Here is a 439,864-nt window from a genome sequence, read left to right on the forward strand (position 1 = left end):
ATCTAATCTGTTGTCTGATATTTCATGTACAGGACTCTAAATAACATCAGCGGGAGCCTGTTAGTCACCTCCTCTCACTGTAGCCGCTGTGGAGAACTTTTAAAATGACGCACATGCCGGTGAGACACCTGCCGTGGTCGACACCTCACCTCCAAGTCAGCAAGCACAAGCTTCAAACGCACACACACACACACACACACACGTACTTTAGAACCACTGAACTGCATTGATTGGGTGTGTGAGGAGTTACCATCATATCCAGATCAGCACCAGGCTCATATATCACCTCATATTTGCCTTCAAATGAAAACTGAATTGTTGATGTCACTTGTCTTGAATATGATGAAAGTTTTGACGTGATTTCACTCAACCAGCTTTAAGGCATCACTCTGCAAAACCTGCTATCAAGCTCATTTAAATTAACTTCACCAGCGTGGGTTTAAACAGCATAACCAACGTGTTAGACTGACCGAGACACTGAGGAGGGACACACTGAATATCTGAATTTCTTGCCATCAGTATAATCAAGTTTAAAAGTATTCCATATGCACTCAGTTGCCAGTTTAGGCTGGAACTAGTTCAGTCTAATACAGCAGACCTGCACTGAATCCAACCTTCCTGTAAATTATAATATTCAGTTTGTGTTGAAACGTTTTTTTAAAAAAAAAGGTGTGGAGGCAACTTTGGAGGCTGTTTGTATTAGGTTATACTGACAGGTGTCTCTATTATTTTGTCCACCCCATCTATATCACAACACCTCTCTGTATGCTGCAATACATTTCAACAGCATCATGAACTGCACCCTTCAAGAGGATCCTCTACACCTCTCTCAAACGGATCAAACAAGCACTGGACATTATAACCTCCACGAGGAGAGGATTTAACTCTGGACTGCTGCGTCACACTGAATTAGTCTTTTAGCAAGGCGTTCCTAATAAACCGGCAGCAGAGTGTGTGTGCAAGCAACAGATTTAATCTGTAAATTCCAGCATTGAGACTGAGTGTCAAAAACCCCCCATCAGACAAACTCTTCTCGAGACATTTATCCAGTTTTAGGAGGAAATAATTAATGCTCCTGGGTGAGGATTTGCCCAGCTGATGTTTACACTGTTAAGACGGGCTGTAGTGATGTTTTTCTGGGAAGGTTCAGGCTCCTTCATTAACAACAGTGTCCTCCTGTTGGATTTTATGTGTCTACCCCCTTTAACAGGGATGCAAGAACCCTATATGGAGAGTTTCTGCTGAGGAAAGTAGAAAATGTAATATTCACAATATAATATGTATAATATATAGATTTAACAGCCAGGTAACAAAACTCTTCCCTATTTCAGGAGGGATCTGCTACAGTCCCCTTAATGTCCCCTTAATGACAGACGTACTACTATTCTGTTAATTCAAAACTAAGCCACTCCTCCCGTTTGTTACTATTATATCAAGATCTAACAAAATCTCTAAATCCAGCAAAGATTTCAATGACAAATTCAAACACTGCTCCAGAACCTGCTGAAGATGTCACCTGGTGTCTCGTCAGACGTGCCGTTTGCAACTAACGTTAATCAACTGTTTAAGCCCTGAGCTATTTATGATTGTGGTGATTCAGATGCCTCACTTATTCAGCTGCTTTCAAGTCAGATGGTCAAAAAGTCAAATATCAGCACTGGTACAAGCAGGTGTGCTTTTACATTCAGCTGGAGCAAAAGTTTCACAGTTTCTGCATTCAAGGACACGAGCTGGTTGTTTGTTCGGATTTTCTAACATCTGAAATGATTAATTTTCCACTGTGCTTGCTGTACTTGCTGGAACTTAACCAGCCTTGCTCCACCTTTCTGCTTGTCCTTCCAATCTGTTTTCCTTTTTCTCTACCTGCAGAGTTTATGTAGACAAACTAAGGATCAATGTGAAACAGCATATTAGCTCTTATTTAACATTTTTGCACTGATTAAGTAACCAAACTTTTGCCCTGGGTATTATATAAGTACTTTAGGAGCTTCTCATTCTCACATACACTAAGTTCTTGAATTAAGAGCTTTGTTTATTGATTTCAAAAGAAAACTTTTAGATTAATTTTCTGTATGTGTGTCCAGTTGTTTTCATCTGGCATGATAATGTTTATTTATACGCATTCTTTAGACCCATTCATACTCAAGCAATCAACAGTCCCACCCGTTTACCTGACTCTCTCTGGCACCGAGGACAGGGAGGTGGGTGTGTCTCACTTAAACTGGCTTGACTGTCAGGGTTTTCGGGTGGTGCTGTTGGGGGAAAAAAGAAAGGTGTCGGCTGATCCGAGCTCTCTTGCCGCCCGTCCTGCTGCCTCCTCCCTCCCTGCCGGGGCCAACAGCCTTTCATTCTTCCTCCCCGCTTCTTCTGCTTCATCAGCCGTGTTCGTTCCAATCTCCTTTCTTCTCACAATCATCATTCTGGTCCTATGAATACATAAAAAACGACAGATCATGAACAACATGGAGAACACACCTTTTGTTTTTCTTTTCTTTTTTTTTTTTTTTAAAAGGCATAAATGCACATTCACACACAAGTGGGCTGGTTAACATCAAGGTGCCATGGAAAAGCATATGAAGAGGTGGGAAAATGTACATTAATGCTCTGCACAGCTGTTAAACACGGAGTAATGTTATTTTTAATAACCTGAAGAAAGTATTTAACACATGCATGGAGTTTGGACTGTAATTAATGAATAACCAGTCTGTGTGAGTGCAGGTCAGGGGGGTAGGACTCCTTTTCTGGGGTGGGAGCATTGTTTCAACCCCTCCGGCCCATAAGACAGACTGCTCACAGTTTCCCCTGTTTGGCAAGACTGATTCTGCATCTGCTGCCAAGCTATGGTGAGACACACACACACACACACACACACACACGTAAATAATGTAATAATAACATGTCACGAGGACACTATAGAGTATATGTCACTGACGCACTGTTTAACATGTGCAAACGCAGCACAGAAGTGAGGTAATGACACACACACACACACACACACACACCTACTGACGCACAGGTGTCACACACCTAAAAATACATTAAGGCTTAAACCCAACAACGGTGCAGTAAATTAACTGGTACTTAATTAATAAACTAGTCGGTGATCAGTAACACACATGAATATTTCCACTTTTGCACTTGTCTGAACTTTTCCTGATACTTCTGCACATTATTCACAAAAACCTCACTTCTCCTGTAAATAGCTGTATATGTTGTGTTTGTGTATTTGCATATCATTATATAATATTTATCAGTATTTACAGTTGTTTTACTGAGTTTTTTTTCTCTCTACCAGGAATTTTGATCATAGAGATTTACATCAGCCTGTGTGTGTGTGTGTGTGTGTGTGTGTGTGTGAATTTGTGTTTATGGTTTGTGTCTATCAGGGTGGACGTAGGGTTTGTCTCTGTTTTTTAAAGGGTCGGGATTGATGTTTTTCTTTTCTAACATATTTCTGTCCTTTCTCATCTTGTCACATTTTCCTGTGTTTCATTAATCACAGTCTTTCTGTACATGTTACTTTTTGCTCTGCAGTTTATAATCATAAAAGCACTCTGAGTTTACTGGTAATGAAATAAGCTACATAAATACAATTGCATTGAATTGACAAAAAAAAAACAAACTATGACCCAGATTTGATTTAAAAAAAAACAAACAAACAAAGCAGGATAACCTGTAATAAGATGGGGTTTCCTTCTTTCCCTTCTTTTACTACATGAATCATCTAAAATACCATCAATTTTAACTTCTAAGAGTTTGACACCACCCCCCTCTTGTACAATATTTCTGAACAAACAGCCTGTAAGATGCAGGAGTGCTGCTCTGCCTCTCTGGAGCTCTGTGCCTTCAGCTGTACAGTCAGCCATTTTCTGTCAGACATGAGGAGGCTTCACTGAGGCTGCACTGCTTCTAGAAGGAAAGCTTTTGTAAAAAAAAAAACACACTCCTACAAACAGACACACACGTAGATGTGGTAAACACCGGCGCTAATGACACTTGGAGGGTCTTCTGATTCAGTTATTCCTCGGCAGGAGCCCTCAGATGCCTGACAGCCAACCCAATGAGTGCTCACAACAAAATGGCAGACCTGCTCCTTCAATGAATAACCATGTGTGTGTACGTTTAAGCAAACATCTGGAGGGTAAAATCAAAATGCAGAGAATCTAATTACTGTGTTTGAGAAGACAGATTTGACTCAACCTGCAGTTTTAATAGAGATCCTAAAGCACAAACGTTGTTATTGGTGAATCAGGACATTTTTAAAATGGCCTCCTCTTATGATTATGTTCAGTAGGAGTCTTTTCCTTTCTTTGTTTTCATGTTTCCTGCAGAGAGATGTGACTTTCTGAAACGTAAAGTAGTAGCATTTCATTAAATCTACCCTTTTTCTCTCTACAAGTGTTAGAATCCCCACAATCTGCACCGTTTGTATTGTTGAATGAGCAACTTCAGCCGGTAAGGATTCAGCTCGTCAGTCATCTGTGTGACATGGTGAAGTTTAAACATGATCTTACTCAACAAACCCTGAAGTCCATCTAAACAGTGCAGATTTTAAATTAAGATTTTTGTGACTTATGATGATGGTGTAGCTGAAAACTATGGCATCGAAACAATCACATTTAAAAGTGCTGAATCCAAGAAATCAGCAGCTTCAATCCACAATCACTGACATTAGTTCCTTTACAAACACTCGTGAAAGAGGAGTTTAAAATCGAGTTTAACTTCATGTCTTTGTTTCCATCCCTGGACAAACATGTGTCATGAGTTAAGATTTGTCTTCAGCTGAGGGATTCAATTTGAAGGTGTTAAAAAAATCCCTGTTTGTGCTCTAAAACAATTTCTATAATTCCCACAATCAGGTAAGTTTAAAGCATTTAATCAGTCAGTGACACAGAACTCACTCTGAACACTCTTTTCACTGAAATCACACATAGATTACAGGAATGAATTAATAATGCACAGTATTTTCATTTAATGTTAACTCTTTTTTTTTTTATTAATACTTTGTAGGAGGATGTAGTCAAGTTATTTTTATTTACAAAGCTTAATATCACATGTTGCAGATTTGCCTCAAAGGGCTTCATAATCTGTACGACGTCCTCGATCCTCAGACCGTCCATATGGGAGTGTCTCCTAGTGCTCCTTGATCATTAGAATCACCTGTGAGATTAACTTTTGTTTGGATGATGGCTACATACATACTAACATACATAATATAATAATAATGGACCAGAAAAAGGTTGAAACTATCTGATATGAACAGTTCAGCAAAGTGTTTATATCACTGTTTAGAGATGTAACTGCTCGTGGACTAAAAGTGTAACACCTTAAAAATTTGTCTTAAAAAAAACTCAACAAACTTTCATTGTCTTTAGTGTCACAATTAAATGAAACACATGAATATCCAGTAAGAATTTAACCTCCACTGTCCTTTTTTCTGTCAGTGTGTTAACATGCCTCTGACTTTAGTATCCAGATTGCAAAAATAAAGCAAAAATCTTCTTACATTTCTTCTGTCCATCGTCAGTGTTACACATGTTTGGACTGTCGGAGTTAAAGCTGCTCTGTCCTGATCATGATCCTGCTACTGTGACCAGACGCTCTGGGAAAAGTAGACAGAGTTCATGCATGAGCTTATTTTACTATCACTCACTCCAATGACTACATATCAGAAATAAACTTCACATTCGATGAAACATTGTGAATTATACTGCTGGTAATTTGCTTTTCCAGTGATGCTGAGAGTTTGCAGTGACCCTACACACACACACACACACACACACACACACACACACACACACACACACACACACACACACACACACTGAAATGTAATTGTCAAGGATCTAAAACTTTACAGCTTGAATATGCAATTTGTGGAATCAAACAAAAATCTGCTATGATTTAAAGTTGTAAATGTGTTGTTATATGTTGAAATGGAAGAAACTCTGCAGACAGTAATATTTGTGCATTAGTCAATTAGCTGTAAGTTACAAACCAACAAAGCTCCAGTGTTCTACTTACAGCTAAAATATTACTTAATCAACTCATTCTGGTTGAAATTATATCAAACATTTCTGTAATTCACTCTCTAGCATGTGTCTTATTTGTGCATCTGCATCAAATGCACAAATAAGACACATAAGATTTAAATTCAGCTCAGTTATATTCATGTGAAAACTCCAGGACTTCTACTACTGGTCTGTTTTTCACATTCTAACATCAGTTTCTAGATTTATGAACTCCTTTTTATGTTGAGAGACTTTTTGCTTATGAGAGAAGTTCAAAACTGACTGCATGAACGTTACTGAGCTGGAAAAAAAAAAAAAAAAAAGGTCCTCTGTATGTGGCAGAAAGAGAAGACGCTGCTCTCACAGTGAAACATCTGAATGTTGCTCATGTGTTTAACTCCAACTCTGATCTACAATTTGTCTGCAGAGATTCAAAGGTGAACATCTGGAAAGATGAAAGAAAAAGGAGTGATTAAAGGACAACAGGATCAAAATCAGTGTGTGTGTTCTGTGTCCCAGTCTAAGCTGTGGTCATGGTGAACACACCAGGATTCTCAAAAATGGTGAATTTTAATTTTATTATACCTTTAACATTACTTTTTCTAATTTATCTATCTGCTATTTGTTTCTCGACTCTTTTTTCTTTCATTGAGATTAAGTTAACTTTAGGAAGGCATATAGGTGGATGCATGAATCAGATTTATACGATTTGTCGACTGTCTTTATAATAACATTTTTAAACATACATATATTCTTAACTTTCTAGAGCCGAACACCTTCAGTGTGTGACTGTGCTACTGTGACGTCCTTGCTGTTAAACTAAATATTAAAGTACATGATCTCTGAGTTTCCCACAAGCTCTCTTATTACACAGATGGAGCAAAAAAAACACTGATTTCTTTTGTTTCTTATATTTATAACTGAAACTAGTTACTGAATTTTCTATATAATTGAACTCAGCTTCCTCTTTGTTCTTTAAAATATTGAACACACACACGTCATTCTCAAAATCCTTACAACAACTTGACACTTCTGTGATTGTTGGAGTTAAATTGCTCTGATAAAAATAGTATTTTCACTTTTAGTTGCTTCTTAAGTTGGTAAAAATGTACAAGGTCTCAAAGAATCAGTCTAAAAACTTTTCTTTTCACACACACACACACACACACACACCTGTCACAGTTGGACACTGGATAAACTATATTTTGTAAATGGTGTAATGTGTAAAAGAAAGCTGCGTCTACATTTTGACATCATCTCATCTGAGCGAGTGTAAATTCCTTCAAGTTAATGTTAAATCTTCATTTAAGTCGCAGCTCTTGTCTTAACAATTTACTCAGAAAAAAACACAGAGACACAGACGTCTTTACTAAACTCAGCTGTGACACAGAGACATAAAAAACACAGATTCAAAGCCCTAACTCTGTGTTCCTGTGTTAACTCTGCCTTTATCTCATGTTTCCTGCTAAATGTGTGTTTCAAAGGACATTTATTCACCATTTTACATCAAAATCCCTCTCGTTTTTTCTGCAGGTTTTATATGATGGGGCGTTTACATAAAGTATCCAGTGACTAACTGATCTGCGCATCATATAAAACTAAATTTGACCGTCAGCTGGTGTGTGTGTGTGTGTGTGTGTGTGTGTGGCTGAAAGAATAACATTCTTAGTAAGAGGTGTGTGTTTGGATTTCAGCCGGTAAAACCTTTGTTTACTTCTCCACAGAATGTGGTCAAGGTCTGATTTATGAACGTAACCCTCCTCCTCCTCCTCTTCCTCCTCCTCCTGATGTAACTACAGGTGAGGAAGGTGTGTGTGGAGGTGAGCAGTCCTTATAGCTCCCATAAGCTGCTCACACTCCCTCTGCAATCCAATCCAAATTTAAAGCACATGATTTAAAGCCCTCTCATAACTGAATCACACACTCCGTTCCACTTGGAGATACGTCAAAATAATGAAACTACAGATGCGCTAACTGCAAAGAAACCAGATGGGTCCAAATTATCTTTCACTGCCTTATTTCTTAGACTCCTCTGTTTATTTGGGGACAGAAAAGTGTAGCTAAAGCAAGATTACCTCTTTCTTCTCTACAATAAGTGATGGAGCAGTGGCTGAAAAGTTGGAGGGACACGATGAAATATCAATAAAAGAATAGCAGCTTACAGCTTTCTGACAGGACAGACAATATTGTGTTTGCATCTTTGCTACAAAAAGCAGTGTGATTCGCTTTTTAAGAGAATATTGACTGTAAATAGTAATATGGACTGAAAAAAAAGTGGCAGTGCAACAAAAATGCAGCCCTAAAATGGCTGCCTTCATGTTGCACGAGCGGTTAAAAACTCACAGCAAAAGAAAAAGCATGTACGTAAAACACTGTCCACACCTCTACAGGCGCTGCTGGGCGTTAAGTTCCTTGTTGTGAGTGCCAGGTAACAAGTGAAGGCTACTCAGGTGAGCGTATTTTCATCAGCTCAGATCTTCTCTCATCTGAACTCAATCTGAAACAGACACAGTGGGGGGATTACGTCCTCTGGTTGAAATCATGACCAGGTGAAAAGTAAAAGAGGATTTTAGCTTCCTGATGTGGAAATATTCAATACATCAGTAAGTATAATCAACCTGTGTCAGTTTAACACCTGGTGACAAAATGGAGGCACGCTCTGAAACATTCAAATTAAGAAGTTATTTAAACTTTAGATCATAATTGGTGACTTAGTTTAGTCTCCTTTTGACAACATTCAATGTTTTTTGCTCATATTGTTTAGTTTTCTCTCTAATGAGGTCATTTGCTCTTTTATTTACGACGCTGCCTCCTGTAACTTTCTCTAAAGTGATCAGTTATTTTACACGTCTTGGTTCATTCTGCAGGAACAGAGCAGAAATAGATGTGAACAGTCTTATTGTTATTATTCTCACTGTCTCGTAGGCTCAAACTTGACCCTTTGCTTTGAATTTGCTGAGCACCAGTTGCGGTCTTGACTTTGAACTCAGATTGTGAGATATTTTAAAGCAACTACCTCAGAGGTCATAACAACGGAAATGTTTTCATGTGGTGTCAGATTCTCAAGAAAAAACTTTTTTTTTTAAAAACTAAATTGTGTTCCCTAAAAGTAGATGGTACCAGTGACTTTTAAACTTCCTTTGCTTTAAAGTCAAAGAAAATCAAGGTTGCTTTCCTGTAGCTCGTTACTGTATTCACTCCTATTAACTGTGTTACCATTATGCTCACATTGAACAGCGTTTCTTTGAGTTGTTTTGAGCACCCTGTGACAAAAACCCACTTATCTCCATTATATTGGGCTCATGTCAATAGTTTCAAAGGCAAATATCTTCTAACCTCGACACATAAAACCAAACTGATGTACATGGTCAGATCCCTCCAGGGGTAAAGTGAGTAACAGTTATATGTTAAACATATCATGAGTCTCTCTGCACTTTCTGTAGGTCTATTCCTAAAAACATTCAGTCCCACAATGCAACAGTAACACAGGAGCGACTTGTGAGGCTTTAAATGAAGCAGTAAGTCCTTAAAAATATTAGATGCTGTTTAAGTTTTTAGTTTTGGGAAGTTAGCAGTGATCTTTCCATCCTCTCTTTACCTACATTATTAGAGACTAAATGGTGCCAACATGAGTGATAAAAAGAGGGTTTTCTTCTGTAGGGACACTGTCAACATTACATAGTGTGGTTTTGTGTCCGGTAGACGAATAAACATCATACTTGTCTTTATTTCTGGGTATTTTGACGTCATTACCAATCAGAGGAGGACTCAATCAATCAACCAGGATCCTGTATACTCTTAAAAGAGATGGTTTAGTAAATGTATGTTGTGGCATCTACTGAGTTTTACTTTTACAGGTAAATGATTTACTGGCCTTTGGTTAAAAGGCCTAATGTAAGTTTATAATTTCTCCAGAAATGTTGCAGCATGAGTTAATTATTAGGATTAAATAATTAAACAACAGTCTTCTTCAGACTTTTCAAACATTGATGCACTTTCATCATAGTTGGTCTGAGCTGTTATTTGTGCTTTATTATATATTGTGTGTGATTTGGTTACAGTTTGATTAAAAGCCAATAAAAGCTTTAACAATAACAAATCGGGATGTCTTTACATTTGCTTTATTTGATTTTTAAATTATCGTTTCAAAGGGTTAACACAGATGAAAACAAAAAAAAAGCTTTTCAGTTTCTTTAGATTCATTCATTAGAAACACACATTCACAAGTGTTCCAGGGTGATTATGTTTCTGTGGTAACTCTTTTACGTTTGTTTCACTTAAAGCATGTGATGCTGCTTTTAATTTTCTAATCAAATGTGAATCATTTCTTCTGGAAATAATGTTATTTTGTACCAAATACAATATTTTAAAGGAGCCTCACATGGATTTACAGAAGTAAAGAGGAGGAGGAAAGTGCTCCATGAGAAAAAAAAAATTAACTCTGTATTTTTAAAGCTGATTTTTACAAAATGGAAAACAAAATTGTTGAAAAACTGTGAGGACAGTGTTGCTTTCTGGAGTTGATGATTCATAAAACACTGTAGTGTAACTTCAGTTTGTTATTTTGACCCCCGATAAAAAGGTAAATGATGGAAAGGATTGAAAGAGATTTTGATTTTCCAAATGTTTATTTCTGTGTGTCTGTGTTCATGTAGATAAATATTATTTATTTGTAATGTGAGTGGCTTGGAGAAATCGAGGATGAAAACATTTTTCGAAGTTTGAACAAGTTTATAGTTAAGCATCAACAACTGAACTGCGTGTGTGTGTGTGTGTGTGTGTGTGTGTGTGTGTGTGTGTGTGTTTGTGTCGGGAAGAAAAGAAAAATTAGGCGAAGCAAAAGTGTGAGAGTGAGTCAGTAAGTGTCAGCACGAGTGCGTCAGCATACGAGTGAGATCTTACTTGTGAAATTGTGTATTCCTGACATATGCAAGTGTGTGATTGTGAGTACGTGTGTGTGTGTATGTTTCTATATGTGTGTGTGTGTGTGTGTGTGAGTCACAAAAGTATAGTTTGTTTCACTTTGGATTCAATAAGTGCAAGAATTTAAAATTAAAAAACTAAAATAGAAGTTTGAATAATTGTATATAAATAGTTTTGATGGTTTGAATGAACTAAAATAAAATAAAAAAACAAGTGAAACAGCTTAATTGTCAGTTGTTTTGTCCCATCGACAGTTCAGAAGTCCTTGAACTTGAAGTAACAGCTCTAAATGAAGAAACTATTATTAGTCACTTGTCTACGTGTGCAGGTGATCCGTGTGTTCATGTTTTTGACCAACAGCACCGCATAAATATCCCAGGAAATACATTTAATCATCTGACGTGTGTGCATGGTTACAGAAAGAAAGGAAAGGAAATCTTGTCTATTTGTGTGTGTGTGTGTGTGTGTGTGTGTGTGTGTGTGTGAAGTAAATGGACTGTATGCTGTGATGCCTCATTCACCTACGTCTATGGAGCCACAGAGGCAGCTCTCACAGCACTGATGACGTCTGGACGTGCACTGCTGTGTGTGTTTTTGTCTGTGTGTTTTTCTTCGGAAGTGTGTGTGTAATTATGTGCATGTGTGTGCGTGTGTGTGTGTGTGTGTGTGCGTGTGTGTGTGTGTGCGGTTCCTACATCAGGGTCCACAAAGTTACCCCTTATCAAACCTTCGCCCCCCTCCTTCCCACTTTCTTGAATCATTTTCCATCACAAGCCGTCTGTTTTCTTTTGACTCATATACAATTGTGTGTGTGTGTGTGTGTGTGTGTGTGCGTGTGTGTGTGTGTGTTTGTGCATGTATGTTAGTTAGAAGGTGAAATGACAGGCACAAGGGTCAAGATTCAAGTCATATAGACTTTACATCTGGGGTAGAAGTATGGAGAGATGCTGCCATAACCAAGAGGGTGGAGTCTGCTACAGGACATCCTGGCAGAGAACAGGAACCTCTGATCCAAACTGACATGGCATTTTGCCCTCCGGTGGCACACACACACACACACACACACACACACACACACACACACACACACACAATGTACCGCACTTCCGTCCGGAAATGTGCCCCCACCACACCATCCCGCTTCATATTTTGGTGCAGAGCTCTGCAAAATAACAGGTAAATATATTTCAACGCTCCGTCTAAAAAGCAGAAAACATGAAAAATAACAATCACTGCCTGAATCTGAATCAATATTTAAGGCTGCTACATGTTGCAAGACACATAAATGTAAAATTAATGGGTATATTCTAATAATAATCACCACAAAAATAAAAGACAATTTGGATAACTGCATCCAGTATTGTTGATTCTATTCATATAATAAAAAAAGGTAGCAAATAATAAAGAGTCAATAAGGAATATTCTGAGCCTTAAGATGTAAAGAACAGTAATAAATGTAAAATCTGTAGTTTTTTTAAATTTCTCTGCTCATTGTAATCTAACATGAGTTGAGTTTACAAGCATTATTGATATAAACTGTTTTCACTGCATCACGAAATGCTAATAACTCAACTCTAATGTCATGTAACTCTCTGAAACTGTGCACAGAAATACTTTACTAAATACCAAAACATGGATCTGCACTGTTTCCTATACTGACTAATCCACAGTAGCTTTGTTGGTGAGATTAAACTACTCGTGGACTTCTATTGTTGCTTCCAACTCGTATATGAAATCCTAAAATAGAAAGAAATCAAACCCTTCATAATAACAGGAAGAGTCTCAGTAGCCACAGATGGTGTGCAAAATAAAAGCTTTTATGGTTATTTAAATATAAACTTTTCATCATTGTGTGGTATTATGATTAACAAAAGCCAAAAGTGAAATAAACAGGTGAAGAAGAGTTTATGATCTAAGTAGAGTAGGAAAAATTCTCCTATATAACAATGACTCCTTGAAATCAGTTGAGAAACATAAACGTTGAAATGCTTTAATCCAGAAAAACCACAGCTCCCCCATCTACATACATGCTCTTACAGTCCGATACACCGACGTATCACACTCACACTCAACACAGAATCCACGTATATACACTTCTATAGAAATGAGACTGATATTATCTTCACCACCAGAGATTTCCTAACATTTGTATTCATTCCTGTAAGGTCTTGGTAGGTTTAGGTACAAACCCTACTTGATTAAAAGATCATAGGTGGGTTTAAAGAAGAATTACACTGACTCTTAGTGGGAAATGAACAACCGCCTCCTGTGGCTCACACTGTCCACCCCAGCCTCCTCTCTTTTCTGCTGCTTTGAAAAGTGACTTTGTCTTTTTATTCTGACAGATTGGTGCAATAATCCACAAGGCAGCTACAGGTACTTGTCAGGCATGAACAACAAGGAGACATCTCTAACAGATATTCTGTTATTTCCTGACATTCAAACTTAGACTAATGCTGGTAGGTCAGTCTTATCAAGCTGTTAAACCTGCTTCTGCTGACAAAGTTGGTTGTTTCTTATTTAAACTTTGGTGTAAATGTAAAAATCTGCTCCGTTTATTGCAGTTATTCATAATTTGAGTGTCTATGTGCCTGAACGGTCAGTCCAAACAAAGAGCAACTCTGTTGAAAAAAGCTGATTAACTGATTCAAATAAAAAATCAAAGTTACAATACGAGAATTATTAGCTGAGATCTACAACGGAGCTCCGCAGCAGGAAAACAAATCAGCAAGCTTAAAATGTTTTTATCTTCTGCACCAGGGTGGTTGAGTTCTGCACATTCAGCAGTTTGAATCATTCATTTTTGGATTCTTGATCAGTTTGGGATCAATCCTGGACCCTTTTTCATTCATGACGTCTTCTGGCATCGTCAACCACAGCAATTATTTTTTCTAATTTGTGGAAACGTGAACTGTTCTATGTGATCATCTATAACAAGCGTTGCTGTCATTGTATCATCTGTGAGTGTGTATCGAGTGTTTATTCTTGAAGGAAAACTTTTAAAGGAGAAAACACAGCGGGAACATGTTCCCAGACACCATCCTTCTTCCTGTCATACCTGCAGTCATGGTAAGAGCTTCACTCTGGTCCACAGTGCTGTCGTCGCTTCAGTGCTGCGGGACCGCGTACGTCCTATGTAAAATAAATAAATAAAATAAAAATAAATAAAAAAGAGTTCAATTGTAAAAATCTATTTGAAAGTTTTGTGAGAGTGGAATATTATAGAACTCTTTTACTGTATATGTACTATGAAGCACAGCCTCAAACTGAACTGGTCCACTGGAACAAATCAAGAACTTCATTAAGAAATTCAAAGAACTAACACAAAACAGTGTTAGTGTACGTTGGAGATGGTAAAACGTTTTACACATCGACTCAAACACATCATCATCCCTGTCACACAGAAACCTAAGCATGCTGTATACACTCTATATAGACATCTATATATATATATATATATATATATATATATATATATATATATATATATATATATATATACACACACACTGTTGCCCATAAAGTTGGAATAAAATGTTTTTACCTCTTCTCATGAAATGATTGTGACAATGTGATTTATTCTTGATCAATAAAGTTTATATCTTCTCAACTTTATTGATCAAACTCTTCCAAACATGTCACAGTGAAACTTAAACCACAATGAACCTTTACAAACTGTGTATTCAGGCTTTAACTAAATTGGTATTGTATTGAACAATTATTCCAACTTTATGGGCAACAGTGTAAATATATAGATGGAAATAACTACTAATCTAGTGTAGATAAAGTAATCTATTACATTAATCAGTCAGTACTTATTCTGTTGTTGCTTTTTAATATATACATAGATTTTTTTTCTCCACTTACTTACATATATGTAATAGTTAACTGTCTTTGTTAAGTTCTGTTGTCCTTGTTTTTGTGTTTTAGTTGTGTGTGTAAGTATATTGACAGTGAATTAAAACCAGTTCAGTTTCCTGTATGTGTTCACATAGCTGGCCTGTAAAGCTGATTCCTATTCTGAACCAGTAGGATTTATTTGGGCAGAAACAGGACACAGAGTAAATTAAGCTTAAGTCAGCTGCTAAGTGGGTGTTGAACTCTGTGTTCTGACTGGTTAAATCTCCACCGGATGCATTGTGTGCAGTGCGCTGGCCACCAAACCAAGATGCAGTGAGATTGGGTTTATCAACCAAGCTCAACCTGCTTTAGCAGCACCCAGAATTAGAGTTAAAGCACAACACCAGTAAAATATGCTGCAAATGTGTGTCTGCTGAATGAAACAGACTGAAGATGAATCATCTCACCAATGTTAGAAACACAATTCTGTATTCATTTGTTATAATTTCTTCCTAAAATAGATTCAAAGAATTATATTTTTTACTTGTTCCAGGAAATGTAGAATGCAAAACTGAAGCCATGCGGCACATGAATCTGAAGAGGAGGCTGTGTTTCCCCTCAGATAAAAGGTTTGACCAGGTTCCTCTTCAGCCCTAAACACCAAATCTCCTTAACAAGCACTGGATTTATGTCATTAGTGCCTCACAAATCAAATGAAAATCAGATATATACCATTACAGACATGACACTAATTCTTACCAGTGAGTTAAAACTACAGCAGGTTAATATTGTTTTATTATGAGTTTGGTTAAAATAACTTATTTTGACCATTAACCTCTTTATATTTAGTTTTAAGAAAATCGAGGTTAGCTAGCACATAACTAGCCAATTACAGCAAACAATTATAATTAAATAATATTGCCTACAGCAGCATAAGGTCCCATTCTATTTGAGCTTATCTTTAAATACTGGTAACACTTTGACTGCAAAGTACTGCTGTTTGTGCAGATACTGTAGTATTTGTATGCCTTTCCCACATGGAAATTACTACATATACTCCATAAGTACTGTATACGTACTATATAACTGGATATCTGTATCATGCAATTAAAATATTAAGACTTTTGATGCTGTAAATATATTTTTTTTTACATAAACCTGCTCCACTCGACAACACTGCCTGTCTTAATGTCTACGGGGCTTATTTATCAATCCAAACAGGGTCTCTCTTGTTGCCAGAAAACAAACCTGGACATGAAACACCCACAAGCAACACAACAACCACTGAAACACTGGCCACAACATGAAAAACTGGGGCTGCTGGAATTTCATCAGTTGCATTGAACAGATACAACTTCATTTTTAAGACATCAGATAATTTAGTCGCCTGCTTGGTAACGCTAAAAACTGTAAACATGTAACTTGTGACATCTCATTATGTTCCTGGATGTACCCATGTATTATCTTTACCCATTCCCTCTGTCAACAAAGTCCGATCTCTGGAAAAGTGCACGTTTTTAAACACTTTAAAGACTTCTTTTTAACGTTGTGTCTGGTTTTGTATCTTCTGATCGTCACAAATTGCTCTAAACAGCTTTGTGACACGTCTCAGGTCACATTGTTCAATGAAACAAAACGTAGAAACAATTATTTGATCTCGATGAACAAATGGGATCATAGAGTGGAGGAGTCAGAGCTGTACGATGCTTTATGGTCATTGTGTGTCCAACCTGTTGTCGTGCAAGTATGTAAGAGAAAGCTTCTGTAAGGGGTGTGTGGATGTACCTGAATCCTACAGTATGAAGGAGGGATGAGGAGGAGATGCTCAAGTTGGAAAGCAGGAGGAGAACAAAAGGGGAGAACAAAAGGGAAAGAAAGAGAGGCCAGAAAGAAGACAACGAGAAGCTGAGGAGGAAGAGGAGGAGGAGAAAGAGGAGAACTCATCAGCTGGGTTTCAGTCAGTCAGGATTTCCCTTCTGTCAATCCTCACCTCGGGCCCCTGAGAGAGACGGAGTGAATGAGAGAGGAGGATAACGACGGAGGGAGGGGAGGGGAGACAGATGAGAGTGAGGGAAAGAGAGGGAGAGAGGGAGACGGAGAGGGAAATCACAGGTGAGACAGACACTCAGAGCGGCAGAAAGAGCCAGGAGACAAGGGATAAGGAGCAACATGCACAAAAAATGTGGATTTAAAAAGCAAAGAAAGGAAGGAATGACTTTAAAAATCCAAGCTGATGAGATGAGATGAGATCAGTATTGATGCACGCTCCCAGATTCTTCTAACTTAAGGTTATAATCCTTAACATGGTCATGATATTATTTATGGTCATTCAGTTCTGTAAATACTTCTCTATAAAGTACTTTTAATTGGTAGTGGTGGAGTTTTCACACATCTTTAGCATCCGTATGGGACACAATGACGTCTAATGCTGCTGCAGGAATACTAGACATTTGTTGGCATGCATACAAACTGTATTTTGGTGCTAAACCTACATGGCTTGGTTTCAGAAAAGATGGTGGCTTGGGATTAAATAAGTATGTTAGTTACGTACGTTATGTTTCATTTTCCACCTCTGAGCCTGGTTCTGTTTGAGGTTTCTTCCCGTTAAAGGGGAGTTTTTCCTTCCACTGTTGCCTGATATAACACCTCATGATGCTCATGTGGGGATTCTTGAATCGTTGGGTCTCTCTCATAACTAAAGAGTTTGGTCTAGGCCTGCTCTTTATGGAAATGTTGATATAACACTGGTATAAATTGGTGCTATATAAATAAAGAGCAGTTTACTGGGTGAAAATCCTGTGTTTGGCCCATCCACCCACCCTGGTCTCCTCCTTTCGCAGACCTTATCACTCTTTAAGCGACATTGTCTTTAAGTATCTCATACTGACGCTTAAAGGTGCCTTGTGTTTCAGTATCAGACACCGAAGGGTCGTTATTTGACGAGCAGGGAATGAATGAGCACGATTCATTCTGATTATCTATAAATGAGAGATTCCCCTCTTTTGCTTTTTATCTATTCATTTATTTATATGATTTTTGTTTTACTTTGTTAGTGCAAATGCAAACAGGAACATTTCTACCACTGCTGCTTCACAATAAAAGCATTCAACTGACAAAACACAAGGTGGCTTTTATTGTGAAGCAGCCACAGGAAGCACAGTGTATTTGTCACTGTCATTGATTTCATCAAAAATGTATATATTTTCCTCTTAATTTCTGTAACGCATTGATAAATATATCAAGAGGGAGCTGCTGTGATGCGGTATTTAACAGGACTCGATGTTACCACAGTAACCACAGGTGTCGCCAATTCTAAATCTTTACGAACATTTCTATAAAAAGCTGTTTGACATCATGAAAATAACATATACTGTAGATATGGATTTATGCATCTAGACCTGGACAGAGCTGGTTATGACTTTATCATTTTTAATTTCTTCACGTGTACAGCTGAGGTTGGATAAAACTTTAAAGGGTCAGTTCACCCATATACTTTGTACTCTGTGATATTTATGGTTTCTTATAGAAATGTATGCATTCTGGATCTACTCATCCTCTTTAGTAGTGGAGATGGAGTAGCCAAATGTTGTACATGTTATGGAAAAGGTAATTTAATACTTGAAGTGCATTTTCTATTTAGAAATGTGAACCTGTTGGATGCTCCACCAATCAGCACCTGATTAATTAAAGGCTCATCTTGTGGCAATCAAGCAAAGAGCAAATCTGATGAAGAAACGTACGAAATGTGAAGTCCACTTCTTTGTGTTTTTCTCTCATCTGTAATAAAGATGCACAAAATGTATTTAGGTGGAGGCGCAGTCAGGCCAAAATATGGACAAAGGACTGGACAAATAAAACCCAAACTGTCTCCGTGTTTAGATACTAACAGAGCTAAAAATGTGTGTTCGTAAATTTGGTGAACTGACTCTTTAAACTGTATAGACTGTAAAGAGAAAGAGAGGAAGGAGAAAAGGGGCAATTGAGGAGAGTCTACACTTAAACTAAATCCAGAAGTAATCAAACCGATAAAACCAAGAATAATAAAACATTTTCAACCAAAGTCAGGTCTCAGATCCAGCCTGAACTAAAACTCAGTACCTTACACCAGTTTACAGATGCCCACAGTTCAACAAGCACCCTGAAAATGATTTTCTTTAAAGAGTCGTACTGTTCCTCTATCAGCCCGCAAGGATGTTTGATTTTTAACGACTGAAAAACAGATCCAAATCTGAACAAAACCCTGACGTTTGAGCTAGTTAATGGAAAAGAGGTACGAGCAGCCCATAAGCACTAGTTTGGTGATTTGCAGGTCAAAAGCCTTAAATATGTCTAAAACATTTTTTAGAAGTCTGGGTCCCATATAACTGCTGGTTCTACAGCAATTACAAGCCTGCATTTCAATATGAAGCGGATCACAACTGCACTGCTTTTCAAACAAACTCCCCCTGGTTTGAATTTGCACATCAAGACGCCTTTTAACCTGCAAATCACCAAATCGATGCCACTTGTGAGAGAAGAACAAAAAAAAGTTAGGCCTCAAATCTTTCTTGTCTTCTGGTTTGTTCTTTACTTTAAGTCATGTATTAATTCATGTACATTTTTTTTTTCAAGCAAAAAGCACTTTGTGTCTAAAGATAAGACTGTTTGTATGCTGGGTTACAAACAACTTAATATTTCACAGTTTTTAAAGCAACACTGCAGAAACACAAAGCATTCAGGAGCAGATATTATCCAGTGGAACCAAACTCCAGTGCAGGAGTCGTCTGATACAACAGGAAAACAGAGCGTACGACACGTCTACTGTATCTGCTCTGACATCACCAGCCTCGGTTATCTGCATACGATGCAAAGACAGTGTAACAGCAAACACACACACACACACACACACACACACACACACACACACACACACACACACACACACACACACACACACACACACACACACACACACGCTGTGACATCTTAGAAACGTGAACTTTGGTGTGTATGACAGAAAAGGTCTGATTGACCTCTACGACTGATGGATAAGATGAATAAGGGTGTGTGGATAAACGGAAGTATGTTCTGCATCATGCGTGCGTGCGTGCGTGTGTGTGTGTGTGTGTGTGTGTGTGTGTGTGTGTGTGTGTGTGTGTGTGTGTGTGATCTTGTGTGCAGGCCTACAGTTCGAGCGTATAAAACGTTGCTCAGCTAAAAATAAATAAAGGGCTCGGGAGAGGAGCGAAAAGCATTGTGCGCTGTGAGTCACGACCAGGAGTGGTGGTGACGATACACTACCCCCACCACACACACACACACACACACACACACACACATACACACACACACGAACAATCACACCTTCTCTCCATTCAAATGCTGGCAGGGAGAGTACCGGTTCTCAACACCAAGAGATCAAGACCTTCAGAAACTCCAAAAGACTTTCCTCAACACACACAGCATACTGACAACATAAAGCCAAGCAGGAGGCAGACTGTAACATTCAGTCAGTGATCATCACATGACAAACAATATCAGAATCAGGATTAGGATCAGGATCAGGATCAGGATCAGGATTAGGATCGGAATCGGGATCAGCTCTTATTGGCCAAGTATGTGAACACACGCAAGGAATCTGCTCTTATGAACTTACATGAACTACGAACAAAAGCTGAACAAAGCAAACACACATTCAACTTCAGTAAAAAAAATAAATATTTAAGGTCTAAGTACAATGTAAATACATAAATATATATATAAGTATGAGTATGTTGTACTATGGCAAAGAGTGTGAAGAATACAGCAGTGCAAAGATGCTGGATTAAATATGGAATTACTATTCTATAGGTTCTATTATATACATGGAGTTGGTAGGATATGGGTGAATACTGTATAGTAATGGTGTGCTAATCAAAAAAGGTTTTCTGGACTGGGAAGAATATACTTCAGAAAGAGTAGGCACAGTGTTTCTTTTATGTTTGTGCCAAAATACATGAAACATCTTCAGATTTTAAGAATCTGAATTTGCAGGAAAGCACTTCTTCCTTAAACTTACACCACTTTTACACTCTGCACATCATTTTTACATTATCCAGACATACACCGGCAAAAAAAACTGGATTCAACAACTAAACTCCAAATAGACTAATTCCCAAAATGAACAGAAAACCAATGAATCACATTCAGTACATCTGTTCTCTGAAAGATAATATACACTTTACAACTAAATGTGTAATTATTCCACTATAAAGACATTTAATGTGTCAGTGAAGAGATACTCCACCATATTTTCTTTAGTAAGTAATGTACTACTGTTTCCACTGTAGCAACAGTGTTGGTTGTTTATATCCAGGTAATGAATGCGTCTACATTAACAGACAGGTGCGTCTTTCCTGGGACAAGCCTCACAAAATGACATTAAACGGGACAAAATACAGAAATCATTATTTGGGCCAAATGTGAAGACGTTTATTGAACTCAGCGCTTCTTTACATGGCTGTCATGTGACAATCTTTATAGTAAAATGATTAAAAGTTTGGTTAATAAATGTTTTGGTCACGATGTCGTGAGGAAAATATTGACTGAGCATGTTGCTGTTTTTTGTTGGATGTAAATGTAAAGCGTATAAGGCACTACCTGGAGAGAAAATAAGAAAAGAGGAACTCGTCAGTTACCTCGTGTGACTGACTAAAATCTCAATTTGTCCCAGGTTTGGTTAATGTCAGACTAATGAAAAAATGTCAAGCTCTGTGACTAAAACCCTCCACTCCAGAGCTTGTCCTCCTCCAGTTTTCAAAGTACTCATTTTCTGATTTAATAGGGAAATACAACTTGCATGAAGAACTCATTTATTACTCAGTTATTCCTGTGCTCTTGGACAGATCAATCTATATTTGTCAGCATGCACATCTCAAACCAGATACTAGAATGAAAAAAAAAAAAAAACTGCGTGATCTGGTGTTTTCTACTCATCCTCCTTTTCAAACATTTAATAGTTTCCGTCCTTTGAATGTCAGTTATGCTGACATTTGCATGTGTGTAAACATTTTTATGGTCACTTTTGCGAAACACAGATGAGAAAATTCGCAAATTTCGGTGTTTTTCTCTCCAAAATAAAGTCCAGCCACCAACGTAAGAGAGATGCCTTCATCAACTTCGGTCTGACAAATTACACAGAGCTGGATCTCACATAATCACAGGTTAAAATTTCAATCAAACTCCAAACACAAACTTCATCTTTGGGATCAACAGCACTGGCTACATGGCAAATTAAGTGTTTTGCTCTCTTCTTGAAGGTGCCGTTTTATTCAGTTTTCACTTGATTTTTGATCACATGGAGATTTAGGATATAAAATAATGTTCCCCTTCTTCTTGCAAATAAATGCTGTTTAGTTACAAAGTGAATTTAATCAGTTAAACAGAGTGAATTTAAAGAGTAAGTGCTGACTGGCCGACATCAGCACCTCATCTAATTCAAAGGACATAAACCTGCTGAGTGGCGGATTCTCAGTCCAACAGCTTAGAGAGGGAGCCAATCATGTATTTACCTCATGTATTTGTGTTAAAATTTGATCTTGAACTCACTGCAAAGACAACAACCGCCTGACCATCGGCATGCAGGTATGTCCTGCACCTGTCCTCAGTATTCTCAGCCCTTAAAGCAAAAACAAAAGTGTAAGGACAAACTAAAGACTAACCAGGAAACCATTTTGGACCTGTTTTAAACAGTGCTGTTGTCTTGTTGCACGCTTGAGAACATGTTTAACAAAAAGCTTCCACTCTAAAGTTTTGCATTGTGTTGCAGTGAGGTGGTCATGCTCTTATCCTTTTCTTGTGGAAAATGAGAACATGGCTAAAGGAGAAAATGCTAAACTGAACAACCACTCAGATGGTGGAAAGGCTGCAAACACTGCCAGTGATGCCGGACTAAAGACCCTCAACAATAACCAGTGTGTTTATTAAACCGTTTGGATATTTTTTGTTTTAACAGTAACAAAAGCAACCTACAGTATGGAAGCTTTGAGTGCTTTAAGAGTCTTTGGCGTAGTTTAAGTACATCAAATGTCATTTACTCCAACAGGCTACGTAACATAACACATCCGAAGACAACAGGGACAACCTTCCCTGACTCTAAAAAAGGACCAAAGAGTTGAATCAACACCTCTCTGACAACAAGTGTCAACAAGAGTAAAATATTTCGAGCTTCACAAAAGGTGACGTTCGTTCATTTGCAGCGGTTTTGTATTAGAAGCCATCATATTGCAAAGATGCTGCTGTGATTGTGTCCAACGTGACAAAGCACATTATAATCATATCAGAAAGACAGATCGTAATAACATATAGCAAGAAGGTTACCAGTACGGTTTAAATATCAGATTCCATAAAACATTTTCAACCCTATCACATAGAAATTATCTATCTTTAGTCCTAGAACTCCTTTCTTAATTACATTGTCATGGAGAACTTAATTGCTGCCTGGTTCATGTTCACGGGCAGCATTTCTGTCTTTGGATAAATATAAAGAAACACACAATGTCTCGTTACAGTATTAAACCCAAACTATGATCTCTACCCAGCTTTAACTAACTCCTGTGAGTGCCTAGTTAAAGTTCAGCAATGCTGTGATTGTTAAAAGCTGATATTGGATCTTTTGGCAGAAAACAAATGAAATATGTTGCAAGTGAACACTTTTTACTGCTACGTTCAGCATCAGCAATTAAGGGACTAACAACAATAATTCCTCATTGTGTTTATAGAAAACATAATCCAGACAGCACTTTGTTTCCTACTAAATGTTTTGGCTTTTGCAAATTAGTTATATACTGTGTGAACGTACTCTCTCTGAGACACACTGAACATTTTGCTGGAAAGCACCAAGTTTGCACATTTATAAAACAGTTCACTGTCCCTTGAAATCTACTTCAGGAAAAACTGCTCCGACAGACATTATATCTGACATAAGTGAAATATATCGACACACATACAAGTGCAGTGTATTTATTCTAACTAATAAATTACACAGCGATAACAATATATAACGGAAATCTGCACACACTCTGCACAATAACATGTTTCTATTTTTAATGCATTATCTTTGCTGTACTTGAATTTGAAGTTTTAAACTGATTTGCTCGTAATAATTGTTTGCTATGATCACATTAAGACACATTATGTGTTTCCCACTGATACTGTAGCAGTGACGGGTGATTTCTATTTCATCTCCATGTTTAAGTACAGAGTTTCTATTGATGGATGCACCTCTATACTTGGATAAGTGGATAGCTATAGATATTGTTGAGAATATTATCAATCCATATCGTTTTACGTCAATGCAGAATAATCGAACTATCTGCTTTTCTATATTTTTTTAAAGCAATATGCTCATGCATCTCATAAGTTTTGAAAGAAGTGTTGAATTAAATTTAAAAGAATAATCTGGGTGACAATTGATTATTAAATAAATGCACTTTTAATGTATCTGTGTACAAATAACCTATTTTTTTCACCAAAGGAAGCCAACAGGTGAACACCTGCCATCCTGTGTTAATCTCTGTATTAAGTAAAGCAAAGTAAAGTGAGCCTTGAAGTTTTGACTTGTCTCTTGTCTCTTTCCCAGTCAGCATTCGGGGTGCACATGAGAGCATGTTGTGTGTTTGTTCCAGGACCTCACTGACCTTTCACACCGACATCCTCTTTTAGCAAACATTAGCTAGCGCATTACCTACTACAGCAACACGTGAGCCTGCTGGCAAAGCTCCTTCTGAAGCCGCTGCTGAAGATATTGAGTTTGACCGAGCGAGAGCATGCGTGGGGAAGCAGGGACTGACGCCGCAGTTCAGACTTCAGATTGGTTGGTTTCATTCAGGCACGGTGGATATGTGCGAATGCCACTAGGAGCAACAGGAGGAGCCAAAAAAACCTGATTTTTTTCCACAGTCTTATGAACTACTATCAGGAAATGGTGTCAGTTTCAGTAAATAGAACAAGAAACTATTTTTATAAACAACTTTAAGCCCCAACAAGTCCTCCAAATTAAACAACACACTCACTGTTCATGTCCTCTAGAATGACTATCAGCATTGGCATAATTTGTCTCTGCCTACCAAAACCGTCACAAGTTAAAAAGTTTTTTTTAAATGTGACGACCCTCTAGTCAAGGTTTGGTAAGGCACAAACATGGCCTATTAGGTTTAGGGAAACATTTAGCTCAAATAACTACTTTATTAAGACTGGGGGACCTTAATCATCATGGCTACAATAATACAAACATGGTCAAATCTCAGACAGGCAAAAAAAGCTACAACCAATAGTGTTTGTCATCCCAGTGTCGTTATACTGTATAGAGGCAATTCTCTGAGAGCAATCATCTTATTGTCTTTGCAAACGTGTGGACCTGAACCAGGCTGAACTAATATTCAACATGGCCACTCATCACCCGCTTTCATGGTAAATCTATATACACAACATATGGATACGTTACAGTCATGATACAACCTAACAAACGATTGCAACACATTTAGATATTATAGGAAAACTAGGTTGGAAGCTTCATGATTAAGTTCTCTCCATCTCTGAAATGCTTTGCTCATATCAACTCATCCTTCATTGTTTTTATTCTCAGCCTCTCTTTTAGATTCTTTTTGCCTGTCTGCTTGTGTTTGGGTGGCTTTGTTGCCAATGCTGGACTAGTTACTTTTTCTGTGGGACTTTCCGCCATTGAATCGAGCTTTCAGCAGCATTTAAAGGGACGTGCATGCACATCTGCGTTTGTTCAACAGACAGAAGAGACGCTCTCTCTCGGAGAGGACCTGTGATTGGTCAACGTCTCCCGTCACAGGCTACATTTTCTAAAGTCTGAAAACAGCCAAGAGGAAGTGCAGAAGTCTAGTTTCCTCTCAGACCACTTGAATTACAATATGCTCAAAAGGTTATTTTTGACTTTTTCCCCCAATTAAACCAAAAATAAACTACCTATCCCAGCGTTAAGGGTAGGGAACGGTTGTAGTCATGTTTTAAAAAGAAGAACAATGCTGACTGTGGCTGGAAATGGGAAACAAAAACTGGTCTCTTGTGTTAAAGTGTTTTGTTAACCCATCCAGCCCCCCCCGACCTCCTCCCTATGCTGACTTTGTCGCTTTATAGCAGCGTCACCTGATCTCCTCCTTTACTCCCACCATGATTACCACAGCTACTGAAGGGCTTTGTCATTTAAACGTATGAAGTGACGTTCTGGGGCGCTTGTTGAAATGACTGACGCCGTCGTTCTTTTTGGGAGGACAGTCTTCGAGGGGTATAAAGCATGATTCTCTGCATAGTTACACCCTGCTGGTAAACCTTCGTAGCTGGCAACTCCATGTTTAGGAGCAGACACACTGCAGTGTGCACCATGCTCAGGCCAACAGTGAGAGTTACCAACAACAAGCACTGCAGCGTGAGGGGAACTGGCATTTCCAGTTGGCTTGAAAATGGGAAACTATTGTTTTTATCCTACAGTCTTTTACAATTAATTGGATGACAATTTCTTTTCGTTGTCGCTGGTCGTTTTGTCCATCCAATCCACCAATATCAGTTTCTGAATATATTTTGGTGGAAAGGCTGAAAAGAGGCGGTGTGAAGATCGCGCTTTGCGATGCATTCACACGTAGTTGGAATAGTTCTGAGCAGCCACGTTTAAGTACACAAGTTTAAGAGGCACGCAACAAGTAACATCATCATCTTACAGTCACCATATGTCTCAGTCCGTTCTCTGTGGATGTTTACCGGACTAAAATATTGTAGCTTCATAAGGCTAAAGCGAAGTAAAGCAGTTCAATTTACATAAATGAGAAAGTCAGGCGTCTATAGGGGCTACACCTGTAAGAACAGACAATCTGATCTCATGGGGAATTCAAACTTACAGTATTTTTACACAAAAAAAAAACATTGTAGGCTAAAAGTAAGTAAGTAAGTACGATCAGAGCTTTAAACTAACCTTCACCAAAGTGATTTAACTGAACCTTTACACCAATCACAAAAAAAAAAAGAAGACAGAAATTCATAAGAGTGATGATGAAAGTTAATGACTGCAGGAAAGCACGTGAGTGAGTCAGGAGAAATTATAAATATGATCCTGGACTTTTTGACTGTAAAAAATATGAATGAGTTTAGCAAAACTGCAGTTTATTGACAGGATGATAAATGTCTCACTGCAAGATCATTTAAAAAAAAAAAAAAAAAAAAAAGAATTCTCCTTCCCTGTTTTTCTTTATGCCAATTAAATCCCATGACGTGACCAAATCCAACTTTCCGAGTGCCCTAACCTGTTCGTCATATTCAAGCTGTTGGCTCTAACTGAAGAGGTAACTTCAAATCCTCAAAAGAACAGGCTGCAACTGCATAGTTTCATCTTTAAGAAAGGCTCAGTAAATTCTTAAAACAGCTGGGCACTGTAGTTTGTTTATCAAATGTTACTAAAATGGGGAAAATTTTGCATTTGTTGGGGACTATTTTCAGTCGTGGATTGATACACATCTGGGTCACCAGAGTATTTCCAGCAGCCGGACAGCGTATATGGGCTTTTGTTAAAATAAACTACAGCAACCATGATCGTCGTAATGAACTCATTGATGTGTTTTTAATTGTTTTTGGACAACAATGGAGCTCTGTGACACAGAAGAATAAGATATATCAGACGTTAGACCCATAGGTGACGCTTGTTAGCAGGATCAAAATCATTGTTGACTTTGGCCTCTTCATTGTGTGCGTTAATAGTCAGAAAAGTATCGGATTTGACCAGCCTTATCCTTTAAAATCACATTTCTAGTAGGAGTCAACTAGTATCTAACACACTGAAAACCAACCCACCTACACACACAAAATTTAATAGCTCCTAAATCTCTGATGAGTCTTCAAAAGATACATATAGGGAAGAAGTCAATGACGTGAATTTTGGCAGCACACGCATGTGATTTGACATTTGTCGGCTGAAAACAAATGGATGCTTCTCCCCATGGGATAATCCCCAAAGATAAATGCATAAATAAATATTGTCTATTCTTTAAGATGAAATGCAGCAGATCCTCTGTCTTGTGTTGCACTGAGAGCTTGTAACCCTTAACTCCAGCCTTTTTTTTTTTTTTTTTTTGTAGCTTCAATGCCCCTTGGTCTCAGTTTTAAAAATGACATCATCTCTCTAAATATAGCAACTTGAATTAAACAGGATAAAAAAGATCGTCAGCGGATATTTAGGAACATTACGTGATTCATAATAAACAGGTGGGCTGACGTCAGGACAGAAATGCTCTCTTTACACTTCCAGGTGCAAAATACTGCAGGACACTTATGATGTAGGCTATTAAAAAGTCCCATAAAAGCTGTAATTTACAGTACTGATTCTTAAAGTATATTTAGAGCTGTAGAGCACGTAAATAATCAGACGTCATGAGTCATAAATCATTACGGATACTTATGATTAGATTATGTGTCTATCCTCTGAGCAGTTGTTACAGTGTGACTGTATTTTGACCCAGAAAAAGTCAACTAGCAGTGTTTAAAATGTACAAGTTAAAACAGACAAATTAAGAATATTTTTCACGGCACACTGTGTAATGATTCGATGACTGTTAAATGTTACCACAGTGTTACAAAAACACCCATAGCTTGAACGTTAGGATCCAAAATACACACCAAACTACTCCCACTATTTGACGGTTGACCGTTTTGCATCCCCACCAGTTAGATTTGCTGCTAGAAGTGTTATTATTCTGATCTCAGTGCAAAAGAAGGAAGCAACAATGTGAACGTCAGATTTAAAAAGGCATCCAATGAAGTGATATGAGTCAGGGGGGAGTAAACGACCACCACAGCAGCATATGACACCAAACTAGCGGAGAAAAACTTCAATAAAACACCAAATAGTTCTTGGATAAAATATTATGTGCTGTGATTTGACTGGACACACACACACACACACACACACACACACACACACACTGGTTATCCCGAGGAAAGTACACTTACGTTTTTACAAAAACAAATTTCCCTTATTCATATTATTGGTGCAAAAAATTAGAACTGCAAGGACTCAACCTGGCCAGTTTTTTTAAATGTACACTGCAGCTAAAGGGTCAGTTCGCTCAAATGTAAAAGAAAACCCAACATGTTCTCCTCTCGTGGTAGCCATGCAGATTATTTTTGGTTTTATTTATCCAGGTTTTGCAATTCCACACCACCGCCTTCTTATTGTGTTGGAAAATTACATTTAGAAATTTACCAGCAGCGTATCTTTCTAGAGTCTGTCTGTCTTTTCTCTGGATAATAAACAGACCTCGCTGTCAACAGTTTTCAACTGGAACTACTTTCTACTGAAGGAATAGTCCCACAGACAACTGTTGACAGTTGTTTTGGTGATTATCCTGATAAATGAGGACACTGTAAATATATTGCTATCAATGCTGTGAGCACCACAAACAAAATTCCATTCACCTCCATTATACTGGAGTAAAGACAAAATACTGGATTGATATCTGGAAACTCTGCACAAACAAACCCTAAATATCTACATGGCTACGGTTTATACCACCAGAGGTACGTGAGAAATTATGTTTTTGATAATTTGGGTGAACTGATCCTTAAAACAGATCTATTACAACCTAACCTGGCAAAAATAATTTACTTTAACTTAAGCCGGGATCATTTCCCAAACACAGATAAATACCCCAAACCTCCTGTCATGCCATCTTACATTTACAACACAACCAATGAATTGTAGATGTAAATGTGCAGTATGTTACTAAAAGAAATGCTATAGGCTACCACGTTTCACTGACAATTAAATTAAAATTCATGTTTTTTGTAGGGTATTAAGTGGGATTTTTCACACAGCACACACACACACACACACACACACACACACACACATCCTAAAACATCTGTAGCATCCATTTTGTTGCTGTTCTCAGCCAAGAGCATGTGATTGTCAAACCTACTGTGACAACCACGAGGAGAACCTGAATGCACCACCACAGGCTTTCTAACAGGGATGCAAAATAGCTCCCATGAAACGTCTAGCAGGTCAGGACGAGCTCCATGACCCCCAGCTAACTCACACACATCCACATGCTCATGGTTGATATAAATCTATATTCCTATCCTTTGGTTTACAGTGGGAATGGATCAACACTGCAGTAATAATAAAAAAAAAACCTTTTGCACATAAATAGAGAGAGACTTTTTGTTTTAGAGGAATGCAGACATGTTTTGGCCTGAATGGCTGCACCAGGTCACGGCCGCCCTCTGCTCATACTGGCAACTACAGCGTTATTACAAGGGCAAGTAAATCTAACGTGACGTCGAGGTGTTGCCTGAACTGTCTATGATATGATGACTCACACTGAGAGGTGACATAGCAGGTATTTGGGAGGGGACTTTACAGCTCCTGGTGCCAAAAACAAAGAGCATAAAGCAGATACAGTTACAGTCGGTCAGAGCCTCCATGCAGTTAGAGCACGCCTGCCCAGATATCACCAATAAACATTCAGAACCACTGGATCACTTTGCATCCACCTCTGGCACTAAACACAAAACATGCAGCTGAAAAGCCCAACGTGAATCCTCACCCAACCAAAGTGCATCTCCCAAGTTAAACTGCAACCAGGTGACTAATTTCAGACAACTACAGCCTCAGAGTGAATGACAAGCAGGAGGAATGTGTGCTACATTATCTGGAAATACAATAACACACACAGTGAATTCATAAGAGCCATAAAAAAAAAAAAAAAAGTTATGCTGAAGACACAAGGCAGCACGATGCAAAATTCCGGATGACAAAACGCACAAAATGTCGCCGGGGTCATCTCCAACATCACAGCACAACTAATATCCTGATTGGGAATGTTTATATGTATAACGGGACAAATTAGGAATATTATACTGACATAAAAGGGACATGTGGCACAGCAGGCAGACCGTTAAGTCGCTCATACACATGCTCCTATAGATATATCTCTCATGGCTTTTATTATTCAGCTGCACAATTTATACTGAGCGCCTCAAACCAGCATAGGAGCAGAAATCCGCAACGTTTGAGACAAGTAATTTAACATACAGGCGAGGCAACAAATCTCCATATATGTATAATTTCAAGGCCCACAATAAGTTGAAATAAGAGAAGAAAAAGGGGGAGAGAAGGAAAATCCAGCACTGCGAGCAGACACAACTCCTCAACTCCTGCTCACCAGCACCGAGCAGTCATAACGAGGCTCACGCAAAACGCAATTTAAAGGGTGATGTGGGTTTGACGTCATCCTCATCCTCTAACACGTCTCAGGCCGCGCAATTACCTTTCTCGGGATGAGGCGGAGGGGGGAGGACAAGGAGAGGGGGAGGAAGGTCGGTCGGACGCTCGGTGTCTCTGTCTGTCTGTCTGCCTGTCTGTCTCTGTGCGCTCCTCGGTGAAAACATCCAAAACGTGGGGTCCCCGATTCTTGTTTTGTTTTTTCTTCTTCTTCTTCTCCCGGTGCCTCCACAGCTGGAGGCTCCCACAGCAGCGGCGCAGTCCACCAAGTCACTTCATTTCCATCTTTGCTCTTTGCTCTGGTTGTCATTGTTCTCTCCTGGCAGACAGAAAGACAGGACAGGACAGGCGTGGTGAGATTTGAACCGTCTGTAAAGTTAGTCTGCGGGCGTGAGTGCAGACCCACACGGACAGGAGGGGTATGTGATGTAAAAAAATAAATAAATAAATAAAATGGTGGTGGGGGGGGGGTTGGAGAGAGGTGGGGGAACTTTATGACCTGCAGCTGGTAGATATCAGACTGTGCCACACATCTGCAAACTAAACCGGAGAAGTCTCAGCTTTTACGCACCAAATTCAAACAAAACCATACAGTAAAATGCAACAATTACGTCACCCTTAAGAGACGCATGGGTGAGTTCACCCTCAGTCACACCCCCCCATCGCAGCCAGCCTCCTGTGTCCCGCACAAACCCGTCACTTTCGTCATTATGTGCACTAATAACGGAGAGAAACGCAAACCGTCTCCGCAGGTCAGAGGTCACGCTGTTTCCCTTTAAAGAACATCACGTCACTCCTGTCTATTTTTGCACGTGTGTGTTTTGTTTTTTTTTGGGGGGGGGGGGGGGTTGTCTTGTCAAAGTTCATTAAAGACACGTGTGCAGCTCTAACGGGCGTCTCAAGCTGTGGAGGCGACCCGCAGGGAGGCGTTTTTTCGGTTGGCCGGAGAGAAACGGGGCCGTTCACGCAACTGTGCGTCTGCGTCCTCCGCGCAGCCCGCACGGGCCTCACCGCCTCACCGCTTTGCTCATGGGTTTGGGTCGCACGTCACTGTCAGAGATCACAGAGCCGCCTGCTGTGATTCTTGGCAAGGTGTGTGTGTGTGTGTGTGTGTCTCATCAGGCTCGCTGCACACGCCATTAACTTTTCTGACTTTTCTTTGTATCCTTTCATGAACAACTATCCGTCGTTGCCAACAGACGCAGAAAGCAGCCACCAGGACGCTTCACGTGCACCTGATGTGCACCTTTCCCGCACTGACAACACGGTTTCTTGCACAACTTGCACACGGAAAAGGCCTCATATCTCACAGTGCACGTCATTTATGCACAGTTCTACACTTCCTCCACCTTAAGGCTGCCATTTGGACCTTTATTACGAACATATTTGTGCATTAATTCTGATTATTCACACTGGTGGCCCCCTTCACCTGTGATGGGACAGCCGAGAGCAAACTGAGCATAAAGTTGCAGGTGCTTCTCTTCTCGAGGCTAAATTGAATTGCGTCTTCTTTTGCTCTTTTTACTCTGTCTTTTAAGAAAGGGAGCGCTCATCTCTGGCTTTTATTTTCATCGGTGGGATCCCTCTCTGTTTGCGCGCATCACTCATAACTCAAACAGCTCTGGAGGCCAGAGTTTTGCTGCGCTGCACAACTTGTGAATGTTCGGACCGAGTCGTCAAGCTGCAGAAATTTAGGAGGTAAGTTTTTTTGGGGTGGGGTGGGTGGGGGGGTAGTTTTGAATCTGGTGGGTCAGCCTGAAAGGTCCGGTTCTCTGTGTGCTCTTTGTGGGGGGCGTTGACAGGGAACAGTGGTGGGCGATGCTTGAGGTGGATTAACAACTATTCACAAAACTGGGGAGGGAGACACGTGTGCGTTTCCACAGTATGTATGTGTGTGTTGAAGGGGAGGCTGGGTGGATGTTCACACACACACACACACACACACACACGGAGTCACTACACGGTCAGTGTATGAGACAGCGATTGCAGATGTTCCTTATTCCTCTCCATCTGCCAATCTGGGCTTCTCCCTATGTTAGGATGGCCTTGTTGGGGAATCCCTTGCATATGCAATTTGCTTACAGGGGTGTGTATGTATGTGTGTGTGTGTGTGTGTGTGTGTGTATAGGTGTGTATGTGTGTGTGTGTGGTGTGTGCATGTTTCCCACATTCTTTTTTAAAGGGGAATTAGGGGTTCAGTGACGTCCAAGCATGGTGGCACCCCACCCTCAAAAAGGCACACACACACACACACACCACTGTTTTGCCCACGTGCAACTTGTTCATTTCAAGGGTCTCCCTGTGTTTACACTCTGCTCTGCTGGGGGCCGCTGTCACTTGTTCAGTGTGGGACGGGGGGGTGTGGGGATGGGGAGGGGGGTGTTTGGCTGAAATAATGACTTAATCTTGCGTGGCTCAAAGTTTTGGGTCCGATGACATGTTTGTTGACAGAAACACCAAAAGAATCTTTTTTTTTTTTTTTTTTCTTCTCTGGACACTGAGGCTCAGCAAGAGTTTGAGCAAAACTTGGGTGCGACGTGGTTGCAGAGATTCGCCACAATTTCTAACAAAGAAGAAAACTGTTGACTAGAAAGAAAAAAAAAAAAAAAATGACACACGTAGTGGCTGAAAAGCAACCATGACAAAAACGCCACTGCTGTGGCAATGAGGGAAATAACAAGAGCAAATGAGGACAACAATAAGGCAAAAAGAAAATTCGAGGAGAAAAAGGAAACAAGCCCTTAAAAAATTAAAGATTGTAAAATTCCACGAGTGGAGCTGTCTCTTCCGATGTCGATGTCTCGGCGCGGCGATTGCGCCCTCCGCAAATGCTTTTTGGGGTAAGGGCTTCCCAGATTAATAGTTATGAACAGCAAGCCCAGACCGCAAAAAGATTCGTGAAGGACATTATCTGCTGCTGCTGCCGTCCGACGGAGACTCCGTGACACCCCGGGAGTCTGCTCTCTTTTCGCTTCCGTGAATTTATCTCCCATCCCGGCTCGGTTGATTGTATCTCCAGCCATCGGCAACCCGAGGCGAGTGTGTCCCTCCAACACACACACACACACACACACACACACACACACACACACACACACACACACATACATACATGCATGCATACAAACACTAGGAAGGGGAGAGGATGGATGGAGGATGGAGAGAAAGAAAAAGAGAGGAAAAAGGGGGGGTCTCCGGATGCCAAGGCTGCTGCTGCAACTGAGAGCTGTCCAAGGTCCTTTCGCTTTGATTCCCCACTCCTTCTCCAGTTTGAATTCTCCTCTATCTCCCCTCTCGTCTCTCCTCCCTCATCCATTCCTTTCTCCTCTCCCCCTTCCTCTCTCTCTGTCTCTCCCTCATATTTTCCCTCTCCTTTCTTTTCAATTTTTTTTTTTTTTATCCAAACGCTCGGATGTGCACAGCCCGTGTGATCACTGGGAGCTGTGCATCGATGCGTTTTGTTGTCAGTGTGCTCTCTCCCTCTCTCCCTCTCTCCCTCTCCCTCTCTCTCTGTATTATATTCCCTGGTCCGTGGTGTGTCTCCGTATAGTGAAGCGCTGGCTCTCTGCAGCCGCTCCAGAGCTCTGGGTGAGGAGAGAGCAAGGCTGTAAACTGCTGGCAATAAATAGAGAGCAGGGAGGGATCTGATTGGAGCAAGCGAACCTCGTCATCAACCAATCGGCGTCTCGCTCATATAGGGACCCCCCTTTTTGAAAAAAATAGACAGGGCTAACCAAATTGTGATCTATACCAGAGAAAGTGTACACTTATATGCGTTGAAGTGGGGATATGAGCATTTGATGCGGCTATTTGTTAAATATGCATTTGCACTTTGCTGTTTGTCCTCGTCCGTGCAGCTCTAAAATGGATTAAATCGCACTAAATGCCACTAAATTATAAAGACGAGAATAATAAACAAGATATGTGACAGCGAGGATGAGCCATTTTCACCTGATAGCAAATAACACCCCCCCTTTTTCCCCCTTACGAGCCGGCTACGAGCTTACATCAAATAATGGAGGGAGGGGGGGGGGGGGAGCGAACCAAGCAGAAACATGGTGATGAACAGAACAGATGCATGTCGACAAAGTGTGGGAAGCTTCGCACAGCCCTCCAACATCGCATCACAACATAGCAAGAAGCATCCGAGGCGACTCATGGTCACCTATAGAGTTCACCGGAGGGTACCACTGCGAGAACGACAGGGGGGGGGGGCTCCGGACTGCACATCCAGCCCGGAGCCGCGATGGTTCAGTCATTTACAGCGGTTTAAAGGTTGGAACCAAAGAGGGGGAGGACAAAAAAATATATAAAAAATTACATCCCAAACTACGACGTCCTGCAACAGTTTTTACAGCTTGTACAGAAAAACAACAACAACACTGCTGAGCATCACATGAAGAGTTAAAGAGTTCATCACGACCGTAAACCACTCCTTCTCACACACTCGGAGTTCAAACTGTCTTTAATATGTTGCTTTTTTTTGGTCAAATTTAGCAAAAGGGATAATCAAATAGAGAGGAACTTACCTGTTTTTTCCCCCCTGCAACAGTTCCAGTAGTTTTTTTCTGGAGCCACTGCTTTATCTCACCCCCTCCTCCCCTAAACTTGCCTCATCCTCCCCCTCCAAGGAGCTGCAAGTTACTGTACCGAGGTGGAGGCCGGGTCACGATCTGGATCCGGACCCCCCTGTCTCTCTGCTCCCCCCTTGTTTGTACCAGGTTTAGTCCCGAACCAACACATGCCCTCTTCCTCTTCCTCCTCCTCCTCCTCCTCTTCTTCTCCTCCCTCCCTCTCTCTCCCTCCATCCACACCGCCCCACTAACACTGATGAAACTCGTCTGCATTCAGGTTGGCTGCCAGCATGCCAGCCAGCAGCGGGGCTCACACTAACAACCGGCTTTGGGGAGAAAGGAGGTATTTTGGATTGAAGGGACAGTGGGGTGGTGTTGATGGGGAGGGTTAGGGGGAGATGGTTAGTGCATTACCCAGAGCCTAAAGCCTATACCCCAGACCCCAGGCCCCCACCCTTTGCCTCCCGCCATGCCCCCTCCACCCCCCACCCCCCCTCCTGGTGTGGATATTTTTTTATTGGGTGGTCTTTTCATTTGCAACCCAGTCAGTCACGATTCTCCCCCACCGTCTGCACTGCACAGTGACTGCCTCTCCTGACGCAGCCAACGCGCACATTACTCACTTTAGCAGTCACGACTCGGGAATCCGTGTTGTTTCCACCGAAATTACACGGTCGGTACTGAATTATTGAGCGAGATTTGGCCCCTCGAGTCGATATTTGCGCGTTTTGACCGACGAGTTGTTGTTTTTTTTGTTTGTTTGTTTGTTTGTTTGGGGAGGTGGTGGAATGTATCGCAGGTGAAGTGCAATCGGGATTTTGCATGACAAAGACAGGTGGTCGATGTGGGGTTTTTTTTCTCCCCTCCATCCGTGGCACGGTAGCCTCGTAGCCTGCTTTCAAAAAAATACTGGGACCACTGGCCAAAGTCGTGCCCAGACTGGGATCCTCGTGTCCCAGTCGGGCTGCAGAGCTGTGCAGACGCCTGCAGCCTGTGCTCGTCCTCGTGCCGGCCCGGGTCGCCAATTCAACACTGATACCTTCATTGAAAGAGTGATTCCTTCAAACTCTTTCTCGGAGTGGAGGCGGTGGTAGCGACGCTCCCCTCGCCGCTAGGACGCAAAGTTATTGTGATGAGAGCTCTTAAACCGAGACCGCATCACAGCATTGAAGTTAGGCGCGTCTTGCTGAACTCAAACACAGAAAAATCTCAGCTCTCCTCTACTTTCTCCTGTGCGCGCTGTGAACTTGACGCTGGCTGCACGTCTCCTGTTCGCTTTTTAACGCGACGGCAAAGTTGCTTCACTTCAAACAGGCTGGACTGGGGGAGAAATCAGACCGGTGCGCTCACCAGTCGGTCAGGCACGGGAGGAAATGACGGGACTGACGTGAGCAGAAGAAGAAGAAGAAGAAGAAGAACTGATCCAAGTCGGTCCGGCTGCTGCCTTCCTCCCTCCCTCCCTCCCTCCCTCTGCCTGCCTATGGCATCCGATGAGGCCGTTCAAACTACACAGGCGGGAAAAACTCTGTTATAACATCTTTTCGAGCCAAATGTCTCCCTTCAGTTAGCGCAGGTAATCTAAAGAAGGCGGAGGGAGGGAGGGAGGGAGGCAGGGAGGCAGGGGGGGGAGAGCTTCAGTATTTCTCCTCCAACGTCGCTTCAGGAAAAGAGGATTCACTCAGAATAGATGCTGCTGGTTTCCAAGCAGGAGTAAATAAAGCTTTTGGCTGCCAGGAAGAACACCAGCCCCCCCCCCCCCCCCGCACACACACACACACACACACACACACACACACACACACACACACACACACACACACACACACACACAGGCAAACACACACCACCACCAGCAACAGCCCACTACCGCCACTTGGTGTGGTTTCAGCACCATTGCTGCTGGACAGCTCCCGGGTTTCCCCATGCGGTGCGCCTGGTCTCTGCTGCAGCAACAGCTCCTTCACTTCACTTCACTCCCTCCTCTCCTCCTCCTTCCTCCTCATCTTCCTCCTCCACCGACGCTTCTCTCAGTCAGTACGACTCCTCTTAAAAACAAGAATACGGAGGGGAAAGGCGTCCTTAAAGCGCTCATCAGAGAAGGGTTCCCCTCGCTTTCGCGGTTAAGCAGGGAGATGGGAGGGAGAAAAAAATAAATATGTGATAGAGACTCAACAGCGCCAACAGACAAAGGGAGTTTTTGCACTTGCTTATTTACCAAAAGGGGTGATTCCTACTCTGCAGGAAGGGTTGCTCTATGCTTCGGCTCCACAGACAAACATGGCTCTAAAGCATGCCAATAAAAATCCATGCCTACGACCGGGAATCAAGTGGGTTTTTTTGCGTGCATGAGACAGAGGAGGAGGAGGAGGAGGAGGCGAGGTTGGGAGAGGAGAGACAGCACAGGCACTCGGGAGCATGCACTACCCAAATACACAAAAGTACGCGGAATTAAAACATTGCATGTGCAAATGTGTCACTCACCGTGGCGCAGGCACGTCCTCGCTCTAAACTGGAGAAAGAGAAAAACAGAGAGAGGTTGAGATTTTTTTTTTTTTTTTTTTTTTTTTTTTTGCGAAAAGCCGAAACAAGAGTCTGGAGGAAATGCAACAGATTAATTCCTCCATTTGTTATTATGTAGGCTTACAGTGGCACGTCCAAGTTTGCTCAGGATCGCCTCCCTTTTTATACAAGTGATACCCGTCTGTCTATTTCTGGCGCACGATCAAAACTATGATGCTATTTTTAGGTCACAGTACGAGGAAGGGAAAAAAAAACACTCACAAAAGGCATCGCTTAGGAACGTTACGTGAAGTGCATGTAATGTAAATTAATTTTGCCTCTCCAACTCTGCACAAGAGCCCCGATTCCCCTCCGTTGCATCATTGCAGTGATTTTTTTTTTTTTTTTTTTTTTGGAACCCAATGTGCCTCCAACAGCACCACCACCACCTCCACCTCCTTCTTCTCCTTCTCCTCCTTAAAACACACTACTTTCACCCTCAACAACTAAAATCTGGAACTCGTCGTCGCTGCCAATATCATCGACAATATCTGATGTCTTGTCGCCCTCTTCAGAAGCTTCTCGTCCCTGTGTCACTTCGGCAGCTCAAACTCATGAACGCAAAATAGGTCCAAATACTGATGAACGCGGATTACCCGACGCTCCCTGCGGGATTTTCTGTTTTCTTTTAGTCGGCGGAGCGCTGTAAAATTTAGTAATTAAGCTTTGCTGACGAGAAGAAGGAAAATAATAAATAAAAAGCCATTTTTTTTTTTTTTTTTTTTTGTTGAAGGGCTGCGTCAGTTACTAGGCATTGACGTCACGTTTAGATTCTCTCACTTTACAGCCCGTAGAGTCTGATTAGAGACTCTGCCGCTCTCTGATCTGCTCTCCGCTAAATGTGCCATGGAAAAAATGAGTGACAGAATAGGAAAATATTACAGGAGGATAATGTGGTGTGGACTCGTGGAAACGGCAGCTTTGGAGAAGGTTATCTCCTGGTAAAAACCCTCCTCTAATGCTGGAGCATCTGGGTTTCCACCCCCCCCCACCCCCTCTCCTCTCCTCCCTCCCTCCCTCCTCCCCTTGTCTTTATATATCCCTCCACCAAGCGTTGGTGCTGTTTTGGTCTTGGAGAATTTTTATCCCAGCATCCAGTGCATTTGGCGGGCAAAACGCTGCATCTCTGAGTCGAAAGAGAGGAAAACACAAGCGAGCTGAGTCCCCCCCACACCCCCCCCTCCCCATGCCTCCTCCATCTCCTATACTCCCTGGCCGTGCCCACGCACCAGACCCCACTCACCCACGGAATAGACCCACGGGGAGAGCGCACTTGTCTGTGCAAAGGCGCACAAACAAACCTCCCTCCACAGTACGCTCCGTCTCTCACCCTGCCTCCCCCCTTCAGTATCAATAACACCTCTACTGTAAGACCCTCTCCGCACACCCCACGCCGTCCATCTGCACTCGTGCCGCGTGGAGATTCACGGGACTTTACGGGATGGGATGGGGTTGGGCTAAGGGGGATGGTGTTGGGGGGTTTAGAGATGGAGGTAGTGAGTGTCCACTGAGTGGCAGCTACCTAGAGAAGTCTGCTGTGGGAAGGAAAAAGGGCTGCGCCCGTCGCATCGGTTTGTGCTATTTTTATCCCTGCCTGTAGGCCAACTGTATGTCCGTGACTGCTGGCGAGTGCATGTATGGGGACAGACAGAGCGGATCTAACATGTCCTCCACACTGAGAAAAGGAGCCACAGAATAATAAAGAAAAAAGAACACGGACAGGTTTTTTTTTATGCTCTGGGTATTTCTGGGCACGTGAGTCTGGCTCTCCTGTTTTGACACAAAATCAAGCCAAAGCACGAAAAGAGAGAGACACGAGTCAAACCTCCCATCTAACCGAGCACACACAGACACATATGTACACAGGCACAGCTCCCCGTAGTCCACAATCATTCAATCAAACAGGGAGCAGCATCAATGGGAGCTGCAGCCGAGGGTCCTCGGTGCAGTGCGCCTCCATCACCGCGTGATGTCGACAAACTCAGCCAGAGATCCTCCTCACGCTACAACCCCCTCCCCTCTCCTCCCTTTCCCTCCCCTCTCCTCTCCTCTCCCCTCCTCCCCCGCCCTTAAAAAAGTATGCACTCCTGACTCCTGCAAGTTGCAGACCGCAGCAGACTCCCCCCCCCTTTTTTTTTTTCTTTTTCTCCCCCCAACAGTGAAGCCTTTGTCCGGCTCCCTCTGACAGTGACAGCCACAGAGCAGCATTAGTTACATGAGCTGAGCTTTCCTCACTTTAAAACATCAGCAAACTGCCTGCCGCAACAAGCTGAAGTCACACATGGACACCTACAACTACCAGCACTGAGAATATCCCATGAAAATGACTTTTGAAGCTGATGCACACATAAAAAGACGCAGTTTCACGATATATCACGGTGTCAAAGTGGTGCAACTCCAGAGGAAAACACCTGTTTTGCCACTTTTAAAAAAAAAAAACTTCACTTTCTTGCTGTTCACGTGCATCACATGCACAGGAGCGGGTCATGTGGTGCCACGAGGACACCGGCTGGCTGCTGTCCGTGGTGCTGAACAGCTCCAGCTCCCACTGCTCCATCTGAACAGACTGATGCCGTCGTGCGCTGCTTCGGCGGATATGCAGGTACAAAAGTTGGAGAACAAGCACGACTTGCAAAAACCCGGTTCCACGGAAGAGGAACACGACAGCGTGTCAGCCTGAAGTGGCTGCAAACACGTGTTGACTGACGCAAGTCCGCTGCGGAAAGTTGTTTACAAGTGGAGAACTAAAGGCGCATTACCTCCAAGTTGAGCTTTGTCTATAACAACTATACACGAATGAGGGACTGTCACGCTCCCCTCCTCCTCCTCCACCCCCCCACCCCCATCCCCTCTCTCTAGACACTCACATTTGCTTTATTGGCACGACAGAGAGGAAACGTGTTGCCAAAGCAGAGAAACATATGAGAGATGCTACACACACACACACACGGATCACGGATGTCTCCGTCTCTTCTGGTTGTTACTAGGCATCTCAGCAGAGCAGGCAGCCTAAAGCAGAGGATCCCCAACACGTGAACACTCCTACGCATTACCGCAGCTCGCTCTCTTTGAGTGTCTGCAAAATCCCCTCCGTTGTTGTCAGTATGCACACACACACACACACACACACACACACACACACACACACACGGACCCCCAAATCCTTCCTGAATACCGCTCCGTTGCTGTGTTTACAGCCTCCAGCCCGATCGCCCCTGCAGACAGCGACCCTTGCAAACCCCGGCATGCCCCGCGATGAACCCAAATAAAGTCGCCTTGGATGTCTCATGTGCAGCGAACAGGAGAGATGGTTAATCAGGAGCTCGAGTTTAAATATCTCTGAGTAGCGAAGAACCCACAGCTCTAAGGGAAATGTTCACACCAAACGCAGCGGTTCCCCCTTAAAAAAAAAAAAAGACCGACATCCTCACATAATTTAGATCATTGTGTCAAAGAGATGTGTGCAGACTATAGCAGCACTGACTTCTCCCCGCCACTACATTCCTGCCCGGGAGAGAGCTACTCATCCTCAGATCACAAAATATCTCCGCATGGTCCACCTGCAAACTTCCCAGACTGCCACAGCGCGCTCTGAGTCCACAAAACACAAAAAAATCACTTACCTTTTTGATTTAGATTTGTTTTTTTCTCTCTTTTTAAAACTCTTTTTCAAAGAATGGCAGGCTGAGACAGAGAGAGGAGACAGAGAGGGAGAGAGAGAGAGAGTGGAAGCAGAGCAGCCTACAATCTGTGCTCCTGCGTCAAGATGGAAAAAGCAGGTCAGTCCGACGCGCGTCGCCTCTCTGGTCTGTCAGAGACTAAAATATTTTGATGTTGCCATTCAGGATTCTGTGAGCCGGCTCAAAGGAAAGGTTGGTTGGTTGGTTGGTTGGTTGGTTGGTTGGTGCTGGGAGGGGTGAAAGGTTTGGGAGTGGATAGGAGGTGGTGGTGGTGGCTGGAGAGGAGGGGGGGTGGGGGGGGGGGGGTGGTGGTGGAGGAGAGTACACAGTTACAAATGTGAGCCAGCTGATAGAAAGAGCCCGCCAAATCAGGGGGACTTTACGCAATTGGGGAGGCGCGCTGCACGATCCAGCTCACTGCATATACTGCCTCTCTCTTTCTCTCTCTCTCTCTCTCCGTCTGTGCACGTGTGTGTGTGTGTGTGTGAGTGTGTGTGTGTGTGTGTGTGTGTGTCAATGACTTCCAGACAGAGACGGAAAGCATGAATGGGGCAGGAGAGGCGCGACTGGGAGTCCGTGCTATTATCGGCGCAAAGCCACTGGGAAGAGAATAAATCAGGCACAATTAAAAAGGCACGAGGACCAAGGCGAAGCAAAAACAGCTCGAGGGATGGGATTGGGAATTCATTTAAAAAAAAAAAAAGAAGATGAAGAAGAAGAAGAAGAAATAACCACAAGGAGAGAGACATTCATGACAGAAGACAGGGAAGGGCTTTGGAAAAGTGTCTCGACGACCAGACCTGCAATCACCCCTCTCTCATCTCTCTCCCTCTCTCTCTGGGTGTTTGTCTCTCTATCTGTCTCTCCCCCTCTCTCTCCCCCTCTCTCTCCCTGGTCCTCTTCTCCAGCAGTGTGCTATTGACCTGCATTGACGTCATTGCGTCATTAGGTTTCCCTTAGAAACACTGACTTTCAAAAATAGTATCAAATTAATTCAGCTGGCAAGGAGAGAGAGGTGGGGCTTAGGAGTGTTTGGGGTTTGGGGCGTTTGGGGTGAAGGGGGAGTGAAGGGGGTAGGTGTGGGTGAGGAGCCTGTTGTATTCTGAGATTTATTTATTTTATTTTTTTTTTTACCCCTCAAACAATCACTCACATCTCCTGGCACGACCACCATTTCCAAGCCTACTGGGGTAGAGAGCTGGAGCAGACACATCGATACCTGAAGCCGACAGACAAAGTGCTCAGTGTGGAGAGAGAACAATACCAGAATAACTCAAACTCAGAGTGAATCTCACATGTGCATATCAGTGACTGTGGCCAAAGTAGGTGTATAAAGACGCAGACGATGACAACACAGTGACTGATGTATAAAAAATAAAAAGTAATAGCTTTGATAATCAGGTTAAACAGATCAGATGGGTTCGTCTCTCTCTCTCTCTCTCTCTCTCTCTCTCTCTCTCTGGCTCTTCCGGTCTAAAAATATCCTCTAGCTGACTATGTTGAAAAGCTTTTTTCCCCATTTAACCTGCAGCTCTTAAAGCCAAGGAGCTAGAACACCACACGGACACAGACAGACAGACAGGCAGGCAGACAGGCAGCAGAGAGACAGGAGCTATAACTCCACAGGTTGTCGGTATGCTGGGTTCTTCTGGGATTTTCAGTTTGGATTAGCAGACCTATAATGACCACTTTGATTCTTACAAACAGACTAATCAATATACAGAATCAGGCACGGCTCTTGATTTGGAGCGTGTTTGTACATTTTGGTGGAAACTTACACTGTTCAGGTGCTGAACATACCGGAAGGACTGGCTTTAGTTTCATACGCAGTCTAGAAGGAAGAGCTTTTAGATTCAGAGTTCACTGTTCTGTACTTGGGCTCCTTTTCAGGAGCTGTCCGCGGTGCTGAAACGTCAATACAAGCTGAAAACCTTCACGATTTTACTGCTTTTCCTTTTTTTACTAATTTATCCAGCCTGTCTCAACTCCACCCAACTCTCTCTTGCATATTTCCATGTTTTTTCCTGCCACAGAGCGACTAACTCTTCTTCCTACAACCCCCAGAAACCCCATTCCTGACCCCTCATACTGGCCCGTTCACATTCACTCCTCTGTTCTGCCTGCCTGATATCAGACCTTTGCCCCTTCAGGCCTTGAGTTTACACCTGAACATTTTACCTGTCAGTCTCTGAGTCGTACATCTGGGTTCAAGCCTGTTTCTCAGCGGAGCCATGATATATTTATATACGGCACCCTCCTGAAAACTACTGGAAAGAGCGGCCTCCATAAAAATAGCATTACAGCTTTAGTTTTGACAGACCTCTGTCTCATTTGCATCCCAGGGATATATCGTTAGTGATCATTGTTAATGGCCTAAGAAGTAAAATGGCAACACATCCACTTATATCACCTATGAACTGCAATTTACATTACATTAAGAGCTATGGGAGAAAATATAGAACTGCACAATGAAAATCATGCATGTCCAAATTTGGGGAAAAAAACCTAAAGGAACCCCGTAAAGGATTCCTTTACAGGTTCCCCTTGTTCTTAGGCTACACAGTTACAAAACCCACTTGATTATCAGACAATGGTATTGTTGCAAATGTCAGAGAAAATAGCTAAACACGTAAAGATAGAAAGAAGAAAACAGAAGCCACGTAGTTCTCTACTCTAACTTCTACTCACTAAATGGACTTTGCCGATTGCTGCATTAGAGAAGAAGAAGAACTGTCTAAGTGGTTGAAAGAATCACTGCCCACAGCGTTTCAGTGTCCATTGAAGTAAACAAAATGTATGTGTGTTACATAAAGACAGAGCGTACATGAGTGTCTTTTCAAAGAGAATCACTGATTATTGTTTAACTTCTGTCAGGAGGTTAAAGTTCATGTGATCAGGTCGCTACTCGATACCGACGGTCAGCACTCACCCATCTGGTCTCTGTGTTTCCACTGAAGAATCTGGTTTAAAGTGCACGTGGTTCTGGTCCGACTCCGACCTTTGACCTTCCTGTAAGGTGAAGAAAGCAAAAAGCATCAGCAGACAATTCTCCCTGTCTGCTGCCAGTTATTTTCAATTATGGCGAAGAAACTTTTTGCAGAATCGTGGGCTGTTACCTTTATATATCCACAATGTGTGAACAACATCAGTAATGTTTGCCTTTAATTTAATACGAGTCAGAGACATGTTGTTTTGGAAAATAGCTGCTGCACCTTCCTCCAAGAGACACATTGCCATTGATGCATGCATGGCTACGACACACACAAACACACCCGCCGTACATGCAGATGTTGGCTACTGATTTGGAACTTGTCCACCTGCTTATGAATTTTCACACTAGGATCCTTTGAAAAGTTGCCCAACCTACTTTAGTCACAGGACGGCCATTTGTTTTTGTTTTTTTTTTGCGATTGTGCAGAAATAAATTGAGCCTGTGTTTTTGTATGTGTGATATATGAGGAGAGAATGAGAGGAACATAGTGAAAAAGAGAGAAGAGACTGTGGCAAATATACTTCAGCACTGGGACAGAATTAGGCCTCGTGATTCATCCTCTTGAATTGAGAGACACACATTTCAAATGTCGTAGGATGTTCCATCTCACGTTCGAAAGCCATTTAGCACTACACCTTTCAGGCTTTTGCTGAGAATTGTCTGCCAAAAACACTAAAAAAAAAGGGTGCGAGTGCTGTTTGGGAGGTGGAAGTGAGCTGTGTGATCAACAACAGAGAGGAAATATGCTCTGTACAGACCCAATTACATGAACGCGCCACTAACCTGCTCTGGTTTTTGCAATTAAACCGATGGGTGCCTATCCGGGGGGTTCAAGCAAACATCTGGCCTGCTGAAGCGCCCTTGAGGAAGTCCTGCTACTTCAGGGAGGTTCTGTGGCTGCGGCTGACCTCCGACCTCTGCGAACGAAAGGAAAAGACGAGTTATCATCTGACAGAAATCAAAAAAGGGGGGAAACACAATAAGTGAGGAAAGAACGAGACAAACGGTGGCGAGAAAACAAGTGTTGTTGCAGGTACTGGCTGTGGGACTCAGAGATGTGTGATAGCAGGACAAGGCGGGGGACCCACATGGGGAGAAATGTATCATAGAAGACGTCATTAGCACCAACAGAAGTCACGCAGCATTCAGGGGTCAGTGCCAAGGCTGACGACAGAGTTAGAGAGACAGAGAGAGATCCTGGGTGTGACTAAGACACTCCGACCATGGAAAAACAGTGTGCTGTCCTCTTTCCCTCCTCCATAATAACATAAACACACGAGTCAGAAAGCCTGTTTGAGCGGAAATGTTAGTCTTGATAACGAAATGAAAACATCTCTCCCTCTGTACGGCCTATTGAGCTTCAACCCTCCGCCTCGTCCTTTTTTTTTAAGCATGTCAATACAATAATAATACCTTCCAAAACATTTGCCTTGGGTGTATGATGGCCCCCGTCTTTTCCACTTGGATCTCTGCTTCTGTGTGTGTGTGTGTGTGTGTGTGTGTCTGTTGTATACACACAGGTCTTTTTAATTTGTTTGATGTCCCCTCCCATCTGCCTCGTGGCTTTCCATTCCGACTTGTAGGCTGCGTCTTTCTAGGAAACAGTGGGTGTTTTGGTCTGATGTTTACTATCGGGCCCCAGTAGACGAGGGCAAGCGTGCAGACCGAAGAGAAGGGATTCAAGGGATCCTTCGCTTTACGAATCCAACCACCAGGGCCAAAAAAAATAAACTCCAGAGAAGGGAGCGATATTATTGTGGTAAAGTCTTGTCTTTGTGGATTTTACTTGGTTTAATGTGCGATTTTTTTTTTTTAATTGGCTTAATAAACAGGTGCCTCTACTGATCTGTTTAAAGAACTCCCAAAAGTAAAATATACACTAAAATAAGAAAATCTGAAAAGATCAATCAAAACAGACAGACAGCAGCAATCCATGCTTCCTTAAGGTGTCATTTATTTACACATTTTTATCCACTTTGTTCTCTGGTTCAGTTTAACTGAATGTGATAATTAACAAAATACCTCCAACCAAAGCAGAATCAAAGAGAAGCTTGCAAAGGTTTCAGGTCCATGGGAGCCACGGCCAGGTTCACAATGTGAAACCATTTTTGTTGAGAGTGTGTACAGAGGGATGGCTGGCCAGGTTTTGTTTGAATTTCAAGCCCAGATTAAGGAACCCTGCGCCGTCTCCTCCCTCCCCTCCCCCTATTTATTTTTCCATCTCTACTGCCTAAATGATGTCAATGGAAGCAGAGCTATAGTGCTATTTATAGAGCGCCCCCCCTACACCACACACACACACACACACACACACACACACACACCACCACTTACATACCCCCCCCCTCTCACATACACACACACCACCCATCCTCAGCATCACATGCTTGGTTGGGAGCTCTGCTGCACATAATAAACCACCTCAAGAGAAGAATCCGCTTGAATCGAGCCGCTGAATATTTATGAACGGCTTTGTCACATGTGCGCCAGCGCGCACACGTTTGCGCGCACGCCCTGTGCCCCATAACCTCTGCTCGGCCCCTCTTTCTTGTGTGTGTGTGTGTGTGTGTGTGTGTGTGTGTGTGTGTGTGTGTGTGTACTGTATGTGTTTGCTCTCCCTGCTTGGTTATTGCCCGTGCAGCCGTACTTCCCTCTGCAGGAGAAAAAAAAAAGAGAGAAAGAAAAAAAAAAAGCCCATTGAGAGGGACAGGAGCGATGCGCGCCCCCTGCGTTCTTATTCTTCTTTCTTCTGCTGCTGCTGCTCTTCATTCACTCATTTCGTGCAGTCATTCATTCATTCATTCATTCATTCATCACCTCCCCACTCACTCATTCACACAATTCCTCCCGCAGAGTCTGTGAATGGACGAACACATGGGATGAACGCGGGGAGCCACCTGTTCCACCAGAGCTGCTGCTTTGTTTGGAGTTTTATTTTTATTTTTTTATTATTATTATTCATATATTTATATTTATATTTATATTTATATTTATATACAGTTGGAATCACCACCAACTTGTGCTCGTGCGTGGAGGGAGGAGGGGAGGAAATCTAACATACCAAGTCTCAGGGGACACCAGAGTACACTGTGTTCCCTGGGTATGAGTTTTGGGAGCTCTATGCATAGACCAAATAACCCCCCCCCCCCCCCCCCCCCCTCTCTCTCTCTCTCTCCACGACTCGCTCTGTCTCTTGACATTCACATGCTAGATTACGTAACATAGTGGGGGGGGGTCGGAGTTGAAAGCTGCAGGAGTGGTGGTGCTGGGGGGATGTGTGTGTGTGTGTGTGTGTGTGTGTGTGGTGGTGGTGGTGATGGATGGGGGTGGGGGGGGGGGGGTGTTTAAAGTCTCCTTCCAACACAAATAAATTCACGGTTTGCTGCACAAGCGTCTTCGATTGAGAAGAACTCGTGAGGTCTGTTTTTTTTTTAGACTGCCTTCTATTTCTGAAAGGCGGCCGTGATAAAAATAAACCACCCCCCCACCACCACCTCCACCTCCACCACCACACCCCACCCCTCTCCCAAAATCCATCACCCACCCTCATCCACTCTTAGATTCAGAAAAGCTGAATTTCAAACCCGTCCTTCATCAGCGGAGCCGCGTAAATATCCATCCGCAGGACGGCTGATCATCCTGGGGGGGTGGAGGGGGTGTGGGGGGGTCTAACGGTGCAAAAATACCCGACTAGAAATAGATTCAACCCTCGTGTCTGATTTCCAGAATCCCCCCCCCTCAGAGCTGATGTACACACACGTCTTCTGAGAGGCGGAGGAGACTATTTGTCATGTTTCTTCACTAAAGTGCCCTTTAACTGCATCTATTCCTTGTATGTTAAACCGTGTGTGTGTGTGTGTGTGTGTGTGTGTGTTTATCGTCCGATGGGCAGAATGAAACCCGTCCGGCTCGGTGTTTACAGGGTGGGGGGGGATGGGGGGGGGCTGTGGACATAAACGGCGGTCACACGTGCAGAAGCCGCTTCCCTGCGCTCCTGCTGAAGTTGACATGTTAACACTCACTGGCTGCTATATTTAGCAGAGCCTCACAGTGCTGTTACTATTCCCAGCATTGTACATGAGGGGGCGGACGGTGCTGGGGTTTTTTTTTTTCTTTCTTTTTTTTTTTTTAGCCTATATAAAAAGGAAGAAAAAGATCCCTTTTTCACTACTGATTTACTTTTCCACGCACACCCCGGCCTGGTGTCTGCCTCTGATACTACACTGATACCAGGTGAAGTCCATTAAGGTTTTAAGAGTGAAGGGAAGAGCACTGATGGTGTGTAGCTGACCTTGACCTCTGACTTCTGTGTGGAGCAAACTGCATTTCATATTTCTAACTGGACATACTGGTGACATGATACTGTTAAATACACCCCATAATGGTCCTTTTCCAAAAACTTCAAATGCTGCTCTCACTCTTTGGAAATTGATCTGTCAGAAACATGCCAAGCTAATTTCTCCTGCGCTCCTTAAACTGCCCGACTCGTGTCTGGTGTGTTTTCAGCACCGGGGACAGTTCCCACCACAGCTCATCCACACACGCAGCTCCACAGTCATCCGTCACATACATTTACTTACATGTCTGCGGTCCAGGAGCCCTTTCAGCCTTTTCACAGCACGTCCTGGACGCTGAAGGAAAAACTTGAGTACATGGATGGATGTAAAGCAGAACTCATGGGAAGTTGGGAAAAGACAAGTTGGTGGAGCTGAGAAAAAAACACAGATGTACTTAGACATTAAGGGCCAATAATGAGATAATAATAACCAGCACCGACAGGAGTGAAGGGTGGCTGCTATCTCATCTACATCTCTGGCTAAGCGCCACACTGAAGCCCACAAATGTGACCATGTGCTCTGACTTCTCTATACACACATAATACACACATTTTAATTCCTGTGTGTACACTGGCAATAAAGTAATCTTCTCAAAAACTTGAAACATCATCACTATAACACGTCACAGTCCTGGTATGTGTTCACATACTTGGTGAGTAAAGACGATTCTGAAGCAATAAACACCGTGAGAGTAGCATCTCATCTCTTTTCCTATATAATGTTTCTAGACTAAAGACAGTGAGAATACAAGCGAGCAAAGAAGCAGCTCTTTATAGTGAATCTGAGTGGTCATTGTCATGGATAGTACTTAATAAGCAAAAATACTTTTTAATAGCAGCCCTTGTCTCTTAGCCGAGCTGCTTTAGGACAATCTGAGCCCCTTCTTCACTCACTCAGCTTGTTATTCTAATAACTAAATGGTAAAGAGAACTCACTCCTGTGTGTCACATATATTCCAGTTAGGAGCCTCCAGTACATCAATTGTTCCTCTCTTTCTATAGGCCCCATTAATATGGATCATTTGTTATCTGAAAATGACCCTTTATATTGATTCCATGCAGCTTAACCATCACAAGTGCAGCTACTACTCATGTTGGCATTTGGCTGTGAAGCCTCAAACTGTATGTTCAGGTGCTGAACTTCTGCAAGAAGACACAAACACCAGGAGAACATTTCAGTCTGCTGCAGAGGTTGTGGGTCTGTTTTGTATCAGAAAACCAGGAATTTGAGCTTAAATCTGTCGTCACAGCGATGAATGCACTTAATGTTCCTGCAGGTCCAAAGGTGGAGCAGATGAAAACAGAAGGGCAGTTTACCAGAAACCCACCACACATATTTATTTGAATTGCAGCGACTAAATCAGCAGGTTAAGCTCATTGTTTAACATTATTTGGACTGTTTAACTGTAGTTAATTTGCAGGAAACAGTCACCCATTCATGCAAAGTGCAGATCTGGCCTCATGTCTGCTGGGGTACAGTATGAGGACCTTATTTCATCACCACCACCAACACCACCCTTCCCCAAAGGTTGGTAATAAAGTGAGGAAACCCATTGAGTTCCACCAAGTGCTTCAGGACTATTGATTTACCTTCACTTCTACTCTCACATGGACTCGTACAGTCGCTCCTTCCTTCTCTCTTTCTCTCTCTGAGGGTCGTCTTCGCTTCCTCTCCCGCTGCTGCCGCCCACTCCTCCTCCACCACTTGATTATTTTCAGCTCCGCCGTGTGTGTGTGTGTGTGTGTGTGTGTGTGTGTGTGTGTGTGTACGCATGTGCCAGGCATTGGCTGGCTGACTGGCTGGTTTGGGAAATACCTGGTCACGATCAATGAGGAGAGGGTTTATCTTGGTTGCATACCGCCCTCTACTGTCCTGCAAAGAGAACTAAAACTTAGACCTTAAACGCACCATGAAGCCTGTGCCAAAGGATGTACAGTATCTCTGCAAAAAAAAAAACACACACACACACACACACCAGCCTGCAGACCTGTTAGGATGAAAGAACAAATTAGTAAAAGATCAGAAGAACTCAAACAGGAGAGAGAAGTCACCCATTAAAAAGCCTCAGCTCACTGTGCTGCACCAGATTTACACATCTTACATCTCAAACAACCATCTCATGGTTTAGTTGTGATGCCTTCAGGGTTATTACAGCCTCCAGCACCCACTCAACACAACATTTGACCAGTAACTGACAGATACTCCAGGCTCTTAACCACTAAATGTTTGGAAAATGAAAGGAAAATGTGTGGTGTGATGTAGGATGGGTTTTATTCCCCCTCTCTCTCTCTCTCTCTGTCCGGATCCCACTGTTTTACTCTGCGCGCCTTAACCCGAGCAGAAACACAAAGAGAGACAAAAAGACATCATGAAAGCTTTAAGTGACTCGTTCGGTGGGGATAAAAATAGATCTGGTTGCTTTGCAGGGAAAACCCTGGTCTGGATCGCCCTCTAGAGGAGAGACAGGAGAGTCTAAGGAAGGATGAGCTGCTGGTTTTATTCTCTGCAATAAGAAAAAAAAAGAAGCTACAAACAGTTTCCTAAAGAAACAACCAGGCACGAAAAAGATGCACATTTCTATTAAATTTATATGTAATTCAGTGTTATTTCCTCAAATAGCACATTTTATATGCGGAGACATGTTTATCCCATTTAAAATGGAGATTGTATATTCTTATATATTTTCATCTGCATTTTTTTTTTTATTATTAGTTTACATCTACTTATTTAAATCAAACGACCTGTGCCTGATTAGCAGGCCTTATATTCAGGGGCTGAAGCATCACCCAAACAAAGACAAAGCCCTCATGCTGCGTTTGTGCCATTTCATTAATATATTACTTTTTTTTTTTTTTTTTTTTAAATCAATTGTTTAGAGGATTTATTTCTCAAAGTTGCTTCTCTGCAAAATGCTGCCACAGTCGATTCAGAAAAAAATTGAGAGTTTAAGCGCCCCTTCTCCTTTCAAAGCATCCGCCCACACACACCAGCACACACACGTGTCCTCACATGCAGACATGTAGCACCCACTGAGAGCTCCATCGACTCTTGGTTTGTGTCTTCTGTCGTCGTGAGGACCATGTTCGGGCCTTTAGGAGCACATGTGGACATTATTTCTGATTAGTTTATGGGTAAGTATTAGAATTAGACTGGGTTTAGGGGAGACTCAAGGCTCAAAGTGTGGACTAGTTTGAGTTAAATTGGGATTATAAACACAAGTTTAGGTAGATATTCAGCCTAATCTGCCTTTTAGGGGGAAACCTTAAAGTTAAGATTGGGTAAATAAGGAATACATGCTTTCACATCCAATTATTGTTGAGTTAAATATTTCTATTTTTAATTTACAGATTTAGACCAATGAATAAAATAAACAAATGAATATCAAACCTTTGCATCTCCAAGGGTCCGAGTTAAGCACAGAAAACTGAATGCAAAGTCTGAAAGAGTTTATGGTTAAAGGATTTTGATGCAGCTAAATGTTAATAAAACCCCATTAGAGGAACGTGAAGTTGTTGCAGAGTAACAACTGAGATTATGCTGTTAAGATCCAGGTTTACTTTATCTGACGTGGGATGAACGTCGTGGGTGGAAGGTCCTCACAAGTATCACAGCATAACGGGGGGGGGGGGGGGGGGGTCATGTGTAGGAAAATGTGCCCATGACTGAACATGCATAACGGAGGCAGAGCCTTCAACACTAGGATGTGTAAAATAAAGTGTGTTCTAAACATGGCAGCAACTATTTATAGAGCCTTCAATTATTGAGAGCCAGATTCTACTCTTTTCTACTTCAAAGCAGACACACCCACCCCCAGCTCCTCTCAACACACACACACACACACACACACACACTCACTGGACTGAGGGGGAGGGAGGAGTGTGTTGATGTAGACAGCCAAGAAGGCACATTTGTGTATGTGTGTATTCTAAATGTAGATGCCAGATCGTGGGCTAAAATTATCCTCCCTTCACTCTGCTGTGGTTCAGATATAGATGAGTATAAACAGACACGGGAGGGAAAAAAGGAAGGAGAGGAGGGTGGAGAGGATAAATGGGATGAATGAGTGGGCGAGTGAATGGAAGAGAGGAGGAGAAAGGTACGTTTGGGAAAGGGTTTGAACAAGATTAGCTCTGAGAAAAGAGCAATTTGAGCAGTGGGTTGTGTTTCTTCTTTGTCTTCATCCCAAACCTGCTTGCAGCTTAATTACTGCGAAAGTCTAGATAAACAAGGAAAGCACAAAAGTTCATACTTCCATACAAGTTTATGATAAAAATCCAATGAAACATCATTGATTTATACAAAGTAGCATAGTCAGCCAATTCAACTTAAGCACTAATAAAAAAAAAAGATTAAATAAAAAGGTACAAAGAAATGCATTCATCAACATGTTGCAAAACAGGGGGGGTCTTAATCTTTTCCTACAACAATCTGACAAAAAATACTCACAACTCGGGGAGTCTGTTGTTCCACAAAAATACACTGAATATTTTAAAAAATTAAAGGGGGAAGAAAACATTTAGATTTACTTGTACTATCGCCTTGGCCAAGAGGAACATGGGAAGTAAATGTTTAAAAAGTCGGAGCCCGTTGTCTGACACTCTGAAGACAAGACACCAAACCCACACCGCCCCCCAAAAACAACTAAACCTGGATTAGAGAGCTGGAAAGTGAAAAAAGATGCGGAGACAAAAACAAAAAAAGGGAGGAGAAAAAAAAAAAAAAAAAGGAGTAGGTGACAAATAGTCCATCTGGATGTGATGCAGTTCAATGAGCAGTGTGTTCTGTGTGTGTGTGTGTGTGTCTCTCAGTAGATTCGGCCTCGGCTCCTGTTGCCTCTGGTTCCAAAACCTCGTCCTCGGCCGCCCCTGAAGCCACCACGTTGCTCTGCAGTCAACAAAACAAACACTTAGGACAGACAAACATATTCTAACCTGAACAGTACTGAGTATGAGACAGATGCCAGTTTTGGATAACAAACACACATAACTGACAGGAACTTGTGACAACGACATATTAAAGACACAACTAGAGGTGTCTACTCGTTGTGTCTTTGAATTTGTTCATTTAAAAATCATGTGTAATGAACAGGACGGATCACAGTTCAGGAATAAACTCAGTTTTGGACAAACTGTAACAGGAGCATCGTTTCTGAATGACCACAAAAATATCTTTAGCATTTCTGCACTGATTTATTTTAACTTACTGGCCGTAAAAAAAATAAAAAACAACGACTAATATTTGTATTTCCCGTCATCGGTTTTTATAACATAACTTCACACGAAGATTATAACTACAAACGTTTGGTTGTCCAACCATAACTTCAACAGAATATATATATTATTATATTATAATATGTTTGCCTGGTGTTTCATATGATGAATGGCCAGTCTGAAGGCCAGGTGACTGTTACTGATAGTTAAACTATGACTGACAGACAGGACCAGGAGGCTCGTGGCTCTGAAGCTCAGCTGATGGCAGCATATTTAGCTATTTATTGTATATAACAACCGTATGGATCATTCAGATTAACAATGGAGAATTGTCCATTCAATTACTGCAAACCCAGGCGGACTGGAGCTGCCGTCTAATTGTGTTTGCTAAATAAACTTAAATTAAATATAAAATGAATGAAATAACCCAGTGTTTAGTAAAATCCATAAAAGGTGAACATGCTGCACAACAGTGTGAAAAAAAAAAGTGTTCCTCACCGTAATTAAAATTGCCAATGGATGCGCTGTACTTGCCGCTGGGGGGGTTGTATATTTGCCGTGCGTCCCTTCGGGGCTGAGGAGAGACCTGTTTTTTTGTGGTGGCACCGGAGCCCATCTCCTCACCTGACGGGCGCTTGGGTCTACAAACACAAACCAGAAGTAGATGATGAGGACCTGGACCCTGCTGCCGTGTGTTTGGATCCCCACTAAGGTCGAATCGAAAGGTGCTTCTATCATTTTTAACGTTAAACATCGAACATTGAAGAGGGAGCAGACTTACGCTACTGCTTCTGTCTTCTGGACAGGTTTCCAGGACAGAGTGACTGTGCTCTTAAATGATGGAGGGTTGTGGAAGAGATCCTGGATGAAAATAAAGATTGAGAGACAAAAAGAAAACTATTGGTCATCGTGTACATCTTCTATTTCCCCTCCTAATTAACCAAGTGATCAGAAAAATAGAAACAATATAATGCCATCTAATACAATCATCATGTCTGAATCCTCACTAGTTGTTGATAGTGTCAGAAAGGTGCCTTGGTTGGTTGGATATTATTATTATCATCATTATTAAGAGATGTTTCTGTTTTTCTATATACATAAATGATGCTTTAACATATTGCAGCTCAGCTCAGCACCATGAAGCATCGTCTGAAAACCTACCACAGAAACAACTCCATACACAAACAACCTGAGCAGCAGTAGTAGATGAAAACTGGACATTTGAAGTTTATCGTGTTGCATCATGCAGGCGTCATTACTGTAGTCACTGTGTATGTGACCAACATCTTACCTTGATGAGGACATTGATGTTGTTTGTGATCTTGAGGGCCACCACTTTGATCTTGTTCTGATTACACACAAGAGACAAGTTAGTCTTTGACATATTTTCACCGCAGAATTATCTCACTTTGCGTGTTTGTTGACTTTATGCATCAAGTTTCTATTCAAGCAAAGCAATCCAACTTCAGATGACAGTCGCTGTTACCTCTTCTGTCTTCAGAGCGTCGCCTGTCTTGCCTTGCAGTGCTACTCGCAGCTGTCTGATGTAAACCTGCAGGCCTCTGGCAAAATACTGTAACCTGTTTAAACAGAAATCACATCCAATTCAATGTAAAAAGTTTGGGGATGAAATGCCCAAGATGAGCCTGACAAGCTCAAAATCACACTTTGGTTTAAGCTCACTCATGTTATTACTTCCTTTGTGTGTAACTCCCTCACCTGATCTTGAAGTCTTTGAGACGCTCAGCATCCACTTTGTCGATGAGGAAGTCTGGCAGCTTCTTGCCCAGCTGGTGGAAGCCGAACAGGAGACACTCCACATAACTGAACTGCAGTTTGGGCTCCTCGTTTGCTGAGTTCTCACCGTTCTCCACCTCCTCTGGTGGCAGAGGCATGAACTCCTAATGAAACAGAAAAATCAGGGGAAAAAAAAATCAGGACCAAAACCTATTTTAGTGTCAAATAGCTTGGAGCATTAGAGGGAATATATATTAAAACTAATATATGGGATTTTTTTTAAATACTAGTATTTTTTACCAGTACTTATTGTGGAGCATGCACTGGGATACCGCTAAAATAAGCCAATTAATTCTAGAAATTGTTACTAATAGGGCCACTTACAAAGTGTATTTAAAAATAGACAATGTGACTCCGCTTCCTCTCACTGTATAAAAATAAAGCCTAAATATTCTGGACACAGGAGCTGCCATCTTGTACTGGTGGAGACGCAATCAGTGCTGCGCAGACTCTGGCTCCAAATAGACCCCCCCAACCCAGAGACCCACGACATATCACTATATTTCAGTGGCATCAAATAATAAACTGACCAGAATAAGAAGTACCCAAAATGACAGACTATCTTTAACATTTATATTTTTTAAAAATAGATTTTACTTTGTTCTGTGTCCCATCCACTAACACTGACACAGTGGGCTTTATGAACCCGTCATGCCATCTGTTTTTATACACAGTCTACGGGGACACTGTTTTAAATTCCCCACGTTGATTACTACAACCTTTTTGCATCTTACAGATAATCCTGTAAGCACGTACTTCAATAACTTCTTCCCTACTTTGAGTTGCAAAAAAAGAAAATTGTTGGTTCAAATACACAAACCAGATGGAACAATAATATAAGCCATGCTCATGACTGTCCCAAGCAACAGTTATTTAAGGAAACTAAGCTAGAAAATTAAACTTCAGTTGACCAGGAGAGCCCACAGTAGAAAGCTGACCATGTGTGCAACAGTATGAATGTAAATAAAAGAAAATACTAAAAAAAAAAAAGAGCAGTAAAATCTCAGAATGAATCAGGGAGAAAACTGCCTGTGTGTATTTTGATGTTTGAGTACATTTCCATTTGTATTCCTCTGTGTCCAACAACAACAACAACAACAGGACCGTCCGTTCTCACCAGCAGCTTGGTAAACAGCATGTTGAGGTTGGCCTCCAGCTTCTCCATGTCTCCACAGAACGGACTCATCTCAGCCAGCAGCTTCAGCACCTACACACACACACAAACACACAGCGTAATGTGCATTGCTAATGAGAAACAGTGTTGCGTGGTGCAGACTAATGACCCATTAACAACATGCAGTTGGCTGACACCTCTGACAGGTGGCTGCCACGCTGACTTTGTTTACTACTACAACCGCTCACCAAATGTCAGACATTAGGAGTATCGACCTCACACCTGTGGCCATATTCGTCGGGCCTCTCAGGAGTAGAAGTGCTGATTCGGGTTGAATAAATGCAGGTCGGGTAACAAGTCTTTGTGTCTAATGGCCACACTGGCTTGTAAACAGCAACGGTGAATAGGCGCTGGTCTTTTTGAACGAGGCTGTACTGTTGTGAGGTCGGGTGGTGGGGGGCAGCATCAGCTGACAGCGTCATGGAGAAGAGGCAAGTCAGAGAGGTCACAAATTCAAAACAGTTCGTCTGCTAAGAGTCGAGGACAAAACACGGCGTCACAGTTGCTGAATTTACCCACAACTGAACCAGAGTTTCAAAGTAAATGGGTTTAAGCTGCAGATTGTGTTTTCACGGAATTTCAAGCTCGTTGATTAGATGTTTCTTGACATAGTTCTCCTCGAGAGTCTACCTTGAAACAGCTTGTATCTTTATAAAAGGAGGAGACATATTCTGACTATTTTCTGTACTGGTGATTTTACTATGAGACTTTCATACAAATCCAGTTTTACTTCTGGTGCCAAAAAAAACCCTCATATTTCAAGTTTCATAGTAGAATTACGCAGAACACACAACAGTTTTAACCCATCTTTTTACAGCTGAATCCAACACAAAATATACAAAAGTAAGTGCCTTAAGGTTTTTGCTAAAACTGATGATCATTGGTCCAAATATCACTGACACGGGCATCAAGGGGATGTAGAAGTCTACTTTTAGATATCATTTCAATCATACCACAGCAATAACCACAACCATGTCCGATAGTCCATTAGTCCAAGACTGCAACACCAGGGTGGTGGTGGTGTGACAAATTAATGTAAGAAGAAAACGCTAATTTCATCATTAGACATTAAAAAGACAAACTCACCTCCAACTGAATGTCCAGCTCAGCCACAGGACTTGTCAGAGCGCTGAGGTTGGTCAGGACGTGTTCACAGAAGTAGGTTACAAAACGTGTGGAATGGACGTTTTTCTATAAAGACAGGAGATAAACATGATTACTCATCGTAACTGTGTTCCTGTAAGAGGACTGGATATGTGTAAGAACATAATACTGAGCAACTAATTTGATAATCCATTAATAATCATTTATGTCCTTCATACAAACATGAATATGCTGATTCCAACATCTCAAATCTGAGGATTTGCAGCTTTTCTGTGTCTTATGTAATGGTAAAATGTTTTTTTACAATAAGCAAAGCAAGGACACAACTTTGAATGTTTGTGATGAGTGAATTCTAGTGAAAGTTTCCTCTATTTTTGAGTCAATTAACAGATTAATCAAAAAATAAGATCGCTTGTCAACTCTGACATTATGTCATGTGTTTTAATGTATGGTGCATGCAAGACGTTCTCATTTTGAGTTCAAGTTCAAGCATTGTTTTCTGTCATGCTGAAAGTTTTTAATGTCAGCTGCCATTGTTTCTGGACACATTCAGCAGTGATTTATAAGGCTCTTCTTAAGTACTTACAAACGCTGATATTATGCCAAAAAATGTTGAATTCTCATTAAAAAAAATCTTTTAAAGGCACTAAAACCTTTTAATTGAACTTGGCAAAACACTTTTCTAATCTATGTTAAGTCATTATTTGGTCAGTGAACTTGGTTGATGTGAAGTGCGCTGGTTGTTCTCACAGAGAAGAGGGGCAGGGCCTGGCGTGTGCACTGCAGCAGGCGGTCAACAGTATCGGGATCAGCTGGGTTGAGGGCCTGCTCCAGGAAAGCCTGTTCCACCACCAGCTCCACCAGCTGCTGTCGTCCGTTCACCGTCTGCAGCACCCGAAGGCCCGATACTACACGCATCAACAGCACAAACTCCTCTCCCGTCACATCCTCCAGGACCTGAGGAGAACAAAAGAAAAACCCTCAAACGTGTGTTCCTTTCTTTTTTCAGCAGTCCAACATCTATCAAACGCTCCATTGTCATTTGAACTCCCAGTCAGACGATTTTCAGCAAAGGTAACATGTAAAGCAAAATCTCATCTCCACTTTCTAAATGGTAATTAAACCCGTGGCCATATTATACTGGGGGAGAGTTGTTGATGGACTCGTAGATTCACAAATCAGTTCACCAATTTACAAAACAAATGCAAGAACACAATATGGAGTGATGTAATTTGATGTAAATTACCTTTGTTACATTCAGGCGTAAAGAAAAAGTTCACTCATCTTTGATCAAAGACCACTGATCAGTTCTACACTATATGCTAACCTTCTTTGTCTCTGCAAAGACGTAGTCCTCCACCTCCTTTGTCATGACGTCCTCTGGCAGGGTCTTCAGTTTGGCTGACAGAAACTTGATGGCTCTTTCCCGCACGATGTCTTCTCCCTGCAGGATCTGAGAGAAGAGGCCTCCGAGAGTACCTGAGCAACAAAACACAGCAGGAAAAAGGATTGTGTTGATGAAAGTCATTAAAAACTCAGTGGGATTACAATCTGAACTAACTAACTCAACTATCATGAAATACAAGCTAAATTGTAATCTCATGATTACAAAAAAGGAAAATCCAATCACCCTATTGAGCAGGTAGAGAAATCTGCATGACAGAAGAGATTACAAATTATGAGGGATTATTTCCAAAAAAGAAATAAACTTATTCAGATCAACTGGCAGCGATGGATGAATGATGCTAACAGGAGCAATTCACACAGGTATCTGTATAAAACATTCACATGGCCAATGACACAGCCCTGAGTGAAATGATATAGTTCACAACAAGCCCGCTCTACAAGTAGAGAGAAATCTCACTCTGGGATAAGTATCCCAAGGAGGAAGAAAAGAATCCTTAAAAAGAATTAAGAAGCAAACAGGAGCAACACTCACCCTTTGCATCGATCTTGAAGATAGAAATAAGTGCTGCATTCACTTGGTTGAACTCTGCTGTATCATCTGAAAGCACAAACAATTACAGATTCTTCAGTGGTCATTCTATGAGATTTTTACTGAACAGTAGCAGATCACAGCAATCAAGACATCAACGTGCTTGGTCAGACTGACAAGCATATCCAGGGATTAACACTGTCTGACAAACAGAGTAGAATATTCACAATAGATCACAGCTGGGACTGAAGTAAACAACACAGCCACACTTAAAGCCTGTAAAACCACCTCTGTCAGTGAAGTTGCTTGTTAAAAAAAACTAATTTAAAACCCTAACAGGACATAGAGGTCCCGCAAGTATTCAGCTTGAGGAATCTAATACCTGTCTGAAGGAGCTGGGTGAGAATATCTGCAACTCTGAGGATGTTCTCGCCAGTTGCAAAACGCGGGAGCTCCTTGATGGCCTGCCTTCGAATCTGGGCAAAGACAAGTACACATACACAGAGAGGTGGTTAGAAAAGACTACTGTGAATCCAGACAGTCAAGGGAGGAAACTCCACATCAAACTAGGAACATATGAAGCAGCAAATTTTAACGCTAATAACCTTAAAGGTCAAGGCCGACTCTGCGGGTGCCACAGAGTCTACTGGGGTGTCCATGCACACCCGTGTCCTTAAGTACTCACCGACACATCCTCATCTTCACAGAGGTCAAGCTGAGCGTTAATGGCTGCGTCGGCCAGTTCTGGAAAACTGCTGAAGAACTTGGGGATAAACTGCGCTGCCAGGCGCTTCTCCTTCGGGCCGCCCTTCACGCCATCCAAGATTACTTGGTAGGCATCTTTGTGCTGCAGAATAAAAGAGAGGGCATCAATAACCATGTGCAGCATATACAACAGCAGCATCACATTATAATTCATGCTGAATCTCACGCTATGATACGGCACAGGTTCCACATTGAAAGTGACTTCAAAGGCTCACTGTTTTGTAGCACTGACTAGAACAGCGGTGGGACACTGAGTGAACCTGGGTGTTGTAGCTGATATTGTTATGTAGAAACTCCTGTACTGTGTATGTTTGTTTACGACAGGGAGAGGGGATGCTGTGAAACTATTCTGTTTGAGGGCAGAATGGCCATTGATGCCTCTATGCATGCAAAGGGCACGTCACTTTAAAAAAATAAAATTATTTTAGTTATAGGAGTACTGATCAGCTCATGAAAATAACTAAAACTGATGAGAATAAAATCTGCATTACACACTGGGGGGTTAAAGGGTATTTACCAGGGGCTACGGACTATAAGGATGTGGTGAAGTTTCACTGCAGGCAAGTTTCTCTCTAATCTCTGCACTTATTTTGCCCACTCTTTGTTATTTGGTCAGCTGTGACTCCCCTAAAGTTATGAAAATGTAATACTACGTGGCTGATTGCTTCTCTATCAGGCAGCCTCGGAACAAATGTGTGTATTTTGATCATTTACTAGGAGATATTTCTCCTGTTCACTACCTTGTAAACGTTATCAATGTGCTGTTGAAACTGAATCTCAAACTTGAGGTGAAGTTAACTAGTTTTCCTTTTGTGCTGCGATCTTACAAAGTTCACATCAACTTCTAGATAACACGAGCTCGGATGAGAGGTGCTGCGGTGAATGTGAATCAGCCACCCGGGATAAATAGAGCTGCCCTGGGTTGAACTTGAATGAAAATGGGTCCCCAAGTAACTAAATTAGCGCCTGGTCGACTTGTTGAATTGTGAATGTCGTGTTAGTGCCGCCTATCGTGAGGTCCACGGCGAGGCCATCACCATTGGCCCGGTCAGTGCGTTAGCTAGCTAACGATACAGTTAGCCTAGCACGCACTCAGCTGAAGTTAACAGCAGTGGAAGCAAGATGAGATGCAGAGGCGAGTCAAAAGAAATATTGGTTCAATAATGTTAAAAAATGAACTATATTTACCTGGCTAAGGTTGTCCTTGGCATCAGCAAGGACCCCGTAGCTCCGATAGAGATCCTCAATAGTGACCGCCATCAGCGTGCGTCCGGGTGGCTGTCGCTCACAGAAAAGACCGCCAATAAAACCACAAAGAAAGCCCTCACTCTCTGGTCGATTTAACTCCGTTTCAGACGACTGCAGTAAAAACAACACCGTTGTACCGGAAAGGGGACAGGGGAGATGAAATTATCGAGACGCCGCTGAATGAACACCCCCCACTATCTGTCTTCCCGCACTGTTCTCTAGCGTGCTAGCTTAAAGGCTACGGAACAATCAGGAGAGCGCATGCGCGGGGTTAGCCAACCGTGTGGAGAGTCACTGCACACGTGATCCCTCGTGTGCGCAGAGCCGGTGCGCAGTAAAACTGCATGTAAACAGATCTCGGATTTATTTTAAGAGCATTATTAAGATAATACGGATTATAGTGGACATAACTTCCTTTATTGACATTGTTGTTTTTATTTTATCCTATGTGTTCATGGTTTTTTTTTTAAATAAATTAACCTTTTTCCTATTGTAAAATGACACATTTTCTATATACTGTAACTAGTATGATGCCAAGTGACTGTTTGAAACTTGTGGGGTATCTACTTTACTTTTGTAGGATGTGTGTCTTTATACCTGCATGACAACAAATACTTTGTATTTAAGAAAAAAAAGCTGATGATACATGTAGATTATAAAACATAAGTCAAGAATGTGGATCCAGGAGAAGACGACTTCCATCAACAAAGTTGCTGTCTGAAAACATCAGTGAGAACATTTTCTAATCAATATAATTCACTGATGTGAATGTGAATGTATAACATGTCAGGCAGGCTGTGTTTCATTGGAGACAGTCTGCTGACAAATGTCTTGTAATGTGACCTGAGTAAAATCTGATTAGGTGTCCTGTATTTGATCTCTGACAGTAAATGAAAAGACAAATCAAAATGTAAAGTCAGCGCAAACACTTTAATTGAACTAATTAGTCGCAACAACCATTCTGTACAAGTATTTTCCTCTTCCAGCAACATGTTTCTGGCATAAAATTAATGTCGACAAGGAACACAAGGATTCTCCAGATCCAAGGGGTTTCACAGGAACCGGATTCCTGCTCCAAACTGAACCCCATCACATATCCTGCAAGGACGGAGAGAATCAATAGCAAAGCAAAGCAAGATATTGCACATAAAATTTAGCCTAGTATGCCTTAAATTACCTTAAAATAAGTCTAATGGGGGAACTTCAAAGTCATCTTGCCTAAAACAACCCCCAACCAGCCCTACCTGTCTCCACTCTGGACTCCCATGGGAATGCAGTAATTCAGCTCCAGCCGGGCAATGTTCCCCAAACGCAGCACAATGCCAAGTCCATATGACCAACGGATGCATTCTGCCAGTTTTTTTAGATGTGCCTGTGGCCCCTCACCTGAGAAATAGCAATCATATTACCTCAGCCAAACAGATAACAAGTTAAGGTATTAAATCTAATTTTACTCATTACACGGCTGCTCATTGGGTTTCCCACTACTCACCATAGTTAAGGTTACAAAGGTTTCCGGCATTGAGGAAGAAGTGTGTTCTGAAGAGGTCACCAAAGCCCCCCCTTCCTGGCCTGAAGGGTAGAGGGGTGTAGAGGTGGAGGCCTCCAGCCCAGTAGCCCTCTCCACCCAGGTAGTCGCCTGCCAAGCCAGTAATACCAGCACACAACCTTTCAATTAACCATCGAACTTCAATCTATTTCCACGCAACTCAGCCAAGTTAATGTCTCACCTTCACTCTGTGGGCCCATGCTGTACATACTGAATCCCCTGATGCTCGTGGGGCCTCCGAGATAGAACCTACGAGGTTGGCAGGAGGACAGAAATCCACTTAGAAATCATGAAAAAAGACACTTCTTATTACCCCAGCGCTTGACTGAGAATTCTCACGTTTTTACATTTTCTTCAGTATCAAAGTAATCCAGTAATAGTTGTCCTAGACATCTACAGGTACATTGCAAACAAGAACTGCCGATAGCTAATTCGGCATACTTTTCATGATGTCTCTTTGCAAAAATGTAAATACACACAATGCACTGAATTTCTGTACCTGTCTGCTATGCTTGTTGGCTTGTCACCAATGGGAAGGAGTAAACCACCCCACAGTGAAGCAGAAAGGACCTGGAGGAGAAAGTCAGAGGGTTTAGTCTAACAAACTAACCAAAGATCATCATCAAGTTGGTGTTTTGGTAACATAAAAATTAATGGCTAAAGAAGGAAAACACCAAGGTTTTTCAGTAATTAGTCTGTTGGTCCTTAAGTTAACTTTCTGCTAACAGACCATTCTTATAAAAACCTGGGCATATTACTTGAATTCTTCACCTCGCACTTAAATTGTTGGACAAAAACAATGTAAAACCACAAATAAACCAATACTTCAATATCCTTGTACTTGTAAAGTACATGTAGACGTTAAACTGCATGAAGTGCCTTTAGATGGGATGATCTGGTAAATGGCTGAAATGTCAAATGTAGAATCTCACAGAGTCCCAGAAGAGCGTTTTGTTGAGCTGGATCTCAAAGTCCTCCTTCAGGAAACTGGCGTCTCCCCCAGTGTAGCCAGCAAGTTCCTACACAACCACAACACAAAACATCAACCTGGTGTACAGGTTGAGCCATATTCTTTTCATAAAGCATTTGGAAAAAGCTCTGGTTTAGTGCTCAACAACAAACCTGATGGATCTTCAACAGGCCGCCTTTCCTGGGAAGGATGGAGGAGTTTCTGGTGTCGATGACCATAGCATGCTGTAAAACAAAGTGGCATCTTTCACATGATACTGCTAAACACAGGTGTAGTTTATTATTATTATTATTCACTTTTCACCAACTATTCAACATAATTCACACCAGCATTTACCGTCCCCAACTGTATGATGAGTTACTGAAATGTGTTCTGATTGTTTGAAGCCTTTACTTAAGTGCTGAATAACAGCTAGGTAGTTTATTCTCCAACAGAGGACTTCACGAACCTTCACAGCTATTTCGAAGTAGCATCTTCAACATTAAACAGGGAATAAATACCGAAAGTGAAGACTTGAGGGAATGGCCGCTCTCCTCCCGAACAGCAAACGAGGCGGTGCGAGCCAGACAGCCGAGCTCTCTCCAAACTCCCTCCCACTTCAGGGTTTGGTTGGTCTTCCACACTGGGAACTGTGGGGGGTAAAAAGGTGATTAAAGCACCAGTTTATTACTTTTATTTACGCAGATCTCGTGCAGTAAACGAGCCTGCTTCATATTTTGTTGGTAACACAGCAACTGTTGTCTCCTTACAACATGAGGAAGTGATTTGTTTCTGCAAAAGGCTTCTGTTGGTAGAGCAGATTCCTTATTATTATATAAGAAAATGTTAGTGAAAGACAACTGGCCCGAACTCTTTGTGTTTAAGGAATAAAACTCCAGCCCAGAACTGACATTATGATCCAGAACAGAATATTTCGAGCGTCCGTTCTGATTATTTTCAGTTCATTTTGTCAACAATCTTAATCGCACAAAATGAGAAAATATATACATATTGATATACGAGTGGGATAATGTAGAGCGAGCTGGTCATTATTGCAAACAGCAACAGTCTGCTATTCAGGAATAACAGACCGTAGAAAGCCGTAATTGACCAACTGATCAGAATCGAGTATTCAACAAAGCCGTGTAATAAATATATATAGTATATAAAAGTATTTACACTTATTTCAGCAGAGACGCCTCGATCCGTCTCCCTCAGTGAACTCCATGGAAACTGACCGGTTACTTTGTACAAGTTGAGTGAGACACTGAAAGTGAAAACAGAAAAGAAGAAGTGTCAACACCCTGCTTGGACTTAGAATATATCCACATGTAGCTACAGCAGAGAAGGAGCCAAATCTAGAGCTCAAGGGGAGTCACCCTATCTGCATAATGTGCAACCTCAACCACCATGTAACAGGACTGCAGGACTTATAGCAAAAGAAAAAGTCTTTCTGTAAATACTGTAGACATCATGTATTAAATCATTCGACCTTTGTGAATCTTACTTGCGTTCAAAGTTTCCTGGTTGAGGTTTGAAGAAGGACAGGCCGTAGGATGTCTCTTTGGTGCCGTAGGAGAACTGGAAGGTCATTTTTTCTGCCCGACCCAATAGATTAGGTAACTTCAAGCCCAGCACCTGATATTAAAGCGGCAAGGCAGGGCACATTTATTCATACAGAACGTTTCATAGCCAAAAGACAACTTTAAAAGCTTCACAGAGAACAAAAGCAACAGAGAACAAATGATAAAAACAATAATGGCAACAAGCAAGAGCACACATAGTTAAAAAATAGGGGAAAAAATTAAAAATCAAGAACCCACTGAGGAAAAAAGATACAACATACTAACAAATAAACTGGATTTCAGAGAAAATGAATGAATCTGTCTAAAAAACAGATATAAAACTATTTCACATTGAAATGAAACTATACTAGTGCAGCAAACTCAAGGTGAAGTCAAGCTAAATGGAAGAAATTGGCAAACTAATTGTATTGAAGCCAGTGCAGTGCGACGCTACGACTGGACCCACGTCCGTCTGTGGGTGTAGAAGGTGACACGAGCCACCGCAGCGCTCACCATGCTTCCTTCATTGTTTCCAACCATGGTGTTGTAGCTGCCCGTCATCCGTCTCAGCTCAGTGACTTCAAACGTCACGTCGAGGCCGTTGGGTAGAGCGTCCTCACCTGGAGAGGAGAGAAAACAGAGCCTCAAAATGATTTGTTGTTTTTTTTTTGTACATTTATTAGGAAAGTGCCTGCATGTAATTAGAAGAAGACAGAGAGATTAACTTTACCTCGTGAGGTGTCAATAACAACTTCAACTTTTCTGAAGATACCGAGACGCAGCAGCTTCTGTCGGGCTTCGTGAGACTTTCGCATCACCTGTGCACCAAAATGAGCCACATGTTGACGTCAGTTACGACTACTGAGCTTAAATAGAAGGAGCGTTAAGTAGTGCAGCTGTATTAACGTGTACTACGCACATCAATCAAGTTCTTTGCCCGGAAAACATCGGAGATTTCGTACGTCAACAGGTCCTCCTTGGTTCTCCCGAGCCCATCTATGTGCACTCGTTGAACTACGACCTGAAACATGGGAGGGACAGACAGACTTATTAACAGCATCCCAAACAAATACAGTACACTCATTTAAAAAAAAAAAAATGGAAAGAAAGATCTACAACTTTCAGTCTATCGATTAGAGATCATTCAGTTGTGCTCTTCGTGTGTTTACAAATCATTCATCACACTTGTCACAGCATGAACTTACATCTTCATATGTCACACTGTATGGAAAAATAGGTTTGGGTTACTTGTGGGAAGGGATTTTGTTCAAATATCTCATATTGTATTTCTAATTATATTTTATATAACCTCAAAAAATACTCTGAATAAAAAGGAATCTTTAAATTGATTTAAATCCACAACAGCTGCACTTTCATTTCATTTACAGCCACTGTATTTTTTTCAGAAGTGTCTATTTCATATCAAATCGTATTGCTGATACAAGGCGAGGAATCCCTTTCTGTCCTTTCCTGGCAAAGCACCAACACTCAGTGGAGACCGGTCTGTCTGGCAGTGCGAGAGTCTGGTGTAACTGCTGTCTGGAGAAAAACAAGTCTTACATCCTTGTTCTCGAGAACTTCTTGCTTTGGCTCATGATCAATCTCTGGAGGCTCCATGTCGTCAGGTTGAACTCCGAGCTCTGGCCCCCGCATGGGCAGAGGGTCCAGGCTCTGCAACGCAAAATACACAAGGAAACAGAAATCATAATCACAGCCAGAGTTCGTATCAGGTTTTAACCAGTCAAGTAAAAAACACGGAAACAATGATTTACAATAAGTTCAGTAAGACGCTACAAGATCAGGGTCATTTTAATTATATAATAACACAATTATAATTATAATAATAATGAATATAAATGTCAGGTGTCTTTATGCTGAAACTACTGATTCTACACCATGAATTTAGTTTTTTCTTTTATCATTCACAACAATAAAATGCAGCTAACTTGCTGTCTGACCAAAACCCAAAGATATTCAGTTTACAGCAATATAAAACAGAGAAAAGCAGATTAATGGATAATCTAAATAGATGCTTACTACTTGTTGCAGACCTGCATGTAACAAATTGTTTTGTATATATATATATATATATATATATATATATATACATATATATAGCATGGGGGAAAAAAACAGGGAGCAAAGAAGAAACAGGAGTAACATGAACTAGGTTTTAATTACTTTTACTGAGTGTCTATTTGCACCAGACGGCCGCTATTCGGCTATTTACACCCGGTCTAGTCGTGCAGTTTAAAGAAAGATAAAATAGTATTCAGATCAGTGTGGTTTAGTTACAGGACTTTCACACAAGAGAATGAGATTCAAGACCAACAGTAAATTACATTAATTTATCTGCTAACTTATATATTTTTGTTTTCCTCTATTATCAACAGTTCAACAATCGCTTGGTTTGGTAGTTTGGTTAGGTTTAGTCAACACAACTGCTCGCTTAGGTTTAGGAAAAGATTATAGTTTGGGTTTAAAAGTTAAATACACATATAAAAAGCAGAGTATATTAAACAGAATACATCTTCTACTGTGGCTGCTGACACCAGGGTGCAAATAGCACCTTAAATGTACATTTTCTCACCACATACTTCAGGTTAAAGGAGACTTTTAAAGCTTTATTATTATTTCCTTTAAAACTCACATTTCACATTAATTGTAGCCTAGCCTGAGCCTGACTGCAGCCCTGTACAAGAAGAATAAGGATAAGAATGACGAGTAAGTTAAGTAGTAATCCTAATAGTAGTATTAACAGTGAGTGCAGCTGTATTTAAGCGTGCAGTGAATGGAGGAGCCACTAGCATCTCTATTTACTGTCACTTCGTGCTCAAAATAAACACCAAACAGCGCGTTTGAGTGTAATTGTGCGGTTTGCAGCAGTTTTGCAGGGCATGAGCTGATCCTGCAGCCACAGTCTCTGAATGTACAGCAGCAGCACTACGGTCCACTGCGGGCCTTTTGTTCCAGCATCAGATAAACTGAATGAACACACGGAGAGGTCACACCGAGGGTCCCAGCTGGCACCTTCGGCCCACCCGCTCTTACCCTGGCGTGGACGGTGCCCATGCTGAGCTCCGCGAGGGCGCTGTCCCGGTGGATGTGGGCGAAAGTTTGCGTGGAGGATGACCAACTTATTTAACCTACAAGTCACCGAAGAGAGGAGAGGAGGCTCCGTATAAGGAGGCCGCCATGTCACTTCCTGACCACGCCCCTCTGCCGGTGAGCGTTCAGCACAGCAACGCTGCAAAATGAGGAAAAATGTGTAAAAATAAACAATAAAGTGACATTATTTCTGCTATTATATCATAATATCATCGTTATCATTATTACATTAATTACCAAAAATATTTTAAAAAATACTACTGCTAAATTATTATTACTACATCTACTACTACTAATAATAATAATAATAGTAAATATTTAATTTGATAAGAGCTTCTTAATAAATATCATATATCTTAATTGTATTTTATTTCCTTCTGGGAGTTGCTCAAATTTCAAATTGAAGACTGTGTGTTCATAATAGGTACTATTAATTATGAATAAAAGCAAAAACAAAAGAATAGCCTGTGTGCTTTTTCTTTGGTTTTCATATAATGGAAGATACAGACATGAATCACTACAACTTTCTCTTGACGTCTATGCAGGTTGGATGGCAAGATGGATCAATTCCTTCATTTAACATATCTTATTTTTACATTACCAGTAGGGTAATAATCGTGTTTAAGTTTTAGGCCATGGTCATCACAAGGAGTAAATAACTAACTAAATATAACATGTATCTTGTATGTATGAGACCAAAAACTGACCAATAGTGTGAGATTTCTTTGTTTTAATTTAAGAGTAGAAAGAGATAATCATCCTTCAGAAGGGGGGTACAGAGCTACCATGTAGATTCAGGATGCATAATGTCTGTCACCCTACTTTTCTGAGAGTCCTCATCACATCTTGCACCCTGACTTGGAGGTATTTCTAGTGGCACAGCAACTTTTAGCAGCAGTTTTTAGAAGAAACTCCATGACAACATACAAAAGTTGACCTTAGTGTAAAAAGGAAAGACTTGACACAAGCCTACCTGAATCAGAATACACAATGATATTAACAGTTTAATAATAAGTCCCAGTCACGATAGCAACATTCAAATGCATGCAAATCAACATTAAATCATGGAATAAATAACATGTACGCTGATGGGAAGAAAAAGTTCACAGTTGTTCGTATGTTGCTGAGCATCTCTGCAGGCCTTGTATCCTGTAACAACAAAATGAGACAAAAAAATTACCGACATAATGAATTCCAAAAAGCTGGTGAACATCGTCTTTGTCGTGCTGTTGAGATTTTACAAGCTGCTCTTACGCTTCTGTTTTGAAGGTCTCACAGGAAATTCTGTCTTCATTTACACCTTCAGGACATTCATTAATGTCTCCAATGCCCAGTGTGGTCAGAGCTGTAGGGAAAAAAGGGGAAAAGAGTATTTTTTCCAGTATTGTTCGATCAAAAACACTGTGATAGTGTCTTTTTACTTTATGAAGTCACAACTGGGTGAATTAAAAGTACAAATGACTAAATAGGCCACTACATATGAAAAAATGTGTGTAATTACTGGTTATCTTATCTTATTTCTCGGTTTTCTGCCCAAGAAAGCCTGGCAATCCCGATGTCGTGTGCTCACCCTGTTTGTATTGGGCAAAAGTGATGTATTTTTGGTTAGTAGGGTCCAGTATCCCAAAGACTGCATCCAGGTTGGCACTGTTGAACAGATTCGGCCCTTTCACTCCACTCTGCCGAGAAATCTTCAGCTGCTCCAGCTGCTCAATAAGAAACTCTCTGGGTTTCTCTGAAAAACAAAATTATCAACAAAATAAAACCTTATATGAGCAATAATAACTATCAAAGAGGAAGCAACACACGATCAACACTTAGATATATACGCTGCCAGCATCAGTGCCATGTTAGTGATTGAAAGTTATGGACGCATATTTCTGCCACTATGATGAGAAAAAAGACCCTTTAAGTCATTATAATGAGACATGGTAGCTCAAAATCATGACTTAGCACCTTGAAATAATGACTTAATGTCTCAAAATAACCTAATATCTCAATATAGTGACTTAGTATATCAATAACATGATAAAATAATGCCTTAATATCTCATTGATTGATTAATTACATAGTGACTTTATATTATATTTACTTACAGGGTCTTTTCTTGGTGGAAATGAGCCTTTAGCCCTCAGAATGATGCTTAACGCCTGATAATTAGCTTCGGGCTAGCTAAAACTCTCGTTATAGCTTCACTTAAAGTCGTGGATATTTGCTGCCGTGCATCAGCGCTCCGTGTGTCCGGTGATTTTAGCAGTAAAAAGGCTCTAACCGGGTCTGTAGTAGAAGAGGAGGCCGCTCAGGTTCTCCATCAGCTCGATAATTTTGTGTTTTTTCAGATAATCAGCGGCGTCTCCTTCTCTCTGCGCCGCCATCTTTTCCACTTCACAGTCTGTTTGGGCCTGTTGCTAGGATACGCCAACATCCAGCATCCTCCATTGAGGCTAAAACAAACCATTATTTACACTTCTGACGAATGTTTTAACTATTTTTTAGGACAAACTGACTCCAAAAATACTGAAAAGTGTCCGTCAGAGGCTCCTAGAGCCAAAGTTAGTGACTTAATGTTGTTTATTTTGCCTCACTAACAGTCAAAAACACCATAATACTTAATTTACAATGATACAATACAGAAAAACCCCATGAAATCTAGAAATTGTTTTAATCAACTAGCAAAATTGCTGATGATTAATTGTACAAGCTTGTAAGTGTTTCCCTATAGAGCCCCTACACATACCGCAAAGTAATGACAAAGGCTTTGAAATACATATTTGCTGAAGAGAGAAACAATGAAAACTTTTGAATAGAATAAAGTTATTTAATGACTTCAGGAGATAGACAGTGTGTTCATGAAGCGCTCTTTTACTCTCTTTACACATTTCATTACTCGGTCTAAAAGTGCAAACGCGTTCCAAACAGACAAAGAGACGTATTACCAGACAGATACAAACGGCTGGATTCACCAAATGATCTTCTTCCAGATAACATCATCAACAAAAACATTAAAATATTCATTTGTCCCAGAGAAGACGTCACTCCAAAGCACCAGGGCTCCGCTGACTGTTGGCAAACACTGGACAAAGTCCGCTTGGTTGAGTGTCCATCACACAGAGGATGTATGACTCCCCATCAGTCCACCTTTTCTTCTGCTTGAAGCTGCTGCAAAATAGCCGCAGTAGCTTCTTCTCTGACTTTGAAGCCCCGCAGTTCGGTCAGCAGCTCCCCAGGCTTTGGCGGGACTTCTGGTATAGTCTGAAAGACAAAACAGCAAACACAGTTTTAATTCCCATGCATAATTAGTCAACATTAGACGACACAACGCCAATTAGAAACTATTTTCAGGAGCAATGCTGAAAAGTGATGGCAAAAAATCTTTCAGTGATCTACAACATCAATGAGAATCTGGCTTTAGTGTCACCTGAGGGTCATTTTTTATTTTATTTTATTATTAAAGCTCATTATGACACAGTAGAGCCACAAGAATGAAAGCAAATTATTAAAAAAAAAAGACCTGACTGCTTGATCCCTACTGTATTTACAGTATATATGATCATAAACCCATCTTTGTGTAAAAGCAACACTTTTACTGCTGCCATACGGTGGCTATTAAATTTAATTAAATCTAAGGCGGGAAAACTTAATAGTAAAGTGTGTGTAGCTGAAAATCAAACCAGGGACACAGAATCAGTGAATCTCCTCTTAAAACATGATTTTATTTGGGAGCTTTTCCTTATTTTATTTAATTCTCATCCAGATTATATTTGATCAGGGGTTATTTAATTTTTTTATTTGATCTCCCTCGTCTCATTTAATTTGCATTTGAGTTCATTGACTGTCCCTTTGCTGCTACAAGACGTTTGGTTTGTTTTTTTTATTATATATATCTGCTTGTGCTGCCTTGTGTGAAGCAATTAGTAATGTGGGTTAAGAATAGTGCTCTCTAAATAAAGATTACTATCTTTATTATAATTATTACTATTATTATTAAGACAGATGCTATGTGTAATAATAACAGAAGCACTTCACAGGTAGAGCCAATCATATGTACATTACTGGTGTTAAACCTGATCATAGTCATCATAATCATTTTAGTGCACCCCTGCACTTTGCAGATATGTTTATTGATTACATCTACGGGACAGAAGTGGGAAAAAAAGGCTAATTTTGCCCCTCACCAGATCAGGTAGGTAGTACTGGTGGACGGCCTGTGCTCCTGCAAACATGGCCAGCATACTGGCACCAAACATCCTGAGGTAGCGAGCCCAAGACACACCGGCTGGCATCTTCACACACTTCCCTGGTGTGGAGGAAGAGAGGAAGACATGAGTGGACAGGTTCAAATCTAACTTCTGATCCTTTTGGCCTCTCCTTTTCATTTTGGTGTAAAATCAAACATTAAGTCAAATCATTTTCTTGCTAAATAAAGTCTTATTGTCTATTGAAACTGAAATAATGCCACATAACAGGACCATATATCATATAACTGATCAGTATGAGTGAACAGCTACTATGGGAATCTAGTATTAGTATATATAAATACATGTATATATGATATTGAATGGGTATTTAATATCACATATAAGCAAATATTATGCATGTATTGTATATTATTGCTAATCACCAGCACATTAAACCCAGGTGGTGTGAGGCTAACTTAGTGTTATTGCTTGCTAGCCCTGATGTAACAGTTACCAGGCTAAAAGTGTGAAAAACAGGGAACAGCGACAGACTAACAGACATTACCTGACCTGAGGTGACGCCAGTGAGACCTTACCTTCTCTAATTCACCGTCTCTTCGAGAAATGACCGCTGAGTGAAGCAGGTTTTCACCATTTTAGACCAAACTGTTTGTCATTGAGGCACCAGACGAGAGCAGGTCATGCTGTTTAGCTAACGCGAAGATAAGCTCAAAACGGAAGAGGTCTCACTCTGCCTCCGTTTACCATAACAAACCACAAAAGTTATTGATTGCGTTTACCCGTCGCCTGCGTGTGCACGTGAGGGCTAAGCTTTTGTTGATTTATTGATTAAAGTGGACTGTAGTTACTTATTAAGCTCGAGCACAGCTATTATACAATTTTGAGGCTGCTAACATTAGCATTTTTAACAGCTAAACTCACTAGCAGTATACTGAAAGTTATGAGGTGTATTTTCACCTCATCTACTTTTGTAAAAAAAATAAAAATAAATAAATAAATAAATAAATAAATATGTAAAGGGTTCAGATACGTACTTTTAACTATTTACGCGTATTTTGGAGGAGCGCTGTTTTCACTGAGGAGTGAGGTGTTACTTTAAACTTACAATCTTTGCTGTCTGCTTCGTTCTTCTTCTACGGTCTTGGTTTACGGTCATTACGCGGATTTCTCGTCCTCTAGCGGTGTCTTGAACTCACACGGGCTGTTTACCACGCATTATAATCCTGTGTGAATTTTTTTCTAATTAATCTGCACGGTTTTAGTAGCAAATTAACGATAGCTGGTTGTGACCGTGTTTTTTTTGTTTTTTTAAATCGTTAATTTTAATTTTAATCTCACCCGTGCAGTACACCTCCTGACCGCAGGGCGGCGGTAAGGCCTCACTCACACGAGGAAAAGGAAACGTTTAGCGTTTAAATGGTCTTTGTTTTGGGTGGACTCTCAGCCCACCGTCTTCTTATTTGAGAACCAAAGAACAAAATGTATGACAGGTATGTTAGTTTGCTCATATATCTCTATGTGTCGTTAATGTAGAGGTGACCTGCGGGGTTAAAGTCTACCTTTGGGCCGCGTTTTGTAGTTAGCCGACTGTTAGCTAAAGCCTCCTTCCTCCCCACAGCAGCGTCCATCCGTCTCCTTTGTGCCAGATATGTTCCTTATGTGCTATAATCTCCACACAGCTCACATCCCCAGTGTGCACTGATGCATCTGACAACAGAATGAATGTTAATTTATTCAAATAAGTCAACAGTTAAGATGGAGGAAAACCAGTATACATCATTGACGGTTCCTACGGATTATTTTCAGCAGTGGTGAGTTGCTGCTGGAGGTGGCGGGTCTTGGGAAACTTCCCATGTTATCCCCTTGACATCTTCATTTTCATGCATGAGATGGACAAAAAAAAAACAATCAGCGTTTGACACACGACATTATGCATACCTGTATACTTGTAGCATGTGATAGTGTAATTATTAAGCATAAGAATATGTCAAAATGTTTAAAAAATTCAGATATAGTCCAAGAAATTAAGTAAAATCATGTTATTAATTAGAAATTAGCCTGTTAGATAATCTCACAGGGTAATGATATTGCATTATGTGTGCTGGTGTGACAAATCCCAAAGAGATATTTAAGATTTTGACATGTTACTACATTACCCAGCAGTTATTACAGCATCACCTGCTACAGGCTTCATAAATACACCTTCGCTGGCTCTCGCTCAGCCTATTTGCCAACTGTGGAATGGATTAGGCTGTACAAAGGAAAAAAAAAACAAAAAAAAGAGAGCTTGTAGATGACTTCACATCAATCACAGTCACAGTCTTCTTGCAAGTCCTATCAGTTGTTTGTATATCTTCATTCCATTCTGGTCGGCATCATCACCGCAGCACACAACAGAGTTGGTGTTGAAAGATTTGTGGGTGCTATGAGTGAGTGGTCTTGGTTATGTGTCCAAAATGAATCAAGCAGCCCTAATAAAGGGAGGAAAACTTAGATACTCGTGCAATGAATGAAATGCAGAGAATACAAACAGGTGTATGTCAGCGCATGTATGTTTTTGTAAGTATCGTGTCTTGTAAGTTTGCTTCACCCGCTTTTTCCACGCACCTCATTGAATGACATTATTTGTGTTCTCTTGCTCTGTCCAAGACCTGTTTCATTCTGCTCACCTTCCTTTTCCTCCTCTCTTTAACCTTATTCTTCCTCCTCCCGTCTCCTTCCGTGCACCCTCTTTTCCAGGTACCAGTCCAGCCAGCAACACCCGGAGGCCCAGTATGTGATGCCCTATCACAACACAGGCCATTACTCAGAAGGGCCCAGAGATGAGCTGGTCATGGCCGAGCTGTCCGTTCACCGCGAGCCGCCTCTTTACCAGGAGTCTTTTCATCACAACAACCCCCCAGTCCTGAATCTCTACCAGGAACAGGCCCACCAGCAGAACTTCAGGGAGCAGCAGCAGCATCCTGCTCACCTGCACCACCCTCAGCATCAACATTCAGTACAGCAGCAGCAGGAGCCGAATGTTCAGCACCAATATCAGACTGTTGGTCCACCTCAAGGTATGCACGGAGACTTTTTTCAGCCCCATCTACTGTCAGGCTACAACTTGAAAATACTTTCATTATCGTGTCATTATTTTCATTTTCCTGATTAATCGATCAGTTGTCTGGTCCACAGAATGTCAGAAAATGGTGAAAAATGTTGGTTACCATTTCCCAAAGCTCGAGGTGACGCCCTCAAATGTCCTTTTTTTGCCACAACCCCAAAGATTTACAGTTTTCTGTCATAGAGGAGTCAAAAAACGAGAAAATATTCACATTTGAGAAGCTGAAATAAGAGAATTTTTATTAAAAAGATGACTCAAAACTACTCAAAAAAAGTGATATATTAATCAGCTAATTGTTGCAGCTCTTATCTACCGTATTTAAAAGTCTGGTAGTTTTTGTAGCAGGGAATCTGTCAGACTGCTACATTTTTCATATACTGCATGATGATTTTCTGGAGTAATTTAGGGACTTAATCTTGTCGTTTAAAGGACTAAACAACCAAGAAGCAGAAAAAGTCCTAATAAAATGGGACCCTAGTCTGCGTCATTGTCCGCTGTATTTGAACTAATGATCACATCTTTGATTCACCGCTCGCCAACTCACTAGAGACACCTGGTCTTTGTTCTAGCTGCGACACCAGTGAAGAAGAAGAGAGGCCGGCCTCCTAAGCAGCAGGCGGAGGAGGGCAAGGCACAGGAGGAGGAGGATGAGGTGGAGGCCGCCAAAAAAGCCAAGAGGGCTCTTAACCGCTTCAACGGCATGACAGTGGCTGAGGTTATGGCCAGAACTCTGCCAGACGTTATTACCTACAATCTTGACATCCTGATAGTGAGTCATTTACTGAGGACCTGTCAAGATTTTATATATTCATGTTTAATGGAATAAGCAGTGGACTGTTTTGTCTTTTTTTTTTTCTTTTTCTATTTTTTGCCGTTTTACAAAAAAGGTGTCAGTCACAAGAAACTGTCATTTTTAGGTCTGTTGCCGTGGTAACACCTTCATGTTTCTCCTCAGATTGGAATTAACCCAGGACTATTGTCAGCCTTCAAAGGACACCATTACCCAAACCCAGGAAACCATTTCTGTATGTTGAAATTCAATTTCATTACTGACTACAGGGAGTACACGCCAGCCTTCACTGTTAACTTCCTCTGACCCTCCGTCGGTCCACCATCACGAACACTTGTTATGCAGCTCAGATTTGTTCAAACTCGTTATTTCAATTGAATTACAAAGAGAAGCCATAAAATGATGCAAATACTCTTTTACGACTTTTGTTTTGATGTATTGGTGCAGCCGTAAAAATGGTGTCTTGGGTTTGAATATTTAATTCTGTCTATAAATTATGTATCTTCAGTGGTGCACTGCAGCAGGCAGACAATGTGATGCACGATATGTGCGACACTCTTACTCTCACTCGTTGATTTATCATCAACGGAGGTGTTTTTCAGACAGGTATTTAAAAGGAGAGGTTGTTTAATCAGGGTGCAAAATAATTTCATGGACGTTCACATTGAGCTCCTGAAGGATATTTGCCATCACACTCTTCCTAAAACACAGCAGGCACACACGTGTTCTTTTCTCCCAAGAATCTTTGACATTCAGATTAGTCTTTGATTTTCATTTATGTTTTGTGTCTATTGTTATGCTGATATGCAGCCAAATATTTTAGATTCTTGTGCCGTCATTCGCTTAACTTTAGCCTCAGCAGGTCCACTATCAGCACATCACAATGAGAACATTTACTGCTACCAGTGACTTCATCGTGTTCATCATCGGCTCACTAATTATGTGTGCTGATCCTGTAGATCCAGTGCAGCTACAATAACTGCAAAATCACTCAACTAGCTGATAAACTGAGTCTAGTGTTTGGAAAAGTATTTTGTTTGTTCTGATTGGCACTTGGCTAATTAAAATGTTCAACTCTTCTTTTCCACCCAGGGAAATGTCTGTTTCTCTCTGGTCTGACTGAAATCCAGCTCAACTACATGCATGACGAGAGCCTGCCAGAGAAATACAGCATTGGCTTCACCAACATGGTCGAGAGGACCACGCCTGGCAGCAAGGACCTCTCCAGGTGAACAGGAACAACAGTTTCACTTTAAAAATGTTGTTTACAATTACAAGTCAGTCATTTTAGTTGATACTTTTATACAGAATGATTCAGAGTTGATGCAACAATACACTGAGAATGAATTATAAGATCACCAACAGTGAAGAACCTCTGGGTAAATATCACCCAATACAATCCAGTGTCTGTTTTTAAACATTAAAATTTTCTGGGTTTCTGTTTCTGTTCCAGTAAAGAGATTCGTGAAGGAGGCCGGCAGTTACTTGACAAGCTGCAGAAATACAAGCCCTTAATAGCAGCTTTTAATGGAAAAGGTAAACTATGATGTATATTAATGCCATTGAGGTTTTTAAAAAAAAAGGGAGCTGGGGAAGGAGAGTAATATTATAAAAAAAAAGAATCTGAATTTCCAGGATTAAAGTAGTAAATTTACAAGACAAAAAACTCAGATATTCTCTGAAATTAAAGTTGTAAATTTGCAAGAGAAAAATCTCAGGAATTCTCCAAGACTGAAGTCCTGTGTCGAGGAACAACTTCGCTTCAGTTTGCAAAGTTGGATCAACCTCATCACGCCACAGTCATCTCCGCTTTCCGCGTATTCTGTCTGCAGTGGAAGACCTCATCAAATTATAACATGCAATCGAATTTAACAATAAGGAAATACTAGTGATTTTATTCAAGAAACACTATTTTTCTTAGTTTATTTCTCATAAAATTACAACTTTAATCTCAGAATATTACTCCACCCTGCCCCGTCTCTGTAATGTTCTGTGTTTTTGCCTATAATGGCCCTAATCCATGTTATTGTGTACTGACATTTGTTTATTTTGGCAGGTATTTATGAAATCTTCTGCAAGGAAATCTTTGGTGTGAAGGCAAAGAATCTCGAGTTTGGTCTGCAGCCCTACAAAATCCCAGAAACTGAAACAGTATGTTGAAACAGCACCTGGATTACTCTTAAAATATACTCAACAGCACAAACAACAATCTTCACAGCATGTTTCCTTACACCTAGGTGTGCTACCTGATGCCATCATCGAGCCCTCGCTGTGCCCAGTTTCCTCGTGCGCAGGATAAGGTACACTTCTACATCAAGCTAAAGGAGCTGCGAGACCAGATGAAAGGTGTGGCACCGAGCCTGGAGGTGAAGGAGACAGACTACTCATTTGATCTGCAGCTCGCAAAAGGTAAATAGTGTAAACAGATACATGTAGTGGTTTTATTCGATTTTCTGAAACGTGAGCAGGGTCCAGATTTTAGTTTTACGTGGATACTTATGTCTTAGATGAAGATCTGACTCCTCGATGTTGTGTTTGTTTTTTTCTGCAGAGGATGCCAAGAGGATGGCAATCAAAGAAGAGCAGGTGGATCCAGAGTATGAAAGCTGTAGTGGGCTGCATGGTGACGTGAGGCAAAGCAGCAACTCCTCCAACTAAAGGAGACGGAGGAGAGGTGAAAAAACAGGCCTGTCTGCTGTAGCACACAGGTAGTGTAGCTACTATGTAGTTCTATGTAAATTTAGCTGGATTTAGATTAAATGGGACTTAAATAATAAATAAATAATTTCAGGTGCATATAATCCAAACCACTGTGACTGCTTCTCTACTATAACTATAAGAAAAGCATTGGTTGACTTCTAACTGGCTTCTGCAAGCAGCACTAATCATTGTTATTTATCTTGCAGAAATGGGCATTGTAGGCCAGTCAGCGGACAACATGACAAGGAACCGCCGCAGCTGGAAATGTCCGCACAACAGATACCAGATATCAGCTGTAGCATGATGCATCAGTGAGGGGGAGAGACCCTCTGATGACACCACAAGAGAAGAGGAGTCCCACTGTTTCCTGAAGCATCACAATGTGACGCACAAGGGGTGAAGTCCCCACAACGGTTACATTTTCTAACTCTCAAACAGACTGTGCATGTTTTGGTGTCATTTTTTATCTCTATTTATTGCATTTTGTATGGTATGTGTGTCCAGTGAATTATTTTTGTATTTTGAAAGAATGACATTTTATGATTTTGAGCTGTATAAATAGGTAATTGTCCTCTGGCATTTCTAATCCGTAATTGCAGAGTTATTAAATCTCTTCTAAAGCCGCCACGTTTACTGTCTCATTGTTTCAGTCGTTCATGTAAAACTGTACCAGGAAGCATGTTTTACTTCTCAGCAGCCGTGTGTTCAAGTTTATATTAAGCGCAGACCTGCAGAGAAAACGCCAACATTTATAAAGCTAGAAATAAAATCACAATGACACATAACGACGTTTAATGATTTTAGAAAACAGTCAACGTTCACACATTTCTGGCTACAAAATGTTTTGTTGAATACAACTAAAAAGGACAGATTCAACCCAGTGTTTGAACCCAGGCCACGTTTAAGTTTCTGTTATCATTTAGATGTAAATGTGCATAAGATGCTTAAAACATTGCACTGTGTGCCAATTATAGATCTGATTTTCAAAAATCTGAGTTCATTATATAGCAAAATACACCCTCTTATTTTCTGCTGTGATAAATGTCTTATCAAGTTGTATTGACTTATTTTGCACAACCCCCTGTTTGTAACATAGGTGTAGTTAACAAAGAAGAAAGACTGGTCAATAGAAATGCCCCACTGGGACCTTTAGGCCTGTGTGTGATACCACAATAGATAGTTTAAAGTTTGAAACAGTGCAGCTACGTTAAATTTGTAATTCTAATTCATTCTGTTTAAAAATTCTAGATTAAATGTGTATTAAAAATATTAAAGGAGTTGTAGTATTAGTTGTACTACTGGGAGTACGGGAGAAATAGACTATATGAGGCCAAAATAAATAAACACTGCACCAAGCTGGCATCATAATGAGCATCCCAGACTATCAACCAATAGAAGAAAAATCTCACAGAGTTTAAAAGTCGAGCAGCTCATACCAATGCTAAAATGGGTGTGTACTATTTTGTCTGCTGTCGATTTAATCGCGTAGTTTACATTATAAACATTATATTCAAAGGTGATTATTTAAATAGCGAGCTATAATATATAATATTTTAAAATATGTTCCTGGAGTTGATGTTCTTGTTTATAGTAATAGATGTTTTTATTGTGCCACCCCTATTTGTTGGACTTGGGATCTTCCGGTGTCAAAGTTGACCGGCGGTGCTGTCATGTCTTTGTTGCCTCAGTAGCTCCTCATATTTTGTGAATAGAAGAGCGGGATAGATGGAAAAAAGAGAGCTACCTGGACAGAAGAAACAAATTTAAACCTCACCCTCAACAGGTTTGTTCACGTTTTTAAACGCTGGCGAGCTGTGTTCAGTTTCTTTGTGAGAAATCTCCATGGAGGCGAAACCATTCATCCATGCTAAAGTTAGCCGAGCAGCTAGCTGCTGGCTAACATTAGCTGCACTTGTGGCTCTGCTACTGAATTGCTGTTAACAAAACCATTCACATTATCACCCGGAATACAAAACATTGTTTACTAAAACTAGGTCGCCACAAACGTGTACCAACGCATGCTAGCAGTGTATTTTAAACCTGTTGTAAGATTGTGCATTAATATCTGGTTTTCATTCCGGGCTAGCTTGCTAGCTAGCATAGCTATGGGAGAACAATTTAAAGCAGGTGTAGATGTGTAGTCACAGACTTTGGTGTTCAGGAAGTCTATTATTGTCGTGTTTTTTATACAGTAGGGTCCGCAAAGGAATGATTTCATGTGTAATCGCCATCTAAGTTATCTTTTGTTTGAATGTTTTATGCTGTGGTTTATCTTTTGTTGCTAACTTCACAGTTTGTCCACAAAGTCCTGCCACATGCATTCAGTTTCACACACTGCCAGACTCTTAATATGTTAAACCACATAGATATCTTTCTATTGATTTTATTCAATTAAGTCAAACCACCCAAAAGATGGAGGAAAAGCTGAATGGATCATTCCCTGTTGTCTCCCCGGAGTATCTTCAACAGTGGTGAGTCTTCCTCCTCCCCACAATGAGGCCATGCAGGAGTCAGCTTATATCAGCAAACCTCTGAATGGCAACGTGATGAAAATGAAATGAAAGCATGTGTGCCCAGCCGCCCTTTCTGTCTTTTTGTTTTACCATTGTTTTCATAATATGCCATTTTTGTTTGTGCACTGTGAATGATGCTTTAGGGGGCCATGTGTGTTGTTTTATTACAGCTGGATGGCATTTTACTTTGATTTAATTCAGGTAAAAGAAAAGGATTTTCCTTTCTTCGATTTGTCCTCAACTATGAAATTAATTGTCAGATAATTTTTTACAATCGATTAATCTATTTGAGTAATTTTTTCAGAAAAAAAACCCTAAAAATTCTCTGATTCCAGCTTCTCAGATGTGAATATCTTCTGGTTTTTTTACTCCTCAATGGCAGTAAAGTGAATTTCTTTGCGTTGTGGACAAAACAAGATATTCTTATTCCATCTTAGGCTTTGGGAAACACTGATTGACCTTTTTCTGACATTTTTATTGTTGATTAACCAATAAAACATTCAACAGATTAACTAACAGTCTGAATAATAAGTAGTTGCTTATTACATATTATATATATAACTGATATGCACTCAGGCGTCAGTTTATTAGATCAACCTTTCTGAGGGTAACTCAGACTTCTGTAACAGAAATTATTTGAGGTTATAATGATCAGGTTTTGTTTATTTAAACTGTCATTGTTTCAACTTTATGGTCAGTCTGAAGTTTGTGAGACTGTTTAATTGTATTGTGTTTCACTAAGAGGTATGCAGCCACTCACTGACCTAAAGGTCCACAAACACCTCTCTTAATATATTAAACCCAATATTGGATTAATCTCAAACAACTCAGATAATTAGGTTAAAGTGAAGGAATTTGTTATTTAGGTTACATAACTCACTGGTCTAACTCAGCTGTGACCCTGCAGCACACCTCGCTGCCATTTCCTTTGTTGTATTTATTATTTCCCTCTTTTCTTTTTATTAATTATTCTTCCACCACAGGGTTCAGTCTGCACAGCAGTTTCAAGCTCTCCAGGCCCAATATTCAGGGTTCAACCCCAACTCTCAGTTTCACCACCCGGAGGGGCATATGGGAGAGACGGGCATGGCACACATGGGTAATCCAGAAGCCATGATGGAGCAGCAGGAACCTGCCAACCTGACAAAACGTACTACGATCCCTTTTGAATGAAATATCCTCACTGTATATAGAGCAGCTGGTAACAGATTTCTTGTTGACTCAGTGTGTCAACAGTAGGTCTACACATTTCTAAAAAAAAATATGTTACTGCCTGGCACTTTCTAGTAAGCTGTTGGTGACAGTTTTATCAAATAAATTTTTTTCTAGAATGATTTTGAGTACTATTTGCTTGGAAATGTGGCACAGAAATATATAGATGGAGTTGTTAAAGACCGTTCTCCCTTTGAATAAAATGTCTCTGAACTTTTCCATTAGCCCCTGCCAAAAAGAGAGGCAGACCAGCTCAACCTAAGGAACCTAAGCAACCTAAACAACCCAAGCAACCCAAACCACCCAAACCACCAAAAGTTCCCAGGGCACCAAAGCCACCTAAGGACCCAAATGCACCTAAAGCCAAACCTGGTCCTAAACCCAAGAAGGGTGCTGAGGCTCAGGCCGACGGAAAGCAAGAGAAGATTGACGAGAGCTTCAAGAAGGTCAAGAGGAAAGTTGACCGCTTCAAGGGAATGTCAGAGGAGGAAGTTATGAAAAGAACTCTACCAGACCTGCTGGAATACAACCTGGACTATGTCATTGTAAGATTCCCAGTTCAGCTCTTTAACAGTGGAGCCAAGCACTGCGCCATCAGGAATTAATTTGAGTTAATAAGCTTCAAAAACATGCACTGTGTTTTTTCCAGATTGGTATCAATCCCGGACTCATGGCAGCTTATATTGGACGGTGGTTTCCTGGTCCAGGAAATCATTTTTGTAAGTTCTGTGACAATGATTTTGACTTGTGTTGTAATGTAGTAAAAATAGTTCCTGTGCTCGTCTGAAAAAATGATCCTGTATCTTTGTAAGACCCAAAGTGAGATTATTCAGGTTGAAATCAGAAGCACACATGGCCTTTAATAGATTATTTTACGTCACTTTCCCCATTTTTATAAATGAAGATTAAGGAGGATGCTGTGACATCAGACAAATATAATAATTCTTGTTAAAGAGATGAACCTTTTCATTCCAGGGAAGTGCCTGTTTCTGTCTGGATTTACTGAGGAGCAGCTCAACCACATGCATGACAGCACGCTGCCTGTCAAGTACAAAATGGGTTTCACCAACATGGTGGCCAGGGCGACGCCAGGGAGCAAAGACCTCTCTAGGTAGGGGGGCATGTGAGATGCATCGTGTTTGATGTTACTGGAGCCAAAAAAATCAGAAATGTTGGGCCAAGAGGTGTCCTGAGTTGTGCTGAAGTTGGATGAGCAAACAGAACTCTGTGTTAGGCTGATATTCCTGTTAGCTTTGAGATTGAAATTCTGTTGCAACAGTGTATGTACAACCATTTTTTCTTATGTTTTCATCCCAACAGTAAAGAGTTGCGTGAAGGAGGCAAAATTCTCGTAGAAAAGTTGAAGAAATTCAAGCCTCTTATTGCTGTTTTCAATGGAAAATGTAAGAACTCTTCTACTACAGAGCAACAATTAGAGTAAGATGATTTGTTCTAGTGATTAAAGTGATTTTCTATTTCTCTCTCTGCAGGTATCTATGAAATGTTCTGCAGAGAGTTGTTTGGTAAAAAACCACAGAGTCTTCAATTTGGTTTGCAGCCACACAAGATTCCCGACTGTGACGTGGTGAGCTTCATTATGGATTCTTCAGATATTAATGAAAGTTACCCTCATTTTCTAAACTGGCCTCTCAAAATGGACGGACTAATGGTTTGAGTTTTACCTGCATAGTAAAGTTAATATATCAGTTCAGTACTTGGTAACAGATTCAGTTAATCACAGGACATTTAACATACTTGCTCTACTCAAGAGTTGAAAAACCATATCCTCATAACTTAATGTACGAACAGCCGCCAGTTTAGAAAATGAGACTGTAAACCACACCGCAGCAGTCCATGTTTCATTACCTCTGAAAACTCGACCTGACAGTCGTTTCCACTGCGCAGGCTCTGTACCTGATGCCTTCATCCAGCGCTCGTTGTGCCCAGTTCCCTCGTGCTCAGGACAAAGTCCACTTCTACATCAAACTGAGGGAGCTCCGAGATGAGCTCAAGGGCATCCAGAAACAGACTGAAATCGAGGAGGTTAAATACTCATTTGACCTGCAGCTAGCCAAGGGTAAGAGTGGAGGGGTTTAGTGTAGATTCTAAATTATCCAAACTTTAAAACAGAAAACAACAACACAATAATGCTATAAGCCTCGTTAAAGATAATTAGTTCTGGTGTAGTAAAGAATGAACGTTTTCTTTTAAACGCTAATTGGCGCTGAAAGTAGCAGCATCATCATCATGGACTTGATACTCTGGATCCAGGTCCGATCATGTTTGGCATTCGTTCTTCCCTTTTTCACAGAGGATGCCAAGAGGACGGCGATAAAGGAGGAGCAGTACGACCCTGGTTATGAAGACGCCTACGGTGGAGCATATACAGAGAGAGGACCTGAAGGGGACCAGGCCCAAAGCCAGACCAACGGTCACTGTACATTCTCCACTGGAGAAAACACAGGTACCTCACATACTGTTGACTCGGAGTGTCTTCCACTCTTCAGATGTACTTATGTACAGGGTGCAGCATGGTGTCGTATAACCAGACATGTATTTTAACCATCTTTTTTTTTTTAAATTATCGTTTGGACAATTTATGGCTTTTTATTCGACAGCGCTAACAGACGGAGAAAGGAAACAGAGTGAGGGAACGACACGCAGCAAACTGTCCGGCTAGCATGGAGTCAGCCAGGGACTCACTGCTCGGGACATTTGTGCCTGAACTTTAGCAATGTTTACAGGAAAGTTAGTGAGTTCTTGGTCAGCTGTGATTGGAACAGTCAGCATTGTTATGTGAACTGAAGTAACCGTGTTACAGCTGGCTTTCTGCACTCAGGTGATTTCTTGAACATCATGTGTATGAGAAACCTGATTCCTGTAGTCAGAGACGCCTGATTTTTATTTTTTATGTTTTCGCCCCCGCAAGATTACTTCAGGAGAAGTAACTTCTAAAGCCATGTATACGTGCAACCAGGTTTCTGATCAGCTTTTTGCAAGTCCGCAAGTGTACGACAAGTTGTCCTTATCACTGCACCGGCCTCCAGCACACACACACACACACACACACACACACACACTCGTATTAGCAGATTACATCACCACCATTACTTCATACGGTCGGGCATACATCGGCTGCTGCTTCATGTGGGTTTAAAGTTACAAGGCTGTCAAATATCCTGCATTGCCTGATTTTCTTGAGGTAAACGGGTGTCTTGTGTGCATGTAAGCGCACTCATTGAAAAAGAGTCATAGCCTACAGTTGGATTATTACACTGTTGGGCGCTACTGTGCATCTGACAGATCGTATCAGAATGAAGATAATAGATATCAGCGTCTCAGCCTGTGTGTTGTCTGTCTGCAGAAGGAGCACAGGCGGCGACCACATCACAAATAGCAGAGGGCCAGCTCCCGGACGGACAGTGGATGACCCAGTCCTTTGCAGACCAGATCCCAGACATCAGCGGAGGACCAAAGGATGGCAGCGTATGAGGAACAAGGGCTGCGTTGACATGCAGAGACCTCTTTTTGTCAGGTTTTAAGTTGTTTACCGTTTTTATTAGTGTCCGAGTGGAGTATACACACATAGATGGACTTTTTAGACATTTTGCAGAATATACTTTCTGCACCTTTTTATTTCGTTTGTGGTCTTGTATACATGTATGATCGTCTTCATGGCAGTCTTCTTAAATATGTGAAATCAGGGACTTGACAATGATGCTCGACTGTCCTTGGAGAAGGTCATGTATTTAAACGTTTGTTTTGCCTTTGTACTGTACTGTACCATACTGCACTGTGATGCAGTAAGTGTAAACATTCATATCTACTGTTTGGACAGTAGACAGAACCACAGATGGTTATTTTATGAGCTTGACAGATCAGCGTGAGCCAATACGATCCTCTGTGCTAACTGAGGATTTAACTAGCATTAATGTTTTACATTCATGGTGCTATGAACTGAGCACAATGCAACTCAGTGAAACCAGACTCTTATAATGTCTGTCAGAGATTCCACAGAGGGAATTTCTGGCAAACCTTTCAATATAAAGTTGCAAAAGTCAAGCAAGTTTTATTTCAATCTTTGTTATTATCACTTTTTTGCTTTAGGGATTTTAGAATTATGATTCATATGTTTATGAAAATGTCATTCACAAGGAATTTTATGAAACAATTGTCCATTAAAATGTCCTGATGGTGCTTTTTCTACATTATTGGATTATATTTCTGTTATTTTAAGCGTCATACGGTACAGCAGAGAGTATATTGAAGGTGTTTTATTTAGTAAAGGTTCTATTTTAAGAAACAGCAGTTGAAAGTGGAGCCCAGCGTAAGAGAGAGTGACTGACATGCAACAAAGGTTGTAGATTATATTTATCATTAATTGGTTTTGAGTGTGTGTTTAACTGCACTGAATTTCAACCCATCCCATCCTTTCAGGTAAAGTCTGGTATGATGTACTCGCTCTACTTCAGAGTCACGAGGCTCAAGTGCCAAAGCTTTGACTGTAAGAAATTCACAAAATCAACCTGCTTTTTAACACACTTCCTTAAAAAGACTCTCAGGTGTAGGGTGTGTTGCTGCCCGGCTGTACGACTTACAAAACAGCTCTTTACATTTGGAAGTATTTGAGAAGTCGCATACTTGTATGCAAGATAAAGAAAAAAACATTTAATTCTTCATATAAATGTTTAACATTTGCATTTCTAACCAGTCTCTTTCTGCCCCGTTCGTGGTTGATGTGTCCATGTACTTGTCATCTTGCCATACGAAGGTGTAACGGTGAAGGAGAAGAGGCCCAGGCTACCGCTGTCCTCTGTCCTCTTAAGTTTAGTTGCAATCTGAGGTAACTGTTGAGGTCAAAGGTTTAATGTTTTTGTCTCCTCCTGTCTGGATTCTGACGACCTGCTGCTGCAGCACTGCGCTGGAGATTCACTGAAGAATGCAAAAGATGAAAACGCTGTGGCAAAGACATCATGTGCTAAACTAAAAACTGAGATTTGACTTATAAATGTGATAAACCCAGAGTTGGAAGGAAATATTCCAATTATGAGTTTTGAAGTGCGCTCACACCTGTTGGAGTCTTTGCTTTCACTGCGCCATGTCTGCCAGCAGAGACCTGCAGCTGATGTCAGTAACAGTCTGCAGATCGCTGCACAGGCTGATCCCATCAGGCTGTCACAATATAAAGAGTTCAGATATATAAGATAAACTATTAATCCCACGCTGAGGAAGTTCACATGTTACAGCAGCTCAAAATAGAGTAAAATAGTGACTTGGTAATAAATAATATATGTATGCACGAGCAAACCTTCTGATGAGTGAGAAGGTCAGCTCAATGGGCAGCATGAGGACGGTCAGCAGGTACAAAACCACTTTAAGTGGGAGGAACTGAGTGATCCGACACCACAGAGGGTCACCGTCATGACCGTCCCTGCACGCCTCACACAGCACTAACACACACACACACACACACCAGATTAAGACCCTTAAAACATCTAATAATCTAAAATGATAAAAGGAATCTAAATATTCCTCTTCATGCTGTCACTTTAGGTCAGTTTGAGTTGATTTTGAACAAAGGTTGTTCTCTATATTCTTGAACTGTAACATGGTTTGCACCGTTGACCACTGAACCTTTAATGCTAACTAACCCCTCTCTTTGTCTTGTAAGCGTGTGACCAGTCACCCACCTGTCCGCCTCACCTTTCTTGAAGCTGAACGGGAGGTTTTCTATGACTTCCAGGTCCAGCCACCAGTGATCCTCCAGACAAGCGCTCTGTCCATTCAGCAGTGTCTTCTTTGGCTCCGCCAGCTCACAGCAAACAGGCCTGACTGCCTCCGTCTCCACCTCCAAACTGGGGGGAGGATTCTGTGCTCCGAGGAGATCTACCGCAGACAGTTGAGTGATGACATGCTTTGGTTGTTTCTGCATAGTGTGAATCAGAGACTCGGCGGTGAGGAGGGTGAAGGTGAAGGTGGAGGAGCTCACCTCTCTCCCTCAAGAAGCGAAGAGCGTCCATGTAGCCGTTGTGGCAGATCTCAGCCAGCTTCTGCCAAGAGCAACAGTGGAAACCGTGAAGGTTTGTTTGCTCTGCTGAGACCTACGAACATATCTTTAGATCAATTTGTCTTTTTAACTGGATTCATTCAGTTTCTTGGTTTGACAGAAAAAGACAAGTAGAAGCTTTTCTCTGCTTTGAAAGATCTCAGTAATATTTAAACTGTACTACTTTAAAGTGAGTGGTGGAAGAATTACATTACTTTAGAAAAGGCAGAATGTAGAAATACTCTGTTACAAGTAAAAGTCATGCATTTATAATTTTACTTGAGTAAAAAGTACAAAACTATTAGCATAAAAAAATACCACAGTCTGTTATTTGGGAAATGTACATTAGCATTAAATCTATTGTTGCATTAATAATGTTGCAGCTGGTAAAAGTTGGTCATTTCTCACTATATGTTCTCCAGATAGCCTTTGAATTTCAGAAAGGATCAATAAAGTGTCACCTGTGTCCGTGATAATACATCATAATTTATTCATTGTTTATGTTGAATTAATTATCTGAATCTACAAAAAGAAATTAGTAGTTTAAGGTATCAAGTAAATGTAGTGGAGTAAAAGTACAAACTGTACATAAGTCCAGTACTTGAGTAAATGTACTTAGTAACTTTCCACGACTAGTTCAAGTCAAAGGATCCTGGATGAGGACTCACCTCAAGTCTGGGCGGGAGGAAGGACGTACAGACTCGATGCACGTTGCCAGTGTTGACCTGGATGCTCACGTTGCCGTAATGCACCTCGAAGAAGTTGAACGTCCCCTCTCTGGGGCAGATGTCGCTCTCGCCTGAGAACGGGGCGACGGTGATGGTGTTTCTGTGCTCGGACAGGGGCATGTTGTTGCTCAGGGCTCCGTCCATGTAGTGCTGAGAGGAAGGAGATTAAATTACAGTAAGGAAAAGGGAGCATTGCGGTCAAAATGTGTGGGAGACTTAGAGAAACTGACTGAGATATAAAATAAAAAAAGGACCAATACCATAAAGTAAAAATAGAATGCAAAGAAGTACTACCAGCTAAATCTCTTTATGGTATCAAAAGAAGTAGTACTGGTAGAGTTCTTCGTGATATTATCATTTATAACATTATTAGATTTTACTGTTGTAGCTGCTCGAGGTGAAGCTACTTTTAACAACTTCATGTCCCCTCCAGAGAGTCACCAGATAAATCTGAGAGGATGAGATGGACATTAATCGGAGGGGAAAGCAGAAACAGATATCAATTTTGAGGATATTCTCCATTTTCTTTGTAGAATATGTAGATTTGACCTCTTTGGGCTTTTTAGTGGTTATTTAAATGAAACCATCTGAGAAGTTTAGAGGGAAAATGAGGCTTTGGAGGAACTACCAACAGAAAGGCATTACCACTATTTAGCACACTGACCATGTACTAGGTTACAACCTAGTCTTATTTACTTAAAGGCTTTAAAAATATCTGATTTAAGGGGCTTTAAAGTAAAGTACAGTACAGTAATATTGTATAACTATTTCCCTCTAATCCTGATAATTAATGTGAAATGTGTCCACTCACCACTCCACGGTATGACGGTGGGATGAAACCACAATATAAAGGGAAAAAGCAGCTGCATGTGAGAGCCTGAGAAGAAGACAATGCAGGTATTTTACTGAAATACCATCAATAAATGCTCTGAAATCAGAACCAGGCTGCACATCTTGTCAGTTCCCTCCTCCACATCTACCTGAATGAGCTCCTCTCTGCTGTCAAACTCGGACACCAGAACGTTCCTCCCATCAGCCACTCTGGTGAGGGACACGCAGAGCTTTCCAGAGGCCCGAAGGTGGGCGTCTGCCGGGAGCTTCTCCAGCAGGGAGTCCCGCACTGACCGCAGCAGACTGAAGGTCGGGTGGAAAACTCCCAGAGTGTGTTTTCTGGCCTCCTTCGCCGTCGTCAAAGCATCAACACAGAGCTGCTCTGAGGGGGAACATGAAGTGAATGTTTCATTTAAAACATGGTTAAACTTGAATGAAGTCCATTGGTTGCACTTTACAGTTTGACTACTTGAGGATCATTAATATGCTGCCAAGACAGTGACCTGATAAATATCTATACTGCTAAGTCTCAGATCTCATCGGATATTTAACTTACTTTGTCTTCATCAACAAGTTTTCTCCATTTAAACATCTTCATCGTGTCTTCACGGTCAAAAGGTTTCATGTGACACATCAGATGACCAGATTCACACACTAAGGCTCTGGTGATATTGTTTACTTTGACATTTTCAGCAAGTCATTGATGAACGGTGATGTGTTTTAGATTAACGGGTAATCAGCAGTAAACCACATGAATTGTTTCTTAATGATTTATAAAGCTGATTAATATTTTTATAAACCATTTGTAGGTCCTCGATAAGGGTAGTCTTATTGTGAAGTGGTTCCAGTCCATCTTCTAAAACCTTTTAAATCGATTGATTGATTGATCCAAAAGCAAAAGTTGCACTGCTGTACTGATGGAGGAAATGTGTTTCTTGTCTTCCTGCTGTATCCCATTGTTTTATTGTTTTTATTTCTGCCTCACTACTTAAGGTTGTAAAAAATTTAAATCTTCTTATCTTATCTGATCTTCATTATTACTATCTTATTATATCTACGGTTGTGTGTGTTTGTGAGAGACGCCGGCTGACGGCTGTTTTTCCTCTCTGGGCTTTAAACTCTCTGTGACCTGTGGAATTTGCTCTCACTGCTGCATGAACTCTGTTTGTGTCACTGAACCTGCCAAGTGTCACTCGCTCTGAGATATCCATGACCTTTCTGATTGGCCAGGTACTTCAATTACTACAGGAGGAAAAATAAAAACAGACATCAGAGTTTCACAATATGTTTTTGCTCCTAAATATCATCATTATCCATTAATCAGGTTTTGTTTATTTCAGGCATTTACTGTATAGCTTTATGTCTAAATATCTGTCATTGTGTTTTATGTCTATATGTGAAAGGTGTAATATAGATAATGTTACTCACGGATTTACGTAAAAGGGAAAATCTCAGAATTCATTACATAATAGAGTAGAGTAATAAAACTGTAACCCCATGCATCAGGTGATCATCACAATAAAACAAAACCAAAAAGTAAAATGTAATAAATCACATAATAAAACAGTACAGAGTCACACTCCAATGGAAATGGATCAATCGGTCATAGATGATGGAAAGATGTTAATGTCAGAGACAGGATTAAGTAATAAAGTTAGAAAACCTACAACTGTATTTTTGAACAGGTGGAAACATTGAATACTCACAGCTAATCAGAGGAAGCTTTAAACACGAAGGCGTTGTTAACTATACAAACCCAAATCACTGTGAACTCACCGATGGGGATGCCAACAGTCAGAGCTGCAGCCACGAGACAACCGGATGAAGCTCCACAGATTGTGGAGGCTCCGTGAACCAGCTGTGGGACCCGCTCCAGGATGCAGCTCAAAGCTCCCAGGTAGTAAATGCTCCTGAATCCACAGCCCGCAAAAGAGATGTTCCACTCCTCATCGCTGTTAAACATCTTCTCTGGAGTTCCCATCCACTCAGAACCACATCTCTACCATTGTAGACCTCTCAGACGTCTAGCAGGGGTCAGCGGCCGCACTTGGCTTCCTGTCTGTGTATTTCATTAACATGTGAGCCACTGTCTTATCTCCACTACGCTCAGAGGGGAACTGGGAGGTGCTCCAGTTGGATATGGTATGGCATTGCACAACTTCTTTGGCTCAACGTTTCAAAATAGAAAATAGCTGCACAACATGTGATACAGTTCTCATAACAGACTTAACCAACACTATACTGTGTGTGGGGGGGCTCAAACGAGGAATTTCTCCAGAATATACCCTCCAGCTATTGTTGTACAGGTTTCCTCTTCCTCCTCTATCCAGCCTGTAGTTTTCCCACTGACTTATTCAGCAGGTTATTCTTATTTCTAGATCCTGCTGGTTTTTTATTTGTTTGTGGGATCATGAAGGATGATGCTTAACAATGTTGGCTCCATCTTTGTTAAAATGGCTAAAGACACAATAATCGATCCTCATTTATCTTTAAATCTGGATTCATCAGAACAAGCTGACAACAACACGACATTGTCAGCAAACAGTTTAGACATCCGGCAGACACAGAGGAACATCAGGAACATTATGTCCACCTGATGAATCCAAGTCCAGCTTTCATCCAACCGCTGAGAATAATATCTGCTGTAGGACAGAAGACCCAAACAATGAGCTGGAAGATGCTAAAGAACCTCAGCGAGCTGCAGGAATAATCTCACAGTGATAGGATTCGTTGTTTTAATGTATATGAACCAGAGTTATTATATTTTTGCATTTCTCATTAGTTTTTATTCTTAATTTGTTTTGGTTTTAGTTTCTTTAATCAGTTTATACAGTAGTTTTTTAAATTATAATATGTGGAGTATTTGTCAGAGGCAGATTGGAGAAGTTGAGAACTTTGTTTTACAACACAAACACCACACTTTGTGAAGGCAGCTGACTAAAACTAAAACTAGATATTTAGTTTTGTAAGTACACAGTATTGTTCAGATAATGTTTTCTGCTAATGTCTAGTTCTAATTTTTATTTTCAGTTAACAGAGAGGTTTTTTCACACCTATTTTTAGTTTTAGTTAACTGTATTAACCTTGATAGGAACCCACTGCTATTGTCTTTGATAGTGACACAACAAACAACAATTCTTTATTCATTTATTCAACATTTTTCTTGCCTGTCAGTGCAAAATGACAAACATTTACTTGAGTGCAGAAAAGGACATTGAATCATCATCAGTTGTCTTTAGGTTTGAAGTTTGCTCAGATGCAAAATTTCGGATCCAGCCCACAGCTCGGCCCAAAGCCCAGCCGCCAGCTGCACTTCTGGGTGATTCTGTGGCGGCGTTATCGCACCCAGAGGTGGGGCTGAGGGTCGGTGTAGGAGGTGGAGTCAGAGGCGTGTGGTCCAACACACTGTGAGTGTTCCTGGTGAAGGTTAGACTGGAGATGTGAGTGGCTTCTTTTCTCAGACTCCACAGGTTCAGGTCTTCTGGCAGACTGGTACATCTGCGCAGAGGCGCCTCACTGGAAAAAGCACAGGAAGGAGGCAAGAATGCGTCTGCATTAGAAAGGATTAGTTCAGATTTGGCCATGCAGGTATCTTAAGGAGTTAGGACTCCTGCAGTTTGCTTCAGAGTTAAATATCTCGAGAGAGATCCGTGGACTTTTCATCTACGCTAAATTTCCACTTTACATGAACAGCCAAGTGAGATGGGTTTTAAAGCATTGCTATTTGGAGTGAAACAATAAAACAATAGCACATTTATAAAGATCTAGACAGGAGAACTGATTGCTACACTGCATACCTGCCACAGTCCTTCACTTTGCCCTTCCAAGCTTGTTTGTATATGTCTCCAGCCACACCATAGAGCCAGCTCAGGTCCCGTGGTACGTCTGGGATCCAGTCCACAAGTCTAAAAGACCAATTAGCATTAGCATAAACTGTCAGTGGTAGAAAAAGAACTCAAATTGTTCATGTAAATAAAATCAGTGCTACCATAAAAGGGGGGAATGATTCTGTTAAGTTCCTGCTTAAAATTCTGACTTGACAGACAGCTGCAAATATTAGTAAATGATTGTAGTCAAGAATAAAAGACAAGGTCAGTTTAACTGTTGGTCAACAATCTTGGGGGTGAAGTGAAGAGGCGAGGAGGGAATAAACACACAGAATCAGATGCTACGACGCTATTTGGAGAGTTTATATGGTGTCAAATTAAAAAACTTTATTTGCAAAGTAACTGCAGCTGTTGGAGTAGATGTATGAAGCCTCAGTCTGCTTAACTGTCATTGAAAAAAGCACAAAAACAATGTGGAATGTATAATTTTAAGACTGCTAACATCCCCTAAATGTGGACAACAGCACCAGACAGGTGGGGTGGTTGGATCAGATGACAAGAGGAGAATGCTACAGTGCTTTAAAGCTTAGTAGAAATAATTTGGATGTGATATTTGACCAGGCTGGATGGAAGCTGGTAGACTGTACCTGTGGGCTAGAGAGCGGGCCGACTCCACAGGCAGAGCACTGGAGATCTGCAGGTAAGAAGTCACTTTCTTTGGCAGGTAGTTGGTCACGTGGGACAACAGGCCACCAGTGGTATGTGTCTCTCTACAGGCCTCACACAACACTGACAGAAAGAGAAGAACAAACATTATATATTTAGTTTCACTGCCTTCAATTTAAGCTCTCCCTGCAGATCACAACCACGTCCCCTCTCTCCCGGGGACAGTCCTTACCCTTTTTAATGTTAACTGGGAGGTTTTCTATGAGTCGTGGGTCCAGCCACCCGTGAGGTGGTTTCCGTCCACCCTGCTGCGTGTTCTCTTCGGCTTCTACCGAGTCCTTCGCCAGCTCACAACAGGCGGGTTTGGGTGCGTCCATCTCCAAACTTCTCTGGGGACACTCGCTGCTGATCAGATCTGTGATGGGCATTTAAGTTTAGAGAGATTTCTGCAATAAGAAGCGCTCCATTACTCAGCATCACATGAATATTTAATAGTAATCATGAAAACGCATCCTTACTGTTCTCTTGCAGGAAGCGGAGAGCATCTTTGTAGCCATTCTGGCAGATTTCAGCCATTGCCTGCAAAATCCAAAAGGTGCTTAGTGAGGATGGAAGCTAAACCTACTTAATCTGCAGTATTGCAGGAATGCATCCTATATTTGTGGTATCAAAAGTTTTTTGGGTGCTGTATATTTGAACTTGCAATAACCCACTTCTGACCGTCAGAGGGCAGAAAAGAGACGTCAAAAGGAACTTGAAGCAGATTTCAGATCTGTGTTATCTCTCAGCCAAGTTTTGATTCATTGACAGCAAACTTTGGTTTTCAAGCTCCTTTTGAAAGGAGAAGCAGCAACATTAGGTGGCCTGAGTGTGTGTGTGTGTGTGTGTGTGTGTGTGTGTGGATACTGGTTAGCCTTATACTGGCCACCAGTATCATCATTATTGAGTAACTTGTACCACCTTATATTGGCAAATATCTGAGCCATGCATTCAAGTGTGTAGTGACAAAAAACAACAAAACCAACTGAAATGATTGGAAAACACTGTCTGCTTAAAGGGAGGATGGAGAGATTTAAAAACTAATATGTCAGTAATATGAAATATATCTGATTTGTGGTAAAGGGGCTAAAAAAAAGAAGAAAATTCTGATTGAAAAAGTCCATAAATGGTACAGAAATGTTACATCCAGCACACACACAGCTCATAAAGTGTGTTTTTGTATTCAAAGATTCCTACAGTTAATTAAATCTTTAAAATACCTGCCCTCTGTTTAAATAAATAAGTTTAAATAAAACGAAAAGACTTCCAGCTGCTGCACCAGAGGGTCAAGTAGGCTTCTGTGTCTCACCTCTGGCTTGGGGGGGAAGAAGGTGCGGGTCACTCTGTACATGTTCTCCGAGTTGACCTGGATGCTCACATTGTTGAAGCGCACCTCGTGGAAGTTGAGCGTGCTCGCCGGCGGGCAGACGTCGCTCTCGCCGGCGTACGCAGAGAACGTGATTGTGTTCCTCTGGTGACATCGAGGCAGGTTGTCACTGACGGCACCGTCCACGTAGTGCTGAGGGGGAACACAGGGAGCTGATCAGAGGGTGGAACCAGACATGTGAATCAATATTTACAATGTTTTCATGCAGGTGTAATAATCAGAGGATCAATTTGACAGGTTGATGTTGAGGAACAATGAAGTCTGAAGCCTGTGAATGAAACACAACCCTGTACATTAGAATATAAACAGTCCCATTCAAGGAAAAGGTTTGTTAAGGAAGGTTAATTCAGACTCTAGTCATTTTACAGGCAGGAGTCTGTGGCCTCATATTTTCCTAATTCCTATTTATGGCAGGTTTGTGTGTTACATTACATTAAGATGCTTTTTAAAATGCTTCTATTCTTCTGATCACTCTGTGTAATTCTACATGACAACATGTTGAAACTGTTGATATGTACCATACATGCTTACAATCTGTTTTACACCTGATGAAAAGCTGTTTTATAATTTTCTATTTATAGAATATCTTTGTTTTATGTGACAATGAACATCTTAAATCTTGAACTTGATTGAAATAGATAAATAAACAGGATATATCCATATGGTGACGGTCATACAGGCCTAAACCTCCCCGTATTTGCCTGAACTGGATTTCTGAGGGCAGTTTGAACATGTTGAGCTGTGAACTCTGGTGTCTCCTGGTGTGAGAAGAACGTGCCAGACTGGTTAATACCTTGCATTAATTTAGTTTTAATTTTTAAATCACAGAGGGGCTGCGTTTAGCGTCCGCCTAGATGCATCTTCAAGGCAGGTTTATTTTTATAGCACCTTTCAGACACAAGGCAATTCAAAGTGCTTCACAGGGAGATAAAACACAATAAAAACAAGACACATAAACATTAAATTGCATCTTCAAGGTAAACTGCTCACCATAACAAGCTCTAAATGATGTTGACCCAAATGAGTGAAGCTCACCGTCGATGTCCTGACTTAGGAGAAAACTTTGTACCGTCTAGTTTAAGTGTAACAGCTTGCTGCTTGACTCACCACTCCGCGGTAAGTGGGTGGAATAACGCCACAGTAGAGCGGGACGAAGCAGCTGCATATGAGGGCCTGGGAAACAAAGATATTACTGCTTATCAGTCACAGGAGCTCAAACTAAAAATAAAAAAACTTTTCTTTAACTTAATTTGTTTTAAGTTTGAAAGCTTATTTCCAGAGAGGAAGGACTGGTGACCAAAACACACAATACAAATACAGCCAGTTGTGTTGTATTCTCATACAATGACAATAAAGGCTTTTCTGATTAATACTATATGTATGTAACTAAAACAACGACAACTGCATCATCATAGATGTGATACACTCTTTTCTTTAAACTGTCTCCTGACAAACTGTAAAACATACCTGAATGAGCTCCTCTCTGCTGTCAAACTCTGACACCAGAACGTTTTTCCCATCACGCACTCTGGTCAGGGACACGCAGAGTCTCCCTGAGGCTCGAATGTGGGCGTCTTCCGGGAGGTTCCTCAGCAGAGAGTCCTGTACTATCTGCAGCAGGTTGTAGGCTGGGTGCAGGGAGCCCAGTTTGTGCTTCCTGGCCTCTTTGGCCATGAACATCAAATCAACACAGCATTTCTCTGCAGAGAGTAATTACAGAGCACGGATCTGAATACAAACTGCCTGACAGATTCCTCTGATTGCAGCCATTCTTTATTTACATTCTTTATTTACATATCTTATTTAATTGTTAAAGTCTATTCTGTACAGTTTCACTTACTTTGCACACTTCACCTCACACACTGTGACACTTCTCACAAATTTGTACTTTTCAATCTGTACTTTTTGTTTTAAAAAAGGGACAGACTATTTAATTGTATTTTATTGTGTCTAACGACCTCTGTATCGCACTCTGGCACAACAATGTCCTCCGGGATAAATAAAGGCGGTCTTATTCTTATTCTTATTCTTATTCTTTAGAAACGTACACGGCTGGAAGATGGATTTCACAAAAAACACAGCAAAACCACACTAAAAATAGACATTTTGGTGAATCGTGACTGTGTATGTCTTCAAAAAGTGATTCTGTCAACTAAGGACTTCAGTTAGATGAAGAGAAAATGTGTTATGTTTTCTTTAAACTATCAATTATTGGTCCCAAGCGTCAAATATTAGTTTAAAAATAAAAGATGGGAAATGTCAGGTGAGTCAAAAGCTCACCTGCCTTAACCCTGTGCCAATGTGATGGAAGTCCATCTAAAGTAAAGGAAAACTCTACACTGTGCACAAGTTTGTTACTTTTTTGTTTTGTTTCTGAAAAATGTCCAAATAAATTGCAACCACAGCAACAAATTCACAGATCAGAGAGTCGACTGAGGCTTCTCACGTCTACTAAAGAGGCCAATGTGAGTTCAAGCAGTGAAATCTGATGTGGTCACAATAAATCTACCGTAGAAGAGACAGAGGTAACACCTGAAGATGTGAATCCAAAGTCTGTCTTTTGCAATAATAAAGTAAAAACAAACAAAAAACAAAAACTAGAATGTTTGTAACAAACTCTCCTCATGGTGTTGATGGCTTCGTTGACATTAGAGATTTATCCAAGAACAAGTAGTGCCTTAAATCTATGCCGAATTATTTAATGAAATATAGTGATTTTGATGGCAGCTGAGTATTGTTTCAGTTAAGATACTATATTTGTGAATTACCAACGTAGCTTTAAAATGCCAGATTTTTGAATGAAGTTTGGTTAGAACTCACCAAGGGGGATTCCAACTGTGAGAATAGTAGCCAGCAAAGCACCTGCAGACGCCCCATAGATTTTAGAGGCGTCGTGTATGAAACGAGGGAACCGTTCAAGAATACAGCTGGAGGCACCGACATAATAAATCCCCATAAAGCCGCATCCTGCAAAGGAGATGCACCAGTCTTCCTGCAAGTCAAACATGTTGTGGTGGAACTGCACCAGCAGGAGGGCAGACACCACGGGACACCACGGAGACCAACTTGTTTGAATGCTAAAATCCAAATGATGGGGATTGTTGGTGGGCAGCTGCCACCTTCACATTACCTGCAAACAGCATCCAAAGGTGACAAGATAACCAATTGTAAAGTTGTGTCATTGAGATCTCTTTTCCTATTGGCTGGGAAATGTCACATGGTAGCAGAAAGAGAGCCGAGTTGCAGTCTGCTCTGGTGTCAAAGACAGTGTGGTGTCACTCCACCTCTCTTGCACTTTAGTTAACCGAAACACACTTTGGGGAGTTAAAATGAGCATCCCGGTGGTGGATTTTGGCGCACTGAGCCTGAGCAAGGAAGATGTCAGTGACGAGCAGATGCACCACTTGAGCCAACAGCTGAAAACAGCTTTCACAGAGGTTGGGTTTGTTTTTCTGCAGAACACAGGGATCACTCAGGAGGAGGTGAGGAGAGCACACAGAGCCAGACACACCAGCATCAAGTGTAATTAAAGTGTTTTAAGGTGGAAATGCGTCCCGTGTTTGCGCCCCTGGTGTGTTTGCATTAGATGGATCGTGTGCAGGACATGTCCAAGAAGTTCTTCCTGCTGCCAGACGCGCAGAAACAGTCCTTCAGCAGGGGAAGCTTTCCCAACAACCCCAACCACGGCTGGGTGTCTCTGGAGAGCGAGAGGTGGGAATCAGAAAACGGACACCAAACACTTCTCCTCTGCACGATTGACTTCTTCTCTTAAATGTGAATAACTTTATAGCTTTTTTTTGCAGGCTGAATCCACGCAGACCTGGAGACCTAAAGGAGGCGTTCAACACTGCTTCACTGCACCCTGACATTGTAATGATTCACAGGCTCTGTGTATTTAATGGAACAGGCTTATCTGAGGATTTGTTGTTGATCCAGATAGCAGGAAAGATCCCACTTTATTTAGGATGTTATCAGTTTGGTGGTCAAAGTACTAATTGCTCAATAACAGAGAAAGTTTTATTCCTCTCTGTTCTTTTTGTAGCCTGATTGATACATTTGATTTGCCAATATTATCAGCCGATATTGATTTATCACAGATATATTTTGAAATATATACACTCCTCACTAAAAGTTAGGGATGTTCAGCTTTCAGGTGAAATTTCAGGATGAACCTAAAATGCATTCTAACCTTTCCAGGTGAACTTAATGTGACCTTCTCTAAACCTTTGAATGCACATGTCCAACTGTTCAGTGTCTCAGTACTTTCTGCACCAGCTGCTGTTCTCTAACAAGAAGCTTAGCAGCAACATTCACAACAGGTTTGATCCATGAATCCACCAATACATTTCCTGCTTCAGTCAGAATTGGTATTTAAACAGTCCTCCTCATCCTGCTGTTCACATTCTGACATCATGAGACCAAGACGACACCTAACAGTTGATCAGCAGCACCTCAACACTGGAGGCTTCAAACAGGAAGTCCTCAGACGGAGGTGTTCACTGAGCTTAGAGGGTCACAGAGTGTCATCAGGAGGTTGGAACAGTGATACAGAGACTGGAAGAGTCACAGAAAGGAGAGGAGTGGACGTCCTTTGGCCACATCCCAATTTATTGAGACACTGAAAATGTTTTGTTGTGGTTTACCTACCACTGTTGTTAGATTTTCTTCAAATACATTGTTTAAGATGAATAAAATTACCAGTGCATGCTTCTACTTAAATGCCCTACTTTCATGATATAATATCACTGTAGCATTCACTTTTTACATTTTCCATATATTTCACCTGAAAGTCGAATATCCCGAATAACTTTTTGTGAGTAGTGTATTTTCACGAGTATTTCCATTTGCTTCTACTGGACTTTTTACTGAAGTGCATGTGTCTGACAGCTTCAGTTACTTGCTGCTTAAGATTAATGATTCAAAATATTAACGAATAAATGATGGTGTAATGTTATAGATTAAGGCAAAACGTTATTGATCCCCAGGGGGAATAATCAACTGCACCTTTAACAGCTGTGACATTAAACTGATGAGCACATTAATGGATCTATAATCGTACTTCTACACTTAAAATGTGATTGCAAGAGTATTTATACTGTGTGGTATTGAGTACTTCCTCCATCACTGTACATGCACAAAACAGGACACTGCAGAGCAGAATATCAGTCTGAACCACAGAAATCTAGTCTCCTAGTCTAATCTAGTCTGTCTCCTGTGCTGCAGAAATGGCCGTCAGACGCTCTAACAGGCTTCCAGGAGATCCAGACGTCTTTCTTCCAGCGCTGCAAAGAGCTGAGTCTGCGGGTGCTGAGGGTGATGGCCCACAGCCTGGGTCTGGATCCAGAGGTGTTCCTGAGTACACACCGTCTAGTAGGAAGTATGTGCACATGTTGTTTGTTGGGTTCAAGCTGCAGGTCACGTAACACTTAAGGCGGTGGGTGTAGACCAGCTGATGTGTGGCAACGCTGTGACTTGGTCCTTTGTTTATCTGCACGCTGTCACTCAGGCACATCTTGTCTCACATTGAGTGGTTCTGGGTTATTAAGTTCATCTACATAAGTACCGTACTGCCAGTGTTTCTCTTTAATGGCACTTTATACTTCTACTTCACTACATTTGTCTGATAGCTGTAGTTACACTTCAGATTACCTCTCTCTCCAGTGAAAACCAGCAAGTTTAGAAATTAGATTTTCTTCTGATAAACTGAAGTATTGCTTCATGGGTTGAGAAAATAACTAAAGCTAAATAACTAGAGCTGAATAACTAGAGCTAAATAACTAGAGCTAAATAACTAGAGCTGAATAACTAGAGCTAAATAACTAGAGCTAAATAACTAGAGCTAAATAACTAGAGCTGAATAACTAGAGCTAAATAACTAGAGCTGAATATAAAATTAGCTAATTACTTAAAATGCAGGACTGTTGCTTGTAGTTAAGTACTTCCACAGTGTGGCATGAGTACTTTTGCTTAAGTAAATGATCTGAATACTTCTTCCACCACCGCTCACATTCACTAAAAAGCTGTTGCAGATGAGGAGGTTTGATGATCTATGCAGTTTCCACACACAGTTTCCCGGCTGGTGTAGTGATTCACATTCAGCTGCACTGTTTGACTCCCACATAGTCGGTATTATCAGAGGTCAGCATCATATTTTTGGGCAATAAACCTGCTGCTTAAGGCCAAATATTTGGAGGAATCAACTAAATGTTTACACAAAGCATGAGCAGGATACTCAGACGATAGTGTAACCAGTGAGAGCCAAACCAAAGCAAGACAAAATGATTAAGGTAAAGTTAAAATGAGAGGATAAAAACACAGTAGAGAGAAGACAGAAGATGAGACAATAAAAAAAAGCCTTCTAAAATATGTAGAAATACAGATAAAAGAATAAAAGCATTAAAAAAGACGACATCACATAAAAGCAAGTTTCTAGAAATGGGATCTAAGAGGTGGTTTAAAAGAAGCCTTAGCTCCTCAGGCAGGTCGCTCCAGGTCCCCACAGGCTCAGGTTTATTGGACCAGCACCACTCGAAGGCTTCATGGCTGGGGATGTATTTTAAGGTATCTTCTTGTGTTTCTAATGTATCAGACAGGGTTTAACAGTGTTGCCGTGTCTCCTCCAGCTGATCAGAATGGCACAACCCTGCGGTCTCTGTACTACCCACCGGTGGACAGTGAGAAGGCGAAGGAGGGTCAGCTGCGATGTGGGGAACATTCGGACTATGGCAGCATCACCCTGTTGTTTCAGGGCTCTGAGGGTCTGCAGGTAACACCGCTGACACCTTCACCTCTCTGGATGTAACAAAAAAACTACACTGAGGATTTAAAACATCACTTGAGGCTTTAGTTCTGTTTGGTCACATAGCACTGGAGGTGTGAAATCCTCAGTCATGTAATCCACACGACACTCTTTAAACTTTCAGGTGCGTAATCGCGCAGGTGAATTCATCTGTGCTCCCTGCATCCCCGGAGCGGTCCTCATTAATATCGCTGACCTGATGCAGCGCTGGACCAGCGATCGGTTTGTCTCTGTGGTGAGTTGAGAGGAAGATTTAGCAGACATGTATCACATCTTCTGTGGATTTATTTTAAGGACTGTATGTGCATGGAGCCTAACAAGACATATTAACTGGTCACCAAGAAGTCCTCTTTTGGCTTGAGAAGATTAGAAAATTTAAAAAAATTGATAAAAAAATAATTTTACTAACTAATGAACTTACAGTAAACCCTTGATAGAGGATCTCTTGATATTCACTTGGATATTAAAAACAGATAATGAAAGATTTCAAGTGTTACAGCATTCAAAACAGGACACTTCTACCTTGTTTTTTTTTTAATAACCTTGGTCTCAGTCAAGTAAAGTCTGACCACAGTGGTTTATTATCACTGAAAGAGTTGGAGATGTACGCTGTGACTCAGAGGTCTGCCTCCCTCTTCTGATTGCAGTGTTCTACAGTAATAAAGAACATGTTTGTGCTCTTGATATTGACCAGATGTTATCTTAATCAGGACTGTTAAAGTTTCCTTTCCTTCAGCTCCACAGAGTTTTGCTTCCTCCTGCTGGAGACTCTCAGACACGTCAGTCTGTGGCTTTCTTCCTCCAGCCGGACGACGAGGCTCTGATCACCTGCTGCGACGGCTCCACCAAATACCCTCCCGTCACAGCAGGCGCCTACCTCATCAAGCGCCTCAACGACTCGTATGGACGAAGCTGAACTTCCACCCATTCCAACAAAGTCTTTTCACAGTGTTTTATATCACAGCGACTCTTGCCAGAATGATGAATATCCCACTTCGGATCCCACAAAGGTTTTTACGTGTTTTTAAATTGTGCTTTGAATATTAGTTCTGTGTTTTCAGGTAAATCAATCAGCCGGTGTGATAAAAGGACGAGATGCAAACCTCAAATCTGCAAGCTCATTCACTTTATTGTCCACATTCAAACCTTGTACAACAGTTTCATGAATTCAGGATGTTGGGTTGCGGACTGATAAAAAAATAAACAGCAAAATCAACCGGTTTATTGTACCTCAGTCTCTGAGTCTCCTATGAAAAAGATGAGAACAAATCCAACCTGCTGCAGTTTCTCTTGCGGTGGTGCAGAGGATAAATAAATTAAACATATTCTACCATGAAAAATGACACAGATTCACTGACACACAAACACACGGCACACAGACAACCATACAATCATCACACTGACACCTGCACAATTAAATTAAAAGATTTAAACATGTTTAACTAAAACACAACTGAGGGAAAATTCATTTTGAGTAGGTATAAAAGAGTTTAACTGGTAACGGTCCAAGTAAACAAGTAAGGAAATGATGGCTGAGAAGTGTAACTGTTAACAGAACTTATATAAAAGAGGTATCAGAGGACTAAATCAACTGTGATTTTGAAATATTGATTGAGAGCGTACTTCTTTATACCAACAGAGATCCAGCATCGTATTCTAAAATGACACCATAAAACAAATGTGAAAATGAACATAAATTACTTATTAAAGATGGAACAATAGTCTGTGGACCTCTTCTCTTAAATATGGTGAATATATTATTCATATTACTACATTTAAAAAAATACTTTCTAATGAAAATGGGACTTCATTCAATAACCTGTAGTACTACGTCAAGTTTCTGACATTCATTTTTCTGTAATAATTCTATCTTTAATGAAATAAATAAATATAAAGTATTTCCTCTGAGAGACAATATCAGTGACAACGAGCTACAGTGTGCACTAAACAAAACATTCACTGATCAGGCCAGAAGCCTTCCCCATTTCACCCCAAAGCACTTCCCGTGGAGAACAGAGACCTTGCTGTGATAAAAGATCCAAATGACAAAAAAAACAAACAAAAAAAAAAACAAAAGGGTCGATTGTCTGCGAAGAAAACTGGACCAGCTCCACATTTCAAGTCTGATTTGAGCAGCCAAACTGGGCGTAATGGGAACTGGCACTAAATCTGAAGCCTGATTCTTATGTGCTCCTAAGATTTTGGCATATTTCTGTAAATCCTAAACAAAAAATGGAAAATTGGAATTATTACAAGGCAAACACTCGCGCGCACACACACACACACACACACACACACGCTCACTAGCATTCATACAAGCACTTGGAGTAGTGAGGTCTGCTAAGAGTGTCCTGGCACTGGTACATGTTGCTGCTGGTGACCAGGGGGCAGTGGTTGACTGCTTCCTGGTACAACTGGTGGGGGTCCACCTTCAGCTACAGGAGCTCCGGGCTCTGCAACACACAGTCACAGCTGTATTCACATGGTCGTGAAGCTTCAGACAAAATGCTGTGGCCTTAAGGTTAGAGGGGAGGGTTTGTTTGGTTCAAGTTTTAGATTAAGACTGTTGGAAGTGTTTACTAGCTGCATGCAGGCTCAGACTTACTGAGTGTCCCGTCACTGTTTGCACAGCAGTTAAGCTGCTTCCTTTGTCCAGTGTTCCTGAGTGAGTCGTTTATTCCATTTTATTTGATATTCCAGGCCATGTTTACTTTGGGATCTGTTAACGTAGGGATGTATTTATATACTGATTGATGTGATTTAGAGTTGTAGAGTGTAGAGTCTATTGATATCTGTCTATCTATCTCACCCAACTCTGTTAAAGGAAAGAAGTTTTCTGTGTTCATATCAGTTAAGTCAAATCCAGTGTATTCCTGAAAAAAAAAGAGTTTTGAGTCTTGATCTTACCTCACACTCTGGACTAAAAGTCAGGATATCTCAGCCTCTGCTACTTTGATTTATTACCGTTCTTTTCTGATGTCTCTTGTGAGGCACCCTAATTTTAAGAACTGCAAGACTACATGGCGGAGGTATGCTTGTAACCTTTTCTGAGTCACTTCTCTTGGTTAAATTGAGTTTGGACAACAAGCCTTTGCAATGTGATACTCACGTTTGGCCTCAGCTTTTATCCTCTCCATTTCTTCCACTGCCTGAGGACAGAAAACAAGAATGAAAACGTTACAGCGTGGGAGCGCCGGTTCAGTTTATTAACATGAACATTTTGCAAGGAACCATAACTGCACATTGAGTTGCAGTCCGACATGCCCTGAGCCATGATAAAAATATCTGAATCTGGGTCCTGTTTGCGTTAGAGTGCTCTCTACATCTCAAACTTGGCAGCAGTAAGTGGTAATGTACTGTGTGTGTGCACAGAATCTACAGAATACAATAATGTTTGGGTGCGGCTCACCAGCTCTGCAGCAGCCAAGTAAATGTTTCCAACAAATCATACATGTCCTCAATCAGAAATCATTTTGAATAAACTGTGGGCTACTGTGTGTGTGTGTGTATTACTCCATCTGCTGCAGACTACCGAGGGAAGAAATCCTGATGTCTGATGGTGCATCACCTGCAAACTGTTTTTGTTTTAATTCACCTGCTGTAGGCCCATCTTCTGAGCATTCAGTTCATCCTGTTTCCTCTCCAGCTCCTCCCTCTGTCTCTGCAGCTCATCAGACTTCCTGTTGATGTCATTCGCCTCGTTGGCCAGATGCTGCTCGTACTGTCTCAGCTCCTCCTCAGTGTAAACAGGGTTTTGATCTAAAGTCTGCTGAGGCAGAAGATGTAATATATTTGATGAATAACAGGATGTTAAGAGTAATCTTTAACATATTTATACTGCTTTTATTTCATCAGCCAACTAGAGTTTTGAGAGAGATTAGTTCACCAAATAATGGTTAATTTAGTTAGACCTCACATTTCCGTCTGCATCTATCAGACTTTTTCCTATAAAATCTTGTTCTTACCTCCCACTCATCTTTTTCCAAGAACTCCTCCTTCTTAGTGGCTGCCATGAACTCACTCAGAGACACAAGTCTGTCTTTATTGGTGTCCACCTGAACATCGACACATGAAGCTGCTTTAATCAACGTCAGGGCCGGGAAATCGTCACAGCTGCTAAACAGAAATCCATCTTGCAGCGCAGATAATAGTACAAGCTTTTCTATTCGCTAAAGGAATCACACATGAATATAAATAGCGAGAATAACACAGAAAAACAATGTGTACCCAGGAGATGCCAAGATAAGCACATTGGTGAGCTATGTACTTTCAAGTAAAATGTTTCTTTCCCTTTTCTTTTTATATTATAAATAATGTTAATGCTCCATTTAACCTCCTATGATCCTACTTATAACTTCATACCTGCAATAATTTGAGTACAATTTGTCACTAAAGTGTGAGAAACAGTGTCCATTTATGACAATTTGAGTGATATTTGCTGCTTTTATGATTTTGACACTGCTTTGACAGAATTGGGATACTATAGCTGATTCTTCTAGGAAATGGGGGAAAGAAAATGGGTGTGCGAAACAAAGTGGCCGGACCGGATTCGAATCTACACACTCTACCAGGTGAGCTACCAGGATGCCTCGATGATGAGCTTAAATAAGCTTCTTACACATGAGCAAACCTCCACATCAGGTTCGTTACTGTGGTGACTCACCTCGTTCATAACATGCTCTCTCATTCGCAGTCTCTCTTCCTCCATCTCAACCATGTCGTCTTCTTCATTTTCGGGGTTGTACACCTTCTCCAGCTTGAAGACACACATGGATGCCCATATTACCTCGAAGGCTTCTTCGTTTCTGGATTACATTGTCCAAAAACATGCAGAACAGCGGAGCAGTTATACATGAAGACATAAGCACAAATACCTCTTTAGTGAAGAGTGCCTCGAGCTCGCTCTCGTCAAAGAAGCCATCTCCATTGCTGTCTGTAACACAAAATCAGTGTATCAGATTAATATTATGTGTTTAGCACTGGTCCATAAACAATACATTCAGCCACATGGATCCCTTTTGTCACTTTGGTGACTAGATTGTAGAATCACAGAATGAATGCTGACCTGGCTGTTTATTTAAGAGGGATAACAGAGGAAGCCTGTGATAGCGTCAGCTGTTCTTTAGACACATATATGGTCTCTGGTTACCGTGCATTTTGAAGAAGGTCTTGGGATCAAAGTCTTCTGGGTCCATACCATCTGCTTCCTGCCACACCTCCTTCAGCTGGTCTTCACTGCCCTGCACACACCAACACACACACACACCATGGTGGTTCATCACTCCACACTTTCCTTCAGGATTTCTCCTTCGTTTTTGCATTTTCTGCCATGTTTACATAAAACCTGCTCAGCTGGCTCCTGTTTTCATTGGCACTCAGTGAAAGTAATGAGTGAGAATTATTAACTCTTACAGGGTGGTTAACTTTTGGATGCTCGGAATGTTTCTTTTTCATCTCCTCGTAGTGCTGCTCGTCTCTCTTGCGTTCCTCCTCGTTCATGGTCTTTAGACGTTCCCTCCTCTCGTGCTCCTTCATCATCTCATACCTCTTGAAGTCATCATGGCGGCTCTTGTCAAAGTTCTCCAGGTCTTTGGTCGCCTACGAATGAAAGCAAAAAGTTAAGAAGGGGGAATTCACACGTGGATTGTAAAGCTTATACTGGTATTCTCACTGCTCTGGAATTGATACCAACACAAGTAGAACAGTCAGAGCTGTACAATACAAATTTGATTGTTCTAAAAAGTTCTAAAGTTTCAAAGTACAATCTGACTGTATACCTGGTGATCCATGTGAAACTAAAACTATTGTTTGGACTGGTTTTTGTTTGAAGACCATACAGGTCATTCTTTATTCTACAGCCCTCGAGGGACTCGTCTGGTACACAGTATAGAATATGTGTCAAATAAAGTCTCAAACAAAGCAAACGCTCAATTATCAGAAATTTACAAATTCAAATAATTCACCAAGCAGCCCCAAAGCATAAATAATAAATAAATTAATAAAGCCAGCATGTGGGCGGTCCTGAGAAACCTGTCATTCTCTGCAGGCTCATCCTATTTATAACAATAATATGAAGCAAGGTGCTCTTTACTGTGATTACAGGTATGACTGAGATGCTGTTACATACAAGTAGCAGCCCCACAGTATCCACAAAAAGTGGAAAGGAACATGGTCAGAATAAGATATAAGATGTGTGTTTGCTATGTGTATACATGAGAGGTTGTGTTACAACAAACCTTCAGCTATTTGTTCTACTCTAACAGTCAGTATGCCCAGAGGCTACAGCAGTCATTCCTTTGAGGTGAGTTATTTCTTTATTTTGGGCTGTGTTTGATGCTTACAATGCCAAAAATGCACCAGAAAAGCTACGATATGTCAAGTTATCGATAATATTACTCTGGGTTTTGCAAAGCAACAACCTCACCTGATGAATTTCTGCCTTCTTTGTCAACTTTTATACAAGTGAGAAGTCACAGCTAAGTCTATATAAAAAAAGTCAGATCTACAACAGTAAAGGTCTATTTAGTCAAGTGGTTTTTTTATTAACGTCTGTACCGATTTGATGAGTCGGTCCAGGTCCTCCACTTCAAAAGTCTCCGTGTTCATGTGGTTGAGGTGCTCAAACTGTTTCAGCAGGGCTTGGTGGTCCACTGTCCGGACTGCAACAAAGGGAATTATGAAAAGCTTTGTTTAACACCCCTGAAATGTTTCTAGGTACGTGCCGTATTACATCATGTTCCTGTGTCTGAGAGCCACATCCTATATTTGGCAATGACCCAGCTGCTGATGTTGCAAAGCTTCTTGTGCAACTTCAAGGGAAAAAAAAAAAAGTGTCTCAGAGAGCAAAGCATGCAGGATACTTACCATTCCCTTCCTGGATGTCATGTTTGGCTTTGAGGAGCATCCGCAGCCTGTTCATCTCCTCCCTCTTCAGCTCGTCCAGCTTAGTCCGAAGATTGTGGTGCACAAAGTCCAGCTCTTTGGAAAGTTTGCCATGCTGCAAGCAGAAAATAAACACGCCACAGTCCAGTACAAAGTGTTCATGGTCAGCAAAGAGCATACAAAACAATGGCATGTGTTGTGAGTGTGCAAACATACTTTGATGTCATCCATGTTAGCATTTTTTAGCTTTTCTTTGAAGTGGGGGTCTTTCTCAAGGTACTCAATGACTTCTCGGAGGTAGCGGTCGTAGTGCAGTCCGGTATCCTGCAGCATAAACAAGCACACATCAGTATTTGCTGTTTGAGGACTAAAATTTGCATTAAAGTCGTTCATATCTATCTTGACTGAGGACCATTATGGAAAACACTTGTGTCAATAACTCCTTAATCTGACATTGCTCCCGTTTATTTTAAGCAAATACTCCAAAATACATTGAATGTAATAATCCCATCAACCTTTTACTCACAAACAAGTGTGCTTTCTATGTGAAACAGCCCTGCCCGAGGCACTGTAAGCCAAATGGTTCCCTCCCTTGGATAACTGAGAGGTATTTGTTGTAATCAGCTATAAGACCCTGACTTAAATGTGATATCCGTGTGTATAACTCTGTCTATCTGACTCACAGCACTCTGTGGTGGCTCCAGTTCCTCCTCTGGAGGTTTTTCTTTGGTCTTGTCCAAACTGATAGGCACTGACTGGACACACAGCCACAAACTCAGCAGAACCAGTCCGCAGTGGGCCATGGCTTTAGCCCCCAACATCTGGCTGGGATCATAAAAGAAAGAATTAAAGGAGTTAATTGGGTAAATCAACATTTTGTGATGTTACATGAGTATGTTGTGCCTCTCATAGTGCTTTTTAATTGTTCTAAATTTGTTTTTGGGGTCGACCAGTATCCAGGTGCTTAATCTGAACATAAGACTTCACCCTTCATTTCTCAAATGTTGAAAAAGCCATTACTTCACCTGGTGACAATATGGGATGTAAATTAGTCTTAATCTCAAAAGCAACTCTCCACCACAAGCAAAGGACTGAGCAGCACACGTGTTCGGTGGATAAAGACACAGCAGAGCTTGCTTTAAAACACTATAACCTCATGACTTGAAAGAGTGAGAGCACAGAGGATAACGGTGTCATGTAAAGAACCGTCTGTTTAACCACTGAGGATGGTTTAGTTAAGATGGTAGCTAATTCACTGTCCAATAGGTGCAAAAAGCAACAAAACAAGCCATAGCATTTGTGGTAAAACGCGATAATATATCACAATTAGCGGAAAACAGCACTTACCTGTAAACTCTCGCCTCCTTCGAGCTCTTTTTTACACTCTTATGGGCGCTTGGACCGTTTAGTTTTCCTTAAAGAGCTTCACTGGCGCTTGTTTACAGCTGTCATCCACCACCAATACGAGCCTCCTCTGGCCACAACCTACACTTAAAGAGATTGTGTTCACCATGGCAACGCCCCGCCCACGGCCGCTCTCATTGGCCAGAAAAAGTACACATTCTTTGTAAAACAGTCGCGTTGAGCGCTGATTGGACGCCCGAGCTGTCAGTCAAAGTGTATCAAACTGTTAACCCGTGGCTTAAGGTGCGTTGAGCCAAACTGTACGTGGCGTTCAGGCAACCCCGAGGGGGGCGGAGTGTTTTTAATGTAATAAAGAAAAACTATTATATGTATATAATTATATATAATAATTACTATAATTATATGTATTTAACAATATTAAATGTGGAAGTCTTCAAAAAAAAAAAGTTCTCTAAAATGAATAAATGTGGCAGGCACTATGGGATAAAAAGTTATTTCTATTTACATATATTTATATATTATTACCTAATTTTATTAATTTCTTTCATTCAAGTCTGTGCAATACTGCTTTTTTTTGACTGGTGCAATAATTCATCACTTCATCCATTCTATTACAGTGCAACCTCTTTGTTATATTTGTATATACTGCATAGCTTTTTTATTCTATTTATATTATATTCTATTTATATAGGCACCTGTTGTTTAACTTGGAGGTCCTATTAGAACAGGTCTACATGGTTTAATATGCAAAAAAACACATTATTTTTCTCATACCTGACAGGACTGCTGCAGCTTTTTTCAGCCTCTTTCTGCACACTCTGTTTTAGACGAACTCAGCAAACTCCTGAGCTGGTGTTAGTGAGGGAAAAACAGTGGCAGACAGCAAGGTAGATTCAGGAGGTTGTCAGTGGCGGAGACCATGGATGTATAAAGATCCATGAAAGTTGCTCAGTGGCACATGAAGTCAAAAAAGTTTGACTTCCCGGGTGTAAAAGTACCCAAATCTGCCACATTGTTAGGCTCATGGAGCATGCACCTCCGCTATAATAAATGGAAATAAAATAATTGAATTGTTTGACTCTTCTAGACTTCCCAAATGTTATCCGACTGAATGAATCAATGATGATGAAATGAATCATTTCATGGGGGTTGTGACTCTCTGCTGATTAACAGACGTCTGGTTCACAATGTGAGTCTAGAAAAAACACTTTTTGGGCACAATGGCATCACCTGACGGACGCCATTGTTGTTACAGCACGGTTTGGCCGCCACCTAAAATTGGCTTCAAAGCCTACTGAAGGTCTGGAGGAGGTCACATGAGCAGCATGATCCCCTTGTGACATCACAAGCGGAGCCAAATCTAAACGAGGTGTTTCCACACACATTTACTGAAAGATGGAGCAGGAGAAAAAAGTTTCTAAGCACACGGGGACACATATTTTTATTGTCATGTATACAGTGTAGAAACAAGTTTCCCTGTACAATGAAAATCTTGCTTTGCCATCCGCACCGAATGCCAAAGAGTGAAAAGGAGAGGATAGAATAGAATATAAAACATATAAATATAAACTGTAAATATAAACTGCTATTGCTAAATATAAATATATTTACATGTGTGATAAATATATTTACATGTGTGACAAAAATACTTAAAATAAAGTACAGTCATTGGAGGTAGTAGTAGTGACTCCTATCGGCTGTTAAGGAGCCTGATGGCGGAGGGAAAGAAGGAGTTCCTGAGTCTGGATTTTTATATTGTATTGTATTTATATTATAATATGGGACCTTTACAGAAGGCGGAGGAAGAATACAAACAATATGTAATAAATAAAACAGCTATATTTGACATGATGTAGTCAGAATTGTCCTCACAGTCTCAGGTGGTCTTGCAGAAGGAGGAGGACTCCTACAGCTTGATGCACACCTCCTGACTTCAACACTTCCTCCATGCATCCACACGGTGAGGCTGTTTCCTTACTTACTCTGCAAGCACAGCGACCCATCCAAGCAGAAACTCTCTCCAACTGTGTCCAACCAAAGCCTCCATCCAGCCTCCTCAACAGGAACTGACGTGCCTTCGGTGCAAGTGGATGGAAAAAATGCAGCTGCAGGAAAAATGGCTCCAAACACCGCACCGCTGAAAGGTGAGAAAACCAACCTTTTCTGTGTTTTACACTGAGTGTCTGCTGGGTGAAGTTGGTGCTTTTCGCTGGCTGAAATCAGAGACTGCTGCTCCGTAGTGTTTGTCCCGTTTCCTGTACGACAAAACCTGCATTTTCCCCCCTTGTTGTTTCAGGACCAAAGCGGCTCTGCTACTTTTTAAAATTAACAAATCAGTGTGCCTAAAAAAAAAAAAGTGTCGTGTAACTTATCCGTGTGTGTCTAAAATCGATCCGGGTGAGTGTTTCTGTGAGAGATGTTTGCTTGTGTTGCTGCCGTTTTTGTTGGGTTTAGCTGCTAACTCAACTTAGCATCCAACAAAGTCAGAAGTTAAAGTTTCAACCGTTGACCAAAGTATCAAGAAGTGACATTTGACCGGACTATCCGGGTCGGTTAGCTTGATTAATGTGTTATTAACGTGTCAAAGTCGCTGTTATCTGAAATAAACAGCCAGCTAGGTTGCTTTTTTTTTTTTTTTTTAGGATGTGAACGATGTGAGGAAAAACAAATGTTGACGACTTATTGACATTTTACACACATCGCATCATTTGGTGTCAGGTGAGCATCAGCCGACAGGTTAGCTAGCTAGCTAGCTAGCTAGTTAGCTAGCTAAGTTATCTGTTTGAAGCCAACAAAGCTCTTCATGTGTTAGCTCTGTGCGTCTGTGAGTGTGTTTAAGGCAGATATATCATACTTCTGTCGGTAATATTTCTATTAAATGTGACTACGTGACAGTTCAGTATCCCTCTGCTAACCACTCACACTTCAGGATCAGATGAGACGCAGCGTTTTGCTTTGAATTGATCTGTGTAACTCATTAAAATGCAAAGATAAATACTAATATTGTGCATAACTACATGCATAACAAGCACTGATTGTGCGCAGTGATTGCATGTCGCTCTGCTTATCACCAAACGTGCAGTTCAGTGCTGCATTAAAGGGCTTTACACTTATTTAAGTGCATGCTTTGGGTTCAATAGTTGTGAGATTAAGTTTCACAGCTGTATGACTTTGGGCAACATTTGGGATTTTAGTCCTTTTTAAATGGTCCTGTCAGGTTTTGTTTCTTTTTATAGACTTAATGTTCTGCACAGGCCAGCCTCATAATGGCCCGGCACAGAAAAAAGAAAAGGTTTTACTGCATTGTTTCCTTCCCCAACAACCACAGAAGATTTCACATCTATAAACTTCACCTGGTTACTTATTTTCCTTTTTAAAGATGTTGTCCTGTACTTTGATCCGCTGTAGAGCGTATTGCTAACATCTGCACTTATGCACAGTTATTGGTTAAGTTACATTTAGAACCTAAAAGTTCACAATCTGTTAACTCCTGCAGCAAATGATCATTTTCAATTGTGATAAATTTGCTGATTATTTTTTCTATTAATCAAGCAGTCATTTGTTGGTGTTATAAAATGTCTATCTCAGTTTCTCAGAGCTCAAGGTGACGTCTCCAAATGTCTTGTTTTGTTTGATCAACAGTCTAAAACTCAAAGATATTCAATTTACAATGATATAAAACAGAAAAGCAGCAAATCCTCACATCTAAAGAACTGGAGCCAAACATGTTTTTTTGGCATTTCTACTCGAAAAGCAAACCAAATGATCATTACGTTTTCAAAATAGCTGCCAAATCAATTAATAATTGATTTTCTGACTATTGACCAATCATTAACTGGCTAATCATTTCAGCACTGCTGTCTTAAAACCATAATCCGGTGCCCATGTGAGTATTTAAACATTTTTTTGCTTGTAATAATAATTCCTCCTGGTCATACTGGCAGTGTGAACGTCATTTATTCACCTTCACTGAAACTCTGGAACAAGCCAACGATGAATGTATACGTGATGCTGTCACACACATGATTTCACAATATAAAAGCTACTTTAAGTGTGAATTAAAGTAAACTGTATATTAAGGAGTTGACAAAAAGACATTTTGGTGACTTTCAATCATGTCTCCCAGAGTCAGATTTGTTATTTGTATTGTATTGTTATTGCATTTTCACTTTATGGCTCGGGGAACTGTTACCTCCTGATTACTTCAGCAAGACTTATGATAAGCTTAAATGTTGAATTAAGCTCTTATAGAACCTGGGCTCTCCCATCCTTACGCAGCCACAGAGTTTGCAGTATTAGTCTTCACTGCAGTTGGGTTTTCTCTACAAGTGGGGGTTTCCTCCCCCCCATGTTGCCATGTAAGGACTTTAAGCATATGGGTATCTTGCGTCAGGATCTTTTGTGTTAAGTCATGAGTTTGGTTATCTTAGATTGAGTCCAGCATACAGCCCATTGTCTTTTTCACACACACGGTTGAACTGGAGCTAAATTGGATCAGTCAACCCTAATCTACAGTGCAAAATAGTTAAGAAAACCAACATAAATGTTCAAACTTCTGTCACATTACATGGTTTCTCAATTAGACCCAGTGTTTACATACAGAATCAGGAAGTAGCTGCTGTTAAATCTCAGTGTACTAACTCGGGCACTTGGCAGCTAAGGAGCTCTGACCTTTTGTCTTCAACACTGACTGTAACTATTAAGCTTTAGTCTGTCAAAACATGCATTCTTACTGTGCGCAAAATCAATAATGTACGGATGAACTACTTTGGTCAGAGCCTGCAACACTTCTGCACACAATTAAGCCATCAGTGACAGCAGGAGCCAAAAGACGATGCCTTTTTTTGTGCATTCAGTGTCTCCGAGCTGTGTTCTTGGCAAAGTTGGCACTAAGCTCTCCTAGTCAAACGCTGAATGAATGCACCCACATTGTCACTGCCTGCTGGTGTTAGCACAGCTGATAAGACAATCTTGGGCCATGGTGCTAACATAATGCTAACAGAGTGAGAGAAAGCCAGAGAGAGGGAGAGGGAGACCCGTTGGGCTGCTTAGCATGCCAAATTCCTCAGCTGCACAATAGTGCTAGGCTAGCCTGAGCCCCAGCACAGCCAGCCTTCTCCACCACAATGGGAGGGGAAGCTCAGGAGAGGCCGGTGACGCCTGGGGAGGGAAGGAACTCACTCAACCCTGGGTCTGTGATCGTTCGATGAATGGTCGCTTTGAGAAGCCGCTGTGTCATTTTAGGACCACAAAACACTCTTTGCAGCAATGTTTTTTTTCCCTCATGCTATAGATGCGGATCCTTGGCTCTCTCCTGTTGGAGGTTAGCCAGAAATAGTTACGTCTATCAAGAATGGACGCATCAACTTTGGGTCTTAGAGGATTCGTCGGAAAAAACAAGCAGCTTGATCACATCAGGATGAGAAAAAAGAATCCACTAATATAAATAGATTGTAGTTGCCTTCCTGCACAGTAGGACTTATGCCAATAAGTGGTGTGAGTCATATGTCACCTCATTCTTATAAATCACTTTGCACAATTGTTTGTTTTAGCCTTTTCTATGGTATGTGGTTAGCCCGGCTGCTTGGTCAAACAACTACAATGTGCACCTTGCAATGTCAAGTTAGACTAATACAGAGTTTGCTGTGAGTGAGCTGATCAATTTAAATGTCACGAACATCCTGGTAATGAAGTCTGTGCCACTAATTTGACCTAATTGATGCCCTTGACTCCAAAAGAAGTGCAACCGATTATTAGCTGTGTGCATATGGGACAAATGGCAGCCAATCAATAAGCAATCAAAGCCTGGTTACACAAACGAGGTCTAGGGAAAGAATGGCAAACAAAGTTGAAACCTTGGGAAGCTGAGGAGGAAGAGCAGGTCATCTTCTGTCAAAGGGTTGGTGGTTCAATCCCGGGCTCCTCCTGGCCACATGCTGCAGACTCCTGGAGCACAACGCTGAACCCCAGTCCCTCTCAATGCCCAGGCCAGCATCTTGCATCGGTGTGATGTGCTTCGATATAAAAGCGCCGTATAAATGCAGTCTATGTACACTTGTCATATCCTGGTACATGTAAACAAGCTTTTTATGAGAGGAGTTTCCTCTTTGAGCTTTCACAGTAATAACCGTTTGTTTTCAGTATAGCTGGGTGATAATAAGGCTCAGCAATACCACACATAGACAGACATCAGGCATGCATATCACACTGTAGACAATATTTGATAGAGATTCCATTGATAGAAATAGATCTCAAACATGTAAGTGCATGATGCTATTAGATATTTCTTGTGTAGGTTGCTTTTTTTTTACCATGTCTTGATGTATTTCATTCAAACGTTGTTTTTTTTTTTTTTTTAGGTGTTTAAAGATCTGATCGACAACCCACTGGGCCACACTGACTTAAAAGCTGTCACACTCATGGCACCCTTCAGTTGACAGAATGGCCCAGATATCAAGTGGTAATGGGTTCAAGATGGAAGTCCCCCAGCCGAAGGGGGTTGTGGGTAAAGAGGAAGCCCTCCGCATGGAGGAAGAGGCTTTAGCAAAATTGCAAAGGGAGAAGAGACACACTCATTCAGCTTCAACATCCTCATTTTCCTCTGCAGCATCCTCATGCTTCTCAAAACCAAAACCATCTAAATCTACCACTACTGCTCCTCAACCATCACCCTCTACTAATAGACCAGAAAAGGACCTCATTGTCTTCCCAGAGACCAAGAAGCAGGCAGAGCAGGACAAGTTCAGGGATATTGATGTGGACAAGCTGACCAACGAGGAACTTGAAAAGCTCCTCCTGGATGAAAACTTTGGGGCAAACAGCAAAGTGACCCGGCCCTCATCACTACTGGGGTTTAACCTCAGTGCCTCCTACCCTGGAGGCCATGCCTGTAGCTCCTCTCCCTTCCAGAGCAGCCAGTGGACGCCTGTTCTGTCCACCCCATCTAGCTCCCGTGTGTCCACGCCCACCCATCAGCCTGCCCCAATGTTCCCCTCTGCTCCGTTCCCCAAACCAGGCACATTTCAGAATGGCTTCACTCCAACCATGTCCCCCTTCATGTCCATGTCGGCGCCGCAGCCATCCTTCATGGCCTTCACTCCGATCCAGCCTGCTGCTGCCATGGTCTTCCCGCAGCCAGCTGTAGACCCCGAGATGGCCAAACTGTTTGACAAGATTGCCAGCACCTCAGAGTACTTGAAGAACGGCAAATCGGCCAGCACTGACCTAGATTCCTCTCAAGTGGGCACAGCTTCTCTGGCACCCAACCCACCACCCCAGCAGCCAGCGGTGTTGGAATCTTCTAGCATTAGCCGCTTTGACTGGCTGGATCTGGACCCACTTACAAAGCGTAAAGCTGAGAATGAGGAAGCATCCCTGGCAGGAGGAGGCGCTGCACAGACGGAGCCAGGAGTTTCTGCAGGGGATCCTTGGGATGCAGTGCTTGAGACTGAAGGGAACAGCAATAGCAGCAGCCCCCCGCTGGAGGCGAAAGCATCACAGTCAGTTCGCTCACAGCAGAGGAGAGCATCAACGGGAGCGGCTGTCACTAGGAGTCACTCCCTCAACATCCCAGGGACCTCCTCTCAGCACAAACCAAACAATCAGGTAGGATCATAGGTGAATGTGAATGTCACCTTTAGATTTTAGGAAAAGTCACAGTACACATTTTTACATGTCATAGCAGGAAAATTCTGAAGATAAAATGCCCTGAAAACCTATTTCCTCCATCAGCTTCTTTCTATACCCAACACTGTTCTACATGAGCACACACATTTCTCCCTAAAACAGTTTGGGTTATTTTACAGACAGGCATCTCTCCGAGCTGTTTTGTTGGTCTGAAGTGGGAAGGGCTCAGTTGAAAAGAGGTGATGTCATGTTCTTGGGAGCTCCACATCAAGATTTATCAATGTTTGTAATATACTACGTACAGTAAACTGTGAATCGAAGCCACACCCACACAGTTCTGAAGGAGCTGCTTTACTTAAAAGTTTAGGAGCTTTAACTTTTAATTGTTGCTTATATAGTCACGGATTTGTAATGTAATAGAGGAAAACTTCAGAATTGCACCCAAATTTTCAAGAATTTCAAGAAAGACTGCATTGCACTAAAGTGTACCAGTCCTAGGACCCTGTTACTATGGGTGCTGGCTCAATAGAGAGCCGTGGTTAATGTTTTTAGTTACACTTCTGTCCTGTTCTGTCACGCACGCTGTTTCACATTTACAAATTCACACCTTGTGAGTGCACTGTTCAGTTACAGTCCTTAAGCTGTCAGCCACTGCGCAGCCATTCATCACCCGCTACCATGTTTTCCTGTCTAGACCAGGTGTTTTAACATGCTACCTGCTGGTGCAGTGCCACTTTGAAATGTCAATTTGCATGCTACTGACAGCTTAGGCAAAATTATGCCTTGCAGAATAAATTGCCAATAAAACCACACGTCTTACGAGCGAGTGTGAAGTTTAGTCGGAGCAGATGATGGTGGATCATCTCATTCAGCCAAAACACCCATCAAAGTCTTGCTTACAACTGCATATGTGCTCCTCATTTATTCACTAGCACAAGCTAAACATCCTCTTTACTGGAGCTCCCTGTAATTAAGTTTTTCATTGTGGTGAGCTACCCACTGTTTCACCCCACAATTTCCTCACAACCACATTAATTTTGCCATGTAAGTCTTGAGTGATCTAATTTCTTGTGATGAATATTTAGACCATTCATTTGGGACAGTGCTGTGGGCAAGTGGCATCTCTCTCTTTTTTTTTTTCTTCCAAAAACTAAACAACCATCTGTCATTTGGCTAGCAGCTCTGGGCTGAGACAAGACGAGCGTTTGAGTCTTCAGCAGTACAGCCACACTGAGGCCTGCCAGCCAAACATGAACTTGTCACTACGTATCTTCCTCTTTATTCAGTATTTGTGAGTCAAATTATTCAGAAGTTGTACATCTTCTGTCTGGAAACGAGTGAGTAAAAGACATTACATGGTTCATCGGATGTGCCGTCGGATAATCTGACAGAAGTGAAACGTCTATGGTGATGAGTCTGGCTGTCTGAATGTGTTAGTATGTAGTCACCTCTGTGCTCAGAGCTTGCATGTCTTTCACAAGCTGGTAGACTTCAGTATCCAAACAATACTGGGACCCACCCATAAAGACATTGCGTTACGTTACTGGCAGTGGTCAAACCCTTCCCAGGTCTGTACAGGCTGTTCTGTTGGGCATTGCATCCGTTTTTTTGCTGCTTTCAAGACGCCCATTTCCTGCTGATTGTGTTTCTCTGTGTCATGGCCAAACAATTAGTCTCTGTGGTGTGTTTCTCACACCAGGGTGATAATTAACCTTACAGCACTACACAAGGTCCTTATTTCCAGAATTCCCCATGGCTACAGAAAACCAGGAAATTCAACACAATCTGAGCACTGAGTATTTGGAAAGATCATGTTACAGTACAGCCAAAAACATGTGAAGAAATAATGTTGAACAGGCCATTGCAAAGACTAGCCGAGGGCAGTTTGAGTGTTGGACTCTACAGACATATATTTTGCCCTTTTATCAAAGGCAGCTTGTCCAGTCTGTACACCCAGCTGTGTTTTCCAGGGTTGAGGAATGTCTGTGTCTTTGAAAGGATGAATTGGTGTTTGTTTACACTTGCCTATATGTTATGTCTAGGTTCAAACCTGCGTTTGCTTGTCAGACTATCATGTTGTGTAACCTGAGCCTTTTTAGTTCAGTATTCTATGCATACATCCCTCTGCACTCTCACTTATTTATCCGCATACACCGTGTCTACAGTCTTTGCGTATGTGAGGTTGAGATGGTATGTGTGTTTGCTTGCCCCCCTTGTTTCATCTGCTTGCCTGGCAGTCGGCGCCCATGCTGTTATAAACAGGAACAAGCCCATACAGCTCCCCTATGCCCCACAGCAGCATCACAATGACCTAAGAAAATATGTGACAACTCCCCTCTCGTTATTTATACTTAAGAGAGAGAGGCTGTTTCCCTATAAAGTTTGGATACTTGTGGCATGCCGTACCTGGAGCAACGGTAATTAAATCCTGTGACGTGGGCAAATAGGACATAAAGGAAATTCTTATAATTGCTTCACAATAAGAGATTTCCAATTGTTTTTAATATGAAGTAGCATAAAATGGATCTCCATTAGATGCCCCTATGTTAGCAGCTACTTAAAAAAAAAAAAAACAACAACCCAAAAACACATATTTATAAATACAAATAAGAAATATCTGGGAGGTAATGGCATCTGCTTAGATTTCAAAAATCTATTCAGTGTTTTTTATGTTGGAGATTGCATATAGTTGCTCCATACAGTTTCTCACATGTGTTCATGGACCGTATATGATTTTTTTTGCATTTGAATGCACCACAAATCCAGCTGCAGGCCGAGGGAGGGCGTGATGCCTCAGGGTCACTAGCGTAGTCCCCAAAGTAGCGTCTCTATGTCAGCGTTGTCATGGGAAGGGGTGGCAGGTGTGTCGGGAATCTGAAAGCTACTTACTGTAGCTTGCGAGCTGAGTGTGGAAAATTGTGTTAGCAGTCATGTTGAAGAGCAGTATTGACAATTGGAGGCACCACACCACTCAAGCTTTAGGACCTCTCCCCCCAACAAGTGTGGTTCCTGTATTTGAATGTGACCATTTCCACCACTTCCTAAAACGCTTGTCAAAATGCAGTCAATTAAAAAGAAAAAAACTGAATGTCACAGCACATCAAATGTTGTGGCTTAACGCAGCAACTACAGCTCCACCAGCACAGGAAACATCAGAAAGCAGAGAGGCTGATGTTGGATGGGCATAAGAACAGGAACTTCAGCTTGGCATACAACCACAGAGACTATAATACTTGAAGCTACTGAACCACATAGCAAGTCTTCTGAAAATGGTGCTTTCTCTCATTTGCATGCGTGAACCAACCGAATCAGATTACAATGATGACACAGCTCGGTTGAGGGAAGAGTGTTGTCGAGGTTTGGCCTTGCTTTCCAAGAAAGACTAAAATATTGTAGTCGCCTGAAAACAAGCTTTAGCTTCTCTGAAAAGACTGAACCAATGTTTTGCCTACACATGCATTTATATTGCTGCAAAAACATTTCTCAAAGCGTGGAGTTATGCAGTAGGTCCAACCACCTCAGACAGCCTCTGTTTTCAATTAATTTCACGATGGAATTAAGTAGAGTCCGTTAAAGAACGCGTTGCCTTCTCCAGCTGAGAAAATCAAACCCAGAGGACATACTAAAAGCAGTCATGGATGTTGGTACTATGGATCTGATAGCTTGACAAGAACTTGCTTTAAAAACTGCGCTGTTCCGAAGCCAAGTCTTGTTATACTGTTATTATACTCAATTGGTATAATAACTGATTGTGCAGAAATTACTTTAATGCTCAGACTTCCTCAATAAGGGTCAGTAATGACAGTAAACACCCACTTGTGTTTTTTATGAAAGTTCACTAGCCACAGACGGTAAACTCTGCTGTTGCAGACTGTGTAGGCTGATCAGTGTCTCTACACTGGTGTTGAGTTACAGAACAGATCCAGACATCAGACACCTCTCGACCCTTTCTCTGAAAGCTTAATGAAATCCTCCGCAGTCCCACAACACACTCTGCAATACTGGTTCGAGGCATATTGCGGATGCAAATGTAAATTGATATGTTTGTCAAAGCCGCATAAATAATCTCTCTACTCTTTGAAAAACATTTAATCTCCACCAGCATAATTGAAATGAAAATAAAACACTTGAGAGTAGATGAGGAAGCAAGCAAACAAAGCTAGGTTGCTGGTTGTAACCTTGATATAAATGTGGAGAAATTGATCCTGGATACAATCTTGTTACAAGTTGTATATATTGCCACATGTTAATGGGGTCAGACCTCCATTTATAGCCAAGCTTGGCTTAGCATGCGGTCTAATAGAGTCCTTTGAGGAATTTCCCTCATTAAAAGGAATCAATGTCCTTTTATCTACCAGTAAACACGAGCGTAACTCCTACTGCACAGAAAAGTAGATGTAAAAGTAGGTAAACCTTACCATCAGATGGCAAAATTAACCTGGCATTGCCTTAGGCATGATTGTAGTTCCAGTTGTTCCACTTGCAGTTATGGATCACAAGAAGTTATTTGAATACCAGTATTTCCAAGATCGGGGTTTGGAAGGCTGTAAGTGAGCCTGAAGTTGGCAAACTGTTTTGTGTTTGGCAAGAGTGCAGTGTAAGATGTGGTGGTGTGGGAAGAAGGGTGTAAAATGGAACAAATGATCTTGAACTTGGAGACTTAGTGAAGACCAGGCTATCTACCATGAGCTCACACCGTCATCTACTGTTCTTCTCATACGCTCTCTCTTCTATCACTCTTTGTTCTTCTGTCTCTTACTGCTTTCACTTTTTACTCATTTCCTGTATGTACTGTCTTTTCCGCTTCTTCTTCTTTACCGGTTTCTCTCTACCTTTCTTCTCCCCTCCATCAGTCTTCCATTCACCGACTGCCTATGGTGTGAGGCTACTAATCCCTTGCTTTGGCCTTTGGATAAAAAGCTGTAGGTTAGTGATAATCAGCAGTCAAACAAATAGCTCTATCTGCAGTTCAGCCGTCACGCCTCACAGCACCAATGCCTGCTCAGACCTGGCTCTAACTGTTTGCAAAGCAGCACTGAAAGTCAATGCGTCATTAAAAACACGTAGCCATGTCTAGTTTGAGATTTATATATCCTCACAACTGTTTCAAGAAGTGTACTTCCACTTGATTCAGTGTCACTTGTTTTTTGGGTCGTGCAGTAGATCGTCGAACCCAGGGAAGACATGGTAAGGATTTTAGTGTGATACATGCATACGTACAGTAATCTGGACTGAATCCAGCCACAAAGTCTGTAACTATGCAAGAGACAAATGGTGAAGGAAAATGCGAAGCAGGTTTGTTTTTCTATTTAGTCAGTATGAGTGTGAGAAATTAAGATTATAACTATGTATTGAGCTACATAAACCAGTCAACTAGATTAAATTTTCAGTTAGTATTGTTAAAACAGACTGAGGTATTCTGTTTGCCCATTCTTTGCAGATTGCGTGAGCATGTCTGTGCCTGTTTATTCCTGCAGTCTTCGTTCAAAATGACCTGCAGGCTGATTTTTATCTGAACATATGCTGCGATTCAAGCTCACGTATTTGTGTGAAACTGAAGCTGACAGTATGTTTCCAGCCTACCACGCAGTCGAATCGCTCCTTCCCCTCGCAGACTCTTTTACATCTCTCACGCCTCCACACCATCCCACTCCAGACTCTGCCCCATTTTCTTTTATTATTGTCTAATTACACCTTAAGCACAAGTGGCTGGCTTAACACCTTCTAAAGTTTGCTCCACCAGATAGATTTCAGGGTTAAAAGATGTTGTAGTACAGGGAAGTGGCATGGATTCCAGTTAAATGTGTGACTCACTGGGCAAACAGCTCTATGTCACCTAACCTTTGACCTTGTTTACTGGCAGAAAACAGGAGACACATTGTGGAAGATGGAGTGAGGAAGCAGGTAGAAACCGGGCACTAATGCATATAGTTAAAGTGTTTAGGGAACAGATTGAATTATGTTTTGTACAAAAACATTTTAGTGAGTCAAGATTGGTGCGTTTTCTTCACAAAGTAGTAAACGAAGCCTCTAAGCCAGGGATTTCAGTTCATCAAAGGAAGTGCGAGCTAGTTGGCCATCAGTCACTTCCCGATCGAAAGAAGAAGTCGCTTCGTGTTTTCCCAGCAGCTGGTTCCTCTGATTTAAACCACAGGAGCTTCTCATCTATGAAGCTGTATGCAAACAGAAATGTTTTAGAGAATGTGTGCGTCCCAAACCGTTTTAGCTGACAGTCAGAGGTTGCTGAGTATTCACAGTCCATTAAAATCAATCAATCTCTCCGCTAAGTGCTGGATCAGCATGACAGCATCACTCAGTGTTTCCCTCTCAAAGTTCTGTTGTGAAATGAAGCCTCAAGCAACGGCCGTGCATTATGCTTTACTGAGTTGAGACTTGCAGGTAGTTTGTAGGTTGAGTGTCTAATAAATAATTTCTGATACAATCTACTGTTTTAGGTTTCTTTGTTTTTGTTTTCTACCTTCTCAGAGATTGGAAGCTCGTTCTGAAGAACTTGCATGTTTACAGTTATTTATCATGTTGCTGCACAGCTGCTTGGTTTTAGAAGCTTGTAGGCTGTTCAAATATTGACAGCAGTGAGTGAATATTTGAATGCAGGTTTCCTGTGAATAGTCTGGGGTAATTTTCATTAGCCTGGCATAGAGAGGTAAGGAGGTGTCTATTGTCTGGATGTGTAATGTAACTCAATACCGATGTCAGGCTTGGAATTACCGTCAGCCACCCGTCATGGCTGTGGTTGGTGGAGTCTCTCACTTCTGTGCTCTGGCCTCCCTGCACGTCAGGTTTTCATAGGAAACACCACAAAGTCCCTCAAGCTAACCATGTTTTCGTCAGTTGCTCCTTTTTTTTTTTTTTTTATGTCTGATCTTGATTACCTGTGAGCATGAAAATCTTTTGAAAGATCTGGGCCTATTTGCATTACTGCCACCAGCGGGAGTGGAGGGTGGATTTGGAAGTGCAGATGCGTGAAACAGTTGTAGCCTGACTGTGTGCTGCATCTGTCTACGGAGGTGGAACGTGGATAGTTTGTCCGAGACTCTTCTTTGCATGCCTGGGCCTTAATAACCGTGCTTGTTGGATTGTCAGTATCAGGAAGCAACAGAAATTGTTAGATGCATCCCCTCTAATTCTGAAATGAGAAAAGTGTGTGTTAACAGCACAGACTACAGCTGAAGAGCAGATTTCAAAGAAGGAAAATATCATTATTCAGTATGTCGAAATGTTGTGTAACAGTTCTTTTCAGTCAACCCTGAGGTTAAGTTACCAGAGATGAATAGCATGAATAGTTTTACGTCTGTGTCATTTTGTGGAAGCAGGACTCACATGTTACATAATTGATTATGTCTCACTCAGGAGCAGAATGCGTCCAACTAAGTGATATAGAGCAGGCAGGACAAAAACACTCTTTTCCAGACTTGAATCTCGCTAATAGAGACGCTTGCCAGCTTGTTTGCCAAGTGTGGAAAAATAAGTTTTGACGAGTTCCATGTCTCGTCTGGAAAAATGCATCAAGGAAATCCATCTTGAGAAAGTTGGAAAAAATCATGTCAATGTTGTGTTTCAGATTTTTTTGTTAAAAAAAAAATCCAGTTACATAAGATACACCAAGGTTTCAAACCCTAAACAACTGTGAAAGATAAAACTGACGTGTGTGGATAATGGTTATCTCTGTTTAGATTTCTGTCATTAATCAGCTCGAACTACTGGTCACACACACACACACACACACACACACACACACACACACACACACACACACACACACACAGTGCACCCAGTGATCCTGCAGATCAGCCATCCTTAGGATCACAATCTTCCTTTATGTTGTACAGCGTGTTCCCAGTGTTGCAGTCGGTACTGTGACACATCACAGTAATGCAGAGAACGGATTAGTCAGCGTGTGAATCATATGAAGCCGTTCCCAAGACTTCAAACACCAGGAGCTCTCAGTCCTGGTCCAACAAAATCGATAGAGTGAAACAAAGACGGGCCTGTCCCACTGTACAGCCTGCTTTGTGTGTGTGTGTGTGTGTGTGTGTGTTTGTTAGTGTGACAGCCAGCTAGCGCGGCCTCGTTGGAGAATCTGCCCATGTTTGTTTTTGCTGAAGCAATCCTGACTCCAAACATAAACACTGCTAATGTGCTCTGTTAGTCTCTTTCCTCATCGGCTTTCTAAAGTTCCCCCTCAGTCTCTCTGTCATCCTTTACTTTCTCTCTTCTTCTTTAACCCTCCGTTTTTAAATTTTAAACTTTTGTTCTCTATCTTTCCTTCTCCCTACCCATCTATGTTTCTATGCATCTTAAAATGTAAAGCAATATGTCCAAATATTCCTATTGAACCACAAGCAGCGAGTTGAAGTATAGTCTGCAATAATGTTGAAACTGTGAGACCGAAACTGTGCAGGCAGGAACCCAGGCTCCTCTCTCCCTCGCTGGGAGATGCAGGTGGTTTGGTGTCAGGCTTGGCCTCCTTTCCACGCTCCATGCTGACTTAGAGATTTCTATCTCCTGGTGTTAAGTCAGGTCAGCTCACCACTTTGAACACGAGGTCTCTGCTCTTGGGGCTACACAGTTATGGTCTTAAATGATATCTCGGATTAACCTGCTGGATGTTGTGATCTGAGTAATTAGTGCTGGCATTTAATGGACAGGAAAACAAGAGGGAGAGAGGAAGGAGGGTTTTGACGTTCAAACCTGGGATATTGTGGTTATATGGTACACACTAACCACTTGTGAAAAGCTGACTACTCAATAATTACTCAATTAATTGTCTGAATAATTTAAGCTTAAGCTTAAGGAAAGATGTGCTACTTTTGTTTGATGTGATTAATAATAATGTCAATTACATATTTTAATTGTTAGTTTGGATTCTTGGTCAGAAAAAATCAGCATATTTGAAGAAGTTACCTTTTCATTCTGTTTTATATCTGTTACCAAACAAATTTTGTGTCTCTGTCATAAATATGGTCTCTTTCACTGTTTCACATTTACATCAGACACATTCTGTGAAACTGATTCTCTTTTTTTTGTTTTATAGGAACTGTAGAAGTTAAGCTGACCTGACATTTAACAAGTTTAACAATCAATAGGAAGCTTTTGTAGTTGTTCAGATTTATGTCATTGCACACACAAAGTCCCCGCAGAGCTCATTAAAAAAAAAAAAAACTCCAGGACCAAAATCTCCCACAATTCCCTGCAGCGAGGAATAATAGGAGGAGTAATATTATTACGACATTCCAAACATTTCCTTCACCCTCTCTCCTTTCTCTACCCGTCCTCTCCTGCCCTGTCTGCAGGCCTCTCTCTCCCTTGTTGAGAGTGATGTCAGCGGCACAGAGTTTTAAGCCATGACTGAGCACATTTGCAGACAGCCCAGCGTCTGGCGCAGGAAGGGGCGGGGCTCTTTCACTTCAAATTTCCTGTGCCACAGGAAGCGCATTCCTCAGCCGCTGGCAGTAAAAAGCACAGTGTAACTGCGATTTCCCGGCAAAAGGCCAGCCTCCAGGAAAGTGTGTGTGTGTATCTGAGACATATTTCCAACTCTTTCAACTCAGTTCCTAAAATGTTTATGAGTAAAACACAGATATAAATATATAAATACATCATACTTTCTCCACGTATTGTAAAATGTTTTCCAATGTAAGAGAAAGCCAGCTCAGCCTCATGAGACGGTAACTGTGGCAGAGAGATTTCTTTAAAAAAAGTAAACCGTAATTAAATGTTGAACTAACTTCACAATTCAAGAGACAAAGAAACACACACTCTTTGCTCTTTTATGCAGTTGTGTCAAGCCTTTGCCCCTGCTGACATGTTTATTCACTCTGCAGGATTCATCGCTCGGAGGTGTTTTTAATAAACCTGCCCCTCCAACAATCCTCAAACATAAATCTCCCTAAAGACCTGAAGCATCGTTCTCCTTCGACTGTTAAACTCGTATAAGGAGTTCATTTGCGCTGGACTCACTATAATGACAAACCCCACTAAGACCACACAGAGCCACTACATGTCTTTTTGTCCTGCCTGTTTCCATCTGACCTGCTTGTTTTTGAAGTATGTTGCTCAAACATATTTTTCTAATTTCCTGCCTCTGTATGTTTGTGTTTGTCCGACTCTTATAGGAGAAGGGAAAAGGAAAAGGTTTGGTGAAGAATGCCGCCCTGGAAGAACAGGACGCCCAAGACCTGGAGGTTGTCGCCTTCTGTGAAGACGTTGCAACGTAAGATCCTTCCTGTGGCCATGAAAAGAAAACCCTTTATATTATTGCTATTATTTTTTGTCTTTGACCTTCTTTGCTTGTTTGAGCACAATGTTTTGCAATTACTAATGAGACTGGTGATAAGGGCTGACCGTGGGCCTGTCACAACTTCTGTTTGACAATGTATTGTCCCAGAAATAATTGTGATGAACCATATTATTGTCATTTTAATGCTAATATAATGTTTAAATCTTAAGAATACTCAGAAATTGGAATTACACCTTAAAAAATGGGCCATGAGGCTGTAGATAAATCTCTGTCCAGGGCCAAGAAAAGAAATAGCTGCACTTGTGACACTTGGGCCACCGATTGGAGTCAAATCTTTGGCTCCATCCACATTGAGCAACTAATTTTGGTTGATGAACAAGAATAAACAGAAGCACATGTTTGATGCAAAAGAAGTTACACATTTGAATTTCTTAATTGAATACCTAATTATATAATTTGTTATATAAAGTGAAGCCACAGATGTAAGCAACTATTCATGCATAGACAAAACTATAATATTTATGTTAGACCAGTGTGGCTGTATATTTATATAAAACCAACCAGATGTTGGCATAAATAATCTGACCAACACCATTTTGCATGTAATTCCTTACAGTGAGGGAATCTTATTTGGACATAGTTGTCTATTTGAGCTGTAATCCTTGTTCTAGATGTACAGTTGTTTAATTTTTTGAATTTATTGTCTGTGTTACCTCAGTGGATGCCTTTCTAGTCATCATTACGCGTATAGATATGCATGGGGAGTGTTGTAACTTGTCCAATTGTGTCAACCCCAGATTCATCATCTGCGAACCCATCTGTTTCCTGTAGATGTTGAGAAATTTTACAGGACAAATGAAAGCTTGGACCTGCTTATGGCAATAGAGGACAAGTCAGGGGACCCCCAAAGTCACTGGCATTCATCCTCTGAGAACCACGAATGCCTGTACAAAATTTAATAGCAATCCATCCGGTAAATGTGATATTTAAGGCTGAAATAATATGGTGGGCCAACAGAGCACCCTTGCCACCCCTAGAGCCACGCTGCTAGCTTAGCTAAACATAGCATTTTCTTTTCATGTTCGTATGTGAATGCCAATCACATAGTTACACATTTTCATGCATATATACACATAATTGCATGTTTTGCCAGCCTGTTAGTTTCCTGAGCCTGTGCAGAATCTCTCACTCCAGTATTTAGTTTGGGTGGAGCGATGATGAAGCTGCACCCAGGGAATCCACTTTCATTACGATAACAGGGTCAACGCCCGCCGTCTGCCCAGCAACTTTACTGCCTGCTTGTTGGTCAACACTCATTCTAGATAGTTTACATAATTAAAAGGAACTTCACTTCTCATAAGAGTGTAAATGAGGGGAAAAATGTAAGAATTTCTTCGCATTTTCGTCATCTTTTACCTCCCAACCACCCACGCCAACAGATTCATAAAGTCAAAATTACAGGCTGGTGATGACTTGGTGGTGATGGTGCATGGAGACTTACGAGAACTGTGTAGAAATGGTAAATATCAAATGCTTTTGCGTTTTACCGTTTTTATTCAGATGTGCTCTTCCTCCAGTCTTTCTCCCCTCCATCCAGTTTTCCTGTTATATGCTTCCAATAGTCTCAATCTTAACCATATGCCAGGTTGGCTTCGGCTGCACCTGATCTGTTGTCATTGGCCAAGTAAGCCAAAATATGGAGAAGAAAAACTGTTGACTCTGCTCTGTTTTGATTTTTTATTTTTTTTCCTAACAGTCTGCGCTCCGAATTCCCTCATGACGACATGTCCACCAACCCCGGCTACGTCCTCAGCCCTGTGATTACCCAGAGGGACAGTGGAGGTGACAACAGCTGCTCTGTGAAGGTTTCTATTGAAATCTCAGAGTCTCAGCAGCCCGTAACGTTCACCTGTGATGGTAAGCATCCAATGACTACAAATGTCTATGTATTCACCACCTTTGAACCGGGATAAAGAAGAGAGCATATGGCAGATTTTGCACAAACTGCTGTGACCCTCGGACATGCTGAGCACATATCCTGACGTCAGGATATTTCACGAGTTAGAAAACTGCAAATGATGGAGTCCTCAAAGGGTTTGCTTTTGAATTAGGCTGTTCGTCGTGAAAATGATGCCTTTTAGCAGCCTTCATTCCCTGTTTTAGACATATTGCAGACAGTTTCTTTTTTATCAAGAATGGACATAAGATTACTTACGAAATGTAAAAAAAATCCTCCAGACAAAAGAGAAACCTTGCACCCCTTTGCCTTTAAGAGTAAGCGGCTCAGATTGCAGATATGAAAGCTCTGAAGGAGGAAACGACATTCGCAGCTGCCAAACTCTTTACCCCCTCCCCACCTCATTTTTTCTTTTTCTTTCCATTTTTTCTGTCGTGGGAAGTACACCTCGTTCCTTTTCCACACAAATAAAGGTTTGTCCCCTCGCCATGGAGTAGCCATGTTGGGCCAAAGGGACGCGAGTCTAGTTTTGTTTTTTTTTCTTTTTTTCCAAGGTCCCACTGATATTGTTTGGTTTCCTTGCCTGGATGTTTGGGAAGCTGTTATTGGCTAACCCCTCGTTATACACACACAAAACTACAACCACTGTGATTGACGGGTCTTTTGGGGTCTGAAGCCAAGCACACTGGAGGCTGTCAGCCAATCGTGTGGGCTTTTTTGTTAGACACATTATCCCAACTGTGTGACCAAGTTCAACACTGTCTATGTGGGTCACCGAGGATCAGCATTAGGTCATAGTGTGTGTGTGTGTGTGTGTGTGTGTTGATGGAAGTCTAGTGTATCATGTTTGCTGAACTGTCTGCTAAAGCGTAAAGTTTTATTGTCTGTATATATATACAGCTTTTTCTTGTATGACAGCCAATCCATGTATTTAACCATCAGCAAATCATCAGCACTCCCTAGTGTGTGTGTGTGTGTGTGTAACAGACTGTCCTACTGACCTTGACAACACTCTATATAACTCAATTCAACAGCAGCAACCCATAGGAAGTGTATTTACTACTTTCCTCGTTCTACACCCTAATTTTACTTTCCAAGCTTCCTGCGTTTACTCCTCGTTTACATCGTCTTCCTGCTTCTGCAGAGTTCACCTCCTTTAATCCCACTGCCTGGGTCACTTCCTAGAAGCGCTTCCTTTTATTCCTAGTATGATGTCTAGTTCCTTGTTGACTTCCTATGTTGTCAGCAGCTTGTTGACCCACATTGCTGGTGTTTGGATTCCTCTGGTTGGACACTGCTGGAATCTGCTCTGGGGAACAATAGGCCTCAGTTCTACTCAGAGCCGAGAGGATAGAGAGGGATGGAGGACGGGAAGATTGCTTTCACATTCTCCTCTTTCTGTTGCTTCTCCATTTCCATTTTACTTTTGCAGTCATCTCCTATGTCCCTCCCTCCTCTTACATGACAGTATTTTCCTCCACCCTCGTTTCTGTGCAGCATCTCCTCATCCCTCTTTCTCTCCTCTTCCTCTCAGTTTTGCTCTGATGTCCTTGATCCTCTTGATCCTGTCACCGCCTCAGAAAACAAACAGATTAAAATGTGTTGCCCTCTTTTCTTTATTTGGTGGCTTCTTTTTTATTTTCCTCTTCTAAACTCACCAGCTTACTATTCTTTTTATTTCTGATTTGTATCTGCTGTCAAAATATCAATATTTTGCAACTTCTACTGGTATGGCCTAATGAATAGTTTAATATATTGCCCAACAGGTCAAAAAGGAGATTAGGACGTTCTGAAATATTGCCGTTGTGCTCGTGCCATTCTGCTTTTTCTAGAGAGTAGGCAGAAAAAAGACTTGGCTGTGAAATACTTAGCTTCGGTGAATTCCTAACATACTGTGGCTGAAGAGGGGAGATGGAAGGAGTGAGAGAAGGGAAAAAGCAATGCATAGAAAGAAATACTAAATAGGGAGAGAGTGTAGAGAGTAGGAGCACCAAGGAATACAGAAGGAGAGAAAAGAATGGCGTGAGAAAGACATGAGAGGTTAAAGAATAGGATTTATGAAGTAAGAATGAAGAAGGTGGTACTGATGCAGAGAAAGAAATTAGGTAGAATAGACGGAGTTGGGCTCAGGTTACTGTCTGCAGCTCTGAGGGTGTTGAAGAGGAGGGTACACCAATGCAAACACACCGAGATGACACTTTAACATTGTACTTTTCCTTGTTTTCCATTTGTGTCTATGTGGTTTGACAGTTGTGGACTTGTTACAAAAGCAGAAATCTCTCTCTGCTCTGAGTCATGTAGTAGTTAGATCATTCTTCTTTTACATCTGAAATATTTTGCCCCCGTGGATTAATGAGTTCTGGCTTTATTTTGCCCGCTCGCCAGCCCTCGCATTGTGGATCCCACAGCTCACTGTTTGGACCTGAAGCCTGTATCATAACTTTGATATTATATATGCTAGTTATTATGGTATTATTATTATTATTTAAAGGATATCTCCGGTATTTGAAAGCCTGGCTTCATTTTTTATTTACATTTTGGGTTCGAAGTGATGGAGAAGGTACAAAAAGTTATGGAATTGGTCCAGTAGATCATCTCAGCCACGAACAGGCTACCATGACTGCTATGTAATGTCCTCTGGGGCAACCGCACCCGTCCAAGTATGTCCACTCAAAGTTCTTGTTTTTATCACTGACAGGCTCAGATGGGTAATCAAAGTGTCTAATAGAAAGGATCCCTGCAGAGATGGACCTGCAAGACCCTTTATGTTTATCCAGAAACAGTCATTCTGTTGCTTGGTTCAAAGCCACCAGAGCCCATTGACAAAAAAGGTAATTTTACCCTGATGAACATTGGAGTTATGGTGTTTGAACACATTCATTCACATCCAAACTAACTCTTTAAAACACCAAAGTCACACAATAACAGAAACTAACCGATCGAATCAGCTGTAGCCCAGCAACACCTGTTGTAAAATTACTGTTTTTGTCAATGAAGTCCAGCTAATTTGAAGAGAGCAAAATAACAGCTGTTTGCGGTTAGACAAAAAGGATGGGACAGGTCTATCTCTGCCGGGACCCTTTCTATAATGTTGCCAGATACTTAAAATAACAATCTCTCAGTGGCAAAACCACTTTTAGTGGACATTCTTTGATGGGCACAGTTGACCCAAAAGATTACATTACAGCTGCTGACTGAAGAAATCTACAGGATCACTTCCACCCCACCATTCTCCAACCATGTGAGAAATGGTTGAAAGCATGCCACGCAGGAATTTCCTCCTCTTTTTAACTGGTGCGCCCAAAAATGCCCCGCTAGGAATTCCCCTACCACCTCAGAGCTCACGTAATGAGGCGTGGCCTGTCTAATTGCTTTGTTACAAACACTCCAACACATGTAAAACCTCAGCGACCACCACCTCAGGACCGTGAAGCTAAAGCTACTGGTGTAAGCAGTAAGAAAAGACGCACCATTCCTCTGAAGGGTGGAGGTCTGTTATTGCCCGAGCCACGGGTGGTCTCCCTCCCTGTGTGTCTGTGTGAACGTCTGTTAACTAAGCTGAGTGCGTGTGCTTGATCCAAACCTGAGATGTTTGTGTGCGTCTTTGTATCTCTCTGCCTGTGTTTGTGTATAGGCAAGGTTAAGAGTCTGGTAAATCCTCCGGAGAAGTAGCTAAACAGCAGAGTAATCTGCCGTGTATCAGGTTACGCTCTCCACCCAGGCTTCCCTTGGCCGGACACATCAGATACCAGAGCGTACGCAAACACCTCGAGCTGACCCCGAATCCCCCCACTTAAAGCTGTTCCACAACAAAGAGGCCAGGAAGGCTGTCATTCCTTTGATTCGAGAACAGGTTCGAATTGAAACGAAACACGAGCTGCTCAAAACTGGCTGGAATTGGAGAGAAACTCGGATAACTGTAAGGTCTAGAGCTCAGTTCCCACAGCGGTAAACGTGTGTCTATTAACAGGCCAAACAGCTACAAGGTCATTTGAATTAGACTCCTAAACATGTGGCATATGGTGTTTGGGGTGCTCCAAATTTCTCTCTTCCTTTATTTTAGCCTCGTATATCATATTGCTTCCTAACTGAGGTATAATATAACTTGTTTTTTTTGCTCTCTTCCATCACTCCCTTTCCTTCTGTCTCTTCTATTCACTACCCTCTGATCCCTTCCCTCTTTCTGGCTTCTCCGTTTCAACGCCTTCTCCCTCTCTTCCTCCATCACTGTCTCCTCCATCATCGCCCCTCTCTCCATCCTTTCCTTCCTCAGTGAGTTCTCCAGTGGAGCTGCTGATCAGCCAGACTCTCTGCTGGGTCCATGACGACCTGGACCAGGTCGACTTCTCCAGCTACCTGCTGAAAGTGTGTGGCCAGGAGGAGGTGCTGCAGAAGTGAGTACACACGAACAGGAAAGATGTGTTTCTGCTCTCGGGGGGGAATAAACATGCCTAAAACATTTGTGAAATATGCATAGGGTTTTGAATAGGCTTCATTCTCTCTCTCTTAGTGTCCCCCCCCCTCCCATCTGTCTTTTTTTTATCGCTCTCATCTTGGCATCATCTCAAAGTCTTGTACAGAGGGGGTGGATGTTTCTATATCTCGCCCTACGCGCCCTCCTCCACCATGGAAATTCTCCTCTCCCTCTAATCTTGGATACATGGGAATGGATACTCCCATACCAGGACTTAAAGGCCCAGCACACCCAAATGTTCAAAGAAATCTGTCGTGATTGTAACTGCTGAACTTCTTGTCGTAACCATGGAGACAGTTGGAGATCTCTTTTGCTTGTTGCTTTTTTTTTTGTTCTTGAGCTACTGAAAACATTCATGTAAATCATGAGTTTAATGGATGCTTTGATGCGCTCAGCAATCATCACCATTGCCTCACCTGTAATCACAGTAAAGACGGCCCTTTGAGGATGGAGCCTGAAGCTATGCACCATCTGCTGAAGCCCAATCTTTAGTAAACTTGTTCTTCGCAGATGATTTGGCCCCAGACACACAGGGATCATTTTTTAGGTTTTTAGTACAGCGAAACAGTGGCAACTGAATTTCTTGTTATACAGGCGTTGGTCTTTTTTCATCCCAGTTCTGTCCCTACAGGAGCCTCTCCAACTGTGATCAAATGTTCCTGATTGACTCTGTACTTAACATTTAAACTTTAAAGTACTTTATACATAGTATCATATCCCCAAAGGATGTCATATTCTTACATCATTTATTTTTATTATCATGGCTAACCACTCGGCTCCAACAATTGTGTTCAACATCTTTCCAAACAACAGTAGTGTCCCGCCCCCCCCCAAAATATGGACTTTATAAGAGGTATAATCCACTCTGACTTCAATTATGGAAAATAGCGCGCCCATTCTAGTGAAGGAGTTTCTGTGTTGTTTCTTTTTTTTTTCTTCAATAACTGCTCATCATGTAATGTGATTTTCTTAACCTCGCCTCTCTGCTGCCACAGTAAACACAGCCTAGGCAGCCATGAGTACGTCCAGAACTGCAGGAAGTGGGAGAATGAGATCACATTACAGCTTCTCTCTCGCTCCACCATGAGAAGAGACTTGGCACGCAGTGTAAGTTGCTCAATCAAGCTAACATATGAGCTCATATAAACTTTATAGGATAATTTTACTGAACTCTGACATAATACATTTAATATTGTGCCCACAAGCACTCATTTTTTAAACTTTTGTCCCTCTGCTGTAAACCAACAACACGTCATCCTCAAATGATGATCTCACTGATTTATGATGATAATGGATCATTGAGACTTAGACACCTGCTTATCCTCCGTTTTATGTGCTCGGTTGGTAAATCTTTACTGCTTTTGTTTAGGTGGAAGATGACAACTCCTTAGTAAATTTAGAGAAGCACCTGGGCCAAGTGGAGAGGCCATTCAAAGAGAATGTCACCAGGTATGATGCTCACAAGGTTCACTATTTTTTGCTTTAATTCCTGGTTGCACAACGAAATGGAAGTTGTAGCCCTATTTTCTACACAAGGAGAAACAGAGGATGAGTTTAGTATGACAGCCTGAGGAAAGAAGCTGCTCTGTAGTCTGGTGGTGCGACAGCAGATACTTCAGTGTCGCTTGCCAGACAGCAGCAGGGTGAACAGGCTGTGACTGGGGCTGGGATGGGCTCTGCGCTTGCACCTCCCCGATATCACTGATGCTCGGTAGATGTGTGCCAATGATGTACTGAGCTCTTTTAATCGCCTGCTGTAAAGCCCCTCCCATCCTGAGCTGAACACGTCTCATGACAGTTTATGATGTCTCCAGTCAGTATGCTTTCTATTGGTCCTCTGGAAAGGTTGACAAGTTTCCTTAAGAAATGCAGCCGCTTCTGAGCTTTCTTCACCAGGCTGGAGATGTGAGATGACACATTGTCTGTGATACTGATTCCCTGGAGCCTAAAATTGTTCAACTGCTCCACCTCACCTCCATTAAGTGTGTCCTCACCTCCTTTTTTCTGATGCCAGTGATCAGCTCCTTGGTTTTGCGGACGTTGAGCAGTTCTCTGTGCTCCACTCTGAAGGTTGCTGAATACAGCATGAATCGTGGGGTCCAGTTTTGAGGAACTCTACTATCCAATAGCACATTGTGTACCATTCAAGCCCAGAGTTCCAGTCCCACACTGTTTGGGAAAATACCCACGCGCATGTAGTTGTAGATCTTAAGATTTTGTCGTCTATTTAAGAAAAGATGTTATGAAGAAACATGATAGACATCGTAGAGTTTTACCATTTCTAGTATTAATTTCACCAGAGTAAACTCTTTCTGTCCTGATGGGATTAGTGCTTATGATAAGTTTAACAGTCTAAGTCCTCCCGTCATTCCTCACTCCTCATGTATTTCTGTATTTCTTTGTGTGTCTTCTTGCAGACAAGGCCTGGCTGACTATTTAGAGGGCTATCACAATCAAGTCAACATCTGCCTACAAAATGAGGTACATCAACTCCCTGTTCAGGTCAAGTAAAATTAAAGGGTGGAAATGGTTTTGATGATTGTCAGGTCTTTAAAACAAACAAAACAATCCATTGTACCTGCCTGCCGTTGTACTGTGAACTCTCTGGATTTTTAAAATGAAATTTAGTGCAGCTGCCTTGTATGCTGAGTCTCATTAAGCCTCTAGTCCCACCTCCGATGCTACACCTAAATACACTAGACTTTCACTGAATAGTAAATGGTAGACTTCAAACATTGTTTTCAAATCTCCTGATGGTTTTTATGTTGACTCAAATGCTTCGCACATAAATGTTAATAGACTAGGACATTCCTGGAAGGCAGGCTTTCTAGAAATGGCACATCTGTTTTGCAGTCAGTGTGGATTATGTTGGTGTAATTGAGTGCAGACTGAGGTGAGAATGGGGAGCTAAACTATACCCCCCCCAAAACCCAACCCAATTTAAACCTGATAATGGCGTCAAGATTTATTTGAGTGAGCTTTAACAAAACCATGAATGGTAATTAATGTACTTTTAGCAGCAGAAGTATGCTGTTATGAGCCTTGTTTGTAGAAACGTACACACGCTGTTGGCTGCTTTGATTGTTAAGCACTGTTTACATTGGAATCTGATGAATGGTGATGTTGGTGGTGGTGGTCCTCTCACAGAGATCTCCTGATGTGTTGTTCTTGTGTTAAACAATGGGGTTTGCTAGTTTAAAGACAAAAGTGCCCATCAGGAGGATATCCCTCTCACAACAGGCTTCTATGAACATATGAAGATTGATGTAGTTATAGCACACATGCTGTACCAACCCTCTCTGCATCGCTGTCTTCAGAGTACCCAGTATAAGACAGTGGACCGGTTGGTGCAGACTATGAAGAACCTGTGCTGTGCTCTGGATGAGGTGGAGACCCAAGCCATCACAGAGACTGTCAAAAGGCTGCGACACTCTGTCAATTTACCCAGGACACGCTCACCCAAGGTGGGCTCACGACACGTGCTGCATGCACACATGGTGACTCATTCATACGTGGTATTGTTTAGATGTAAGGACGTCTTTCTAAGAACAACTTGTTTTGCTTTGTAGCTGGGGGCCGCATCGTCATCGAACGGTAAGTTCTGCACACACACACAGTCACACAGAGCCTCCAGTCTTTCAACTAAGCTGTGTCGGTGCCCCTAAAGAGTCAACATTTGGCTATATTTCTTGCTGTTCAAGCAGTATTCAAATGCACCAACTTCGGCCCATTGACCCACCGTGGACAGCTAATTAAACACCTGGGAGTAGCAGCCTGTATTTATGCTTTTCTTTATTAATGAAAGCTGATCGAAGCCTATGTGGTTCAATCCAGTGCCACTATACATGTTAGAACAAAAGTGTGTGCAGTCCCAGCTGTTACCATAATATCTCTTTGACCTAACACTGATCCCTACCTGACCCTGACAGGTCACAATAGTCCCGTGGAGGAGAGCATGGCCTTGCTGACACAGGCTGTCTACGACATAGGCAAGCTCTACTTGCGCTCCTTCTGCCCCCCATCCACCTCCTTCAGCTCACCTCCGCTGCCCCAGGCCGCAGATGGGGAAGGCCTAGAGGGGAGGAGCAGCAAGGAAGCTTCTGGCACCACAGACCACCTCCAGTTCACTCTGTTCGCCTTGCACGGCATCCCGGCCAACTGGGTCAGCAGGTAAATAGTAAGAGGATGAACATACTTCGGGCACAGCGCTTAAATGTGTTTTTTTAGGGGCTCAGCACGCCACCATTTTGTAGAGAGCAAACAAACTAAACATCAGCAAAGTTTCAGTGTCATGTCATGAAGTTGGTGACGCAATTGTGTTTCATTTTAACCCGTGAAAGCGTGATCAGCACCTGTGAAAAATTAGTTGTTACTTGACTGTTTTGTAAACCTAACTTTGTTAATACGAGTGTCAGAAGATGAACTCAGAGTCACTCACATTGGTGCGTACAAATTTTTCACATGTGCGCATTCTAATTTTCACTGCTCGCACTGTAGAGCCCAGATACTGTAGAAAAACTGTTTTGTAACTGTGAAGCTAATAAATATAAAGGCTAGGAAATCATTTATCGCAGTGACACGGCTTATTGTAGTTAATACCATATGAAGAAAGCTGAGTTGTAAATAGTTGTGTATTCTATTTGTTTTACTAAACAGTAAAGTGCCTCTGAAATACAGTTTGTAGCTGTTGATGCTGCCTCATTACACAGACCATAATAACAAATCATTGAATGATTTGAAGACCACATTAAACATATAGTTTGGTGTATTTGCAGCAGAAGTCTTTCTGTGAAGTTCAACATTTGTTGAAGTCCTCTATTCTTTGCTGTAGGATAATTAAGATCTTCTATTCATGCTTTTGTTCTTGTATGATCACCCACTTTTTCAATGTGCCACCCACATTATACTTAATTGTACTTCTGCAAGACGGGGTCAAAGACAAAAGGCAGCTCAGTAGTTTAATCTCGTTGCTTGCCAAGTGCATACAGTAAATGCAATAGTGGAATAATCTTACATTTTCAAGCAACCAGCAGCTTCTTGGTAAACAGCTAGGGCGAAGGAGAGTATTTTAAGATGGTACAACATTACAGCACAGTCTTGTGGGTTGTGCTGTACAGCAGATAGTCTTGTTTTCTTCTACTAAACAAACGGCTCCTGTGTTGCTCCCCATGTCTTATTTTTCCATGCCAGTGTCCAGTTTCACCCAGACTTTATCTCCTGCGTGTGTCTGGAACAGCGCTGAGCCAAATTTTCCGTTCCCAGCTCTGTCACGCATCAGTGAGCAGGACGCATGCATTTCTGACAAACCCGTCCACAGTTGCATATAGTTGGAAAGTCTAGAAATGGATGAATAATTATTTGATACTCTTGTTGTAGGAAAAAGGGAAGAAAGGATGTTTGATTGAATATTGTCACCAAATTCATTTAGCACCACTGTCACTATAGATTTCTGAGGCACAGTCTGTACATACTGCCAACCAAGACCAAATCTGCTCAAGAGATTAAGGTCAGATTAAAAATTTAGCAGTTTGAAATAAAAATACATAGGGACTGTGTCTGACTGTTTTGAGAGCAGTCCCTTCCTTGCTTGGTAATTTTCTGGTCGGCCAGTGAGGCCTTCATGAAGAGAGGGACTGCTTAATAACAGGGGTACTTACTCCAGCACAGCCTCTTCCAGCAGCTATTTTAAGCCAACACCAAACATTGCTGCACTGACGGTCATTCCAAAGACACCTCTAAAAATATTTAGCTCCTCACAACCACGAGGCCAGAGGGACACAGCGAGTACAGTATTTCCCAGCCCCGACGAGTAGCTGGACATATCCGTTGTGTTGTGGTATTACTATAATGCTCCCTTATTGAGGTCTGAGTGTTTGGCGTTGTTGTGGCTGGTGTGTCATCCATCTGGAGCCTCAGTAGAAGCCACGGCATTGCCAGCATATTGAGGCGCCATGACTAGTAGTTGAGCTGCCAACACAGATGGCACTGAGCAGTGGGTGAAGCACGTACTAGTGGAAATGTTGTAACTGATGTGCTCGTACTTTGACTTTCCACTGACACACAAAGAGAATTTATGGATGTGTGGTTAACTGATGTAACTTAACTATATGCTAGATATAGCATATAGCTGGAAGTGTAAATCCCTCTTATCTATACAACAGAACGTTCACTAGGAAAATGTTCTGTCTAGTCGTAATTTGTTTTAGTGCAGTGTAAACTGTAGCATAAAGAGGAATGGCAATAAATGGTTATGTTACTGCGTAGTCTTAAGGCTTCTACACAGCCACAGTCCACCCATCTCACTTATGTTGCCTAATTAGACTCCACAGGTCTGTGTGGGAGTCAACCGACCATGTTTGATTGACATCTCCCTCACTCTCCTGTGAGAAGCTCCTCTATGATACCTCTTTATACAGCGGGCATGTTGACATGTCAAATCACAGGTGCAGTTACTAGCATTAATAATGGCCTCATTCATTTTAAATGTTGCCGTTCCTTTGTGTTGTGTATATGGTGCTGCACTGATATGACTTACTGGGACTCTTCAATATTGCTGAGGCGTTGTTAGTGTAATTAGTTACACCTGTACTTTTCCTGATATAGCAACTCCTAATGTTGGCTGTCTAGTAAATGTAGTTTGGTGACCTCATGTGCTTCTCAGTGGTGGAGAAGTAAACTTGTGACAGGAGGTCGCTGGTTTGAACCCTGGACTGAAGTAAGTTGACAAAGCAGCTCTTGCCCCTCATCACCACCACTGAGGTGTAGCCTCAACAGCGTGAACAGCGTATCAGACTGGCTGCACTGCGAAGCAAATTTGTGCAACTGTAAAAGAGACTAATACTCTATAGGTGTGTGGTCCCTGCAAAGAAATGTTCCACCCACACAGGCGTTCTCACTTGTGTTGCCTCATTAGACCTCTTCTCTGTTCTGTGTGGGCAGGTACAGAGAGGATCTTTTTTTTAAAAAGTTGCAGAAAAATCAACCTGAGAATCACTGATGTTTAATCAGAAGAACTGAAAGCATGTGTGGGTGTTCAGGGCCTAATAATACCAGTACTACAGAGGTGTTATCAGCGGCCTGAGCTCGACCAGTAGGCTGCTGGCTGAAGTCTCAAACTGTTGGGAAAGTCTGGTTGGGGACTGAAAACAAACTAAATGAAAACTTTCACTTTCACATTCATTTAATAAGCACCAATATGTCTGAATGTAGCGCTCCTGCAAACATCACTGTCCTGTGCTGACCTTTAAATGTACGTATCCCAGCCAGAAGACACGTAAACACAGAAGAGTACTTATTGTGTTGTTTTGTTGCAGTTATGAGAAGTACTTCCTGATGTGTTCCCTCACCCACAATGGCAAGAACCTGTTTAAACCGGTCCAGTCCAAGAGAGTGGGCACGTACAAAAGCTTCTTTTACCACATCAAATGGGACGAACTGTGAGTGACTGCTTTGGCTCCTTTCCTTTCCTTTCCTCTCCTCTTCTTTCCCTTTCCTTTTCTCTCTCCTCCTCTCCTCCCTTATAATAACATGCTGTTCATACTTTCCCTCCTTTCTGCCACTTGTGTCTCCCAGGATCAACTTCCCCATCGCAGTAGCTGTTCTCCCTCTGGAGTCCATACTGAGCCTGACTCTGTTCGGGGTGCTGAACCAGAATGCCGGCGGCTCACCAGACTCCAACAAACAGAGGAAAGCTCCAGAGCTGCTGGGCAAAGTCTCTATGCCCCTCTTTGACTTCAGACGGTGAGGACGGAGGAGCAGCTGGTGCTGGCTCGGCTTGTGTTTTTTCTGGTCATTCAAGTGTCCGTCCCACTTTGACATATTCTCTATTAAACTCATTTTACACATTGTCCAGTCAGCAGGAATTAAGTGCTTTGAATATTTTTGCACCTCCAGCAATAAATAAACTCGAAATGCAAATGTCCGTCCTACCACAGTGGAAGGAGTGCTGTTTATAGGATCACTTTCCCTGATTGTTTTGGGGTGTTTTCTTGTTCTTAATGGCTGAATGTGTTTTGCAGGGTGCTCGCCAGGGGCAGCAGGTTGTTGTGTCTGTGGACATCCGCCCAGGGAGCTGCTGCTGCCGCCGGCACCGCAGGCAGCCGCAAGAGGGTTCCCACAGAGAGAATAGTGCTACAGGTTAGTGGTGGTACACATTTACAATTACATTTACATTTGTGGTGGTTTTAGTATTTTATTGTGCATTAATACAGTTTCTCATGCAGGTTACCATCAAGTTGACATTTGTATATTTATTACTTGAATGTAAAGTAATGAAACACTATTTATTACATGTTCAGGTCACTGTTCTGATCACTAGAAGTGGTTCCACTGTAGTCGCAATTGTTAATTTTTAGAGCAGGCATAGTGATCTTACAGAAGCAGTAGACAGTAACCAAGATAGTAAATGTGGTACGGTAATAGTAGTGGTCTTGTCTTTTGCCTTTCTGCCTTCATGACTACTACGCCTGCAACAGTACTACTGCTGCACTATTTAAAATCTGCGGTCACCACAACTAATGCATTTTGACTGCTACGGCTATTATTACATATATCAGAGTGCTAATTCAGCAGAATCATACACTGTAAAAGCTATTGTACTGGTAGTAGTAGAGGTAGCAGTACTGTGGTTTTAATAATCCGTGTTCTTGTCAAACTATAATATCAGTTACAGTATAGTTTTTGTTCTCATTAAGTACCTGACACGTTAGAAAGAACGTACCAACTTTGGTGTCCGTGTTGTCGTCAGGTGGACTTCCCCAACTCAGCGTTGGATGTTTTATACGTGGGACCCAAGGAAGCCCCGAGCCCAGAGCCCCACACACTGGAAGAACTGGATCCTGATCTGCGACGTAAACTGGAGAAAATCTGCAGCCGAGCTTCCAATTTCGGGTAGGAGAACCTCAGCCATGTTTTCACAACTATAAAGGGGAGATTGCAGTCCAAGAGGAGATATAAAAAACGTTTCTAGCAGTTACTCTGTCAGACGTTTCTGCTGATTGTGTTGCATCATTTCTAAGGATTTTTAAGGGGAGTTTGTTCAAATAAAAGTGCTGACATCAGTTAATGCCACTAGAGGGGTGGTCTTAATGTTGATCAGTGTGTGCAAAACAGACGTGCTTCTTGTACAGACAGAAGAGGCTTTAACCAATTTCTATATGCTGTAATAGATTTAAAATTGTGATAAAAATCTGCATGAGCCTAAAATGCAAAAAAACAGTTCATAGACCAATTTTAAAGGCTCATGCAAGTGCTGCGTATGGACGTTGGAAAAATCTGTATTATATTTATATTACGAATCATGACGATGACAAAAGTTAACTTTCATTACTATTAATAGTTCAGAGACAAATCTCTCTCCATGAACATAGTGTGTGTGCTTCCAAATTATAATTGTAGCCCATTGACTGCTGGTTGTGCTTTTTGTGGACTTGCAGTACTTACTGTAGTGTCAATAGAGTCAAACATGCACAGAAACAGTATTTCCTGCTACATTTTTCCCCCTCAGCAGACAGCCTTTTGGCAGTCTTTCAGACCACCCAAAATCCGTTGGACTTACTGGATTTAAGAAGAGATTTTAAAAGATGCCACTGACTTTGCCAGCTACGGTTCCCCATAAACGCCTGTATGTTGTCTGCTCCAGTGTGTCTGTTCTCCTCCAGCTGCTCCAGGCCCAGCTAAATGCTCTCTTATGCCTGCTGCCAGCCAAATCTCCTCCACGCTGCCAACATCCATGAGACTCAACCAGCACTTTAGCACAGAGCACTTTCTCACTGGGCTCTCACCGCCTGCTCTCTGTCCTGCCCATTCATTCCTCCAGCCTTTATGGGCACAGGACTCGTGGAGCTGCAGTTTCACTGATCTGTCATGTGGTGTTAAAGTTTATGTGATATTCCACCAATCCCTGAAGGAGAAATTTTAGTTTATTATTACTACAGGGAGGTCAGGGTCAGGTACAGACCAGGGACTCTGGCAACTTCACAGAGGCAAATGCAAGCTGACAGGGGAATTTAAACCCTTTTGGTTGAATAGCTGCTTTAAAAAGTGACTTAGTGGCGGTCAGGGCCAACCAGAGGACCCAGAGTTTCACAGTCACCAGTGTTATGTGACTTTTAAGTTTCATGATATGTTTGCATTTGTGTACCTTTATTGCCAAGGTAATCTTTACATGTCAGCTCAGTGTTTCACATTTAGAAACTCACACACACACTTTCATGCTGTCCTGAATACTTAGTCCAACACTGTTGACCACTGATGATGGTGGAAGTCCGTTGTAGTTCTTGAGCAAGTGAGAAAAGTTTATCGCTCATGTACCCTGTGCAGATTTTCTCAGATGTTCTGAGAAAAAAGGGAAATGGTGAACTTACACACTAGTTCTTTTTGCTTTTGTGTGATTTTATTCAGGTGCTCCGTCTGTTGTCTGTTTTAACCATTAAAGGTGATTCTGCCAAGTGAACTCCTCACTTGTGAGTCTGATACTTTCTAGAGGTGGTTTTTAAACAAAGACAAACTATGAAGAAGTTGAGTTGAGTAGATATGATGGATAAATCTGATTTAAAAAGATGCATAACTCAAAAATCCAGGTGAAAATTGGCATGCAGTTGATCAACGTCTTTATTCGTGTTTTGTTAAAAGAAATTTACCATCTCATCCATCTTCCCTCTCCGCCTGTTTCTCGCTCTGTCTCCAGGTTGAAGCGGGCAGATCACCAGCTCCTATGGGACCATCGGCTGCACTGTCGGAAGGACCACCCCAGCAGCCTCCCCAAGGTGCTGGCCAGTGTGCCCAGCTGGGACTGGGCCAGCATAGCTCACATCCACTCCCTGCTGCACCACTGGCCCACTCTGCCCCCCGTCACTGCACTGGAGATGCTCGATTCAAAGTATGCGACTGTACACACTTATACACACACATTAGATCTGATATATATTTTAAAATATACTGTATTTTACCATGCATTAAATAGCGATAATGCTCTTCCATTTCTGTATCTTACTGCGTAGGGTTAGTACATTTTTTTGGTCATTTTTGTGCCTTTATGAAAATATTCAAGGGTAATTTTTTCTTAACATTAAATTCCTTGCTCCCTCTTATCATTTAATTTTAGTGTGTTTAATTTAGTTTCTGATTGTTAAACTAATGCTGTCAATATACAAGAGTGTTGGTGGTGAAGCCAGATCTTTGTTTCTTGCATGTCTTATGTCAAATTGTGTGTCTGTGTGTAGGTTTGCAGACACAGAAGTGAGAAGTGTGGCTGTTAATTGGATTGAGAAGAGCAGTGACGATGAGCTGGCTGACTACCTGCCACAGCTAGTGCAGGTACAGCTAAGAAATACATGCAATAACACTTTTAAATTACTTATTAGTAGCCACTGAAATTCACTTTCACATTTTTATTCAACTAATCCCTCTCAAATTCACTTAATTACTTGCTTAACTTCTATCTCATGTGTCACTCAAAGTCACTTTTCTCTTTTGTCTCTTATCAGGCGTTAAAGTTTGAGTGTCACCTTAAGAATGCCCTCGTCATGTTCCTGCTGTCCAGAGCGCAGGGAAACATCAACATTGCCCACTACCTCTACTGGTGAGTTCGCAGCAGCACTGAAACACCAACCGACTCTCATAGCTGTGTCCAAACAAAGAGAAAGGAAATGTTGCTAAGAATAAGTCTGACAGGTGCTGAAGTGAAAAAAGGCTTCCAGAAAAACATCCATCAGAAACAAAAGGCATCTTAAGAAGTTATTAGCAGTTGGCCACATAAAAATAGGCTGTTCTCCAGGATGATGGTGTCCCTTTTAATTTTGGCTGTTGTGACGTGAATAATGGCTGCAGGCTGCTGAAGGATGCTGTGCAGGATCCGGCCTGGGGACGGCGCTATGAGCGGGTGCTGGGTGCCCTGCTGTGTCTGTGTGGAGCCAAGCTGAGAGCGGAGCTGGAGAAACAAACTCACCTGGTCACCCTGCTGGGAGCCGTGGCCGAGAGGGTCAGACAGGCCGGGGGGTCTGCACGGCAGGTTAGTGTGTGTGATTGCTGTCCCACTGTTGTAGTGTTATGTTATAGATGACTACATATTGTGTGTGTGTGTGTGTGTGTGTGTGTGGTGTAACATCTCTACTGCATGTGTTTGTATTTTTCTGTGTGTTTTCAGGTGGCGCTGCAGGAAGGCCTTGAAAACGTTCAGAACTTTTTCCAGAGGAACAGCTGCCGGCTACCCCTCAGCCCCAGTCTGGTGGCCAAAGAGCTGAACGTCAAGGTTACAAACACTCACACACACATGTCCACATTACACCTTCCTCCCAACACTGGATATATCTGATCAGTGGAGAAGTCATAACTGTAACATTCACAGAGCAGAAGAATAAAGCTCAATTGAGTTGCTGATCAGGAAACAGGAAAACACACACTCTTTGCAGAACCTCTGTGGTCCCAACCACCAAGGAAATGAGCTCATTAAGTTACAGTTTAACCAAAATATAAAACACATGCTTGCGTATATCCTCAACTATCTCATACAGATATACAAAACAGATAATGAGACACTTGATGTCACATTCCTAATAACTGTGTGTACTCTAAAGGAGCTTTTTCTGGTGAATCAGTCTCGCCACCTGGCTATCATTTGACATACCTCAGGTATTATAGAGGCAATTGTAGTTTGACTGGTAAGTAAATGTAGAGCCTAGTTATATTACTTAATAATATAATCCAGAAACAAATCCTAAATCCTAAATCTGAATGCCTACATTTACCAAAAATCTGTTTTTCAGCCGCTGGATTGTGACTCTGGGTAGTTTAGACAAAACAACAATTGCCTTGAAAACAATTAAAGTCACAAAGAAATAAAGACAGAAAGCACCTTATGTAAAAATAATGTAATGGCATAATGTAGTGTAGAAAATGAAATCATGCTGCTGTTGTGTGTGTGTGTGTGTGTGTGTGTAGGCCTGCTCCTTCTTCAACTCCAACGCAGTTCCCCTCAAGCTGGCACTGGTCAATGCCGACCCACTGGGAGAAGAGATCAATGTTATGTTCAAGGTACCTTACCCACACACAGCCCCAGTAATGCTGACAGAGGACACGTAGTGGGAAGCGCTGAACCTTATAAACAGCCATCAGTATGTCAAACAATACCTGGTTCTTGTGTATCTGCCACAACTGTCACCAGATACATCAAAACATGTTGTAACCAACTGTTGTTTACATGCCTCTCATCCGAGCACTGCGCCCCCTGGTGGCCGAAGTGAAATCCATCCAGTAATAACAAAAGTCCAGTGTTTGTTTTTTTTGTGTAACACGTTTCCCTTTTTGTCTGTTTGCTTGTGAGGTTGGAGAGGACCTGAGGCAGGACATGTTGGCTCTTCAGATGATCCGCATCATGGACCGGATCTGGCTGCAAGAGGGGCTGGACCTCCGCATTGTCAACTTCAAATGCATCTCCACCGGCAAGGACAAAGGTAACAGTCAAACGCACAGAAAGGCCCCATTTACCCGTGTCTTTTCAAGTGACTCGTGTTTGGGGCTTACCTAAACTTTGCCACACCGCAGAAAGAAACCTTCAGCAGCTCAGTGGTTCTTGTATTTGATTGTATGTGTAGAAATTGCAGGATCTTATTTAATGTGATTAAAACAAAACACTACACTATGGGAGCTGTAAAGATTACTTTTATGTGTACAGATGCATTTACAGCTTTTCAGTCCATCTTCAATGCGTCTTGGATGTATTTACACTTAGCGTTTTTGAGATGGACAAGCTATCCAATCTGCCCAATCGGCGACATGAAGTGACAAAGTATGAATGCGCACTCACACTGCACTGTTCATTGGTCACTGGAGGAACAGTTAAGCTCTTCACCTTTAATCAAAACCAACTCATTCTAGCTTCTAATAGCTGATTATGATTCACCAGCAGACATTTGTAAAAGGCTACGACCACAACTGTCACCCAGAGCTGACTCTCATGTGCTGTTTAGGCATGGTGGAGCTGGTGCCGTCCTCCGACACCCTGAGAAAGATCCAAGTGGAGTACGGCGTCACCGGATCCTTCAAAGACAAACCACTGGCAGAGTGGCTCCGCAAGTACAACCCAGCTGAGGATGAGTATGAGAAGGTAAAAAAAAAACATATAACGTATATATTTCCACACAGGTAGCTTAAATGCAAACAGCTTTAGGGGCGGCTGTGGCGGGTAGGAAGCAGAGCAGAGCTTCAGTGTGTATAAATAATGGTCTCCTCCAACTTAGATTCCTCCTGTATGAATGATGTGTGTAGTGTAAAAGCGCTTTAAGTAGCTGAAATGACTAAAGAGGCACTATACAAATACAGACCATTCACCATAGCTTTGAAACGAACCCTCCAAGCCCTCAGCGACTGTTGGTGTGTGTTACACAAAGTAAAAATATGTATACATTCTGAGTTGCTTTTAAATGACTGGTGATTATGTAAACTAGTGGAGAAAAATGGCTCAAATATTCAAACCATAATTTTCCTTTGACACAGTGAAACTTTTGAAGTTTATAGCAGTTGTATGACCTTTAGCACCAATAAATGTGGAACCTATCTCCCACCACCTCTGACCTTAAAGATCTTCTGAACCAAGTTTGACCCTGAACTTCAAACTTGTCATTAGATACATGCTTATATGGAGCTCTGCTGTTTTTGTGTCTGGCCACTACAACCAAATATAGTTTCGGGGGTTTGCCTGAAACATCTGGAAACATAGAGAATACCTCTCCTGACTTTCAGACCAAAGTAACACTACATCATGGCAGTACTTTAGAAATACCTAAAGCCTAAAGCGTCTCTCTGTGTCTCTTCTTTCCTCCTTTTTAGGCATCAGAGAACTTCATCTATTCATGTGCAGGGTGCTGTGTGGCAACCTACGTACTGGGCATCTGTGATCGCCATAATGACAACATTATGCTGCGCTCCACTGGTCACATGTTCCACATTGACTTTGGCAAATTCCTGGGCCACGCCCAGATGTTTGGCAGCTTCAAGAGGTGAAACCAGATACGCTCTTTAGCACCTGTTTGTGTTTATGCATGCGGATAAATGCCTGTCAGATAAAACATGCCTTTGTGCACCATCAGGGCTTAAAGGTTTTTCAGTATCAGGCTGTTTATTGTTGTCATTATGTTTTTAATACCAGGTAGTTATCAGATAATGGGTGAAAGGTCGTGCACCAGCTGATTTCAGCGGGCAGCCGTAAAGAAAAACATCAGCACAGTAAATGTGTGCGAGCTGTAGTGAATGCTGGAGGGTTACAGTAGTCCACTAGAGGAAACAATTCAATGAGGACAGATGTATTATTTTACTGTCATTAAGCTCAGGCTGTCCAAATTCAGAGAACCATAATTTTTTTGGGGTTCGCTAAGTGTCATGTGTAGAAGTCGGTGTATTTCAAGCACCACCTGGTTCGAGGCTCACACACCGCACTCATTCCCAGCTGAGTTCTGTCCAGGTGGGCTGCCCGACAACAACATGCTGCTATATTTGGCCTCTGAGCATCTCCACTAAAGTATTTAGAGGCTCTAGTAATTTGGTTGAGGATGCTCCTGTGGTAGTTTCAGTGTAGTTGGGAAAGGAGGTACATTTAAACCAAAGGCCTACGATCCACAAACCCTTTTTTTAATATATATTTTCTCTCCGTCTTTCCCACCAGAGACCGAGCTCCATTCGTTCTCACCTCTGACATGGCGTACGTCATCAACGGAGGCGAGCGTCCCACCAGTCGCTTCCAGCTGTTTGTAGACTTGTGCTGCCAGGCGTACAACCTCATCCGCAAGCACTCCGGGCTTTTCCTCAACCTGTTATCATTGGTGAGACAGAACGCACACACACACACACACACACACACACACACAAACCATTTACACACATTTTTAACCACATACAGAGCGATTCACTGATCGATCAGTCGAGTAAATGCCGATTTTATTTATTTTTTAATCTTAATTTATCAATTAATTGTTATTAATAGTATTGATAACACAGTGAAATGTCAGATAGTCGATCATTCATTCACCAACAATGTCAGCGGTAAAAAAAGAAAAACAAAACAATTCATTGGTCGAAAATCAGAGGGGAAGAAAACATTTAGAACAGCAGTTCGTTTTACAAGTGGGTGAAACATTACGACGCCATGAAGGCAGCGGAGAAAATCCACTTGAAGGAAGATGATGTAAAAATAATTCAGTCCTTTTTGTTTCACTCCTGTGATCTTATTTTTATGAAATTTGAACAACGCTCTTCAGGCTGTTTCTGTGTTTTACTGTGAGGCTGTGAAAGTCAGGATTGCAGCGTTGCAGCTCTATTTGTAGTTTACTTTCTTGTTCTTGGGTCTCCGACTTGGTTTCTGTCTGTGTTTTTTTCCAGCTTCTTTTTCTTTGTCAGCCTCTTAACTAGTTCTGTCCTCCTTTTTTAAGTGTCCTTGTTTAGCTGAACTGTTTTCTTTTGCACCTGTGAGAGTCAGTATAATGAGATAATGCAAACATAGCAGTTGTGTCTTCATAATAAATCAGGGCTGCACTGCTGTCCTGGAAATGTCTGGTTATAAAGCTCTCTGTACTACACGGCCTCTTGATATTTCTCAAAAAAATTCAGCTGTTAATTACATTTCAAAAAGGGGCAACTGTATTTGTGTCACTTTTCAAACACAGACAGTCCAGAGGGCTTTACATATTAGATAACAATGATTTAAACAGTTTTCAAATGTAAACATTGGCTTTATTCTGAAATGAAAGAGTCATCATGCAAAGTGATTGACGGCCTTAAAACAAAAAAAGAAATGAAATGATAGTACTTTTGTTGCAGAATAGTGCTTTTGATTGGTGCTATTCTTGATATTCTTTAACATGAATGTACTCTATTTAAAGTCCTAATTCTCCTGCAAGATTTATGTGTTTTTTGGTTTTTTTTTCAGATTAACAGTTTTTATTTAAACTCCCCTGCCCTAAACCCCACATCTTGTCATTACCACATAAGCAGTTTGCCTTGGTTGTCAACATAAATATGCTCCATCATAAATCAAAGTGGACACGAATGTTTGACATTTAACAGAACTCAAAAAACAAACCACTGCAAAATAAGGACAAACAAAACGGATGCATATCTTTGTCTACACATAAATTAAGACTAACAACAGACTATGTCCCATGTAAGCGGCCTCACCAAAAGGTTAAATATTTGTCTTCCAAACCGTTTATAGGACATCTTTTGCCATCTTAGGAGCCCATTCTTGGACTGAAGGCACGCCCTCAGTTTTCATCATTTTATTGTTATTTGTAGTGTATATATAGATGTATGTAATAATGTTACTGTACTACTTTGGAAATTAGTAACCCAAAAAATGTGTTTAATGTGTCAATGTGCCGTAGATGACGTCCTCAGGCCTCCCAGAGCTGACGGGCTCTCAGGATCTAAAGTATGTGTTTGACGCCCTACAGCCTCACAACACAGACGCAGAGGCAACGATCTTCTTCACCAGGTAAACACATTAACTGAAGCTAATCTGTCTCCACTCCTGTCTCAGTAAAACAAAAACATACAGTTTACTGACAGCAAAGAGTCTCACACGGCTTCAAAGTTGAAAGCATAAAAAAAAGGGGGGAATTCCAGCTCTCCTCTAAGGGTTTTTGTTTTCCTTTTCTTATTCCCATGTGCACAGCTGCTATTTTGGCCATGGCTGTTATTTTGAGGAGAGTGAGTTCAAGGATAATTGTTTGTTGTTTGCTGCTATAAACTTAAAATCCACCAGGTGGCAATACAGGCACAGGAAGGAAAGTAAATTTGAACTGAGTTTGCTTTGAAAGCCTTTGTGCACCATCTTTCTGTCAAAGAGAAACCAGCACATTGACAGTCGTTTTATCTCCACCTTTACCTCCCTCGTTCCCCCTCTCTTTCCTCTCCAGGCTGATAGAGTCCAGTCTGGGCAGTGTGGCCACCAAGTTCAACTTCTTTATCCACAACCTTGCCCAGCTACGATTCTCTGGTTTGCCAGCCAACGACGAGCCCATCCTGTCTTTCTCTCCGAAGACGTACACTCTGAAACAGGAGGGCCGCATCCTCCACGCCTCCATCTTCTCCTTCCAGAAGAGATACAACCCCGACAAGCACTATGTGAGTTTTACTGTGTCATGTTAGTCTTTCCCTCTACGTGTTATCGTATTATATTATGCATTATTACCTTTTATGCATCATTTCTTTGAATCGTGTCTGTTTGTATTGACTAGAGAGCACTTTGGCTTTTAAACGTGATTAATGAATAAAACTGACTTGTTCCACGTTCCATCACATCTCTGGACATAAACTGTAAAAGTGCTGACACCTGACTGGATGGCTGTCTCCTTCCCTGTCCTCTCTGTGTAGACGTACGTGGTGAGGATCCTGAGGGAAGGTCAGAATGAGCCCCAGTTTGTCTTTCGCACTTTTGATGAGTTTCAGGAACTCCACAACAAACTCACCATCCTCTTCCCCCTCTGGAAGCTGCCGGGGTAAGGCATCGCCTCCACTGGGACCCTCAGCCTATTAATATCTGATTTCCCTAACAACAAACTGTGATGCAGTATTCCTTGATTAATATGCCTATGCTACCACCCACACAACTTTCACTCTTAAACCTTGTTAGGTTGCTATTTGGATGTCTTTTTCTTTTCTTTTATTGTGGAATAGTAAACATATATACCTCACGTCTCTCTCCTTATCTCTAGTTTCCCAAACAAAATGGTGCTCGGTCGCACCCACATCAAAGAAGTGGCAGCCAAGAGGAAGCTGGAGCTCAACAACTATGTGCACAACCTGATGAGGAGCTCCACAGAAGTCACCCAGGTACACACACACACACACACACACACAGACAAATGCTTAGTGATCAGTGAACACAGTGGGACAATGTTTTATCCTGTGCCAGTCAGTGAACTAATCTTGTGTTCTCTGTCTCAAGTGTGACCTGATCTACACCTTCTTTCATCCAATTGCACGGGATGACAAGACAGAAGGTTTAGATGCGACGGCCAAAGCACCAGGTACACGCCTGCACCTTTAATTCCCATCCTTCAAGTATTTGCCACATTCACCGTATGACGAACACTGTGAGTGTGAAACCGCTTCATGAATGCGATGTTTGGTATCTGATTCTTGCAGAGCCTCCACTGAGTCCCACTTCTGGCCGAGTGGAAGGAGAAGTGAAGCTTTCAATCTCCTACAGGAACAGCACTCTCTTCATCATGGTCATGCACATCAGAGATCTGGTAAACACGGCGATGATTTGAATATCAAATGAAAGCTAAAACCAGTGTGAAGTGTCTTATTACGTAGTCAGACCACCACAAGCTTCAAGTCCTGTGGTCCACTGAGGGGATGAACACCATCCCTGCACAAGATATTCCCTCAATTATATAGAGAAATTATATGCAATCAGCTAATATCAGCAGATAAAACAGCCAGGCACACAACATCAGGCACAATCACAGACGTCTCTCAATGGACTGGATATTATTTGGTGTTATGGAGATGGTGTCCCATATGCATTCAACTAGGTTGAGCTCTGGTGACTGTAAAGGCAGAAGTAATATATCATTTTCATACTAGCCAAACCATTCAGTGAGCCCTGGTGCACAGAAGCACCGACATGCTTCTCCACTTTTTTTCCACCCTGGTTTTTCCTTTAATTTGTCTCGTCTGTATCCCGAGACGCTGCTTAGCAGTTTAGCTGTTTCATTTTTCTGTTTATCCATCTGCTGTCATAGCATTACTGCATCTGCTTCCCTTCAGGTGTCTGAAGATGGAACAGATCCCAACCCGTATGTGAAAACCTACCTGCTTCCAGACCAACACAAGACTTCCAAACGCAAGACAAAGATCTCAAGGAAAACCAGGAACCCTACTTTCAACGAGATGGTTAGGAAATAATAAGAAATGTTGCCTATATTATATATATTTGATACACAGTATAGATCCCTGAACTCATTAAAGATTCAACAAGGGACGTTTTTCTTTTGTGCGTGTGAACAGTTGAACCTGAATAAGAGCTTCATTTATTTTTCCCTCCTCTTCCTCAACAGTTGGTGTACAGTGGCTACAGCAAGGAAACCCTGGGCCTGCGTGAGCTTCAGCTGAGCGTGCTCAGTGCAGAGTCACTGCGTGAGAACTACTTCCTGGGCGGCATCACGCTCAGACTCAAAGACTTTGACCTCAGCAAGGAGACGGTCAAGTGGTACAAACTTACGGCCGTCCCCTACTTCTAACCCCCACCTGCCTCCCCCGAAGCTGAGAGCGACTCCGCCTCTCCAGACAAAGGCTGCGTTCACATCCTATGGGAAAAGGCGGCACACGTGACTTCACTTGAAAATACTGGCAACTTCAGTTTTGGGCTTGTAAATATATTAATTCAGAACTTGGAGGTCTGGAGATGGTTGAATTTATGGATGAAAACGGTTGACTTAAAGCAATGACACCTTTCAAATCCATTAAACCAAAAAGACCATTTCTTTTCACATGAATCATGTTGTAATTAGTATTCCTAACACGTCGTGGCAGAGCACAGCCATGCTGAAAAACATGTCTTACACATGTGATGATCACTAACGACCTTATTCTACATTACTTTATCATGGTGTCCTTACAGTTTCAAACAAGGTTGACCACCTCCAAGGACCTGCTTCTAATAATGATCACGTTGCTTTGGCCGTTTTTCCCCACATGCCGTGAATGCAGACTTAAAAACAGACGTGCCCTCAAAGAGCGACCGAACAGGCCGAGTCACAAACACTCAAAGAGGAGCCTGCTCTCCACTCTCCTCTATTCTTCCTCTCTCCCTCTCTAACTAATCAAGATTGTTTTTGTGACAAACAATCTCCACTTATTTTGTCTCTTTTTTTCCTAAACTATAACAAAGAGCTGTAATGTTTTGTACATTTTGATATTAGAGGACCAAAACGGCTTACTTCAGAAGAGTATATATAGATTGACACATTTATTTTTTAAGGAATAGAAAGGGGGCTCATTTTTACATTTTCCTTGTTTATTTTCTATACAGACAAATAGGAGGCATCAGACACTTCTGAGTAGAGTAGTCCAACACACCAGATTGCGGGAAATCAACAGAGACCTTGTGATTTCCCAAGAATGTGCCAAAAGTAATGAGAGGGACGGCAAATCAAACCACTCTCCCAAGTAGGGAGCTGAACAGGGTGCCTTTGTTTGTGCTCACAATCTCTTTATTGCTCAACTTGGCCTTATTGCTATATATATTTTATTAACAATCTGATATGTCCTTATTAAAGAAAATTCTATATTCTGTAAAGCTATATCAGTAGTTCTTCCACAGCAGGTGCTGGACCAGCACCATAAAGGTTTTTTGTAACGGTGGACTGCCACTAAATGCACACTACCAGGTCTTTTTCTCATGGTTTTACTTGACTATTTTCACACCGCACACCTTAAAGGGGAATTTGTCTCATAAGCTTTGGAACACGCTCTTATCTGTGCTCTGGATGAAGAGATTATGGTTGCCCAATAACACTGATCTTAAGTCAGTTCAGTGTTTCCTTCTGGTGGTTCAGAACCACAATTCAGACTTTTCAAAATGCAGGTTGTGTCTGGACGTGAGGCCGTTTCAGCTCCGGCAGCAGTACCACACTCACTCCCAGTGCCTAACAGTGGTGTAATGACGCCGTGATGAGTAACTGGGTAAAATGCTAACTCAGACTGCCAGTGAAGTCCAGATCCAGCCAGGCTTTTTCTTTTTTTTTTGATATTTAAGTGAGAAAACATTCTGAATGTTGAGGGACGGTCGGACAAACCGAACATTGATCAGTGCTGAAAAGGCAACTTTATCTTTAAGCATCTTCAGAAAAAGGGAACAAGAGAGCAAAAGATCAGCTGCTTTCCTCTCCACTCGCTAACTATAAATCTAAAGTTGTTAATGTTTAATAAAGAAATGAAGATGAATTTATCTGAAAAAGTTTTTTTAAGAGAAGATCTACAAGACAATTGTGATCTAAGAGCAACACTCACATTATGAATATTAGTGACTTGATCCACTCTTTTAGTGACTGTACAAAGAAAGCAAGCGGAGTTTGTATTAACATGGCCAGTTATTTATTCTTAATTGGTGACCTGTAACCCGAATGGATCAATGTGTACTGTAATCCCTCTTTCCTAAAGCAAATTAAATGTTTTTGGAACAAACCTGATGTGACACTTTGTTTGTCTGTTGTTGAAACTATGTTGCACAGAAACACACCACCAGCGTTTTACATGTTACTTCAATCTACTTTTAACCAAAAAGTAGTGTGTGTAACATATGAGGTTTATATTATATAGATACCCACCTGTCACTCTCATATATTCAGATACCATTTACACACATTAGGACCAGTTTAGGATTCAGTGTCTAGCCCAGGGACATGTTGGCGAGAGGACATGTGGAACTGGCACCTCCAACATCCATTCAATATGCATGAAATTAAATCAATGCTATTGTATGTTTGTATAGCATCTGAAACTGACTGAGTTAAGAAAACACCTCAGATATATTTTCCCCTGAGCCACAAACACCATCCAGCAGTCTTACACCAGAACACCATATTTCCACAGGTACTGTCCTGTTGTCTGTAGGGTAGGATAAATGCATAAATTGAGGATTTAAGAATACATTTTGACACATTAGCTCTTCCACAAGACAGATCCTCATCAAAACAAAGGGCTCCTCTTGAAAACCTTGCAATTTAAGTTCATATTATGCCTATAAATCAAGTCAACTTTATTTATACAATCCAAAATCACAAATCACATTAAATTAATTTTGCTTCAGGGGTTACTAAATATTGCGGTATAAGGAAATGGCTCCAAGAGTCCCAGGACCTTGCCTCTTGCTTTATTTCCTCAGTAATAAACCCTTGTTCGGCAATAACTTGTAAGCATGATTGTTTAATTTTTGTTACTGTAGAATCAGATAGTTAGTTTTACCAAGATTCAAATAAATCTGAAATATTTGCCTGACTTTCTAGTGCTTCACTACCACTCCAATAAATCCATACGTGATAAAATGCTGAGTTTTACATGTGATTCTTTGTGTTTGGAACAAGCGGCGAGAAAACCTGACTTTGGTCCATAACAACTTCCACTTCCTGAATACGTTACGTGGCGTCAGTGACGCTCATCTCTGCGTCGTTGCGTCATTTCCGACGCAGGCGCAAAATACCATTTTCTGTCGCGTGTGCGGCCTCTCTTCCTCTACCGCCATCATGGGTCGCATGCACGCTCCCGGGTGAGCTCTCTTTTTGTCATTAAAAGTTCAAATTTTATGTCGGCAGATCGATTTTGATGACACGATATTGTCTCTAAACATGTCATGGACCGCTGAGGAACAAATTTAGCTCTTTTTATCACCATAGAAGTGAGAAAATAACTTAAATACACGCACCTTCGAATCGACATCCATCTCCCGCTAGCTAGCAGTAGCTAATGGCAGTGTCGGCTCACCACGATTTTAATGCTTGGCTTAAGCTTTCACGTCAGACAGTTAAATATTACACATTCACATCCCAAGTGCAAGATATTCCTTTGCCTTGACAACGAAGCTCAACCATTTTAATCTAAGAACATGGCGTTCAGTTTTTCAGTAGGTCATGTTAGTGCAAAAATCAAGCTAGCGTTAGCCGGCCCGTCAACCCTCATTTAATGCCATGGATTTGCTTGCGCCATAAATCGGTTGGTTTCTAAACTTTGCCCGTTTCTCCGTCAAACTGCTTATGTGTCCTAACTACTCGCATGTCTGTCTTTTCTACAGAAAGGGCTTGTCCCAGTCTGCGCTGCCTTACAGGCGCAGTGTTCCCACTGTAAGTATATTGAAATGTGTTTGAGTCTCACACATGTGACACCAGGAAAAGATTCCTGGACCAATAAGTTCAGCTGGTAATCATTTAAACATTACTTGCAGTGGCTGAAACTCACATCCGATGATGTGAAAGAGCAGATCTTCAAGCTGGCCAAAAAGGGTCTGACCCCCTCCCAAATTGGTAAGTGTTTTTAAATGAGACTGAAACTCCACTGATGTGTCTTAATGCAGAATGGTAATTGTCAGTGAACTGTTTAACAGGAGGTACAGCAGTGCTAAACTAAATGTCAGTTTGTGCAGCAATGATAAGAGTGTTTGGGTAATTGAAGCAGCAGATTTGCTGTTTTTATTCACACCATGTGTCTTAAAACAGCTGGCAACAGATGCTGCTATAATAACCATCTTTTTAAAAATAATTGCCAAAATGGTGACTTGTTGCTTCACTGGCGTTTCACATAGATTTGAACAATGGCAAATTGTCCTGTCGGTGCGAAATAACTTTACATCTCACCATCGCTAATTTCCAGATCAGCTGTTTAATTCAGACATGTTTAGATGGTTTGTACAAAGCCATAAATAATAGCGTATATTTATATCTTTACCTTGCTCGCTGGTGTGTTTAACTAACACAGAGCACCTGTGTGTTGCATCAGCAGCGTTCAGCAGGGCTGTTCAGACACAACGCTGTCTGGTCAGCAGTCTGCCCACACCAAGTGACCGGGAAATAATGGGTTTCTTGCATGAAAACAAGGGACCGCTCACGTACAGTGTGTCATTTGAGCTAGGGTGCATCGTTCATCGCCTACTGAGCCTTCTACTATTGGGACATGGTGACTTAAAAGCCACCGAACGCCTAACCTGAAATAAAATGCATCAGAAAACAGTCTGGTCAGGGCTCTTTACTCTAATTGATAAGATGTATTAATCAGCAGGCCTTAGGCTTTTTGATGAATATACAGAAATTGGTTCATGTAATTTGGTTTAAAGAACTTTTCAAGTTAAATGTTTGATCTGATATTATGGTCATGGCTTCTTAGCTTAAGATTTTTTAATTTGGCACCAGCTCAATATCACCGACATAAGCTTTTATGTTTTAAAAATCTGTTTCATAAACAGCATTCACTACAAACCTGACAGTTATTTTGCCTCGGTTGGGTTTAGTTTTTCATTCTCTTGTTAAATGAAAGTTGATGTGACAAATGTGTAAAGCAACATGTGGGTGTGTGAACAGCATGCAGTGTCCAAGTTTCAAGCCTTCTTTTTTTTCCCTCCCTTGACTAGGTGTGATCCTGAGGGACTCCCATGGTGTGGCCCAGGTACGGTTTGTCACCGGCAACAAGATCCTGAGGATCCTGAAGTCCAAGGGTCTGGCCCCTGACCTGCCCGAGGATCTGTACCACCTCATCAAGAAGGCTGTGGCTGTCAGGAAGCATCTGGAGAGAAACAGAAAGGTATAACTGGGGTTCGATATTGATACCATAAAGATAAGACTTTATTGATCCCCCATCGGGGGAAATTTGCATGTTACAGCAGCAACAGAGGCAAGATAGGCATAAGTAGAAAAAACAAGCAACAGTAGGAAAGCAGGACAAAAAAGACAACAATTATTTACACATTACATTAAATGGTATATTTTTCTCAACAAGGAGCATGTAGTGTAGTTTACTTCTGTTATCAGAGGATTTGGAGAATCGGCTTTTTATTGATTCTCTGAGTTGTTTGGAGGTAAATTTACACCCATACAATGTGCTTTTTCACACTTAGTTGAGCATGCTGTTTTTGTATTTTAAAAAATGTATTAAAATCAAGGTGCTCAAAGAAAAAGAGGAAGCAATGGTGCATGTGCCCTTGGTGTACGCAGTTATTGGGATTTACGTGGTTTGATGCACCTTTTTCAGAAATGCAAACTTTGTTAGACTTCATACCCTTGACGTTGTGCTACTACACTTACAGGACAAGGATGCCAAGTTCCGCCTGATTCTCATCGAGAGCAGGATCCACAGGCTGGCCCGTTACTACAAGACCAAGAGAGTACTGGCCCCCAACTGGAAGTAGTAAGTATTGGTTCTGCTTTGGGAAGCCTTCCTTACGTTTAGCTATTAGTCGGTTTTGTATGCGGCTGAGTGGTTTACCACCTGCCAGGTTCTTTTTGGAGACAATAAGACCAGTTAGATGTTCCTTTTTCTATTCCAAAGAATTAATCTGATACTTTACTTATCCCAAGGGGACTTTAGGCAGCCAGTAGCTTATACAGCACATAAAAAACACCCCTATGCACAGAGTAAGATGATAACACAGTAGTGAAATGATGGTCAAAGATGATTGATAGATGACAGGATATATGCTAATGAGGTAGTGCAAACTTAAGTTGAATTTCTTGGTAGAATATATTTTATAAATGTCTATTCTGTCGTGAAAAATGTTAAACTCAGCGGCGTAGTAGAATTACAACCAACAGTTCCCTGTAGACTTTATGCAATGACTATAAAGAGGCACAATTCATTGTCCTGCTCTTCCTCTTATTGAGAGTAGCGATATTTCTGTTGTGCCAGAAAAATGCTGGAGGTCAATTAGCAGAGTGGCTAATTGGTGCCACCTCTGCCAGTCCCCTTCACACAATGCCTTTCTGTTACATGTGCTCTACTGTGATCGTTTTCATTGTAGACCTCCACTTTTTGTGTCGTCATACTTGGACCTATAAACATGAATTATTGATTTACAAACTGACACGTGATTGACACCAACATTGATTTGGTATCTGCACTGTTTTTCCTCAGTGATCAGTCATGTTTGTCCTTGACAGTAGTTTTATTCACTTGTGGTATTTTTGTGCAGTGCTCCCTCTAATGGTTTGTATTCTGTCTGTTTACAGTGAGTCCTCTACAGCTTCTGCTCTGGTGGCATAAACTCAACACTTTTTGGATTAATAAAACGATTTAAATTGGAGATACTTTGGTTTGTCTTTTTTAGTGTTTTGTGTCATAAATTTTGAAATCTAGTAAAGCATTTAATTTCCTGCATAGATATGAAAGTGATGCTTGACAAATAAAAGAGATTAGAAATAACTGGAGTATTGAAAGTGAAAATGAAACCACATCCTTTAAGTTGCTCTAAATAAGTATGGGTGGCTATAGAAACAGAAAACGTCCTCATTTTCATGATTAAAATGTTCAAATGAATTAACACAATCTGTTCTTACAAAGATTTATACCCTGATCACACTTGCTGTGTGCTGTTATAATGAAATTCAAATCTTGAAATTTATGATCTATTATTTTGTTATACACTCCTCACTAAAAGTCAGGGATATTCAGCTTTCAGGTGAAATTTCAGGATGAACCTAAAATGCATTCTAACCTTTCCAGGTGAACTTAATGTGACCTTCTCTAAACCTTTGAATGCACATGTCCAACTGTTCAGTGTTTCAGTACTTTCTGCACCAGCTGCTGTTCTCTAACAAGAAGCTTCACAGCAACATTCACAACAGGTTTGATCCATGAATCCACCAATACATTTCCTGCTTCAGTTAGAATTGGTATTTAAACAGTCCTCCTCATCCTGCTGTTCACATTCTGACATCATGAGACCAAGACGGCACCTAACAGTTGATCAGCAGCACCTCAACACTGGCGGCTTCAAACAGGAAGTCCTCAGACGGAGGTGTTCACTGAGCTTAGAGGGTCACAGAGTGTCATCAGGAGGTTGGAACAGTGATACAGAGACTGGAAGAGTCACAGAAAGGAGAGGAGTGGACGTCCTTTGGCCACATCCCAATTTATTGAGACACTGGAAATGTTTTGTTGTGGTTTACCTACCACGGGGGTTCGATATTGATACCATTAAGATAAGATAAGACTTTATTGATCCCCCATCGGGGGAAATTTGCATGTTACAGCAGCAACAGAGGCAAGTTAGGCATAAATAGAAAAAATAAGCAACAGTAGGAAAGCAGGACAAAAAAGACTGATAAAATACAATAACAATTATTATTTACACTTTACATTAAATGGTGTATTTTTCTCAACAAGGAGCATGTAGTGTAGTTTACTTCTGTTACCAGAGGATTTGGAGAATCTGCTTTTTAATGTGTGTTTAATGTGACACAGAGACAGTGATACAGAGTGACTGGAAGAGTCACAGAAAGGAGAGGAGTGGACGTCCTTTGGCCACATCCCAATTTATTGAGACACTGAAAATGTTTTGTTGTGGTATACCTACCACTGTTGTTAGATTTTCTTCAAATAAATTGTTTAAAATGAATAAAATCACCATTGCATGCTTCTACTTAAATGCCCTACTTTCATGATATAATATCACTGTAGCAGTAACTTTTTACATTTTCCATAAATTTCACCTGAAAGTCGAATATCCCTAACTTTTTGTGAGTAGTGTATATATTTAGATTTTTTAATCTCTTATTCTGACTGATTTTGTTCCTTTGTTGTTGTCTGTTTTTTGATGTTTTATAGAGTCTATTCTTTATAGATTATTGATTATAGATGAATGTCATGACTGCCTTACTGTTAATAAGTGAAAGGTTTTGTAATAATTAGATGAACTTCCAGGTATTTGCGGAAATTACCGACGCCTGTTCGGAATTTACGAGCAGTTTCCGTGCGTCAGACGTTACGTAATTCCAGGGAAGGGCTTATTGCGTAGGAGGCGGGACGTCTAATGAGTGACAGCCGCTGCGGCCAATCACAGCCCAGCGTGACGTCAGCGGTGTTTGTTTTAACGGATCGTGTTGCAACACGGAGACATTCAACCTTTAGTACATCAACGGAGAAACATGGAGAAAACACACGAGAGTATTTGACGAAGGAGATCAAAAAATGGCGAAAACTTGCCGGAAAATGAAGCGACAGCATATCGACGCTCATCTGTCACTGACAAATACGCGAAATTTGTTGGTTTTCGACGAGGAGTACCAGAATACGTGAGGATTTGTGTCTCCGCTTTAATAAAAGAAGAAGAAGAAGAAGAAGTGAAAAAAATGGCTGCGGTTGGTTCCGAGAGGAGTTCTGAAAGGACGGCGATGGAGAGGTTCGGTAGCGGAGGGATGGCGCTCCTTCCCTGGACTAAACAGATGCTCACAGTGCTGTGGGAACAGCTTCGGCTGCTGGTCCAGGTCATTTACTACACCTTCATGTCAGGTAAGGAGAAAAGTAAAATCAAAACTTGTTGCTTTGTTGGTTTTAGTGTTGTTTATTTGCTTTAAATCTGCAGTTTAACCTTCGTGAGTAGTTGCAAAATAATATCATTATATTTTAATATAATTTTGATTATTGTCTAAAGATATAATAACCCTCATTTATATCTTATTCTTACATAAGCCAGTTTTCTTTTCTTGCTGTCCACTACTTTATGGTACTTCCCATCTTTCACAATTTGCATCCTTTTAAAATCCCCCTTTGTAGAATCTCCACTGTGAAATTAATATGTTATTAATTTAAAGTCAAAGCCAGTTTCATGTCAGGTTTCACATAGATTCAGGTTTGAAATACTAATAAAAGCGAGCTGAGACAAAATGTACTTCTGACTGTAAATGGCAATGTGATAATTATCAATCAAACCAAGAGATGAATAGGTGCCAATTTAGAAAAAGCTGTAAGCAAAAGCATTTTTATGTTGTTAATAGTATTTACGATGATCAAAAAGAGATTAAAATTACACTGAATGTCACTTTAAATTGATTTAATGTGTGTTCATTAACCCTGAATTGGTGAAATTCGATGTATACACTGCTGTTATTGTTGGATATACACACACGCCTAAAATACGCACACATGAAAGATGTCAGATGTGATGGAGCTGCCACACAGTCGGCTCTCCAAGCTGTTTGGGGTTTGGTGCCTTGCTCGAGAGCAACGTGACAGCTGCAGGCTTCGCACTCCACTCACCAACACTCAACACTTCTCTCTCGATTTTCCAGTTTTCCAGATGTTCAGGTTCGAGGTTCACGTGAGAATCACCGACGAGACGGGCCAACACATCCAGCACATGAGCACGGCGACAAACCCGACTGAATCCTTCCTGTTTTCCTCCTTGTTTGACGGAGACAACGGAGTGATGGTTGGAGGCTCGAACCCCCTTTCCAATTTCTGTGCTGACGTTGGCGACCCATTCGCCGGCAAATCCACTGCCGAGGCCCTGCTGTCCAGTCTGCGTGCCGACGACCTGTGCTGCGGACTAGTGGACGACTTTGTGTCCAGAACAACTGGCAAAGACGACGGCATCTTTCTGGGACACCAGTCCAGCTGGAAGGTCGGCTTCCCCGGCGACTGGAACATCTTCGTATCGAGCAGCGACAGCTCCAGTTCAAACGACACCTGCCATAAAAGTAGCGAGAAAATCTTCAATCGGGATATTTCAAAGGAGAAAGTTTTCAAACAGGACACTTCAGACGAGGAGAGGAGCTCTCAGTGGAGTAGCGAGGAAGACCATAACGTAGTAGAATTTGACAGTGAGGAAAGTAAGGCGCTTTGGGAGTCCCTGTCCAAATCTAGTGATCCTTATAATCCCTTCTTTTTCTCTGCGTGCATCTCAACAAGCACAAACATGGGGAAAAGTAAAAATGGAGCAAGGGACGGCAGCGATACCGACCTCGTGTCGGTGAGCAAGGCCAGCGAGGAGATGCTGGGGCCTCGTGGCCTGAACATCTGGGTCAGTCGCTCCGACAGCGAAAGCAGTTGGAGCAGTTGGGCCAGTTCGGACGGCTCGAGCCCCGACATTGACGAGGAGAGCGAGAGGCTCTTGGAGTTCTTCACCAGTCCTGAAGACCCCTATAATCCTATGTGCTTCACCGCGTGCACGTTCAGCAGCACATCACCTCAAACAACCGCCGCTGCCTCTAAACATCAGGCCTCACTTCCTCCACCTCAATCCAAGTCGGACACAGACAACGAGGAGAAGGAGAGCAGCTTTCCTCCTTCATCTGAAGACGATGAAGAAGAGCAGCTGTGGAAGTCTCTCTGTCAGAAGGACGACCCCTACCACCCTCTCAACTTTCAGGCCTGCCTCCACAGCTCCCCGGCGACAACACTCCAACCTGGAGAAGATCCAGATACCCCTGATGTCAGCCACACAAAGAATCCACCAACAAAGGGCAAGAATTGTGAAAAGAAAGTAAAAACACCCCAAAAATCCAAAGCCACCAAGCCACATCTGCCAGAGAGGCAGTTAAAGCATCACACCCATCCAGACGTAACGCTGGTGCCCTGGAAGAGACCTGGACAAACACCTCAGTCACTGCCAGAGGAGAGGAAGGAAAGCAGAGCCAGCAACACTCCGAAAAAGGTCATTATCTTATAACAATTTATAATTAAACTGCCAGACAGGATTAGATGAGCTTTAAATGACATCCCTGTGGGGTCTGAAATAAAAATAGTCGACTCTGTAAATACTACAGAGCATTGAAACAGGCTTTGGACAGATCCTGAAGTGTATGTCATCCCTTATTTTAGATTAGTGACTGTCTGCTGACTGTCATTGGAGCAAGTCATCAGGGAATTGTTTGTGCATCTTATTTAAGAGAACAGAAACGTATTTAGTCACCAAACCAGTATCTGTTCTAATGTTAGTGATCTTCTTCTCTGGGTCTCGGTTTCACTTGTACGCTGATTGGTTATGATTATGTGAAACCTTGAGTCTAGAGGACCAGATCCCTAATCTAAGCATGTCATGGTTCATTTACAGGTAATAAAAATTGTACTTTTTAGTCGTAGGAAGGTCGGCGAATTAGAAATTTGATTCAGAGTGGGAACCCTTATAAGGAGACGCTCTGTACGACACGGCGTGTTAAGCTGAGTTGTTGTTTGCTGTCGGTTAGCAACGCCACAGGTTGTCATGACTAAGCCACGTGTGACTTAAGTGAGTCAGCAGAGACTCGACTTCCACATGGACTACATGCAGTGCTGCAAAGTCATTTTGAATAAGTTGTCATTTACCACCCTGTTACATCAGGCATACAAAGCCGGAGGCAGAAGAACAAGTCCAATTCTGATTACACGATTTATTCTGTGTGTTGGGAAAGTACTTGTTCTTTTGTGGTGTTTTTATTTCAGTTTGTAGGTGATTTTACATAGGTGTGTCTATTTAGTGACTTTTAGTTGAAGTTTACATCCTGTAGAAACCCCCAAAAAGCACAAATAGACTTTGGCCAACAGTACAACTATAACAAAGTGGATTGAATTTCTGCTTTCTTCTGGATTTCAGGTGCGATTTTCTCCTCTTGTCCAAGTCCATGTCATGCGGACTTGGCCGTTTGCTCGGCAGGCGTCTCGTAAAGGACACTGGGAAGAAATGGCGCGAGACCGGGACCGTTTCCGGAGGCGGATCCAGGAGACGGAGCAGGCCGTCGGCCACTGCTTCACGCGGCCCCACAGAGAGCGGGTGCGGGCGCATCTGGACAGTGCCTTGAAATAAACGAAGGTCCTGAACACTGAATGTTTCATTTCCTTTTCGGATGAGAACTTGTGATTGGTTGCAATGCAACAGTGATTTTGATTTAGGCCAATTAGAAATTTGATGTTAGGCCATTTTTAATGTTCGGTGTCAAGTTGAACAACCTTGTACCTCAAAAGGTTTTATACATTGTGTGATTGTTGCACTGACCGACACTTTCTCATATTAATCTCAGCATTAACGTGTGGAATGTTGTTTTTGTATGCCTTATATACTGACATAGTAATGTAACTTATTTATGCCCTATGGAGCTTGTCCTTTATTACGTGTTTTTATATATGTGTGAACAAACTCCAGTGGTGAATCTAGAAGTAAAACGTAGGTGATGGTATCATAAGAAAGCAGAGCTTTAAGTACAAAGTGTTTCTAAAGAGTTTTGTTGGATACATAGAAAGTTCTGCTGCTACTTTTGTCTTATTGCTCGAATGTTTTAGTTCTTGTTATTTAAGTTTCGTCCCGTGTTTTATTGATTTTATTGTTTGATGGCACATAATAGCAGCCGTGTAGCACCGAATGTGGAAATGGATGTTTATTATCATACTGACTGGCAAGTTTCAAACACTTTGTCCTGTGTGACTCGCTCAGCTTCTCATGGTAACATCATGTAGTCCAAAATATCCAAAAAAAAAACCCATTTGTAGTAAAGTTGTCATTAGGTGCTTTGTCAAATCAATAAAAATTTCTTACACTATACCTTTGTACACTGTTTTGCAGTTTCATGACTCGTGGATCAAGGCTTGACAAAGAGGTTTGAGGTTGTAGCTTAATTTATTCTACTTAATAGAGAGAAAGAAACATGCAGAATCACCTGTTTTTCTAGTCATGTTTATGTTTGTTAAGAACGTGGAAGTACTCGTCCATCTGCCATTTCCTGCCTCAAGAGTTGCAGGGAAGTGAAGACGGAACACAAAGTCCCAGAAATATGCAAACAGCTCTCATAGAAAGGTCAGATTTCTTTGTGTTTTTGTAAAGAATAAAGTGCATGTATCAGCTGTGTCGGCCTTTTGTAAGGACACGTTTGTGGGAAATATCCTGACAAAAGACTGATTAGGTGAGATAAATGTTAAATGTTCCAAATGTTGCACTCACTGATACTCACTGATGCTACATGAGTGGTTTCAGCTGCCGACAGCGGGAACGTGCAGCACAGCAGCACAGCAGCACAGCGCTCCCTCAGAGGACTTGAAGAACACACCCAAAGGCAGCACCTTCAGCTTCCTGGTTTAGCTGGTTTAATAAACCAGTTCAACCTCTCACCCAGTGTGGACACACCCGGTCTGGGTGTGGGTGTGTGTCCCACACAGCTGTTAAAGATAAACACCCGTGTGTGACCAGTGATTTGGTGATTTGCTAGTTCAAAGATGTCGGAGTACCGGACATTAAAACCGGTGAACTGTTTGTGTCTTTGCTACATAAAACCATTAAGTCATCATCCTTTCAGAGCCTGAGCCTGGAGCTAGGACACCTTTTAACTAAATGAAGTCCAGTTTTAACTTGAATGTCTGGATATCTTATCTTTCTTATCTGGTTTCTCTGTCTCTGCTCATTTTTGCTCTCTCATGTGCATCTAATAATTAAGATCCAGTGGAATGTCTGCAGAGTGTGAAGACTGCTCCACATATTCTCTATACGTCTTTTGTTTTGCCTTATTTGTTCATCCTCATGCTTCCCTGCTTCATTTTAGGGCTCTTACATCAGTTCCTTCTCGTGAACCTTCTCTCTCTCTCTCTGTCTAGTCACACACACACACACACACACACACACACTCAGGAGCTTATAATTTCCCACAGGGCTGTGAGTCTCCTTGCAGACTGACTGCTGTAAGGCTGTCGTAAGACAAGGGTTAAAAACACCAAGGATGATGAAATGACTTTCCAGGGGGAAGAAATCAATTAGCAGATCTCCGACGCTCCCCCCACCCCACCCACACACACACACACACACACACAGATGGTGCAAAGGTGAGCAATCGCTGACACTGTTGCTGTATCAGCCCAGCGGTGGGTCTGCTGATGGTGTTGTCCCACCACCTTCCCTCCCTCCCTCCCTCCCTCCCTCCCTCCCACATGTTGTGCATGCTAATTGACCTGCTGCTGATGTTGCACACAGAAAAAAAGATGGTTCTTTGTTGAGGTTAGAGGCTTAAAATGGAACCAAATACTCAAATATCCCTTTAATGGTTAAAGATCTGTGAAAAGAGCTCGGTTTGGTCTTGTTTTATTATTCATTACCTGATGCATTTTATGCATTTCACAGCATTTCGGAGCGTCTACATCGCATCAGAACAGCACCGGTGAGGTCTCTGCCCTGGTATGAGGCAAGGAGGCCAATTTACAAGAAACAGTTTTTAAAAAATGTATTAGAAAATAAAGTCTGATTCCTAATTTAATGAAACTGAGAACAGACTGACATCTAACCAGACGCGGACCCAACCAACCAGTCCAGGATATAAACACTAAGCCAGTATGTATTTATTATATAAGCTGATAAGCTAGTAAATGGACCTGGAGTTTATTCTGTGTGTCAAACACCTGAAGAAGTTCTGTCTTTCATTTCAGAGCTTTTCTCACTCAATTACTTACAGCCATCATGGGTTTTCCATGATGCCAGCATGAGGGAGCGTTTTCTATCTGCTGTGCTCTTGTTCCTGGTTTGACGCTGACCTGCTGACATCAGCTGTGAGCTGAGAAGTGGAAAAACAAACTCTGATATCTGTCTTTCTTTGATGTGTGAGGACAAGGTGGTGATCTCCCTCTGCCTGCCATCCCTGTTCATTCCTCTGTTGGTGAAAACACCACAAGGTGTTGTTGGCTCACAGTGAGCGAGCAGCCGAGTGTTCAGCATCAGTGGAGCTGCAACAAGATGCAAATGTCTGAACGCAGCATTTCCATTTACAGGACATACAGGACGCACGGCGTCTTCTCCTCCATCGTAGCTCCCGCTCCTCTCCTTGCATCTTCATCTCCATCTTTCTCCTCCTCATCCTCTCCCAGTATCATTAGCTCTGTGGCCTAGGCGACCCCGTCTCCAGGCAACCGGCATCAGCGGCGAGGCATTGAAAGGATTGCAGGTGATTGCAGCAGCGGCAGAATCAGCAGCAGCAGCAGCAGCAGCAGAGGCAGTGGGTTTTTTTAGTCGCACACACACACACACACACACACACACACACACACACACACACGTGTGGTTGCCCCTCTCACTCGCCTGCCAGAGAAGGGTATCTCCTGGGTCACAATTAGCTGATGATGCAACCTACCAGCAGCTATTGTGTCTGACAGCATCTCATTCAGACAAGCTGCCTGAAGTGAAATGCAAAAGGAAACAAAGCTAATGTTCCCGTGTTGTTCATCACATCTTGTGCAGGAAATATCAGGAATAAGCAGCCGATACTTCAGCAGAAGCCACACCTCGTATTTTAATTGTGTCATTCTGTTCATCTAAACCTTCTTTTCATGCTTTGTTTAAACTTTCTCTTTAGGAATCACATTTTAGATTATTACATTTGTATGCATTTAACATTTAGGGTCCACAAGGGATTAATGCTTTCCCTGAGATTCACCTGGTCAGTGATCAGCAAAGTGGACTTAAGTGTCCCTTGTGGGGCCTTTAAAGGGTTCCAGAGGCCCTCAGCAAAATAAGTAATGACTTGGTTTTACATTAAGAGAAGAGAATTAGTGAAAACACCAATTAAAACAAAACAACACTTATATTACGTCCCCATTATGAAATGGACAAGCACACATGTGGTAAACACTCATCTATTCCAGCAAACGCTCGTGAGGGTTCGCTGTCCGACCAACACCCACATCGAGCTCTCACTGCTCGGAGCAGAATTTGAATATAAGGTGTAGGATTTCTTCTGAGCCACTGGGGGAAACACTCCTCCTCTCCTACGTGACACAACTCACATAATGGTTGCACAGAGATGACATTGAGAAAAAGGCCACAGATAGTTCAATAATCACATCAGCGTGTGATGGGAGTGCTCTATTGGTCAGAATTACTGCAGTCTGATTAATATTCAGGTTAAAGGTGTCACTGTCTAAAACCCTTGACTATATGTGGTATCAAAACGAGACATTAGTACGATAATCTGTGGAAATGTTCATCACAAAACCAACAGTGATAAAACAGGAAAACACAAAGACAGTTTGTTCCTTCTTTTGTAAAGCCTGCAGTCAGTCTTGAGAGAGGAAACACGTGGGTTGTCATATGTTGTCCTGCAGATAAGTGCAGCTCCCAAACTTACGCCACTATGACATTAAAATACCAGACTGTGGTACATGTGGAACTTCCCGTCATACCCAGAGGGCCTCATGTGGACGTGCACTGTCATCTGTGTCTCAGACAAAAATACAAAAATGTCTCTTCTGCTGAATAACTGTGTGCCTCTGCTGCCCTCGTGTGGGAGAAGTGTCAACTTCAAGGCCAAAGAGAAGTTTCACAGTCATTTCCTGCTGATGTCTGAACCGTATTTCACTATAAAGAGTTAAAAAAGCTTCTCTGTGTCTTCCTGCATCTGTTAGAGCAGAAGCTATTTTGGAGTGAGGGGAAATAGAACAGTTATAGAAAATACTTTATTGTTCACCTTTCGCATACAAAAGGCAATAATCTGTCTTTGGCTCACATGTAAACAGAGAAAAACATCATATGACATCCAAAAAGGGAGGACACATTATAAAAGATTAGATAAGTAGATCTAATGTGCTGTGTGCTGGAGTGGCATCTGTCCTTCCTCTCTTTGCACAGTGCTGATTTACATGACACATGGCTGCATCTGAAATTTGCCACATAAGTGTTGGAAGAGTTGTTTTTGTGTTTGTGGACATCTTCGTCTTGCTTTTGAGACTCAGGTGCTAAAAAAAAACCAGGACACAATATTAAAAACGAGTGCAGTCTCAGACGGGGATCAGTGCACGCTGTTTAAAGTGCATTTGCAGATCTCAGTCATTAGTTTGCTAAGCAGGAGGAGCCTTGTTGTGCTTTTTAGTAAATGTTTTCCACATGAAGGATTAGTCTGACTGGTCCCCAGGTACTTAAAGGGACCAGCTCCACCTGCTGGCTCTTAACTGTAACTGGTATAAATAAAGGGTTTGAAATGTTCTTCTTACCATCTGGACACGTTTCTTTTGTTTTGGTTGCATTGAACAAAAGGTGACTGTCATCCAACCGTCTTATGAGCTCTGTTACATAGTTAATAAAATGTGCCATAAAAATACATTTTAACCCCAAACATTTAAATCTATGTGACGTGAAAGCAGTTGCAGAAATAATGTGTTAGATATAACATTACAGTAATATTCAGAAGGCTTTAAAAGGCCAAGGCAAAGCAGCTGACCTGCTCTTTGTATCTGTCCATGTCGAGATTACTGTCCCGAAAAAGGGAAGGAATGAGGAAAAATGATAATTAAACGAGGTCCTTTGAAAATCTTGTGAAGAGGGAAATCATCTTAGTAGAGTGGATTGAAACAGGACAACAGTTACACTGTAATCCAATTAAATAAGCAGCTTTTGGGGGATTCCCGGCTCTGATCCGGCTGATGGACCAGCAGCAGCGGTTGTCTTATTGGGGAACTGAGCTCATGACCGCAAAGCCTTACATTTAAGTTTAGGAACTTCCCGGGATGATCTGGGGACGAGTCATCAAAGCCGCTGCTGTGTTCAGACCAAATCCTTGTTTCCTTTCAAGAGCTAAGAGAAGCATTCAGGAGGTCACAGGGGTTGTTGAAGCCTTTCATCAGACAAATGATCGTGATGAAGTCTCTCAGCCCGGGGAGGAATGTGTAACCTCATCACAGCACATGTTCTCATCATCAGTCAGTGGGAATAAACAGAGTTCCTCTAGGATGGCGTACAGCCCTCAGACTGGAAGGCTCTCCATTGTTAGTGGGGCTAAAGTTAGCTGCACTTATTCACCAAACAGCGACACATCCATCATACTGGAAGGGACGAGGAATGCTGCCATGGAAAATGGAAAAGCAGACAACTGTTCAGTCCTCCGTCTGTGTTCACCATTTCAAGACTCAGTATAGATCAACCCACATCTTATTTCAGTCCATTTAACATGTAGACACACACCTTATCAAGAGCTCCTGTGTGCCCCAGATCTCATCTTTCTGAACTGTTACAGCCAGTTTAAAAGAAAAGTTCCCCTGAATGCATCCAGAGTGAAACCTGTGCCTCCAGTTCTGATGTGACCGGCCCAGGCTGGAGGATATCGGCCGTGGCTCCACTCAACACAAAGGAACTCAGTGGACATTTAATCGTAGAGCTCGATAACGCAGGCGCTCTTCGTGATTCACTGACCTGGATGTGAACAGTTTCTCTTTTCTATTGTTGTTGTGTTTAATGGCTAATTTAACCTCTGGCCAAGGGAAACTGGCCAGAAACTCTTCAGACTTTAACAGTTGATTAGACTTAGATTTAGACTTTAGTGTTCTAACAGCCATTTAACCTCTTCAGACCCGAGCTCTTGTTTGATATGCATTTTTTATTTCTCCTTGCTATTTGGGCTTATTGGACCCTGATAAGTATAAAACCTTTTTACATGGTGTAGTTTTAGAGAAACATTATGTCCACATATGTGGACAATCGGTCTTAATTTCCAGAAAACACAATAAAGTCACCTTTGTGCAAAACTCTTTATTTCCACCCTGAACATAGCAGTTTTTTTTTCCTGACTGCTTTTGCATGTATTTATAACACATACAAAACATGTTTTGAACATGTTTTGAAAATCACGGTGCAAAAAAACAATATGAAATATCAACAATTTTGCCCACATACATGTCCATACGGCCCCAGCTGAGCAGAATTAACTACTATGGTCATATAACAGTGGTCATACAACACAGAAACACACAGATAAACAGCAGCAGCATACACGCCATCATAAATACATTCATACATACAAGCAAACATGGTCAGTGAGGCAGTTTGTTAGATGCTGTAACAGCAGATGGGGGCAAAACTATGGCTGGAGCGAGCTCTCCTCCATTTTTAGTCTTGCATCTCCATCCAGGTGGCAGCAATGATCGAGGGGGGGTGGGGGGCGTCATCAGTGTCATTTGCCAGGCCTGTGATGGCTCTGCTGGCAAATGTACTTTGTTAGTAGGTGGTTCTTAGATAAACTGTTCACAGTGTAATCCATGAATTAGCATAATCAGACAAATAAGTAGGTTTAGGCGCAATGCACTAGATCATGTAGACGTTCTGTCTGTTCCAGTAAAGCCCAGACAGACAGACAGACAGACAGACAGACAGACAGACAGACAGACAGTATTAATATCTGTTGCCCTTTTTAATAGAGAAGATATTTAGATGAAATAAAATCAGACTACCATCAGCTGCTTTACTTCTAAAGTCCACCAGAGGGAGACAGAGTAATGTTGATATGTTTAATGTTGACAGAGCAGCACTGATATTTGAGATAGAAGGAAAGATGCTTCTGGAGCTTTTGACCAACCTTCTTTCTCCGGTGTCCTCATGTCGTCTAGAAACAGAAATCTGATTGTATGAAAACAAAATAGCACAAAAAACTGAACCTTGAGTTCACAGGTTTGTCATTTCACAGTCGAGAATGAAACTCAACTTTGACATCTGGGTCTGTATTCTCATTTCTTTTGATGTGGGTTTTTTTTTTTTTTTAATTTTTCATGTCATTGAGTTCTTTCAGACACTATTTCCACAAAACAGGGCAGAACAGTGAAAAAAAGTGTTTTTGTTTCTCTGCTCGGGCTCTGAATCCACCAGTCTGCCTCAGGTGATGAATTTAGGAGGCCTGAGCAGGAGGGGTGTGGTGGCTCCACCAGTCACAAGCTCTCGTATGGATCCGATGCCACACATTATTCACCCCACATTTACATGAGACACAATGGGGAGAACGCTGCCAGAAATGTGTACGGCTGAGCTGCGAGAGCATTTCTAGTGTACAGCGTGAGAGCGTTTCTCTGGATTCCTTTGCTACCTGAGGTTTCTGCTGCTCTGCCACAGGAAGTTAATGCAACACAGATGAGGGCAAACTCCTAACTGAATCCCTGAAAGCTTTAGTTAGCCATTACAACAAGAAAGAGAGGGAGAGAGGGGGAGAGGGGGAGAGGGGGAGACTGCCAGATAAAGAATGATATTGTTTCTGTGCACATTTGTCTCTTTCTGAAGGCTCTGTTTGCTGAGGGCTTGAAGCCAAACCAGGCTTTTGTGGTACTGTTGAATAAACACAGGTAGGATTAGTCATGAATTACTTCACAATGATGGTTAAATAGTTCTGCGTAATATAGCGCTCCAATAATTAACAATTAAAAGATCTGAATATTGCAATAATTGCTTCCTTTTGTGGTAAATTGCCAAGAATTTGGATAAAAGAGTTTTGCTTTTGCTTCTCTGTCTTGAATAAGTTGTTTACGTGTTTACGTGTTTTCGACAGCGACATTACTCAGTGCACAGCAGACCTGCAACACACGGTACATGCAAATAATCATTTCAAGTAATTCACGTTTCGTTCTGCTTGGTGTGACAGATGGGTGGAGTCCTGTGATAACTTAGATAACAGTCTGGTGATCAGATCAGAATATTTTTTTGCAGAAGTCATGCGATGAGTTGTTTTTTTTATGTCTGAGAAGTTAAATGACACACATATAATGTCTAGTTTATACATTTTTTTCTAGTGTTGTAGCTTTGATGCTACATAAACAACAATATTTAAAAGAAAATTAAAAAAAAATGTGCATCACAGTAAAAGAGATGAATTAGGAAATGAGGCCAGGACACTAACAGTGACTCCATATACTGCTGTTAAAACCAGACTGGGCAGACTTTTATGTAAAACACATCTAAATCATAAAGGCAAATTCTAGGAAAACATCCTCTCCCTGCTGACTGAGACCTTGCAGATTAACTCAGTTGACCCAAATGAAATTCTAGCATGGATGCCTCCCTGCCAACAAGACGTGACTTATTCAAAATGTAAAAACAAAGTCTGAACAGTGTGCAGGAAGTGAGAGGAACCTGGACTCAGCAACTTTCCCTCTCTCTTACCTTCTTTCTAAATGGATCTGGCCTCTAACTAACTCACAACTCCAACTTCAACTCCAAACTCACTCCTTCTTTATTAGCAGGCTGTGGAGTTTCAGCTCAGCTCATTACACCTGCCAGCCTGTGTGACTTATAAGAAAGGAGCAGAACAGCAGCAGCAGCAGCAGCTTTAGTCCTGCAGATGTCACCTCCTGCAGGAGAGGAAAGTCTTCTGCTGCTGCAGTTTTAACATTCGTGCAGCCTGCAGGCGACCGCTGTGTGATGTAGCTGTTTTCTCTTTGTGTGTGGTTGTGGGCATGTAGTGGGGACATAAATCTGTTTACACAGTCACATTGTGGACAGAATACAAACTCTCATAGCGCTATCAGGCTATGGTTAGGTTAAACAAAAGGCTGTCAGGTCAGGGATAGGCAGGTAGAGGCTATGGGCTAAGGACATGAATGTAAGTATTGGGACACACAGCTGTGTGTGAGTGTGTGTGAGAGAGAGAGAGTTGACTAAAATAAAATAATAAACTGATACATATGGAGCTTGGCACAGTTTTCAGAGTGAATTGTTAAAATTAGTAGTAGGCTTGTAGTTTTCTCAGCTGTGGACGACGCAGGCTGGACTGGGAATGAATCAGTGAGTGACGCTGGCTGAGCTGAGTTCACCTCCAGCTGCTCCTCTGTGTCCCTGTTGGTATAAAACAGAAAATACAAGCTGGGGAAACTTCAGCATTTCTCTGTAGAAAATTGAACATCTTTCTTTCATTCGTCCGCTCGGTCTGCTTCAAGGTGACACTTCCTTTTTTTTTAAAATCAAATTTAATCCATCCATCCATTGTCTTAAGGGTCATGTGGGGGCTGGAGCCAATCCCAGCTGACGTTGGGTGAGAGGCGGGGTATACAGCCTGGACCGGTCACCTGTCAATCACAGGGCTGACACATACAGACAGACAGACAACCACTCACACCTCACACTCACACCTCGGGGCAATTTAGAGTCACCAATTAACCTGCATGTCTTTGGACTGTGGGAGGAAGCCGGAGTGCCTGGAGAGAACCCACACCAGCACTGTGACTCCTCACAGAAAGGTTCAAGGTTCAAACCACAAACCTGCAGACCAGCACATTCAAACCTGGAGCCTTCTTGCTGTGAGGCAGCGGTGAGACACCATGCTGCCCGAGCTTGACAATGCTTTGATGAAATAGATGTAATAAAAACTAAAAATATATATATATATGCATTGCAAAATAATATATCATAACGTTTGCCACTGTTTCTTCACATAACTGCCCCCAGCCCAAAAAATCCTCCTCTTCCTAGTAGAAAATCCTGATCATAGAGATCATAGACACCAGTTCTGCTGCAGTTTTCCATTATTTTGTATTTCTCAGCATTCTTTTCTGAGCTGCTACCTAAAACAACAGATTTTTGTCATGACTACTACCTGTCCATAAAGCAGGAAACGGACCGTGACATGCACTTGTCTCTTAGTTATGTGCAGAAAGAGGCCCCAGTGGGTGTTTGCAGTGGGTGGGGGGGTTAAAATCCCCCTCATGAATCCTGTTCCTTGTCTTTGTTTAGGCGTGTTTGCTTTCTCTTGTGTCTTCCAGCGGATGTGCTAGTGGTCGTTACCGTCTGTTTCGTAAAATATATGGCCCTTCAGCTAAATAGTGCGGAATACTTATGCTTATTTCATGTGTTGTACGTTTTCATCCAAGTGAGAGCACAATGTTTGCCTCCACCAGAACCTGCAGGAATCAAACTGCCGTTCCTGATGTGCTTTGGGGAACAGCGACTGCAAATTATTTCTCGTTACTGACTGAATGCAAGAGGACAAGGACAAACACAGTAACTAAAATAAAAATATTAGCAGCACACAGAGGAAAACGGTACAATGAAATGCTTGAAATGATAAAGGAAGCGGCACAGCAGAGATGGCCCTAATCCAGGAAATGAGTGTGAGTGTGTGCACTTATGTCGAAGAAGGAAAGAGAGAGAGAGAGAGAGAGACTATAAATTGATGCTGCCAACAGATGTGTACATTATACATCCATCAAGAGTGTGCATAGCTGGTTCTCTGAATATAAAGCCACACATTATTTAAAGCTGCGCCGATCAATATCTTATATTAGCAATGGATCAAATGACTTGGCGTGTAGTGAGGAACCCACAGAGAGTCATCTGCAGTTCTTCCGTGTTTTATTGTCTTTCAGTTCATCGTTTTGGTTTTTCCTGAACCACAAGTTAACGACTAGTTGCCGCACGTCGTCAGATTTTTCCCTCAGGAGCAGGTGGAGACCAAAACAGAGCTCAAAAGTCTGTGACTGTCTTTTGTGTTTATTTTCATACTATCAATTGAAATGATGATGATAATAAAAATGATAATAATAATAATAATAATGCATTCTTTGGCTATATTTTGGAAGCAGAGGGGAGATCTTCTTGTTCTTTAAGACCAAATTCGATTCCTACTTCAAGGTTAAGAATCTCAGTTTATAGCAAAAATAACACAGGGGAGCTTTAAGTTGTTCTTGGGAAGCTGCAGCCTTTATTCTTACCAAATAGTAACTTTCTCATCACTCCACTTGGATTCACCATTGATGCCTCTCGCTCTCCGTCACCTTGCTCTTTAAAAGCTTCAATAATAGTAGTGAGAGGTGTGAAGTGTGCAGCCCAATATGAAGCAGTAAAAGTATTATAAATGCATGTTGAGTGTGTGTATAAGAGTAAGAATAAAAAAAATACTCTGCAAAACAACCACTCTCAAATACATGTAATGTGTAAGTGTGCAGCAGAGCACATCTGTGACCACGAGTGATGCCGGGTGTGGTCAGAGATGAAACAGGCTTGAAACTGTCACCCAGAGAGAAAAACACTGCTTTTCAGATCACAGAGTGCCTTTAAGTATGAAAAATACATGTGTGTGTGTCTCTCTCTGTGTGTGTGTGTGTGTGTGTGTGTTTTGGTTTTCAAATCTACAGCATGTGAGTTAAGTTCAGCATCAGGACAGCAGACACCTGAACACACACGCTCACACTATAAGCTTTGGTTTACTCGTGTGTTAGCCAGCGGTATCATGACTTGGCTGGAAAATCCTTCATTGTTCTTTCTTCTTGGTGAGCACTTTATCTTTTCACATAAATACGGTCCAAAATGGAGGAAAAAATCCCCGGAGCTTTCAGTGTGTGTGCCGACCTCTACCTGCCCTTCGGCTCCCTCTGCCTTGTCAGGACTTTCTTCTGTTGATGTTGAGGTGCTTCCAAACTATGAGCGGCCAACTGAAACCAAACAACAGGGAGAGGAAACATCAAACGCATGCACAGTAAAGTCACCAGGTGTGAAATACATGCTTCAAGTCAAAGTCAGACTGTTTTGGATAAATGGTCGAATTAAGCGTGATGACAAGGTTATCAGGAAATCTCACAGTCCTGCCTTATGGACAGGAATTACAAGTGATTACATACGAAATCACAGAAAATATGGGAACATGCTTCTATATCTTCTATCATCTATCATCTTCTATAAAAATCTCCGTCTCCAGGTAGCCGTAAACGAAGAGCAGCGTGATAAATATGAGCACAGGCCTCCTGTTTTTCACGCCGTGTCCCAGCCCCCTGAAAATTACTGTTTTTGGTGAGGAAATTCCTGCAGACTATCAGCTTAACAACTCATGTTGTCTTCCACGTGTGGATTTCAAAATAACAGGGCTGCGCGGAAAACGTGTCAGGATGTTGGCACAAGCACGCCGTCACACGTCTCGTGGATATGGAGTCACTTTGGAAAATGAAATTCCAGTGAGCTCAGAGTTCCTGACGAGTGACTCAGAACAAACCGTGTCTGACAGCTGACGGAGGCTCCTATTTACCTTAATGAGCCACCGAGGAAAACCAACAATAACATGTTTGCTAGGTGTCAACGCCAGAGCCTGTCTGACATACCAGCAGGCCGACATTATCATTTGATGTCGGCTTGTCAGACATATTAGTATCACTTCATGTTGACAGGTAGAAATTGCAGGAGCTGAATGTTTTTGTGATGCTTGATTTCACAGATCCACAAAATCCTAAATTCCTCAGAGGCTTCTGGGAAAGAACTGTGTGTTTTTGGTGCTAATTACTTGGGGAAGAAATGTAGAGACAGGGAGCAAATTAGTGCTCTCTTCTAATTCATTTCAATGAAATTCCCATAGTCAGTGTGTAGCAGGTCAACAGAGCGTGCCATGTCGTGATATTTGTCCACAAGCGAGTATGAATTCAATAAAACATGGAGATAATAAATGAATGAATTATAAATATTTACCTGGATTTACAATGAGCATTTCCTCTGGAAGTCATTGGCTGCTTTCAAAGTCACATAACTGAATTCTTAATAAAAGAACTTTAACTTTTCTCCATAATTAGAGTCATTTACGTAAATCTATTACGTTTCTTACATACTTTTTTATCCTTGATCATAGTTTTTATCTTTAGGTACGGTGGTGGTTGCTTTTTAAGTAAAATTGACCTCTTTTAAGTATCTTTTAAGGGGATTTCTACCTTTTGTTGATTTATTTTTGATGCTAAACAGTAGCAGTGATGTTGCTCACACTCAAATGTTGCAGTCTCATCGTCTCAGTGGTAAAATGTCCATACATATAGGTTTACTACTGATGCTGCACTTAAACAAAGTGTTCAAGAAAATGCAGGCTGATCTGGATGAGAATTGAATTGAATGTGTGTAGAGTAATTAGAATCAATGCTTCCCTCAATGAGATTCCTACTTTGGTTAAAGGAAGTCTTGAGTCTCATAATCAGCCTCTTCCCAGTTAAATCTCCTCAACACTACGGTGGCACATATTTTGAAAAGCCCACAAAATCAGCACATTTTTATTCCCCCCCCCCCCAATTACTGCCGGTGAAATATGGCAGAGCAGCTCCTCTCCTCCTCTGGTCTGTTACTGTACAAGCCTGCTGCTGTGGTGCCTTTAAGTGCTGACGAAAAGGTTGTAACTATGAATGACTCACATTAATAATCCCTGAGACATGAGAGGTGGGGGTTTCCACTTGTGTCTGAGTTGCAGAGATGTGATGATAAAGTAGTAAAAATGTACATCAAAATACTGATTCATGCAAACGAGGTGTGAAAACTGATAAATAATAAAGATTAACTTGATTTTTATATCTAAACTTTTATGTTTCAACTAAATTGACAACTTTCACAGTATTGGTGTTGTTTGACTTGATGTACTGAGTCAGTTTTTACAGTTACATCCTGCCTGTGCAAACACATTTCTGGAGTAGATGGACACTTGATGGAGAATCTGATGAATCTGAGTTTGTTTCCTGTGTCGTTTTTGTTTCATTTCCATCAAAAGTTTCATGCACCAAAACGAGCAACACTCCCTGCACACTTTCTTTAACTCATCTGAAACATTCAGTGCCTTTGGACGCTCCTGTTGTTGACTCCTGACATAAGTGGATAACAAAACACAGCCTAGTAAGCAGGACCCTTTACTAACGTGGCATGTGGAAAATAAAACAGTGAGAACCTGATGTACATCAGTGTGGATGACCTCTCTGAAAACACTTCGCCTTTTATCGATGCTGCCACTGTTTCTTTTCCAACGTGTCCTGTCAGTTTGCTGTTCTGATCTTTATTATTGTTTTTTATTTTTATTTTGTATGATTTGATTTGTCTCGTGTCCTGAAATATATATAATTCAGTCTTAACCTTGTAGCCACTTTGTGACTTATAGTTTTTGAAGTGTTGTATAAATAAAGTTTATTATTATTATTATTATTACCTCTTATTCAACTTTGCCTCACTTAACTATATCTATCTATCTATCTATATTTATATATAAATATATATATTATGTATTATATAGTTTAATTTAAATTTAATATATTATCTTTTTTACCTAAAAACTGCGCATGCAGTTTGTGTCATTAGAGGTTTTACTGTGGGCATGACTTCAGTGCCCTAAAGGTCGTGCTTAGAACATAAACTTTTGTTTGCAGTGAATGTGACAAACACAGCCTGAGAACATTTTAACTCTTGACTTCTTCCCCTTTCAGCTCAGACTCCTGCGCATCCGGCGTGAGGACTTCGCGGTGCTCGGATGTACGGGCTTCAGAGGAGTCCCTGAAGGCAGCGCCGGCCCTAGCGGTGATCATTGAGCTCCCGGGAGACTCCATGGAGAGGCAATGAGATGAAATAAGACTTCAGACCGGATCATGGCGGCGCCTCTCGGGCGGGACACCCTACCTGAGCACTGGTCTTACGGCGTGTGCGTGGACGGCAGGGTCTTCTTCATCAAGTGAGTGGGGCAACAGGCGCTTTACCGCACCGTCTCTCCCGGTTTGTCGGGAGTTGGCGGCGCTCTGCTGGTGTTTCCTTCCCTTTCCCCGATGGTGTAACAGGTGTTTTTCCTCCCCCTGCGTGTCTGTGCTGCAGCGATGAGACGCGGACCACCACCTGGCTCCATCCCCGCTCCGGTGAACCGGTAAACTCTGGACACATGATCCGCTCAGGTAGATGGCGAAGCTACATTGTGCAGGGCTGCTTCACCTGTGCTCATTCCTGCCTCGTGTTTACTTTACTGTGTGCCCCCCCACCACCCCCTCCAACCATCGCTGCCAACTTCAGTGCACATTTCGGGTCCCGGTCCGGGGGGAGGAAACTTTGAGGTGTCACCAACAAGTGTGTGGTTTTTATTTCAGACCTGCCTCGGGGATGGGAGGAAGGCTTCACGGACGAAGGGGCCAGTTTCTTCATAAAGTGAGTAACCTTCTGACTAATGCTGCTGCTGCAGTCTGCGCTACCTGCAGGCTGCTCAAAGTTACCGTGCAGCTTAACGCGGCTCCTGCCTCTAATTCCTCGCTACCAGCAGGACTAATTACCGCAGGGACAGTGTGTGGATTTAAATGGGGAGTGACTGGGACTAACATGCTGACCCTCTAATGACCCCACTGCTGCCCAGTATGAGATGCAGACATCAGCTGTGTGTGGCTGCATCTGCTCTGATGCAGGAGTTAATCTCTGATCCTGAGATGTCAATTATTTTCATGCCTTCTAATTGATCCAGCATCCTGGAGCTGCTATAGCCAAAGCCTATATGTGTTTATATAAGATAACCTTAAGTGGTTACTTGTTGATAGCAATATATTGGCTGATATATAAATATATATATCAACAAATTCTGGTGGATAAACTTTGTGATAGCAGATCTGCTTCTATAAGTCAAAGCTGTTCTTCCACAATCACATAATTTAGACCTGAACATCAAGTAAAAGCTTCTAATAATGTGGATGTTCTCCATGTTTCACATTCTTTCATGTTAAAGGTCCCATATTGTGCAAAATACACTTTTTAATGTCTTTTCAACACAAGTATATAAACATATATACATAAGTATGCTAAACTATGAGAGAGGATCGTCCCTCCTGCTCCTTCTTTAACTAATTGTGTGTGAAAACACACCGTTTAGATTTTGCTCCGCTTGTGATGTCATAAGGGGATCTGTTGATCATGTGACCTCCTCCAAGCCTTCAGCAGGTCGACCGTCCGCGCCCACTGAGTCCTCCTCGCCGTCCGCCATAGTTTTTCCTCACTAACACCAGCTCCCGCTAATTCAAAGCTGTTGAAGGAAAGAGCAAAGCACTCAGACTTTTTTTTTTTAAAAACAAAGCGTTCAGAAAGAGGCTTAAAACGACCGCAGCAGCAGCAGCCATGTCTGCTATGAGTGTTTTTTGAACATGAAACCACGCAAACCAAGGAAGTTCATGCAAGTATGAACTGAAAAAAGAGCAGAATATGGGACCTTTAAAGCAGATGTACTCACCACAGTTGCACGATGGACTAAAAGCTTTTTTCTGACGTTGTTCTCTGTTAATTGTTGCATTTATTTGTGCTTTTGTTCTTTGCCTAGAATAAAAAATAGCCAAACTTAACGTCAGGGAGTCTTCAAAATATCTGTATTCATGTATTGTATGTATAATTCAGATCCCAAAAATCCAAGAAAATATAGATTTGTCTACTTTCTATTCTACTGTCACGCCACAATTCATCATGGAAACAAAGTGTTTACAAAAGAAGCCTTTGCTGTTTGACCTTGAGGTTTTACATTAGTAAAGAAAATCCTGGCGTCTCTCCACTGTAGCTGCGCTGGGAACATGGTCTGTGTAGTGCCGTGGCTTTTCACAGGTTGGCCCATCGTCTGCAGTAATTAGCCAGCAAACAGCAGTGTGCACGAGTGTGGACTTGAGTCACATGACGAGCAGGTGGGGAAAGGTGCGTTAGGCAGTGCAGAGCAGCAGACAGACGCATAAAACTCCTGGAAAAACAGGATCTAAGACTTGGAGTTGACTTTTGATTCGTAGTCTTGACTCTGGACTTTGTAGCCAAAACGCCCCACCTCTGATAGTATGAAGAGAAGTCGCACTATCATCAGTATTTAGATATTTTGGGGTGTATTTGTCCTTTAAACGGCATGATGGGTAAAGTCCTCACATCCACAGTGATTATCATCTGCTGCTAGAATCTGAAAATATTCTTCATCAATAGGATGCTGGTAGATCAATGTGAATATATCTGAGTTATTATCCAGTGAACATGTCACTGAAATGTCCCACAGTTTACAGGAAACAGGCTGTTGAATATTTTTCTGTACAAATTTGGGCTCAGCCATTTACAACATTTTTCTCAGTTGGTATTTGTGTTTTTAATGCGTCAGTGAAATTGATAATTAATCTCAGTTTGTCGGTAATCAGCTGTTCTGAGGTCCGGTTACACCCTCAGTGGGATTTGGTGTTTTATGGCTCTTGTGACTCTTCTGCGCTGAGCTGGTGTCATCGCTGATAACAGAGGGCAAAGGTAAACCGTGTTGATGCTAACTGCTTCGGTTTAGGTGAAAGCGTCGGGCTTATTGCGAAATATCTTGTTGTGTTAGATGTTGTAAATTAAAATGAATTCGAGCCAGTCTTGATGTGCTGCTGCTTTTTGCTGTGAGGTGTGATTCAGACTCAGACTGTGTGTGTGTGTGTGTGTGTGTGTGTGTGTCTAAAAATAAGCCTGAATGAAGTCATTGCAAAAAGAAAAAATTAAAAACCGTCAATTTCTGTGATTTTGAATTCCTGGTAAAAGGTTTCCTTTTAAATCAAACCTTTTAGTGTCACTCTCTCTTCTGTTGAGCCTTAAGAAGTAACTCAAAGTTAATTCACTAGTTTAATTGGCTGTTAAGCTGTTAGCAGGCAGTTGTTTGTGTGTCGGACTGCGCCGCCCGTCCTGTTGATTCACTTTACACTTTGATATCAAGGAATTAAGTTCCCACCACTGGAGATTGAACTTGAAGATAGAAACAGTCCCTGCTCCTGTTACCTGCTGGGCTCCCTGACCAGAGTAAAGACATTTTCAGACTGTGACTGCTGCCTGCCTATATACTGTGATCGCTCTGTAGTGCTGTGTTTGGGGGGGAAAATCCTTACGTTCATGCTTCAGTGGGGAAAAGTTTTTCCAAAAGTTTTCCCAACTTGGAACACGAAAATAGAAATGAGGGATGATCTTGGTTCAGTTCTATAGAAGGGAGAGGTAGTAAAGTGTACAGTACAAAAATAATGAAGTTTTGATAACTGATTAGTAATTTAAGACATTATTAAGGAAAAATAACCATTCGAGCTTCTCAAATGTGCAGATTTCCTGCTTTTTTTTTTCATTTTACAACCCTACTTGTACTATTGTCTTTTGGTTTGAAGTACAGCTAACAACCATCTTTAATTCTAGATTAAGGTGACGGTTTTCTTCTTGATGAATCAGCTCATAGTTTGGTCTTCAGATGTCTTGTTTTATCTGACCAACAACACTTGATTACATTCAGGTAACGATCATGAATGCATCCAGTTTCCACATTTTAGAAACTGGATCCAACGAGTACTTAAGGTTTATGATTATGTGATTATCAACACATTTGCTGATTAAATTGCTGTCGATTGACTAATTGATTAATCAACAAATTACAGCTGAAACTGAGCGATTCCAAAGTGTCATCTTGGCCTCTGAGCACATCTAACGGGCATTTTTCAGTATTTTCACACTTTGTTTACTAGACAGGTTGATCAATAGTGAAATAATTGCTAGTTACAACCCTACATTAGTCTCACTGCTTCTCTGTGCTTTAAATAGTAAAGTAAAGATGAATTCTTCTTCAGCAGTATTGGTAAGTTGACTTTAAATGGGTTTATTCTAGTCTCTTCCTTTGCCTGAGCAGGACGTTTGTGTCGCTCTCCAAACTTTTAATTGGCCCGTGGATGGTATTTCATGAACAGAAACAACAAGGTGAAGTAATAACAACCTTGAAACTAATATCCTATTCACATTGGAGGGGGACTATTTGTCTAGAGGCCATGTTTATATAACAGCCCCCCCAGGGCTCCGCCGCTGTCTGCTCTGGAGCCTCTTCAATCCAAAAAATGTTTTTCATGTTTTTATTACTAGCCAAAAGAACAACACAGCTCCCTCTGTGTCTCTGCATGTTTTTCATTGTCTTCAGATGCTCATGGAGTTCTCGGTATCAGCTCGCTCTGAGAAAACAAGCCCAGTTTCATTCCTACCTCCAAAACCGGACAGTATCAGTTAATGATGATGTGTTTTACAGCAGAGTGGAGACGGTTTCTCACATGCTTTTATATTTTTATCAAACCAAACTCAGTAGAGCAAAGTCAGAGGCCCTTAGAAAAAACATATTAATCTTATATAAGATGAAGTTAAAACGACAACATGCTGACCACTTGATGAAGCACATCTCAACCGTCTTGTCAGAGCTACAACCAAAGATTTCATTATCAATTAATCCAATAACTGAGCACGAAAAGTTAATTTTCTTTTTAATTATCTGACTTGGAGACTGTAACATTCAGCAAATTAATACTTGAAACAACCACATGGGTTTTCCATGTTCAAGGGCTCCCTGACATTCTTTTTATTACATAATCTTGTTGCATATGTGGTCGTCGTCTGCGGTGCTTTAATGGCACCAGACTGGAGAAACACAGCTGTTTATCTCCTTCTGCTCAACTCCTAATATTTGCATGACAGTAGCTGATGGAAACGCACATTAATGAGCATTTCCCTTTGGAGATTTCATGGAAATTAGGTTAAAAAATTGCGCTGCATTCGGAAGAGTGTGATGATATAAAACGGGGGGGAAAGCAGCAAAAAGTTTGATGAGCTGGAACCAGTTGATGTTTGATATTTTTTTTCTTGTGACAGAAATGATTAAGTGCAAGGTTATAAAAATTGTAGTTGATTGATTTTACTGTTGATTGTCAAATTGTTTCCGCGTTACCTCTAAATGATCAGAGAGCTCCTGGGGTTGGCTGAATGATCAATACGTCCTCTGGACACTTTTAAAGTACGATTATGCAGCTATTTTACCCTGAAATAACAACTTTGATGGTACTGACTTGTAATAGGGATTACAGACACTCCTGCCCCCAACTTCCTGTTCTTGTACCATGTAGCTTTGGTTGAGCGACCATTGCAGAGACGAGGCCGAAGGTGAGGAAGCTAAGAGGAGAGTGCTTTAACCAATCTAGTATCTCCATATGCCATCTGATTATCGTTTCGGATCCAAAGCATCACATCCTTGTTGTTTAGTTTTGGCGCCGACGCTCCTCTATGGTCTTCAGTGCTCCTCTGTGACCCCCTGAACTGTTCATGAGCTCACTGCAGACGTAGCAGCAGCATCAACAGTCGGATTGTTTGTCTGCCTTCGGCTGTTTCCTTGTTTTCCTGTTCCTGTCCGTCTCCAACATTCACACTCCGTCGTTCTTTGCCTGGGCTTGCTTTAATAATCCCCCTCTTATGTCCCCCTATGGATGTAAGTATGAGTTTGCTTTGTTTGATGACTTCCGCCTCCGCAGGCTAAACCCACTCTCAAACACCTCCTCTCCAGAAGTATTTCTCAACGTGTGAAAGACGTTTGTTTGTCTAAGAGTGCTCCAACTTTCTCACTATTTGTGGCTTGTGTTTGCTCACACTCATACCCTCGCACGCCCAAACAGACATGACGCGTGATTCTGTGTTAGCTCTGAAAAGCCTCTGCTTGGATCGTCCCGCTCCTCCTCCTCTCCGTCCGGCAGCCACTCCCAGCAGGGGTATCCTGGTACAGGGAGGTGGGGAGCAGAGCCCACCTCCTGCAAGAAGGTCTGCATGACTGGCTTCACTGAAGGGGATTTAAGGCAGGCGGGAGGGAGGCAGAGAAAGAAACACACACACACACACAACCTGAGAGTGAGAGATGTCAGTGATGCCTGTTGGTAGTAGAAGACGGCTGGTTCAGTCCTGCTGCCCTCAGCTCGGTCTTCAGCCATGATCCTGTAGCTCCAGTAATCTACCCTGCTTTCTTTCCCCTCTACTGCTGATAGACGTTACCGTTTCATTTACATGAGCTCAGACTACACGCTGTGTGTCCTGTATGCTGTGTACATTCATGTCCTGTCAGATCCACCTGCCTCATGTACGTGTCGCGATCATCCCGTATTTATTTTAGCATCTTTTTCGAGCTAAAATACCAAACATTCTTGGGTTTACAGCTTCTCAGATGTGAGGATTTTCTGCTTATCTCTTCTTTATATCATTGTAAATTGAATAGTGTTGGCTTGTTGTCTGTTGGTCGGGCGAAAACAAACAATGCGGAGACGTTAACTTTTGGCTCTGGGAAATTGTGGCGTGCATTTTTTTTGCAATTATCTGACTTTTTATTGTTTCTTTGAGTCAAAGCACTGTTTCGAAGATCAAAAATGAGCTTTTACTGTAAAAGAATGTATCAGGAATAATATAAACATGTAAACAATAGTGAAGGATCACAAAGGATTGAAAATAAGAATATTAAACATTGGTAAAATGAAATTAATTCATAAAATATATTAAAAAAAACGCTAACAATATATACTGTGATCATATATAACATATGATGTATAACATAAATGCTTTGTAGTTTTGCAGAGGTGATACTTTTGTCAAAAACCTGAAATTGGTTGTACAGTGATTTGAGCATTGCATGATTGGCAGCGTAAGCACAGTGATAGTATCACAAAACCGCGACAAAGAGGCTTATCTTAAAGCAGCTTACAGTAATGTCAGGAGTATGGCCTCTTTAGGACTCTGTGCTATACTGACTGGAGATACCACGAGACCACCGGGGCGGTTCTGTCCTGTGATGGTTTTAGAAATCACTTTTTAAAAGGTTTGCTGAGCAGGTTTTCTTCTTGGCTGTTGGTAAAGTGTGGGGTCACAACATTGACCTTTATATAAAGATGGAGGATGTGTTTTCTCTTCATTGTACCACAATTAAGCCACAATGTCCCGGATATGGTCATCTTGTGCTGGTGACGTTATCTGGAACCAGAAGTGGTCGGGGTTTGAGATCCTGATAGGTCACCCGCCAACGGGTCAGGATTAGCTGTCAATCGTGATGTCACACCCCTTTTTTTATAACATCAAATTATCAGAATGATCAGAAAAATGAACAAATGTAAGAACTACCTAAAGAGACAGAAACCGTCTTTGGGAAACATTTATTTGACGTGTATCTTCTCAGTTTGGCACGCGTCCCAACTGCTAATGGGGGTGCAGGTCGATAACCTACACTGCAGCCAGCCACTGGGGGGTGATTGAGATATTTTGGCTTCACTTTTGAGAGCCACGCTGTCGTCCATCTTTATGTACAGTCAGAAATGTAGCCCTGGTTAAACAGACAAAAAAAAACCTCACAGTACATAAAGTATATCTCCTTTCTACGTCGAATCAAAGCCGGACTGAGCAGATGGTCAGAGGTCCATCAGAGGGTCCCTTGCTCTCCTTCTTAGATTTTAAAGTAAGTGTGATGTTTTGTTCAGAATTTGAGTATCATACTGGTGTAATGTCCAGAGGAATTTCCAAAACCTCGACAGTCGGCTTGTGTTCCTCCTTCCAGATCTGTTGTCTGCATTCCCAGACAATATGGATAACTGAGTCTGGTCTTATGTTATCTAGAAGAAGTGAATTCATCTCCCTTTAACAAACTGGGGTGAGAGTGATTTTTTTTTCTTCTTCTTTGAAGAAATACAGTAATTCTCACTCTTTCTCTGTGCACAGTAGGATAACCTCCAACTACCTCATCAAAAATCTGCAATAGGAAGAATTAGAAGTTCACAGATGAGTCATGCAGAAAATGTTCCTGTGCATTTAAGAGCTATTTTTCATTTCTCTAATCTAGATTTCAGATGAAAGATGTTTGGTCCCCAGGTGAATGCGACACCTAAATATAGATGTTGTATACAGCAAAGGCCTTTAGGGTGCATCCACCTTCGCCGGCTGCTTTCTAGCTGTTTGCTCACACAGAGAGGACAACGTGATGCAGTGGGTTCCCAACCAGTTGTTTTCTGTGGGTGGAAAACTTTGTGAACCTGCTAATAAAACTGATGGATCATATTAAAGTTGTAAGAACATAGGGTTGGTTTGTGCTCGCCGTCTAACGCTCTTTGTCCTCAACTGAGAAAGAGGCTTTGTTTTGCCGTGGAGCCGTGGCTAAACCAAAGAACCAACAGTTCCCTGGCAGACAAATAAAGGCTGGAAGAGAAAGCTTTGTCAACAATGGCTTTTCTGTTGTTTTCATTGGTCGAAGGAGCTAACCAGTTTCTGTGTTTGCTTTCAGAGCAGCAGGAACGTCAACCATTATTTCTGGCAAATGTCAGCCCAAGGGCAGCGTTTATGTCCTATGTCTATACTGGCTGTTTTCCATATTTAATGATCTTCCCTCCAGATATTTGCTTCCAACACCTGCTTCTCTACAAAACACTCACTTCAGCAACATATGTCTGGATTATATTCAGTTCTTTTAACGCGCTTTTGCCTCTTTTCCTGTCATTCAGTGGAGTCTCAGGGTAAAGTAGTAACTTCCGGAGGTTTCATTTCACACGTCTGGTAGTTTTATATTTGTCTGTGAGCTTTGGAAGTCCTCCTTTTTTAAACTGATCAAATGTGACCTGATAGAGTCTAAAGGGTTCAAGTGTCACCTGCTGCATAGCAGGAATGTCAGTTTTTGCTTAATGGAACACAGACGTTTTGGTGAACTCAGAAATCGAGGTGTATTGATGCTATTGAAGCTTGGTTGTGGTTTGGTTTGATGGAGTTTCACCACACTTTTGTCTGCATAAAACCAAAACATTAGATGCCCTCTGCAGGAATGCCAGCTCTTGAGTGGAATGAATATTTGATGTTTATTCGCCGCAGAGGGTGAAAGAAAGTAGACGTTTTTTGGAAGAGAAGGGCTTTGTTTTTGTCGTGAATGACTTTGGAAACAAGATGAGTACATTTTCATCAAAATCGGTGAGAAAGGATCTGCTGAGGCAGCTCCTCTCGCTTTCTCTCTCCGTGTTTTGATAGCTGACTTTGGTCAGTTGTGTTCACTGTTCAGCTGCTGCTTTATGTCTGTTGCTGTACCTTCACCTCCCAACCTCCTCTGTTTTCCTGTGTGAGACAGTTCCTCCAGTCAGCTCTGAAAGTCATGACTAAGGCCTGCAGATAAACAGCTCTGTATGATTACAGGTTTAACATTCAAGTATAGAATTATCGGTATTAGTGTGGATACTAGTTGACATTAGCTGATTAGTCAATCAAGAGAATATTAATTGCCAAACTTTGTCATTTAACAAGCCGTCAGTGATTCTGCATTGTGAGGATTTGCTGCTTTTCTGTGTTTTATATCATTCTAAATTTAATATATTTAGATTTTTGGTCGACCAAATTCCAATTTTGAAAACACACACACACCAAATTTTTCACCAAATGAAGACTAACCTGTCCTCATTAGGGCACCAAGCTGGCCGTAAATCGTAATGAAAACAGTTTTATACCATGTTTTAATTGGGAGACGTCACCCTGCGCCTGAACTTGTTATGGACATTTTTCCTGATCTTTTGACATCTCATGGTCTAAACAACGACTGACAAAATCATTTACAGATTTGATAATTAAGCCCTAATCGCCATTGCTGCTGCATTCATTTCATTTTCTAGTGCCCAGAGACTATAGAAAATTAAATTAGAAATAGATAATTAAATAGAAAGAGAAAATTTGGCCTTAAATGTTGATTATTTATATCAGAAAAAGTGCAGGATAATCAGTGATCTTTGGTATTGACATTTCAGGAAAAACCAGCCATGAGCAACACAGAATCAGCACTGATTTAACAATACGTTTCAAGGATGAAATACTCCCCAGAGATCAACAATGACAAATTCTAACCTTTTTAAAGTGTGAAAAAAAGACTAATGCAAAAAATAAACTAAGGAATTTGGGGAGAAGGGTCGGACCCACTGGGTTACTGGCAACTTCAAAAGTAGCTGAGTCATCCTCACTGAGCATGTCACCGTCTTGGTGTGACTGTTATCCAAAATTCAAAACACTGGTACCCTCTCCAGACACCACCTCACATTTAAAACAGTGGAAGTCTTAAAAAAGCAGCCAGGTGTTTGATGCTGAGACTGCTGAAATAAGGTGAACTCATGTTGTTTTTCAGGTCACACACACAGTCTGATTTCCTTGGTACACAACTTCCATTAATCTTTCAGAGGCATGAGTGAAATTTAGAAATTCTGAAAAATCTTCAGAAAGGATAATTTAAAGATGTGAGCTGCAGGTATCAAGGACGGATGTTCGGTGCAGGTGAGAAGTGAGTCAGTGTTGATGCCTGACTCACTGTATTCATACTGAAACCCCACAGGGACTCAGTCAGCATCAACACTGGCTAATGATTTATCAACACCTCAGTGTGTGTGTGTGTGTGTGTGTGTTTGCTTAAACACATTCTTCTGTTGTGATTTCATAGTAATGGACAAACTTGGACAAAAGAAAAAGCTCTTAAGGCTTCTTTTATTCTCTTTCTACTCACTGAAAGTAAACTTCAGAGGTGACGTAAAAAAAAAAATCACATATTCATGTAAAACATCTCAACCAATTTCATCCAAGGTGAGACTTTGGTATAACAATATCTCTCTAATTATTCCACAGACAGATTCGGCAAATATTCCCAGCCTGTGGTTTTGTAATTCAGACACACTTGAAATATGTGACTACAGTTTTTCTTACCGTTCATTTTGTTTTACTGGAAATGTACAGTTAGCTAAATTATAGCGTTAGTATTCAAGTAGTATTATTAAGATTATAAAGCACACATGAGAGTGGCACATTATTCATTATTGCACATGGTGTTATTGTACTGGTGCAGTAAATGTGCAGACATGTGTCAGGCATAAAAACCAGTATGATAAAAAGGTGCATATTGGACTTTAAGGTACAATAACAATATCCAGTCCAAACATGTATGAGACACACACGTTTGACTGAAGCGTTTGGATTACAGAAGATCTTGAGTCGATTGCTTCCGACCGCTCACGAGGCGAGGACAGAGGGCCGGGGTCAGACCTGGACTAACCCAGCATGTACCCAGGGCTGCTCCCGTCTGCGCCGGTGTCTGGTCACGGGAAGGTCGAGTGGCTGAAATGGGACTCTGGATGTCTCAACAAGGAAAAATCGGAGAAAGTTTGTGCCCACATCTTTATTATAGAGACCTTGGCTTTATGTCAGCGCCCCGGATCGGTCTACTGGTCCTGACGGGCTTACTACCAGGCACCAGCATAAATAAGGGAAAATATATCTTTAAAACAAGACAATCGCCACTTAACAATTCGATTTTTTACATCTTTATGACACAATCTTTATTATCACAATCCATCCTTTTCCCAGGAATGAGATTGGTGAGTGAAGAATGAATTTCTTTGCTTCCTTATATCTGACACTATTTGTACTCCAGGACGATTCGCTCACCGTTGAAACCTTATGATGGAAAAATAGTGTTGACATCATGCATGGATTTTCTGTACAACCAGTGGCCACATCGCTAGAAATTGATTATGTCCCCTTGCAGGTAATCAATCTGGAAATCAAGTAGATAATGTGATTGCTTGTCATCCCTAGTGGAAAAGTCTTATGGTCTGTGCTCATGTCTGGTCTGTCTGTGCCAGGCTGTGGGCTGATGGTGCCCTGACGGCTGGTTGGGTAACAGCTTTCATCTCCCGTCTGCTGTTTTTAGTCACTCACGGCTGATTGTTTCTCTTTTCCTACACCCTCCTCAAGCTGTTACGCCGAAATTGTCTTAATTTGCATGCTGAAATTCACCTCCGATGCAGCTGTACTGAGAAGGTGAAGGTTCATTGAGATCATAACCTTTTGTATTTATTTTTCCAATATTGTTACAAACACTCAGTAATAACTTCTCCGTGTTCATTACAGAGCCTGAGCCAGGAGGTGATTAGCTTCACATAAAGAGCAGAAGCAAGAAACAGTTTCTGCGTGTTCCTCTTGTAAACCCACTGTTCGAATGTGCTGATGGCTGATTTTTTTTAAACTTTTACCAGAGCTGTGCTAGCTGACTTTATGCTAAGCTAGGCTAATCGCCCCCTTCTGTAACTCTTGGCAGGAAACCTATTATTATTCTCAAATCAGTCCCTCCTATCCTTCTCCCCCTTTTTCTAATGCCAGAACAAGAGAAGTCTTTTAGATCCACTTGAACATGAAGGATTAATCCGCTCTCAGGACGTGGCCTAACTGTTGGTTAACTTTTGTCTCATCCTGGGGGGGTTGTGTCAGTGACTTTTACCTCTTTACCACAATCAGTTTCTCTGCTGCTATTTTTCAGCCCAGCACTCGAAGTGGTGCGGCCGGCTTAGTAAGTCTGTGTCTCAGCTTATCTGCAGATGATTTAGGTTGCAGATGGTTCTATTTAATGTTTGCAATTTAATTAGTGGAAGAGGAAACTGGTTGATAGAGAAGCATTTCAGGAGGCTCCTGTGCTCACTCTGTAGGAGCTGTAATAAATACTTAATAATAGTCTGTTTTATTTGATCTGAAGAAACATTATTTTCTTTTTCTCTCAACAAATGAATAATCACAGTGTCATTGTTATCTGTTGAAGTGCAAACATGCTGATATAAAAGCGTTCAAGGGGATTTTTGCTAACCAGACTCCTTTGCTGCTTCTGTTCACTTCTTTGGAGCCTCGAGCATTCGTTGGGCCTATTGAAATGATCCTGTGCACACACTGACGTTCACATCAAGGAATGTTTGCCCAAACCATCCACCTCTGAGTAGCTGCTGTTTCATCACTCTTATTGCTGCGCTCTTCAAACGGAGGCGTTATTTTAGGAGACGTCTCTTCCCTCTTGTTTTCCTCTTCCTCTCCGTCTTTCTCTCCTCACGTTGTTATACTGTAGATACAAAGATAACTCTTTGGGGTCATTTTAGTACGTTAATGTGTGTTTGCGTGCGTGCGTGTGTGTATGTGTGTGTTCAATACCGTCTTTGAAGTTAGTCTGAAAATGGATGTCTTGAATATTTAACCTTGCCCCGAGGCTGCAGTATTAATCCACAGGCTCTCACAGAGGATCTGAATATAACATCATGATGCTCTTTGGGAATACGAAGGATCAGAAACAGACAAAGCAGTGTGACTGACTGCATGTGAACGTGCTGTGCAGCTTTCTCTTTATTTTGTTTTCATGTATAGTCGAAGAGAAGAAGTGGTTTGGTACTAGATAAATAGCCACTCGCATCCAAAAAGTCAGAATCAGAAAATAATTAACGACCTTCTGGCCTCATCTGAGAGCTCAAGAATGCATTATTGAAATGAAACAACAAAATTATTTATGTGCATGTGAACAATTTTAAAATGACAACTCCTAATGAATCCTACCCCGTAAAATGATGAACACAAAAACCTTACAACAAACGCTTTTTACTCACTAAGTAGTGTTTTTTTTTGTTGCCCTTAACACACTTGCCCGTCTTGCTCGTCCCTCTTTTGTTTGTCATAAGTTCTAAAACTTTAAATATCTGGGGAAAGTTTCTGTGACACAATGTCTCTCTGATAAATGTCACTCCGGCACATCCATGTAAAAACAGGTTTCTTAGTCTCACACAGCATCTATTAAAATGCCAAGCACATCATAAAAAAATGCAGATTCGTGTAAATAATGTTCTTCTTGATAAAGTGGGGACAGCTTCAACTGATTTCCTGCATGAGGAAAAGCAGAGTCCTGCATGTTATTTCCTCTTACTGTACTTTATCTGTGCTCATCAGCGTGAAGCACAGATATCTGGACACCATCATCTATATACTTGACCTACTGCTTCGCTATGGTGACGCTTACCCGAACACCAAAGACGTACATTTTCCTGCTGCTGATTGTAATAATGACCGGTGGGACGTGAAGTTCAGAAGACCGTGGTGAGAAATGAGCGCATTAGCATCACTGTTCAGTCGTCAAAGTGAAGGTGCAGCGCTCACCTCAGGAGAGAACTATGATATAGAGTTCAGACACTTTTGGATTAAGTTAGACCTCGGATACGCACTCGGACTGGACTTCAGCAGCCAGACCTGAACTGGATGGGTCCAGACAACAGGCCTTATGTGGTGGGCCGCCATGACATATTAGATTCGTTGTTGGTCCGTGTCTGTTGTCAGATTAGTTATTTCTTATTTGTGAGGAAGCCTTTTCTAAGGCAAGAATATAACTGTGGCTTTAGCCTCGCTCTCTTTGAGTAGGTGATTGTCTTTGAGAGGACAAATCGGCCTCACGTGGCAAACGTGGACCCTATGAAATCAACCTTTTGATGAGCTACATGTATTTTATGATGCAAGTCTTTTTTTTTTTCTTTTTTCCTCCAGCCAAGTGTGCTTTGTCTATTCAGCCTCACATTCTTTGGCTTTACAACGTCTGAGCACCTCTCTCAGGGATTAAAGTCACCACAGAGTGCTCTCTTGTCTTCTGTGTTTCCTCCAGCTTTTGATTTTTTTTTTTTCTCCCCTGGTTCAATTTTCTTGTTTTATCTGGTTCTGAAAATAGCAGTTGCGCAACACTGGTGAATACAAGTCACACTTTGAGTGTTAAGCATGAAACTGGCTCGTAGATCACCAAGGAAGTGTGGCAGTAAACAAATCAACATGATTTGTGCAGCCAAAGACATGGCTGATTGAAAAACCCATATCAGCAAACAGCATAGGTCTTATAGCCAGAGAACGGGCGGTAGAGAGCAGTAGAGCCTTAACGACACCGCAAACAAATTAAAATGCACAGAATTCTGAAATTTTATATAGAGAACAGGATCACAACCTGGACTCAAACCCCAGGACCAAGAGAGATGCGTGCAGCGGTGCACCAGATCACAGTATTCTCATAGTAAAACAACAACAACTTCTGATATGGAAAAATGCCTGGAATGTCAAGCCTACAAATGGAAACATGCACCAAAAGCTTGCTGCACTTGTTGAATTTCTCCACATGACAAGCCCACACATCTGTACAGCGTAGGACCAGCCTGCCTCGCTCTTCTACATGACTGTTGTCTGTAGACCACAAAAAAATACTGGACTGGAAAGTGTGTGTGTGTGTGTGGAGGGGTTTGACTGTGTTCAACACTGAGAAAAGGAGAACAGACACAAAGGAAGGATTGAAGGACACCGATGCAAAGAGCGAGTGAGAGAAACAACAAGATGGTTAATACAACGTCGTGGCTCTTAAAGTCTGGCTGGTCGTGGGAGACAGTAGCACTTCTGTCAGTGTGACGAGGAGGGCGAGGCCGCCAGGGCCAAGCCACCAAAACATTAGCGATGCAGCTCGGAGAGAGAGAAATCATGTGAGGAGCGCCGGGGAGGTCGGAGACAGAGAGGACAGGGGGAAGAAGGGGTGACACTGGTTAGGACAGTGGCAAGCAATGGACTGAGAGAAGAGCGGGAAGAGAAAAGGCAATGTTTAAACATCTAAAAACAGTGACAGGGACTCTCAACAGGTCTTAATCGGTCTGATTTGCTCCTGCTCTTCTGTGTGACTCTTAATTGTGATTCTCCTAAACATGAAATTTGAGTGGTGAGTTGTAGAGTGATTCAGTGGAGATGAAAATCTGCTAAACAGGAAGCTAAATCAAGAGTGGCCGGCAACTACAAGTGACGTATCAGAAAGATAAAGTCTCTGATCATCCAGCAAAGAGGTTCCTTTTTTTGTGGAGCGATGGGTACCTGCTGCAGCCGCGACCCCACACGGGAGGCTGGTCACGAGCTGGTTCCCATCAAACGCCACGCCGCCTGGCCAGAGAGGACCAGAGTGGTCACCAACCTTGATCATGAGTTTTCCACATGGGATCTGACGTGTGACACAAGGTAAGCCAGCTATGAAAGACTACATCTTAACACAGCTGAGCACCGACCTCTGTGGAGGTGTAGTGTCGGTTTGATCCCACAGGGAGAGCCATAACGGTGGCGGGAGTTTCGTGCGCTTTGCCCCCAGGAGCGATATCCTCTTTGATAGCCTCTTTGATTTCAGGAGAGCCACAGTTCCCTTCAGTACAGTACATCACCCTACCGGCACATAATAAAACAAGTTGTGTGTGGCGTAGTTTGTCAGCTTTATGGGGTTGTTACGGGACACAAGAGACATAAAAGTAGACTCATGCACTGTACAAAGTGTGGGTGTGCCTGTAAATGTAACACAACTGAACACACACTCTCCTCTAAACGCACACAGAGAACACTGACAGTACCAGTGTCTGGCAAGGTTGCCTTCTACTGTAAACACACCCTCACTGATCCCTTACTGAATGTAAACCTCAGATTAATTCAGCTTGACAAGAACTGTGTGACAGCTTTACTGGCATGCTTAGCACTTTCCTCTGCCTCTACCCGCTGGTCTGACCGTAAAGAATGTGGATTGCGTCCTGCTGAGGAGACGGAGATGACAGAGGAGGGCGTATTGTCCTGGAAATTATTGACTATCACTACATTAATCCTCCATTGTCTTGAAGACACAGTTGTGACATAATTCGGAAATCCAGACAGAACCTGTCATCAGTTTGGCACAACCTCAAGCACAGTGAAGTGGATACTTCACTGTTTCTCAACGCCTGGATGCCCAAATAGTAGCTTTTGTCAGAAACAGGTGCTGTGTGTGCCACAGTATAAGAAGAAGAAGAAGAAAAGGCCAGATGGAATCTTAAAAGCTGAATATCCACATGTGCCTCCAGAAACAATTTGAATTTCAAAACAGCTGTGTGTGAAGATTGACAACAAACCCAAGTGCCACAGTTTATTTTTTTTTTTACATTTACAGAGCTTGACATGGTACAAATGTTGGTATGCTGCATCTTAAATGTGCAGTTTATTTATCATTAACTAAACACAGTGGCTGGAAGAATTAAAGTGTGGGAGAGAGTCGCTGCTGTGAAAGGTTTTCTTTAATCCAGATATGAAATGTAGATTAACCCTTTCATGCATGGATTATGATTAATATATAATTATTTACTAAGTGTTTTTATTCATCTTTAGGCATGAAAAACAAGATTTTAACTTTTTTTTTTTTTTTCAACCCAAATTTTAATAAATAAAATTAGCTGGTGATGCATGATGTACAGTGCCGTGGACATGTGATTAATCATAATTTCCTCTCAATATAAAATCAATACTTGGAAAATTTAGCAATTGCATGACTCCTTAGATGTTACTTGATGTCACCATATTTTTCTTACCTGCAAGGGTTTCTTTTTTATAGAAAGTTTTCACTTGCAATGGCTTCCCACTGGGTAGCAGTGTATGAGATGATGCAGTAGCTTCCACTGTAGTCGCTGATGTGCAACTATGCCAACAAAACTCATGCATATACAAGAAAACAGCTTTTGAATAGCTGTACACTGTAGTGACCTCTATAAATGAAAGGGATCCGTAGAGGCACTCCCCGCAACTAGTAGACTCTGTTTTTGATGCGTCAAAACATGAATTACATTTGAATATTATGAAATGTATCAGCTATCATTGTTCATCCAGCCTCTGTATACAAACCCAAAAATACAGAAAGACACTTCTGTGCAGAAGCGAGGCGCTGGGTGGGTGTTCTGATATTTGTGCCTTAATATTATACTAAACAAACATGCACAAGCCCAGTTTACACTGCAGACAGAATGTATCCACAGAAACCCGAGAGGATGAAGGTGTTCAGCACCTCGATGGCACGTGAGGCTGAATACATGAAAATATATGATTATGGCAGAAAGTCGTGCCTAACTCCTGCTGTCTGCCTGCCGCTGCTCTGAAGTGCTCTGATTTCATTGTGAAAATCTATGGAAGCAGAAATTCTGGGGTAACTCAGCAGCACCGAGCATATTTTAAACTTTAATCGACATCGCAGAACAAGATGGTTTCATGTTTGACACTGGAAACACTTTTGTTCTCTGCGTCTCTCCCTGCACCGGCGGTGGGAGGGGGCTCTCTGGAGGCATCTAGTTCTGTCAACGTGAATGCCTGTCAAGGGTGCAGGGTTGTATCTGGAAACGTCGTCGGTTACTCAGGAAGAGGATTTATCCACTTAATGCTTTTTTGATGTGACAACACCGATGATTACCGCAAAATCAAAATGGGATGGACTTGCCTTTCCATTCCTCACTCCTCCCCCTCCCACCCCCTCTGCGCCCTTTTGTGAAGCTTTCCGACTCACCCACAGCAATAATATTGATTTAATCATGACAGAAATTGGAAACTCTTGTCACCAAGTCTCCCTGAAGGGTTTGACCTGGTTAGACGTCAGATGTGCTCATGCAGTCACTCCAGTGAACAGAGTTCCTACTGTCTCTGTTGGTGGGCGATGGTAAATTCCTGCATTCACTGGCTCAGTCTCTAATTTCCCTAAAGGCTAATTTATTTATATATTGCATATAATGTTTACAAAGACAATTAAGTCATATTTATAATGCATAAGAGTTTAAATAAAAATATAACACACCAAGCATTAACTTTAAACAGATGAAAGAAATGAACAAATGGCTTTAGAGAGAAACAAAGATGATGATGTTGAACTTAGACCATTAAGTTTAAGCTACTTTTAAAAGTGATTTAGTCTTTTATCCTCTAGATATCTCTTGCAGCTCTATGTTTCAGTAGTAAATGCTGCTTCTTGATGTTGTGCATTGGTTCAGGGAACCATGTGGCCATAATGTGTGTGTATATAAGGACATAAAGACATAATCTTTTGTGGTTTTTGCACACCAACGTAATGATTCCTTCTCCAGTAGGCCCACTGATTTCTCTATTATGTTATTATTACACGTACACTATGTAGACTCCTATGGAATCATTTTTATGTAAGGCAAGGTAATAAACTAATAATGGCCTGATGATTGAAACTGATATTAATATTATATATTCTTATATATTCATCACAACAATCTGCAGAGGAGGTTTCACTATTATTGCAGTTTTGACAAAGAATTGTCAAACCTTTTTGGTTTCGTCTGCAACACACAGCCCATTCAATTCATGCACGTAGTTCAGAATAGTCGGTGTGTTTTTGCCTGACAGGCTGTCCACTCATTGACCAGCCTGTTTGGTATTCAGGTAGTGAATTTGCTGTTTGGTTGCCGCCAAGCACTGTGTGTTTGACTGAATCAGGTTAGCAGTAAAAAGCAGTCCATTAGTGAAAGGACTACTTTTGTTCCATCCCCTGCGGTATTGTAATGATAAACCACACACTGTGGCAGGAGCCAGTAGCATAGAAAAAAATATCCTGTTCTTTCCAAATCAGATTTGTGAATAGGCTTTACACCTGAGCTAAGACGCATAACAGGAGGTTTTAAAGAGGACTATTCATGCTGATTGCACAATATGTAGCATTCATGAAGATATCAAAGCAGTGAAATTTACCATATTGCATGTTATGTTGTACAGTATGTCGCATATATAGGACTGATACGTTGACAGTGTTCAATGTAGGGCTCCAATTAATGAATTGACACTATCGAGGAAATTATCAACCCTTCTGTCCATAAAACTGTCAAATTATTGCGGATTATTTCAACGTGACATGTTCACATTACTTGTTTTTGTCTGACAAACAGTCCAAAACTAAAGAAATCCTCAGTTTACAATGATGTAAAGCAGGGAAAGGCAGCCGTCCTCACACTGGAGGATTTCACACCATGCAAATGTCTGACTGATCATTTCAGCTGTAGCACAATGCCCGCTCCTCTATTCATCCAGCTTGTTATTCATAGATGGCACTGACACACAGTGATGCAAAAATCTAGTTCTCCATCCCAGCTGGAGGTTTTGGACAGCAGGACACCGAGGACACACTGAACCATTGGTCCACTGGGTGGGTTAGCTGGTGCACCTTGTATTACCATGTTGATATAACACACAACTCTTGTATGAAACTGTACCATTGTTTTATTTTTAATTTTGACCCTAAATTGACACAAACATCCAATTTCTCTGATTGTGGTACAGCAGATTTATTCTATTTTTTTAAAATTATACTATCCTGTCTGTGATGACCACTTCTTCGCCCACAGGAGGGGCTGAATTGGAAATTTAACAGAGACTGAAAAACTTCCAAAAAACAGTGAGCAAGTAATTAATGAAAAGAAACCTGGAGTTTTGGGCACGTTTTGCCACAATCTTTGGATATAAATCATCATCAAACTCTCTCCTTCTGCTTTTAGTAATTTTGTAATGATGTCATCATTTTAATAATATAAACTTCTGTATTGTTAAATCATGAATCCTAAATCTGTTTTAGTTTCCTTTATAGGCGCTGATTGATAACGATGTACTTACAGCTCCAGGGACTGTTACCAATACGATAGAGCAACCGTTATGTGGCCTGAGGCGAAAGTCAGGGCTGCACTAGCTGCTGGTTAAGCTCATTGATTTGAGCACAGGGTAATAACTGAAGGTGGAGCACATCAACATGTCCGTCAACTCAGATTTTCTCTAATCTGGGCATTCGGAGCACAGTGTTCAGAATTTTTATAGGAAAATGGATCTGAAACAATAAAACCACGGTTAAAATTCCACCCTTGGTTACATGACATGGTTAACTTGTGGGAAGTCAAGTCATCCTGTGAGCATGTTAATCAAAATAACCTTGCTTTTCTCTGTGTTTTGTGATTTATGGGTAAAGGTCTTAACATCATACAGGCTTTTAAAGTGAACATGCTGATGTGTTGCCTTCATTCCTTTTTTGAATTCCTGTATAACGCATGCATCAGTATGTGTGGTATTTGCCCAGCTTTGGCAGAAGGCAGAATATGTTTCTGGTATGTATTACAGCATTTGTCCCAGTCGGTGGGATTTTAATAGAAAGCACAGATCTTCAGGTCAGGTCTTTTTATGTGCTCTTGATATTTTGGCGACTGTTAGAGATATTAAAAGCAATGAACCAAGACTTCTCCATGCAGCAGTTCTGCTCTTTCAATTTGACTGTGATTAAAAGTCAACTATTGACCTTCACTGTATGACCATGTGACATTTCCAAACAATGGGAAGGCGACGACAGAAAGATGAGCATGTGGAGAATTTCCAATTTTTTTTTTCTTAAAGCAAAAGGCTTTGCTCAGCCCGAATGCCCTTAAAAACACTCCAAGCCTTTGTTTAAGCACAATTCTCCCTGCCCTCTCTTGCAGTAGTGCAATTTTGAATGCCTCATTACATCCAACCAGAAACAGGTTCGTTTTAGTGCACACTCACGGGTAGTAATGACATGAGACCACTTAACAAAAACCAAAGGCTAAGACGCATGCAAAGTATTTGCAGTATTCACTTCTTTCAGTGTAGAGGTATTTTGTAGTGCTTCTGTTCTGTTTGTCTCTGCGTGTTTTTATCTCAGTTGTCTCGTTTCATTACACTACTGATGCCTCTCTTGTAGATCTGGCTGTCACTGACCTCCTCAGTGAGCGGTTTTCACTCCTGAGCGGAAACCGTAACGTGTGACCTTGAGTTTCCTTTCGTGTCACCATCGCCAGTGATGGACTGACAGTGAGCTCTTCTTCTGTTCCCGGCAGTAACTGTCGGACTATTCACTGTCAAGGCCCTTTGAAGGCCAACTGAAAGGGGTCACTTTTGGGTGGGGAGGTTGAGCTGCTGCATTCCTCAGTCACAGAAAGGCAGCAAGGCACTGGTCATTACCATTTCAATCAGAATCCGAGTGAATCCAGTTCAGAAGCCAGAATAAAGAAGATCCAGGCGATATAATGCCTGATAGTGTTAGTTAATAGGCAAAGTTACTAAATAAATAGATTGCAATCTATCTTAATTTGAGATTCTGTTATCTAAAGCAGATCAAATAAGCTATCGGTGTGATTTCCAGGTACCACTGCAGAGTCGGTAAGCATTGTGAAAACTGATGAATCTTCCCTTTGTGTTTTCGTCTCTCTATTGGTGGACAGAGACAATATCCAGTCTGCAATTATTGGTAGTATTGAGAGAAGCAGCGGTAATGTTAATAAATTGAGCTGAAAGCTTGATTTGAACGCCTGCCTCCTATTATGGATGATTTTTCATATTCCAGTTATTAGCCGAGACTCCTGTGCAGTGCACTGATTAAGATTCACTTCAGTTTAATTCACGTAATATCACTGAAATTACAGGACAGCTGGCTGTACAAGCCAGGCGTGTTGGTAGAATACTTTTTTTAAAAAGTTGCTCCGATAAGTGGCTGAAGGGGTTTTTTTCTTCTTCTTCAAGATAAGATCAAATTAGACGTAATAGAGGAGCAAAATGAGGGAACCGAAGTGATTTAGGAGGCCCAGGGTGATGTGACGTGCATGAAGAGATGAGACTGAACAATGATGGAAGATAGAAAGTGGCTCTGCTGCTCAAGTTTATAGATCTGTGTGAGTCTGAGCCAGCAGATGTTACGTGAACGGGATGTGTGACCCTGCGAGGAGTTATCTGGGATGTTCTTGATACTGATCACTTCCCTGATCCTCTCATTTCTTAAACTGCACTGTCATACTTCAAGGAGCAAGGCCGCATTTTTACAAAATTAGAGGGGTTTGATCAAGGACGGCACATTAGAAGCAATTTCTTTAACTGGTCTTTGGCCATGTTAATGATCCATAATTGATTATTCATTAAAATGACTCTTTATTTACAGCTTTACTATGTGTAGGGTTTCTGACGTTGTACTGGTAGTACTAGAAAAGAGACTTGGGCAGACAGTGCTATATATTCTGCTATCTCCCACACACTTTATAAAAACTGCATTTTATTGAATTGAGTATTGTTTCCACTGCCGGGAACTGAATTTTTTTCAAATCCCCTTTTGAGTCCATTTGGATTTAGCTTTGGACATTTGTAGGCTAAAGAGGATATATTGTACAAAATGCACTTTCTTTATGTCTTTCCAATACAAAAATGTGTCCCTGGTGTCTCAACAGACCCTGAAACTATGAGAAAAGACCGAGGCAGCTGACCAATCAGAGCAGACCGGGCTTTTGCGGCCTTCAAGGAACAGCAGCTAAAACTGAGCATTTAGAGAGAGGCTGAAAAGAGCAGTCTGAGAAAAATAATGTGTTTTTTGAAAATTAAATCATATCAACACATTCTAGCAGTGACCCCAAATACAAGTATGACCCAGAAAATGAGCATAATGTGGTTCCTTTAAGGTTAGAAGTAACAAAAACTTTTCATAGAGAGCTGTGAGTGGAAAAAAGGATGAATCAATAATGGAGTAATAAATAGCATCCATGATTTGATTTAAAGCCAGTTTTCAGTGTTGTTTGAATTGATATTTATAAGATGTTTATACACAGATCAATGTGGCGTTAGGTTGCTATTTCATTCTTATTTTTTTCCATATTTTATAGTTTTTCTTGTATTCAAATATAATGAATGAAATGGTTTGGTATCACAACTGCAGAAACAGACAGGGTTTGGGCCTTCAGGGAGCTGATCAGCATCATTTGGCGCCCAATTATCATCCTGTCATTTCAAACTCAGACCAATAAGTTAAACTCTGAGTGGCAGCCAGTTTTCAGAGAAAAGAGAAAAAGTGCCTCGAGTGAGAGAAACTCAAGAGCGTTTTTGAGTTCAGTTTCAAGTTTCCTTGTGTAATTAAATTTGTTAAGTGGAAGTGAATTCAGCCATCCAGGCTGTCTGGCTGTTAAAACAGCTTGACTTTGAACCTGAATCTCTTCATTTAGGGAGAATGAGCTTATGTGCTTTTATTTCTAAAGAGGAGAGTCATGCCGCTCCTTTCCTTTGTGTATTAGTCCTCAATGCATCAAGTGTTGTGTGTCTGTATGACGCTCATTAGGTTGTTACGTGTGCCAGCAGTTCATCCTAATGTGGTTTTCAAACGTTCACGCATACACGCCGACATCTGCAGCATCAATGATACAATTATATTCTTTGTATAGGTTTACATATCTCACAGGTTTTTTTCGTCATTAAAGGTTTTTTTTTTTTTATTGATCATTTTCACTGTGGGAGACATTCAACAGACGTTTCTTTTTTTACACCAGCCTTCGGAAGTGGAAGGGAATACATGAGAGATAGAAAGTGGTTAGAGAAGAAGGGTGTGTGTTTCTACAGTACAGCCACGTAAAGCAAGAAAACACAGACAAAGGACGGGAAGAGGAAAGGAAAAGGCTTGTGACATTAACATTTCTTAATTGCGAGGACAAAAGTAATGAGCTACTATTTACTACGGGGTCAAACAAGTAACTTGCGTGTCCTTATCAGAGTCTTCTAACAGGTGGGCTACCAGCTTCATGTTCAGCAAGTCCAGGCTATGAATCCCTAGAGAAGCAGGCCAGTCAGCGGTAACTCCAACCCAGCAGGCATGATATGAGACATGGGAAAATAACATTAAATAATAATAATAACAGCTCGACGTTCCCAAAGCAGGTGAACTAATGCACGTCGACTGCCACAATTGTGACAGCATGAAGTTCTTGTATTATATAATCCCAAATCCCGCACATTTAGAGGAGCTCAAAGCCGACCTTCAAAGTGCTTTCCTCTGAGGAGCAGTCACGGATATGTTCAGGTCAGCTGGACAGAAGAATACTGCATGCATTGAGATGAAAAAAACATTAAGCTAGAAATATTTGCGATCACACCTTTTGACAAGATTGCTCTCTTCAAAAGCTAAACCTGCACAAGTCCCTCTTCACACGTCCTATTTATAGCTGACCACAATTGTGCATATCCTAAAAAGGAAGAATCCAACAGGCCGAACTGATGCATAAAATGTTTTATTTGTTAAAGTACGTCCTCCTGCTGAGAGGATTGGGTGACACCAGATGGGACAGGGTGGAAGGGAGAGCCCAATAATAAGCCCCCTTCACCACAGAGTTTGAAAGCCCAGTAATAGTGTTATCTGATTTAGGCTGTGGACTGAACCACATGATGTGTTGTTCTTCAGCCTGCTTTATATAATTACATTGTGGGTAGTGTATGCAAATGAACAATGTTTTAACTCCTCACTCTGCATTTACTCTCCACATTTTAATGATACAGATGGATGGAGATGGATGCAATGATGTAACATTTTCAATATTCCTGCTCTATCCACCTTTTGATTGATCACACCACCAGAGAAGATAACACATGCTACGATTGGAGGGCGGTGATGAAGAGTAGCGGCTGACCCAACAACCCTGCCTAATGCTACGCTGCAGAGGAAGGCGTTTAGAGACTTAATTAATTGGTTTGACCAGAGGAAAATGGGGCGCTAATACTCAGCTTTTACCAGCCAGTGAGCCAAATATTTTATACGTGTAAGATAAATGGGGCCGTTGTATCTGGTCAAAGGCTTTCACATCAAATAACTAATGAACAGCCACAGGAGACCTCCTGGAACTAGCTCCTAGCATGGTATGGAAAATGTTTCACATATTATTCAAGACATTCGATGACATTTGATGAAACCTAATTGGTCTACGTGCACTATAGATGGCACTACCCTCACTAAGCAGAATGTCAAACAAACAAGGACAAGCAGAAAATGAGTCTGCACATAGAGTTTGTTGTGGATTCAGATTCCAATATTTTGTTAAATAACAACATAAACCACCGGTCGATGTGCTGCTGTCTATATTCCATTTCTTTTGTTGTATCATTACTATTTACTGTTGCAACAGTCACATTTTCTCAGCAGGATCTTCAAGGTTTCACTCGGTCTTTGTGGATTATGCATGCCTCGCATGCCATTAGGGCTTTTCAGTGTGTGTGAGTGAAGAGTCTGTCGGAAATAATATAACAAAAACATTATTGGGACAATGAATAAACAGCAACATTTCCTTTAAATCTATAATTTAACAGGAAATCTTTTTAGAATAGAAAAGGTAGCTATCTAGTCTGACTCGATGACGGACGGCTGGCAGATGGCGAGCAGCAGTTATAGTTTCTCTGTTGCAGTTTTATGCATTTCACCTGACAGCTCTGAAGTAGGTCTTTAGAGTTTGTGGAGCTAACATTAGCTGATGCAGCTGAACTACAGTATAGAGCAGTCGATCACTTAACAGCACACTGCCATTATTACTTTATATGGACAACTACTGATATGGAGCAGCATTTTAACTGCGATCAGCTTTCACCGTAGGAGGCTTAAAGTTTGCCATGAAGCTCAAGTGTGTGTGTGTGTGTGTCTGATAGTGTGTCCTCATGCCAATAGTCTCAAAGGGGGCGACAATGGGAGTGGCCTATCGCAAAACGGTGCATAACTTGCAAATCGATTCATTTTGTGGTGCGGTTGGTCAGAGAGACGGTTCGAGACCAGTTGGCAGTGAGAGCTGTCTATAACAAAAAGGTACAAAAAACCCTCCATAAGCTTCAACTGGTCCAGAACTCAGCAGCTCGTATCATCTCTAGGACACCTTCCACTCATCACATCACACCCGTCCTGCAACGCCCCTCCTTACCTCTCTGACCTCATCCACGTTTCTGCACCTACCCGCACCCTCCGATCCTCCTCCTCTGTCCATCTCTCTGTTCCCTCTGCTCGGCTTGTCACCATGGGGGGCCGAGCATTCAGCCGCTTGGCTCCCCAGTTATGGAACTCACTCCCCCCTGACCTCCGCAACACCGACTCCTTATTACTCTTCAAATCCAGACTCAAAACCCATCTCTTCACACTTTCCTACTCTCTCTGATTCATTTTGCACTGCTACTGTACCTGTACACCTGTTTTATTTATTATATTGTATGTTTTGTATTCTGTACGGCGACCTTGTGAGCCTTGAAAGGCGCCCTAAAAATAAAATGTATTATTATTATTATCACTTCTGAACAGATGAAAGTAACGAGGCCAAACTTTGTAGGAAGACACACACAGACACTTTGACTGGTGACAGTTTGCCCTGCTCTTACACTTCAGCCACGCCAATTGTATTGGACTTTCATGGGAGGCTGTGTGTGTGTGTGTGTGTGTGTGTGTGTGAATTCATGTGTACATAGCTGCCTTAGTGCACTGCAAAAATAGCAATATGTACTTTGAAGTGCAGCTACATTATAGCATCAGATTTTTTTCATGTAGAAACTAGTTCCTGAGTACGATGGGTACCCCCTTGTCTCGTTCAATACTATTCAGACCAATAATACGAGTTTTAGAATATACAAAAATATTACCGTTTAAATTGAAAATGCAATATTGGGACGGACAAACGCAGATATTTCCCATTAAACCATTTATCTCTACTTTTCCCAGGTCCCATAAATAACGGGTGGCTACTATATCGTCAACATGTTTTCTTGCACTGTATGATTTGATAAAGACGGAGATGTGCTTCCGGGTGTGTAAATCTCCGTTTGACTCTTTTTCTTAAGCGCCAAAGCGCACTTTGCAAATCAGATACAGGGAGATGATCAAATTCAGCAAATCCAACACTTTTGAAGAAAGTGTCTTTGCTTCCCTCTGTTCCTCTCTGGATCTGATCCAGCATATAAAAGATTTCTTCTAATTGTGGTGTCACATTCTTGCTCGTGAGATGGAGAGATTTCAGGCCTCAAGGCATGATGAAAGGAAGGAGCTCAGAGGAGAGGTATTAATAGTAGGACTGCATCTTGTGTGTGTGTGTGTGTGTGTGTGTGTGTGACTGAAGATTGAAGAATCTGGATCAAAAGATCCCTGGGGATATAGACACACACACACACACACACACACATGGATACACACAGAAATTATTGCGTCATTCAAGCTAACAAATCTCAGAACAGATGAGCACATTGTTTTAATTATACGAAGCAGATAATGGTACATCCACCAGCTCTCAATTACAACACATGTACCACCCCCCCATCCTCATACACATACAGGGGCACAACAGAGCTCCTGTTTCCACTCTCTCCCTCTGTGGACTCATAAATATACTTTGTTCTGACTGATTTTTCTCCTCCGATCTGCCCATTTTTCATCTAGAGACATACAGCTTGCGCTATTGGCCGATTCTCCCCGAGTTTTGACCTGCTGCGTGATTGATCAGATCCTCCTGAGAAAACTATGGAGTGTGATATGGAGTGCCACCAGGCTGAATGAACGCAGGCGAGGTGGAGGAAATAAGGGAGCAAGAGATTGTGAAACACGGGAGAGGCCACAATTAAACTTGGACTTTGAAATCTTTTTAAGATTGTGGTTGGATCATTTGTATTGTAAACGTTAGCAGAACATAAACTAAATTTCAGAGGATGAGAACTGGCAGGGCTTGCTTGCCAGAGGTGTATCTTGCTGGGTGGAGTGCTCTCTGGTGTTCTTGTGGGCAGAAAATGTTTTCTGTGATTTCTGGTGGAAAACAGGAAGATATACAGCTCCGTCTTTGAAGTGCAAATGTCAGGTCCTGAAGGTTTTGCCTCCAAAACAGAAAAGTGGCTGCAGAGTTAGATGTTTAAAGCTAGAAATTTGGAGTTATGACTAAATCAATGGTATTGACCAACAACTAGCTTTAGGTTATGTTTGTTCTGCTGGGTTGTAGTTTGCACTCAGAAGGATTGAAAGGCTGAAGGTGAGTGTTGTTTTTAAGGATTTTTAGAAATATGGGCTCAGATGTGACCTTGACAACGAGCAAACAGAGGCCGAGGTGTGTGTGTGTGTGTGTGTGTGTGTCTCTGTGTGTGTTGCACCCATGAAGGGGTTATGCTGTCGAAGCCTGATAAGCCGAACCACAGACCCAATCACACTCCTGCCATCTCACCCACTGACATAATGATTCAACACAGCTGTCATCTGTCTGCAAGACGGCAGCCGCTGCACTGTATGTGTGCATGTGCTGCATCTGTATACACGTTTGTGTGTCTCTCGTCTGTTTGCACATGGATATATGCATGAATGTGCATATAAATGTCTTTTTATGTGTATCATACATCTGTGTGCCAATGAGGCTGTGCAGGAGACTGTCCACCTCGCGTGTGTGTGTGTGTGTGTGTGTGTGTGTGTGTGTGTGTGTGTGTGTGGGGGAGGCGAGCAAAGGTGGAGTCTGTCCACCTGCCTCTTCAAACAAGGAGAGTAAAGACAGAGACAGAGGAGGATGGAGAGAAGAAAGGAGCAGGGTCCCCTGTGTTTCTCAGCCCTGGTTAGAATATACTGGAATTAAATTTCACAACGAAAACCGAGGGAGACGGACAGGCCCACCTCTTTCCCTCCCACGTCTGCTGTTTTTTCTCCTGCTCCTTCTCCCTCTCCTCCTTCCTTCTCTCCAGCTCTACCCCTCCCTGTTTTTTGTTTTTCAGCTACAGTCCTCTCCTTTCCTACCATCTTTTCCCTCTTTCTGTGCTCTCACCGCAGCAAAGAGGCCTGATGTAACCATTCAATTACACCTCAGATGATGATGTTCCTTCAGGCTGTGTGAATAAATTCAAGCCTGTATGATATCAGAGATCACCAGGCAGGGGTATGTGAGTCCCCACACATTATTAGGCAAACTGTGTCTGGTTGATGGGAGTTACTAGGGTTACTACCAGCGGCCGCAAGCATAATACAAACATAATGTAAAAGTAAGACGTTGGCAGAATTGGTCATGACCCTTTATGAGAAGCGAGACGATGCAACACCATTATTTTCATCAAACTGCCGAGAAATATTTCAATTGATGAACCCATTGTTATTTTCAAGAGCATAAGATGACATTTTCAAATTGCTCGTTTCAAACAGCAGTCGGAGAGACTCTGCTGTTCTCTATCATATCTAACAAAGAAAAGCAGCTCAGAGACATTAGAACGTCAGAGATCGTCTTTGCTTGAAACACAAGTGAATCAATTATCAAAATAGTTGCTGAATAACTTAATGTGTCAATTAACTTATCAGCTAACCTTCTGGCTCTAGCAGCAGTGTCTCCTCGTGAGCCTCGAACAGCATCACACACGCGTCAGTGAGCGATGAACAGTTCCATCAAAGAGTGATCTTCAGATTATTCCATGTGAATACAGAAGGCCAGAAGAGATAAAACTATCCAGCTTATCCTATTAATCAGCTGGTGACCTCTGGGTTAGAAGCCACTGTGCGAGGAGCCCTTTTGTGTTCCTACGTGTGATGATAAAATGTTATCCTGCTGTTGTCACTTAAACTCCTGGTGAGTCTGAATTACTAAAATATCTCCAAATGCAACAGGACCTCACTTGGAAACTGATTTGATTGGATTAAATGATTCGACTTCTGCCTGGAGTGGACACTTATCATAACTCCATGATGCTCATAAAAGTTTGTTCAGTGGGCGGTGAATGCCATGACTAAACATTCCCTGGCTGTGTTGGTGTTTTTCCATGGCTGATTGGAAACTGTTTCTTACAAATGTGAATGCCACAGGCTTGTGAAGCGAGCCCCGCTCTCATTAGGCGGGGGATTCTCACTTCACATGGGACAGTGATGCAAGATGATAGTAAGAGTGTCATAACAGGGTGTAAGATGTCCTAAATGAGTGAGTATACCTGCTCAAGAGGGGAAAGCCAAACCAGTAAACATTAACACGTACTGTCTGATAAGAGTTCATGTCACTCGTCTGCACCAATTAACAACTTTCATTGTCATGTTATCAGGGTTGCAAAGTGAAAATCCCCTTAGTGAAAACAGAACGAGAGTAAATACTCATGAACCAATCTAGTGGCTGCATGGTTCTAGCCTCTCAAGCCACTGCCTCCCCCTACAAACTCTTTTTCTATCAGATTACACTTGTGGACTTTGACCCGCAGTGAGTGAAGCTGTCACTTTGCCAGCTTCGCGGCTGTATCACCAGCCTTTCCCCAGGTGCAGCGGAGTCGTCCTTGCAGCAGGGTCACAGCAGTGCTCTGCTTACTAGGGCACTGGAGTAGTCCGCCTCTCCGGGGAGACAGCACATCTCTGTTTAGCTGCACAGAGGTGACCTCTCACCTGCAGGCTTCATGTGCTGATTGGGAGGTTTGAGTCTGGCTGTGGGCTGCTGTGAATAACCTGCTGTTGACTAAAACAGACTGTCTGTGTCCGCTTTTAGCTCTTCTTTCTGTTTATCTATGTGTCTGTGCGGCCTCTCATCCCATTTGTGCTTTCTGTACATTCTCTCACTTTACCTTAGTCATTATATTTTTCAGACGGGCTTCTTCTACATGCACACAATAATGTGACCGTTGCAAACATTGAGATTAACATTGCAACTAAGCCATTCGCTTGTAGGGTTGGACAATAACATTATCATGACAGTATTTTAAGTATTTTCACCTCAGTGAAGGAAATTATACTTTTACGGTTTGTGAAGAAGAGTACTAAAAAACTACGTGTCCAGTTTTCATGAACGTTGGTGGAAGGGTTTAGCGTAGGCAGTAGTGGCCTTGATAAAGGTTTGTGCTGTTTGTGCAAGATATTTCATTGTATTATTTATATTTAACATAACATATGTGTGCAAAACAACTTATTAGAATGATATTCTGTATTATATTTTCAATAAAGCGGAAATTATTAGCTTATAAAAGCAAGAATCCCAAACATGATCTAGTTCCAACTGGCCAATTATGAGAGAATCTGCTGCACCGATAGTGAAATGAATATCTTTTTAATTTTGGACTCTTGGTTGGACAAATCAAACAAACTGAAGATGTCTGCTTGGGGTTTAAGAAACTCCAACAGCTTCCATAATAATCAGCCGATCAATAAATAATGGAAATAGTCATTAAATCCAATCCTAGTAATGATCAGACCAAACTCTCAAACAGTGAATAAACGTAGTTATCACTCAGCTCCAATGACTTGTTTTTTAAAGCTGCAGGTGCTACACGGAAGGTTGGGATTTTCTTGGTACTGACTGAAATACTGCTTGCAGTACAGAGTAATGAAAACCTTCAAGAAAGCTGGCATCCACCTGATAGCACATGCTTAATATCAGCACCTACACCTGCGCAGACTATTCATACAGCGCTCGAAGAAATGCAATCAAGGTGTATACATTTTTTTTTTTTGGCCTGTGTTTACATAACCAGAGGACTTTACATACTTTACTGTTATTATGCAACTACACTTGACTGCAGTCATAATTGCCCTGGCAGAGGTAAGGTGACAGGGTTTGCATGGGCTCTGCCAGGTTAGCATTCAGGTCTTCAATTACACTGTAATCACATTTTTGTATGCATGTAAACACGTCACAGTCTCCCCCTCCCTCCTCACTCACTTTGTGTGTGTGTGTCTCTCTCTCTCTCTCTCTCTCTCTCTCTCATACATACACAATGTCTCTCTCGCTCTCTTTTTCTCGTGCTCTCAGCAGTGTGTATCCTGCCAGATGGGAATGAGGCGGGAAAAGGAATGTAGCTCTGTTCTGTTTACCTCTTCCTCTCTCTCTCTCTCTCTGCCTCTCTCTTTCTCTCTCTCTCTCTTCCTCTCCCTCTCCCTCTCCCTCTCTGTGTGTCTCTCCCTCTCCCTGCCCCTCTCTGTGTGTGAGTATGCTCAGTCATTCAGCTGTGTGCACTGCTGTTGTTTCGTGAGGCTGGAGAGCCGGTGGGAAGCCTGTGATTGGGGAAAGAAGCGCTTCTGCTGGAACCGGCTACCTCAGAGACAAACATAGCTACGGCGGAGGGACGCAAGGGGCTGTGGATTTTAACCTGCTCATGTCAAGAGGAGATGGACTTGTGGTGCCTGTGAACTTTGGAGAGAATGTGCCGCACATGTAAAAGACATAAACAGCTCCTATTTGACAGCAGGGATTGCTGGAGAAACAGAGGTCTCTGAAATCTGCTGCTTATCTTGAACGCTGTCTGATGTAGATTTGTGCCTGTGAAGTCGGAAACCCTGGAAGTGCGAGCGAAATCATTGTCATATGAGGAGGAGACATGTATTACGCATGATTTAACAAGCAAAAGATACAGCTCAGCAAGGTTAACCTCAAAGACATCTGTTACACCTGATTACACCTGAGACACAAGGGAAAATGACTGGCTTGCAGCAGGATTAAAGGAGTAACCTGTGATGTCAGACTTCACCTGGGGCAGTCGTCTGAGACTCTGCTGAGTAGTTGTGGCGTTGTTGAGGGGGGTGGTGGGCGGGCGGCTGGAGCAGACTTCCTTTCCAGGTGTGCGAACCACACCAGACTTGACTCACCTGATATCATACCTTCTCTGTTTGGGCTCAGCCAGTCGTGTCATTTTCTCACCTCATTTTCTCAGTAATCCCTGCTCTCAAACCCACTGCCACCCCTCGTTTTCTCCCCATGGAGCCACTCAAGAGAGGAGACGCTGATTAATGTGATTCCCAGCAGCCCGTGTCTGATTCCACGGCTCTAGAAATAGAAAGCAGAGAGACACGGCAGCGGCGCTTGTGAACTGTCATCACGTAGAACAAGAGAAGCACCATGTGGAATCAGTCTGGATACTGCAATCACATACCTCACCCTGGGTATCCCTTCTACCATGCACCCTGCAGGTACGCTATCAGAACCACCAACATATACCAAACTATGCTTCTGCCTTCTGTGCAGTCACAGTAACTTTTTAAAGCCGCTGTCTTCTTGCTTTGAGGTCTTGTGTCTCACCAAGTTTTGATTGTTTTTGCTCTGGGACAAAATTCTTTGTATTCACCATGTTTGCTAATGAAAGTGATTCTGATGTCTTTAGACTTTGGTGTCCATCAGGGGGTCAAATCTTGGCCCACTGCTTTTTTTGCATTTTGGAAAATTATTGTTGTCATTAGAAACTGTCGGATCCAATTAATCTGATTTGAATTAGTCCCTGTTCATTGTAAACTAAGCCCGGGTGGTTTTACTGTTTACTCAAGTAGTTGTGACCAAACTGGTTTGTCAGGAATTTTTGTTTGGAACCAGGAAACAGGTTTTACCTGAGCAGAATAATGGAATCTAGCGAACAGGCAGGTTTCCTGGTCAGTGTGACAATAGTGGGAGACATTAGTGCTGTTTTCAAGCACTGAGCAGTTATCTTGTTACCTAAAAACTCCTGCAGTAAGGGTGTTGAGCTTATTAGCCATACTGTATTTGAACATTTGACTATAACCCATTTTCCCTTTCTTAAAAATCACTGGCTTAAAACAGATTACATAAGATTTGACTGGTCCTCTTCCATTATCTCCCTGGCCACCCCCCTACTGTGCAGCAGTAATGACATCATTACATTTATCACAAGGTTTCAGATGTGACCCACTCTCAAATGAACACCATCAATCCTCATTCCCTGAGGGGAGAACAGACCCCTGCCTACGCCTCTTTTTCTGTCGGATACTGTAATAGTCTCTAACCTCTAAAGGCTGCTGGAGCTCAACCACCAGAATACTGATTCACCATTGCTAGTTATTTATGAAATCCCTGTGTAGTTCTGCATAATGAGGACATAGTTTAAAAATTAAAAGCATGAATGATAAACATATACTATACTAAGTGTATTTCTGTTAAAAAAGCTTAGCAGTTGTATATTTTTTGTCTTCATCTATCTGTGTTGTGTGCATAGTTAATATGAATTTGCCTCTGCTGGTGCAGCAGGAGCGGTAGGGGTGGTCTGCACCGGGGGGGGGGGGAGAGAGATTTAGCTGATGAGTGAGTCATACCTCAGACCACTGGGCAGGTCAATGACCTGTCAGATCAGCCAGCTTGTGGCAGAGAGAGAGAGAGACGGAGAGAGAGTACACAGGAATCCAGGAAATAGCCTTAAGCTCCAAAACAAACTAACCATCGCTATTCACTCCCACTCTAGTCTCTTATGGTGAAGTACTCTGACTCACTCCGTGAATGTTCCACCTGTAGCCCAATTGTCTCATGCATTCAATTCAAATTTGACATTTTGCTGTAGAAATGTTTGACATGCTTAAGATGCGTTACAAGCACGCTATAATGGCTGCCGGAGATAAGCTATTCACAGTATTACTTCTTTCTCTCCTTTTTTAATGTTTGTTTTTGTCAACAAATTGGTATCCACCTTATTGCTTCAATGTTATTTGCGCTCAGTTCCCCATTTTCCCATCTTGATTTTTAATCCTCTTTTTGGATTTGCAATCCTCTGGGGGATTTTCTGTCCACCTGCACATGCCTCCGTATTGGAAGATTGACCGCTGAGTAGAATATTAAACGTTAACACCAACATCTCACTGACAACAGAGGGAAAATGCTTTTTAGTTTACTGTTAAGGTGTTATGGCACAATTTCACAGCAGACAGCTCCGAAATTAGGTCTTTGTTTTTCTTGGAGGAAGTAGCGATAAGGCCTCAATATTGCATTTGCCAGTCCAATAAAATTATAAAATGTTCTAGCCATTTTATTTATGAGCCTCTCTTTAAACTGTCAAATCCACTGCTGATATAATTTAAACTGTTTTTAAATAATAAAGGATTGAAATGAAAATAACGCATAACATTGGAGAGATAAAAGCTTTGGCAGCATAATGAGGCTCATTCTGTCATCTCAGTTAAAGTTCAGTGATCCTTTGCAGAGGCTGATCTAGTTAATGATTCCTTCACCTGTCAACAGGCTCATCTTTGCCGCTGCCAGACTCCACCTCCCCTCATTCCTCCGCTTAAACCAATGTGTTTACATTCAAATGACAAGGTGTTCATTCGCTGTTTGAGGAAGTCTTTAGCCAGACTCCGTTGTTTGGTCCGTTAATCCAGCATAAGCCAGCAGCGCTAGTCAACTGTGGAGGCTTGAGGTGAGCGTGAAAGCTTAATGAGGGCCTGCGTGTGTGTGTTTGTATTGATTGCATTTGAGTGTGTGTATGGGTGTTGCATGACGGGCTGGTAATTGAGTGTTCAAAGAAGTGTTGCTGTGTTTTCTGAGCGAGCGCTTCTACTGTGTTTAACCTACTGATGAAAGGTGTCAATGGGCTGAACATCTTTGACAAATTCAATCAATTCTACTGTGGGATTATTTCAGAGACGGATGAGATTTATATTTTACTTTGTGTTTGAAGTGTATTCTTATTCTTATTCTTATTCTTTTGGAGCTGTGTGTAACAAAAAGCAATTTCCCCCTGGGGATTATTAAAGTAATTCTGATTCTGATTCTGATTCTGAGTGTGTAGTTATGTAACATCGCTCAATGTTTCCAGACTGTATTCAGTGGATAGAACCAGGAAACGTACGGCGGAGTGGCAAAAGGTCATGACGCCACAGAGTGTGACTTGTGCGCGCTTAACTGGCACGTGCCTTTGTATATACTGTACTCTGTGTGTGCGTGCAGGGCTGTCAGCCTCACGTCGTCTCAGGCTTGTAAATGGCTTTAGGCTGGTGTCCCAGCAGGAGGTGAATCAAGCAGATTGTCTGAAAGCCTTTGCCTCATCCCTCACACACACACACACACATTGACAAAGTGCTCTACCGGGCTCGTTCCTGCTCCTATACATACATAGACACAATCATTTTATAATGCAACTACCAACATCTCATATTTGATTACAGTTTAACTTTAGAGCCAACTTGACTTCTCTCAAATATTTAGTGTCAAACTGGGTGTAATCGCCTGCTAATCTCAAAACGAGGACTGGATAATGTGTTTGACAAATGAAACTCAGCAAGAAGAGTGGTGCTATCCCCGTCATCTTCAGTTTAGGTCGTGAAAGAAATTAGCCTACAAATGATTCCTTGCTGGTGAAAGAATGAAGATGAGCTTTTAGTCTCACATTTCATCTGAAGGCAAATCAGAAATAACTCCTGAGGAGAGTGTAATAGGTGATAACTGTGAAGGAAGAGACTCTGTAGCCTTATAAGATGTTGTAAGTAGCAAAGACAGAACTGTACATGTCCAGAGGCGATAAAACTTAATTGAGACTTTAGAAGAAAATATCTCCGACAGTTCATAAGATACTTGTGAAATTGAAATCGATACTCCTATTAATGCTGAGAAGTGTTTTTCATTTAACATTTTCTGTCAGGGAACTGCCAAATATTATTCTATAAATGCAGCTGATCTGTATTACAGGCCACTGTACTCTACAGTAGGTAAATTGAGATATTCTTGCTAGTGTGTTCTGGGCATTAAAAATGGCATAGTATTTAATAAGAAAACAAGTGAACATACAGCCTGAAGCGGTATGAATGCTGGCAACATCCAGCCAAGCATTAGAGAGGCTGCCAATTTCACATTATCAACCAGCATAAACTGAAAATAAGACAATTGAGGTTTGGAGAATAGATTATTTTGGGATAGAAAGAGGGGAAATAGCCCTGCCTCCAGCTTCCAGTACTGGGAAAGAAGATAAAACTAATCTTAGATGCTAAAATGAACCCAGAATCTGATTAAATGTGTCAAATGTTGATTTACTGCCCTGGTACATGCACTAACTGAATGCTGCTTTTATTTTTTTCATATGAAAAAAGGGAATATGCATAGAAAAAGGGGCCCAGCACAGTTAAAGCATCTGACCAAGTCTCCAGGAGAATCCGTCATTCAGTCTGTGTAGCTGTCCTCTTCTCCTCCTGACTGTTGACACACCGCTGCTGATGTTTGATGCGACTGACACTTTGACAAAATGAATTCCCTACAAGTCACACTCAGGGAGGGCGCCCTTATGTCACAAAGTGCCGGGCTGTCACAGCCGCGGGCTCGGATGGGACGGAGCTAAAGAGAGAGAGCTGACACGGCTCTGGTTTCTTTGACATTGTGGTTTGTCTGTGTCACTGGTGTAAGGATGGTGGGTTAACTGTTGATGGCAGCCAGTTTTCACAATTCAGTCAGAAACCACAGGAAAACAATTATCCTGGACTCTTAAATGAGCAGGAAAGCAAAAGAGGATGTTACGTAGTGTGCAGACAAGACAGATCAGAGTGCTGAGTAATCTGTAGAAAAGGAAGAATTAGTTATTGTTCATAACAGGAAGATATATAATCATAATGTGTTAGTGATGAAGACAATTATTCAACCACAACTTTAAGAAAATAAGTGCATCAAACATGATGATTTGCTGTTTTCTTCTGTTTATAATTGTAAATTAGGGTTAGGGTTGTTTTGGACTGTGGGGGAGATAGATAGAGCAAATTGAAGATATTGTCTTTATATTGGCATTTTTGGCATTGTAAAGACTAAATTTATTGATTTCATCAAAAAAAAGAGAAGAAAAAGCGATCAAGAAATATTGAAAATGACGGTTGGTCGTAGCTCCAATCATGTTATCATGTCCACAGTAACAAACTAACAATGGTTTTATAAGTTTGAGGTGTTTTGTCTGAAGTAATGCAGTGGAGGTTTACATGTGTTTTTGACATACACTGATATCCACTGATATCAAAAACCAATATATATGTCCATATACTTTGCCAATAACGCTGATATTATAAGTGTTATCAATAATATTTTGATGCCATCAAAACCATATCATAATGCAGTCAAAACAAAGAATCAGGACATTTTGATCAGTACTTTATGGGATTATGAATTTTACACAATAGAGTTTATGTTATGTTGGTTTTTAAGTGAGGAAGATTCAGCAGAAACCAGTTTTATGGGTATTGTGGGAACAGTCTGACAGTTGTCATTTTCATTTCCCCACAAAGGCATTATAGTTTAGAGTATTCAGTGTTGTTATTGGATGAATGGTTTGCAGCTGCAGATTGCCAGCATTTCAGCAGCAGCCTTGAGCCTAAATACCAATCATTTTTATATCATTCAGAGGGCCAGACAGCTGCCTCAGCCTATAGGGGCACAATGCAAACTCAGAATTCAAATTAAAACGTAAAAGACATTGTTGGCATGTTTCTAATTAGATTAACTCAATTTATCTACAGTATATTCTGCTTGGCCAAGATGGTAAATTAGTATGATGTCTAACCTTTCAAGCTCATTTCACATTCCTAGATGGGACAGTGTGTCCAAATGTCACCCTTCTTATAATTCTAGATTTGTCCTCATCTTAGTCTGCCTAATTCACGGGAAGTGGGAGGAAATGAAAGCAAGCAAAGTAGTTTTCCCTATGAAGCAGGGACATGGAGAGTTCAATGAAGGTTTGGTTTTCTTAAGTCCAGCCCAGAAAGCCTCTGGTGGCAAATGTAATTTGTGTTTTTTTTTTTTTTTTACATTAGCTTCATCTGATGGAGTGTGTGAACTGCAGCAGGAGTGAGAGGATGGAAGGCAGCTGTAAACACGAGCAGTTTGAATTACAATAAGATGTCTCTGCCATGCCATGAAACTGCACCTAAAGTCTGGCTGCATGTGGGTTCATTAGAGTCAAGTGGTTCAACACAGACGGACAGACTGTAGCCTAGAGCACCTCCCGAAGGCTGCCGACTTCAAAGTCTTCACCTCTGTTGATTTTTTTTGGCTGAACTGGAGAGGAGTGGAGATACTGAGTGTGGCTTCTCCTCGGACGGTAGGAGAGAATCAGAGTCGCTTATATTGTCAGTAGCAATATTAAAACATCAGGGTTTGGTCCTTGTCTCAGTGAACATGTACAAGTCTCCGCTTGCTCTTTGCCTTTATGGCATAAAGGCGTTTAAGTTAAATAAACAATAGTAGCAAGAAATGGTGAGAAACTTAACTGCTGCAGATTATAAACCCTGTATGAGGAAAGCAAGTCTTACCCGTTGTGGAAACAAAAGATGCAGACACGGATGCATTTTTTTAAAATCGTTTGATCCATTCAACCCAACTGTGTATTCTACAAGCGATAACACATTACAGCTTTGCATTTCATCACTTTTAATCAAGGATGTGATTTCCGCTGGGAGTGGGGGAAGAAAGTGGGGGGCATGTCCCCCTCACTTTTCAAAATCCTATTTTTGTTCCCTCACTTGTAAAGTTTCCGTTAGATTTATTTATTCACTTAATTCTCTTCACAGAATATCCTCTTACTGTCCAGCTGTCAAAATCCAGATGAGGTTGTCTTAGATTATGATGTGCGCGTTCATCTCCAAGCTTATCGATCACAGACCCAATGTTCCCTGTGTTTGGGCTCTTACAGGAGCCATTTGGGGTTGTGTGTAACAGGCAGAGGCTGCACACAACTCTAAATGAATGATCATGCTGCCATAACTGCTGGATTTAATAAATAACTGTTTTTTTATTTATTTATAAAAAAATTTTCTAAAGTGCAAAGGCCATCACGTTGCAGCACAGGAGCTTTTTCTCTGTTTAGATGCTTCATTATGATATAAAGCTCTGATTCTTAGGATAGGATGATAATGTGGCGATGCACTCAAGGGAAATTAGCTGAAATTCTATGTTTTTTCCTCATTTTAATTATCTTATTAAGGTGACCAGACACCGTTAGTCTCCAGTCTCTGCAGATTTTAAGTAGCAGTTTTATCAGTGATGTGCGCTGGGGATGAAACAATGTCTTACTTCCACTCCAGAGCTGGATGTGTCGGATTTTGATATCAGCCTGCTCCCCGCTCTCCATCTGTTTGTCACCGAAACCCTTTGAGCTTGCCAGTCTCTCAGGTCTCACATTACGCCCCAGCTGGCCCGGTCCGTGTGGGCAGCACAGCTCTAATCCCCGCCTAATCTGAGACAGGTTTGTGTGTAATCAAAGAATCCACTGCACATACATGCGTGAAAAAACAATACATAGGTTACATACTTTGTGGTTCCCATCAAAATCTAAAGACTGATTGCTGTTTGACACGTGTTTAATCTTTTTATCCTTCTACAGACTGAGTAACAGCTTGAATGATTGGTTGCATTATTAAAGATTTAGTCGGCAGTCCAATAAGTAATTATGTAGTTTGTTTTCATGTGTATGACCTTAAAGAAACCCTGTTATAGGAATTGAAATGCGTGTGTGTCTAAACTGGTGTACGACATCGTTTATGCCCAACTGTTAGATCTTTTCATGCAGATTGACTCAGCAGGTGGTTATCACTGAGATAAACCCACCCACTGGCTGACTTGATTATTTTTCTTTACTTTAAAGATAATTTGAATGCTGGTGCTTCCCAATGCTGTCCACTCATCAGGAACGAAGTGCCGTTCACTAAATGTATTTTTAGCACGGCCATCACCATCACCACATCTGCTTCCAAGGGAATAGTTTAAATTTATGGGAAATTACGAGGTTGAGAGTGAGATGAAAAGCTCCCATGTCTGTGCGTTAAGTATGGAGCTGGAGTCAAACTGGGAGCAAAGGGGAACAGAACAGCTAGTCTGACTCTGTCCAAAGTGAAAAATATGTCTGTAACTCACTGCATTTTAACCTGTGCAAGATAAAAATTCATGGGGGATATTTGTTGGAGCTACTTCTTACAAAAAACTTGTTGACCAACACTCGCCTGCTTCCACATGATAAATTTACGCTCAACATTTACTTTACTAGTTTTGTGCTGGAAAAAACCATTTGGGTCTTCAGCTTAATGCTCCACTACATCTTGGTAACTTTGTCTGTCTGCTAGTGGGGTGTTGCAGCTTTATTGCTGGAAACTGCTGTTTACTGGGCTTCTTGACAGCAGCTCACAACATGTCCAACCAAAACAATGAGCTAAAAGTCACTAAAAACCTCTGTAGAGCTCCGTAGTTGTGTTACATTATTTTTAGCGCCATAAGGAACTCTTTCACCTATAGGGCAGTTTAATTCAGTGCGTTAATGCAGGTTTAAAGATGAAGCACTGTATTTTTGGAGGTGTTGGAGGCCTGCATATGCATGCGCCTTACAAAGCCATTACAGATAATAGCACTTAATGTGTGACTTTGTGAAGCCTAGCATTGGATGTCTGGCACTGCGGCAAGGCGTTAGGTGCAAAAACTATCTGCTGTGGAGGAAAACTGTTAAGTGGGACAAATGGGACAACCCAAACACATTTCCATTGCATGGATTTCACTTCCCACATTGGCAAGTCCAAACAAGAAGAAACTCTGTCTCGCATCAGTCTCCGCGGACTCAGCGAGAGAAGCGTGGGCCGGAGCAGAACTGGAGTGATTCTCCTCAGCGTCAGTGGGTGGAACAGATTCCTTTCTCCACCTCCTAATGAGGCATAAAGTGCCATTGTATACCTGAGTTTGGCCACAGAGGTTCATACTTTTATTATTTCAGCGGCAGTCACTCTTAAAAATAGACTCAGGCTATTGTATCCGGTAAATTAAATGAGCAACTTGAGATTCAAAGCAGGGATGGATATTAGTTTTTAGCGCCGGCATTTCTCTGATGTGTTCTGAAACTTTTTAGTTTATAGGCACATTTGCTTCTTGGGTAATAAATGCTGCTGCAGATCTGTGAATCCCTCGTGGTGGAGGAAGTGTTCACGTCTGAGAAGCCAAGTTTTAGTGAAGTGCTAAATAGTGGCCAGCCCTAGCAATGCAAATTTAACACTGATAAAATAATGAATTCCTGAGTTAGTTTTCCTCTAGAGATTTTGTTGAAACCCGACTTCTAACTTCATTTTGGTTTTCATGCTTCCTTGTCAGGAATAATCTGATGGTTCAAATGTGGTTTGTAGCCTATAATTCACCGCTGCAAAGTGAGGCTTGGCTCTGGTGTTGTGCATGTTGTTGGTAGGATTGACTACAAGCTTGAGGCTAGTTTTACTTCAAATTAGCCCAGCTGACTACAGGCTATTGACTGTAGCAGTCTAATACCCTACATGTTACCAAACTGACTGTTTTCATGGAGAACACGTGCGCATTGTGAATGATACACAGAACTCCCAAATATTGAAATCCGTCGCTGTGTTTCAGACCTTTTATGCAAATTTCCGACAGCTGTGCTCGCTACCCTCCAATACGTCGTCATCTAACAATTGTTTAGTCATTTTGTCAGATTCATCTCTAAATCTGTGGCTGCTTCCTTCTTCCCCTCCTTCCACTGTGATTGAGGAGATTGTTTGGAGAGCGATGGCCTTTCTCTTTGTTTACATGGGCTACACAGCACAAGCATGACAGCAGCACAGCAGCAGCAGCTGCAGGTCCTTCGTCGGTGCCTGCACTGGATCCGTTTGGCCACAGCACTGCTCTGTATTTAGAAACCTTTTGACAGAGCTCACAGACCAGTGGAGGTGTGAACAGATGCTTTAGTTTGTAGTGGCGTGACTTGATTAGTGGCAGCTGTAGACATGGACGCATATTTATCCAACAGTCAGACATTAAAATGGACATCAAAAGATATCCGAATGAAACCATAAATGTAATTTTGTGTTCCAGTGGGTGATCATAGTGTGCAGTATGCTGAGCCATGACTTGGTTGGAACACGTGCTGGGACATGCTGCGCATTGAGCCCTGACCAGTCACGGTTTGTAGATAGGTGATCCATCGGGTGCCAGGGACTGCCATGCTTTCACCTGGCAGCACCGGCAAGTATTAACATATGTAATCACAATTTTTAGGACGGGAGTGGACCTGGACCTTTTTATTTGGCAATGAAGGGCTTTACCTATTTCCTTAGAATTGTTTCCGTTCCCTGCACGTCTGTTACCAGACTAATATCAAGTAGTCTAGTCGGCTTTAATTGCAAGCTGAGAAGGCACAGTGTTTTTATACATACATATATTATATAATCAGCTTCTCTGCTTGGCCAGAACCTATTTATATATATTATATAATCAGCTTCTCTGCTTGGCCAGAACCTGAGAAGTTTATGGTTGCAGTGGACCAGAGTGAACCGGTCACGATGTGGGACCTCACACTGATCGCAACCATGGAACCTGTTTTTTTTTTTTTCCAATAAAGTTTATTGAAACAAGATGGCCATGTCCTCAACAATATTCACACAAAAAAAATCATCATTTGAGCTCATAACAGATCTTTTACCTTTTCTTTCTTGGAGCTGCTCAAACTGCAACAAACAGCCAATCAAAGCCAATCCATGTGATCGTATGACAGCCAGGTCATTGATCACTCAGGCAGAGCCCCCCTCAAACTGCACGTCAAATGACAACTAATCTGGAAGAAATTCAGCCCAGTTTTATAATTAGTCTGGGCCGGCCAGGTCAAGCTTAAAATCAGGCTTTGAGATCCTGCTACATCACGGTCATCACTTCTGATCACATATAACATTTAATCAGCCCAGATCCACCCAAACATCCTCCTCCAGGCTGTGACTCTAATTACTCTTGAAGGGGCAGGTTGTCATCGCTCAATGCAGGCGTAACTTCATGCTGTAGGGAGTGACTGAGTCAGAGCCCATGCACCAAGCATCACCTGTATACTCCATATTCAGACAGCGGTACAAGTGTTCCCAATGACATGGTACAAAATGTCTTATTGTGTTCAAGCACTGAGGTGTATATTTGATTTGCCGATGCTCTGAGTTGTGTTTTTATCACTTTTAATCACCTGGATTAGAGCAGTATATTACCTAAATTAAATGTGGGAGCCAGTGGTTTGATTTAGTCATATTAAATGTCAGGGGGTCCTGCAGTGTCAGATCAGAGTGTAATTTGGTATCGCTGCATGGCATTTAGAAGCATTTTTCTGAACTGAATCAATAAGATGCACGTCAGTCGGCCTCAAGTGGGAAACGTGTGTGTTTGTGTGGGCATGGTCGTGTCTGTCTCCTTGAGACTAAGCTGTTTTTATCTCTGTCTCAGTCGATGTCTCTCTCTACCACTTTGTTAGGGCATCTAAAGCTTTATAATCTACGTATTTCTCTTCACAGTTATTTGTGTAATGACAATGAATCTGGTGAAACACATGAATCAAGCACTGCCTCTGAAGATCTCTGTCTCTCTTGAATAAATGCAAATGAAGGAAATCTTGGCAGTTTGCTCCATCACCCCTCCATGTCCTCATCTGCCTGTCTGAGAGTACTGATGGTCTCATTCAGAGGCCACACACAGGCCTGCAACAGGCCTCTTAGATCCTGTTGCATCTCAAGTAACACCAACTACTTGTTTCTGGTATCACTGTTAGGCAATCATTTTACAATATCACCCGTAAAAACACATTCTGAATCACAGTTTCGGAGCATATTTCTAACTCAGGTCAGTGTCTGGTGATTCCACCAGACTCACAAGTATACAGTACATTTGCTTACACTTAGACTGTGAAAATGTGAAACTGTAGTTACAAAAACATTTGAATGCTGCATTTCACTGTAAACAGGCGATTTGGAACCTGCTCTTTTATAAACATTATTCTTATAAACTGGTCTGGTCAGTGTTGCTGGGCCATATGGTTGACAACAACACATCACAACAATGATAATGATAATAGTTTATGGTTGATAACAATATGTCATAATATGGCAAAATCATTTGAAGTGATCTCATTATCTGTCAGTGCAATAAATAGTGTATCAGTGTTTTATTTTTAAAGGTTTTTATTCTGGCATTTTGCTTTCATGTGACAGTAAAGAAAGATTGTAGAGATCTAGACAGGAAATGCAGAGAGAGGGGGGGGGGGCTGACATGCAACAAGGCTCCCCAGCTGGAGTTAAACTGGGGATTTGTGCTTCTATGCTATTTTGTAAAGTGTGTTTTTCTGTGTTAGACCTTCTCCCTCTTACCTCCTCTCATGTACAGATTTGCCAACATCTCTTGTTCTCTTTTAGATTCTTATGGCACCACATTTCCAGTATTCCATTTATTCTTTGCTTAGTTAATTATTTAGACCGCTTGCGATCTTCTTTTGTTCTTTCTGTCTTTCTTGCCAGCTTTTATTTGACTCCCATTGATACTTACAGACACACTCGCACGCATTCTTACACACACATACAAATCCCTTCCTCTCTCTGAGACGGGGCCTGTCAGGGCGCTGTGAAGTGTTTTGAATGTGAATGCAGTGTAGACTTGTCTTCCATTAGCATGCCAGGCTGTCAGTCTCCATGCCGAGTCCCAACTGTCCAGCTAAAATCTGCTCTCCTGTTGCACACACACACACACACACACACACACAGACACACACACACAATCGTAAGAGGTGTTACTTGCAGTAAACACTCTAATCTTCTTCTTTTGCAAAAGCCTACCACAAAATCCCACCACTACTTGGCAATATTTATTGCAGTGGACAGGAGTGTGGGCTTATTTAAAGCCAAAGATGGCCTCATCCCGATGTTGCCATAGCAACAAAATGTCCCGAAGCAGTCTCTTGAGGGCTGAGGGGTGGGAGGCTGGGCTGGGTAGTTTGCCTCTGCCTCTTGGTATCACCAGTAGCAACAAAGGTGGACGCCACTCTGTCTGCCGTTTCTGATTGGTTGTGATGGACACCTCTATTATACCCCCATCCACCCCCACTGTTCCTCTACCCCACCCTCCCAAAAATACATCCACAATCAAGATAGAACGGCTCATCAGGGCTGAAGAATCCCAATCCTGCTACTTGATGGAGCTGCAATTAACTGTCAGGGCCGCTTTATAACCTGTGTGTCTGTCTGGAGAGCAGGGCTGTCTGAGGTGGGAGGAGTGGGGCAGTAACTGTTGCAATGGGACATATATAGATATGTATGTATATATATATATATATATGAGTGTGAGTGTGTATGTGTTTACGTCTGTATGTATATATTTATGTGTGTGTGTGTGTGTGTGTGTGTGTGTGTGTCCACTGTATATATATATACATACACACATACTCATACACTCAGTTGCCGTTTTATTCGGTACACCTTGCTAAAACTAATGTATTCTACCTTAATGATGGATATAATGTTCAGTAGAGAAACTGTATTCAACTGTATGGTAATTTTCGAGGATTTAGTTTATGGTTCTGTTGAACTGAGTAGGTAAAAAAAAGTGTTGAATAGTTTTGCCATTTTGTGAGATTAATTTCTAATTCTAGTTGCTGCTTCCTTCTTCCCCTCCTTCCACTGTGATTGAGGAGATTGTTTGGAGAGCGATGGCCTTTCTCTTTGTTTACATGGGCTGCACAGCACAAGCATGACGGCGGCACAGCAGCACAGCAGCAACAGCCGCAGGTCCTTCGTCAGTGTCTACATCGGATCCGTTTGGTCACAGTACTGCTTTGCGTTTAGAAACCTTTTGACAAAGCTCACAGACCAGCGGAGAGCCTATGGTGTAAACAGATGCTTTAGTTTGTAGTGGCGTGTGTGGAAACCATAGCTGTTTGTATTTATGTATATACTATATATGAGTGTGAGTGTGTATGTGTCTGCGTCTGTATGTATATATACATACACACACATATATGTGTATTATATATTGTATGTATATTATATATATCCAAAATTGATCCAATATAGGTGTTTTCTTGCCTTAAAGAAATATAATTTAAGTGATACATAACCGTATCATCTGCATAGAAATGTGACGCAGCATTTGACTAATTATCTCAAAGATTATTTGCATACAGTATATGGATTGTTTATGGAAAACAACAGTGGTCCTAATATGGAACTCTAGGGCATGCTTTTTTTTATACAGGAATCAAGTAGAAGGAAGACCCAGCAAACTGGACACAACGTGTTCTTTGACAAGTAATTTGAAAACCGAGTTACAGCAAGCCCAGATAAGCCAATTTTATCTATTTGCCAAGGTGACATGGTCAAAAGCCTTGGACAAATCAATAAAAAGAGCTGCACAATATTTTTCTCCATCCAGTGCGTCATGACATGAGCAGGGACAGCATCAAAAATTATGATGATGAAATGCAATACGTCCAAAATATATTCTTAAATTCAGACAAACTGTGTTTTGCAAAGGCAGGCTGTTGAGGAGAGTGAAGGAAGGAAATAATGTAAAAAGACCAGAGCAATCAGAACCAGAAAAAAAGAGTTTAAAGTAGAGCGTGGGAAGAAATAGAGGAAAACATAAAAAAAAAAAGGAGTGGGAGAGAGCAGAAGTGGTAAAATTCTGTTCCTGATAGAGAGGTGATGGACGGTATGATAGGAGAAAGACGGGTCATAAGCTTGAGTCATGGCTGTGAGGTTGTGTATGACTTAGTCTGCCAAGTTGGACACTCTGTAAATTGTCCAATACATGTACTCTTGAGGGCCAAAAAGGTTGATTTTCCTGGAATCAATAGAAATATGATCACCTCAAAGAGGAGGGCAACGGCATTGACTCATATGGCACAGGAGAGGTAATTAATGTGATTCTAGAGGATACCTGTCCTGCTCACTTTCTAGGCCTATGGAGTGAGTTGCTATTTTTTTTTTTTTTTTTTTAATTTAGCATTTTATTTTCATGTATTTCACTGTGGAGAGAAGGATAAGAAATATAGAGGAGGAGGAGATTAGGAGATGACATGCAAAATAAGCCCCCAGGCAAAATCGAACAGAGACTGTTGCAGGCACATGGTATCCATCTGCACCACTGGGACACATGGACACTCCTGCAAAACTGGTTTTACCGCAGCAACTCCTGGGGGTGAGAAAGACAGACGAGCAAACATACTGTGTAGCTGTTGACGCGACAGAAGTGCATTTCGAATGGTTGATGTAGAATTGAATTGCTTCTCATCAGTATTGAAATGAGACAATGTCAAGTTTTCAGGTTGTCACCTAGATCACATGGTGTCTGGTCAGTAGCTGTTGTGTTGTGTTCTGCACACATAACGTTTTAGCTACGGCCGTTACACAAAAAATTGAAATGAAAAGCTAAAAATGTCTTTCTATTAATAAAACAAACTTGGCTCAAGGTCCTCTGACTCACTCGCTCTGGAGCTTTCCACTTTATCATTCAGTTATTACTGAGGAATAAGTTTGCTAAATTACCATGAACGTCGATGTTCAAACTTTCCGTGACTCTTGGGACCTCTAGGACTTCTTGTCCACATTGACTTAAAAGATGACCTCACAGTTTATTTCTTTTGTTTCTCAAATAAAAAATGAACAGTTTCTATTCACCTCTATGAAAGTAAAACAGCACTTAAGTGTTTTGGTTTTTAAATGAATAGTTCTAAAAACTATTCCTAACAATTTTCGATGTTTTTTGAATATTTCTTATACTGTGCATGTTTTTATTTTTCTACTTTGCTCCCTTTGTTTATCCTCTTATGAATATTTAAATCTCCACATTGGTTTATTGATTTATTTACTATTTAAACTTAGTTTGTCAGAGATAAAGATGTCGTCTGTTCTCAATATACACCTCTCGGTGGGATGATCATTTGAGGGATGACATCTAGTTATCAGATGTAGGCCATCTTGTTTTCCGCTTCAGTTCTCATATCTACAGTTGTATTTTTTGTTACTGTTGGCATATTAGCTTTCAGCTCTGCCGATCCTGTTCTGTTGACACCAACCCCTCATGTTTGTATGAACAGAGGAATTCTCCCATGTCCACACGCTGTTAGGACAGACGAGATAAGTGATGGTGGAAGTAGATACTGTACATCCAGAGCTATCTGTTGTCTGCTGTCTGCTGGAACACCGCTTATTCAACTTCTCTTCTCTTCTTTTTAAAGAATTAAATGCATTTAAGAGTAGTCCTTGCTCATGTTTGTCCCAGCCTTACAATACTTAGCTGAAAGAACATTACCACCCACCTCCCCACTGTTGCATCCTTGACATACATAACATTTATATTTACAGATCTGCTAAATCTGCTTAGATATCAACCTCAACCCTTTTCTATTGATATTGATATGATATTGATGATGTGATAGTGATAGTGACAGGATATTACAGAATATTGTTTGTTGATCTGACATTTCCTGTAGCGCCACCTTGACGTTGATGTTTGTTTTGAGTGAAATGTCTTGATAATGTTTGGACAGCTTGTCACGAAATTTGGTAAAGGCATTCGTGTTCCCCACAGGATGGACTGTGAAAGGTTTATTGTCATACAGTACTCCTGCAAATTACATTCTCATCAGCCATACCTATACTTAATTACTTAAATACTTAAAGGTTTTGTGCTAATTAACAAATGTTAGCGTGCTAACACTATAAATGGTGATCATGGTAAAAACTAGACAAAGAAAAATGGTTTTACTTACTAAACATCAGTGCATATTAGCATGCTGACGTTAGCATTAAGCCTCTTAGTCTTTTTTTTTTTATAGAGGGGACACAGGATTATGTTTTCTGTAGTGAGGGGGAAACTAGAATAGAAGGTGTTTGTCTTTGCATTGACTCATAAATTCAAGTTTAATTAAATTTTATTACAAGCATTATCCAGTTGAAGTGCCCTTCAACAAATCCCTGAATCCCAACCCACTGCAGTAGAGCTCTTCTGAGGGCGATCAACAGGGATCAATAAAGAATCACAGTATGTTATTAACCATGCCTACTATTGGCAGAAGTTCTGCTCAGAAGAGCTACTTGAGTTACACCAGTGACACATTTTTCCTCCACTTTACCTCTTGGTGTTGACCCGCGCCCACGTAGTGCAGCCACAGCTGGAGAGCAGCCGGTAGATGAGCTGCCTTGATACTATGCTGATTGTGTTAACTTTGCACTTAATGTCCACTGTTCTTGTCCTCCACCGCTTCAGGGTCCTCGGTTTTGTCCAGTAAGTGATGGCCGTATTGTCTACAAAACTCAGAAAACATTTGTAATCGTAAATCCATGAAAACTGCTTCTTTTGCAACATATTCTGTGTCTCTAAATAGCCTTCCAAAATCCTCCCTCTCTCAAGCAGCTTTTCAATGTGCTGCTCACAATGAATCTAATTTGCTGTTAGGGCACAAACTGCAGTATGAAAGCTAATTTTTAGTCGGTGCAGGCACTTTCGTAATGAGCCTAAGCGTTACTCACTCTTCTACATGCTCTACCCAATCACAGGGCTTCATTCCACTGCCATTCCTGTTTATGCTAATGCAAAATATTTTCATTATCTCTGCAATAAGACATTTAATAGGCACTCTGCTCCTCAGCCCGGTGAAGAGGGGCTATAATTAGAGTCAGTCAGGCGCTGAGGCAGGGGGCCAAAACGTCACAGCTGATTTGAATGTGGACAAGTGTTGAACAAGCAGTGATCTGATTTCCGTAGAGCTATCAGGAAATTCTCCTACAAGTGGTCTGGATAATTAGAGTGGTTTTATTCTCAAACTACAGTGCATGTTGAAGAATGGGGCCTCATGACTGTGGTGCAAGTGAACCAACAGCAGTGACATACATGCATACTGTATCACCGTAGTCATTGTAAATGTCACCTTGCTGGCATGTATCCAGCTTTGGTGCTGCAGCTACACTTTGAGTGTTAAATGGCTGTGTTTCAATGTAACACTGACTCTGAGAGACCCACATTAGTTCTAATCCTAGTCCAAGAATTCAAGATTCAGACGTAGTATTTAGTCGTACACACTGTAACAGTTGACTCATGACTGAGTACACAGCCATGTTAGCATCTCTGTGAGGCTGTTAGTCACACGTTCCAGTTGTATGTTGAGCTAAACGCTAACATGCTCACAGTGACAATATTAAAAAGATTATATTTAGCTGGTAATGTTTTAGTTTAGCATGCTGACATTTGTTAAGAAGCACTAAACACGAGTGGTGTTGGTGGTAAAACACTTACAAAACAAATTTTGACTTGATGATGGACCAAGTGAAGTCAGAGGAATAACAATTTAATTATAACTATTTATTCTGTCCAGTAGTGGCCGGGACATTACATTCAAAACCACAAATGTCAACCTGCTTGTGGTGCAAGAGGAAAAAGTCAGAATGTAGTAAATGTCATCGCAGTCCAACAGTTGCAGAGACTGTTCAGATTGGACCAAATGGAGCTCTCATTCAGAGCAGAGGACAATAGAAACCCCATCTGTTCATCTTAAAAACACAGTTGATTAAGTATGGAGTTTGGGAAATGAGATTCAGAGGGGAAAAAACTCCCACTCGCTAAAACTAAGCAAAAGTAAGCGAAACTAAATTTCACTGCGACATACTGATGCACTGATGTCTTGCAGATATGTGAAAATGAATTTGTTCAAGTTTGTAGCTTGAACAAAACACCTGAGAGGCAGTAACACTGTAAAGGTGAGAGCTGCAGTGAATAAACAAAATGAAAACCACGGCAGCCTTACTGTACTGATGTTTTGAATTTTAGAGATATTTTTCTGCACCGACTGTCTGCAACCGTGTGGTGGAAATTAAACTGGCTTGTTAACATTCCTCATTCAAAGTAATATACTGCTTGCTCCAAGCTTGTTGACCCATTGCAGGTTGAAAGGTTTCTAATAACACTGATAATTTTACAAATTCATTTGAGGGAGGGCAAATGAAAACATACCATGCCATTTAAGCACATAACTAATGTTTGGCATAGCAGCTCCATAAAAACATGCACTTTGTGACCATATGATGTGGTGGAGTGGTGTGGTGTTGTCGAAAGGCCTGCTGGGCTTCTTTTGCAGCCTCGCCATGAAGTCTTTACCTTTCAACTCCAGAAATGATGTACTGGTGAAGTGTTTATGTTTTGAGACAAGTGCTCCAGCTACAGCGCAGTGATGAGAGCTGTTCTGTGGAGGCTGAATGTTTTTGTGCCACTTTGACTTTGGCTGCTGCCTTGTTTAGAGACTGAAAGCAGTGATCATCTTTCCAGACTATTATTGCTATCGGGGGTTAAAATCTGAACTAGAGTTCTCTGAAGTTTTCTAAAGGCTCTCAGAAAACTAATATATAAACAAATATGTAAAGATACAGTGGAGTAATGATGAGATGAGCAGAGAATGAAGTAATTAATTTAATCTGAGCTTCTCCGTCCTTTGGTTTGGTCATCTGGACGGCTGTTGTGCATGTTAGTGCGCGTGAGTCTGTGAATTGTCCGATGAGCACAGTGTAACCGAGCTGAAAAATGAGTCAGAGCTGCTGCCCAGCGACAGACTCTGAGCTGAGCTAACACAGTAGCACAAACGCTAAGGGAGGTTGTTGTTCAGTGGTTGTGTGCAGAAGGAATGAGAATGAACGAGAGACCCGGCAGAAGGTGGGCGAAAGGGAGGTGCACATTTATTTAACTTTAAAAGACTCAAAGTCAGCAACCTCTTACTGTCTTTGTATTCCAGGACTGACTTTAAATAACACCTTGTAAGTGTGTAGTAATACACCTACAAGAAAACTAATAGCAGTGATATGATTGTATTTAATAAATGTACATAAAGCATTACATTTTTATTGCTGTATAAATTAATGCGTTCATTTTGTACTTAATTTGGAAAATTTGATGAGTTAAAAAAAATCTTATGCATAGGAATGCATAACTGTCCAATGCATATGACCATATTTCTGACATATATGACAGCGGCTGCCTCCGCTGCTGTGCTGCTGCTGTCAGGCCACCTCTCCATGGTGCATTCAGGTGTGGCAGCTGTAGCTCCTTCAAACTTCACTGCTTGTTTAATCTGTTTTTTTTTTTCACCGTTGTTTCTGAAATACGTGAAATCTGTTGTCAAGGTCACAGCCATGCCTCCAGCCTTTCCTCGTGTTTTCCCATCCCCATGTGTCCCCTGTGCCTCCCTGTTTGCCTGCGTGTGTGTGTGTGTCTTAGAAGTGGGCATGGCGCTCCGTTTATTCAGCCTACATGTGAAACCTGTGTACTCAGACTGTGGAATAAGAGATAGCAGATAGCCCTACAGATGTTGCACTGGTTTGCCTTAGTTTATTATTATATATGATGTGGAGTTGTTGTATTGATGAAATTATTCTCTTACAGGCCGATATCTGATTTTAATGGCCTTGATGATTTTGAAATTCAACTGGCTCGTTAACATATAGGCCTGGGTTTTGTTTTTATTTCTGCTAGTGCATATAAGATATAAGTGCATATTTCAATGGCCTTGATGGTTTTATTATAAATAAATAAATAAAAAGTTCACAGGAGAGAATCTGTGTTCACAGCTAATAAGATGATATCAAACAGAATCATTTGAATGTAAAAATACTTCTGCATTACTTCTGTGTTGATTCTACATTAATTTCTCTGATTTTATATTGATGTATCCATGATTACAAGCTTTACTCTTAAGAAAATAATTAGATTAATTGTGATTAATTACAGCAAAGTGTTTAATTCTTTTTTTTATTCGATTGACAGTCCTTTTTGTTAGTCGTTCAAACTAAACAAACTAAACTCAAAAACATAAAAGTTGTCACCTAATAAGTGTTTATGTTTATCTCATTTTGAGCTTATTAGAAATGAAACCCGAATATAAAGTTTATTGCTGCTCTAAGAGGAATGATATTGTTTCATAATTCAGTAACATTTGAAATATTGCCAAATATCGAATGACTGCCTCACAAATTTAAGTGATTTTCAGCTAAATTTCCAGATTTACGCTCTTAATCTGTTGTGTTATCACTTTTATTCTGCTCTCGAGCTGTATTTTGAGACCACTAGACTACGTGTCTTGTCTTGTATGTAATTTTACTTTTTTAAAATGCACACAAATGCACACACTTGCTCATAGCTGAAGATGCTGGGACCAAACAGCTCCAACACCAGTGTGGAGTATCAGTATCAGTATCAGTGTCTGCATATAACTAAACCTGTTGCAATGAACTTTGAATAGAGACAAATTCATATTTTTTTTAATGTGTCTTATGTCGTCTCTTCAGTGCCGCTAGTAATTAACAACTTAGAGCAAAATATTGCAAGGGTTCATTCATTTATCGTCTTTATGTCCCTGTTAGCCAGCAGTACATTGCAGTTTTGTAGATGGCACTGGTGGGCAGATGGAACTTCTGTCTGTCTGGGTCGCAGCAGCAGGGTCTCCATGCCAGTGATGTCAGTGATTCCCATGTCTGCCTCAGCTATTACTGGCACCGTGTTGTTCTCAGTCTGCCAGCAGTGCTGAGCGACTGGCCTGGCTCTGTCCGTCCCACCTCATCCCCCCTGTGCTGCTGGAGATGCTCTTTATTTTACTGGGTCACTCTGAAACCAGAGCAGGGGGAACTGCCTGGCAACATAAAAGCACTGTGATGCAATAAGCAAAACGATGCCTCATGAGTCAGCGCTTGAAGCCTTGAGGTCATACGCCGGGTCGTAGCAGTGCCACTTCACCTACACGTCCAGTCTGAACGATAAACAATGGCTTTGATAAAGGGAACTAAGTGAGTGGGAAATGAGGCGGGGGTTAAATCAGTGATGAACAAAAGAGCAAGCTGCATTATGCATGCTGTAGATGCACTTCCATGTAGTCGTCTTTGTGTTAAAATATTGAACCCTATTGTATATAGAGGAGGAAAAAAATCCAGTTTGATGCACTTTAGCTTTTTCCAGTAACCAGTAATCGACACACCCCTCCTGTCTAACTCTAAAAGCCTTGCACAGTTTGTGATGGAGTGGCTTAAGAGCTTAACTGTCACCACTGAAAAAGAAATGTGTCCAAAACATTTTAGACACAAAAGAAAAAAGTTTATTAAGCTGGAAGATGTGTATTAACTTTCATTACGGTAATTTTCATGCCACTGGGCACATTGGTAGCGTTCAGCTCCCTCTCTGTCACACTGGCAGATATGTGTGCTTTTACCACTTAACCTGACAAAACCTCTGTGGACTTTTATACACCTTCATTTGATCAAACAAGGGGGCAATTCTGAATGACTTCCAGCCTGAGAGGGAGTGAGGAGTGAGTGATGGGGAGAGCGTGAGAAGAGAGATGGACTGCAAGAAAATCAGATGAAAGAAGCTGTGTGTGTTGGTGATGCGTGCTCGACGTGTGGGTGGGTAGGTGGTAGTAGATGGCAGTGAAACCTGAACAAGAGATAGTGGCAGCAACATGGAGCTGAACCAAATGTGTCACTGCCTCACGCTCACTGGGCCAAGGAAGGAATCTACTGGCAGCAGCGGCGTGCTAGGAATCCAACAGGGTGGATGAGTGTGTGTGTGTGTGTGTGTGTGTGTGTGTGTAGTGGTCAGATTGTATTCCATCTCTTTACCCCCTGGCCAGTTATAGGACTGGGCTAGCATGCTGGCTCTCCCTCCTCCTTGTTACAGACAGGAAGAGCGTACATTACACTCGCCCACGTTCACATGCTTGGAGGGAGCAAAAGTAATGAAGCCACAGCAGTGACTGTCTGGACGCAGGTAAAAAAAAAAAAAAAATAGAGAGAGAACAGTCAGGGCTCTCCTGCTTTCTGCTTTTCATTATGTCGAGGGAGCCGCGTTCATCTTTTCATAGTTTTATTTTTGCAGTGCCAGTGGCAGCACAAGGTGGAAGTGGGCTCTAATGTTACAGCAGCAGTGCTGAGCTGCTGGCAGGGCTGCTCTGACTCTGCTGCCAGCCACCGACACAGCAACACAAAGTCTCTTGCAGATGTTTCCTTGGCTGATATTCTGAAGCAAGCTTGTTATCTCTGTAAGTTTATAGCACATTATGTCTCTCTTTATGGGTGCAGCCCAGCTTTGCCTTGGTCAGCATAGTTGGCGCTTTTCCACAGCGCTGTGGTCCTCCAGAGTCTACTAGAGGAAGCTGGGACGATCCACTCTTGTTCTCTTTAGAGCCATTTAGAATTCAGCAGAATGGACTGACTGTTCAGAGCGGGACAATAAATGGATTTAAAGTTTATTTTATTGCTCAGCCAATTAACCTTTGAAATGTTATGATTTCTTGATTTGTTAGCAACTTCAGCAAAATTTAAATATATGACTAAAACTAACCTAAAGTTATATACAAGAAACTAAACATACTGCAATATGCAGTCTGGCTTGCTATGAATTTGTAGATGGAGAGTTGTGTAGCTTAAATTTGATGTTTATGTCGTTTATCTCTATGGTTATTTGATAATATATTCACTGCTGTAGACAGTTAAAAATATTTACATGTCCCAGAGCTTGATTTATGTCCTAAAACGATGTTAACAGAAAATACATGAATATATTCAGTTTACAATAATGCATTAACCTTTTTTTTTTGCAAATAAAGTAATTGATGCATTGGTTAGATCAACACTAATACATTAAGACAGTGCTTTGAGATTCTGTTTAGTTGTAAAAGTAAACGCAGAAGTATTTCTAGCTGTAAGTTCATGTGGTTGGTGAGAGCTGCAGGCTGAAAGCATCATCAGTGAGCTCTTTGGACTTTCAGTGGCTGTTAAATAATCAGAGCAGCGGTGCCAGCGGCCCACTCTGCAGGCTGCCAAAAATCATCCGTGATAATGTTTTAACCTACTTTTGTGCTACGGCCAAACCAGGACCCCTTTTGCAGCTGTGGCATTGTGCAACTCAATTATGTGATTTTTATTTAAACATTAGGCTATGCACCACAGTCATTTAGCTCTTGGCAGAGGTGTGTGTGTGTGTGTGTGTGTGTGTGCATTGCTGTGTGAGAGGATGTGAGAGTCAGTTATCAAATTAGTGAAAGGAAGTGGCTGGTGTTGGTCTCGGCACGCGACAGTAGATTTTAAATTCTATTCTTTGCAGAGAGCAGCTTTTGTTGGCTGTCCATTTGAATTGAATCACAGACATGCCGGTGTTAAAATTAAGAACATGGAGTTTTTGTGCCGTGTCGGGTCATTTTGCCAAGCTGAGAGGAGTTATGTGGCTTTATATTGTAATTATTTTCCAGTTAAGGTTTGCGTACGGGCGTCTGCTTTTTAGACTGGAAAAGCTCCCATGTAGCCACAGCGTGCAAAATAGTGCATTTTAAAAAAGCAGTTTTTCTCCAAACACTTTAACACTGGTCATGTTGGCCACCAACAGTAAAATGAATACTACTGATACTATACTTGTAACACACACGCTTGCACTCTCACCCGTTCTCTACATACAAGCATCACTGCGCTCTCACCCTTTCCCCCTGTCTCTCCCTTCATGCACACTCCTGTACTTTGTCTAACATACAGTACATGCAGTGTGCTCTGAATGGGAATGACCTTGCTGTGTTTTCCCATACTGCACCGGCAGCAGTCCTCCCTGCCCTCCCTCGCTACACTTCAAACACATTTCATCTGGAAAAACCCTTTAAATAGATGTGACCTTTGACTGGGAGAACACCCACTCGCCAGAGCATTTAGAACCACACTGTCTGCTACACATCTGTTGAAGCACGGGCGTGCAGCACCGAGCGACGTGCAGAAACATTTCTGCTGTTCGTGTGAGATAAGAGTTGCGGTCAAAGCCAACAGCTCTGCTTTTCGAAACACCAGACACAGTGAGATGGAGGTGTGGCTCATCGGTGAATGTGACACACTGATCAGCCCGCCATCAATTAAAAGAAATGTCATTGTGTGCCGTGTGTGGCATTATAACTTCAGTAAGTCATTATCACATTAACTTGAGTCCTGGCTGAGTCATTGGATAATAACTGAACCCAAAACAAGAGCACAGGCCTCTTTTATCCTGCGTCTTATATAATGGAATCAGCTGCATAGATTTAGATGTAGCTGGTTCACAAGTACATGTTTGCAAGTAGCAACAGGGTTTCAGCTGCGACTGATTTTTGAAGCCATGTTGAACTTTTAAAATAGCAATATTCATGTTTAGCACATAATTATTTATTTTGTTAACATGCTTTTGTTATAACAGAGGAAACAAGGAACAAAGAAATTGGATATATGTCGTTGTTTTGGTAACATATTTGCCTCAACAGCCGCTATGATGGTGTAATAGTACCTACAGATGATACTCCAGCACAAACCTTTGGGGAGTAGATGAGAAGATGCTTGTTTGGTCACAGATCTGACAAAATGGTGGATGTAACAATGTCAGTAAAACTGTGCCAGACCAGTGACGGTTGCTACGAGCAACAACATGTTCAATGAAGCCAACTGCTGGTGACAGAATAAAAACAATGATTAAATAAGAGAAGCTGGCTGTGTGTAAAATCACCCCCTGTTGAACAGTGTGCAGAGAAGTTTCCACAGTGGAATGAAAGAGTAGTGCCCATGCATACTGTTTTCTGCTGAGAACCAATCCTCTGTACTTAACAGCTGCTAAAGTTGCCACCGTGTGTCTCTATGTCTGTGATCAGCAAGTGTCTCAAGTCTGACTTTGTCGCCCATTTATGAGTAAAATGTTGGGTGTAGATGATAAAGGGCACAGACACAGACACATCAGTACAATCAGTGTGACTTATAGACCATAATTATATCCTTTATGTCCATTAATTCTCCCAAATTGAACTACATTTTCGATAAAATTTATTCAGGCTGTAATTCAATAAGGAGCACCTTTTTGAAGACAAAAACGACATTACAATAGTGGACTAAATGTCTTTTCTAGTGGAGTCTCTTTGTTCTTCCCCCTCTGTCAGAAACCTGTCACATACCTGTCGTATTGCTTATTCAGATAATTAGGTTATCAATAGGCAATCTCTGTCAGAAATATAGTGACTCGGTGTGAATGAGTGGACTAGTAAAAGTCTGAAAAAATCTCCCGGTGAAAGTTTGATGTCTGACTATAAAGGTAGTGGCACATTTCACACAGGCTCTGAAGGGACGCTGACTATCAGGATGTGCCAGAAAAAGAGACCCGAACTAGACTTTAATTTGGTTTAAAGCTGTGAGTCATTTTATCATTTTATAGTTGATTATTTCCATAATTAAAATGTCAGAAGTAATGACTATCTATCATATTACCCCAGTGACCAAAATGTCTTCCAATAATAATAATAACACAATACTCATATTGGAGAAAAACTTGATAAATGACAATTAATAAATGATCTCATTTGTTGGTGATTCATTTTCAGTCAGTCAAGTAATCCATGAGTGATTTCAGCCACACTGCTTGGTTTTCCTGTAACTGGGCTACAAGGACACACCGGGGTAATGAAACTGGAGGGTGACACTCAAGTCATATGACACAGCAGGTGCTGTGTGTGCACTGTGCACCAGTGAAGGAGATCATGTGTGGTATGTGTGTTCATGTGTGTTTGCATGAGAGGTGGGATTTGTTGTGTGAGTGCTGTCACGGACAGCGCTTTGTGTACGTAACCCCGGAGGTTTACCACCCTGTCCTTCATAAATGTCATCTGGATATCAACGGGGGCAAAAAAGTCAAGCGCAGAGGCACGGAGCATTCCAGCTGACAGCAGCTCAGTGGTCAAGACTGTTCAGTTGAATTCCCTAATGTCGTGCCTGCGTTTGAGTGAGAAACAAAGTCTGCTTCAGCTGCAGGGGAGCTGTTGTGATGAATGGAGGTCAATAGAAGACCAAAAAACCCAAATTAAAGCTCTGTGTCTGCATGAAAGGCAGAGAGGTCTTTGGGTCTTTGGTTTTTCTCAGATGACAAAGTAATGAGCCATTTTGTCTGTTTGGTCAAGAATGACATCTTTTGAATCCTCAGTCTCATGTCACAAAACCCCAAATTAATATCTGAGAGGGGATGTTGATGTGAAAGAAAGAGATGTCATTGATGCTTTCCTCCGACTCCAAATTGATGAGCCATTTTTTCTGAGCATGTTTTTGTCTGGATTTTTTGTCAGGGTAGTTTTTATAACACAAGCTTTTGTGCCAATAACAAAGTAAAAGTTCTTTCTGACTCTCCAGTCTACGTCTCAGAAGGTGCACAGACGAGAAACTGTGGTGAATGTGATGGTTTTGATGGAGACACATGTTCCCTGCTGGGATCAGCGCTCACACAGGTGCTGGAATCACAAAAACATCGACGTACTACAGTATATACAGCTCAGCTGATGCAATCACTGCCTTCTTACGGCTGCGTCCTGGAAAACATGCTGAAGCAGACGGAGCTGAATGTGTCCTCACAAATTTGGCTTTATTTGAGAATGCAAACTGACAATAATGGTGAGAGGGAAGTTTGAATCATTTCTTGGATTATTATGTTGCAGACAGTCTGAGGAAATGATAGCATGTTTTTGTGAATCGATCTCGACATCTGTTTATGAATGATCCTCAAATTACCGCTGCTTCCCTGCATGGACTGTGTCTCAGAATCAGACTACACTCTTGTGTCTTTATCAGATTCAAAATAGACTAACAAGCCAAAGAAATATATAGTCAGCCTAGAGCTGGTGTAACAGATTGTCATTTCATAATTAGCTAACTGGGATTTTCAAATCTATTAGATAATAACTCCAACGGCCTCCAATCTATATCCTGGAGGTGTCACTGCCACGCTGCAGGTAAACACCACACCTTACATGGAAAGCTACATGCTTAGTGTCAACACCATGTAGGCTATTTTAATCAGTGGGCGTCCGGCTTTTCTGACAGGCAGCGCTTTTAATGATATGGTTGTTATGCAAGTCTCTCGCGGCTGGAGAGCATGCAGGGAAAGGTAGAGTAGTGCCCCAGTTGTCCTTGGACAGGAAAGTTTGCGGGACAACAGAAATGTTTGGATGAGTGGAACACATTTCTCCAGCTGCACTGTATGCTTTTAGCTGCTGCTGTGTTTCAGGTGCACTCACCTCTTAGCCACAGTGAGCTCCACTTAGAGAATGTGAGGTATGATACAAAAGGAAGACAACGAGTGGCTGTTCAGAGCTCTTTGAATTCGAAGCCTTCAAGCACTAAATATTTCACATCTGGCCCGCATGGACTACGTTTTGAATGTCTATGTATGTTTTTGTGTGTACAGTCATCTCTACCTCCGATCACAGCTCTCCCCCTGTGAAATGAGACGATGAACTGTTTTAGTTCTTCAGGTACTCAGACCCACGAAAACCACAAAGGAGGATCCGTCAGAACAGACGTGTTAATACAGAAACGTGTGACGATGTCCTCGCTCTTATACCACGAGTTTCTGTATTTGCGTTCCTGTTGTTGATGTGTCCTCTCAAGAGGTTTTGTGGATCTCATAACTTTATACGTCAGCGTTTTTGACGAGTTTTGCAGTTAATTAATTAAAAGGGGAAATCAATCCAATCACTTGGCAGATATTCAAGGACATTTGTCTTCATGTGTTTGAAGAAATCTGACTTTAAAATTAGCAAGGTCATGACACTGTTTAAATGCCTTGCACCTACTTATTGTGCGTATAATTTCTCTCCTTCAGCAGGATTATAAAACTGTTGGTCCAGCCTTGTGAAAATAACCCTTCCTACCATCAGCTTTTTGGTTAGGAGCTACCTTTTGCATTCTGTGGTAAAGCTGGCAGCAAGAATTCTCATGCACCCGAACTATTTAATCAAAATAATATTTCCTTTTGGCAGTTTGTTGATAAGTGGCCATGGTACATGTATAAGCTGGCTCATATATTTAATCTCTTACACATAACATTACTGCATTCTATGTTTTTTATTTACTAAAAAGCTGCTGCTATAGCTGCATTCATATTTTGGCCACTTGGAAGCAAAGGCCAAAGTTACATATATGACATATTTTGGCTTTCTAGGGTTGATATAGCTAACATGTTAGCAAACCACTGTCCAAAACAGTTCTATTTGTGGACCTTGAACCATAATAATGAGCTGAAAGATGCTATGATGCTTCAGTGGTAATTCCCTTTGGGCCTGAGCCGCCTCTTCACATTACACATTTGACCCATTGGTCATGGAAGAGTATTTGCTAGTGCACCTTTGCCTTTACCTGACTCATCTAAATCTACTTCAATTAGTTACCCACAAAAGGCCAATTAACTTTTTATATTTAATGTTTTTAATTCAATATAGGCCAAATAATACACGTGATGACAATGACAAGACAATATAACCTCATAAAAATGAGTAAAAACAAACATTTGGACACAAAAAGTAAAAAAAAAAACCTTAAAAAATGGTGTCACATTTAGGAAAAGCAGTAAAAGGCCACTTTATCTTTTTTCTCAATTGCTTTGTTCTCATTTTATCCAACTGTGGAGCCTTGGAAACATCTTGGTGTGAGAATAAGAGAGATGCACAAATACAGCAAATAGCAAATGGACCAGATATGTAAGTGAGTGTGAGTGAGTGGGTCTTTTATTACCAGTGTTAAAGGGCATTGTTAAAAGGGTGCTATATAATGCTTTTAGTGCTACTCTTAACATTTTTTTCCTTTATAGCTTGGGTCATCGTTGCCTGAGCTCTTCTGAGATGACACTATCATGTTTATCAGCTGCTGTGATTTCATTGTGCGGCGAGGTTCAAAATAGTACAAGATATAATTAACAACTTCTCAGGACACTGATGCACTCTTCCCATTCATTTACTGGGAGCAATCAGAGCTGGGTTTATCAGTGTCCCTGGAGAAGCGCTTCACATATCAGCTCAGACATAAAAAAGCTTTTGTTCAAATGCAAGCGATCGGTATCCAAACTTACTTACTTACTTTAGCCCACCGAGATGACTGAGGTGACTGTCCTCAGCAGTCATAAACACCCAGCATTCATACATAGTCAGGCGAAGAGCTAATAGGTTAAACATATTGCATTTAATTTCATAAAACCGCTGTGAATTCTGCATGGATGTGTTACTTCTTACACATGAGTGTGACTGAGAGACGGTCTTGCAGCTGTCATCATGGCATGATTAACATTATTCTTAAACTTGTGTTGTTTTATTGTCTTACGTCACAGCGTTTTGTTCCGTACTTATTAAGCCGGAGCAGTGTGAACGACGCGCCTCACTGCATAACACTGCTTTTAGTGGAACGGTTTCACATTAACATAATAGACCATTAATGCAATAATGATGTTAATGGTGTATTAATCCTGTTAGCCTGGTTTCTCACTATTGTAATTTAAGCCCCCATTAATGTAACATTTTCCAGCCAATGTGATTCAGATTTTATTTTATTTTTTTTAATGTAATCCATTTACACGATCCAGCAAACACCTCTGACATACATATTCATACCTTTTTAAAAATGTATCTCCATAGCCAAATGATGTAGATAGACAGAGTGGTTTTAAATTGTGTCTTTAAATTTTTATTTTGTGTTGTTTTGGCTTTTTATTACAGTAATAACTGAGTGCTTTTGCTTCAGCGGTTTACTGAAGAGCGTAACAACATCCTCCAGATCTGTGACCATAATGCAACATAAATGACATCACCTGCATTAACCCAGGTAGCCGTTTATCAGTAAAACACTGCGGCTGTTTGTCGCAGCTCTGCAAGCGAGAGCGGCTCAGTCATAACTCATGGCTCAAAGGCCTGTCAGGATGATCTGCCTTCTTTTTCGTGCTACAGCTGATCGATTGTAACTCCATCGTTTTCAGACAATTATTAATTCTTAGAGCGCCTCGGACCAGGCTGCAGGGCTCCTTGTTATGTAGAAACCGTGAGCGTATCCCCCTGAGGGATGCTACTATCCAGAGCACTGGGTGTTTTTGTGCTGTAAGACACGCTCCGGCACATGACTAACTCCATCAAACATAACTCCATCTCCAGTGCTGTGAAGCTCTCCTCCCTTGTGGACTCGGAGCCAAGGTTCTCGATGCCACTCAACAGCCTTTTGTGCATTTCACCCTGTAGAGATTCTTTTTTTATGCCCAGCTGTCAAACATCCATGTTTAAATGTGCGTACTTTCCTCTGTGGGCCACCATTGGTGATTCTTCAACTATAAATTCTTTTAGCAGCCTGCAGCAGTTGACATTATGCAGCCATTCGTCTGAGAAAAGGCCAAACTCCTTGGAACTTTGGCAGAAACAAAAATTAATACAACTGATAAAGTTCCTGTTAGTTTAAACTTATTTTCTAAGGCATTTCTGATTAGTCCTCTATGTTTTTCAATGAATACTCTAATGTTCATATTAATATTCTGCACTGGAATCCATCCATGATGGTTTGCTGTGAGAAGCGTTGAGCTGTGCGCCACAACCGGTCATTTTGTTTGTGAGGGTCTCAATTTGTTTAATTTTCTCATTTTTCTTTTTAAGATAAAGTTGGGCAAAAGTTAATGGGGCCTAAAGAAGCTGCTGCTTGGGTATTTATTGACTAATATGTCAGCCGATAGCACCCATGTCTGCGCCTTCTGGGCTTCACTGTTACTGAATGAAATCCAAAGTCCAAAGATATATCAAGATTGACAAAATATCCCCTCACTTAGTTATTAGTAAGCTAAATACTGGTGGTGTGTAGTTGAAGTGGCTCACCTGGCAGCAGGTGATGCTGTAGCACACATCAGTATATATATAGAGGGTGTGTAGTGGCAGTGTGTTGAGATGTGACCAGTTTCATGTGACAAGTGTTCAGGTCTCGTGCTGTGAGCTAATAATGGTATTGTAAGTCTCTGTTACAGAGCATGCTGCTGCCATGTCACTGGGTCTCCTGGGAAAACTTGTAGTCCTGTAGGATTTAATCTTCTGCTACATCAAGCGGCAGTCTGTGCAGCATGAGTAATGTGAACTGCTAGCGAATGGAAAACAGTGTTACTACGTATTGATTGTTGTTAGAGATGGGACAGGCTTCTGAACCTTTACACACATGGGGTTTGTCTGAGTGAGCATGGTATTCCTCATCAACGCTGTGGTTCAGTTTGTGACTGTGAATCAGCTCTGCAGGATTTTGTAGTTTTTTTTGTAGTTCTAGTGAACCTGTGCTAAACTGCATGCAGCATTGCATCTATTCTCATATGTTCATAGGGCCCTGCTGTCCCTGTGTGTGTGTGTGTGTGTGTGTGTGTGTGTGTGTATATATATATATATATATATATATATATATATATATATATAAAACTCCTGAGTTGTGTGGATATATTGGTCATTATACTAATATTGAAAGGATTTATTTATTGAATCACTAAGATTAAGGCTAGTAGTTTACCTGATATATTTTTGCAATCAAAAATGTATATTGTCTTTATATTAGGACCAAACTATGGACTTTTTTTTACTACTCGAATGCTAGAAAATAGCGGAAAAAGCTAATTTTGTGATGAGTTTGAAGGTTTCTAAGAGGTGACTCTCTTACTAATTGCTTATTTTCTTCCTACAACAGTCCAGGTCCAAAGATTTGTAGTTAAGATGTAAAACAGAGAAAAAACAGATGCTGAGTGCTAAATGTGATATTTTTCATAGGTGATGATTAAACAGTTTTCTGTTGATCATCTTATCAAAAGAATTAAAGAATAGTTTCAGCATTATATACAAGAAATTGCTATTTTTAAGGTTCCAAACACCTCTTCTTTCAGTATTTTATATATATATACGTGGATCCATCCTGAAAAAAGTCCCATCATGTTGTGAAACAGTGACAAGGAGGCACACCTATCATCCTCTAAAATGAGTATCTTTTGTTTTGATTATGCCATGTCACTCATTTTGTAGGAGTGGGTCTCCCTTTATTTTAAGATGTGTTTTATTTTAAGCCTCTTCGTTCATTGACTTGAAAGCTGTTGATACTGCGGTATAAATGTCTATAAACCACAGCAGCCTCTGTCAACTCTCTGCTGTGAAGCATTCAAGCTCCTGTTGAATTGGAGAACAGTTCTCTCAACCCCCTGACACACACACACACACACACACACACACACACACACACACACACACTGTGACCCTCCATGCCACCCCGTTTTGTTTACCCTGTCAAATGTTCTGGTTGAGCCTTAGAATGACTGACTGAGTCTATAACTGATGGAGGCCCAGGCCTTCACTGTCCAGCATTTTGTGCTGAGCCCAACATTTCGGTCCCCACAGGCTGTACAGGACGGGTTGGGTGGGGCGAGTCATGCAGCCACCCCTCACATTCTACACAGGGCTGGGAAAGTCAGGGACGAAGGCCCGTCAGGGTGGAGAGGTTGGACAGAGCCTCTAAGCCCGCTAGTCCTCTGGGGTATGATCGGCTCGTGTCCACTACACTTGTGAACACGGCGAGGGTGAAAATCCAGGGTGATGCCCTCACAGCAAATACACTGCGACCAAGGTTGCTAATTTTGTCTCCTCTCTCTCATCCCTGTGTCACTTCAGTCATAACCAGAGGACTACGGCGTTTCGCCATCCTGTGACCGGACAGATTTCTCCAGAGAACGTGGATTTTATCCTGCAAGAACAGTGAGTCATTGAGTTTGCTACTTTGCTACAGCTCACCCATACACGCTATAAGATAGAACATTAGGTTTCTCCAGCTGTTTTGACATGTAACACTAAAACTAGCTAAAATGTTTGCTGTTTATTTTAATCAAGTGATGAAATGATACTGAAAATTAGGCAAATTTAAGCATTTCACATATTTATTCTGTTTCTGCTCTTGTAGTTGTGACTTTTGGGGTTTATTGTTTTTGTCATTCATAGTTGTCTGACCTTTGACTTTGAAAACATCTTACCCATGCCTTAAAGTTATCATCAAGGTATTTTTCTTAAATCTAGCAGGTTATAATTCTTTATTGAGTGGGTAGACAGCAGGTTTCAAGAGAGGTACAGCATTGTTTTAAGTGTAGATGTGGGCCTTTCATTTCACCAGGGGTTCTTTTTGAATAAAGTAGTGAAAGGATAAAATATTTGTGGATTTGTCAAGGGCATGCAGTGCTGTTGGAGTGTTCTCAGTGACTACGTTTACATGCATACTAATATTCCACTATTATCCAGCATATTCTGTTTGGATATTCTGCTGATATTACCCAGATTTTAGGGGCCTTCTTTGGACATGTATTCAGAAAATGCCATTAGAGTTGAAAAGTGCATCTAACTGTACTTTTAGTAGCATCTGCTTTTCTTTGTTACTTTCTTGCTAACAGTTAGATGAGAAGATCGCTACTACTCACATATCTGTCCGCTAAATATGAAGCTACAGCCAGCAGCATGTTAGCTTAGCATAGCATGAAAACAGGAAGCAGTGGGAAACCAAGCTGTCCAATTCAGGATGTCACTCCTGTCCAAGAAATAGCCACACACATTATCCCCTTTGGTTTTATTTCAGATTAAACTAACAAGACATGTCTGTTAGTCAGGTTAATCTAGCTTTTGTTTCCAGTCCTCATACTAAACTAACCTCATTGGCTGAAAACAGAGAACATATATTTCCAGAAATGTCAAACTATTCCTTTAATCCCAGAGAAGAAGTGATGTGTGTTTGGGTCAACCTGTGTCAGTGAAGGAAGTGGAAAATACTGACGATTTGTGAGTGCAACTGCAAAAAGAGCAGAAATATTACATGATCAGCTTATGATCCAGTACTAACTTTAAAGATGGAATCATGTTTTAGCTCTGTAAGAGACCTGGTGCGTGCAGGTCTCTCTGGAATAAGCAAGAGTGCTTACTCACGGCTGTTTGGGAGACAGTTTGTATTGCACTCTAAGGGCTTTGTTTGGGTAAAGATTTCCTGCCATTGACTAAACCTGACACCAGACTTTCACCACAATAGGGAGACTCTAAGGTTTCACTTACAAGAGATGAGACACTCTTTTCTCTTGCTGCCCCAAATTGTGATGTTGGTTATTTTTTTTTTTTTGTCCTGCTGCTTGAATATAGAAACATCTAACTCAACTAGAAACCGAAAACAAACAAGAAAACATTTAGACAATATGTTGGTTCAGCTTCTGAGGAACTTTTGCGGACAGGGGGGTTGATTTGTTTGAGGGGGTGTGACTTGGTTATATCAGAAACATAACCCCACACCTTGCTCCTGTCAACCATTTTGGGTGAATATAACTTCCCATGTTTTCAGCCATTTCTTTCCTGGTTTCCTCTACTAGATTTCAGCTCTGTGTATTCGAGCTTTTCTTCTTTTTCTTTCAGCTTTTCAAATCTACCTGCATATAACCTTGAGGGCGAAGTTTACGCTTTACGCTTAGTGAAACCATGAAACTTTCTAAACACACATTTGAATTAATTCTTTTGCAGCAGTCATGGTGCTTTTGAAAGTTTGACTATCACCTTTTTCTATGATACAAAAATAACAGTAGCAACTAAATGGTTTGTTTTCTTGTGGCCGCGACTTTAAAGCCGCATATTGTTGTATGGAGCCCTGGAGTAGCCATAGAGAGAGAAAAAAATAAATTGAGGCCATGTTTTGCTCCATTGAGCACATGAAATAGTATTTCATGTGCACGAAATATGATTCATGGCCACATTTTGATTCATTCATGGCCACGATTTGATTAATTTGTGCACACAAGATAAGTGTATGTCGTCAGCGGCAGCTTTCACACAGACGCAGTGTGGGTTATTCCACATGTATGTCTGCGCTCAGTGCTGCTCGGGTTGGGTTGGACACAGAGAGGCCCAGCAGAAAGACAGACAGACAGACAGACAGACAGACAGCACAGGACGGCTGGCAAAAACTTAATGGACTTTTGATGGTCCACCACAGCCCACTGATGCAGCGGCTCACCGGGACTCGTCCCCGTCTGCCAGATGGCCATTTGACTCCACCTGTGGAGATGAGCCGAGCTGAAGCCGGCAGAGTTGCTCGTGTCGGAGTGCTGTCCGGGGCGGCCCATTGGGGGTTCGGCCCGAAAGAGCTTAGCAGAAGCCTCGGAAGAGCTCCATATGCACAACATGCTACGGGCCCAGTTCACACAGTGTGCGCCATGTTTGTGTGCTAGTTTATGGCTGAGGACAGACTGTATTTCAGGGAGAAGTAGCTGTTGTGCTGGTTCTCTGTATATACACCTACAAATAAATCAAAACATGGTCTTGACATTTTATTGCAGTGTCGTAAAACGTGACGTCTATACATACTTTCTCCTCTCTATGGGTATTCTGGGGCTCTGTATTGTTGTCCTAGCATGATAATCGCTCTTTTGTAGGTCATAGTAGGCTAAAAGGAGGAGCTGCTCTGTGGACATTATTATGTGTTTTGGACAGCTGCTGTCTGCACATCTGTGCAAGAATTTAGAGACCATCATTTACATCATTTTGCTATTAATACCTGCTTGATCTCATATCTTTTCTGTAGAACTCAAACTGTTCTTGCCTTTGGTTTCAAATCCAGCCCCACCCATGTTGACAAAGGGGTCCCACAAGGATCAATATTAGGAACCTTGTGCTTTGTTACATACAAGCAGTAGTTATTTTCATACAGACTCAATAGCAGAGTCCTACATATCTCACATTCAACAACCCACTCATAAGTAAACATTGATAAAAGATATATCCTGTATGCTCATGATGACAACTATAAACTGTCAGGTAAAGGAATAAGGGGTTTATTCCTTATTCCTTATTCCCACTCTGATAATACCTAATAATGGTAATAATAATAGTACTCAGTGATTTAATCAGTGACTCTGTGTGTGTGATGATTGTTTTGTGTGACTGCATTGTCTTGCTGTGATCTTGTTGTGATTTGCTGTCAGGCATAATAGATACTGATACAATGAGACTTCCTGAATATATAAAGGTTTACTTAGGTTAAAGGTTTAATTTGGCTGATAAAGCTGAACTTATAGCACAGCTTCACTCATATTAAACCCGGGAAAGATCTTAAAAGCCAGAATGCTTAAAAACCTCTGCATGGATGTGCAGGACCACTGTACACGTCCATCCTGCACACTGTACAAGACAGAATAGCTCTCAACTCACGGAGGCCAGAGGACGCTTTCACGTGACTCTATCCTTTAAACTTTGAGATTTGAGACCCCACAGCTCCACAAGGCTGTGACGCCGAGGCCTTCACCTTGAGCTAAGGGAACTAAAATCAGTGCTGTCTCTGCCTCTGGCTTCGAATTCAAGGCCTGATGTCCTTCAGTCAGCCCCAGAGCTTCAGCTGACAGACATTTAAAGAGCCCTGTCCTGAAGAAATATTACTAATTTGAGTAAATTAAACTCCTTGCCAAAGCCATTCAGTAAATGCTGAGTGCTCTCCGGATTTAATTAATAAGTCCTGATCATCTGCATTCATGAATCTATGGCTTAATGTTTTCCACCACTATGTGGATAGTGGCTGGACTGTTGATAGTGACAGAACTTTACTCCCAACCTCTTGATGGGACGCTTTGGGATGATTTGCCATATTTTTTTGTGATTAAACCCTGGCTTGGGCTACTTTACTTAGAGTATAATAAGGTTATAGGCATGTTGCTTTATTGCCTTTAATTAAAAGCCATCTGCTACTCAGGGGGTCAGTGTAAAAAAGGATATTTTTTTGCTCCACTACACAACTGATTTGGAGACGAAACACAAATAGTACAATTAAACCAGTACAGGTACAGTGATGAAGCCTGGATACGTTTTTATAGCACAGCATCTCTTGAAGAGACCATTGAAAGGCTCTAAAAACTGTGGTGGAAAACATTTAACTTCAATTTCTCTCAATCAGAGAATATTGTGGTATTTGATAAATAATTAATCATGTATTTTTTAGCTACTGTAGATTCCCTTTTGAAAGTTATATCTTAAATTTGAGTGCAGTGTCCAGTAGTTTTCATGCTGTTTTCCCAGATATGTGCCTGTAACATTAACCATGTCATATTGTCATGGTCCAACCATCCATCCACCCATTACCTGCCCCCACTCATCCCTCGAAAGGTCGCAGAGGATACTAATTCAGAACAATTGATCTAAGTTTTGTTGCCGATAATTTAATGAAGAAACACATAAAAATATTGGGAATTTCACTTCACAGGCTCCATTTCTAGAAACTGATTTTTTACCCTTTTCATTTTTCCGTTTCTGTCACAATCTCATTGATTTCCATTTCCTGTTCTTTCAATTTCCATCCGTCCCACCCAATCATTTTTTATGCCGTTTTGCTTTCTCTACCTTCCCCGTCCTTCATAGCTCTCAGGACCCTGCTTGCTTCATTCTCTGTCTCTTTCCCCATGTTCCTTTTTATTTTTCTCTTATCTCATCCGTCTTTTTCCTTTACCCCCTTTTCACTCCGTAATTGCTTTTCTTTCTTCTCACCTGCATCTTGCTGTATTTGAATACTTTAATTTCAATTAACTCAAATTAGTTCAATTGAATTCAGTGTTCTTTTACATTTAATAAATGTGACTTTATCAGCTAGTGGTGTGTGTAGGATACCATAAGTCTCTCTCACTTCCACGTGTTCTTGGGTCTTCATATCTTCAGTAGTTGGTCACTGAGCTTCCTCATCTCTCCCAGTCAAACTGTCCTCTACTTCTGCACTTCCTCACTGCATCACTCCAACTGCACTCTTGCTTTCCCTCTCACTCCTCCTCATTATATTTTTCTCTCTCTCTCTCTCTCTCTCCCTTATTTTAGTCCATCTCTCCCTTCTAGACAAGGAGGGACCAGGTTACGTTTTGCCCTGCTATTCTCTGATGGATCTGTCTTATTAGCAAGTGCGTAGGCGTGAAGCTGGCTGCCTGTCCAAGCCACTATGATAATGTGTCAGTGCTCATATACAGACAGCATCTCAGTCTTTGCATGTTTATGAAAATAGATGGTAAATTCACACAGGATAGACAGAGTCCTTGGTTTATAGGGAATGTGCATTATTTTATGCCTTATTGTAATATTGCATTGATCACACTTGAGGACCGTCTTTACTGTTTCTATGCAAGGAACAACTGCATTGAACTCCAGCCTACCTCACAGTCAAAGAACGTCCTGGAGGATAAGACATTATGGCTTTGGGAGACCAGTTAAACAATTGTTGACTGAGGAAGATGCGTGAAAAAGCGCCAGAAGAAAATAAAGATTGTTAACCTATCCCCTTGTCTCTTGCAAAGCAACTCATAAATCATAATTTATCAGACTTCGTGGCTGAAAATACAGTATTTGTTCTATATTTAATTGCGTCCTGTTATTTATTTATTTTTTGTATTAATGAGTATGCTGAACAAACTGTCTTGTGGTGAGAACTGCACTTATTAAGTTCCCTTGTTCTATTCTTAAACAGAATCCACATATTGTTTCCCATGGTATGAATCTTTGACTCGTATAAGAAACTTGGACCAAACAATGTAAGCTTGTTTTTAAGAGGCTGAATCTTATCTGTGGAGTATACTGTACACCTCAAATGACCTAAATGGAAAGCTAACTTTATGGAACAGTCACAATATGTCCAAGTTAGTGCAGAAATAGCAGCTCACTCTAGTAGCTCATCATTATTTGCATGTTTGACACAACAGTCCATCAACCATGCTGCCTAAAGGAATACTTGATGTCAATTGGTGAATCTTAACATCCCTACAAACAGAAAACAACACTTTGTGGTTTTAGAGGCACTTACGTACAACAACAAGCACCATTGTGAACCTACAGATTGATATTGATCGATATTTCCTCCTGACTCTCTGCAAGAAAATGAATAATTGTATTTCCCAAAACTATTTTTCTTAAGCTGAGATTTGAATGGAGTACTGTTTTGTAAATGAGTCTTGATTTGCCGGATGAGGCCAATCAAGGAATTGATTAAATTCCTTTTAACAGACAAATCTGTAGTGTTTGAGTCAACAGAGCCAGGATTTTAAGCATGCCAGGGCCCAGTATGTTCGGGGCCTTTAATCAGCTAAATGAGAGTGGGCTTGCTAAAGGCTAGTTCTTTTAATCACAGCACATCTGTGCCAGTAATGATTAAATCCAATGACCTTGTGTGTGTTATTGCTGTTGGGCTATTTCAGTTTAATGCTTTTTTGCCCCTCACCACCAAAAAAAAAATCTCTTTTTTCCCCCATTTCTCATGCAGGTTTATGGTTGTAAATACTTTTGAAATGTCTCATGTAATTACAGCATACAGTCCAGAACAAAGATCATGTAATTGCCATTAATGTATGTTGGAGGCTGGGATTATATACCCACCTTCTGTCAGCTGTGAACCCTAATTATCCAATTACCATTGCACCACTGCAAACAAGAAAAAAACATTTCAGCTGCCGCCCAAGGCACTATCCAAAACATCTACTATGCTGCTATTTAAGGATTTTATGAGTATGCATGAGGCGCTTGGTGTATTCACTGCAAAGCTCTTTTATCAATTTTTGTATTCATCCAAGGATGGAGTTTTTCCTCAACTGAGCTGGTCTTTTTCAGCATCACCATACTTCCCATTCACACACTGACACACACATTCAAACCTTTTACTGTTGGCCACGGAGCCTCTCAGCTGTAGCAGAGCTAACCTTTAGATTTCTGCCATCCTGTTGACGCCACATGCTGGCACACAAAATGTGGACTTCACTGGAGCTCATACTCTGGTATATATATCTGCCACCTCCAGCTTCGGCTGCATCAGCCAGCTTTTTTTTTTTTTTTAATGTCAACGTCAACTTTGATGGAGGCATCAGCTCACAGGCCATCAAAGCAGAGTTGAAACTCCATCTGAGAGCATTATTAGCAGCAGGGCGTGGTGTGTTGAGGCCGGCGTCGGTGGGCCTGCTCACCGTGGGTTATCACGGATTAAAGTGGCTAAAGTGTCAGGACTTTACAGCTCCTAGGAGTACCTTATCAGCTCTTATTTTGGCAGCGGGAGAGATGGAATAACTTCCTTGGCTGCTGCTGCCTGGGTCTCCGTATCAGTCTGCATCTGAAGTATGTCTCAGTCTATTTGCACCACGTCTTTCTGTCTCTCTTCTTGTCATCAGCTCTTTGGGTCAAACCTGCCATAGAAGGTTGTTTCCTAGATAGCAGGAAGAAGTCAAAATTTTCCTAATGTGTTCCCATTTTGTGTCATCCCAGGATTACTGCTAATCCTAATGAATTCATTTACCCAGTCTTTTTTAATTTCCTGCTTAACTTTGTTGTACAGCATGATATAAATCTCTCATCTCCTGTTTGCATAGCTCTACTCTACGTTTCAAGAACAATTTTAGAGCAAAGCTTATGTTTCTAATTAATTTTCATATTGTTTAATGTATCCATGGTCATACTGTCCTCAGTTTTACTGTCTGAACCTCTGAAATGATTTAACTTGCATGTATCTGGGGAATAAAACTCTTTTTGAAGTTTAGATTTGCTGAAACAGAGCCTAAAACCTTCCCCCTTGTAAATGGAGATAAACAGAATCCCTGGCTGTGACTTGGCATGTCTTTCCCTTTGCCGCATTCGTTTCTCCCAACACTACCTCAGTGTTATTCCCTTCTGTCCTCCTTCATATCATGACCCTTCCCCTGCTCAGTGATCTGCTGGTTTAAGGGAAGCCAATTCCAGCAAGGCAATGAGCACCCACATGGTTCTTCACCAGCGCCGCATCATGGCAACGCTTTGGTTGACTGTTGCCATAGCAGCAGTGTGTAATTTAAACAGGAGGACAGAGTTATTGATGGGATGTGTGGTTGGGCAAACGGTGTCTCTCATTCTCTCCCATCATGAAAGATGATCAGTAGATTTAAACTTGATTAATTTAACTACTTGCTTTTCTGGTAAAGAGAGAATCAGAAAGCTTCCTAATATCACAAAACCTTTGATAAACAATCGTTTTTGCTTTTACTCAGAGAGCGAGATAAGAAATATTATATATATATATATATATATCGTGTTTGTGTACAGGATGTGTTTAGCTTAGCTTAGCATTCACTGGAAGCAAGGGGAAACTGCTAGCCATACTTTGTCAAGTGAGAAAAACACTTTGAAAGCTGTCTTATTCCTTATTTACAGTACATGACAAACACTCAGTGGCTAATTAATTAGGTGTACTTGTGCAGCCTAATGCCTTCAATTAAATGTTCTAGGATTAAGGTAATCGTCAGTAATGATGTTGCACTGGACTACATTACATCCAGAGGGTCTTCTAATGTTCGGCCCCTCATGTATGTAAATGCAGACAGTCACTGCGCCTGGCCAGTGTTCACCAATAAATGGTTCAAGTACGGATTAAACAAACAAGATACAACATGCAGAGTAATGAGCTCTAGAGGTGCTGGTAGGTGTGCAGCTACATATTCCATACATAGACATGAGACATGTCATTATTGGGGAGAAAACAAACAGCGTTAACTTTTCCTTCAAGGCACAAAACTTTGACAACCGTGGCGCTCAAATCAGCTTAAAGTCTGCAGCCTGCATTGAGTTTCACACCAAGTTTTTTTTTTTTTAAATATATAAAACATGACAAAACAATTTACAAGCAAAACAAAGAAGCAGGAACGAAAGTCAGCCTTGAAAGATTTACACACATGCAGCATAAGACAATTTAGCCTCATCACCATCATGGAGATACTGTGAGACAGATAAGAGAGAACTCTTTATGGAGGAGTTTTACATTTAATGAATGAAGACAGAGGCGTCCGGGGAACAAAATTTAAAGTGGAAAATGGAGATGCAGTGGGTTTTTTTTTTTTGGAGAGCTGTGATATATCTTTGAAATGGGGACATGGGCTTTTCTTACCAACATATTTAGAGGGAAGGTTTGAGTTTTGTCGTGACAAAAAATTGATTCGATTTACAAATGTGTCAGTGCTGAGATAATGATCTCCACTCTCTCCTCCTGTGTTTTTTCTCTCAGATAATTTCTTGTCACATTTTCAAATAGCTGGGCTTGTAGAAATCAAGCTGAACGGTCAGTCTGGCTATATTTAAATGTCAGCTGTGCCTGTGTGGGCAGCCAGCGCTGCAGCTGTATGTGTGTTTAATGTGTAGATGTGGTTGTAGGAGCCAAGTCTTAAGTGAGTTTTACTTGTTTTCTTGTGAGAGGTGTCATTAAAATACCGGAAAAGACTTGTGGTAAAATGTCAAAATCCTTCCAGCAATTACTTTTGCTGTGTGATTAAATCTCCTCCGTGGCCTCTTTGTTCACAACATGGCTGCCTTTTCCTCCCACAGACATAAAAAAGAGGAGACAAACCTCTCTCCTACTGATGCGCAGCCATTAAACGCCCTCCAACCCATACCGTAGTTTCACGCTTGACTCATGGCCAATATTGCCGAGCGAGATTAATATCCAATATTTGTGTTCTCTGGGTTCCTACCTGGTCAGACTTTCACTGGGCTGCTAAGTGCCCGTCTTAAGTGTTGGTCCTTGAGTGTTATTTGCCTCTTTTTTTCTTCTTCTATATGTAGTGAATTGTTAGAGATGGAGAGGATTATCTTTACAACAAGGCCAGAAGGAAAAAAAACAAACGCACCATTCACTCACAGATTTCACAGAGTTCGCACTGTTTGTGTTTTTGAGCCATCATTAGCGATACTTGGTCCCATGGATTTTTTTAATGATGGGCTGTGAGTATGAGGCGTTCACAGTTTATTTTTTAGCTTCTAGCTTTTGAAGTCACTTCAAAAGATCGTCTTTGGGTTGTGGGTGAAACAACAGCCCAGCTCATTTTTGGTAGATGAGTTGATTCGGCTGAAGTGATCAGCCAGATTTGGTTCCATCCCTACATCACTTCCTTGCAGCTTACTTGTTAACAATTCATCCTTCAGTGGAATCTTATTAAAAGGGGACTCACAAGAGACAGATGAATAAAAAAAAGGTCAAAATTGAAACAGCAGAGACCAAGTTATCATGATTATAGGTCAAGCTTAAGAACCACACACCTGCAGTTTATAATTCAAACCCTGCAAACTGGAGGTGTGGTGTCACTAACAATGCTAACAAGTTGCATTATGGGAATTGTAGGATCCTGCAATTTTTGCAAGATGCCCTATACTAAAGACTAAGAGTCATAATATCTCGGCCTCTGCTGCCTTGATTTTTGGTGCAAATGGGAGGTGTGGAGTTAGAGAAACCTGATATGATATAATCAAAAAACATAATAAAAATAGATAATTGTCATAGTTAATACTTTATACCAACGTTTTCAGCAGCTGGATGGTTCTGAATTCTTTTTGACGAGCCCATTTTACATTTCAAAGCAGTGAGGCCCTGACAGTGGCTCTGTAGGTACAACAGGAATATAGAGTGGCCCTTTCTAAAGAAAGGAGTGGTGTCATTCCTCAGTTTGCAAACACCTCTCAGCTCTGAGCTCCCCTGCAGCCACCAGACATCTGTGGGAGATGGAGAACTCTCTTGAAAGCAATGGAACTCGCATCAGTGCTTGTATTGTCTCTTTGTTGTGAAATGGAAGCATCCAAGCTCAAAGATTGGCACGTTTCAGCTGTAATTACTGATGAGCTTCATTTTGTTTGCTTTGCTGATGCCCTTAATTCTGATTAGTCAGTGGCAGATTGTGAGGTAATCTGCTGTTGCATATCTGACTCTTCTAAATTTTGATTTCTAATCCGAATGACACCACACGTGACAAACTGTTACTGAGTGTGACCTGTAGACATTCATAGGAACAGTGCAAATCGGCTGAATTGGGCGTAACTTGTGGTTTTGCTAAAAGCCCAAAGGTCAGATCAGCTTGAACAACTTATTTAGAAACTCAGAGAGTGTCCTCGTATGATTTAAAGCTTTACTGTATGTTACTGAATGATGCAACCTGGGGAATGATTGTCCCTGGAAACTGCATGGCTCTTCTGTGTTTTTTTTATTTTTTATTTTACCTTTATTTAACCAGGAAGTCCCATTGAGATCAGAAATCTCTTTACCAAGGGAGACCTGGCCAAGATAGCAGCCATACAAAATCAAAAGCCAGATACATGATACACAAATACATGACACACAAATAGAAAATAAACAGTAAAACAGATTGACACCTATTTAAGGATAGTGGTCTCTCAAGAAAAACAGTGACATTCCTCCTTCACTGCATTCTTTATGTGAACAGTAACTTACTGTTCCTTGTGTTGGCCTAATAGTACATGTGGACTGAACAGATAAGAAATGAAGCTGATATTGTTATCATTAGGGTAGACTAAAAAAGTAAATATAATGGAGGTCAATATTGGGTTGGATGTAGCTATAAAACACACAATGCTGAAAAACTTGACAAAAAAAAAGTGAGAGTAACTCTGGGGTTGGCTTTCACCTGCTGGCGAGCACCCAAACCCCGACTGCAGTTCGTTGTGTCGGAGAGACGGGTCCAACTTTGAATGCTGTGTGCACAAACCACAACCGAGAGATACTCTTTCTGCCTTTTAAAGTGTGTCAAAATAAAGGAAAAGGACAAATACTATTTCAGTGGACAGGAAAAGACCCTTTGAGAAGTCTAAAGTGAGAGTGGTGTTGGTAGTGGGCCCATTTAATCCAAAGAAGGCTGCCAGCACTTAATGAAATGAATGTCCAGTGCATTTTTGAAGGGATCAACACACACACACACACACACACACACACACACACCATGAATCAGACAACCAAGTCATAACATGTTGTATTGTAATATTATATATATTATGTTTTGTATTTTTTACACAGCACAACAATATAAAGTCATCACTCAGATCAGTAGTGAGATTAATGCTTTTTGATCTGCTCCTCTTTCATAATAAAAGCGCTCTACAGCCAGACAGTATTGACACCATGCCGACGGAGCTGCAGCACAACATGTTTAGTGGAGTGTGACTCCTTTCATGTGGTCTCTTTAGAGTTGCTCAATCTCTTCATCTTTCTCCTGTTTTGTCCTTTTCTCTTCTCTTTGTTCTCCCAATTAAATTAGCTCAGTTCGATTCAAAGAGGTCTGAAACTTGGTGGGAACAGAAGATATCTAACCGGTTTTAAATCAGCAGGCAGACTGCAAAGACCATCAAATATAGATCACAAAAATAACCATAATGTCAGTAAATAAAGCTAAATAAAGTTTAAACTCAGGGTTGTATTATATATTTTAGCGTACTTTTTTCCCCTTTCTGTGTTCTCGACCTTTAGCTTCCTCTGTTTTTCTGTCTCTGTGCTTTCTTTCTGTCTCTCGGACCCTTTGTGTGTCCGTCTCTACTTTAGCTCTGTGTGTGCTGCAGAGAAGTAAACAGATTACCACAGATGAACTCGTCCTCTTCGGGCATTTGAAGTGGTTTGTATTCCCTTGGACGTCCAAGGAGCTTCGTTACATATGGATTAATTCACAATTAAGAGAGGCCATATGTTTTGTCCAGCCCTCCTGAGTGAGATCCAGCCCTCACTGAAAGGCCAAATCACGTCCTTTAGAGAATGAGTCGACGGAGCTGCTCCCTGATCTGTTTTGTTTTTTCTTAATTGAAATAAGTTTCCTGTAGAAAGTAAGGTAACAGACTCCCGTAGAATCTGTGTCCTTTATGGCAGACAGAAGAATCGAGTGTCGTATACTTCACAGCACAGAAAGTAATAATCAGGCTTTTCTTTTTTCTGAATATTTCTATGACGACATCAAAGGTTTGTTGTTCTCCTGCTCTTCAGACGCTTTTACTGTTGAACTATTTCTTTGATGAATTAGATGACAAACTTCTACTTATTCCCCAAAAGTCACAAGACAAGTAAGAAATTAATAACACATCCTCGGACGGAAACGACAGAAATATCGACAGTTCCAGTAACCCCCAAAACGACATACACGAGCATTTTCACAGCCCTCTATAGGACGGATGGGGAGCAGCTACAAGCAAGCAAACGTTGTGAAATGACCGCAGTTTTATTAAGGTTTAGACACAAAAAACACAGTTACATTATGCACATGATGTAAGTTGGAGAAAAGACATTTTCAGCATGAGGACGGGCTGCAAATTGTTCATGGAAAGCAAATAACATTGTTGTTATAATCAGCCAGTTGGAAAGGTTCTGATTTAAGAGTCTGTCCATGTTTTTGTTTTGGAAGCTCAAATTATAACCAACATTACAGCTTAATCAATGAATGATGACTTTCCCTGATACCAATAATTTTTTAAAAACCTGCTCTATCTAAAGTAATTCCAGTGAACACATTATTTTGGACTTGACTTTAATGAAAATGCATCTAATTTACATGTTTATAGTTCCTGACCTTTCAAAAGTTTGCATGAAATTCTCTTGACAGCAGAATGAAAACAGAGCAAATGTCTCTCTCTCTCTCTCTCTCTCTCTCTCTCTCTCTCTCTCTCTCTCTCTCTCTCTCTCTCTCTCTCTCTCCCTGTGTCAACCCACCCACACCACGTTTAAGAGATTTACATTATGCAGCTGTAGCTGGAAGTTGGTAATGTACCGAAACCGGTGTCTGTGTTGGTGTGCTACAGTGCAGCCTGTGATATGGAGGGCAGAGCGGAGAGTGATTTGTATGAGAAAACTGGGAGGGTGGCAGCAACAGAAACACAAAATCTTTACAAAGTAAAAAGCGAGAAAAAGATGTAGTGACAATATATGTAAATATAGGAAGGAAATTTATGCAAATTACAGGATGATTTGTTCACTAAAAGAGCAGTTCTGAGTTCTGAGCAAGACACAAATGTGTGTTCACAGAAATATGGATTAAATTGAAAAAGATAGAGGGTTGTGTGTCAGAGAGAAATATAGTACTTGGTAATTAAGTTGGATTCTTGGATGGAAGAATGCATCACACAGCCGGTGTTTTCCCTTCTGAAACTAATCAGACAGATTTACACGCATACTCTGTCTGGTGTCAGCCCGCTGACAATAAAACATCCAGCGTGGAACGTCTCATCTGTCTCACCACAGTAAGACAGCAGCAATAACGGGGCTGTCATCATGCAAAGACATACTGAAAGTGTAGCCGGCAAGCAGGCTCGCATGTTTGGCTGGGATTGGTGTGTGTGTGTGTGTGTGTTTGGAATATTATGGAGTGTTATGGAATATTTAGATTTACTGTTTACTGTAAACTGGTGCAGCGTCGTCGTCGTTGTTCTTTAGTGTTCATTTCAATCCTCATTAGCTCCCACAAAGTTGCTGCTTGCCCCACCAAAGATGTGCACATCATAAAAGGAAAATTACAACATGCAAATAGCAGAATATCATCAGTTATATTTGTGGACATGGCACAACCAGGTGACCTGTGCTCATACGCTGATATTTGATATTATAAGAAAAAAATAAATGCACGTTTACTGTATTAAGACTTTTCCAGTATTATAAGTATAAATTCAGGGCATTTATGCTGAAGTTACAATGCACCATTGTTAGAAAGACAACATTTTTAGAGAGCGCCGCTGTGAATTTGTTGGGGAAAATCTTCTGATACAGTTCATGCAGAATCTATGGACAGCTGTGCTAATGGTTATGAACCTAAGACCTCATGCTGCACCTCTATCTTTGGCAGCCGATGAAACGTAGCCCTCCAAAACCAGATACCTGTCTAAAAAATAAATCAGAACATGATTTCCAGTGAGCGCTGTTTTTCATCTTTTTTTAAAAATTATGGAAAAAGGCTACATGCAAGAAGATGTGATTATTATTTTATTGTGGCGGGTTAGCAAATCTGTGTGAGGTGAAGTCTGCTGCATATGGCGGTGAGCTATGCAAGTAAATCAATGTATGTATGAGAAGCAGTCTAAGATTAGCCTGGCGTCTTGAAATCAAAACCCAGAACAGAAATATTTATAGCCTTTACTCAGACTGTCACATGTACGCTTTAAAGTACGTCTTTAATTGTATGTTTTTATTGTTATTATTTTCTGTTATTCTATATTTATCATTAGATCAGATTACAGACAGCTGTTTGTGCAGACTGGTCTGGACTCGCACTGCTTTATTGTTGCCAAATGAAAGGTCAGTACTGAATTACTGACTTACACTAATGTGCTACTATGCACATAAATTGCATACTGCATACTGCATTCATGTGACAGCTATATAAATTCAGTGTCTGACATATTTTAACTTGTGGTAGTGAAAGCTACGAGGTTGAAAAAGTTATGTAAACCTTTGGAGTCTCTTCATTTACTGTTGGATAACCTTATTGTATGATCTTGATTGTTGGATTCACAGTAATCAAATCTCAAAATTCACCCAGGCTTTGGTGTTGTTTCACTACCAAATTGGAAACTAATGGAAGAAACAGACCTTGAAATGCTGCTGCTTGGTGGATCAACATGTTTGCTGCCCTAATTTGGGATTATTCAGGAATTCTGGGATGTCGCTTTGACCCGTCGTTCCCCTGCTATGAAAACTTCAGTTCAGTAACTTTGTTTGATAGTGACATGATCAGCCTCTGTATCATCTAGTTTACTTTGTGATTGTCTATGCAAAGTACAAAGTTACATAACATAGTCTGCTGCTGTGTGAACCTTTATTTTTCTGCTGTGAATCTAGTTTCTAAGTCTATTTATCAGCTTCCTGTTGGGAAACAGTCACGTAAGGTAATAGGTCTGCAGTAACCTCAGAGCACAAAGGAAAATAGATCTTGTAGACACACACACACACACACACACACACACACACACACACACACACACACACACACACACACACACACAGGAGGGATTTTATTCATTGCCCTTCAAGGTGTGTGGGATGAAGAGAGGGAGAAAATTTAGGACATCCTGTCTTCAGGTCATTCAGCGGCCTCAGTGTCACATGTTGGCTCTCTGGTTTAGACACACACACACACACAGTCTATGGACAGTGAAAAGGGTCACAGGAAAGAAAAAAAAAAAAGGATAAATCTACATAAATGATGAAAACATATAAAATAACGATAATGAATCATGCCGGGTTGTTAATGTGATCCACATTTAGATAAATAGCTCGTTTTCTCCGGCCTCTGTGATAATAGTGCTCACTTGTTTCTAGCAGCTGAAGCCTGACTGTTGAGAGTCACACATGTGCGTGTGCATGTGTGTGTATGCATGTCACCACACACACACACACACACACACACACACACACACACACACACACACACACACACACACACACACACACACACACACACACACACACACACAGACACACCTGTGTGTTAGGAGTCTAAAGAGGACACGCATGTCTACATGGCTGAGTTGTGTTTATAACATACGGACGCACATGTGGAACTTTTAGTAAATAATCACACGAGCATATGACACACACACACACACACACACACACACACACACACACACACACACACACACACACACTCTCTCTCACTGTCCTCTTGGACCTCCAGAAACATTCTCCACTCCTCCTCTAATTTATTTTTCATACATAGTTACTTGAGGAAAAAGTTTCATAGTTAAATAGTTATAGAAATCTACCAGATGATAATAATAAGACATAATCGTAATAACCAAGATGACAAGGAAACTTTTGTAAGCAGCTAAAAGGTCAGACTATATTTCTCCAATAGGGATGTAGATGAAACACAAATGGATTCAAATTTAGAACCACACATAAAAAAAAGTTTAATGACCTTCTCCTCTCATTTTCTCCGGTGTTTCTAGATAACAGGCTGTCCAGTAAAGCAGAATAAAGGCAGAAATCATAGCCGCGGCTGTAGTGCTTTAAAAAAGGCCAATCCACCCAGCCCTTAACAGAAAAAGTGTGAGACATTAGCCTGACCAGTGAAAACACCCAAGGGGGTTTATATGAACACTATATCAGATTGGGAAAATGTGTGTTTATGTTTTTTCTGTGTGTGTGTATGTTCTTTTGCAGGCCGCAGGGTGCTCGCATGATGTCCAAACATGCAGGTGAGCAGCTCTCCAGCACCACTGTCAGCGAGGCCTCCACTGCCGTCACCTCCTCCACTGTGGACAACACGTCTGCCTCCAAGGTTAGTCTGTGTGTGTGTGTGTGTGTGTGTGTGTGTTTGTGTATGTTTAAATGTGTGTATTTTGATTATTTACTGTCAAATCCCTGTCGATACAGTCATTTGTTTGTGCTGGACTTATCCATTTTGCAACAACCCTCAGAACAGAATCTTTCATTTAGTTTTATTTTGATTTCCAAACATAAAACTGTGAGTGTTGCTTGTTAGTTTGTCTTTAATACTTGCAGTTTATTCTGATGTGTTTATTTTATTCTGTGGCATAAGTCTAATTTTGAATGAAATTCAATAAAATGAAGTTATAAAGTGTTATTCTATTAGAAAACTCTACACCTGCACCTTTAAATTTTAGCTTTACTCAGGGATGAGAATGGACTTACTTCAGTCATGTTTTAAGCTCTTTAAAGGCAGACACCGTAGCTTCCAAGTATTATATACAAGTTCAGCTTGGTATTAAGTTTTGGCTGCCATTCAAGTCACGTAAAATGCTTGCAAGAGCAGAACACATTTAAGTTCCTCCACCTCTAAGCAGAGTGCAAAGAGTCGCATATGTGACTAAAGAGTTCAGTAAGATAGAAAATTACTGCAAATGCTATTCAGCTGAATTTAAGATTTCTGTAGCAGGTCAAACATGTTGCATCCTTGTTTAAAAGACAGAAGAGAGCAGAGGAAATAGAGCAAATGACAGAGAACCTGCGGTGTTTTTCATGTCTTGCCTTTAAATCAGTCCATTCCAGGGAGTTATGAAAGCATCCAAACCCTCTTGCTCTGTCTGTGACAGATCAGCTCCCTCCTGTAGATGTCAGCACGGACTGACCGCCTGCTCACCACTGTTTGCTCTTGTTTTAATTGTTCTTATGAGCCAGAGCATCGCCTAAAGCTGACAGGTGACCAGGCTGCCCAGACTAAGGCAAATCATTTCTGATGCCGAAATGTGTCACGTCCTGACTGCGGCCTGGTTTTGTGCCGTCGCCTGTGTGGCTTCATACCCCACCGGTAGTGTTTCAGAAGTGGAGTGTTTTGCCTGGTTGATTAGTTGATTTGCTCAGATTTTGCTGATTTGGTCGTTTTCCCTTGATTTTGGTGCTTCTAACGTCTGAATTGTGTTTATTGTAAATATATCTGTCTTCTATTGTACTAAAGCCTACAGACATTTAAAGATGAGCCTCTCGTTGTTCATGGTGTTAAAGCGCCTGCTGGCTGGTTGATGTTATGCTATCAGTTATAAAGTAATATTGATGTAGTGCTGGAATCCATGATTGGGAGCCTGTATGGGTTACTTCCTTTGAAAAAAAAACCTTTAAATTATCTCCCTGTGCAGCTTGATGCGGCCAGTTAGCAGCTTCTGTCAAAAATAGATTATGTAGTTTTAGCAGTTGCATTAACGAGAGAGGCCACAATCAGCCCACAACAGCCAGAACATGATGCAGCCGGTAGAATTTAGCTGTGAGCCATTTAGGCCGGCAACATTATTAGGGTCAAGATGCATTTTGAAAGTCTTTAGTTTGCTTTTGTCTAAGCATAATGATTATGTCCAGCTGTCCTTTCCTACTCTTCCTTGTTGTGTTCACCTGAGATTTGCAGTATATGAATAAAGTCGTAGTAGTAGTAGTTGTGGGAGTTGTAGTAGTAGGAGCTGTACTGGCAGCACTGAAACGTTTCCTCCAATGCTTAGCAGCAGTTTTTAGCTGACTCATGCCAGTTGTGGATGGTGGATGATAATGAATGGGGGTTTACAGGTCTTCAGCAGTTGACCAAGATCCAGGAGAGGTCCAGAGGAATGAAAACATGGTGCTTAAGTGGAGAAAGAGGTGGAGGTGGAGGGTGGGTGGTGGCGTGAGTGGGTTTAGTTGTAGCTGATTAAAGCAGGATTCAGAGCAGGCACTGTGGATGTGCTGTAATTACAGCTGACTTCTGCTTGTCTTTCTTTCATAAAGAGGTACAAAGGGACAGTTTTACCATTCACCATATTTTTTCTTTTTCTTTTTCAAACATTACTGACAACTTGTCTGAAGTAACTATAAATCTGTCTTCATTAGTACTCGTTTTGTTAATTAACAACATGCAGCTAATCACAAAGGGAATAACTTCTCATGATATCTTATGCCAAGCACAAGCACTAGACCTCACATTTTAAACCTCGGTTATAAGGATTGCGATCCATCTGTCCATCAGTCTGTCGTTCTGTCAGTCCATCACTTTGGTCCAGACTGAAATATCTCAACAACTATTTGATTTTCCCTAGAGGATGAATCCGTTGGTGACCCTCTGACTTACTGTAGCCCCACCAGCTGGTTGACATTTGCTTGCATGGCTGTAGATTTTTAGCTTTGTACTACATAAATGATAAATAGACTTGGGTTGAGGTTTCACTGGTTTCAGTCAGAGAGACATCATCCATCCATCTTCCTCTCTTCTGCTTTTCCTCTGGCCTCCTACTGTATCTGCACATAGCTGGGATTTTTCTGGTAACATTTACTTTGCAGGTCTTCATGTCAGATTCTCTTTATATCACTGCTCATATCTGCTCTACAATACGACCCACACTCATACCACTATCCCACTATCGAATGACAGTAATGTCAGAAAGATGTGTAAAGAGTAGCGACAAAACAAGACACAATTACATTTATTTTGGAGCCTGTTTTTTTTTGCCTGTGTCTGGTTGCCCTTCAAGCTGTCATTGGCTCAGGCAATGTGCTGCTGCGTCCAAAAATTATTGAATTCGTTGAAGCGATTCAGCATAAGCAATGCTGACAAATTCCAATTTGAGCTTCCGAATGCAGATCTGATGTAGGTCATACTCTCTGTTTTGTGCAACATGAAAATGTCTAGATAGACATTGGAAAGCCTCTCTTCTTGTCTTGTTTATTCATTTTTCTTCTCTTCTCCTTGGCTCACTTTCTTTTCCCTGTCACTTTGCTGTCTTTCAGTCTGTTTCATACACTCCCTTTCACACACACACACACACACACACACACATGCACATGCACAGCTCCATAGCTGCATGAAATCTCATCCTGCCCTATCAACAGGTGCCGTGGGACTAAGATTGAACATGTGTCATCGGGTGCGGTAAAGAAATGACAGGGCATCCATCACGATGGCCCGTCGCCATTTCCACACCCTGTGTTCCCTTGCCTGCAGCCTTCCCAGGTGCTCTGGCTCATCACCCCTGCCATCGAGCAGCAGGAAAATAGTGCAGAAGCCTCATTCTGACAAGAAAAACTCTTAACAAAGGAATCTTGTCTCAGAGGAAAGATGAGTCATTCGTGTCCCCCTTGCATAGCACACCGCCATCAAGAAATGATTGCACATTTTGAATAAGTCACATCCATTCTGCCTCCGACAAAACATCAGAGGGAGCGCAGAGACAGATTTCTCCCACGAGTTATATGTCACAAATCTCCTTTGAGCACTTGTGTTCTCTGTCACCGGATGCATATTTAGTGATGTTGTGTTCTTAACCAGTCTGTACGACGAGGGATTTATTGAAGTCAATGTCATTTAGGAATGCCTGTTGTTTCTTTTTCAGTTTGTAATTTTGAATTAACGCAGCTTTATGTGTCTCATCAGTTCTCTGCCTCGGTTTTTCAGAATAGCTCTCTCTTCTCTTTAGCTTTAAGTGCCATTGTGAGCATTACAACCAAGGTGTATCATAAGAAAAGACTAGCCTATATGTTGCTGGACAGTGATAGGATAATGGATTCGTTTATCACTTAAACTTTCTGAATTAGCTGGAAAAAATGAAATGAAATGAGAAAAACAGTTGCTGACACCCTTAACTACGGCTAATTAAGGTAACACTTCTACCTCCTGTTGCAGTATTGTACTTTAGTTTGACCAGCACACATCCTTTAGGTGATTTTGCTGTTTCTGCTATTATGATTCTAGCTTTTTCAGCTAGTTTTTCATGCAAACTTCTCCATTAATACAGAGCTTTGAGTTTGCGCCATTAAACACGATGACAAATGGAAAGCTGGTGGGGATCAACAGTTGGAGTTGGCTATTTATGCGGAGCAGCTCATATTTGAAAATCCATTACTTAATGAGTATTACTTTGTTTAGTTGGTCAGTCACTTTGGTCCAGACTGAAATATTTCAACAGCTCTTAGATGGACTGCCATGAAATCATGTCATGAGATATTCATGACATGACTTTTCCTCTAGCATTACCGTGATGTTGACATCTTCATAAAATCCATCACAGTCTCAAAGAGCCTACATTAAGTGCATTTCCATCCACCGGTATTTATGCACGTTTTCAATCTGTGTGTTCATCAGAATAAGTTAAAACAAGAAGTAAATGTGATCAAAGCAAAATGGACAAATGCAATGGAGACAGACATGCTCTTCTTTAGCAGAATCTTTCTGGGCAATTTATACTAAAGTTGGATGGAAGCTTGACCGCTGACGTCGTTTAATCTCTTGTTTTGTTTTAACTGGCAGTCAAAACCCCACAGATACTCGATTTACAGTAAATCCTCTCATTTGAAGAGCTGATAACAAATAATGTTCGGTGTGTCTGCTTGATTAATGATTCAAACAGTTAAGAAAGTCCATAATCAATGAATTGGCTGATCACCTCAGCAATAAAAGTGTTGAATATGTTGTCTTTGCCTGATTGTGTGTGTGTGTGTGTAATTAAACAGGAGGAGATGAACATAATAAACATGCATATAAAAGTAGCCCAGCCTGACTCTTGGGAGCTGCCATGTTCAACTACACTCAGCTGCTGTTCATTAGATCCACTTGAACAGATTGGGATTAGGTGTCTAGTGTAAGTACACCTCAACCGCATTCCTAAAGGGAAGAGAAAGCTCTGCTCTTGTTTAATTATCTCACCCCTCCTAAGTAATTCTTTCCTTGTCTGCCTGGGGATTCGAGCCGGCAACCTCGTGGGCTCTCCAGGCTTTTAGGTTGTCTGATGGTTTGCCATTAATGTAAAAAAAAATAGCCCCTCTGCACGCTGAGTCACTCACCTACAAGACAGAGTGCTACTTTGCAGCAGGGACCACAGCTGTTTCCACAGAATTACCCTCAGCCTAAAAATAGATCACCGTATCACACACACACACACACACACACACACATATTTGCAGATACACACAAACAGGCACAGGCAAACATATTAAACATGCACAGACATACACATACAGTATAATGTCAGATAAGGGACTCCATTGTGACAGTATTTGAGCTGCTCTGCGTCTTTGCATCATGCTTGGCCAACCAGCCTCCCTCTAATTAGCGACCGTGTTTGTTGTTTTCCAGCTGTGGATGCCTCCCAGTGCTGCTGCCAGTCCATATACACCCTCCTGCAGCCGTCACACCACATCTTTTATTATAATAACAGTGTGGCGAAGGTGGCAGGATAATTTTGTGTGTGTGTGTGTGCTTTTTCACGCCAGGGGAGTAGTACTTTCTTCTGAGGATTCGGAATAGAGGATGGTGTAATGAGATTTCATGAATATGGGCACAGTGTATAAATATGTTTGCTGGCTTTTACAGCAGCCACACACACACACACACACACACACAAATACAAACGCAATAATAATGCAAGAACATCATGGTTGGCTGAGAGACAGAGAGAGGGACACCCAGCACCCATGCATTTCTTCAGAGTGATTCATTAAAGATGAACTGACACGAGTGCCTCAGATGTTGTACAGTTGTACAGATTGCAGAATCACAGCTCAAAGGCCTGGAACAGTAGTAAATGCTGCTCACGGGTACTAAACACTGCTAATAGACCTCAGCAACCTCAATCAGGGTTTGTTTCTTCACTGGATAACCAGTTCAGAGATGTAGGCTAGTTTCACTCCATCTGCATGCACACGCCTGTCCAAACTCTTCAGTGACACCATGAATTAAGCATGTCATGTAACTTCAAATCCACCAGCCTTCTGGAGCCTTTTTGTGAAAATTTGCACAGTTTTGCTGTGTCTGCACAGGTTTCCTCTGCCTTGGGCTCAGCATTTTCACTGGCCACAGTTTTGTTGTTGGGAAATTACTTTTTACTTGATTAAAGTTTTGTAAGCCGCTCTACAATTTACTTGAAGAACTTGATTTACAACCGTCTTAAATATAAATGACCACGGTAAGCACCCAAATCAAGACTACATAAAATTTTGAACACTGCAGTCATCAAATATTCAGTGCTGAAAAAGTTTTGTGTAAAGCTGCTTTTGCATGAAAACATGTAACTGATTAAGACAGAGAAATAAAAAGAAATGCTCTGTATTGCATATGATAAAAGTGGTGCAGCCGTGGTGGCAAAGCTGAGTGAAGCTGCATTTGATTGCAGATCAAAAGGTTTCAGATTGAATACGACACAGTTTTTCTGTGCAAACACAGAAACAAAGTACTTCAATAAGACAGGATGAAATGAAACGCCGGACCATGTTGACTTTATGTACCATGCTGAACTGTATGAGCTGTGCAGTGTAGAAATCTCATTTGCTTTTCAGGGTTTGTCTGGGAGTATAAAGGCTTTGGTTTTGGAATGATGAACTAACTTCCCTGTAGCAGAAACTGACAGCACAAGGACAAACAAGTTGTTCATGGTTGCACTGCCCGAACGCTCATAACGCTGCACTTTTTTTACTGCATGAGAAAATGGGCGTGAGAACAGCCGATTAGTCTCACAGTCAATGGTGCCAACCGGCAAAACGGCTGGTATGAGTGACTGTTTTACGTCACTGCCAAACTCTACCTGCATTTGGCGGATGGTTGGGTGCTAATGTCAAACCCTGAGCCGCTCAGATATCAACAGAAATAAATGTGCTGCTGCTCAACAGAAGTTACAGACCCTTGCTTTAAGACAACAAGTGCATTAACACATAATCTCAAAGCCCCGTCACGTAGAGGGGCCCTTAGTTAAAGTCTCGGTCTTTGTGCCTAATACATACACAAATCATACATGATTTAGGGACAGTGGGAGAAACCGTGGTGGTCAACTGGGGCCCACATCATATTTTTGCTCCGGCGCCAACAAATAGATGAATCCAGCCTTCCCCCTGCCCAGTGTGTGCTGGACAGGATAAACAGGATTATAGGTGAATCTCAAGGGCAACTTAAAATGAGTTTCATTGTTTTAGAACACTTTAACGTACACTGGCTATAAAAGGGACGTACTGTTCATACAACCCTTGAGGATTTTATGCAGGAAAAGTTCATTCATCAGCATTGCTGAGTTCTCAGTGTACACATTGACGGCAGCACAGTGCAGCCACAGTCTGTTACCACTGATACAGAAAGAATTTGGAGTTATTGCCTCGCTCTCTGGTGGTAGCTGTTCAGGTTCACTGGCCAGACTTTCCAGCAGGTGTCTATCTGCCAATCAAACCACTGACCTGCAGGTCACATGCCCACTAACCTCCTACCTGGTAGTGTATGGAGGCTTTGTCAATGTCTGACTAATGCCATAGCAACCGTGGCTGAAGCTGCAACGGAGGTTCAGTGAAAAATTGGCTGTGCTCAAATGATTGGTGTAATTATGTAACAAGTGGGGCAGAAAGGAGAAGTGTCTGGATAAGTCAGTAATGTCGTAAGTAAGGCTGAATGGTCTGATGAAGCACAGACCGCCTGTTTCCAAATATAAGTTACTGTGACACACTGAGCTGTATGGCTTTTGGTCCCAGTCTTTTTTAACCACAGCTCTGCTACGGAGAATAAATGTTCTTGCTAAAGCCCTGGTGATTATTTTTGGAGCTCTCAGGTAGTCAATTAACCGAGCTAATATCGCACCGCAAATATATTCAATACTAATGATGATGTGATGTGAGATGTGACAATTGTCCCCACAACTTTGCTACAGAGCAAATTAGATGTGTAAAAACTAACTGAGCAAATTTTGGTTGGCTTATTTAACAGCTGATTGATAAGTAACAAAACTCCCCCGTACATATGTAATCCATATTAGATTTAGATGCACTGAAACTGTGGGAGTCATTTGTAACATTATCAGATATTCTCAGCCGTAGCTGAGGACTTTGATTGTGTCTTCTTACATCCCATCAAAGCCCTCTTTTCTTCTCTGTGTGTGGTTCAGGGCTCCAGGTCCAGTGGCAAGGTGCACAGCTTTGGGAAGAGAGAGCAGGCCATTAAGAGGAATCCCAATGTCCCTGTGGTGGTCCGAGGATGGCTGTACAAGCAGGTGAGATCACACACACACACACACACACACTCATTCTAACATGCATACAAATCAAGACCGCTGCATAATAATCCACTCAGTACCACTACAGCTTTCCAGGGTACATAATAATGTACAAAAACAAAATAATGTACATTACAATGTAAAGAAGAGCTGCAACCACCAATTATTTTCATTATCAGATTATATATAATATAATGTATATTGTCTCAATAAAGCAAATCATTGTCCAAACCCCAAAGCTACTCAGTTTATAGTGATGTGCACCAGAGAAATCATCACATGATGATTGATCTGGAGCCTGAAAACAGTGACTTTTATGGTTAACTGATTTTCTGTTGCACGACAAATCAACAGATAGTTTCAACTCTGCAACACGGTATGAAGATGTTAGTTTATTAACTAATTCAGTCAGGTAGCTGCTGTTATGTGGGAAACAAAGCTGAAACAACACGTTATTACTAACCAGTATAGTGGTAATGGATTGATCAAAATATAGAAAAATAAATGGAGAAAACATAGAAGTAGGACGCTGGAGGGAATGTTACTGGACCGTGTCGGCTGAAGCTGGAACTCATCCCTCCAGTGTGTAAAACTGATGTGACTGGCAGCCAGTTGGGTGTGTTCATGTCTCTTTAACACACTTCAGGGACGAGTTCCAGCAGCAGCCTGCACGGTCCTGTAACATTTCCTCTATTGGCCTAGTTTTATGTTTCCTTGATTTATTTTTTTGCTTTGGCAATACAGAGCACCTGCTGTTGATCACAGTCGGGCTATTACTGGAGATTCTATTTGTATTTGAAGTTATACTTAAATTATCTGCAGTTGGCATCATCCCTCTGAAAAATGTTTGTGGTTTGTCATTAAGTGATGTTATTGCAAAGCAATTATACTCTAATGTACACACACATAGATGTTCATACGCTCGTACAGTCTATCAGTGCGGTTCAGTTACACTTGAATTAGAAGAAAGTTTTAAATGGAGGCAGGAGCTCACACACTGACGCTATCACAGGGTTGCGTGATTGTAGCTTCATACATTTTTTGAAGCCAAAGAAGAGGCATGTGTCGGTGTGTGAGGTGATTTCATCCCCGTCTGTATCTCCTCTCCTCTTCAAACGGTGCCGTTTGCAGCGAGAGAACATAAAAGACGAATCGGGCCGTAAAGCTGCCGTGGCAGGCCCAGCGAGCCAGGGAACGAGGACAAATGATCACTCCCTTCCTCCCTCTCTTTCCTCTTCACTCTCTTTATCTCTGCTCATGTCCTCCTCCCTTTTGCTTTCATTACTTCTGCTTCCTTACTGTGTCTGCTGCCCCTCACTACTCTTTTTTAACTCCCTCCTCATCTTTCTTATTACCCCCCCCCCCCCCTCCTATGTACACTATGTCTACTCTTCCTTGTTATCTCCTCCAATCTGTGCTACTTTCTGTCTCATTATTCATTCATTCATTACTTGCTTACACTCTTTGCCTCTCTTTCTCTCTGCAGGACAGCTCTGGGATGCGTCTTTGGAAGAGGAAGTGGTTCGTATTGGCTGATTTCTGTCTGTTCTACTACAAAGGTGAGTTTTTGTTCAAGACAAAAAAGCGTAATGCCGACTGGACCTAGCACATAGACAAAGTAGATGAAAGTCCCACTTCTTACATGTTCCACCTCCTGCCTCTTTGTGTTCTTTCAAATCACGCATTCAGCCAAGGACAGAATAACAGAAACACCTTAAAATGTAATTAATGTTTAACACCAAAACCTCCGTAGCCTTTTACAGTCGTTGATTCAACGTCTCTCAGAAAGTCTCAGGTGAATGTTAGCGGCTTCTCACATGTAGGATCTATTCAGTGCCTATTGTAGTGGACTGCATTGTGTTCTACAGGTGTCTCACTGGTGTTATTACATGAAATGAAGCACCTGAGATCAAAAAACAACTCATTTTTGCACATATCTATCTTAACTCATCAATCTTGGAATGAAATAATAAGTGAATCCTCTGCATCTGTGGTGGTGTATCTTTCCTGCCTGTCATTTTCTTACTGACATATAAGGGATTGTGGGAAATGCACTTAATAAAGGCCAAGAAGACTAATCAGCGTGAAAAATAAATCTTGACATGAATCGCGGTTTGACGAAAGCATTTTAACTCGCGGTCCATTTGCTTTTCGTGGAGCTTTCAACCACATGTCACTGTCACTTCACTTCATGATGTAGACTGACAGTGAGGTGCACATGCTCTTCCATCACTTGAGTTACAGCCTGGTAGCTTCTGGTCCCACCACCAAATAGGAGACTGCTGCAGATACAGATACAGATACAGATACAGATACGATACAGATACAGATACAGATACAGATACAGATACAGATACGATACAGAGGCAGTCGCTCTGAGGAGATTTGCTGGCTGTGTGTCTCAGAAAAGGCTGCTGAGGTCTCTCTTCAACCTCCTCAAGGTGCTTTGAGACAGCTAGTGCTTGACGCCACGGTCTGCTGCTACCCACCTGCTGCTGTCCACGTGGTATACTCATCACACAATAGAGCAGCTCTATGAAGTGACTTCACCTTAAAATACAGAAAAATCTTACTAATTCGACACAAGTTTTGCCAGCTAATCATACAAGATTCAGACGAGATGACAACCAAGTGTGGCAGCTAATTACTTTGACTTGTGTGGCTTCATTTCATTTTCATTTAGATGTTTTCATATTTCAGAAAGTCGCACACAAACCTTTTTATTTATGATATTTTGTTTCTTGGCTTTAAACACACTACACACACTGTTTACTGGACACCTTTCAAAGGGTTCAGAAGTTTGAAACCTGGTGATGTTGGATTTGAAGTGAACTGCAGCTGACAAAAGAGCCTCTGATCTGATCTTTCTCAGTGGGTTACAGCTCAAACGCATGGAAATGTATGGACACACAAACACACACACACACACACACACACACAGCTGCACCACACGCTCCACCACCAATCCCTCCCTCACCATCAGTCTCCATCCCATGGCTGTCTTTATCTGCCCGTCCACGCCTTCCTTTTTCATCTCCATATTCTTTGCCGAGCCATTTGGGACACGCTTCTCTGCCTCTGCGCCTCGACAGGAGGATGAAATCAATTCTCTGTCGTTTCTTTATCACTCTTTTCTCTGTCTTTCTCTCTCAGTTCAAAGGTTTCTCCTCTCAACATGAAAACCCTTGATCTGTCTGCAGCACCACTTATATCATCTCTTGATTTTACACAAACAACCAAACCTCTCTTCACCGTCTTACCTTTATTTGTTTGATGGTGTCTGTTAGCTGTAGAGCTCATGTTTGTTTTTTTTCTTTTGTTTTTCTGGAAATTTGGGAATTGTCGCAGCCTGGAGTTTACATTTTTTTAGACTAGCCTGGATCGTTTTTTGTTTTTTTTTCTGATTGTCAGATAAAATAAGAATTTAAAGATGCCACAATGGGCGCTGGAAAGTTAGAATGGTAATTTTTCACTATAATTTAGAAAACTTTTCTAACATTTAGAAAAAAATCTGCAGGTTCATTGATAATGTAACGTCTATAAACAGAATCTGTAGGCAAGGGACAAGAGTTTGTTATCGAGAGCATTCTGGTTTCCATTTGTAGTCAGAGTGGTATTGACCAATCATCTTTGAGTGGGCCTTGGTTGCATGCAGGGAAAACAGTCTATGTGAGAAGCAAAAGAGGCAGAAAGCATTGAGTGAAATGCAATTTTCGAAACCCATCGGCTATCGTCTGACAACAATTTCGCTTTTTATTAGCTTTTCTAAAGAATCATCTGCATTCATATGGGTTGAAAATAGCTGGTGCATGGAAGAGGAAGGCTAGCCCTGGAGCTCCGTTGTCTGTCGGCCGGCTCCTCCGTAAGGCTCGAGACATTGGCCCTTGCCCCCAGGCTGAATTGCCATTCTAAGTCAATTTTCTTTATATAGCCCAATATTTGCTTCAAGGGGCTTCGCAGTGTGTTCAGCATATAACACCCTCTATCTTAGGACCCTCAGTGTGGATAAGAAAAGGAAAAACCTTTGACTGGCTACAAAAGGAATGACAAAATACTAGTATTCCTGTGCTGTTTGGGTGTTATCTAATGCCACTTCTGTTACGGTCTGCTCTCCTCAGTGTGTGTGTGTGTGTGTGTGTGTGTGTGTGTGTGTGTTTGTGTGAGTGAGACCGACGTGGCAAAGCAGATAAAAAGACGTCACCGCCTCGCCCACCATTTCAGGAATGTCTCCTCCAAAAGTCCTTGAATTATTTTTAACCAATTACCCCTTTAATCCACAGTGCCGCCTTATCACCTCTCAGCCAAATGCCCACTCACGGGTGCAGGTGCCATGCACACATATTTTCATACCATTTCAAAATTTTACAATGTGATAATGGGTGTGTACACATGTATACACACACACACACACACTCACACACACATTCTAGCATGCTGTCACAATGTTCAGTAGAAAACAAATACCCCGTAGATATTTATTTATAGATGTGTGAACTAATTAAGACTGGACATATTGTGGTTGCATGCATTTGTGTGTGTGTGTGTGTGTGTGTGTGTGTGTGTGTGTTTGTTTTTGTACTTCTGTCTTTGTGAGGAGCAGTTAGAGTTTTAAACCCTGACAGTGAGGGTATTTTTGGAAAGTGAGGACATTAAATGAGGGTTAAGACTGTAGGTTTAGGTTAAGGTAAAAGGTTGAGGACTGCTTTATGTCAATTAGGGTCCTTACAGACATAGAAGGACACTGTGTGTGTGTGTGTGTGTGTGTGTTCACTGTGATCCCAGCATGCAGACCGGATGGGGCAGACACAGAGGAATGGCGGCTGGCTGCCAGTTGGACCGGGCCAGCTTTAGCTCTGTGACACTGGGATACCAGAGTGGTCATTTACTGTTTGGCACAACACTGTGGCATGAATGACGGCATGCGAGTGTGTGTGTGTGTGTGTGAGTGTGTGTGTGTGAGTGTTATGATACTGGTGGCAGGCAGCGATGAAATTAGTGGGTGATGAGTGATATTTATTCTCTTGCTCTTTCCTCTCCACCTTATCTTTCTCGTTTCTTTTCTCACCTTCCTCACCCTCTCTCTCTCTCTCTCTCTCTCTCTCTCCCTCTCCCTCTCTCTCCCTCTCTCTCTCCCTCCCTCTCTCTCTCTCCCTCTCCAGACAGCAGAGAGGAATCGGTCCTAGGCAGTATTCCTTTGCCCAGCTATGTTATTTCACCCGTGGGACCTGAGGACCACATCAGCCGCAAGTATGCCTTTAAGGTATGCCTCTCTTTGTTCTACAGACTGCTCTGCTCAGATGTAGGAATATCTGAATCACTTTCTCTTCTTGTTTGTTTGGTTCGGAGAACAGCCGCCTGTATTTCTGCCTTTTAGATAAACAAAAAAAACAGGAAAAACAAGGAATATTTCTCTTTGCAATGACGACATCCAGCACGGACTGATTGATCATTTGCAGTCATATGGATGCCTGAAGGTTACGACACCTAATTAGAACAAACGCAACCATGTAAAACTAAAAACTATTCAATGTTTGTATCCAATATAATGACATGAGGCGCGAAAAGGTGTCTTTTATGAGTGAAATCATTGGAATGAATGCAATAATGTTCAAAGCTCTTCATTTATTTGATGTTGTTGACCCTCTTGAATGTGCTCATTGACTTAAGAATGAATCAAAGTCTACTTTAGGCAGATAAAATGAAGTTTTTTTTTGTATTCCCTCAATTAAAATATGCAACAGTTTTTAGATCTATGCTTTTTCAACAGTTGCTGAATTGATAAAACAATTATTTTTTGTAAAATGATGGTCATTTTTTTTTTTTAAATCTCTTTTGGAATGACATATAATAGACCAGAACAACATCCTCCCACTATCTAACCCTGCCTACCCATCCAGACACCTCGATGGCTGTGTGCAGCACTCACCACCTGTTGTAGGGATGTCTATTACCACTGAATGTCTGTCAGTGTCTTTATTGAGATAGACAAGCTCCTCTGGAATGGAATGAAACTTCTCCATTGCCTCGGGCACAAGTCTTTTTCAGTCAAGTGCGACACGGGTGAAGCTAAGAGGCAGGCGCTCTGCACAGCACTCACTTGTCGTAAGTGAGTCATAAAGTTTGATTTAACTTGTAACTTGGTGTATTACATGAAGTTACATGTGTGCCTACACATAGTTGTTATTTAATTGGGTTAAAAAAAAAAAAGCCATAGGTTCCCTTCTCACTGCTTGAAGGTCTGAATTTTGGCTTAGTATTTAGTCACTGCTGACTGGACGTCTTCCAATAGAACTAGTCTATAGAAATGACAGCTGTATGGATTCCTAATTATTGATCCCATAGAAAGGGGACAGCGATGGTCAGACATTCCCCCAAGCTCTCCCTCTGTGGGTCTGTACAGGAGACCAGGCCAGCTACAGATTCCATTATCATCAGCTTTGGGAGAATCGGAGGTGGCAAAGGGCAGAGCTCTGCTAACATCGACAGATTTAAGGGATCCGTGTTTGCGCCAAACAGGAGTTACAACAAGATCAGGCAACATGAATCTGTGCAATCTCTCTGTTGTTCACCGCTCTGGAAAGCATGGCTCGGTGCATTATAAACCACGGGAGAAAACTAATGCAGGGGACAGATGCACCATGATCCAGGAAGAAGTGAGGAACGTCGAGGAGGAATCAAGGAGATCAAAAGCAGTTGTGCTAGGCATGCACGTTTATTGGACTGAGTGGAAGCTACATACTGACAGGATGCAGAACAGCTCTAAGCTAAAGCCAGTATACATGGCTATGACTGGTCTTATATGGTACATTGGAGCAGGAGAGCGAGATAAAGAGGCCAGTGAACTCAGACCCACGCTGGGCACGTCTTACGGCCCCTAAACCCACCATACTGCAAATGGTATGGTGTTGGGAGATGAAGGCTGATAGTGGATGGAAGCTGGTCCACATCTCTCTACAGGAGAAGACATTCACGAGAGGAAAGCCTCAAAATATCAACCTCTAATGCAGGACTGTAGAGATAAAAGATGGCTGTTCCATGTCGCGGTCGATTACGAGGCTTCCCAGCAGCGGGAAGGAAGCGGAGAGCCTCTTGCTGGATACGGAGGAGGCGAGAAGAGAGAAGCTGGAAGCTGGAAGTCAGGAGCAGATGGGCAGTCATTTTGCCACCACTGCCAACTCACCAACTGGAAGGTGTCACAGTTGAGGGTCAAAACACTCTGAGAGTTGTGTACCGTCTGAGGACATCTGCTCCTGACTAAAGGCTACAGTTATCTCATTAGTGGGAAACAGGAGGGAGAACCAACTGGTCTTCAACCACAAGTTACTGAACACTGTTAAAACCAGGATAGTGGACTAAAGTATGAAGCTTCCCGGTTTTGATATAAGTCAAAATACTGTAGGTCATCATCAAGAATTTCTCCTCAGCAACAGCAGGAGGGAAATCGTTTGTTTCACAGTCCATTAAATAATAAAATCATGGTGAAGTCAAACTTCTTTTACCCTGCAACCTTTAATAAGGGGTGTTTTGTTATGGTAAAAAAAACGTTGTGACTAATTTTTGTTAAATAATGACGTCATGTGTGCAGAAAAAAAGGAAAGTAATGACCTTATTTTAATGTACAACATTACGACACTGGAGGATGAAGAGGAAAAATTCAGAATTTAACCATCAACTATTATAAACTAATAAATGAACAATATTGGACTTCCGTCAAGGTCTGGAAGCTTTACAGGAAGCTGTGAATGATGGCTAATCTTTCTTTTTTTATTTGGTTTTGACTTTTTAAAGAGCAGCAACTTCAGATCTTGTATTTTTTTTCTCCTATTGGATTGATTTGTCAACTTGCTGCAGTGATGTGAAAGTGTATTTCAGAGTGTGGTAACAGGGTTACACGTTATTCCACATCACCATCTCTGACAACACCCCGCTATAAGTGCTAAGTGATTGTGGTTGCTGTCAGACATGATGACATGTGACAGACACACTTCTTAATGTCTGAAATAAACTGAACCTGAGCTAGACTACCACAGGAAAGTAACCTGTTCATTGTATTTTGAGAGTGATCACTGCCCTGCTGCAGTCAACCACACAAAACTCCTATTTTCCCAGGTCAGCCACCTGAGCAGGCCTGCTGGGGTGAATATTATATGTTTTAGTGTGGGAATGCTACACCTGTTGACTGCAAACTCGACCTATACACATCACGACCCCACAAATTGAAACCTTCAAGCGTCAGACCCCCCCCCACCCCACCCCCCACCTCCTTTCCCCTTTTCACCGAATCCTCTTCCCTCTCTTGTTCCAATTGGTTGGCTGCCCGACCGGGACTTCCCTCCCTCCCTGTGAGTGTGTCGCGTCGTCCAGCGACAGCCCTCCCATAAATAGGTACTCTACCCTGTCATGTGCTGTCACTTTGCCAGATGTAAACATTGTATATCCTCGTTGTCTCCCGTGGGTGTGGCTTTTTGGGTCCAAACATGGCAGAATATACAGCAGCCTTGTATATTCCACTGTTGGTTTTTGATGCATGTTTTGAGAATAACGTGTCCTTGTGGCTGACGTGGTCGTGATGTGTTTTGTTTTTCTCTCCTTTCACTGTTCTCTATCTTATTTAATTCCCCCTCTGTCATTTCCTCCCTCTCTTTCACCCCATCCTCGTTACTGCAGTGTGAATCTTTGTATTTGGCTTATCTGGTGTGGGGCTTATCGTTCATCTATGTGCTGCTCTCGCTGTCTCCTCCATCTGTCACATCTACTGTACCAGCATGCAGTTTTCTGATGGCGTGGAGAAAAACTTCACTTTATTTGGAACTAATGTCACCTCACACCACTGTTCCAGAGATGAAGAGCGGAAAAAGAGTGTTTAGGAAATCTTTCGCCGTAGATGCAGGCTGTGTAAAACCCACAGTCACACAAATGTGGACTTTTCCAAAGCAGCTGCTGCTTAAGAGAACTTTGAGGTAGAGCAGTCAGTTAGATTCATACTGGATTCATTTTACAAACAGAGTAGAAATACTGAATGCTTCTCTAAGAGCAGGCATGATTTACACCCACAATCTATTGTTGTCTCCGTTTGGATATTTTTCAGTGTAAATTAAATTTCTACAGTTGGAAATTTAGGAGAACGTACCTTATCGAGAGCTTTGTGGTGCTCTTGCTGCTGAGGCTTATCTTTATGAGCACAATGACTCTTTAAATAGCGCTCAGACAAAGAGTGTGTGTATGTGTGTGTGTTTGTCGGGGGGGTCGGGGGGGGGGGGGGGGGGGGCTGTCCACAGTACAAAGAGCCGACACTATTGTAAGGCTTTCTTAGTGCAAGTAGCGGGTGATATTTTCCAATTTGTAGAAAAAGGGAGGCTGGAGGAGAGAGAACACAGAACGGGAAGGAAGTGATTAGGGCTGGAAAATAAAAGGCAAATAAAGAGAGGAAGGGATAGGTGGAGAGGAAGGAAGTCATGAGGGCTCACACACAAAGAAATGGTCAGAGGCACTTCTCATATTTTTCTATAAGGCATCAATAAACAATGTAGCGGAGAAAACAAATAATCGCAAAACACCCTTAAAACTGCCACCAGCTCCCACACACACACACACACACACACACACACACACACAGCAGAGGCTTAGCTGTGTGTGGATTCAGTGTGTAGGTGTGTCGGTCACGCACTCAGAGCTGAATGACCCACTCAGCATTCCTGCCAAAGAGAGGTAGAGTCTGCTAGTGTTATTTTAGGCTGCTGGTGATGTGTGTTGGATTTTGTCGCTATTGTGTGTGTGTGTGTATGTGTGTGTGTTTTGCTGTAACTAAATTAGGGAGAAATCAAGGCTGAGGATTTGAGATTAAAATCAGTAGGGTTTTTTAAATATGTGTATAGTCTGGCGAGGTCGCATGTGTGTGTACTTGTGACATTGTCTGTCTCATGAAGGTTTGTTTTTTTTTGGTCGGCGTACACCCCAAAGCAACATGGGAGTAGGATAGGATTTGGAATTAGGATTAAGTTTAGAGAAGTTTCTGTGATTCAGATTAGGGCTTAAATTTAGTTTATTCAACATATTGCGGCACAGATCTGTGGCTGTGTTTCTGTAGTGTGTGTGTGTGTGTATGTTCACTGCACATGCATGCCAATATCTCTGCACGTGCCAAAACGTGTGACTAGCGTCGCAGTCCTCTGTCTCTCATCAAGGAGCCTGTCCCATCGTAGCCGCCTGTCAGAGTGCTGATGGTGAGCGAACAGGCGTGTTTTGACAGCTGCTTCCTGAGGATGCTCTTATTCATTTCGTGAGAGATTTCACTGTTCGTTTTTAAGATGAGTGGTTGCTAATGGTTTCCCTGTCTGTTTCCTGCTCTCTAATTTATCTAAAACACATCTCCATGCGTAGCAGTGACAGGCTGGCCGAGCTCTGTGTGTGGCTCACATCTGTTGTTTTCCTCTGGGTAACATTGCGGTCAAAGAGTCTGCAGACCTTCGTTTTAGCCAAACATGACTGATTTATATGATCAGATTTAACTGATTCAGGCTTGGAAACACATCATCAGGCAACACCTTAATGATCTGGCATAGTTTGTTCTGTACTCCTCTGTGTCTGCAGTCATCTTGAAGTATGACACAACATAGCTAATGCATATAGAGGCTGAACTGCAGCACAGCTAAACAGGCTTTAATGTGAAAATGAGAAACAGCAACAGGTGATCTGTGAACAGATGGAGAGCACCTTTTCATTTGCAGATCTATTTTTAAGCATATTATTTTACAGATATAAGCACTTTGACAGACATTTACTGATGTTTTGCAGTGTGATTCAGCTTTCACAGTAGTTCCAGTGTATTGGTGTTAAATGAGTGGAATCTGCTGCTGTAGTGTTTGGTTTGAATGTGCACCTACAGCCCTGGATCATGATTGAAAACCACACACCAAGTTCATTAGGATCCAGGTTTCTGCTCTTTCAGTAAATCTATTATTTATTTAATATATTAACCCTTTGCATGTTAGGAAAATAGCAGTAAGAATAGAAAACCAAGCGCCACTGTTGCCCTGAACCAGGTGCTTTGTAAACTGATTTAAAGGCACCAAAAGCAACATTTTTACCATCACTCACAACATCAGAACAACCTTAAACATGAAATACCCTGGCTGAGCACATTAGGAGCCTCTGTTCACCTCCAGACAGAGTCAGTTAAGGTTATGCAGTGCGGTTATGCATACTCCTCCCTCCTACGCACCCACCTGAGCATCAGCAGTGCGCAAGGTTATCTCGACTTGGACAAATCAAGTGAGTGGTGCAATCAACTACTAGATCTTAAAATCTGTACCAGGATCGGGGTCAAGCACATGCTCAAGCACAGCGAGCAAGAAAATTAGATTTGAGGTTGTTTTATTAGTGCACAGCAGCAGCCACTGAAATGAGCTTGGTTCATCTGCTAGACGGCAGTGCTTTCAGGAAGTGACTTATCAAGCTCCTGGGGAACCTGGGGGGTGTAGGAATGGGAACATTTATGTTTGTTTGTGTATGTGTCTGCATCTGTGTGCCGGGGTTTATCCAGAGTTTATAGTAACAAGGATGGAACAGCAGGGGAGGCAGCCTTTGTAATATTCATGAACTCGCTTTGTGTGCGCGTTGAACTGCACAAGTGGGTGTGGTGTTTTGTGTGTTCCTGACCGTCATCACGTTGCGGATAAGAAGCCGAACTGCTGAGGCATCGCACTCGTTTTTTTTATCTCAGTATAAACCGAATACAGAAATCACAGAGAGGAGCCGCGGTGGAGCCCACCAGAACACTCACTCACTCACTCACACACACATTGTATCCTGCATTCATTATTCAGTGAATTAATTAGGGTAGGGAAGATTTAAGGTTTAATTGTTTTTCATTTGCATGCATTTGTTGTGTAGTTGGTTTCTCATTTGTCTTCCAGTTAGAAGAATGAATGAAGGCAGGAAAGAAGGAAGGAAACATTAGGACATGCATAGAGCTGTGCTGTGTTTAGTGGAGTAATACCACCGCTTGCACAGCAAGGACATCTTTATCAAGGATACACTTAGATGCTATTAATTAAAAAACAGCTGTTAGTGATGTACTGTTCCTTGGATTTCTTGGCCAGTTCTGTTGTTTGATGGTGTGTTGGCTTATCCCCTTGGACAGCGAGCCAATTACAATTAACCACATCATGTTGAGATATTTTCAGCGGAGCTAAAAAACGAGCTGAGCAGCAGAAACGTTTTCTGACCCCGTGAATTATCAGACAGTGAACATCTCGGTGTGTCAGCCTCTCAGGGCTTCTCTCTAGACGCACACAGTTCAACAAACTTTCAGGCAGAAATCCTGAGTAGGAGAAGCAGAGATACCAACTTTTCTTCTGATGGTCGTGTCTCAGTAGACCAAAAATTCAGTACAGCCAGAAACATGTTGGTTTTTGAGAAAGAATCTACTCTGATTTTCTGTCAGATGTAATAACACTTACACTTACTGCTGTCTCCTACCCGAAGAGAATATCAGTTAAAACTAGACTGAAATATTATGAATATGTTAGCAAACCGTTGTTTGTTTATAAATCTGCTAGACAATAAGCGCGATTAGCATTCGTTTGAAGATGTGGATGGAAATCCGTTCTGTTTAGCTGCTAAATTCTTCCCAGTGTTCACCAGCTACTTAGTTCTTGGCAGGTAATGTGCACTGGGTTCATCTTAACTGCTTAACCCAGCATCTTAAATGAGGTTACATTGATTGTTCAATAAAAAAACGAAACAATGATCTGAAAGACGTTAAAACAATCTCGAAACTTTTCAGTGTGTTGATAATTCTCAGTCAGTACGAGGGGACACGTTTCACTTTAGTTTTATCTGTTGTTAACATAAATATATAAAGTATGCCTTCAAACATCAGTCAGTAGGTGATGTGTGCTACCTTCGTACTCCGAAGGGGCCTGTAGATGGAGTGTGTGTCTCGCCCGCTCTGTCTTTTGGTGTTCTACACACTTTAAATCCTTCCTTGGTGTAGTTGTGCTCTTGACTGTCGCACACTGACAACGGTGCATTAGATCACCTGACTAATGGCCTTTTCACTGCGAATACAAAGAAACATCCGTCTTAAGTTTGAATATGCCTGTCATCAGCTCAGCACTTAAATCACAGAGTACAATTACCTTGTCATGAAGTGGAATCTAATCAGGTTTGCATTTCACTCGGCCCTATGCAGAGTTACTATTCCGTGCTACACCGCTGTACTTGATGTTGAAATAAAAAATATAGCGAGTATGAATGAAAAGCCATTAAAACGCTGCTGTTTTTGTTATTTGTGAACTTTCATTTGTTCTCAGTTGGTTTCTAAACTGTATTAGCAGCAAAAACAGGTTTGTGAGGACACTTGGGGGGTTGGGGGTTCTTTTGTGTGACACTCACATTTTCTATTCTCCATTGTGCCGAAGAATCTTTCCTGTCATTGGTCAAAAGTTGTGGCTTTGTTGGTTGTAACTGGCTGGCATTTTTGCCTGTGTATTTCTATTGTGTGGTTTCCCTCATTGGCTCTTTCTGTACTGGTTGATGCTTATGTGGCTCTTGATGTTGTTTCTCTTGTTGGACAGCATGATATCTCCCTGTCTTCCTTTACCAAGGCTGAAGCTCATGTAATGCACCGTCCCTCAGCTGATTTATCTGTTTCTCTAACCATGACACTGACCTAGCCTCCTCTCTCTTCCCGTAGGCTAGCCACACTGGTATGCGCTCGTACATTTACAAGCAGAGCTCTGTGATTGGCTCGCAGGCGGAGCACACTGGGATGCGGACGTATTACTTCAGCGCTGACACCCAAGAGGACATGAACACCTGGCTGAGGGCCATGAACCAGGCCACGCTGATGCAGAACCGCATTGACACACTCATCAGGTAGGGCTACACACACACACACACACACACACACACAAACAGCTTAATTTCCTGGCATCACACCCAAGAGGTACATTCAGCCACTAAACACTCACCTATTTAATTTTAAGGCTGAACAACTTTGGAACAATGAGTACCGGATTATTTTTTCTTTTTCCACTGATTGATTGTCCACCTCACACCATGAGCTCCCTCTTGTGTTTGTTGCATAAAACTTTTATATTTTATATTGAAATATAAAGTTGCCCCGTCCCTAATTGGGATTACACTGGGAGTCAATGACTGAAAACACACATTAACAGAAATGTACACACCACTGAGTCAAATATTGACTATAATACCACCTAACACACACTAAAACTTCCATGAGTCCATTTTTGGTGCCTGGCATATTGTACATTGTTGTGGAGATGTACTACACTTCCCAGGGATCACCTTTTAATCAAGCAGAAGGACCTTTACTGCTTACTTTGGCCATTGTGTTTAACTTAAAATGACATTTTCACATAATTAAACTTCAACTCAACTCTGTCTTGCTGACTGACTTTTTTGATTCAGCAGCAATCCAGGTCATGGACCTTCTAACAAACCGGTCATTATTTTTTTATATGTCTTGCGGTAGTTGGGACATTTTCTCTTCTTTGTTGGCTTTCTTGAGTCTTATTTATTTATTTTTCTGTAAGTAAACACATTTCTGTCACACTTAATCCTGCAGAAACCCCCCGACAATTCACCAATCAGTCTGGGTTTCTTACAGCAGGTGTTCTAAGTGATCCCCGGTGCTTTATGTGTTTATAAATACTTGCAAGGAAAATCCATAAAACATCATATTTGCTAAGCGACTGTGTAACATGAGTATTTGTTAATGTACTGTTTGTGTTAGCTGCAGTTATTATATCCTATAAACACATACGTCTGTCACTGTAGATGACACTGAATCCTGGAAAAACATCCCAACTTTCTGTTTGCAGCTTTGACAAATCTGTGTCAATCCTGAAGCTATAGTATATAAGCGTAGTGTTTTTTTTTTTTTTTTTTTACATGTTTGCTTGCTTTCAAAGAGTACATTTCAAGGTTGTGAAATGCTGTTTTTGAACAAGCAGTCGCTTTCTACATGTATTATTCATGTGTTGACAGGGGGAGGTGGCACAGATCAAATACGTCCCATCATTCGCTGGCAGCCGCAGACACCCACAGCTCGCACTCATTCGTTCTCATTTTTTGTTTTTGGAAGGGGAAATCTCACAAGACTACACTAGTTGTTAACTTTGGATATTTTGGATATAATCCTCTCTTCCAAACCTTGTTTGGCTTTTTTTGTTAGTAGAAACTATAACAGTAATCTTACTATTTGCAGGGATGCACTTCTTCTTCTTTTTTTTTTTTTTGAACTTTATTTTTATTAAACATAGAAAGACATAATACAGAACAGAACACTCCTTGACAACATCAGAGACTATATATGACAATGTATAAACAGAGCCCAAAATAAAACCCTTTGGGGCCCAGAAAGCTTAATATCAATAAGTGAAAAATAAATGAATGGACAGTTAAGACATTACAACATAGTGTGGGGTTCCCCTCAGTTATAGAGGGATCTTGCTACAGGTAGCCACCTCCTCACAAAGACATCAGCCTTCAATTGTAATTGAGCAGTTAAGGCCTCCATTTCATACACCTCCCTCAACTTCTGTTTCCACTGGGCCACTGTAGGTGGCTGTGGATTCATCCAATTTATTGTCACCATTGTCCTAGCAGTCATCAAGAGTATATGTAATAGGTACTTTTGTTCTCTGGTGTACATGTCTTCAGGAGTTAGATCGAAAAGAAATTGACTTGGGGTGAATAGTAAATCAGTTCCCATAACTTTATCTATCTCTCTCTTTACCCCCTTCCAAAAAGGAAGCATCATTGGGCAATCCCAAAATATGTGCGAGTGATCCACATTTTCTCCAACAATTTATTGCAGCTGGGTTGTCTATAAATTTGGAAACCACCGAAGGTGTCTTAAAGAACCTTGTCTTCATCTTCCAATCAAAGTCCTTCCACATGTTACTATTAATACCCTTATGACATCCAATGCACATTGTCTCCCATTCTCCATCCTCGATTATAATATTTAACTCCAGCTCCCATTTATTTTTGATATAAAAAGTATTGTCTGGTATATCCACTTCTATATGCACTTCTTTTAAAAGAGTTTAGTTACTTTTACAATATGCAAGTACATTCTTTACACACATTAATGGATTGAATTGCTAGCAACACGCTACTCTTAAACCAAAAGTCAGTGCCTTCTGTGCCCCGTTTGACACAATCTAATGGGGACAAAGCAGTAATCACAGTGCTAATTTATATTCAGTATATTCTGATACCAGCTGCTGGCGAGGTGCATGTCGGCAACTGAGACTATTAAATGAATTTTTAAGTAAATATTGGTGTGTTTGATTGAATTTCAGAGAATTGGCTATTTCTCTAGCTCCTTGTCACACGGGATTTCATGAATGAGTTTAAAATCTAGTCGCGGTTAGAAGCCTTTACCTGTCATCTGCTCTGCTCTACAATGGTCTGTGGTGTATTTAGTCATGTCCGTAAAGTTGGAGATGAGGCCACATTTTTTTCCTTTTATGTGACAGTCATCTAGTTCAAATTCAGTCCAGCAGAACAGAACAAAGGCAAAGACCCCTGAAATACTAGAGCACAATGTCCGTGGGGTATCGGGGAAGTGATCAACTGAAACAAAATGATTAATGAATAAAAGCCACTGAAATCCTTTGAGAAGTTTGAGGAAAAAAATTATGTCAGGACAAGAGCTGTGGAGTTAATTATCTTCTGGTTCTATGATGATGATGAGAGTTTCCCCTTCCTCCTCACCTTTCCCACCTTCCTTTCCTGTCATGCTTAAAATTGGCTCTCATGCTTGGTTTTGCTACACTCTCAGGACTGAAACGCACAATGTAGAAGTTACAAAAGGTATAAGAGGGTACGACATTCATCCAGGCTTTCTTCTCTTTGCAGACCATCTGACCAGTTGGAGAAGTTGCACATGTTGCAGCAGCATGCTGTCCCGCAGACGAACCACGTGAACCACCACAAGAACAAGACCCCAGACTCTGAGACCACAAGACCTTTCGTCCACGAGGTTCTCCTGGAGCCCATCCACCGTGACACAGACGAACGCTGCAGCTTCCACAAAGAGTCTCCCGTCTCCACCACGTTGGAGCACCCCATAGGAAATACAGGCCTGGAAATGGACACACACACTTCCCTCCCCTCCAACCCCGCGCCCTCCGCCCTCCTACACTCAGACCACGTGTCGGCCTCAGCGCCTGTGTCCAGGGTTCCATCTAGGGCGCCGTCACGAGCCGCCTCAACGCTCCCCTCCAGCGTTTGCACGAGGAACGGCCTCGTCTCCACGCCCAGCCCCATCCTGGAGCCCAACGGGATTGCAGCAGGGACGTACCAGAGGGCCCCTGCTGACACACACAAGCAGGTGCAGAGGAGAAGTGCTCTGGAGCAAGTGGAGCAGTGGGTCCAAGTGCAGAAGGCTGAGCACAAAGGGTAGGTCATAAGTCATATGTCTTATTTTTGAAGATACAATGTTATATTTTCTTTTTGGCTGTAAAAAAAATAACTGTTCCTACTTAACAGCCCTCCATCCAGGGAGAACACCCTCCCTCGTCGCACACCACCAACCCAGCACAAGTTCACCTCTATGGACGCATACCAGACCCTGCCAAAGACTCCTCGCCAGAGCCCCACGCCCGCCCGACTTGGCGAGTACAAGTACGCCCAGGACCGCCTCAGCCACTTCCGCCTCAACCCTGAGCAGGGTGGCCCAGGGACCAACACCGTCTGGCAGCTGTACGAATGGCAGCAGCGCCACCAGTTCCGTCACGGCAGCCCCACGGCGCCGCTCTACACTCCGGCCCCGGAGTACCCATTTGGCCCCCGCCCCCCATCCACTGTGCCTCCCTCTTCCTCAGCACCCAGGTCTGAAGGGCCGCCCCGCTGTGTGTCGGTGCCACCTTCGTCTGCAGACATCCCTCCACCAGGACCTCCGCCCGGCACCAGTAGAACCTTGTCACCTACACGGAGGCCGCATACGCCAGCCGAGCGGGTGACAGTCAGGCCTGTGGGTGATAGGTCAGTGGTGGACATCCCCTTCACTGTTTCCCCCCGCAGGACCAAATCTCAGATGCTCAAGGTAAAAACGACATGAGGTGATCAGTTTTATCATCCATGTAGTCTGTCTACTGTACTTACTGTGCACAGAGAGAGTTTTTTGGCATTATATTCATATTTTAGGTATTTTGCTCAAACTCCTCTATAAGGCAGCTTAAAATGACAGTGAATCCAAATTCCTAGCTATAAACTGACAGATGTTCACTGAAAAACAGCATTTAAGCAAGTAATTATACAAGAAAAGACAAAAAAAAAGTGGTAATAAAGAAGAAAGTCTGTGATGTATGAAGGATGGGCTCTGTAATGGGAGCATATATATATTGTTGGTTAGGCATATTAGATTAAATGACAACAGATTATTACCTGCTGTCACTGCAGTCTGTTGCATGGATGGTGTGAAAGTGATTCTGTCTTCACCGTTGTGCAAAACATCAAATAAACTAGTCTGTCATCCAGAACAATGTCAGTCATTCTGACAGTGTAGGGCGGATGTTGGAACTGTGCTCCACTGAGCAGGATAATTGTTTTAGTGCCTTGGGGCACCATGGCAGACATGTCCTTAAGGCATCCAGTCTGTTAAATTACCTAAATATTAGCAATCAGACAAAAAAGAAACTGTCAAGTGTAAACTATATTGAAATGTATGCATACATGAATATACAATACTGAGTGATAACTGAGTGATGTCACATTCTTGTAAACCAATGAGAATTAGTAGCTTAACACATCTTAACACAAAATGAGTGAAAAAACACACACGTATGTAAATTTACACCCACTCTCCCACAACCACAGGCAACTTAATTTTGCCCAGAGATTATAAATAATACAGTATTTTGTTTTTGAGGTCATGTCAAACATTGTATCGCCTTTGGTGATGTGGAGCCTGCCGTGTTGTGTTGTGATAGCAGATTCCTCACTTTATTGATTATGTTGTGCGATATGACTGCTTTTATTTTGTAATTGCAACAACGCATATTGTCCAAAATGTGTGATGTGTTAGTGTTATTTTCTAAACAAACAGTGTATATAAAATGTGTTGTCTATGTGTTTTCAGGCTGCTACTATTGAGAGGCGGTCAATGCCATCTGGATACATCACACACACAGTCAGCGCACCCAGCCTTCACGGCAAAACGGTACGTCTTACAAATACGAGCTTCAGCTGTACTTTAGTGTATCCCAAATACGATGTTTTAGCAGACATGACATTTGTCGTGGATTTAATTATACTGAGTGCTGTTTTTCCACTACTTTGATCTCGGAGCAGGCTTAAGAAGCCTTTATTGGACTCTCGCAGTCCAGAGTCCAGTATTATAATTCATATAATGTGTTCACACTGCCAGACACTCAAGAAATCAGTCACCAGAAGTGCACTCATTCTCCGCTACAATGAAATGTTAACAGATATTATCCAAATCTTGTTCAGCCTTTTCGTCAGCACGGGCCAGTTGGCTGTAGTTGACCATTTGGGAGACGTTGCTTATCATGTAGTGAGTCGCTCTGAGTCCTGACTTTTGTTGCAACAACATTAATCCTCCAAAATTAAGCTGCTGCTCTGCTTGTTCAATTTGGCCATCAGCCGGTGGCACAAGAAGTGGCTGCTAGCACTGTGAATGCAAGGTTACTTTTCTAAAAACAATAGAAGTTTCTCTGAAGTTTGGTGTGGTCAGTTTTGATGCCAGATTTTATGTCCTGTGGTGCCCGACAGCCCGAGGAGCTCACCCTGTTCCTCATTCAGCTGCGCCGGCACCAGGCCAACATGGCCTCCGCACGTCAGCACACGTTAGCCCAGCTCCAGCGGCTCAACGGTCCCAAAGAGCCCCACCACAACCACCTCCTCACTACTGCCAACTCTAGCACCAGCCCCCTCCTCAGCTCCGGCCCTTCTCCTGTGTCCCACTTCGGACATGTGGGCCTCTCGGCTCCCCTGGCCCCTTGCAACACCCAGGTGGGGCCCCCCCCCCCGCGCGCCACACCGGCCTGCCTGCCCCTCATTTTCCCATGGGCTGGTAGAGGTTGCCACTAACATACTGCAGGGCTGTATTACACTTAGATCAGATCTCCTATAGTTACTCCCTCTTAGTTTAGGTCATACATAGAACTCACATTATTATTTTTGTCCATCATTCATGGCTCTTTGGACGCCACTGTCTGTCCGTCAATCTGTCTGTCTGACACTTTGTTCTATAGTAAAATATCTCAGCAACTATTGAGATGGTTTTTCTAATCGTTGCGATGTCACAATTGTAACACTTTGGATTTACATCAAATTTGCGGAGGGTAATCTCAGTCCCCAGAGGATAAATCCTGATGAAATTTAACTTCCTCTGCCGTCAGCAGGTCAAGTTGTCCAGCACACAAGATATTTACAAAATATGCTGTATGGATTTTTACAATTGAATATTAAGGAACAATTCAAGTGTTTTCAGTGAAAGCGGTTAGATTCCTGCCCTGTGACATTTAAGTGAGTCTGCCCCTAACATCCAGCACCTAGTCTTTGGGATCTCAAATTAGGAGCAAATGAAAATTCACACATGTAGACACACTCTTACACCAGATAATCCCTAGCTGATCCTGTCCTTGGTAGTTCCCAACGGTAAATGCATCTAAATGTGAAATAATCCTGAAAAAGAACCCTTCCTGGATCATTTAAACACAGCAATAGCCGAGTCTCAGTATATCAGTGGCAACCTCTAGCCGAAAGCTCCCGTGCTTTAGTGGTGTGACATCGGGCATGGTTTATCTGTGAGAGCTGGCCTGGCCGCCGTCATAGAACCATCTGCCTCTTTTTTCATGTGCTGTTCTTGGCTGGTCAGTTTCCATATCGTGCTTCTAGTGACACTGTCCATAGCATGTTGTGCTGCTAACTTTTCGGCGTCCACAAAGCCATCCCATGCTTTGGCTAACTGGCTGTCTGTGGATGTGTTGGCCGGTTTGGCCTTCTGGTTGGTGAATCTTTCATTTTCGGCCGTCCCAAAGTCTGTTTTTCGTTGAGTGATGTGAGCTGAATTAACGCTGAATTCAGCAACCGTTTCAAGCTCTGCTGCCTCTAATGGATCTGGTTTGTGTTGGTGTTATATTTTTGTTGCAGTTGGAGCACCTAAGCATCTCTAAAAAGATAAATGAATGTATTTTTATCGTATGTGTGAGTGTGTGGGTGTCAGTTGTGATGCATGTCGGCACATAACAGCAGTTCACTCCTCATACCGGACACACAAATGTCACTGCATCCAGAAGACGATCAGTGAAGCCTCTTTAGATTCAGATTCAGATGCCTCAGATACTGAATTAAATCCCATCAGCACAAATCAATAATCCGCACTCACCTGTCTGTCACCCTGCAGGCCGATGACACCTATATGCAGCTGAAGAAGGACTTGGAGTATCTGGATCTAAAGGTGAGATTATGAAGAAGCACAGAGTTTGTCCCCAGAGCTCTCTGAGTATTTCACCTTATCTTCTGCTTTAGTTCAAGTGCTCTGTTTCTGCTGTGCTTTTTCTCATTTGAAATGTCTCCAGCTCAGACTAACACACCTGGTGTTTCTTACTGACGACCACTTCTCACTCTAGCCCATGTTGAACTGGGACAATTGTGTGTCCCAGTTACGAATGGAGACGTTCAGGCATCTGTGTGAGACAAAATACCCCCAGTAGACTTCTAACTCTTGTGTGGTTTTAGAAGCATCTCATGAAAGCAGCCGCCATTTTGTGACTGCGGCTCTGTGTCTTTGTGATTTTGACTCCCAGATCAGAGCTCTAGAACCCCTGATCCTCGCAGTTCACAGTTTACTACTGCACTGCACTGCTGGGCCTCTCAGGCCTCTAATGAACGTAAGCTGTATGTGTACGTGTGCGTGTGTGTCTGTGTTCAGTATGCGTACTATACGACCAGATATAATCTATGTAATGCGTCTTTGACTGTGTGTATGCGTGCGCATTTATGCTTGTGCATGTTTCCACGGAGTTCAGAGTAGGGACGCACGTGTGTGTAGTCTGTATGTGAGTGTGTGTGTTCGTGTGTTTAGAGAGTCTTTGTTCTAGAAAGACCATCCCATCGCTTACAGCTCTGCATTCACGGCTTGAATGGCATCAAATGTCTTATTATCCACGTGATCTCTGACCTGTCCCCTCCCCCCTCCCCCCTCCCCTCCCCCCATGTGGTGATGCTGACGATGCTGTTGCAAAGTGGGCATGGGATGGCTCGGCAGTGCATGTGTTGTGGCTGTGGCTGTGGCCCGGTGGTTGAAAAGCCAGCTGCTTCTACCATCGTCTCTGAACGCTGCACCTCCTTGACAATAACACAGAGCTCTACTTGTGTCACATCTCTACTTTTTTCAAAAAAAAGTAGCCCTTGTACTCCTAAACTAACAGCTCCCAAGCACAAGAGAGCACAATTATCTGTGAGATTTGTTGATTTTCTCATTGTTCAAGTTGCACATGCTCTATTTCGGGAGGTTATTGTAGCACTGTAGAGTCCAGTAAAGCTCAAAGTGGGCACTCAAACTCAGGCAGTCCAGGGTGTGTTCCTAAAACAAACATTGTCCTGTTCACATAAAACTAATGCAGCCTTTTCTCTATAGAGGGGACACCATGCACAGTGGTATTTATGGATAAGTCATTTGTGCAGGGCTTCAAAGTGTCCATAGCCATTGTGTTCTTCATGGGAAGACCTGATTTTGTGTCACTCTTATTGTCATGTACACGAGGCGAAGAGAATGTGTCACAGATAGTCTGTTTCAGCCCTGTGATACTGTAGTTTAGCTGATCTGTGTTTTTATTTTTTTTAGCACCATTGTTCCATGGTTCAGTCACTGTGGTTTACCGCACGACTAACATCTGGAAATATTTATTTTGTGATTTCTAGGTAGTTGGAAGTCAGACACTGAAGGAGTCCGGGAAACCGGTCAAGGTTGCAGAAAGTGACGTGGATGTGAGTACAAGCTCATAAAATGTTGCCTTAAAGTGAAAGTGAAGCCATTGGCCAAGAAGATGTTTCTTTTCTTTTTTTTTTTTTTTATGTCATTTAAAATTGTTTGTTTGTATTGAAAGGACATTTTAAAAATGTTGTTCACTTAGTTGTATGAAAAAATATGGCAGATTTTCTGTTACTGTATGTAGTTTGATGCAAATACATAGATAGATAGATAGATAGATAGATAGATAGATAGATAGATAGATAGATAGATAGATAGATAGATAGATAGAAAGAAATACTTTATTGATCCCCGGGGGGGAAATTCTGGTGTTACAGTAGTATAGAGAAAGTGACCACCACCATGAATACAAACAATAAACAAGCAAAATAAAAAATGTTGTGTGTTGCAGGTAAATAAACACAAAGTGTAATCTGCACTATAAACAGTACCAACTGTAATGTGCAGATTAAAACCAAAGTGAAAGTTAAATAAAAACTGTAGTGCAAGTTTAAAAGTACAGCAGCAACATATTCAGATGTAGTCTTCTGTACATTTGCTCTCGTTAAGATATCAAACATGGAGGATTGTTCCACCTCGATCTTTTAAACGCTCTTCCTTGTTCTGGTTTGTTCCTCTCAGGAAGGTAACTTGAAGCCTTAGTGAGTTTAGGGGAGCGGTGGTTCTGACTGCTGTGATTCCACCGGGAGAAAAGCGTGGATAATATAGGCGAAACAAAATGGCTGTTATGTAAAAAGGGTGGGAGGACAAGGCAAACTATCACTCTTAGCTTCAAGGGGCAATTAGGATGCAGAGATGAAACAGCCTAAATTGTTAATAGACAAATTGCATAACTCTTTCAGATTGATAATCCAAACAATTCCCTGCAGTTTTTCCAACACTTTCACATCTCCTATGAAAGTAATTCTCAGTACTAGCTTCATACGCCGCTGTTTAAACAATTTATGAGAGCGTTGTATGCGATGAATATTTGATTAGATCCAACCACAAACATCAGCGTGGAGACAACAACAGGATTAATAATTTATTCGATGGAATATAAAAACTAGTTTTGAGTGTAAAAATGTATGCGGATAAGCACTTTGTTCACATCAAGCTGTTAAGCCACGAGCTTATCACATGAGCGCCATGTTGTTGTTTTACGGCAGGATGATAAGTGATCCCACCTTTGCCTAGAAGTTTGCAGAGGTTAATCAGGGATTAATTAACAAGACTCCCTGACACCGTAATTAAAAGTGTCAGGTGGGTCGCACTTTGTTTAATGGGCTCAGTCACAGTAATTACACCCGAATGAGACCAAGGGAGCTACAGGACTGTGAATATTAAGTGTTACAAACCTCAAAACACATCACTATACATATTCTTAAACGTACGCCGAGATACACGTTTTTGTACGCGCACTAATTCATCTACAGGTGCAGAGACGTGGAGAAGTTGCAATTGAGCAGATGAGCCACTTAATTACCAGAGGTCAACACACAGACACACACTTTGGTGAACGCTAGAGAAGCGCTTTATCCAAGAGTTCCCACAATGCCCCCTGTGTGCCTCTGCCCACTCAGCTGTGTGTCTCCCCCTGCAGGTGAAGTTAAGTCGGTTGTGTGAGCAGGACAACATCCTCAAGGATCTGGAGGCGCGGATCAGCTCCCTGAAGGAGGACAAGGTACGCACTCTGCCAGTTACATTGGCTCTCACTTAATCAAACAATCTCGTTGTATCAGCCAACCTCAGTCAGCCTGATGAGTCAACGGGCAAAAATGTAGGAAAATTAAAATATTACATAATAATATGTGTTGGTGCCACATTCAAGGGCACAGCTTACTGGGCTGCTATGAATGCTGCTTCAGTAGAGTTAGATAACAGGTGGTGATTCAGCTCTCCAATTGCAGTATGCATGGATTTCACTGTCAGTCTCTCAGAAACAAAGTGGATTTTCGTCTAGATTCAAGTATTCGCAGTCATTCATGATCTACTAGAGGAGAGGTGGGGGTATTGATTTCTCACACACCTGACTGGAAAGGCTATTATGGGAAAACTATCGCTAGTCCAGAAACCGAGAACCTCAACTGAAGGCACTGAGTGTACATCAGTTCCTGAAGGGATGCTAAAAGTAAATTACGATACAATATAAACACTATGATGTGAGAAATGAAAGCTTGATTATATACAGCTCAGAGTGTAAAGTAAGAAGAAGATAAATGAGGCTCCTGTAGAAACATGCTGCCCTCTGGAGGTGTTTTTGAATGAATGCTTTGTGCTGACTAAAAGTGCAGAGAAACATCATACGGTATAAGGGAAGCAGGTCTTGGCTGCTTTGGTTGACCTTGTGCTGGGTGACTCCTCACCCCGTCAGGACAAGCTGGAGAGCGTACTGGATGTGTCCCACCATCAGATGGAGCAGTACCAGGAGCAGCCGGCCCATGTTCACAAGATCGCCTACCAGCAGAGGCTGCTGCAGGAGGATCTGGTCACCATCAGGGCCCAAATATCACGCCTCTCCACGGTACATATGCCTGTGTGTGTGTGTGTGTGTGTTAATGTGACCGTGTGGCTGCATGTTTTTATCTTCCATAATATATTGTATTTATAGTCATATATGTATTTATTCCGTATATAATGTGATTGAAATCTATCACAATATTTATAGGGATCTTTTTCTAAAATCAGCGTACATATCCAGTGTACATATAACATCAAATATATGCAGAATATCATATATATGATCAAACTGGCAAATATTGAATTGCTGCCCAGTTGTAATATAGCAGGCCATAAAGATGATGTGTGTGTGTGTGTGTGTGTGTGTGTGTGTGTGTGTGTGTGTGTGTGTGGGTCAGCACTGATGCCTGTAACTAAGTTTGTATATTCATATAATGATCTGTGTGAGGAAATATTAATTCGTATACATGTCTCTACAAACTTAGGTTACATATTCAGTAAAATCTTAAGACTGTGTCTGTGCTGCTGTGATGCAGGAGATGGCACATGCCTGGGAGGAGTACAACATGCTGGAGAGATCAGTGGAACAGCTGAGGACGGCGCTGCAGGCGCACATGAACCACAGCGCCACCCCTCAGGTGAGACCCGGCACTGCACCTCCAAACTGCCACCTCTGGTTTCTCAGTCGAGTTTCTCTTCAGGCTTTGTTTTCTGTACGGTGTCTGCGGCTTTTGAAATCTTTCATATATCTCTCTCATCCTCCTTTTCTATTAATGTTCAACAATTCTCTCCTCAGTTTTTCCATCACACGCTCACTGATGATTGTTTTCAAACTATTTAGTGGCCAAATCAAGTCGAACCAAGCACGAGTTAAAATGTTCGCATGTTTGCGTTCATGTGTCAAACTGTAGAAGGAGAAGAGTGAGATGAAGCGTGAGCTGTGGAGGATCGAGGATGTGATGGGGGGACTAAGTGCCAGCAAAGCCAACTACCAGATCACCATTGACTCTGTCCAGAACCCAGGTTGGTAACCACAGCAACCCAGTAATTATTAACTGGTTTTCACTTCGCAGTGACACAATCGCTGACTTTATGTGTCACTTTTTATGCTGTATGTATTGTACATTTGGTGTTATCCAAGTATTGTGGTATTATTGATGCGCCACATGAATCTGCTTCTTAAGATCAGATTTTATGAGTGAAAATGCCGATTGTGTTGCATTTATTCAAATCTTTGTCTACATGTCTGTTCTTCTACACTTTAGGCACTTCAGAAAGTTTCTGATTGTAAATCCATTTCAAACTTGCTCCCTTTCAAAAGCCAAACCTTAATGTCTCTGTGCTCACACGCCCCACCAGAGAGGAAAATAGTGCCTTCGGTGTCAGACCTGGCAGTGCCTTCTCATAGCACAGAAGTCCAGCCTCCTCCTCGCAGCTCCATCCCCAACTTCCTCTCCCACACTTTGCCTAACAGCACCGTGCCAAAGTGGGTGAGTGTCACCCTTCTGATGAGAAATACTGCAGAGCAGATTGGCTTCATGTGAAGTCTCAGGAATTGTAGCAGGATTTAGTCTGTGATGAAGAGTTATACATCAGAAACCCTTCGCCAACATTCAGCTCTGTAGCAGCACTTTTTCCTTTTCTGCTCACTGTCCAGGCGGAGGACAACGCCCCACCCAGGCCACCACTGCCTCGCCTCTACGACTACGAGGAGACCCCCCCTGTGGTGCCACCTCTCCCCAAAGAGGCCTCGGTCATCCGCCACACGTCAGTGCGGGGGCTTAAACGCCAGTCAGATGAGAGGAAGAGGGACAGAGAGAGCGGGCAGTATGTTGTCAATGGAGACTATAAGGTATGCAGTCATGTAGCACCCCGAGAAGTTGGATAGAAGCCTTGTAAATGCCGGTCAGGTGATTTTCATTTCTTTCTTCCTGGTTTCAGACTGACTTGCGGTCATACCTGAGTGAACCAGAGCTGCCGGGAATTAGCCACCACAGCACCGGGTCTGACACCGACTACCAGTATTTCCAGAGCAAAGGTACCTGAAGATGGAAAATACATGCATTTAACTGACAAAGCAGACTTTTATCACACTATTTTCTATCTTTAGGTATTTCTGTATATACTTAAAAGATGTGCAATAGATCAACATATTTTTACTTTCAGTATTTCTTACTGGAAATAAACTTGTTTTTGTTTTGTTTGTAAAAGCAAGTGTTAATTGAATTAATTCTAACTTTAATTTACCTGGCTAATAAATGGTCCTCCATTAATGAGAGTTATTGTAAAACTAATATTTCAAACATCTGGAATGTTAAAATTCGTCTAAATCCTGAGACATTGTTTCATGAAATAAAATATTGAAAAAAAATAAATAAATAAAAAATGTATTTTAATGTTTAGCAATTAAGTAGAGGCAATTATTTTTATTTCATCCAGTGTTAATACGTTGCATAATAATGCCATTCATATAGAATGGTGAGCAGGGTTTCTAACCTTTACCTCTATACTTCTGTAATGTAATTAAGTATTTTCTTAATTTATTCCCATTTTAATTTTTGTATTCTGTCACTGTGTTTTTATTGTATGACCTCATGAAACTGTGCTGGTTCTTGTCCTGTTGTTATCACCTAGGTGTCATTGGCTCCTCATCTCACCTGAACCAGTCCAACTCTATCTCATCCTACGTCACCCTAAGGAGAGGCCCTGGGTGCTCCGCAGGCAGGGTGAGTCAAGATAACAGGGTGGAGGTATCTGCACTAACATTACTGTGATCAGCTGGAGAAATTCATCTTAAGTTTAGGGTTTCAAATGGTAGGCTTGGCTGCACACAGTCCTGAAGCTTCCTCGTGTGTTTTAATTATGTTTTGCTGTATATTATGTGATCATTGAATATGAGCCTAAGCCATCAATTCATTGTAATACAGAAATATTTTTCTTCAAGGATCACCCTGGTATTTTTAAACCTGATCCCCATTTTTACATATTTTGGGGTCAAAATGAGGGTAGGTACTAAAAGCTGTCTGACAACATTATAGAAATTACCCCTATGGAGATAGTCCTGTGAGATCCTTTTTATTTAACCAGAAATAGTCAATGTGTATTGTACTTCTGAAACACACCAGACCCCATTGACAAAAACAGTAATTTTACCTTGCAGAACACGAGTGGCTGGTCTGCTGATGCCTCGATCATTTGTGTTATTCTGTGTTACAGAAGTATTGTGCTGGATCCAAACTAACCCTTTAAAACACCAAAGTCACACAATAACACAAACCAGCCAACTAATGGAGGCAGCGGTAGACCAGCAACTCCTGTGTAAAATTATTGTTTTTGTTAATGGAGTCTGGTGGCTTTGAAGTGAGCGATATCATTTCTGTGTAAACTGAAAGGATCTTATAGGTCTACGTCTGTAGGGACCCTTTTAGTGATGTTGTCAGACAGTCAGTGGGAAAAACACTTAAAGTAAACTAACTTTGATCTTGAGCATCTGCCTCTAAGTATTACATCACAGCCATTGTAGCTTGTCCGCCGCCCATTCTCAGCTGTTGGTGGAGGCGATTTGCCAGTCATGACCTGCCAGTCATTTTGAACCTAAAATATGTAAAACAGGTAACATTTGATATGCAGTTTGTAGACTGTCTGAGTGAGTCTTTGTATTTTTAGTTTAGTTTTCCGAGTTAGTGTATGATGTTTAAATATGTTTCTTTCATCCAGTTTCTCTTTTCTCTCACTTAATTTACCTTTGTCTTCTACATTACTTCACTGTCCATATTCCTTTCATCCTTTCTTCCTTCCTGTCGTCTTCTAATAAGCTATTATCTATTTCTTTCCATGGTTGCTCTGTTTCTTCTGAACTCACTGTCCTACCCCACTATCCCCTCTCTCATTTCCTCTCCCTGTGTCTTCCTTCCCTCCCTGTCTCACCAGGAGAGACCCAAGAGTGCCTTGGAGCGTCTGTTGTCGCCTACAGAAGCCCTGCAGCTCCCCAGCAGCCAGGCTCGAGGGCGAATGACCGCGGAGGAGCAGCTGGAGCGGATGAAGCGCCACCAGAAAGCACTGGTTCGCGAGCGCAAGAGGAACCTCAGCCAGGGCGAACGCTCCTGCACGGGCCTCTCCACCTCCACTGTGACCACCCAGCGCTCCTCCTCCTCCTCCAGGCTGCCCTCTAGCACCTCCGACCCACCGGGCTCCGTACGTTACCCCCCACCGCCGCGCAGCAGCAGCAGACACAGGGAGCAACACCTTCACCAACACTGCTGCTATGCCACCCTCCAGCCCCCAGCCACACAATAACCTAGCAGGACTGCTAACACACTAGCACTCTCTGCCTTGTGTAACCAGTTGTTGTTGACATTAGCACTAACAAGCTACAGGGCAGGACCGGCTATGGCTGGGTAGCTCGCTTGGTTAATGCTTTAAGAACAATGGGAGACAGCATGAGCGTAGGGGGTCGTGGGGATTGCTAGTTTTGGACTGGGACAGTGTCGCTCCCTGTTTATATTATTTTTTTAAAGGTTAAGGGGTCACTTTAACCCCTTGTTACCACTGCCGCCTGGTGGGACCTCACTGACACAATTCTGAATGTAAATCCACTGAAAAAAACGATGAAAAGGAAGGCGTCACTCTGCCTTCCTTTCTCTGTTTTTAATCACCAGAAAGTAGAGAGAAGAGCCCATATATGTACATCTACATACCGTGTACTTGTACATTTTTATTTATTTACTGAGGGATATTTTCAGTATACAGCTGTACAGTTATATTTTGTAGAGATTTGGTATATAGAGCATATAGAGGAGTGGATGAAATGGAAAAAGAAAAACTAAGTATTCAGGTTGTGGAAATGAAGAAAGAGGCAACGCTAGTGGCACAAATCATGATCACACCTCCCTTCTTTCTTTCCCTCAAATGAAATCCAAGTGCCTTGTTTTGCTGACGATCTTTTTGCCTATGTCCCAAATTTACCTCCTTAATCAACATTTTAATCAATCATGGTCGGTTTGAAGCATGCGTCTCCACCTCAGAATCATAGAAACGATGCAAGAGCTAGCTTTAAGGTTGCTTTTCTGTATAATATCAGAATTCAGTCAGGGAGATGTGGGGACTTTGCTGGTTTTAACCCCTAAAGGAATACTTTGACATTTCATATTAAAACTAAATCTAGCGGTTGGAGTAAGGAATGCTTAACAATGCTAACACACCTGGGTGAAAGTTATACAGTAAAATGTCAAAGTCTTCCATTATGATGCTATGACACATAGTAACTACCAGATTTGTGTTATGATTACAGACTAACACACACTCCTAACCCGACTGCTGTGAGATCTGCCTGTAATCAGACTACATTTCCCATAAATCTTTGAAATCGAATTTCTCTGTAAAAGTGAGCAATACATAGTCTGTAATCCTCTGCTACTTCTCTTCACCTCTTTTTAGTGCATATAGCCATGAATGCCAGAGCATATTTTATTTTCTCTACTCCACCAGCATTAAAAAAAAACATGTTTACACCATTTTATATTTGAATTAACACCCTCATCAATGCAGCCTTTTCTTGTACAGACTACAAGGTTACTTTTATTATTTGACAGTGGTTAATAATTACATTGCCACAATTGAAGTTGGGAAGAGGATCTGTACTCATATGAGTACTTTTAAGTTGCCTATGCTGTGCTGTTTTATGCATCATAAACATACAGGGCAAGTTCAAGCAACTGGGCTGACATGCAATAGAAAAATGAAAAATAAGTATGAACAAGGAGCGGACAGCTTTGTCATGGGAAATCTGTCTGGGAAGTAAGAATGGGGCCATATTTGGCAATGGCACTATCTGACAGAGTGTGTTAGACGGCTTTAGGGGGATTTTTTTTTTAAAGAATTTTTTGATTGACCCTTTTGTCAACAAAATCTATGAAAAGGGTAAAACATGACTGACATCCAAGTTAATTTAAAACACAGAAATACTCAACGAAATAGAGAAAATCAGCAAAACACAATTAGTAAATTAAAAGGTAGACAATAGGTTAAAAAACAGAATGTGCTTGTCATTGTTCAGTTTTGTCTCTCCGTGGTGCTGCTGTCCGCTCCCTGTTTCTCTGATGAGTGTTAGTCTTGAAAGCTTTTCTGCCATATATTGCTTTTATCCTTCCACAGCTACGTACAATATATCAGATCAAAGAGAAAATAATTAAAGGAGGTTGCTCAGTTGAAGAGTAGAAATATAGTAGAAAACTTAGAGAAGTGAACTGCTAATCACCACCTAATTCTGTGTAATTGAGAAGCAACGCACAACTCTTCTCCCTTTTCTTTTCTATCATGTAGAGATTTGCACTCGACAATAAAGAGTTTCTTGCTTCTGAAACCTTCCTCTTGGCTGTGTTGTTCCTAATCTGGCGGGGGTTTGATGAATCTGTGTCCGCATGGTTTTTCTTTCTCTCTATCCTTCTGTGTGCGACTGATTCTCCTGAGCACAACAAGGCATGGGATGTGAACACACCAACAGATCAGACCTTGCTGCAGGCTACTGGAGTGGGAAGGATGCATGCATGGCTTTGATGCTCCTTGGATGATTACTCACAAGTACCCTTCACCACACACACACATACGAGTACTTGTCAGAGAATAAGAGTCAGTATTTTTATAGATGCAAATGTGCTGGACTACATAGGAGAGAAGGATATGGTTTGCATGTAATTACAGCTTCTAGAAACAGACTAATGATGTGCCTGTGCTAATGATACTAAACATCAACACCTCAAATCCACCAAAGAACTTTTTTTTTTTAGCTGAAATGTTAAATTCAATTGGTTTCATTCCTTTCAGTTTAGTGTTTGTCTCCCTCTACCTGAGGCACAACTCACTGCAGACATTACATACTTGACCACCAACCTACTGCGTTTGTGCGTTACGCTTTTTTATTTACCAACATATATATATATTGTAGATTTTAAAAAAACTAGCATTGTCACTGCACTTATTTGCCTTTCCTGCCGCTGCTCCTCATGGATTTGTCTTGGAAGGTATGACCATGTTGTAAGTTTGTTATGTTAACCTTAACTGATCTGTAAAATACCACTCCTGCACCTAGCAGCTATTCATGGTTGACCGATTTGCAGATTAATTTCTCGGTTATCCTCTTGCTCTGAGATTTGTCTGCAAATAGTATAAATGTCCAAAACACTTGTTTAAATTGGTTGTTTTGTCTGATCAACAGTCCAAAAACCCAAAGACAGTCAAGTTACCATCACAGAAGACAACCAGCAAATATTCAATTTTGAGAAGCCAATTCAGGAAATTCTTCTCATTTTTGCTGAAATCACATTAATATCTGCTGATTAACTGTCAAAGAAGAAAATATGTAGTGCGAAACTCTAAAGGCTTTAGTTCCTTATAGGTCTAACGTTGACATTTAGTGCTTAGTAGCTTGTAATCTGAGCTGTGGCACTAAGTGTAACTATTAGATTAGCAATAATATCAGTGGCTCAAAATCAATATTCCATTAATATTAAACATCTCAAACCTCTCGTTCACATGTCCAGAGACACTTGCGGTTAATTTGCATTGACTTTAACTTTACTTAAAGACACATTTGAAAATGATATCAGCAAATCTATTTTTTTAAAATCTATTTTTCACAGTCACCAGGCCAGTTGTGTATGTAATCCTGACTCCTGCCCTTTCCAGGTGTTTGAATGGCAGGAGGAGCGACTCGGGGCAGAAGGTCAGAGCGACGAAGGGCGGAATCAGGTGAAAGAGAGAGGGAGGATCCAATCAGATGAGCGTGTGACGACGACGGTGGTCACACGCGTACGAGAGGTGGATGTGGAGCCTCTCGAGTACGACCTGGATATCAGCCGAGAGGTACACACACACACACACACACACACACACACACACACACACACACACACACACAAAGATACTGATCCTAAAATAGCTCCACTGTTCTGGTTAAACCTGCACTTTACAGATCTTGTCTCAGTTTATACTGAGCAGGATCTTCCATAACATGTCGGTGTTAAGTGAGCACTATTCTCTGTACTTATACACAGGAGGTAAAGAACACTTTCCACTCTTAATGAAACTGTTAGGCCGAGTTGATTCTGTTCAAGGTGATCATACTTTTATGTCTTACATTTATTTCTTTCATCATGAAAAAGAGATGTGCGGTACATGAAAGAATAGGCAGATTGAAGGGGAAATATTGCCCTTGTACCTTTCTCTTAAATTCAAGATGAAAGTTTAAGCTCTTCTGTTTTAACGTAGCAATAATCCCTGAGAGGGAATGCTTTATGGTGCCACATCAGACCAAGCAAATTCACATCCGTTATACACCTACACTGCAATAAACAACACGAAAACCTCTAGCTGTGGTCTAGCATCCAATACAACATGGCTGTCCTTAAATCATGGGACCATAAGACTGACTGTCCGTCTATCCAACATGCAGCTGTCCAAACCGAAAAAAGTTCCCATCCCGGAGCGCTACATAGAGTCGGACCCTGAGGATCCTCCGAGTCCAGAGGAGCTGGAGGAACGCTTCCGTCGGGCCGAGCGCATCAAGAACCTCCTGGCCAAATCCAGGTAGACAGCACCCACATGACAACACTGGAGTCAGGCTGATACCGTTTTGGATTTTGGTGTTTGACTTTACCACTGGAGTTGGAGTAATTTGTATAAATAGTTCAAAATGTCCGCCAAGGATGTAAGATCTGCTGCATCTACGGTGGAAATTAAGGCCTTAGAATGTACAGTAATGTCAAACATCATTTTGCAGTAATCAAATTACCACTGTAGTGATTTTAAAACACACTGAATATGAAGTACATGTACCACTGACCCCGGTGTGCTTTTCTGAATAAGCACTCCCTGGTGTGCATGTCATTTCTCCCACGGACGGTTCATTAGTTCAGTATTCATGGTCTGGTCAAACTGGTTTACAGTCCTGAGTGTGTGTGTCCTGTCAACAGTGTTCAGAACATACAGCCGTCTGCACCACTGGACTTCAGTGAGCTGGACTCGGTCCTACAGCAGCAGGAGAGGATCATGAACGTCTCCCAGGCGCTGGCCTCCGAGGCCTCACGCAAGAGCAAACTGGTCGCCGGTTAGTGTTCTCACACCTCCATTCACAGAACGCATTTTAACAATCCCAACCTTTAACCCTGTAAAACACGTGAGCCATCAAACAGCCTCAAGGAGAAATTAAGACCGACCACACACACACACACACACAGTGAATCTCAAACATAAAAAAGGTGCTGCTGGCATTGTATAATAAATCTGCATTGAAAATACTTGTTACAAATTATTCTCATGCAGTAAAGCAGTGGACATTAACAGGAACCACCTTAGATTGCTATCTCAGACAGGTGATGTGTTGTCGTCCCTGGTGTGTAGGGACTGAGTGGATGGAGAGTCGGTGAGCATGTCTGGTCCAGGTATACCTGCCATTTCCCTTCTGAGTGGTGTATTCCTTATATTCATCGTGTTCATGGCTTAGTATATGCAGTCTGATTTTGGAATGTGCACAGATTGGTCACAGAAGGGACTAAAGCCTTTTCAACCTTTTTCCTTTTAACATCTGTACACGAGATGTATTTTTTTGTCCAGAGGAAATCTACGAAAACTGCATTTAGCTACAAGGACATAATCTGTGTTGCAAACAAGAAAAATAAGCTTCTCACAGACTGACAAAAAAGATGATGACCTTCTCTACTTGAAAACATCTTTTACCTTTGACTAAACATTTTGTAGTTTGTTTTTGGAATCTCCTCCCTGAAGCGAATCTGTGCGCAGTCCTGGGTTCTTTGTCTTTGGCTAGAATACCACCCAAGATCTTCACGTTTCTTCTCTGCTGTTGTGTTGGTCACTGCCTCAGGTACCAGAAAGGCCTGCTTTGGTGAAATGTGGCCTTCTGTGTGCATGTGGTGATTTGGTGTGAGTCGAGTGTGTGGGTGTTTTCTATGTGAATTACAAAAAACCTTGATTAAACTCTTGCAAGACAATGACATTTGTGCTATTCATGCAGAATGGCTTTTTTTTTTTACCTTTTTTACCGTCTGTTTATACACATTTGCATATAATATTCAAGCCTCATAAGATTTGCCAAACAACACAAAATGATTAACTGTTACAAGGGACAATTTCTCCTGGGAGCAGTTTGTCCTTGAAATCTGCAGGACAAATATTCAAATCAAACAAACATTCTTATACAAATTAAATGCATTTAATTTGCATAAGCACCTCTCATGCAAATTCAAGATGTCTGCTCCTACGATATCCTCGTAGCAAGAAAAAAAATATATATTCATGTCTTCACTGTTTTTCTCCTCAGCCAAAGCTGCTGCAGAGCACTGACCCAGAGGAACAACAACAACACAACAAACAGGAGGAGATTCTGTGTGAAGAGGAAGGAAATAATCATTTTTCAACAGTTGCCAATTATAATTTACTTGTAACAAATATACACGTTTGTTTTTTTTAAGAGTTTTGATTTGTAGTTTTGAAAGTCAAGTTCTTGCTTCTGCACTTACATAGCACAATTAAGTAGCAGTAATTTATAACACGAGTGACTTGTGTCTTTTATTTGAATCATCTGCAGTTACCCATTTTGGTGTTTGATTAGTATTCTTAGTGAATCTAAGAGGAGTGAAGTGTAAGACAAAGCCAAAGCGCTCAGATTATAGTGGGAATGTTTCAATATGAATCCTTTATTTATTACATCGTTTGGTTTTACACGCTTGTCGAGCTCCTGCTGTCTTCAACGCCATCACCCGGTGATCACTACCCTGTCAATCAACTCAAACGCATCAATGTCATTACAGAAAATGAATATTAGACAAAACAAGAGTGTGGTGTCTGTTTCCTTCAATAATTCAACTGATTCTCATAGTTGTACCCTAAAAACAGCTTTCTGTCATAGTTTACATTCTAGTTTATTCCGTCTAACAGGACAATCCAATGCTACTTATTTTATGCATTCAATTGTTTATTTGAATATTGTTTCATGAAGTTGAGATGTCGTTTTATATTCTATATTACATGTCCTGCAGACAAATTTCAGACAATAAACCTGGGGAAACATGTTCCAACTGCTACAATACAAAGACTGTGCATAACTGTAGAAAAACAGTAACATAGCACATTAGAATCAAGGCCATCTGAAGTAATAATCAATACTCCATTTTGTCACCCTTGATTTAATCAAGGGTGACATGTGTTTCATGAACATATACGTTGGATAGTTATGGGTATTTGCGGATATTCTGGCTGGTGCAGAGTCAGTGAAGAATGTGGAAATCCCAGCCTGAAGCCTGGATACAGTGGCTCAGAGAATTCAGTGTGGAACGTGTGCAGGTGAGTCATGGCGATTGATGATACGGCATAGAAGGACAGCGTGCCAGCCGGCCAGTCTAAGAACACTCCAACTCTTTTGGAGTTGAAGTAGGGGACAGATATGGTTGCGTCGTTCTTATTGTACCAGACTGTGTATTTGCCGTTACAGTAGCGCAGGGTCCAGGACTGATCGTTGTAGCCAAGGACAGAATCATTACCTTTTGCTTTCCTGCTGATTCCTTTATAAGCCACTCCTATACCTGTCCATTCCCCGGTCCACTCTACCTCCCAGTAGCAACGAGAAGACAGACCCTCTTTACAGAGCACTTGCCCCCAGTCGGTAAATCTCTCCGGGCCGTCGGGATACGGCTGAGCGGTTTCCATTCTCATCATCGTTTTGTTGTCTTCAGAAAACGTCAGGAGTGAATGGGCAGAATTCAGCTCCATAGTGAGCTCACATGCATCTGATGAAAACAGATGAAAGAACATTCAAAATACAAAAATATTGTCGCACAGCACCTCCATTTTTGTCCATATACAATACTCGAGCCAGATTCTCATTAAGTATGCACAGCCTGAATAGTTGTGTTTCAATGTAATAATCGATATCAAAAAAAAAAAAAAGGAAAAAATACAAACTTACATTTCTTCAGAGGTGTTTTTAAGTAGCACTCTGCGTTGCCTTTCAAGCTGGGAAGAATCAAGAAGAAAACATTTGAAATGTAAAAAAGGCATTGTTGACAGAACATTAACAAAAACTTGTGACATTTAAAGGCAGGGTATGCAATGCATTTTCATTGAAGTTTTGTCATTTGATTCAATAAATCAAATGACAAGAAAAAAACCCCGGTGTTATCACAGGCCTGTAATAAACCCGTCCAATCACCATCACCTGTGTTTCAGTTGGACACTTTCAAGATAACCCTGATCCTGACCCTAGTTCACCTTTGCTAGTTTATCCAATTCTGCAGGCCCTGCCTTTAACTTAAGTTACCTGACAGTGAGGTGTTCAATGTCCCTCTGTACACTGGACAGCAGCTCCACCCCCTGTTGCCCTGGATGATTGTAACTCAGGTCCAGTTCTTTCAGGTGGGTGGGGTTGGACCGCACAGCTTCAGCCAAAAAGCTACAGCCAATCTTTGAGATTCCACAAAATGGCAGCCTGAAAGAGTAAAACAGCTAAACTGTAAAATCACATAATGAAATTCAGTTGGATTAGGTCTGAAATGTGTTTGTTTCAGCTATATTCTTTAATTGTCATAGATAGCCTGCTTCAGCACATCACAAACCTCAGTTTTTCAAGCTGACATGTTGGACTTGCCAGTCCAGCAGACAGCAGTTTGACTCCTGAGTCTTGCAGGTCATTATTGCTCAGGTCCAGCTCCTTCAGACTTGAATTTCTTAGAATTTCTCCAAGCTCTTTGCAGCATTTGTCTGTGAGGTTGCATTCCTTAAGCCTTCAAAATGAAAGAGTGTAATTGTATATTAGCATAGTTTTCTAAAATGTTTAATCTTGAGGCATAAAATCCATAAAGAAATCTACAAGATATGCAGTCTGAATGAGTGAATAATTGAATGTGCACATTACAGTCTTCTACAGGAAATTGAAAAAAAACCAAATGGAAAAATAGCAGGAAATGTGGTGTTTGAAAAAAAATCAAAAAAAAAATCCATTAGCTCTCACAATACAACCTTCAATCATCATCTCAACCATTCTCCCATTATATTTGTTTACCACAGCTTTTTATAATGGCATTGAATTATGTGTAATCATATGATGCTGTGGGTGCAGAGGATAATGTTTTTCTGTACTCACAAGGCTACTCTGGAGTCTTTGATCACTGGTAACAGCCACAGAAGACCCTCCTCGGATCTTGAATATTTCTGTAGGTCAAACTCATGTAACTCTTCCTTTGAGGTGAGTAACACAAAGACCAGAGCAGACCACTGTGAAGGGGACAGTTTGGTCTCTGACAGACTACCAGAGCTCAGGTAGTTTTGGATTTCCTCTAAAAGAGAAAGATCATTCAGCTCAATGAGACAGTGGAAGAGATTGATGCATCTTTCAGGGGAGAGGTTTTGCCTGATCTTTTCCTTGATGTACTCAACAATTTCCTCATTTGTTGGTGGGCAGCTCGCCAATGAGGGGAGACCCTTATTCAGCAGGGTCTGACTGGATGCCTGCGAGAGGCCAAGAAGGAAACGAAGAAAAAGATCTAGATGTCCGTTCTCACTCTGCAGGGCCTTGTCCACTGCACTCCTGAGAAGGTCGGTTACTGTGCTGGGAGCCGTCTGGACAGTGGTGGCTTCCTTTGGTTCCAGCAAGTTCTGACTGAAGCAGATGAATGTGTGGAAAATGTACATTGCAGCAAAAAACTCCTGTATGCTGAGATGCACAAAACAATACACCTTCTCCAGATGAACTCCAAAATCATTCTCCGAGATCTGTGTGAACACCCCTGAGTATATTGCAGCATCGTTAACGTCGATATTGTACTCGGTCAGTTCATTCTCATAGAAGATCATGTTGCCTGTCATCAGGTGCTCAAAGGCCAGTTTTCCAAGCTTTAAGATCACCTCTTCACTCAGTTTGACTTGGGACTGAGTCTCAGATTCCTCTTCTGCTGCTGAATACTTCCGAGTTCTGATCAATGAGTTGTACACCAAGAAGTGTGTGTACATCTCTGTCAGAGTCTCAGGCATTTCTCTTCGGCCCCCATCCTCCTCCACTCTCTTCCTCTCTCTTTCTTCTAAAATCCTCTGCAGAACGGTGGCAGATATCCAGCTGAAGACTGGTATGTGACACATGATATGGAGGCTCCTGGTTTTCTTAACATGCGAGATGACTCTGCCGGCCATGTCTTGATCAGAGATCTTCTTCCTGAAGTACTCTTCCTTCTGGGGGTTGTTGAACCCTCGTATCTCTGTCACACGGTCGACAAGATGAGCTGGAATGCGATTTGCAGCTGCAGGTCTGGAGGTAATCCAGATGTGGGCAGATGGCAGGAGGTTCCCCTTGATGAGATTTGTCAGTAGTTTATCCACAGAAGCTGGCTCTGAGACACTGAAGCAGGACTCATTGTGGTCAAAGTCCAGGGGAAGCCGGCACTCATCCAACCCATCAAATATCAGCACAAGCTTGTATTTGCCAAAATTTGAAATTCCTGATTCTTCTGCCTCGACAAGAAAGCACTGAAGAAGCTGCGTCAGTGTGCAGCATCTCTCCTTCATCAAATTCAGCTCCCGAAATGGAAGATTAATTAGGAGTTGGATGTCCTGGTTAACTTTTCCCTCTGCCCAATCCAGATTAAACTTCTGCACGGAGATCGTTTTTCCAATGCCAGAAATTCCTCTAGTCAGAACGGTTCTGATGAGATTGTCTTGTCCGAGTAGGGGCTTAAAGATGTCCTCACATTTGATTGGTTTATCTTCTGTTGCTCGTCTGTTTGCAGCCTCAATCTGCCTGACCTCATGTTCATTATTAACACTTCCACTGCCTCCCTCTGTGATGTAGAGCTCTGTGTACACCTTGTTGAGCAGTGTCTGGTTCCCATGTTGAGCTACTCCCTCATAAATGTATTCAAACTTTTTCAGTTTTTGTCTGAGTTTGCGCTGGCAGACGTCGAGCTCACCATAAATGTCTAGTTGTACAAGAAATAAAAACAAATATAATGTTGGTTAATTCATTTCTGTGCTGAAATCTAAAGATACGTCTCAGAAGTTGATGTGGCAATAAGAAACATTTTTCTTTTAATTCTCCCCTCAGAAAGCACTTTAAAAAAAGGATAAAATAAGATAACGTATGCAGAAGTGCCTTAAACCTGCATTTTTTTTCCAAAAAAGGTCAGCAGGGAGCAACTCCAGAAGTCCGATTGTCAATGAGAAAATGAGCCTACGACTCACTTGATTTATTACCTCTGTTAACATTTTCTTGATGAGTTGCTAGTTTCAAGTCTTACAGCATTTAGTAAGTTATGGTCCCATTTAGTGTAAAATAGACAAAGGTATGCTTGACCATAATTAACTAAATAGATGCGGGTCATGCCTAAAAGGTAACTAATCAGAGGCACTGGAAAAAAAAACTCAAGTGACACGTCTAGCTCCAAAAGAAAAAGACAACAAAAAAAATCAACATGGTGACGGCCTTAAACCTGTGATTTTGGAAATACTACTACTCAAGGCTTCAAAATGGTGGTCCACAAATCAATGGAAGACATAACAGCGGCCCTGTCCACTTCTTATAAAAACAGTCTATAATAATAGCACAATCAGATATTTGAAATTCAAAGAATATATCTGTATATGACTGTTCCTGCACTTGGTACTTACTTTTCTCCAGTAAATCAGCAAGCTCTTTTTGGCCCATTTCCTTTAGGACCTGCAGTGTAATCATCAGAGCCCCCTCACTGGCACAGCTGTCTTGCTTTTTATCTTCAGTAACCCGTCCGTCATCTTGTGTTTCACTCTCGGGTGATTGTGAGAGATGTGGAAATAGCATTTTTTCATATTTTTTCAGCTCGCTCAGCAAAATGCTCTTGGCGCGCTCTTCCACCGACTGCAATGGAGAACGCAGAATCTGTTAAGTCCTTATTAACCAAGTCCACATTGAAAATCAAATTCAACAACCCATTTAAAAAATTATATTCAGTATCATGGTGACTATTGTTCCTTTATGCACATGAAGATGACATGTAGTTTATTCTAGTCATTGTGGTTTCAGTAAAGACAGATTTGAGACATAGCCCACCTTAAACAAAGCTCGTCCATCCACCTCTGTGGGTTCTGAGCAGTCATGTTGGTCTCTTGGGATATTGAATATTGAGAATAACGTTACTTTCAAAATGAATAAAGTCTGTTTTCAGCCAGGTTTAATAGAATATCGTCAGTGATTCATTCGTTCAATGATGCAGCGTTCAGATGGAAGGAGTGCCTCAATAGTCTGCGAGATGATATTCAAATATATCTTGAAGTGGCTTACATTGAAATGGCCTTGGCTCATATGTGCCGTTGCAATGTTACGGTTTTATATAACAAAGCAAGAATTGTGCAGGATAAGTACACAGAAGACACTCGCCCTCCTACCGAGGTTAGGTTAGGAAGTTACAGGAAACTCAAAAACTGTAACTAAATTAGTGTTCAAATATTAACTAATATTCTACTCCACCAGTTTGAGACCTGTTAGTGAAAGAAATGGTCCCCAGCTGAAACTGACTCACTCACTCACTCTCAGAAAGAAAAACTAGTTTCCCCAGATGCTCCTCGGCTCACCCCTCCCTTCCCTTCCCAAGTGTGTAATGGCTGAAGGACTCACACCGAACACAACATGAACATCTTCCTCTTTGTTCTTCCAGTGCATTTGCACCACCAAATACAAGCTGCAACATTTAAAAAGATAAATATCTTCTCTGTGAAGATATAAGCGGGCTCATTGTGAGCGACTCTTAGCTTCAGGTGATTATACACTGGTGAAAACAGTTATGAACACTATATTCCTTTTTTGCTGATGGAGCCCCCTGAATCCTACACGCAGCCTTTAAAGCTCAGTCAGCTCATGAGGGCAGGATTTCAGTCTTTATGTTTTGAGAAAATTCAGACCCATTTCTGGTTCTAGATTAAGGTGATGGAATCACATGGGACCAAAGCTTTGGGGCCGGCAAGTTAGATTTTTCAAAGAAACTGCAAAGAAATAACAGCATTAATAGCAAACATCACTTAAGTCATTAGGACTGATTCTCTTGGATTCATAGACATCTATCAATTTTCATGTTTTTACTCAACAGTGGAGATGAGTGATGGTCGATTTATTTACATTTAAAAACATCAAATGCTAATCACAGCGCAGATGGTGAAATTTAAAACACATTTTAAAAAAAAAACTGATTAAATTGTGCAACCAGTAAAATAACAACAAATAAAAAATAAATAAATACAAACACAAATGGACTTTAGGTACCTCTCAGGATCTTTGGAGAAGTCAAAAAGAAACTTCTTGGAGGCGTCACTTTTCATGGACACACAGGATGAGGCCGGCAAGTTTGATTTCTCAGAATTACCTGAGCTGTTAAAGAAAGAAAGATGCGTTAAAGGGTTAGATCTTTCACCTACAACCAAACTGCTGGACAACATTTCTATCCCCACAGACGACCACAACTGGAGACCCAGGATAGACTGAACGTACCCATCAGCTGCTTCTTTGGAGAAGTCAAAAAGAAACTTCTTGGAGGCGTCACTTTTCAGGGACACGCCGGATGACGCCGGCAAGTTTGATTTCTCAGAATTAACTGAGCTGTTAAGACAGAAAGATAGTAGGTTTTATTCTCACTAGACAATAGATCCATCCAGCCATTATCTATACCGCTTATCCGTCAGGGTCGCGGGGGAGCTGGAGCCTATCCTGGCGAGAGGCAGGGCACACAGGGGCGGCTGTGGCTCAGTGGTAGAGTGGGTCGTCCCTCAATCAGAAGGTCCTATGGGAGCTCCTATGGGAGCGAAGTGTCCTTGGGCAAGACACTGAACCCCAACTTGCTCCTGAAGCATGTCTTCAGTGTGTGAATGAGTATGAAAGAATAGTCTCCTCCATAAATTACATCCCTCCTGTATGAATGATGTGTGAATGAGGATGTCATGTAAAGGGCTTTGAGTAGTTGAAATAACTAGAAAGGCGCTATACAAATACAGACCATTTACCATTTACACAGGGCCAACACACAGAGACAGACCACTCACGCTCACACCTACGGGCAATTTACAGTCACCAATTAACCTGCATGTCTTTGGATTGTGGGAGGAAGAACCCACGCAAACACAGGGAGAACATGCAAACTCCACACAGAAAGACCCTTGTTGCTGTGAGGCAACAGTGGTAACCAACAGAGGTCTGCGTCTAGTCGTATGTCAACTGTTGTGAAGATCAAACTGCTGGACAACTGGAGATCCAGGATAGACTGAACGTACCCATCAGCTGCTTCTTTGGAGAAGTCATGACGAGACTTCATGGAGGCGTAACTTTTCAGGGACACGCAGGATGAGGCCGGCAGCCGCAGCTGATCGGGATGCTCTTCAGTCTCCGCAGCAGAATCCATTCTGAGAGCAACATTACCTTTTGTTTCCTATGGAGACAAAGTCATATTTTGTATTTGCATTTAGGTTTTGGTCATTATGAAGGAAGATGTATTTACATTACAAACAGGAGGTGGAAGGAGTTTCATTTATTTTTCATATTTTACTCCTGAATTCAAGATTTCACTTGAGTGAAAAGGCAAAAGTACGACCAGCAAAATGTCCTTAAAGTATTAAAAGCACTTGCAGCGTTATATCATTATATAAATCATATTATGGGAACATTACTATTGATAATTTAGAACGTTTTAGTGTTACAGCTGGTGGAGGCAGAGCACATTTTGGTTGGATAGTTTAACCTCTGAACACAGTATCATCTCATATGAACTGATTATGTCTGGTTTGTAAAATTTTAGCAACTAAATCTCAGATAAATAAAGTACAACAATTCCCTCTGAAATGTAGGAATAGAAGTATGAAGTAGTACAGAATTGAAGCACCAGTACCTTAAATCGTACTTAAGAACAGTTACTTGAATACCACTGATTAAAAGACTGTACTCCTGAGAAGTCTGAAAAAAATATACTCACAAATTACTTGATTGGTCAGTAAATATGAAGTTTATCTCAATTCCTACATTTGGAAAATGGATGGATGCTACAGTAGGAGGACTGTGATGACTGATGTGCAGCATCTTTTAGAATTTAAATCACGATTAGGACAGAAACATTATAGTTAGTATAGTTGTTTATTATTATGAGACAAAATACAAAATAAAAGTCGGATTAAACTGACATCTCAGGATTCATTCCTCCATGTCAAGCCAGTTGAAGGAGAAACGGTGGATTGACCAGTTTGTCTGCACAGAATAATCATTTGAGAAGTAGCTGCAGAAGAAAGGATGTCACTAGCTGCAGAAGCTGCACTTCCTCACTCCTCTGCATCACCCAGACACCACACCAGATCCGGTCTGACTGAACAAAAGAAATAAGACTTTTCACCACTGCAGAGCCTGAATTCTCTGCTGTTTGGTAAATACACACCCTGAGAAACTAAACCCACCTAAGTTCATTCCAACATCCACTTTAATCAGAACTTCACCCTGCACAGTCATGGTTCCTCCAGTAAACTCCAGTCATATTCTTTTTAAATAATATATAAACCCTCAGCTGATAGTGCTGCCAAGCGGGTGGGTCCAGGGAGGAATGATGCTTTCAGTTTCACTTTCCTTTGGATTTCAAGTCTTATAAAAACGAGTCTGTACCCTGTTGTTAAATGCGCATGAAGTTAAAGAAACATGATTTGGTCGCTGGAGCTTGATTTTAGTTAAGAAGACGCACTCAAACACGTCCTATGAACTTTAGCACTTCAGTGGTGAAGTTGGAAGGAAAAGTTTCCCAAAAACACCTCACAAGCCTTCACGCTTTGCAGAAACAGGATCAGTGGCTGATCTGCACAGAAAACTAGTTCCACTGAGATTAATTAATCCATTCATCATCTGTCCGGTTGAATTTTTTATGCAAAAAAAAAAACAAAAGAGGCGCCTTACCTGAGTGAGTGTTTGCAGAGATGCGGCTTCGGAGAAATGAACAGACTGCGTCACCACGTAGTGCCGGAGCTGCTTCTCCTCAGCCTGGTGATGGTGTGAGCGACTCACGTGACTTCAGACATGCGCACAGTTTATACTCAGAGCTGGAGTGTGACAGCCTTTAAAACTACTGTGCTTGTTCTGAACCTGAGTTTTTTTTTTTCATGCAATTTCTGGAAAATGTTTGACTTTTCACTCCACATTTATCTGACAGCTGTAGTTACTTTCTAAACCCATACGGTGATAACATGTAATACTGTGTACTGGTTTAGATTCTCTCTCTCTCTCTCTCTCTCTCTATATATATATATATATATATATATATATATATATATATATGTGTGTATAAAATTTCTGATTAACCACCCAGAGAATCCTATGAAGGAAGTGGGGTAAACGGAGCTTTCCTGCACTAAACAAACAGAGTTCACAAGGATGCGTAATGCAGCGCGCAAACACAGTCTTGCATAGAAACCATCAGTCTTGCATAGAAACCATCACGTTACAAAGAGCAAACATTACAACCGGCACTTCCTTTTATTGGTTTTCAAACAAGAAATCCCAAAATGTACAACGTTCAATCATGCTGACTGACAAAGCATTTCTGTTTCCACCTGCACAAGTCGTTGCAAATGTGGCGATTGTTAAAATCATCAAACAAAATAAAAATGTTTGCAGTCTTAACATGACACAATACCAAAACAAAAGCTGACATTTGAGCCTGCAGATGTGACGCTTTGACAACATGCACACCGAGATGTCTCCTCATGAACCAACCCATTCCTACACAGTAAAAAGGACTAAAATGAAGGGTGATCGCATACAGTTAAACAAATAATGTCAAAATGTACAAATCTGTGATTACAAAAACTAATCCCCCGTACACCTACGCTGACTTTACAAAGGCCATTTTGTAGCCGTGTTTCCGGTCTTCATCCCCTCTGTCCGAGCTGGGCTTGGCCTCGTCTGACGTCTGTTCCTGTGGGTTGGGGTCGCAGCCTTCGTCCTGGGCGTCTGTCTCCTCTTCTTTACTGGTGGGCTTCTCTTCCTCCTTTGCTTCTGTCTTACTGTCCACTGGTGGGGAGGGAAACAACTCTGGCTGATCGTCAGGCTGTGGGTAAGAGACCAAAAAGATGATTTCTTTTAACGTCTCGGATGGACTAAGGGACAACCGGATACATTTAGGGTGTGATGGACCATTATCTTTCCTTGAGACTTAGACTTAGACTAGACTTTAAAACCAAAAACAGTAATGCGACATCAGCTTGGGCAGTTATTCAGTGTTGGCAGACGTTGGCCCTTTTGTTTGAGTATTAATTGCATAGTGAATATCGACAGTGTATCGTGTGTGTGCTATTTGCCAGCCGCGCCCACACTGCACACACACTTTGACACCATCAAAGACAACACAAAAGATGAAGCATGTGTTGTCTATCTAAAACTATGAATGAGACACAAAGACAACAGAGGGATGGATACCACACTTTGGCTATGTGTGTTCTCCTTATTCCTGTCTCGTACCTCACCAACACTCTCCACCTCTCAGGTCACCCAGGAGTGTTCTGCTATGGTGGAGTAGCAGCATGTAATGAAAATGTCCTAACTTTGACTTTTGCGTGTCCTCCACTGCCAAAACCCTAAACATTTCCCATCATGCACCTTGTGGTTGCATCCTGAGTTGAGATACTTGATATTAAACTGTCTTTGTATATTAAACATGCTGCACACAATAAATTCAGTTTTCTTGCATGGTATTTTTGTTGGAATTCTAATTCTAATATAGCAACAGCTACAAATATACAGCTTCTCATAAAAAGTAACAAAGCATGTTATCATGTGTAAAGTTAGTTACTTGCAATTTACTGAAAAACATAATTCAGTACAATATTTTGGATAAAGCAATAGAGAAGGAAACTGAGTGCAGTCTGGACTCTAGTTTAAATCTGCAGCTTTAAAACAGACTCATGGGTCATTAATCATGGATGATTGATTGTGATTAAAAGATGGACATGGAGATCTAAAGGTGCATGGATGGACATTGTTTCACTAGAACACTACAGCAAAAGCAAGCCAGTTTAACAATGAGCAGTCAGCTGAACGTGCAGCAGTCTGCTGGACTTAGCTGCCATTTATTGAATGTTTTTTATGACTTGAATTAAAGATCTGATTAAAGAAGTATCTCAAAAATCAATACGCCGTCTCCTCTGGCCCTGGATGAGCCCTCACCTCACTAAAACCCAGGCCACAGTGTCTCCGGTTCCGGCCAGACAGCTTTCCATCCATGCCTTGCTGGTACTGCATCTCTAGCTGCTCGTTGATCTTCCTATCTTCCTGCCCTGCAGAGGAGACACCGGTCACAGCGGGCACACACAGCCAATACAGGCCTATCCATGCATGGATAGATCTGTGTGGCGGATGTGTAATGGGGAAGCCGGGTTAATTGCATTGGGCATGAGGATGAGCCAAGAAGGGTAAGTGGCAAAGGGACAGTAGTTTGGACAAGTCTTAAAATATCAAAACAAATACAGCATTCGACAAAAAGCTTAATAAAGAAACTTACCACTGCGGACGTGGGATGTCGACTTGTGGTCACCAATAACAAGGCGTCCAGTGTGTTCTTTCTGGAAAACAGAAAAGTCACATTTTATTTCGATTGTCACAACTTCTCTGAATGTTAGTGTGCCAGTGACAAGTTAAACAAAGCTATAAGGTTTTCTTTGACTTGTTATGCTGCTGAAAACAGGCCCACAATAAAGTGAACTGAAAATATAGCGATCTACAATACACAAAACAAACCTTGCCGGCACCCATCAACCGCAAAAACTTCTGCTTTCTCTCGTCACTTCCTAGATCAGCTGATGCCCACTGGGTCGACCCATCCTGCCAAAGAGAAACACTGTTAGAATGTGGACGCACTTCCTCAAAACATATCGCGCTCAAGTCATCAGATTATTTGTGAAATGAGAGTTTTAACAAAGCAGTAGAGGTTGTTTCCAATCAATAGGGAGTGCTGTCCCTTCACCCGCTGATGACTCACACAATCTTGTCTACTGAGCATAGACTTTAAAACCAGAGGGATCAGTGGTTCCTTCCGTCTGTTGGAGGTACGTTTGCTTATGTTTATTTCCAGAATGACCAAGTGAGCTGTTTGTGAGTATTAAGTTATGCATATTCAGGGATATAGGGTTGGAAACTGACAAAGGAGAGAATCCCCTTAAAAGTTCATAAAATATCAGGTTTTAAATTGATGTGTCAGAATCAGAATCAGGTTATAAGCCAAGTCAGCTTTCCCTGTACGAGGAGTTTGCCTTGGAATATGGGTGCATATCATTAAACACAGAGAAGAACAAGCACTGCGAGTCAAGAAACATATTAGAAATATAAATATTTACAATAAAGAATGAGAAATATAATTCAAAATGAAAACGTTGTATAGTATGTGCAGGTATGTATGTGCAATGGTCAAATATTAGCAGGGTAAAGTGACCATGTACTGACTACTGCTTGATTATTACTAGGAGTTAGCATGATGTGATTCATTGGACTTGTGTCCACTGTGCCCAGGGAGGGAACAAATACACAGATTTTGTTTAAAAAAAAAAATTATTTTGTAAATTAATGTCATAAAAATGACTAGAAAATATAGCAACCAACAGAAATAAAAAAGGTGGAGATGGAAAAAGACAGCATCCCGACCTGTACATACAGCTGACAGTGATTTCAGGATGCAAATTAATAACTAAATGAGCTTTAGACACACATTTGCACCTAAATTCACTGTAAGTTTGAGGAAAAGGAGAGAAGCTTAAAAACATGAAGGACAGAAGGACATAAAAAAAGTTCACCACAACTCTGTTCACTGACAGAAATGTCCTGATTTAGGATTAAGAACTTCTGTGTTTTATGTAATAATACATTTTAGAAAGGAGCACAATGCAGGTCTGAAACACACACGCGTATTATTTCCGAAGACATTAGTGTTTTTAATGCTATTTATTTATTTACAACTGAGAATAGAAAGTTAGTATTTTAATTAAACACACTGAGTGACTTCTAGTCAGTATTCCTTGCAGAGTAAAACACACGGAGCTCGTTTATTTTTTGTACAATTTGCACAACGCATGACTTTTAAGCATCTTATTCTAAAGGGGAATAAACTTTGTCCAGACCGCAAACACAAAACGTGTTCAGATTTCACGATAAAGCTCCTGGAGCCTACCGTTAGCAAACAGGCTAACGCGACGCTAAACGTATCTAAGTCATTCAGAGCTTTCATCCACGGACCACGTTGAATTTTTATCATTTCACTCACTTGGCTTGGAGACGCGGGTCGTTTTGTCCCGTGTCGGTCCTCTGGAGAACTCATTGTGAACGCAGGCTTTAGTAAAATGTCAATGAAATATCATACCACCTAGCAAAGGCTAGCTGGGGTTGTCAACAATCCTCTGTGTCGCCACTTCCGGTTCCGTCTTCTTCTTCGTTTGTGCTGCAGCCGATTGTTTTAACTCTCTGCTGCCGCTTATCTCTGGATTGTGGTACTTCACCCTTAAAACAAATGACTGTTAACGCGTTTATGTGTCAGATTTCTGTTCTGTTATTGTAGCAGGTACAATTACAACATTTTTAAAAAAACCTACACTTATATATATTCATACATTTACATTGTACACAGTTGTTTTTGTTTAGTTAAGCTAAATGTGTGTTTGCATTGTCTCCCTTTTTTGTCTGGTGATGTTTAAGTACAACAGAGCAGTGGGAAAACTCAAAGTCAAATTCCTTGTATGTGTTCACATACTGAGATATTCTTGTCACATGCACAAGAAATGAAATGCTTTATGGTGCTAAAGTTAAGGGCATCTAAAATGGTGCTACAGGGAATCCAACCATCTGTGATTTAAAACACGATTCAATATTTGTTTCATGGAACTAAAATGTGATAAACGTAGCATGGGCCATGTAGTTTCATGTCGTTTAGAGTAAATTCCTGCAAGATGATCAGAAACAAGACCAACAAAAACAGATCTATAATACTTAGTGGGCTTTCAAGATTATATATAAGATTATTTTTCAGATGACAATATTTTAATAGCTTGGCACTATAATTTAAAAACAGATCATAGTTGAATAAGAGTTTGCATTTGGATATTTCACTTTTCTAAGGCGTATTCTCGTTATATTACTTTTATTTCTAAGAGGGCACGTCCAGCCCATCATGAAGCCTCTGTTGGATGACCTGCGTTAAAAGCGCCAAAAGGTGGCGTAAGAGTAGATGTAATGGAGGCAGAGCCCCGAGGCGCTCTCACCTCTGACGGGACTCTGAAGTCCATCTCTGCAGGCATCGAAATATTAAACGAGACGTGTTTGCGTTTGGGCTCCATTTTTAATAAGCTCAACACGTTTTGTCTAGTTAATTAAGTCCACACTTTACTGTAATATTTCCAATTAATATTTTTTTTCTGGCGCAAAGTGAATGATAATCAAACTTTGAAGAGTTGACAATATCAGACATGCTTCAGAGACGACGGGAGGAGCTTCATTTTGAATCACAGACTTTATTTTAAATTGTTATTCCCATCGTTTTAACAATAAACGACCGATGGTGAGACACCTTTTTTTTTTTTTTTTTTTTTTGCTTCAAGCATTTTATTTTTTTAAATCAGCACAAATTGACAAACGCCTGCGTCGTTTGTCGATTTGTAGACACAAGTTGGACACAAGTTTGTTAGAAAAATACGGCCCCAAAAACATAAAAGTACTGAAGCAATAATATATTAAATTTGCACTCAAAGTGGTCGCCAGCAGCAGGTTACCAGTCCGCGCGCACAGGCAACATTAGCGCAGAGGAGAGAGGACGGAGGGGAGCGTAAAAGTTGAGATGCGGAGCAGAGGAGGAAAGATGAGGTGAGGGTAAAAGTTATCATGAGGAATGAGAAGGAAACAAAAGCTAATCTGTTTTATATTTTAATGAAGAATTCACTTGGAGAAAGTCAGACACGCCGAGAGGGAGAGAGAGAGAGAGAGAGAGGGAGAGAGAGAGAGAGAGAGAGAGAGAGAGAGAGAGGAGGGGTTATCCTGCCTCTGCCTCTTTACCCGACACTGTCCCGCACTCTCACTTAACCTCCACATAGTGCCGGACGGGAAATAACTTCAAATACTTTTAAACAATCCCTCAATGACAGCTCCTCGGGCTCAGCACCACCTCTGACAACGACGCCGAAGTCTTTTCATTCTACTTTCTGATCCTCGGCGGAGCGCAAACAGAGGAGTTACCAAAGTCAGCGACCCGCTCCAGCGATGGTGACTTTACGCACGGGATTTGAGGGCTGTTTGAACTGACTCCTGTCGTTTTGGTACCGACGCTGAAACTCTTTATCATCGCCCGAAACAATCTTCAAGTTTGCCAGGGAAGACGCAGCGCATGACGAACAAGTGAAGCCAGGTAAGAGGAGTCCTGTTGCATGAGTGCGGACAGCACCGGGACCGGCGCGTCCTCCGGGCTGCTTGTTGTGAAAGTCGGTGCGCACTCCGGTTATCGCTGCTCCACAACAGACAGCGATGACAGCAGCAGATTCAGGGGGCATCAGTGCCTTTAAACCTGCAGCTGGGCCGTGATTAGACTCCGCCGACCCTACGTGACCTGACAAAACCTAACTCTCAGGAAAAGATTTAGATTTAGAGAAGTTCTGTGTCAAGTTGTTGCAGAAAAACCCAACTAAATTATTCTGTTGAGTCTTTTATAAATGTTGAAACTGACTTAAAATGGGACCAAACGCAGCAGGTTTGTGATGTAACAATAGGCCATAACCAATTATAATACAAATTCCATGATTTTATTGTCAATATATATATTTAAAAAATATTTGTTGTACTCTATGACACACACAGGCACATTATTGGAAATAGTGGTTATTTTCATTTCTGATAACCAACATTAGACTCATAATAAGCCCATTAAATTATATGTTTGTGAGAGAACTCTGAGCGACATATTAAAAAAAAAAACAACTTTCCAAATAGTTGTGATTTTGCATCACTTCTATCCACTGATTTGAAAAATAAAAGAAATTCATCTGTCAAACATGAGTTAATTAAAGCAGTTCCACCCCCACCCACCCAGTTTAAGCTATTGGGTGTACAATCAAAATTAAATATCCAGGGTTAATTTCTGCCATGAAGGATGTAACTGTGATGTGCGACAAAAGCAGAGTGTGTAACTTTCAGCTGAACTGTGTCCATCCTCCTCTCCTCTGCACCCCTGTCATGCTCTATTAACAGAAATGGTCCAGCCGCTCTGCAGCCCCACAAAATGGTTCTGTGCGCTCAGAACCCATTAAGAGACACTTAGGGAGAGTCTGACAGAACATATGCAGAAAAAAAAAAAAACTTTGCGTAAAATTGCTGGTAGCAAATTATGAAAGAGCCACTGAACTTTACTTTTAAAGCATCTTTTGAGAGTTTAGTTTAAAGAAGCTGGAGGGCTCCTGAAGCCATCCCATTCTGACCCACTGGTGTGTGTGTGTGTGTGTGTGTGGGATGATGCTCTCAGCAGTTTCCTCTCCGGCCACACACACACACACACACACACACACACACGGACAAGCTTTGCTTCTCGTGCGCGTCCCCGGCTCCGCAGACGCACATTTGACTTTGTGGTGCGCTGTGTTTCCCGCACATCCACTGTGGAGAACAATACTGAGAGTTAGACTGCAGAGGGGAGAAAGTGGAGCGTCTTTAGGCCCCAGGTTAACTTTTCCCCCCGGAGGTCACGGCGACTGACCCTTGAAGAATGCGTGAGTCATAAATTAAAATAGACTCGGAGCCCCAACCCGGATCCACTGGGAGACAATACCGAGGGGAAACAGGACGGTGTCCCCGAGAAATTAGTCAGTAAGTTTATTTTCTTCCCTACGTGATTTTCATTGTCTGTCTTCAGGTGAGAAGTGAAGTCCGTCTTCACTTTGTGGCTGATAAAAACGTGTCAGCGTGACAGAGTGACAGCGCTGCTTATGCGTGGAGTTAATTGTGGGTGTGTGAACTTGAGCCATGCATGCGGGAGGAGGAGGAGGAGGAGGAGGAGGAAGAGGAAGAGGAGGAGGAGGGGGGGGGGGGTTGCAGTTTCTTATCCGAAGCGAAGAGTCTGCAGCTCGGACAATCAGCTGGGTCCGTCTCCTGTGTGAAAGTTTGCCCTGAGTTCACGGTGAGGATGTGACCGGGGGTACAGGAGGACAAGGCGCACGACAACGGCCTGGAAAAGACCGATAGAGTGTTTTCAGGGAGTTCCCCACGTTCGCAGCCACACTACACCTCACAGATAAGCCGCTGCTCGCCTGCAGATAAGGAGCTTTTAGAGAAACAGAGCGAGAAAGAGAGAGAGAAGGTACTTGCTTGACAAAAACGAGACAAAAACGCAAAGTCCTTGACAACTGTCTGATGTCAGCTGCTGATGTGTGAGGCACTGTAAACTTTATGTCTCAACTTCTTCTCATATTTGGATTGAGCGAGAAAAAAGCGCAATTTCCCAGCATCAGCTTTAATTGTTTTACGCATCCGCATTTTTTTTTTTTTTGTGTTGTTTGCGCATGAAATCACTCCTCCACTCACTGCTATAATTGCCCTACTTGACAGATCCTCCAGTTGCCAGTTTGGACCTGCCCACGCCGCAGTAAATCACAATTTCCAACAAGTTGTTTAATTGTTTGGACTCTGGCAGAACAATTTATAGACCACCACCACGACCCCCCCCCCCCTTCACTTGTAAGTGAGAGTGTCTGTCTGAAAAACAATCCGAGCATGGTGGGGGGGGGGGGGTCGCTGAAGTTGATCTCCTATGGCATTTTGTTTTGAGCAGGTGCTGCGGCTTGAAGTTCCCTCATAAGGTAAAGTGGCATTAGAGTGTCCAAATGGCAGACTTATATATAGGCTGCCAATTCAGCACATTGTCCCGGGCTGCATGGTTGCGCTGTCTCCGCTGTCTGAGGGAGACCTGCAGCTTTTTTATCTCCCCCCCCCCAACCCCAACCCCAACCCCACCACTCCTCCTTCTTCTTCTTCTGTGGGGATCCGCGCTGACAACTGGCGGACAAGCCTGCGCACAGCGGCCGGTCACTGTGTGGTCCATTAGGAATCTGTCAGCAACGTGGAATCACTATTATGAGCCTCGCGTAAAATGTCCCGCATTTTCTGGCAAATTTCTCTCCCTGGTGTAAAATAATTTACAAGATGAATATTATTTCTCATGGTAGAACGTTTTAATTTCTCAGGCTACGTTTTGTTTAGTTCTTTTAATGGCACAGATTTGCTTATTTAAAAAAATAAAATGCATCTTAATTGTTGGGCCTGTGTAGCTGAACAGATAATTATTTTATTCAATTTTCAGATTTTCTGTATTGATTTAGGCAATTACGTTTTCTGATTACATCTCTCTCTTTTTTTTTTTCCTTCTTCTTCTTTTAATTGCCTCCAATGTTAAGCTCTCAAAATGTGCAAGCTGGTGTTAATGTAATGCAAGACCAACCTCAGGATCTAATTCTCATACTTAGAAATCTATCCATTGCTCACGCGTTATTCTAATATGCCGCATACATTTCTTGAGCTCTGAGAGGCCTTTTCATCTGGTGTGGCACAGAGGGACTCTTTAGTGGCTGAGAGAGGCTACAAGCAGTTGGAAGGACTAAAGATTAAGAGATTTGACGGCTGAGAGAAAGAGAGAGTGAGATGAAGGGAGAGACTGGACAGGGGAGGTGGAGGACTGCTTTGAGTTTGCGCCTGTGGCTGTGAGTTTGCCATTTGTCAGACATCCACAACATCCTGATATGCAAAAGAAATTCTGTATTTAATTTAACCCCTTTAGCAACACTGTTATTTTATTTACCCTGTCTATTGAGCTAAACGTCTATCTGCCATCTGACCACAGTGTTGAAGATTTAACTCGTTCCACATGTTGTTTTTTTGAAGATGTCATTCACCTTCATCGGAAAACCGTCGCTCCACCATTTTAAGCCTGTGGCCGAGCTGGAGAGTCCTAATTATTTGTTGTCGGGCTCTTTGAAAAAGACACCAGCCCCCAAATTGGACATGTGTTGTACAAACACAAATTAAACATTTAGTCCTAAGTATTTCTCCCTGGGTCCTAAGTGCATATTAGTCAGCCTATACTTATCTCTGGCCCAACGGCACACCCAAATTGCAGTGTTGTTGCTGAAAAAGAAAGGTTGAGGCCCCGGAGAATGAGCACTTGAAGCAGGCTGGCAGATGCCCATAAGTTTCTCAACCACAATGCAAGCTTAGGTGTGTGTGTGTATATATAGTGCGTGTCTGTGTTTATGGATTTTTATATCTTTTGTGTTTTTGTGATCATTGGCAGAGCTGTCAAATAGTCCTCCATGTGTGAGGAACTGTGCTCATGTGCATGTTGACATTTGTTTTGCATGTCTTTAGGTGTGTATAGTGTAAAAGCATGTCTCTGTGTGACTTGTGGTGTGTCCGTGTGTCCGTGTGTCATGTGTGTCATGTGTGTCATGTGTGTACTGGATGGCCCTTCGAAGTGCATGTATATATGTTCTTAACTCTGCCTGTGTGTGTGTGTGTGTGTGTGTGTGATCGCCCTGCTGGGCGGGCGTACCTCTCTGTGGATCCCTCCTCTGTTCTCCACCACCACATAACCTTGGAAACAGCTTCCTCATTTTCCCCCTGAACGGAGAATAACGAGGGGCCGCATTCATTCTCCTCTCTTTCAATGGCCGGAGTAACCTTTCCTTTCTGCTGCTGATTCTCCAGCACCTGCTCCCCACCATCCAATTACAAAGCTCAGAATAAGAGCTTACTTGACACAACATCTTGTAATGACAACAGCGTTTCCTCCACACAGACTCACTCCTCACTCACTCCTCCTTCCTCTTCATTTCTCATCTTTACATACAGTATTTAAGCAACATCTTTGTTCAGCGTCGTGGTTTGTCCTTGATGTGTAGCTCATATTTTCGGCATTCTGATGCACAGAGCAGTTCACGAAGTTCATCTTTTTCCCGGCTGCTTTGCTCTCTCTGACTCTCTCAGGCATCAGGGTGTGTGTCACTGTCATCTGATGACTGCAGCATTAACAATGGCTATTATGTAGCTGCAAAGGACTGAGTAAGATTTATAAATGTATGGTTTACACAAGAGCCTCTGACAAATGACTGCTGCAGTGTTAACACAGTGACAAACTGGCAACATGCCGAGAGAGAAAAACAACAAGGGGCGGCTTAAATCCACATTAAACTGAAACCACTAACATTTTTTTCATATATTATGATTATCGGAGATGAACGTTGTCTGCAATGTTGCTGTTTTTCTGTTTTCCTGTTTGTTTCGTGATTTGTGAATAAGTTGGTATAGCAAACCGCAGCATCGCTCTCTCTCTCTCTCTCTGCTCTCTCTCTCTCTCTCTCTCTCGCTCTCTCTCTCTCTCTCTCTCTCTCTCTCTCTCAGGTTTTCTCAAGTGGAAAAACTCACCATCACACTCTACAGCAACACATCACAAAGAGCTGCCATTTCTCTTCATTTCTCGTCATTTTTAGAAATGTAGGGACTCCGTAACTGAAGTAACATCAAATAATTCCTGGAATGCACTGAACAAATCCAACTCATGATATATGCGTATACAAGGTACTGCGGGATGGAATTTTCCTTTAATGCTCAAGAACTTTGGGGAAGCCAGGTCAGGGTTATTTCTTACATCCTAAGAGGCGGTAGTCATTTTGAATAAATTGTAAAGAAGAACTAAATGGTGAGCAGCAGGAAAATGACTTCTTTATCGTGGATGTGGTCACATTAGCTGATTCCTCAGAGTCTGTCAGTATTTGAATCACTCAGCAAACATGTTCATGTTGATCGGACTCTGCTGGTTGGTCCGCACCAAACTCAAAAAGTCCCAAAAAGCGACTTGACGCTGTTTTCTTTTATGGAGAGAACAAGTTTCCTGCAGTTAAGTTATAAAAATGATTTTGCTCTCTTGGCTTGTAGTGGGATTAAGAGTTAAGATGCTTTTGGGAAACTGAAAACCAGTTATGTAGTGATACATGCAAAGTGAAGAAAAGGGCAAACAGCTTTTAAAGTTAAACATCCACCTCATAGAAAATATGACGCTCGGCTTCATTGATATGTTGGAACAATCAAATGAGGGTTTTGAGTTTCAAAAAGAAAATTAACATAGAAAGTAGATTTAACTCTTGGTTGACATTCTGACTCTCCTTTCGTTCTGAACACCGAATGTTAAACTCTCGAAACGTATAACATCTGAAAAACAACAGCAGAAAAAAAAAGTGATGTTGCATGCAAAACAGATTAGCCTCACAAGTTATTATTCAGTGCTGCTCAGTCATGGAAATCCCATCATTGCAACTTTATTATTTTACTTTAAAGGGAAAAAAAGACATAATTCAGACTGCAGCATCTCTGTTGTGCTTGATGGGTGTTTAAGCGTCTCCAGGAGCAGCAGCCAAAAGTAGATGCAAAGAAAAAGGAGTCCTGGAAAAGTGCCCACCGCGGTTGATTTTTTGCTAATTCGTGGGCACAAATTACAAGATTAAAGTGTCGTTGTCGCTCTTTTCATTTCAGCCAGTCAGACTGCAGGCTTTTGGTATCTCTAGCTAGACTACAGGGTGACTGACACTGGAGCTCGAGTGGCCCTTTATCTGTCAGTCAGGAGTCGCTGCCTTGGATTGCAGCAGCAACAGATGCTTTAGCAATTACACTGCTCGTGATGATTTTACAGAAAAGGGAAATCACATGCGAGCATGTTTGCATGTCCAGGAGCTTTGAGAGTTTCATCCTTTCTTCCTCCTCCTCCCCCTCTTTTTATTTCTGTCTGTCTTCAAACGGTGATGTATTTTCTGCATTAGTAACAAACCTTCTCGGTAGAGTTAGGAAGAATATTCTGCAAAGTAAACCAGGAATTATTGAGACATGAAATGATTCTCTCCTCACAAGTTGAAATATTCTAAATAAATGCCCCGGGATGGCTTCTGACTACAACAACATCCTGCAGTGTGCTTAAGGTGATCATTATGTGAGAGTCGGTGTCATAAGTCTCCATAAGTCAACATCTCCTGCTTTGGTTTATACTGCTTGAGGACCACATGGGCGTGGTTTGATGTTTAAGACAATACAAGGGACTGAAAGTTTTTACAAACGATTGAGAGTGTTGAAGATACGTTGACTCATCCTTTGTCTGACTGACAGACTCTTTCTGAATTGTCACATAAACCCCACCCCTCTGGCACTCCCTGCACGATAAAACAAACAGAGGAAATTATTTGCACTACCTTTTGATACAAGCGGCTGTCTCAGCAGCTGCGCCTGTGAATTCGATCGCCACTTTTCACTTTATTCTCAAGATTTTTAAAGCCAGCTGTTTTCAGGGCCACTCCGGTGCAACACCACTGTGGCTCTGTGTGTCCAGAGATGAGAAAGACAAATGAAATGTGCTGACATGTTTGTGGCGGAGGAAAAGGCCTCCTGTGCTGTGCTGTTCCCGTGAGCCTCCCTGAGACCGTTGTGAGGGAGCCGCTGAAAGTGGCGCACGCTGCTCAGACCGACAAATCAGAACCACACGCTGCAGTGCGTTCGTGCTTTGGCTCAGACTGTGCACGCCCACATGCACACTACACACAAACACACACACATTCTAAGGCGTACAGCACATTACATGATGTACAGTCACACGTAGCTCACTTCCTCAGCTCCAAAGTAAGGGGAATTTACTTCTATCTGTTGTCCTTGACTTTTTCGGTTTAATAAACAAGCTGGTGCTGGTGTATTGTGTAAACGAGGTTGAATAGTAACTGAAAGTATTTTGAAGATACAAAGGCTTGGATAGAAAAACAAGATTTGCAATCATCTGGGAGACAAGCATCAAGTTTTGTGTGACTGTAAGAATGCAAATGTAATGGAAAAAAAAAAACATGCCAAGTCCTACTTAAAGGAGCACTCCAACAATTTAGTGTTGGACATTCATTAACTTGGGGAGCAAAAAAAACTAATTTTCCAAATTGAAGCAGCAGAACCTCAACTATCCCGAGATTGAGTTCCTTAGTTTGGGTCAAGCTCCAAAAGCTCAAGCCTACAATTCCCATAATGCATCTCACATCTCACAATCTGAGCTGCAGAGTACCTGCACAACAATGAAGCTTTTACAGTTAGGTGTGCTGCAATTCTCTTGGAGGAATATGACGACTCGCCTTTCAAGGAATCTTTGGTTATTTGGTGCAGAACTCGTTCGTGGCATCATTGTCACCTGCTCAAACTAACTGCAATAGATTAACAAGAGCTTTGGAGTTAAAATAACAGCAAACAAGTCTGGTGTGCTTGTAGTCCTTGCTCATGTTTACATTGCCTTTGTAGTTAGATTCTGCTCCTCCCATCTGTAGAAGCATCATCATCCTCTAAAAGCGGACTGGCTAACCTTCACTTTACCACTCATAGTGGTTTGGAGTAATGGGGCGTGGCAGCAGGATTCGGGGTGTGAGGCCTCTGAAATGACCCTGTGGTAAAGTAGCGAGGGCCAAGATAACGTGGTCCCACCCACCGAAGCTCAGATCCAATTGGTCGTCGGCCAGCTTGTCTACGCAGGGCGTTGCCATGGTTTCCAGGCCGTAAAGAAGTCTTTAATCGAGCCGTTGTCATCATGAGATGGTGGTGAATGTTTGGGCTCGGAGAGATGGAGGCAAAAAAAAAAGAGAGAAAGATGGAGAGCGCGGGAGGCTGGATATCTGCTCTGAATAGAAACGTACCACTTGATGGACAGCTCAGAGAGCAGCCCTTCTTCGTGAGATACACACATGAGGTTCATTCCTCGTGTCATGAGGTTCCCAGGGTTGTATAGCGCCTGGGAACGTATTCATAAATGACATGCTCCTGACACGCTCCTGGCTCATGTCTATTTGTATATGGTATACTATGTTCCGTACACGCTGTTGGGATTAGCCAAAGTGTGGAGTGTGGTGTTCGGTGATGACGGGGTGCGCAGAGGAGTGGCGCTGGCTCGGGTATCGAGCTGACTGGGCTCAGACCTCAGGTTTCCGCCACGTAATCCAACACACTTTAGATGGTAGGACAGACAGCAGCATCGTGGCATGCTGACATTTGTGCCAGAAGGTCTCACACACAAGAATACACAAGATACACTTAATGGTAATGATAGCAGCTCTGTGCATGTGTGTGTGCTTTTGTGTGAGCCAAGTGAAGAGAATTGCTGGCTCCTCATATGACCCACCTGTTGGGCTTTTTCATGCGTCTAATGTTAACATCATGTTTTGGGAGCAAACTTTGTTTTAGCGTCAGTCTGAGACGAGACTACATTGGAAACAACCAATCAGGCCAGTCGTACTACTGTATTGTTAGAGGTAGTTCATTTGTCTTGGCTCGCAGCCGGTGTGTAACCAAATAAAATGGCCCTTTGCCACAGTCCCTCACGTCGGTGGAGGGTCTGCCCCTGCAGGAGGGAAAATCGCTGCCTCAGCAAGCTGTTTAGTCTCATTCTCAAGGAGCTTACGCTGTGTCTCCCTGTTTAATATGGGAAACATACGTAGGCTGGCCTGTGATGTCAATTGTTTTTTCTGGAGGCCTGCTATAGGAAAAATCTCATTTGCCTTTGTAAAGCACTGTAGTGAAAAGGAGCTTATGTCATAAAGAAGCTATTGTGGCTGCTGCAAGGTCCGCCGTGTGTGTGTGTGTGTGTGTGTGTGTGTGTGTGTGTGTGTGTGTGTGTGGATATTCGTGTCTTTAAGTGTCACTACTTTGACCCATACATCGTGGATTTCACATGTGCTTTCCTCACATTTGTGCAGGTCTCAATGAACAATGGTTTCTGTGCCTGTTTGTTCATGGTGCACACAAAGGGAGTTAAGCGGCTGCCTTTTGTGCAGGAGATTTATGAATGAGAGCTGCCATTGTAGCGGCAGTGATTACTACATGACATTACATATTTCTTCCGCCTGCCTTTTATGTGCCGTTTGTCATTGTGCAGCTCCGTGACGTTTGCTGTGGTCGGAAAGGATACGGGATAATAATAATGATGACAGAGGGAGTCACGGTGTGTGATATAACCCAAACACAGAAGAATTGTGCCCTAAGAGACTTTGGGTGCCCATTTCCACCTGTAGAGTTGTTTCTGTGGGTCGTACTGCTTCATTTCAGTGTTGCTTAAAATACAATACATAGTCCGTCAACTTTCCCTGTAATATTTAAGCTTAAGAATAATGACCAACTCCAAATTGAGATGGGAGACACAATGTGAGTAAAATGCCAGCGACTGAAAAATGGAGCTTAGAGGATATCAGATCAATAACTGTTAGCCATCTAATCACTCTCTCAGACATCTTACTAACCTCGAGCAGGCAAGACGTCTGTTTCAGCCACGGAGAGAACGACTAAATGCTTAAAAAAAAAAAAAAAAAAAGTGGAAAAATGAAGTAAAGGAAAAAGTCCTGATCCTCAGTAAACATTCGCTTCATGCTAAAGGTTTCCATAAAAAGAATTATGGACATTCATTCTTTAGATAAACATGTGATTGTAGTGCAACAAGTAAGAGCAGTTTGCAGTGGGAGAGATGGCAGATGAGATAAACCGTATGTTTGATTTCTCTTATGAACACAAATTGTAGACGTGTGGGGGAGGAGAAGACTGAAATGAAACATTTGATATTTATTGCCACCACAGTTTTTTTTCTATGTCTATTTTTTACCATTCCTGATGACCAGCGCCTCCATCTCAACAAGCCTCCCCTCACACTCAGCTTCCCCGTGTTTTACGGAGCAGCAGATTTGTGCGCTGTCCTCTAAATCATTTCCCTCTCTCGCAGATTGCTCCCTGCTGGAATATTGGCCTGACAGCCGTTTTTTTTCCCCCTCTGCTTCCCCAGTGGACTCATTTACATTTATGCACGCAGCAATTAATTACAGGCTGGCGCTGGCCTTGTAAATTAGAGGGAGCCGAGGTCGCCCTTATTATTGCCCCTGACAGTTAAAGCCTTGTTTGGGTCGTGACAAGGTTGACTTCGGGCCGGGACGGTGGAAGCTCAGCAGTGGTTGGCTGCTCTTCATACATCTGATATCACTTAGCAGCAAATGAAGATGAATTTTGTTTTTTGTTTGTCTTTTAGATTACTTTAATGTTGTATTTTCCAGACAGTTTTTTCCTTGGTCGTGGGTCATCATTCTAGTTCTAGGACTTGTGTTTTGTCTTTAGCGGAATGCCGTCTGTGTGTTTTGGGGGTCTTTCATCCAAATACTTGTGGAGGGGTTTTTTCTATAGACCCAGGAGTCAGGCAGGGGACTTCTCACGGTATTGGCCTTTTCATGTGAAGACGCTTCAACTTTTTCCGGCTCCTTCGCTCACAAGGCCCTCCTTTCTTCTCTGTCACGCAGTGATGTGTTTGTGCATACCTTACCAGCTTGACAAAAGAAGGGAGAGATCCTATTCACTTCTGCCTTTGACATTCACCTCTTGCTTTTACAATCTTTCCAAGGCGCGCTGTTTGCACAGTGGAACAGGCTTTGTCTTGAAGAAGTGGGACAATGGCAAGCGCCATAATGTAATCTCTTAAGGGTAGCGAGCAGAGGGGCGAGGTTTAGATGTATGTGCTGGCGCTTGCCTCGACCAAGCCTCTCCCTCCCTCACTTTACTTTAGCAATATTTCATGTTAACAGCAACTTGGGAGAGAATACATGTTGTCACTTAAGCCTCTGTAATGTTCACCTAGGTCTTTTGTGTAGAGAACACAAAGGCTTTTCACTCATGCAAACATCCCCTTCCCTCGTTCCACTTAATAAAGGTGCTCAGGGGAGCAGTCTGCCCACCCACATGCATATCTACAACCCTGTCTGTTTTATCATCATAACATGATTGAAACATTATCTTTCCCCCACCTTAAGCAAGTGTTTTAGCATCCTAAACCCAACCATTTATGGTCAAAGTCCTGCTCTTCTTACACCCAACCAATCAACCACCCTCTGACCTCTGTCCAGTATAAAATGATCAGGATGTCTCAACCTGTGCCCGGGAAATTTTGAAACTTTCCCAACCTGACAATCCCACAAGCTCACCCAGACTGAGCAAGTTAGTGTGTGGAGGTAAGAAGACAGACAGGGTTTGAATGCCTCTCTCAGTTTCGCTTGTTTTATTCGACTGCCTTTGGAAAATAATTGTCTAAAAGGGAACACCTTCATACACATTTGAGCAATCAGTGGGTCCCTTCTCTGTGATGTCAAGCCTTTGGTCCCACCTTTGAGTGTGGCTGTTCAAAAAAACACTTTTGCCATCAAATGTGGTCAGTTGACACATGGTACAAACTAGTATTTTTCAAACATACCCGACCTTTGGGACGCCACATATTAAGGATTGAAAAAAAAAACACATGGCCAGTGAATGTAATCAACAACATTTTCACTAAAACATATTTGTCAAGGCAAATTAGTACTATAGGAACATATTTTATATATATATTGATATCTGGCAAGCTGATCGAAGGGCAAACTTTGGGCAAAAGCACTAGATGTAGTGTGAAACCTCACAAATCCCAAGACTGACAAACTATCAGCCACAATTTCAGGTGTGAAATGCAGTAAAATAATAGCTCAGTGATAAAGGGAAGATGAGCAGCGTGCTCGGAGCCCTCGAGAGAAAACAGCGAGAAATGACAACAGAAACATCACGAGACGCGTACAACACGGCCAGCGGTCCTCTGAGAGTCAACGTGCGCTATGAGCTCATCATGTATGGGTCAAGTGAACTTCATTCTGGTTTAATTGCCCATATGATTAGTTGGAACCGTTCTCCGTTTCCTATGGTGCAGACATGGAAGTGGCAGCACACAACCTCATGTGGTGCTAAGCTCATTGAGAGAGCTTCTGTCTCATAGAGTTCCATTGTTCTTACTCCAGTGTGTCCGTGTCTGCACAAGTGGCATTGACAGCTGCAACAAGACAGCATTTGGGACTGTGCATATTTAGTTGCGTGAATGCTTGCATTCATGGTGCAGGTGCAGGCATCGGCCTTAATATAATATAGTGTATCTCCTCGTATTGCTCCATATCTCTTACCTCTCTTGATACTATCTGTAATGCTATGATGTCACGGCTTTGCTTTTGCCAAAAGCAAGTCTCTGGCCTCTTAGTTTTGTTGCACTAACTTTCTTTTCCAGACAGGTGCTTTTTTTTTGCTACTGGCTCAACGGTAGGGTAACATGTGCCATTTTACAGCTGTTGGACAGTGGGCCAAAAAGGTAGCTGTTACTTCCTGCAGTTGTCAGGAGGAGCCTGGAATGGCTTTATAGCCTGGGTCTCCTATCCTCAGAGGTGGATGAGAAAAGCAATGGTTGCGAAGGGGCATGTGGGAGAGCTCGAACAGGAGAGTGCAGTAGGAAAAAATACAGAAAAATTAACTTAATGTGCTTTTAAGAGTGTGAATGCAAAGAAGAATGACCAAAAGCAACACTTAAACAAGTGGTAATTGTTAATGTGGGCTTTATGTCTGAGTGTGTGTGTGTCTAAGGTTGTCTATTTTCATCCATTTCCTGATGAACATTTAGCTTTTTTACTCTGTGAAATCCCTTTGTACCAGAGCCAGATAGTGTGACTGACATTAAACCATGATATTAGCACAAATATTGTGAGTTACATTTGTAGTAATCAATTTAACCCACAATATGGTAAATATTGGAGTGTACAGGCTCTTGTGTGTTGAACTCCACTCTCCTGTATCACTTGCAACAACATAGACTGATAGCAGTGATATTCAGCTCAAGAACAGTTCACAGTTGTGTTTTACATCAGATAAAACTACTTGCATGTGTGAAATGAAACCTTCTACAGCTTACTGTGTTATTACAGTTTGCTGAATCTGAACTGAATTTTGTAAAACAAAAGCACGACATCATGAAATCGTGACCGTACATCGTACATTTCTTTGTCTCTGCTTGGAAATTTTTTAGGCCTCAGTTTTGAAAATACCAAAAGTTGTCTTAACCTCATATGTTTTGGATGTTGCAGCTCACAGAGGACTAATATGCACATGTAGGAGCTTGAAAATGTACAGAGGCAGGTATTGAGATATGCATGTATGAACCCTCCTGCCACACCCTCAGTAACTGCAATATGGTACCACTCCTGCTCACGGTGGGTCAAAATAACTGATAAAAGGAATCATTATGTAAGAACAGGTTATTCTCACCATACGTTAACTCTGCATAACACCAGTAAATACAGCAGTGAATGTACAGTATATATGTGCATGTCATTGTATGCACAAACACACACACACAGGCTTTTTGTGTAGAATTCATGCATGTTAGTGTGAGTGCTAGTGTATGCCTGCACACAAGGCTGTTGCTCAATGTTTGTATGTGTGTGTGTGTGTGTGAGAGAGAGAGAGAGAGAGAGAGAGAGCATGTGTAGCTCTCCTCTACTGGGCGGCCAGCTGTCTCTCTGATTACCCAGCATCCTCCAGGTGTCAGATCTGCCATCTGCAGATGAGTGGCAGGGCGTGTGGAGCGGAGGAATGGAGGGAAGAGAGGGGGGTAAAAAAAAAAAAAAAAAAAAAAAGGAGAGGAAACAGAATAACTGGTTCTGCAGACATCTGGAACGTGTTCAGACGGGTCATCGAGAGCCGCAGAGTGTGAACGGTGCTCAGGGGATTCCAAGTCACAGTCGCTCGATTCAAGAAGTGTCTTTTAGAGTCATTGGCTTTCAAACTTTTGCTGGCCAACAGTGCTTTCTCTCCAAAAAAAAAAAAGAGGAAAAAGAAAAGAAGTTAAATCTCACAGAACTGTTTACAGGGATGTTTCACACAAGTGTGTGTTTTTGCCGACTATTTGTTATGATTATTATTATCACAAGAACTTCTTAGTACACAAGCCTTTGAGTTGTTCTGGTCAGAATTGCCCTTAATTGTGCCCTGAGAGAAAAATGCATCCAAGAGAGAATCATTTGGCTGATTAAAGACATGAATAAAAGATCATACATGCCCAGTGTTTGCCTTTTTTTCTTCATTGTTCTCAATTAGCCTCAAATTGTGGAATCAAAGGCGCGTTTGTATTGCGCTCTTTGTACAACTTAGATGTTATGTTAAGGCGCCGTCATGATGCGTAGCGTAGTGAGAACTGCTGCTGCGGTGGGTTTTGTCGGCAGCCTGTGTGAGCACAGCCTCCCTCTTTAAGTCTCTCCATATCCAGTTCAGTTCTTTCTTTAATTAGCGGCCTCCCAATTTCAATTAAGACTTGCACTCACCCTCTCTCAATTTGGGGCCCGCTCACGGCGCTCCCGTCCTTAACCCGGTACCTTCAAAGCGCTCCGTCGGCAGTTTGACCTCTTTGATGTTATTATTTGTTTTCTATGACCTCTGGTTTAGCAAATGGCTGTTTGTAGCGTGTGCTTGTGTGCGTGTGAGGCTATAATAAGGCTGACCCCAGGTTAGCTCTCAGAGTGGTCTGTGTAAGCCAGGCAGCCCAGGAATGATTAGCTGTCCATATGATGAGAGTGATTTTGTTTCCTGCTCTCATTTGAATCAATTTCTGAAAGAAAATATCAGGCACCGCTAACTGTGTTACGACAGATTGCGGCCAATTTTTCATCTTCAAAGCCACGTACAAGAATCACGCTGTTTGTCGTTTGTTCGACTTTGCGTGGCTGAGTGTGTGTTTGTGCAATGAAAGCGCTGTGTGAGAAACACACTGATCCTCTGTTGGCTCTGCTGTGGACTTCACACAGGACCTCTGTTCTGTGTTGAACATCCACTACTGAGGGACCTCAGGTGGGTCGAGAGTGCACTCACCGGGCTCCAAAAACACTTTCCAATTCCAATTTTCATACTTTGTCAAACCTCAATTTGCTGTTGGGATGTGAAGAATTTGGTCAGTGTTCATTAAAATGTATCCTGATTCTTATGGCAACACACTCTTCCTTTAAAGGGTTGGTTCACCCAAATTGCAAATAAAAAATTCTCTCTCACCTCTAGTGGCATGAGGCCATGCAGATAGTTTTGGTTTTATGTGCCCAGGCTTTAAGATTCTTTTTTTTTTTTTATTATTATTTAACACCTCTTTCCAGAAACAGTGCCCATGCTATTTCATTGGTTGAAGTTAACTTTATTGAAAACTGTGACTGTAAAATTAAATTCCTGGGTTAGAGGAAGAAATCTGAGAAAGAGACATCTTGCAACCTGCACATATTAATCAAAACTTTATATATGGCTGCATAGCAAGACGTAAGTGTAACATCCTTTCTTATAATTTGGGTGAAATGACCCTTTAATTGATGGTGATGCTCCACAAAAGTTGTGGTTAAGACATCATGATAACAATCATTTTCTTCTGTTTTTCTCTTCTTCAGGTGACGTTCATGAATTTTAAAGTCATCCACAAGTGAGAAGAGGGTGTTGGAGTTGAAGTCTCTTATTCCTGTGAGTTTCCCTAATTGATATAAACTGTATTTATTTCCTTGCATTATTAGTTGCCAGTTTGTTTATGCTTTTGTGCCCCTGTTGGGAATTTTGGATGATTGCTCCCACCAAACGGCAAATAATAAGCTTACATAGAGAACACATCATTGTTTCCTCAAAACGGAATGGAACAACTCTTTCTGGTGTTTGAACACACCACGTTTTGCATCAGTGGCTGTGTTAGCTGTGCAGCACTCAAAGTCTAGTGTGTGTTTCTGCTTGTGTGTGTGTGTGTGTGTGTGTTAGTCCATGTAAGCAAAACTGTAGCTGACTCTGTGCATGTCCACTGCCTCTCTCCCCTCCACCGGCACATACAGAACGCTTTTGATTTGTTTCACAGCAAATGCAGACCTCCACTCCAGTTAGTATTCTGCCTTGTGCACCCTCAATAGCTGCTTTCACTTGGGTGAAGAAAGGGGTCCTTTAAAGACTCTCACAGGCATCACTCCAGGAACCTTTCAGCGCCGGGACCTACAGTATGCCTTTTAATGGACTTTCTCTCTGTGAGCAATAAAGATTATATCTGGAGTCAAATAGTGCTGTAGGTAACACTAGCCCAAATTAAGCTGGCGAGGCTGCAGTGGACGATCTCAATGGTTTCAGCAGAAGGCATTCGAAATGTACAGATGGGCGAGGTTGGAGAAAAGAGTGATCTGACCATCTGGCTAATCCCCCTGTTTAAGAATACTTATTAAGGCCCTCTCTTGTGGCCCTTGAGCCGTGTCAGTGCCAGGTCAACAAGTGGCCTGTTGGATTCTCACAGGACAGACACGCATCAGTGTTTTGTTGTGGGCAATAATCTACGTCCTGCTGGTTGATCGAGCAGTTCAGTTTTTAAAGACTTGACTTATGGCTTGTGTTCATCATGGCTCCCACAGGATACAGGATAAATCTGGGGCGTCACTGAGATTTGTTGTAAAATCTTGGGGTGTTTTTTCTTGGAGACGATTGATTTTTTTTAACTTTTTCATCACTCTAAAAGTATTCAGATCTGAGAACAATCTGAGGAGGAGCAGTCACTGTGGTTGAACTGCTCATCGTGCTGACTGATTCATCTAGAGCCACTAATGTCTGACGATGCTTTGGAAGATGATATTTTATGAATGAACAGTAATAAAATAGTGCAAACATGGCAGCAATTAATACAGGGCTCATGCATTTTTGCCAAGCCTAATTGCTATGCTTTTGAAGAAAGGAATTGCGTCATGATTGGGGAAAACCGGACCACTTAGGCCCACTTTTAATTCCATCAAACTCCCTAAATTTAATCAGTTCATCTGGAAACTTGAAATCACATTATTGTGTCTTTTAACATGCAGTTGCTTTTCAAATCTAATTACGTGGCGGTAAGATGACAAGTGGACCCTCCTAACAAAATTACAGCCTTTATAAGGTACCGATCATGTCGTGACAGCAACAATTTATGGTATCTTTGTTTTATAGGACTTTGGTTGGAAGAGGATGCTCTTGTTGGAAGATTTGCAAAGTCAAGGCCTTGTTTTAAGACTGTATGTACTGTAATGTAATGTTTTAGATGATCTGACATCATGGTTCGTCCTGAAGCAGGCTCCTATTGGTTACAGTGTGTTTACCCACAGAGTGTGGACAATTAGATCCACATCTTTATTTGTGTATCCAACATCTGTTTAGTGCTAGATTAGAAGAATAAGATTACAGCTCAGTCAGCCCTAAATTTCCACAATGTGTCACTCTAGCATGGCATTTATATTTTTATATAAATCTACGTCTACAAATATGAATTTTCATCTCAGATATTCATGCTTAACTATAGTCTTCAATACAGCTGTAAGCATCAGTGAGAAAAGATTTCAGCCACTTCTTGCATCATGACAGGCCCATTCACAGAGCTCTGTTATCACACACGGTCGCTGTAATGGCAGTCATTTGCAAAGAGTTAGAAAAGTGACCAGACAGCAAGCAGCCATTGGGCTGATTTGTGGTAAGCTAATGAGCTAATGAGCTAATGAACTCACTGAGGTTACCTGTTTGGCTTCCCCAAAAACAATGTCCTTCTCTGCTTTTTACTTCAGCTTTGTATGTGAACCGCTCAGCGTTACAGTGTAAGACGATTCAGTGCTGCTAATGGGCAGCGTCTAACAAAATTTAGTGTAGTTTCTCAGTAGTTTAACTTATGTTAACAGTGAGCATTTATGTCCCCTTGAGCTTGGACATTCAGTTAATTGATCTGATTTGTCCACACATATGAAATGTCCACTTAGGTCTAGAGTGGACTCAATGCCTTGGAAGATTGCGGTAAGGAGCTCCATTTAGCGGCAGGAAAAAAGAACTGAACTTCAATGGTCCGCTACGGCCTTGTTTCAAGTCAGCACATTCTTTCATGCGTGCCAGCTCACCAGCACGTATGAGACAAGTACATATGTTTGTGTGTTATGTATTTAGTTGTTTTCCAGGCTCTGTCTGTGTCAATTTATTTGTGTTTGTGCTTGCATGCATGCTTGTGTTTTGCACACTCATGCCTCATCAACATCCCGTCTGAGGCCCATCTGGTTTGCTTTGAAGAGGCTCGTGGAGCTGCAGTGGCCGGGGCTCTAAGGCAGGGCCGGGCCAGCAGCGGTTCCTCCCCACTTACACATTAATCCACGGTGCTAGGCCCTCTGCCAGTAACAGTATAGACCGACCCTCGTGGCTACTTCCCAAACCACCCAAGCTCATACCCCACTTTCTCTCTTCTATTGCCCTTGAAATGGGGCCTGCTCTAAATATTATCTCCCCCTGTGCTTTATCCCTCCGTTTATCCCTAAGTCGGCAGAGAGAAGAAAGGAGCCGTGGGGCTGAGTCACTTTTTCCCCTCTCTTCTCCTCTCTTCAAAACCACAGGCAGCGGCAGCGGCTTCCTGGAGATGAGCGCTTTTGTCTGTTGTGTGACCGCTGCGGCTTTAGGCAGATCCTCTTCTGATGAGGTAATGCGCAGGCTAGATGAGGAGGCAGAGTGAGAAAGGAGGGAGGTGAAGAAGGGGAGCAGCCTGATGATGGTTATATATTTTAACCTTTGATTTATCCAGGGAAAGGGTACTCTACTGGGATGCACAGTCCCCTTCAGCAACAGCCTGCTACACACATTAAAATCTACTTGGAGGTGGCCGTTGCAACTTAGTTTGAACTGGTGCCTGCTGGACTACAGCATCTGTGGGCACCTTGATGAAGGGCTCCTCAACAGCTGGGGGAGGAGAACTCATTATTCCTTTATGTAAATTATAGTGAGAACAAGAATATACTTTTAGGGAATTATGATGTCAGTGATTGAGGGTGAGATGTTGGATCTGATGGTGTAGAGTCGAAACAGTGGACAGTGGTGGTAGGTGGGAAGACAGGATGGAGGGACATTGCTGTTTGTGACTCGTTACTCTTTATGGTGTAAATACTAAAGTTTAACTCATTCTACCATCATGAGGTGTCACCTATCATGTCACAGGACTTTAAACATGGAAAACGGACAGTTTTTGAGTGTCAAACCAGCGCATTTTAAGGTTGTGGAAGTGTGCCTTAGATGTGTGACAGGAGATGGAAAGTTACTCTGAAACATCTACTTGACTTGATGTGAGAACGACAGCGGTTTATATATGCGCAAATGTAATAGATACGATCACTAGAATTATGAGGTGACATCCTGAAGTCTTCATCAGTTTCCCTCCTCTGCCTGACAAAAGACCCCAGATGTTCTGTTAACAGGACATAAAACCATCTTCTCACATGACAGTTTTTAAGTATTAACCTTCTGATGAAAAAATGGCTAGCGACTTCAGTGCTGGTGGCTTCAGAAAAAGCAATCACACACACACACACACACACACACACACACACACACACTCCCCAGCCAAGTGAAGGAGTTGGCAGTGGAATGAAGTGTAGTACATGGGGAATTGGCAAGGCTGAAATTGGAGGAGAACAAGGAAAATGTTGCAGTGAAACAAGAGTAAACGTGTTTCTTGGATCCTTTCTTACAGTGATACTGGACTCTTGGTTATGTTTTATCTTTTAGCTTTCGAGTTAATAATTCTGTGTAACCTTCTATGATGAATGACTGTAAACAAGTGAGCTTTCTTTGTTTTGTTCTGTGCTTTCAAAAAATCATTTGAAAAGCTGCAGTTTTAATGCACTTTCCTTAGCAAGAAAATCATTTGATTGATTTCAAGACGTTACATTGACAGAAACAGCGAGAAATCTTTCAAGAATTTACCAGTAACACTTACAAAATCTGTTAATTTTGCAATTAGTCAAGGATTTTCAAGTCTTGTCCTGAACGGTTGCAGAATGAAGAGATTCATTATTCATTTGATGTATTTTAGTTGCTATTTAAAAAGTTTCATTATGGATAAAAACCAAGTACAAACGGTTTTATGTGTTTCTAAGAAAAGTTTCTACTTTCAAAACTGGCAGCAAAGAAACCAACCCAGCTATCATGTGTGCGCATGTGCACACACACACACACACACACACTGTAAGTGTACGCTCAACTGCACTGACATGTTTCCACTCAGGAATTTTTTCTCATTTCACTGGTGACAACTGTTATCTGCTTGGACTTCTGGACTCCTGTTTAGGAATTCCACCAGACTCGCTGACATTCAGGATAATTGCTTCCTGTTTTTAACTGTCATGGGTCATGGAGGTCAGAGGTCAGGGTCAATCTCAGCTGTTGTGCTCTGGTATACAGGGGACACCACCTGGTCCTTAGATCACGGCGATCCAACATATTATTCTCTCCAAACAATATCCCTCTTCACCTTTTTACATTCTTCGACATGCCGTAGCTGGACAAAGGTTAATTTCAGCTTTTCAGCAGGCTTCAACACCTCATTTAAAAAAAAAAAGTGGGTTTTAAATAGCTTGTGCTTGAATGCAGCTGTGTAGGTAGAAAGACGGAAGGTCAGGGCACAAAGCACCACCTCTGCAACAATGTTCCTGCTGCAGTGCTAACACCTGTTCCTGACAGACTTGTGGCAATTTCACATTTGGGAACGCTATTTTACGGACCCTGAATGCAGCTCACTACCAAACACCAGCAACATCACATCCTCCTCATAATTACTGTATTCTCATTACAGTAAAAATCCTGCAACTCATTTAAAAGCTGCCATCAGCCAAAATTAACTGGCCTTAATGGCTGCTGATTGCATTCCTACACTGGCCAACCCCCTCCTCCATTTTTAGTGATCTGATCGTTTAAGTACATGCTAGCATAATTGAGGTCTCTTCCTTGATTAGATTTGCACCAGCTTTTAACAAAGCCTGCTCGAACCTAATCCAATGAGCCCCATTGTAGGGAGAAGGAGGGATGACATCGCTCCTGGTTAGCTTCAAAATCAAGCCGAGCCGTCGAGCAATTAGAGGCTATGCTGATAAAGAGGTTGGACAACTAAAACTAATCACGCAATGTTTCTCAAAGCTCAGAAGATAACAAGTGGACAATTGAGCTGTAATTCATACTATGAATTGACAATACGTTTTTAGAATAGGCTTAGAAATGAGAATTATCCAGGATTAACAAGGTTCAAGTCTTTGTTTCAGTTTAACAATTTAAATGCTTCTAATCAACGACGAGGCCATAATATTTCAATCTTTAAAAAATGAAATGAAGGCAATGAAACCTGGTGCCTGGTTTTTTTGTTTTATCAAACCTGTGCTTGTTCTGAGTGGAGTCGTCGCATCCTGAGAGATCATGTCACTTACTGCAGTGCTTCATCTCTTCTGCTTTTGTCTGCTCAGCAAATGCACCTGAATTAGTCCTAATGACGCTGGTGGCAAGTCGATGTTTAGGAATGTTGATAAAGCACTCGGCAGGCCTGACCTACTGGGACGGGAAGGAGCAGCCCAGCAGGGTTTAGAGGTGTCGTCCCTGACTGCGTCCTCTGGTGACACCTGTCCGTCCATAATCACAGTTGAGACTAAACCTCCCTCCGACCTGTGCCTGTGTGTCACACACTCAATCCCCTAATCTCCTCCTTTGTTCTCTGTCACCGTCAATTAGTCATGTACCAGGAGTCAGCGAGAGGAAAGTGCGCAAGCATGTGTGTGTGTGTGTGTGTGTGTGGATACATGCCTGAGCTTGAAAGCTTTAATTACACTTACTGTTAACTGCTGTGCGCATTTATGTGTCTAAGAAATTGCTCCAATCTTGAGTGTGCAAATTAATTACAACTAAAATTATTAGTTAATCAATAAGAAAAAATTGTTTTGTTGCTTTTTATAATTTCTTTATTAATTAATGTGTTAAATTCTGTTCAAGGATGTCATAACTAATGCTTTTCTGTAAATTAAGTATGTTCCATAACCAAAAGGCTAATAATAAAATGTTAGTATAAACTGAAAAAGGCAGCATCTACTAGTTCTTTTCAAAAACACACACCTGAGAGAGATTTTGAATGGGATGTTCCTCTTTATGTCAACAAATGGGCAATTGATCTCTCCTCCAACCAGATCAGTGTCGAGATTAAGAACAGGAAGGGTTTTGACCGAGCCAAGACTCTCTCCACCTCTTCATCCCGTCTATTCGGTGTCTGTAAACCCTCCTCTATTCTTAACAATAAGATTTCACACTGACTATAAATAGGCCAGAACAAGTCAGAGCTCACCTTTTCAAGCTGCAACTAATCCAGAACTATTGCTATAGTTGAGGTTTAATGATCCGGCCCACTAGGTGCCAGGGGATGAGCAGGCACTCTGGTATGTTGGAGAAAAAGACAGTAAGAGAGAGAGATGAGTTGGGTGTGCATTTTGGAAATCAAAAGCTGATGATTACATTTTCAGGATGTTTGTCGCTGTTCGTTCCTGATGTTAGGTACGTTATTGTACTCAGTCATGCGGCTTTTGCAGAGCATATATAGCAGAAAACGGGGTATTTGTGCACATAGCATGCTAAGACAGCATTACTTTTTGACGTGAAAGAGTATATACACCACCTTATCTGGGTCCTGTGTTTACAGGCGATTGTTGACAGTAGCTGATATGCGGTGTGATAAATGCGCTTTGATTTACAGGGGAAACAAAGCTGTATTATGTGAGCCAGGGACACTTAAGACTGGAGTAACTGTGATATGAACACAGGCCAAATTTATGTGTGCGTGTTCAAGAGGGCAAGCAGCTTTAGAGTATGTTTGTTAAAGCCTTTGGATGAGGCTCCAGAATGCTTGGCTCCCTTTCAAATGCTGGATCACTTGCTGATAATAGAGACAGATTTTTGATGCAGTTGCCAATTTGTCGTTATCAAAAGATGCCCGTTTAGATATGCAGCCAAAAGTGCTGCGTACAGGCATCACCGAAGAAAAAATATACAAATGTAAATGATTTATCATTGAGATGCTATTAATTTAACCTATGGAGTCTTACTCAATAATTAATGTCTATTGGCATATGACCCTATAAGCCATACAGTAAACAGCATGTCTCATAACTATGTATGAGATCTTGTAGTCAGCTAATATATGGCTGAAAGGCCCAGAGACAAGCCCTGGGTCTTAATAAATCAGCCATATCTAATGAACCCCCTAATTGTGATTTACAGCCTGCAAGCCCGGTGCTGTGATGGAGAGAGAAATGGCTGAAATGAGAGCGAGAGAGAGAGAGAGAGAGAGAGAGAGAGAGAGAGGGAGGAAGAACAAGAGTATCTTCATCCAGCTTTATTAAAAATGCTATTCCTCTCCAGCAACTGTAAAATTCTTGTGTGAGTATCACGAGAGGTTTGTCGAGATGTGATACTTAATGCGATAAAAATCAGAACAGCTGGATGAGAAACAGTCCATCTAACAAAGAGAGGGGCTGTTCATACATTCACTTAAAGAAGCAATCCTTCTATTCCAGTTCTTCTTCTTTCTTTCTTTCTTTTTTTTTTTTCTGCTTCTATGGACTGTTGTGTTGCTGATTGTGTCGTTGCTTGTGGTGTTGTGTTTTTGTTGCTTTCACCATACAATTCTTCTCTTATTTATTCCGAGCTAACTGAAAACATGCGGCGTGCTGCTTCTGTGCCAGAATATTTTTCTCATTAAAGACCTATCAACATCGGCTGTTCGGAGCAACAACAAATGTAAAAGCTTCTATGAAACGTCTGTGCAATAGGATCGCTACTGTTTTAAATGCTACCGTGTTATTTAGATTGAGCAACACAATAGAAAGTTATTGATATGAAAGGTTTATTGCCTGATGCACAACTGCCAGACTTTCCACGCTTGACGTCAGTCATGTTGGACTGAACAATCCCACCTGAGTCTTAAATATTTGCCCTGATTCAAGGGCTTAAGTCTGTGTGAATAACGGGTGCTGTGATTGGTCAGATTAACACTCTACTTGGTTTGAAGTGAGGCCTTGTGCACTGTGAACAATGTATGTTCGCTGTGGGCCGGTAAAAGACAATGGCTACCTTGTGCAGTATAGAGAGGCTCTGCCCTTGCAGCACACACTCACACCTCCCTACACTGAAGAATGAGATAAACCTTTATTGATCCCCAGCGGTGCACAATGTGACTATGAGCATGTGTTCTCGTACATGTGTGTTTACATGCTCTCTCCCGTGTTCATATTTCAGAGAATGGTAGAGCATGACTTATTCGCTTTACTCGCCCTGCTTTCTCTCAGCTACCATGAACGAGCCACAGAACTGCAACATCTCCAACATTTCTACCCTACAGGTGTACAGGCCACTAAAATCAGATTTATCTTATTGAATCGCACATAACTGTTTCAAATCACCCAGCCTGTTTCCCATAATACACATATACAGCTAAACACACTCACATACACTCTATAACAAGTGGCTTCAGCCAGACCTGGGGACACGCCGTGGAAAGGATTAGTCTGGATTGTGACAGCTCGACATGCCGGGAGACACTGACGTGACACCAACTGCCAAACAAGACAACTGTTGCTGTAGAGGAGAAGAAGTTTTCATGGTGCTTCACTGCCCGCTCTACTCTCCTCTACCTCCTCTACCTCCTCTACACCTGTTATGTTGATTAAAATCTACTTTGCAACTTCAGTTAATTTTATCATCTTTAGGATCTGATAGACTTTCTCGTTCAGAGTTGACAAAAGGAAGTCAACAGTAAATGAAACTCTAATTTCATTACAGGATACATTAGCATTATCAGAATCAGGCCATGTAGGATGTAAGATGTTTCAGATACTGTAGGTCAGTGTTCTGTCTGTGTTCAGTCTAGTCATTAGTCTCAACACAAAATAACATTGACCCGGAGAACCTCTCATCCTCACACAGCAGGGTAATGACTCAAAGTAACTCAGACCGTAAAAAGGTTACCAGGAAAGCTGATGACTGGTCCTCATACTCTGATTGTGACTGCTGTGATATGAGATAAAAAAAATCATGCATTGTGTATCGTGGCTGCAAACCAAACTCAAGAGTCAAATGATGCCACGAAGTCCTGAAACAAGACTTTACTGATCTGTTGATCACAGTCAGCTGTGTGAATACTGAGGTGACCCTCTGCCACTTGTCAGAAGAACAGTTGAGAGATTCACATGACTTTCAAATGCATGCACCGTCCTCTCAGTTCATTTTATTGACAATTTCAACTTCCTCTGGGACCACATCCATTTCTCAAGGCAGATGGAGACTGCCTTAAAATGTTAAGAGCAACACTATTCATCTCTAACCTATTTGTTTCCTGCGTCACCTATATCTGTTCCCCCTGCCACGGAATCAAAACAAGAAGACAAGATGACACAGCATGGCAGAAACTGTGATGGGGAGCCACCTCAGCCCTCAATACAGCTCTAATAATGAGACACATGAGAGCACACCATCCCCTCCCTCACCAACAAACGCATCTGAGGATCCACCTTTCTCACCCACCCAAACCTCACCCGGGTCTCTCTCCTCTCCAGACACCCTTTCCCCATCTCCACCCTCTTGGAGTTCACTGATCATCGTTCCTAACTATCTACAGGCCACCTAAATGCTGTGCAACCTTTTAAATCTTTAATCAAACAATGACAGAAATAATTGTGGTCGGAGGAAGAAAGATTAAAAGTGAGCATTCAGCTTCAAACCCTAATGTTAAAACCATGATCCAAACCAAAAATGTGTGTGTGGTCATGGACTCAGACCTAAGCTTCAACAGCCACATTAAGACAGTTAAGTCAGCCTGCTGTCACTTAAAGAATATATCAAGGATTAAAGGACTTGTCTCAGCAGGAGTTGGAAAAACTAATGTAACTGTGTCTTTACAGGCCTCCCTAAAAAGTCAAGACCAAGAGAGACCATATGACTCCAGTTCTCAGATATTTACATTGGCACCATGTCTGTCAAAGCATTGATTTCAAATCGCTACCGTTGGTTTATAAAGCACTGAATGGTTTAGGGCCAAAATGCATGTCTGATCTGCTGCTTTGCTTTGAACCATCCAGACCTCTCAGACTGCTTTCTATCCCCAGAGTCAAAACTAAACAAGAAGAGGCAGCATTCACTTTTTATGCTCCATATATATATGTGCACCAAACTCTTAGAACACTGCAGGTCTGCTGCAACTCTCAGTTCTTTTAAATCAAGGCTGAACACCTTTTTGTTTAACAGCATGAATTTAATATCTTTGATTGTAAAAGTATGCCAACATCATTTTATGCTATTGTTGAATCTAAAAATGTAATCTTATTGGAGTGCTGCACTCACCCTAAGACCATCTGGATAAGAGTGTCATGTGAATACCAGATAAAAAATGTAATTTGCTTCCTACACATTTCCACTTTTTCTCTTGACTCTCGACACATGTTATACACTGCCAAGATGAGTAGAAATGAAATCCTGTGTTCTGAGCACAGATGACTTGTTAGAACCATCTGTACACATTACACATTTAGGCCGGTCAATAATTTAATGAAAATATGTTGTTTTTTCGACTCACCGAAAGTAGCATGTATCTGAATAATGCAGCCATTTCATGCTAACAAAGCGGAGGAAATCCTCAAAGCTCTTTCTCAAATAGGGAACAAAGCTCATTGTCAGAGGATAGAGAGGCAACTGGGATTACAAAGGGGGCATCTAGTGAAACGACCTGTCAGTCCTAATCTAGGATTAGCAGGCTTTCGCGCCTCCTGGGCGCTCTAAAAGCCACCTGTTTGGATGCTCCTGCAGATGATGTTACACTCTAGAGCTCCTTGTTTGATTCTGATTCTTGGTTTTACATCAAAGTTTTAAATGATTTTATTTTTCCATTATGAGGATACAATCTAACACTGAAATGTTTTTATAAATGTAGTTTACAAATATACAAATAATGCAGTTTTGCTAGTCCTTTGCAGGGCCTTACAGTTGGTATATGAGTATCTCCTGTCGTTATGTCCCTGCAGCAGTGCCACAAAGATTTTTCGCTTTTTAGAATTGTAGTGATTTTTATTCCAATTAAGAACATGTGCATGGTCTATAATGCCTTCGCGTTTTTACTGTATGCATTGCCAAATCAACAACTGAATCTTTCTTCACTTCTATGTGTCACAGAAATGGAGTCCCTCTGTGCCATCATGTCCTTTCAGCTCAGCATTTTCTGAATTATAAATGTGTAGCAGTGATAGACAAATGCAGTAAATTAACAACACTGAAAAACAGCAAACATCGATGTCTGATTATTGTTCTTCATGCTGTAAGACCCTTGAGTCCTGTAATGACTTATTGAAGCTTTTTTCTACTGCTAGCCTCAGGGCTAATGCAATCACTCTGAAAAATGTGCGAGGGCAGCTGTCGTATCACCACAGGCTTCTATCATGACTTTCTACTGTTGATGTCACCCTGAAATAGACTTCACTGTCAATGATACTTTTGAAACTTGACCCTTTGGAAAATTAACCCACTTTGATCGGTTAATCTGTTTCATTTATTTGATGCAAAGCACAGTAAACATATTTGCATTCGTTTAGGTGCTACCTAATGTACGTCTTAGATGATTTCAAAAACAGACACTATCTGTATTCCATGGAAAAAGGGCCTCCCATAGTTTCATCCATATTCTTAAGATAATGGGATTTCCCCTTGTTTACAGCTTCCGTCAACTATATGGAGAGGATGAAGCACAACATGGCTTAAAACTTGTATAACAAGCTTATTTGTGCTTCACCGTGGCGTTATGTTCAACTCCATAGAGGTCAAAGGTAACCAATGTGATAATAAGGATAGTGGCTTAAAGTGAGAGGATATGTGGCTGCTGCATCAGCTCCTGCTGTTAAACAGCGTATTACCTCCCGTAAGTTGTTTGTCAGATGGCAAGCTGTATGTGCGTTAAGCTGATATAGATCAGAGGTGAAAAGAGGTGAGGAGAAAGAGTGATGGCAGAGTGAGTTCTGATGTAGAGATTTGAGTTAAGAAAGACAATGCATAGAAATTTAACTTGACTGTTCACACATTTTCACATCATTGTTGATGTTATTAATGTGCCATTCTCTGCTTTAGATATGTTACCTACATTGTAAAACATTGTATTACCTAATTTGTGACTTGGATTTGATACTGGCTCCGTTTTCTCAGAGGTTACATTTTTAATCCAGCTGTTACTCAGACCCTCCTGAAGAAACCTTTCTGTCCAAGATTTGCCAGTGGTCCATACGTAACACAGAAACTGCACTCAAAGTGTCATCAGTCTGATGTATTGTTTTGACATCACTTTCTGCTGGCTTTAATACTTTTGCTCATATCATAGTTAATGCATTTTGCTACTTGTGGGGTTCCTCAGGGTTCTGGTCTTGGTCCTCTTCTATTCTAACTTGTCTTGTTTTATTCCTGTTTTTAAACTACACGTTATCTGCGACACTACCATGATGCTGACGATATAGAGATATATCTGTCCCAAATCCATCAAAACCACAAATCCATCAGAAGTCAATATGAACTTTAGTTAAAAGTTTAGCAAAATTACAAAATGATCTACAGAGGCTGAAATGTACAAAAAAACCCTCCTGTCTGTAGAATTCATGAAACATCTTGCATGAATGGCACAGTATTTTCAATAACCAACAGAAAGTTCAGCTGTCTTAAAACGTAATTATTTTAATGTTGAGTAACTGCCAACATGCAAAGATTGCCAGTTGCTGTAATTGTTTGTTTCCATTAAATACTGCATTAAGCCTGCTTTTTATGGACATAATTTGACTGTTTACATAATGGCATAGCTATGTGGACAATGGAGTGTACTTGAAGGATTAAGAGACAAAATATTCACACTGACCAGTTCTTCTAACCACCGAGGGCGGGAGGTAGCAGACAAACAGTCCTTTTGAGCCACTGAGTGTTGACTTTGGTCTTCAATGGTTTCTTCAATGGTTTACTCTGTATCGTTGCCATGAAGTAGATAAATGTATATGTGTACTGTATTTGTGTTAGCAAGGGGTGTGTTCACGTGCCAGGAAAAATAACAAGCACAAGGGAGGGTGTTGGTCAATAAGGCCACTTCTGGATTTCTTGGGGTCTGCGGTTTTGGTCCAGGTCCCTGAACACAGAGACCCGGCATAGTGGTGTGTTTACGCCCACTGTACAAGTGATGCATTCATCATTTTTTGAGTGTTCCATCATTGGCTTTGATTGAGATTTTCCATCGGCAGGACTAATGGAGACATCAAACCCCATGTTTGCTCCAGGTGTACACCTGATGAGAGACAAAATCCTTAAATTGCAATGTTTGTGAGTATTGAAATACTCTGTAGACACTGGATAAAGTGAATTTCTCTCAATGTTTTACTCCATGGAAAAGGAGGGAAATATATTTTGGCAATTTCATATTTGAACAGATTTACTTAAAAACAAAATCATACACCACCCATTTCTCACAAAATAACTACCTATATTAGGAGAGAACCCACTGACCAATATTGTTGATGCTATTAGTTACCTTAAAAGCTTTGCATATAGCATTTTAATTCAAGAAATGTTATTATAATGTTTTCATATGCCAATAAACAATAAATTTGGAATTGCTCTGATGAATTTTAAGAATATATTCCTGCTGACATGACAAATAATTTCCACTTTTGGACAATAACAGAAGCACTCTTGTGCTTTTTGATAATTGTTGAATGGATTTACTAACAGGTCCACTTTTCATATAATCTTATAATTTTCTCAACTAATATTCTGAATTAGGTTGTTGCTTACATCCACAAACTGATTCCCACAGAATATCAATTTAACTGATCGGCCAGAAGCCAAGCAGATAATAACCACTGTGGGATCAATAGTGTAACGTGGCTGTACCACTGACCTACTGACTAACATGTGTATATTGGTGTGGCATCTATACACTGAACCTCCTACATATCATGCCAATCAAACAGTGTGTGCGGTACTGTGATATCTTTTTCTTCTGATAAGATAAGATAAGATAAGATCAACTTTATTCATCCCGAAGGAAATTATTTAATTGATCTGGTGTTTTAATATATTTAGACTTTTTGGATATTAAATTGAGAAACTGTTTATAGATAAAACAACCAAATGGCAAAAGCAGAGTTTCTCATTTATTTGCAGAATTGCCTTTAAAGACCTACATAAACAAAGATATGAATGGGATAGCTACCTTGATATGAACACTATAGACAAATGGCTGCCGGTGCTCATACAAATACCCTAGTAATTGCTCTGTTTATTCTGAACGAACTGATGTTGTTGATGGTGGAAACATAAATTGTAACACAAGTGGAGGATTGTGAGACATAAATCATGTTGCTGCTGTCTGACAACTATTTTGAGTCAACTGTCTGGCCTGCTGACCACATATTTAGTTATTTTTGTCGTGGTTTTAGGAGTTGTAGAATTTCATCTCCTGACAGAAGCAAATAATATTGTTTCCCTGCTGCAAAAACAGGAAAAAATACTAATATGACAGCTGCAATATACAATATTCTTATTGTTTTAAAATGAAATCACTCAGTTAATTCAGTTTTACTCTTGCCTGAAAACAACCCATGCCCATCCCCTCTGAGTGCCTTGTGGTTGTAAATACTTTGTAACGAGGTAAATACATAGAGCACTTCACTGTGACACACCGATGGTCACACAATAACTTCTGTTTACCCGAGAATCGTGAAAGGATTGGTTTGTGACAACTGATTGATGTACATGCTGTTGTGAACCGACCATCGCGCACAGCATCCGCCTTCAGCTTACCTCCCTTCATTGTTTCACTTAAGTCATGAAAAGGTCAGAGAATACCTGCAGTCGCATGCGATAAGCACTTACAGCTTTGAAATAGAGCAGCTACTTGTTGGCTCTGCTGGCCACAGACCTACAGAGCAGCCTTACAGTGGATCCATGTTAATGGGTTGGAATTTCAGAAAACAAAACTGCTTTTCTTGTTATTAAGGCAGTGACGAAATCGGCTGGTTTGGGGGTAACTGGTGCTGCTATTGAACGTTTCTATTTTGGGCAAAAGAGCCAGGACGAGCGAATCCCTGGGAGAAAACAGGACAGCATGTGTGTGTTCACATTCCACATGTCTGACCTATGACAGTGCCCTCTGTTTTGCAGTGCTCGGCCATGATCTAATGAGAGTCCAGACAGACCCAAGATTTAGGAGCTGGGAGAGCCGTTCTCATACAAGGCCAATTCTCTGCAAGATTTTTTTCATTTATTTATCCAGGGAAAGTAACTGAGCACACATGTTCTTTTTAGCAACGCCCTGCTGCTCATTCGCACCTGGGAGTTGCCTGGTATAACCACAGACTTCTACTGATGGCCACCAAACAACTTCAGTGTATAAGTTAGGCTTGAAAGAGGTAGGCATTTAAGAGGAATAGGGGTCTAATGATAGATCATATACTGTATATGAAGATGGACGACGCATGTCCGCAGATTCCCACTGTCCAAAAACGAAGCCACTGTCATATTGCGCTGGTGACATAATTTGGAGCTTGAGTCTGCTCAGCAGCGATCGGTACTGAAGTCATATCAAGGTCCCGCTCACACACGTACCTGACTCAATCGTGGGTTGGGATAAGCTGTCAAGTATGAAGTCATCCTTTTCTATTGCATCAAATAACTAATTAAAACCACACTTTTAAGAAAAATGAACACTTTAACATCCATCAGTGTGAAAAGAACTATGTAAAATAACAGAAACCATCTCTGTAAAAAGATTTATTCGACGTGCGTTTTGATGCTCTTAATTTGGCCAATGTCCCATCCACTAACACGAAGGGGCTAGGGCTTATGACCCACACTGCACCCAAGATGGCAGTCAAGATGTTTTGGGAAGCTGTCACATCGTCCATCTTTATATAAGCCATCAAGTTGCATAATGGGAAGCGTAGGATGCAGTACTTTTGTACCCCTTTGAAGGATACCTCCAATTACAACATGGATCATACTTTTTGTAGGTTAGACCATCCTGACTGTAATTTCTGAGATCCTGGAACATGGCCACATTACTAAAAAGAAGCCTGTTGGAGCAAGAAACACAAGCAGTCAGATGATCACGCAGGTTTTTGACTAACCCCTGAATGTTAGCCACACTTATTTGGAAAAGAAAACTAGGGCAGATGGTAAAATTCTGACCTCAACTGTCAATTACTCAGTCAGCTTTCTTGCAGAATAAGGAATTATTGTGTGTTCACGTTTTCTCCAGAAACAGTGGTAAATATTACGGCTACAGTAGCTGACTGCTTGTGTCTTCACCCTGCGGACTTGGTTGCAGTGATGCTGAAGTGTTACCAGATCTCTGCAGTTATTTTGGAGAGTTCAGTGTTATTGGTACTGCAATGACAAAGCTGTTATGAGCCGGAATGATCCTTTCAGTGCTTTACTCAAAGGCACAGAGTGGTAGTTGGGTGGTATTGCAAGGATGCCACTAACAATGTCACCTTTCCAGTGATTTCACTTGTGCTGCTAAAGTTTCTGGTTGCTTATACAGAGGACCCCTCTGTTTAGCTATTTAAACCTTCAGTTTCCCTTTGCTTGGTACTATCCAACAGACAAACAATTCCAGGGAAAGTCCTCAGTTTTCTTTCTCCCCCTGTTTTTTCACTCCTCTCATTCTCTGTCTCTCTTTTACTTTGGTATTTCCCACTTCCTCAGTTCTATCCAGCTGGGACGGCTGGAGATTTTACACCCAATTGGTCGAGTCGAAGGCCTTTGTCAGAGCCCTTCTCTCGCTCCACAAGTGGCAGAAGGGACCTGGGTTGTGAATGGCGCTTTGTGTACTGTTTTTCTAAGAGGGGGCCCTCTCTCTCCCACTCTCATCTGTCACAGGTCCCTCTCCGTCCACACTTCACAATGCCTGATTGTTTCTGCCAAGTCGCCAGGTTCCAGGCCAGATCTGAACAACGCTTTCCTGCCAAATTCCGACCCCGGTTTTCGTTTTTCTTCCACTCACAAAGGGATTCTAAGTTACTGTCCACGTTTTAGAAGGGGTCTTAGCTAGCTGTCCACCAGCAACAGTTTGTTTGTTGAATGTGTCTCTGAGCTAAAGCCTGTAAGAATTTCCATAGGCAACAAAGGAGAGAAGGGAAATTAGATGAAAATGCTCAAGCAGAACAGTAAGTAACATTGCTGAGCATAACTTTGTTGTGTTAGTTACATTGGGTATATAGCGTGTACCAGTCTTATTCAACTGAGATGTTAACTCTTCTTGTGGGATGTACCCAACTTCACTCTCATAAAAACTGTAAAATGCATGAAAAATTAAAACTCCTCACTCAACAGTGGGTGCTCTGTTTAGTTTTCAAGCAGGCAATCTCACCAGTATCACTTTCCAAAAAGTATCTTAGACAGGGAGACTGCTTTCAAGGGAAAAAGTTGATGTTTTTCTGGATGTCTGATGATATGAAAATGATTTTGGAGATCCTCAAGGTAACGTGTATGGAGAATGAATTTGTTTTTCAGTTATCAGTGTAACATTATCGTCATATTACTGTTTCTTGAGAGTGATTTCGCGAAGCCAAACTCATTCTTTTGTCGGTCTCGTTGGGAGAAGGTTGCTCCTTCAGCTATAAACACTCTTTCTTCCCAGGTCTCAGTAGGGAAAGGCCTGATATTGCCAAGCAGAAGTGGTCAGAATTAAAACCCACATATGCAAAAATAAGACAAATACATGCTTTGTTATGAGTGTTATCCTCTTTAACAAATGCACAGGGAAGCTTGTTTAACCATGAAAGGCTGTTTAAACATTCAATCCGAATAGGAAAAACTTGGAGTAATAATCTTTCTTCTACAGAATTACTGATGTCTGGTTTTAGTGATGGCTGACATCCCAAAGTACAGCACAGTGTCTCTCTGTTTTCCTCCATGTCATGACAGTAGCAGCTGCAGGTCGATGGCAACACATAAATGGGCTGGATGGGAGTTTCCTTCTCTCATAGTTCATTATGGTCACCCCTGATGTTTGGTACTTTATTCTGTCAGTGTTTTACAGTAAATGGACTTGTATAAGTTGTTTTTCATTCATACTCAAGCATCATTCTTCTTGCCGTAGTAACAAATATGTGAACAAGTGGAGAATTAATTTTCTAATCTGCTATAATTTGGGTAAATTATGGACAAAAGATAAACCGTTTTTAGCAAAAAGTACATTAGCTATAATGAAAACAGAGCCTCACCATTCATCCCAACCCTAACAAGTCATGTGACAAAAAGCTAGCTCTTAAACCCAGTCAACAGCAATTTATTGATAGAGCTTAACATATTCCATGTTAGCTAAACAATTGAGTCATCTAAACACTAGTGTGATTCTTGAGAACATAATGTACACTGTTTTCCTGCCCCAACCAATCACAAAAGCCCTTATGGCATGCTTACCAACAAACCCCTGTACTGTTGCATCTTGAAACCATATCAGTGGCAGCAAGGGTTGGGGCAGGGCATTCCTGGACATATGAGACACCAGTTCCAAGAAACTAAGTCTTAAGCTCTCCCATAAACACAGCACCAGCAATATTGTCAGCTAAATATAGGCTCTCCTTTGCCTTTTCCCTCCCTGGCTCTGCATCGCTTTCTCATCACTCCAGTGTGGATGGCAGAAGTTGATCATGGATTAGTCATTTGATGTTTGCTACTTGTCTGGGGTTTTATAATTTCATGCACTCACGCCGCTGCATAAAACAACGAAGGTCTGAAGAAATTAAAACCTCAGACTGACTGCTGTAGCTATTCCTATCAGTCAAATCAAGCAGTGCACTGGTAGCAAGTTGTAAAAATAATCAAATGACATACCAATAAAGCTTCAAAACAAAACACAATTAAACTATTGCAAGGTCAAATTTAATTTTGGCAATCTACAGTCCAATTTTCAATAATAATATTGAATAAAAATGCAACAAAGTAGACATCAACATTTTAGTTTCATATGTACACTGTTGCCCATAAAGTTGGAATAAAATGTTTTTTACCTCTTCTCATGAAATGATTGTGACAATGTGATTTATTCTTGATAAATAAAGTGTATATCTTCTCAACTTTATTGATCAAACTCTTCCAAACATATCACAGTGAAACTTAAACCACAATTAACCTTTGCAAACTGTGTATTCAGGCTTTAACTAAATTGGGGGTATTGAACAATTATTCCAACTTTATGGGCAACAGTGTAAATATATCTGTCAAAATAAAAGTGGATTTTGACGTAGTGCATGAAATCAGTACAAAAACAGTGTTCACTGTAAAATGGTAGAGACAAATCTAAACTGCATGGTGGCTGCATGGACATGGTGATCATTGTTCTGAGATGTTCCTGTCTCAAAAAGGCTGGAAATTTCACATTTTAGTAACGTACAGTCTAGTAACTATAGCTTTCAAATCCAGTTTCTCTCAAAGGTCAGAAATAAAAACCAAAATTGAAATTGAACATGAATGAGAGAAAAGAATGGGGTTTGCTTTTGGTAAAATATTTTAGTTTGTTTTCAATCTACCATCGATAGTGATGTAGTTACGATGGCGTACTATTCGTGATTGTCCAACCTCTTCAGGTCAGAATTCAGTTTTCATGCCGTGACTTTTCTCTGATTTTACCTGCACAGCTGCGTTCTGACACAGGCCTCAGAATCACTTTACAACATTCAAACCCACATGAAATGCGCTCCATCACATGACACATTACAGCTCACTCAGATATGTTGTGCATGCAGTTGCGCAAACGACTTCTTCCAACTGTTTTTACACATTTTCTCTGTCTGTTCACCTTTTTCCTCTCAGCTGACATGTTTTCCACAATAATCTCACATCGACATTTAGTTTCAGTCTGTTATCTTACTCTTTATCTACTCCCTCTGTAAATTATGTATTTTCTCCTTTTGCTGCCCACATATGCACTTTGCAGCCTTGCTTTTTCCCTTCAGACATTTGACTGAGGGTCAGATTTACGTTTAAGGGCACCCAGGAGGCTGCATATTTCAGAGATGGACAGGCGGCAGTGATTTACTGAGAGCTAACACTGAAGTAGCAATCTGTTTTACTTCACAGAAGTTGTGTGTACGCGTGTGCACGTGTGTGACTGAGTGGGGGAGGAGTGTTGTTTTCAGGAATCAGAGCAAAAGACAATTCATATTAGACTGACGACCTCTCTGCTGGGTTTTGCATTATCGGTTATCCCCTAGCACTGTGTTCTTCTATGGAATTGCTTGAGTGTGTGTACGTGTGTGTATGTGTGTGTGTTACTACTTCCAAGGACCGATTAGGCCGCATAAAGACAGAAGGAAGTAGAAAATCCTTTAAAGTGTGCTTGTGTTTAGATTAAAAATAAGAATTTAGGGGTGAGATTAGGCTGCAGGAGGGGAGGGTTAAGGGAATACATGTGGTCAATAAAAGTCTGTATAACTATAGTGCAACAAAGGAAGTCATAACAGTAAATGATGTATTAGCCTAATGACTCTCTCAGCCTGAGGCTTACATTAGAAAAAAAGAGATTTTTTTTCCACTGAAACTCAGTGCAGCAGCACAGCGTAGCTTTTTTAACAGCTCTGAGGTGATGAGCGGCCTTGATGCTGCTTAATAGATTATCCCCAAGTGTGTGTGTAATGTGTGTGTGTGTGTGTGTGTGTGTGTGTGTGTGTGTCTACCATACTTTTCTCATGTTGTGGGGACATACACCTCTCTACACATTCACATTGTGGGAACTCGGCTTCCTTTTGGGGACAAAGTCATAATCATATACATAATCCCCATAGCATAAATCATTGTATTTTAGGGTAAAGACTTGGTTTAATGTTAGGGTATGGTTAGAGTTAGGTTAAGATTAGTGTAAGGCTTAGATTCAGGCAAGTAGTGGTTATGGTTAGCTTTAGGGTAAGTCTCCAGGAAATTCAATCAATGCAGTATCCTCTGAAGTGATGGAAACACGACTGTGTGTTTGTGCGTGTGTGTGTGTGTGTGTGTGTGTGAAGCATGAATGTGTTGCTCTCATTATAAGTTGCTCAGACTGAACGTGTCCGATAAATGCCAAAAATACGATATGCACTTTAAATTGCTTGTGTGTGAGAAGGCTGTAATTACATCTTTAGCATTCATGCGTCTGCATTATAAATAAAGTTGTGGTTCCAAATTAACTATTCAAATGCTTGGCTCTGAAATCTCCAGGAGATTTGTTTGTTGCTTTAGTATGCAGACAGTGGTAGACACAGATTTCAGGTTACTTGACATGATATACAAGTATATCACCCTAACATTTTTTTGTCATGTTATACTAATTGCTGATTTACAATGCTTAATATCTAAAAAAGTGGAAAAGTAGAATATTCACAGACAGTGTTCAATAATAATAATGAATAAAAATGCACCAAAGTAGTATTTCTGAAGTTAAAACACTTAAAATACAATTTGATAAGTACACCAGAGAAGATTAAGGAGCATTACAACAGAAATAGTAAAATGATAATACTTGTATCAACATAGTGCATGAAAACACACAGTAACATATTTGAATTGTGCATGTTTATTCATTTAATATACATAAAAATATGGAAAAAAAGAGCAGATTTTTCTCTCTTGGTGTTTCAGTGTGTTCGCAGTCTTGCACAACAACCTCACCAGGAAGGTTTTGGTTACAGTCTCACTGGTGATCAATATCCTTCACTGTCTTACGTTTTGACTTTTTCCTCTTTTCCTTCACAGAATGATGTCTTCTATGCGAGCAACGCCTCCCTTCCACCCACCATCTGAAGAAGAGGAAGCGACGGGTCAGGACAATGTGGCTTGGGCCAATGACAAGCGAGAGGGGCTAAAGGAGACACCATCTCCCTCTTCGCATGAGCAACCCCACCCGGATGAGCTACAGCCAATCAGAGAGAAGCTGACGGATGCTGAGTGGGAGAATGTGGTGCCTGCTGCGATGGTGAGATGTGAATTATGCACAGGGCTGGGAAATTGACCATATCTTATCTTGAGATATGTTGCTATAACTCAAATCTATAAAACAAATGTGGTTAGAGTGTGTACACAGTGTACACACTCCGGCCACACGACTCATAAAACACTCGTGCAATGCATGCAGGAGTACACAGGGTGTGCAAATTCTCATGCATAATGATGATTGTGCACAACTGAATGCACACACATGTACACACACACACACACACACACACACAGACTCAGACACCAGTGGTCCTCTCTGGTCTGTGTGCTGCAGGCAGTGCTATAGGCAGCCCAGTGAGGGTTCTCCTCTGGAGAGTTACAGCCCCTGGTTCCTCTCATCTCCACAGCCTGTTTTCATGTGTGAATGTGTGTGTTGAGGTGTTAGTTACTTGGCATCAGGTTCTGTCAGTCCCTAATGGAAGAGGCGTGTTTGACTTCAGCCTCTGAGGAAAGTGGAAAGTTCAGACAATAAAGTTTCCTGAGGTATCAATGTGGTTTTGCCAATGTGGATTTCACTAAAAGATGATAATAGTTTCTTTTTTATTTTGAGAATATAACCCGGTTATATTTAACCATTCTCAGTGCACAATAAGAATGCCGTAAATTCAATATTAATAAAATTATTTGAAAACTTGGCTTCACTTAGAATCAGTGTCAGTGTTCAAACTGGCCTTGACACCTAAATGTTCTGGAAATGTTGACGCAGACTCACATCCTTTTTCTATTTCACCCTTTTTTCATTTCTTTTCTTTTATGCTAAGTTGTCACATACAGTATCCACTCCTGAATGTGACTACTCTAGTTCTGCATTAGAAAAAAGGAAAAAAAAAAAACACAGGAGAAAAGGTCATTTCTGTCCACTACCTGAAACACTAGAAAACGTTGGTACAAGAAAGAGAGTTAAGTAGCAACAGCGCACAAAATAGCCGAGGACAGAAAAGGTGAAACACCGCTCTGCTTCTCTTCGTCTTGTCACAATCCTTCAACAGTGAGAAATAAGCATTATGCCTTTGTATCCACAATGATGTCCCTTCACTGGATGTCACTCTGGATACAATGGCATCATGCTTCCACATCACGGTTCAGTGCCTTGCTCAGGGACAACGTACAGCATCATGGACATGCATTGTCTGCTGATTGTTCGCCTGAATGTGTGACCTTTTACTTTAGAATATGATCTGACCAGCAGGCCTTCCTGCCCACTTGTATAACTCCTCAGCAGCGTTATGTACAGACCTGAAAAAAAACCACACCTGAATAATCCACAAGTGACACTCTATCTCGTAATCCTCATTATAGAGGCATCTTCTGCTTAAAGACAAAGTGCACAACAGGGCCTCCTGGAGCCATTTCAAGGGCGTCTTAAGATCCTGCTGTTAGCCAAAGCCCCTTGTCTTTGAAACATAAGCCTCCTAAAGTTCTTGGAGATCCCCCCACTCTGTAAGGGGAGGAGAAAGCGTCCAGAAATAGCCCCGGTGTTAGAACACCTGTGCTAAAGTGTCTGTTGTGTTGGGACAATGTAGTCGTCTTGACGGGCTTATCTTCTTGGTAAATATAGAGCCTTGTGCGCCTCGCTTAACTCATAACACACCAGAGCAAACAGCAGTGCGACAGAAACACTCCAGTCATGCAACACAAAATAGAAAGGCCCGGTAGATATCCATCATGTACTCATGTCACCAGCTCTGACTAGTTAGTTAGCACCACCTCAAACAGCTGTCTATAAATGTAGAGCAAGAGCCAAGCTGGTGATGAAATAAAATCTCAGTGCTGCCTCCTCATCATTTTTGGAAAAAGACTAAATTGTAATATACACTTCGATGAACATTCAATAGTAGAAAAACAGACACAAGAATAGACCCAAGTAATGTAAAGGAATGTAATGGGACGACACCCTAGGGGTCCCGATGACAGATAGATCAACAACTGCAATCATCACGTTCTGTCAGTAAATGCATTCCTAAAATTGACCTTTTCAAATCTCACACCAGCCAGCCCATGTCAGCTAAATCCAAAATAATAGTGTGAGCATATGCAGTAAATGAGACCTGTGGAATACATTTGTCTGTACTAACTAGAAGATAAACAAGGCACGAGTTATCAAACCTGCATCAGTGCAGATAGTTTCCACAAATTCTAACCTTGTTTCTTTTATTCTTTTATTCCATCCGACTCTTCTCAGGACAATGAAGGCAGTAAAGGCTGTTCAGTCTACTCCTACCGGACTAACTCTACCTCTCCACCCAAGCCAGAGGAGTGCTCCAGGGACCGCGGGGAGCCAATGATCGGCCTCGCCTTCGGTACACCGGAGCGCCGCAAAGGAAGCCTGGCAGATGTGGTGGACACACTGAAACAGAAGAAACTCGTGGAGCTGACCAAGACGGAGCAAGACGGTAGGCAAAAGTCTACGGCTTAATGTGTGTGCATGGGTTTATGTGTGTTTTAACTGTCTCCAAGGGAAGTGGAGCACACACACTCACATTCATACAGTCACAACAGCTCACACTTGGAGGCTGCGCAGTATGGCCCCCTCCTCCACAATAGTGGAATAAGAAAGCAACCAGTAGTCATGAAAGTTTGTTTATCCTTCTGTGCCAGTCTTTTTTATCTCACACGTTTCAACTCACATGTTTTCAATTTCACCAGTGACAGTTTTGAGATGTACAGAAAGGGACTCGAGGGCTTTTGTCAAACAGGTTGGATGAGAGTTTCTTCCCTCACATTTGATGGGCAGGATGCTGTTGATGCTCATTTACTGTTCACTCTCACGTAAAGCGAGAACACCCTTAACTGCATTTTGTTTTCCCTTTCTTAACACATCCTCTTCCAGAGGATCTTTGAACATATAAAATTACAACTGACAGAGCCCTTGCTTGTTAGATCACTATATCAATCAGTGAAAACACAGGTTTCCCTTTCTCCCCTGCGCCTCTGATCTAAACCACTAACACAGGAAAGCGCTGGAGTCTCCCAGCATGCCCCAGCTTGCCCCTTCCCACCCCACAGCAAGCCAGATCTAAAACCGTCGTACACCCCTCTTTACTGTTATGTGCACATAGTAATCATGATGATATCAGAGGAGTGCTTGATCTCTCTCATTTAAAGGTTTTGCTTTGTTATTGATACAGTAAAGTGTGCCAAAATGGGACAGCCACAGGCGTAATACAGAACATGGTGTCTTTAGTTGAAAGATAGGTAGCTTCGCCTGTTATCTACAGTACGGAAACTGATTTGAAAGGAACTGTGTGCGTATGTGTGTGCGAGTGTGTTGAAAAGTGCTGTGACATCTTCCTGTCAAATCAAAGAGGATGTGAGTGAGTGGAAGGAAATGCTGGGGGACAACTTTATGTGTGTGTCTTCTTTTCATTTTTTTCTCCTCATGTCTTGGTGTCTCCTTTCCCATGCAGCCACTGACCAGGCTTGCCCCAGCTCATTTTCAGAATCCGCTTCCTTTCAGCGTCATGTCCAGTCGAATGTATCTAAACAGAAGTTCCTGTTTGCTGTATTTTGTTGTGTTTGTGCAGCATTTAAAAACTGAAGAGACTAAAATAATCCGTCACAGTAAACATGAACAAAACCTCAAAACTTAATTTAGTTTATTTCAGGATTTCTTTCTTGTGCTTTCATTATTGAATAACAAAATACAGAACTGTGAACGTGAAATGATAAAATATAGATACAAATAATTTGAAAAAAATGCATGGACTTCATTGTTGTCCGTGCTGCCTACAAGCTCTTGTCATAAAAGCAATAAAGGCAAACAGACTAGTTGTAGATTTTATACACAGATACATCAGCAGCTCTACATTTCTTATTTCTCCCAACAATGTCCAAACATTTTTCAGAAAAAAAACACAGCCTACTATTGAGTTGGGCTCTTCCTTTGCTAATTAGCGGAGCTGCTATCCCTGAGGACCGGTGGCATTGATCATGCTACAAACACAAAAACAAACCAGATAAACATGTGCAATGGAACCAGGCACACTGAATCACTCCGTGTTAACATGAATAATAATTCTGTCTGAGCCTTGTAAACGTTCATGTGAATTGCTGCAGTCCTTGAAGATGCATTATAAAAATGTTTTTCATGCATTGCTGTGCTGTAATACAGTTCATTTAGAGCCTAATGCAACTCTTCAGATGGAGATTGACAAGTACCTTGGCTCAGTTAACGAGTTTAGTTAAAGTGAGTTGAGGTGATCAATAGATGGCGGAGGCTAAATGCTTCATTACGTGAGTTTTCCTTCAGTGGCACACGGTTCAAGTCAAATGTTGAGTCATAAATCTCTACACCCTGTTTCTTTTTCTCATTTGTAAATCTGTTGGATTAATGCTTCTTCGTGCCAAAATCAGAATAAGAATCCGATTTTTTTTTACAACTTATTCTCCTTCACTGTTTGATGATGGGGTTGCTGATTCAAAATAAATTCTAGCACGTGTTTTGAATTCCTCTTCAATAGGCAATCTTGCCCATATACTGATTTTAACTTTTGCTGTGTGCTGCTGGTAAAGGCAAAGCATTCCAAATTCATAATCTGTCAGATTTTTTTGGTTTGTCAATGCAGACTGGAGTACAAGGACATGCTGGTAAATAGGCTTATATAGTGTGGCGCCGTTGAGAGATCATTTTGTATTTTAAATGTTGCACGGCAGAAAGCACCACAGGTTTGTTCTGAGTATTTTTCCTGGCTATTCAATGGCATGTGTTCACTTGGACTCACACTTCATACACGTTTTTTTGTTAAGAATCCTCTTACAGTACGACTAGATTTGATCATCACCACTCAAATGGCAAGTACATTAAAGCCTGAACAATGCCTTGTCCTCCGCCTCCTGCTGAAAAGGGTTCAGTCAGCTGAGCTTTCTCAGGTTAGATTGGCTGTATGATCAAATGGAGCAGACCCCATTAGCCACTGAGCGCTCACTTAGCCTAACATAGCTGACCCTTCTGTGCACTGTGGCCCTGAGCTAAAGTGTGGATGATGTCGCTGTTAGCCTTCGCGCTGCGCTCACCCCCTGTCGGCACGCTGTTAGCTGTCCGCTACTCAGCAGAGCCCTAAGTGCCTGTGACAGTTCTAATGAATAGACAATTCAATGTGGGAGATTTTTCTTCCACTCAACTGCTGCCTCAGCTTTTAAAAGCTTTATCAAGAACTCTTTAAGATTGTGTCAGCTAGCTGCATTACCACCAGCTGGTTGCTGCAAATACATCTTTTGTGCCTGGACTTTCACAACATACAAGCCAAGAGGGTGAAGGTCTGACATTTTCATGACAATTTTGTATTCAAGTTGAGTTGCACCTGCATTGTGTGAAGGTTTAGATACAAAGGCTTACTGCATACAAAAAGCTCTTTCTATACTGTTCAAGCACTTAGCATTTATTTAACTGGTAGTCTTGTTACTGAATAAAATGTTCAAGGCTAGCATGAGGGAACATCACAAGACAAAATGTGGGCACCAAACATGCTGTGGAATGGAAATGCTCCTCCATCCTCTGTAATTTTAGCTAAAAATAAGAGATAGAGAGGATGGGAAATAAAAGCCTGTAATAAACAGAGAAGTAACCCAAACAATAACCTGTCGCTTAACATCGATTGGTGCTTCATTAGCGATCATTAATCTGAATTCACCTTGTGTCCTTGAGTCATCATTACAAAAAGGGAAAAAGCTGTCAGGAGTGGACACATTTATCTGAATGTCAAACAAAACATCCTGGGATGCTGCCCGGTGGACATTAAACCCAGTGAAGTGTGCAATCAAGCTTCCTCAATTTTGATGACTGAATTATCATTATCTGTATTGTCGTGCCTCCCAGGGGCCCACCCACTCTTAACGGGGCCTGGCATGGGCACGGTGCCCTCGTGCCAACTAAGTCAACCATCTAATGTGCCTAGAGCAGCTCTGGCGCCTGGCAAACACTTAACATCACTCTAATCCCTGCTTACACCAGAGCCCATATGAATTACTGTACAATTGATGTGTTTCATTTGCAAATGAGATCAGGCTCAATTACCGCGACACAGTACGGCTGCAGAGTTGTTATAAAACGGACACCTGTGTGACTAATTTATGAACTTTAGTCCTTTCATCTAAACTGGACTGGAGTTGAGTCTCGGGAGATTTGTTCTGCTGAGTGCTACGGATGATATAAGAACAACACATCTGCTGTTGTCTTGAGATGAAAGCATGTAGACTGACTGGAAGTCAAAATGTGTACAACTCCTAGATTTGATGGGGCCTTGCTCTCTCATGTTTTTTCACGATCACTGAACATTCACGGTGTTGACAGGCAGCCAGACAGTGTTGACAGCCTGAAGAGGCATTGGCCTAAAAGATTTGTACAGAATATAAATTCACAAAATGTATTAAATCCATTGTATTAAAACTGCAACACCGTTTAATTCTAAAATATGTAATAGATCCACAAATTACGAGGAAAAGAAAGAAAGCAGCAGATTTTGTTGCTACCTCAAGGCAAACACTGGGTATTCATAAATAGCCTAACCAATGGTACAGTTTCAGATTCGTGAACACCACCAACTGCTCCTCCCATCATATGGAAACAGGCAACATCACAGCTTCCAATCTGGCATTAGTGGCTACATGATGTGACGGTGCATTTCTGGGATCCAACAGACCCAGCTTTATTTTCATAAGTCATCGTGAGTGTCTTGAATTGATTCCGTTTTGCGGAAACTTGAGCGCATAATTAAGTTCATAACGCCAAGCTGTTTTCCCTTTTTGTCTGCCCAATGGCCTGTTTCAGCTTGAAGTACGTTTAATTATAAATGCAATGCACCACTAAAACTTGTAAATCAACATCTTATGACAAGAAATGGAGTTCTATATGAATTTAAAATAAAATAACTTTTTTTTTTTTTTTTTTTTTTTACAAAAGCGGTTTGGAAGAAGTTGGGGAAGGAAAACGGTGATGTCACAAAGTGCACGAATCAAATATCGCAATTTCTGAATTAACAATTTGGTTGTATTAACAGACAATGCGATCAAACCACATCCACAGTCCTGATGAGTTTTTCAGGCGTTAGAGTAAGAGTCAACACCTATTGTTGCTAATTCAGTCGTCTTCATGAGAAAAATAGGATTTGTAACTAAGATTTTAGGGGCTTTAACATCTTGTAGTTTACTTTTCACAGTGACAACTAGAGTCAAAGCCGTTGTGTCTCAACCATATTCCACAAATAAACAGCACTGTGAACTGCATGTCAGGTCCAATCAATACACAGTGAGGGGAAACACATTTGCAGTTGACTGACTGTGTCCCCCACACTAACACCGTCTTATGACCTCTTGCAGCTCCTTGCGCGGTAACTATTTTATGAGCCTTGTCCTTGCACTGTGTGTTTAAGCATGTGTTGTCCAGTTCTGAGGAGTCTGCACTGTGTCTTGAGTTGCAGCCAGGCCAGAGCTGGGCACCCAATCACCCATATAATGGCTTCCCCAGCTGGAAGAGGAGGTCAGGGTGAGGCCAAGCCTTCCTCTAACCCTGCTGCTCTGTGACAATAGAGACATTCTGCCAGGCTTTGTTCTTGCTCACTGCTGAAAGCCTGTTTCAACATCTCTGCTGTTACCGCCACTCAAACCGTGGAAAGTATGTCCTCTTCTGGAGTTATTTGGTGGGTTGAGAGCGATGTGTATTCATGTGCATCCTTTGCTAGTGAACCTCTGTGTTTTCAGCCCCATCAACACCTGTGCTGCAAATGTTCAGTGACACTCTACCTGAAATGAAACGGCCATGAGATTCCTTTTGCTACATGGAACAAATGGATCTTTCTGCCAATTAGCAAACCATCAATGTCAGTGATACTGTTTTAAGGTTAAATCATCTGTAGGCAGTTTCAACGACTGAAGTTTAAACCTAAATGAGTCCTGTGAGCCCTGAGTGCCTGACCTCTTTGTGTGTGTGTGTGTGTCGGGGCTTATGGATTCATACACTCAGGTGGAAGTAGTTGTGATGACAGCTTAACAGGTGAGTTGGGTCGGCCACAGAGTTAAGCTCATTGGCTAATTAACAGGGTCTTGGCTGTGGGGCTATGTTTGCCTTATCTTATAGGATTGGCAGCTTGAGCTGTGATTGTGTGCAGGTGGTGGCTTTGTGTCTGTGTGTGTGGTGTGTGTCTGGAGTGTGTGTGTGTGTGTTTTTATTAGCATTTAGGATGCTCTCCAAATGCAACAGGGCAGCGCTGTATGTGTAGAAAGGTTGTTATTTCCAAACATCATTTTCATTGTTAAATGTTGAACTTTTAATCTACTTCTTTTTAAATATATATATGTTTGGTGGTCAGTGCTGCTCTCCTCAGCTCCGCCAACAGGCTGACTCCCACTGGACCTCTTGTGGTTGGTTTCAATCTCTTCCTCTGTAATTGATAGGGATCTCTTTACTAATGATCAGCCACAGTCAGTGGGTCTTGACTACAAATACAGTCAGTGGGATATGCCTAGTAGCCCTCTCCTGCTCAGTTTGGCTGCAGGCCAGCCAGCATATGGTGCGAGCGCATGCAATGTGGTTTGCCGGAACAGTTTTGAATGTCGTCCAAAAGAATCAGATTAAATAGTGATTTTATCAAGTCCTCCTTTTTTACTTGGATTTCAGTGAAATGCCAAATTGTTCACCTGATGATTTAGCATCTGGCGCAGGCTTTTATGATATAACTAATGAAAAAAAAGATACTGCTCGTGTCAAAGCCAAGATAGATAACTTTTGAAGCTCGTGGAGTGTGTTTCTTTAAAGACTTTTTGACTTTAATCTGCTGAAATACAAACTACTGAACCGTCACACACATGGCTTTGATATACACAATACTGCATCTTTAATTATCTTAATTGTCCAGAATTAATAATAATAATAATAATAATGTCACTTGTTTACAACATAATCTTTTGACAATTGCAATCATTTTCTTGTTTTAATAAAAAGAATATCTCTGTACTGTATCAGTGTTTATAATAATAATTTATATAAAAATACCATTAGCAGCACAAAGAAATCCTGAAGGCCTCTGGCTTATAATCAGAACCGCTTTTGTGTTTTTCTTTTCTTTTCTGGGAGCACGCCCTGATCTGTAAACCCAACTTTACTGTAAACTATGGTGAACATTGTCACCATAACATTTGGATATGTGGAAACATAAACTTTAAAGTGGAAATGATCTAAAATCTGGATATTTTTAAACAAAGATACGTAAACAAAAACCCTAATAAAAGTGCACTGATCTAATCTCTACAAAAATCTGAAATGAGGACGAAAAAAAAGTTGCATTTTTGATGCCAAACAGAACAAAGCTGGTTTTGTATTATTTCTAATGTTACCAGAGTAGTTTACCTTTGGGCCTGTATGGTGATAGTGGCTGATACCGTATTGTGTTTGATGAAAGCTCCTACCAGGGATGATATAAGGAGCAGCTGTGTCACTGAGGCATATTCTCCCTCTCCCATCTCATCCTGCCCGCTTTTCTGTTATGGAGGTGTCGATGGGATCAGAATTGGGGTGGGGGTAGTCGGAGAGCTCAGACAGCCATGTTGGATCCACTTTCCTTTCCTCGTCTTTGGTCAGCTGTGGAGCGGTTGTCGACTCGGCCCAGACTCACCACCGGCCCCCCTTGCTGATATTTGGCTCCGTGACCCCCCCCCCCCCTCTTCTCTTTCCTCTGTGACCTAAACCAAAGGCTCCACCCACATCAGCTCCCCTGAGGGCCCGACCCAAAACAACGCTTCTATTGTGTCTGAACCACACATCGAGCTGTGTGTGTGTGTGTGTGTGTGTGTGTGTGTGTGTGCGTGTCTGTGCCGGTGTGTGTGTGTGTGTGTGTGTGCGCACTAAGTAGGGTAGGGTTTCATATATCATGCATAAAGTGGAACCAGAAGCTCGGGTCTTGAACTGGTGTTTTGGAAGCGTGCGTTTAACAAAGAAGCAATTTTTCACCCTGGATATGAGTCTATTCAGGCTCCAGTTGTTTTAGTTGATCATAAAGTAGATATTTGAAAGGTCTAGAATATGATACAGCGGAACGATCTCTAAATACACCAAGATCAGGCTGCAAAGTTTTGGTCCATCCAATCCAAATACACGCTTTTCACAAAATGGATTCTATTTGTATTGAAAAACACACAAAATTTTGGTGTTAGAGAAGAAAGCAATTTGGCTGCTTCATAAACAGAACATTTACGCTTACAGTATTTAAAAAAATAAATAAAACCCTGAAAAATGTGAGCGAGGACAAAAGAAATAAAATATGAAAGCTCTGTCATTATCCAGTGAATGGATGTTTTACTTTACATTTTGAATTAATTAAATCCAGGGTGACCTTGTTGTACGCCCAAGCTTATATAGTTTTCAAAGCTCATCAGTCAGTCGTGCATGATTTTTCTCAACCTCTCACACAAAAAGCTGAGGTCAAGAAATTGGAAAATATTTGAAAAATGTTGGGGCTGTTATTCCTTCTTAAAACGATTGATAGTTGAGAAATGAAATCAGCCAGTAATGAGATACCATCTGTTCAAATGTTGCCAAAAGTGTCTTGAGTTAGTTAGAGCACCCTCGCACAGCGCTTTTCCTCGCTGGACATATGCTGCAGCGGTTGTTGATATCAGCGCTGTAATGCACGGCAGGCCTGACCACTCTGCACAGCGGGGATCAGCAGCCGGGCTTTTCTAGTATTAAGCTCACACCTTTAGTAGAAATACTATCCTTTGTCTAATTCGGGGCTGCAGGGATTCGACCCGGCGCCTTCGGCTGCACGGCCACCTTATATCACATAAAGTAGTTTACGCTGCTGGGAGGGAGTACTTTGTGAGTATTTTTAGCATGGGTGGCCCCAGCGGGAATCAAAGACACACCCAGGCAGTGTAGGGATCTGACTCTCTACCAGGTGAAGTAAAATACATTCATTCATTTCTGCATAATGTTAAAGGTCAGAGGTCAGAGGAGGGGTTTAGGCTGTCTGCCGTTAGGTGCTGACATAACAAAAATGCTGAAATAATTTTTCTCTGACGGTTTTTTTCAGAGTTACAGATATTCTGTTTGCATTAACTCACTCCACTGTGCTCCTGTCTGCAGCTTCAACAATAACAAACAAGGAAACAATGAGCGTTTAGATTTAGACCAGTTAAACGCTGAAGTCATTTTATGAGCAACAATGCCCTGGAAGCTGCTTCTTCAATGTGAACATTTGCTGGCTTTCTTAGTCTGCTATGAGAGTAACCTGAATATCTTTAATTCTTAGATTCTTTATTCTATTAGCCGGACACAACAAGCTGTTTAAATATGATGTTTTGGTATTTTTTATGATTTGCTGTCATTTTATTGACCAATTGATTAATTAATCAAGTTACCCAGAAATAATGACAAATATTTTTGTTGTTGTTTTATTTCACAGGAATGTTTTGCTGCATCTATTGTGATAAATTAGAAATGATAGAGTTGAAGTCTGCTGGTTCACTGATTATAAGTCAAGCAGGATTCGAGCATCATTTCAACATCCGAATTGTTGTTGCAGTACACGCAAAGCTAACATAAGGTTCCCACAGGTGGCCTGCTCTGGTGGAGTAGGTTGGGTATATGACTGGGCAGCAAAAACAAAAGAGTGTGTGTGAAGGGGGTCATGTATGAAAAGAGGGTTAAACAGGGCAACTATACCATCGAACCCCCCCAGCCAAGCCAGAAGAGGCGGCCGGCTGCTTCCTCAGGCCATGTTCTGCGACAAGAGAGTCTGGGTGTCATCTGACAGATGAAAATAGTGTGTGTGAAATGGACACCGTGCTAACATGCAGCACGGCTAACCACTCTGCAGTTTAATGGTTTTACAACACTGAGCGAGCAGTGATAGGCCACCGAAAGTGTGTGTATGTGTTTTAAACTCTCTGTGCAATTAAACATCTCAGCATAGTACAGGCATTCTTTAATCAGTGTGTGTGGTATGCATGTATGTTCAAGTGCCTCAGAGTGCGCTAGTGTTCTCATATCAGTGTGTGTGTGTGTGTGTGTGTGTGTGTGTTTGTCTGTGTGTATCTTTTTCCTCCTCCTGGCTGGCCTGTCTCCTCATGTTTGGACATATGTTGAGTTTTATTTCACTGAGACATCAATCCTGCTGGCCAGCTGTTAGGACAGCTGCTCTCCCTGTGCCTCTCTTGCTCTATTTCTCTCTTTCACCCCATCAGCTGCACTCGCTCTATCTCTCTTTATCCCTCTTCCTATCTATATGGTTCTGTCGCTCTGTCTATCACTTCTTCTCTTCCTTTTTCTTTTCTCTTTAGTATCACTGTGTTTCTATCTCTATATGTGTTGGTTTCCGTACTATTTACCTTTCTGTCTTTTCAGTTCTCTATCCTGTTCTTCCTCTCTCTCTCTCTCTCTCTCTCTCTCTCTCTTCCCTCTCTCTGTGATGCTGTGGGGTCTGCAGCTGAAGTCACAGCACTGACATAAATTTGGAAGTGCAAAGTGTAGCTGTCAGCTTCCATTTACACACGTTCAGTAGTGAAGTTGAGACACGAAATCGTTTTTTCAGCCGTGGATGTGTTACACAAACATCAGACACCCACTAGAACATTGGCCTTTGTTATTTTTAACATTAACTAATTTTTCAGATTAATGTTTTTCTCTCTTTACCTTGGCGTTTGACTCCAGACTCAAGAGTTCCTGAGTTTTGGCACAGCACATTGTGTGTGTGAGAGCAAGTGAGTGAAAGAGGCACTATGTTTCCATCCAAATGTCAAGTGAATTATGGGGGGAACTTTTGAAGTATTATCAAATATAAAATTTGAATTAAATATGCTTTGAAAAAGCACACACAATGGCTCCCTGAGCGTAGACCCATTGCATGTCAGAAAACAAATGGAAAGTTCCTCTTAAGAGCTGTTATTGTTCTTTTGTGTATTTAAATTACAGTCAGATTTCACACTTTCACCTTAAGTTAAAAAAAAGAAAAAGCAAAAGGAAAACAAATCTAGCTATTGACCTTACAACCACAATGGAGACTCCTCTTGTCTTGACATGAAAGAAACGACACAAAGGCCTGCGATATGCCAGTGTGATTCTGACAAGTGTGATTCTTCCTTGGTGCTTGGATGGGCATTAAAACTTTGCTGTTGAATATTCAGTACAAAAAACGGGCAGCTGTATGAGAAAATATCTGATTCTGTGATAATAAATCAAGATACAAGCCTTTGAAAATGTAAAAGGAGGTCAAGGGAATCATTGCTAGCCAACATCTATCATGTAACATTGTGCAGAACCCCAACTTGTTGTTTAAATTCATGTTCGTGTGGTAGATTATTAAAGAATATATAATCTGTGAGCTTTAGTGCTAGCTGGCTCAAGCTCACAGCTGGTGGAATGCAAAAATTGCGCTTTTGCAGAAACCCAAACTCGAAAACATTCAGCAATTTTAAAGAAGTTAACTGTCAGATTTTGGGTCAAACTGCAGATGAATTTAATCATTTTCTACATTTTATTTGCACCTCTGACTTGCTTCTGAAGTCAAGTAAAAGTGGTGACCATAACAGAAGTCCTGGTACCTGTGACACCTCCAGTTACACTTGTGTGTTTCTATATGGACTGAAGATATCATATAAAGAAATAAAATAGTAATACTACTCCCACTGTGCTCTATTAAGGGCATTTTATTGAAAAGCTCATTCCATGAGAAACTTTTAAACGCATGGAAACCGAGAGGGTAAAAGACAGAGAGGGAAAATAGAGAGACTCAGTCTGAGTGGAGGCCTGTGGCACACGGTGTTGTTCTTGGCAGTGGCTGTTTGGGAGTGTTGATGCTTGCCTGCCACACACACACACACACACACACACACACACACACACACACACACACACACACACACACAGTAAGTAAGTTGCCTGTGGCCCATGTTAAGCACCCAAAACATTGTCTCTTGGCAGGTTGGCGTGGGGACAGGTGATAAAAGTGTGTTTACCCTAAACACTCACCAGCTCACCGACTGACTCGTCCCTAATTTATTACTCTCTCTCTCTCTCCTTATCCACTTCTTATCTCCCTCCACTTGCTTGTGTATCCTCTTCACTTGATTTTATTGCTCACTTATCCCGTGTTTCTGTCCCTCCTCTCTTGACTTTCCTTGCTGCTGTTGTAACTGTCTGGTTTACAACTAATCAGAAAGGCCCAATGACTGTTTTATTTATTGAGGAGAACAAAGCATAGGTGATTGATGAGCTACTTTTTGTGTCAACAAATACAAAGAAAACACTTCATCATCAGTATCTATCAGTACATATCCACATATTTAGATTTATACATCGATTGGATACAAAGAATAACCCCATTATAAATCTGAACCCTATCGATAGATATTGTAGGTTGGGATTGGTCCAGTAGATCGCCTCCATCTGCAGCCAAGAATGGGCGGCGAATGGGCTGTAATGACTACAGAGTAATCCTTCAGGGCAATTTGGTCTGATCAAAGTACGTCCGCTTAAAGTGCTTGTTTCTGAAAGGCTCAGCTTGTCACTCAAAGTGTCTGACAGCGTTACAGGAAGCATCCTCACACTGACAGACCTGCAATATTGTACCCGTAAGACTTTTTGTTTATCCAGAAAAAGCCATTGTATTGCTCTATTCTAACCCACCAGACTCCACTGACAAAAACAATCATGTTTTTATTTGCTGATCTACCGCTGCCTCTAACGGTTAGTTTGTTTTTGTTATTGTATAACACAGATATCATGGTTGATCCAAACTAACGCTTTAAAATGCCAAAGTCACACAGTAACACAAAGAAAACTGATCAAAACAGCAGCAGACCAGGAACAACATTTATTTATTATTTATTGTGCAGTCAATACAATGGCTATTTCTGGTTAAACAGAAAGGATCCTACACGTCTGTCTCTGCAGGAATCCTCTCTGTAATGTTGTCAGACACAGCAAATAACAATCTGAGCACGATCAGGGGCAAAACAAGCACTTTTAGTGGGCATGCTTCGATCTGGTGCATTTGCCCCGAAGGATTACATTGCAGCCATTATAGCCTGTTTGTTGCTCACTCTTGGCTGCCGACTGAGGCGATCTGCTGGACCAACTGGCTGTCAAACCCAAAATATGTAAAAAAATATGGCTTAGTTTAAAGTTTAAAAACACCTAAATTATCCTTTAAATACATTTTTGCATTTTGTCACTACTTTTTCTGTCTTTTTACTTATTTCTCCTATTTTTCTAATCTCTCTCATCTTTTCATTCAAGCTATTAGAAAATGTCCGTACTTACAGAGGACGAAACAAGCATTTTCATCATCCTGCTGCTCAACTCACCTCCCCTTGTTGTCGTTGTCTTTCCCACTTCCCTCCTTCCCCACGTCTCCCCTCCTCTTTTCTTTTAATCTACCCTTCCTTCTCTCCTCACCCCATTCATCCTCCCTCTCCCGCCTCTTCTTTAAACCGTCCATCTCCTGCTTTTCTCCTCCACTTGATAAAGTAGTCAGTGTCTGGACAGCGAAGAATTTTTATCCACCCTCCAATCTAAACAGCACTTGATCCCCGACTCGGTCACAGGGACAGATAGAGAGCCATCTAGGGTAAAACATCGCCCTCTCATCGTCTCTCATCCCTCTCTTCTTCCTCTCTACCTCTTCTCCTCCCCACTTACACCTCACCCCTCCCATCCCCCGCTGTTCTTCGTGTCTGATGTGTTTATCAGTACAGGGGGTATAAATTGTGCATCAGAGTACACACACCGTTGACTTATGCAGATGCATCTTGGAGTTACAGGTTGTATTTTCCTCCTTAAGTGCTTCCATAAATTGCGCTCCCTAATTTTGTTTTATATGAGGCCCGCTGAACGAGTGCACATTGGCGTCTTTAGGTCTTGTGATGAGAAAAAAAGAGTCTCCCATCCTGACCTTATCCTCCAGCTTTCTGCCTTTACTGGCTGTAAATATCACCCATTGAACCAAATGTACACAAATACATATCCAGTGGAGCCACTTGTCCAATAAATCTGTGAAAAATGGGGTGGATTCCGTGAAAAATGGGATGGATTCCATTGTCCTGAGGGTGGGGAAGTGGTATTAATTACCTTATTTTACTGCAATAGTGAGCATCAGTCTGGAAATACCCACTGTTTTTCCCCAAATAAGGGAAATCACCATCATGTACTTTGTGTAAGTTGTTTCTTTGTCATGTAGCTGTCTGCCACCCTCCATCTTCCCTTCCATTGTCCCCCCCCCTTTGTTTACATTGATCCCATGTGATCTGGACGGCTGCATTAGCTTATTTACAACAATCATAATCCGACTGTAAACATGCAAGGCTTTAATGGACTCAATGAGGAAGTTGTGCTCAGCCGGCGGACGGCATGTCTTGACCACACAATGGGCCCATACTCACAAACTAAACATTAAGCCATTCACAATAGGCCATGTGCCTTCACGAATGCCTATAGCGCCTTTTGTCAGGATAAAGGCACCACAAATGAGCTATTGTCTGACTTAACCATTCTAAATCAGGCAAGCCCTCAGGGGCATGTTTTCCACACAGCACCCAAGAATGTCTCCTTTTTCTATGTGTATGTGTATGTGTGTGTGTGTGTGTGTGTGTGTGTATGTGAGTGTTTTTTTGACGTCCTTGGTGACTGAGGCTTCGGCATGGGGCCCTGCGTGACCATGACACCATCTGTGGCACGTCCGCTGGCACGAAAACCAGAGCATACACACAGACTCAGGCAATTGAAAGAGTGTGTACAGTATGTACAAGGGAACAGTTTTGTATGCAGACACACTCACACAAGTATTGCGTACCTGAAAGTGGTGGAGGAAGTATCTAGAACTTCTATTTAATTGTGTAATCCTTAGGATTTCAGCCCTGGCTAATTTGAAGTTTCCCATTGAAGGTCCCATTTGATCCGAGATGATACTTACTTGAGCAGCTACTCTGTCAGACAAGCAATAGGAGAACAGCAACTCATATAGCCGATCTGTTTACAGTACACCTAAGTAAACCATGGGAAGATTCATTGTGTCACGCTCTTTTAATAAAAAAGACTAAAGAAGACTCAACAATGTTGTCCACTGTGATCGCCTGCATCATGTGAAATGTGTGCATGCACACAGGGTCTCATCCAGCGTGTGCATACATCCTGTCCTTGTGTCTGGAAACTCAACTTGCATGGAAAAGGCAGACACCACCAGGAACATTGAGAACTTTAAACTTCACAGAAAGGCAATCACAAAATGCCAATACTCTGAACTGCTACCTCTGAAAACTGTCCACCAGAAAAATGATGAAAAATCTGGTTTCATACCATATGAATCTTCAGGGTTGCCAGTTTTTTGACAGTGCAAAAATACCCAATTACAAGCAAAAGTCTTGCATTTAATGCTGAAGAAAAAGTACGAAGCATGAGAAGTAAATTGTTCTTTATGTAAAATATGTAAAAGTAGGTTTTGAATGTGAAAGCAACTGGTGATTTTGTTTTAGCTGAAACTATTATATCAAGTGTAGTGAAAGTAGCATGAAATGGGAAAAATCTAGCAGCACTAATGCCTCAAAACTGTACTTAGTTACATTCCACCACTGATACCTGACCAAGTCACACACTCATACACATGTGCAGATATCTGTCTCCCTGTTTGTCTCTCTGCTATCCGCCCGAGGAAGAATTGAAAAGTTCCAATTGTTTGAATAAAGTTCACAGAAGGACTCCAATCGAACAAATGAGACCTTATGAATCTTATGAGACCACGTGTCTCTGATGTCTAATACCCCGAGGCTATGAGACACATTGTGAGAGAGAGGACAGCCACAAATAAGACCTCATCTCAGAACAATGCAGACATTCTCATTTGGTCAGCTGGATGGCTGCTGCAATTTTTTAAAATATTTTTTTGTAAAAAATGATACGTTTTTATGCATTTAACATTCACAAGCGTGGGTTGTTATCTGTCTTGTTCTTTTCTCTCTGTCTCTTCGGTTTTATTGCCCACTTTTGTCCTCCTCTTGCTTCTGGTGTGTATTTCAAAGTTTATTTTTCTGGGCAAAAAGGAATCTTTAGTGAACTTACCAAACAGTTTTATCCAACAGGTAGTACATGCATCATTTCTGAAAATACAAACCAGAAATCTTACTTCAAATCTCAGGAGTTGTCATCTCAAGAATATGTTACAATGTTATATCATTTTGTGCCTTTTTTGGTTGATGTTAAATGACATAAAAACTGAAAGTGATTCTTTTTGGCCTTTTTCTAGAACCCACTTGCATGGAGAGGCTCCTGTCCAAGGAGTGGAAAGAGCGCGTTGACCGCCTGAACGCCAACGAACTGCTGGGGGAGGTCAAAGGTAAGAGCAGTCTTGGATCAGAGAGAAAACATTTAGCACTCCAGCTAAACCTGCATTCACATTCATGCCAAGAGATGCCAAAGTTTACTGGATGTAAACGGTGACTCTTTCTGCTTCCCTGTGGCCAGATGGCACCACAATACATGACGTATGTGGGCTGTTCAAGGCAAGAGAGTAAAAAAATGAGAAAAACAGCAAGGAGGAAAACTTTCTGCAATAACTCATACTTTTCTGAAACCTGCACATCCTTTAGTATCTGAGGAACCTTCACTTATTCTCTCTGGGTGACCCAAAAACCGACAGCGTTATAAAACAAGTGGTATGTGCACAAAAAATGACACCTCTTTGCAAACCTAAATTCAAGGGTAAGAAACGGTCAAATGTGCTGTAATTCTGTCCTCCATGTGTATACTTTCGGCATGTTTCTGCATATGACAGCAAAAGAATAAATGGTCAGCGGACCTACCTGCCACCATAGAAGGAGCAGCGAAGGCCGGTTTACACAGTGCAGGTTATAATTGTGACTTTGATTAAAGGGTGTGTATGAAGGGAGAGGCTGCCCATGCTCCAATATTCTTGTCAGCAAATGGTGTTTATGAAGCTATACAGTGAATTGCACTGAGAGAAAAACATATTCTCAACCTGCTCTGGTATTCAAAAGTGAAAATAGCAGCATTACAGGGGGATCTTGTGGTAAAATGTAGTTTGGTTCCTGCAGCCTCTCTGCAGGTAGGGAGGGAATGAGAAGCATCCTTTTTAATGATCAAAGACTGGAATATCTTACTTACTTGCTTTATATCTAATTAAATATTTAGCTTGTTAAGAATTTGTTCAAAATCTTCTGTTTAGACTTCAGCGTTAGTTTTGTGTATAAGTTATTGGGATAATTTACACTGAATGAATACTGTATGTACAATATGAAACATGTCCCCCAGAATGTCATAAGCATATACCGAAGATAACATTTCACATTATATATGCAGAAGTCATTGTGTTCATTATCACTATTTAATATTAAAGAGAAGTATTTAAATAAAAATTGATATTATAAAAAGTACAAATTGAAAAAATTAAAGATTTTACAAATAGCATTTGCCAAACAGAAATTATATTTCTCTAATTCTATTTATCTGAGAGTAAACTTGTTTATTATTGTTATTAAATTGAATTAAAAAAAACAGTGAGCTTTAGGAAGTGATGCTCATGGCTGATAGATACATGATAGAAATTAGGAAACGATACATGTTTAACATGTTAACAACTTTACTGTCTGGACTGACGAAATTTATAATAGTTTTGTAGAAGTGTAACAATCTTGTCTTCAGTGATTTAAACCTACAAAAAGAAAAATAATGGTAGAAAACATCTACAACTTTGGAAAGCTAATCAGTTTACACAGAGAAATGCTCTCCGTCCTCTGAGCTACAGCAAATTCAACGTTAGTTGCTAACGGCTCTGCAGTTGAGCTTTCCTCAGTGAGAGAAACTGTTTGTGATCGTCTCCCGTTGAAATGGCAAGCATTTCCTCTGTGGAAAGTGGAAAAAAGGGACGACAGAGAGCCTTCTGCTGCAGAACAGCACCGACATTGACTTTCACTCCATGTCAGACACACACACACACACACATATACACACACACAAACATGCACTATCTATACACAGAAACTACACATACATACTTAAACACCTTTTTGCATCACCAGATATCCATTACATATACTGTACATCTGCCAGATCACTAATTGAGAGACATAGACTGGTAGCCAATTGAAGTAGTAATTCAAAAAAATTAAAAATTTTTGCAGAATATTTCATCTTTCGATCACTGTGTTTTCACAAAGTCTTAAAGTGGCAATCTGATCGAAATCCAGGTCAAGTGCAGGATCACTCTCTGTACAGACCCTGACAACCTCATTTCTCTTCTGATGTATTTCTCTGTATTTGACGACACAGACTTTAACACTTTAACGTTAAAAAACATTTTCTTGTTGGGTTCTACTGTTAACTGAATTGAGAAACAGACAGAATAAGAAATGCTGGAATAGAAAATAGAAAACTCTGTTGACCTCTGTCTCTCAAACTCCATTAAATATCTCTCAATGCTTTTGTGTGTTGAATCTGTCAATAAGTCTTTTATCCAAAACAGATAACACACACACTGGTAGCTGCACACTTTTTTATAGCTTTCCACTCTAAATCAGAGGTACAAGGCTATTCAATATTTGACTTAAACTTTGTTTGCACCGAGTCTGTTTATATCTTACTCTAAGTCGGGACGTCACATGGAAGGATAAAATCTAAACCGAGTGTTTTCACACACTTATACTCAAAGATGGAGCGAGGAAGAAAGAGAGAGGATGGTCTTTTCTCATAGTTTGAGGGCTTCTAGAGACACATATTTATGTTGAAAAGACATTAACAAGGCCATTTGCTTGCATGCATAATATGCCCTCTTTAATTTCAAAATTTAAAAAATACACATTTACAACATTTTTTCTTTTGTTTCCCAACAAATTATCCAATCTTACAGCACAATATCTATTCACAGTGACTGCCACATTATGAAACATTTGTATGGCTATATTTCGGCACTTTCTTCACTTGGTTAAGGTTAGGGAAAGGTCACGGTCTATTTTATACAGAAAAAAGTCAGCAGTGACATGAGACATTCAGATTATTACTAACATTTCACAAAAGCAATGATCTTTTCTTTACCTTAACTTAAGTACTAAGCTACAGGTGGGAGCCAGGATGTGAACCCTGGATTCTGGTGTCTGATGTAGTGCTTCATTCACTTAAAGAAATGTTGTCTCTGAATAAAATCCAAGTGGTATATATAATACATAGTAATATAAACATAATTTCAAGGAGGCAGGCTTGGAAATAAGAGCTTCCTGAGACAATGCTCCTCCAAAATGACTTCTTATCAAATTTAAAGGCGCCCTGTGGAGTACTCTTACAAACAAGGAAAACTATTCATTATTACTCACCAATACACATGTTGTGAATCCTTTGCTGGCCCATTGCAGCTTATCTTGGCATGTTACCACCACCTGTAGCTCAGTGGAACAAGGTGACACCATTGGTGGAACTGTGTATTGCTGCAGCCACATGAGTGTCTCCCTGTGCAGGAAATAAACAGAACAGGGCCCCATAGCACTGCTGGAGATCTCTGGCCTTTAATGGACAATAATAGTAGCTGACATTAAAGGCTCATTTTTAATGTGGTAAATCATAGCTTCGTGCATGTTTTTTTTTCAATGCATATAATTCAGTATTGCTGACCCTGATATAATCTCTTGGAATACATTTTGACTGAGGTGCAGCGGAGGCAAGCAGACCCAACACAACAGTGTGCTTGTCCTATAGATAAAGTTGGAATGTGCAGCATATCAATTTCTTGTGTGTTAGTTTAAGGCACCAATAAACATGAATAAATATAGCACGTACAAGTACATGCATGCACATAAATGATTACACACACACACATACACACACATGCATGCATGCACACACACACATGCACACACACAGATGTCTCTGTTCGTCCAGCTGCGTCCTGACCAAAGAAACGCTCTGATTGAATTCAAGGGTTGAGGTCTTTTATTTCTTGATGGCTGAAGTGAAGCCCAGTCTGGATGACCTAAATACGCAAACACAACTGTTGCTCTGTGTCTTCTCACACAACAACCTGAACCTATTTGTTCAGTCGCAGTTATTTTTAGGGTGAAGAAAACTGATGACCTCCTTTTTTTTTTTTTTCGGAGCCTTGAACCGTTGAACCCTTCAACATGCATGCATGTATAATGTATATGTTTTTTAACTCTTACTTATCCTCGGGAGGCTGGATGCTTTTTTAACTACAACATGCCTCACTATACACACTTGGGAATGCGCCCAAAAGGACTTCTCTCATCTAGTGCAACCCACCGTGTAGCTCCAGCAGGATTTAACCTCAGTTTTGTGATTATTTGCTCATAATAAGCTCAAAAGCTGGTGTTGTTAGGTGGCTGGAGTTAAAGCCACTCGGTCCTCTGCTGATTGTAACCAGTGTGCTCCAAGGTGCCAAGATATCTTTATTCACAATGCTATAGTACACATGTAGGGCAGAAGTTGACTGAATTTGTGCAACATTCTGGGTAAAATCTAGATGCACGAAAAAACTCCACAAAATTTAAGTGAATTTTCCTGAAGTTGGGAAAAGAAAAACTAACGCTTCAGGTGGTGTTTTGTAACCATTAGAGTACCAGAAACTCTGGGAAATATTAAAGTTCATGGCTGCTTCCTATCTATTATGCATTTAGTTACATACTATGTTCATGAATTCATTTGACACTTCTGTCCAAACACATCAAGAAGCAATTTTGTCTGTTTTCATTATATATTACGGGCTCGCGGTGAAGGGATGTGGGTGGCAGCAGTATGACAGTAATCCATTTACAAGGACAATAAAAAATGATTGCGCATGATTAAACAACTGAAATAAAACAGGAGGAGGATGCAAAGGAAGGTCTTACAACACCATTATGAATTTGAAAAAACTCTAATCTAATATTAGCAGCAACTTTCCAAACTACTGCAGACTACCCCAAAACAAGAATGTGCTGAAAGCAAAAAAACAGACAAACATCCAAACTCTCGTCTCCGCTTCAAACTCCAAACTCAGATGATAAATGATGTGTTTGCAAGACTGTGCAGATGTTTTGATCAGTTTTCCAGTAGCTATTATTGTCATGCCTCTCGCTGAAAGTTTTTCCTCCACATCTATGATTTTTGACAGATTTGGACATTTTTGATTTTCCTGTATTTACATTTACAATTTTTACAGATAAAGTGAAAAAGCTTAAAAGAACAGATGGGTAGAAAGCGTCTGATTATACTGTCAGATGCAGGAGCTGGCACATCTGGCAGCAATAACCATACTGACATTCAAGAGTCACTTAAATTATCTTCGTCTCAGGCATCTTAGCCATTGCAACTTTTTGTTTTCATAAAAATGCTACCGACAATCTGGAAAAGCGAGCTGTGTACAGTAAACCTGAATGTGTCCGGATTGAATGTAATGTCTTTTTATCTCACTGCCCCGAGGACATCATGCCACTTGTTTTGACAATATGCAGCGATCGTGTTTGTCTTGAAGCTGTGGGCTGATGGGAAGTCAAGTGTCAGAGTGTTTGTTGTGGTGTGACACTGAGGAGAAGGTTTAGCCACCTAGAGGAATGCTGGGAGTCTGCCGCACAGACACCACCATGAAATGTGATTCTTTGGCAGAGGCCCAAAGCATCGGGCGCCATCAGATGTGATACTGTGACTGCGTGATGGTTTGCATGTGTGTTTTTTTGTGCTGTTGTGTGTTTGAATGTTTGATTCATGGCGTGTATATGTCATTAGTGGAGTGTAGGCGGTAGTGACTGGACACAATTTCATGATATATTGAGTCACTTTACATAGTTAACATTTAATTGAATAGGTACAATAAAAAAATTACATTTTGTTTTATAAATAAATGTTATCTTTGAAATCACTTACACATTTACACACTGTAGACAATTAAACATGTAAATACACATGTAGCAGCACAAGGAAAATACGAGCACAGGTCGATGGAAGGTGTACTCTGAATGATTTGTGTTTTGAGAGTGTGTATTCTACCACAGCAATTGTGGCAATGCACTTTTTTATTACTTACGATTAAAGAAAAATCCCACTTTGATTCCCACAAATAAAACACTATAAATCCAAACATTGTGTAACCAGTGACAACTAACAAACATCTCATGCAGAAGTAAGAGACATCGTTCTCCTCTCTTCAGTCTCGATTCAGACACAGACCATCGTCGTCATCCCAACAGAGTGAGAAAACAGTTAATGGCTTTCTGTTTTGGCTGATGCCCTCAGCAGGTGTCGGGAATAATCCTGATGGATGGAAAGCGGAAAACATTTGAGATGATTATTGGTGCCAGAAGTGTTGAAGGAACGCAAGGCGATGCGTGTGGAATGCACAACTTGTAATCCACAAAGATGAATCATGGAGCTGTAATCGCAGTTGTTGCGATTACACAATAGGTTTTACTTCATTGTGAGGAATGTCGGGGAATAGAAAGAAGTCTATGTGTTCGTCTGTGTGTGTGTGTGTGTGTGTGTGTGTGCGTGTGTGTACGTTTGTGTGTGTTTTAATACATGACAGCATTATAAAGTATCCATCGGTGTTGCAAGACTGCATTGGTCAAAGAGGCATAGGGTGGGTTGAAGAGGAGTGGTGAAGAGGATAAGAGTGATGATAAGGGCAGAGGGGAAGAAAGAGGTGATGAGGTGATTGAGGGAGCTGATGAGAAAAGAAGGGAGGAGAAGAGATAGAGCAGACGCGATGAGTGGAGAGAAGAAGGAAAGACAGATGAGTAAGTAAAGAGAGAAGAGAACATGAGTAGTGCGGGTGGAAGTGATGAGAAGAGGAGGAGGAGGAGAATTAGGAGGAGAGAGAAAGGGAGAAAGAGGGGAGGAAAAGCAGAAGAAAGTAAAAGGAAGTGAGACAAGAGAGCAGGAAAGGAAAGGAGAGAGGAGAGGTGATGAAAGGAAAACAAAGAGAAGAAGCTAATGGTGAAAGGAGAGGAGGAATCAAAAGAGCAGAGAAGAGAAAATAATAAGAAGAGGAGAGATGGAGAAAGGGAAGGAGGGGAGCAAAGGAATAAGGAGAGGAGAAGTGATGAGAGGATGCAAGGAGGGGAAATGGGGAACAAAAGAGGAGAGGAGAGACCACAGGGAGAATCTGGACTTGGAAGTAGAGTAACTGATGGGGAGGTTGTTTGGGGAAAACTAAAAAAAGAAAGAATGAAAGCATGAAAAAAAGACAAGAAGAGGAGAATGTTGCCTTTGATACAGGGGTGCTGAGGGGTAATTTTTGTGTGTGTGTGTGAGTGTGTGTGTGGTAGGGGGCCAGTCGAGGGTACAATAGGGGCCTGACAGGACTACAATGGACACTCTGTTAGTATGCAGGTAGTGTTGGGGCCACCCTGCAATCTCCCTACATGGCCCCAGGGCAAGACCTTACACACACACACACACACACACACACACACACACACACACACACTGTGGAGAGCAAGAACTTCTAAACAAGATAAACTTCACTGTGGATGAGTTTATGCACATATTGTATACTCACACACACACACACACACACACACACACTCCCACAAACAAGTTGAACTTGCATGTCGCGCATGTCGTGCCCATTCACACAGTGACACACAATGAAAACCAAGAACTGCTCAACATGTTGGCCATGTATGCATCCACAGAACAAGAGAAATCACACACACACACACACACACACTCAGGAGCTGCAGGGTCAGGCTCTGCTCTGGCTGATGTAAATTCTCAGGAGGGCGTCTGTTGCTTCTGAGCTTCTATCATCTACAAACAATGTTGTTTGAGAAGGGAATTAACCTTCCTTTATGCTGCTCGCAGCTGCCAACACATGGATTCAAGTTAAAAGGACAAACGAGTTTTCCAGTGTGTAGACGTGTGTGACTGAAACGTACCACCTCCCTGTAGGAGTGGGAAAAACAACATGGCTTTTTGTCCAGGCCCTGATTGGCCAGTTATATGGCTGAAATGCAACACAGATAAAATGAATACAACATGGTTTAGTTTTTCAGTCACATGCAGTAACGCTAGTCATAGTGGCTTCATTTAGCTGTTCATGCCTCACGATCAGTGGCTTAATTAACTAATGCAGGTATAAACACAGAGATGCACAAGTCCTCCCAATTTGCAGAGACCACAGACTCGATTCCTAGTATCATCCCATGCTGACGACACCTTCCCCAAAGACCAACAACAGACTTAGCAGTGATAAGAACTTCACTTCTGAGGGAACTTGGCATTCCAACATTGAGAGAAAACAGGATAAAGGCTTTTTAAAAGCTAACAAAAACAAGTTACGACAGAGGTGATATGGAGGGAGTAGAATTTGACATAAAAGAGAACTGCATGGAATCCAGCACACAACTAAATGCACTATATGGATTCTGAAGTATGTAGACTTTGTAGTGGCATAACATCCCAGAGATTGCGTAGAGATGGTAGTGAAATGATGTGAGGTGATGAAAACGTGTTATCACTGTCTGTTGTGATACATTCAATGGAATCTATTGATCGGACAGGATATAAAAGGAGTTGTACAAGTGTCGGCCCTCTCTCCTGACAAAAACCTGCCAAGAATGTTGAAATCATAAACCTGGAAGCTTGTAACAGCTACTTATTTAAGTTAAAGGTTAACTTAAAGTGATTTTATTGTTCTTGGGTGCAGACACTAAGTGGTAAACACTGATGGCATGTAGAGACAAGACAGAAGATAATAAGTAGTAAGATGTTGGTAGAAGCCAGATGATTTATGGGAATTTGGGGTTTCTAACGTTTCTTGTTCATGTTGGCCAACCGCACGTGATTTCTTTTTTTATTGGCTTTGTTGAAGTTGCTTTGGTTTGGGGATTTTGTATGAGTAAAAAAGTTCCAAGGCACTTCAAGACAAAGAGGAACACTTCAGGGAGTGGCACATAGCGTGATTGTTTGACAATCATATGAACAGAACAAGTTTAGAACACCCAATCCATGCAATGTGTCAATACCAGGCTCTCTCCGAAGAGCAACGCAGGAATTAAATATTTAATTCTGGCCATGGACCATCCTAAATACTTTATCCCCTTTTTGACATTCTTCTCTTGCACTTTCTTCTTGCTCCTGTCCAGGTACGCCAGAGTCGCTGGAGGAGAAGGAGCGCCAGCTTTCCACCATGATTGGTCAGCTGATCAGTCTGAGGGAGCAGCTCCTGTCCGCCCATGACGAGCAGAAAAAGATGGCCGCCTCACAGCTGGAGAAGCAGAGACAACAGATGGAGCTGGCCAGGCAGCAGCAGGAGCAGGTATGAGTAGAAAGGGTATGAGTGTGCTGTGGGGCCACATGGTGTCGGTGATATTGAGTTATCTGTAGTAGTTGTGCGAGGAGAAAAAAGAACAAGAGCATGTGAGTAGTCTAAATACTGCAGTCTTATAGTAGCGGTAAGTATTTTGGGTTTTGTGTGTTTCTATGTGGAATTATTGCACCAAGAGAATCACATTGTGCATATGTGTGTGTGTGTGTAAGTTAAAGTCCAGGGGATATAGTGTTAAAAATACTGTAATAGTCTGTCGTCACTTTCCTTCATTCCTTTCAGGTAAGATAACATTTTGCTCCCTAACTTGACTGCTGAGATTTGGGGGTGCAGTGACATAAATGAGAGCATGTGCTTACAGTACATTTAATAAAACAAAGAAAAGAAAAGCTAATGAAACAATTATTACCACGTTTAATGACCATGTTTTATGGCCTGCAGACTGACTTCTTACTTCAGTATTGACATGTCGTATCAAACAGCAGTGTTTCCTGTAGTCACTTTTGGCTTCTCCTCTGACTTAAGTTGTTAAGATCAGTGGCTCCTAACACAGTATGCTTGCTCATGTGAAGAATTATGCTCCCAGTTATTTGTATTTGTTTAAAAGGCAGGTACATTTATACAATATTTTGCAAGGTAAAAGCCTAGACTAAAAAAAAAAAGGTCTGATAAATAAACTTTATGCACCAGAATTGTTTTTTAAATCCTATTTTCTACACTGGTAATCATCTTGTAACCCTTTAGCTGTTGTCACATGACCCCCTCACTGCCTGACCACCCATATCCCTCGCCTTGTTGGACTTTGCTCTAGTGATGCTGGTGTGTAAAATGCCATTTGTGTGTCTGTGTGACTTCAAAAGTTGTAGAAAAAGTTACTGATGCTCTTCAAGTGTCAGACATAAAGAACAGTGTGTGACAGAGAAAGAGGGAGAGAGCCTAAGCAGAGAGGTGTTTAGGTAAGCTGCTTTTTGTTTTCGCTGTTTTCTGACACGTAACTGTAGGTCGGCATACGACAGGCTCTGTTTGGACAAGTTCACACCTCCCATCACAACACATTCCATCTTTCACAGCTTCACAAAGGAACAGGGAAGACGGAGAGAGTGAAAAGAAAGACAGATTCGTATATCAGCCAGTCATTTGGCTGTTGAGACTTGATAGGATAATGCCCTACAGACAAACCTTGAGAAATCTGCCTTTAATGAAATATGACATGTGTGCAAATGGGGCACCGCCTCCCATTCAGCAGCCTGTAATTACATTTCAGAATAAATATACTAAACAACTCCTCAAGAAATGAGAGGGGCAGCTGCTTCACTTTTTTAGCTCAGAGTGGGTGGGATTGACTAGTTGACGTGCTGCCCCTTTAAGGATTTTAACCTGAAGCGACTGGTCGCTCCCGGCTGCCCGTCACCGTCTGAGACTTCACCCCGTGACTTTGGACTTCAGATGGTTTTTAACATCTGACATAAAGACAATCTTACATCAAAACAACAGAGGAAAACATAACTGTGATCAGCCCTCCTGTTAATGAGTGTTGATGTGGTGGTGGGGGGGTCCCACAGGGCGGGTGGGTGTTGTTGTCCCAGTAAACATATCAATCTTTCAGATTCACTGTCAGTTAAGAGGCTTGTACAGGAACTCTTCACGCTGCCAACTGCATGAATTTCGTTTTAATATCCGTCACACGAGGCCGAGGCCCTTTGAGATAATAATCAGGGGTCAAACAGACACCCAACTCACCTCCACTGTACTTCCTGCCTGATTTACTGTACTGCATTCAAGAAACCTTTGAATGCCACAGTTCAGCCTCTGGTTGCTGCCTTTGGCGGTCAGACACTTCCTGATCTTAATCTTCAACGCAGCACAACATTTAACCTGTTGCACATCACGTCCCAAATATTTTTCAGTGGTCTTGATATAGTACACATTTATTCCACTCAATATTAGGACTCAATATTTGTGTGTTATCAATTTTTATTTCTCTAATCTCTTTTAAAAGAAGCAGATTTGTTGGAACTGTCTTGTACCCACATTTTATTTCCCTTGGATCCACAAACAGGTTCTTGAAGCAATAGTAAGCTATTCACCATAAATTAGACAGCTCCAGTTTAGCAACAGCTGGTTAAAGTTCAGCACAGTGTCAGATTGTGTGTTTTAATTTGTATTAATCCTGCACTGACAATCTTGAGGAGTAGCTGTTGATGATAAAAAGCTAAATCATCATAGCGGTGGAAAATAAAGATTTTCTTTGGAGATTTTTATTGTTAATAATGTGGAGAAAATTCTCATTTTCTCATTTTATTGTTTAATTATCATTTTCTCTGTGTGTGTGTGTGTGTTTGCAGATCGCCAGACAACAGCAGCAGCTCCTGCAGCAGCAGCACAAGATAAACATTCTCCAACAACAGATCCAGGTTAGTAGGCAATTACACCATCCTAAATACCCACACACATCAACACATGCACACACACTTTTTTTTTTTCGTTCCTCACATTTTTTAGCTGACTCCTTCTGCTCTCTGCAGATTCCCCTGACTTCTTCCCATTGTGAGGAAGCAGTTAATTTCTCGTCTTTTGCCCTCCATCTGGATGATCTAAGTGTCCATTTTCCTCCTCTTCCTCCGGTTCCATTATTATTGAGTCTTGCGTGATTGGAAAACAGCAATAACACGAGAGGTCGTGACCTCTTCTTTTATGTCTTGCCTGCCACTGAGAGGCAGGACATCACGTTACATCACGCCAGTCTTGCATTCATACGGAGGAATGCAGATATACACACTCACACACACACACACACACACACACACACACACAATAACACACAATGGGTGCCCAGTAATTGCCCTGCTTATGGCTGGATCATTTACTGTTGCATTGATCACTCAGAGATCAATATCCCGGCATCCTCCATGCTTCCTCCTACTCTTTCCCTTTCTCCAATTGTCTATTTATCAACATGTGTTTCCTCTCTTCCCCCCCCAGCATGCACTTTTCTCTCTGTTTCAATCAAACGTTTTATTTTACCTTCGCACATCTACCTCCCAGCTCATGTTACACCTCTGCTGTTTTTTTCTTTCTATTTACTCTTTTTGCAGCCTCCATAAATCAAGCCCATAACAATGAATGGGAAAGAAAAACAATATAAGGTTGACAAGAGACGGGACATAAAAAACAATACATCTTTTACCTCGATACCTACATAGATGCAGATAAATAAAAAAAAAAAAGACTTGCTGTTTCATTCTCACTCCTTATTTATCCCTGATTCTATTATTCTTTTATTCTGTATCTTCTTTGTGGCACCTGGTGCAGAGGTTCATGATTCGTACAATGTACATACGTACATACTTGACAAGAAATTACCACCAGCTGTGAGCCAAATGCTGGTAAATTTGCACGCTGTGGCAGATAGCCATGTTGGAAGTTAGCCAGCTTTTATTTCATTGGTTTATTTTTTAAGTGGTTGGATTGCTGCTGAATTAAATTGACTTGAATCCACTTGCCGCTGTGACCAGTACACTCTCATGCTGTACCCCGAGTACCCCCCATCGGTCCAGAGCTTTGGATCTCCCTGTGCTCCGGAGGTGTGATCTAGTTAACGAGGGCTTGTTTTTTCCCCTCTCTTCGTCTTCTTTTTTTTTTATTACAAGGCCCCACCCTTGGATCTTAATAAAGCTCAGATCAGACTTCATTAGGCCTCTGAGCCCCAGGGGAGAGTGAAACCATAAAAACCAGCTCCGAGTCGGATCGTCTTCCACACTGTGAATCTTGGATACTGTGTCATGTTTGGTTCAGAGGATGAAGGGGTGCAGAGAAAATAGCTCCTGAGAGCAATGTACTATCATGTCGAGCTTCACAAGCATCTGCTGTAAATTCAGGTGAAACTTATTCCCCCGTATCTCTTGTTTCACACTTGAATTTAATTTGAAATGGACAGAATTACTTAAATCTGCTGTTTAGTAAATGTACAGAAATTAATTCGTAAGAGAGACCAAAACAAAGAATTTGTTTTCATTGAAAGCTGCTAAATATTATATACATCACAGCTGGACGTGCGGCAACTTCTTGTTTTGAAACAATAGCATTTCTTGGTGAACAAACGTAGCTTAGTGAGGAGCATATGGTCTATCTACTACAGAGGTTTAAAATTATTATGGCTAAGCTCCAGGGCTTAGTCACTGGGGTACGGGCTGTTTACGCTGTGTCGGATGTGTGTTGGCTTTAAAACACACAGGCGGCGCTGCAACGGTCTGTTTCCACTTATCAAATCCAGACCTGAGCTCCTCTCAGGCCAATACTCTGAGGAGCTGACCAAATGCTACTGTTTCAGCTGAAAAGAATATGCCTCAGTGTGGTAGAGGCACTTTTTCAAAGTGCCTGTTGTTGTTCACGTCTTAATTTGAAGCGCTTTATGTTGTTCAGATAGAAAAAAATAAGAAACCAAACAAAAGTTTCTGCTAGAAAACTGAAATAGTTGCAACTCCCTGATGCTCAGCGCATGCATGCTATCTGTTGCATCATCATGGCAAACAAAGTTAACCGACCTTCAGTGATTAATTAACATTAACTGCATGACTTATTATCATACATTTTGAAAGCTTTATAGATCGACTTTCAACTGAGTCTTAACTGTATCTGATTTATGAACGCAGACCATGAGAACCCAGTGGGGAGCTGTTTTCAGCCCATTTTTCCATTTCTGCATCTCATCACTCCGTCCTTCTGTTCTTTCTGTGGATGGTGTCAGTGTGTTTGTCAGCGAGTGTTGTGAGTGGGGGTGTGTAGTTCAAAGTGACCCAGGTTTCCTGTCATGTGGTTTTAAATGGTGTGGAGAGCCAGTGGGGGATGTCCAGGGGTTAAAGAAACGCTTCCGAAGGCCCCATTTTGATAGATATGGTTACACGCAGGCCTGCATGCACACGCAAACACGTGAAGCAACGTACTGAACAACTGATATTAACACAATTAAGATGTATACACAGACATGCACACACATATGTGTATTTACACATAAACAGACATCTGATATTAACTTAAAGTGGAAACAGTTCATATTGAATAAACACACACATGTAGACACTTAATATATATTTCCATGACACACACTTAAAAACACAAATGCACGTACACACACGTGCAAAAACACACATGTAGGCTCACACACGTCTTAACACACACAGTGGTGGTGGGCCCTTTGTGTGCCGTAGGCAGAGCGGCCCAGCCCAGCCTGGTGGCTGACAGGCATGTGTCTTTGTTAAGTCAGTTCCTATAATGGCTCTCATATGTGGCCCATTTCCTTCGGGCCCACAAAGGCACAGGCCCTAACCGCACCGCCCGGGCCCTAGCTAACAGGCTAATTAATGACTGCAAAGCCGCACTCCTCCTCCGTCTCCTCCTCCCTCTCTCTGTTCTTCATTTATAACTCCTCTGTCTCCTCCTTAGCATGCCCTCCTCCCTCCCTCTCTCGTTTTGGGTTCTTGTTGTTTTCTTTTTGTTTTTACTTTTCAATTTCAACTTGTTGTATTATTTCCATCTGTTGATGATGCAGTCAACAGGCGGTTCAATAACTACAGTATGCAGCCCCCTGCTGAAGCCTACTGTTTTTTGTCTTTACATTGAGACCAATTAAAGTATAGAGACAGTTATTTGAGTCATAATAGACTAAACATGTCCAAAGTCTTGCAGATAATCTACGGGGTCCTTTGTAAATTTTCATGTTTCATCACTGGTAGTCCGTCTTGTCAATAAAGCGTTGATGTTAGGTGGGGTTCTGAATAGTCTGGGTTACTAAACTTGTGTTAAGACAAATAGGCACAAACCCAATAATCCACACACACACACATATACACACTCACACACATGCATAAGAAGTAATGGAGCAGGCAAATGGCCGTTAGATAGACAGACAGCTCCTACGTCAGCACATACAGCTTCAGACACAATGACTCGGAAAGCCATGGAAGGCCCATAATGCCGATTGGACTCACCAGCTATGGAGAATGGCTAACTCTTGACTTTACAATGGCCCTCACTCCAGTGTATTAACCTGTGTGTTAGCCTATAGAAAAATGCTACAAGCATACAGTAATTCTGTGTGCTTCAATTACAATCACCTCTAGCGTCTTCATTGTGCTCACATGGGTGTAGCAAGATGGTGAAAGCACAGACTGAGCAATGTAATTATTTGTAGGTATATTATGTTTGTAAAGCTACATTAAGCAAAGCCTGCCCACTGGGGGGCAAAGGGGCACTACGATCAAAAACTATGTAAAAGAAGTTGGCGTAACCTCTGGATGTGAGAGGTGATGACTTCCAGCAGGGGTTAACTCCACTAGCTGCAGAAAAGAAGTCAGGTAGCATAGAAGTGTAAGAGATAATCAGCCTACTTCTCGCTTGATTTATTGATTCAGCAAACGCCGTCCGAATGAGTTTATGGTCTCAATCGCTAGTTTCAAGGCTTCTTTAATACAGCAAGATGTTCATTTAGCAAATTATGGTCCCATTTTGAATAATATAGACAATAAAGTAGGGTATGCTTTCGGACGGGGCTTCCTTTTAATGAACCAGTCAGATGCAGATCTTGCCTAAACCCAACCAATCAGAGGCGAAAAACTCAAGGCTTTAAAGCGGCAGTCCACAAACCAATGAGTGACGTCATGGAAGCTATGTCCATTTCTTTTACACTGTCTGTGACTACAATAAACTGAAAGAACTCAGCCCTGGCATACCATTATTTTATCAAGCTGTTAATATTTTATCAAGTTGCTAAGAATTTTTGTTGTTTCATTTATTGCCTCTAATTGGTGCTTTATCCTTTTACAGTTTTTTTTTCAGTTTATGCCAGAAACTATGCATGACAAACATCTTAAGTATTTACTTATTTCATTTTGCTAACCAGGGTAACCAGGCGTAAGTTAACCTACCTTTATGAATTTGCTGATTGTTACCTCAAGTGAAATGATGGACAAAATCAAGGGACGCACTCACACACGTGTGTGTGCATACCTGCCAACTGCACAACCACACGACCACCTTTCTTTCTTTCTCATCTCTCCTTCTCAAACACATCAACATACAGACGCACCACATACGTACTCATTGCCCCCTAACCCTGCTGCCCGTACACAAGAGGACCATTAATTCTGAGTGTGTGTCTGCGCGTGTACACATGTTTCTTGTGCCTAGGTGTGTATGTCGATGTGTCTGGTGGGCAGTTAGAGGAAGGGGGCCTGGTGTTTTCTTAGGGGCTGAGCAGAGCGGGGCCCCCGCAGCACCACCTTCCCCAGTCCATTCATCTAGCCCCCCCCACCCCACCCCCCCTCCCCTCAGTAAAAGAAGATCTTTGTGTGTTTGCGCTAGTGAAGCAGCCCCAGTCAGTCCCCGTGTTCCCAAAGGAATACAATGAATGGGAGCATTTTGTCCCACTCTATAACTTCCACCCCCCCCCCCCCACTTCTCTCTTCTTCTTCTTCTTTTTTTTTTAGCCATTCGGACACACAGAGTCGTTTTATTCTCTCTTCATTCCCTTTTCTCCGTGTCACAAGATGTCAGACAGCTTGTGTCTGTGTGCGTCTATGGGAATGCCTCAAAAGTACCATGAACTTCCACAGTGTGTGTGTGTGTGTGTGTGTGTGTGTGTGATGAGGGCCTCCAAAGCTATCTGGCTTTTTTTTAGGAGTGTGACCTAAACAACGTTGTCTGAAGAACTGGTCAGGTGATGAACACATGTAACTGCATGCTTACTGAACTATGCCAATGCCAACTGTGGACAATACAGCTGTCTGATGCCATGTTGTGACACAGACATGTATTCATGCATTAACACACACGCACGAGCGAAATTCTGTGACCCTAAAACAAAGTCTTAAACCTCAAACAGCCCTTTGATCAAGACAAGACCAACCAAAATGTTCTAAAATGTCCCGAGTCTCAATGTCCTATGATGAACTCATATAATTTGATTTTCTTAGTTAAGGGTTAGTTAACCATGCTGTAATTTCCAAGAGGGGTTATTGAAGGAATAAAACAAATATAAAAACAGTGTTGAAGCTGGACATTAAAAGTCATTGTCACTCAGCATAATCATGGTGTTTTCTAGAAATGGCTCCATATTAAGAGTTTTGTAGTGTGGAGTGGATTGTAGTTATTTTAATTATCTGCAAATGCTGTTTTTTGATTGGCTGATTAATTGTTTCATCAATGAAATGTCAAAAAATGCAATAATTTTTAACAGTGAAAAGCAGTAAATCTTTGCAACAAGCAAATGGTTTTTGCTCACTAAATGCTTGATATGATTCTCAAATTTGTTGTGGACTCATTTTCTGTTGATCTCCTTACAGATCGAATAATCTTTCCAGCCAATCAGCAAACACACACAAGTCAAAGATGGTCCTGTTCATCTCTCTTATTCTGTTTAGTCATGCTCTTTGAAGCTCCTTACCACAAACCCTTTCACCCTCCTCACACGCACCATAAACGTCCCAGGGGACGGTCATCTAATTCAACAACATCAGCCTGCAGTACAAATGCAGAGAAGTACTCTAACCGCACAACATGCTGATTGTGTAAATTTGGGGCTCTAATGATGAACTGTCCCAAGAGGACAGCAGGAGGGGTCAGTGTAGTTAATGAATTGGTAGTAAAGGAGATGAATGGTGGTTGATGGCATTGAACGGGGGAACGGAGGGAAATGGAGAGAGAAAGAGAGTGTCAACAGTGTTCATCAGTAAAGAAAGAAAAGAGGGAAATGGGATGGGAAAGACTGGGGAGAGGAAAGGGTTAAGAGAGAAGCGCAAACATAATTAAGAAAGGGTAATGAAAGGAAAAGGACAAACTAGGCTATGTAGAGATTTAGAATAGCCAAGACAATAAGGTGATTAACTGAAATATTGTTCAAATACAGTGGAGGAAGTGAGAGGGTGAATCTTAACTAGTACAGAAGATAAATAAAATGGGAAGCACAAAAATCATTAAACATTAAGTGATAGGAGACTGAGAGGAACAAACATGAAGAAACAGAGGAATCAGTGGGAGAAAAAGAGAAAACGAGAGATAAATAAAAACTAAAAAATGCTGAAGAATGAGAGAAAACGGTCAAAAGCCGTTGAGGAAGCGATTGACCGCTGCAGGTTATAAAAGCTTGATAAAGTAGCAGAATTTCATTCATTTTTTATATATATTTAATTTGAAAGGTGAAAGTTTTAGTTTAGTAAAGAAACTGAGATGCATTTTCAGAAAAGAAGTACTCCCCAAAATGTAATTCCTTCTGCTTAAATATGTTTCTGCATACAATTGATAGTCTACAAGCTAAGATCAGTAAAACGTAAACGTAACACTGACAGTCTGTTTTCAAGTGGTTTAAAAGCATCCTGTGTTCAACGAAAACAGTTGAAGTGCAACTAATTAGCATTTCATTTTTAACGCCTTGAACAAATCTGAAAATCCGGAGAATCTGTGAGAAGAAAGTGAGAGGAAAGTAGAAAAGAAGCAAAGAAAGGCAGACAGAGGGAAAGACAAGAAAACGAGACACGAGAGGGAGAGAGACAAGGAGGACAGAAAAAAAATTACAGAACAGAGAGAAAAGGATGAGATAAAGGGAGAGATGGAAGAGAAGAGAGTGGTTAAGTACAGTCAGCCCTAATAGATTCCCGCAGGCTCATCTTTGATATGCTTTCCTCAGTTCGAGCCCTCAGCGCCTTAACTCAGTCGAACCCACAGTTTTTAAGAGTCTTTCAAGCCGACATGAAAGGCAGCTGTTAGCCTCTCTGTTGTTTTAAAGGCATTTTGTTTTAAAATTTTTACACTTGTCTCCCAAGAATGTACGTCTTTATTTGTTGTTTGGTCTCTGTTCGGTAGCTCTTAAACCCTGCTGATCATTTAATTCTTGAAGCGTATGTTTGGTTTTTGCCATCTCTTTTTTTTGTTTTTTTCCATTTTTCACTCTGTAAGTTTCGTTCCTTCACTCCATCTTTTCCTTTAACTCCTGATATCAATTTCTCCTTCCATTTTTTTCATTGGCATTTTCCATTCTTTTTGCATTATGTATGTATATGTGTGTGTGTGGGGTGTTTTAAATGACCTTGTCCCATCATTATGACATGTAAGGAACTCAAACATCTCTCTCCTCTCCTCCTGCTTCACTCTCTCGACGTCTCCCTCAGGTCCAGGGTCACATGCCTCCTCTGATGATCCCAGTGTTTCCTCACGACCAGCGATCTCTGGCTGCTGCCGCTGCTGCACAGCAGGGCTTCCTTTTCCCACCAGGCATGTCCTACAAGCCAGGTATACAAACACACACACACACACACACTCACAAATAACCGCCCAAGATTACATACAGGCCCTTGCAGGCCAGCGTTAAGGGAATATATGTTTTCTGAATAAACATTCACCCCCTTCAAACAAAAGCTTTACATCTCTGACAGATCTCGTTAACTGTAAAAGAAGCAGTAGGTCTCTATCTTTCTCTCTCTCTCTCTCACACACACACACACACACACACACATTCACACACACACACTGGGACACTATGTTAATGAGGTGTGTCAGGTGAGGAATGTTCTGGAAATGAGCAGAGAGATTTACAAGCCCTGCTTGTTCATGTCAGGAACAATACATTGGACACAGCGAAGACTGGAATGTCTCTTTTACGGCGTGCTGAAAGCATGTCAGTTGCACAACACATCTGCAACATGGAATTTCACACTTTCTCACACACACACACACACACACACTCTGGTACACACCGAGCCCACAATGTCCACATAAGGATGATGCAGACACATGGATTCAGAAAAACACTAGAGCTACACGGATGCTGCATGTTTCAGCAATACACAAGGATTTTACCAAACAGGCACAACAAAACACTTGAAGTCAAACCAGCAGAAGCACACACTTCACGTACACAGCCTTCTTAGCGCTGGATTCAGGGCACCACCTGCTTTCTTCTTCTCTCCTCGTCCTTCACACATTCCTTTCTTCCGTGCATTCCTCCAGGTGCTCGCCTGACGCCACGCACCACTGACCCTCCATACTTCATACAGAATAATCCATGTTTATTCCTACTGCATGAACATACACTCCCACAAGGCTGCAAAGAGAGGCAGAAATGAAGAAAGGGATTAGAAGGCCATTATTCTACACTCTCCTTTGACTTTGGTCTGTTTTCAACAAAGGCTCGGACATGGAAATCCTTTTAGGGACAAACAGTAGGGGTTATACACAGGATTCGTATATGAATTTATGAGTGCATCCCATTGAGAGAGCGCTGGACTTGAACTCTGCTCGCCTTCTTCTGAAGCACCCGTGTGTACTGACAATGAGCGTTATTAACCTTCGAATAAAACACTCATGACCCTTCATGTTTCATTTGCCATGAATAAAAACATGAGCAAGAGAGGAGCAAGAAGGGAGACAAAGGGTGACATAGAGAGAGAGGACAGACAGAGGCTGGTTGAAGGTGAAGAACAGGTTAGTTCTTGTGCAGTAGTTGCCCCCAGCCCTCCCCCTCCCCCCCCCCACCCCACCCCTTCCAACACATACACACTTGTATACAATATGTGTTGTTTTGGTTTTTCAACAGGTGAGAATTACCCCATGCAGTTCATTCCATCTACAATGGCAGCTGCAGCGGCGTCTGGACTCAGCCCGTTACAACTACAGGTGAGAAAAAATACACCTGAAATTTCATCAAAATCACCAATTCTCCAAATTTTAACAGGCTACCAGTAAAGAAGTTAGAATATAACTTTTGGCTCAGTAAATGTCTGACCACAACAAAGGATCACATGGTGGAGATAAGCAGGAACAGACTGTTTGACAGTGAAGTGGTGAAAAGTGAGGGAGTGGAGGTTGGTGGGTGTGTGTGTCAGTTTTGCCTGGATTCACTTCTTAACTCTTATCTCTTTGACAAAACTCTTTCACGTATAGCCATGACCAAAACCTCAAATTGCCTTTGTTATCTAAGGAATGACTCCTACCTTAAACAAAATAGTTTTACTTGTGTCGAACTGATCCTATTGTCACCGTTTGATAGTGTTATAAAAAAAAAAAGAGGTTACATCATTTCAAATTTGGAAAGTGGATTAAAAATAATTGCCGGCAAAGCAAACTAAAGAAGTGCCTCTTCAATATCCACGATAACTCAAGTGAGTGTTTCACAACCAAATAAACAACTGCGGCAGAAAGTTTCAGAACAGCAGCAGGAACAAAGACGCGGCTATAAGGTTTGTAGACTGAGAAAGTACATATGGATCAAGTCCTGAGGGTGTAACCAGCAGGTCCGAACCACAGACAATTGTCTAGAAGTGAGTGGATAAATAGAAAAGACAGGCAAGATAAGGAACATTGGCAAACTAAAGGAAACTCAAACTTGTTCTAACCTCACCCTGAGTTCAAGTGGGCAAATAAAACCTGCAAGTTTTTCACACAATAATACACTTTTTAATGCTCCCTATCCACTGCAACACAAAGGTGATTTAGTCTATACCTGGTGCATGAAACCTTTTAAATTTTGCGTATTAGTTCTGGAGGACGAGACTATTATGAAACCTACTGAGCACCTGGTAGATTTTACCTTGAAAAAAAAACACAGATGACAGTTGTAATACAAAAGGGGGTCTAACTTCAACAACAGAGAATCAAAGAAAGGAACACCCCACTGTGTGTGAGGAGCACATGCTCGGCCACCAAAATACCACCAAAATAAAAAATAAAAGTGCCACCAACATGGTAATTTGCTTCGACTTGCTTCTCTGTATAACCAGCCAATATTCTCAGCTGCTCCATGTTGCAGCATATGTTCTTATAGTAAATACAACAAAAAGCATTCGTGAAAGAAAAATGATGACGTTATTAAAAAGGTATGGACGAGGCCCAGCATGCATAAATTAGCTCGGATCAAAAGCCTATTTTTAATGAGTTTGAATAGAGTTAACTTTTTTCAATAAAACAACATGACACATTGGTTAAAGATGAAGCTCTATAGGCCGACATTAACATGCTAACCCGCTTATCTGCTGCCTGTCAGCTGTGTCAGACAAAAGCTGTTATGATGAATCACAGAAGAATTCCGCCCCACCAGCACAACACCTGGCCCAGGCAATTCATCAAATACTTTATTGCTGCTTGACACCTGTGGTTTGAGAATAGCATTTATCCATAATGGTTATCATAGAACATATTTGCAAAGGAGAAAAAAAAAAAAAAAAAAAAGTGAAACAAAAACAAAAAAAGAAAAAGAAAAATGAAATCGCTACTCCCTAAAGGCGGTTTGGAATTTCACAACACGACCCCGTCACCACTCCTGCTGTACCTACTATCAGTGGTGAGAACAAAAGCCCTCAAAAGCTTTTTCACTGGCGAACAATATTGCTTCATCACGTCAGTCATTACCATAGCATGTCTTTTGGATGTTACTAGAATCCTTATCTCAGTTTATTCAATTTGTATTGTGGTTTTCACTTATCGGGGCCCTCATTAGCCGCTATTGACTTAGCAAAGCGCCGTGCTGTGCTGAGGGGATCGGAGCCTCGGCGCAGCCTATCTCCACTCCTGGCTTTGAAATGATCAAAAGAGTCTCTTACCTCTCACTCTTGTGCGAGGTAAGAGGATGAATGATGTCGGAGATGCATACGCATTCACATTTAAACACTGCCTGAGACGTGGAGAATGAGAAGCAGAGAGGAACCTGAATGAAAGAGGAAGCTTCTCATCACGTTGTTGGCTGAAATCGAGTAGGAGACTGGGAAAGGGAGGAAGACAGAGAGCGTGGGGAAGTGTTTATGGGAGGGAAAAAAAAAAAGGATGATTATCTGAGGAATTTTTGTGAGACGGAGGCGCTGGCTTCGAGCACATGTTTGGACATTGTTTTGACAACAATGCCTACGCCAAAAGCAATCATGGTGAGATTTATGAGTTGTAGTTGCTTAGTTATGTATCATCGTCTCAAACATTTGCCAGCAGCACACTTTGTGCCATGGTACAGCAGTGCTGCAAAAATAAATAGTACAGAATCTAGATGGGATGGACGCAATAAAAACACCTGCATAGTGCATTGATATCCAGCCCGTGATTCTTGCAATAAATTCTTACTTTGTTATCCTGATATGGTTCAACTTCCTGAAGTGAGTCAAGACTTCAGTGTAATCCCTGTATACTGTGTAGACATATATCATCACTGTGTAGGCTGCATCTTTTGGAGTGTTTGCTGTGAATGTGTCGTGAGCTTGGTAGCTACAGGGTTTCACCCCGCAAATTTGTCGGCATTGGAGCCATTTTGCCTTTATTATAGAAACTGAAAGTTTCTGTTGTTCCCAACATTGAAAATATTGGTTTGACTGATTACCACACAGCAAATATAACTATAATATGATCCTTTTTTTTTTATTATACTCACTACAGACGTGGTTTAGCACCTCTGCATGTTTCTTCTTTAAGTGGAAAGGCGGTCCACCTCTGCCACAAAATCCTGCAGGAAACCCTGAACTAACGTTATATGAGAGACTGACAACTAAACTGATGAGTAGAACAGAGACATTTTATTTCTCTGCATCCTGCACTATCTTAAGCCCTTTGGCCTGCATGTAGCCATTGCGGTTACGCTGTAGTGCCACAGTGGCTCTCTCTCTCTTTCTCAGCTCTGGCTCTGCTTTCTTGATGGGCTCTGCCTTTGGGAGGTGAGGGACAACGATAGCATTGAAAATCTGTTTTCTCACGGTTGCAAGTGGATGTTTTTTTGCTAACATACAACACTTCCTACTACCACTTACATAATTCTGCTAGTTTCTTGTTTCTTTGCTCATCACTTATTTATCATGCCTGAAAACTGTCTCTCGACTTTGCCTCCAGCCTTGACCTTTTGACTCTAAGCTGTTTGTTGCTTGTCATGTTTGGTGATGTGTGAACTGAGACTGAATTCGCTGTTGCACTCATTAAAAATAAAAGTATCAGACAAGCACTGACAATATGGAATGTGCATTATAGGGTGAAGTAAATATACAGTAAAGTTTGATTGATGTAGTTGTCATTAATCATCTTTCATAATCAGTAAAATGTCTTTTTCTTTTGCTGCTTGTTAAGTAAACGGCCTTGCGGTGAGTCACTCCGTTTGGATTTATGCAAAGCTCAACTGTAAAGGCGCTGGTATTGTCTTAACATGGTAGTCCAGTGCAGACTGATATCTTATCTGTTGTTAAGTGTTTTTTAATTGCTAGTCTCAGTTACGCTTCTCTTCACAATAGCCTTAAATCCAATGTGTGAAACCGTGCATTAGCATTGTAAATAAACAATTACACCATGTTAGTTCCACGTTAACAATCTCCGCAGCTACATATTGCAGTCAAGTACACAGCTGGCATCAATGCCAGATCTGTGTTCAGTACAGGATGGGCAGATGTTGGAGCCAGACCCCTCCAGATGTTTAGGAGTTCTGCCCCATGGTTTCAGACAGCTGGCTGGCACTGATGGCCAAGCGTAAAACTGGCATATAGACAGCCTGTATTCTCAGGGAGTGAAAATAAACCTGCACAGGTTAGAAGAGGTTCATCATTTTCTCCAGATCATTGGAGACAGTAAATGTTCCAAAAGTAAAAGCAACACTGGATAAATCCCTTAGTTTTATGCCTTAATCAATTGAAGAAACCTATCAAATAAAAAGCAGGATAACAGGAATGTCTGGCAAAAGCTGCACAGTTGTTCTTGACCCGACCTAACAATTTTGATAGCACAAATGTCATGCTAACAGCGTGGGAACTTGATGAGGCCAATTGTTTCCAGAGTCTCGAACTAGACCCCTTCACAAACAGTGGATTCCTGCTGAAGAAAGGCACCCTTTGTTGCTGCTAATGCGAGTGAAATACAGTTGCTTAGCAGACATTCTTGTTGAAATCATAAGACATTTCTCACTGTCTGTCTCTATGTTCAGCCTATTTATACTTCTGTGTCTGAAGCGTGGAGACGACGATGAGGAACAAACTTTTGTGCCCCAGAGTCAGATATCTGCCCGTTACCAACACACAGAAGTTACACCAGAATGGCTTTCTTTGTCATAAAATGAGGACAATGATTGGAAGGCAATCACATTTTGTTTGTCTCCACTTAAAAAAAACTGAGCAACTGTTCTGTAGAAGAGGAACTGGAAGTGAGATAATGGTTGTCTTTATGCAGTCTGCCCCTCTGTGTATGTCTTTCACTGTCTTGGACACAGCGAACCTTCCCAGTGCAATATTTACCCTCGGTCCTCTGTGTGGGCCAGCTCAGTGGCAGTCGATCCATTTCGCCCTTTTCCTTCCCTTCCTTCCCCTCCTCCTCCTCCTCCTCCTCCTCCTCCCCCTGCAAACCTGCTGAAAAAGACAAAACCCCATTTGTTTTGTGTACTCCTGAGATCGATAGTAGCTTGACACTGAAAGAGGCCAGCTGAAGGGATTCTCCACTCAGTCCTAATGGGAAAGGCTGGTCTAAGCACAGATGACTCTGTTGGCAGGCAACAATACAGCAGTCCTAACAGGGCTGCTCACACCCGGACCACCACAGCATCACCTTCTCTCTGCTCTCTTAAGGGATTACGCCAAAGTAGACCAAAGCTATTAAGAAACCTGCTGATCAAAAATGACAGACTAATCATTTGTATTTTAGCCAAATTAGCACTAATGTCCAAAGACCAGTCAGATAGTCTGGACAGCTGTGGCATGGTTTGAAGCCCTCTTTGTCAATTTGTAATTTAGGAAATTGCGGCATTGTCTTCCCTTGGGGGTTGACTGAATGGCGAGAGCTCTAGTTGGGGTTGTTTACGCTGCACATTGGCCTCCCCCAGTCACCAATCAATCTTAGAAAGTCTTTAAGAAACAGAGGAAAAACTAAGGTAAAAGCTCTTATTCTCAGCCTTTTGTTTGTTCAACAGTTTCCTCTTCTTATTTGGAATTGCTGACTGAATCGCTGCTAACAGCACAATAACAGTGGGTGTGAGATCCTAACTGTGTGTTTTACCTCAAAGACTCGTGTGTCTGCCCCAGCTGCTGCTCCCCTCAGAGCTGTAAGAATATCAGGCATCACCAGAAGTAACTCTGCGGTCGGCTTGATTGACGCGAGAGGCCTCACCACCAGCCATTCAAGGCACATTCTTACGGGGATCTCATATCGCCAGGGGTTGGCCCGAGCACTCCTGGTGCCTTCCAAGGAAAATAAGCGGCGTGACATCAGGGCTTTGTTTCAACGGCGAGGCCCCTTCTGTTTGTGTTTAATATCGCTCCGAGAGAAGTGGAAAGAGGGCCAGCCAATTTCTCTGGCCCCAACCGCTGAGCCTGGAGCTTCGGCGGTGAAGCGACGGTGGTCTCGTGTGTCTGCTGCACAACACTCCCTTTCCCTCTCATTCTCTATTGCACACTCTTTGCTTTTGGATCTCTTGTCCCAGGAGGCTTTGCAGTTTTGACTACAGGGAAATCAGATCTCACAACACCGGGGGCCGTTTAGGCTGAGGGGGCAGAGAGCAAAAGCAGAGAGAGGGAAGGGAACAGAGATGGGGATGGAGATGGGGATGGGGAGAAGATATGAAGAGTGATTCTGGAACAAAACTGGGAGACAGAAAAGAAAGGGAAAGTCAGAGGGAGATCAAAAGCAAAGAGGACAAAACGTAGAAGGAGGGTGGGGGGGGGTAGTATAGATGAGGTGAGAGTAACGAAAAATGAGAGGAAAGCAGGAAAGCAGAAAAGAAAGAAGGAGAGGAGGGAGTCTAAGTGAAGGCCAGCCACGTCTGGGTGGTTTTCCTGAGGACAGGCTCTTTGATACTCCAGCACTCACACTCCAATGCATTTAGACAGGAGTTGACAGTGGTTACAGGCAGTGGTTTGTCTGGCCAGCTAGCTTTGATTTAGAAGACCCTGGACTGTGGGCCGAGTATTTGACTCTTTGATTTTTGTTGGATGGAAAATCTGTACCGTTTTCTTATGCTACATTTAATGTTTTTCGGCCAACCCTGAAGGCAGATGGCTTATACTTTCCAGGTCTTTTTTTTTTTTTAAGTTTTCTATTATCTTTACACAGTTTAAGTGTTTTACAATTGACTCATGCTCGGATGTAATTGGAGTATGACTACACCTATTTAAACGTGATTGTCCACTTCTGTCTTTGGCATTAAAGTTGAACTGTCTGAACTGTTAATGTGAGGTCTAACCATGTGTGACAAGATTAGTCTTAAGTGTTTTTTGAGACTCAAAGTATTGTTTGCAATCTTAATTTAATTTGAATTTATTTGACTTCTATCGTGTAAAATTTTAGCTCTGCTGTGAGAGCCTTTAAAAAGGTTAAATAGTCTGGATAACAAAAACAGCCTTGTGGTTATTTCCATTGTGGTTCACATTGTTTTTTGACATATAAAAAACCCAGCCTTTGATTGTTGGCAGTACTGAGCCAGGCATTGTCTAGAACACTAATTTCCTCACTCGCAATGTCATATTTGTCCAGAACCAAGTAATAGATATCCGATTTTGTAGATAGTCAATATTAAATTTAAGGAGGGTTCAAGAAAAGCATTCTAAGGTTTCTTTTACTATTGTCTGGATTTATTTCTAGTTGCAAATCGATATACAAGCTGCTGCTAGCATCTGTGGAAAGAATAAATGTCAAAGATGGACTGTAAATAATTTAAAATGAAAATGTTTTGATGGAACGCCTCCATGATAAATACTTGCCCCCTCAAACAAATCTTGCTGGACACTCCCGTCGACTTCACATCTACGTGTGTGTGCACGTTTGTTTCCATGAGTTCTCTGTGTGTTTGGCTCGAACATACAGTCATCAAACCTCAGAAGATGTCAGCAGTACCAGGGAGATGATACAGCCAAAAAAAAAAAGGAAACACAACGGGATCAAGGGTAGTGGAGGGGGGGGCAGAGAAAGAGAGGAGAGAGAATAAAAGAGGAAGGCCTTTGACTGGCTCCTGGCAAGTGATGTTAATAGCTTGTTGGTTTTGCTGGTTTCTTCCCTTTTTGCAGCAGCTGTATGCCGCCCAGCTGGCAAGCATGCAGATCTCACCAGGAGCCAAGATGACTCCCCTCCCACAGGTTCCCAACTCCTCCGGTCCCCTTTCCCCCTCCGCCCTTAAGAGCGAGAAGCGAGCATCCAGCCCCATCGCTCATATTAAGGTGAGTCCATTGCTGCAAATGTTGTAAAATGATTTATGTGGAATAAAACAAGTTGGACACATTTCTGATGGGTTAATATACCCACAAACAGGAGGCCAGATCAATAGCAACATGGAGAAAATGTTACTATATTCAAGACACAAACAAATGGGAATCAGATAAATGTATAAAAGATATATATGGGGAAAAAAACAGTGTGTCCGTGGTGTAGAAAGTAACAGGGAGCATAATAAGACAAAGGAAAGAGTGAGTTCAGAATATGTCTGAAAACACAGAAGCATAATAATGATGATGATCAGTGTACGTTAAAGTGAGAGGCTGGAAATTTGGAAGTTGTTGTAACAACAATCTGCGCATGAGCCTGTACTCTTCACCGTCAATTAGAAACAGCTTATTTAAAAGTCACACACTGATACACGGACGCACACACACATACACACACTCACATACTGACACTGGCGCTGGCTGCTGTTTGGCAGGAGCCCAGACCCCTTCACTGGAGAGAGCGTACGCCTCATCTTTACTCGACGACGAGCCAGTAATGGAAGCCATGTGTGTGTGTGGGGCACAGCTGCAACCGGCGTCACAATAGACCGGCGTCAGAGCTCAGAGCACTCAAACAGTGCCCTCCAAACTCCCCTCCCTTCTCTAACCCCCGCACACGCTCAGCTCACCCCCCACTCTGGCATGCCACCCGCAGCCTTGCCCCCCCCCCCTCCATCCCTCACCCCAGCCAAGACCATCCCAAACTCCCTTCCTCTTCAACACTTCTCTCAGCTGAAGCTCAGCTCCAAATTAGATCCAAGTTCGTTAGGCGTTTGCTGCCGACACAAGAGCCACAGTTGGGCCTTGCTGACGTGCAAGAGTTTTCTTCCTGTCACTGCTTTTCCTTTTCCAGGAATTTCTTATGTGGGTCAATCTGGTCGTGAACCTTTGATTAGAAATAGAGGAATCACACAAACAACGGTGCCATTGTGTGGCTTTTTTCCCCGTTAGTTTCACAGAGGTTAGCAGTGGAATTTATCTATTGAAGGGCAAAAACCTGATATGGATGACTGATCAGTCAGTCGGAGCATCACTAATGTACTGCAAGCACTTTAACGAATACTTTGGATAAAATTGAGAATCACCAGCTGCGGTCGGCTTGAAGTCAATTACAGATCCAATCGTGACCCATTTTTACAGCAGAAATGTTGCCTTATACATAATATCTGTTTTGTATTATGTACTAATGAAAAAGTGGATTATGCTGCACAAGTATGTTTCTTTTCTGTCTAGAAACGACATGTTACCACTCGAATCCATTGTAAATCAGTTTTAGCAGACTGACTGTGCTCTTGTCTGCAAAAGAGGCAACACATCTTTTTATAATCACTTTTCAAGCCAACAGCTGGAGGTGGTATTTGAATTTAAAAAGATAAAAATATTGGTTGGAGAATTTGTATTTAACGTATGTAGCACCCAAACTGGAGATCTGACCCCCACAAGGGGCCACAGTAAAGTTAAGGGGGTCCTAAGATTGTCCTTGTAGGTAGTTATTGCCTTTGTTGCTGCTTGTCGATCAGTGGAATAGTGTGAAATGTGTAAGCAATTGTTTGTGACACTGAATTAAGCAGGACAACACACTAAGGACACGTATGACTTGCTACCATGGCTTCTCTCAGTTACATTTTTATACAGATCTTGATCCATTAAACTGAGTCTGTTCTACTAACAGGAGGAAGGATCCACACAGCCATTGAACCTCTCAGCCAGGCCCAAGACGGTCGAGCCTCTCCGCTCCCCAGCGTCCCCAACACAAAGTCTGTTCTCCGGAAACAAGACCAGCCCCACAGGCATGGGCAAGGGCCGCATCCCAAGCCCCATCTCCAACATGGGCAGGAACACCTCTCTGGGTAGGTAACAAACACATACGGGCACTTTAACGCCAGTGTTTCCTTTACCACTGGGTACGCAGGATGGGCCACCGCGGTAGTACAGCTACTCTGCCCAAAAGAAGTACATTAGCATTGGCTTTACTGACATGTTCAATAAGGATCACATGGTCTGAGTGCTGCTTCACCATGCCAAGAAATGATTCTGAGGGGAAACAGTGACGCACTCTACACATACATGCTCTCTCACATACAAACACTCATAGACTTTCATACACCACTGTATTGTTCACATCTGTACTGTACATCTATCCAGAGCAAACACGCCCTCACTCCAGTGTAAAACTGAGCCTTCCCCTCAACCGGAAAAACAAAAACATCACCCACCCAAACACCTCCCCCCTCCCCGCCACACACAGACAAACCAAGCAGCGTCGCATGCGCCCGATAGGCTGCAGACACCTCAACCCGACGACGAGACCTGTGTGTGTGTGTGTGTGTGTGTGTTTGTGTGCGTGTGTGTTTGTGTTTTACAGGAGTCCAAAGCCCTGTATTTAGCCCCAATGAAAACCCCAGCAGCGGAAGCAGTGAAACCCAGCACACGTTATTTGGTTTTTAAGAGCTTCCTCACATCATTGTCTGCCCGCGCTAGACCTTTTATGCCCCTACCTCTGCTATCTGTTATTAAAGCCAATCTAAACCCTCTCATTATATCCCCCCAGAAAACAATTTCGCCAGCTCTTCTGGAGTGGCTTTGAGGACGCGTCGCTTGTGTTCCTTGCAAAGTTATTTTTTGCCCATTTTAACGGCCACCCAAGCATACAGTGCTTCCTACTTGTCTGCTAATTAAACGAGGAGGGCGACGGAAACTTTGCATCCTTTTATTTATTTATTTTTATTCTTCAAATGTGCATCGGCTTCAAAAGTGTGAAGCACAGCACATAAACAGGGGGGAGGAGGTTCCGTCATGTTTAGACACAAGTGGACTGGAAAACAACTTTAGCAACATTTAGCCCGATAACATGTTGACCATTAAGTATTTTTGGTTGTCGGTGCTGTGTGCTTTCTTTTCAAAGCTCTGTCGTGTTTGTGGAGGTGCATGAAATCACACACATGCACCAAATTGTTTTCTTCCGGCGTCAGAGTTTGTCTGATTCGCAACCCTCAAATAAAGAGTATGTGCAAATCTGCTATTTAAATCCAGAGACTTGGGAGCATAAAGAAATTTTAAACTATTATATAGTAGTGACATATAGAACTTTTCTGAAAGGTTATCTGTGATGACACAATACTCAAGACCCATTTTCTGGTACTTGTTTTGTAAAGACTGCTCTGGGATCCAGAGGAAATAGGCCACTTCAGAACATAATTTCAGGAAGTTCCCATAACTTTACAGCAGTTTGAAAGAAGACTAAAAGCCCTGAAAACCTGTATTCTCAGCTATTGTGTGAGAAGTGGGGCCTTACTTCAGACAATTTACTGCCAAAGTTGGAACAATTCTTGTTATTGCACATGAGTGATTTCTTTATTTGTGCTTTTCTCTGTCCTCGCGGGTTTTAACGATCATTTTAGGGAAAAAAAAGATGTCACATGCAATCAGCGCTTAGCAACAATAATTTAATTAAATGAATGTAATTAATTAATTTAATACTTAAGTTTGATGAAAAAATAAGTCACTACACTTGTTAAAGGACGACAGAAATGAGCCCTGGCCTCTCGTATTGAAGCCTCACACTCTCCGGTCCTGTGAGCCGAAGTAACAGGTAGTTGTTCCTCTCTCCCCTCCCGTCCTCCCTCCCAGACATCCTATCCAGCCTCAACTCCACAGCGCTGTTCGGGGACCAGGACGCGGTGATGAAGGCCATCCAGGAGGCCAGGAGCATGAGGGAGCAGATCCAGAGGGAGCAGCTCCACCAGCAGCAGCAGCAGCCGGGACACCACAGTCTGGAGGCCAAACTGTCTGCCCTCAGCAGCATGAGCCTCAACAACGGCAACAAGGTTAGAGGGACAGACGGATCACATGTGGCTACATAAGAACATGCACGGACACACTTTGCTGATGAGGTCTATACGAATCACATGGTCTTAATGCAATTTTCAGTGGCATTTTCTTTCGTGTGAAGAATCCTGATTGAAATGCTGATGGGGCTGCATGCACACGCCCACATCAGCTCCACAAACAAAAGGATGCACATTCTGTATGTGTGCATGTGACACATAACAATAGACAGTGAGGGAAAGTGACGTTTACCCAAGTATGGTAATGTTAGGCCAATGCAGTGTAGCATAAACTGGAAATACTCAAGTGCAAGTACGTTGATACTTGCACTTGAGTATTTCCAGTTTATGCTACTTTGTACTCATCACCCCACCGTTTTTCAGGTTACTGTTTTACATACAAAACATATGAGCTTTTAAAATGGAATGAATATTAAAAAGTTAAAAGTAGCGTCACCTGGACCAGGTAAAACTGTAAAATACTATTTCCATGCCTTAGAGATTTAACATTCTTAAAGGGGCCTGTTTGTATAAGAAGAATATTTACTTTGTATGTCGCTGATAATAATTTTAGACTTTTTTGATTTAACTATGTAGGAGCAGCTCAGCAACACTAAACTTGGTCCAGGAGTTTATCCAACCAACACACTTTGATAGTTTTTTTTACATTTCCTAAGGAATATCACTCCCTCTTGGTCCATACACTTGAGCAACTGTTTGGCAGTACACTCTTTTTTTTATTATATATTTTTATAAATGAGTAAAATTTAGAATACGAGACTTTAGCTTGTCATAGAGTATTTTTACAATGTGGTATCTCCATTTTCCCTCAGTAAAAGAACTGCCAACAGCAAGAAGAGCAAGTAGAGAAATGTGCCGAGGAGAAAAGGGAGAGGATCGATTTTGCATTTGTCCCTATAGCATTGAGATCCATGTAATATTCTCTCTTACTCTTTTGTGCGCACACACACACACACACACACACACACACCCGTAGATCTCCAAACTCCTCGCTCCTGTGTTACATTTTCTCCAGTATTTCATTGGCTAAGTATTCAAGGTTTCTGCTCAGCTCGAGCATGAGTCTAAAGAATATTCATGGATGATATTTGGTGTTGTTTGGCTCGGGCTGCAGCTCTTGAGGACTTCTCTTTTCTTCTCTCATCTCCACGGCCACCCAGAAGCCAACAGCTTTGAAGAGGGAGCAGCTGGGCCAATGACAAGTGATGGTTTTGGCGTGTGAGTGTGTATGTGTGTGTGTGTGTGTGTGTGTGTGTGTGTCTGCCTTGACTGAGTGGGTGTTTTTTTGGAGAAGAGATGGTGTTAACATTAGTGTGTGTGTGTGTGTGTGTGTGTAATGGAGTCCAGCTCTCCACTTGCCCTGGAGGGGGGATCCCGGCCTCAGGGTTTTAGCCCAATTAAAGGGCCTTTCTCAGGGAAGGGGACCCCCCCGCCCCGCGCCTCCAAGCTCACCTCTTCCCCCGCTCATCTTTTCCCCCGTGGGCTGAGGGAGACAGGGCCTTTGTACTAGGATCTTATATCCAGAGGGAAATACATATTCCAAAACATCTTCAATCAGTCTGATCAGCCAATCACACATTCAAGGGATCAGACATTCGGTAAAATAGGGAACATGATTAGACCGGCTCTCCTGCGCAATTGATCCCATGTTGCTTGCAAGGATGAGGAGAAGGAGGAGGAGAGGAACTCATGAATATTTTAGGGGTGGAGACTTTGAACCCACCAACCCCAAGTAGGTCATGATTGGTGCACTCCAAGGATAGGCTGTTTTGAATTTTTTGGACTTGTTTGCCTTGCATCTTCAGGAGGAAAACATCCAAAAATCTGGCAAAATATATCTTTGCTGTACTTATCCTCAGTCCCAAGTTGATTTTTTTATAAGTCATTATACTAGTAAACACTGAGAAACTCATAAATATAAATTATACAACAGCCTATACTAATAAATTGTTTATTACGATTTAATGTGAGTTGTTTGCTGCAGGTCTGGCAAAAAAAATCCCACCGATGGTCCCAAATAAGTTTGTGCTTAAAAGAGCTTCTTACACAAAGTTAACTTTGAAATGATCACAGATTAAGGTGAGTGTATTGCAGGGAGAGCCCTGTGAGACACTCAAGCACTATATTTTCCAACTTTATAAGAACAAAACCAAAGCAATGCAGTAATTTGGTTTATAGCTCCATGCCTCCTAATAAAAAGCTCATTTGGAAAGTCTCAAAGTAATTGTTTCCGGTTCGAGGACGACAGCAGGCCTCGGTGTTTGTTGTCAGTTTGTTATTCGTTACCTAACAACAGCAGCTCAAAGACTCTTTCTTTAAGTATATACTTTTTTCTTTGGGACGGAGAAGTTTTTTGTGTGTGTGTGTTTTTTTTTTTCGAAAGTGCTCAAAGGCTTTGCTCTGTCTTAAACAATTCATGGATGGAACTTGCTGGATACTGAGAGTGTGACTCAGTCGCTCCACCTCGGGAGGCAACGAGACCAGCTCTTTTTCTTTACCTTGGATTTGTGTGTTGTGTGTTCATCAAATAAATTTGTTACTCAAATCCTCCCCTCAGGAACTTTGAAGCTCTGCCCAGGCCTTTTTGTTTTATGGCATTGTACTAACACAACATATTAGGCTTCTTTGGAGGGATGAAGACGACAGCTTTAAATGGTATCTCAGTGTGATATTGAATGTTGAGCTATTTATTGCCAACGCTGATTCGACTCAAAGGTGGCTGTCACACTGACGTCTGTGTGTGCGTGTGTTTGTCTTTATTTCGCTTTCTGTTTCTGTATTTTTGTCCCGCAGCATTAATTTTCAAGCATAGACGACATAGACATTTCCCTAAGAGCTGAAAGTGATCCTAGGCTCCTTTTTGTGTGTGTGTGTGTGTGTGTGTCCTGGCTCTGCACTGGCCTTGGCCATGTTAATGTCATTATAGCTGGTGTACAGACGAAAGGCCTGGCCAGTTAGTGGCATTGTTGAGTATCACCTTACGCTTACGTTGCTTCCAGCTGGCCTGCGGCTGCCAAGGCTCACTGAAATAGCCACTGTGTATGAGTGTGTGGGTGTGTGCATGTATGTGTATGTGTGTGTGTGTGTATATATAAAAGCCTGTGTGCACTTTTTTCATCTAAACAGCCACAAAAAACTCCCAAAGTCCACTTAAAGGAAAGCACCAAATTTCTGAGAGATTGGCACATTACTCAACTGGTGAAAACACAAAAATCAACAGCGTGTCCGTGGTAGATTGTTCACTCAGGCTTTGACTCATTAGAATAGAAAGTGATAACAAGTTCTAAATCGGCATGGTAAGTTATCTTAACAATGTGACAGCTTTGTACAGCAGCTTGGTAAAGTTTACATGAAATATGATAGAAGAATAATACACTGCTTCGACCCACGAGGGACTACTTTTCCTGTTTCCATAGGAAGGGAATATGGTGGGTGATGGCAGACTAAGTGCAGGTAAATCTACAAGCTGCATAAGAGGGAAGACAAACAGCGTAAAATCCAAGATCTGTTTTCTCACTTGATGTTGCTGGGAATGCGCACAATCACTCAACAGCTGATTCTATATTGCACGCACTGAAAGATGGGGACACGTGGATGTTTTTAGTGTCCCTGCTCACATGATTTAACAGTTACGTTGACCCGAAGGGCTCGTGCCCAGAAATCTGCTGTATTTCTCCACAGCTGTCACTAGATCCCTCTGCAGCCAGACAAAAGTACGTTTGGAGTTTGGCCTTGCCAGAAATGTGAAATTGAAAATAAGAAATATCGTATCTTAGTATCTTGAAAGAAAAAACTTTATTTTGTCTGTAAAAAATACGTAAATGATGTCACAAAAACAAATGAAAGCAATTCATCCAAGTGGCCACAGTACAACGAAAAATGAAGGTTGCTCTTACTCACCATCAGACGTCAAGTACAAGTAATAATGTCCTTAGCTCACTCTTAATAAATCAAACATTTTTATACATGTTATTCATTTGAAAACTAACTTAACTTTGTTTCTTGAACATACACATTCCTCCCAGACTCAGTTTTGTATACTTTTAGAAAATATTTATTCTAAACTTTAAGTACAGTTTTATAATTTACCAGATCCCTAAATTTTAGGGTTTCTAATTTAATGTAGCCCATTACAGAGACATGTCTTTTGTCTGTACGCTGTTGAACAAAGTTGGCCTACATGCCTCCAGTTTCTGTTGGTAGAGCAGAATAAGTCTGAAATAAGCCGAAAGGGGAGGAAATGGTTGTATGGAGGTTTATATTGGCTCTGCTGGTGATTTTGGTCTTTGTAGGAAGCGAGCCTGTGAAACCGACAGCTCAGACGGTTCCAAGTCTTGATTAAAGGTCGACGTGATGTTGCTGTATTTGAAGCCTGAATGATATACATTATAATAATGTATACTACAAAGCTGAGTCTGGCACCTGCAAATAGACTGTTGAGTGTCTGCTTCTTTGGGGAAGGAGCCTCAAGGGGTAGAGGGCTGGTAGTGGGGTGTTAAAGGCTATGAATAGGAGGAATGGTGAAAAGGAGAAGGAGGGTAGGGGAAAAAAAGAGAACAGGGCTGAGTGACAGCTCTATCGGCACACACCGGAGTCTGGAGAGGGAAAGAGAGAAAGAAAGATGAAAAAACTAGGAAGAGAGAGGGAGCGCCGGGAGGGGGACTAAGGAGTTTGCCAAACTTGATTGGTCCAGGAGGAGACAGTAAACGGTTGCGGGTCAGCTGGAGGCATGCCGTGTTGGCGGTAGGCGAGTTGTAACTGTGGTAATGAGCTCAATACGGTGTGGATTAAAAAAAAAAAAAACAATGTTTGGGGCGTTACCCCAGCAACGGTGGAGAAACGCAAATGCCAAGAAGAGGGGAGACCAGGCGGAACAAAAAGAGTCGGGTGTCTCTTAAATTTAGAAATATACATTCAATATTGGCCCTGCAGACTCAGTGAATGTAATAGTGTGTTAGACATACTGTAGCTGCACAGATGGGAACTGTCCCTCTGGTACATGTTGGTACAGATTAAGTAAATAAAAGTGGATGTTGTGTTTCTCTTTCTTACTATATCTGTAATTTAACTATACATTTTCAATGAATCGTCAGTCTCAGTCTTCTTGCTTGATTTAATTCATCTCTGCCCCTGCACATGTCCTTCCATGTGTTCAATTAATTAAGGCCTTGGTAAGTCAACTTGTCTGCTTTGAAGTCAAGTGCTGCTTGTTTTGCTCTAATTCAGACCTGGGTTAAATAGTAACATAATATTGAACATGTGATGGGTGGAATTGGCCTTTGTCTCAAAGCAATTTAGATTCAATTGTGCTAGATAAAACTTTTTTTTTCTTGAAATGCGTGCTTCCTATTCACTGTAATTGTCTGAAAATCAGGTGTCCAGAACTGCTGACACTGACTGTTTTTAACCAAGTAATCCCCCTGTGATGCAGCATTTAGAGGAGCACAATCCAGCGGTTTACACAATACAAATGGAGTCTCATGAAAGACAAAGTTGTTTTAAAAAAAGTCTGTAACGCTGCTCTAAAAGGCAGCAGTCCAGTATCAAACCAGCAGGCACACAGGCCAAACCTATTTCAATCTCGACTAAACAAAGCAAAGACAGCTCCTTATTGCATTTGCCACAAGAACTTTCAAGTAGACCAAAAGTAGACCAACCGCAGGGAGTATTTGCAAATTTTGACCCAGGTCTGCTGTTAATCTGTGTTTTGGATCAGTCTACCTCTATTGATGCTGTCCTAGTCCATTTTCCAAAAGCCTAACTCTACCGTGCATTAGTTTCCATCGGTCTCCTCCCATTTACCAGCAACATTCAGACGGCTCTAACTGCTTAGGATGTTAAGAAATTATGCTCTGTAGCGCATCTAATAGCATCTAAGCTAAATGCTGCAAAGCACTCATGTTTAATATCATTCTGAGAACTACAAATTTAATTGACTCTAACTTCTAGTGTTGGAGCACCAAACGGTGACTTACAGACATTTGAGAGCATCGTCATGAGAAAACAGCGCTCTCGAAGCTATTGTTTAGCACTACAAGCTTAAAAAGAAGTTCTCGATGAACTCTCTTAAGTCTTATTCTAGTTTTCTATTCCACTCCTCTTCCTTTTGCTCTCTCTATCTCCCTCTGTCTCTCCCTCTTTCTCGTTTTTCTTTAGTCCTTTGTTAGGCGGTTGCTTCCTGCGGTGAGCATGGCACTGCCCAGGCACATGTTCTGTGGTGGGCCTGATTACAGCCCTGCCGTAGTGCTGACATTGGCCCGCGCCGACTCCTCATCTATAAACACACACACACACACACACACACACACACACACACACAGTTACACACACACGCCGGCCCCTAAGTTCCACCAACTCTGCCAGCGGCTACCGCGGCATGACTTCACCCGGCAACCATTCCTTGCGTCAAACAAAATGCTTCTGTCACCAGAAAAAGGAGTAGAGCTGAGAGGGAGGAAGGGAGGGAGGGAGGGAGGGAGGGAAGGCAGGGAAGAAGAGGAGGAGGAGTGTAGATGTGCGGTAGCTGTGCGGAGGGTTCGATGTTTTCCACCGCAGTTTGGGAGCGTGGTGGAGTAATTTTAGCTGGAAGGCCCCAAGACAGGCTGCTTGTAGAAGTTATTTGTCTCAGAAGTGGAATGACCAGCAGAAGGCAGAGAGCAACCATGATGATGGGAGGTTGGAGAAGACAATGTTGATTAGCACGGCCTTGAAGGGACTATGATTTGTCTGTTAGCTTATCGAATAACCTACATCATGACTCATTTCCCTCAGATACTGGAAAAAAAAGCAGTGAAGCTGCATCAAAATAAACTGTCCATATTTGGGGGCTGTGCTGGACTTTCCTCCAATTCAAGCCAGCAATCTGTTTTATTGTCGTTACCATCAAAGTCATCCCTAGTGACCTAATTTAAAAGATGCCAGGCATGAGCAAGAACTTGGTCCAGACATTAAGTAATAGGAGCTGAAAAGGAATTGAAAAAAGAATTTATTTTTTGGCAGCTGGTGTCCACTTTCTCAAACTTCACTAATGCTGCAACCGCATCATAGCATCAGCTTGCTTCAAACAACCTTTCTTGTGTTGCAGGAGCGGCTGCACTATGAGACGCTGAGCCAGCACCTGGGAAAGCTCGGGGAGGATGCTGGGAAGATGGTCCATCGAGTCATTGACCTGACGAGACCAGAGGATCTGGATGGTAAGCACCTCTGCCGCCTATCGCAGTCCTGTTTTCTGCTTCACTTTTTCCTCTTTCTCTGGCACTCTTCTCTTGGTTTGTTGAATTTGGCTAGTTTTGCCCACCTTTCTGGCTCTTACACTCCTCATTTTTGGTTGCTTATAATCTTGGTATTTCAGGAATTTATGCAGATGCACAAAAGATTTGATAGAAAACGGAAGACTACAGGGACATAAAAGGAAGTTGCAGGAGTTTTGAGAAGCAGAGTCTAAGTTTGAAGCAGTCACATCCTGTTCAGACTAAATTGATACCAGTGACCCATAACTGTGGGCCCCAAATCAAAGAGGCCCTACTTCGGGGGTCTTGCATCGCAGAACTCCACAATAAAGAAGACGACGTCTTTTAGAAAGTCAGAACATGCAGGTATTCAGCGAATACAAATATTTATTGTGCTCCTTGGGGAGCTACGGTGAAGGACACCCTCAACAGCTAAACAGAGTGCTCTATGTCAACATTTTACTCTCTTGAAAAATGTTACACTGTTATTATTCCTGCAAGTACATGACAAGAGGCTGAATTCTCCTCCTTTTTCCACAACGAGTGTTTGTGACACAAGATCCCACCCAGTACAAGTATGCAAACAAAAGCAGGCGAAGTCGGGCAACAAGTCTGTCGTAGCTAATGGTCAATGACGTTTACTGCAAATAAGAATTCTCCTTTTTTCACTGAAGGATAGCAAGAGGTGACTTCATATGCTGTGTATACCTTTCAGTTAGCAGATACTGTTCCGTAAAATGCAATAACCACAAACTTCCTTGAGCGTAGTCTAAGGACACTGACTTGGGGTCTTTTTTTTCCTCTCAACCCACCTGCTACTCATAAAGCACCACTGTTTACAAGCTATGAGGAGTCGAGGAGTGCTCATTGTGGTTTAGTTTAGAATTAGAGAAGTAAACACAGAGGCATAGGCACTGATACAATCAGGCGGAAGCAAACTCACTATGGTGTGCATAGTTCATGTGTGTTTGTGTGAGCATGTTAAGGGCATCCTAGCAAGACCCCCTTAGGACTTTAGTTGTACATCCTCGCCCAAGGAGGCGAAGGGGCCGGGGGTGTAGAAGCAAACAGGAAGGGCTCGTCTTTATCGGTGCAATATCCTGCATTTCAAGCATGAAAGTAGGAAAGATGAATGTGTCAATGATGGGCATACAGTGAAGAAAACGCAATTCCTTTGTGTCACACAGGAAATAATATCACAGAGGCGCGAGTGTTCAGGGAGGCGCGGGGCAGGAACAGCAGCGAGCCCCACATCAAGAGGCCCATGAACGCCTTCATGGTGTGGGCCAAAGATGAGCGGAGGAAGATCCTGCAGACCTTCCCCGACATGCACAACTCCAACATCAGCAAGATCCTAGGTGAGATTTTAATTTTTGGCAGGAGGGACTTTATGTTGAATGTGGAAGAAAATAGAATGAACTGCTTATTTGCATGTACCGGCTAAGACTCTCTGTTACTGTAAGCAGTTTCTGAGATGTTCTTACAACAAGGGGACCTCATTACTGTAAGCTGAGGGAATCAGCTTCTTTTCCCAGCAAACTCGAGACACAAAACTTGGATGAAAATCAGTTTAAATCCATCATTTTAAGAAATCTGTATAATTCTTCTAGTGAAAATCTGTAAAATAAAAGCAAAACTGATATCCAATATATGCTGTGCATCAACAACTTACAAATTTATTCACACGATTCATCAACAAAAAAATTATTTGTGGCTACAATCATGGATTTGCCTCCTTCTAATATCTCGGTCAAAGACTCAACACAATCCTAGAGTTCTCTGGGTTTCTTACCAGCACGCTGTGGACTATAAGAAGGACTAGTGTGCTTTTAAACCTGGAACACTTCACACACAGAGCTCCACTGTGTCGGCCTGACTGGTGTGATGGATGCATTCAGTTAAAAAGTAGCGGTGTTGATACTAACCTCCTCAACACAGATACACAGACACACAGACAGCCATTCACATGGTGCTGAGCATGACGGTTGTTCGTGAAATGTTCTTAAGACCTCTACTGTCCGATGAAGGGCTCCAGTGAGCTTGAGGGTTCCTGAATGTAAATGCTCCTCCTGAGCAACATTAACAAATTTCTTTTTCTTAGGTGAGTCTGTGTTTCTGACTCCGAGCTTCAAATGGGCTCTGATTAAGGGCCAGTTTGTGTTTGATGAAATGCTTCCTGCATCTGTTTGATGTATCATTTCTAATCTAAGTTCAAGGCTTCCATAATAATAATGAACTCTCATAGTGAAATAATTTGATTAAAAAGTTAAACGATATGTTTAGTCAAATATGAATAGTAGGATCATGTTGGAAGGAAGCATTAAGGAATCATTTTCCAGTAAATTATCAAGCTTTGATGGCAAATCGGAACAAAAAGCAGAATTTAAAGTGCACAGTTGTTTATGTGTATGTGACTGCATGTGTGCAATTCACGTCTCTCCATCATAATAACACAGCTGGACTTTGGGGAATGGGTGGTAGGCTTGAGAAAACTCCTCTCTGTTTCCTGTGTCACAAAAGTACAGAACTGGTTTGTGATAAACCTTGATAAACAGAGACACGAGGCGGACTTTGTATAGTCAGTTGTAGGAGTGCTTCGCAGATGTGCTGCGTTCCTGCGGTAATGGCCCTGTCCAGTTGTTCAGAAGGTCCTCTTACCGTGTTAATAAGAAGAGCACAATGTATGATTCCTCCACAGCCAAGAGGGAACAAAGCATAATCCATCTCCAGGGTTTATAACAGCTTCCTTGGTTAAAGAATTGATAATGTCTGTTCACAATACAACCACCAGAAACACTGACATTTTATGTATACACCAGGGGTCCATATTATTTCAATCATATGTCACGCTCTTGAGCACCTAAAGTGAGGATGTTTAAGTTTTATTCTGTTGATTTCTAAAGATACATACATGTTTTATAACAAAGCTAACTAAAAGTAAAACCAAACCAACGCATAAAAAACAGACTGAACTAAAGTCTCGATAATCTGCTGCAGGATCTCGCTGGAAAGCCATGACCAACCAGGAGAAGCAGCCGTACTATGAGGAGCAGGCTCGCTTGAGCAAGATCCATTTGGAGAAATATCCCAACTACAAGTACAAGCCCCGGCCCAAGAGAACCTGCATCATCGACGGAAAGAAGCTGCGCATCGGAGAGTACAAGCAGATGATGCGGTCACGACGTCAAGAGATGAGGCAGTTCTTCGTGGGGTGAGTACCAGAAACCATGTCCCTGAGCATCACAGTGTTCGTAGCTTTCTATTGGAGCTCTCATACTAGAAATCTGCAGTGAATTCTTTGTGTGGTTTTACATTTCCATTTTAAAGCTATGCTAAGGTATTTTATCCTTCAGGACACTCAGTGACAATGACTACACAGCGTCTCGTATACAATTTGCAATGGAATGTTTTATAATTATTATAATGTAAATTTTCACAGAAATAGCTAGCCCGACAACGTTAGAGCGAATTTGCACATTTCTTAACAGGGCACATTGTGCACCGATGGCCACAGTCATTGGATCACAGACAGGCACTGTATCTTGCTTTAACCGACTTACCGTTGCACCTGTGACCTTGTTCAATTGGAATTCAATTGGTTCTTGAATAAAGCTGCTCGCCACCTTGGTCTGAATATGGATATTTTAGCAAAAAGAAAAATAAAGCATCACTATGTAATCCCCAATGGTATTTTTTTCCTGTTTCATAGAGGAGTTTTGGGGGCATTTCATTCAACGTTATAAGTTTTGTCTTTTTTCTAATGTGCCTTGGTATGAATATAAAATAAGTATTCTTGACTACATCTATTTGCTCGAGGTTTGTGGGGTGGCCGTCAGGGTTTATGGAGCATTCATTAAAGGTTTCTTCTTGGAACCTCCTGGTTTTATCTGCAAAACCCTTTAAACATTCAATGAAGAGCATTATATTTTTTTTAGAGTGTAGTCAGTGCAGTGAGGGGAAAAACAGTGGCATTGTCTTAATAGGAACCAGCCATGGATGTGTTTAAAGCCATCACAGTGGCCTGTGTTTGAGATGGATTTACCAGAGGCCACAGCTTTGAATAGGAGCGATTTTTAATAGCTTGTCATTTATTAAATTAGGACAATGCTGGGCGCTTGCGGGCAGTGAAATTGGACACAGACAGACATAGTGGAATATGAAATGTAAGCAGATGTTTGAGAGGGAATGAGAGCGAGGCAGACGTCACAGGCTGAATGCCACATTTACTGTGTGTGGTCAAGCAAATGCAAAAAAAAAATAAAAAGCTTATGGTTCTCTGGGCCTGGACTTTCAATCAAACTTAAATCAAATAGCTACAGGGAGCCAGTACACAACCAGTTTCTGGCACATTCGACCCAACTAAACTAGTGTTGTTTTAAAGCGTTTAATGTGAAAATGAGTCTGTCAGAGCGTATGGCAGTAATTGTTTCAGAAGACAGGATGGAAAACTGTTAGGTGAGAAAAGTGACAGCAATTTTCTTGCTTTATGTAGCTCATTTGAGGAGCCAGAGGGCCTGTTTGAGTGATGTGCGCTTACCCTCATTCCAGCTATATCTTAACAGGTTATTTAGCTGATGCTGCCGTGAGCTGGCAGGGAGAGCGCCATGTTAGGACAAGCCTGCCCAGATAAGCAGTGTTGCTCTTTAACTTAAGTGGCCTGAGAATTAATGGGTTCTTCAAGGCAGTTTGTTCAAAGGAGGTTATAATGAATCATAGAATCAAATATTACGATGAACGGTTGCTATAAACAACTCATTCAATTTTGTCATAGTTTCATTACTGAAAAAAGATTTGTTTCTTCTATTTCTGACATATTGTCGGTATTTCTCTGTCTCAACACCTTTTATATGGATTGGCATGAAAGTTCATGGTCCCAAAAGGATGAATCCTACTTACTTTAATGATTCTCTGACTTTTCCTCTAGCGCCACCATGAGGTTGACAGGATGAATTGTAATAACTTGTATGGATGTTGTTTATTGTTGATCAATAATTAAATTTTTCCTTCTTTCCCTGTTTCTCAGGCCTCAGCCACAGATTCCTCTTGGCAACAGCCCAGGCAGTGTAGGAGTTTACCCCGGCGCCATAACCATGGCAACGACAGCCACACCATCCCCACACCTGACCTCAGACTGCTCCAGCAACTCGGCCAGCCCCGAACCCGCCATCCCCGTCATTCAGAGCACGTACGGGGTGAAGTCCGAGCCCGGCGTAGGTGGAGGCAGCAATGGCGGTGGGGTCAGAGCCTTGGATCTGCCCAGTGACCCCACCAACGGAGACGACGACATGGACATGTACGAGGACTTTGAGGACGAGCCCAAGTCAGACTATAGCAGCGACCATGAGACACGGGAGGCCGTCAGTGCCAACTGAGCGTGCTCGGGGTCTCAGTTGTAAAAAGAGAAAAAAAACAAACTCCCGCTATACTCAGAGACACTTTTTAAAAAACACAGTTTATTACTAGAAACCTTCAGGCAAACTTTGAGGACATGTTACGTCAAGCACTGAGCATGCGCGGACAGGATTCAAACTCATGCTCAGATGGTATCGCGATGGATGCCCCTTTGAAGAAGAAGGGCTGATGGGAAAAATGTGACCCGAGAAAACAACCTGAACAGACATTCAGACATCCAACTGACAATGAACTTCAGTTTCCTACACTTTGACAATCTTAACAGGAGCGAATAATAGTTCGACGAGAAAGAGAGAGAGAGCGCGAGAGAGAGAATGGGACAAAACAAATGAGCGACGAACACATTGCTGTGTGGTTTTGTAAAGAGCATGCATGGATTTTGAAGCATCAGGAATGGGTCTTCAACAGCTATTTGGTCTTAAATGTTTAAGGAGTGAATTAGTTTTTATCATTATGTATTTACTTTTTTGTGTTTTATCCCTTTTTGTTGTTTTTCTTTTGTTCTATAGACTTTTTTTCTGACAGGTCACTGCCTGTACAAACTCTGGACTGTCGGAACTTGAAATTTGAAAAGTTTTAATATAAATCCTAGCTATTGTAATCTTATAGTCTTACTTTTGTTTCTTATGGATACAGTGCATCTACATCTTCTTTTCTGACAAATTGCTTACATTACATTACTGTTTTGTTTTTTTTTTTGTTTGTTTTTTAATATCCCAGCTCAGGTATGATGTGCCAGCTTGTGAATGTGTTTTGTTTGTTTTCATACAAAAAGAGTGGTAGGACTTTTCAGACTGTCAATGAAATAAAGGGAACAAAATCCCTTATATCACATTTATTATTATTATTATTATTATCATTATTATTATTATTATTATTATTATTAAGTAAGTACCCAGGCATTGTACAGATTTACTTCAAATGTGCCAAACCTACATTCACAGTCACTCGGGATGTTGTAGTCTTAACTTCCAATGCTGCAAAAAAGTCTTATACAATCAGCTTTTTCTATCTGATGAGATGAGATCCTACTGTGTAACTGCTGGCTCCTCTCCCCTGGCTCAGGGAGGATGTGTTTTCATCACACTCACACACACACACACACACACACACACACACACACACACACACACACTCTCATACTTTGTGTCACTCCCTGGCAGACCCTTCAATTTTTAAGATGTAGTCAGAACAGCAGCATCGGAGGCGTCTGTTCTTCAATTCCACTGCATTGGTGCTTTCGTGAACCACATTGCCCAGAGTTCCTTGAGGCCAAACACTTAGCACATTGTGCAAGAAGTGCAGTACGGTGTAACCGAACACCGACATTTAGCATTTGAGTCTGTCCCTTTCAATCTAGCTGAGGGCATGGACATGTTTTGGCTTAATTTCTGCTTAGACACTTTGAGAGTTCATGAGTCTTAAACGTGTACCTATAGCTCTGTTCATTCAGCGTCAGAGGAAAGGGGACGAGCAGCCCCAGATCTACCCTACTGTAGGATAAGAATTTCTAATATTCTGGATCCCTTCACTGTATTTTAAATTGTGTATTGAATCGGTACAAAAGTGTACAAAATGTTACTATTTTTATTAGCCTGTTCATATTTGTAAATGTCTTCTCAGCACCACATGGGACAGATACACCAAACTTGTGTTTTAAAAAAAGAATTTATATAGTTTCAAAAATAGGTTTAATAGGTCTGTTATTTCAAAAAGGGTACATTTTTCTACATTGCATGTATATTTTGGAGACAAGTAAATTATTAAGAGAAGAATGGAGGAAAAATAGGTGTGTAATACCTAATCAGCTTCTCAGTCAACCTTCCCAGTTAGAGCACACAAGTTTTTCCACAGTCTAAAGCGAGATGCTCCTCTTTCATGTTGGTGCGGCTCGGCGGTCAGCACCCTGCTAGGCGTGCACGCTTTTTCCTCTGTTTTACTCAAATGTCACATTCTTTCTCTGAAGACACATCATATATATTTTTTTTTTGTCTCTTTTCACCAGACTCTGCATTTTGAACATGTTTCCATTTTCAACGCCTGTGACCTCGGGGGGTTTCTTGGTGCACTGTTTAGCTGTTAGCTGTTTCACACATCTTCTGCCTCTATAACTGTCTTCATGACCATATCTGGCTTCTTTTTTTTTTACACACTTGGAAAAGTTTCACAAGCTGGGACTGAATATTGGTTTTTGCTTGTATCACAGGAAAAAAAAAAAAAAGCCTCATGCATAGACATTTCTGTTAGTGTCATACACATCCTAAGCACTGGATATAAATTCTATGTTTTTTTTTTTTGTTTGTTTCTTTTTTAGTATTAACTAATGTGAAGTTGTTGTTTGATTTTCGACATGATAAATTAGAACAGTCAAAAGTCACATGTTCGGACTCTGTAGGAAGCCTCATACATGCCAGGCACAAGTAAATTGCCATTTCTTTAGCAGCATTTCATTTGTTAAAGCTGATTTTGTTGCCGCAGCTCTAGTGCCGCCTGAAGGGGTTACATCACCTCTGATCTCTTTATAAAAAGGTAACCTCATGCTCTTGTCAGTTGTGACCTGCCGAAGCAGAACATAAGTTTCCTGGTCACACACATTTTGTGATGAGTATTGTATTTGAAATTCAATTGTGCGTTTTAACATTTCATTGTATTTATTAGCCAGCTTTGGCTCTAAAAAGTGTCAGTACAACTTGGTGAGAAAGACAATCAAAAAAAAAAAAAAACTAAAAATAAAATAAATAAATAAAAAGTAAAGACTTGATTTTCCTTACAAATCTGTCACTTCATCATTGCTTTTCAAGTGTTTCTATGACTTATTTGGAAAAAAAAAATAGAAGCTGAATATTTTTGTAAGCACTCGTACCTATCGAGTTCTGCATGTGAAAGCACTGTGCCCCACTTGCAGGTAGTGTTGCATGAATTTTTATTTCCACTGCTCTAAATAGTGCTCTTTCCAGGGATCTAATGATTTCCAACACAAGGTTTTTTGTATCCAAAGTCAAGCTATTCCACTTGGTCTTTAGATTTTGGTGGCCCATTACAGTAAATGTGGCCTATTGTTCCATTGTGTGTGTGTGTGTGTGTGTGTGTGTGTGTGTGGAAACGCCACACATTCTGACTGTGCTGTGGTGTATACGCCACGGCGCCGGTGCTCGCTGCAGCCAATCCCAGCATTTCAGAGAGAGAAACAGAGAGCTCAGCCATATGCAGCCACATCATAAATCTAATTGTAATTCCCAAATCAACTGTAGCGTCACCCTGCGAGGGGCGCCGGCAAGTTTGTCACACACTCCTTTGTATGCACGTGTGTGTGTGTGTGTGTGTGTGTGTGTGTGTGTGGTGCTATGGCTTTTAGTTGGGAGGGGTGTTTGAAATCATACTTGTGCTGTTGCCATGCTAATCTCGTTAAATAAGTCATCGTAATTTACATTTCCTTTTTCCTTTCTGCAGGATGAACATTTAGCTGTTTGCAAGTTGACAGATTGTTTCTGTGTGCACAGTTTGTGTGAGTGAATGCAAAGCTTTCACTCCCTTAACAAAAGGATTGTGTAGTTCATTACAGCGCAGTCATAGTTGCAGCACAGCTTGACACATACACTCATATATATATACAAACTTCATTTGTCCCAGAAGGAAAATGACATAATCCCCAATTTTCCATTCACTTTGGATGATTTCCCAGTTGTTACAGCTACTGGTTTCTCAACGTAAAGAGATTAGGTCTCAAAATAACATAAAAAGCATTAAATGGCCTCATGTCAGATTCATGAATAATTTTTAGAATATGTATTTATGCTGTATGCGGATGCTGAGCTGGGTGAGACTGTAGTTTTCCTCAGTAATTCAACTGAAGCACTCTTGAATTGCCCCAATGAGGTAGGAAACATGTTTTTTTAACCACATAATAAATATGTTCTGCTTAAATAGCTCTGTGACCTAATAGTTTTTCCACACCGAAAAATTGTGAAGAATTCAAATATTTTTCATTTCCAACTCTTAAGCGCTGGACATAAGATGTCTCCTACTTAGTCTATTCTCAGGGGAGGTGAAGTAAAGATTTCTACATCACACTGTGTAAATTGCATATACTGCACTTGGGATGTCACAAAATCATGTTCACTGGACATTATTCTGCTCCGTGAAGGTCAAATATCCATTTTTGACTAGAGGACAATTTTAAAAGGTAATTTTTATATTTTTGAACGTCTTATTATTTAACCAGATTTGTCCTTCTACGAGGTGGATTTGCACCAACCGCTTTCCTTGTCAAACTGATCAGCCATATTTGTTTATTAAACAAGAAACTTTAACACTATATGAGAAGGCTGCAGGTGCTGAGCACATCTAATCATCACTAAGACCAGAAAAAAACAAGCATTTAAAATGGATATTTGGCAGTAAAGCTTGACTGCTGTCCTAGTTAGCGTGCTAATTTTTCCTCTGAAGTGAGGGAGGAACTGACATAGTGATAAACGGAGCAGTGATTACACAGGCTTTGAATTTACCTTTCTTTTCTTGTGGGTTTGGTGTGTGTTGCGATGATGAGGCATAATGACACGTTTTCTTTGTGGGGGTCTGGTCTTGGATTGGCCCTCTAGGCAAATTCAGTTTTTGATTTTTCAAAAACCATCTTGAAGAGTAGAGAGAGCAAAATCCTTTCTTTTTCTTCTCCTCACCAATCAGGCTTTTAGATCAAGAGAATTATAAATTGTTATTACAAAGGAGGAGACACCTTCTGACGTGTTGGAGAGGCTCTTTCAATGAGGCATCAAAGCCACCCTGTTTATGATCACCGAGACCTCACTACTCATTAAAGTGCACAGAATGGTCACGGGGATGCAGCACACGACCATCCTCTTTGAGCACAGAGCTTATGATGCTTGATCATTGTAATTCTTTTGATTTAAAAGGGGAACAATTGCCCCTCCTACTTCCATTGAGCTGATTATGTCTCACAACGAGTACTGTTTGTATGATTTTGCAGGAAGTCAGCATTTGATATTAGAGTGAAAGATTTTTTAGGCTTTTAGGTCTCCAGGGTTTCCACATGAGGCATGTTTAATCACAGACATGCATGAAATCCAAACTTAACTCAGTGAAAGGTTCTTGAAAAAAAAAAAAAAATTCTAATAAATAAATGGTACAAACAAAAAAAGTTTTGGACTTCCATGTTTATTCAGCACACACTTGGTTCGTACTGTACAAAGCATCTGTTCTCTGGTTTTTCCTAGAAAACAAGATTAAAAGCCTTCAGCCATGCTAGCGACTCAGCATGTTAGCATGCTAACATTTGCTAATTAGCAATAAACACAAAACAAAGCTGAGGGTGTTGATGATGTAATTGGTTTTTCAAGTAAATCAAAATGATGATGGCGCTAGATGAAAGGTCAATGGATCAAAAAAAGTTATTACAAATCAACGCAAGGGAACATGAATGTCAGCACAAGATTTCATGGCCATCTTTCCACTGGTTGTTGAGACATTTCACTCAAAATCACAAATGTCAAACTTAAGGTGATGCTACAATAAGTCAGGGGACCACCAAAGTCAGAGGGGTTTATCCTCTAGGGATCATGAATGTCTACAAAGACATTAATGGCAATCCATCCAGTGGTTGCTGAGATACTTGAGCCTGGACCACAGAGGTGGACGGACTGACGTCTCTGGAGCTACACTGTACCACCGGCATGGCTAAATGCTTCCAGAGGCCAAGAATCAATGGTAGTTCACATCAATATGAACTGGCTGGTGAGGACTAATTGTACAAGAATATCTGTGTTTTAAGTAGAGGTTTGAACGTATACTGTACCACCAAAAGAAAAATTAAGGTTTCTCCTGATATATTTAGTAAATTAATAAATCAGTTTTCTTGAAAAATATACTGCATATTAGCAAGTGCATTGTGAAACCTTCCCTTGAATATATTGTTGTACAGTTGTTAGCAAATGAAAATTGATAACAATCGTAAATTAAGAGGGGGTCTTATTTCCAAGGGTCAGCAGCCTTGGGGAGCCTTGAACAATAACTAAAAAGCTAAATGCAATACCTGAATAAAAGGAAATCATAGAAGAAGAAAAAAAACCTATGAAAAGAGTTGCTTTAGCTGTGTCTGTGTTTCAATGTCTTTGAAACATTGCATAAAGGCCTATACTTCTTTTTTAATGCAATTAGAAGTGAAAGAAAAAAAAATCTACAGCACTCTTTGGATGGGCAATGGACAAAAGGCCAATTTTTTTCTTTTTGAGGCAAAGTCCTTGGGTCTTTTTAAGTGCATTAGTCTGCTAATTAAATATTATATGTTTAACGAAAAATGCACTTTGAAAGCAGCTGGATTGTTTGACTCAAAGACACGGCTGCAGCCTTGATAAGTGGAACTGTGTGCGACCATGAGGAGGTAAAGAACTTCATTGTTGCTAGTCCTCCCCTCATTTCACCCACAACCTTTCTACTGATTTTACAATCACATTACCTTTTGTGCTTCCCTCACAGACAAAGACACTAGACACAGTATGCACAGGAGATCCACTGGCATTTCTGAGCATCCATTTAACATAGTCTGATGTGTTTGTTTCATTGACTATAAGCCAACTTATTGTTCGCTATTCAAAATGGTGTGAAGCACCACAGACTACCAGTTTGTTTACAAGACCAACTGAACAGCCTTGGGTGAAAACAACAGAAGCAATGTTAGATAAACCAGTGCTCTCTGGCAATGTTGCACTCTTGAACAATCCCATGCTAGTCAGAGGCTAACGTAGTGTAATATTTCAGCATATTACAGTTTGAACATATAGACTCCATTTTGTGTTTTAGATTATTTGATCACTTCCACTTTTAGACTGGAAGGATGTAACCTGTCACCTCTAATGATATCTCTAATATACTGTATGTATAAACCTTTTTGGCTGACTCTTGTAGTTTCACTTCTATGGTTTATGATCACTGCCAATATCTTCTGAAGGTGCAGAATCACAACTCAGTTGTTTTGTCAGTGGTCCCCAACCTCAGTTTTTCAGCCAAAGTGGATTCGAAGTCCCCAAGGTGCTCAAAAAAAGGAAATTTGAGCATTTAAAATTGCAAATTGGGAAACTCCCTCTTCCCATCAAGATCATTGTGGTGTGTTCAAACCTGAAACCTTGTGGAAAGATTATTTTGGCAATAACTATTTCCAATTGTCAAGAATTAATTATCAGGTTCAACTTTAATGTCAAAGTTCTGCATTTGTTTCCCCTGTAGTATCTGTCCCTGGCAACCAAAGCATGATTAAGACAACTCAAAGCACCTGGTTAAGGTTCTGGAGATAATGTGGTAATGCCATATATATCACATGGGAGGGCAACACAATCATTTGGTAAAAGTTTGAAAAAAAGGTTGTGGCCTTGGTTTCATATTTAAAAATTAAAGCTGATTTGAAGGATTAGTGAGGAGCATTGTACACTCTGCCCTTCATCCCGCATTCGTCTCCAAAAACTTGTGCTGCAATTTTACACAAGGCGCTACACACTACTTGGCATTGGAGCAAAAAAGTCGCCAGTGAAAATAATCCAGGTGACATTACTTTTCTTGCAGAATGTGGGAAATGTGAACTTTAAACGTTTAAACCAAGGTTGTGTTACAGTCACCAGCTCTGTACTACAGTAGGTGTGACACAGATGTTACTGTATCAGTGATTCACCTGAGCTCTTGTCCCCCGTAGTTCTGCCTCACATGAAAATATGCACCGCTATTGATTCTAGGTACGTTTTGCCACATTAACCACATGAGAAAGGGCTTTGATCACTGCGAGCCACCTTCAAAGAACGAAATAAAGAAAGCTTCTGATCTTGAGATATGTTGTAGCTTTAGATCACCCAGTAAAAAAAATTAAGTTGACATGTGGGGAGCCTCTTAATTATACTGCTCATTTCTGTCTGTTAATATCGTTTTGTTTATAATCTATAATCACCACTTTTAAGTAGGTTTGAAACATAATGGGTATTTCACACGCATTTATGATACTCATAGTTTGAGAGCTCCAGAGAGAAAGTTATGTTACGGTGTCCATTTTGTTATTGTTTCAGCTGAAGAGCACTTGAAGGCATGACAGATTATATTTTTGACCTTTTGAAGCAGCACTTCTTAGGGGGGAAATTCCATTTGTTCAACACAACATTTGTTACCCACGTCAAATATCAATACCATCAGAAAACTCCAAGTCTTTCTTACTAAGAGATCACTTTGGGTTGGTCGACAAGTAAATTATGCAAACGTATGCTCCTGCAGCCAGCATTCATATTGCCTAGAGCAGCTGATCTTACATGGCCTGTTAACACACTGCACTGATAGCAGAAATCCACAATAAATAGATAAATGTGTGTGTCTGTGTTCCTGTCAGGTTAGAGAAAGGCAGGAGAGTGGATTCAGGGTGACGTGGAGTCTGTCATAAATCAAAACATGCCTCCTTTGTAGCTGAGCTACATACATACATACATTCAGTCACAACAGGAGTCACATGGTGTTTATTGTGTATTGGTAGCAGCTGATCTGAATCCAGTTAGTGCGGATGTGGATCATTCAAATGATGGATGGTTACTGAATAACAAAGTACAGCAGAGTAGTATTATTAATGCACCACTATTCTGACAAATATTTTGACATATAGCAGGAAATGCAGAAGCTAAATTGTATTAAGAAGCAGTTGATACTAACTTTCATTATTGTTAGTGTAAATTATGAGAGAAAATAACCTTAAAACTTATCTTAGTGTGCGTTTAAAGGCACACAGCAAGTTTCCGGCATGTATGTTTTTCTTCTGACCAACTAATGTCAGGAGTGTTTTAACTTTTAAACAACGCTGCTAATATGCAGATTATGATCTTCTTTAGATACTTAATTTGATTGAACTTGCAGCAGTATATTCAACCCATTATTTCAAGTCAGATGACCTCATGTTCGCAAATTCTGAAAAAGTAAAAAAAAAAAAAGAAAGAAAATTAAAGATAGACAAATATAATTTTGAATGAATAAATTAAGTCTCTTTTCTTAAATCAGTAACATATTACATTATAATGTTACAGTATACATACTGTAAACTGCATCATATATTGATTTGAATTTTAAAAACTTACTAGTTTACTCACTAATTTATTGAACATCTAGAACAGACATCCAAATGGGCAGATGATAATAACACCACATCGTTAGCATACAGTAGGACCCCATAGTTGCAAAAGTTTTTAAAACATACAATTTGTGCAAACAGATAAATGTATGTACACAATAAAGACACACTGTCCTTAAAGGAAACCTTTTTCAGAGAACTGGAATAACAAAAAAGCAGCTGCAGCTCAAAAGGCCAAAGTTTATTTCTATTATGACAGTATTGATGATAAAAGCAGCACCAGTAAATCCAATTTACATACTGTATTATTAATTATTTATTATTACTGTTTTTCTTGGCCTTTCTATGACACTGTGAAAAGAGTTGGAGCAGTTGGAGTCTGTTGGAGCAGCAATCAAGCAGAAGTTTAGTAACAGTCAGTGAGCAAGATTCCTTTCACACTGAATTTGGGGAATCATTTGGGGGCTGGAACTGTTTTGTAATTTGGAAAAATAGCCAACTGCATTTTAGTACCTACTAAAATAAGGACCAAATTATGACCAAATCTTGAATCCCATACTGTTTTAGCACTTAAAGAACCAGCTCGCAGGATTTAGTGGCATCTAGCAGTGAGACTGGAAACTGCAACCAACTAAATTCCCATTGCCGCATCCCCTCCCCTTCCAAACAGGTAGACAAGCTACGGTGGCCGAAGGATTCACGCTCCCTTGCTTTTTCTTGTGCTAAATGATAAGATGATTCTCTATTTGTCAAAACACCAATTGATATTCCTCTTCTTTGTTCTTCTTTGTCTTCCAACTGATGCATCAATGGCTCATTCTAAGGTAGCAATAACTAGAGTCTTAGTATCAGGTGATTATTGGCTATTGAGTACATTGTTATGAACAATATATTCCATTTTTGCTCATAGATCCCTCTAAATCCTGCACACAGAACCTTTAGATAATGTAGATGAATTTGTAGTATACTGCATGTTTTTTTAAAAGGTACATACAAAGCAGCTTTACAAAAATA

The 439,864-nt window shown here is 41.5% G+C and overlaps 17 protein-coding genes and 1 non-coding gene across 24 annotated transcripts; 9 read left to right on the top strand and 9 right to left on the bottom strand.

Moving 5' to 3' along the window:
- Positions 1 to 53,413: 53,413 nt before the first annotated feature.
- api5 (apoptosis inhibitor 5) lies at positions 53,414 to 62,628 on the bottom strand. The gene is made up of 14 exons (XM_070830604.1): positions 62,346 to 62,628; positions 61,078 to 61,239; positions 60,775 to 60,868; positions 60,396 to 60,461; positions 59,784 to 59,935; positions 59,207 to 59,413; positions 58,439 to 58,543; positions 57,296 to 57,385; positions 56,101 to 56,282; positions 55,868 to 55,961; positions 55,673 to 55,729; positions 55,163 to 55,242; positions 54,880 to 55,022; positions 53,414 to 54,055 (listed from the first exon to the last, which is right to left on the bottom strand). Exons 1-14 carry the CDS (start codon positions 62,415 to 62,417, stop codon positions 53,976 to 53,978), a joined length of 1,584 nt encoding a protein of 527 aa, XP_070686705.1. The 5' UTR covers positions 62,418 to 62,628; the 3' UTR covers positions 53,414 to 53,975.
- A 688-nt stretch (positions 62,629 to 63,316) lies between these two features.
- On the bottom strand, positions 63,317 to 69,640 carry samm50 (SAMM50 sorting and assembly machinery component). Its single transcript, XM_070830662.1, has 15 exons — positions 69,520 to 69,640; positions 68,029 to 68,139; positions 67,388 to 67,489; positions 67,199 to 67,286; positions 66,982 to 67,088; positions 66,411 to 66,541; positions 66,083 to 66,170; positions 65,425 to 65,553; positions 65,077 to 65,148; positions 64,887 to 64,973; positions 64,454 to 64,524; positions 64,136 to 64,203; positions 63,898 to 64,044; positions 63,650 to 63,791; positions 63,317 to 63,503 (listed from the first exon to the last, which is right to left on the bottom strand). The coding sequence occupies exons 1-15, from the start codon at positions 69,538 to 69,540 to the stop codon at positions 63,458 to 63,460; spliced, it is 1,410 nt and encodes a 469-aa protein (XP_070686763.1). The 5' UTR covers positions 69,541 to 69,640; the 3' UTR covers positions 63,317 to 63,457.
- Positions 69,641 to 70,621: 981 nt separating this feature from the next.
- Positions 70,622 to 71,951, bottom strand: efcab10 (EF-hand calcium binding domain 10). Its single transcript, XM_070831510.1, has 4 exons — positions 71,849 to 71,951; positions 71,147 to 71,311; positions 70,831 to 70,921; positions 70,622 to 70,725 (listed from the first exon to the last, which is right to left on the bottom strand). The coding sequence occupies exons 1-4, from the start codon at positions 71,949 to 71,951 to the stop codon at positions 70,680 to 70,682; spliced, it is 405 nt and encodes a 134-aa protein (XP_070687611.1). The 3' UTR covers positions 70,622 to 70,679.
- Positions 71,952 to 72,373: 422 nt separating this feature from the next.
- On the bottom strand, positions 72,374 to 74,483 carry uqcc6 (ubiquinol-cytochrome c reductase complex assembly factor 6). 2 transcript variants are annotated; one of them, XM_070831170.1, is made up of 3 exons: positions 74,351 to 74,483; positions 73,752 to 73,873; positions 72,374 to 72,828 (listed from the first exon to the last, which is right to left on the bottom strand). In XM_070831170.1, the coding sequence occupies exons 2-3, from the start codon at positions 73,857 to 73,859 to the stop codon at positions 72,706 to 72,708; spliced, it is 231 nt and encodes a 76-aa protein (XP_070687271.1). In that variant the 5' UTR covers positions 73,860 to 73,873; positions 74,351 to 74,483; the 3' UTR covers positions 72,374 to 72,705. The 2 variants fall into 2 exon arrangements, with proteins under 2 accessions (XP_070687271.1, XP_070687272.1); XM_070831171.1 differs by having other exon boundaries at positions 74,320 to 74,475.
- A 698-nt stretch (positions 74,484 to 75,181) lies between these two features.
- tdg.2 (thymine DNA glycosylase, tandem duplicate 2) lies at positions 75,182 to 80,992 on the top strand. 2 transcript variants are annotated; one of them, XR_011584312.1, is made up of 10 exons: positions 75,182 to 75,265; positions 76,515 to 76,834; positions 77,451 to 77,650; positions 77,837 to 77,906; positions 78,764 to 78,899; positions 79,125 to 79,207; positions 79,728 to 79,822; positions 79,909 to 80,080; positions 80,223 to 80,382; positions 80,578 to 80,992. XR_011584312.1 is itself a non-coding variant. In XM_070830778.1 (10 exons), the coding sequence occupies exons 1-9, from the start codon at positions 75,255 to 75,257 to the stop codon at positions 80,327 to 80,329; spliced, it is 1,194 nt and encodes a 397-aa protein (XP_070686879.1). In that variant the 5' UTR covers positions 75,182 to 75,254; the 3' UTR covers positions 80,330 to 80,345; positions 80,578 to 80,992. The 2 variants fall into 2 exon arrangements, 1 of the variants encoding a protein (XP_070686879.1); XM_070830778.1 differs by having other exon boundaries at positions 80,223 to 80,345.
- A 1,603-nt stretch (positions 80,993 to 82,595) lies between these two features.
- tdg.1 (thymine DNA glycosylase, tandem duplicate 1) lies at positions 82,596 to 88,335 on the top strand. Its single transcript, XM_070830625.1, has 10 exons — positions 82,596 to 82,842; positions 83,868 to 84,034; positions 84,322 to 84,641; positions 84,746 to 84,815; positions 85,072 to 85,207; positions 85,417 to 85,499; positions 85,587 to 85,681; positions 86,002 to 86,173; positions 86,408 to 86,560; positions 87,461 to 88,335. The coding sequence occupies exons 1-10, from the start codon at positions 82,784 to 82,786 to the stop codon at positions 87,586 to 87,588; spliced, it is 1,383 nt and encodes a 460-aa protein (XP_070686726.1). The 5' UTR covers positions 82,596 to 82,783; the 3' UTR covers positions 87,589 to 88,335.
- A 1,112-nt stretch (positions 88,336 to 89,447) lies between these two features.
- Positions 89,448 to 93,674, bottom strand: LOC139201320 (patatin-like phospholipase domain-containing protein 2). The gene is made up of 7 exons (XM_070830602.1): positions 93,478 to 93,674; positions 91,851 to 92,083; positions 91,682 to 91,747; positions 90,811 to 91,020; positions 90,086 to 90,146; positions 89,787 to 89,982; positions 89,448 to 89,546 (listed from the first exon to the last, which is right to left on the bottom strand). Exons 1-7 carry the CDS (start codon positions 93,662 to 93,664, stop codon positions 89,537 to 89,539), a joined length of 963 nt encoding a protein of 320 aa, XP_070686703.1. The 5' UTR covers positions 93,665 to 93,674; the 3' UTR covers positions 89,448 to 89,536.
- A 531-nt stretch (positions 93,675 to 94,205) lies between these two features.
- LOC139201173 (patatin-like phospholipase domain-containing protein 2) lies at positions 94,206 to 100,660 on the bottom strand. Its single transcript, XM_070830429.1, has 10 exons — positions 100,441 to 100,660; positions 99,088 to 99,320; positions 98,728 to 98,793; positions 97,543 to 97,752; positions 96,713 to 96,773; positions 96,427 to 96,609; positions 96,176 to 96,317; positions 95,499 to 95,606; positions 95,047 to 95,217; positions 94,206 to 94,215 (listed from the first exon to the last, which is right to left on the bottom strand). Exons 1-10 carry the CDS (start codon positions 100,625 to 100,627, stop codon positions 94,206 to 94,208), a joined length of 1,371 nt encoding a protein of 456 aa, XP_070686530.1. The 5' UTR covers positions 100,628 to 100,660.
- Positions 100,661 to 100,940: 280 nt separating this feature from the next.
- On the top strand, positions 100,941 to 105,335 carry LOC139201897 (uncharacterized). Its single transcript, XM_070831338.1, has 7 exons — positions 100,941 to 101,102; positions 101,207 to 101,331; positions 101,424 to 101,490; positions 102,844 to 102,997; positions 104,244 to 104,386; positions 104,544 to 104,654; positions 105,156 to 105,335. Exons 1-7 carry the CDS (start codon positions 100,950 to 100,952, stop codon positions 105,333 to 105,335), a joined length of 933 nt encoding a protein of 310 aa, XP_070687439.1. The 5' UTR covers positions 100,941 to 100,949.
- A 167-nt stretch (positions 105,336 to 105,502) lies between these two features.
- On the bottom strand, positions 105,503 to 112,122 carry nucb2b (nucleobindin 2b). Of its 2 annotated transcripts, none has more exons than XM_070830465.1 (12): positions 111,985 to 112,122; positions 111,518 to 111,625; positions 111,284 to 111,416; positions 110,975 to 111,078; positions 109,832 to 110,017; positions 109,569 to 109,659; positions 109,294 to 109,352; positions 109,083 to 109,175; positions 108,385 to 108,474; positions 108,015 to 108,185; positions 107,529 to 107,568; positions 105,503 to 106,872 (listed from the first exon to the last, which is right to left on the bottom strand). In XM_070830465.1, the coding sequence occupies exons 1-12, from the start codon at positions 112,120 to 112,122 to the stop codon at positions 106,760 to 106,762; spliced, it is 1,326 nt and encodes a 441-aa protein (XP_070686566.1). In that variant the 3' UTR covers positions 105,503 to 106,759. The 2 variants fall into 2 exon arrangements, with proteins under 2 accessions (XP_070686566.1, XP_070686567.1); XM_070830466.1 differs by having other exon boundaries at positions 108,015 to 108,188; positions 111,985 to 112,119.
- A 2,638-nt stretch (positions 112,123 to 114,760) lies between these two features.
- pik3c2a (phosphatidylinositol-4-phosphate 3-kinase, catalytic subunit type 2 alpha) lies at positions 114,761 to 158,282 on the top strand. The gene is made up of 33 exons (XM_070830134.1): positions 114,761 to 114,810; positions 119,026 to 120,271; positions 130,429 to 130,526; positions 132,310 to 132,470; positions 136,784 to 136,904; positions 137,980 to 138,091; positions 138,354 to 138,433; positions 139,402 to 139,465; positions 140,302 to 140,448; positions 140,554 to 140,578; positions 140,914 to 141,154; positions 144,298 to 144,420; positions 144,557 to 144,724; positions 145,003 to 145,120; positions 145,731 to 145,873; positions 147,672 to 147,863; positions 148,207 to 148,300; positions 148,471 to 148,565; positions 148,814 to 148,994; positions 149,130 to 149,234; positions 149,924 to 150,016; positions 150,306 to 150,435; positions 150,952 to 151,088; positions 151,811 to 151,980; positions 152,643 to 152,799; positions 154,357 to 154,466; positions 154,891 to 155,098; positions 155,348 to 155,472; positions 155,689 to 155,806; positions 155,922 to 156,003; positions 156,122 to 156,228; positions 156,752 to 156,877; positions 157,042 to 158,282. Exons 2-33 carry the CDS (start codon positions 119,108 to 119,110, stop codon positions 157,222 to 157,224), a joined length of 5,178 nt encoding a protein of 1,725 aa, XP_070686235.1. The 5' UTR covers positions 114,761 to 114,810; positions 119,026 to 119,107; the 3' UTR covers positions 157,225 to 158,282.
- Positions 158,283 to 160,190: 1,908 nt separating this feature from the next.
- On the top strand, positions 160,191 to 163,766 carry rps13 (ribosomal protein S13). The gene is made up of 6 exons (XM_070830518.1): positions 160,191 to 160,250; positions 160,773 to 160,821; positions 160,923 to 161,001; positions 162,102 to 162,271; positions 162,774 to 162,874; positions 163,693 to 163,766. The coding sequence occupies exons 1-6, from the start codon at positions 160,228 to 160,230 to the stop codon at positions 163,724 to 163,726; spliced, it is 456 nt and encodes a 151-aa protein (XP_070686619.1). The 5' UTR covers positions 160,191 to 160,227; the 3' UTR covers positions 163,727 to 163,766.
- LOC139202084 (small nucleolar RNA SNORA19) lies at positions 163,311 to 163,441 on the top strand. The gene has a single exon (XR_011584349.1). It is a non-coding gene; the product is annotated as a small nucleolar RNA SNORA19 (small nucleolar RNA).
- Positions 163,767 to 165,600: 1,834 nt separating the features above from the next.
- On the top strand, positions 165,601 to 169,976 carry LOC139202024 (protein phosphatase 1 regulatory subunit 15A). Its single transcript, XM_070831486.1, has 3 exons — positions 165,601 to 165,973; positions 166,753 to 168,116; positions 169,035 to 169,976. The coding sequence occupies exons 1-3, from the start codon at positions 165,814 to 165,816 to the stop codon at positions 169,242 to 169,244; spliced, it is 1,734 nt and encodes a 577-aa protein (XP_070687587.1). The 5' UTR covers positions 165,601 to 165,813; the 3' UTR covers positions 169,245 to 169,976.
- A 14,521-nt stretch (positions 169,977 to 184,497) lies between these two features.
- Positions 184,498 to 312,926, top strand: plekha7a (pleckstrin homology domain containing, family A member 7a). Of its 3 annotated transcripts, XM_070831148.1 has the most exons (28): positions 184,498 to 184,599; positions 184,737 to 184,813; positions 185,003 to 185,060; positions 251,067 to 251,150; positions 268,357 to 268,474; positions 276,525 to 276,629; positions 278,119 to 278,191; positions 281,792 to 281,892; positions 290,332 to 290,513; positions 293,532 to 294,074; positions 294,165 to 294,720; positions 295,756 to 295,836; positions 298,045 to 298,098; positions 299,565 to 299,630; positions 301,217 to 301,297; positions 301,988 to 302,137; positions 302,610 to 302,711; positions 302,985 to 303,096; positions 303,433 to 303,563; positions 303,731 to 303,925; positions 304,015 to 304,111; positions 304,708 to 304,799; positions 306,004 to 306,267; positions 309,757 to 309,933; positions 310,523 to 310,656; positions 311,043 to 311,176; positions 311,470 to 311,510; positions 312,407 to 312,926. In XM_070831148.1, exons 1-27 carry the CDS (start codon positions 184,517 to 184,519, stop codon positions 311,493 to 311,495), a joined length of 3,876 nt encoding a protein of 1,291 aa, XP_070687249.1. In that variant the 5' UTR covers positions 184,498 to 184,516; the 3' UTR covers positions 311,496 to 311,510; positions 312,407 to 312,926. The 3 variants fall into 3 exon arrangements, with proteins under 3 accessions (XP_070687249.1, XP_070687250.1, XP_070687251.1); XM_070831149.1 differs by lacking the exon at positions 311,470 to 311,510; XM_070831150.1 differs by lacking the exons at positions 184,498 to 184,599; positions 184,737 to 184,813; positions 185,003 to 185,060 and adding an exon at positions 217,871 to 218,007.
- LOC139201746 (NLR family CARD domain-containing protein 3-like) lies at positions 312,753 to 322,036 on the bottom strand. Its single transcript, XM_070831151.1, has 11 exons — positions 322,016 to 322,036; positions 320,362 to 320,516; positions 319,586 to 319,693; positions 319,361 to 319,465; positions 318,155 to 318,209; positions 317,737 to 317,962; positions 315,224 to 317,048; positions 314,697 to 314,864; positions 314,402 to 314,569; positions 314,051 to 314,097; positions 312,753 to 313,871 (listed from the first exon to the last, which is right to left on the bottom strand). Exons 2-11 carry the CDS (start codon positions 320,487 to 320,489, stop codon positions 313,294 to 313,296), a joined length of 3,408 nt encoding a protein of 1,135 aa, XP_070687252.1. The 5' UTR covers positions 320,490 to 320,516; positions 322,016 to 322,036; the 3' UTR covers positions 312,753 to 313,293.
- Positions 322,037 to 322,583: 547 nt separating this feature from the next.
- c5h11orf58 (chromosome 5 C11orf58 homolog) lies at positions 322,584 to 326,506 on the bottom strand. Its single transcript, XM_070831094.1, has 5 exons — positions 326,367 to 326,506; positions 324,851 to 324,934; positions 324,615 to 324,675; positions 324,281 to 324,390; positions 322,584 to 323,165 (listed from the first exon to the last, which is right to left on the bottom strand). The coding sequence occupies exons 1-5, from the start codon at positions 326,418 to 326,420 to the stop codon at positions 322,941 to 322,943; spliced, it is 534 nt and encodes a 177-aa protein (XP_070687195.1). The 5' UTR covers positions 326,421 to 326,506; the 3' UTR covers positions 322,584 to 322,940.
- Positions 326,507 to 328,178: 1,672 nt separating this feature from the next.
- LOC139201018 (transcription factor SOX-6-like) lies at positions 328,179 to 432,463 on the top strand. 2 transcript variants are annotated; one of them, XM_070830220.1, is made up of 16 exons: positions 328,179 to 328,493; positions 344,419 to 344,488; positions 366,593 to 366,812; positions 369,015 to 369,225; positions 385,057 to 385,146; positions 393,896 to 394,068; positions 396,423 to 396,491; positions 404,238 to 404,358; positions 405,662 to 405,741; positions 413,067 to 413,216; positions 414,934 to 415,111; positions 416,892 to 417,088; positions 424,194 to 424,302; positions 425,526 to 425,696; positions 427,336 to 427,549; positions 429,362 to 432,463. In XM_070830220.1, the coding sequence occupies exons 3-16, from the start codon at positions 366,594 to 366,596 to the stop codon at positions 429,708 to 429,710; spliced, it is 2,331 nt and encodes a 776-aa protein (XP_070686321.1). In that variant the 5' UTR covers positions 328,179 to 328,493; positions 344,419 to 344,488; position 366,593; the 3' UTR covers positions 429,711 to 432,463. The 2 variants fall into 2 exon arrangements, with proteins under 2 accessions (XP_070686321.1, XP_070686322.1); XM_070830221.1 differs by lacking the exon at positions 328,179 to 328,493 and adding an exon at positions 331,753 to 331,827.
- Positions 432,464 to 439,864: the final 7,401 nt, after the last annotated feature.

Source organism: Pempheris klunzingeri, chromosome 5 (assembly GCF_042242105.1).
Source record: "Pempheris klunzingeri isolate RE-2024b chromosome 5, fPemKlu1.hap1, whole genome shotgun sequence".
NCBI classification, from domain to species: Eukaryota; Metazoa; Chordata; class Actinopteri; order Acropomatiformes; family Pempheridae; genus Pempheris; species Pempheris klunzingeri.

Bases quoted from the DNA above. Each gene is read 5' to 3' on its own strand.
- api5 (XM_070830604.1), bottom strand. From the start codon at position 62,417: ATGGCGGTCACTATTGAGGATCTCTATCGGAGCTACGGGGTCCTTGCT. The intron at 60,869-61,077 runs GTGAGTACTTAA...GTCTTTGCCCAG, and splicing joins GTGAAGATGAGGATGTGTCG to ATTCGAAGGCAGGCCATCAA. The intron at 55,023-55,162 runs GTAAGTCTGCTC...TTGTGTTTGTAG, and splicing joins CAGAAGACAGAAGCAGTAGC to ACCCAAGCGCCCGTCAGGTG.
- samm50 (XM_070830662.1), bottom strand. From the start codon at position 69,540: ATGGGCACCGTCCACGCCAGG. The intron at 67,287-67,387 runs GTGCGTAGTACA...TTTGGTGCACAG, and splicing joins GGGCAAAGAACTTGATTGAT to GTGATGCGAAAGTCTCACGA. The intron at 66,542-66,981 runs GTGAGCGCTGCG...CTTTAATATCAG, and splicing joins GAAACAATGAAGGAAGCATG to GTGCTGGGCTTGAAGTTACC.
- efcab10 (XM_070831510.1), bottom strand. From the start codon at position 71,951: ATGGCGGCGCAGAGAGAAGGAGACGCCGCTGATTATCTGAAAAAACAC. The intron at 71,312-71,848 runs GTTAGAGCCTTT...TTTGTTTTTCAG, and splicing joins CCTCTTCTACTACAGACCCG to AGAAACCCAGAGAGTTTCTT. The intron at 70,726-70,830 runs GTAAGAGCAGCT...TTGTTGTTACAG, and splicing joins GAGACCTTCAAAACAGAAGC to GATACAAGGCCTGCAGAGAT.
- uqcc6 (XM_070831170.1), bottom strand. From the start codon at position 73,859: ATGCCAGCCGGTGTGTCTTGGGCTCGCTACCTCAGGATGTTTGGTGCC. The intron at 72,829-73,751 runs GTGAGGGGCAAA...TTTGTCTTTCAG, and splicing joins AGTACTACCTACCTGATCTG to ACTATACCAGAAGTCCCGCC.
- tdg.2 (XM_070830778.1), top strand. The intron at 76,835-77,450 runs GTATGCACGGAG...TCTTTGTTCTAG, and splicing joins GACTGTTGGTCCACCTCAAG to CTGCGACACCAGTGAAGAAG. The intron at 77,651-77,836 runs GTGAGTCATTTA...GTTTCTCCTCAG, and splicing joins ACAATCTTGACATCCTGATA to ATTGGAATTAACCCAGGACT.
- tdg.1 (XM_070830625.1), top strand. From the start codon at position 82,784: ATGGAGGAAAAGCTGAATGGATCATTCCCTGTTGTCTCCCCGGAGTAT. The intron at 84,816-85,071 runs GTAAGTTCTGTG...TTTTCATTCCAG, and splicing joins TGGTCCAGGAAATCATTTTT to GGAAGTGCCTGTTTCTGTCT. The intron at 85,682-86,001 runs GTGAGCTTCATT...TCCACTGCGCAG, and splicing joins AGATTCCCGACTGTGACGTG to GCTCTGTACCTGATGCCTTC.
- LOC139201320 (XM_070830602.1), bottom strand. From the start codon at position 93,664: ATGTTTAACAGCGATGAGGAGTGGAACATCTCTTTTGCGGGCTGTGGA. The intron at 92,084-93,477 runs GTGAGTTCACAG...GTTCCCCCTCAG, and splicing joins GACTGTTGGCATCCCCATCG to AGCAGCTCTGTGTTGATGCT. The intron at 91,021-91,681 runs GTGAGTGGACAC...CCTTCCTCTCAG, and splicing joins CACCGTCATACCGTGGAGTG to CACTACATGGACGGAGCCCT.
- LOC139201173 (XM_070830429.1), bottom strand. From the start codon at position 100,627: ATGTTTGACTTGCAGGAAGACTGGTGCATCTCCTTTGCAGGATGCGGC. The intron at 96,318-96,426 runs GTAAGGACTGTC...TCTTTCTGTCAG, and splicing joins CCCAGTTAACATTAAAAAGG to TGTTGTGTGAGGCCTGTAGA. The intron at 95,218-95,498 runs GTATGCAGTGTA...TGCTTTTTCCAG, and splicing joins AAAGTGAAGGACTGTGGCAG to TGAGGCGCCTCTGCGCAGAT.
- LOC139201897 (XM_070831338.1), top strand. From the start codon at position 100,950: ATGAGCATCCCGGTGGTGGATTTTGGCGCACTGAGCCTGAGCAAGGAA. The intron at 101,491-102,843 runs GTAATGATTCAC...CCTGTGCTGCAG, and splicing joins CTTCACTGCACCCTGACATT to AAATGGCCGTCAGACGCTCT. The intron at 104,655-105,155 runs GTGAGTTGAGAG...CCTTTCCTTCAG, and splicing joins GCGATCGGTTTGTCTCTGTG to CTCCACAGAGTTTTGCTTCC.
- nucb2b (XM_070830465.1), bottom strand. From the start codon at position 112,122: ATGTTGGGGGCTAAAGCCATGGCCCACTGCGGACTGGTTCTGCTGAGT. The intron at 109,660-109,831 runs GTAAGAGTTAAT...TGGTGTGTGCAG, and splicing joins ATCCAAAAGTTAACCACCCT to GGCAGTGAAGACCAGCTGAA. The intron at 109,176-109,293 runs GTATTTGTGCTT...TGTGTCTTCAAG, and splicing joins AGGCACTCTTCACTAAAGAG to CTGGAGAAGGTGTACAACCC.
- pik3c2a (XM_070830134.1), top strand. From the start codon at position 119,108: ATGGCCCAGATATCAAGTGGTAATGGGTTCAAGATGGAAGTCCCCCAG. The intron at 140,579-140,913 runs GTAAGTTCTGCA...TGACCCTGACAG, and splicing joins GGCCGCATCGTCATCGAACG to GTCACAATAGTCCCGTGGAG. The intron at 147,864-148,206 runs GTATGCGACTGT...GTCTGTGTGTAG, and splicing joins CTGGAGATGCTCGATTCAAA to GTTTGCAGACACAGAAGTGA.
- rps13 (XM_070830518.1), top strand. From the start codon at position 160,228: ATGGGTCGCATGCACGCTCCCGG. The intron at 160,822-160,922 runs GTAAGTATATTG...CATTACTTGCAG, and splicing joins ACAGGCGCAGTGTTCCCACT to TGGCTGAAACTCACATCCGA. The intron at 162,875-163,692 runs GTAAGTATTGGT...GTCTGTTTACAG, and splicing joins CTGGCCCCCAACTGGAAGTA to TGAGTCCTCTACAGCTTCTG.
- LOC139202024 (XM_070831486.1), top strand. From the start codon at position 165,814: ATGGCTGCGGTTGGTTCCGAGAGGAGTTCTGAAAGGACGGCGATGGAG. The intron at 165,974-166,752 runs GTAAGGAGAAAA...TCGATTTTCCAG, and splicing joins TTACTACACCTTCATGTCAG to TTTTCCAGATGTTCAGGTTC. The intron at 168,117-169,034 runs GTCATTATCTTA...TCTGGATTTCAG, and splicing joins CCAGCAACACTCCGAAAAAG to GTGCGATTTTCTCCTCTTGT.
- plekha7a (XM_070831148.1), top strand. From the start codon at position 184,517: ATGGCGGCGCCTCTCGGGCGGGACACCCTACCTGAGCACTGGTCTTAC. The intron at 251,151-268,356 runs GTGAGTCATTGA...GTTCTTTTGCAG, and splicing joins GATTTTATCCTGCAAGAACA to GCCGCAGGGTGCTCGCATGA. The intron at 303,564-303,730 runs GTGAGTGTCACC...CTCACTGTCCAG, and splicing joins ACAGCACCGTGCCAAAGTGG to GCGGAGGACAACGCCCCACC.
- LOC139201746 (XM_070831151.1), bottom strand. From the start codon at position 320,489: ATGGATTCTGCTGCGGAGACTGAAGAGCATCCCGATCAGCTGCGGCTG. The intron at 319,694-320,361 runs GTACGTTCAGTC...CTGTCTTAACAG, and splicing joins TCCAAAGAAGCAGCTGATGG to CTCAGTTAATTCTGAGAAAT. The intron at 313,872-314,050 runs GTAAGTTTGTAT...TGTTTTCATCAG, and splicing joins AAAAACACCTCTGAAGAAAT to ATGCATGTGAGCTCACTATG.
- c5h11orf58 (XM_070831094.1), bottom strand. From the start codon at position 326,420: ATGAGTTCTCCAGAGGACCGACACGGGACAAAACGACCCGCGTCTCCA. The intron at 324,935-326,366 runs GTGAGTGAAATG...TCTCTTTGGCAG, and splicing joins GACCCGCGTCTCCAAGCCAA to GATGGGTCGACCCAGTGGGC. The intron at 324,676-324,850 runs GTTTGTTTTGTG...TCTGTTTTCCAG, and splicing joins GGTTGATGGGTGCCGGCAAG to AAAGAACACACTGGACGCCT.
- LOC139201018 (XM_070830220.1), top strand. From the start codon at position 366,594: ATGATGTCTTCTATGCGAGCAACGCCTCCCTTCCACCCACCATCTGAA. The intron at 415,112-416,891 runs GTAGGTAACAAA...CCTCCCTCCCAG, and splicing joins GGGCAGGAACACCTCTCTGG to ACATCCTATCCAGCCTCAAC. The intron at 425,697-427,335 runs GTGAGATTTTAA...AATCTGCTGCAG, and splicing joins CAACATCAGCAAGATCCTAG to GATCTCGCTGGAAAGCCATG.